The sequence below is a fragment of the Megalobrama amblycephala genome, linkage group LG3 (assembly GCF_018812025.1).
Source record: "Megalobrama amblycephala isolate DHTTF-2021 linkage group LG3, ASM1881202v1, whole genome shotgun sequence".
In the NCBI taxonomy this organism is placed as follows: domain Eukaryota; kingdom Metazoa; phylum Chordata; class Actinopteri; order Cypriniformes; family Xenocyprididae; genus Megalobrama; species Megalobrama amblycephala.
In genome coordinates, this window is record NC_063046.1 from 50,673,978 (window position 1) to 51,134,725 (window position 460,748).

The 460,748-nt window shown below is 38.4% G+C and overlaps 8 protein-coding genes across 18 annotated transcripts; 2 read left to right on the plus strand and 6 right to left on the minus strand.

Moving 5' to 3' along the window:
- Nucleotides 1–3,278: 3,278 nt before the first annotated feature.
- On the minus strand, nt 3,279–259,335 carry pcxb (pyruvate carboxylase b). 3 transcript variants are annotated; one of them, XM_048185986.1, is made up of 21 exons: nt 259,004–259,335; nt 250,533–250,675; nt 242,441–242,625; nt 241,641–241,806; nt 240,188–240,333; nt 238,619–238,736; nt 236,610–236,761; nt 211,722–211,840; nt 183,473–183,635; nt 129,252–129,434; nt 63,799–63,943; nt 63,608–63,697; nt 56,485–56,706; nt 56,059–56,215; nt 55,165–55,405; nt 54,591–54,840; nt 44,636–44,880; nt 28,700–28,879; nt 9,385–9,633; nt 8,040–8,180; nt 3,279–6,520 (listed from the first exon to the last, which is right to left on the minus strand). In XM_048185986.1, exons 2-21 carry the CDS (start codon nt 250,672–250,674, stop codon nt 6,269–6,271), a joined length of 3,546 nt encoding a protein of 1,181 aa, XP_048041943.1. In that variant the 5' UTR covers nt 250,675; nt 259,004–259,335; the 3' UTR covers nt 3,279–6,268. The 3 variants fall into 3 exon arrangements, with proteins under 3 accessions (XP_048041943.1, XP_048041942.1, XP_048041944.1); XM_048185985.1 differs by lacking the exons at nt 250,533–250,675; nt 259,004–259,335 and adding an exon at nt 244,459–244,735; XM_048185987.1 differs by lacking the exons at nt 250,533–250,675; nt 259,004–259,335 and adding an exon at nt 243,548–243,598.
- Nucleotides 73,042–102,313, plus strand: LOC125265631 (leucine-rich repeat and fibronectin type-III domain-containing protein 4). 2 transcript variants are annotated; one of them, XM_048185989.1, is made up of 5 exons: nt 73,042–73,093; nt 75,715–75,985; nt 76,974–77,711; nt 91,429–93,184; nt 99,770–102,313. In XM_048185989.1, the coding sequence occupies exons 4-5, from the start codon at nt 91,455–91,457 to the stop codon at nt 100,992–100,994; spliced, it is 2,955 nt and encodes a 984-aa protein (XP_048041946.1). In that variant the 5' UTR covers nt 73,042–73,093; nt 75,715–75,985; nt 76,974–77,711; nt 91,429–91,454; the 3' UTR covers nt 100,995–102,313. The 2 variants fall into 2 exon arrangements, with proteins under 2 accessions (XP_048041946.1, XP_048041945.1); XM_048185988.1 differs by lacking the exon at nt 73,042–73,093 and having other exon boundaries at nt 74,317–75,985.
- Nucleotides 259,336–328,482: 69,147 nt separating the features above from the next.
- On the minus strand, nt 328,483–340,715 carry LOC125265633. 5 transcript variants are annotated; one of them, XR_007184305.1, is made up of 9 exons: nt 339,966–340,020; nt 339,448–339,532; nt 338,772–338,899; nt 337,473–337,546; nt 332,506–333,581; nt 332,071–332,226; nt 331,567–331,662; nt 329,312–329,692; nt 328,483–328,622 (listed from the first exon to the last, which is right to left on the minus strand). XR_007184305.1 is itself a non-coding variant. In XM_048185990.1 (8 exons), exons 5-8 carry the CDS (start codon nt 333,571–333,573, stop codon nt 329,372–329,374), a joined length of 1,641 nt encoding a protein of 546 aa, XP_048041947.1. In that variant the 5' UTR covers nt 333,574–333,581; nt 337,473–337,546; nt 338,772–338,899; nt 339,448–339,532; nt 339,966–340,020; the 3' UTR covers nt 328,483–329,371. The 5 variants fall into 5 exon arrangements, 4 of the variants coding, with proteins under 4 accessions (XP_048041947.1, XP_048041948.1, XP_048041950.1 ...); XM_048185990.1 differs by having other exon boundaries at nt 328,483–329,692; XM_048185991.1 differs by lacking the exon at nt 338,772–338,899 and having other exon boundaries at nt 328,483–329,692.
- A 22,672-nt stretch (nt 340,716–363,387) lies between these two features.
- Nucleotides 363,388–365,168, plus strand: LOC125264071 (GTPase IMAP family member 8-like). Its single transcript, XM_048183315.1, has 2 exons — nt 363,388–364,310; nt 364,447–365,168. Exons 1-2 carry the CDS (start codon nt 363,626–363,628, stop codon nt 365,166–365,168), a joined length of 1,407 nt encoding a protein of 468 aa, XP_048039272.1. The 5' UTR covers nt 363,388–363,625.
- A 28,043-nt stretch (nt 365,169–393,211) lies between these two features.
- Nucleotides 393,212–406,904, minus strand: LOC125264072. Its single transcript, XM_048183316.1, has 7 exons — nt 406,677–406,904; nt 406,020–406,343; nt 404,699–405,019; nt 400,417–400,548; nt 398,680–399,000; nt 394,520–394,579; nt 393,212–393,279 (listed from the first exon to the last, which is right to left on the minus strand). Exons 1-7 carry the CDS (start codon nt 406,711–406,713, stop codon nt 393,212–393,214), a joined length of 1,263 nt encoding a protein of 420 aa, XP_048039273.1. The 5' UTR covers nt 406,714–406,904.
- A 3,018-nt stretch (nt 406,905–409,922) lies between these two features.
- Nucleotides 409,923–435,880, minus strand: LOC125265634. 4 transcript variants are annotated; one of them, XR_007184308.1, is made up of 10 exons: nt 435,441–435,880; nt 428,652–428,782; nt 412,596–412,730; nt 412,377–412,511; nt 411,880–411,910; nt 411,669–411,716; nt 411,492–411,505; nt 411,272–411,316; nt 411,052–411,161; nt 409,923–410,944 (listed from the first exon to the last, which is right to left on the minus strand). XR_007184308.1 is itself a non-coding variant. In XM_048185995.1 (9 exons), the coding sequence occupies exons 1-8, from the start codon at nt 435,475–435,477 to the stop codon at nt 411,290–411,292; spliced, it is 558 nt and encodes a 185-aa protein (XP_048041952.1). In that variant the 5' UTR covers nt 435,478–435,880; the 3' UTR covers nt 409,923–411,161; nt 411,272–411,289. The 4 variants fall into 4 exon arrangements, 2 of the variants coding, with proteins under 2 accessions (XP_048041952.1, XP_048041951.1); XR_007184307.1 differs by having other exon boundaries at nt 411,492–411,579; XM_048185995.1 differs by having other exon boundaries at nt 409,923–411,161.
- A 5,552-nt stretch (nt 435,881–441,432) lies between these two features.
- Nucleotides 441,433–449,823, minus strand: LOC125265636. The gene is made up of 4 exons (XM_048185996.1): nt 449,590–449,823; nt 442,552–442,866; nt 442,052–442,393; nt 441,433–441,960 (listed from the first exon to the last, which is right to left on the minus strand). Exons 1-4 carry the CDS (start codon nt 449,633–449,635, stop codon nt 441,827–441,829), a joined length of 837 nt encoding a protein of 278 aa, XP_048041953.1. The 5' UTR covers nt 449,636–449,823; the 3' UTR covers nt 441,433–441,826.
- A 5,571-nt stretch (nt 449,824–455,394) lies between these two features.
- On the minus strand, nt 455,395–458,418 carry LOC125264073. The gene is made up of 9 exons (XM_048183318.1): nt 458,367–458,418; nt 458,228–458,284; nt 457,951–458,184; nt 457,214–457,258; nt 456,990–457,067; nt 456,754–456,782; nt 456,316–456,369; nt 456,006–456,077; nt 455,395–455,864 (listed from the first exon to the last, which is right to left on the minus strand). Exons 1-9 carry the CDS (start codon nt 458,416–458,418, stop codon nt 455,745–455,747), a joined length of 741 nt encoding a protein of 246 aa, XP_048039275.1. The 3' UTR covers nt 455,395–455,744.
- Between the last annotated feature and the right edge of the window lie 2,330 nt (nt 458,419–460,748).

Sequence of the window (460,748 nt, forward strand, 5' to 3'; positions counted from 1 at the left end):
CCAATTCTGATAATTTGAATCGAAATTTGTTTTCTAAGGAGTTTTAATACAGTGTAATTATACACAGTATAATTAAGTACTGAGTAATATTAATTAACAACATTAACTTATTATAGGGTTAGGGTTAGAGATAGGGTTTGGTTTAGGGTTAGTTGCAAGTAATTGTCCATAATTTCTGTTATTACTACACATAACATATGTAACAAGGAAATTATAATTAAGAGTTACAGCCATTTTTACCGTACGTTTCAGTTTTTTTTTTTCTTCTTTTTTTCAGTGAAGCGTAAGATTCAAGAGTATATATTATGGGATGTATGCATCGATGTAGTGAAAGACTGCTGTAAATGTCTACTGCTGTTAAAGACAAAACATGTTAAATGTACTAGTGAGACAAGCTTTTACACACATTAGATGTTGTTATTATACTCTCAAAGCCCTTTCACATGACTCACATCAGGGGTTCAATGCACAGCTTTGACCTCCACATGAAAAGTGTTGTGGATAGCATCATAGAAGGATTTCATGAGGTTGCTACATAGCAAGACTGCAGGAAGTGCATTCAAAAAACTATAAAGTACTCCAATGAAAGAGGTTATGTCTGAGATAAGTCACTGCGATTGCTTGGATACATGGCAGCAAAAACATTCATTTTCACAAAATGTCATGATATGCGTTTCTCAAAATGTCATAGTATGTCTTTCTTGAAATGTCATGATATGTCATGACAGCCATGACATCCTGCCAAAAATATGTTTTCTTTCTTCAAGGAACATAAAAATTGTTTTTTTTATTAAATTATTATTATAGTAAATGTTTTAGCAGCAGCAGATTCAATTTGGAGGGCTTTTAAAAGCATGAAATTGACTTTTTCCCCCGTCTGCTGCATCTGACGAGTGATCTGTCACATGACAAATGTACCCGAAACAAACATGGCAGCCTCCAGGTCACATACCTCTGAAGGGTCCGTTAACAACAAAGCTTCTGCCTTTGTGGCTTTGGAGATGCTAGCTTGCTATTGCTAGCCTCTCCAAAGTTGCCTATACCTTTAAAATCTGTTACATATTCAGTGATGTACCTAAAAATATTATATTGTGAAAAAAACTTTGACATAATCTTTGTCCAGTGGTCTACATATGAGTAGTGATTACAACATGTCATTAAATTCACTAACACCATCACAAATCATTAGAATAGCAATTTCACCGAGTTTGTGAGTAAAGAGATCTCATGTGATAGATTTTATGTTGTTGTAATTATTTATTTAATTTATTGTATTATTTTCAATCTTTGCTGAACATCTCTCTAATATGATTACTACAAAGCAACAACCATCTAAACAAAGTTTATAATGGAGGAAGAGAAGAAAACAAAATAACAAAATAAACATTCTTAAAATCATGCAAATACAACGGAGGATTTAAAGCAGGGGTCTCAAACTCAAATTGGCTGGGGGCCGTTGCTGTGATTGACACCTCGTAGGAGGGCCATTTTAACATTCAAGCACAAGAAAGCACAAAATTTCAGAAAATTGGCTTTCCTTTGCATTATTTCTCATTTACTTCAAATTTCATTACTAAAATATTTTTGCCATACTTAACAAAAAATGTAAATAGCAGTGTCTCTAGCATTGTTACATACAGTATTAGTTTTTAACAGTTAGTGCAAATATTTTCCCTTATTTTATTTTAACTTAAATAACATCAAAATCTTGCACTGAACAACACTGTACTGAACAAATGCAATCCCTGAATACATTTGTACACTATTCTATTTCTTGCGAGACACCTGGCAGCGCATTTATTGGTAGCATCGGATGCGTTTTGGTGGTTTAAATCGACACTCGCGACTTTAGGCGCGCTCGTTTTTCCAGGCGCACTATATGCCGTGGCGAGATGAAAACATCTCAACAGATGCATCCCAGTTTGCGTACTTATGCACTATTCTATGACGTTTTAAAGTATAAATAGTGCAAGTAGTGTGTTCATACTAAAAAAATTCCAAAAAGAAAAAGTACACATTAAATACCCGGATGATGCACTAAATTAACGGAAAAAAACAGTGTGGAATGTTGGACTCTTCATGCACTCAACTGTCACAGCTTTAGTTGCGTAGCAGAGGGGGATGGGGAATCAAACTCCGTTGTTAAATGACAAAATAACCTTATACAATTCACGCACTACATGAATGAGTACATAGTGCATAAGTACATAGTGTATAAGTACATAGTGTATAGTGCATCTTTGGGACGCAACTAATTTTTCAGAATGCACCGCAGGTCATGTGACAAGGAAACAACTGATGACCTTCGGCCTTTCCGTAACAACACCGAAAGCTCAGCCAAACAGCTGATCATAGATGTACAGGGTGGGTTTTTATATCATCTCCATAAATATATCTAGTAGTAGAGCTAATGCAAGAACTAGAAATCAATTTTTCTTTTGCTGAAACTTCCTCGTCTTCATGTAGAGCGCAGTTCATGGTTGCATAGCAATGACAGATGCCACGGGAGTGAAAGCGCTTTGGAAAGAAGGAGAAATCGGCGCTAAAGCCACAGGAAGGCAAGCCTGCAACCTTTAGCCAAAAAAGTGTAATGGCTAATGCTAACGCTCCACCTCTGGCGGTACGCAGGGAAAGAGACCAGGGGCCGTTTTTTGAACGGATGTCAATGGATGAGAGGCTTCACTATGCTGATTAAACAGCTTTTGTTGGGAAATAGCTAATCATTTAATCTTCAGCATGTTTTACACTAAACAATACTTTCGTTGGGAACTATATGTAGATTTTAGCTTGATAAAAATGGGTTTTTTTTAAGAGAAGACAGACTAGGGAATGTTGCGACAGGTAGGACTCATTTACGGCATTACCAACAGCAAATGTGTCGCATTACTGTTTAACAGATAGAACAATAGATGTTGTGTAAAAGCCACTGGAAGGCAAACCTGCAACCTTTAGCCAAAAACGCATAACGGCTAATGCTAACGCTCCGGCTCTGGCGATACGAAGGGAAAGAGTTTTGAACAGCGGGCAGTAACGCCACTGCCATTACACAATAGGCTGAGAGGTACAGCACGTGATTAAGTTAGCCGTTATGCTTTCTCCAATGGTAAGAGATACAGACCCTCTCATCTCCCTATAATATACAATCTCTGGCGGCGCGGCCGCTTATGTGACGCGATATGTGAACAGCCCCTTAGAACTGTGACTTTTTCTTTGCATATCAGACAGCTAGCGTTTCCAAGCGTTTTATTAGCGTTTTTTAAACTCCACGAAAAAAATACTGCAATGTCCATCTTTCTTGAAACTGTCTGTTTCTCATCCACTTTCTTTTCGGTTTGGAAAAAAAAAAGTTTCATTCGCACTTTGCAGCCAAACAAGAAGTAAACTACGAAAGCCCCAAACCAGCTCTCATCAAATATGTCTGTGCGCTTCCCCCCCCCTTTTTTATAGAATCATGTCATTCTTTTGAATATGGAATATGGTATGAGACAACTAGCGTAAATGGCCCGCGGGCCGGCAGTTTGAGACCACTGATTTAAAGGGAATGGCATTCAACATACATAGTTCAGATAAAACATTCCCTTTTATAACAATTTAAATGATTAAACTAAAGTGTATGGAGCTTTAATTCATCAGCTTCAATAGAGAAATCCTCAACTGAAAGACAAGGACTGAATCGCTAATGTCCTCAGTTCTCCACCCACATACAGAATTTGAGTTTACTATGAATTACACATTTACCAGTAATTATCCCAAAAGAATACAAAGAAAAGTCAATAGCTGTAATGATGATAAAAGATAATTATGAGGTTCTCTTTGTATAAGTAGTAAGTGTAGTCCTGTTAATTCAATAGAAACACATCAAAACCCACAAGTTGTTGGTTCCATAAAGAACCTTACAGGTTTTTACTGGTTGAGCATTTCCCTTGTAAACATCAGAACATGGCAGAATCCGCCAAACAGCGGCATTAAAAAATGCAGTTTTTGTGTTTAATTGAGCAGCTTTAATGAACAGTAGTTGATTTTTCTGTTTCATGTATCTTTTGGTATCCCTGGTAACACGTGGGTAACGCGTGGGTATACATCTCTGGCTTTCATATGCATACACACAAAAACATGCGTCATATATGAACGCTGTTTGCACAGGCTCATTCACACATTTCACCTCTAGCACACAAAAGCTAATAATTTAAGATGTGTGAAAACCATGTGCAATTCATATGATTTCTTGAAAAGCCATTGTGAAATTGTGGCACAGTGGAAGACGGCTCTATTTCTCTGCACTAAGCCGTTGATAAGCAAGCCAGATTCAATCAGAACAACTGAACGCATCCAAGAGCTCAATAAACAATCACCCTCACCCTCTGATCTCTTCAGACTGCATCAACATTTCAATCAGTCGGACCATTTGTATCGGGACCATATATTGGTAAAGAAAATCCAGATTTTCTTTTGTGACTCCCAATTTCAGTATGTATCCACCGTCACAGTGAGATTTCTATATGAAACTATAATCAAGGCTTATTTCAAGGTCAAGTATGAACTATCTTGTGCAGCACATCGTTAATAACACAGACTGAAGGCTTTTCCATTATTAATGGCACACCAACGATTACCCATAATTACGGTCTGTTTTTCTACAGCATTCAAATAGGGAATGTTTTAAAAAGCAATCTGCTGAATGAGAAAAGCACATTGTTTGAGCTTTTAAGTGGGATTTATGTAAACATATTACACAATTACATTTACAAAACATTTTGAAGGAGTATTTGTAAAATGAAGCTTCTCTCCGCTGCCCCACAGACACATGTTTTGCATTTGTTTACTTCATTATTGCTTGTGTAATGACTTGCTGTTCACTTACAGTGGAAGCTCAAACCTGAGCGCTCCCTTGGTGCAAAGGTGATAGAGTGATTAAAAAGAGGAGGAGAGGAGAACGAAAGAAGGAATTTGTTGTGCAGTAACTTTCAGAAGCATTATAATTACACACTTACCACAGTACATTAGCTACACTCAGATTTCTTATTATGAGCTTGTCCAAAAGAATGGCTGGTTTTGAATCTTTAATTATTGTTGTCTATTATATACATCTGAATATCTTCATAATTACTCAACTTTATTGCTTTTGGCAAGATCTGCAGAATGATGTTATCATGACGACACTGCTTAGTGTGCATCTACTAGAATATATGCTGGTATTAATATTTCAGACATTTTTAAATAGATTTTACGCTCCACTAACATGACATTAATATGAAATTGCTGTTCCTCTTCAAACTTGCAGTGTTTCTCTCTCTCTCTCTCTTTCTCACACATACACAAACAAGCATATAAATTCAGATATTGCCATCTGGATTTGTAATGAATCTTGCTCATTTTAATATGTTATTAATTCACTTTAAAAACAATAATAAAGCCGGAATGATCTGTCTGTAATGTAGGTGTCATGTGTCCTCCCTTCCTCAGGCTGTAAGTAGATTCACTGGATTCACTGGCCTCAGTGTATTAACAGAGCGATAACTGTATACCAAAAAGTGAATCACAAAGGCTTCTGTGGTTTCTGGTTACAGGCTATAAATGCTTCACCTATATGCTTCTATTTTGAATCAAATAACAGAAAAAAAAAAAAAAAAAAAAATCTGATTTTGAAAGCTCAGAAGAGTATGGCAGCTTGTTTTTGCCACTAAATAAAAAATAAAAAGGTAATTGCAATTTTTTATCTCAGAATTCGGACTTCTTTTCTCAGAATTGTGAAATATAAACAATTGTGAGAAATAAATTTACAACAGTGAGTTATAATTTCAGAAATGCGCGTTATAAACTCACAATTGTGGGATATAAACTCGCAATTCTGACTTTCTTGCAATTCTGACTTTTATATCTCATAGATATAAAGCAATTCTGAGAAAAAAAGCCCGAACTGCGACTTTGTATCACACAAATCTGACTTCTTTTCTAAGATGTAAAGCAATTCTGAGAAAAAAAGTCAGAACTGCGACTTTTTATCAACAGAAATTTATGACTGGCAATTGATAAGATAAGATAAAAAGTCAGAATTGCTAGATGTAAACTCGCCATTGTGAGAAAAAAAAAAGTCAAAATTGTGAGATAAAAAGTTGCAGATACCTTTTTTTCCTTTTTATTCAGTGGCAGAAACAAGCTTCCATAGAAGAGTTTTACACCATGTTAGAAATCTCAAAATCATCAGCAATTACAACACCATCAGATGAATTCTAGAAAAGCAACCTTTAACCTCTGTAACTTTAAAATTTCATTCAGTTATTTCCAGGATGAGATCATCCCCTTCCAGGCTGCTGTCGGCATTGACGTGCACCTTGGATATGATGCCTGAGATTGGCGAGTTGACGACGGTCTCCATCTTCATGGCGCTGAGGACGCAGAGGGGCTGACCTTTCTCCACCTTCTGGCCTGGCTTCACCTTTACTTCCACCACTTTACCGGGCATGGGAGCTCCAACCTGTCCCCGCACATCTTTCAAGGCTTTAGGGTGAAAGTGCATCTCCTGGTTCAGCAGAAAACAGAATGAGGTGATTACAGGGGAGACCAGAGGCAATGAAACATTTTTCACATTTTCCCTCACAACTATTTCCAAACTGCCTTTCATTTTCTGCTATAAGAAACATGATAAATGGACTGTTAAAATGTATACAATGAGAAAGATTATAATGAATTTATGCACACCTCAAATATTTCTGCTTTAGTAATATATACTTTTAATATACGACTAATTATTCTGTGCTAAAATATGTGAAATGCTAATATTATTTTACAATATTATTGTTTGTATTGTATTTTTGATCAAATAAATGCATCCTTGGTGATCAAAATATACACACACATTACATTAGAAAATGATTATGTTAATTAAAAATAAATAGTATAAATAGAATATAATTGTAATAGTGATAACATTATTTCACAACTAGTGTTACATAACTACTGTTCCCCCAACTTCACAGCTATGATGAATAAGGCAGAAACCAACGACAGTGTTACTATCTGTCATTCATGTTAACTTTAAACAAACAGCCTAGAGATAAATCAGGTTAAATCAGTTTCTTTTCAAAGCTATTAAAACTTTAGACAGCAGAAGAAAAATGCTGGGCCTGCAAAAATGAATTTTATGAGGAGAAATACTCTTGCTAATTGTGTTCAGGCAGAAGGAGAGCTCTATTGAGCATATGAGCAAGTGTCATTACTCTGAAACTAAGGCCTGGTTTCACAGAAAAGGCTTATATTAAGCCAGGGGTAGGCCTTAGTTCAATTAGGACATTTTAATTGCTTTTTTAAAATGTGCACGAGGAAAGAAAAAAACATTACTGTTGTGCATCTTGAGACTAAATGACTCTGACATATTTTTAAGATACGTCAGTGCAAGTTGCTTTCAGCTCAAACATGCATGGTTTAAGAGACTAGGTTTAAGTCTTGTCCGTGAAACCTGCTATAAATGTGTTTGGACTGTCCTCTCTCTGCCATTTTAAGCCAAACAAGACAATAACAAACCAAAAGAGCATTCACAGAGGCTGGAAACCATCTTCCAGACTAGGACGCCATATATGAATGTTTGTTTACCAGAGAGAATATCTTATAATGAATGAATCATCTTAAACATGATGTGTTATGCGTGGGCAATGAAAGTGAGATCTTCAGTTTTGTTAAATCATGCTATAATCTGCCAAATTATATTTTACACAAGCAGTGTGGAACAGTTACAAATGCAGTGTCCACGGCTGACATAAAGTTCCCACACAGCACTATTGACTTGTAATGAAAACATACATTGTGTGCCCTAATATTTTAAAAGATGTTTTAACACTCCTGCCATAAAGTGATAAACGCTCATGACAGCAAGAGCAAGATCATTTTTAGCTTATGACAGATATTATTCACACCTCGAGAGAGAAAAGGGAACATTCGCAAAACATGTCGGAATGATTGAGTGTACTGTTTGCGTCAGGATAATTGCTTTTCAGTGATGAAACAAACCAATCTAGAGAGGAAAACAAACAGCAAACAGTTACCTTCATTGCTGCCGTATCCTTGACCAAAACTGAACGCAGCTGGCCGTTGAGTTCAAAAAACACTTCTCTCTGACCAGACTTGTTCAAGTCACCCAAGGCCAAGGCTTTGATGTGCAACGTTTTCCCTCTTTCTAACTCAACCTGTGAGAGGAAAGAGCCAGAAACATATAAAAACACTGCGAATAGCTAGGCATGAGAAATGAAAAGCTGTGATTGAGCTGAAATAACAAAAACAAACAAAACCAGATTTGCTCACAATAGGCTGAAAAAACTTGGGTAGAATTAAGGCAGATTAAGGTGCGAGTGATTAGGCCTCTGGCAGGCATTAGGTCTGTACCATGTGCTGTCTGGCTGTGGAGGGGAAGATATTTTGGGGCTCGCTTGCATTTGCCTCAGTGACAGCTTAATATAGCTCATGCTAATCTACGCTAATCAGCCACGACTAACATCTCATTTGGACAGCTCGACTGGGTGGAGAAACACGCCGCCAAATAACTTCAGTCCCTGAGAAATTTACGATTACGCATGTTAACCGAAGAAAATCTGGTTCGTTTTGAAAGGGTACAGAGAGTATATCTGGTTTGAAGAATCAGGCCAGCAGATGATTAAGAGACGCAAGCAAACTTTTCAATCGAACAGATTTGGTGCGTTTTCAAAGTAAAATTACTTTGTAGGAGAGTCTGACTCCTGGCTGGCTCTCGCTCTGTCTCGGAGCGTGATCAGCTATGCGAGTCCTGCATCTGGTGCTCTCAGTTCTCGAGGTGCCTGCAGTAGGACTCCGAGACACGTTCATGGCTGCCAGGTAACACCCACTTAACTCATAATGGGGTTTTAGGAGCCAAACACACGGCTAAGCTCCAATCAACACATTTAGAAACACCTCAGGGCTCAGCTAAATAGAGATAGAGCTATACCGGTTTGAGATTATTCAGGAGCTAGCATGGATTAAGCACTCACTGAACTTTACAAAGTCAAACTCTCAGTTAAATTAGAGCTGTAAAATATCATTTATGGTTTATCTGACTTCACGGCATATATTTTGCTATTCAATCTTACTATGCTAATCAATTTTACAACCACTATTGCAATAAAGTGTGCTAATAAACTTTGTGAAAGCGGAGGCTAGTTGAGGACACGAGGAAATCTAATTTTGCAAAAACCTCCCGGTGAGAGAGCAGTCAGAGTAAAGTTTAGAAGGTCAAATCACATGGTGTTATAAATTTATCAGAGAGAAATATAGTTGAAAAATTAGTAAGAGAGGAAATTAGGCACAGTGGTAAGTAAATTAAGTCAATTGATGTAAATGCTGTTAGTCGCAGCATGTCCCCGTGTAATATCAACACACCTGAAACTCCTCTGCGATTTTGGGGCCGTCCAGAAACAGGCGAGTGTTAAGGCAGTCCACCGGACCGAAGTTTGATGTGAACTCTTTAAACTCCTGGAAGACTTTGGGGTACATGGCTGCTGACATCACATCTTCAGGGGTGATTTCATCGCCGTGTGCCGTTCGTAGACCAGACTCAAGAGCCTCAAAGTCCATCGGTGGAAGTGAAGCCCCCGGACGACCTTCAATTCTAGGCAATGACTTGAGCACCTTCAAGAAACATCAAACGTTTAACTTGTTATAAGGCATAAACTGTGGTGGAACAATCAGAGTACCAGCCGAGCACAAATCTTAAAGGGAGTTCATCCAAAAATTTAAGTTCTGTCATTAAGTCAAGTCAAGTAACGCTTTATACAATACAGATTGTTTCAAAGCAGCTTTACAGTGATAAAAGGAAAATGATTTAATAATGCAAAAAAAAAAAGTTAAATTATAGTGCCCAGCTCATCCAATAGTGTCAGTGCAGTCAAATCAATAATATTGTTGAATAATAAATTTGTCATTATACAAACTCTCCCTTGATTTCCCTGACATGTTCATAAGAGCTTTTTAAAGGAGCAATGTCTAATTTGTGACCCGGGACCACAAAATAAGGGTACATTTTTTTGAAATGGACATTTATACATCATCTGGAAGCTGAATAAATAAGCTTTGTTAGAACAGGATAATATTTGGTTGAGATATAACTATCTGAGGGTACAAAAAAATCAAAATATTGAGAAAATCGCCTTTAAAGTTGTCTAAATGAAGTCCTTAGCAAAGCATATTACTTTCAAAAATTAATTTTTGTTATATTTACGGTAAGAAATGTACAAAATATCTTCATGGAACATGAGCTTTACTTAATATGCTAATGATTTTCGGCATAAAAGAAAAATTTATAATTTTGACCCATACAGTGTATTGTTGGCTATTGCTACAAATATACCCATGTGACTTATGAATGGTTTTGTGGTCCAGTGTCACATTTGTGGACCAATTGTTCTTCTTTTCAATGAATCTGCTGGTACAATTCATAAAAATGATTTGAATTGGACTGATTCAGTTCTTGAGTTCAACTCACTGACTCGATCCAGTTTACTGGAGCAGAAGAATAATGGCTTATATTCCGGTCTTTCTCACAAGTGTTCTGAAAATTTGGAATATAGCAGAGGAGTCATTTAAACCACTTTTATGATTCTTTGGTACTGTGCTTTTTTGAAAAATTTAGAGTTCGACAGTCACTGTTCCTGATTCACTTTCATCTCATGGAAAAAAGTAGCCAGAATATTCGACACAAATTCATTTTGACGAAGTAAACAATGACAATTTTCTTTTTTGAGAGAACTATTCCTTTAATAAAACTGAATTGCCAAGAAGAATGTCTCGAGTGAAATGTCCTCCTCATGACAACCAATCCAGGTTTCAGATGCTGACAAGAACAAGCTAAAGAGTGATGTGAGTCAGTCTTCAGGTCACTGAAAAGCATAAATATTTAGCAAATGAATCAACAATAGTACCATTCACTATCTTACACTGTTTTGTCCTCTGGCTATTGACTGACTTTGCAAGCTCAAACATACTAAATACATCATTAGTGCTGTCAGAGTGGGCGTTAATGAACAAAAGCACAAACACTTTAAAAAAAGGTCAATTGCAAAGGAGAAGTTACACCATCAATATGCTATTAAAATGACTCAATTCATTATATACAAAAAAATAAAATAAAAAAAATGCTGATTTCTTGGTGTTGGCAAGGCAACAGCCAAGTGACAATATTTTCTCCTTTTTGTTTCACAGCAGTGAGAATGAATTGAAAAAAAATGGTCCTTGGACTTGCACTGAGAAAAAGCCAGGATTCTAACAGGGGCAAAGTGAATAGTCTACACAAAAGGGCTAGTGGAGGAAAGAGAGGGAACACAAAACAGATCAGCTCGTAAAACGCTCAGCGGCCCATTTTGTTATTCAGATAAAATAGTAGAAAAGGCTGCCTGCAGTCCCAACCCACCTAACTTTTGAATAAATTGCCACTTAATAGCAGTTGAGTCATAATTTCAGGCCATATGGGCTCCCTTTTGTTTAATGTGACTTATATGTTTATTTTAGCAGTTTTGTGACTCAGTTATGCCATCTGAATATTTGTATGCAAGTTTATTTGTCCAGGCTAGCTGTGGGGTATGGAAGCTCACATGTTCTAATCTTTTTTATCTCCTCATCACTCCATCACTTGAGATTCCTCAGGGGCATTAGTCCTGTGAAGTTGATGATTCATATATGTATAACAATCTCAGTACCTCATAACTGAGATGCTGTTTGTTTTTATCAGTAGAGTAACATGTCTCAGACTCTTCTCTGAATGTGTTAGTTGCAGACATTGCAAATTCATTCTTAAATGACCACAAGACCAAAATATCTGCATAAAAGATCATATTTTATATTATAAAGGTTTTATACATTACACATGAGATGTGCAAGTATAGTATATATTTTCTATCAAACCCTTCCACAGCTAATCCTAAAAGGAACAGTTCACCCAAAAATGAAAATTTCATTTTCACCCTCATGTTGCTCCAAACCTGTATGACTTTCTATGGAAGCTTGTTTCCACCACTTAAAATTGAGACTTTTTATCTCACAATTCTGACTTTTTTTCCCTCACAATTGCAAGTTTACATCATTCTTAATTTTTTGTGTTTTTGTGTGAATTGTGTGATAAAAACTTGCAATTGTGAGTTAGTCAGAATTGCATGATATAAAGTCGCAGTTGTGTGCTATAAAGTCAGACTTGGGAGATATAGTCGTAATTGCATGTTATAAAGTTTATATTTAATTTATATCTTGCAATTCTGACTTTTTTTTCTCAGAACTGTGTTCATATCTCACAATTCTGACTTTATAACATGCACCCTGCAAGTTACAAAGTCAGAATTGTGATATAAACTCGCAATTATGAGAAAAAAAGTTGTCTTTTTTCCTCAGAACTGGACTATAACTCACAAATGCGAGTTTATATCTCTCACAATTCTGAGAAAAGAAGTCAGAACTGCCAGTTTATATCTTACAATTCTGACTTTATTTCTAGCAATTGCGAGTTTACCTCTCACAATTTTGAGTTTATAACTCCTATATATCCAGCAATTTTGACTTTATAACTCACAATTTTGACTTTATTTTTCACAATTGTGAGTTTATGTACCACAATTTTGAGTTTACAACTCACAATTCTGACTGGTAACACTTTACTTGAAGGGGTGTGCATAAGACTGACATGACACCTTCATAATCATGACATGACACATGTCATGAATATGAAGGAGGTTTTATGAATGTTTATGACAACTGTCATTAAGTGTCATTCGCTCAACTATGTCATTTTTAATGCAAAGATGACATTGTTTGAGATGTCCGAGTTATGACAACTTGACATAAACCAATACATCATAACCTGTCAGTGTCTTTGTCATGACAACTTGACATCATTTAGCTTTATGGGTTAACATTACATTAAACTGTCATGAGGTTGGTTTTGACATTGGCTGTCATGAGGCCATTATAATAGTGTCATGAATATGTATCTTGAGCTCAAGTACAGTGGTACAAATTGAACTTGTCATTAAAATGTCATTAAGTGACAATTCTCTGACAAATAATTTTATAACAGCGTCATGACTATTTTTCATTTCATGTTTTTTTTTTGTTTGTTTGTTTTTTAAGTTTCCTACAACAGAAGGTCAGATAATAGACAATTTCAAATTTCGTAAAAAAGATGACACTGTTATAAAATAATGGTAACACTTTATTTTAGGGTCTTTTAACTAGTTGCTTATTACTATTAGCATTCATATGGCTAAAATATTGGCTATTTTTTAGTACTTATAAAGCACATATTAATGCCTTATTCTGCATGACCTTATTCTAGATTCTTAATCCTACCCAATACCTAAACTTAACAATTAACTATAATAAGCAGTAAATTAAGAGTTTATTGAGGGAAAAGTCATAGTTAATCGTTTATATATGTGTTCCCTATACTGAAATGTTACCAAAATAATGTAATGTAATGTTAACCCATAAAGCTAAGTAGTTTTTTAAGTTTGATAATTAATCTGTTATGTCATGTTTATGACAGGTTATGATGTTTTGGTTTATGTCAAGTTGTCGTAACAAAGACATCTCAAACAATGTCATCTTTGCATTAAAAATGACATAATTGAGCGAATGACATTTAATGACAGTTGTCATAAACATGCATAAAACCTCCTTCATATTCATGACACGTGTCATGTCAAGATTATGAAGGCGTCATGTCAGTCTTATGCACACCCCTTCAAGTAAAGTGTTACCTTCTGACTTTATTTCTCATTATTGTGAGTTTATATCTCACAATTCTGACATTATAACTCGCAATTCTGAGAAAAGGAGTCAGAATTGGGAGATGTAAACTTGCAACTGTGAGAAACAAAGTCAGAATTCTGAGATAAAAAAAAAAGTCGCAATTACCTTTTTTGTTTTTTATTTAGTGGCGGAAACAAGCTTCAGCTTTTTTTGTCCATATAATGTGTGATTCAAAATAAAGCTGGACCTCCACTGACTTTTATAGTATGGACAGATTTTTTTTAGATTTTTTTTTAGGTGAATTATCTCTTTAAGGATTATGAAAGGTCTCTATCTCTTTTCCACATTTAACATCTTGTTTGAGGAAATGTACATATAGTCCCAATGTGGAAACATTAAGCACAAAACCTAGAAAAAAAAGAAATGAAAAAGAAAGTAAAGCTGTGCAAAAGCAGTAAGAAAACTACAAAGCTAGTTTTCCAAGCCTGAGGTAAGGTAAGGAGCTTAAGGAGAAGACTTGAACTGCATTTATTTCATAGTAAGTTAAAGCATAGCATTATGTATTCCTTATCAGCACTGTCATTACCATAAACTACTGCAAGAGCAATTGTGATACTACACATACTGTGGAGAAAGACGCTTTCTAAGACTTCTGGTATCTGCACTCAGACTCTCTGCTATAAGGATTCGAAAACTACTGTATGCTATATGGATTACCAGGCGGTTTGCAGAGAAACTGTTTATGGACTTTTGTCACAGGTTATATAATTTCATAACTCAGAAACAGCAGTTACTATATCAGAAGTATAAGGCAGGAGAAGTTGCTAGGACAGCTTCTGTTTCCCTTACATTGCTTTCTGTGCTGGGTGAAAGGGGAAATTTGACATTGTTGACACAGATTGCAAGGAGATGAAATTTGCTCTTTTTCCCCCTGAATCATCCGTCCCCATCCAAGTGTGTGTATTTAGGCTGTTTGTCATTCTGTACTGTCACAGCCTGGCTGGAAATATCGCTGGAGCGATGTCATGTGCTAAACAATCCTCCTGGAGAGATCAATAAGCCTGGCTAAAAAAGGTGCCACCAAAATATTACCAGTCTCTATGACCATTAATCATCAGATATTTGTCTGTCAGTACAAAGAGAAGAAGTGGAGTGATGCTTAATTAAATTTTAAAAGACATTAAGCGACTTATGAAGAGCTACACTGATTAAGTTCTTCTTGGTGCTTTACTGAATACATCAATTAATAAGCAATCTACATTTATATGCCCCTGACTTCTTGATTTCTACTTTTAAGGAATATACGCACAAAATTTTTTCCATTGAAACGGGCATAAAGAGATTGCATTTAATTATATGTCTGAAAATCCACTAGGAGTTTCTCTGCTCTCCATCTGTCTGCGAGTGCTCTCATGCACTTTAGCTAACAAAGAGACTCATTTCACTGGCCCAAATCAAATTCGTCAGGCGTGATGGTCCATGGCTTTCCTCACAGGATCCACAGGAGAGAAGACTACAAAGCAGTGGGCTGTAATGGGAACTCATGTAGCCATAAAACAGTATGAAGCTTTTCGCTCTCTGACCTGAACGCATCTTCCTGTGGTCGAGCCTCTGAGGGAGCTGTGTAATTGTTCCAACTGTGAGTATGTTTACGCAGTAACTGCCAAATCATATATAGAAACATGAAGGAAAATCAAAGCAACTTTTAAACGAGGCAGGTAAAAAAATGCCTCGTACACAGGTGTCTGTGTATGTGTATTATTGTGTTAGCATCAATGCACACATGTTTAACTACACTGCTTTTCTATCCTCTCTGAACCAGAGTGAATACCATTTAATATCTTTCTTGTAGAACAGTGAACGGGGAAGATACTTGACTTGGTCAGAGATTGAGAAAATTACTTTTGATACACATTTCAACAAATTAGTTTCCTCTAAATACTATTATTATACCTCTATATACTATCATTTAACTAATAAAAATAATATTTAAGTACACCCTAACCCCAACCCTAACCATTCAAAAGTTTGGGGTCGATAAGTTTTCTCACCAGGGCTGCAATTATTTGATCACAAATACAGTAGGTGAAATATTTTTACAATTTTAAAATGTTTTCCATTTTATTATTTTAAAATGTATCCCTGTGTTGGCAAATCTGTATTTTCAGCACTTCAGTGTCACATGATCCTTCAGAAATCATTCTAAAATGCTGATTTGGTGCTTAAGAAACATTTCTTATTACAGGTACCTGTAAAAACAGTTTTTTTCAAGATCTGTTGATGAATTGAAATTCAAAAGAACAGCATTTCTTTGAAATAAAATCTTTTGTGAAATGATGTCTTTACTGATATTTTTTATTTATTTAATGCATAATAAAAGTATTAACAGTATTAAAAGTCTTTTAAAAAAACAATACAGACTCCAAATTTTAAACTGTCAAGTATAGTATTTTGTCAAATTATTCCAAATATTAAAATGTTATTTTGTATATTGCCATTTTGGGGCTCAAAAGAATCAGTGAATCAGTCAATTTAAATTTTAAATAATGACTTAATGACTTACGTAACTTTTTTTGGTTCAAAATTATCCGAAATCAATTTTTATCATAACAATTTTAGTACATAACTAGCCAGTGTCCAAAGCTATCTCCTTACCTTAGCACGATTCACAACGGTAAGCTTGTAATGTTTTCTAATAAGAAAGATACTGGTGAGTTTCCGCTGAAAATTCAAGCATGCAACTGTTTGTCTTTGCGTCATTATGTCACGTCTGTTTACATAAAGAAGGAGTCCCAGCCAGTAGGCTTTATGGCATGCGGAGGATGCTGCTGGTAGTGGATCATTTATAGCCTTTTCTCACAGCATCTGCAATAATTAAAGGGGTGGTTCAATTTAACTTTTTTAACTTTAGTGTAATGTTGCTGCTTGAACATAAACAGTATCTGCAAAGTTACAGTGCTGAAAGTTCAATGCAAACAGAGATATTGTCTTTTAGAGTTATGTCAGTTTAATGCCTACAAAAACAACAGGTTTGGACTACAACAAGCTTCTTCTCAGGTTGGTGACATTATAAACCTTGCAAAACACTGCCCCCGGGAACACGCAACAAAGTGGGCGAGGCCATGTGGTGCAGCATGTGGAAGCAGAAGAGTTGTGTACACCGGACGCGAGCGGCGCGACGGGACGCGTCAAAAGATAATAGAACCCATTATAATCTGTGATATTTTCTACACTGGATGCGCCACTGAAGACAGCTTCCAGAATCTACACGAGTTCAATGCTGGATTTGCACAAAGGCTATTACTGAAAGATGAAGCAGTTCCCACTTAGCCAGTTAGCTAAATTCTAAGCATAACTGTTACTTCTCCAACAAACTTCTATATTCGGCTGCAGTAAAGATTTAATCAGGATAAAACAGTATATTGAAAGCTAACAAACAGCAGTGACAGCATATCTAAACACTTTGACACAAATACAAAATGAAATACCATTCATAAACGTCCTTTAAAAGACACGATTGCAGAGGTTCTGCTTGACCCTCTTCATCTGGGTCTGATTTGGCTCAATTTGATACAGCAATATAGACGCCATTATTTACATTTCCACCTAAGTGCGTAACAACGAATGGTAAGGGGCGTGGCGTTTCCGGACGCTTCAGCGAATCACGATACACTGGGCCAACTACCAACCTGCTAACCAATCTGAGCACACTGCGTATTTCGGAGGGAGTGGCTTCATAGAAGCAGGAAGTCAAACGAGCCGTTCATAAGACAGTGGAAACAGAGGTGTAGAATAAAGGTAAAATATATGAAAAATATGGCTTTTTTAAAAAAACAGAGCATGAAGACCTGTTCAAAACCACTGAACCACTCCTTTAAACTTATCATTTTGATGTTGGATTGTAATCCAGAAAGGTCCAAATGACAATCATCAGTGACAACTGGAGATTCACCCATAGTCAAAAGCAAAAGACTTCGGACTGTGGAGTGGCTACAGAAATTGAAATCTACAGGTAACGCTAACACACACTGAATACACAGTCATGCAATGCTGATATTGTTAACATTAACAATTTGAGATCAAAGTATAACAACAATAATTTGCACGGTTTGGCGTGATCTGAGCTAAGCGATCGTTGCATTTAATCACCATTGGCAGCACGATTTATTGTAATGCTTTTTTGCTCAGTTGGTCAGAACAAAAGTGGCAGACATGTTACTTGTTCAGACGACATTTTCTTATTTTCTTATACAAATTCTTATTTTGGTCATAGGTGAGGTGGTGACTGACAACAAACATTAGATTCATCTGCGCTGAGGAGCCACGCCAGTGCACAACCCATGTAAAGATGATGATTCCGCAAATAACTGCAATTGCAGGTTTCTAACAGAGATGGCGACAAAGAGGCAAAACGTACAGATTGCAGCTTTTGTAATTAAACTATTCAGTGTAACGATGTAGCGGTTCGTACAGTTATTAATCAATTTATGGATGAAATATGAATATAATAATTCATAAATTGATTATGAATAAATTATGATTCATATATCGACCCAACGGGGAATTAAACATATATTGTGAATTGATTACAACGAATTATAATCAATTACATATATGATTAGTTCTGGTTTAATAATTATTTAGAGAAACTGTTAGTTTGTCCAGCAAATAAGCTCCTCATAGAATATTATCAAAGGAAGGGTTTTTCCTATGGCCATTAGAAAAAGACTTCCTCTTCTAGCATCCAAACGTAGCAAGGATATAGGATCGAAACGTTAAAGTGACCTGGGTTTTATGAATGAGCAGGAGAACAATAAGCATGAAATGTAATGCGTGCGCTGGTGCAGTTCGTTGGCTTCTTCCGTTCCGCGGGAAGGTTTGAACTGAGGACTTGAGAGTGAGTTTCGCTGGAAGATGGCGGTCCCGAAGGTGAGCGCGATGGCAGCGCGATGGCAGCGCGATGGCAGCGCGTGGTCACCGGAGACGTCCGAGAGGGACGTGCACGAGCAGACGAGAGACAATCGGGAGAACAACCAAGAGATTGTGCGTCTTTGCTTTTATGACAGATAAGCCGACACACCTCCTTGAGGTGGGGTAGCCAATAACATGGGTGCAAAGTTGGCGGGAAAGCTTTCCCTTTGTTTTTGTCTTGCAAACTCATTTGCATGATTTACAAGGTTGGATTAGTGTTCATTTTCCTTCGAAGTACTATTAAAAATAGTACAATGCATTTGTCAGCAGTGTGACATACATTATGGAATAAATCAGATGAACAGCTTTCAAAAGAATCTAGACTTGACATATAAACAAAACATGTAGAAGAAGTTATGGTTTACAGACAAAATTACATTAATAGGAATGAAACTAGAATGGCTACAGTCATTTAAACTCTAAAATCTAAACACTAGGAAGCATATATGCACTTAAAATATAGCGGGTACACTTTGGCACAGTCATATCTTGAGAATAACTGTACATACCATCTCTAGGCATGTTTGTATATGTGTGTGTGTCTGTGTGTGTGTGTGGGGTGTGTGTGTGGAATTTGTCTGGTTAGTCTCTGGCGCTGAGTTTCTTGCCCACAACCGGGGGTTGATCCTTTGATGTTCCAAAAGCTAGGAAATTGGGTCCACTGTCTTACCTCGCCCAGGCCACAAAGATGTCAAATGGGCTCATCTTTGCAGACTGGTCGGAGCCGACTTAGTGATTAACGAACACAGTTCATCAGGTTAAAAGCATTCTGAAAACTCCAAAGTTTATTGATTGTCCTGATACATGTGCATATGCTACATCAGTAAAATTAATTAGAATTCACAATGCTTTATAGAGCATGAGAGTGGAAATTTTAGGTGAGACATTGTTAAATAAGTACTGATGTAGCATTTTCACTGGTTGGTAAAAGACTCATTACTTTAAAAATATTCTTTTAAAAACAGCTGAGCTACTGTGACGCTAATGAAAAATGTAGTAAAGTTACTAGCGTTGCTACTTTTAGTTTGTTATTCTCCAGCACAGCTGTAGAGGTGAAACCCTGACAGGTACCTATAGAGGAAGTGTACATTCATGGCACGAGGACTGAGCCTATGGTCTGTGACAGTAATGATTTGGCAGACTCAGCGAGTTGAACGGGGATGTAAAGAAGTGTGCTGTCATTCACACACATCCTCTGAAAGACTGTCTCAATCAGTCCATCAATCACTCAATCAATCAATCATCTGCCACAATCTGAAGTGTGCAGATGAGTATGATCACTCTAGACTGAAAAAGAATCCATGTGATAGTAGAGTCCATGTGGATGTTTATCCTTAAAGTCTGACAGATATTACATTTGTGACTTACCTATTAGACTTGATCTGAAGATGAAAAACAGGAAGTGAAAGCTTTTGGACTTGCTTTAACAAAAATTCTCATAAGCTCTTTATCTTATGACCTACTAAATTGCCGCAGCATTTAAGTGATGCAGTCAGTCAGCATTTTGAATGTAAAGAAGCAACTCAGGGTGATTTTTGGAGAACAAATTTACATCTATGTTGACAAATAACCAAGCCGTCTGTTTTTTTTAGGTCGATTCAGCTTGTTGATTTAGCGTTGGGCTGTCGGTGAGAGAGAGAACTCTGACTAGCTGTTCAGCTTTGCGAATGAGTCAGTGCACAATAATAAAAGTGAAAGTGATGAAAGCGAGTACAGGATTTAAGACATTACCGACAGAAGGCTGTTCTAATTTACATCATCTTACCTGAGCATTCGAATGCATGAATATTTTCAGAATAACATGAGCCAACTTGAATGAAGAAAGCGATCAGTGTGATTGATATTCAAAATGGTAAGCAAGTGCTACTTTGTTTACAGTTTGTATATCTGCAGTCTTTGTTTTGGTTTTCCTTTTTGCATGACAAAAATTAGACTATTGATACCATTATTATACATGCAGGCACAGAACGCATGTGCTAGTTGACAGTCACCTTTAGTCCTTTTGGTGTTTACAAGCGCAGCTTTCTGGCCGAGACACAGCGAATCTTTTGTTTCGAATCAGTGATTCGGAGCGCCAAAGTCACATGATATCAGCAGTTTGGCATTTTGACACATGATCCGAATCACTGAATCAACCTTAATGTTATGAAGTGTCAAGAATACTTTTTGTGTGCAAAAACAAAACAAAAATAATGACTATAACAATTTGAACTGTTGTCATATGCAGTGAACGCAGTGCAATCATGCATCATGCTGCTCACGTGAACAGCTTCGGCCAATACTGAGCCGCTGTCCGAAGATGAACGGTCTTACAGGTTTGAGATAACATGAGGGTGAGTACTTAATGACAGAAATTTCATTTTTGGGTGAACTAACCCTTTAAATCTCAAAATACACTAAATGCCTATAAGCCCATGCAAGCATATCTGCACAGGTATGCATAAACATGACTATGGTAACATGACTAGAAATGGGGGCAGTTGTGGCCTAATGGTTAGAGAGTCTGACTTGTAACCCGAAGGTCATGGGTTTGAGTATCAGTACCGGCAGGAAATGTAGAAATGTAGGGGAGTAAATAAACAGCGCTCTCTTCCACTCTCATTACCCACAACTTGAGCAAGGCACCTAACCCTCAATCACTTCCCGGATGCTGCAGCAAAAAATGGCTGCCCACTGCTCTGGGTGTGTGTTCACGGTGTGTGTGTGTGTTCAATACTCACTGCTGTGTGTGTGCACTCAGATGGGTGAAATGCAGAGCACAATTTCAGAGTATGGGAACCATACTTGGCTACACGTTACTCACTCAATTACTGAGCAACTATGCAACTAATTAATATTAATGAGCTCAGTTGTTTTATACAGTGACATCATAACCCGGCCACTCTAAAACTCATCATCATTGTCTACATCACATTAAGTACACTCATGTCTTATGAGCGGCTCACATCATCAGCATGTCGTACCAACGCTCTCCAGACCTTTTCCGCACATCTTAAACTTGATGTGATATACCCTCCCATGATCGCCCTGCTCCTTCTATTAAGTGCTGAAGTGTCTCTGCTCTAGATGAGCCAGTTATTAGCACATTCAGCCAAGCTAATGCATTTTAAATAATACATAAAACATGCTGATTAGTGTATGGAGGAGCTCCCTGAGGATTGCTGGGAAAGGGTTTAGAGGCTTTTCCCTTGGCGGAGGCATGAGACACAAAAGAGGGCTCACCAATTCTATTAGTCACAGTGGCTGCAGTTCAAAGATGCTCCACGCTTCATTCAGTCACTCTTCATTAATTTGACAGCTTTTGAGGCCATTTATAAGCCAGGAATATGTGTGTGTGTGTGTGTGTGTGTGAGGTAGGAAGGGTTTCTAAAGATAGAGTGGTTAATTGCCCTTAGGATTGAGACTGGAGCAATGTTTAATTGAAGTGTCTGCTAACGTCACTAAAACCGCATGCGTACAGGGGAAGAGTTTCATCCCCTCAAGCTGCTTCTTACTGACTATATAGACATAAATACACACTTTAAATATTTAGACAAGATATGATAGATGTTTAAATGGAATGATTGCAAAAGTACAGAGTGCTCGATATGACGGCGCATGACATATATCATTAAGACTGTGGTTGTATTTCTTCCATCTCAACCTGTTTGTGTGTTCGTTTGTACGGCTGTGGGAGAAGATTGTCCACTCTTATCAGTGTTTGTCCAGTGGTGTGTAACGTACCTGAGTTTATCTGGATGAGCTGATTGGCAGAGATAGAGCCATGGATGTGTGAGTCACCGCAGGCCCTACTGCACAAACCTTTCCAACCAATTATGACGAATGTATCTCAAATACACCCACAGACACATGTTGACTGTTCCTGGGGCTGTGGTGGTGTATGTATACCCAGGTCAGAGGACATAGCATCATAAGCCTTCTTAAAAAGCTCTAATGCATTATGAGTATTGCCCAAAGTCAGTGTTTGAGAGCGTATTTGTGTCTTCTTGTATTTAGTAACTGGAGGTGACAAAACAACAATGGCACCCTGAGGATATTTTTTACACTCTATGTTTAGAGGTGAAGCATCAATGCAATATATAAATATATAACAGTGTTGTCTATTCTAATTAAAGGATTAGTCCACTTTTAAATAAAATTTTCCTGATAATTTACTCACCCCCATGTTATCCAAGATGTTCATGTCTTTCTTTCTTCAGTCGAAAAGAAATTAAGGTTTTTGATGAAAACATTCCAGGATTATTCTCCTTATAGTGGACGGCAATGGCCACCAGACGGTTGAAGGTCAAAATTACAGTTTCAGTGCAGCTTCAAAGGGCTTTAAACGATGCCAGACGAGGAATAAGGGTCTTATCTAGCGAAACGATCGGTCATTTTCGAAAAAAAAAATACAACTGTATATGCTTTATAAACACATATTATCGCCTTGCACATACTTCTGCTTTCCACATTCTTCAAAACGCTTACGCTTTATGTCCTACGCCTTCCCTATTCTACTTATGGTAAAAAACGAAACTGGTGCCGCGTTCATTCCATAAGTAGAATAGGGAAGGCATAGGACATACAGCGTAAGCTTTTGAAGAATGCGGTAAGCGGAAGCATGTGCAAGGCTTTCTTTCTTTTCGACCGAAGAAAGAAAGACATGGACATCTTGGATGACATGGGGGTGAGTAAATTATAAAGAAATTATTACAATAGACCTTAGTCAGGTGATTAGACGCTATAGTGAATTTAATGTGGATGAACAGAAGGCTGTGAGGGAAAGACTTACGATTTTACAATGGCACGCACAGTATAAACATCCTAGAACAACTTGCGACAGCACAAACCCTCTTTTGGAGTTAAAAAACTACTGTTGGGATTTACTAAGGACATGCAGTGTAAAAGTAGCGCTAAAAAAACATGGACTGAGTTGTTTTTGCAGCTGACCTTATTGTATATGCATTTGTAGGAGTTTCCCTTTCAGACGCAAAATTTATGGGAGGAGAGTATTTAAATGAATCACGAAATACGATTTACTAATATTTGTGCTAGTCAATTTACTGGTATTTGCGCCATTATTTAACGCCCCCAAAAAGCATGACTTAACCCATTTTGTGACATGGCTGCAATTGTTGCTAGGAGGAGACACCATATAGCAGGGGTTCCCAAACACATTCCTCGAGCCTCCCCAACACTGCATGCTTTCCATGGCTGCATTCCAGTTAGTTTTTTAAATGCCCTTTCCTCACTAACTTCCCTCAGTCTCGTTGACTCGGATGTACATCATTGCTTATGTTGCATGAGTGCCCACTACTGGCGGAACCTTTGCAATTGGCTGAATTGGAACGTCCTAAGCCCTTGATCACTTGGAATCTGCTATGGAGCTGATTTATTTATTTTTTCCCCTTACAAAATGGTTTAATACAGCATTCTATATGTATATATGTGTGTTTTAAATGTTTAAAAAAATAATTACTATATCATAGTGTTGTTGGTGGTGGGGTAAATTAAATGCGATATGCGGTGACGTCATAATTGTGTTGCATTGTGGGTTATGGAGCTGCCTGAAGTGTACATATGAAGTAGACTCGCTCCTTCGGTTAAATCGAGGGAGCGAGGGTCTGTCCATATAAACTTCCCTCATCCACTTCACGAAGTGGAATGCACTTCAAAATGGCGGCAGGGATTCCCCAGAGGGGAAGTGTTTAGGGAAGTTCGTGAGTGCGTGTCTAAAACTGGAGTGGAACACAGCCCATTTCTCCTTAATCAAACACACCTGATTCAGATCATCAGCTAATTAGTCGAGACTCCAATACCTGAAATGGGTGTGTCAGACAAAGGAGACATGCAAAATGTACAGTGCTGTGGAGGCACCAGGAATGTGTTTTGGAACCCCTGCCGTAGAGAACAGAGAGCGTGTGGTAGAAGGGAGAAAATATTTTCTTTGGAATGCCAGAGGAAAACATTATCCGAACATAACGTTTGCCAAGCCATGTTTGCCTATATGTGTATGTGTTTGTCAGATTACGTGTAACAAGTTGCGCCTGTGTCGACCCGCACCTGATGATCATTAGTTCTGCTTATTTGCCTCCCAACGCTAATTTGCACTGCTCTTGGTAGATTGTGTTGATTATTATGTAAATGATTTGACTGCGTCTGTGTTCTTTAATTTGTACATCAGCAGTAGATCACACGCAAATCTTGCCACTCCCATTGGCGCATTTGTGGAATTGCACTCTCACGCTAATTTGCCTCACTTAGTAAATCTGGCCCATAGTTTTCAAAATTCACAACTTTCAACTTTAATTTTCAACTTTCAGCTTCAAATTCACAACTTTCGAATTTTTTGTGTGGACAGACAAGCCATTGCCTGTCCATACTGAAAGCACTGAAAACAACAACAACAAAAAGACATGACACAATCACAGCCAACAGTTGTTTGTATCATATTTGGTGTTTGATATTCAACCGTATTGAGTGGCCCAGTGAGATTTCAGTTTGGGCGGGGCTACACAGCATGACAGCACAAAAATAAAACATGTCTTGTCAAGACAAAATCTGTCAATCTGTCAATCATCAATTGTTGCTTTTTCGTGTCATATCTAGTTGGGACTCAGATGTCATGGACAGCCCACACTCCGTTTGCTAAACATCTGATGTGTATGGTACACTAAATTGGAAAAACTTCCGCAAGGTCAGAAAGTCTAAATCTGACTGGCTATGATCTACTGGATCTCCAGTCCCCCAGGAATCAAAGCTGTGTTCACGAAGACTTTGACAATGAACGCTTTTTCAAGAGATGTTTTCATGTTTACCTACGAGATATGGGAAAAGCTTGGCCTATATGGGATATGGGAAAAGCTAATTTTTTAAGCTTGGCCAATTTCCATTTCCAAAATATAAAAGGATTCCAGAGTGATCTCATTTTATTAGCTATATTTCCTCTCACATCTATAATGGAAGATCAGGTGAAGTGCCTCAGTGAAAAGGGAATATCTGCAGCATATGAAGGTAAATATGAAAGTACCAATGCTGCCATCTTAGAGAACTGATTTAGTATGCCATTCAGATCACCCAAACTGCTTATGGGCACTAAAAAGTGAAGAGACGTGCTCCAACAGATGTGTACCGGGAGCATCTGATTGGAATGGCTGCTGATGAAGTGCACATCATTGAAATAATTGGTGCTTATTTGTTTTAGATAGATACAGAACAATAGATATTCTGAGAAACAAACTTGACAGACATCAACTAATTTCTCATGTGTTTTTAATGCAGATTGTTGCATCATTCTTTGCTCTAATGTTCATGGCGATCTTGAATGAAAATTGTTGTACTTTTGTCATATTGCAGCTATAAAGATAAACTACTGGAACTAGCTGGAAGAACTACATGAACTAGCAACAAACTTTAGTTACTTAGCAACTTGAACAAGGCAGGAAGAACATGCGGTGGATTTGTTGTAATTACTGGAACATTTATGTCAATGATCACACTTTTAGATGCCAATATCAGAAATGTCCTTGCTGCCTGGTCGACAAGTCAGTCATATTTTTGTCTCTACTCAAAAATATCAGCCAAAGTAAGTGACCCCATGGTTCTGTGTGAGAAAAGGTTAATTGAAGCAGTCTGCAAATGTCAGTCACACTTACAAAGTTTAATTGACTTCATTCAGACTTAATTATATTTTTATCTGTCCTACTAAGACACAGAATTAAAGTTGCAATATGAACTGTTAAAATTTCTTTTTCTGTCTCTGTTACAGTGAGGCCACACGTTGAGCTCTCTTACATGGAAATGCTGCCAGTGCTGATAAACAGCTTTTGATCTTTCATTTTTGGACTTCAGAGTGCTTCAAAAGGGTTTGTCTGTTTGTCTCTGTGTGTGCCAGAAAAATAGGAAATGAAAGTAAATTTGCCCTCGACTGCAAAAGCAGGATGTCTATCCTCAGTAACCACTCCATTTAAAAACATAAAGCAAAAGTCTCTTCTGTGACCTTATGGTTGTAGATGTGTGTGTGTGTTTGTGTGTGTGTGTGTATGCATTATAGTAGATCAATCAGACTCGGCGTGATTTCTTTTCTCAGCAAGTCTTTCAGCACAAGGAGGCGGAAACGGCACCGTCACTAGTGACTAAGAGCCTGCAAGTGACAAGCTTTACTCAGCCTAAAATCTTTAGTCTCTTATCCTGTCTTTCACACATAAACACAAACTTTGTGATGGATTCATACAAAGCTATTCTCTTGATCTCTTAAACTGTCTTTCTTTCACTTTATCGCATCCTCTCACTTTTTCATTTTCTTCTCTCGCCCTCTTCCTTTCCATGTGTGGCTAGAGATTACTCAAAAACAATGCCACTGTCTCTCAACAGCAGAAAAAAAAACAAAAAAAAAACAAACAAACAAACAAACAAAAAAAAACTGCTTATGTTTTCACACATTTGTACAGTAGGTGCCTTGGATAAAAGTGTCTGCTAAATGACAATGCAACAGAAAAAAAAAAAAAAAAAATTCTCTAAGGAACATTTCTGAGAAATAAAGTGGCATCAGTTCTTAAATTCTGTTTTTGATCTAACAAAGGTCTAATGTTTTGTTTGCCCGTCTGAAATACCGTGAGTCTCACTAATGTATTTATTAGGGCTGGGATAATAAATCGCTGAATCGCGAACCATGATATGATTCTGGATTGATTCTGAGATTTTCCGAATGCATCACGATTCTCTCTTGAATCGATTCTGAGCTTAGTTTTTTACAGCAGATGGCACTGCATGCTTTACAAACACCTGTCCTCTGCTTGCTTCCAATTCCTTACACATACCACTTAAAATATAATGATTATAAAATAATCATTTATAAAATTCAAAAAAGTTGAAGCATATTATAAGGGTGTTTGCAGTGGACAGTTTATTAATCTCGTGTCATAAAAGCATTCTGAGGTGCAAGTAAATAGCTGAACGTGCGAGCGCCATCTGCTGTTAAAAATTAAGCTCAGAATCGATTCAAGTGAGAATCGCGATGCATTTGGAAAATCTCAGAATCAATCAACGAATCGAGATAAATCGATTTATTGTCCCAGCCCTAGTATTTATGTGCAAAATTTTGAAGGGTCAATCCTGTTTATGCAGTACATTTTCATGTAATACTTCTATAACACTGTTATTCAGTTTCATAATATTGGCCGTTGTTTGCAGGATATTCTAAAACTTCACCTATTGTTAAGCGGAAGAAAGTAAGTCATTCGAGTTTGAAAAAACATAAGGTTGAGTGACTTTCTTTTTTTGGGGGGGTAAGCTATTCCTTTAAATCTGAACAAAATAATTAGAGAAAAAAATTATTTAAATCTGATTTAAACATCCTCTAAAGGTCATTCAGATTCAGACAATAAAGCGGCTGTATGAAGAGAATGGGATTCAGGAGAGAAACAAAAAATGACTAAAGAAACCAAAAGAACAAAACATGTGAGAGAATGTCTCGGAGACGTATGTCAGTAGTGACCGACGAATTGGGATATCGCCAGAGAGCCGTATCAGCTTCGAGTGAAACTAAAACAAGCCAATGGAATTGGCGTTCGATATTTGCATAATACGTACCGCCCCGCGGTTATAAATAGGGAAGCAGATGCAATCGCACTCTGTTTTTCGCTGAGGAGACAACCTTGAGTCTTTACTACAGCGAAGGAACTGTCCCAGTTATTGTCCCAGCCCTAGTATTTATGTGCAAAATTTTGAATGGTCAATTTTGTTTATGCAGTACATTTTCATGTCCTCACTCTTAATATAATGAATAAAATATTGGATGGACATGGATGGACAAAATATACATTTGTTGTAACAAATGTCTAAAAACAAAGCTTTTATTTCAAATTATTGTATTATTAAATTTGATTATTATAGTCCAGTTCTTTCTTAATTTTCTAGTTTTACTAACAAAATATGTTTTCTTGGGAATATTCAGACTGTGACAGAAAAACATGAAAAAACATTTTGTTTCCATTAAACAGTGTGATCTCACCTTTGACCTGAAGGGCTCAGGGAATCCTCCATGTGGTATTCCAATGTGTCCTTGTAGGAACTCCACAACAGACAGAGGGAAGGAGAGCTCGTCTGCTCTGTCTTCTACCTCAGCCCGAGAGAGAGAGTTCTGCACCATAAACTGAGCCAGATCACCCACAATCTTAGAAGAGGGGGTCACCTGGAGAAAAACAAAGTGAGAGGAACTGAGTTTTGCAGAGGTCAGATCGAAACATGGGATTTCTTTCTTCTTAAAGGGATAATTCACCCAATAGTGAGTTAGAGAATAAGTTCTGTCATCATTTACTCAGCCTAATGTTGTTCTAAACCTGTATGATTTCATTCTTCCAAAGAGCACAAAAGAAAAAGGTTTGAAGAGTATTGGTCAAAGGATTCTATGATATTTGAATCAAAAGATAGATTAGTTTACAAAGATTTGTAATGACCAATTGTATGTAACACTTCTATGACACTGTTATTCAGTTTCATAATATTGGCCATTGATTTTAGCATATTCTAAAACTTCACCTATTGTTAAGTGGAAGAAAGTAAGTCATACGAGTTTGAAAAAACATAAGGTTGAGTGTGTGTGTGTGTGTGTGTGTGTGTGTGTGTGTGGGTTGGGGGGGGGGGGGTATTGGGGGTAAGGTATTCCTTTAAATCTGAACAACACAAAATAATTAGAGAAAAAAAATCCAAAACATCCTCTAAAGGTCATTCAGATTCAGACAATAAAGTGGCTGTAGAGAGAATGGGATTCAGGAGAGAAACAAAAAATGAAACCAAAAGAACAAAACATGTGAGAGAACATCTCGGAGACGTACGTCAGTAGTGACCGGCGAATTGGGATATCACCAGAGAGCCCTATCAGCTTCGAGTGAAACTAAAACAAGCCAATGGAATTTGCGTGCGATATTTGCATAATGCGCACCGCCCCACCAGGTGGGTATAAGTAAGGAAGCAGATGCAATCACACTCTGTTTTTCGCTGAGGAGACAACCTTGAGTCTTTACTACAGCGAAGGCACAGGAACTGTCCCAGTTACTGACCCCTTCCAGCGCCTGGGGGCGGAGAAGGGGACAAGCTTACACTGAAAGTGTCTACTGCTGTTCCGCAAGACCCACTACAGTAAGACTTAGACAACACTGGGGAAGCGAACCCATAGGGGATGCTGCGGAGGCCACAACCTACTCTGCAGGGGAGGAATTACGTGGAAATACACATATGGACTGGCCGTGGGCAGTACGCATATGGAGTCCCTGGGATGGCTCCAGCCTAGACATAGGGGGAGACTCATCTGACAGGTGACAGCAGAGCTGGCTCTGCTAAGGGAAAGACATGGGCTCACCGTGGGGAGTTTGACCGTGGACAAGAGGCAACTCCTCTAGTGGAATGAGCTCTTAACCCAAGTGGGCAAGGAACGCCTTGGCGATGGCGATGGCGATAAGCCAAGGCGATGGCGTCCACTATCCAGTGGGCCATCCTCTGCTTGGAGACAGCCTTTCCCTTCTGCTGGCCTCCGTAACAGACAAAGAGCTGATCTGAGGTCCTAAAGCTAGAGCATGGATGGGACAGAGCAAAGCCAGGGCTGGGTCTGCCTCCTCCGAAGGCAGCGCTTGCAGGTTCACTACCTGATCTCTGAAGGGAGTGGTAGGAACCTTGGGCATATATCCAGGCCGGGGTCTCAGGATAACGTGAGAGTCATGGGGCCCGAATTCCAGGCACGATTCGTCGACCGAAAATGCGTACAGGTCCCCTACCCTCTTAACCGAGGCCAATGCAACCAGGAGGACGGTCTTAAGTGACAGTACTTTAACTCCACTGACTGCAAAGTCTCGAAGGGATGAGAGATGTAAGTACTAGGGAGAGATTCCAAGAGAGTATAGAGGAAGGGCGAGGCGGATTCAGTCTCCTCGCCCCCCTCAGGATCCTGACGATCAGGTCGTGCTTCCTCAACGACTTACCATCAACTGCTTCGTGATGTGTGGCAACAGCGGCAACATACACCTTGAGGGTGGAGGGAGACAGCCTTCGCTCCAAGCCCTCTTGCAAGAAGGAACAGGTTTCACTTCAACGCATAGAGGTTCCTCGTAGAAGAAACTCTAGCGGAAGTGATAGTGTCTACAACCGACTGGGGGAGATCACTTAGAACCTCCATGAACCACCGACGTGGGCATGCACTCATGAGAGAACATGAACCACCCACAAACACAGTCTCAGCACGCTAAGCAGACATGAGAGAAAGTGATTGTGGCCGTCAGTGAGGATAGGAAATGACCGCCTCCAGAAATGCAAAGGCGGAATGACATCTTGAAAAAGACGCAGTGTCCATCTGTGAAGCTCTTTTAGAAGAGGAAAAGAGACAGCTCTTTGTGTTGTGCTGAAGCACACAAGGGATCAGCCACGATGTGACTGCAGGTACACCACTCCCCGAGTCATATGCACAGAGGAACCGGCCCAATCGCAAACCAACGGGGCAGAAAATAATGCTGTAAAAACAACAGTTGAGAGCTGTATAAATAGCTTGTGAAAGCTTGCGGCTTCGCTGTAGGGTGCCTTAACACCAGCACGACGAACAAAGGCTCTTCAAAAGCTTGAGAAGTTCACTCTCAGTCGATAGCAGGAACTGTTGGCTCTGAAGCGAAAGACAGAGTGCGATTGCATCTGCTTCCCTATTTATACCCACCTGGCGGGGGCAGTGCGCATTATGCAAATACCGCACGCCAATTCCATTGGCTTGTTTTAGTTTCACTCAAAGCTAATAGGGCTCTCTGGCGATATCCCAATTCGTCGGTCATTACTGACGTATGTCGAATGTGACCGACTGAAAGGGAACTGTTTAGAAATGAGAGATGCATGAGGATTTGAGAGGAGGAAAGACACACACAGGGCAAAGAAGGGAAAAAAGCAAGAGATTAAGGAGAGGAATAAAAAGTTAAATGTCACACCATTTTTCTTTCACATAAATAGTTCAGTGTTCAGTGGAAAAAAAATACCTTATGTACAGCAAAACTGCAGTCAACTGTTCCACTTTCTGTGCTGGCTAGATGCACTTTGAAAGTGTTCCCTTAAAAAAAAAAAACTTATGGTATAACAGTGGCGAGACTACATAAGGGCCAGGGTGGCACTGTCCCTCTTTTTTAGTGGGAAAGGAAAAAAGAAAGAAAGAAAAAAAAAAAAAAAAAAAAATCACACATACATGACAATAATAATCGCTCAAATACATGAATTTATCAGATATCACTCCCAAAATTTGCAGCGTGAATGTGGCCGCTGTTCAAGCATGAAAAAACAAACGTTTTATTCAAATTCTGAATTGATTATTTATCACCTAGAAAGCACACAAAGAGCGGCCCTAATAAAAGCTAAAAAGCTGTCACTCATCTCAGTTCATCTCACCAAGTTCCTCTATAATCAATGAAGCTGTCTACACTGCACAATGAATCTTTAGTTTACACTTTGTTATAACAAGAGGATTTGCAAGTGTATAGAACTCAACACTGGGCAAAAACATGTTTTGTGCGGTGAGTGGAGTCTAACTTAAGCACCTCTGATTGGCCATTGCATTGCAATGTTGTAAATAGAAACTTTTGATGCTCTCCATAGCACAAACACAGATATGCATGGGGTCATTTTCCAAATCAACAATATACTATTATTACAGAGAAAATGGATCCTAGACCAGCAGATGTGGGAAGCTTTTCCCTCTAAAACCAATCAGAAGCAGCATCATGCAGTGGTTTGAATGAGAAAATTCCATGCTAGTTTCAAGTCCATAGCCAGGAGAAGGCAAAGCCTTACACACACTCCACCTATGATTATTTATCTTCATTTATTGTTCTTATTCTGTTCATTATTTATTTTACTTATGAATGAATTTTGTTGTTTTCATGAAACTGTTGGCTGACAATAACTCACATTAAACTAATCTTAATTGTCAAATTATTTTTATCCCATGTATTGTAAAATGAAGTAATTTGAGAGTAGGCATTGGTCCACCCTATTTCACCAAGGTCCACTCACTTTAAAACTTCTGGCCTCGCCACTGTGGTACAATGATGGTATCAGATATTTTGATATGTGCCATAGTAGTGGTTATAATTTAACATTACTCTCCAAGGTATTTTAAAGGATATCATTGTATTTACATTATATATAAAAAACAACAACAAACTGTAAGCACAGACTGGATGGTTGGGAGTAGGTCAAAAAAGGAATGAAATAAATGTGAGTGACATTTTAAGTTTTGTAACAGACTCCTAGACAAAGGTTACACAAGGTTAATACCCTTGTTTAAATACAAAGCAACAGACATGACATGTGCAAAGACTTTTTTAGAGCAAAGGGTTTAGCAACAACCCTGAGTGACTCTAGCACCACTGGGACTGTAGTGGATGACACAGTAGAGACCTCCAAACCCTAATGTGACCAATTATAAAACTTCTTATGCATATAAATGTCAACATTGCAAACCACTACATGAGTAGGCTAACTTGCACGTGTTAAAATGCTGACACATTTGCATAACTCTTCTGCTTCAGAAATCTCACCCAGGGAACACTGTTCACAGAGAAATGACTCTCCGTAATATGCAAACTTAACTGTCTGGATAATCAAATGTGATTTCACTAAATTAAGCGTAAACGTTTCCTTCATCCTGCCACAGTCATTTGAAGTCAAGACGCTGGAGCTCATGTTAAATCAAATCCTAAAGACTGGAGTGCTCCTGCTTTGTCGAAGACATTGGTTGTGTTCAGAATAGCATAGTACCATACTATTTTGTAGTGTGGTTATTGTGTGCTAAATGTGGGATACTATTTTATGTTGTTTTCAAGAATTAATGTTGTTTTCAAAGTCATAACATTTGGAAAATAAACTCAACCTTTATTTCAAGAATAAAGTAGTAACAGGACAAGATTAAAGTAGTATTCTAAAAATATTACTACATTATTCTTGCAAATCGTATGACTTTATTCTCATAAAAGGCATATTATGAGATATAATAAATAAGTCTCTTATCCTCATATATTTATATATAGTGTCATATGGTCCTTCAGAAATCATTCTAATATGCTGATTTGGTGCAACAGTCTTTCTAATTATTGTGAATGTTGAAAACAGTTGTGCTGCTTGAAATTGCGCGTGATACTTTTTTTTTTTTCAGGATTCTTTGATGAGTCATTCAAAAGCATTTATTTGTCGTAAAAATCTTTTAATATTATAAATGTCTTTATTTTGATCTATTAAATGCATCCTTGCTGAATAAAATAAAAATAAATAAATAAATAAAATAAAATAACCAAAATCGTACTCCAACTAAAAAAATCCAAACTTTTGAATATTGAACGGTAGTGTGTATTTAACAACGAATAGTAAAAAAAAATGTAAATATTAATTAAACACCTGTTATATTTCTTATCTTCATCTCGCCCTACAATCCCATCTGTGACCTACAACTATTTTCTCTGCATCATTAGTCAGTTTTGATTTTATATCTGTTTGATTGTTTATATGCATATTCATACGTACTATCCAGTACAGAGCAGCATACACCAGTGGTTCCCAACTGTGTTACGCATACCCCTGGGGGTACATGAGGTGACAGAGGGGGTACACAAACAAAATGCTGAGTTTTGCCATTCATTTAATTCTGCCCCACCTTAAAAAAACATTAATACCAAGCATGCATTTATAACAGGCAAAATGCCACCTCTAATGTGAAAACAGGAAAAAGTCGCAATTATCTTTTACACAAGCTTCCATAGATCGTGGGGGGGTTTGGGTATGTCACTTTAAAAAGTTTGGGAACCACTGAAATATGCGAAATTCAGAAATGTGGCTGATCAATTAAAAGAAATACAAAAAAAAAAGTTACCAAATTAAATTTGGTCCCCACTCACCCCCAGTCTTTACTATTTGGCTACATTGTTGGTGCTCAGCAGGAATGTCTGAAGCCCATAAAAAGCATGTTTCTGGTAAAAGTTTCAAATCATGAGGAAGCTGGCCTCAGTTATAGAAAAATCCTTTAACTTCTGAATAGAGAGAGAAATCAATGGGTTGTTAATTAAGTAGAGGATGTGTTAAGTACCCAGACACAATGCAAAACTCGGTCAGGTCAAGTCACTGTGATGGGGGCTGTCGGGGAAAGTGTTATAAGATGAGACTGAGACGGGATTAAGAGGGGATCAAACACACACACACACACACACACAGTAATCCTCATGCCCGTGAGATTCTCCTCTTACTGTTTTTCTGACGTACAGTAATCCTTCTGTGTACATCTCAGTCGTTCTCTGCTTGTGTCTCTCAGTCTTTGCCTGCATTTTTACATTTTCAAAAAAACATTATTCTGTATGTTTCATATGAACAAAGGTTTCAGATATTGTCATCTTTGTGGGGACCCATAACGTCTCGGTTACAAAGGTAACCCTCGTTCCCTGAAGGAGGGAACGGAGACGTACGTCGGACAGACCGACGAATAGGAATCTCGCTAGAGAGGCCAATCTACTTCGAGTGTAACTAAAACGAGCCAATGCACATTGGCATGCAATCATATGCATCAGCTGCTCGCCTCGCAGCGCGGGTATATAATGAGCAGCAGGTGCGTTGCATCTTCAGGTTTTCGCTGAGGAGCCGAACCGGATAGGCAGCAGCATCAGCGGGGTACAGCGACTGTGGCGACGGGACGTACGTCTCCGTTCCCTCCTTCAGGGAACGAGGGTTACCTTTGTAACCGAGACGTTCCCATTCAGTCGGTCACGTTCGACGTACGTCGGACAGACCGACGAATAGGAATCCCTACCAAAGCGCCACAGGAGCTGCCCCCTTCCAGCGCTCTGTTGTAAGCCACCTGAACCCCCTTGCCTGAGGATGGTGGGACAGGGCTAACACAGAAAGAGTCGATCACTGCTGTTTCCCAAAACCCATTCAGTGAGACTATTGGATAACGCTGGGAAAGCGTACCCTTTCGCTGGGAAAGGAACGCTGCGGAAGCCACATCCTTCCCCGAAGGAGTTATGTGGAGAAGTACATATGGACTAACCCTGTAGGGCTGTGCTACATATGGAAGAGCTGGGGTGACTCCAACCCGATGAAGGGTAGGTTCTCCCAGAGGGAAAGACACGGGCTTCGTTTAGGAGCAACCGTGGAACCAACCATATGGGATCCCCGTAGGGTCACACATATGGAACCCAGCCTAAACCCGTTTCTCAAGGATACAACGGAGTATAGGCCTGGCGCCAGACGCTCCGCCACGTCGGCTGCCGAAGGGATATCGGAGGACTCGACAGGGTCTGCCTTGTAGGGACTCTCTGGAGAAAAGAAGCGCATGTAGCGCAGCAAGCCGACACTAAGCCGGGGCCTCTCCGTGCCTCTGACCTGTGGCGAGAACAGGGGAGGAGACCGGCTCGACACGAAGGCTATAGTATCTAGCGAACGTGTAGGTGTCGCCCAGCCCGCAGCTCTACAAATGTCTGTCAGCGAGGCGCCATGAGCCAGCGCCCAGGAGGATGCGACACCTCTCGTGGAGTGAGCATGCAACCTGAGCAGGCAGGGCACGCCCTGAGCTTGGTAAGCCAGGGCGATGGCATCCACTATCCAGTGGGCCATCCTCTGCTTGGAGACAGCCTTTCCCTTCTGCTGGCCTCCATAACAGACAAAGAGCTGGTCTGAGGTCCTGAGGCTTTGGGTTCTGTCTATGTACTGTCGCAAAGCGCGAACTGGACAGAGCAAAGCCAGGGCTGGGTCTGCCTCCTCCGAGGGCAGCGCTTGCAGGCTCACCACCTGGCCCCTGAAGGGAGTGGTAGGAACCTTGGGCACATAGCCAGGCCGGGGTCTTAGTACCACGTGGCTATCACCCGGCCCGAACTCCAGGCACGATACGTCGACCGAAAATGACTGCAGGTCCCCTACCCTCTTGATGGAGGCCAATGCAACCAGCAGCAAAGTCTTCATAGACAGAATCTTTAAGTCTGCCGATTGCAAAGGCTCAAAGGGAGCAATCTGAAGTGCTCTTAGCACCAGAGTGAGGTCCCAAGAGGGTATGGAGGGGGGACGAGGAGGATTTAACCGTCTCGCCCCCCTAAGGAACCTGACGACCAGGTCGTGCTGACCAACAGATTTGCCATCTATGTGGTCGTGGTAAGCGGAGATAGCAGCAGTATGGACTTTGAGGGTGGAGGGGGACAGCCTACGCTCCAACCCTTGCTGCAAGAAGGAAAGCACGACTCCGATCGAGCATCCTCGGGGGTCTTCTCGGCGAGAAGAGCACCACTCGACGAACAGGTTCCACTTCGAGGCGTAAGCACGTCTCGTAGACAGTGCAAGTGCCGAAGTGATGGTGTTAAGTACCTCAGGGGGTAAGTCACCTAGAACCTCCGCGTCCCGTCCAGGGACCAGACATGGAGTTTCCAGAGGTCTGGATGCGGGTGCCAAAGAGTGCCCCGTCTCTGAGAAGAAGGCCTTCCTCAGAGGAATGGGCCAGGGAGGGCTGTCGCAAGGAGTGAAAGTTCTGGGAACCAGGTCTGGTCGGGCCAATAGGGCGCAACTAAGAGGACCTGCTCCTCGTCCTCCCTGACTTTGCACAGGGTCTGTGCAAGTAGGCTCACTGGGGGAAACGCATATTTGCGAAGGCCCCGGGGCCAGCTGAGTGCCAGTGCGTCTGTCCCGAGTGTTCCCTCGGACAGGGGGTAAAACAACTGGCAGTGGGAGGTTTCCGGTGAGGCAAACAGGTCTACCTGAGCCTCTCCAAACTCTCTCCAGATCAGCTGGACCACCTGGGGGTGGAGTCGCCACTCTCCTGGCAGCTCAGCTCATGATAGCTCGTCGGCCACATGGCTGAGCAAACCAGGGACAAGAATGGCATGAAGCGACCTCAGACGCTTCTGACTCCAGAAGAGGAGATGGCGGGCGAGTTGCGACATGCGACGGGAGCGTAGACCACCTTGATGGTTGATGTACGCAACGGTCGCAGTGTTGTCCGTACGGACCAGTACATGCTTGCCCCGTAGCGGCCCTTTGAGGCGGCTCAGAGCAAGACGTACTGCTAGCAACTCGAGGCAATTGATGTGCCAATGCAGATGGGGTCCCGTCCAAACCCCTGACACTGCATGCCCGTTGTACGTGGCACCCCAGCCGGTGGCAGGAGCATCTGTGAATACCACAGCATGCCAGGACACTTGTTCTAGGGGCACTCCTGCCCGGAGAAACAAAGGGTCCGACCACGGGCTGAAGGCTTGGCGGCACTCCTGAGTGATTAGCACCCGGAACGTGCCGCGTTGCTACGCCCATCTCGGGACTCGGCCGTGAAGCCAGTGTTGAAGCAGTCTCATATGAAGCAGACCAAGCGGGGTTACTGCCGCCGCGGCCGCCATATGCCCCAGGAGCCTCTGAAAGAATTTCAGTGGGACCGCTGTCCTGCCATTGAATGTATTCAGGCAGTTCAACACCGACTGAGCACGTTCCTCTGTGAGGCGTGCTATCTGTTCGACCGAATCCAGCTCCATACCGAGAAAAGAGATCCTCTGCACAGGGGAGAGTTTGCTCTTTTCCCAGTTGACCTGAAGACCCAACTGGCTGAGGTGTCTGAGCACCAAATCCTTGTGTTCGCACAACTAACCCCGGGACTGTGCTAGAATGAGCCAGTCGTCGAGGTAGTTGAGAATGCGAACACCCTGTTCTCTCATGGGAACAAGGGCTCCCCCTACGACTTTCGTAAAGACGCGGGGAGACAGGGCCAGCCCGAAGGGTAGGACTCTGTACTGATATGCTCGACCTTCGAACGCAAAGCGCAGGAATGGCCTGTGTCGCGGAAGAAACGAGACATGGAAGTACGCGTCCTTCAGGTCGATCGCTGCAAACCAATCTCGGGGACGGATGCACTCAAAAATGCGCTTCTGCGTCAGCATTTTGAACGGTAGCTTGTACAGGCTCCGATTCAAAACTCGCAGGTCCAAGATCGGTCGTAACCCACCGCTCTTTTTGGGTACAATGAAGTAGGGACTGTAGAACCCTAACCTCATATCGGCTGGAGGGGCCGGCTCTATCGCGTCCTCCGCCAGTAGGACTGCGATCTCCGCACGCAAGACAGGGGCAACGACATCTTTCACTGTAGTGAAGAGGACGTCCCTGAACTTGGGGGGATGCCGGGCGAACTGAATCGCATAGCCGAGCCTGATAGTCCGAATGAGCCAGCGAGACGGACTGGGGAGCGCTAACCAGGCTCGCAGAGACCGTACAAGCGGGACCAAAGGGACCACCTGCGTACCCGCAGTGGGGCAGCGAGGTGGAACACAGGGACGCGGCTCGGGGGGCTCTCTTTGTGAGGCGGGCCGAAGCAGCATCACAGTGTGCTAGGCAACACTTACCTGGTTCCACGGATGGACAGAAGGAGCAGTCGAGGCTTTGGCTGCCCGCTGCTCACTGCTGTCTGCTGGCGACAGAATAGGGGGATGAGAGTGGTGAGGTTTTTCTCCTCCCACTGCTCTCCAAACCCTCTTCAGACCTGGAAATGGAGGAACTGCTCTTTTAATTTTGGGTACCACTGCCTCTTGGGTCAGTGGCGGAACAGAAACAAACCCAATAAAAGGATTTACCACCCGGCCCTCCTCCAGGGGTGGAAGAGCAGCCCCACCCATCTCTGGGTCGCCCGTCTCAGGGGTGATTCTCACCAACCACTTAAACAGCTGCAGAGACGGGAGGCGTCATCTCCCCGCAATGGACACAGCAGAGCCTGCTGGGCCAGAGTTTCTTGCAGGGGACGACACCCTTGGCGACGAGCAGACCGAGGGGCGGCCCAAGAGGAACTCAATGGTTTGTCATGGGAAGCTCCCCGATCCGCTACTAACTGAGGAGAACCGCTGGGCTCAGTCCTCGACAGTGTCACCGAAAAGGCCACCTCGTAAGATGGGAGCATTGAGAAAGCATTTAGCTTGACAACCTCTCGCACCTCACAAGGTAAGTCAGGGGGCACTTCTGGACCACTGAGGTGGACATCGTCTGGCTGAGGGCCTGCGCCGTGACTTTGATCACGGTTAGTCAACAAGCGCAGCTCAACCCCAGCACAGAACTACCCTCATGCAAAAAGAGTGCCTTGGCCTCACATGCAGGGTGGGTGTGGTCTGTGTACAGCCACCCCAACCAAGAGAGTAGTGAGAGAGGAAAAACTTATGCAGATTTTGGCACTTTTGGCATTCCATATTTATGGCACCAACATACCCCCATACTGCCAAGTTTTCCATGCACATCTGGAAGACCCAGGAAAGCATGGCTGTAAACTCCGAATCTGAGTCAGCATAAGCACACACCATTACAGTGGGCAGCGTCACCCTCATTTCCAGAGCATAACAGCACTCTCTCCGATGCTGCAATCGACGTCTGTCCCTCAGCTGGAGCTCTGAATGAAATGCTAGGTTCCCCTATGAGAAGGACCAGCAATCCAATCCAGAAACTGCACAGCTTGCAATGCGCTAGAGAGGGAGGGGCCCTAGGGGGTTGGTTCCCCGAAGGAACCCCTCAACCTCATGTCACCCAAGCCATATCAGCAAAGTAGACCTCTTCTGGTGCACCAGAGAGGGCGCTACAATGGAGATTATGCAAGAGAACCGCGCATCTAGAGCGCCGAGCGAGCGCTGGGTTGCCGTGACAACCCGCGCTGCAGCCCGGCAGCTCGACGGCACACGACACGCAGAGGAGCGAGAGGTTTGCTCTCGCTGATCTCCACGGTCTTCCCAGAGTGTCGGGCAGACCCGCGGCTGTGCTTTTACACACAAGCGGCAGCTGGCCAACAACAGAGGGGACTCAAGCTTCCCGGAGAAAGAAGAGTCACGACCGGCGTGTCGACGTGATCATGTTCTCATATGAAAACATGAAACACCCACGAACATCATTTCAACACACGCCCAGACATGTGAAACAGTGATCGTGGCCGTCAGTGAGGACAGGAACGACCGCATCCAGAAACACAAGTAGGATGTCATCTTTAAAAAGACGCGAATCTACTTGTGTAAGCTCTTTCAGGGACTTTACTCTTTTAAAAGTGCTGAAGCACGCAGGGGAACGGCCGCCGCAACACAGACAGGGATTGTGTGCAGCCTGTCGTGTGCTCTCTCTCTCTCTTTGAAGGCGCTCACTCTTACCAGCCGTAAAAACGGCTTTTCAGCGCTCAAAAGCGCACCGTACCGGCCGTGAGAACAGCCTTCCGATGCTGTCAAAACAGCTATTTGCTCAAAAAAGGCAAACGAAACAAAAACAGAAAAAGAGAGGACTTCAACCCCGCTGCTGTGCTGTTCGCCTGCGCTCGGAAAAAAAGAGAAGTTCAACCAAAAAGCTTGACTCGTCTTCTAGCAGACACTCGCTTGCAGAGAACAGGAACAAACACCGTTCGGCTCCGAAGCGAAAAGCTGAAGATGCAACGCACCTGCTGCTCATTATATACCCGCGCTGCGAGGCGAGCAGCTGATGCATATGATTGCATGGCAATGTGCATTGGCTCGTTTTAGTTACACACGAAGTAGATTGGCCTCTCTAGCGAGATTCCTATTCGCCGGTCTGTCCGATGTACGTCGAACGTGACCGACTGAATGGTAACGTAGGGTTTACCAGGACCACACACACACACACGTGTTAGGTTTTGGTATCTTTGTGGGGACTCTCCATAGAAGTAATTGGTTTTTATACTGCACAAACTGTATATTCTATCCCCCTAAATCTACCCATCAAAGAAAACTTTCTGCATCACTTTGTATGTTTATTAATCAATTTCCCTTGCTGGCTGGTCCCCACAATGTAGGTTAAACAAGTACACACACACATGCACACAGACATGCACCTACTGTAGAAGTGTTTACTCTCTCCTGTGTTATTGCACAGGGGATTTCTGGCTAATTGACAGTGTACATCTGTTTGGCCATCGGCATGGACAGAGCGCGCTTTGAACTCGAGAACTCGGGTTGTGTGTGTCAGTCCTTGCTGTTGCTTCAATAGAAACAGAATTAGTGGAGTGTGTGTTGGTGTGTGTCCCAGCAAACCAGATAGCAAGGAAGAGCAAGACATGAAGATTGTGTTCAGAATGTAAAACTAGCATAATGCTTACTGTGCAACATATTCACGATGCTGCCTACTATGTAAATATATTTAATATAGAGATTTTTAAATGTTCTTTGAAAGAAGTTTATGATCACCAAGGCTGCTTTTGTTTGATTAAAAAACAAACAAACAAAAACCCTGCAATGTGAAATATTATTACAATTTAAAACTGTTTTCTATTTTAATATGCTTTCAATTCGTTCCTGTGATGGCAAAGCTGAATTTTCAGCAGTCAATGATCCTTCAGAAATCATTTTGATTTGGTGATCAAGAAATATTTTTTTTCTTATTATCAATGTTGAAAACAGTTGTGCTGCTAAATATCTTTGTGGAAACAGTAATACATTTTTTTTCAGGATTCTTTGATGAATAGAAAGAATGGCTTTTATTTGAAACTTTAACAATAGCCACTTTTCCACCGTTGGGCCGAACAGTTCTAAGAGCGGTAAGGAATGGTTCTGGTTATATTTTCACTTTAGCTTGGTTTGGCCTGGGATGATTACAAACTGATCGAATTCTCAGCTTGGTTGGGTAACAGTTTTTACGTTACCAAGGCAACGACTGACGCATTTGTATTATAGCCCCACAGTGGAAAATGAAACCACATACGTGCCATAGAATGGAATGGTTAAGCAACAAGAATGGTTTGAACCGACAATGGAAAAGTGGCTAATGTAAAGTCTGTAGTGTCACTTTAATGTTGATCATTCTTAAAGGTGCCCTAGATTCAAAAATTGAATTTACCTCGGCATAGTTAAATAACAAGAGTTCAGTACATGGAAATGACATACAGTGAGTCTCAAACTCCATTGTTTCCTCCTTCTTATATAAATCTCATTTGTTTAAACGACCTCCGAAAAACAGGCGAATCTCAACATAACACCGACTGTTACGTAACAGTCAGGGTGTACGCCCCAATATTTGCATAATGCCAGCCCATGTTTAAGGGATTACACAAGCCAGTAACGTCTGGATCTGTGCACAGATGAAGCATCAGACTAGGTAAGCAAGCAAGAACAATCAAGAAAAATGGCAGATGGAGCAATAATAACTGACATGATCCATGATAACATGATATTTTTAGTGATATTTGTAAATTGTCTTTCTAAATGTTTCATTAGCATGTTGCTAATGTACTGTTAAATGTGGTTAAAGTCACCATCGTTTATTACTGTATTCACTGAGACAAGAGCCGTCGCTATTTTCATTTTTAAATGTGCAGTCTGTATAATGCATAAACACAACTTCATTCTTTATAAATCTCTCCAACAATGTAGCATTAGCCGTTAGCCACAGAGCATATAGCCTCAAATTCACTCAGAATAAAACGTTAACATCCAAATAAATACTTTACTCACATAATTCGAAGCATGCATACAGCATGCATGACGAACATCTTGTAAAGATCCATTTGAGGGTTATATTAGCTGTGTGAACTTTGTAAATGCACTGTAATATAGTCGAGAGCTCGTTTGGCAGGGAGCGTGAGCATTTAAAGGGGCGGCGTCGAGTGTAAATCAGTGCATAGTTAATGATGCCCCAAAATAGGCAGTTAAAAAAGTTAATTAAAAAAAAATCTGTGGGGTATTTTGAGCTGAAACTTCACAGACACATTCATGAGACACCTTAGATTTATATTACATCTTGTGAAAAAGCAATCTTGGGCACCTTTAAAATAAAAGTGAATAAATAATATGAGATAAAAATATGAATTTAAAAAAGTATTAATTTAATTTTATTAATTAAAAAAATATTGCTGAACAACAAAATCTTGGTCTTAACAGTTGGCAATATCACTCCTGGTTCATTCGTTTTACAGCACAGCCCATTCTGCCAAATATAGTAGGTCATCCAGGTACTCCATGCATAAAGACAATTCTCATACTGTACAAAGAATAAAAAATACATAAGCCTACTACTTTCTTTTAAAAATAGAATGTGACATGCTATTCTAAACACACCCTGACAGAGAAAGAGATGGCAAGAGCAAAAGGAATATAAATGGAATATTACCACAAGATCCCAAAGTCCAGCCATTTCCCCCAAACCCATGAACTAAATTGGAGTGCAGGCAGGAATGCACTGACAGAAAACAAGATAAAAAATGTGAACTGAATAACAACCACATGCAGATACACTGGAGGTAAACAGAAACTTCTATTAGGAGAATCCCAATAAATGATTGCATTGAGCAAAAGACTGAAGCAAGTGATTTCAGACACATTTGAGCCGATCGGTTAATTTGGCCTTAGGAGACAGAGTGCAGCACGGCAGAAGCCAACACTGGCAGGTGACACTGACTGCTGGTATCAGTTTATGAGGCAGATCAGCTGATAACCAGAACAATCCCTATCACACTGTTCCTCTGACAGAAAGCGGCAGAAGTTGTTCTTATGTTAGTCACAGAGATTCTGGTGACAGAACGTCAGCTCATCATGTTGACAGAGAAATATCCTTTCAAAGCCTCTAAAATAATTTTGTAATAAGTAATTATATTAATGGGAACAGAGGATAGAAGGAAGTGGGCCTGTGATGAAATTGCTATTTAGTCTACACGCAAAATTTAGGGTACACTGCGGATAATTTCTATGTTTTAAGTTAATTGTTAGGTTTGAACCAACAGGAACAAAAATGACACAGCCGTGACTATATACTTTTAGAATTTAAATGACAGCAAATCCAAAAGAAAAGAAAAAGTCACACTGGCCTTCAAGGACATACTTCAGTATGTGGAACAGGGAAGGAGGAGAGAGGAACAGAGAAAGAAATAAGAAAGAAATAAAGAAAGAAAAGAAAAGAAAAGAAAGAGTGGGTGACACATTTGGAATCATAATGAGATTTTTGGAGGTCTTACTTTGATAAGGTCTCCCAGCAGCTTGTTGGCTTCAGCGTAGGCTTTCTTCACCTCTTTGAACTTGTTACCGAGGCCCATGCTGTGGGCCTGGAAGTGAAGGTTGGTGTACTGGCCCCCTGGGATCTCATTTTCATAAACATCTGCATTACCAGACTTCATTGTGGCAGTGCAGTCGAAGGGAGCGTACAGACCACGAGCCACTTCCCAGTACTCGCTGTAGTCAAACACTCTGTCCAGAGAAACACCTGCGTGACAGGAGAAGTGTTACAAATGCTGCAATGTCACTGTAATAATAAGCCATATGACTTCACGTTGCTTATTGCGTTCATAAAACAATATCATATAGTGATATAAGACACCAATTTTCAATTTAAAAAAATTACATACCCCTTTAGTTCAATTTAATTTTTTGAATCAGAAAACTGTGGTGAACAAAATGTGCCAAAAAAAGCTCTCCAAATCTCACTATACACTCAAACTACTTATACATATATATATTTAAATATATATTTTGGTAACACTTTGGTATGGGGAACACATTCACTATTAACTTTTGCCTCAAAAAACTCTTAATTTACTGTTTATTAATAGTTAGTAAGGTAGTTGTTGTAGCATTTAAGTTTAGGTATGGGGTAGGATTTAGAGATGTAGAAAAAAGTAATGCAGAATAAGGCAATAATATGTGCTTTATAAGTACTAATAAACAACCAATTTGCAAGCTAATAAGCAATTAGTTAAAAGTGAGAATTGTTCCCCATACTAAAGTGCTACTTTTTGTCTGAATATCTTTTCTTCTTCTTTTTCAAATCAAAGGTTATGTCATCATTGAACTTGATCACTGCTGAGCTCTATTACATGGTTCTCTGGAATGCTAGATTTTTTAATAAACATTTTTTTATGAAATATTAAACCATTTTTTGCCAGTAAATGTTACAGCTCTCTGAAAAAAAAAAAAAAAAAAAAAAAGCTGTGCTAATGTTGCTGGTTTTCGCATCACATAGCAAAACAAAATCAATATTTCATGTCTGTTTATTTATTTGATAAGTAGCCACGTAATTAGCAGGAAAATATACTGTACAGTCAGCCAGACGGGGTGATCATCGCCCCTACGCAGAGCAGGGGTCTGTATTGACTGTACATTATCCTTTATTTAGCCTAAGTGTAGGCTGTTTACAAGCAATGTAATGCTCAAAAATCATGCAAATGAAGTACGGGTCACAGGTTTGGCTATATCAATTATTTAACCATAACTATTCCATGTTCATAATATGAATTTCATATTCACACAAACTGTGACATAAGATTGCCTTTTCAAATCTGTTTAACAAGACAGTGACTGCTCAGAGTAATTAGTGAATATAGTCACTTAGTCATCTGTAAAGTTGTCTTCAAAACCTCTTTAAAACCTAGGAAAGACAGAAATATATTAAAGATGGAAATGACTAGGCTGAAAGTATTAATTTAGTGAAATTAATCACCCTGTCCTTTCAGATGCATTTAAGTGATGGTGTTAGTAGCTCTGTCTCTCCTTTTGCTAAGAACATTTGACTGACAGCTACTGCTGTCCTAAACTGACACATCTCAAAACACACCATCAATCCATCAATAAAGACCCTGCATAAAGTCAGACTGTAATAATCAATGTGGATTTAATTAAGCCTGATTCCACAAGAGTCATCTTTCCTGTCTTCAGGCCACACACACACACACACACACACACACACACACACACACACACACACACACACACACACACACACACACACACACACACACACACACACACACCATAAGTGAGTAGCTCTTTGCTATTTTAATGTCCCTGCTGGGTTTGCATCACTCCAATAGTCAAATAGTAACCAGTCCATTAAGTGATGTCAATGTACATCATGTGCTGTACTCAATGAACTCTATCATTCTCTAATGTGTCACTACAGTAGATAAACGGCCCTAAATGCCCCTAAAATGACTGTGTATTTATGAACAAGAATGTACTGTATGTATGTGCTTGCATATATAGGTATAAATGACAATATGAACCAGTTTTCTGATTGGTTGATTTTTTTTTTTTTTTTCTGCTGTATTCAGAGCTTTGGGCTGTCACAGAGACGAGTGTGATTTTCCCAAACCACATATTTCAGTGATATCTGTCAGGTATTAGAAATATTTTATGCATGATATTCTAAGAAAAATGCTACAGCAGATTTAAGACAAGGCTCTAAACAAATTGTGGCATTCACTTTCATAGCACTGCTGGAAAAACCCCCCAGCTTAAACCAGCCTAAGATGGCTGCCTAGACGAGCATGGTTAATCTGGTCTGTTTTGATGGTTTTAGAGGGGTTTTGGGTACTTTTCAGCTGGGAGACCATCTGTCCGACCAGCTAATATAACACCAGCTTGGATAAGGATGTGAGTATGGAAGACTGTTTCCATCTCAGAATAATCAAAAGTTAATTGTGAGATAAAGCTCAAAGTAATGTCATATTGTAAAACATTGCATTGTGTGATGAAAAATTACACTGTGAGATAATAAGTCAATCGGGGATCAGGATATGCAAAGTCTGAAACAGTATTTCCTGTGCAGTTAGACCAGCTTAAACTAGCTAAAAGCAGCAACTTAAGATTTCCAGCAAGGACAACACACAGTAGCACAATAATGATTATATGATACATAATTACATAATTACTATACATAATTATTATATATTATGTTCTCAGACAAAAGCAAGGGCTAAAACTGAAATGTTATAAACTAAACAACACTAACGCTAAATGTCGCATTTTGTGTTGAGCTCTAAGGTCAGAACAGTTTGTTCATGATGGAATTTAGAGTAACATCAATACAGACTGGCACAAAATTTTCAATAAGGCAGAAAGAAAGTATGTGTGTGCACTGTAAACCCTAACGCTCAAAATAATTAATTGGTTTGAGTAGAACAAACTTAAATAAAACAAATTAGTTCAGTTAAATTGACTTTTATGAGTATTTTGCACTTTCTTTTTCTTTCAAGTTCACAAAACTGATATATTTTAAGTAAACAGCTATTTCAATGTTTTGTGTTTTATGAACTTATTTCTTTTAATTTAGACAAGCTTATGTTTAACTGAAACTGGGCTGGGAGCAAGTATGTTTGAGTGCAAGTATGTTAAATGCTTTATATTGTTGCACTCATTCAGCAAGTGTTACATGCCATTGTTAACATGTTAGCAAATTAGCAAGTAAACATTTTCTGAATTAGCTTGTAACAGCTATGTTTACACTAATAAAAATGTTCACATTGAGGTTAAATTAAAATTTTAAGTTAAATGTATAAAATTAGTGCATTCAAACATTTTAAGTTAAGAAGTACAAAATAAAAATCTGCCAGTTCTGCTTACTTAAACTTTGAATTTCTTAACTTAAAAATTATGAGTTTTGCCAACTTATTTGAGTTTACAGAGTGTGTATGTGTGTGTGTGTGTGCATATGCATGTGCTTGTTTATATGATTATGAGGACACAAATTTGTATAATGACATGGGTATTACACTGATATTACAATGTAAATGTGGTTTATGAGTCCTCTTAATTAAAATGGCTTAAAACATAATAAACAATGTTTAATTAAAATTTTAAAAATGCAGAATGTTTTTCTTTTTTTTTTTTTTTGATGGGTAGGTTTAGGGGTAGGGGATAGAATAAATAGTTTTTACAGTGTAGAAAACATTATGCCTATGGAATGTCCTCATAATGATAGGTGCACCTATCATTATACCTAACATAATGTGTGTGTGTAAGAGAGTGAGAGAGAAAGAGAGAGAAGACTGAAGACAAAGCAGTGAGCCTTTTAAAAGTGAACATAAAGTGCTTGCACAGGGATAAAAGGTTTGATTGTGATTGTGAGGCTGAACTTGTCTTTCCACTTAATCGAGAGATGGAGAGAAAAAGTGTCAGATGGAGTATGAGAGAAAAGTGTTAGTGGAAGCAGTGGGCTTGAAGACTGCATAGAAAAACATGGAGATGGAAGAAAAAGAACTTACAGATGCAGAAGGAAAACAAACATATAAGAACAGATGAGTGTAGGTGGAAGAGAATGGGTGAAAACAGGATATAAAGGGAAAGATTAGAAGATGTGAATGAAAAAGCCTGTAGGGAAGGAAAAAATGGGAGAGAATATGTGAAAGTGGTAATGCGTGCTAGAACGAAAAAGAGAAAAGACGGGGAAGACGAAGGAGAGAGAGTGAGAGAAACAACAAATATGGAGCTCAGCCAGAGAACAAAAATCAATGGCAGGGCAGCTTAGTCAGGGTGATACAGACAGAAATATACAATCTAAAAAAGAGAAAGAAAGCAAGAAAAAGAAAACAAGGAACAGAGAGAATGAAAACAAGATCTGAGAAGCGTGGTACAATAAATGTGTGTGTGGCATTAATAACAAATGGCTTTAACGGCTCATGCAGAGACAGTGAGCTAAAGCTTTACCTGCGCTAGCCTGCTACACTGGCAACTAAATTAACCAGCGCAATACACTAGAGAGAAAACCAATGACAATAAGAGAGAGTGATGAGAGGGAAAAAGGGATCTTCATGAAACTAGAGGTCTACCGTGACCAATTACCTCAACAGATGCGCTCATGAATAAAAAACTGTACTTAAAACACATACTCACATGCTTCATGTGCTAGAAAACAACAAAAGATATATAGTGTGTATATCTCCAAACTCAGCTGTAACCTCACACAATTTCTAGCATTTTTTGCCATCTATTTTTTTTGGTCGTAACAACTGACTAGACAACTAGTTTTTTTGAAAAAGCTCATTTGGTTCTCAAGAAAAACAAAACTTGTTATAAAGGTTGAAAACAGTTTTTTGCACAGCGTTTTATGTCGCAGAGTAAAGGGGCGGTTACAATAGCGTGCAAAATGTCTTGAGGTTACGATGTGATGTATCGTTCTTCACGTCTTCATGTGATACAAACTCACAGGTAAGAGTTTACCAAACTTGAACTCTGGAATGCAGCGAAATGCAAAGCTTGGAGGTCAACAGAACAAAAAGTGTAGTTTGACCACCCCTTAACTAGGGTAACCTGGGTATTCTGCTTTTCTATAAGTGCCGCCTACTGTCAGAGAGTGAAACTGCATTGTCGTTTTTTTTTATGCATTGATCTAAACAGACAAATCACATTAGAAAATTGGAAATATTTGTGCAGAACACATTTTTGTGTAAACAGAAATCCACATTAAGAACACTTTAGCAACTGCATAGTAACGATCTGGCAACCTCCCAGAACACACTAGGATTGTGGTGGTGGGAACTTCCATATAAGCAAGCACCACACACATTTTCCAAATAAAATGTAAAAGTTTGATTTTTCTCTTAAAACATAATAAACAATGTTTTATTAAAGGTGCCGTAGAACGTCTTTTCAAAAGATGTAATATAAGTCTAAGGTGTCCCCTGAATGTGTCTGTGAAGTTTCAGCTCAAAATACCCCACAGATTTTTTTTTTATTCATTTTTTTAACTGCCTATTTTGGGGCATCATTAACTATGCACCGATTCAGGCTGCGCGGCCCCTTTAAATCTCTTGCTCCCTGCCCTTCCGAGCTCTCGACTATAAGTGCAGTTATATAGTGCATAAACAAAGTTCACACAGCTAATATAACCCTCAAATGGATCTTTACAAGATGTTCGTCATTCATGCTGCATGCATGCATCGATTCCTGAATCATCATCATGTCAGTCATGGATCATGTCAGTTATTATTGCTCCATCTGCCATTTTTCGCTATTGACCTTGCTTGCTTACCTAGTCTGATGATTCAGCTGTGCACAGATCCAGACGTTAATACTGGCTGCCCTTGTCTAATGCCTTGAACATGGGCTGGCATATGCAAATATTGGGGTCATACATATTAATGATCCCGACTGTTACGTAACAGTCGGTGTTATGTTGAGATTCGCCTGTTTTCCGGAGGTCTTTTAAACAAATGAGATTTGCATAAGAAGGAGGAAGCAATGGAGTTTGAAACTCAACGTATGTCTTTTCCATGTACTGAACTCTTGTTATTCAACTATGCCAAGGTAAATTCAATTTTTGATTCTAGGGCACCTTTAAAAACGTCAAAATGAGAGTTCTCTCTTATTATGCTCTTAATTTATTTCCCTATTTTTTCTCTGGATTTCATCTTTGAGCCATCAGGTTAAAATGGGTATCTCAGTGTTTACGGATTGACATTGACAGACTGTTGTGCATGATGTGGGTACATGAGAGATCGTCCAACAGCATAAGATTAGACTCTGGAGAATTTGAAACTGAAGCGCAGTGGCCATTAACTAACCACTATTTCCCAAAGGAACCGTATTTGGGGGCAGAGCAGGGGAAGAGGGAGGGAAAGGCTGAGCAGAGAAGGTATGATTTAACTTTGACAGTAATGAAGTGGAGGAACAGGAAATAAATGTGTAAGTGCAGTTAAAAACAAAATGGGGGAAAGGGAAGGTAAGATTCTCTACCTCTCTTTTTTCACCATCATTAGTCTTTGTCCAGTGTGTGTCAACATATTCCCCTCTCTGCTACTGCAGGTCTTTTGTTTAACACACCTCTCAGAACACAGCAATTATCACACTCACACGGACAGTACAGCACACATACACTACAGCACACAAACTGTATAAAGTATTGATATATGACATCCCTGCTGGTTCCCTTGATTAATGAGCTCAGCAACTTGACTAATTAGACATGATTAATCAATTGAGCCTGACTGTAACTTAGGCAGCATTAACTGACCATAGGCAGCCTGATGAATAAAAACTGCACATAAATGTTTTACTTAATGTTTGGTTTGTTCTTACTTCAACTAAGTTGTTTAGCACCATTCAGTTTTTTCAAACTGTTGCTGTGCCATGACATTAGTGCAATTAACCAACAAAACTACAAAGCTGACAATTTGTGTGTGTATGTGTATATATATCAGGCATAACTTTAGGACCACCATCCTAATATTCTGTTGGTCCCCCGTTTGCTGCCAAAACAGTCCTGACCCATAGAGGCATGGACTCCACTAGATCCCTGAAGGTGTGCTGTGGTATCTGGCACCAAGATGTTAGCAGCAGATCCTTTAAGTCCTGTAAGTTGCAAGGTGGGGCGTCCATGGATCAGACTTGTTTGTTCAGCACATCCCACAGATGCTCGATTGGATTGAGATCTGGGGAATTTTGGAGGCCAAGTCATAATCTCAAACTCGTTGTTGTGCTCCTCAAACCATTCCTGAACCATTTTTACTGTGTGGCAAGGGCACATTACCCTGCCGAAAGAGGCCACAGCCACCAGTGAATAACGTTTACATGAAAGGGTGTACATGGTCTGCAACAATGCTTAGGTAGGTGGTACGTGTCAAAGTAACATCCACATGGATGGCAGGACCCAAGGTTTCCCTGCAGAACATTGCCCAAAGCATCACACTGCCTCCACCGGCTTGCCTTCTTCCCATAGTGCATCCTGGTGCCATGTGTTCCCCAGGTCAGCGACGCACACGCACCCGGCCATCCACGTGATGTAAAAGAAAACATGATTCATCAGACCAGGCCACCTTCTTCCATTGCTCCGTGGTCCAGTTCTGATGCTCACATGTCCACTGTTGGCACTTTCGGTGGTGGACAGGGGTCAGCATGGGCACCCTGACTGGTCTACGGTTATTATAGTGTTTATTCACTTCACATGTCAGAGGTCATAATGTTATGCCTGATCAGTGTGTGTGTGTATATATATATATATATATATATATATATATATATATATATATCTCACAGGAATCTATTATATTTTAAAATGAATTAAAATAGAAAACAGTTATTTAAAACAGTAATAATATTTCTCAATATTACTGTTTTCACTGTTTTTTGATCACAATAGACTTCTTTCAAAAACATGAAAAAAAGAAGAAAGAACAAAGAAGCAAAAAAATATTATGAACCCCAAATGTGTGTGCAGTGCTGGTCCTCCCTATTTGCAAAGTACACAATTTGCATAGGGCCCCGTGCTCTCAAAGATGATTTAATGACTAGGGCTGAGCGAGTAATAGAATTTTAGTTTCCTTTTTGATTTTGGCTTCCAGTGAATATGAAAACACAATGCTGCATTCCGTTCCTTTCCTTTAAAGCGGAGGTCTGTCTCCCTTCCTACGTAACGTTCAAATCAGTCTAATCATGTAATGCAACTGTTGTGATATACAGTCTCCTGCTGGAGTCGGACATGCTTGGTACTAAAAATAGATAAAAACGCATTGAGCTGCGATAGAAACACTGTTCCCCAGGCGGCTTTCTGTGCGTTCGATCCGAGGCGGAGAGAAACACGGACAAATGTAGGTTATTTTGGGCTTCAAGTTAAACGCTTAAACTGACATGTACACACAAAAATAGATCAAAATGTTCATCTTGGCAAGTTTCTTTTAAACGCAGTCAGTTATGTTTTAAATTAACATAAACAGTTGGTAAAGAAATTGAATGCTAGTCAGTATATAAGATATGTGCATTTGGTCTTAAAGTGACAGCAGCCAATAAACCTGTTGCTGTCTCTGTTATTTAATGTTAATCAAACAACAAAAGGAAACGATAGAATCATTTACTGCTCTTCACTGAATAACTTTATTAAATAATTCAAAGTTAAAATATGTAATAATTGTGTCCGCTAGAGGTCGCTAGAAGCCTATTCAAAACAAAGGCGTAGCTTGATGACGGCAAGTTTTAGAGCAGAATCTTGGGACATGTGGTCTCCATTTCAACGGACGGTGCAAAAGAATAGGGATTTGAGTTGGGAAGAAATCATGTACATGGATGCAATTATTAACGTTACTGTAGTATGAAGCAGAGCAGGACAGAGTGTTGTATGACACAGTCGCCGGCGCTGATTCCGCTATTTCGGTCATGAGTATGAGGTAACACAGCTCTGTTTATCATATTAGATACATTTGAGTGTGTTGAAAATGATGTTATAACGTTACTCTGTGCGTTCGCTCGGTGGCTGCTGTGAAACACTTTTGCACACTGCAGTAAAATAGATTGATTTTAGAATATCATATTAAATACTGGATGGCTTATATAAATATATCAAAACAGTTGTTCCCTTGTCTATTAAAACATGTAATATTTTAAAACATCTTTGGTGTTTCTACAAAATAAAACCGGAAACCGAAGGTAACACGGGTTTGACGCAACTGACAGGCGACTCCTCACACGTCCTGGAGCCTTGGTTAAAACTGCAATTTTCTCACGATTTACAAATAGTTGGAAACATTTGGGATATTGTAAGTACTCAAGTGAACAAAATACACTGATCTAGTGTTTTTTGATATTTTACTGCAAAAATATGACATATTGCACCTTTAATAAGAATCAATGCAGGCCTGTATTTAATTCATATGGTGAAGACTATGTAGTGTATAGTCTAGTATAGTATTTTCTGTATAGTATACTATTATTAGTAGGCTAAATTGTTTATATGTATCTTTTTTTCTATTGTATTTGTTCTTTTTTGTAATGTTATTCATTTTTATTGTATTACTGACTGTTTGTATTGTTTATACACACACACACACACACACACACACACACACACACACACAGATTTTTATATTGTTAGGTTATATTTTTTGGGAGAAGAAGAGACAGGAAGTGATAGGAGAGGGGAGATGGGAACATGATTGAGAAAGAACCTCGAGCCAGAACTTGTGTTCCCTGAAGCGCTGTGGTGTATGTCAAGAGCGCTGCCTAGTAGCCTAAGGCTCTGACTCAATTTTTAAAAGTTGAACTGTTATTAAAGCACAGGTTGCGCTCTAGTTCAAGTTGGTCAAGTGAATTTGCTGCACAGACAACAGATAAGAGCATGGTGAGCTGTTCATTGCTACATTACTGACAATTAAGCTTTTTTGCCTGTGAAATTTAGTTGACCGCACCTTTATACAATTCTTGTCCACTCACCAGTATCAAGTTTGGTTCCTCTGGTGCAGGCTACAATGGCACCCATGCTCGGTTGAGAGGTCATGCCTGCCATTGAGTCCACTGCTACATCAACTATATCTGCTCCTGATTGTGCACAGGCTAACATCGCCGCGACTCCTGCACCTGCCGTATCATGAGTGTGAACGTGGATAGGGATGTCTGGGAAACGGTCCCGCAATGCACCGATCAGTATACGGCTGGCTTCTGGCTTTAGCAGGCCAGCCATATCCTGAGAAGAAAAGAGAGAAGAGCAGCTTTTAACCACTCAAGCAAACCCCATAGAAAAGAAAATCAGATTTTGATGATCACTGTATCATTACAGCAGATCAACAAAGCAAAAGAAAGAAGAAACAGAAATAACAGAGCTAGAACGATTATTACTGTCAATGTCTTGAGTCATTACGTCTTTGAGTAACTGCCAAAAAATACTATGCTATTTCCTCAGTCCTAACACAAAACCAGTGGATATACCGGCAAATTCTTCACCTCTGCTTTTGTGAGTGCTGAACATATGATTGTCAGGACAATACTGTGCGATGCACATGTGATCTACCTTAATAGCCAGTATGTGTGTTCCAGCCTTAACTAGCTCATCGGCCAGCTTCAGATAGTACTCCAGTGAGTATTTCTGTCTCATGGGGTCAGACACATCTCCAGTGTATGAAATGGCTGCCTCCACCACACCTCCCGCTGTCCCTGCTGCTTCCATCCCCAAAAGCATGTTGGGAATATAATTCAAGGAGTCAAAAACACGGAAGATATCCATTCCATTCTCTTTGGCTACCTCACAGAATCTAGAAAAAGAGAGAGGGAAGATCATTGGAAATGAGGTTTTCAGCTCTGCACTACAGCCAGCTCCTTCAAAACTGACAGTTATGGTTTATAAGAGTAAAGAGCAACATTTGTGTGAATGCACATTCAAGTCAAGCCACTGACATTAGACATTTTGCTGCCTGCCAAAATACTTTACAACTGATACAATCAGTGTGTTGTTTTTATTATGAAATATGAAAGTTTTAAGATGAAAGTCACTTTAAATATATATATCTTTACCAAAGCTTTAAAACTTGGAAGATTATTAGTGTATTTGCCTATAATAACTGTGTCTACAAGCAGATTACTGCAAAATAGCTTAATACTCAAGCTAATATAAAAAATGAATGTGAAGGGCACTACAACTGTGTTTACTGCTGCAACGGTATCAGCTCTAACTCTCAATCCTTCTATTGTGTGTGTATGTGTACGTGTGTTTTCATGTTGTGCCTACAAATGTAATCACCTAAATTGTGTGGGCAAGCCAACAGCCCTCACAGGGAAAAGAGCTTAATAATAAATATACTAAATAATATCTTAATAAACATTTAAATATGCAGAAAGGTTTCTGTGAGGGAAAGATTAGAAGTAGAGGATAGAAAATAACAGCCAATAGAAATGTGTGTGATCTCACTTGAACACAGCATTATCAGGGTAGTTTGTGTATCCCACAGCATTGGCTCCACGTAGTAGCATCTGAAATGGGACGTTGGGAATCAGAGCTCTCAGCTCCTGCAGTCTCTTCCACGGACACTCCCAGAGAAAACGCATCGCTACATCAAATGTTGCTCCTAGAGACAGAAAGAGAGGTTTTAAGGTCAAGTCAAAGACTGAAGTGATATCAAAGGCTGAATTGATCCTCAGTAAGCCAAAACACACATAGAGCTGATGAACATCTAAAAAATCATTGCAATACAAAGACAATAATCTTAGTCACCCTAAACATGAACATTCAATTACTGCTGATTGAAGTAGAGTAATTATTTAATGAATTCGCCACTTCTGTGTGAATGTATGTGTATTAAGATATGACTAAAGACTTTGTGAATGTGTCACATGCCTCCCCAGTTCTCCAGGCTGAAGAGATTATTGAAGTTGTGGCTCACAAAGGGAGCAATCTTCTTGAGGTCATGTGTCCTGACGCGAGTTGCCAGAAGGGACTGGTGGGCGTCTCTGAAAGTGGTGTCCATCAGTAGAAGACCCTGGTGCTGTCGAATTGCCCGTGCAAAACCCTCAGGACCTTCTTTCAACAGGACTTCACGGAAGCCCATGGGCGGCTCACCTAGACAGATAAAAACAGTGATTTGTACACAGCACTCATATAAAGCAAGCTGATCAACCCAAAACACCTTGATAAAAGTAGGGGACTATTTGGGGTGTACAATATTTACAAAAATGATGATCTCAATATTTTCTGGGATTTTGTTGATAAAGATAATGAAATTAAATACTTTGTTTTATTTTATTAAAACAATATGTATAATCATTTTTTTAATAATAAATTATAAATTATGTTTTATTTTATTTAAAAAAATAAAATTATACTTCAAATATTAAACTAAAACTGCCAGTATGTGAAAGTAATTCACTTAATTAGTGAGTCATTGAGCTATTCACTCAACTGATTCATTCAGGCAAGAAGCAAGTGAATGTCTTCATGCACAGATCATAATTACTGACTCAACAAATCATTGACCAGATTCATTCAACTGTTTTGCTCCAGCTTTGTTTAGAACTATTTTAGTAGGGGAAATAGAGCAAAAACAGACAATATTGATAACTAACAATATTAACTTGTTTATTTAACTGCCGAATAAAATCGATATTAGATTTATAATTGTGCTGATATTCGGGAAAACAGCATTCCTGCTCATGTGATATTGCTAAACTATATAATATGATCTAAATATAAGACAAAAACTCTTTTTTGCCCCCATATCTTACATTCTGAAGACATTCTAACTGCATTCTAATAAGTTAAAACATGCAGTGAATGTGTGCATTCTTAAGGTGTCTTTTTGTTTGTTTTTTGCAAAGTGAAACGACAAGATACACACGCACCCCTAGGTACTGTATCTACTATTTATCTACTATTAACTATTGACTCTTTGCTAAACAGTTATAGACTGATGTTGCAGTAGTCCCACTGCTTCTCATTGTGGGCCTGTCACACGTACGGCTTTGAAACAGGTGATCAATTGAATGAGTGCCACTGACACTTCTCACTGATTCTCTGTCATGCAGTTTCTCATTTTGGCAGCCAATCAAAGTAAATCCGAAATAAGAACAGGAACGCCACATGAATGTTTGCTGAGGGGAACAGGAAGAAAAGGATGTGCTGAGCAGCTAAGACCAGACCATGTTTCTCTGCTAAACTTTTTACACCTGTGCATTGTTTTTTTTTCTGCCTGGAGCTCACGGGTTAGTAGCAAAGCTACAAGAACCCACCAACCAACAGACACCTGGAAATTCCTACTATTCATTGATCTCAGATGTGGCAGTTTGAGCGGCCATTAACCAAGCAGGCAGGTGGTGGTGCCACTAACTTTTATGAGGCAAACACCTAAAAACTATATTAAAAAAAAAAAAAACGGGTGGACGGCTAGCTTATTCAAGCAAAAATAAAAGTAAATTATGCTGTCCAATAAGAGAGGGTGTATGAGATAAAAAAAGGACGGGGGAGACCGATGATAGAAATGCAGTAAGAAAGACATTGATGCATAGATTTGCATATTTCAAGGCATAAATACACCCACATGTGAGTTTAAATGTATGTGCCTCTGTGGGAATTTCTCTGTATGGAATGCTGGCGGCCATATGAAAGGAAAGATGAAGGCCAAAGCCTATTTATCGCTCATTGTGTGTCTGAAACGCACATGCAACACACACAATACTGAGGAGCATCTCATGAGGCTTGGGATACACCTACCACAGATGTGACCTACTTACACAGACACATGCATTTTTTATCCCATGAAAGACCTTTTCCATACACACACCTACATACACGACACATATTTGGTCCAATTATGTAGGGGGACGATTTTGTATATGCTTTACAAACTACAACCAGCTCCACTGAGAACTCTCAGCTAAAGCACTGAAAACAGGAAGAAAGTGGGAAAACTTTTTTTGCACATGTATGCACACAATCCATCAGGGGTCCTTTGGGAATCACACACATTTTTTTCCCCAAACACATCATGTTCAACAAACAAGAAAAAAGTTATGCCAATGAGAATTGGAGAAAATTGGCTAAATTAATTGCACACACACATATGCATGGACATATCTATCCCTCAGGAATCTCTCTCTCACACACGCAGAGGGAACATGATATGCGGCTCACACACCTAAACCCCTGTAATGAGATTTCTAATGTGACCGGATCCCTCTTTCATTTGGCAGAGGGAAGGAGAGAAGGGAAGGATTAAAGCTGCATTATCACACTCTAGTCCATCCACAGAGAGAGAAAGAGAGAGAGAAGAGGGTGGGGGGGGAATGCTGCCAATGTTTAGGGCAGCTATAAACAAGAGTATGAATTCCACAAACATCTGTTGTGGTACACTTTTGATGTGGCAAGTGTGTTTGTGATACGCGTGTGCAGATTTGGGGAGTAACTAAACTATCAAAAAGGAACAATGCTACTAAATTAAAGGGGTAGTTCACTCAAAAATTTAATTTGTAATTTAAGCTTTTATTCATGCATAAACATTGATTAACACACAGACAAAGTGTGCATAAAATATGGCAAATGAAAACTCAAACATGCTTGACATACAAGAATATTAATTTATGAACTTTTTAAAGCTTGAAATGAGAAAAAACTCTCAGGTCTCATTAAAGGATTCATGACATGAGAAATCAAATCTTCGGTAACACTTTATAATAATGTTAAGATTTAAAGGATTAGTTCACTTTTAAATAAACTTTTGCTGATAATTTACTCAGCCCCATGTCATCCAAGATATCCATGTCTGTCATTCTTCAGTCAAAAAGAAATTAAAGTTTTTGATGAAAACATTCCAGGATTTTTCTCCATATAATGGACTTCAATGGGCACCAAACGGTTCAAGGTCCAAATTACAGTTTCAATGCAGCTTCAAAGGGCTTTAAACGATACCAGACGATGAATAAGGGTCTTATCTAGCCAAACGATCGGTCATTTAAAAAAAAAAAAAAAGTTTAAGATTTATAAGCACAAATGCTCACCTTGCTCTGTTCTGTGATGTGCGTTCGTGACGTCACGTAATACACAATTATGTTGAAAAGGTCACGTCTGACGTAGGAGGAAGTACCGACTCAGTGTTTACAAGTCAAACGCAGTTTACAAAAAAGGTCTTCCATCCTGTGTTGTCAGTGTCATCAGACTGTCATACCCTTCTCCATCAGAACAAAAACACCTCTAAAGACGCGAAGCTCGGCGCCGCGCTGCGTCTTTGACAACTCACAGGTATCGCACACCGGCCGCGCGCATTATATACGCGCGAGGTCAATTTTGACTCAACTCCTGATAGAAGAGCTGCACAATGGGAGTGTTTTACGTCAACAGGGAAACGTTACATATGCCTATGCTTTAATATTTCGCACTGAGGTTAGTGTACATGGAAAAATGGCACAACAAAGCAAAAGGAAAGAAAATGCTACGTTTATTATTCATTTTTAGACTTTATTCAAGCTGTTAAACTAAAAGTGTTAAACTAATGTATCTTGCAGCACAGAGTGAAGTCATTATGTACATTAACGACGATTTGAGAGAAATATAATATACATTTAATGCAAAACAATATACATGGCGCTCTGTGGCGCGGCAGGTTTTTGAGTCCTTGCTGGGCGCCGCCGGTGTGTGTACACTCATAGAAAACAATACGTTCGAATTTTAAAGACGTGGCGCGCCGCTGAGCTTCGCGTCCGGTGTGCGACCCCCTTAAAACGCTGTTGCTCAGTAATGGTGGAAATCCATTTTGTCCGGTAATGCAGCGAGATGGAAACAGGGACTCACCGACTGATTCTATTGGCGGGATTGAAATAGTCCAGTTGTGGCAGCATCTAGATTCTTCCTCTGTTGGCAATAGTTGGAATTTGCCACATGTGCACCACCACGTCTCGTAGGGCTGGGCGATGTATCGAATGCTTTTGTCACGCGCATTTCTTCAGTAAAGCCGGTTCCCTGATTACCGCTAAATCGCCATCACCTGCTTTCAAATGGAGCGGCATTTAATAGACAGAGCCGTAGATCACTGACAAGCCATGCAATCTCGCGTTCAATATCGATATGTATCGCCGTCGATATTGAACGCGATATTGCGTGGCTTATCAGTGATCTACGGCTCTGTCTATTAAATGCCGCTCTCTCAAAAACTCATCTTCTCCTCGAAGTTCAAAATCGTCCGACATTGTTGTTTTACCTTTTTTTGTAAACGGCGTTTGACTTGTAAACACTAAGTCAGTACTTCCGCCTACGTCAAGCGTGACCTTTTCAGCGTAATTGCGTATTACGTGACGTCACGAACGCGCATCGCAGAACAGAGCAAGGTGAGCATTTGTGCTTATAAAACTTAAACTTTTTAATTATTTTTTTTTTTAAATGACTGATCGTTTTGCTAGATAAGACCCTTATTCATCGTCTGGTATTGTTTAAAGCACTTTGAAGCTGCACTGAAACTGTAATTTGGACCTTGAACCGTTTGGTGCCCATTGAAGTCCATTATATGGAGAAAAATCCTGGAATGTTTTCATCAAAAACCTTAATTTCTTTTCGACTGAAGAAAGAAAGACATGGACATCTTGGATGACATTGGGGTGAGTAAATTATCAGCAAAAGTTTATTTAAAAGTGAACTAATCCTTTAAGTCAATTATATGTTATTAGCTAATGATGAACTAATCATTTACAAAACATGACTATATGTTCATAAATGATTAATAAGTGATATGCTAACATTTTATGAATGTTTTGTTAATTCAGTTACAAGTCATTTGTAAGTTATTAGTTAATGATGAACTAATAAATTACAATACATGACTATGCGATCAAAAATTATTAATAAGTGGTATTGCTAAAGACTTACAAATGTGTTGTAAATTATCTTTAAAAATTAGTAAAGTAGATGGTTAATAAGTGATTAGTTATGTTATTACTCACTTTAAATCATGGAAAGACCACCAGTGGTGAAAATCAAGTTTTTAATGTTGTTTATATGTCTATGTGATGTTTTTAATATGCTTTAAGACAAACCATGTGCAAATTAATATGTTAACACCATTGCTGAGTATTTTCTCCTTAAAAATTGAGACAGTCTCAAACCCGTGGTTTGAAATCTCTGGTGTCTGTGACGTCACAAACTACCTTGAAACCAATTGTGACCCGTTCTGGCGAAATGAGTCGGAAGTCGCAACGTTCTATTTTAAGATATGGGCCGATAATGTGGAAAAACAATGAAAAAATAGATTTTTTTTTTTTTAAGCTAATTTCAAAGAACAGACTTTCAAAAATAATCTCCCAAAGTTTCATAGTCCAGATAATTATGTAAAGTTATTTAAATGGCTATTAAATTTGACATGGTTTTACCGTTTCGACTGACAGGCCAACAGATTGTTCCAGCCATCCTCCTGTCAGACTAGCGCTTCAGACAGTCCTTCAGACTGAAGTTTTCGTGAGGATTTATTGTTTATGGACTGTTTTGATTTCGGTAATTACATCTAGAAAGGTAAAAGCATTGATGGCATCTATAAAAGAGATATATAAAAGCGAAACGAAAGTCCAGTGAGGAGGACGCACGAGAGGAGACCTGCGCGTTTAATTGGTATGTGTATACTGTAATACTGCATTTACAATGCTTATCAGTGGCATGCACTTTGATTGTGAAAGTGAAAGTGCCATTTGCGGTCACATCGTGGTGCCCCCGTGTTCCCATTTCTCCCGATGTGAGCTCCAGTCCATTACAATTTAGAGTGGTTAAGGCCCGGGTATACTTCATTTCCCGCGAGCCTTTTAAAGAAATTCCTTTGGCCATGAATGAATTAATTAATTCAAATAAATACTTTAAAATAATTTGAGCTTCAGCCTGGTTTAATAGCATTTATATATATAAAAATGTCTTTGGTCAAATTAAGCTGTAAAATAAATAGTTTATCCCTTTAAATGCAATGGATTTTAAAAGATATCAACAAAAAAACGGGCAAAAAACTTTAAAAGCGATTTTCTCAGGTTTTCAATTGGAAAAAGAGGGCAGATGACCATAATTCAAATGGGTATATCTTTAAAACCATTCAAGGTATGACTTCTCATCTTTCCATTGATACCAAAATCTCAATTTTGAAATTTGGGTCACTGTGACTCATTTTGCTGGATCAGGTCACAATTATCTCAATGTGCCGGCGGGCTTTTACATATCATTAACAGCGAACTAGCAGGGGAGTCTGGAGATAAGCCAGGTTATCCTGTTATATTTTTCTGCTGATATGAAAAATCGTGTAGATTTAGCAATATGGCGGGTATACAATGTATATTACGATGTTATGATGAACTATATGCCGTTCTCCACTGATGTTCTGAGTTATTCTGAGCATTTTTAAGGATACTTATTGTTAGAAGGCAGGTGTCTGATTCTGACATGGTGAATGGGAACATGATTTGTGTAACATCAGCAAAACAGTATTAGCTGTTTGATAACATAGTCAAGCAAAATGCTAATCATATTAATTACCGTTATGTGTCCGATATTGTAAAGAGTGATACCACTGTGCTGCATTTACCTCAGTAAGTTGACCGAGTGGATCTGGAGTGAGCGAGTGGAGGCGGGGCTAATTTGCATATTCATTGATCCACGTATAATAAATGAGGCAAGGTTGTAGAGTTACATTCAAGCTATTTTAAGGCATGAAGAATTTTTTTTCAAAGGAAAAAAAAACATTTAAGTATGTAATTTTGTTGATCAAAGATGAGTTTTAAGGGATAAAATTATTGACTACGGGGACTTTAAATATTTGTCAAAATTGTATCATCTCAATAAACAAACCATTAGTAAATCATTAGTGTATAATTTATTGATGTATTGTGAAGTTGTAAGCCTGTATGTGTTCAAAAGCACAAGCATTCAAGTATGCTAAAGCAGTATATTTTAGAGGCATAATTTATGTACTATATTAAATAACTTTTCTGTATGTGTATGTGTGTCCTACCCAGAGAAACAAAAGGAACGACTGGATCAACAGATGAGGATTTGGCTTTAACTGGAATAGGAGTCATTGGTCCATTTACCATGATGTGACCTGTGGAGAAATACAGCAGATGTTTAAACACAAATGCACTCTCACGCATTTTAGGCCATCACAGGTGCAACACAACGATAAATGCACACACACACACTGACCCAGATAATGCAGGAGTTTCTGGGCTCTGTTCTGTGTAGGTTTGAGGTTGAAAAGTTCCTGGTTCTCATCAATAAACTGGGTGTCAACTGTGGAATACAGGAACTGGCTATTGCTCAATACATTCTGCAGGAAGGGGATATTAGTCTGAAAGAGAGAAAGGAGAGATTTAGAGAATCAACTGACAGTCACAACAGATGCATTTATTTAATGTGGCGGTTAAACACATTAACTAGTGCAAGATGTCAGATGCTCTACACAGCCACCAAATGAATGAAGTCAGTTTGGGATGCCCACACTATATGTACCATCTAACAGCAACCAACAACCAGCGTAATTCATTTAATTTTTTAATCATTTGCTTAATTAATAAACCTTTGTTACTGAAATCACATGCTTTATCCATTTGCAAAATGAGACCTAATGACACTAAAATTGTCCACCAACATGTCATGTACAAACAGGCAATACAAGAGCAAATTCCAACAATTACTAAATAGATTTTTTAATTTTCTGGGGAAATATGTAAATAATGCTTGCATGTGCAAAACTGGCCATTGTTATGCAATTGCTAAGCTGTTCTGAATGGTTTTAGAGTGCAATTATGTGGTTGCAATGGTTTTTCTATACAGTCATTAAGGTGGTCTGAGTGGTTTTAGAATGTGGTTATGTGGTTGCTAGAGTGTTGTTTTACAGTTGCTAAGATGTGCCGAGTGGTTTTAGAGCAGGGACGGATAATTCCGGTCCTGGAGAGTTTAGCACAATCCCTAGTCAATCATATCTACCTGTAATTTTCAAGCACTCTTGAAGACCTTTGGTTAGATTTTGTGTTGCGTTCAGTGTTTTTGATTAATGATGGAGCTAAACTCTGCAGAATAGTGGTCCTCTAGGATGGTATTGTCCATCCCTGTTTTAGATGGGGTTATGCAGCTGCCAAGGTGTTCTGAATGGGTTTAGAATGTGGTTGTGCATTTGCTAGGGTGTTGCTATACAGTTTCTGAAGTGCTAGTGATTTCAGAGTGTGGATGTGTTGCTACATGCAGTTGCAATGGTGTTCTGGGTAATTTAAGAATGTGGTTAGGGTGTTGCTTGCTATGCAGTTGCTAAGGTGTTAGTGGTTTCAGAGTGTGGATATGTAATTGCTAGGGTGTTGCTATGGTGTTCTTAGTGTGTGTTGATAGGGTCTTGCAAGGTGGTTGCATACTGGCCCAAGTCAAAAGAGCCTTCACAGGTCTATATGATATTTTGGTATGGCTCAGGTCATATGCCAAAATTTAAAGGTAGAGTAGGCAATTTCATAGTGACTAGCAATAGCATGCTAGCTTTGAAAGCATAAGATCCCACTCTTCAAAGCCATGCCTCCTCTAAAAAGACATGAAGATTCTGCAGATTCTGCAAAGCGTCACTGTGATGAGCAGGGCGGGCGAGAGACGTGAGGGAACGGCGCGAGGCCTGTGACGCGAGTGTTAACGATCTTCACCTGCGAGTCGCACCGGCCTCGAGTCTCTCACAGAGGAGCTCCGGAAGCATAAAAGGAGGAGCGACGACAGTGAAGGACGAGAGAGGACCAGGCCTGGATATTATTTTATGTTTTATTATGTTGGTGTGGCCGGCAGACGTCCGCGAGGGCATTACTTTCGTTTTGTTCTTTGTTTATTTTATTAAATATTATTGTTTTAACTTTCACCGGTTCCCGCCTCCTTCTTCCCGTACATACGAACTGTGTTACAGTCGCATGACAAGAGACGGTTTTAAATGTCTCAAAGCACATATCATTACAATAATAATGAATGTAAACAACTTACAGAGCTGTAGCTGTACCACCTGACTGCTGCAGATTCATTTCAGCGTTGACAGTGTTGACATAGAAATGCATAAATCTGAGTCCAAGGACGTGAACAGCTCTGGGTAGAAGGTTGCTATCTTGTAATTAAAGGTCACGGGTTGCTATCTCGTAATTACAGTTACAACATGGCGTGAATGCAGCATAAGCTCATTGTTTTGGTTCAGAAGGAACTGTAAAAGGCGGCTGCCATTTGTTTGCAGTGTGGCTGTCTGTCTAGACAGAATGCTCAAAAGGGACTATCAAAATAAAGTGTTACCCATATATGTATACGTTTTAATATTTAGACCACTTCTATCATTGATTGCTATCAGGATGTGAAATGAGTTTAATAAAACAAATTGCCTACCCTACCTTTAAGTCTATGAGTTTTTCATCCTGTTTTATCATCCATCTAATCCTGAATATGAGCAATAACAGTTATATTTTCCTTATCAAGCACCACTTATGACAACAAACAAACAAACAAATGCAATGCAGAACATCATTTTAGATGCCAACAAAGAACAAAGCATCAAGTTGGCCCATAATTGTCCACTTTAGTGATAGTGCTTTTTAGTACTCTCACAGGCCGTGGGAAGTTTGCATTGTAATCTGTATTGTCTGAAAGCACTCGGTTCTTTCCTGATGGCTGCTATAAATGCATTAGCATTTTGAGACAGCTGCAGTTCAGGCCATAACAGAGCTCGTGCACTGGAATGGGCCCCTAGACTGCAGCTATCAAAACAGCAGTGCTCACCGCTCACTGCACCAATAAACACTGTTTTAGTGCATGCAATGGGGCATGAGACAGGAATGCGTGTGTTGTATGACAGAGAGAAACAAGTACAAAAAAGAGAGATGGGGGTTTGTGTGTGTTTTATGTGACACACAGAAAGAGATCTGGAAAGTGTGAAGGGACTACAGGAGAGACAGAAGATGATATGTCAAAGTAAGAATACAAAAGGGATCTTGCAGAAAAAACAATGATGTTAGATCTGAATTCAATTCCTTTCAGAGTTGACTACGCTGACTGACACTTTGTCTCTATGTTGCCAATATGCCTGCACACACAAACACACACACACACACACACACACACACACATGGATGCCCTCAACTCACATACGTCACACATTGTGTTCTACAAAGGGATCAAAACCCAATTACCCAACAAAACTTGAGAGAAAATGGGGGATTTCTCCAGAGGATTCCAATGGAAGCTGAAGAGTTAATGGAGGATTTCATGTAGCTTTCCCTCCTATTCTTCTCCTGTGTGGATCTAATGTGATGAGTGATGAACAGCTATGAAGAAGGACTGGGAAAATGAATGTCACTGGTCTTGAACATGTATGCTGAAGAAGAGAAGAGTTTGGTTTCTTTTCTCCAATTTGCTCTAATTTGGGTGTCGTTCACTCTTGTGAAGCATAGGGTCAAATTCAGTCTCTGTCTTTGCTTTTTTTGGTCTCATTTAACAGATCGGCCTTCACAGCGGTCATATCGCTCTATTTCTCTCAAATGGTTTTCTTTTTAATCATGCCAGTCTTTTGATATATAGAGAAGTCTCTCATGCTTCTTAGTCTTCATTATTTCTACCCCTTGATTCCATTCCAATCCATTCAATTCAATTCAGTTTGATTCAACTCATTATTCCTGATCATTGATTCAATTCAGTTTGATTTACCTTGATTTAATTTGACTCATTTATTTCAGCTCCTTGATTCAATTGTGTTCAGTTCGGTTTGACTCGACTAAACTCAATTTGACTCAATCCTGATCATTGATTGATTGCAATTCAGTTCTGTTTGGTTTGACTCAGTTTGACGACTTCATCATTGTTTCAATTCAGTTTGGTTCGACTCGACTTGACTTATTATTCTATAACTGTAGAACATGTATATAATCTAAAGGGATAGTTCTTCCAAAAAAGAAAAATCTGTCCTAATTTACTTAAGCCGGGCACACATTTAACGACCAGCTAAAACATTCTAAGACTGTGCTCAACATACAAGCGATTGTTTCCTGCGACTGAAGCCGATTTAAATATTTACACATAGAATTTGAACACCGACTGCAATCGCAGACTGAACGCAACTGGCTCTGACTGGACGCGTTTGAGCGCGATCAGTCATAAGTATCAATTTACATTCATAATCGGCCTTACAATCGTTAAGTGTGTGCGCGGCTTTACCCTCATGTCATTCCAAACCCAAAAAAGTCTGTTCATCTTCAGAACATAATTTTTATCAGCATTTTTGTCCATCCATTAAAGACTACACAACAAATCATTTCAAATTTGATTACTTTTGAAGTCCTGAGTACTGAACAGGTAAATATTGATCAACACACATACTGCTTATCAAAAATGGTAAACACTGTAGCTCAAAAACACGCGAACCTCATTGGTTCTCACACATTGGAGCTTCCATTTTCCATATTTGATGTACTCAGGCAGTGTATGTGCGTTGATCAATATTTGAATGGATAAAACCCTAAATTAAATCTGTTCATCATATAAAGCAATCATGTCTCATCAGAAGATGTGATTAAACTATTGGATTCATATGCATTACTGAACCTGTTCTCATTAGAAAAACGTACCTGTGGGAACGTTTTCGCTAGTTGCAAAATACGTACCAATATGTAACACTGCAGTATCAAAGTGAAATGTCCATTATTTTTTAAAATAACATACCACCAACACTCCACCTACCCTACCCGATAGTGTTAACAAAAGCAAATGTGACATAAAAAGTATCTGTAATCGTGCCGTTTTAGCTTGTTTTGATCTCTCACCTTTGAGAGATCAAAACCGCGTAAGAAAGAACTTTTACCATGACTCGTTTTCCCCGGATTCGTACCTAAGGCTTCCTCGTCCTAAGTCCAACTCTGTATCAGCTAAGCTACTGAACAAGCTTGTTACGTCAGAAAACCGAAACATATGGAGCTGGTTAAGCGATGCAAAGTCCAAAATATATTTGTTACAAATCATGCACTTTGGTCATAACATAATATTGTGCAAGGAGATGTGAAACGAGTCTTTATTAATCCATAATCTATCTGACCCTGTAATCGTAACTGTGTATGAAAACGATTAAAAGCGCTTGCTGTTTTACTGCCTCTAGTGTTCAACTGCATTGATATGTACGTATTAGTAAGTACTTTTGCGACTCGTGAAAACGTTCCCACAGGTAAGTCTTTCCATGAGACCAGATTGGGATTACTTTTATGATATAACAAATCTTTTTGTTGAACTATCCCTTGAGTCCCTTAATCTTCAGTGTAAACTTCATGTATGTATAGCAAACAAGACAAACTCTAATAATTAGAAATAAAACTTGAGCATGTGTTATAATCAACAGAGAATTAAGAAATGCCAATGATATCTCACAACTTGTTGAAGTGCATTATTTCCAGCTGTCCATCTGTTCGGTGTTTAGGAACTAATGCCAAAAACCAACTGATATTAGAGAGAGAAATAACAAATAGAAAACCATCAAAGACAGATCTGACCTCTTCTCACACCAACACTCTCTCTCTTTCTCTTGCTCTCTCGCTAAATGTTAGATAAACACTTCAAACTTTCAAACAGCCCTGTGGCAAAGTGTGTCTATTTCAAACAGGTCTGTGACTGTCCACAATCTCTTTATTTGCACAAAGAGCAACACACACAAACAAACAAATAAACAAATTACCATGAATGCACACAATTCCATGCAAAAAAAAAGGAGAAATTTAATGAAAGGCCTTTATTTGTCTGTCTAGTGGAGTGTGACAAAGTAAAGTATAGTCCTGTCAGCGTAATTGACATCTGTTCAAGAACAAACACAGTTCTTGAAAAAAATAAAATAAAATAAAAAATATCACTAACAAAACACACATACACATTCTTCCTAAATGTGTGCAGCCATTAGTGCATGAATAGAGGCCTGTCAAGTAATCCATCGTTCCATCTATCCATCTGTCTCTCTCTCTCTCTTTTTCTACTAAACTTTAAAAGTATATTAGCAGAGATGGTAAACAGACAACAACATTCCTTTCAAGATGTACTGCAGAAAGTTTCAGAGCAAAGCAAACGCAGTGTTTATACCACACGCTGTCCGTGGTGCTGAACTGATTTTGTGAGCACGAGACAAAACAAGGAAGTTTGATGGTGAGCGTGACACTGTCTCTGTGGTTAATTGTCTTCGTTTTTGATTCGTATGTGTTATGGCAATGGTGTGAATGTGCTATGACTAAACGTGTGTGAGGACGGGGGAGGAACTAAATATAGAGGAACACAAAACACACATTGCTCTCTCACACAGACAGACAGGGTGGGGGAGGAGGCCCTTCTGCACAGTGTGAAAATAAAAAGTGGTTGACTAATATGGGTTCTTCAATGGCCTAATGCAAAACCGATAGAGCGGATCCAACAGCATTAGGACACTTAAGCCACTTTTACAAATGTATAAATGTCTTTGCAGTACATAAAGAAATAATTAGGGATTTTTTAAACATTACTTTATAAATGTTGGCCAATACCAGATATTTAATTGTATACACACATTTCTGACTATTATTACATTTAAAAAAAATTCAATGGTCACTGAAAGTTCATTTTTCAAATACTTATAATTTATCAACACTGTTACATGTAATCTTTAACATATTTTGAAATAAATTTGCACTTTTTTGTCCTGTTGTGATGCCTAAATTCATATGTAGTGTTTAAAATATTAACTGATTTTATTTTTAGTGTGTATAACTTAGCCTTTTTATACACACATACAAAATAGAGTTTTAACATTGATGCATCAGTGCATCCCTAGAAGATATATTGACATTTTTCCAATATCCGTATCCGAATATCCCTGAATAATGTATGCAGCTTTCTTCCACTGTTGTTTTGACTTTTTAAAAAGCCCATTGTGTAAAAAATGTTGCTGATTAGTTATGGCTTCAGAACTAAAACACTTTGCACCACACACACACTATATTTTATTTATGGTTGTGATGTAGCCAATCAAAGATGAATGACGTAAAACTGACATTTCTCCCAAAATTCAACCAACAGCTTAAATGTGACGCTGGACCACAAAACCAGTTATAAGGGTCTTTTTTTTTTTTTTTTTTTTTTTGCAAACAAAAACAAAAAATCTAAATATTGAGAAAATCGCCTTTAAAGTTGTCCAAATGAAGTCCTTAGCAATGCATATCCACTCACAAAAATACATTTTTGATATATTTACAGAAGGAAATGTACAAAATATCTTCATGGAATATGATCTTTACTTAATATCCTAATGATTTTTGGCATAAAAGAACAATCGATAATTTTGTATTTTGTATGTTTTGTATTGTTGGCTATTGCTACAAATATACCCGTGTGACTAATGGCTGGTTTTGTGGTCCAGGGTCACAAGTTATAAATCATTATTATAAGCTTACCATTGTGATTCAGGGTAAAGCAAGACACAAGGCAAGTTTTGAACACTTTTGTTATTTACTTCCTAATTAATTGAGTTTTGTTCATTTTAAACCATTTTATCACTTCAGACCTACACAAATATTTTGAAAAACATTGCTGAACATATACAATATTTATGTGGAATTCAATAAACCAGTAGTGACTCTTCTGTTCATTAGACACAGTTTGTTGGCTAATGCAGATAATATCATGTCATCTAGATTATTCGTCAGATTAATCCACCTGCCCACTACAAGTCAAGTATAACAATGAGGAAAGAGATGAGGAAGGAGTGCTGGTTTTTCAGTAGTGTTACACACCACTGCAGCCTCTAATCAACTGAACAAATGAGCTGTGTCACATCTGAATAGTCTTCATTTCTAATAAACCTCATACACAATAAACACACATATGCATGCCTAAACTGCTTTTCTAGGATGGATGCATGGTTGCTGTATATTTATTATTAGTCTGGAGTGTTGATGTGTTGTTGACTTGTGAGTCTGTTTTTAGTGTGGTGTCTTTGTGTTTGAGTGTGGTGTGGTATTGGTTTGTGTTGCTAGATCGTGACCACCTTTCTCAATATCATTATGGAAATAAACCAGCCAAAAGATATTGTGAAATGCTTTTTAAAATGAAAAATGACACCAATGAAAATCTAAAACTCTCTCTTAAGATAACGCCATTCCATATTCTCTCTCTCTCTCTCATTACTCTGTATGTGTTTGCCTTTAACTGGGTAAATTCGAAGGTTGTTCATAACTCATCTATTCCTATAATAGCTAATAAGACAAGACAAATATAGCAGGCAGAAATAGATAGAGGTGCCCAATGATAATACAGCTGGATAAATCACTCACACACACACACACACACACACACACGCGTGTGCGCGCGTTCGTTTTTGTGAATTATGGGGACATTCTATAGGCGTAATGGTTTTTATACTGTACAAACTGTATTTTCTATCGCCCTACACTAACCCTATCCCTAAACCTACCCATCACAGGAAACTGTGCACACTTTTACTTTCTCACAAAAACTCATTCTGTATGATTTATAAGCCTTTTGAAAAGTGGGGACATGGGGTAATGTCCTCATAAGTCACCTCTTTTTGTCATACCCATGTCATAATACACATTTGTGTCCTGATATGTCACAAAAACGCACACACACACACACACACACACACACTTGAGTATGTGGTTTACGGGGACGCTGTACAAACTGTATATTCTATCACCTCACACTAACCCTACCCCTAAACCTAGCAATCACAGAAAACACTGTTTAGTATGTTTTTTTAAAGCTATTTGGTTAAAGGTCCCGTTCTTCGTGATCCCATGTTTCAAACTTTAGTTAGTGTGTAATGTTGTTGTTAGAGTATAAATAAAATCTGTAAAATTTTAAAGCTCAAAGTTCAATGCCAAGCGAGATATTTTATTTAACAGAAGTCGCCTACATCGAACGGCCAGTTTGGACTACATCCCTCTACTTCCTTCTTTAATGACGTCACTAAAACAGTTTTTGACTAACCTCCGCCCACAGGAATACACAAAAAAGGGGGCGTGGTCTTGTTGCGCTCCCACGGAGAAGAGCAAGAGTTGCGTTTGGAGAGTGTGTTTGTCGCCATGTCGTCGAAACGCTGTTATTTTCATCCCGCAGTCCAATCACCGGGTCTGATTCCGGCTCAAATTGTTAGGGTAAAATTAAAGACATGTTTACAATAACACTGAGCGCATGCATCTCCACGTTATGGTAAGAGGCAATGTTCCCTCTAAGCTGCGCGCGTGCGCGGCCGCGCACTTCTGAAGCCGCGGCCGCGCAGAAGAAATAATTGCCGCTCAGAGAAAAGACATGAAAATGATTGTAGTAGTTTAAATGAGAAATAATTGCAGTGCTCTGGGCAACCGCTATAGAGTTATTGTCGCTATAGTGTTGGAACCGGTGAATGCGGTTTACAGGTTTCATAGAAAGAGAACGATTGAGCGCGTGCGCTGGCTGGCCCTGAGCCAAATCAGTCACGGTAAGAATACTGTCATGTTTGCGGACTAAATACATCAATACGAGAGGCAACGCGAAATGAAAAGAAATGTGAAATAAAACGTCATGTTTTAATGAAAAATGGTGGAAATAACTATTGATGGGCACAGAATGCTAACAAAACTCTGAGACATTTACAATCACACCCACCACAGGTGAAGCGTGCAAACTCAAAATACATCAGTGATATACAGTTTAAATAGATTTTTGTGTGTGGTGGTGGTGTGGGTTTCAGGGATGTTTAGATAACTATAAACGAGTTAACGTTCACTTTTCTTAAAAATATTTAGCTATCAGTTTAAATGCTTCAGTTTGTTTTCACTATATAATATATTAAAACAAATGGAAGCATTTAAACTGATATAATACTGTATATCAGTTTAAATACTTAAATATTATATTATATTTTATTATATTATAATGTTATAAAAAAATGATCTCACAAGGGGATTGTTTAGGGCTCCTTGCCACGAAAAATCTTAACCTCCTGGTATATAAAATCTGGGAAATTTATAAGCAGTAAACATGTAATTTTGATGGTTTAACACTGTCTTTTGCTAATAATTGACTTTACAAAAACACATTATGGTTGTCCCAAACCATCATTGTAACTGCTCATATTATATTATTATAAAGAATTGAACTGTCCTGAGGACAGAAATTATTTTTTAATAGAATTTCTTGGTAAAGACTGGTACAGTTAATACAGCAATGTGAAAAAATCTCAAGTAACCTAAAATGTGCTTAATTTAGTGACTGAACTGCTTGTTTTCAAACATATTATTTAATAAATCACTAAGTTATCAAGGGTCAAATAAAATAGAAATGGCACATTAAAGTTAAATGTTACAGTTGCATGATAAAACCATTTTTTGTGTGTGTGTGTTTACGTTCATTGTACAGATCTGATATAAAGTATGTTTTTGCTCATGTGGCCAAAATGTGCGCTCAACAGAGAAAAGTTTTGCTCAGCGAGAAAAAAAATTAGAGGGAACATTGGTAAGAGGCGTGACCTTTCCGGGCAAGGCGCGCTATGCTGCTGTCGAATCACAACACAGGAACCGCTGGCACAATCAGAACTCGTTACGTATTTCTGAAGGAGGGACTTCATAGAAAAGGAAGTCATCAGCCCGTTTTTATGACAGTGGAAACAGCGGTATACAGATAAGTAAATTATGTGAAAAATACTGTGTTTTTTTACACGCGAAACATGAACACATGTTATATTGCACACTATAAACACAATCAAAGCTTCAAAAAACCACGAAAAAAGGGACCTTTAATGAGAACACAGCAAGTGTCCTCATAAACCATGTTTATACACGTTACATTACATGTTTATAACCATGTAATACCTATACCATTATACACATTTGTGTCCTCATAAACCATACTGTATATACAAGAACACGTTTTCATGTTTTATGGGGACTTTTCATAGACATAATGATTTTTATACTGCACAAACACAACCCTCATAGAAAACATTCTGCATTTTCAAAAAACAGCATACAATATGATTTATAAGCTGTTTGCCTCATGAAGACCAAAAAATCTCCCCACAAGGACAGGGATTTCAGATATTGCCATCTTTGTGGTCTAAAAACCCCCCTCCCCTTATACACACTTCACACATCTTCAATCTCAATCTCCTTCCTTCTATTTCACAGACATACACAAATATCACACACGTTTGTTTTTCATGATGGAGACTTTCCACTAACTTCTATTGTCTTTAAACTGAGCTAATGGTATTTCCTATCCTCTAAATCGAACCCTCACAAAAACAGAAATTACAAAAAGACCTCATTTAGTATATTTATTAAACTGTTTTCCTCATGGAGACCATTTTATGCAGGTGATTTCAAGCTTTACCATCTTTGCAGGGACATTTGGATCTTAACAATGTAGGCAAAACAAACACATAAATAATAGACACATTCATTCAAACACAAAGTAATTTGCAATATTAGCAGGAAAATATCATTATCTCTTGTATATATCATGTATGAACAGTGTTAAACTCTGTAGGAGTGTTTAGGACTGAAAATTTCAATCTTATTAACAGCAGGCAGCTGTAAATTTGATATCAATCCTCTCTGCGTTTGATGTACATCTTTATCGCCTCCCTCTCCGTATCACTCTCTTCCATCCATTTCTCCATACTTAGCTCTTCCTTTTGCTTCTCTATCATCTCTTCCTCTATCACTCCCTCGCTACCCCGACCATCACACTGAGCCAATACTGCTGGAGGCTGTCCATCTCTCTCCCTCTCTCTGTCTCTTTTAGCCCCCTCCCTCACTATTTCTCTCTCTCTCTCTCTCTCTCTCTCTCTCTCTCCATGTATCAGTGCATGTAGTCGACACTCGCTCCTAGTCGCTCGTTGGTTCGTGCAAACATCTCAACTGCTTGCAAAGAAGGAGAAGAATAATAACAAAAACAATGAGTGGAAACCAGAGAAAAAACTGAACTAGAAACAAATAACAGAAGTATGAAGGGGAACTGCTAAAAATATCCAGCACAACAAAAGATCTGTCATTTTTCCTTTTTGTGCTCTAATTTTTCTTTTTCTGTTCTCTCGTTCTCTGGATACCTGACCGACAGGATTAAAAATGACTTAAATTTCAATCAGCTGGGGCAGGAGAGAAAGAAAGAGGGATGAAAAAAGAGGAGTTTGTCCTCTGAAGAGATTCAGCGGCTCACAGCTGGTGAGAACGAGGGAGCGTTAGACGGAGAGAGAGAAATCAAGAGAGGGAGGGAAGAGGACCGGTGTCCGAAAGAGAGAGAAAGAGGGTCTTGTTTCGCTTTTGAGGAAGCCAGGAGTCGGATCGCCTTTTCCTGCAGGACTACTCAACTGGAAATGCTGGAAAAGCAGGTTTGTGTGTGTGTGTGTGTGTGTGTGTGTGTTTTAAATGATGGATGTAAAATGGATATTGAGAGTAAAGAAGAAAAAAAAAAAAACTGATAACAAATATAAAGACAAGAGAAACGGATGATGAGGCAGAGATGATGCTTGTCAGTCTGCATGGTGACATGCCTGACACCATATAATACAGCTGCTTAACTCCTCTCTCTTCTCACACACACACACACGCACGCACATTAACTAGTAGTCACAGTCTCACACACAAACAGCACACACTGTCACCGCACCCACAGATTAAAAAACACTCTGTCTGCATCTGTGATTCTCCTGATGCGCGCACACACACGCAGGAGGTGTTTAATTTGAATGCTGTCTCTGTGCTGTCTGAGACACGCTCAAGAAGAATGACAAGCTGAAGAGGACACAAAAATAACTAGAGGTGTATGTGTGTGTGACAGATGGGGCAGAGAGAGGGAAAGTGAGAGACAAAAGGACAGGAAACCATTTGGTGACATTTCCTAGAGGAATCAATGTTTTTTTTTGCAATTGGACGAAGTGAGAAAACACAGAAAACAGTGAGAGACAGACATGACTAAACAAGAGGAGAGATGATGCAGTCTATAGGAATTTTTTCTAAGTGCAAAATGGAGAGATGACATCAGGGCTGGTGTCCTGGGCTGGGAGGGGGTGAGGGGGTCCTAATCATTGGGCGAGGAGACGGGGGCCCCCATTTAGTATGGACCCCGTGCTTTTGAGTGGCAGCCCTCGATGCCATCGGAAGAAGCATGTTATTAATAATTCTCTCTTCACTGGAAAGAAAAATTCCAAATGAGATATTGTTAACATCTCATTTGTTTATTCTCTTGGTTTCAGTGTTTATCATATTTATTTTCAATCAAAGTATCTCTGTGTATGTGTGTATTCACAATGACAACAAATTAATCAAAATGAATGTTTTTCTTCTCTCATTCCTTACTCATCCCCCCATCCCATTCAGTCATTCCTCACTCCCACCACCCTATTTTTCTCTGTGCTTGGGACGTTATTTTGCCGTAAGACATAAAGGCCTCAGAACTGGCAGCTCACTGGAATCCGACACTGAAAGACAAATGGAACAAACAACTGAAGAGGCGAATACATGAAAACAACAATCAGAGCAATTTAGGAGAACACAAACAAGGTGCACATCTGGAATAAAGAATAAACAGACTGACAGAATGAGAGAGCAAGATGAGGAGGTGTTGAATGGGAAAATGAGCACATGAACATCGCAGGTGGATGGAAAGGAGCAGGAAAAGAAGATGAGGAGAAGATAAAAACAGCAGGATCTTGGAAAATAGAGGGGCAGAACAGCTGGAAAGACTCAAAAGTGGAAGAATATGATGAAAATCTTAAAATGCGTTCAGTGGAAATGTGAAACTGCTGGAAGGCCCCAAGGCCAAAATGTTTCACAGCAGGAACATTTTAACAAGGGAAGAGCATATCCCTGTGTTTTCCACAAACCAAACTGGAGGAGATATGAGTGGAATTGACAGTCTGACTCAAGTCGAATCCTCATGTTTGAAGTGTGAGCATGGACACGGGATAGACACACAAACACTCGTGGACACTTCTCTACCTTTATAAGGGATAAACACCTCAGTCTGGATTAACAAACACCTCTAAAACTTAAACACACAGATAAACATCTGGAAATGAGCAGCTAATTGAACTGGGATCAACACAGACAGAAAAGGTAAATATTCTCACTCTCTCTCTCTCTCTCTCTCTCTCTCTCTCTCTCTCTCAAGAACACACATACTGGAATGTTTGAAGACTAATGTACAAGGTAATTGACTGACCTGAGATGAAAGATGCAGGGCAGAAAATCTTTACCAAGCTTTTGTATGCACAGTCCTGTTCCACATCCTTCAGCACACAAAATGGAACATTTTGTCTCTTAGAGGTTGCTCTAATGGCATTCTGAGTTAAGTTTCATTTAAGTATCGACTTTGTCTCCAATGTTTGCTGTAAAGTTCCTTAAAAACAGAAATAAATGAGACGAATGGCTCACATGCAGGGTCTGTTCACAGTGAGCTGCCTACATAGGGAGCTGCTTTCTAAAGGTACAGTCATATTTACTGTTATTAGGTGATTTTTTTTGGACCGACTGCTTGGTTCAAAAGTGACTTCTGTGTGAGCTGTGTTTCAAACGTCGCTACACTGTCGATAATAGAAAATGGACCCTTTTATGCCTGCAAAATGTTGCTAATCTGACAGCAGTATACAGACATGAAACATTATAAAGCGATTCTGAATGCTCTACATTGGCAGACACTTTGTGTGGTAATAGTGCTCAACTCACAACTGATTCCAAAAGAGTTTGGTGTCTGCATGTTGTTTTTCTTATTGAATGCATTATAAGAATTTCTAATCAAAATCTTGCTCTATCTGCCATGTAGGATTTACTGAGGTGACTGCAATGGATTCTGGGATTTAAGCAAAATGAGGACTCTTACGAGGCTGTGTAATTGAGTTGCTTCCTTTTTGAAATAGCTTTTGCATAGCCATAGCAACACTGGCTCAACCAATTGCATGAATTTGAGGCGGGTCTATTTGTTTGCCAGACTAGTCATTGGAGTTCCGAAAACATTATTTTTGTATTTCCGTTTGCTGATGCATCAGTTCTACACTTAATATTTAAAGAAATCTCATTTGCTATTTTTCTTTCCTATGCTTCTCTTAGAGTCTGACAATGTGTGTGGTGGTAGTTTGTTTTGAAGACAGGACTAGATGTTGACCTTTTGTAGTCAATTAAACAGCTGTCAATTTGACAGTGGCTGACTGGATACACATGAATGGGTCAGAGAAAAGCATTCCGCTCTAGAAACGGTTATGATTGCACACAAACACCTCTCTCCCTCCAATGAAAGACAGATGTGTAGGCTATATCCATTTATTTATGGAGCTCAAGGTACTTTGTGGGCCATTTATATTTCAACCTCTTTTCCCTTTTTCTCCCTTGCATAAACTCAAGCACACATCTCAAAGCAGCTAATGCAGTGACACAACACAAGAGAGATGGATTTTACAGTGCAATAATGACAACACATGCATACGCACTCTCACACAAACAGCTGAAGAGCTCTGGTGCTCTCCATCTAGAGCGCACACTTCTCTATGCATATTCATGCGCACACATGAAGGACACTTTACACTGCTCTACAGCATTTATCTATCTGCCTCTCTCACGCTGGTGTATTCTCTCTCTCTCTGTGTCTCTGTTTGTGTGTGTGTGACATTAAGTGAGAGCAGGGTTGCCAGGTCCCAGAAAAATGCAGATTAAAATTCTGTCTATTAACATTCTTATAATTATATATTTCTGATCTCAGTCAAGACAAGTAATAGCCTACATACTCTTTACATACTCTTGTTTTGTCTACACACAAGCATCAATGTGCAATTAATCTACAATGCCAAACTCGATTAACCTGCCTTAAAATTCCCAATGGGGGAGAAATGCATGTAAATCCAGCATTAGCGTCGGTCAAGCTCGCATCTGACTCCCAGGTGACTCGCGTCAACCTATAGGAATACGACGCCTATCACAACATCCATATATAAGCTCCTCAGTATTATCAGTAGCTATCGCATTTCTCAGGAGCTAATTGACCCTTTGCCGGGAGTTTGATTGACAAGCGATCTAACCAATCATAATGCCTAATCTGCCATTTTGTCCGACAAAGCAGTCAGGAGTTAGAAGATTAACCTCGGTGGACTTGAACTTGAAAAATGCTGTGTATTTACATCTTTCCGCATTTTAAACAGCATTCCTTCTCTTGTTCATTCATGTTTATTTGATGCTAAAAATTAACTAGTAGGAAGAGATGATCGGTTCATGAGCCGCTTGAGCTGAGGCACTACAGCAATCTGTCACGACACATTAAAGAGCCAAACGGTTTTATTGTTCGAATTTCTTACAAAAAATTACACAATTTGAAAGCTGGGACTTTGTTTAATATCATAAGTAACCTGCTCTGTCTTGTCTGTCGACATGTTGTCAGTGTCCTCTTTGCTCCGCGATGTATTTTACACTGCGTGTGGTGTGACAGCCCCATGGCTTGTCGGACAAAGCAACAGTAACTAAGGGGGGCGGTCCTTTGCGAAGTGTCAATTACCCTGCTCCATCCCCAGCTCCTCCTCTCGTCAGTCAGGATTTGGCCTTATGATTCCCCTGAATCAGACTAATTCTTGAAATATGTGTACATTAAATTAGTGACATTACTGATATCTGCATATGTTGGTTCTGTTCTGTTTACCCTGATGGGGGGTTTTGCTGCTCTCCATTATCCATGCTAGGCTGCATGGATGCGCAGGGAGTTCTTGCCCAGAACAGAACCATACCGCCAATACAAACTCTATGCTATTATCAATCATATTTGATGATAGTGGTCCTGACAGAACTTCTAGGTTGTGAAGTGACATCAAACGTGGCCGTCATACCGTCTCACCTTCTCTCGAACTTTCAGTGGTCTTGAGATTTCCAGGTATTCATTCCAAGGATCAACACACATTAGTAAAAGGATGTATTTTCATTTTTCTTTGTCTACAGGTAAACATTTGGCGGCCATGGTACATTATATATAAGTAGCCTAAAAAAACGCAATCCACGGCTCTGTAATTTTTCCTGCGACTGCATTTTCAAAATAGCCCAATTGTGTGTAAAAAAACAAGACCCTGGCAACACTGAGTGAGAGAGAGTTTACTTCAAAAGTTGCATTCATTTTCTTTGTCACCAAAGCATTCTATTTGCCATCAATGCCAGCACCAATACATCAAAGACAGCCTCTTCAATACTTTTTCAGATTTTTCATATTAGTCTCTGAGTTATCTTTTCCTCTCCTCAATTCAAAGAAAGGCCTGAATCTGCCTTAAGAGAACTGTTTACAATGGCTTCCCTTCCTACCTTGACACTTTTATCCAAAACCTCCTTTCCTTTCCTTTCCTTTCCTTTCCTTTCCTTTCCTTTCCTTTCCTTTCCTTTCCTTTCCTTTCCTTTCCTTTCCTTTCCTTTCCTTTCCTTTCCTTTCCTTTCCTTTCCTTTCCAAACAGTTGTGTCCTACCTTCATGTCTATCAATACTTTCTCTCTGTGCCTCTCTCTTTCAGTGTATATCCCTGCAGCAGCATTATATAAACAGAATGAGTTCGTTAGCAGTTAGCTTGTAGCTGTGCAGGAACAGCAGGTTCTGATGAAGGAGGACAGATCTTGTAGAAGAGAGAGATGCTCACAGAGAGCATTTAACATTATGCTACCCATCCTGATATTTCACCATCCCTGCTGAAAAACAGCTTGGGAAATAGCTAATTTTGAACAATAGCAAAATAAATTCAGTGCCGGTGTATGGTGTAGGGCTGGTCTAGATGGTGTGCCAGCATAGGCATTCTGTTCACCAGGAAATCCTAGCTTGTGAAGCTGGTCAACAATGGTAAATTTAGGTGAAAAAGGCTTGAACTGTTCAACTAATTACTTATTTGATCATTTTGCATATGGTTATTTATTAATGCAGCAGACAGATTTATTCATTAAAGTGTTTTAAAATTCAGTGACATCACAGCCTCACAACTGAAGCAAGCCTGATTGAAGACGACATTCTAGACAGCACTGTAAAAAAAATATCATTATTTTAATGGTAAAAGACTGTAAAAATGTGACAGTAAAAACCTGTTAATTGGTTAACAGTAAGTTTTCTTACTATATACATATTGAAAGTGAAAAAGAACAAGTAAAGTGAACCTAAAGTTAACCTACAGTGCAAGACTGGAAATTGACATTCCCAATTCCCTGTGTGGCACTTCACGTCTGATGTATTTATGTTGAAATAAATATGTTTATTATTAGTTTTATCTAATCATTTATGTACATGAGGGTTTTATGTTACAGCTAATGTTGTTAAATTAATGTTTATTGCATTACTTTAGTGTCATGTATGTTACAAAGATGGTGTTTAGTATTTGTGAGAATGACACTGTGCACCTTTTATATATTAGTATTTACCTTCTCAGTTTGTGGAAAAACTGCTGGTGATGATCTTTGATTCGTCATGTGACTTTCTCATCGCCACCTGTCTTTGTTGGTTGTCATTGTATTACAAAGGTACAAAACAGATATTAGTATAGGTTGGTATATTAACATTATATCAGTTGTGAAATATATTTTTTTTTACTGTAAATTTAAAGTAAATCTGTAAAATCTCAAATGTTTACGGTAAATTTCTGGCAACCACAGCTGGCAGGTTTTGTTTACTGTAAATTTCACTGAATATTTTTTACAGTGAGCAATGAATACTATACTGAGTTTTAGAGCTGCATGATTAATCGTTAAAAGATCGCAATCTCGATTCAAACACCCACACAATCTTATTCCTAAATGACAGAGATTCGGGAACATTCAGATATGCGTCGGCGCTGCTGCTGACCCAGAGGTCTTTTCAACCACACTGTATCATTATTTCTGTCTTACAATAATTCAAATCATCACAGAAGTACTGGTATAAAAGTTTATAGTTCGTATATAAACACTGATGTCAATGGAATGTCACGGTACTCTGAGACTTGAAAGTAAGATCCAATTGCAGCTTTTATTTAGGGATAACCAAAGAGTAGCACAATGCCAGGCAAAGGGTCAAAATCCATGAAAAACAGTCCACAAGAAACAAGAAACAAGAAACAAGAAACAAGAAAACAAGAAAACAAGAAAACAAGAAAACAAACCAGAAAAAGTGCTCAGACGTGCAGGTAACATTACACAAAACCTTGATGAGGCTGACAAAAACAAACCAGGTATAAATAGAAACTAATGACATAAGTGAAGACAGCTGTGTGCAATGATCAGTGATGAGTCCGGAACAAAGGGTTATGGGAGATGGAGTCCTAAGAGTGATACAATAGTCCGGGGTGGAGTGCCCTCTAGTGGCTAACCAGGGCACTCCCAACTGGTGATCATGACATGGAAGCGATCAAAATAGAGCAAATAACCTTTTGAATAACGATTGTATCAATTGCATCATTACACCACTGGGTGGAGAAAAGTGACTGTTAAAAATATATTTGTCATTGAATTATTCATTCAAGAGATTCTTTCAGAAAACGTTGATTCTTCCAGTAATGAAACAAGTATTTATGAGTGAGTGAATAATTTAATAATACATTCAAATCTATTTTTTTATTTAATTCATTCAAGTTAATTAAACATTTTTTAAATAGATAGAAATTAACATGTTTTATATTACAAGTTATTAAATTTAGTTGTCTTCAGAATCGTGGGAGAATCGTGATCTCTATTTGAAAAAAAAAAAGAAAAAAAAAAAATCTAATTTGAAGTATCATGCAACTCTACTGAGTTTATAGGACTTTTATAAGAGTGGGTCAGGTTTTGCCTACATTGTCGGGACCAAATACCCTCACGAGGATAGTACAACCCAAAAACACTTGCACTGTGGCAACAAGTCAACTATCCCATTGAGGAAAAGTTTAATAAACATAAAACAATAGCATTTTAAAAATGCAGAAATATTTCTTTAGAAGGTTTAGCGGGTTGGAAAATATCATTAATCATTAAAAAAATCGATGCAAAGTCCTCACTATGACAGATATACAAACCTGCAGGTAAAACATAAAATGCAAGATGTCGACTGACAGATATAAGGATCATATTATACAGAATATCAAGCGTATTCCAGTGCTTAAGGATCAGAGTTTATATTCTGCTGATTCACTGCTCTGAGAAAGTGAACTCAGAAACAGAAGAACAGGAAATGAGGAGAATTATGAGAATGACCTCAAAAAGATTCGTACAGAACAGCAGACACAGACAGACATATACCAGAGGCAGACAAATTGGATGGTGGATGGAAAGATGATGGATGACTGAATAAATAGAGAAATGGACATGCATATGAAAGCATGGTTGGATGGATAATCAGATGCCTAGATGGATCGATGCAGGGAGTCTGAGTGAGCAGTGCTGAGAGGGTCACTGCTGGGTCAGATAAATAAGACTCTTCTGAAATATGAATTCACCTTGTGGAGTCAAAAAGTCTCAAATCTTACTGATTTAATAAAATAAAACTAAAATATTTAAACCTATTTGCTTCTTTGGATGGATGGGTGAATAGAAGGATAGATGTATAGATAGATAGATACGCCCTAGCATACACCTAGAACAACCTAGCAATGCCCTAGCAACCACAGAACACCCTAGCAATGTACTGGAAACTACCCACCACCCTAGCAACCACCAAAAACACACTAGCAATGCCCTGGCAACCACAAGAACGCCCTAGCAATGCCCTGGAAACTACCCACCACCCTAGCAACCACCAAAAACATACTAGCAATGCCCTAGCAACCACCCAGAACATCATAGCAACTGCATAACAAAGCACAATGCAATTTTCTCTGTCGTTCCACCAGCTTTCCTCTCTCTCTGTTTTTCTTCAGAGATTTCCCTTTCAGACGCTTGATGGATCACTGCTGTCAGATCGTCATCCGCCTCCATATTAGTGCATGTGAGTGTGCATGTGTGTTTGGGTGTAAGAAAGATACTGCGAACACCTTCCACATCTCTGCCTCTTCTCTTTACATCCTAATGACTTCATGACATTAAGTCACTTTGTCTAGTGCGCACACACAGTCAGAAAGAGAGAGAGAGAGTCATGTAAAATGGTGAAGATATGAGAGAGCTGATGTACAACTATGAGATGAGAACCAGGAAGATGAAAGCCATTTGTCAAAGAGTATGTGTGTGTATGCGCGTTTGATCATGTGCGTGTGTGTGTTGGAGATCATTTCCTATAAAAGCAGGAGACATCTGAGGATCATTGATTCTCTTTGTTGCACAGATAATAAATCTCCCAGTTCAATTCACAGTAAGATTTCATTAGATGATAGAAGTCTTTAATACCATAGATCAGATGATGTGAATGATATATATGGAGCTACACCTATCTACAACTCATCTGTTATATCCACACAAAAGCATAATACAGACTTAAACTCAATGTGACCTATACCACCTGTCTCAAGCTTCTTTCTGGCTTTCTCAGTCCTCCTCTCGTCCGTGCTAACATACACACACATACACAACACAGTCAGCGCACAAAGATAATACAAACTTTGCCTCAATAAACAGAATATCACACCTGACAACTACAAAATGCTGTTAGTCTCCCTCTCTGAGTGTTTGTATATCTGTATTTCATAAAAAACACTAGAGATGCCACTTTTTTGAGATATGAAGTACAGTTCTATTTCTATTTGCAATACCCCCTGTGTTTCTTGTAGCAGTCTTTTGGTGATTTTTTCCTCTCAGGCTGCTGAATCTACAGTGTTATTGGAAAATATCTGATTGAATTGAATCTGAATTGAATGTGCTGAGATAGCGACTGGGTAGTGTGACTGCTGTAGATTAGCGGTGAGGTTTTGCTGGTTAGTGTGATGTCATTTCCTGCGGCTCCAGAGTGATTAGTCACTTTCCACCTCAGATGACTGGCTAAAAAGGCACAAAAATGTGGACGCAGCTGTCCTTGAATGCTAATGGTTAGCTCTCTCCAGGTATTATAGACTTCCTTGTCTCAGAAATGCACTTCACTTCTCTATCGCTCATACCTTTTATGAGATTGCCTGCTCTAAATTCTGACTACTCTCGTTGACAATAAATTCTGTCCTAGTGGAAAACATTTCTATGGGCATCACCCTGCACTATACTCTTCCCATCACAACCCACTGCATATATATGTGCTGCTTTTCTGTCTGGCTATGAGAAAAGCCTCTTCAGCTGCTTTGAAGCCACAATAATAAAGTCAGTGAAATCACAAAATAAAATGCAACAAAATGCTACTAGATTTTTCCAAAATGAATCACTACTGAATCATTAAAATGTGGTTGTGATTGTCATTTATTACTAAAATGGGATTAACACTTAAACGTGGTTAGGGTATTTTATTTTTTTGCCACTGTCACCTCTGGCCTGTTTACTGGTGCTTTGTGAGGCACAATTCTTTGTAAATCTGATTTGGAAATACAGTGTGAGGATGTGGTGCTGGTCCTTCAAGAATCACTTTCAATCTGTCTCTCTATAAAGCCTATAAAAAAAATAAATAAATAAAAAAAAATCAGTCTCATGAGACCTAACCTGTCTCTGAGATCCTGACACCTTGCACTTCTGGAGACACCAGGTAGGTTGCAGTTATGGAAAATGGTGGCGCTGGAGACTAAAGGGTTCCTGATGGCTTCACACTTAATTCTTCACCTTAATTCTTAATTATTTTGCAGTTAATGTGTGTCTTTTCTTCTCCACCTGTTTTTGTTTGACACTGCTGACCCAATGAGCATTTTGCTGTACAATGTTCATGCCTCAACTTTGCAATTTCTAGTATTGCATTAGTATTGCATCCTTCTCATGGGCACTTTTCAGTCTGAGTTAAATCTCTTTTTTGGCTCTTTTTATCCGTCAAAAAAAAAAAAAACTACTTAATAATTCTGCACAAGTATATCACTTATAGATGATTACATACAAAATAATAGTAGTTATTAAGATTGATGTGGTTTGGAATTGGTAAAATGTGCTTGAAAAAAAAAAAAAAAAAAAAAAACATGATCAGAAAATCAACTTGCATAATAATTATGCACGCACTGTAGATGCATTATGAAATAAATTGAATTGCTAATAATAAATTTAGAACATTTTAAAATTTAATTAACAATATTAGGTAGGGACCAATGAATAAAGCAACACAAAAATAATAAAATAAAATAAATCTAAAATAAAACATACTGTCAGACAACATGTTTACACCCTTTGACTACAATAATAATAATAATTAAAAAAAGGTCAAGTAAAGCTTAAAAAATATGAGGACATTTCAAAAGAGTTGATTTGATGACAGCTCTCTGTGCACTGCTCACAGTGTCATGCTGCCCCAGAAAAAAGCCTTCCTGGAAAAAGAACAAGAAAAAATCTTGCTCTTAACTTGAGTACCGAGAAAAGAGTAAAACTAAGCCAGGATGCTAATGATTCTTATTCAGTCAATGTTGCTTCAATTAATCTTTCTGCCACTGTGTGTGTTTGTGTGTGTGTGTGTGTGATGGCTCTCTTCAGAGTCTTGTGCAGTACAGAATGTAATTGATGTGATAATCGTTAGTAAATGGTCATCTGCTTTGTGGCCGTAGAATTTGTAGAGACACTGACTAAAGCAGCAAAGCTCTGTGTGTGATTTAATATGAGGCAGCGAGGGATACATGGGGGAAGGAGGAGTGCGTTGAGGACAGAAAGTGTTGGCGAAAGAGGGCTGAGGGAGTTGCTAAGTGCAGAGAGGTGTTCAGAGTGAGACAAATATACACACACACACACACACACACACACACACTGGACAGAGTTATTACGTGCTAAAGCCAGGCACTCGCAGTAGTTTTTCATTCAGCCTGAATCATGAATAACATTACGGATTACAAAAGGATTACCAGAATTTATATTCTATTCTAATCTAATCTACGGCCTACCAACACACACATGCCTAGTTGCTCTAGAAGATAAAATTAGACCAAGACAAGCACAGGCATGTCCTGAACCTAGGAATGAATATGAGTAGAGGACAAGGAGGGTGGAGGAAGGAGGAAGAGGCCTGATAATATTGAGGAAGGCCTGCTATCTATCCTGGGTGGCCGGATCGATGGAGGAGAGAGACAAGATCTATTTCGGCTGGTCTGTTCTCAGGTGGCTAAAGATGGTAAGAGAGGGAGAAGGAGAGAGAGAGGAGGGATATTTTAACTAATGTTGCATCACTTCTCAAGTTACCTCAAGGGCAGATGGGAAGAGTGGACACAAGTGATAAGCAGAACCCTGGGTAATAGAGGGAAACTGAAAAAGAGGGGCATGGAGAAGAAACAGGGAGAGAGGAAGGTCAAAGGAGGGCGGAGGAAGACCGCACACAGTAAAAGTGAAAAGGAAGAGAAAGAGACAGATGAAGCGGATACTTTTGCATAGCACTATTGAGTTTTTTTCCGCTCGATCTGCCACAGACTTCTGGGAATGCAAAGTTACAAGACATTAAAAGTCACGTTGGAAATTGCACTCAGTTGCACTTTTCTCTCCCTCCAGCACGTAGCGAATGCATTCTTATGGTGTATTATGGTGTAAAACTCCAGTTATTAATCAGAACATCAACACTCACCATATGCCTTCACTGAATTCCATCACTTAAAGGGATAGTTCACCCAAAAATGAAAATTCTGACATCATTTACTTACTATGTTTTAAAATTGTATGGCTTTTTTTTTTCAGTGAAATAAATCAATCAATCAATCCTAGCTTTTCTTTATGTTCAGCAAAAGAAAAGAAGTCATACACATCTAGAAAGACACTAAGGTGAGAATGATGGCATCCGTTTATTTATAAAAAAAAAAACAACAACTACCATGACAACCATAATTTCTGCCATAGCTAGTTATAATTACTATCACAAAACCATACTGCTAAGAAGAATCTTAATGCTCTCTGTAAGAATCTTTCAGAGAGTAGTTTGTACAATCAATACAGAAATCAATTTAATCCTAAGGTTTAATCAGGCACTTCTTCTATGTGAACATTATAAATGTTCAAGATGGACTTTCAAGTGCAAAGTCACTGAAGACTCATCTAATTTTGTTATATAATCCCAAAATTAGAATCTGCCACTACATAATGAGAAATGTGCTGAAAACAAGCTTAATTGAGTAAAGTCTGATTGTTCCCTGCTTATATTTTTCTGCATTTTTCAGTGTAATGACTTTGCAAAAATTATTATCGTGTCATTTTGAAATTTGCATAATTACTGCACTGTACTGTTAATAATACCGAAGGGGTGAAGCACAAGCTCCGCTAATGATGTGCATTCATGGGAAGTACTGCATGGACACAAACGGCTGGGAATGGTTATTTAAAGATCACCATTACAGATGTGAGTCTGCCATGAGCTGTGCTGGGGATGTTACTTTGAAGATGCAGCTTGCCACGCTAATTAAACAACAGTCAATCTACTTTTCTTAGAAAAATCTACTAAAATCTAATAACAAGAAGTAGCTAACTACATTGAAGCTCTAAGAGGGTAATGTCTATAAAAATATAAAACCCTTTGATATATTTACAGTCAAATATATATCTCAAGAGTACAATTGAATTTATATAAGTATTCAACAAAACATTCCTCTATAAAATGCAGTGCTGCGGCCCAAATCAGTAAATCTTTATTTTCTGTTAATTTACTTGAACCGATCGAATAAACCAATTTACTACATTTCCAATGCTATGTAAGAGAGGAGAAGACCATGTAGGACAAACATAAGAACCGTTGTAGGGCATGTGTCTCGCGTGCAACTGCACAGGGTCTCGTGCAAGTGAATCAGACTTTTTAATGATACACATGAGAAACAGGCCTGTTTCAAACAAAACCATCTCATTACAATAAATCAGTGTTTCAAACAACACACACAGAGAAAGAAGGGACAGTTTAGGAGCAGATGTTAGATTATTCACTCAGCTTGCTTGACAGTAAAGTTGCTTGCGAAATACAACGTGACTTTTAAACCAGCTACTGTATTTAGCATTTGGTTGTGCTACAGTGCAAAAGTAACTTGGCGGAAAAGCTATACATTTTTTTAACTGCCACACAAATGATACATGTATTTAAGTAGGTTCAGTTGCGTAACTTTGTTTTAAAAAGTGGGTGGGACAGGAATGTGTATGTGTGTGTGTGTGTGGGGGGGGGGGTATTGTAATTGTATTATTATAATAATAATAATATGATATTAAAATTAATATGATAGTTTCTTCCTTACATCTGCTATAATACAATATGTCTCGAGAGTATGTAGTTAATAAATACGTGGATCCGCTGTAAAAAATAGATTGTCCTGATGGACTGGAGGCAACATTTTCGTTTAGCATGCAAGAGATTCTGGGTTCGAATCCAACCAACCATGTATGATTTTTTTTTTCTCTCATTAAAACCAAATTCACAAAACTGTTCGTCAGTGATTGTATATCAAAAGCAGGGACACGTTTATTTGTATTTTGTTTTGTGATTCAACGTTAACGAATAGAGAGTCTCTGCAACAGTTAAGCGATAGATTGAAGCGCTTGTCCGTGTGAACACTGCGCAGTGTGCACGAGCGCCAAGAGAACACTGTTGCGCCTCTGATAACAGCGACAACTAGCACTCAACATGATTTCAAAAACAACACATCCCAGCGCCAGATCGCCTATTATTAACTCAAATTGATAATCAACTAGAGGTGTTTCTTTTGTATTAGATATCCGCGAGATGTTTCAAAAAGTGGTGGGGACAATATCGACCCTTTCAAAAAGTGGTGGGGACATGTCCCACCCGTCCCACCCGCAAATTACGCCTATGAGTAGGTTACTTCTCAACACTGGCCATGAGGAAGGCTGAAATTTTGCTTGGGTCCACATTCTCACTCTACAGAGATGGGGCATTTCGTGCTGATTCTGATAGCTGTTTCCCATGCTTGTACCTGCATGATTACATGCACTTAGTGTTAAGTGACACTGTTAAAGAGCATTTGCTGAATGCGCTAATGCAGGACAGAAATGTGATTTACACTCTGAAAGAACTTAATACCTCTTCGGATTGATCTTTGCGTGGAAACCCATATTTTATGATGACAACTCAATGCAAGGGACAAACTGGTGCAAGAATTCAAATTACAGATATTATGGATTTTTTTGGTCTCAAACCGGTCATTAGCAATTTTTTTTATGTCATGTGAAGATTCTTTCATTCTTTTTGTCCTTCTCTCTCTCCCTCTTTCCTTGTGTTCATCTCCTGTCCAAGTACTGCACAAAGTACACTGCACAAAGTGACAACATTTGCATTATGACTTTATTTGTATTGACTGCTATACTATAGTTGACCTCATAATTTGGTTTGTAGCTTCCATGTCATTAGGACTGAAACCATCTTTAGCAGAGTTTGTCCATAGGTGCTGATCAATTCAGTCTTAATGTCTATATAGCTCTAATTTTTAGGGAAATGACTAGTGTATTTCATTTCTCTTGAAGTGTAGCAAATGGCTCTTCTGCCAAAGAAAATGGCTATAAGCTAAGGTGGGAGTGTGAAGTTACAGGCTTCTGCTTCCAAAATGCACTAAAAAAATGTTATATGGCCTTTCTGAGCTTCTCAGAAGTTTGTGGATAGTAGAGTTTCCACCAATAGTGTTTGTGTAAGGATGTTGTTATGGCATTGGTTAATGCTGTCATTTTATATGCAGTTATGCTTAGGGTGCCCAAGCGTAGAAATTCCTGTGGAGAGCAACTGCATGAGCTCATTCAGAGCTAAAGAAACCACACACATCAGCACTAACAAAGCTGACACTTAAAACACAATGACTGATGTCTTTCTCTTTCTTCTTTTTCTAGGTCTGTGGATCACTCCCCTATCTACCATGCAAGACTCCCCACCCCTTCAGCCATTCAGAAAACAGCATCTGTCCCACATTTTATGCCATCCTCACAAGAACACACACTCCCCCTCATTCCCCTCTCATCCGCCCATCCATCTGAATCAAAATATCCTCAAGCCCTCTGAAGCATTTCGTCAATCCTCTCCTCCGCTGTGGCCAAAGTTCACCAGCAGATACTCACCCCCAGACACATCCTCACTGACACTGCCACTGCCATTACTGCACTGGTTGGCACTGTTCACTTGTGCCTGCTTGCTGCCTGCTCTTTTCGGTCAGATTCCAGGAGCCGTAGCCGGTGAGACGTGGGGCGTAGTCTCTGCGTGTCCCTTCCACTGCGTCTGCAGGAATCTCTCTGAATCTCTAAGTACACTTTGTGCTGACAAAGGCCTTCTTTTCGTCCCACCAAACATTGACCGTCGAACCGTTGAGCTTCGTCTCGCTGACAACTTCATTCGAGAAGTAGGAGGAACTGATTTTGCCAACATGACAGGACTGGTGGATTTGACACTATCCCGAAATACCATCAGTCTCATCCGGCCACTGGCATTTGCAGATCTGGAAAGTCTTCGGTCATTGCACTTAGACGGCAATCGACTGTCAGAGCTGGGCCCAAGAGACTTAGTAGGAATGCTAAACCTGCAGCATCTCATTCTCAACAACAACCAACTCATCAATATCTCCTCCGAGGCCTTTGATGACTTTTTACTCACTCTAGAGGACTTGGACTTATCCTATAACAATCTGCGCAAAGCTCCCTGGGATGCCATTCAGAGCATGGCCAGTCTGCACACATTAAACCTAGACCACAATCTCATTGACCAGATCGCTGAGGGGTCTTTCAGTGAGCTCTACAAACTAGCCCGATTGGACATGACCTCAAATCGCCTACAGACTTTACCACCTGATCCGTTGTTCGCTCGCTCCCAAACAGGGGTAATCAGTCCTACACCCTACAATGCTGTGATCAACTTGAATTTCGGAGGTAACCCATTACACTGCAACTGTGAACTGCTTTGGTTGAGGAGGCTAATCCGCAGTGATGATATGGAGACATGCGCTACACCCCTTCATTTAGCGGGACGTTACTTCTGGTCTATTCCTGAGGAGGAATTTGCCTGTGAGCCTCCGCTTATTACCCGTCATACACACAAACTCTGGGTTTTGGAGGGTCAAAGGGCAACACTCAAATGCCGTGCTATTGGTGATCCAGAGCCAGTGGTGCACTGGGTCTCACCAGATGACCGCATTATTGGCAATTCCAGTCGCACCACATCTTTCCGAAATGGCACTCTTGAGCTACTTGTGACTGTTGCTCGTGATGATGGTACGTACACTTGCATTGCTATCAATGCTGCAGGTGAGGCCACCTCGCTAGTTGACCTGAAGGTTATCCCTCTCCCTCATCGTGGAAATGGAACGGTACTGTTAACTCGTGACCCAGGATCTTCGGACATCACCAGAGGGAAAACCTCCAGTGGGCAAAGCCCTGGCCAGGACACTAATAGTGACCCCCAGGAGGGACTGGAGGAGGGTCAGGCAGAGGGTGAGGATGTGGCCAGTGAAGGGGCTGAGGAGCAGATGGTGAGAGTACAAGGAGTGACATCCACCTCAGCACAAGTGAGATGGGATAAGGGTCGTCTAATGGGAGCCAACCTGGTGTGGATGTATCAAATACAGTATAACTGCACTGCCGACGAGACACTAATTTACAGGTGAGTGAGACCACAACCATGGCAACCGTAACACCAAATTTCAGGATTAGGGTCAATTTCAGACAACCTATTCAGTTGATTTCAGTTGAGGAAGTGAAATATATGAAATTTAGACTTTGTAGAATCATTCAGAACTCAATTGAGAAGGCCTTTTAAATTTGTGAATTTAAAATGAAGATGTAGAATTTCACAGGATGCAGAATTGGAATTGGAATGTAAGGAAGTAGAATTTAAATAAATCAGAAATTGAAATAAATCTATAACTTTTTTACTAGAAAATCTAAGATTGTTAAGATAATCTCTAAATGTCAGCTTTGTTTGCAAGTTTTGGCAGACAAATAAATAAATAGACAGGCAGCTAAATAAACAAATAGATAGACAGATAGACAGACAGACAGACAGACAGATACTACATTGCAGCTAGATAGTACATCATTGCTCCAAAATATTTTTTTTTCCCATTGTGAACAGCATATCTGATCAGCTGAAGGGTGTGATAAGCAAAAGTTTTCACTGTACAAATGAACCCAAATAAAGCAAAATGTGTCCATTCAAGAATAAATTTACATGTCTTAGCAGACAATTCATTAACTTGCAAGAAGTTCTTGTTAGTAAAAAATAGCAGAAAATGTGGCTAAGTCAAGTGTAAGATTTCAAGATCATATGAACTCCAAGACTTCTACAACAACTGCAAAAACTGTGCTCTCTAATGATGTATCTGGTCACTGAGGTTGAGTCACCACAAATGAGTCGTGTCTCTGAGTTTATTGAGCCAATTTGTTTTATATATTAATCAGAGTAGCATATGTTGACTAAATCTGGGACTTAAAGGGGTCATGAACTGCGTTGTTTTATAATGTTTCCTGGGGCGCACTTATAATGTTAGTATGCTTTTTACACCCAAAATTGTCATAATTTAGAAATAGAAGGCATTTTTCTTACCCTGATATTAGTCCTCTTATTTGAACACTGTTTTAATGGGCGTGTCTGCTGTGAGACTTCAGTGTAAACGCCCACTGCTGTAATTGGCGAACATCTTTCCATTTGAAATTGCCAAGTATTACTCTCTCTTTTAGTGCATTTTTACTATATCAGCTCTCAAAGTTAACCAATCGTGAAAAGTGCTGCATTACATTTAAATCTATGGCATTATATTTAGATTGTGGCATGAAAGGTCAGAGATGAACACTGTAGCTGATCAAAGACATGATGAGCGCATGAAAGCAGTGATCTCATCATTGCAACTCAATTTCTTTACACTAACAAATGCTTTCATCGTCACTAACATTGCAAACGCATTGTAACTAAGAAATTTGTTGAATAAAACGGGAGTTTTAGCGTGGGTCCAGAACTCAGTCACTGATAAACTTGTGCTGTTTGATTGACAGCTTCAACGATTGCAAAGGGATCTTTCTTTGATCGCTTTCTTTATGTATTATAATCACCGTTTAAATAACAGATTATTTTCATCCTACTAAGAGAAACAACTCAAGTTGACCGTTAGTCACTGGTTTGATTTACTGACACATAAACAAAGAACATCTGACTGTTCATGAATCATCAGATCAGGCATTAGAATTAACACAGTTACTTACATTGTTGCATTACTGTCGAGTCCATATCATAAAAGTCTGTTTGCAAAGCCTGCACCGAAATGCGACTGATTTACCAAAGAATCCACAGGAAATGTACCGAATAAAAATAAATAAAGCTCAACTGAGACATTTACATTGTTGAAAATAAATGACATATTCCTAGCATAAGGAACCTTTGAAAGGTAATGTTATTTTTGTCCTGTTGTATCGCTATTCTCTCCTCGTTATCTCACTAACACGCCAGTGGGTGGGGTTAATGTTGCAATGATGAAGTAGTTACTTATGTCTTCCACAGAGGCAGCGTTTCATCTATTTATAGATAGGCACATTACAGGATCAGTCGTTCAATAGATCTGGTGTCAATAAAAGCTGAAAACAAGTTTTCAGTTCTGAAACTTACAGGATATTCTTATTGTACGATGACCTCTTATATATCAAAAGCTCAAGGAAAAGTTTATTTCTCAATTCATGACCCCTTTAAAGAACACTTCTCTGAAATTCAAGTGATGGATTGGAATTTCAGCAGGGCTCAAACAACAGGCTTTTAAATATGATCTACTGTCACATTACAGGCTAATTGTTCAGAAATCCATTTATGTGCATTCAGAGCCAGCTTATATAACCCATTTAATATGACATTTAGTGGCATTGCAATAATGAATATGCAATGCTCTGATTCTTGTCAGCTTGAATCGTGATAATAATGAGCTCCATGTTGAACCTGAGGCAAAGGCAGTCCTACTGCTTTCTCATGTTATCAGTGTCTGCAGCTCTAGTAGCAGCTTCAGCCTAGTTGCTGTCAGACATTTTCGGAGCATGTTCAATACATCTTGCACATCTCTGAGACATTATCTATGGCAAGTGACATACGCCCTCTTGCCGTCTGTCCTTCATTAAGGGGCCAAGAGAGAGTGAATGTGTGGTGTGGGAGAATTACAAGCTACTGACACTACAGACATTGAATCTGACAGGGGGGCTGGTAGAGAGAGAGAGACAGAGAGAGCGAATGAGAAATAAAGAAGAGGGGTGGTACAGAGATAGAGATAGAGAGTTTGACAGAGGGCTCAAGGGATAGAATAATGAAGTCTTTAAATGAGCTTAAACTGCAGTGCCAATAAGTATGTCACAACCTATCTTGCTGACGGCCACCACAACAACAGGAAGAGGAGCAGAGAGTGAAAAATCGAGAATGAGAGAGATTACTGGTAAGGGGAAAGCTTTTATCTTGGCTTTGGTTTAGTGTCTGGATGTGTAGCTTTGTCAGGAACAAGAAACAGCAGAAAATGTGCCTCGGTGGATACACAGAGAATATCCGAAAAGAAAGAGGTAGATACTGTAGAGGGAAGCCATAGAGAGAAAGACTGACATTAACTGGGTAAGGATGGGAGGAATGAGTGTGACAAGAAAAAGGCAGGGTTGAGTTTAGAGAATAAAAGCAGTCTGTTTATGACCAATAAGTTAGTGGAGACAAAAGATGAAAGTCTTTTCTGTCTCCTTCTCTTTCGTTCAGGCTCCAGCCCTCCCCCCTCTCCCTCGCTCCTTTTCTCTCTATTATTAGAGTGTTCTAATAATTGCCTGTTTCTGTGTCACCAGTTTCACAAAACATTTCCCTGTCAGTTTTTATTGCGGAATGGATGTGTATGAGTGTGTGTTGATGAATGACAAGACAAAATCTGAATTTGTGCCGTTCCATCTCACAAAATCACACACTCAAATTAAAGGCACTAGAAGAAAAGGTCAAACTCACTCTTCTGAAACATTACAAGTGCTGACAATCCAAAAGAAAATTTCATTGCTCAATGGTTGCTTTATTATAGCTCAGGAGACCTAATGGAGTTCCCAGACTTGTTTCATTTCATGTATCAACTGAGGAGAAATAAATTGTTGACATATGGTACAGTAAGATTATAGAGCTATAAAATTCAAGGAATACAAAACTGGTCATCCTCATGTTGCTCCAATCCCTTCACCCATGGTAAACAAAAGGTTTCGCTTTGAATTTATGCTGGCCACTCTTTTCCATTTAATGAAAGCTAATTCCAAAAAAGCTGTTGTTCAGTGAAAACTTTGGCATCCATCCTAGCACTCATGTCTGATACATCAAAAAATTCTTTTTAGTCAGATCTTTTTAGTGAATCAGTTAATAAACTTCACTAATTCAATCTGACTGATTTATTCATAAGTTCACACTGAGTCAAAGATTGGGTCGCAACAGGTACCAGAATATAAGAGAATAACATGAATTTTTGAATGATGACATATTCAACCATTCAAAAGCTTGGGGTCAGTAATATTTTTTATGTTTTTGAAAAAAGTCTCTCATGCTCATCAAGGCTGCTTTTATTGTGTGTTTTTTTTTTTTCAGGAGTCTTTGATGAATAAGAACAGCATTTATTTGAAATAGAAATATTTTTTTACCTTCACTTTTGATCAGTTTAATGTGTCCTTGCTGAATAAAAGTATTAATGCCTGTTCCTCACAAAACCTCAGAAGACGTCATATACTGTAGGTCTATTTTATGATAGTTTTACATTTTGTTTGTCATTTTTGGACCTTGACAGTCCCAGTCCTCATTCACTTTCATAATATGGAACAGAGTGGCCAAGAAAGAATGCAAAAATTCACCTTCTGTGTTCTAAAGAAAAAAGAAGGTCAAACAGGTTACAACATGAAGAAATTCAGAATTTTACTTGAACAATCCTTTTAACGTGGATAGCATAGCTCAGATAATTTGGTCTTGGGGGAATTCAATGAGAAATGTTCATACTGAAATCTCTGCCTTTTGATGTCTTTTCAAATTCAGCATTCAGTTTGAGGCAAGTATTAGGCTTTACAACATTTATGTTTCTAAAAAAGAACCAAAGAAAAAACAAAAACAAAAAGAAAAAATATAAACATTACACAAGCCTATGCTGATCTGTCAATATGTGGATGTACTGTAGCTCTCAATGCAGTTAGCAATGATTTACCACCCAGACAGACACCTGTCATTTTCCTGCCAGGTATACTTGTCTTTCTATGTCATTTTTCCTTTGGACACCTAATTACTCATCATAGCACTTTTTTCTTGTTTTTGCATTTGTGGATCCGGTTTCACAAACAGTGAAAAACTTAACTGACATGCATGTCAAATTAATGTAACAAATGCTATCATTATCGCTTTATCTGTCATTCACACTTAGTGCACCTACTCATGTGGATAAAAAAAGGAATCCACCTACATTCACACTATATCTAGTTCGCCTACATGTTTTCCGTGTTAATGCCTGTTTTAGCTTTATGTCCTGATTGAAATATGCTTACCTCCCAGCGCATGGTCAGTAACTTCTAAAATATGTCAGTTCCAGTGTACTGCCTTGGATACAGCTACTGAGACGTTGTTTCATGTTTATTTTAATAGTATATCGCTTCCTGTGCCTGGAAACAACACAACAAGGGCACACAGAGCTACACAGAGTCTGGAAATACAAAGCTATAAGAGGGCAGACAGAATGACCTTGAGCTGTAACTCATAATTTACAGCACAGCCGGGCTTAATAGATTCCGACCCCAATGACAGAGCAGATCAGGCAGACATCAGACATTGTGCGTGTGTGTTTGCACGCTCAAGAGAGAGAGAAAGAGAGGGAATGAGTCTTTTTTTAACCTTATTGATTAAATAAATGATGCCTGCACAATTATATTGGAAAACAAATGTTAGATTCCTCAGCCTTAAAATATGAACAAACCTGAAGCTATAGTGAGTATTTTTCAACATTAAATACTTCTATCATATATCCAAGAGAGAGAGAGAGAGAGAGAGAGACTACTATAAATATACTATAAAGTCAGTTTGAGGCAGGACTACCTGCTTTACCAAACAAAACCTGTTTGTAAATCATTTTATAAAATGATTTAAAAAAAAATCATTTGTAAAGTTATATTATAATTCAGCTGCCAGTGAAAGCAGCTTTAACACTGAGGACATATGAGGACATTCCATAGGCTTAATAGTTTTTTATCTACAAACTGTATATTCCATCCCTACACCTACCAATCACAGAAAACTGTCTGCATTTTGACATTTTTAATTACTAGGACTCAGGAAATGTCCTCATAAACCACATTTACTTTGTAATACTAGTGTAATATACATGTCATTATACAAATTTGTGTCCTCATAAATCATATAAACACACACACACACGCGCACACATTTTGGGGAGTTTCACCATGACAAGCTTTTCAAATATTAATCTGAAGCAGTTTCTTCATTTTTTTTCCAAAATAATTATTTAAATAATAAAAATATAATAAAAAGCAATAATCAAATAATAAATCCAATATTAAAAACAAGCTCATACAGAATGTGAATTTAAGTCATGTTTGTGTATTTCATTTTTAATGTTTTTTTGAATAAATTAATAGATAAAAATAGACACACTGTAACAAAAAAAACAAAAAAAAAAGTCTTCTTTGAAAACACTCTGGGCCATAATTAAACAATTAAACAATTACGGCAATAAAAGTGTTCATTGCCATATCGTGTTTGTCTGCAGCTAATATTCCATGTGCACCATTTAAGGTGTCTTTTCATATTTAGCTGAGACTTAATTAAAGCCATCAGAACCAGTGGACGGCAGGCATTAGCTGATGCATTTCTTCAGAGAAAGATAAAGCAAAAATGTCTGCGTGTGGGAGGATAAGGGGGTTTTAATAATGTGACTGAAGCAGTATTGTAATGTGTCAAGGTCTTGATCCGAGCCTGTAATTATATGTCAACATTAGAGGTATTGTTTGGGAAGGCCTTAATTTGGCTAGTGTTGTGCCAGAACAGCCCAGTACATTTCCATTACATTAGATAGTGTATGCTTTTGTGCTACGAACAAGGAATAAAGGAATACGTGTCTAAGTAAAATACTGTTTCGTTGTGATGGAATGGAGAAGGTAATTGCTTGAGGTTGCTAACCACCCACTCTCTTTTTCTCTCCCTCCCTCCCTCCTCTTTCAGGATTCTGCCCCCCACAAGTGACAGCTTCCTACTGAAAAACTTGGTCTCTGGCTCAGACTACAATTTGTGCGTGCTAGCCATTTTTGATGACACAGTCACTTCCATGGCCGCCACAACGGTCATTGGTTGCACCCAGTTTAGCACCAAGGACAATTACCCAGACTGCCGTTCACTTCAAGCCCACTTCCTTGGCGGGACTCTTACCATTCTGGTTGGTGGAGTTGTTGTGGTAACGCTGTTGGTGTTTACCGTTGCACTGATGGTACGTCACCGTGTTTGCAGTAACCATGACAATCATCATGAAATAGGTGAAGAGGTGGGATGCTCAGGAACAGACTCCCCACCTCTTCCTGCTAAGGGAGCTGATGTCTTTTCTCAGAGTAATGGAAATGGGAATGTGATGATGGTGGTGCTGCCCAACGGGCTTGTTCAAAAACGAAAAGTGGCAGAGGGGGGGTTGGGGTCACCGCCCAAATCAACTTCCAGAGTAAAACCAAAAACCCTCCCAAAGCCCAAAGTGAATCTGGAGCAGTTTAGGGCAGGACTAGAGATCGAGATGGGGTCCATCAGACCTCTTCCACCATACACACTAGAGAAAGAGCAAATGTCTTTGTATTATACCCCCAGTAATCATTCCCCCTCCACACTGCCACGTCCGTCACGCCCATTAGGAGCAAAACCACTCAAACTCCGACCTACCAACATGGACACAAGTAAACGGGCCAGTTTAAGCTTGGCTCCACCCCCAAAGTACAGGTGTGACAGGCGGTTCAGCACGGGAGGGGGCATTGTAGTCCGCCGAGGAGGACCAGAGAGCCAATGGAATTCCTCACTGGCCTATCAGAGCCCTGCGTTGTCCCATGAGAGTCCTCCTCATGGTGCCCTGCGCTACAAGAGAAGCTCTTCATTTGACATGGGTGAAATCGCCACGTCAGCCTGCTATAGTTACGCCAAGAGATTTAGCGTAATCTGGACCAAACGGAGCCAGTCGTTACATGGCATGCTTGTCCAGTGCACCTCAGCAACAAGCACCTCAACAACCAGCAGTGGCAGTGAAGATTTCCACGCGCAGCATACACGCGGATACATCCGTGCCTACAACACCACCAACTCCAATTCCAACCCTCCGAAAGCGGAGGTTACAACAAATTCAAAGAATCAGTGGCTGAAGGATAAAGAAAAGGACAAAGAAAAGGGAGAAGAACTTGAGGAGAGTGTAGTGTAGGGAAAGAGAAGACAGATGAGACAGTTCTGTTAGGACCTTGAGATGGATGTGAAAGGATTCAAAGATCAAACCAGTTTGAAGGAGAGCTGAAAATGTGGTACAGTGATTGTATGAGTGACTGAACCCTAGGGGGAAAAACAGCCTAAGATGGTCTGGTGGTCTTAGCTGCTCTTCCAATTGGGTAATGGTGGTCTAGTTTGCTGGTTTTAAAGGGGTTTTGGGTACTTGACAGCTGGTCAGCCTGGGAGACCAGCCAGCTAAACCAGCTGAAGACTAGCTTGGCCACAATGAGAGTAAACCAGCTTAGACAAGTCATAAGATGGTTTTAGACAGTTTTTTTTCTTTCAAAAGAGATGAAGATCTCACACAATATTGATGAATCATTTAAGAAGAAGAAAAAAGACAGAAAAGGCAGAAAGAGTGTAGACAGCAGATATAAAAGTCAATACTCCTAAAAAATACAACATGACTGCTTTGTGAGTGAATCTTGGAGAACCACAAACTATATATATATATATATATATATATATATATATATATATATATACACATATATACATAGTAATGCAAAAAGTCAATATGAACAAAATATACATGACTAAAGACAAGCAGCCACGTGCACACAGGGAGAGGGCCAGCAAGCAGACGTGCCGACTCATGGCTAATCGATCGGAAGAGATCAATTGATATTTGCAACAATGGCATTACAGCAAATGTGGAATGTAGAGGATGCAAACTGCAAGGAAACTGAACGTGTACAAATGGAACAATGGTGGCATGATTTGAAACACTTTTAGAAAATAAATGGGCATTGACTGACAATTGATATTTTGTATGTGAGGCTATATGTGTGTGTATATGTGTGTGTAAGTGAGTGAATGGATTAATGCACAAAAAAGTAATCAAAAGTAATTTTATGACACCACTGGATCTACTGTAACATGTGATCACCACCATCCAGTACAAAAATGTATTATGTGAAGCCAAGAGACTATTATGTTGCCGTAAGGATGCTGGACTATTATAGAAGGAAAAATTATATATATATATATATAAAAAAATGCCATTCCAAAAATCACAAAATCAGTGAATAAATTCTGTTTTAAAATACATTTTGTTTGGAGAAATGGATAAAAGGAAAATAATGGGTTAAAGATTTGCCAGAAATGTTTCTTTTTGTCTTTCATGAATGATGCAGTGAAAAAAAAGTTCAGTTTTTTGTTGGAGTAAATTCAATGTCAATGTCAATGTCATCAAGTGTTAAAATGATTTTTCTTTACTGAGTACAGAAATGAAAATTAAAGTAAGGAGCAGTGATATTAATAACCATTTTAATATCTGTTTGATCTTATTTTGCCAAAGACTTTATATCCTTAAAGAATATTCTGGGTGCAGTACAAGTTAAGCTCAATCGACAGCATTCATGATATACAGAAATGCTGATTACCATAAAAATTTCTTTTGACTTATTTTCTAATATAAATGTAAGTGAATACCAATCTATAAATGTAACAATTCTCGCTTTTTCAATGGTATAGTTTCAATATTTTCAATAGTAGTTTAAAGAAATTAATACTTTTATTCAGCAAGGATGCATTAAACTGATCAAAAATGACAGTAAGGAGATTTATAGTGTTAGAAATTGTATAATTATAAATTATAATGTCAGAAATTGTTATAATAGTGTTATAAATAATATTATTTCTATTTCAAATAAATGCTGTTCTTTTTAAATTTTCTATTCATCAAAGAATACTGAGAAAAAAAAAGAAAAAAAAACGTATCAATGTATCAAAATTTTATAATAAAATGCAGCTTTGGTGAGCATAAGAAACTACTTTCAAGACCATTAAAACATTTTACCAACCCCAAACTTTTGAAAAGTAGCGTGTATCCATTTTTTACAACGAAATTCCACAAACCTCAAAATTATCTCACGTTAATCCGAATTACGCAACAAATTCTGTCGATTGAGCTTACCTTGTATTGAACCCAGAATATTTATTTTAAAAAAAAAAGGGAAAAGGCACAACAGTGTATAGCACTGTTAACCACTTTACGTAAAGATAAGATGAAAAAAGTTACTTTTAAGTTGTTGTTTTTTTTTTTTGCCTTCTTTTGTTGCCTTAAAAAGAGGGCAGGAGACTTGATTGCTAAATTACTCTCCCTCTTTCCCATTGTCATGTCCTGTCTATCTGCAGTTTGAGATAGTTGCTGAGGAAGGGCAGCGTGTGAGGCTGAGATAAAGACAGGGAAAGAGACGGATTGAGGGAAAGAGATAGGACAGACAGCACTGTCTGCAAGAGTGCTGATGCGGGACACAGAAAGAGGAAGAGCTAAAGAGAGTGAGCACAATGGATAGAGATGGGAAAAAAGAGAGAGGACATTGTGTCTGTAATGTGCGCGTTAGCGGTATTTTTGTCATGTAAGTACTTTGCCAGAATTTATCTCATTGCCAATAAAGCCCATTTAAGAATAGCTTAGGTGAAATGAGGGGGAGCAGATGAGTTGCCCTGTGCGTGTGTGTGTGTGTGTGTGTGTGTGTGTGTGTGTGTGTGTGTGTGTGTGTGTGTCTGTGTGTGCATGGATGGATGTATGATTGCACAGACACTGTCTACATCTCTGCCTTCTGTATTTACCCACAGCAACAGACAGGCTTACAGCAGGTTCTGGGAACACACACACACACATACACACACACACACACACACACACGCGCATGCACACACACACGCACGCACGCACGCATGCACACATATACACACAATAGGCGGTTATATTTAGCCATACAATACAGTGTTTTGGACCCCAATGACTTATTTCATTTCATTTCATTTCATATGTAATTTACATAAAAAACAAAAACAGAGTTTTATAGAGTGAATGGCCGTAACCTTAGTGATCTGTGTTACATAAACGGATCCCTGTGGTCTGTATCATTTGAGAAGATTAAAGTTGGCTCAGTGCTTATTGTGACCATGACCGTGTGTGTGTCTGAAAGAGATGGGTCGAGAAAAGATGAGAAAATGTGCTATTTCTCACCCAATGTGTGTGTGTGTGTGATGTAGCCTAAAATAAAGGCTCTACTTTACATGCCTGGAGCAAATTCTGGCCCAATTTGACTAATTAAAACCAGTTTGATTGATGTAAACACACATACACAGTTTATTCCTACAATGTTTCTGCACTCAGCCAAATTAAACACATAAACTGGTTCATCTCTAATAGGCTGGCTACAGGATGTCCAAGAATGAACTTGTCATCCAGGGCAGTCTCATAAGGGAAATGTTGCTGTTGCGATTTTTATCCTTGCACCACCAAAACGTCGCTCTGGTGACATTCTCACCTCATTTTTAGACTATTCCTTCAGGCCTCTGCAAACTTATCAGGATGTTATCAGGTGTACGAACAACGCAGGGAATAATATTACATGTCCGAGTACTGCAAAACATGGAAGCCAAACCCCAACCTTATTCCTAACCTTACCAATCAGGGAATTCAGCCTTTCAAGCACTTAGTAGGGCACCTTTCTCCAATGTGCAGATATTTTTAGTTACGTTACTATCTGAATTACATACCCGGGACAAAATAGGCAGATATAATTTAGTTAAGTAGAACAAAAATAAGCATAAGGTACTATAAAAGCAGTCTATGTGACTTCTGTGTTTTATTCCAAGTCATCTAAAGGAAAATGAAAGCCATGTTTGGGAACAGAACAAACCACTTTTATTCAATTGTGTGGAAAAAAAGCAGCTAGATCTCCTTTTGTGCTTCACAGATAGCAGTTGTTTGAAACATTATAAAGGCAAGTAAAAGATGTCAAAATCTTCATTTTTGGTTGAGTGAATCAGCCGAAATGATTTACTGTATATCAATGATAATACAAATGAGGATGGATGTACGTTGGTAGAAATATGTGTGAAAGATATTCTGTTTCTTCTGTTTAGAAGGGTTTCAAAGTTTTCGCCAACCCACCATTTTCTTACACTAGTATAATCAACAATTATCGTGGCATGAAACGCTGCATTTAACTTACAAGAAAGTGGATGACCACTCATTCAAATAATAATTCATCTCATTATGTGAATGTCTCTGGTCTTCAACAAAGTACTGGGTTTGCTAGAACCATAATTAAATCTGGCCATTCCTGATATTGCTAAATGGATTTCAAAGCTAATGAAAACCTCTCAGTTGACTGGCCTTCAAGGCTAAATACAGTTAACTTTGATTACCTAATTGGTACGCGTAATGTTCTGCAATATCAGCTAATATCAGTTGTATGTGTTCTTGCTAACTTCAAATATATAGCAGACTTATTCTGTCAGTCTGCCAGCCACACTAGCCAATGAATTTGTCCGGAACAACTTGTTGGCATGGTAACAAGTAATGCCACCTGGCTTTGGCAGCCAATAAGAGCTGATCACAGCCAGAATTACAAAGAGATTTGTTTGCAGTGATTTATAAGGACATGCCACCACTTGAAATGAAAACAAATCTGTAGATCATTCTAATGGCAACATTAAAAGGTTGAGTGTGAATTTGTACAAGAGAAAGGTTCACCCCATCAAAAGGCCCAGATAACCTCAGAAGAGTGAGTGAGTGAAGGGATTGGTTTCTATTCCTCTAGAACATTTCCTTTAATGTGCTCAACAAAAAGGATTTAGTTTCTGATGGCTCATTAAAAGGGATAGTTTACTACCAAAATTAAATTTCTGTCATCTATTTAGTCACCCTCATGTCGTTCCAAACCTATATGACTTTCTTTCTTAGATGTAACATAAAAGATTATATTTTGAAGAGTGCTTCAACTGAACTGGACCCCACTGACTTTCATTGTATAAACACATTTTCCAAAATATCATCTTTTGTGTTCCACAGAAGAAAAAAATTCTTACAGTATGGACCCTATTGACTTTTAGACAAAAACAGTTGTAATATTCTTCAAAATATATTTACATACACTTAATATTGTTTTTATTTAGACTGTCATTTACATGGCAAACAAATGAATAAATTAAGATTTAAAAGATAGCAAATTTTCAATCTGAACAATTATGGCTGCCAAATTATATATAATATATATATATATATATATATATATATATATATATATATATATATATATATATTCACTGTTTTCAGAGCAGATCAAAACCACTTTATATTAGCTACACATTTGGCACACTCTCTGTGATGGTGAATACAGATGTCTGACAGCAACAGGCCACTGCTAAACCCATAACTAGACAGAACTAGAATAGAATATTTTGAACAATATCAAATGTTGTAGAACTAAACAGAAGAATCACTACAAAGCTTTTTTGTCCCCACATACTTAAAGGGTTAGTTCACCCAAAAATGAAATTTCTGTCATTAATTACTCACCCTCATGTCATTCCAAACCCGTAAGACCTTTGTTCATCTTCGAAACACAAATTATCTTCTCTTTGGTGTCATTCTCCTACGCCGTTTAGGTTCAGTGCTTCCAGGTTCTACGTTCCAGGCCAATAGGCCAGCTTTGTGACGTAGGCCCTAGAAGCACTGAACATACACAACATAGGAGAATGACACCGAAGAGAAGAGACTATTGAATAAAGTTGTTATTTTTGTTTTGTTTTTGTGCACAAAGAGTATTCTCGTCGCTTCATAAGATTAAGTTTGAACCACTGTAGTCATGTGGACAACTTTAACGATGTCTTTAGTACCTTTCTGGACCTTGAAAGTGGTGGTTATATTGCTGTCTATGGAGGAGTCATATACCTCACAGATTTCATCAAACATATCTTAATTTGTGTTCTGAAGATGAACGAAGGTCTTATGGGTGTAGAAAGACATGAGGGTGAGTAAGTAATAACAGAATTTTCATTTTTGGGTGAAGTAACCATGAAAAGTTTTTTGGCTTTCAGTATGAATACGTCATACTGTTATCTATAAGCTAGTGTGCTCCAAAACAATGACAAAATTAGCATTTAGGACATGTAAGAATTTAAAATGCTCTCTAGAATCCAAAAGCACCCCACTCCCTACATTATAAATAGACGTTGGAACTGCAGCTAAAATCATTTGTTCACACATTTTCTATTTTCTACATGGTGAATGGCACATAGTGCACTATATAGGGGATAGAGAATGATTCAGACAGTGTAAATATGCTTTCAATTGGGGCGGATGAAGTCAGGTTACACGTTAGTGTCACGCGAGCCACCGCAGCATGCACACACAGTCTGCTCCGATCCAGAGACACTACAGCACAGAGTGGACCATATGCGTGAGTCGGCGCATACCAGAAAACGTATTGGACCCATTTGAATTCTGTGCAGAATTCTATTTTTAAAGCAATATGGAGGAAATTAGGAGGAGAAGCGTTTAGATTAAGAGGAAACTGAGGCTTTACCAAGATCAGTGGCTCTGGCCGAGCTGTAATATAAACAAAACACTATTGGTTAATTTAAAAAAGGGGAGGAGCTGTTCGATATGTCCCGCCCTATCTCCCCGTTTCAGTGGAAATTACGTCAGCACACTGAATAATGCTGTGCGTTTCAAGGCACTTCGTTGGGCCTTTAAATATATATGTCTATTCCTGTGCAGTTATCTCTCCCAGCCCTGGTTATTTTCCAACACAGAATCATTAAAAAACGTGTCTCTACCTACATTTTTTTTTTCTGAAAAACTCCAAAAAAGCACCTATACAAGCAATATACAGAAGTTTCCAGTTGAAATGACCACTAGTTGCAATAAAACACCAACAACTTGTATACCTTTTCACACAAATTGTGATTAAAAGGGTAAATTATTGATTAATAAAGACTTATTTTACACAGTTCCTTGCACATTACTATGTTATAACTTGAAAAAACAGAATCTTTTGTTAACACTATTTGTTAAGTTATTTTCTAACCCCACTTGGAATATGCACAGAAATGAATCATGTTATTTCGGTTCCTGTGTTTGTTTCTCTCCACATTTCATCAGCAAAAGAATAGAGAATGTTTACTCTTGTACCACTTTATCGTTCTCGTTTCTTGAACCACTGACCACCCCCTGCTGAGAGCTTCTGCTACCTACTTTCTATTCTCTTCGCTCACACCCAGCTTCCCTCTTTGTCTTGATCTCTTTCAGCGGTGCATGGCCTGCACTTGTCATCTCCCCTGCAGTGCAAAGCCCACACTGGAGATAACAGCCAGCCCTAACACAAGAAATACACACCACAGACCAGCTTCACATTGTGAATGCCAAGTGCTAACTGGAGGCAAAAGCCGCTTTTCCACCGTCGGGCCAAACGGTTCTTAGAATGGTAAGGAATGGTTCCAGTTGTGTTCCCACTGGAGCCTGGTACGGCATGGCACAATTACAAACCGTTCTCGGCACGGAATTCTTGGCACGGTTGTCTAATCGTGCTGAATCGCGCTGGTAGAATGTGTGAAGTGACGTCGGCACACAGGATTGGTCACTTGTCTGTTGCCTGGCTACTAGTTTCTCCGTAGCTGGCTAAGCGCTCTATGAGCGACGTAAACACAATTTAATAATACAATTAAATGAAATATCTAATCATCCGCCATAACATGGTTGTTATTACATCTCATATCATGAGTAAACCATTGCGTTACCAAGGCAACGACTCACGCTTTTATATTACATTCCAAAGAGCGGCCGTTATCAGTGGAATAACGCCCCACAGTGGAAAACGAAACCGAACCGTACCAGCTGGTCTGGATCGGCATGGAATGGAACGGTTAAGCAATGAGAACCGATGCTGGAAAAGCGGCAAAAGATGCTAATGTTTCCTGCATGCGTATATGTGATGTTCTCTTGAGGTTCGCTATCAGCTTTGTGAGATATCTTACGGTTGTATGAAAAAATGTAAAAGGCTCAGAGGTGCAGTTCTCCAATTCTCTCTCAAGCATCTCTGAAAATTTGTCAGCAATGTGCTAAAACTTATAACCAGTTAACTTTATTTATTTATGCCCAGATTAAGAGCTTTTTATGCACTTTGGAAGGAAATATCCTACCTTGTTTATATCGATTTTTCTCTTCGTTACAAGGGCCAATGCCAGCAGCACTTATGTCTTAAGCTTTGGCCATAATAGTGTCAGGAGGTGGTGGGGGGGCGGCCCTAGACAGGTTGCTTTAATCAAAACCCTCTGCTTAACTACAAGTTCACACATTGTGCATATTGTCAGCTAATGGTTTGTTTATGCTGGCTTTCAGCATTCTGGGTGGCCTAGAGTAATTTGTTAACAGCAAATAGCATAGGGTTTGACAGAGAGGCACTTAGCAGCCACATCAAACTAAATAAATAAATAAATGAAAATGAATAAAACAAGGACATGCGTCCAGCGAAAATACATCATTTAAAGACGACAGCTGTGAGCGGATACAAATAAGAATAATCACAAAGACTTAGATGAAACAGGGGAAGGAAAGAAAGCAGTTAGAGAATGAGTAGAAGGACAAAAATAATTCAGAATATATGTAACCATGTAAATTCTCGGATAAACATGTTGAAGAGGAATGTTAAAGAAGGGGAAAAAGAGACCCATTTCCATTTCAATCAAGAACTGTTGCCTTGACAATTAACAAGTGTGAGATCAAATGCAATCAATTTAATTAGCCATAGCAAAACAGAAGCACAAACAATCATTGGAGAGACAAATTTAGCGTGTTTTTTTTTTCTCATTTAACATTTTCAATTTTCAGAGGCCCTATAACCTCTCCTACATGTTAATGCCCACCAAACAGTACAGCACAGGATTGATGTGTGGGTTGTATGTGAATCTGGAGTCATGTACAAACCTAACTGTACATGCAAAACAGCAGTACTCAAAGCCTTCCCATGCATCTGGTAGGACATCAAATTAATTAGTTACAAACTTACATTACAGATGTTGTGCTAGAACGACGTTTATCATCTATTTGCTATTTTCTATCATCTGTCACTGGATAGAATATGTACACTAAAAATAAAGAAAGCAATAAAAACTATTTAATTTGAGTTGAGTTATTCTGCAATACAATCTGAAGAACATCAAAATCCCATAAAGGAAATGCAGAGGTCATGGTTTACATAAATTACCTTTCTGACTATTTCTAGATTTTATCTACTACACTACCGTTTAAAAGTTTAGGGTCAATATGATTTTTAAAAGAAATTTATTACATGAGCAAGGATGCATTAAATTGATCAAAAGTTACAGTGAATATATTATTTCACAACATTACTGATATTTCTGGTCAAATAAATGCAGCCTTGGTGAGCATAAGAGGAATCTTTCAAAAACATTTCAAAATCCTCAAAGCCCTAAATTGTTAAACACAAGTGTATTATAAATGATAGAATGTGGCATAACCGGGTGGAAGTAACACCAACATTTCTTTAAATATTTATAATTAAAAATATAAATATTTTATATATGTGACCCCGTGCATACAGACAATGTGGGATCGCACATTGTCTGAGAGGCATCTTTGTGTGCAAAATTCGGATGTGTCAGTCAGCGTGACGAAGATCATTTTGTTTACATCAGCATAAGTTTGAAAATTACATTTCATTGGTAGAGACTCACGCCATCGAGATTTTGCTATGAATATTCACAAAGTTGGAATGCTGCGCTTTAAAACGATACAAAACTTGTGCTGAGGAGAAGCACCAGTCATCAAGAAGCGAGCAGAGAAACGCACAAATAAAGATGTTTAATTGCTATTTGGAGCATTGGGATCGCTAGATGTAGGCACATTCCGACTCATTTTACCAGCACGGGTCTCTCACACACACACACACACACACACACACACACACACACACACACACACACACACACACACACACACACACACACACATACATATATATATGTATAAATAGGAAACTGAACTAGCATAATCTACTTGAGAGAAATTTCAGTTCATGCTTTAAATGTATTTAGATGATTTTCCTCAAGGCCAGAAAAGGCACTGCATATAGAGAATGAATATTCACTCTCCAAATCTCGACTGTGACTGCAGCGGCAGTAGGAAACATGCTTGGTTCATTCTTCACATCTGTTGATGTGTGGCTACCTTCACCATATCTCTCTTTTATGAGGTGATGCTTGGGGTGCTGAATATGAAATGACCAATTATGCTCCATTTCTACAGAAGAGTGTTGCTACGCCTGTGCAGCACAGTCCAGGGAGTTCTGCCACTCTCAGATGTGAGTTTCACAGTAAGTCTTGTTCTGGAGTTTAGATGGTTTTTACTGAAGTGCCTCGCCATCCTGGTTGTAATGCAGCTGATGATTATCTATCCATTCTACCATTTAGTCTTTATTTTTCTGTAATTACTTGGAGTAATGTGTGTGCCCACAGTTGATTTGGCCTCATGATCACCTTTCTTTTTATTATCATTTTTAGAATATTTTCTCATCTAAGAGATGATTTTTATTCATTTTTGTGTAAGGGCATGCTTTTTTATTCATATATATATATATATATATATATATATATAATACAAGTATCCGTGCGATATGGCTATGAGTGTGATATTGCATTTACACAACAGTTTGACGGTACGAGCGTGTAAATAAATAAGAAACAACAACGGAGTGTCTTTAAAAACCCTCTTTTGTGAGTAACTACTTTCCTTTCTGCCATGGATTCAGATCTCAAGTTGTCAGTTTAACAGTTGAGTCCAAGCCTCAAGCGTTACTAATTTTAAAACGTCACTTCAGAACTGGTAACGAAAGAACGTTGAGTTGCTTCATTGAAACTCATTGTAATATGTAGAGTATTATGAGAGAGAAAGATCGCCTGAGCGAGTGTATTACCTGCATCTAGCTGATATTCTTCAGGTCAATCTTATATTTATAATCACAAAATGAATTTGAATGTCCGCTGAGGAAAGCAATATCTTTTGTCTTTGTCCTTTTAACATCAGACTGTCATCACTCCCATGACAGTGCTAGTCAATGCATTTGTCAGTTGCGTCTCGTAAGATGTTTTTTGAAGTAAAAACAATTTCACTCATAAAGACATTCTTTGCCACCATCTCATGGCATATTAATGTAACTTTCACTGAAGTCGAACAAGTAATAGATTAATAAAACCAAAGATTTCCTGTTTTATATACCCAAAACCAATTATACCAAAGACTATAGAATAACACAAGACATGAAACTCATATTGTTTTGAATGGGAGAAAGTGCAACGCGCAATATGGCGGAATAAGTCCTGCCTTCTTAATAAGAGCCAATCACCGATTGGTAAAATCATTGCATCACTGCAGCGGTCGTTAGAAGCTCCGGTTTCTATAGAAACAGTCAGACGCGCGCACCCGAAATGAGGCACAAGAGACGCGCATTTAGGACTGCGCATGAGCTTGATCCAGCCTGAAAAATACGGATTTTGTCATGATTCGAGCATTTAGAAACAAAATTTATGAGACAGTTGTTGTCAGATTTCATTGGTGATTTCAAATATAAAATTTAATCGAAAGCTTGGCAAACAGCTTTGGAGAATTTGAAGTTTACCCATTCAAAGAGGTAGGAGCTGCAGTTGAATGCCTGAGAGGTGTTTCAAAGATGGCCGCCGAGTTAAATGACTTTTCTTAAAGGGACTTTGATTATACTGCATGTTTAAACACTAGTATCAACATAAGAGCCAGAGGCACATTCCCAAAGGACTGGCCGAGATGAAGCTGTTCTCTGCAGGTACATGAGCACTAAACTGTCGCTGACGGCCTGGAGCTTCTATCTCCAAAAGCATCTAAACAAATTTTCAAAAAGGTGCTATGTTTACATATAAATCACAAATCTGAGGTCTAAACAACTATATTCTTGCCTAAAAAAACTCTTAAAACTACATTCTGTTACAAAAGAACAGTAGTATCTCTAAAAATACAGTGGGTTTGCTCATCCGCCATGACACATTTCAAACTCATGCTGATGTAAACAAAACTGTAACACGGTTAGTAGATGTGGGAAGAAGGAGGCGGGAACCGGCGAACGTTGAACCAAACTTTAATATAAAATAAACAAAGAACAAAACGAAAGTAATGCCGGCAGACCCTCGCGGACGTCTGCCGGCCACACAAACATAATAAAACGTAAAATAAAGTCCAGGCCTGGTCCTCTCTCGTGCTTCACTGTAGTCGCTCCTCCTTTTATGCTCCCGGAGCTCCTCCGTGAGGGACTCAAGGCCGGTGCGCCTCCTAGGTGAAGCTCATTAACATTCGCGCCACCGGCCTCGCGCCGTTCCCTCACGGCTCTCGCCCGCCCTGGTCGCCACAAAAACGATCTTACTCACGTTGACTGACAGATCTGAAGCGTGCGCACAAAGATGCCGCGATCCCGATATACACATATAGGCTACACAGAATTACAATATTTAAAACAATATGTCTTGGCAAGTATTCACGCAAATATTATCTGTTATGTCTTAAGTGAACGTTTGGTTAACTGCTGGGGAAAAACATCTGATGTATAATATTATATTAGATCTGTGTGGTACAGTAGGTCTCACATAGACAATATTTCATTAATGTTAATCAAACAATTGTGGAATCATGGTAAAAATAAATTATTTATTTATTTTTTTTTTTTTCCCCTATACATATGGGATTTGACTTGGTTTGTGGCAAATTTGGTGGGAATACCAGGGATTTTAAGGTATGGTTACTAGGTGATTTTGTTTTGGAACCTTCAGAAAACTTTAACTCGATTTTTCTAAAAATTGACTTTGCTGACCCTTTTGAATTCAAACAGGTGTAGCTCAGTCACTTTTTGTCAGATTCCAACAAATCATACATCATTTTGAAGGTTTTTAATAGAGAATGTGAGAATAACAATGACTCATTTTTGAAAATCATTCCGACTCATTATGCCAGCACGGGTCACATATACATTACTAATATATTCATTATGAATTCTATGTGTATCCATCATCTTCTTTCCAAGCCAAAGGAAGCAGAAGCCTTTGCGAATGAGAGGAGATTACAAGGGGTTTTGTGTGTTTTTTTTGTGGGAGGTCGACCTTTAAGGCCGAGCGGTGTAATGATCTCCTACACCTTGTCTGTGACTGCAGTTGCTGTAGAGAGTATAATTGAGCTGTAGATATAAAAGGAAGATCATTAAAACTACTATCTTTCTTTCTCACTCTCACCTTTGGTTCCATCTCCATTGTTTTTCTTTCTGTCTACTATTACCTTCCTACTGTCCTGAGACCTTTGGCTGAAAACAGCTCATTTTTGGCTGTTATTTATATTTTCAGTCTAGGCCTTCCCTAGAAAATTGACACACACACACACACACACACACACACACACACACACACACACACACACACACACACACACACACACACACACAATCATAAAATCTTAACCCTCTGGAGTCTGAGGCTGTTTTGGGGCCCTGGAGAAGTTTTGACATGCCCTGACTTTTTTCAGTTGTTCATAAACATATTAATGGAAAAAGTGTCATTACACTGTATTCAGCACAAACTAGGCTACCATAATATGTGAGGAACATGTATGTACATTTTTGTTTTTTTTTGAAGGAATAACGTTTATGCGTGGTTATTAAAAAAAAAAAAAACTTAAGTCACTGAAATAAGGCCACAAAACTAATGTTATATATGTGTTCACAAGTCTTCTGGGTATTGGAGGTTGTAGACTAGAGTTTTTGCTTCAAAAATATGTAAAAATTATCCTGCCTACTTGTTCATATAAAACAATATATTAATTTTAATTTTGTAAGACACTTTTTGTCAAGAAACACAGTATGCATGGAGGCGTGAATCTTCATGAATAATGCTGTGATTCACACCTGAGAAGACAAAAGATCCGCATAATGACCTGCATAATGAGCTCTTTCAGTCAGGTAGGCTATGTGAAAAAAACCCTCTGTGATCATGCTGATAACAGGATTAATATCCACTCTGTGTACTCAAAATGTGTCTTTGACTCTCATTTATATAGTTAATTATATTTTAAATAAACTTCAAACTAATTATATATTTCTTTTGTCATTGCATTCTTTCTTAGTTGACTCAGTCACATTCCTGACTGAAAGGCTCATTATGCGGCTCATTAGGGGCAGGGTCTTAATCTCCTCAGGTGTGAATCACAGCATTATTCATGAAGATTCACGCCTCTTCGAATACAGCCTGTGTAAACAAAGTTTCTTAGAAATTTAAAATCAATACAAAGTTTTATGTGTGCGAATAGGCAGGATAATTTCCACATCATTTTGAAGCAAGAACTCTAGACTAAAATATACAGTTCCCAAAAGTCTTGTGTAAAAATGTTTTGTATGTATTTTGAGGCCTTATTTCAGTGACTTATTTTTTTTTTTTTTTTTTTCAAAAACCATGCATATACGTAATTCTCTCAAAAATACAAACATACATACTTGTTGCTCAACTGCTATATCCGTTCCCAATGTGACAATATATGTTTATGATATACATGAGCATATATATATATATATATATATATATATATATATATATATATATATATATATATATATATATATATATATATATATATAGCGCATATGTTTATGATATAAATGATGTATAATTTGAGATGTATTCAGCAGTTGTGTATATTTTAGTAGGCAGTAATATGTGATGAATATTTACAGTGTCTCGGGCACAAGACTAAGCACTCAAATGTACTTAAAGGTGCAATGTGTAAAATTTGGGAGGATCTATTGACAGTAATGCAATATAATATACATAACTGTATTTTCAGTGGTGTATAAAGACCTTACATAATGAACAGTTATGTTTTTATTACCTTAAAATGAGCAATTTTTATGTCCCGCGGGTCCCCTTACATGGTAAGTTGCCATTATGCACCGGCATGTTTCTACAGCAGCCCTAAATGGACAAACTGCTCTGCAGAGCACGTTTAGTCACAATGTTGTTCTTCTTCTAAGTCGTTCATGTTTTTAGAGGCAGCTTACATCGTTACTACATTGAATACGCACAAAGAACAAGTAGTAGTAGTAATCGTCTGGTTTATTAGAAGCAGAAACCGTTCTTTGTTAGAAGAAGAAACCTCATTGCTTGACTGGCTAACATACCCTCTGCTGTCTCAGACGACGACATCTCTGTCTTCTGTTGGGCAGATGGCCATCATTGCTTCTCTATTTTGCTTCGAAGGGGAGGGGGTGAGTGCCGATGGTTGCAGTTCACAACCTCACCACTAGATGCAGCTAAAATTTACACACTGCACTTTTAAGAGAATTAAATATCAGTCAGTTTTATTTTGAAATAATTTCCCATTCTCTTTTTGGCAAATTTGATGATGTTTGGCCACCCAATACTGAAAAAGCATGGAGACCACATAGAATTTATAATGAAAAAATTTGTTTAAATAAATAAATAAATAAATACATCATGCCCCCCCCCCCTTTTTTTTTTTTTTTTACAATAAAATAACAGTTATATAATTTTTTTTAAATTTAAATTCATTTTTCGATTTTCAAATTGCAATTCTGCATCCTTTTTGGTACCTCAAGTTCAATAATAAACAGAGTTTTAATTGAAAAGGTATTCACATATCCAAAAAAGCCAACAACTGATTCGTAATATCTGTTAAATGATTTGATGAATGAAAAATGTTTTGATATCTTTTTGTCATGAGATAATATGTATGAATTGGACAAAAGGACTATCAAGAGTTTGAAAAAGTAGGCTCAAGACAATTCAAAATGGCATGGTTATAGACAGATATGGAACACCACGGCAGTAGATTCACGCAAACTCAAGGATTCAGAGGAAAAAAAGAGAATTTTTATTACCCAAGAGAATATCAACACAAGTCTGGTGTATCTGAAATACTTTTAGAGAAGAAAAAAAAAGATTATTGATACAAAAATAGTTAAAAAAAGAAAAAAAACAAAACAAAAACAAACAAACAAACAAAAAAACAACAACAAAAAAAACAACAACAACAACAATATTTTCCATAACCATGAGTGGATATTTGATTTTGATTTTTTTCTTTGATTTTTTATTCCTTTGGCAGGTAACCGTGTAATAAACGTGATAATGTGCAGTGGGCCGATGATTCAAGACCCTATCCATATACTTAGCGCTTTGGCTTTAGTATGAGTTTGTGTCAAGTATCGCAGGAATAGATGCCGACACTCTTTGATGTTGAATGTTTGAAACACTGTCCAGATCCCCTCCTGATACATTCATCCAGCCCAGTACAGCGAAACCTCTCAGATCACAGCATAAAAGCTCAAACCAAAAAAAAAAAAAAAAAACAACAACATTTTTTATCCCTCTTTTTGGATTTCCACTCATCCTTATCCATCTACCCACTCAGCCCTCTCTCTCTCTCAATCTTGACTTTTTGTTGCTTCTTTTCAAAGGCGGTCACAGCAATTCTCAAGCGCAAAATCCCCATTAAGCTTCAAAGCTCAGTTTACTCCTCCCTCTTCAACATGCGCATATATGTGTGCATATGTGTGATAGAGCACTTTACTGGAAGGTGTTCAGCTCATAAGCATGTAACTAGGTAAACACACACTCACGTAAGCAGCGAATGTTATCTTTAGCAATCTCGTAATTACTGATTAATGGGTCAATTTAAGATTTAATTTTACCTCAAGGCTCTTTCATACGTTTGAGTTAAAAATTTGTCTTAAAGGGTTAATCCATACAAAAATGAAAATTCTGTCATCATTTACTCACCATCATGTCTTTCCAAAATGTACTTTCCAAAATGTTCTTTCATTCTTCCATGAAACATCAAAAAAGATATTTTGGTAACACTTTACAATAAGGTTCATTAGTTAACATTAGTTAACTACATTAGTTAACATGAACTAATAATGAACTGCACTTCTGCAGCATTTATTAATATTTGTTAATGTTAATTTCAACATTTACTAATACATTATTAAAATCTTGTTAACATTAGTTAATGCACTGTGAACTAACAGGAACAAACAATGAACAACTGTATTTCATTAACTAACGTTAACGAAGATTAGTAAATACAGTAACAAATGTATTGCTCATAGTTAGTTCATGTTAGTTAACACATTAACTAATTAACCTTATTGTAAAGTGTTACCGATGTTTTTTAAAAAGGTGTTTCTTTGTCCATACAACATAATGTTTGTCTGGAATGTGTGTGTGTGTGTGTGTGTGTGTTTATACAAGTTTGGAAGGACATGAGGGACAAGAAGGACATGAGAATTGTACAACCCAAATTCCAGAAATGTTGGGACATTTTTTAAATTTGAATAGAATGAAAACTAAAAGATTTTAAAATCACATGAGCCAATATTTTATTCACAAAAGAACATAGATTACAAAACAAATGTTTAAATTGAGAAATTTTACAATTTTATTTACAAAATGAGCTCATTTCAAATTTGATGCCTGCTACAGGTTTCAAATTAGTTGGGAAGGGGGCATGTTTACCATGGTGTAGCATCTCCTCTTTTTTTCAAAACAGTGTGAAGACGTCTGGGCATCGAGGTTATGAGTTTCTGGAGTTTTGGTGTTGAAATTTGGTCCCATTCTTGCCTGATATAGGTTTCCAACTGCTGAAGAGTTTGCGGTCGTCTTTGATGTATTTTTCTCTACAGGTGAAAGATCTGGACTGCAGGCTAATTCAGCACCCGGACTCTTCTACGACGAAGCCATGCTGTTGTAATAGCTGCATTGTCCTGCTGAAATACACAAGGCCCTGATATAGACGTCGTCTGGAGGGGAGCATTTGTTGCTCTAAAACCTTTATATACCTTTCAGCATTCATAGTGCCTACCCAAAACATGCAAGTTGCCCACACCGTATGCACTTATGCACCCTCATACCATCAGAGATGCTGGCTTTTGAATTGAACGCTGATAACACGTTGGAAGGTGTCCCTCCTCTTTAGCCCGGAAGACATGGCATCCGTGATTTCTAAAAGAATGTCAGCTTTGGACTCGTCTGACCATAGAACATTTTTCCACTTTAAAACAGTCCATTTTAAATGAGCCTTGGCCCACAGGACACAACGGCGCTTCTGGACCATGTTCACATATGGCTGCCTTTTTGCATGATAGAGCTTTAGTTGGCATCTGCAGATGGCACAGCGGATTGTGTTTACCGACAGTGGTTTCTAGAAGTATTCCTGGGCTCATTTAGTAATGTCATTGAACTGTCCCTTTAAAGTGGATGTTTGTGTGCAATTTCTGCACAACTACCGTTACCAAACAAGTAACAATAATGACAGGTTTACTCAATACTGTCTGCCATTGGTTGAGCAAAGGTTTGATGGAGTTGCAGAGCCACAGTGTTTACATTTTTATTTATTTTTTTTTGAGAGGAATCAGCCTATAAATGGATTACTTACACTTGTCTCTGCATATTAAGCTGGGATAGAAGAAAATGACACACTTCAGCTCTAACTCTGATCCATGTGAGCGTGAAGTATGTGTGAGATCCAGATCCTGTATACTTCATTCTAATGTGATTCTTTAGGAAACAGCTGTACAGAGTGTAAGACCATTACTCATACTCTCAATGTTACTATATCCACCCAAATACAAATTTCTCCATCTCTATTCCTCGTTTTTCATCTTATTGTGCCTGTTCCCTGTTCTCATCTCTGAATTTCCCTCTTCCCCCCACTTTTCTCCCTGCTATTATTGATATGAATTATAAATGTATTCCTTAACTATCTTTCTGTCTGATCTTTCTGCAAGTGCAACAATTCTCATTAATGATTAATCTCAAAGTTTTATGCACACAACACATACATGAGCAGTACTCAAACCACACACAAACAATTGTACATGCACCAACTTTACCTAAGAGCCAATTAAATGAATTCAGCTCATAAGCCAATTAAATGCATGAAGCATCAGCTGAAGATCACGTCAAATCCTACAAAGACTGATGGAAATGAAGATGAGAGGCAGAGACAAATTTCCAAATAATGATTGTTACATTTAAGACTAACTGAATGTTAACATGACAGAACATGTTTTTCACCAGTGATTGAATGAGAGTTGATAAACGACTGAGCATGTCAGTGAATCAGTGAATAACTGGAGACACTTATTTAATGAACCAATTAGCTATTTACGTTGCAGAGCTTACGTGTTTACATCCGAACACAATACTGAGCCGGCATTCTGACGTAGAACCTGGAAGTGCTGCAACGTAAATAGCATAGCAGAACAACAGGGGAGAGACAAATTTGTTGAATAAAATTGATATTTTTGTTTTGTTTTTGCACATGAAAAGTATTCTCATCGCTTTGTAATATTAAGGTTGAACCACTTCAGTCATGTTGACTATGTTAACAATGTTTTTACTACTTTTCTGGACCTTCAATGTGGAAATTTCGTTGCTTTCAATGGAGGATAAAAAAACCTCTCAAATTACATTAAAAACATCTAAATTTGTCTTCCGAAGATGAATGAAGGTCTTACGGGTGTGGAACGACATGAGGCTGAGTAATTAATGACAGAAATTTCATTTTTGGGTGAACTAATCCTTTAAGTTCTGTATCAATTATGACCAATTAAGACCTTAAATGGTTTAGCCCCTGAGTATTTAACCAATCTTCTATTACCCTACAATCAATCACACTCTTTTAGGTCACAAATGTCTGGGCTTCTGGTTGTACCTAGGATATCTATTTCCACCAAAGAAGGGGGAGCATTTTCACATTTGGCTCCCAACTCTGGAATAGCCTTCCTGATCATGTTATGGGCCCAGACTCACTCTCCCAGTTGAAATCTAACCTTGTACTCTGGTTATATCAGATGAAATGCACGATTATCTTTGGTTAATGTTATGAACAGCACCTATGCTAATTATTTTCATTATTTGCCCATCCCAATGTATATAGAGAGTACCCCAACTCCAGTTTGCATCCAGCCTCTTATGAAGACTTCAGATGCCTCAGCACCTGTGAAGAGATGACCCCAACCCCTGTGAGGACTTCAGATGATGCGAACTATGGATCAGCATGCATCAGTGCAAAATGTTTCTATACATCCTAATCATTTGTTAACATATTAATTACTTCATGGGCTCATTGTTTCTAACTTAAATTAATACACTGTTTAAATTAATACATTGTTAGCTAACTGGGTGATTTGTGAAAATACATAACTTGGACACAGTTACCTTTGATAGCAGATCACTCTAAATTGTAATGTTGACATGCATTTTCTGTAAAGCTGCTTTGAAACTATATGTATTGTGAAAATCACTATACAAATAAATGCCAATTGAACTGAATTGAATTGACAGCGCCTGACCACGTCATGCTTTCATTGTATTGAAAAGTGCAGCAGGAACAAATTTATCCTTTTGGGTTCTGTAGAAGAAAGTAATTCAAACAGGTTTGGAACAAGTGAGTAAAGACAGAACGTGAGCGCTCCAGAGTGGGCATGTTTTAGCCCCGGAGCAGATTCAGAGCATTGGTGTTCTCATTGGCTCCAAGATCGCTCTGATACTGCTCCATCACGAACATAAAATATAAGCAATAAGTGGAAAACCTGGAGTGCAGCTGGAATGGAGTGATTAGAGAGCACTTTGAGTGAGAGAGAGAGAACTGCTTTTGTCCCGTTTGGCTCAAATATTCTGGAAAATGATGACAGAATTTTCATTTCTGGGGAAACTAGCCCTTTAAGCTCAAGTGATTCTACTGATCTATTTCATGTGAATGTTATTCTACAGTTCATTTTCTCAGCACAGATAAGCACTTCAAGCACAGATAAGGCTCCCTAACTTTACATGAGTCTGTGTTATTGTTATACACTGCAGTCTGATCTTAATCTATCTCCAAAGTTCACTCATGTGTTCATAAAGTGTCTCCAGATAGTAGTGAAAGGCAGATAATGGACAAAAGAGATTATTAGATGCAAAGATGGAAAACAAGCCAGGAGGAATAGAATGAAAATGAAAAAGTAAAGACACTGAGAAGGTGTGAGGCACATCAGAAGACCATCTGGCTTTGATTTAAAGTATCCTGAATGGCCTCCCTTCAAAGATCCACTTTACCAAACTCTCTTTCCTTTATCTTGCTATTCCTCTTCCACTCTAGCACTCATCTTCTTGTCCTTGCAATCATGCTTCAACCACAACATCATCTTGAAGAAAAAAAAAAGGCTGCAAACAAACAAAGTCACATCAAAACCAAATAAGAAATGGCTCAAAACGAGAGACGCTACAGAAAGACAAGCTTTCAGCAAGGAAACCTTTTCAAGTATATTAGACTGCTACTTCAGCATATCCCTCTCTTTCACATTCTGCCATCTTTACTCTCTCCATATCTCCTCTCCTGGAGTAGAGAAGCATTGTCTTCAAATTTGCACTTTTGTGGGTACATCTAAAGAAGACTTCAGCAACTTTCATTTGTACAGAAAACCCTAAAGGCACACTTGATCAGATCACATCAGATGTGGCACATAGGCAAAGTGAATTTCTGCTCAAAATGTGATGATTTATTATGTAATACTTTCATGCTTTCAAGGTGAAGTGTCTCTTTTTTCAGTGTTAAAACACTTTCTCCTATCCCAGTGCAATGTGCAGAGACAACTACTATAAAGAATATCTATAAAGATATTTGTAATATTATCTCATAATTTTGGCAGCAGGTATATTAGCCTGCTGTCACTTTAAGACCTGATGCACAGATCCATTATACTGTTACATATGCGTTTTCTTTCTCAACTGTTTAAGTTCACGTAAAACATAACTGACTATGTTTACATAAGTACTTGCCAAGACCAGTATTTTGACATTATTTTATGTGTATTTGACTGTTTAAGTGCAATAAGCAAAAAAAATAAATAAATAAACAAATACCACCTCAATTTAGTACTGAGAGGCAGATTTATGTGCACGCACTTTGGGTAAGAGCACAAAATCTGCGGGAATGAGTAGAATTATGAGTAGAATCCTATGCCGAAATTAAAGCCCTATAACACCAACAATATTCATCTGGAGCAAATGAAATGAGTGAGTGAGGGAAGTCAGGTTTGTGGTTCAACTTGCTGTTGAAGAGATCATGTGAGAGCAAGAAAGCACAGCTGGTATCACGTATTGCGTTTTTTTTTTTTTTTTTTTTTTTTTTTTAAACTACATTGCACTTAGTTTATTATTTCAGATGCCTTTTTAAAAGACTACAATTGAAAAATGTATATATTATATATAAAATTCAACACACCAAAGTGGCTAGTAGGAGTGACTCAGTTACACACCACTGCTGAAATCCACCCGCATTTAGCTGGTGTTAATGTCATACAAATCATTATCGCATGACATAAGCTGATTGGATTCATTGATAAGATTCATTGTCTGCTGTAAGCTGGTCCTGCAGTGCACTCTGAAACCTTACACCTCCCCCAGCTCCACCTGCCTAGATATGTTATGGGATTTATGGTATATCTATTCATGCAGCAGCAACGCATGTACACTCTAAAAAATGCTGGGTTAAAAACAACCCAAGTTGGGTTGAAAATGGACAAACCCAGCAATTGGGTTGTTTTAACCCAGCGGTAGGGTTAAATGTTTGCCCAACCTGCTGGGTAGTTTTATTTAACTCAACTATTGATTAAAAATTACTGTATTGCTTAATTAAAATTAACCCAAAGTATGTTGGAAATTAACATTTATTAATGTTCAATGAATAATTATTAAACAATAAACATTTATTAAATTTATATTAATAAAATATTAAAGCTTATTAATAAACATTCACCTTTTGTCTATTATTGTTGCCTCTAATTGCATCTGGCTTTTAATTTCCCAACTATTTTGGGTTCATTTTAAGCTAGCCATATAGCAATTTTTAAACAATAGTTGGTTTAAATAAAACTACCCAGCAGGTTGGGCAAACATTTAACCCAACCGCTGGGTTTATCCATTTTCAACCCAACTTGGGTTGTTTTTAACCCAGCATTTTTTAGAGTGTACAGAAAAATATACAGTGACAATGCTTTTGGTCACAATATACAACATAATGTCTTCTATGATATGTGTGTTTAAAAGTTTGCAGATTATTTTTAAGTACTTTATTACTGTAAACTTTTTATATAGTTTTAACTTTTTTTTTTTTTTATCAAGGCACTGCTTTGTCATATTTTTTTTAGGAATGCACAATTGTATCTATAATTCAGATTCATTCTCTTCATCCAAAAGTATTATTCTAAAGGTTGTAAAAATATTCAGTAGAGTACTCTGTTCCTTAGATATCACAAACTAAATTTGCATACTATTGTCATTCATTCAGCTTAATTAATGCTGATGACATAACAAACAGTATATGTATTTCAACACTCTACATAATAAAATCAAATCTTTTTTGTTTTGAGCTGTGTGCAGTGACCGTTAAAGCTCTGGGCTCACTTCATTGCATGGAGGTGGTTTTCAGCTTTGGCATCGACAGGTCTTTCTCTTTCTCTCCCAAAATGCGAAAAACACTGCAACCAGTGCATCTTCTTATAAAAGACATGCTTGTTGGTGACAGTTGCTATGGGCACTACCAAATCACATGTCATTTACAGTTACCATCTCTCCCACTGCATTGCTCTTTTGCACCACCCTGTACACTCCCGCACCCCTCCTCTTCTCCTCCTTATGTCCATTCACTCCCCTCTTCATGCACACAACATTTGTTCCGACACTTTTCAGGTCAGTATAATCCGGTGTTAAGACATCTCGTTTACAAAGCTAATGACTGTTGGAAGAGATTCCACTGGTGAAATACTGCAGGCAGAAGAATATATCCTGGCTAATTGGATGGTGTCTGATCATATGGTGAAACTAGTTCTGCTCTGCTATTACAGTATTACTACTGTAAAATGTTTATGATGACAAAAGAGACTTATGGGAATCTGAAATATGGCCATTTTGGGCATATAGATAAACCAGAATTACAGAGTCAGTCACATAAACATAAATAAAACACAAATTAAAAGTGCTTCAGTATATATATATATATATATATATATATATATATATATATATACACACACACTATATTGTCAAAAGTATTGGGACACCCCTCCAATTAATTGAATTCAGGTGTTCCAATCACTTCCATGGCCACAGGTGTATAAAATCAAGCACCTAGGCATGCAGACTGCTTCTACAAACATTTGTAAAAGAATGGGTCGCTCTCAGGAGCTCATTGAATTCAAACGTGGTACCGTGATAGGTTGCCACCTGTGCAATAAGTCCATTCGTGAAATTTCCTCACAACTAAATATTCCACGGTCAACTGTTAGTGGTATCATAACAAGTGGAAGCAATTGGGAACAACAGCAACTCAGTGGTAGGCCATGTAAAATCACAGAGAGGGGTCAGCGCATGCTGAGGCGCACAGTGTCAATAGCTACAGACCTCCAAACTTTGTGTGGCCTTCAGATTAACTCAAGAACAGTGCGTAGAGAGCTTCATGGAATGGGTTTCCATGGCCGAGCAGCTGCATCCAAGCCTTATATCACCAAGTGCAGTGCAAAGAGTCGGATGCAGTGGTGTAAAGCACGGCGCCAGTGGACTCTAGAGCAGTGGAGACGTGTTCTCTGGAGTGACGAATCACACTTCTCTGTCTGGCAATCTGATGGATGAGTCTGGGTTTGGCAGTTGCCAGGAGAACGGTTCTTTCCTGACTGCATTGTATCAAGTGTAAAGTTTGGTGGAGGGGGGATTATGGTGTGGGGTTGTTTGTCAGGGGTTGGGCTTGGCCCCTTAGTTCCAGTGAAAGGATCTCTTAATGCTTCAGCATATCAAGACATTTTGGACAATTTCATGCTCCCAACTTTGTGGGAACAGTCTGGGGATGGCCCCTTCCAGTTCCAACATGACTGCGCACCAGTGCACAAAGCAAGGTCCATAAAGTTTGGTATGAAGAAACTTGACTGGCCTGCACAGAGTCCTGACCTCAACCCGATAGAACACCTTTGGGATGAATTAGAGCGGAGACTGTGAGCCAGGCCTTCTCGCCAACATCAATACCTGACCTCACAAATGCGCTTCTAGAAGAATGGTCAAAAATTCCCATAAACACACTCCTAAACCTTGTGGAAAGCCTTCCCAGAAGAGTTGAAGCTGTTATTGCTGCAAAGGGTGGGCCAACTCCATATTAAACCCTACAGATTAAGAATGGGATGTCATTAAAGTTCATGTGCACATAAAGGCAGGCGTCCCAAAACTTTTGGCAATATAGTGTATGTATATATATATATATATATATATATATATATATATATATATATATATATATATATATATATATATATGTGACCAGTCACGGAAAGTAGGGACACAAGTCGGTTTTGGGGCATTTTGAGTTATTCACAGATTCTGAAAGTGCAGTCTCCAAGCTTTCCAACGATGTGTGACACATGGAAATCTGATAATATTTGGAGAAGTTGTGGCCATTTGAAGGTAGGCAATCAAGAAAGCTCAAGAGGGAGAAAAACCCCTTTAAAGTTTGTGCAGTTCTCACCTGTTCTCACCTGCTGGGAGTGACAATAGGGCTCATTTACATCTCATTTAGATAAGCCATACCCCCTGTAAAGCTGCATGGACCGCATACTATTAATAATAAAGGTTAATGTGCATTGTAAATGTCAGTAATTTATTTTTTTTTACTTTTATAAAAATGATTTAGAGGCTGAAATATGTGACTTTTTGTCAAAACTCTATTTGAACTTGTGCATTGTAGATAACATGTTGCAAGACACTCCTTTAAAATCTGCCCATCATTTTTAATGTTATTATTTTAATGTTTATGTAAAGAAAAAGTACATATTGATGCTAATTTTATTTTTTATTTGCTGGTTTTCCACATAAAACTTGGTGAATTGACTTTTTGAACAGGATTCTGTGATAACCGTGATCATTTTGGTCACTAATCATGAAATGAAATGTTCTCACCTGAGAAGCCTGTTAAAGAAGAATAGGCAATCCAGGAAATAACTGGACTAACAGAGGCCAGAGATCGCTAACTATGGCTATTCAAAACACTTTTCAAGACAATAAATACACGATTGAGGCGATGAATGCATGTATTGACTGAATTTGCGTCTGAATAGCGCTGGCTCCGTGGGCGTGGCCGCATTAGCGGATAATGAGCTGAATCACGGACTTCTGACATGGCTCTCTTTTCATACAGATTACATAAACACAGAAGGTTTGTTTTCGATTTGACTTACACATTTTAAAACTTGACATTTCAACGTTTTTTCAGACATAAGTATAATTTTTTTATGATTAGTATTCACTAAGTTACAGTTCATTTTCTGAGAACTATCAGATTGGACTTCGTTCAGAGGGAGATGAGAGATCACGCATCATGTTAGTTTTCTTTATTTTTCAAAAAGCACAACATTTTGTTTTTACTCTGAGTGTACAAAAATAAAAGAAGACATTCTATAGTTTCAATTGATATATATTACTTATGTCTCTATGACAAAATATGATGGAGTATTTTTTGTCTGTTTTGCTGCAATGTGAAAAAAAACCTGCAAAACGTGCCGGCGCGTTACCCGACTCCAGAGAGGTAATGTCTTATTATGCCGCTTTCATCGTCGCTCAGATCGTCTTCAGAATCAGTGAGCGCTTGTTCATAAGCATCCGGCTTGTCGAAGAAGTACTTCAAAACATTTTCGGTGTAACGGCCACGGTTCTTCATTGAATTTTGATATCAGCTAGAGCCGGCCAGAGCGCTGCATAATAAGTAGCCACGCTTCCCAATATGGAAATACACACAGACAATGACACGCCCCTACTGCGTGCTAGAATCTCCGAAAAACAAGCCGATTTCGACCTCAAAATGTACGCTTTTAAATATACCAATACTGCTATCTCAAACACGGAAAGGCTTCTTCATGATCTCAACTAACAGATTCTGCAAAAAAACGAAAATCACCAATTTTGAAAAAAAATGCTTCTTTCTCATTTTGCTCGAGAGTTGTGCTGCCGACTTGTGTCCCTGGATTCCGTGACGGGTCACATATATATATATATATATATATATATATATATATATATATATATATATATATATATATAAAGTAGTAAATAGCACTTGTGGCGCTTCATAAAATTGAGATTAAACCACTGCAGTCACATGGAGCACTTTAATGATGTCTTTCCTACCTTTCTGGGTCTTGAAAGTACAGTAGTTGCGTTGGATTTCGGATGTGGATTTCATTGGATTACGTTGGATTTCATTTGTGTTCCGAAGATGAACTAAGGTCTTACAGATGTGGAACGACACGAGGGTGAGTAATTAATTTAATTAATGACAGAATTTTAATTTTTTGCGTAAACTAACCCTTTAAGAAACATCCCAGAGACCTGATTGGCATGCAATAGTGTACTAGTGCAAGTAATAAGAGTACTAATCTTGATCATTTCAAGAGATTTATGACACTGAAATATGACTGAGATTTCAGGCTATGGTGCAAAATGCTGTGGGGCATTTGATAAACAGGCATTAACAACAACAGTGACCAATAAATTCACCATTAAGTCCTTGTTTTAAATAATATCAACAAGCTGAGAGCAACTCAAAGAAGCTCAAATCCTGTTCCACATAATACAATTTAAAAATGTTCTGATTGGCTTTAATTGTGTGACCTTAAAAAGTATCTTTGGATTTGGCATGGACAGACAAAACTCTATTGATGTACCTTATTTTCTGTTCTCCAGGCCTGATTATTAGTCAACATTCTTTAAAAAAAAAAGTCCCTTTCCTTTGAAATATCTGTATGCGCTTGACTACTGTTGGTTGAGATGGTGTCAGATCACTATAAAAAGGTGCCTTTATGTCTTAGGAACCTCTGATCCCTTGAGCTTCTGTGGATTTTTGAAACCGCGACACTGTCAAAGGCCTCATCTGATACAAAAGAAGTAGTAGTCTTTAGAAGTCAGGGAGCCTCAAAGCCTAAATGTGTTCTCGGTTGACACAGGTAAACATAAAATCAGATTGTATTCAACATAAAAAACATGAGATAAAACAAAACATTTGTGAAAGGGTGAAATCTCTTTTCCAACATTTCAACGTATAGCAACCATACCTTAACATTTGACCAAGAAGGTGTTGCAATTCCTGGAGAAAGCCATTTGTTAGCATTCCCATTCAGACATGACTACTTTTGAATGGTCGTCAATGAAAATAAAATGTGTATATGTATGTGTATTTATAGCATGAAAAGCAGGTGATAACAAGCCAACCTGTGACTCTTAGGTGTGCTATTAAAGCAGATAACACCTAAAGGATCAGTATTGCACCTACCTTAACACCACGAACTCTGAACTCGGTTAGTGCTCTGTGCATTTTGGTTGCAGCGGTGGGGAGGTCTTTGCCACTGGCTATAACTTTAACCAGCAGTGAGTCATAGTGAGGGGAGATGATGGCCCCCTGAAATGCAGACGCACTGTCCAGACGAATACCCATACCCTCTCCACTGCGAAACACCTGTTGAATGGAGAGAAAGAGAGACAATGGAATAAATCATGAGAAATACTGCTAGAATGAGGATATGAATGTAAGAATAACAATACAGTTATAGAGCACAGTGTTGACACATGCATAGCGGAAAGCATTTTGAATAGGTCAGGCCGAAAATGACAATGAGAAATAATAACAACACTCTCCACTGTCTAGTTTTTGCAAATACATTAAACCGCCACAACTTCAGCACATCCTAGGCTTTTTGAATAAAAGTGGGCATGACTGCAGTATTTTGTTAAAATTTTGTGTTGATATGACATCATTAGGCAATGAATAAATAAATAAGTATATGAGACAAAGTAAATATCACAACAATGGCTTTATTTTACTGCAGCCAAACACAACAGAGAGCAGCACTACAAGCATTTCAGGCTTCATCAGGTGTCGGTTTTGATTCTTTGTTTGTTTTTGTCTTCTAGTGTTATATTATCAATCTTCTAGTAGATAATATCATCTGCAATGCATCATAGATTTTTTTAGGTTTTGAAAGAAGTCTCTTATGCTCACCAAGGCTGCATTTAAGTATCAAAAATACAGTAAAAACATTAATATTGTGAAATATTATTACAATTTAAAAATAACTGTTTTTAATATATTTTAAAATGTAATTTAGTCCTGTGATGGCAAATCTGACTACATTACTCTAGTCTTCAATGACACATGATGAATCATTGTAAAATTATTTTTCTTCGGGATTCTTTGATTACAGTTTTTTTTTTCAACTGCTTACACACATTTTCAAAACTTCGCCTCTTTTTTTCACACAAATCCAAGAATTGCACAGACAAAATGCAAAATGCCCCACATCACTTGCAAAATGAACCACTGCATTCAAAATATCACAAAGACATCTCAAAAGCAAACATTTGTCTTATGTTGCAAACACCTTTGCCATAATATTCTATTTTTAGATATATCATATATAGTTATTCAAAACCTAAAGCTCTTCTTTCATGAGTTCCTTATGTACATTTCTGTACAAGATTGAAAGTAATTGGTAGAGAGATGAAATCTAACTATTTATTTTTTTACTGTAAGCATTTGTGGTTGTTAATACAGTATTACACAGTACAAAAGAAAAGAAATACATGGTAGTTGGACAGAAACTATGGTTGTGGTCGAAAAAGGAAATCAAGATACTTCCTTTTAGATTTTGTGTGTTACATAGAGAAATAAATATATATTTTATGCTTCAAATAAAGCAACAACCCAATGTTTTTCTTTTCTTCTAAATTCCCTTTTGCAATGCAGTCTATAATATTTAGGTATGTTTTATTTATAAAAACACGCAAAACAATTTTCTCTTCATTCACCTCACAGGTAACTGTCATAATCAAGCCAGTCTAGTGGTAAGCAAGATTAGTTTTCCCTCAGTTAAACCACACCTTCAGTATATGACACATAGCAGCTGTATCTATTAGGTGTGTTTAACTTTGACTACGCTTTGCATTACTGATCAGCAAGATTTGCCACTCATGGGAGGAGTTGATAATGGAGCCATCAAGTTGGACACTTACTGCTTTCTTTAGTGGTGCTCACATAGTGTTTACTTTCTTTATTGAAGACTCGGAGGATTAGATATAATAATAATAATAATTTTCAAATAAACATAAGTTTGAATTTTACATGTAGCAACTAGAAAGACTGTTCAGTGAAAAGATTATGTGCTGCTTAACATAGTGCTGTATGCACAAGAAGATAGTTTATTATGAGCTTATATTTTTTTAAATACCAATAAAATGTGGTCTATTTTTTGTCATTTTTATTTCCATAAACATGATACAATATAACATTTATATTACATGACTTCTATCATGTTTCAGTCTGTATTATGTTGTCGCCACTGAGTCTGGTCAATTGTGAAATAGGCTCTACGGCCTTACCACACACCAGGATATAAACCGCCTCAGCTTCAATTAAAGAAACACTTTAATAAAGCTTTAATGTTTTCATTTTTAATTTCAAGGGTATGTTCTTTGGTGCCATGCGCTGTGCTTTGCAGAGCGTTGTGAGTCTCAGCGTGCCTGCATTATTTATACCCTAATCAGCCTGCTGTGGCACATATTAGCACAAAATAATCTCATTACATAACCAACTATGCCAGTTCTTGCTGAGGTCATTCTCTCCTCATATAAAGTGCTCTTATCAGACAAACATTTGTGAACAAAAAAAAAAAAAAAAAAAAAAACAAGAAACAAAAATGTCACAAAAACTGAAATGTCAAAGAATGCAGGAATGGTTATTAGAACACTGCTTTTAATTTAACAGACATGTCTGATGTCTTTTTTTTTTTTTTTTTGTTAGTTACTTGTATCAGTTTTCACTGGAACCTAGATGGAAAAATAATAGGTAATTATGTTAATTTTAGTTCACTTTTAAAATAAAAAGCTCTAATGTATGGAAGGATTCAATTATCTATGTCTGTCAAAATGAACATAATACATTAATGCAAGCATTACATTAACTCTGTTTAATAGTTATTATTTTTTTTAACACAATTAGCACATTTATCTAATTTGACATTAGACTATTTCACTCATTTTTGTGTAATTATTCAACACTGGTGAGAACCTTTGGAAGAGCACCGACACAGGTGTCTTGCTAAAACACACACATTTACTTAACTATCTAAATGGGGACTTCTATTGTTTTTTATATGAAGCTAGTTATAAATACCTAACCCTAATATAAACATTTCTGCATTTTTACAATATAACAAAATTCAAAACAAAGCCTTTATTTACGTTTTTATACTGTTTTTAATGACCTTTTGAGGGATTTTGTCAGGTTTACAAATATTTCAGGTTACAAACATTTTTGTCTCCTGAATATGTTTAAGTAGATACACACGCACACACGCACACACACACATACATCTATCTTTATGAGGACATTCTCTTACCCTAAACCTACCCTTAATGTAATTATAACTTTATCCCTAAAACCAAGTCTTGACCCTCAAACAGGCCATTGAAGGGGTCTCAGAGAGTAAGGACTGGCCAAAATGTCCTCACTTTACTTACTTTGTCCGCACTTCACTGGTCTAAAATTCAAACTGGTCCTCACAAAGATAGCTGTACAAGTGCAAAGAGTTCTTGTTAATCATTGATGGACAAAAGGGGGTATTTTTGTTTGAAAATTCCAAATAAATAGATTATGATCCACAAATAAATGTAAAGAGATTCACAAAAAATAATCGTATGCACAAATGAATCGAATGAGATCCACAAATATATCTATTCGGAGTTTCACAAAAAATGTATTAAAATCACAAATGTATAAAATGAGATTAGCTAATAAAAAACATATTCACAACTATGTTTATGTCACAAGCACAACACATTTGTGGATTTCTTCCTGCGCATTTGTGAATCACCTCATGCATTTATGGATTCTGAAACAATTCTAGCGTCACAACTGCAGACAAATCCACAAATAGGCTGACTCCACCTACCGACTACTCAAGCCAATTAGATAACGGCCACATTGCGCTGACCAATTGCAACACACTCTCGCTACAACCAATCATGTTTTGCTTCACAATCGTGGGCAGTCATGTTCATTATGTCTATGGTCACGTTGACTTAGAAAGGAAGTAAAGGGTTCTTAAACAATGGTAGAGTAAAAGATGTTTAAAATTTAGATTTCCTTAGACCAGTGGTTCCCAAACCTGTCCTGGAGGACCCCCAGCCCTGCACATTTTGTATGTCTCCCTATTTCTGACACACCCATTTCAGGTTTTGCTGTCTCTACTAATGAGCACATGAGATGAATCAGGTGTGAGAGATGAGGGAGACATACAAAATATGCAGGGCTGGGGGTCCTCCAGGACAGGTTTGGGAACCACTGCGTTAGACCATTATTGTGTGTTATGGAAGCAAACTATTATATTTTATGCACCATTTAAAAATGCCAGAGAAACAGTATCTTTTTGATGTACTGTTATGGGAACAACGGTATACTGGATAGACGCGTTATGGAAGCATCACGTTATTCAAGATAGAACAGAAAGCCTTAATAATTAGCGATTAACTTAACTAACTGGATTTAACCTGGTGATAAACATGTGAGTTTGCAAAACAGATGAAACTGTCATCACATAAGAACAGCATTTCCCAGTTTATCAATCAAACATAGATGGATATGAGCAGCAAACCAGCTATTAAACATTAGGCCCATAAGTAATATTTTAAGCATTAGTTAAATGTTTTAACGTTACCATTGTTTGTAGAGAAGATATAGCCTTTTTAAATGTGTGACAGGTTGTTGAATTACAGATTATGCATTTCATTTAAAAGTAAAATGTCCAGCAGTCAAACACTTGATCATATAAATAATATCTCAAATGAATCAGACTTTGATAGAATTTGATTGTAAAAGTTGTTTACAGCATCCAAAATGAATACAAAAATATATATTTTAAGCATTGCAACCTCTTTATTTGCATTATCCAAAACCATAGTACATGCTGCAGTGATGCTGAAGCTCGTACTGTTACATCACTGATGGTCATTCAGGCTCATATTTGGTAATACAAGTGTGTATTATACAATATTATATTGTGCAAGTGTGGAACGGTTTACTGCCACTGACTCATCATGTTGCACCACGCCGCTTGTAGACAGTATCACTAGTTGCATGTACATGGACCCTAATAATGTAATCCGTTTGTTTATAATGATTATAATGCCTTCTATTTGCTGCATCGCGCCGTGCCTCACCATTGCATTAGGTAGAGAAGGTGTTATAGCTCAGGATCCTTTATCCCAATTCACTGATCCTGAGGCAGTATAAAGAATATACTCCAAAAATCTTTTGTGTAGCGGACCGAATGATGGCCGAAACTTTACTGATGAGTTTCATGAAGTTTTATTGTACATTAGCTACCATGAAATTAGCTACCAGATAATCACCGTCAGAGCTTATGCCTTTTCAGGGGGTGCTTAACAATTTGGTAAACTTTCTATCCATAAGAAAACTCTGATGAACTGTAATAATGTGCACAACATGTTCTATTGTTCATTACTGCCATGATCAGTATCACTCGGTAGACTATAGCCTAATACCCGTCAAAAAAAAAAAGAGTCACCCTTTTTTGTAAGATAATGCAGACCTTATACATAATTACACCCACAAAAATATGTAAAAAAAAAAAAAAAAAATTAGAAGATTAATCACAATAAAATAATACATTTTGTAAATGGGGTGTTTTATATCACACAAACAGCACTTCAGCTCAATTCAAACAAGCACCCATGGTGGGGCTCCTTTCAGGGGTGCAAAATGAGTTTGTTCCCGCCCCGATTGTGAAGCAAAACATGATTGGTTGTAGCGAGAGTATGCTGCGATTGGTCAGCGCAATGTGGCAATTATCTGAATGGCTTGAGTAGTCGGTGGGTGGAGTCAGCCTATTTGTGGATTTGTCTGCAGTCGTGACGCTAGAATTGTTTCAGAATCCACAAATGCGTGAGGTGATTCACAAATGCGCAGGAAGAGATCCACAAATGTATGCAGCGATCCACAAATGCACAGAAAGCAATTCACATAATTTACAGAAAGCAATTCACAAATGAATGCAGGCAGAGTTGTGCTTGTGACATAAAAACATATTTGTGAATATGTTTTTTATTAGCAAATCTCATTTTATATATTAGTGAATTGAATTAATTTTTGTGAAACTCCTAACATATATTTGTGGATCTCATTCTATTCATTTGTGTATACGATTATTTTTTGTGAATCTCTTTACATTTATTTGTGGATCATAATCTATTTATTTGGAATTTTGGAACAAAAATACCCCCATAAAAGATGGGACGTTTCACAAAAATAAAGTCAGTTTCAGTCTGTATATGGCAAAAATTAATTGTCAACAAAAATCAACAACCACGAAAAACACTATTATTCTAAACACTAATGCACATGTGTCCAATCTTTCTCCTGAAGGGCCACTGTCCTGCCATGTTTAGCTCAAACACCTGCCAAGAAGTTTCTAGAGATCCTGATTAGCTGGTTCAGGTGTGTTTAATTATGGTTGGCGTTAAACTCTGCAGGAAGGTGGCCAAGATGGGCCAACTATGTAAATACTGAATTTGACAACAAAATAGCTTTAAATGTTTTTTTTATTATTATTGAATTTTGATTGATTTGACATCCCTTATCACACATTTTATTCTCTGCATAAAAGGCTTTGTCAAGGCAAACCAATATTTCACAGTCTATGAGACCCAATTTCAGCCAAAACTCAATTGTGACAAAATGTGTAGTGACTGAAACTGTGTTTTGAACAAGTACCTTTCAATACCTGTCTTGACTTTCTGTGTTATGCACAAATGAAGACTTTAGATGCAAATGCCTCTATGTGCCATCTGAAATTTTCTTATAAAATGAGCATTTTTATCAAGGTTGTATGTTTATGTTCAGTTATTTCACTTTAATGGCAATGAAAAGGACCTATTAATTGCCATTATAGTGAAATTACTGAACCTAAACATACATGCCTGATAAAAATGCTAATTTTAGAAGAAAATTTCAGACGGCACTTCAAATATTCTCCTATAAGAGTTTTCCACACAAATTGCCAAACTCTGGAAATCTCTTTTTACTCTGTGTAGAAAATGAAAGCACAAAATGAAATCAATGAAGGAGAGCAAACAAGCAGGGGGTCTATCTCCAATCACACATTAATCAGGATATCATAAAGGCTCAATGATTAAACTGTATTGATCACCCAAGATCCAGTTTCCCAGACACCCTTAAGCCAATTTGCGATGTCTAAAATCCACAGGAACCGCTTCTCAAGAGTCGCTTCCTTTATAATCAAAAGCAGCTCAACGAGAGCAGGGAAACTGACCATCACAGAGAATCGTACCTTTCATATGAGTCACATGAAGCCTGTTACATTCATTATTACATTACAGCGACCTCTCTTTCTTTTTTTATTCCCCTTCCACCCCTCTCACAATCCTCCACATCATTAAAATTTTCTGTCATTTCTTCTCTGTTGAAACTTTTCTCCTCTCTGTCCTCAGAGGATGTCAAATCTAATTTTCAGACTGTCTTCTACTGGTTTAATTTTCACAAAGCACCCACAAGCACAGACACACACACACACACACACTTTTCTAAAAGCACAAACATTTTAATTTCTGACTTCTTAAAAGAACACTATTGATAATACAATTTATTTCAAATACATAACCACCAGGTTTCTTGCCACAATCATGCATGTAACTCTATAATCTCTTTGAGGGTAGAAGTGAAATTAAGGTCCTATGCCTTAGATCCCTGACATTGACTACTAAGACTATTTAGTATGTGTAAATGTTTGAAATGGGACTTTGACCTACTGTACTATTTTTAGTACTTATATTCATATTTAGGGTACCTATATTCATATTTAGGGTTAGGGGCTCTTTCATTACTTTGGCTATTAATTAACCAACTAGCAATTCTTAAGATCATAGCAACCACATAGTACCATGCTAGAAAACACAGTAGCTGGAACATTTTTGCATGGACCACATCACTCAGATATAAAAATATAGTTTCTAAATATCAGCCTTGATTTTCTTTCTAACTCCAGTACATCAAACGTATAGCGTTAGGTCTGGCAGATCACTTTAGTCAAGCTCGCATTAGCTGATTCACATTGACCTATAGGAATAAGATGCCATCACAGCATTCGTATATGGTCCATTCATTATTATCAGCAGCTTTAGCGCATTGCTCTGGGCTAATTACCCTCCTTCATCCCCAGCTCCTCCTTTGTCCAGTCAGGACTTGCCCTTCTGATATTTCTTTTGATCAAAATAATTTCTTCAATTATGTTGTTACATTAATTGTTGTCATTAAGAAAATTAATGACATTGCAATACTTGGTTCTGTTCTGTTTACCCTAAGGGGGGTTGTCTCTGCTCTCCCTGCTCTTATCCATGCTAGGCTGCATGGATGGGCAGGGAGTTTTTGCCCAGAAGAGAACAATACCACTAGTCCAAACTGTATGCTAACTGCCAGTCATCTTTGACGATAGTGATCCTGACAGAAATACACTTGGATGAAGTGTTAAATGTCTATTTACCACTAATTTTTCTTTCAATGCATTGGCACAGAAACTCTACCTTTGCACTACCTGCAAGTTAGCCAAAGTATGATACTGAGACAATTATGCCTACACACATACACACTAATTGAAAAGCTTGTTCAGGCAATTTCAATTTAAAAAAATATAAGCCGTAGTCATTGTGAATTTTAAAGAACTGATACTGTTGATTTTGTGAATACAGGTGTACACACAAGTCTTTGATTGGATCATTATTGCTATGATTATTATGTTTCTATGTTATTCTGTATGTTTGGCAACAGTTCTTTTAACCCTAACTGATTAAGCGTGTAACATTTCATTTCTTAAACAACAATGTAGGAACATGAATCATGGCCATATTCCAGGATGACAATGTTGAGATTCATCAGGCTCAAACTGTAAAAGAATGGTTGGGAGGGAGCATGAAGAATCATTATTTTTTACTCATGAATTGGCACCGCTGAGTCCAAACCTTAAATTCATTGAAAGCCTTTGGGACGTGCTGAAGTAGACTTTGTAGAGTGCTTGACTCTTGCATTGTCAATACAAGATCTTGACAAAAAAATGATGCACCTCTTGATGGAAATGAATGCTGTGATGTTTTTCTATCAAGAGGTCCAATTCATTTGTGAAAAGAATTTTTCACGCTTTTGGGATGGATTTGGGATCATCCAATCAAGTCCCCCCCCCCTTCCCCCCAAAAAAAGGAAACAAAACACACCGGAAAAAAAAGAAAAGAAAAGAAAAAAGATCATAATTGCATCTGACATTTAACTAAAACCATATAAAGTGAGTGTGTCTTGACGAGCTAATAGGAGAAAACAGTACTAATGGAAGGAGGAAGGACCTTTAAAAAAATAATACATATACTCCCATCCGCTCCTTTAATTAGGGTCACATGCATAAAAAAGAGGCTCTCAACGCACTCTAATGGCACTGCCTAATGATTCACTTAAGCACTCCTGCTCTCTTCCTTTCCTTCAGAATATACTGTAATCGTGCACCACAGGGGACTGCAAAAGACCGCCATCATGGATTATTCTAATATAACAATAAGAAAATGAGAAAAGAAAGAAAAAGAGAGAAAATATCTGAGAGGCATTCCTGTTCTGTTTGTTGTATGGGTTCAAATACCATGTATGCATGCTGTGTTTGCCAGAAAATGCTACTTGTAAGTGGCTCTTGAACAGAGGGGAAAATTGCCTTGATCTTCAATTGCATCATCAATACGGTAATCTCTCTCAGGCCTTCAATTGCATTCAAGATGGAAATGAGTACTGTTAAATAGATACATTACATCAAAGTTGCTCTCAAGCTTGCACAGACAGGTAAAAAAATGAATATGGTAGAGAGAGAGATCACAAAATTATGATGCAAACCTGTACATGCACGCTTTGGAAGCAATTGGAAAATAGGCGGTGTAATTTACACGGTCATGCAGATGGGCACCTCGGGGATCTAATCATGCATGTCTGAAACCTCTTAGCCTCCAGGAAGTAATTCTGCAATCGTATGTGTGATGTCTGCGAGCATGGGCATGAGCTGTTATGTGTGCGTGTGAATCACTAAAGCTTCAGCGGAACCACATTCTACAGCTGAATAACACTGCACTAAATAAAACTGTAGAATTAGCTGATTTGGTAATGGAGGCACTTATATGAAGAAAAAAAAGTTAAATGGAGCTAAATAAATGTGTTTGGAAACGAATTACATGAAAAGTAATCTAAATGAAATGGAAATTCACCATTTATTTTCTATACGTGTTTTTGATCTAAATGTGAAAGATTTATCCATGCTGGTTTCCTTTTTTAATTTGAGCTTGTGCTTTTTAATCAAAATGTGAGAAATTGACCTTCCGGTGAAAATGACAGACTTCTCCTTTCATTTAGTCTGCTTAAACCCCACTCATGTTTTATAAATGACTGCAAGCGCTCATTCAGACCTTCCTCCATTAAATCAACAACTGATAGATAGAGTTTCCCGCCCCATATTTTTAAAAAAATATTTTTCAATAATTTGTCTAAAAAAACTAAAATAAAAAAAGATATGTCCTTCCTTCAGATACATCATTACTTTAAGTTTCAAAAAAAAAAAAAAAAGGAAATATAATGGTCCTCAGAGATGGACTGGTCATCGGAAGATAAAGAATTGATCCATTTGAACAGAACAAATTCTCTTCAATACGCTCCTTTGAAGCTATAAGGCTCCTTCCAGTAGTGCCTCCAAAAAATGAGCTCTTCCATCCCAGTTATTGCCACTCCAACAGTGATTGTAACAGTTTTCAAATTCAGTGGTATATTTAGGCATGGGCAACATGGGCATCTTGCTATGGGGCTCAAAAAAGTGAAATGGTCATTTGTGCATTGTTTTTATTTATTTATTTATTTATTTTTTATTGTTCTATTGCTCATTTGCATGTCATGTCAATGATTTCATGTCACAGTGTGGGTCAGTTAATCTTATTGGAGTAGGTGTCCTGATTCTAGTACGAGATGGGGAGTGGGGGTGACTTCCACAGGACTGGAAACACTATGTATGGGGAATTGGGGAATCTATCAAATATAGGGATTAAAAATGAAATATTTTTTATTTTGGTTTATTTTAAGTAAAAACTGTATTTTCTATTCCAGTTTTAGTGTTCCAGTGTCTCTCATCCAAAAAGTTAGAAGTTATATGGAAATAAAAGAATGGTAGATTTCTTTTTATAACGTGCATTCATTGTGCTAATAAGCTTTAGAGATAAAAATAAATTAATAAAGCTTTGGAATAAGCTTTGGAAATAAGAATAAGAATAAATCAAATCAACTGCTGCTGTTTTTTTGTTGTTGTTGTTTTGTTTTGTTTATAATTTTGTTTTATTTTCTTTTTTCCAGACAGATGCAGTTGGAACCTAGACATTTTATATGTGTATTTAACATTTTTAAATCTATTTTGTAAAGGAAATGTGCTGAAGAAAGTTGGTAACGTGTTATATATTTGCACAAATCATTTTACACCAGAATTAATGATTTGGATTAACATGATGGTACCTGCTAGTCAGGAATGTGCATAGACATTCTGGGGGGCAGGGGCTCAAGTGGGTAAAAAGGGCACTTTTTATAATTATTTATTAAAAAAAAAAATTAAACAAAATGTTAAATATATTAACACAACTCTGACTTCCTTACCAATTTATTTTAATTCCCTCACACTCACGCAATTATTTCATACTCAACAGATTTCTACAAAATAATCAGTTCACACAGAGACCATTGTCTTCTTTAGTATTCACTTGGTTTATTACAAGAGCAGGCAACAGCAAAGGACACTATGCCACAATCTGCATGTTTTCTACACTACTACTTTCAAGTAGCTATATGTTTACAATAAATGATTGCACCAAGGATAGGGACATAGTTTCTTTAATAATTTGTTTATTTTGCACAAATCAGTAAAACTTTTTAATTCTTTTGGTCTAATTGGAATACTTTCATGTATTGGACAATTTTAAGATTTTGGTCTATTTTTGCTTCCATTTCTTTTACTCTAATGGAAAGAAAACTTCCAAAATACACATTTAGATGGTGTTTGTTTTAAGCCTACTACCCTCCGTCTGTGTGCATCTGTAGATTTCATCTAAATGAACCAAAACAAGCTAATCTGCATATTTACACACATCAAGAGTCTTTGCCCTGAAATGTTATAAGTGCATAATAGGTATTATAACAAATGCCTGCAGATGGCGCCAAAAGCCTGGTGATTGTTGTTGTTACACAGCACGATCAAATCCTTGTTTTTGGCCAATCAGCATAATTATTAAAAATATAATATTAGTTAAATAAATATAATAATAATATTCGGGTATTCGGGTGATAGAAATGCTACAGCCACAGTAATTTCTTCAACAAGAATAGGTGGACATCAAAACATGCACATTCAGAGCAAGTGTTTAAACTTTTATTGATGTATTCTCCTCTGTATGCGTAGACTTAAGAATGATAGCATTATGCAATGCTGTATTATGATTTTTAAATGGTTTTAATAAATCGTGACGTGGTGCATCCTTAGAAAATTGTCTAATAATGTGGTTCATGGATTTGCGTCCATGGAATGCTCCTCTTCCGGTATTGACAGCCCTACAGATATCTTTACCATGGTTCAAAATGCAATGCATAGCACATTAAAATAAAATTAGAATATGACATAAATTGCATTAGTATCAAATCAGGCAGATGCGTTGCTGTTGGTCAAATTATTGCGGCGTTAAACATATAAATAATCTCACCCTTAAATAGACAAAACTGTCATATGTTTGTGAACATACATAGACTACCTGAAAAAGATGCACAGGATTCATCTAGAGCTTTTTCTTTTTCGCTTCTCATCGCCAGACAGCTGTCGTCTTTTCCCGGGAATAGTTGTCAGCCAGCAGCAAACACAAGGTGGGGCGGGGCGCGTGCGTGCGTGTGGGAATGAATGACGTGTCGCGGACTACTACAGACAATTTCTGACGTTTTGGCTGCGTGAGATTCTCCAGTTTTGTTGTTGTTGAGTATCTGAAGCATGAGCTGCTAAAGCTCTACCCTTTTCTGGAAAGGGATGTGAGAACAGCATCTCATTTGCATTTAAAGGGACACACAAAAATTGAGTGTTTTTGCTCACACCCAAATTTGAAAAGCTATAATAAATGATCTGTGGGGTATTTTGAGCTGAAATTTCACAGACACATTCCGGGGACACCAGAATGTTATATTACATATTGTGAAAAGGGAAATAATAGGTCCCCTTTAAAGTGCACATATTCAGAATTAAAAAAAAAAAAAATAAACACCGAACACTGACTAGATCACCCTCTAACAACTGCACATTGAATGTATATAGGCCTACATTTGTCAAATATCAGGTCAGGTTTCAGGAAGGGATGAGGCAAGGCGAGGACTCAGGTGCAGAGCACTGGGCTTATTTAAATATAAAATGAAACAAAAACAAACAAAAACTACCCCGTAGGGGAAAACTCTGGATTCAAAACACACTGGCTGGGCAGAGCAGAACAAGGCACGACAAGGCAAGGAGCAGGACACAACAGGAACACTGTGATAGGTGACAATGAACTGGCATAAGACAGAACACACAAGGACGCGCTCATTGAAGTATATAAGCGAGACATCACTGCCGTTGTCAGAGTGCGATCAGACCTCACGAATCGAGTGATGAATGCAGTTGGACATAGTGGTGTTTTAGAGGTAAAAAAATATATAAATACTGTTCGGTTTCTCGCACAAACCGATCGTTTCGTGTCTAAGGACATCAATGTGTCGTCACGAGCCGCAGGGTTTAATTTGGATTTGTCTGTCGTGTTTTATTTACTCTTATAGTCCAAGTTCCCGCTGACTTGCATCATACCACTGACAGACTGCAGCGGTTGGAGTTAAAAATCATCATTTGTGTTCTACTGAAGAAAAAAAGACACCTACATCTTGGATGCGCTGGGGGTAAGCAGGTAAACATCAAATTTTCATTTTTGGGTGAACTATCCCTTTAAATAGGAGAGCAAACAAGGAGGGTAACGAGGGAGAGCAGGTGGGGCAACTGAACCAATAATCAGGCAACAAGTGGGGCGGGGTTAAGACAATAGACAGGAGAGAACATGTGCTATGTTTTAAAACAAACATGACCAGCCATGTGCTCACACCAAACATGGCAAAAACAAGAACACATAGCCAGTGAACACAAGCCATGTGCTCAAACAAAACATGACATGAACACGCAGCCAATGAGAGCACTCACAGACTGCATGTCCACACAAAACATGACGACATGAGAGCAGAGCACGGGGCCTCGACAAGACATAAGCTCTATTATTGGTCACCAAACCAATAATAAACAGACCAAAGTGACAGAACCCTGACAATATGTGCATTTCTTCAAGTACCAACCAAGAATAACCATTATCCACGATCTCAACACAAACGTGACATTTAGAAAAAGGTGATGTTTAATACCGGTTCTGAATGAGCTGATTTAAATGAAGCGCTGAACATGTGGTTACTTTTTAGTACATGGATGCTGTTTTGAGGCTACACGTCCCTTCAGAGCCACAACTTTCGAACATTTACATGCTGAACTTTTGCAGTTGTTAAAAATGCAAATGCGAAAGAATCAGGTTATTTCGACAGCAATATTCAAAGATTTTTGCCAACAGCAACAAAAAACACTGTTCAATCTTTTATCTAGTTTATCTCCCAAGATTATTATTATGTAAATGAGACAAAACCAAAGCCTACTTTATTTTGATAAACGTGACTGTTAAGCACTAAACGACTGTGGTATTTGAAATCATGGGATTTTAGGGTTCATGCTGATATGGCATTCTTGAATAAATTGGATTGAGAGAGAGCAAGGGAAAGTCGAGGTGTGAGTGTATGAGTAAGCCTGAGGACGAGCGTGTGCACATCTCTTCGGACGAGTGTGCTCTTCTCATGCTCCGTCTCCACGGAAACCAGACAATCCAACATGGCAGCCTGCCAAAGCACCCCTCCCTGCGTCTCTTCGTCTTTTTTCCATTAAACACACCATCCCTCTGTTTCTAAACTAGGTCACTACACCTCCGCTACTCCCTCCATCCCTCCCCTCCCACCCCAGCCTTCCTTTATATCTTTCACTCCATGTGAGCATCTCTATTACCATAACCTCCTCTTCTCTCCATCTCTTTGCTTCTCTCTTTTCTCTTGTTCCTCCTCTGTCTCTTCCATCCTATGCAGTCAAAGTTTAAGTACTTTACAGGCTTGACAAGTTGAACCACTGCTACAAATGCCCCCAAGCAGTTAAAAATACATGACAGAGCGAGAGAGGAAGAGAGGGATGAAGTCAAGGGTCTCTCTCTTCTTTTTAGACATTCATTAGATCTCTCTATTACTGATAGCTCGCTCTTGCCCTCCTGCTTCATTTTCAACTTTCAACCTTTTCTCCCCCGCCTCTTCAGGTACATTTTTTATCCTTCTAAATCCTTCGTATTATCCTTTTCACCTCATCTTTGCCATCCTTTCCTTTCCCTTCCTTCTCTCTCTCCTCTTCCACTTTCCTACCTACTTTCAAAAGACTCTATTAAAGGACATTCACACAGGCAGGGATTTTAAGCGACAAAGCTACCGGAAGTCTTTATTTTCCATTAGAGTTGGCAATTTCCAGCAACATGAGTGACAGCGGCTGTAATGTGGGCATGTCCAATGATGAGATGGTTGAGAAATAGTCGCTCAATGCAAAAAAAAGAGCAATGACGCAAAGTGGCCACTACCAATAGGAGTGAAGACAATGGAGCTCCTGTGAGTCAATTGTAGGGAAAAGAGATTGATTTCATTATATAATTTATCTAAGCTTACATAGGCTCTGTTTACAATCTCAATGTTTTTATTTGACAATCACCTCTAACCAGAGCGACAGTAACTAAAATAATTTCAAAGATGTAAAAAAACACTGTAAAGTCTCATTTAAAACGTCAACTCGATGCATGTGTATCTGTCAGATCTTTAGTAACAGACAGCAGCATTTATATCTGAATATCAGAATGAGAGCTGAGCATTTGAGTCACGCACAGACCACAAAACTGACCGAAGCACCTCTTCTGGAAGACAGTGATCTAAAATATGCAAATGACACACATTTACAACTCTTTAAGTTCCAAAACCACATATGAAAACGTGCAATATATGCTAGTCTTTCTTGCACTGTATGATGTAGCTGACAACTAGACAACTGGCCAGGGAAAGGGCAGACAAGAGATGGTTGTAACAGTAGAAGTTGTATGTCTTTGAGTACAAATACTGAATTAAAATGGTATGTCCATTCAGATTAATGCATGTTAAATGACAGAATACATAATATTTTTACTTATTTGTTTACCTTTGAATTAAATTCTTAAAATAGAAGACTTTACAGTAGTTAACTGTTAGTTATTGTTAATGTTCATTAACTACTGTTTAATAACCTTAGTTAGAGCATTCAGCAATAATAAAAAAAAACATCAGTACAATCACAGTGATAAAAAAACAAAAACACTATGAAGTTACGCAAGCTCTTCAGTTTTGCCATCCTCTCTCTTTTTCTCTCTTGTCCTCCCTTATCCCCTACATATCCCAAGCCACCAAACACAGTTAATCACCCCATGTATAGAAGATTAAGATGTAACTCACACTAGGCCCTTTGGCCTATAACTACACTCAAGTGCTCTACTGTGTACAGTGTAAAGGCATACTTAATTGCAAGAGTCTGTGTTGGTGTTTTTCTAATACATGCGTCATGACTATAATAAATTGGTCTCTGCATTTTAACACAGCAGGCAAATCAGTGGCATTCATGGCCACCGCTTTTGATTCCAATGAATAATTAACGTGCCTTTGTCAGTCGGGCCCTTTTTAACGAGGAGAGAAACCTTTGATCCAACCCCGTGGACTGATCACTCGTTTTCTGAGACACACTGCATACCCTGCATGACCTCATGATGGCTTCTCTTTCTGTCTTGTTTCCTCATTCACTTCCTTCATCACTCATTCTTGTCCTGCTCCTTTTGCTCTAATTATGTTCACCACCACAACTCAGCAATTTCTTCCATAAGGCCTTTTTAAATGACTCGTGGCAGGGCTTAGAAATACTGCTCAACGTGAGCGCAGACTGGACCTACTCATGAAAATCAACACAGACAGTGTCATCAAAGAGACGTTACAAATAAAGAAGTATACATAGAAAAAATATCTAATTTCCTTGAGCAGTTATAGACATTTATATTTTTGATCGCATAAAAAAAATGACCCACATCCAACTTTGACTGCATATTTTTTGCACTTACAATCAAAATTTTGACATATAGCCAACTTGCTATGTTTTCCTACGGTGTTCCTACATCTCGATCAGAATAACGATTTCGAAGATATTCGCCAAAGTTGTTTAAACGATAAATCACAACGGCGGACTAGCCATAAAGGATTCGTTCACTTTCATATTAAAATTTCCTGATAATTTACTCACCCCAGTGTCATCCAAGATGTTTATGTCTTTCTTTCTTTCTTAAGTAGAAAAGAAATTATGGTTTTTGATGAAAACATTCCAGGATTATTTTCCTTATAGTGGACTTCAATTGGCTCTAAACAGTTGAAGGTCAAAATTACAGTTGCAGTGCAGCTTCAAAGCTTTCTACATGATCCCAGATGGGAAAAAAAGGGTCTTATCTAGTGAAATGATTGGTCATTTTCTAAAAAAAATATAATAAAAAAAAATAATATACTTTTAACCACAAATGCTCGTCTTGAACTAGCTCTCTTCTTCTTCTCTATTGACAGTTTTCATGTGATGTCACACCCTGAGTGGTTACATTAATTCTAATGTAAAAGGTCTTAGCAGTCTTTCTGCATAGTTAATCTGTGTTCAAAATTAAGTGGTGCAACACAACTCAATTTAAAATAAAACCCAGATCAACAAATCCTTGATTAGTGTTAAACTTAATTTGCTTAATTTAATCCTTATTGGTCAACCCACCCTTCGTGTTTTTCATGTTAGCTTTTTAAAAAATCGTCCTGCTGTTTTTAGTGATTGAAATCACTGCAGGTGCTGTATATGGATCACAAGTGCCCAAAACTTGCATTTTGGTCACACTTGTTTTTAAGATGGAAAATTGACAGGCTTGTGCTGCAGTTACATGGCTGTTTTGTCAGCCAGAGCTCCGTGACAGTCACGTGACTGAAAACTATGAATTAGATTTCCGGCAGTGTAGAAACTGCTAAAGGCCTTTGCACACTGAGTCCGAAATTTTCGCATGCGTTTTTTCATATTCGTAAAACTAAAAATTTGTCATGCACAGAGACCTTGCACACTGAGTCCGATACGTATTACTGAACGCGCTGCGAAAAAAAACGCAAAACAATACAAAATGAAGTCTTCAAGCAGTGAGCATGATTTATTTGTCCTCTCTTTCCTTAAAAAGAGAAAATATTGGGTCCATCCAATTTTGAGATTGCATAGAGAGAAAGGAGAGACCCACCTCATCAAGACGGAGCTGCGTGATTATCCCGAGCGTTTCAAACTTTACTTTAGGATGTCAGTGGCTCAGTTTGATGCTTTGCTACTGGCACAATCTGTCTTTATATTCGGTCTCTTTGTATTCCTCACATTGTTTGTCATTCAGCGCTGCTGTTTTGTGCTGTAGGCAACGTGGATCAACTTGTCAGATGCATTCGGGATTTTTGCGTTCGCGTACGGTGGCTCTGAATTGTCAAAACGTCTCTCAAAATGCGTGCCACGGATGCGAAAAATGCAGAAAATCAAACCTGATCCGAATATTTTTTGACGGACGAAAATTTCGGAGGCAGTGTGCAAACGTGATTGACATAACGTGAGGTCGAATTTATTTTTTAACGTGAAAATTTCGCATGCGAATTTCGGACTCAGTGTGCAAAGACCTTGAGTGTATTATTGTCCTCCACAGGTCAAAGTTTGAAATAACTGTCATATCCAATAAGTATATAACAATTAGTTCAAACTTTGGAGGGCAGTAATACACTTAGCAGCATCTACACAGACGAGCGTTTGTGGTTAAAAGTATATTATTATTATTATTATTATTATGTTTTGCTAGATAAGACCTTTTTTCTCATCTGGGATTGTGTATAACGCTTTGAAGCTGCTCTGAAACTGTAATTTTGACCTTCAACCGTATGGGGCTAATTGAAGTCCAGTATAAGGAAAATAATCCTGGAATGTTTTCATCAAAAAACTTAATTTCTTTTCTACTTAAGAAAGAAAGACATAAACATGTTGGATGACACTGGGGTGAGTAAATTATCAGGAAATTTTAATATGAAAGTGAACTAATCCTATAAGACAAAACATAGCATGTTTGACATCGTTGAACTCTGCAAGGATTCAGGAATCTAAGGAGATGAAAATACTACTAAAGTTATAAGCATGTAAAAAAAATGTTGACGACAAGGGGGTGCTGGCCCAAAACTTTTCAGGCTCCTTGAGGGCATGGTGCCAATGACCCATAATGCGTTTCATAACAATATGCTAATGCATTCATAAAATGCAGCATTTTACTACAAAATTCAAAATGGGTCACGGCCATAATGGCCAATATAGGAAAATTGGTTATTTGACTCAGCATGCAGTACCAAATCATAAAGAGATTATGATTTTGGGGCAAATCATTCAGAAGTTATAACCATTCAGAAGCAAAAATAGCCATTTTTCATATCACCTCACCAGTAGGTGGCACTGTGCCAAAAAACAGCGTGTTGCCTCAGATCATGCTTGTGATAACATGTACCAAGTTTGGTCTGAATATGCTACAGCCTCGCGTCTATTTTCACGAACGCTACATCAAATTAATTTGAGTGTTATTCAAAAAACGGTTGGGGTTATCAAAAAGCTTTTAACAACTTTTTGCCAGCACGATATGAAGATTATCTGAATCAATTCTGGTAAAAATCAGACAAATCGTCTAGGTCTAATTTTAATGACAGAAAATTATTCCATAAGGTGCAATCGAATCAGAGGAAAAAAGAATTTTGTTTCAAAAGTTCAAAAGTTATTGGCACAAATGTAAGTGAAATAGAAGGATTGAGTTAGAGACTTCAAAATCACTGTGGTTAATGTTCAGACTGTCCTCTATCAGTATGCCAAATTTCACAACTTCTTTACCATAGACTCAAGAGCGGACGAAGAGGAAGAGGAAGAGAAGGAAAAGGAGGAAGAAGAAAACTAATGGATACAATAGGTGCCTACGCACCTTCAGTGATGGCCCCTAACAATAAGGTAAATTAATAATACATTTATTTTATTTATAATGCGCTTTTCTTAAACCCAAAGCGCTACAGTAATAAAATAAAGCAAAAACAACAAAAGCAATACAGTTAAGACAGTCTTAAATAAATGTGCCTAAATCAACTTTTTAAAATGATCCAACGTGATCCAACCGGTGTAATGTGTTCACAAGGAGAAGTACGAGTGAGCACACGAGCGGCAGAATTATGTATATAATGAAGCTTGCTCAACGATTTAGCTGGAAGGCCAGAGAACAAGGCATTACAGTAATCTAACCTAGTTGTTATGAAGGCATGTATAAGCCTTTCTGTGTCTGCAAAAGAGAGAAAAGGTCTAAGGGGCCATTCACACAGAACGCATTTTTCTATTCCAATGCGCTACTTTCCCATTGTTTTTCTATGTAAACACGCACTTAACGGATGTGCATGACCGTTACGCTCGCGTCTCGCGTCTTTTGCAGCGCCTCGCACATGAGCGCCGCGTTTTTAAGACGCCGTGTCAAGTTAAAAGAATTTCAACTTTTACACGCAGCACCACTCATCAATGTCAGTTCCAAAACAGTGGACCAATCAGAAGAACTCGGAGGCGGGGCAAGCGTTGCGAGTTGGCATGACAACTGTTTTGTATAATGGCAACATGGCAGAGAAGGTGCTCATTATTATCAAAGTCCCTTCTATAGTCTTTGTTATTATCTTATTTTCTTTTTTTTCCATGTCAAAACTTCTATCTGTCAGTTCTGCTGTTTGCCTATTTCTATTATTGTCGTCATTGCATCACGTCTCAAAGGCGCATTTCGAGACGCTCGCGTTCTATGCTGCACTTTTTTTAAAACCACTCCTGAGCGCTGCGTCGCGTTTTTAGACGCAAAGACGCGTTCTGTGTGAACGGCCCCTAAGTCGAGCTATGTTCCTCAGGTGGAAAAATGCAGTTTTAGATATGTGTTTTATTTGTGCTTCAAATGTTAATTGTGGATCAAAAATGACACCAAGATTTTGCACCTGTGAGGTGGGGATTATCGTGCTGGAATCAACAATCAAACTGATCTGCTTGGCCTTACCAGTAGCAGCCACTGTACCAATCTGCATCAATTCAGTTTTGGAGCCATTCAGCTTCAGGAAGTTATTCTGCATCCAGATACTAATCTCTGCTAAACAACTACGCAAAGCTAGTAATGAGCAATAGACATCAGAACTAGTGGTGATGTAAATCTGCGTATCATCTGCATAGCAGTGATACCCAAGACCATATTTCCTGATGATCTGCCCAAGCGGAAGCATATAAATGTTAAATAAAATTGGACCCAATACTGAACCCTGAGGAACTCCCTGTCGAACAGGCACGGTATCAGATTTGTAGTTACCCAAGCCAACAAACTGGGCACGATTCGTTAAATAAGACTGAAACCAATTGAGGACAGCTCCAGAAAGACTCAACCAATTTTCCAGCCTGTCAAGCAGGAGAGAGTGACATATAGTGTCAAAAGCAGCACTGAGGTCTAATAAGACCAAAATACTGCATGCACCGGAATCTGCCGCGATAAGAAGATCATTTACGACCCTAATTAAAGCAGTTTCAGTACAGTAGGTGATTATTTAACTGAATAGCCACAACACGCTCAAGAACTTTAGCCAAGAATGGGAGGTTAGAAATAGGCCTGTAATTGGACAAATCAGAAACATCACAGCCAGTCTTCTTAGGGACTGGTGTAATGGCAGCTATTTTTAGTTCTGGAGGAACAATTCCAGAAGTCAATGACAAGTTCACAATTGAAGTCATAAAAGGGCAGATTGATGCAAGGCAGTTCATAATAACCAAGCAGGGAACCGGATCTAAAATACTGGTAGTAGAGTTCATGGACTTCAATGTACTTATAATAAAATCATCTCCGACTGTTTCAAAGTTAGAAAAGGTAGTGGTTGGAGAATTTGAAGGCTGGATATCAACTAGCTCAAGAGGAGTGATGGTGTTTAAAGAGCTATATATACCCTCAATCTTACCAGTGAAATAATGAAGAAACTTATTACACTGGTCAACAGAGGAATGAACCACGGCCTTAGTTGGTTTGAATGGTAAGCAGACTGTTGTTCAGTGTAAAGAAGCCTGTGTACAATCAGGCCAGATTTTTTGTACTGCCGTTCTAATTGCCTTCCGACAGCTTTCATTAAACGTAAATCCGGGGACAGGGTTTCCTAAAAGTAACAACCTGTTCTCGCACAGGTGCCTTCAATTGATGCATTCAAGATTTCCACCTAGTTTGCAAGTTTAAACATTTCTTGCTGCTTTTCTTGCTGCAATTTCCAGGTGAAATGATCACTAATTCTGGCACAGTGAGACAAAGACAAAGGGTTAATAACAACTAATAAAATCTGTTTCTTAGAGTTATTGTAAGACTTCAAAAAACATGCAAAACAGAGCATGAGTTACACAGAAAGAAGCAGCCTGAGGGTGAGTGGATAATGAAACATTTTTAATATTGTATAACTATTACAATGAAAGTATTTTGTTTTATACCTACTGTGGTTTGCCTGTAGCTCTACTGGTGGAGTCCCAGGAAACGCACAAACTGACAGAATGATATGTCTTGTGGTTCAATACTGTGGTTTAAACGTGGTTGTGGTTAAATTAATTAATGCATTTAAATGAATTAAAGTTTCAAGTTTTTAATGTTGTTTATATGTCTATGTGGTGTGTTTAATATGCTTTAAGACAAACTATGTGCAAATTAATATGTCAACACCATTGCTGTGTATTTTCTCTTTAAAATTGCAGTGAGAAAAAAAGAGTCTCAAACCCATGTTTTGAAATCGCTGGTTTCTGACGTCACAAGCTACCTTGTAACCAATCACGTCAACATGCCAGCGGGCTTATCATTAACAGCGAACTAGCAGGGGAGTCTCAAGAGAAGCCAGGCTATCCTGGTATATTTTTCAGTTGATACAAAAAATCAATGTAGATTTAGCAATATGGCGGGTATATGATGTATATTATGATGTTATGATGAATTATATGCCTTTCTCCAGTGACGTTCTGAGTTGCTAAAACTTTTGTAAGGTTACTGATTGTTAGAAGGTAGCTGTCTGACTCTTACATGGCGAAAGGGAACATGGTTTGTGTAACATCAGCAACACATTATTAGCTGTTTGATAACATAGTCAAGCAAAAGGCTAATCATATTAATTACCGTTATGTGTCCAATATTGTAGCGTTTACCTCAGTAAGTTGACCGAGTGGATCTCTAAGCTGGCCTGAGCAAGTGGAGGTGGGGGATAATTTGCATATTCATTGAACCACGTATATTAAATGAGTCAAGGGTGTAGAGTTACATTCAAACTATTTTAAGGCATGAAGAAATTTTAAAGCATAATTTAATAATGTCATTATGTCATTAATATGTCATTCTGATGATTAAAGATGAGTTTTAAGGGAAAAAATTGACTACAGGGGGACTTTAAAATGCATTCCTGCTGTTTGTGTTGGCTGATTTAAAAATAAAACATTATTTACTGATATGTTCTGCTTTTTAACCTTATTTATTAAACCCTCATCTATATAACCGAAAACAACATTTATGATTTTTCAGCTTTCAAAACCCCTCTCTCTCTCTTCTCTCTCTCTCTCCTTCCTTCACTGTCAATTTTCTGTCTACCCTCAGAGTATAATGAAACGTTAAAGCTGACTGAATTACTTACTTCTGTGTTGTTGTTCCAAGATTTCTTTCTTTCATTTCAGAAGGTTTTACTCTGGGCATTTGGCTTGTCTCTTCTCCTCACCTGCTGTCTGTACTTGTTATTGTCTTTGCAACCACTTGTACAATGAGTGGCAATTCTTTAACTGAGATTTACAATTCTCTTTTTCATCATCCTTTACCCTCACACTTTTATAAACTCATAAACTATATACCTCAAATACAATGTAAGTCACTTTGGATAAAAGTGTCTGCCAAAAGCATAAACATAAAATATATACACTGCCATTCAAAAGTTTGGGGTCAGTAAGATTTTTGGAGTAAGTAAGAAATCAATACAGAGAGAGAATAAAGACAACAGCAGTTAAGTTAACTTAAGGCACACCACTGTACATTTAAATATGTTAATTACTGTACACACACACGCAAACATTTTGTTTAGGTTACAGCTGCATCTATTTTTGAAAAAACAAAATCAGCAGCGATTTGATGTTTTTGATTGATTTTGATGTTACTGAACTCTGAAACCAGAACAAAAACAGTTTTTCAAACATTTTACAAAGATTTGGGATGTGAAAAATACAATATAATTTGCAAAATTATTTTCTATTTATCCTGCAGTTAAAATCATGCTTAAAGTACTTTGGAACATTGGAAGTTTACAACAACAGCTAGTCACAAATGGGGGAATATTTGGCCATTTGTGATAATCATCTATTCTGATTCTAAAAAGGTAATATTAAAGCTGCAGTCCATAACTTTTTTCAGTTAAAAATAATCCAAAATCAATTTTCGAGCAAGTACATAACCAGCCAGTGTTCAAAACTATCTTATCTTAGCCCAATTCACAATGGTAAGCTTGTAATAATATTTTCTAATTCGGGTAGTAATGGTGGGTTTCCACTGTAAATTCGAGCATGCAGCCGTTCGTCTTTGCGTCATTATGTCACATCTGTTTACATAAAGAAGAAGTCCCAGCCAGTAGGCTATATGGCATGTGGAGGATGCTGCAGGATCATTTAGAGCCTTTTCTCACAACAGCTGCAATAGTTAAACTTACCATTTTGATGGTGGACTGTAATCCAGAAAGGTCCGAATGACAATCATCAGTGACAATTGGAGATGCACCCATGGTCAAAAGCAAAAGACTTCAGACTGCGGAGTGGCTACAGAAATTGAAATCTACAGGTAACACTAACACACACTAAATACACATAGCCATGCAATGCTGATGTTGTTAACATTAACAATTTGAGAACAAAGTATAACACTAATGGTTTGCCATGATCCAAGTTAAGCTATAGTTAGATTTAATCACCATTGGCAGCACGATTTATTGTAAAAAATCATATTTTGGTCATACTTCCACAGACTACAATCTGTGATTTCAAAGTACAGAATCCACACCGATGTGGTGAATGACAGTAAACATTATATTAATCCGTGCTGAGGAGCCGTGCCGATGCACAACCCACGTAAAGATGATGATTCCACAAATAACTGCAATTGCAGGTTTCAAACAGAGATGGTGACAAAGAGGCAAAACTTACAGACTGCAGCTTTAAGTGACATTTTAAACACTGCATTGTTGTCAGTATTGTTTGCTCTATTTTGCAACAAAATAATAGTTCCAATGAAAGTCAAGCTGAACTGTTCTGCATCTCCAAGCAACACACAGAGGTGTTTCATCAGTGAACGAATTGGGAGAATCAATGAATCAATGACCCATTCATAAATACAGACACTTGCTTTGTTACTGAATGAATGAATGAATGAATGAATGAATGAATGAATGATCTCAATAGCTGCGTTTCTACTGCCGGGCCAAAGGCGGGCGTGCTAGTGCGTGCCAGGGCCGGTCGCGTTTCCACTGTCGCTTCCGGGGCTTGATCGTGCCTCTTCGGTGCTTCCTCTGTGCCAAACCTTGGTCCAAAGCGGGCCAGCTGGGTCTTGAGGCGCGGTCGAGGTGAAAGGCGGAGCTAATTGTAGTCAGGTGATGGTCTACACGCTGAAATGGGTTGGGTTGTGTGACGTTTGATCAAGGGAGGTGTGTTTAAGGGCGGTTTTTAGATCAGCGCTGCGGAGCTAGCGGACCGACAGTGAAAACGCAATTTGATTTTGGCCTCGGTGCCTAAGGTCTGTGGCCATAGGCACTGGCCCGACAGTGGAAAAGCGGCTATTGACTGACTCATTAAGACAGTGATTTGCTGCCACCTACTGGTGATTTTAGTTTATCACTACGTTTTTATCATCATTTCATATTTCTCTCTTGAACATGTTTAATTTAAAACATTATCTCATAACATTATTTATGTCATTGTAATTTTATTTACGCTGTAATGGGTTGGCTTGCAGAACGCACAAAAACAAAAGTGTATCAAAAAAATGTTGTGTGTGTGTGTGTGTGTGTGTGTGTGTGTGTGTGTGTGTGTGTGTGTGTGTGTAAATCTGTAACTCACAGGAGATAATAGAGGATAAGTGGCAGAACAACAAGCCAACAACATAAACCATAAACACAAACTAGAGTTCATGGTTTATGGTCAGCAAGTATAAATACAAGGTGAACATTAAGACAGACAAGTGCAGATAATATGTAACCAGGAACAAATGAGGACACAAAAAACCTGAAACTAATCAAAGCAGGGATACTAAGAGAAACAAAACAGAATTTCAAAATAAGAGTCCATAATAGTCGCACGGCACATGCCACCTCTGATTAGCATTAAACACTGTATAAATACATCTAGATGCAGCTTGTACCACTGCAGTGCAAAGATGGCTTTTGTTGATAATTTGATTGAAATTACTGATTTAGTATAAACTTTGCCATTATAAAGGTAAAAAAAAGCACCTGAAAATCAAAGTAAGGGGCAAATATTGTCCCTTAATGGAAAAGGCGTGACTGCAGTCTAAGTGAAAGAGAGGGGGTACTCAGAAGGATGTTAAATGCCCCAGGACAGGGGTGTCCAAACTCGGTCCTGGAGGGCCGCTGTCCTGCAGAGTTTAGCTCCAACCCCAATTAAACACACCTGAACCAGATAATCAAGATCTAGGCATATAGAAACTTACAGGCAGGTGTTTTGGAGCTGGTTGGAGCTAAACCCTGCAGGACAGTGGCTCTCCAGGACCGAGTATGGACACCCCTGTCCTAGGGGATACGCAATTCTAAAAAGTTTGGGACCCACAGCAATAGAGCATAAACCCACTGGACATTATGCCACAATATGTACAACCAACCTAATGAAACATTGATCCACATTCATATGTTTCAGATAAAACTGAACATGCTTTTACGACCACTCACTGGACATTTCACTTTAAAAGTGTCGCGAAATGTGCAAGAAGCAACGTAATGTCGTTCTGAAGAAATGTCCTCACAGGCACATATTTCCAATGAGCCTGGGTTGAAACAGGACATTAGAAAGAGCTTTCTCTCTGTTCCAGAGCCGAAGATGGCCTGAGCAGTGACCCGCGCGCACACACTCCTGTTCACTGGTGATTAACAATATTGTGCCGTGCTGCTAAGTGTGATTAACCAGGCGCTATGGCAACACACAATAAACAAACAGCAAGTGGTGTATCAAGACTGGCATGTCATTTCTGAGCAAACACAATGATTAATAACAGAGAGCAGGATGATGGAGAGCCTTTTTTCATCTGTCAGCCTCTCGCTCCCTCTCTACGCATTCACAAAATGTCCTTTGAGCCACCTCTCATGTCTGTCTCTCTATCTCATCTCTCAGTGGCTCTCGTTCTCATTCTCTACCTTCTCTACCTGCATTGTCCATTTGTTGTCTTCATTTTTTTCTATTACATACAGAATCCAGAAGCACACAGTAAATCCGGTCCGTGATGCTATCGCTCTCTGCATTCTCACCGTCCGCTCTATTCACTCTGATGAGATAAGAGAGAAGCAGATGTCCCAGCTGTCCGCAGTGTACTCCGCAGAGGCAGCTGTGCAGAGAAAAGCTCGGCATGAAGACGTTCATACCCGTCACAGGCGTTTTTTTTTTTTTTTTTGTGACCGTCACTTGTTTTTGCTCAGACAAGTGTCAAGTTGTTGCTAGGTTACTAGACATGGGAGACTTGATGTGCACATGACAGACATACATATGGGAAGCACCTTGTCCTTGTTGAGAAAAAGTCAACTGAGCACCTTCTCAAATGCATTATAATTAGCTTTAATATCACACTTGACCTTGAATCTATGCAGTTTAATCTGCCCACAGCACCCACAGCCCATTCACTGGCCATGTGATGAAACTGGAATGCACATTCTCAATCTGGCAAGCTCTAATCTAATTAGCTGGGTCTGAGCAACTTCTGAGAGTAAAATGCAAACAGGTTGTTCTATCAGTCCACCAGTAAATTTTGAAAGAAGATATATGGATGACATTTTACATTAAGGGTTTAATTTGTTAACATTAAGTTAATGGATTAGTATCATAAACTATATACTGCAACACCCAAACCTGAACACTAATGGAGGCTGACCCACAGAGTTACTAAAGATTATTAAAGAATTATGTGATGAATTAGAACATCATGATCTTGATCTTAATCTATAATGTGAGATGGGCGCCGCCTTATTTGTTTGCGCTTTAGTTCAGAGAGTCCTGTCAGTCGTATTTATAGGCTTATATTTATATACAGCACGTGAATTCATTCATTTGTACTGAAATACATGTGGCTGGTGAACTGGGAGAAGAATAGAGTGAGCTTTATAGTTACTTACACAATGTGTATTTAATATGAATAAATGTTGGCAAATTATAGGCTATTTTAATGGATTGTTGTTGCTGCTTCCATAGACATCAGTGTATATTTCATTGGCTGTTGCATCGTGACACGTGACACCACAGGATATCGAGTCGGCCGATATTCTTGTCATTCGATTCAGATAAGTTAGTGCCAATATCCTGCAGCCGACTTTTTGTGGATGGTGCATGTACAACAGCTCATGTGCAAGTGACTTCAGCACTTAAAAAGTTTGCATGCGCCGAACACATCTTTCCGTGCTCACGGCCAAAGGAGAATACTTTGAAAGGCTTGTGTGCTCAACTGTGCACGAGACAGTACGGAATGCGAAAAATTAAGTATACCCAGAGCTCACATCGGGGAAACTCCATGACTACAATAAATATGGAGGGGCCCGGTTCTTGACTAGAATAAGATGCAATGTGGACCTGACTTTATGCCTACTGTCAGCAGTCTGGCTAAATGGGACTTTGCAGGGGCCAACACACACGCAAAAGATTAAACTCACACACACACAAGTCCATGAATGTGGAATGACAATGAAGATGGCCACATTCCTAAATAGACTAGTGCACAAATAAATTATAATCCATTCTAAAGAACAACAATGACAAAAAAAAAAAAAGGATTACGCATTCTCACTTTCACAGTGCAAAACAAACATGCACCAGCATAATGATATGAGATTGCAAGTGCTCATAACTCTCTTTTTTCATTTTCTTGCCCCCCATCAACTCCTGTGTGACTGCCTGTCTCCTTTTTCTGAAAGAGGTCTCATTCTCCTAACAATGAATGCAGGGACTACCCATCTGTTGGTGCTGATAACCATGGTCTCCCCTCCCTCCCTTCCTCTCACTCTCTGTATCCTGTTTAGGATGCTGCCACTTCAGCTGTACTCTGTCATGAAAAGGGCAAGAGCCTGGTGCCAAGCTTCCACAAAAAAAAAAAAAAACGTAATTAGTGAGCCAAGAGAAGAAAAACAAAGAACAATTGATTTTTAAAGGGTTTGTGCCATTTTAAAAGGGAACAATTACAAAAAAATTTAGAATTTAGCATAATTATACACATACACGTAAACTAAAGAGAAAAAAAGAAAAAATGTGTGTCTCAGAGTTTATCCTTGTTTGTGAGTTTTAATTGGATAGTATCTTATGATTTTTTGTTGACCTGACTGTCCTGACCTGTGCCTTATTTTCCAATTAGACCACGTATGTTTGTGTGTGTGTATGTATGCGTGTGTGTAATATATAATATATTAAATTAATAAAGGGATTTCTCATCTTGAATGTTCTATGAGTCATTAACTGTGTCTGAAACCTGAAAAGTGCCCCCCCAACATGTTTTTCCATTTATTACTCCATATATACTGCATATCTCTTAGTAGACATTGTATACTGCATACTAGAATATATACTATATTATAGAATCATAAACATTTAAAATTCAGTATGCAATACTGTTATGTCATTACATATGTCTTGTGACTAGTTTTTGTTTAAAAGTTTTTTTTTTACAAGTCGAACCTAGATAAATAATAAAACAGTCATTTTGTATTTTTAATCTTAACTCCTATTTGTTTGGCATTAAGACCAAACAATGTTATTATGATAAAAATCTAAAAAAAATAAAAATAAATTGTGTTTGATCATATTTCCGGTTTATTCAGCATACTAGAGACAGAATAAGATAAGATGGATATGAATAGTTAGGACTAGAAGTGAGGATATGGGGAGGAGGAGGGATACTGATAAACTGCCAATGAACAGAAGTAAGTCTCTTATCTCTTATCCTTAATTAGATTAATTATCTGAACGCACTCCTCATGAACTTTGTTAATAAAACATCATTAAGGGAATAAAATATAAAAAAATATATTAAAAACCTACAAAATAGACAATATATGTATGCAAGGGAATGTAAATTAGAGGTATGGTGTACTAAATAAATATAAGTATAAATAGTATTGTCTATCGCACATGTGGGGGCATTTAACTGTTCATAAGGTAGACGGCCTGAGGAAAGAAACTTTTCTTGTGCCTGGCTGTTCTGGTGCTCAGTGCTCTGTAGTGCCGACCAGGCGCCACGGCAACAGTTCAAAGAGAATGTGGCCTAGATGTGAAGGGTCCGGAGTGATTTTACCAGCCCTTTTCCTCACTCTGGATGAGTACAGTTCTTGGGGTGGGCCAATAATTCTTCCAGCAGTCCGGACAATCCGCTGTAGTCTACCAAGTTCTGATTTGGTAGCTGAACTGAGCCAAACAGTTATAGAAATGCAGAGGTCAGACTCAATAACTGCAGAGTAGAACTGAATCAGCAGCTCCTGTGGCAGGTTGAACTTCTTCAGCTGGTGAAGGAAGTACAGCCACTACTGGGCTTTTTTGACAATGAAGTCTATGTGGAACTCCCACTTCAGGTCCTGTGAGATGGTGGTCCCCAGGAACCTGAATGATTGCTCATGATGGTTAGGTGCTGGGGTCTTTCTTGTAAAGTCCACAATCATTTCCACTGTTTTGAGTGTGTTCAGCTCCAGGTTGTTGTGACTGCACCAGACAGCCAACTTTTTAACCTCCTTTCTATAGGTAGATTCGTCCTGGATGAGGCCAATAAATGTAGTGTCGTCTGCAAACTTCAGGAGCTTGACAGAGGGGTCTTTGGCGGTGCAGTCGTTGGTGTAGAGAGAGAGGAGCAGTGGGGAGAGCACACATCCCTGGGGGGCGCCATTGCTGATTGTGCGGGTGTTGGATGCTGCCTGTCTGTCAGGAATTTGGTGATCCACTGACAAGTGGAGGTGAGCATAGAGAGCTGGGTTAATTTGTACAGGATGAGGTTAAAAGGATGATGGTGTTGAAGGATCCTCACATAAATCCTAAATAAAAAAATCCTTTAGTTCTTAATCTCTAACATTTTCATGTTATAGAAAAAGAGTGAGAGAAGCATACAGTAGAAACAAAAAGGTGTATTTCCACTGAAAAAAGGGAGGACATTTGTCGGACTGAATGTAATATTACATATTTAAGAGGAATAAAGAGGAAAAAACAAGAACCCCTTGAGCACAAAAAACACTCACATACACAGATTCTCAACTTTGAAACTTTGCAACAGTGCTAAGTCAAGGGGAAAAGGCCTTTCTAAATGTGTTAGCCTGAATTAGACTGTATTGTTGGAAAACACCAGTGTTACCGAGAAAAAAAAAGAGGAATGACAGTGAGTAGGCGAAAAGAAGGACAATTGGAGCATAAGAGGAGGACGAATGAGAGGGATATGGCATGTTAGTGAGAGAGAAATACAGAGGAAGTATAATCTAGGGGGGAAAAACAGGTTATTAGGGATGGAAGGAAAACAATATCCCTCATGAGACGTAACAAATATGTTTAGACAGAGCCTATACAGCGAAACAGATGCAGGCAAATATATGGAGCGAGGAGCAAAGAGAGGAGGTGAGGAGAGAGGTAGTGATAAAGTCTATGGAGACAGGACGAAAGAAGAGAGAAATGAACAGTGACAAACACTGTGGCTTGAAAAAACATGCTAGGAGAAAGAAATGAAAGAAAAAATTGAAACTAAAACTGAGGATGTATGAAAATACATCAACAACTGGGGCACGTGTGTGCGTGTGTGTTTGAAAATGGGAGAAAGAGAATAAGTAGATGAATAATACAAAAAAATGATTAAAGAGAGCAGCATAAAACAATGGAAAAGAGGCAAAAAAAAAAGATTTAAGGAAGGAAAATAGGAGTGATGTAGAAATGGAGAAAGAAAAGATTCATCATCTTCTAAAAGATATAACTAAAAGATATTTCTTCATCATCTTAAAAATGATATAACCACTTTGCAACAATTCTTGCTATTAGCAAGATGATTTGTCTTTAAATTTCTCTTTTAAAAAGAAAGCATATGCACTACCATTTAAAAGTTTTTTTAAATGGTAGTGCATATGAGTAAAACAAGTAAAACACTTGCATATATGACTAAATCTTCACTCTGCACGACTAAATAATGTCTATTATGAGCCATTGGCTAAAAAAACACAAAGAGAGAGAGAGAGAGAGAGAGAGAGAGAGAGAGAGAGAGAGAGAGTCTTACATACATTACATACAGAATCGACGCGCTACATGTAAACAATATTCTTTATTGTATTTTCCGGATTTTCCCAACAATTATTGACAATGAGACTCCATAGCACCTTTCTGCATTGGTTTGGTTCCAATCAGGTGAAAAACCTAGAACTAGGTTTTTCAAAAATTTCAAAATACTCAAAATTTTCGACCAGGTGACAATCGAATCTGAGCCTCGGTGACATTGTAGATGGGGAGTGTACTAACAACCTTCAAATTTCAAGTCTCTACAACATACGGTTTGGTCTGCCTGATCACTTTTAGGGCAGAATGCTGATCTTTAAAAATCAATTACAATAGGGTTTCAGTGCTAAGGCACATAGGCTTACTGACCCCAAACTTTTGAACAGTAGTATTAAAGGTGGGGTATGTATTTTTTCAACAAAACTGTTTGGAAGTTAGCTGGGCCGACCCAACAACAAATGTGTAACCAATCAGCATTAGGGGGCGTATGTCAGTCGTGGAGAGAGAACGAGCAAGCGGGAGATTTCAAGAGAAAAAAAAACGCAGAAAGACAGATGATGGGACACAATACAAAACAGCTCAAAAGAATATGCCAGGAATGAAGGTTTATGACTGTGCAAGCACTTTAGGACCAGCGTTAATATTAGAAAAGCTTTCCAGTGCTGGAGAGAGCTAAGCGGAAAGGCCTGAAAACAGACGCAGAGGCTGCTTTGATTCTGCTATACATGTGAGCAACTCTGGGTTTGAGTGTCATGATTGTCTGGAGCTGCTGTGCTGTTGGCGACTAACAATGAACACTTGTTTATATTCATTGTGTACTGTACGTTAATTTTTTGCGCTTCCTTGTAGTTCGTTCATCATCTGCTCTTTATTTTTTGTGAAGCATTTCATTGCGCATCATTGCGTGTGTAACAGCGGCCAGATAGTGAGAGTTGAGCAGGTAAACCACTGCACACTGACGACCGCAAGAGAATGCCGTGTTTAACGTCATTGTCAGTGCACTCGCCTTGCATGCCAACAGCTGACAGGCTGGGGTTAAAGACAAACTCAGAGCAGGGTGGTTAGGATTGGAGGGTGAGTTTTGGAGGTGGAGCAATATAAATATCAACAATGTCTAACAGCCTTGTTGAAAAAATACTGTACATACCCCATCTTTAATCTAAACAAAATAACAGAATTTGTAATATTTCTAGGCCTATATTTGAAAAATGACAAATACCAAGTGTTTTCCCTTGTAGTTTCAGGATTTTGGATCTCAGTATTTGCTTGAACGAGACAAAGATTAAGAGGTACATGTACTTTAAAAATATTTTTCTGCTGCTTGCTCAGTTTAGTTAATGGCCTCATGCAACACAATTCTTCAAGGTTTCATCATTACTTCATTTCACTGCATACAATCCATTACAATCCCCATCTAGTCCTACAGCTTTGCATGGAACTGAATGGGGAGCATGAATGTTGAAATTAAGTGTTATTTTATCCATGTAAAAGCTAGAAAAGAAAGGGAGAGACTTGTTAGTTTTTAATGTTCATATGCAGTATTTTGGGAATTAGCTCAGTTTCTTTACATTAAAGTTTCAAGGGCTACCATACATGAGTATATTGGCTATATACTAATACATTTCTGTGCAAATGCCAACACCACATACAACATATACAAAGAAGTTACATTAGCGTATGTTATGCTCTTCAAATAATCTGCTAATAAGACTGCATTTTATGTGTTATGTGACAGCAGCATAAAGTATTTGAGTGTAATTGAATGCATCATCAGTCCCCAACTTAAAAATTCAGCCAAATAATTATCATATTATAGTTGACATATTCATAGTCAGTACATAAAGAACTCATTTACTCAAAATTATAAAGAGAGAATAACCTTCAAAAACAGAGATTCAATAAGAAAAAATAGAAAGAACACAGTCTGCACACACACACATAAAGCTCCCATTCATGCTGAAATAGACCTTTACAGGGTTAGAGGTTATGCTATCATTGCTATCCTTTCACTAAAACACCTGTCAATCACTTTTCGCTATGGAAACACCAATCTGACCTTTTAGACAAACCGTATCAGACAGCTCCATCTCTCTCTTTCTCTCTTACTCTGTTATTGTTTTTCCAAAGACAATTTTCTGTTTCTGTCATGATGCATTCAATTAATAGGCTTCATGCTGTAGCACAAAAAAAAGAAAAAAGAAAAAAAGACAGACATCAATGCTGGTAACATATCTAAAAAAAGCCATGAGAGTTTGGCCTCAGAGCTGCAATAATCTAAAATGAGTAGGTCAGCATGTGCTTTGCATTATTATTTCAGTCTTAAAAGACATATCAAAGAAGAGTGCATCATTCAGCAGACCATGTCAGGTCAACATGTTGCTGTTACATCAGGTTTGCTTTTCTCTAGCCTCTGCCAAGCCTCTTCATCTTTGACAGGAAACTCATTCCTAAGGGAAGTTTGTGATATTTTCACACAGCCATCACTGATGAGACTGATAAATGTCATATCACTGTGTTCACGCATACACCCTGTGGGATAACCGGTAGACGGAAACACAAATTTACAGGTTACTGCATTCTCCAGATATAAATCTGGCTGCTGCTCAAGATTCGCAATGCAAATACAAATTGAGATATTCTGCTGCTGTGCCAAATAGTTTAAGTCAAAGGTCTTCAACCAGGAGTCTGCGACCCCTAGGGGGTCTGCAGTGGTACTTGCAGGGGGTCCGCAAATTAATGTTTGATCACAAATAATTTTTGTTAAAATATTAAAGCATGGGTAAAATCATCACAAAGTCAAATTTAAATATAATATTTGGTTTTACAATGATTATTACTAGGGCTGTCAACATTAAATCGTTAATGCATGCGATTAATTCAAAATCCTTAATGCGTTAAAATAATTTAACGCAAATAAATGACTGAAGCACATGAAATTGCGTCAATAACGTAACTTACGCCACGCAGTTACATGACCTACAGAGAGTACAATTATTCATTGCAGTGTCTGTTTAGCTTTGAAACACAAGCTTTGTTATATTCTGTGATTATTTCTGAAGAGTGTGAGCTCTCATGCATCACGCTATGTGAAGTACAGACTGAAAGGAATGTCAAAACATCCCATCACTGGAAAGATGATACACAAACTACATTTCTCAGCTGGATAAAGCAAACCAGCATTTTGCTAGTAAAGTCTTGATGGATGTGGATTGACGTATAGCAGTCATACAGTAAACAAGTGTGAATATGTTATCTTGATGCGAAAATAAACCGTGTAAGCTCACACTCGATGCACTGACCTCACTTTTCAGTACATTCAGTACATTGTTTCTACACACATTCAGGATAATGTTTTTATCTGTCATGTGTATGTTGCTGTGTTTAGTAATGGACCCATGTACTGTAGTAGGTATATGCAGTCAGTTCATGGCGGTTGATTTAGGTTTTTGTTTTTTGTTTTTTTTTGGCATCTCCATGTGGTTCTGCTCAGTATTCCAACTTGGCATGTCTAAAATGTAAACAAGCTCTAAAAAGTTTTTATTGTTTCACTGCATGCATTGCAAAAATAATAGCAATTTTCATAATTTTCTCTGTAAAAAAACTTCCTTAGGACAAGATTAATTTAATTTACCCAAGAAGCACAACAGATTTTTTTCAAGTCAATATCTTCTTCTATTGATTTTCCACTTTTTCAGTTGAGTTGTATACTCAAAACAAGTGAAAAATTCTGCTAATGAAACAAGACAGTACAGTGGGGTCAAAAGCTATGAGAGCACTAATGAAAATGAATGGTAGGTGTGATTGAAAAATTCAAAAGAATTAGAGAGAATTCCCTAATATTTTGTTTGTACCAATGGCTGACTGATATTGATTTTTTTTTTTTATGTATATATGTAAATGCAAAATATATATATGCAGGGCTCAACATTAACAATGCCCAACCCACCAAATGCGGGTGGATTTCAGCAGTGGCGTGTAATGCAGTCACTCCTACTAGCCACTTCGGTGGGTTGAATTTTATATATATATAAATACATTTTTCAATTTTGCAATTTTTAAAGACTTTTAAAAAGGCATCTGAAATGAACCAAATAAATCTGAAATAAAGTGCAATGCAGTGTTGTCAGAAAAAAATTCGATACATATTGATACTGAAATATCTGAAACGCTTAATACTTATTTTCCACAGAATAGATACACTATACCAGCTGCGCTTTCTCGTCCTCTCATGATCTCTCCAACAGCAAGTTGACACACAAACCCTCCTACCCTCACTCACTTGTTTCATTAGCTCCAGATGAATATTGTTGGTGATACAGGGTTTGAATTTTAGCATGGGATTGCATATAATCCAACGCTGAAAGCACTTCTACATTGACTAAAAAACAAACAGCAAAAATTACTATAATTAAAATAGCAATTACTTTGAATGTATTGTTTTATTATGGTTAAAATTTCCTAATAAAGGTAAAAAATGCCCCTGAAATTCAATTCCAGGGACAAATATAGACTCTTAATAAAAAGTCAATTTCATGACATTGATGTGCTGTCAGTCAAACCAATCACTATTGTATTCCTTAAAAATAAAGCACAGGGATGTCGACTCCATCAGTATATGCTGGTAGGCGATAAACAGGAATATATGTGTGTGTGTGTTTGTGTGTGCATGCATGCATTCCTACACCTGTAATTACTCAGTTATCAGATCTCTACAGAATTAATTACGGTGACGCTGAAGTTTGGTGTGGGTGGTCTGTGAGTGAGTGTGTGTGTGTGAGCAAACGAGACCTCCTGGGTTCTGCAGGAAAGACGGTGTATACAAAATGAATGGAACACATTAAGCAGTGAAGACATCAAGACATGTCCTCTCTCTATACATCTCTATCTCGATCCACTCCCCTCAGCCCTATTACCACCCGTCTCTCCCTCATAAAAATTAATCATATTTCCTTGCTGGTTTTACTGTGGATGGACTACAGAAGAAAGATGTGCAGAAAACACTAGGGATGTCCCGATCACGTTTTTTTGCCCTCGAGTCCGAGTCCGAGTCATTTGATTTTGAGTATCTACCGATACCAAGTCCTGATCCGATACTTCTATAATACATAAAAAAGAATAAAGAAGAGCGAAAAAAACAGATCCAGGATCCAGGAACAGTGCTTTTCAGGTTTTTCAGGTATCTAACAGTAATCAAATAGTAATCAAATATAAAATATCACTGCATATTATCTTTACTGTATAAAATAAATAATGATTAATCATTATTGAAGTTACAAAAACTATTCAGTCAAGAGCAGAGAGTGATTTCTTTGTTATTTGTTGTTTGATTTAACATTAAAAACAGGCAGCAGGAATAGTTTTTTTTTTCCCTTTAAGACATGCACATCCAGTACATATACTGTTACACATGCGCTGTCTTTCTCGACTAATATACGTTCACTTAAGACATAACCGACTATGTTTGCTAGGATACTCGCTAAGACGGGCATGTTGACAATTTTTGTATGAATTTGTCCGCTGAAGCGCAAGACTTGAAAGAGAACTCAGTATTTGCGCGCTGACTGAAATAAGCATGTGCGCGCTTCGGATGAGCGCACACAAATCTTCTCACAGCGCGCAAGCTCTCTTTCGCGTCTTGTTCTTGAAGGTTTAAATCAGCAAAGCTTAAATGAGTTAGTTTAAACACAGATAGAAACGTGTGCTGTTCAGGTCTCACCTGCGCTCGCGCTATCAACACCCGGGTGACGGCGTAAATGACTGGACATTAGAGCAGACGGCACTCGCAGTTAACAGTTTACAAAGAGTGACTGTTTTGTCCACGCTTTCTGATTATCGTTGTTGTAACGTTTTGCGCATCCATCGACTGAAACATACATTATCTGAACTCTGTCTGTTTTCCACGTTGCTATTTTAAACCATATTAACCAATAGATGTGTCGTCATTCGAAATGGGCCGCAGTGCAAGTGCGTACCGAACCGTAAGTGGAGAACCGTACGGTTCGATTTTTTTCTTACCGAGAACCGTTGCACCCCTAATACATATATATCCGAGTCCTGATCGGGAGGTAACGTCCGATTCCGATCGAGTCTGAAACCACGTGATCGGGCCCGATTTCCGATCACGTGATCGGATCTGGACATCCCTAGAAAACACTGTAGATTTGTAATGTATAGTGGTGCCAAAAAGAGTTAGGACACTTTTGGACAAATGTCTGAATGTCATTACATTAGACACAAAATAGCAAAAGCATTAATTTATTTAAAAAAAAAAAAAAAAAGTACAAAAATTCTCTTAAAATATTTAATTTTTGTAAAATGTTTCATTTGAATGTCTGTTTGTGCAACATTAAAAATAAATGTTACTTGTAAGATATGTTACATAATCTTTTTATGTGTGCCTTAAGTGTCCAAATACATTTTTGGACCACTGTGGATACTATAAGGAGCTTTCAGCATTGATGAAAGCACTGCATTAGAGAAGTGTGTGTGTGTGTGTGTGTGTGTGTATTATTCATTTCTGTGGTCTAAGTGAATCCACTGTCCTCTTTGACCAGCCACCATGATAAACGATTACATCCTGACCCCAAACCTCCTCTTAGTGCCACTTCTCTGTGTCTGCATGCATGTGTGTGTGTGCATATTATTAAAGAAGCTGATGATAACAATAATGATGTTGATGATGAAGACCATGACTTAATCAAGACAACAATCAAGAGCTAATATTGCATTGATGAAGATAATTATTATAATGCTATAATATTATAATGTCATTAATTTCTTCTCAGGAAGCTTCTCAGTAGGAAGCATAATGTTTATCACATGATCAAACAAGATCTCACCCTGTGTTTTTTCGCCCTCTATTTCAGCGAGATCTCTTTGATGTATACAGTAGCTACTGCATGAATGCTAATATGGGCATCTTTGTGTTTACATTTTAACTCTTCAATGCTATCTTCTGCATTTTATTTTGATGTGAGATGCAAGCAGTAAAAATATACATATAAAAATAAAAGCATTATTTGGAAGGAAAGGAAAACATTAAAACGTATTATTTGAGACTGAATGTTTTAGTAAATGGCAATTATTTAAGGCATTTTTATCTTCCAGCCCCTTTAAGGGTTAACAACACAAACCAAAGCCTTCTAAGCAGACATGATGCTTGTATCTGTTAATATATTATTCTGTGTGTACCAGCTCTGCATAATAATTGCACTGGGCTGAATTATGAGATGAACATGTGCATATACTGTGTTGTACAGTGTGGTTCAAAAGTCTGAGCTCACTAATGAATATGCTTTATCTAAAAATGTTCAAATTATACTAACATCATGACAATTGGGAATAAAACGTTGAAACATGAATTAACATTTTAACTTTCATTTTAACATAAATTGTACAAAACCTGATGATCATGTTCTCCAGAATGATTTAAAAAAGAGCACCTTGAGCTTCACTGGAAGAACGTCTGTACAAAGTCTTGCATGATCAGTCACAAATTTACTAGATTAATGACCCAGAAGCAGTGCAGAATCTAAAACATTTATTCTTTATTTTACTTCACAATATGTATTTGTTTTAAATCCTAGAACTTTGTGAATTTCTTTGTGAATTGTGATATTACTAGTGTATTGCCTACACATTGTTTTAATATCGTGACTCAAGAGTGTGTCTGTGTAAACTGATGTATTTTTGCATTTCCTATGCTCAGTAATGTAGCGTTTCATCCCCTTGATCGAAAAAGGGTGATGGTGTGAAGAGAAGGAGTGTAGTGAAGGAGAGACAGAAAGATATGTGATTGAGAGAGGAATTCAATCTATTCTGATTGCATGGAGGAAGCAGGCATGTGTGTGAGTGTGTGACCGTGCGTGTGAAGGTCTCATGCAGACAGTGCGTGATTCACAGTGGCTGTTCACAGCACACTGCAGCAGAAAACCATTGCCATTCATGTTCTGCAGGGAGAACATGTTGTTTTCAGACTGAAGGCATGCATACAGGTTAATGCGGCCAATCGGATCTTATTTTGCTAGCTAAAACTGTTCATTAAAAGTTCAATTAAAAAAAAGAGTTTGGTTCTATAACCACAGAGCAAGTTTAGTTGATATGTGCCAAATAAGCAGAATTCTTGCAGTTGTCAACTAGCTGTCGTAATTTGAAACACTGACTGTGTGAACGGTATGTCTTATCTATTGATCTCCCTATCAACATGTTGCTAATACATCACTGTCTCCTTCTGCCTCTCTCGTCCACTCTGCACATCCATACATCCTTTACCACCTTCCCTCTATTTCACTCTCGCTCATTCTCTATCTTTCCATATATTGTACAGAACAATATCCTCATCAATCAATCACATTTTCATCTTTAGACACTCTATTCCTGTCATCCGTTTACAAAACAAAACTAGAAAAAAAGTTTGTCGAGACAAACTTTAAGTTGGCTTGAAAAAGCTGGTCCAGAAAGTTTGTAGCAGTTTTAAAAGTTTTCAGTTTGAAAGTTTCAGTTTTAGTTTAGTAATTTTGATAGAGTACTAGGGTGCTCTGTGTGGTTGCTAAGGTGTTGCTATGCGGTTGCTAGGGTACTCGGGATGGTTGCTAAGGTATTCTGGGTGGTTGCTAGGGTGTTGCTACGCGGTTGCTAGGGTACTCGGGATGGTTGCTAAGGTATTCTGGGTGGTTGCTAGGGTGTTGCTACGCGGTTGCTAGGGTGTTGTTATGCGGTTGCTAAGGTATTCGGGGTGGTCACTAGGGTGTTGCTATGCGGTTGCTAAGGTACTCAGGGTGGTCGCTATGGTGTTGCCATGTGGTTGCTAGGGTACTCGGGGTGGTCACTATGGTGTTACTATGCAGTTGCTAGGGTACTCGGGGTGGTCGCTAAGGTGTTGCTATGCGGTTGCTAGGGTACTCTGGGTGTTTGATAGGGTGTTGCTAGATTTACTTTGATAGATAGATTTAGTTTGATAGAGTTAGTTTGATAGATAGATAGATAGATAGATAGATAGATAGATAGATAGATAGATAGATAGATAGATAGATAGATAGATAGATAGATAGATAGATAGATAGATAGTTTGAATGGATTAGAAATCGTACATAGTTTTTGAGTCTAATGGGCTTCTGTAGTTTAATTCATTTGAACATTCCGTCAATGAAAGTCAATGGGATTTTTCCGAGATTTAACAGTCTTTTTTAGGAAAACCGTAAGTCCGATCAGTTAGAAAAGATATAGCACACTAAGTCAGAAGAGTCTGAAGATCTGACCCAAGTATGGAGTATGTAGAGTTAAAGCTCTAGGAGGAGTTAGAGTTGCAAATTTTAGTCTCAGAAGAAAATAGCATAACAGTAAGTTGGCTTTTTCAAGCCAACTTAAAAAAGCCAAGTAAAACAAAACAAAACAAAAGCAAAGCAAAACAAAAGCAAAGCAAATGTAAGCAAAACAAAACAAAAAGCAAATGAAAGCAAAACAAAAGCAAAGCAACTGAAAGCAAAACAAAACAAACAAAAAAACTATGTCCTTTTACTTTTCTATGAAAAAAATGTATCATACAAGTAGTACAAGTAGGGTTAAAGGAAAAAATGAGAATATATAGAGAAAGGAAAGAAATTAGCAGTTCTTCTTGAACTTGTTTGGCTTGAATCATAAAATTAAAATTTTAGGTTTTAATGAAATATGTATATAATTGACAAAATAACACTCTCTTTGATCCAATTGGCCGCATTAATGTGTGCATGCGTTCAGCCTGACAACAACAACAACAACAGCATGTCCTCTCTTCAGTTTTTCTTCATTTGGAAGAAATTGCTCTGGCTGGTATAAACTTGTTGAATCCATAAGTTTTCTGGTTCAGCTAATTAGACTGAATGATAAATCCTTAATAAGGCTAAGGCTCAGCAATGAACTTCATATTGTTGTGCCTGCTTCTGAACACTGTAGCTGTGGGGAATACACACAAGCCTGTGCACTTGAATAATTTAATTCTGTATGCTTGATAAAAGGGAAGGAATTTAGAGGGACATGTAGTTGTTGTTAAGAATTCATAGAAGTTTTTGCTCTTTATGATATTGTTGATGTTGTTTTGTCTTTTAAATGCAGTAACCATTGAAGTTGGATATTGTTTGATAAAAGTTATTTTGCTCCTCAACAATGAGCTTCATGCACATATAAATATTGGGTAACTCTCACGTTCGACTGAGCCAGAATCAGTCAAATGACAATATAATTAATATGATGACTATAATTTAGTTAATGAGAGTCAATCAACTGAAATGACTGAGTAGAAACAATGAACCAAATCTACCTGCAATTAAATAGCTTCAATTACATGGTTGACTCATTTAGAAGACCACATTAGGTGAATGACAAGTTTTCAGACATGCCATTACTTGTTTACTAATTTGAGGGAACAAGCTTCTCAAATGAGTAATTCAACCTCTAAGAATATACAGTGTGCATAGACAGTCTTCAAAACCAGAGCAAAGAGAAAGCTACTGACAAAGCCATTTTAATTCAACTGTCCCCATCTCTTTCTGTATCCCACTGTGTGGTATCTGTCCGGAGTTATCAAGCAATAAAGAACACAGGACAGGAGCATGGAACTTCATCCATCTACTCTTCACTTCCGTTCTCACACACATTACGTCACTTCACAAAACTTCAAAATAACAGTCACAGTATAATTCACCATGAACAAAACACTGTTTCTCAGAAGGACTGTACATTGCTGTGCTCGGGGAGTCATTCTTTCATTTTCTTCACCTCTTCATCTCTCTTTCTCTCTCTCTCTCACTTAACTAAAATGCTATGATCTCTTGCTGGGCCAGACATTTTAAGCCCTTTCTCGCTGAGCTTTCTCTCTCTTTCCTCCCTCTGTGCATCTCTTCCACCTCTCTGGAGCACTCAAGCCATGACTTATTCATCCAGCCCAGGATTTATTATGTTTGGCCATGCATTTTTTAACAGTGTATTTTTTTAGGTACACACATTTCACAGCTGAACTACGTCTCTGTTTGCTGAGGCCCCCACTCTCTGATCATGTCTACTGTTCTACCTGCTGGGAAGAAAAAATAGGAAGGAGAAAATTCAGCAAACAGAGGAAGAGGGAGGAAAGGAGAGGACAGATAGTTGTAAGTTACAAAAATAGCACACATGAATAAATTCTAGGCGTGTAAAGGTACATAGAAGTCAGGGTTCGGTACGTACCATGGTTTATGGGTCACGGTTTGAACGAGTTCGGTACAAAAAGCAACAAATCCCCAACGCTAGGTTTCTTTGCATTTATTTTGAACAGGCAGTAGTGCAAATTACAGTTTGTTCCATCTAGCAGGATTTAGTCCCCACTGAGGTAGTTGGTACAATACAGACTCCTTTAGTGTATTAGGCACTAAGCAGAAAACCTGTACTCTTGCATAGGTTATATATTTTTTGTAGGGCTGATAAAAAACAAAAGTTATTTGGTCACAATGAGCTATAAAACTAAAAAAAAAAAAAAAAAGCATCTCTTATGTTATAAAAGTACAAAACAAATAGAATGAAAAATAAAACTTGTACAAAGATTAGTTTATACAGGTTAGGTTATACAGATAATACTAAGACATCATTCAAAATTGTAAGGGTCTACTTTTATTTGTGTACACAACAAACAGAATGCTGCTCTCTGCCGTCACACAGTTTTCTTTCTGTAAAGATTGTGGAGCACATTACAAAAATTGAAACTCTGCTTATAGGCTACTAGCAAGCTCTTGTGCGTCTCTTCTTCTTCTGCTCTTTCTAATGTTCTGGCGGTTAGCAAACAGTGTTGCATTAGAGTGCGCACTCCCTTCTGGATTGGAGTGTGTGACATCTGTACCATGACGGTTTGGGACGAATACATGTACCGTTACACCCCTAATGAATTCTGTCATCTTGCACTCATCCCCACATTTTCAACCTGTTAGATTTTGCTGTATTTGGAACAGTGGAACAGAACTTTATACCTGCTACCAACAATAGATACGATGTTAGAATCTCCCACTGGAGATTCTGCAATACACCCTTTAGATATTCTAACTCTATTGGCCATTTGGCCATATGGGCCATCTGGCTGTATGGGCCAATTGATTCACCCATCAGTTTCTCTGGGCCATACATCTCAGAAATATTCAATCTTTCAAACCCTGCTTTTTTTTTTCTTTTTTTTTGATGAGATGCAGGGCAGAAGGTCCAAGGTACTTTTTGCCATGCAAAAAAGAGGGTTGTGATGGTGAAACCCATGAAATTGTATTTTATTTTATTATTTTATTTAGTGAGAGGAAATGGGAATAAATCAAATTAGGATAAACAAATGCATTTCACACATCTAACTCACTGACACACATCAGTTTTTGCTGGTTAGATACTTAGGGCCAGATTAACTAAACAGGGCAAATTATCGCATAAAAGCGCTGATGGGAGTGGAAAGTTCTATCTACTGACAATGTGGTCAGACCTGTTGCTGCCTGCATTACCATCGCGGTCTAAAGTACCATGAAGATTAGAGAAATTAGTCCAGTGACGTAGGACTGTGCACGACTTTCTAGTTCCCACTGGATTTCATCCTCCGCATATAAGCTTAATAAAGATTGAACCTCGTCGTCAGTCCATCGGTTGTATTTTTTAAACTCGTTTGAATAGCATACAACTCTTAGTGCATGCACCGCAACAGACATTTAAAAATGGTGGTTGAAATAAAATGCTGTGTGGAGTCAACCAACCAAAATGCTGCGTGAACTCAACCAATCAGCATGTTCAGCGCCCAAGTCCCACCCCTGAAAGTTCCTGAACGTTAAAAAATACTACCTCGCAAGCAGGTACTTTCTGAGGGGGACATTTTTACCCGGAACTTCATTTAGACCCTGATCCCTGCGGTGAAAACACACCGAGTAGCACCCCAAAGTCCCTAATTCCTGGGGAAAGTTCCTGCGGTGGAAAGACGACTTAAATAGGACATTAAATGTAACCGAGTGCAGAGAGTACGTTTCAGCCTCGCAGCTCGCACCCACTGCAGCTTCGGATTTGCGGATAAACTCAAATCATTTCTCCATCTTCTTGAGTAAACTAAACCCGTGATGATTATAAAGTTTACTGTGGCTCTCACAGTATATGACGTGGCAGACAAATTGTTGTCCAGTGCAATTCCGTTCATTTAGCGCGGGTTTGTCGAGAATGCTGTTGTGAGCCCTGAAAATGTGCAGGTGTCAGTTCAGTCAAGTTGCATGATTTATTTAAATACTCTCCTCCCATAATTTTTGAGTCTGAAATACAAACTCCTTCAAAAGCATATGCAGTAAGGTCAACGGCCAAAATAACTGTCCACACCTTTTCATCACAAATTTTTCACTAATGCATGTCTTCAGTAAAAACTTTTTTTTTGGCATTCATACACAATGGAACTGAAGAAAAAAAGAAAAAGAGAAAAAAAAAATCAGAGTTTAGTGGTTGTGACAGGCAAACTCAAGCACCCCATGAGACTTGGGTATCTGTTATTACACCAGGCTAAAGACAGAAACAAAAGATAAAGGGACGATTTCTGGCAGGGAAGATGTAAGAAGTAATGAGAAACAGTTGAGTAAGAGCGCAAGAGACTGTTTCTGCGTTTCCAAAGGGGTTCTGGTCTAACTTCTAATCTTTATAAGTAATTTTTAGGTGTGTCACGATTCGATTCTGACTCAGGAAGTCACAATGCAATTTCAAAAAAAAATTCTAGAAGATGTTTAAACATTTTGAATAACGTCTAAAAATATGTCTGCATTGGCCTGCCAATATTCATAGAATAAGTGGATAATGGATATATTAACCTAGTATGAGAGGCAGCTCACGATTTTACACAATCCCATTCCCAACTTCTAATTGATCTGAAAAACAATTTATTCCAAGCATAAACAAATGGTTATGTTTTATTGTAATACAAATACAGACTGAGAAATAATACTTATAGGTACTATGAGAAAATCATTGCCAAAGAAGAATCAAAAGGTACCCAGAACAGAACTGAGTAAAAGTTAAAAACTTACATGTAATTCCACATGTAATTGTGCTTGTGTATTAAAATGTAAAAATCTATATATTTCTTCCCTAGTCTTAGATATAGACTGAATAAAACTTCCCTTTCGAAAGGGAACTCAACACTGCACTTGACACACTTTGGGGAACGCCTCCTCGTGAACCGGTGTCTGAAAACAAGTATCAAATCACGACAATCCTATTGATGTCATCATTGCGCGACCGAAAGTATATAAGGAGCGCCTAGAGAAGCAGTCAGTATCTTTTTCATCTTCAAAAACGAAGACGAAAAAGCAAGCATGAAAGCAATGCTTGAAAGCAAGCATTGTCAAACTGGTGTTAAGGTAAGACTAATTATGTCTGACAAACGTTTCAGGAAGTATGTGCATCTGTGTCCCATAGTGTTGACATCTGATCACACGCATAACTTAAAACGTTGTCTTTTATGAGAACAAAAGAGCATGTGCAGGCAGTTCTTGTGGATCTGTCTGTTTTTATTGTGAGTGTGTTTTACTTGTAAAATGCTCTACTCTCTTCTGGTCTTCTCCTCGAGAGAAGAGAAGGACCGGCAGCTGCACCTAATGGTTCGGGTCTTACTCTTGCTGAGGCAGAGTAGAGAGTAGATCATGGAGTTATCAGCTGGAGCTTGTTGAAGAGTTGGAAGGGGTGAAATTCCCCACGACCTTCGACGGCTGATGGGAGACTGCTGCGGGATTATGATGATGTGTTGTCTTTGACTTCATTAGATTCAGCAGCAATTACTCTTCTTGTTCTAAGCCAAACAAGAGAGCAGGGGAATCCTTAAAGCCTCCCTGCCCCCGCGTATATACAGCTGTGTGGGATTATGGAACGTGCCTCTGGCAGACTGAAGCTGCCATTGGAGCGGGTTAAGAAAGAAACTGCTCGCGGATTGTTCGTCGAACGGTTCCTTTTTGCCATAATCCTTCAGCCACCGTAAGCTTTCCATTCCTTCTTGATCTTCATACTGAGATCGAGAAGGCATGGAAGAACCTGTATTCAGCTCGCGTTCATCAACATCAGCAGGTTAATTCGCTGGTGTTGATGGAGTGAGTATGGGTACGTGTCGATGCCTCCTACTGACAAGATGGTTGCAACTATCTTGTGATATAGGCAGGCTCCAACGCTCTATACACGGCAGCAGGTCAGGCAGGTGTTGCTTTACACACAATGTATGTTAGTAAGCATATCAGTAAGACCTGCTGAAATTGGCTTGGTAGGCCTCTTTATATTTTAAACCTACGGTTTCCTGTAGGATGCGGATTAAGGGCCCTGAAGTTCCTTTACGTTGGCTGGAACAATATATTATTAAGGGTAGTACTTTGTTTGTCCCCTTTTTTGGATGTGTTGGCTTCATTCTTTGCAGAATTCACTAAAGACAATGAAGCTACTGTTCATATGTATTCGATGTGGGCTTTAACTAAGCTGCACTGTTAGCCACCTTTTGGTAAATTAGCTTTCTCCTCTGGTAAATGCTAGAGTTTTGAGATTAGCTTTCACTAACTTCAGATAGATCTATGTTTAGCATTGGCCTTACAGGCCGCCCGACAATGTGTGCTTGGGTTGAGCTTTGCTCCTCTGAGCTTTATTGTAGAAATATAGTATTCGCAGAGTTTGCCTCCTCTCAGTTAAGAGTTGTTGGTAAAGGCTATTGTTTCTTAGCCCCAGGCAGTATCTATGCTTAAGTGTTGGCCTTATAGGCCCACAGCTATAGCTGACCTAGGCTAGAACTAGGGTTTAGGCGGTCTGCTAGAAGCATTTATACTACCCCTGTTATGTGAGTGTAGTTTTTCCTAGTTCTGGCCTCCTCTTACCAGAGTTGTCAGGCCAAGGCCCATTGTCCCTTTGGTGTAGGTGCAAAATAGATAGCAGCTTAGGTAGCAGACTATTGCTAAGTCTCCCTGGCGGTGTAGGCCCCTTTAACTATGTGAATAGAAACTTTGTTGATGTGGCCCTGCTCCCCCAGAACTATCTAGTGGTACTTTGACTTCAGTTTTTCCCCTGAACTATGTTCAAGCTTGAGTGATATGGTTGTAGCTTTTTATGAAAGCTCCTGTTCCCTAGGGTTCAGTACAGATTGTATCTGTTTTTGGTGAGAATTTCTGATGTGAAGTACCCACCCTGTATTTTTCAGGGTTGGATTAATAGTACTCCCTTGTTATTCAAGGTTATTGTACTTTATTACTTTAGTTCTGATTCCTGCCCTACACTTTGTGAGCTCAGTAAACTCTAATACTGCCACAGGCTAGTACCCGTGTGCTCTGGAGTAGTAAGCCATGACATTGGCCTCCTTAAGAGTATGGTGACATAGTTTGTACTCCCCTTGCTGAAAGGGTAAAAATTGTTTTTACTGATTATATTGCCTGTTGAAATGTATAAGCTCAGGTTGAGTTTAATAAAGTTAACCTCACTACATAGTTTGGTTTTCATATATGGCTCCCTTAGAGCTTGAACACTGCCACAAGCTGACACTCTGTTTGAAGTAGATGGCTCCGTTTGGGCCTCCTTCAGAGCACAATAGCTTGTTGTATTACAAGGCTTGTTGGTAGATGTTTTAGTTAGAGTTTGCTCACTTGGAAACTAGCACTGCCACAGGTTGACGCCCATGTCATTCTGAAGTCGCAGGTCCTGTTTGGACCTCCCTCAGAGCATGATGGCGTAAGTTTGTACTCCTCTTGCTTAAAGAGTAAAAAGTGTTTTTTAATGAGTACATTGCCTGGTGGAACGTGTGGGTAAAATTGAGCTCAGGTTGAGCTAAACTAGTTAACCTCACTGGATGGTTTGGTTCTCAGATTTGGCTCCCTTAGAGCTTAGACACTGCCACTAGCTGACGCCACGTGTCTTTCTGGAGTCGCAGGCCCTGTTTGGGCCTCCTTCAGAACATGATGGCGTAAGTTTGTACTCCTCTTGCTTAAAGAGTACAAAGTGTTTTTACTGAGTACACTGCTTGCTGGAATGTGTGGATAAAATTAGCTCAGGTTGAGTTAAACTAGTTAACCTCACTGGATAGTCGGTTTCTAAGATTTGGCTCCCTTAGAGTTTAGACTGCCACTGGCCTGACGCCCGTGTTATTCTGACGTCGCAGGTCCTGTTTGGACCTCCTTCAGAGCATGATGGCGCAAGTTTGTACTCCTCTTGCTTAAAGAGTAAAAAGTGTTTTTACTGAGTACATTGCCTGTTGGAATGTGTGCTCAGGTTGAGCTAAACTAGTCAACCTCACTGGATAGTTTGGTTCTCAGATTTGGCTCCCTTAGAGCATTGACACTGCCACTAGTTGACACCCGTGTCTTTCTGAAGTCGCAGGTCCTGTTTGGACCTCCTCTAGAGCACAATGGCGTAAGTTGTACTCCTCTTGCTTAAAGAGTAAAAAGAGTTTTTTACTGAGTACACTGCTTGTTGGAATGTGTTGAGGTAGACTGTAATATGTGGGCACTCTACAGTCTTATCTGGTAGTTAAACTCGGTTTCATTCTGACTGCTTATCAGCAAGCAAGCAACCCCCGTCATGTTGCAGGCCCCTTTCAGGGCCTCCATGATTTAGTGCCTACAGTACGGTTTAACTGTTAGGTTGAGCTCTGTACTCCCCTCATTTGAGGGTTGTCCTGCATAGTACTTAGCTCCCTAAGCTGGTCAGTGGTTGAAGGCCTCTCTGAGGCTTCCCTATTGAGGATCAGCCCCCAGGCTGGTTAACGTACTCCCCTTGTTGGGTTCCTTTAGAGTGCACAGCCTCCTCAGTGCAAATAATCAAGCGCTGAGTAGATCCAAGGATTGAGCAGAGTGTTACTCCCCTCATTGGTAAGGGTAAAAACCGCTAAGCTGAGTCCTGCTCTCCAGGATGCCCGTCTCTACGCTCTGGTCTGAGTTGGTTACTGCCTCTTTGCAGTCACTCTTCCTGGATATCTTCTCTGAAGAATGTGATTTGAGACTCTGTGATCAGACAGGTTGTTGGCCAAGACTAGGTTGCTTTATTGGGACCAGGTCGGCCTCCCTTGTGGCATTCAGGGTTGACTTTGTTCCCCTGACAAGTGACTGGCTAGGGTTCCTTCGGGCCCCCTGGCTACATTCCCTTAGAGGGGCCTCCTTTCTTCAAGAAAGTTTGGTACCAGAAGCCTTTGAGCGGCCTTGGTAGGCCTATTATGGAAGGCCTCTTTGAGGCTTATAGCTTGGACTGTTGGCCCTAGGGAATGCTGTCACTGACAGCCTATGTATGACCCGTAGGGGAAGTGGTTCTGGCATTTCTGTTTGACAATGCCAGTTCTGACGTTTGTCTGCCATTTGTTGGCATGCACTCCCCTCAAGCATGGCGGTGTTGGTATATCATTCCCCAAAGCGTGTCAAACGCAGCGTTGAGTTCCCTTTCGATAGGGAACGTCTCAGGTTATGTATGTAACCATGGTTCCCTGAGAACAGGGAACGAGACACTGCGTTACCTGCCATGCATCGGTGCTGCCTGCTGAACAGTCCCTTCAGACGATAAGATACTGACTGCTTCTCTAGGCGCTCCTTATATACTTCCAGGTTGCGCAATGATGACGTCATAGGCTGTTGCCGGCCAATAGGATTGTCGTGATTTGATACTTGTTTTCAGACACCGGTTCACGAGAAGGCGTTCCCCAAAGCGTGTCAAACGCAGTGTCTCGTTCCCTGTTCTCAGGGAACCATGGTTGCAAGCAGTGTACTCAGTAAAAACACTGACACGTTAGCACATGAACCCATTTAAAAAAAAGAAAAGAATAAAATAAAATGCTATATGCTCTGACAACAAAATGGATTTCACTGAATTTTTTATGAAAAAGTCAAAATAAAATGCATAGGAACATGCTTTGGTTGGCTTTTAGTAGCTAGACTGAAGAATGAAAAGAAAGATTTCAGTCATCATGTCTTGCAAGATTTCAAATACTGTACTCTGAAGGTCTAAATGGCATTTTTAGGAGTCAAAAGTATGCTTTTTTTAAAGGGGTGGTTAAATGCGATTTCACTTTTTTAACTTTAGTTAGTGTATAATGTTGCTGCTTGAGCATAAACAGTATCTGCAAAGTTACAGCGCTGAAAGTTCAATGCAAACGGAGATATTGTCTTTTAAAGTTAAAGGTGCCCTCGAATGAAAAATTGAATTTATCTTGGCATAGTTAAATAACAAGAGTTCAGTACATGGAAATGACATACAGTGAGTCTCAAACTCCATTGTTTCCTCCTTCTTATATAAATCATATTTGTTTAAAAGACCTCCGAAGAACAGGCGAATCTCAACATAACACCGACTGTTACGTAACAGTCGGGGTGTACGCCCCCAATATTTGCATATGCCAGCCCACGTTTCCAACATTATAAAAGGCATTAGACAAGGGCAGCCAGTATTAACGTCTGGATGTGCACAACCAAATCATCAGACTAGGTAAGCAAGCAAGAACAATAGCGAAAAATGGCAGATGGAGCAATAATAACTGCCATGATCCATGATAACATGATATTTTTAGTGATATTTTTAAACTGTCTTTCTAAATGTTTCGTTAGCATGTTGCTAATGTACTGTTAAATGGGGATTTTAAGGGGCCGCAGCATAAAATCGGCGTGTTTATAATGATGCCCCAAAATAGGCAGTTAAAAAAATTAATAAAAAAAATCTATGGGGTATTTTGAGCTGAAACTTCACAGACAAATTCAGGGGACACCTTAGACTTATATTACATCTTTTAAAAACATAATCTAGGGCACCTTTAAATGACTACAAACACGACCGGTTTTGGACTACAACGGGTTGGTGACATCATAAACCCTGCAAAACATACCCCCAGGAACACGCAACAAAATGGGCGAGGCCATGTGGTGCAGCATGTGGAAGCGGAAGAGTTGTGTACACCCGACACGAGCGGCGCCGCGCAGCACAGCACGGCGCGTCAAAAGATAATAGAACCCATTATAATCTGTGATATTTTCTACACTGGATGCGGTGCTGAAGACAGCTTCCAGAATCTACATGAATTCAATGCTGGATGGCTATTACTGAATGCACAAAGGCTATTATTGAAAGATGGAGCAGTTTCCACTTTAAAAGCAGAAGCTGCTGTTTATTGGCTTCAAACTTTAAGTACATTTTATTGTTTGTACATGTCTTTTAAACCTATAGTCCTGTTGCTATTTTTGGACATATACAAAGAGCAACTCGTTTTTGCTTCACTAGCCAGTTAGCTAAATTCTACAAACACCAACAAACTTCTATGTTCATAGACAAACAGCTGTTCATGCTATAAATTAAATGCTACCTTTACAAAAATGTGACTACTCAGTCATGTATTCGGCTACAGTAAAGCTTTAATCAGGATAAAACTGTATATTGAAAGCTAAGAAACAGCAGTAACAGCATATCTAAACACTTTGACACAAATACAAAATGAAACCATTCATAAATGTCCTTTAAAAGCTGCGATTGCGATTGACCCTCTTCATCTGGGTCTAATTCGGGCTCAATTTGATACAGCAATATAGACGGCATTATTTACATTTTGACTGAAGCAACGGATGGTAAAGGGCGTGTCATTTCCGGACGCTTCAGCGAATCACGATACACTGTTCTAGCTACCAACCTGCTAACCAATCTAAACACACTGTGTATTTCGGAGGGAGTGGCTTCATAGAAGCAGGAAGTCAAATGAGCCGTTCATATGACAGTGGAAACAGAGGTGTAGAATAAATGTAAAATATATGAAAAATACAGTGTTTTCGAGAAAAAAAAACGAAGCATTAAGAGATGTTAAACTGTGCCCCAAGAACACAATCAAGCCTAGAAAAAAAACACTTAACCACCCCTTTAAAAAATAACTATTATTACAAATGTAACTAAATTAGAGGGATTAGTCTGAAAAGCATTTCAGTGAAATAAAAATTCCCTGAATCATTATTAAGTAATGTAGACCAATTACTCATGTTTTCTGTTCCAACATACTGAGGGGTTTTTCAGTCTATGAAAAGGCATCATACAAAGACAGATTTCTACATACATATGAAGAGAGCTAAGTGCAGTTTCTAGCAGTATCCAGCACAGAGGCTTTTTCTGTTCTGTGATGGTTTTCTTAGTAATATTAAAATGTTGCCACTGGAACAAAACAGTGCGTCAAATTGAGCAGTGCAGAGGACTAGTTGTCCCTTCTTTCAAGTCAATAAGAGCATTCCCTGAAAATCACTTTCAATCAATGCTCCCTGCTTGATGACTCATCAAAAATAACGCCTCTCAAAAAGTGTGTGTTTTAGTGAGTATGAATGCAGAGCAGACAGACATCCAGATAAATGAACGTGGCCTCTTTAATGGCCAGAGTGTAGCTTGGTTTCTGGACAAAAACTGTTATAAAACAGCTCCCCAAAAATAAAAGTGGGTATAAAACTAGCAAATCTAGAGGAAGAAAATACATTTATTTTATTATGAATAAAGATTATTGAATGGACTAATATCAGAGATTTGTTTCCAGTTTCTTGTTGCTTGTCTCCTGTTAGGCCTACTTCACAATCTATCATGGCTCGCATTATTAATTGGAGTGATGTTATTGTAATTTGCATAATTGCATGTCATTTAGCAGGCATACCTCTATGCGACCTGTGTCTGGTTGAAAACCACGGGAGGGGTCTTCTGTAGTGACCCGGCACTGAATGGCACAGCCATTGATCTGGATCTTGTCCTGTTCGAGACCCAACTCAGGAAGACTGCGGCCCTCACACACTCGCAGCTGTGCGTGAACCAAATCCACACTAACAGGGGCAGAGAAAGAGAGAGAAAGCCGTTATCAGCACTAACTGATGAATAAACCCTGAAGTGGAATGGAATTCATTATACAAACTTGAAACACCAATCTCACTTTTATCTTTGACAATCACAGCTGCATAATTAATTCGCTGATCTTCCTCCTTTTGAAATGTTTGTTCATGAAAGAAGTTTGCCCACTTAGCGCTTGCACCAATATCAAGCAATTTGCTTTGATTCATTTGAATCCATTATGATGTAGACGTATTGATTGTCAATGAGACACAGTTTCTAATAATCCAAATCAATCTTTGCTTAATTCAACCAATTAAAGTCTTTCACACTTGCTTTAAAGTTAAAAAAAAAAATCACAAAGAATTAGATTAAATGTATTAAATGGCTATACGAAGAGCATCAAGCACAAATACTAATTTGTTCTCAAAACTACCTAAGGAAATATCTAGCAAATCACTTCAGGGGCTATAGAGATCTGCTATTTTAGCTGACAGGAAATATATGCAAATTTTATCGCTAAGCTGCTTAGTTGATAAACCACTTCAAATTTTATTTTTGAGATTTTGAGAGAGGGGAAAAGACTTAAAAATGTATGTTATGTTCTTGGTTGGATGTAAAGCATATGGTGGTTAAGAAGCTGCTTTGACATTTCTGTGAAAGACACGAGGTACGCTAATGACTTGGCATGAAAATGTCAAAAAGCTCATAAAACACATGCTGTCAAGCATACATACCACAACACCTGTCCAGATCTTGTCAACAGTAGCATAGGGTAACATCATCTGTCTATCTATACAGAATGTGAAGGTGAACTATTTCAAGTCTCAGGTTTGAATAAATGTTCAACCTTGTCTAATTGCAATTTTTCTGGTATATAGCTAAAATAGTGCCCATTTAGCTTCATCTAAAAATGAATGTTGATGCTCGATTTACTGTATGTGTTAATTAAGCATTAGCAGAGTTCTTTTCTTTTGCACAGAGCTGTTCTTACTCCACACCGGTTGCAGTCTGTTGAGGGTTGTAGTGCCAGGTCAACTAAGGAATTAATGTTTGTTAAGGTGAACAAATAGCCAGTCTGTAACGCAACTGGATTATGGCCTAGTTAATTGAAACAAAAACCAAGGGTGAATATGACACACATAGGTTAAAATAGTCAATGTGACTACAGTGGTTCAACCTTAATGTTATGAAGAGTCGAGAATACTTTTTGAGCGCAAAAACAAAAATAACAACTTAATTCAACAATTCCACAATTCCACATGTCTGTGATGCTGAAGCAGGAGCCAGCCAATAATGAGTTGACATTCTGATGTAGCACATGGAAGGGCTGCACTGTATTTACTACGTCAACTGCGTAAGTGACTGACGGGAGAGATGAAATTGTTGAATATAGTAGTTATTTTTGTTCTGTTTTTGCGCACAAAAAGTATTCTTATAGCTTAATTAAGGTTGAACCACTGTAGTCATGTTGACTGTTTTAACAATGTCTTTACTACTTTTCTGGACCTTGAATGTGGTAATTATGTTGCTTTCTATGGGGAATAAAATAGAAATTTTATCAAAAATATCTTAATTTGTTTTCCAAAGATGAATGAAGGTCTTACAGGTTTGGAACGACATGAGGGTGAGTAATTAATGACAGAAATCTTATTTTTGGCTGAACTAACCCTTTAACTGAAAATGAAAACTGAAATACGTCTTCACAAATATCATGAAGCATATGCAAAGCTGACATTTGAAGTGGACCTTACTATTTGAAAAGCCTATAAAATGGACAAATCATGTTTAGCTTCAAATCTAATAATGTCAATGACAATAAGTTTGTGTCAGGGTTAGGTTTGAGGGTATGGTATAATAAATATCATTATATTAGTGTAAATACCACTGATATAGCTTTAAAGGTCTAGTGTGTTTGTGTATTTTGTTTAACTTGGATCTAATAGGTCAAAGTGTGAACTGGGGACTATCGACCCACGCACACAATGTCAAACACAAACACATGCAGTTGATCCACAAACAGAATTCGGATGAATCACACAACATTGTATGAAGACTGAAACATGCATGCATACATACATAGACATACACAGCAGCCCAAAAACAATTTTTATGCATGTCTATAAATGATAAACTTCTTGTCATTTTAGTTTTTCATGGACTCTGTTGTCCTAATGTTTCCCTTTCTGTTTCCTTGGTTTTCGTGTTTGCATTAGTTTCTTCCACGGTTATTTATTGTTTGATTAATGTGCCACAAATGTTTCTTGTTTTCTTCCCTATGATTATCCTTGTATATATATTAATTCATTATCATTGTGTGTGTGTATATATATATATATATCCCTAAGTTTGTAGTGATAAAGGAACACGCCACTACTTTTGAAAATATGCTACTTTTTAAACTTCCCTAGAGTTAAACATTTGAAACGTTTTACCGTTTTTGAATCCACTCAGCCGATCTCTGGGTCTGGCGGTAGCACTTTTAGCATAGCTTAGCATAGATCATTGAATCTGATTAGCACCTCGCTCAAAAATGACCAAAGAGTTTTTCCTATTTAAAACTTGACTCTTCTGTAGTTACATTGTGTACTAAGACTGACGGAAAATGAAAAGTTGCGATTTTCTAGGCAGATATGGCTAGGAACTATACTCTCATTCTGGCATAATAATCAAGGAACTTTGCTGCCGAACCATGGATGCAGCAGGCACAATGATATTATGCAGTGCCTGAAAACATTCCCAACGTGACCGGCTAAGTTTGTGTAGTTGCAGAGATGCCGCCGGCAAATTGGGTACTAGTGGCTGGATTTACCTGTATGCGAATAACCATGGTTATGTGCGTTGTAAAGGGCTGTGATAGTAAGTCGAAGGTGTACTCTACCATCATGTTTCATAGAAAACCAACAAAAAACAAGGAATGAAAGAATCAATAGCTGGCTGCTCTGAAAATAGATCTCAAAACACCGGTAGAATTAATCAACAAATGGCGTGTTTGCTCAAAGCATTTTGGACCAGATGACTCTTTGGAAAACATGGACAGTGTTACCCGTACCACGGTATGGTGTCTAAAGGATACGGCCATCCCAACCATCTTCAGAGTACAGACAGGACCAAGTGTATCATCACCCATGGCTGTAAGTGTAACATTATTATTTTTAGTTAGCTTGAACAACCAGATTAAAAAAAAAAACTCTGCTGTTGTCGTTAGCTACCTGTGAAATGCAATCACTGAGGGCTAGGTTTGCTCGACCATTTGGCTTATACGGTATATAACGTTAGTAGTTTTGTTGTAAAGTTCTGGTGAGGTAGTGAATAGTTTGATTAAAAGAAACTTGTGGAATTGTCGGTATTGTTTATCTACAGTTTCTATGGTACAAAATGCTAGTGATGTTACGTTCTGTACCGAGGCTTCGGAGCGTGTCGAGAAATCATCTCATTGATGACGTCCGAAGCCTCGCTTGGCCTGACTAGTTCAGGAAGCGGTTTGAATCTTGTAAATTCACAGTCCTCTGCCCTATTTAACTTAGTCACTTTCCAGTTTTAGACTAATAATATTGCCCCTCCTGCCTATTATGAACAAAGACTTGATTTACACACATTTTATAGCCCCATTCATTTCAAGCCAATACGTTTATTACACCATTATGTTATTTAATATGCTACATTGACTTAGAAAAGCAGCAAGCAGCCTTCAGTGTATTCCAGTTCAAATAGATATGGTTCAGGATCTGCACCAAAGTAAATATCTTCTGAATCATCTCTCACAAATGTCTCCATGGTTGCAAGGCACGCTCCCTGTGCAAGCAGGTGGTCACGTTGATTAATGTTGACGGAAGTTAGCCTTTTTTCAGGCGCTGCGCCTGCTGCACCCATGGTACGGCAGCAAAGTTCCTTGATTATTACGCCAGAATGAGAGTTTAGTTCCTAGCCATATCGGCCAAGAAAAGCACAACTTTTCATTTTCCATCAGTCTTAGTACACGATGTAACTACAGAAGAGTCAAGTTTTAAATAGGAAAAATATCGAAACTCTTTGGTCATTTTTGAGCGAGGTGCTAACAGTCTAATCAGATTCAATGAACTATGCTAAGCTATGCTAAAAGTGTTACTGCCAGACCCGGAGATCAGCTGAATGGATTCGAAAACGGTAAAACTCAACTGTTTAACTCTAGGGGAGTTGAAAAATTAGCCTATTTTCAAAAATAGTGGCATGTTCCTTTGAGGTTGGCCCACACTATATGTTTAAAATCTTATCAGATTTTCAAAATGTGAGAGACAACAAACATGACAGCCATTCCTTTCAACAAAAACAACTATAGAGAGAGAGAGAGAGAGAGAGAGAGAGAGAGAGAGTGTGTGTGTGTGTGTGTGTGTGTGTGTGTGTGTGTGTGTGTGTGTGTGTGTGTGTGTGTGTGTGTGTGTGTGTGTTTGTGACATATCAGGACACAAATGTGTATAATGACATGGGTATGACATAGGTATTACAAGGAGAGGGTGACTTATGAGAACATTACCCCATTACACCATTTTTCAAAAGGCTTATAAATCATACAGAATTAGATTTTTTTTTTTTTTTTTTTTTTGAGAAAGTGAAAATGTGCACCGTTTTCTGTGATGGGTAGGTTTAGGGGTAGGGGTAGTGTGGGGATAGAAAATATGGTGTACAGTATAAAAAAACATTACGCTTATGGAATTTCCCCACAATTCACAAAAACAAACGTGTGTGTCAGTGTATGTGCATGCTGTAGAGTTGCAGCCACTGGGCTATAATAATATTCATAAATTTAGCCTATGTGACGTGGTTGTGTATGATTTGGCAATAGGAGACAGCCTATATACTGGTCAAAATCAGGCCAACTCCCCAAATTTTTAAACATGTTTGAAAATGGTCGGGAGGTACTTGTAAACAATCTCGGCTCGGCTCATAATTCCTCTCACACAATGCAAGCTGCAGCGTGTGCGCCCAGCTTAAAATATTCCATTCAAATCTGAGTCCCGGCTGTGAACACAGAACATTTCCAAAATATCTCGTAGTCAAATATGACTTTAAAGTATACAAACATGGAGGACAACAGGCAAGAAGAAATAGCGATAATAGCGCTCGGACTGATTTTTACAGAACATTTGCGGGAAAAATATAAAAAGGTTTGGATGAAGTCATGGAGACGGTGTGAACACGGACTTTACATATTACAGTGCGAGGTTTGTTTTGTTCCACATGACAATCTACAGAGTGTGTTCGCATTTGTCCTCAGGGTTCCCTGCACAAAACAGGATTTCTGATCGTAAATATTCAACATGTTGGATATTTTACGAATTGTGATCGGTGCAGTCCTAGCAGATTCAACCACTCTTATCACACCTCACACCACAGGAAATTCTGATAAGATTTTCTGTAGAATCATCAAGATAATTGAGACTTCACCAAGGACTGTCAGAATGGGAGAATTGTACCCAAAATCGGCCTGATTATCTGGTAGTGTGTGGGTGCCTTAATTTGTCTGATCTCTTCTGTTTTTTGGTTCTTCTGTTTCCTGCATTTTTGTACTGTGACATCCTGAGAGTCTGTTATTTTGATTTAGTGTGTATTAAAATCAACTGTTGCGATTAGATCCAGCCTCTATTTCATCTTGGCCTCAACCTCAGCGTGACACTTCTTCAGAGAAAGTGAATACCTTATCAATATTTCAAATCATGAACCAATTGTGCACATAAGCATGGCAAGAGTCCAAACCATAGCAAAGCAAAACAGTGTTTAAGTCTGATCTTGTGGAATACCCAGCTAATAATCTTTAGTTTTCTCCTGGAGGTTGAGTAAAGCCCCAGAGCCCCAGCACATTAAACCATAATGAAAGTATTGTTTTTCAGCCTGTTTCTGTTTATAGTTTTTCCCTCGTTATCCATGCCTACCAAAAATGTGGGATGTGGATGAGACGAAAATATACAGATTACACCCACAAAAAGAAATCTGAGAACAACTCCAGATGAATAGAAATGCAGTTTTGGAAACATGTTTTTCTGTTTGTTTATTTGTTTGACCAGAAAATACAAAGCTGGTTTCAAACTTGCGTAAGCATTTGCCCAGAAGAATATAGGTAAATTCACCAATTTATATTTCGACCTCTTGCATGTAGTAATTCAGCTTAAAAATGTTTCACAAATCATATGCATTTCAAATTAACCAGGCATTAAATTCTCTAAAAGTTGTGTTAATTACAGACACTTATAGTTCTAAAAAAGTGACTATTTACTCAGCAAATACTGCAATGAGATTTAAATCAAGAAAAAATCAAGAAAAATTACGATGTCATTCTTTTCAGTGTAAACTTTAGGCTTATTACAGATTATTCAAAAGTCAGCAATACTGTAAATGAAACTGTACGCAAGTCAGAAGTTTGTGAACATTTTCTATTGACCATGGCAAAAGTATTTCATCAAATGAAAATTAGTCTCACTAAAGTATGCCATAGTACAATGGTGTGCGGCATCCTCTATAGCTCTCAAAACCTGTCTGCAAGTTTAGAAATTGCATCGAGCACACTTGTGTTACTCTGTACCTGAATAATTCATTATAATTTTTTACTTCATTTACTTGATTTTTGCTAAAATCAATTGTTGTCCGTGCATGCAAACTAAATGGAACTATCAATGGGTACAATTTATTCTTAATGAATTTTCCCCCCTTTACATCTTTGTGTGGTCTGTGTGCATGTGGAACTTCACAGCGAGTTTAAATACAAAGATACTTTTCATTTCAATTGCCGTAAGGCATTCCACTTCAATAGTGATTCTTGTTTTTGCTTTCTTTTTAATGAGCAACAAAATCAAATAAATAACTATGTGAGAGGACAAGTGGGAGGTACTCATGAATAAAGTCGTGTGTGTCCAAAGCGCAAAACGTTCATTCTACAGCTATATTCTTATCTGTAAATGTTACAATTTCATGCGAGCATTTACATTTTGCATAAAGGCTCGTCCTGACAGTCGGTGTTAAACTTTAAACTTTACTGAATGAGCGCCGGCGCGCACCCGCGTGAGACAGACAGAATGCAGGAGAGAGGAAGACAAATAATATTCAGCGCAAAAATATTAATTTAGCTGAAATATCTGTTGTTTAAAGTTAAATTTAGATTCAAAAATCAACATGTCATTCAAGTATTTTATGAGAGTAGTAACTGTAAAGGGATAACAACATGTAATTGAATATAAATGTAATACATTTCTCATAACCTATTAACAGGATAAAGAAATGACAGTAAGAGGTTATTGTGTCCGAAGTGAATGTGTGTGTTCCTGCAGAACATTTATCTTGCCTGTTGGTTAAAGGTGCTAAAGAGGATGTTTTGTTTTATACATTTTTGCAATATTACTTGAAACTGTCTTTACTAACTGATAAAAGACTATTTATTAGGTGCACTGAAAGGAATAATATTAATATACATCATCTGTGCATGAGGTAGGGCCTTAAAAACATCAGCCAATCGTTTACGCGATCATCGCGTAAACGATTGGCCCTCTGGCTTGTCAATCACTGCCGTAACATTCCTTGTGAGAGACGAGCGCGGCTGCGCTCTCCAGTAACTTTCCACACTCCACAGGTGCCGCATGCAATGTTTTTGTCAGGAGACAGGAGTAACAACTGCAGATTATGAGTTACCTGTGGTGAGTCCGACATAATGAATCCAAAAAACACGACACAGCGAATGCCGGTGGTAAACACTCGTGTTTCAATACTTGTTTTGGCAATAGTTTTGGGAGGCGTTCCTTTGAAATGAGCTGTGAAGGAGGGGGGTTGTTCTTAAGCATTCGCTCATTTCAAAAACTCAGTAACAGTCTTTGGATTCTCAGTCGAAGAAAAAAATCCTCTCTATCACCGTTAACACTGATTTTGTGTTTTTCTTTATTATCTTTATTACTATCTTCATTTTTAATGTAGAGTAGAGATTTAAACCAATTCACTATATACAGTGCTAAAGTTATTAGACATCTGACACCCAATGTAAGGTTTGTGCCACAGCTGTTCTAAACTATCAGTATTGGTGCTAAAATAATTTTTCATGTTTCTGTAATGATTAATCCACCAGTATGTGTAAGCTCTTTAGTTACAGCAGTATTTCTAAAGCTACAATATATTTATTGTTGTTATCCATGAATTTTTGATTTTACTGTTTTACAAGAAAGGCAAGAAAAAGTAAAACACTTCATAGTTGTTTGTTTTTTCAGATGCCCAATTACAGTCAATAAGAACAGAGACTGTTATTAAGTTTTTTTGTTTGTTTGTTTTTTTTGTGGATATTATATGTGAATATTATTTAGAAACTATTTATTTGTTTCAGTTTATTTTCCTAATAAATGGCAATACCATGTTTAGCTTTAAACAAGTTAGAATCCTAAAATATTTGTGTTCTCTCTTTATTATGACAGGTAGTCTAATAAATTAAGCACTGTAAGTTTTCATAGAATTCGATTGGCACATTTGTTTGAAATACATTGGGCAGGATGTGCAATACTGTGTTTTTTGTCAATAAAATAATCGATTTTTATCGGATTAATCGATTAACCGAAAAAATAATCGACCAACTAATCGATTATCAAAATAATCATTAGTTGCAACCCTAAATGAAAACGTATTTTGCATTTTTATATGTAATATAATATAATGTTATATAATGTAATATATGAAATGAGTACAATATAATATAATGTAAGATAATATAATATAATATCATCTATGAAACGAGTCAATACAAATGCTTTGATATCTTATCAACTATCGTGCTTTTGTTGCGGTTTAATGCACCAGTAAGATTGAACCTGAGTGGAACTTTTATTGTGTAAATTCAGTGCAGATTTCTGTATAACTAACCACCGGGACATAGGAACAACTTTACAAAGCCTGTCTAGAAAAACAATCCCGAAATTACTATGAGGCGAACGTTCATGATGAATGACCCATCGTGCAATACACACACAAGAACAAAGACACGAGCAATTACTACTGGTGTCAGCAGCTACATAAATGTCTGTAATTTAAATATTCACACATGCTCTCACCTGTGATCTGCATACAAAACACATATGCCTTTTCTTGCCTCTAGGCATCACTTTATTTTCAAACAGCGGACTCATAATTAATGTCTGCCATTGCTATTGAGCTGAGAGACACCGAACAAGAAGCTGAGAACATGTGAGGTGTAGAATATCTAATGTCCTACATGCCGAGAAGGAATGAGCGAGAGAAGTGTGTGTGTGAGAGAGAGACAGGGAAAGATTACGATTCATTCACTAATATGTATGAAAGCCTGAAAATAAAAACAACAAGACAAAAAAAGGGATAGTTCACCAAAAAATGAAAATCGTGTCATCATTTACGAAACCCCCACGTTGTTCTAAACCTGTATTTTTTTTCTTCTGTTGTAGATTTTTGCTATTCAAGCAGTTGACGGTAGCCATTGTCTTCCATAATAGGAAAAAAAAAAAAACACTATGGAAGTCAGTGGCTACCATCAACTGGTTAGCAACATTCTTTAAAATATCTTCTAATTTTTCCCAGAATATCTATTTACACCACGTGCCAATAGCCCACCTTGTTGGCAGAGGCTATTTAAAGTCTGGTTAAGCCAGACAAAATTACAAAAGAAACCCATATGATAACAGGAGCAGTGGCGTGGAGAGCAAGGTGGGTGGCGTTAGCTTTTGACGCGATTGAATCCACCATTTTCTGAACTCAATCTTCTCCCTTTTCCTATCACATATCAGCTTGGAGAGCCATTAAATTTAAAAGAAAAATGAAGAAAATATCCAAAAGGTGTAAATAAAGTGCCTGATGGGTATTTAATTGGTCTATAATTGTGGTGTCCTCGCATTGATCGGACAAGCTGGCACAGCTCACAGCTCATTTTGCCACGCTCAAAAATATGGCTTCCTTCCTGGACCTTTCAGGACACCTTTTTTTTATCAGCAGGTTCAATATAGAGGTAGGTGTAGAGGGGGGCTTTAGGAATAGGACAAGTAATATCCCCATAAGGCAGCAACCATTTATGATTTTAAAGGGATAGTTCACCCAAAAATGAAAATTCTGTCATCATTTACACACCCTCATCTCATGTCGTCCAAACCTGTAAGACTTTTGTTCATCTTCAGAACACAAATTAAGATATTTTAAAATGAAATCTGAGAGATTTCTGTCCCTCTATTAACAGTCTACACAACTACCACTTTGATGATTCAAAAAGTTCATTAAGAAATCGTAAAACTAATCCATATGAATCTAGTGGTTTAGTCCAAAAGAGACGATTGCTTTATATGATGAACATATAATCATACAGTGTATATATATAATCATATGAATATGTTCTTATTATTACATACTGTTTTATAATATACAATATATAATATGCAAAGAAAATACTGCTATTTTCACTTAGTCTAAATAGCTTCTGCCTTCTTTTTCCCCTCCCACAAAAAAAAATGAATTATGAAGTAAAGCGAAAATGTAATGAACAAGTACAGTACATGACTTTTCAATTGAATGAAATTGTAAACAATCAATGTAAAAACATTAACTACATGCATTTTATAAGCCAGGCTTAAAACTGAGCACTCAATTTTATGCTGTAACAGCGGTCAGGAAAAAGGTTGAAGACCCCTGCAATTGCTTACTTGTCTTATTCTCAATATAGATATCATCTCACCACAGGTCCAGGGTCAAACATGTGCTGTTCAAATCGAAGAGGTCACAGAGGACACGCGTCACTCAATACTAATCAAAGATCAGCAGGAATGTGCTAATGAGCTTTTAACACCATGCTGACCTTGGGTGGTTGAAGCCACATCCTTTCCACAAACAAACATAAATACACACCTCTGCTTTTTCTGCATATCCGATCGAAAACAGGTGTACACAATACATGAATGCAGATACAAAAGCACATCCTGTATTGAATGTATTGAGGAGACAAATGCATGTTCTCTATAAGCTAACTTTTACCTCTATTTCCAAGCTCTTGTATTTCATCTGGGTTTCACCCTCAGCCTGCTGTTCACAGAAGCATTAATTATTGGCTTACCGCTTTTATCTGCCACCCCACACTCATGAGTCAGAAAACACATTCAGGAGATAATAGGATAATAATGAAAAAAAATCTCAAGTAATAAATACAACATGAAAGAGACAATGAGGCCAGCAGAGACAGAGAGAGTACAGCAGCAATAGCAAAGAACTGTTATGAGATCAAGAAAAACACTGTGAATACTTTTGGACAAGAAAAAGAACAATTACAGATAGCTGTTGATTTAAAGGAAAATATTTTCTCCTACGCAAGTTCACCATGTACACATAATTACAGTGGGATCCAAAAGTCTGAAATCGAATTAAAAATGTGTATGATTTAAACCTGGATTTAAAAAAAAGACTGTAGTCATGTTAACATAAAACAAATAAGTAACACATTACATTAAAGGTGCAATATGTGATATTTTCTGTCCGCTAGAGGTCGCTAGAGGCCTATTCAAAACAAAGGCGTAGCTTGATGACGCCAAGTTTGAGCGCGGAATCTCGGGACATGTGGTCTTCACCTCAACGGATGGTGGAAACAGTCGGGATAGGACTCAGGAAGAAATCATGTTCATGGATGATATTATTAACGTTACTGTAGTATGAAGCAGAGCAGGACCGATGTTGTGTGAGCTGAACGAGGCTGCTGGAGTGATTGCGCAACACGCCGCGAGCAGCGGAACTTTTATTATGTCACAGTAGCCGGCGCCGCTTCCGCTTTTCCGGTCATGAGTATGAGTTAACACAGCTCTTTTTATCATATTACATACATTTGAGTGTGTTGAAAATGTTATAACGTTACTCTGTGCGTTCGTTCGTTGGCTGCTGTGAGACATTTGTTGCACACTGCAATAACCTAGATTGATTTTAGAATATCATATTAAAGCTGCAGTAGGTAACTTTTGTAAAAATGTATTTTTTACATATTTGTTAAACCTGTCATTATGTCCTGACAGTAGAATATGAGACAGATAATCTGTGAAAAAAAATCAAGCTCATCTGGCTCCTCCCAGTGGTCCTATTGCCATTTGCAGAAATACACCGCTCCCGGTAAGAAACAACCAATCAGAGCCAGGAGGAGTGTCTTAGCAGTGTCAATCAAGCTCGTGTGCGCGCTGATCACACTCTTGTCATGCACAGCCATAGTGCACAATGCGTACAGGTGTTCAAATTCAAGATTACAAACTCATACTATTGATACGCATTTTCGTGTGATCGGGCTCTATTATGTCATGATATGCAGTTTTAAGATTTTTTTTAGGCGAGAATGTGCTGGTTTAAAGCTCAAATTTGTGGTTTATTGATAAAGATAGCACCTTTCTGAAAATTTGATCTGACGTTGTTGGAGTTGTGAGATCCAGGAGATCACCGGACGCTCAGCGCTCATGTACCCAGCTGAGAGCAGCCTTACCTCGGCTAGTCCTTCTGACGTTTACCGCTGGCTCCGTTTTGGCTGAAGGCAACGTGACGTTTCATAAATTTATTATATGGCTATTTAACGTTTGTATCATACTAAAGCGCTGATTTTGTACGCTTGACTGAATTGTTTGCTTTATTTCTTATTGTATATTTTTATACCTTTTATAATGGCTATTATTGAACATTAAAACTGACATTTAACAAAAAGAGAAGGTTGTGTTTTATGTTAAAGCCTATTTCATTTCATTACAGTGAAGATAATCAGAGTATGCACAAATAGTATTACATTAAATATTTTTGAAATGTAAACGAAAAGAGGCGGGTTGTTTAATATTTCGTTTTGTTATAAATATAAGCAGACATTGCAGATAATTAATCACTCGTTACCTGAGGCTATTAATATGTTTTTGTTTGTTTCTTTAAATAAAACGAAAAGAGGCAGAGTGGTGTTTAATAACAAATTTTGTTTTATTCTTGGCTAAAATATACATACAGAGATAACCGGAGAAGCCAGCGCGAGCTGAGTGACGTTATCAAGTACGCTGCTGTTCCATTTGCAGAATCACCGGACTTGTGTTCTCCCGTCCACGGGAGTTCGTTCTCCTGAGTGTCTCCCGAGTCCGAACTTAGTGAACTTGGTTTTGAGAAATGCCTAGTGTCAAAACTCTAGCCGCATAACATACAGATAAAATGTCACGCACTGTGGAAAGCAACTATTGAAACCTACTAATTCAGTGGCTTGTCATGTTGCTGAAATAATGATAATAATAGTAAACCTTATTTAGCATTACATATCGATAGAATAATTACTTGCATACTGTAACGTTAGTTACCGTTATATTATCTTACTAGCTATTTATTACTTACAGTGGTGTAACTTTGTTTTAAAAAGTGGGTGGGACAGGAATGTGTATGTGTGAGGGGGGTATTGTAATTGTTATTACAATAATAATAATAATAATATGATATTAAAATTAATATGATAGTTTCTTCCTTACATCTGCTATAATATAATATGTCTCGAAAGTATGTATATTAGTTAATAAATACGTGGATCCGCTGTCGAAAATAGATTGTCCTGATGGACTGGAGGTAATATTTTCATTTAGCATGCAAGAGATTCTGGGTTTGAATACAACCATGTATGATTTTTTTTTTCTCTCATTGAAACCAAAGATGTTCGTCAGTGATTGTATATCAAGAGCAGGGACACGTTTATTTGTATTTTGTTTTGTGATTCAATGTAACGAATAGAGAGTCTCTGCAACAGTTAAGCGATAAACTGAAGCGCTCGTCCGTGTGAACACTGCGCAGTGTGCACGAGCGCCAAAAGAAGACTGTTGCGCCTCTGATAGCAGCGACAACGAGCACTCAACATGATTTCAAAAACAACACATCCCAGCGCCAGATCGCCTATTAACATAAATTGATAATCAACTACCCTGCGCATTCACGGCAGGCTCCGTTGTGATAGGGGAGGAGCTGTGGAGGGAGGGCTGTAGCACAGCAGAGAGCAAGGGGGAGTGACCTGTGAGTTGTGCTTGTTCAAATTTTCAGGCTAAGTCAACGTTTTCTAAAAACTCCCTACTGCAGCTTTAAATGCTGGATGGCTTGTGTTGATAAATGGCATGCAATTCATTTTAAAACGTATTGTATGATGGAGAAAAGTCTGTATTACTGTTACTAAAAATAAAGCTGCATCTGATTATGCTAAAATAGTGTTTTTCTCTGAGGCATGGTAAACGCATGGTACTCAAGAAAAAAAATCAAGAAAATTAGATTTAGCCTAAACAATAAGACTAAATGTGTTGAGCCATGTAACAACAATTAGTTTTCTGTCTATAAATATATCAAAACCGTTGTTCCCTTGTCTATTAAAACATGTAATATATTAAAGCGTCTTTGGTGTTTCCATGGTTTCTACAAAATAAAACGTCTCGGGTTACGTCTGTAACCCTGGTTCCCTGAATAAGGGAACGAGACGCTGCGTAGTCGCTTTGGGAACGCCTCTGCGTGTTTTGTCTTGAAGCACTCGTGAAATCGAACCAATAGTGTGACGGGACGTCAGTGCGGGTGACGTCACGGACCAGGAAGCTATAAAGCACTCCTGAGAACAAAGAACGCCAGCTTCTGATATGGATGAAGCAGATGCTCACAGGCGTGCAGGGAGTATGGCTAAGCTACGCAGCGTCTCGTTCCCTTATTCAGGGAACCAGGGTTACAGACGTAACCCGAGACGTTCCCTTTCATGGGAACATCGACGCTGCGTAGTCGCTTTGGGAACGCTATCCCAACTAGGCCATAAGACCAAGTGCCTGTCTGTTATCTTACGACGAGAGCACCGAGGACCCTGGAGTGGAGCCCAAATCAAGGTTATACAACCTAATGAAGGTATGCTGAGATGACCACCCAGCCGCATCACATATCTTGTTAATGGGAACCCCTGAGATCAAAGCCTTTGAGGCAGCCATACCCCTAGTAGAGTGTGCCCGGACAGCCAAAGGTGAAAGCTGCCCGTATGACTCATGGGCAAGAGAGATGGCCTCGACCACCCACTTGCTCATTCTTCCTGATCCGGATTAATCAAAGGAGGAGGACAAAAGGCCTGCAGTACAATCGGTCCTGGGACGTTGGTGGGGACCTTGGATTTATAACCAGGTCTAAGATGAAGGAAAGCCCTGAACATACCAGGCGCAAATTCCAAACATGAGGGAGCAACCGAAAGTGCTTGAAGATCTCCAATTCTTTTGAGAGATGATATTGCCAATAGGTGGACAGTTTTAAGAGAGAGGAATCTTCCAGACACCTCCTCTAATGGTTCAAAGGGAGCCTCAGCTAACCCTTCCAACACAATAGCCCAGTCCCAGACCGGAGTTTTGTACGCACAGAAGGCCTCAGCCTCTGGGTACCACAGAGAAAGCGTATAAATGGGGAGTCTCTTCCACAGAAGAGTCCCCCAACAAAGCATGATAAGTGGAAATAGCCACTATATAAACCTTCAAGGTAGAAGGAGATAAACCATCCAAGTTTTATACTTGGTGAAATTGCAGCACAAGACTGATAGAAGAGTGGAACAGGTCCAGCTGACGTTGTCTACAGTAAGTAGAAAACAACTTCCATTTATTTGTCTGTATAGCTTTCTCGTGGAAGGAGCTCTGGAGTGGAGTATAGTCTCGACAACCTCAGTTGGGAGACCGGATTCTATGAGCCTAGCCCCCTCAGAGGCCAGGCTCAGAGTTTCCACAACTCCAGGTGGGGGTAAATTATCATGCCGCCCGCTTGAGACAGAAAGTTCTGTCTGATAGGGATCTCCATGGGGGAGCAGTGAAGAAGAGACACTAGGTCTACAAATCAAACTCGGGTTGGCCGGAACGGGGCTATCAGTATGAGATAGACTGTCTCTAGGCAAACCCTCTCCAGAACTCCTGGGAACAGAGCGATCAGGGAAATAGTGTGTACAGACATAACCTCTGCCACGTCTGCACCATGGCATCCAACCCCAGAGGGGTGGATTAGTCAGAGAGCACCACAGTGGGCAAAGAGATGTTCTTTCGAAGCAAATAGGTCAATTTCTGCACGACCAAAGTTCTCAAATGAGCTCCACCACCTCAGGGTGGAGACTCCATTCCCCGGGCCTCGGCCCCTGCCTCAACAGGATGTCTGCCCCCACATTTTGATGCCCCGGGATAAGTGCTGCTCTCAGGGAGAGGAGCTTCCCCAGGGCCAACAAGAGGATCTGATGGGCTAATCTGCACAACTGGCGAGGCCTCAGACCCCCTGATGGTTGATATGAGAGACCACTGACATGTTGTCTGTGCGAACCAACACATAGTGGCGACCCTTGGGTCTGGGAGGAAGTATTGAGTACTCAAATACCGCCATCATTTCCAGATGATTTATGTGCCAGGAAAGTAGATGGTCCTCCCAAAGACCCTGAGCCAAGCGACCACTCATGATCGCCCCCCAGCCTGTGAGGGAAGCATCTGTCGTTAGCATTACACGACGACAAGGAGCCCCCAACACAGGTCCCTGGGACAGGAACCAAGGCTTCTTCCACATGACTAAGGCACGAAGGCATCGCCGCGTGACCTTAATCATGCGAAAAGGATTTCTTCTCTGAGAAAACCCCTTGGTCCTGAGCCACCACTGTAAGGGTCTCATGTGCAGCAGGCCAAAAGGTATCACGTTGGACGCAGCTGCCGTAAGACCCAACAGTCTCTGAAACTGTTTTGCAGTGTGTGACTGGCCTAATTTCACCCCATTCACGGCCGAGAGAATGGAACGCATCAGAGCAGTAGACAGACGTGCCTGCATTGTGATGGAATCCCAGACTACCCCTAGATAGTTGGTAGTTTAAGCTGGAAGAAGCACACTCTTCTTGGCAATTATTCCAGCCCTAGCCTTCTGATGTGAGACAGAACAACATCTCGATGTTGGACTGCTATATGCTCAAACTGAGCTAAATTCAACCAATTGTTGATATAATTCAACACGCGAATGCCCTAGAGTCTCAGAGGAGCCAGAGCTGCATCCACGCATTTTGTGAAGGTGTGGGGTGAAAGAGCTAGGCAGAAAGGAAGAACCCTGTATTGATAAGCTTCGCCCGCGAAAGCAAATCTGAGGAACCTCCTGTGCTGAGGATGGATGGATACATGAAAGTACCCTCCAACCCTCTTTGGAACAAAGTACAGACTGTAAAACCCTGACAGCTAGCTGAGAGGAGAAACCCCTTCTATAGCTCCTTTTTGCGAGAGCGTCAGAACTATGTGTTCCAATACCAGAGACTGCAAGGGGTCCACCACTATAGGGAAGACCCTGTTAAATTGGGGCGGGCGAGACCCGAATTCTGTAACCCTTTTCTATTGTGAGCAGTACCCATTGAGAAATACTTGGAAGTTTCCATCTACCAGAAATCTACTAAGGGAACCAGTCTCTCAAGACTGGCCTCTGGAGTTTTTTTTTTTTTTTGAGCATTTGACTCCGGCAGGGAACAACCGAATCAAATGTTGACCGGCCCTCCTCAGAGGGTCAGTGGAGACCGCTGCGCCCTGAAGCACACGAGGTGGCAGGGTTGGCAGAACGGCCCCCTGAGGGCACCGAGGAGGGGCGGATACCATATAGTGTGGTAAAGAACCCTCTTCGGAAGGGGGCTACCCTCGATTGTCCCATGCCACTGGCGTCAGGACCTTTTCGAAGCCTTCTTGGTGATAATAACAGTCTGCAGATTCCACAAAGACTTCAGCTGTGTTGCCTGTCCCGGTCCCCAAGCTTTCTGCGGGGGAGCACGGGTGGCGACACTTTTTTTTTTTTTTTTTTTTTTGAATGAACGGTCAGACCAGTGCCCTGAAACGGCAAACCGGCAGGGAACAACTGAACTGACCACTCTATGACCCTCCTCTCCTTGGAGGATCACTGGAAACCGCTGCGCCCTGAAGCACACGAGGTGGCAGGGTTGGCAGACCGGCCTCTTTTCTTTTTAAATTCCTCAGAATTTAATGTATTCAATATTTCATTTAATTCTCAAATTAAATGCAGCCAAAAACAAACAGTCAAAAATGACAGGCTGAATATATTAGAATACAAAAAGAATTATAGCTCGTAATAGTTTGCAATATTATAGGGAAAGAGAGAAAGGGAACTCCCGTCTACTCAGTTCCCTCCAAATATATATAAACATGTATATATATATAAACATATATATAAAATATATTACGGGCGCGATATCTATGCCCAGCCTCGGCAAACGCGAGATCCGAGCCGTATATTCTTTATTGCGGACTTAATCTGCGCGCTGCCTTGGCAAACGCGAGATTCGAGCCTTGCGTTAGACTTTTATTCCCTCGAGAATAAAGCCAACAGGAGTGGAGCTAAAAACTCTCGCTAGTGCATACTTCTCTTTACACTTTGGGACATTTTTATGAATGAACACTGTCAGCTGTGAACTGACGTGCATGCTCCACTCTCAGCAAACAAAACATTGTGTGCATCCCTACTCGCTTTGTAGTATAGCACTGGAAGGAACGCAACTCAAACTGCTGTTCACTTTCTTTATATATACAAATATATCTTCAATATTTGTAAGTTGACAAATTTAGAAAGTTATTTAACTTCTCAGTTAAATCGAGAAAATAATCAGACAAGTATTTCACGGTATGAATATTTCAGATAAACAAAATAATCATGGCTTTCAAACACAACTGATTTGTTTTTGATGTTAGAATAAACGTGTGATTTTGAAACACGATATGTGTGTGAGGTGGCGAGTCCTCAAATCAATATCACAATATCCACCTCCTCAGAGCTGGACATGTGAAGTACCGGTGCCTCAACCCGGGGGAAGAAACCGCAGAGCGTGCTTCCACCTGGGAGACGGCACTGAAACTGGCAGGTAAGGGCAGAGAAAGGGCAGCGCCCGTCTCTAACCCCTCTGCCAAATTCATCTGCGAACTCCATGATCTGAGCCGCCGCTCTGCCTCGGCAGATGCGCGGGACCCGACCACGAAGAACGTGAGCCACGGCACCTTCCTCAAAGAGTGCCCGGCGGGAGTGGAGAGGTTTTATATTACAATGCTCGCAAACAACCCCCTCGAGGGCCGCCTGGGCATGCTCCGCTCCCAGACAAACAACACAGAGCTCGTGTGTATCCCCACCCGTGAAGTAATGAAAGTAGGGAAAAACACACGGTCTGATGCTGTTTGCTCGCCATTATAGTGTCTTTTATATACATATATATGTGGTGTAATACTGATACTCTTGTTCTCAAACAAAAGAGATCGTTTCTGTATATGTAAATGACAGACAACACCAAATAAGACACACGATAACACAGAGCGCTGCTGAAGACACAGAAGCTGGCGTTCTTTGTTCTCAGGAGTGCTTTATAGCTTCCTGGTCCATGACGTCACCCGCACTGACGTCCCGTCACACTATTGGTTCGATTTCACGAGTGCTTCAAGACAAAACACGCAGAGGCGTTCCCAAAGCGACTACTCAGCGTCGATGTTCCCATGAAAGGGAACCGGAAACCGAGGGTAACGCGGGTATGACGCAATTGACAGGCGACTCCTCACACATCCCGGAGCCTTGGTTAAAATTGCAGTTTTCTCACGATTTACAAATAGTTCGAAACATTTGGGATTTGTAAGTACTCAAGTGAACAAAATATATAACACTGGCCTAGTGTTTTTTGGATAATTTACTGCAAAATTCGTACATATTGCACCTTTAAAAAAAATCACTATTATCAAATAAGTAAATTTGAGACACCAATCATGTGAATTCCTTTGTACAGACGGTTAGATGTTCTTGATTCCATTGAAGCACAAAACACTTTTTGCCACTAACTATTTGGGCTATAATATAACTTACAAATAAAAAGAAAAGCTAGAATAAGGCAAAATAGAAGCATTTTTATTAACTGTCTCAGAGTTTTGGACCGTTTCCCAGTTCCCATCCCATACCAAACAAACACCATGGCACTTTCAAACATTTCCAACATGTCAGCTTCTGGATCTAGCAATAGCATGAGTTTGGAATGAGTTTCTAGATTTAATATAAACACAGACAACCACAAACATCCACAAAAAGTTTACAAAAATGTAAAGCAGTTGATTTAAAGCCATAAATCTTAACAGCTGTCCATCAAAAATGATTGACAATGCTTTCATTGAGGCCTTCAAGTGCTAAACAAAAAATGGTGTTAACACAAAATTTTCCCTCTTGCCTCTAAAAGGAAAAAGGAGAAGGTTAGAGATGTGTGTGCTTTACACAACTGGATGGGTTAAATGCAGAGGACAAGTTCCGAGTATGGGTTACCATACTTGGCCTTCACGTCACTTTCACTTTCATTCAGTGCAATCAAGAGGATATGAGAAAGATAACGGTAAAGGGCTAGATAAGATGAGACCTTCCCTTGATGGATGAGCCATGAATAATAATAATAAAAAAGTTCTCTCACACAACGTGATTCATTTTTGAAAGCCACCTCTGATGTAATTTTCATCAGTCTCTTTCAGGAGCCATTCAGTAACCAACAACCTGTGCGTGCGTGTGCGTGCTTGCGTGCGTGCGTGCGTGCGTGTGTGTGTGTGTGTGTACATTAAAGGCTTAGATCTTGGACAGAGCTGTCCAACTCAAAGGTAAGAAATGATTAATAAATCGTACCAAATAAATAATAATAATAATATGCATTAAAAAAAATCTTTTAAAAATAGAATTGTCTGTAGTCATTAAAATCATCTTAAAACATTATAATGACACTATAAATTACACTACCGTTCAAAAGTTTGGGATCGATAGGATTTTTTTTTTTTTAAATAAAGTTTATTATGCTTACTAAGACTGCAATTGATCATAAAAACAGTAAAATTGTAAAATATTATTACAATTTTAAATAACTATTTTCCATTTTAATATATTTTAAAATGTAATTCATTCCTGTAATGGCAAGCCTGAATTTTCAGCAGTCATTACTCCATTATTTATGTGTTCACAAAATTCTTTGATAAATAGAAAGTTTAAAATAACAGTATTTATTTGAAATAGAAATCTTCTGTAAAATTATAAATGTCTTTACTGTCACTTTTGATCAATTTAATGCATCCTTGATGAATAAAAGTAGCCTATTCATTTAAAAAATCTTTCTGACCAAAAACTTTTGAACGGTGGTGTGCATAAAGTCAAGTAAATGTGTATTTGGACAGGTATTCATGACACTACTCCAAGACAGAGCAGTTAAAGTGAAGATAAAGTTAAAATGTGCAGAAAACCCAGTGCTTCAGTATCTTTATCAGAGCCCAGCATGCAACTCTGCAACAAAGCCCATTTGCAGCTCTTATCACGCAGAGCAGGCCCCAGCACGAAGCTCCACCCTAAGGCTCATTATTCCAATCATATCAAATACAAGCAGGCACGGCTCCTCACAGCTTAGGTTATCCACATTATTTGATGATGCTCGGTGGGGCTCAGCATGAAGCATGGCTATAGGCCTCATACTGCACCTCAGGTCAGAGTGAATAGGTCCGAGCATCGAGCTGTGCTGTGAGGTGCGGCTGATTGAACGCAGAGGCCACAGCCTGTTGACTTTCTCAAGTAGCTGTGCTGGATTTCATCTGCTGTGCTGGGGAATATGATTGAAAGCAAGCTCTGAAAAAGCTTTTTTTTTTTTTTTTTTTACAATTGGATACGTGCTTTACACAATAGTTAGTACACATTTTCAAAACTACAACGACTGCACTGCCAAAGACCCCTCTTGTCAAGCTCCTGAAGGTGTCGCAGACAACACCACACTTATTGGCCTCATCCAAGACAGTGACAAGTCTGCCAACAGACAGGAGGTTAAAAAGCTGGATGTCTGGTGCTAAGCAGTGGAGAGGGTTGTGGAATTTAGGAGAAACACCCCAGCACAAATGTAGGAAACCACTCATTATACATAAATCACGTAACAGTTCAAGTTTTTACTTGCATATAAAAGATTTAGTTTTAATACAAATGACACATGTGCTGAGTGAGAATGCAATAGAAGTGCGTTCTCTCTCTCTCTCTCTCTCTCTCTCTCTCTCTCTCTCTCTCTCTCTGTCCTCGGTTAACATTAGTAATATGCACCTCATTTTACCTTCTTTGCTATTGCCATATCCAACCGAACTACAAACTACAGTGATGTTTGTGAAAAAGGGATACGATCGACAAGCTCGCACGTCTGTGCCACTACGCGCTCAACACCACTCCGAGTTTGGCTTATCACCTCGCGTACAGCAGCTATATAGGCGTAAATATTTAATTTGTTTAACATTCTATGAATTCAATACATTTACTTCATTGTGCTCTCTGATTGCTCTGTTGTCTGTGTTTCTTTGTGCAATAAACAACACTATTTATATTATGAATGGATGGATGGATGGATGAAGATTGTAATTGCTTGCAAAACAGAAGTTCCACTTACACATCTTTAATGCCAGCCAGACACAAAAATGCAGATATACCGGCCGATATATGCCAATCTTAGTATCATATCAGTCAACTACTACACCAGACACCCAGAACATCAAAAGAAAAGAAAAAGAAAGAAAAGAAGCAGCCTAATGGTCCCTATATCCAAAGGTTGCAGGTGGAGCTGTAAGTAAAGGTCCCCCCAGAGACTTACTGAGATTCTGCTCTGTCATCATTGTGTTCTTCACTAGCGCCGTTAACCCGACTGCTCTAGGGGAACCGTTTCTGCAATTAGTGTACTTGGATGACAAATGTCTGCTAAATGGCAAATAACAAAACACACAGAGGCATAGAGACCCTGATCACACCATACTAGAGTCAGTTGTACAAGCTTAATAAGCAACACCTCAGTTTATTGAAGAGCATGTTTTCAGAAAAAAAAAAGATGGGCAAAAAGATGAATAAAAACAGCAGAGGGTAAAGCTCCAGCACAGAGCTGTGTCCACCAGGAGCCATTATATTTAATGAAATCCTTCTTTGCAATGCCCCAAGCACATAAAGCTAGCGGCTACTGTTCTACAGACCTCCACCAGATTTTAAAAGAAATACAATTCCACTAGGGATTCCATTTATATCCTGGTCTAAGAATAACTTCATTTGTCAAAACGGTACAGGAGAGATGGCAAAATTGGTCTAGAATCAGCACAGAAGAGTGTCAGATGATGACCTCTGAGGTCATTTCTGTGCTTTGATTTATGATGCTAGAGTAAGAGTTTGGGTGAAGGATCAATATGAACTGGAGGATCCTCAACTGAGAATCCAATCAGGCTCAATTCATATTTTCAAAGAATGTGTCAACAAATAATAAAGAATCTCAATGAGGCGTTCCCTCTTTAATAATAAATTCACTGTCAGCAAATGATGTTGAGATGAGCTAGGGGGAAAAAAGTGTAAAAAAAAAAAAAAAAAAAAAAAAAAAAAAGTTATAAAAGAATGTTTTGGGAAAAGAATATTCATTTAATCCAGCCAATCATATCACAAGAATATGCATATATAAACAGGTGCTTACCTCACTTCTGCAGCAGAGACTATAAAAAACAAACTGATAAGAATGAACAGGGAAAACACAGACAAATACAGATGGACAAGAAGAATGAGAAAGAGTCCAAACAAAAGCCAGATAGGATGAGACTGAAGAGATATGAAAGAGAGAAGTGGTTGGAGAGAGGCATAGGGAAATAAAGCAATGGAAGAAAAACATGAACAAGTGTGAATGAAGAGGAAAGGGGAAAGGGAAAGGTTGTGAACTGAATCACAGAATTGATAAGGGTATTAGTGTAAGAAAGAAAGGTGAAATAGGTTTTCTGGTGCTCTATCACCAAAACCCTAGCTCACTTCAGACTTTAGCCTTTCTATTTCTCAGCTTCGTTTGCAGTTTCTCTTTGTTTATGTGTCCTCTCCCTCTGTCTCTAACAATGCAACCCAAAATAAAGATCTACTGCAGCAATTTAGAGACTTTGTTGAATGGTCATTACTCAATATGTGGTGGACTACATTGAACACACATATCCACCTGGACACACAACATACTGTATACATCCACAAACATAAGTACAAAAACCTTGGCCATATTTCACTCCAAAATCACAAGAATTGTGATTTTACAATACAATATGAAGCTTATTAGGACCAACAAGAATGTTTTCATGACAATTAATTCTCAGTACTATAATTTTAGAAGAAATAATGATCAATCATTTCAACTATTCAATATTTATACATTTTGGTTTGTTTTTCTGAATTTAATTTATGCTCATTTTTATTAGACAAATATTTGTCTGGACAGGGCCATTTTCATTACTGATTCTCAGTATTACAGTAATGGAAATTAGGTGGAAAAGTGCTTAAAGGTGCCCTAGAACTTTTTTTTAAAAGATGTAATGTAAGTCTAAGGTGTCCCCTGAATGTGTCTGTGAAATTTCAGCTCAAAATACCCCATAGATTTTTTTTAATTCATTTTTTTAACTGCCTATTTTGGGGCATAATTAGAAATGAGCCGATTCAGGGTGTGTGGCCCTTTAAATCCTGTGCTCCACGCCCCAAGAGCTCGCGCTTGCCTTAAACAACATAAAAAAAGTTCAAACAGCTAATATAACCCTCAAAATGGATCTTTACAAAGTGTTCGTCATGCAGCATGTCTAATCGCGTAAGTACAATGTTTATTTTGATGTTTACATACTATGCTCCGTGGCAAACGGCTAATGCTACACTGTTGGAGAGATTTATGAAGAATGAAGTTGTGTTTATGAATTATACAGACTGCAAGCGTTTAAAAATTAAAGTAGCGACGGCTCTTGTCTCCGTGAATACAGTAAGAAACGATGGTAACTTTAATCACATTTAACAGTACATTAGCAACGTGCTAAAGAAACATTTAGAAAGACAATTTACAAATATCACTAAAAATATCATGTTATCATGAATCATGTCAGTTATTATTGCTCCATCTGCCATTTTTTGCTATTGTCCTTGCTTGCTTACCTAGCTGTGCACATCCAGACGTTCTGCCCTTGTCTAATGCCTTTCATCCAGACGTTAATACTGGCTGCCCTTGTGTAATGACTCAATCATGGGCTGGCATATGCAAATATTGGGGGCGTACACCCCGACTGTTACGTAACAGTCGGTGTTATGTTGAGATTCACCTGTTCTTCAGAGGTCTTTTAAACAAATGAGATTTATATAAGAAGGAGGAAACAATGGAGTTGGAGACTCACTGTATGTCTTTTCCATGTACTGAACTCTTGTTATTTAACTATGCCGAGGTAAATTCAATTTTTGAATCTAGGGCACCTTTAATTGTGCTTAATTACAAACAAGACATTTCAATGGTTTCCCCTAGACTGATTAATAAGTTTAAATGTAGAGCAAATAGAGATTTTCACTTAAGTCTCCTGCTTCCAGCAGCTTGATCCTGAGAAAAATACCCCAGTATTCTCTTACATTCTCAGTTTCAGAAAAGATCTCAATGTCTCAAACTGTGCTGAGATTCGCCAAGGCATCAAAGTCTGTGATCAGAAGCCAGATATTTGAGTACAAACTCAAACTAGAGCTCTCAGTTTATTGGTATTGATGATAAGCATTCAAATTCTTCTAAGACCAAATGATCTGGTCTACACTATCCACATTCATTTTATAGCTCATTTTATGAAAGATAAAAACAGGAACTCTGAGGAAGAAATGTACATACACAACAAATGAACATATAACTAGAAAACAGATGGATAGTATGTGTACTGTAAAGTAAATAAAAGACATCAAACAACTGAGACCACATTTCCATTTTTTCCATTATAAGCATGTGAAAAGGAAATTACAGTGTTTGTATCAAATCAAAACCACAGATACACACGTGGTGACATTAAACAAACAGAAACCACCGAGTGGATGACATTAGTGTATAAAATGGAAAATATTACTAATCTTTCACACACACACACACACACGTTTTGAGAGGAAAAATATACACATATAAATATGACTGCATTGCAAACCATGCATATTTTCCCACATAAAAGAGGCAGTATAATATCCATATGACAGACTAATTATTATAATATATTTCAGTAAATCCTTTGCAAATCTAAGATGGCAGCACACGCAATGAGAGCCAATTCAGAGCAGCACTGTCAACTACACTTGACAACTCTGATATCTATAATGCATGAGTCTCCATTTCTGTGGTGAGGAACTTGTGCTGGAAAACACAAAGATGTGTTTGTGTGTGTGTGTGTGCGTATGCGTGTAGAGGAAGAATGAAAGGAGCGCTATCAATCATTTGACTCATCAGTGCGTTAATGTCTGCATGCTTGTCAGCATGTGTGTATGTGTGTGTGCGCGTGTATGTGATGAGATCAGGCTCATCTCTATGTCATTATGGAGCAGCTCATAGGTTATCAGGGGAGGTGAGAGCTATTTATAACGCCTCTCTCCTCTTCCTTCCTCTCTCTCATACACATGCTGTTCCTAACGCGTTCTCTCTCATTCTCTCTTCCTATCATGCCTCTCTCTCCTTGACCAACTTATGAAGGTGGGGCGGCAGACAAACATTTAGACACTATACACTGACAGACTGCAAACACACTCACACACACACAAATCAATGCAAATTTGCATGTTCTCACATGCTGTTATTATTCTGGCCAACACATTATTGTGGAATCAATGGGGCACATACTTCAAATAACCAGTCACAGCAGTCGACTCATCATTAGTTTTTGGGCACCATTTCACTGATCTATTACAAGCAAAATCTTTTCTAGGATTCAATTACAGTAACTAGTATTACTCTCTCTTCGCTAACTACCATTACATTAGTACTGCATATACTGTATATACAGTAGTACTAGTACTACTAGATTTGTTGATTTGACTCAACAGTGAAAAAAACAAAAACAGGTCATAGCTTGAAGCCCAAAGTATACTTCACTTTTTATGCGTACATGAGGGTCAGCGCACAGTGTGCGTGATGCAAATTTCGTCATCAGAAGAGTACACACATACTGTATGCGCACCGCCAGAATTTTTGTACCCACACGTATGCACAGGTCACACATGCGTGTTTAATTTTTTTTTTTTCAGTCATCAGCTTATCCACAACCGTGCCCTGGGGGCATCGATTCACAAGGTAGCTGATGAAAAACTTCATAAACAGAACAGACCGGAATGCATGCAAGCTACGGCGACAATGGAGGCCTACATAGACAAGAGATTGTGCGAAAAGGTTTGAATGTACCATCATTTGTACAACTCTAGCATGAAAGAATACAAAGATGTTTACATGGGTTGTAACTTGTGGTGAAAGATTGCTCAAAACTGCGCAAGCTTCCCATTGTCCACAACAATATTTGAAGGTTCCCAGCCCTATTTTGTTTTTCAAAACTTATTTTAGTATACTACTCTTATTATCTGTTAAAAAATTAGCTACATGACATATAATAAGAAATATCTGATTTTGTTCTTGTTGTTTTTGAGCTTATTTTATTATTATTATTGTTTATTTATTAATTTACTTTTTATATCTTAAGGCCTCTTGAAAATTTGCTGAGATCTCCTACTGGGGCCCCGGCCCCTTGGTTGAAAACCACTGATCTACCAGTTTGAATGCAGGTCAACCAGCTGGCAGTCCAATTGTTCAATAATTGAGAAGTTTGTACTAGCAAGAAACCATGTAAATTTAGCTATCAGAAGCTGGTTTCAGTTAGATTGTCTAGCAGGCTATGAGTGCTACCACAGTGTGTGAATGCAATTACTGTAGCTTTTGTATATTTGCACACAAGTGCTCTTCAGTGTTTGACTGTTTAAGTAATTGCAGTGTACATGATGTTTGTGCTTTCTTAGTAGTTTCTTTGATAAGAAAGCATCTGGACAGAATATGTAATAAATGTAAATGTAATATCCTCCAGACATACAGAATCAGAGAAATGAATGGATTATGTACACGCAAACAAAAATCTGTGATGTATTTTGATTTGCTATTCATTTAATTCTCAGCATATGCCACGTTAACATTTTGGAAAATAGCTCAAACAAGCTATAAATCTTACAATAAAAGCCTCCACATTTCTGTGAGTTTATTTCCTGTGCATCTTGTAAAGGCAACTGTATAGTTTTTCACTCACTCAGTGATCTCTTCAGTAACCGTATGTTCCACCTGTAGGCGGGAGTTGACCTCGATGAAGTAGTGCTTTCCATGTTTGTCCACCAGGAACTCCACTGTGCCTGCATTCTCATAGCCCACCTATGAAAAATGTTGCAGAGTTGTTGTGTTAGCATGAAAATACATTTAACGTGTGAGCACATGTTGTTTATGGACCACTTTAAACCTCTTTAAACCAGTTTTGGACCTCTCTTGTGTGCTCTACTAAACATTAGGTAGATATTAAAGCATCTAGTTCAGGGATGGGCAACTTATGTCTTGCAGAGTTTAGTTCTATCCCTAATCAAACAAACCTGCCTGTAATTTGCAAGACTTAAGGTGATGATACATGGGGCAACTTTTTGAGCAATGTTGCCGAGCAGTGTTGCTTGGGCACTTTCCCATGGGGAATGGGCAAAAAAATTCTATCTGGATACTTCAGATCAAAATTTGTTGCCCATTCTCAAAGTATCCAGATTTTTTTGCCCATTCCCCATGGGAAAGTGACCAAGCAACATCGCTCAGCAACATTGCTCAAAAAGTTTCCCCATGTATCATTACCTTTAGGTTAGATTTTTTAGGTGTTTGATTAGGGATATAATTAAACCCTCAGGGCAGTTGCCTTCCAGGACTGTAGTTGCCCATCCCTGCTCTACTGTACTTCAAGCTGCATGGTTCTTTGGAAGGAATCCAGTAAAATTGGTTGTCAAGTTAAGACACGGCACAAAGACCCAGCACATCAGCTCCACAGTATGCAATAATCAAAAGATGCTTTCTGTTAGACACTAGAAATACCGGTAACATTGTCAGAGATTTTGGTATGGAAATTTTGAGAAGATGAGTAAGTTTGAGAACTTTATTTACATGTGCTGGAATCCCCAGGGGCTTCTGCTTGAGCTCCCAGAGGAATGACAGCTTGAACCCAACATGATGAGCAGAGATTTAGTTTAAAAAGCCCAAACTTTCCCTCTTTAAATCTCTCAAGCTTGTAGGAAAAAAACCCTCAGGCGATTGGTTAATTCTGCTGAACAGTGTGATGCCAGTTGAAGGAAGCTTCTGGTAAAAGCCATGAAATCAGCAGGACCGCTGCTCTTGATTCCAGCCCAAAACACAACACATGGAGCAGGAGATGTGTATGAGATATAGAGATAGATATATTAGATGAGATGAAAACACTTTCACATTAAACATAGAAGACAAAATCAGAAGAAGGAGATCCAAGATACAAAACCTGCTTCTTCTAAAGTTTGCAACTCTCTTCTTTTTTCATGGTGTCTTCTCTCTCACAATGTCTTTCATAAACACTCATTCAGGCTACTCGGATACACTGAAGGGATTGGAGATAATCCAGTGCCAAAATTCACTGTAATCTGATCCAATTTCTCCCTACAATTTAGCGTTGCCTACTAATCCCACATTGCAACGAGCTTGCCAAAAGCAGACGCTCACCCACACAAACAACACAAACACAAGTATACACACACAAATATAATTTCAAACATAGCTTTGTAAACTTACTCTGACATATTACAATATTTACTACATTTACATAGACAAATCCACACTTTTACACGCTTTACACAAACAGACTTTCAAACTACTGTGATGCTGATTTGACTAAATTAATTCACTCAGCTCCTACCCTTTTTCCATTCATCCATCCTTCCCTCATCCCTAAACACCCCATGTCAATCGTGCCAGGAGGATTTGATGCTTTTTAATCTTAACCGACTAACATGACCATGAGAACAGGGTTCAAAGCGATGTCAGCTAAACCACTACTGATAGGAGGAGAGAGAGAAAAAAATGAATGAACCAATGACAAACATGTGGATGAATAAGAAACTGAATAAATCAATGAATGAAAAAAATGAACAAATAAATTCTAGAATGTGAAGTAAAAAAAAAAGCATTTTTGTTTTTGAGTGTTGAATATGTAATATAGAGCGTTCCTTCATACATGCACATAATACATGCCGATGTTAATGCTTATAGATTTAATTGCACCCACAACGATTTATCAAGCCTGAATGTCATGTACAAATTGATACCACCAGAAGGCAAGAATTGATCTGATTCACGTGGATACACATGTGCCTACTGTCATTGTGGCAAAATGGAAACTTATGAGAGTATGTAAAAAAAACAAAAAAAAAAACACCTCAGTACTGCTGATCTTCTGATATGCACTAATGTGACATTAACTGATTTATTCAAAATTATGTTTTAAAATAAACTCATAAATGAACTTCCAAGGATTTCATCATTTAAATAAATATACTCTGACATGTATATAAAATGTGTAATGTATATTTATACAATAAATCAAATTATGTATATTATAGATTATAGATTGTTAAAATAACTAATTTAAAAACTATAAGGACTTAAAGGAGTCATGACATGTGAAATCAAATTTGCCTTGATCTTTTGACAAAAGAGGTCTTTATACCATTTAAACATCCTGCAAGATTTATATCTTAAAATGTCCTCCTCATTATAAACAAAGAACTTATTTAAATAAGCTCCAAATATGGCTCATTTGGATACTGTGGAATTTGTTATGTCATATGCCCAAATACAATTGCATATACCTGCCTCTAGAGCAAAACATTGCCGAATAGTTTTATATCATCACACCATTGGCCCCACCCACTGGCGTTCAGTTACTTAACGGCTGACAATTACCTACATCAGGTGCAAGCATTGCGTTGTGTCAAAAGCAAATAGAACCCATTATAATCACGTGATCTACAGATTATTTCGTAAACTAGGGACAGTGTAATGGAAAGTTCGCAAAGAAACGTTTGTTGACAGCTGAAGCAATCAGTTGTATTGGATCTGACAGCAGTAATATAGCAAACCATAATTAAACAAATGCTTGGTCTGTAAATAACAGTTTTATATGGATAATATTTTCAAAACACCTAATCACATGCAGTAGCCAGTGGGTGTTTTTACTTTTTCCTGCAATGACGTTAGCCAATAATAGTGGTCGTTTAGCCATCCCTTAAAAATGCATTTAATTTCTTTTTTTTTTCTTTTTTTTTTTTTTTTTTTTGCAAAAAACTTTATTAACATTATAAGTGAAACTCAAGGAACATATTATATAATAATAAAAAAAAAAAATCCATGTCATGACCCTTTTAAGGTTCAGTCACCCCTTGCTCAGCAAAGTTTCCCTTTCGAATGGGGAAAATGGATGGAGTGTCTCGTTCCCCTTCTCAGGGAACCATGGTTATATTTTTTCCCACCCAGATTTCGTTCATTTCGTCCATTTCATCCATGCCAACAAACAGAAAGATGCTTGGTTTGAAAGTAACATCTGTTTGAGCTGTATACATTACTACTCTATACTGACAAAAGACAATGGACTACGGATGTAACGATTCACTCAACTCACAATTCGATACGATTCACAATACTGGTTTCACGATTTGATTTTCTCACAATTTTTTTTTAACAAAATGAGATTTAATTGAGAAATGTCTTTTTATTATTTCTCAGACAAAACTCTGCATATTTCTTTGTGAAATTGAAATATCTTTATAACAAAACTAAATTGAAATTTTAAAACAAATCCTATATCAAATAAATCAATAAATAAATAATACAAATAAAAGAAATCTCTTCAAGTGAGTACATGAACAAGACATTTATTTGCTCTATTACAGGCTGAACTATCTGTAGTAATTTAAAATTAGAGGCAACCACTGCATTGTAATCACGATCCCAACAAAGATGCTGCATACATGCAGCATGAGCAGTTTTTAATTTAAATTAGATAATTTTTAACATTTGAAGCAAAAACAGAATGTTCAGACTTTAGCTTTGTGGAATTATGCTACATAAAACTTCAGACAGGCTGCATGAGAACACAAATTCACTGTCTTGACAGCAGGTGGCGCTACAGCGGCAATACAGCGCTTCCATGGTTACCGCTGTAAACAAAGCAGCGCTGTGCGCTAAAACTACTTTAAAATGCATTGTACAGAAGATGAAAAGAAAATACCATCTAAACTTTTCTGAACCCAGTCAGGCTACAATGGACCTTTATATATATTAAATATTTTAATACTTTTATATATTTTATATTCCTTTGATGGCAAAGCTATATTTTCAGCAGCCATTCCTCCAGTCTTCAGTGTTACATGATCCTTCAGAAATCCTCCTAAATATGCTGATTTGGTGCTCAAGAAACATTTCTTATTATCAATGTTGAAAACAGTCATTGATTAATCACTGATTAATATTTTTGTGGTAACCATGATACAGTTTTCAGGATTCTTTGACGAATAGAAAGTTCAAAAGGACAGTATTTATTTGGAATAGGAATTTGTAACATTATAAATGTATCTACTGTCATTTTGATCAAATTAATGAGCCCTTGCTAAATAAAAAGATCAATACTGTATATATAAAATTCTTGTGTCAAGACATAATTTTCCTGTGGCTCCATAGTGATTAATCACATGACATTCATGCAATTGGCCCAAAAGAATAAAGATAATGAATGGAAATACTTGCTGACTTTCTACAGATACTACAGACCTCCTTGACCTCCCTGTCTCTTTCTAATCCTTTCACTAAAGCTACTTTCTTTTACCCTGCAGTTAGATGATTCTGCACAATACTTGTTTTCAGCTGAATTCAAATCAACTTTATTCTGCTATGCCCCTTTATGATGCAACATCAAATAGGCAGGTTATAACAAGAGTACCATAAGGAGGGGCTGGAAGAAAGGACAGATGGTGAAGAGAAGAGGTGGGGGTGGGGGTGGGGAGAGAGACGTAATCAGTGTCTTTTTGATCAGACGTGTTTGTGGTGACATGCGTGATTATAATCAGCTCTCAAGCGGCTGCTATGGTGACCGTTCACCTACAGATATGACCCAGAATACACTGATGTGAAAGACAGTGAACGGGTAAAAATATGAAGAATAGACACTAGCATAGAGTATAAAAGGAAAAGTATCACTATGGTTATTAGCACACATCGTTGTTCGATCATTACCGGCAGTATGTCAGAGCTCCAGATGTGCTCAGACTTCACTCACTGCTTTAGTGACATCTAGAGAATGCTGTATGTTATGAACTGATGAAACTGATTTAACTGAGTGTATGAAAGTATAATAAACAAGACAAGTTCAAATAAAACTTGTTATTATGAGGATCCGCTTTGCTGTTTATAGATTTTTCAGACAATAAAGCAGATGGCAGATTGTCTGTTCGGAATACATTAGAGAAGCATTCGCACAAACATGGCCTTTCATGCACTACATCAAGCATTCTGTTTGCTCATTGAGCAAAAGCACAATATTGGGAAAACCACTGGGGTCATCCCCTCCTTCAATTAATCTGATATTAGATCAAAGAGGGAGGGAAGAAAAGAAATATGGTTGGAACTAAGATACTGATAATGATTCAGTCTTAAAAAACAAAGCTATATAAAAAACAAGCTCACTACAAGAGTGAACTTGTAAGTGAGGGAGTGAGTGAGAGTCATTGAATGAATCTGTAAGTCAATTAATGAGTCAGTGGATGAGTGAATGAGTCTGTGAGTGATTGAGTCAGTGAATGAGTGAGTCAGTGAATGAGTGTGTGTAAGTGAGCAAATGAGTCAGTGAGTAAATAAGTGAGGAAGTGAGTCAGTGTGCAAGTGAATTAGTCTGAGTGAATAAGTGAGTGAGCGAGTTAATCAGTGAGTGAATTAGTGAGCAAATGAGTCAGTGAGTGAATTAGTGAGCGAGTGAGTCAGCATGCAAGTGAACTAGTCTGTGAGAGAATAAGTGAGTGAGCAAATGAGTCAGTGGGCCCAATTTTAACGATCTTAGCACATGGTCTAAAGCAGTGGTTCTCAACTCCAGTCCTCGGGACCCACTGCTCTGCACATTTTGTATGTCTCTCTTATCTGACACACTCAGTTCAGTTCATGGAGCTCTCTCCTTGAGAGTTGATGATCTGAATCAGGTGCGTTAAATAAGGGAGACATACAAAATCTTCAGAGCAGTGGGTCCCGAGGACTGGAGTAGAGAACCACTGGTCTAAAGCACACGCGTTAAGTGCACTTAGTGCATGTCCGATTCCACTTTTGCTAGTTTAACGACAGGAAAATTGGTCAGCACACCAGGCTCATGGTCTAAAAGGGTTGTCCCAATTCTCTTTATGATTAATGGGTATGTTTTGGACGTAACGCGAAAAACCATTCAGAGTCTCCCAGACGATCTCCCATTCCCTTTAAAGGGGGGGTATAATGCTATTTCATGTATTCTGAATTATTTACACTGTTAAAGAGTTGGATTCTCATGCTAAACATGGCCAAAGTTTCAAAACAAGAGTTGACGTATGACAGTATTTCTGTTCCAAAAATTCTCTTCCAAATCGTCACAGGATTCTGACTTATTTTCAAGCATCAGCCTGAGTGACGTAAACAGGGGCGGAATTCCTTGTATGGGCACTTCTCCCGGAAGGGCACGTGCGCACATGTCGACCAGAGCGAGAGCGCAAGAGCATGCCTATCAACGCACGTTCGGGTTTACGGAAGTCGTCGGCAGCGCTGCACAGGTCACAGGACTGCACAAAATCAACAATTTCACCAAAAAAAGTGTTTTTGGTTGTGAGGGAAAAATAACCTTGCTTCCCAAAGAACCCAGTGTTCAGAGGAGCTGAGAGATTTGTTATCACGCATTACATTGATGCGCTCACGATATTTGTCATTAAAATAACCATAGAAACTGATAGTTGCAATCACTTTTTTATTGGTTAAAATGAATGAAGAATATCTCATGTTTTTCCGTGGCTGCTCGAGCCCTCAGGATCGGCGCTTCTGGTTTTATAAACAAGGCCCAGTTCTACGCTGGATTTACAGATCGTTTGAAATTGAAAGATGGAGCGGTCACAGTGATAATGATCCCAGTCATGAGTCGGAACCGTAGGTGGTGAGTAAAACTGCTTCAAATGACTGTTTTGTTGGCAATAGTGCATATAATGTAAATAACATGAACGTAGTGAATTAATAAATTCATTATTCATCATTCATACGCTATATTCTTTATAGTGATTCAAAAGTTAACCATGAATAATGCGATGGTGTATTGTGTGTTTAAATACAGTTGTTTGGCTGACCATTGATAGCTTGTAGGCAATCTCTACACAAAAGCTGCGTGTACTCATGACTCTAGCTCCACTTACAGGACACGCCTCCAGGCGCTTGGCTGTTTCGGAAATACTCGGTACAGCGTATGTATCTTTTATACATATGATTAAACTTAAAACTTTTTGGAGATATGAAGGATGCACTACTATTCTATAGGTACTCAAGATTAACATGAGATTGGCAGAAACTGTGTGTGATACCCCCCCTTTAAAAGCCAGTTGTGCTCACGCCATGGTGGATTTGCTATTTACACAGCAGAATTAGCAAGCAGAAAAACTGAACGCTTCTCTAGTGAGGAAACGTATCAATGGGACAAGCCGGATTCCACCAAAACATTGTAAAACACAGTAATCCTTTTCTTTTTAATATTTGGCATGTTAGTGTGCTGCTGCGCATCCCTGTGTGTATAATAAGCAGAGAGTACGTGCGTTGTGCACCCGCATATAGGCCCATATTACTAACGTGCTCTTTAAATAACAAAACAAATATTGCGTTAGACCAGGTTTTTGTTGGTCAATGGTGCAGTCTATTTCAGTTGCTTCAAAATAGCAACGCGCCGACAATGCGCCTGAACACACCTCGTTTTCAGACAAGCACGCCCCTGGGCGCACAAATGGGTGCAAATGCATTTGCTATTTAAACAACGTAGTGCAGGACGTGAAAATGATAACTGCATCAGGCTGAAACTAGCAAAAAACACTTGTGTTGTGCCTGGAGCCGCATTGTGCCAGGTGTATGATAGGGCCCAGTGAGTGAATTAGTGAGCGAGTGAGTCAGCCTATGACTGAATTAGTCAGTGAGTGAATAAGAAAGTGAGTGAGCAAATGAGTCAGTGAGTGAATTAGTTAGCATGCAAGTGAAAGAATCTGTGAGTGAGCAAGCAACTTAGTGAGTGAATCAGTTAATGAGTGAATCAGTGAGCGAGCGAGTCAGTGATGAACGAATAAGTAAGTGAATCAGTGAGCAAATGAGTCAGTGTGTGAGTGAGTCTGCGGGTGAGTGAGCGAATTAGTCTCTTAATGAGTTATTAAATGATTGAGTCAGTAAGCGAGACAATGATATTGTCACTGAGCGAGTGATTGTGTGCGCGAATGAGTCAACAAGTGAGTAAATCAGTTAGAGAGTGATTCAGTAGACAAGTGAATGTGTGTGTGAGTGAGTTAATAGCAAGTCAGTGAGCGAGTTGTGCATACCAATTTGCATATTTATGCACTATTTTATGCTATTTCGTAGTATAAATAGTGTGGTTTAGTGTGCGAGTGAATGACAGTGAGTGAGTGAGTGAGTGAGTGAGTCGCCGTAAGTGAATGAGAGAGTGAAGGGGTAAATCCTTGCTGTACTCTTTAGGAATTTTGAGTCAACAGTGAACAGTTGTCATGGCAACACAGGCAATTAAATAAAACAAAAAAGGGAACTAAAAATTTCTCATTAATTCATGTTACATCATTTTTATTGATCTGGCTTGTTGTTTTTACTTCATTCCTTATTTTTAACCTTTCATCAACCCCATCACATTAATAGAGGAAGAAAACTCTCTCTCACCTTCTTTATCTCTGAACTGTAATGACAGGAAAAAAATCTAAAGCTACTTTTCTCTACATCTTTATCTTCCACATCTTCATGTTTACAACTTGCAATAAGATTGAAACTTATGATCCAATCAAGCCGATTTGATCATCACCCAATCAAAACACAGCACGTTTACTCCCATCAAGCAGTTTCTATATTCAGCTAACTGATTTAATCTGTTTTGCCCATGCACAATTTAAATTTAAAATCTAGTCTAGAATGGAGCTGGTGCATAGCAACTCTTCATTAGAAATTCTGGGGTTTATTTTTTAAAATAAATTCTTGCAATCACAAGGTTGAACATTTCATTTCATTGTCTTGAAATGCCTTATTTTTTGCTGTCATCGAAGCCAGTTTCTCTCATAACCTTCTTGTCACATATCTTGATCTTTATGAACAAGTCTTTTTAAAGTGCATATGCAGACAACATTCAGGTATAGGTCACATTTTAATGCCAAGTGTAAACATGGCCTTTCTCTGTATGAAAGTCTTTGTGTTCCAATGTCCATCCTTTGTTTTCCCCTCCCACTTCATTTGCTTTGTAAAAAACACTTGAGTCTGAAGTTTTGCTAAATCCATCAAACTGGCCCACAGACAAAACAATAAACTCCATGGCAAATGTCCCATAATACTCAGTAAGAACCCAAAGCTTCAGTGAATATAATCCAAGGCATCCAAGCTAAACTGAAAAACAAACAAACAAAATGCATAACACCATCACTTCCACACACACTCCAGACAAAACCAATGAAATCCCTCAAAAATCCCCCTGCTGGCAATCTGATGGAATTAAGATTGTTCTCAGTCAGAATATAAAATAAGAGGCAGCAGATAAGTGCAGTCCTGAAGCTTGTTAACACCAGCAGGGCATTCTGCAGAAGACTGAAGAAATATTCTGCCAGTCTCTCTTCAATTTCTCTGTGAAATGCATTAAATATGAGCTCCTGCATGAACAGCTCAATTAGAATGGCTTTGTCGCTAAATTGTGTTTGTGTGTACACAATTTCAGGCATGAAGATGTATAGATACACACAGAAGATGAGAGTATAAATGCAGTGAGCTGTAAATAAACCAGTTTATTTGTGGGTTAGTGTATGTTTAGAAGTATATGTGTTTCTAGTTTGGATGGTATTTCTAGTTTGGACAGGAATTCTGCTAAAGTCAGCATGGAATTAACCTATTTTCTAAATGCATGTTAACTGAATTTTATACCACTACAATAAACTACACACTGTCAAACAACCAGTCAATAACTACACAAGTCTCACAAGCCTTAAATGCAGCAAGACACATTAACAGTTATTGGTTCATTTTGAAACAAACATGAAAAACGTAATAACTTGTGATTCTGTATGTGAATTACATCAATTTAGTAACTTCTCTGAATGATTCATTAGGAATTTTGATTCTCTAAACCCAACAACAACTTATCGTTTTATCGGTTGAAAATTAGACTCCACTGGTCACACTGCATGTGTTTGATTCACTCTTATGAGCTATTATGACTCTTATGATTATGACCGATTATGTTCATAATCAAATTACACTATATGTGAATCGCACTACACTGCTCACTCATCCTGAAAAGCAGTGCAGTAAACGCCATAGATGTATGTATATATGTATACATAGATGCCACATTCGACAGCTCCAGGGCAGGCACGTCAGTGCGCCCTCCATCTATGAATGATCAGCATGTCATCACTCACAGTAAGAATCAAATGATGCCACAACATTATACAGCTTCTGATTGTGAAACTGCCGAGATTTATATTCACAAACAAATGGGATAACCTTTCACAGGTGAGAATGTGTGGTTTGTGTTTTTATATGTATTAACTCAATGTTACAGGATTTTACTATGGTACTTTTTTAATGTTTTTACTTTTACTATAACTTTTTAATGCCATGTTAGCTGTTGCCTTCGTCTTGTTGTATTGTGTTAGTTTAGCAAAACTAAACTAACATCTCCTGAAGTCAATTGCAGATATAGATATTCATACATGCGTCTAACTACAGTTGCAGACAGTCAACTTGCTCTCAAATGTTCATGAATCTGCTTGGACCGTTTCAATATGGCGGATGGCTTGCGTATATCGGCCAACAGAAACAGCTGCCAATGAGGCATCTATGTATACACTACCCAGCCAAAAAAAGTCACTGTTTAGATTTAAATAGACAAATGTGTACGTGTCTATGATTGGAACACTAGTGAGTGCGTTTACATGCACGTTCTTAAGCCGATTATGCTAATTAAGCCAACAATGAACATGGTCATGTAAACGCAGTAACCCATTTTCTTTTATCGGAGTAAGGTCATAAACGGCATAAGCATAAACCGGTCGGAACAGGTAGTTTTTTGGCTCTTACCCCGTTTTTGCGCAGCATGTAAATGCATTAACCTGCTTTCTGTCGGCTTAATTGAAGTGTGCATATGTGATACGTGACAGAAATGTATCCAGACAGAGCGAAGGAAATATATCGCAAACGCAGACTCTTTCAAGACCCAGATAACTGTAAAAATGTGTTCTCATCTCTCATGCGGCAGAATTGGTTCAGTCAAAACGCTGCATATATAACTGCATGAGAGAATAATATGAGCCTTAAGTTTCTCACTGACATGTTGCAAGCTTTATTTAACATCACAACTGACATAACATGTGGCATACTCAGAGTCAGAAATAGGCAAATGATTATTTTTGACGTCACTACAGGGAAATAACCCAATTTATTTATAAAGTCATGTAACGCAGTTTACTTGCATTGTCAGTTTACTGGTTTGCATGTAAACGGGGAAAACTGGTTATTTCAACAAGCTTGTGAGTTATAAGCTTACTGGTGTGCATGTAAACGTGCTCACTGCAATAATTATTATTCTAGCAATTCTGTCAGGACCACTATCGTCAAATATGATAGATAATGCATAGAGTTTGTATTGGCGGTATGGTTCTGTTCTGGGCAAGAACTCCCTGCGCATCCATGCAGCCTAGCATGGATAAGAGCAGGGAGAGCAACAATAAACCCCCCAGGGTAAACAGAACAGGACCAACATGCAGATATCATTAAATGTCATGATTTTAACATACATATTTTCGAGAATTAGTCTGATTCAGGGGAAATAATAAGGCCAATCCTGACTGAAGAGAGGAGGAGCTGGGGATGGAGGAGGGTAATTTGCTCCTGAGAAATGCAATAGCTGCTGATAATACTGAGGAGCTTATATATAGATGCCGTAATAGGCGTCGTATTCCTATAGGTAGACGCAAGTCACCTGGGAGTCAGCTGATGCAAGCTTGACTGACGTGACCTGCCAGAACTGACGCTAACGCTAGATTTCTGTCAGGACCACTATCGTCAAATATGATAGATAATGCATAGAGTTTGTATTGGCGGTATGGTTCTGTTCTGGGCAAGAACTCCCTGCGCATCCATGCAGCCTAGCATGGATAAGAGCAGGGAGAGCAGCAATAAACCCCCAAAACAAACCATATGCTGATATCCCCCAACACAAACTGAGTGCGAAAATCTGAATGCCATTTTTCCTCAAAATGCAGTTACCTGAATGACCTGAATATTTTTTTTTTTTTTTTTTTTTTAATAAATGGGGAAGCTTACACCCGTAGCAGCAGCAAATCTGATACAACAAGCACGTTGTAGCGCATTTAGTTAGCGATTTTTATATATCATATATGCTTACACCGTTAGCAGCAATCTAGTCGGGGAAGCATACACCCATTGCCTAATATAAAATTATTATTATTTTATTTTTATTTTTTTTTTTTTTTTTTTATTTTTTTTATATTTTTTTTCTCTTCTCTCTCCTATTGGGGGAAGCTTACACCCCTAGTGGCAGCAATCTGTTACAACAAGCATGTTGTAAATCACAGACTAGTATTAAACTAGTGGTAGTCAGGTTGGGGAAGCATAAACCTGCAGCAATAGCTCTGAGTTCGATGCAGCGTGCAGCTAAGAAATGAAATGAAATGCAGTGCTTCCTCATCATGAGCACGATTTCTGCTCCAGTCGGGCCGATTCCTTTGGCTACGAAAGAGAAGATGGCGACTCCCATGATATCACGCTCCTTACAGGACCATCAAGTTCGACATTGTTAGGGTTGAATAAGAAACCTCTGTGTATTTAAAGAAAAGCATGTTACAATACTCTGATAAGTTTTCAAGCCACAGACGTTTGTTCACTTATCACAGAATGTTGCGATATGATCGGATATCATAAAGAGCATAAGTCTAAGACAACAGCTTAAGATAACATGTACCTGAATAAACTTACCACAGTAGTGCTTATAGTATGCAGCAATGACACTAGAGCTTCGGTAACAAGCAATTTTTTAGATAGCCTTAAGATAAGCTTGTTCTAAATAGCAACTAGACCTTTAAGAACGAGCGTTTCCAGTGGCACTATAGCTTTAAGAAAAACGATGTTTACTATGTGCTGCACCACAACAGAAAAGCTGTTTGCACCATGAATCTTTGTTTTTCTGTCTCTACTGCAAAGCTGCTTGAATCTGCGACGTAGAGCGCTAAACACGGCGATCCGACCAGCGTGTATGTTGCTATACAAACGAAAGCGCCCCGACCAGCGTGTGCGGCGATCAAGCCGGTTGCCAATGACAACAGATAGTAACGCACATCGCCAAATACGATCGCAAAAGCTTTGCAAAAACATTTTTACTGAGAAGGACAAGAAGCCTAAGCAAGAGTGATAGCTTTAACAACATCATGAGTTAACTTTAAAACAATGAGCATTAAAAGGAACTTAGCTTAGCTTCGTGGAAACATTCAGAGATGAAGGAGAGTGAAATAGCCGGCTGTAACGTGGATGTTTGATCTTGTCTTGAAACGCTTCTTCATGCGGGGAGTGCAGATCATCTGAACTGCTAGTCCATGTCTAATTGCAGCGATGCGAGAAGCAATGCTAACCTTAACTCAGTCATTTCCAATCGGCTTATGATCAATGCAGTGAATGAGAGGTGAAATCCACAAATCCCTCTCGCTAAATTCCCGATTGCACAATTCCTAGTGAGATTATGCTGTTTGCCTGTCGAATTCGCCATTTAATTTGCTCCTGAGAAATGCAATAGCTGCTGATAATACTGAGGAGCTTATATATAGATGTCGTAATAGGCGTCGTATTCCTATAGGTAGACGCAAGTCACCTGGGAGTCAGCTGATGCAAGCTTGACTGACGTGACCTGCCAGAACTGACGCTAACGCTAGATGTTATATGTTTGGCAAAAGTTCTTCTAATCGTAATTTATTGAGTGTGTAGCTTTTCATTTCTCAAACAACCATGTAGGAAGATGTATCATGGCTATATTCTAGGATGGCAAAGCCAAGATTCATCAGACTCAAATTGTGAAAGAATGGTTGGGAGAGAGCATTAAGAATCATTTTCACACATGAATTGGCAGCTCTGAGCCCAGACCTTAAGTTCATTGAAAGTCTTTGGGATGTACTGGAGTAAAATTTACAGAGCGCTTGACTCATTGTCAATACAAGATATTGACCAAAAATGTATGCTCCTCTTGATGGAAAGAAATGCTGTGATTTTACTTCCGTCAAGAGGTGCATACATTTTTGGTCAAGATCAAATTAGAAGAAGTGCTGCCAAACATATAGCATGCTAGACTGCACAATGATCCAATCATAGACTCTTCAGCATTTGCCTATTTAAATCTAAACAGCGACTTTTTTGGGGCCGGGCAGTGTATATCTATTGTGTATCTAATCTATCTGTTGTGAGCACAGTCTGAGTATTTCAGTGCTCATTTGAATTCAGTTGTCATTTAAAACCATTGAGGTTAAAATTGGGAGCAAAAAAGCAGTTATTTCTTGATGTCTAGAAAACTTTACATAAGAAGCACTCTAGTTATCTATGACGAGCAGGCCTATGTAGCATACGTGAGTGTGTAATTAGTCTGTCCTAGATCCATGTGGGTTTATATTTACAGTATGTATGGTTAAGTGAATAAGACACACATGGAACGGAAATTGATTAACTGGAAATGGAGATGATAATTTCTCATTTAACAGCCTGTCCTACACATGTTTGTTTCAGTGCAGGTCAACTGCTCGCTCCGAGCCTTTAGGACAGGGTCCCTACAAAAGACCTGCTTTATAACACCAGCGGCCTGTCTGTTTTACAGAGATCTGGCAGTCATTTGCGCAACACCCACTTTGCAGCACTCCACACAGCCTTAGGGAAGAGCAAGCAGAGAATGAGAAAGACTGCAGTATGCTGAAGAATGGTTTGTATTTCTCTGTAGGGAGTAGAGAGAGGTGAGATGAGAGGAGAGAATGATAGAATCGGGTTATCTCAGGCTTCTGTGTTATTTGATGAGCTGGTTTTATCTGTAATCCTTCCTTGAAGATTTATTCATGAATTTTGCTTGCTATAGTCAATCAGCTCAGAGTTAATGGCTTTTAGCTGCAAAATTCATTGTCATCCAATAACTATTTGCATTTCAAATCGGCGAGCGGGAGAGTGATATCAAGAGAGAAAGAAAGGGAGGACGGTTTTTGATCACATTTACAAAATCGGCGATCACCCTGACACTAGATCAGACACAAATGCATCAGATAAGCAGGGCTTTAAACTGGATGTTCATGCCAAATGTACGCAAATAGCTCATGTGCAGTAATAAATCTTCATTCGAAGTCTGAATTACACAGTATGTCACATGTGGTGTGTTGACTGCATCTGTCAACAGAGCTGTTGTACTCCCCGTTCCTTTAAAATGTGCTAATTTCTGTTTGAATCACATTCGTTGCATACAAACCCCAGAAAGAAAGACCAAAAATGAGTGAGAGATATCAGCCAACAGAACAGACACTGAGCAAGTCAGACTGCTGATGACAGCAAGCTGCCAGCTGTCCTGTTGTTTATCTCTCAGTTTCCACTGTTTATGAAAGGTTAAGTGCACTTAGCGTTTTATTTAATGTGGGGCGTTTGGTCGGACGCAAAGAGAGGTGTGAATGTATGGAGTGAATGGAGCAAAGGGAAGGGACAATGGCCCTTTTCTTCCAAACACAAAGAGATTCTGATTCAATCTTTTTGACCACAGACCACAAGACTGTCAGATGGAAATTGTATTGAAAATAAAATAAAGCTGTGTGAGAGCCAGGATAAATGACTTACGGTGCCCTTTAAAGTGCTTACATTGCCAGCCGGCTGTAGCCATTTAGATTTCAGCCATGTCAACAACAGCAGCCAGAAGTAATAAATCAATTCAACAGCTCATGGCCATCAACAGCAGAGCACAACTCCACATGGTATACCGTGGGAGCCTCAGGCCTGTGTGTGTGTGCGATGCGTTGATGTCAAAAAATGTGTTTATTTTGCAACCAAGGGAACGTCCTTCACAGTACAGTACTGTCTCCTCACTGCTCTTTCCACTCCTACCTGTGTTTACTCCTTTATTCATTCGCTTCTTTCATCCTGTCCAGAAGATCTATTTCTTTTTACTATATCCTCACTCTCTTTCTCAGTCTAGCCCCATTTACTTTAGTTACAGAGTATAAAATGAACAGAGTTTCAAGATTAATGTCCACAAGTTCTTTTTAAATTGTTGTTGCTGCAATTTATTAAAGTTCTGTAACAAAGTAAACTGTCCACTCAGAATGTTTGAGAATTTAACTATTCACTGTTGCTTACTCAGAAGATCACAAGAAAAATGTATATAGTGTTTTAAATGAACGCATTTCAGAACCATGGACAGTGATAGAATTAGCAGTTGAAAGGATGAAGCCCTCATTACCAGAAAAATAGAGTCTTATAATGAAGTCAATGAAAAGCAACTCAAATAACCACTTGTTAAAACTGAGCTATGCAGAAGCGCATCTCTGAATGCACAACACGTCAAACCTTTAAGCAGATGGGCTACAGCAGCAGAAGACCACACAGTGTGCCACTCTTGTCAGCTAAGAACAGGATACTGAGGCTACAATTCACACCAAAAATGGACAATAGAAGATTGGAAAAACTTTGCTTGGTCTGATGAGTCTCAATTTCTGATGGCTACTTCTGATCTTCTGATGGCTACTTCCAGCAGGATAATGCACCACGTCACAAAGCTCAAATCATCTCAAACATTGAGTTCACTTTACTCAAATGGCCTCACAGTCACCAAAATATTAAGAAGCTGTTTTCAACATTGATAATAATTACATATATATATAAATACACATACATACATATACACACATATATATTTGATGTGATTAAAATGTGATTTATTAGGGAATAAATCACATTTTAAATTATCTTAAACAGTTATTTTAATTGTAATAGTATTTCACAATATTTCCTTTTTTCTCAGTTTTTTATCAAATAAATGCAGCCTTGGTGAGCATAAGAAAATTCTTTGAAAAGCTTAACTGACTCCAAACATTTGAATGGCAGTGTATAAAATATATAAATAAATAAAATATATAGATTTGTCTGCCAGTTCATCGGGAAAAGATCCAGTGCTTCCTCTGGCTAGTCGATCCCTACTGACATCTCAGTCTGGTGAGTAACAACGGAGGGATTATTTAGGCCTAATACATGTCTTTCCTTTTGCCAGGTGACAGAAAAGGTGTCAGACTTCCATTCTCAGTCATGTCAAGAACAGCATGTCTTTAGCCTCCAAGACCCCCAGAATACCTACCAACTTGTCAAGGTGTTAGAGCTTGCGAAGCTACTCAGGTGAGGGCTAATGATTACACAGGAGAGAAAGAGCCGAGAGAATGGCTCAGCATCTAGTGCTATTCCTATTAGGATCAGACCAGCCTGGATTCCATCAGCTGTTACTGGCTCAGTAATAGATAAGAAAGCAGAGGTAAAGTAAAGCTTTTTCCACAGACAAAAAACCTACTCATGCTCAACCAGCACTCTCAGCAAAGAAGACCGACCAAGAGGGCAAGTATAATTTATTACCAAATTACTATGACATTATCATAAATGGCCTATATTTCATGTCATGTAGGCCAGAATAATAAAGAAAGCTGCTGGTTTGGCTTTAATCCAAAACAGAGACTGTAAAGAAGCTAGAGTGCTTTACCACCAACAGCTCTACAGATCAATTCTACTGGCAAGGCAAGTGCATTAGTTGTGGGATTTTGTGGTTTTTGTGAGTAAAAAAAAAAAAAAAACTAAGACTGCCAACAATAGAGACTTTGAAATAATGTGGCTTCTACCTAAATCCAGGGTTATGAGTTCAACCTTGTCTTAGTGGATTATTCCATCCAGAAACAGGAATTCCTGAAATCATCAAAGCAACGTGGGACCAACAAACCTCTCTGCACAGGTGTATAAAAATTGGCACAGGACTAGCAACAGACATTTTTAGAATACAATAACTGGTCTAAATCAGTCTTTGGTTGCTCTGACTTAAAATCCTAACAGAATATTGTGGCAATCAGGGCAGGGCTGAGAGCCGTGGGAACAGAGCGAGTGCTAGTAAGCGTCACCTGCACGCCACATCTGCCTCGAGTCAAGTTTTGTTGTTTATTTATTAGGGCCAAAGCCAAAGGCTGAAGGCCCTATTGTTTTCCTTAGGAAAATTATTTTTTTTCTAAGTTTTTGGGGGTTTTGGGGCCCTTAACATGCTCAAAAACTCTTGAAACTTTGCACACACATTGGAATCGTCGGCCATCAGGACTGGGCAGAAGCTGGTACTCGGGAGTGGCAGGGGGGCTCGACAGCGCCCCCTTGAATAGTGCCTAAAAAATTGGTCCATATATCAAACACTCTTACACTTATTTGTATGAAACTCGGTACACATATAGACCTCATCGGGCCTAACAACTTTCATGCTCTAAGTTATACGCCAGCTCAACAGGAAGTCAGTTATTATGGGTTGTTTGGAAAACACATGCTCTGGAATTTGACATACTCCTCCTAGGCGATTAATCTGATCACCACCAAACTCGGTCAGCATGAAGTCAAGACATTGAGGATGCTAAATTGCGAGCGGATTTTTGTTATCTCGAACGGTTTGGCCGTGGCAAGGCAACAAATTTATGGCGAGAAAAGGGAAACACAAAATGTGTTATAACGTCTGCATACATTGATTGATTTTTATGAATCTTCACCTGTGTGTTCGTTATAGGATGCTGATTACATGGATGTGACTATTGTGAGTCAAAGTTATAGCACCACCAATTGGCAGCAGGAAGTGTGTCACTTTCAAAATGCTCTGAGATCACCCTATTTTTTTTACCGTTTTGTTTCAAACTTCATCAGTGTAATGTCAATACACAGCAGATGTAGACCTGAAAACAATCGTGATATCTCAAACACTGTTGCCATGGCAACACATCAAACTTTAATTTTCATTTTGGTTGCTTTTGAGACGCTTAGCATGCTTCATATTGCATGAAACTCAATACAAATGTCAGAGATATCAACCAGTAGACACGGGCAAAGCCGTAGAAACAGGTGGGGAGGAGAGCCTCTATAGCGCCATCTTGTGACAAGAGTGGGGGGGGTTAGTTTAAACTACAGTCACCAAACTCGGTACACATAATGGTCTCATTAAGCTTGACAACTTTCTAATTTACAGTCATTAGCTCCGACCAACAGGAAGATTTTTCACACATACACACACACACACACAGACCTAGACTCTCTCTCTCTCTGTATCTGCACTCCCTATATGATGGACTCACTCCCTTCACTCCTTGTCTGATCTTAATGTTATGTTGTATGTGTTTGGTGTTATCCTCCTTTGTTCATTAAAGTACTCGTTGTTATTGTGGAGATCCGCATACGTCTCGTCACTACGGCACCAGCATTTGTAACAAGTAGCTAATCAAGCCAGTGTATTTGTAGGCCACTGACAACATATTATTACATTATTAGTTTGATAATTAGGTTAATTAAAATATAAAAACACACTGCAAATGATAAATTCACACTCATTTGAAATTGAACTATGACACTATATTACTATTAGTACAGGACTAGTTTTCTAAATGTCGTTCGAGTTACAATTATTAATTTTTAATGAATTATTTATTGATATAATTCAAATGTATTCAAAAATCTTTAAGTATATTTCACATGATTATAAAAGTGGCTGTTTAAAATAAACTTGCATAAGTGAGCAGAAAAATCTACCTTACTATTACCTGAGACTGACATTAAAATTGTCTTTGCAGGTTCTGTGATTTGGCTCTATTTATTAATTTTTTAATTTTATTTTTTCATCTTATACCACACATACTGAAATTAAATGAAAGCATGCTTTTGGTGCATAAGATTGGTGCACAAACAACAGCTCAGGGAGGTCAAAAAACACATGAAGTGTTAGGATTATACAATATTAGAAATCACAGACATTCGCATTAAGGCTGGATTAGATTTCTCAGAGTACTGTGGAGTTTGCACAAATAACAGTATGTAATTTGCTCTAGAATTTTTATAGGGGTTGTCTGAGAAAAAACACAGACGTCAGATTAGGATGATATTCTGCACTCATTTGAAATTGACTTATGACATTCTATGACATGAAAGTCATCTCAATTTAAACGATCTCATGGATGTGCTGTTGTGGTTTGTGATTATAGGAGCATCAGCTGCTGCAGTAAATATGCTGTGACTTTGACATAGACCTTTTATGTTTAACCGTTTTAAATGCCCATTGCCTGCCGTGCACAGTTGCTCTGAAAAATTGTGTGAGTAGAAATTGATGTTGGCGAGTATATGAAACTGTGTCCCGCCAGTTAGCCGGCAACATTTTTATGAATATCTAACAATGCATGAATGTGAACAAACATGAACGAAGCTTGGGACAGTTGAAGGCTCAGCACTGAATCTTTTTTAACTTAAGTTAGTGTGTAACATTGCTGCTTGAGCATACACAGTATCAGCAAAGTTACAGTGCTGAAAGTTCAATGCAAACGTTGATATTGCCTTTTAAAGTTATGACAGTTTAATGCCTACAAAAACGACAGATTTGGACTACAACGAGCTTCTTCCTGGGTTGGTGACATAATAAACCCTGCAATTAACATAAACTCTGCCCCCGGGAACACGCAACAAAGTGGGCGAGGCCATGTCGCGTGGCATTATGGAAGCGGAAGAGTTGTCTACACCGGAGACAATAGAACAATGTTTTATTGTTTGTACATGTCTTTTAAATGTATTATGTTGCTATTTTTGGTTGCATCAAGGACGTAAATAAAGACCAATGCGTTTTTGCTTCGCTAGCCAGTTAGCTAAATTCTACTGCATACTTCAACAAACGCCAAACAAACACCAACAAACTTCTATGTTCATAGACAAACAGTTGTTCATGCTATAAATTACACAATACCTTTACAAAAATGCTACTACTCAGTCATGTATTCAGCTACAGTAAAGTTTTAATCAGGATAAAACCGTATATTGAAAGCTAACAAACAGCAGTAACATTTACAAGTGACAGCATATCTAAACACTTTGACACAAATACAAATGGAATCACTTACCATTCAGAAACATCCTTTAAAAACCGTGCTTGCAGAGGTTCTGCTTGACCCTCTTCATTACTGCTATCTGGGTCTGACTCGGGCTCAATTTGATATGCCGATATAGACGCCATTATTTACATTTCCACTGAAGCAGGCAGTCAAGCAACAGCAGGATCTACATACCGTAAGTGTTTTTGTGTTGTTTCTAGTTTGATTTTAGTGCTGTGTCGTTGCTAGGAAGTTTGTTTACTGTATTCACGTGGCAAGTCGCGTTTGTTCTCGTTTCGATCCGAGTCAGTAAGGCGTGGCCAAAGCCAGCTTATAGTACTTAAACAGTTGTAATTTAGCATTTATTAGAGAGAAGCAGTTCTGGACGCTTCAGCGAATCACAATACACTGTGCCAGCTAACCAATCTCAGCCCATTGTGTATTTCGGAGGGAGTGGTATCACGGAACCAGGAAGTCAAACCGGCCGTTCAAATGACAATGGAAACAGTGGTGTAATAAGATAAAATATATGAAAAATACAGCGTTTTTTTTTTTTTTTAAACAAAGTATTAAGACATGTTAAACTGCACCCCATAAACACAATCAAGCCTACAAAAAAACAGTGAAACACCCCTTTAAGCCTTGACAATTTAAATATTCAAGCACAAGAAGATGCAAAATTAAGCTCATTTCCTTACGTGCCCGCTGTGTGGAAAGTTTTGAGTGCGCACATAACCGAAGCATGCGCCAAAACCAGCATAAGCCACATCCCTGAGCTTTCTTTCACGTCTTCTTGCGCTTGAGCGGACAAATTCACAAAAACTACTCTCAGACCTAGCCTACCTGAAAGACATGAAAAGCACTGTTTATTTCATTTGTATCTTTGTTATATTGGATTTATTTGTGCTTTTGCTTGTAATTTGATTATTTGTTCTTATTTTATTACTTACTGTTTATTTGTCTTTAATAATATTTTAAATTTATATTAGTTAGGCTAGTAGTTTTAGCTGTGGTATCGAAAATGTAAAATAGAATTGTGAATTTTCACTATTATCTAAAATTTTGGTGTCAGAACTGCCTGTTTTTGCAAAAACCGTTTCATGGCCGGTACATTTTCTTAAATCACCGGCCATTGGCAGGTGTGGCAAAAAGTGAAGTTTTAGGCCCTGAACATGAGGGTGACTAAACGATGACAGAATCTTAATTTTTGGGTGAACTATCCCTTTAACGATTTAAATCTGTAACACAAAACTGTGAAATTGGGCAATTATGTCTCTGTATTTCACAGGTTGTGAGGGAGAGGAGTGTATAAAGAGGAAGATGGAGAGCCAATGCAGTCTTTAGGTTTTAGGATCTAAACACAGCTTTATTGGTCTCTATGCATAAACAAGAACACAGGAATATGGAAAAGATGAAGAAATACAAAATAAAGAACTGCATGGTAACAGTATAACATGCACAACCAAAGTGCATCTAATACAATACAATACAATACACAGAATAAGACTTGCCCCTGAATAAAGAAAAAAGCTGAGCTAACAAATATCCATTTAAGAGCTGTCATGTGCCTGTAGTTCTTATGAACCAGCAACAAAACCTGTTTACAAACTCCTGCAAATGCTACTATTGTATTGTCTTTTTTTTCCAATTGTGTCTCACCTCTGCTTTCAGTCTCACTTGTAATCTAAGTAAATTAAATTTTTCTCTTTTTTCTATCCAGTGGTGCTACTATCAAAAGTATTTGGTGAAATGCTTTCACATCAGCAATCATGTGATCACCCAATAAAGCCCTTAAACACCTGTTTAACTTCTGTAGGAGCACAGTATGCTTATTAAACTAACATATGCCTATAACCTTGCGCAGATGATGAATGAAAACAGTGAAATATTAAATGTGGAAAGGTTTCAGTAGACACACAACACATTTAATTAGCTTGTGTTGTTAGCTCGCTGTCTAAATAAAATCTTGCTTACTTAGCTATGGAGAACACAAGTACAAAAAGTAATTACAAGGTCATATAAGGTGGACAGTTTTTCAGTTTTCTGAACAATCCAGAGGAACACTTGGTGGCCTGAAATGAATGAAATACTGCCACCTGTTGTAAATGTACCTACATTACAACATGTACATCAAAACAATAGGGACTGCGGACAAGCAACGGCTTGCCAGGTTTCATCAAGCCAAAAAATAGAACAATAAACTCATCCTGTCTGCTGCACCTGCCCAATATTGATTTATCTTGTCTCTCCATCCTTATCTGTCATCTCTTGCTCTCACTCTGTTGCGTGGATGGTCGCTCTTTCCCTCTCTCTCTTCACCTTTTCTCTGCTGCTGCCAGCATCACTAATATCATTTCAAAGGATGAAACATACAAATTTGACTCCTACAGGGGCAAGTGACTTATCAAAACTGACAGCACGTGGTTTATCAACAGATGGGAATTGGTAACCGTGCTCACGTACACACCTTGTAATCACTGGGTGGCGAGTCTATCTCTCCAAATCCGTAATCCTTCAGTCACTAACTCTAAGGTCAGAGGAGATATCTAAAAGTGTGTGTGTTTGTGTGTGTGTGTGTGTGTGTGTGTGTGTGTGTGTGTGTGTGTAAGCTTGCACTCAATTTTGACAGAGCGGGCAGATCAACACAGATTAATCTCTACAGTTTCCCAGCATGCACCAGGAGGGTTTCCCTCTCCTCTTTATTCTTTTTTTCTCTTCCTGAAAAGTGAAATGTCAGACTACTGATTTTCCACTGGAACGTTCTGGCATCAAAACACTCAACTTAAGTGTCTCACTGCATTATATCTCTACATCATGCTAAACTCTGTCATTCTTGTAATTTTCATCTAGGCCATCTCAAATGTCATGCGGTATTATGTTGCTAATTTTACCGTCTGCAATGGAACTGTTACATTTGAATTCAACAAAAATGTTGCCGTTTTGGTCATCCATATATTTCTATTATCATTCTAATTATATTTATTTATGTATTTTTTTCTCATATAGTTGGTTTATTTTTCTCATATAGTTGGATGCCATATATATGGTTAAAACCTGAGCAAAATGCCTGATTTACAATGTGCCATCAGACTTGCACTGTCCATAAATAATCAGTCAAATGTAGTTTTCAAAACAAACTTTGTTACTAATCATCTACAGAAAGAAAAAGAGGTAAAATAGAATAAGAGATACAGAGAAAATATGAAAGAGAAATGATGTAGGCAGTGCAACACATATCTTCATAATGACAGACACCACTGAGACTTTACTACCAATAACTCATTGATCGCTTCAATCTCCATTTATCAGCCTCTTCTAAACACATCTATAAATAAAACGTACCTTCCTCTGTGACTGATTCTTTTGACAGAGCAGCACTGAGAACTAACATTAGGTATTCATTCAGTACACACATAGAGCACTGGGTCTGAGTGCACATGCCTTGAGGGTGTGGGTGTGTGTGTGTGTGTGTGTGTGTGTGTGTGTGTGTGTGTGTGTGTGTGTGTGTGTGTGTGTGTGTGTGTGTGTGTGTGTGTGTGAGAGAGAAGGTATTATAACCTTGAGTTGATTGACTTGCAGTGTATAGAGGAACGTTCATGAAGGACATTTTAAATATGATGCTAAGAGAAATGTACAGTATGTTTGAAAGCTGTGGTCGCAGGTTGTACACATCATTTGATTTCAATCATTTTATTTCAGTACTCTACCTGTTTGGCCAGGTTGACTGCATCTGAGGTCAATCTGTCTCTCAGGTGAGAGTCGAGCTGGGCAGCAGGAGCGATCTCTACCACCTTCTGATGTCTCCTTTGGATAGAGCAATCCCTCTCATACAGATGAATTACGTTTCCATATTTATCACCTATGAGTGAAAGCAAGAAGAATAAATACTGAGAGAAGGGAGATGTGAGAAAGAGATGCGAAGAGAAAGTTTTGAGTTTAATTCTTAAATGGGTTACTCCCACAATGCAGAACACTTCCATGGCCCTATCATATCTGAATATAATGAATTAAATATTTTCTTATTTTAAGATAATATCTACAATGAAAATCAACTACTTTGGTTCTTTGGTTTGAGCCTGGGCCTTAACTGAAGACATTGAGAAGGACAAGCCCCCCACCCAACAGTGCTCATCAATGTCAACCATAATTGAGATGGCCAATCAAATCAAAATAAGCAGGCCAAGTGCAAATTTCAATGCTTTAGTTTTAACGGTATAAGTGAGCATGGTAATGTAAGTAATGTAATTAGCTAAACATTTAGAATTTGACAGCTATGTTATGATAGAAATGTGAAACATCAACTTTATGAAATTCTGCTGTTTTCAATTGAAACTATAATATCATTTACATGATTCATATAATTCATAACTGAATGTGATGAGACAAGAAATGTTTAGCGTTTTTCACATTTTAGACATACAAATAAGTGTGAATGTGTCCATATTTTAAAATATTCTTTGCAAATAGTTTAAATTGATTACTTCATAACTACAATTAGACATATAACTTATTTGAACGATCTTATTACTTTTTATTTATTCTATTATTTATTCTCATTTTTGGATAGTTCACCCAAAAATGAAAATTTGCTGTTAATTTACTCACCCTCAGGCCATCCTTGATGTAGGTAACTTTTTTTTTTTTTTTTTTTTTCAGAAGAACAGTAAAGAAGAAACTGTGGTCCTTGGTGATTCATATAATGGAAGTCAATGGGTTCTTCTTTACTGTTCTACTGAAGAAAAAAAAAGTCACCTACATCAAGGATGGCCTGAGGGTGAGTAAATTAACAGTACATTTTCATTATTGGGTGAACTATCCCTTTTAATCCCTTTTAATCCTTTAATTATTTAATTCCTTTAAGTAAAATGACCAATACTCAGGCACAGAAAAAAAAAAAAGGGGGGGGGGGAAGCATTGGTCAAGACATGGTTATGGCCTTGGTTTGAGCAGATGTTGTCATTATTGTAATGTCACATTTAAAAAAATGGAAATGAAAAATGGAATACTTTTCTCAATTCCTTTCTCAAACCAATATGTTTTCTCGTGAGCATTGTTTTACTTGATAAATATATCATACTGTAGGTCTTTCATGTGTCCTCAACTGAACCTTTCATTCACTTTGTCTTTCGTAATATCCCTTTAGCTATCAAAAGCCAGGAAGTGACATCATTTTTTTATGGTAAAACAACACAAACATGACCAAGATTTAACAACAATATCATCTTTTAGTGAATGCGTTGTATTTTGTTGATACTCTCCTTTAATTTAAAGTTAATTCCTTTGTATCTCAGATCTTGTCTATCTCAGATCTTGTCTATTTGTTTTTTGGTATGACATTCACAGTGGAGGACAAGAAGACAGTCATAAAAACAGTTTATCTGAGAGTGAGAGAAAGGGAGAAAGAGAGCATGTTGTTGGTGTTCCCTGGACACACACAGAGCCATTCTCTGTTAACAAGCCCAATTCAATTCCAGCTGTATGTTATCGACTATGAGCTCTGTTCCAGACGAGCAAATCACGTCTAATGAGCCAAAATACTCAGCTATAATGGCTGAAATACACCAGAGAGAAGCTAATAGATCATAGTAAGCAAATATGTGCACACGGCCTAGGGACTTGCAGACAAATTCTTATATTATCCCACTCTGTTTCATTTGTCAACACAAATATACACAAACACAAAATACAAAATACACACCTGGATTAATATACTCACCAAGAATTTGTACTTCAATGTGTCGTGGTTTCTCGATGAACTTCTCAACAAACAGAGCACCATTACCGAATGCCGCCAGAGCCTCTGAATACGCTCTCTGATAGTTCTCCTCTAGCTCCTGCCAAAGTTTAGTACAATAATAACAAAAAAAACAATGACCAAAATAATCATCATATGTACACATCATGTATATACCGTTCAAAAATTTGGGGTCAGTAAGATGTTTTTGTTCTTTTGCTCACCAAGGCTGCATGTATTTGACTAAAAATATAGCAACAGTAATACTGTGAAATATTATAACAATTTAAAATAAATGCTTTCAATTTGAATATATTTTAAAATGTTATTTATTCTTGTGATGACAAAGCTGCATTTTCAGCATCATTCAGTCTTCTGTGTCACATGATCCTTCAGAAATCATTCTAAATAACTGATCTGGTGATTAAGAAACATTTCTTTTAATCAAAGCTGGAAACAGTTGGAAAAGTTCAAAAGTGCTTTGTAAATCTTTACTGTTACTTTCAATCAATTTAATGCATCCTTGCTGAATAAAAGTATTAGTTTCATTAAAAAACTGACCCAAAACTTTTGATATTTAACATAATATAATGTAACAATTAAAGCCAGACACAGTTTTAAATTTAAAGAATGCAAAGGGTCATTTCAAGTGCATGTCTGATAAACTGAAAGGAAATTCTGAATAGTGGAGAACAAAATGGTAATGATTGCTATTGTTAATAAGGCCTAATGTCATTTGGTGAGCACTCGATTGTATTCATGGAAAGGTTGAGCTTGATTAACTTTCATTTCTTTTCTGTTAAGTAGTTGAAGACATGAACTGATGTGTCTTCAGAAACCATGTTGCAAAATGTTTACACGACAAAGCTTGTCAACTTGTCTCACAGAGCCTTGTAGAAAGAGGCAATAAACACTAAACACTTTTTTACAAGTGACAATAAATATAGGCAATAAATACAGCAAATGGACTATGTAGAGCTATCAGTGTCAGTGTGATATAGTATTACCCTGGAGTAGTAATTGTCACATGTGCATGTCCACATGTCAAGTAGAGGACATTAAGCATTTATCGTAGAGCAACACAATTGAATGCAGTCGTAAAATAGATAGTAGCCACTGATATAAAACAAAACAAAAATGCTATATACACAAGCAGAAAATGAGGCCTATTAACAGACGTGATTGACATGGTTTAGCAGGCTAGCCTTGAAACATATCACAATTATCTGACTAAGAGGAGCAGGGCACTGGTCATGATGTCAGGTTGTGTTTTTTAAAAGGGAAAAAGTGATTTTGTAAATCTAGCATGAATGTTCTTGAGCCCTAGAGTGAAAAAGTGATGTGTGCAATTTGTTAAATTTTAAATTACTTTCCCCTATTCCAGTTTAATTTGTAGAGATAGCAATAAGTAATAAGTGTAAATGCTGTGGCATTGTGGCACTCTGTATATTCAGATGGCTGGCCTGTTATCATCACAGTGACATATGATGGTTTTCTGATTCCCTAGTCATTTATTTTTTTACGCCTTCATGGGCCAAAAGCTACACGCACCTCATAATCTCTGACCACCCTCATCCCACGGCCTCCTCCTCCATATGCAGCTTTAAAGATGATGGGAAAGTCATAAGTTTTGGCAAACTCCTGAGCCTCTTGAAGAGATGAGATGGGAGCATCTGTTCCAGGAACAACTGGAACACCTTCATACACACACACATAAACACACACACATTTACTTAGCTATTTAAATGGGGCATTGCGTAGACTTATATTGTTTTTATATATACAGCTAGTTATAAAACTTTAATAAAGTTAAAACATTTTGACTGATTATCCACAAAAGGAGGTTTTGTCAGATGTTGCTCACTTATAGGTACAGATATGTCCCCAAAATATGGTTAAGCATGTAAAGCACACCAGCTACTAGTGTTGTAGCAAAAACCACCTAATCCGAGACCAAGTCAAGACCAAGACCAGTGTGTGTTGAGAGCGAGAAAAGACAGAGACTTTAAGGAGTTGAGACCAAGACCAGACCATATTCTTGAAAACAGCTCTCTTGCTCTAGTGATATGGCTTATTATATCATATTTTACAGGCTATAATATAAAAACAAGATTTCATACAAGTACTATTTTGCAATCATATCTTGAATTTTGTAGGCATTTGAATTAAATATCAAGGCAGTCTGTTCTCCATTGAATAATTGATTGCATTCTCTATAGGTTTTATTGATTGTTCAAGAATAAGGACATGTAAAATAATGTCATGTTCATTGGGGTGTTCTTTTTACTACTAGAAACAAGCTTTTATCATGTGACTGACAGCCTTGACAGGCATTCATGTAAGCATAGCTGGTTGTGTCTGAAGTGAATGTAAATAGATGGGACATAAAAAAGGATAGGCGTCAGAAGAATCCTGAATCCCTGAATCAATAAGTCCCTGAATCAATAAGCTGTACTTTGTACTGCTGGTCGGAAACTGCTGTCATGGCTCTGCGGCTCTGTGGATGGATTGGTAGCGGGGATTATTCAATGACTCTTTATGCCAGTTACATTGATCCACCAGTAGAGGCGATGACACAGCAACAGGCATGATATTACGTTAGCATATCATATTATACACACTTTTCATTCCATTAACTTCCATTCATACACATGGAAACATAAGGGAGACAAAAAAAGCAAGCTCGTGCAAATTTCGTAGCATTCCAAAGTGAACTCTGGCCTGCAAATTCATAACCTTTCACACTGTTACCAGTGAAAGGTTATCAAATTTCATCTGGAAATTAGAGCCTGAGGGTTATTACAATAATAGGCTGCATAATGCTGTGGCATTTTTGATGAAAACGTGTCGATTTGTTACTATGAGTGAGGAACAGCGTCATGTTGACTGTTCCAAGATGGTGGACGCACTGATGTGTCTGGAGCAGCGAATGCATTATCTACGTATTCATATCTATGCTGTCTACATGTGGAAAGAGATCTCAGGGGTAGAGTTTATCAGGTACCTGCTTGAATGGCCAGGGCACGGGCTTCCACTTTATCCCCCATCTTGCGCACAACCTCTGGGGAAGGTCCAATGAATCTCACCCCGGCTTCAGCACAGGCTTGGGCAAAGTCTGCGCGCTCTGATAAAAAGCCATAACCAGGGTGGATCGCATCCACATTATTTTCCTGAGAGGGAGAGAAGCACAGGCAGAGAAATACACATAGGATGAGAAATAGAAAGACAGAGAGAGAAATGAGAGCAGAATTAAAAAACATTAGCCAGGGACGTGTATGTGGCACAGAAGTCAGGCCTAATTATTCTGATTCTGGAAAATACTAATTTCATTAAAATCCCAATCAGAGAGAATTTGAAAGGCCCCTCTCTCTCTGTTGGCTGACTGTGTGCAACATGGTAATTGCATTGGAGAAAGACTAATTATTCTGAGGCCGTCTGCTGAGGTTAGAGACGATGATGTTGGCTGCTTGTTCGCTTTTAATATGGTGTGGTGTTGTGTGTGTGTATTGCTTTGTGTTTATGCATTATTAGTGTATTGTTGTGGTGGCTAAGCTGCTGGTTTGAGAGATGAGCTGCCTGTGGCATAATGAGAGAGTTCGCCAAAGGATCTGAATCTGGCTGGCATCTCTGACAACGCTCCAAAAAACAGGAATAGATCTATTTGAGCACCATATAGTGAAGTGCTGATGTGAATACTAAGCACTGGAAGAGATGCGTTTATTGCACAATGCAGACAGGCCATCATTCAGAGAGTGACAGAGGAGGTGAATCACAGTCTGACAGATAGATATTTAACTGTCTAACCTTAGCCACTTTGATTATGTCAGGGATATGGAGATAGGCTGCAACGGGGGACAGGCCTCTGCCGATGAGGTAAGCCTCATCTGCCTTCTGCCTATGCATCTGGCCCGTGTCCTGCTCTGAATATACAGCTACCGTCCGGATACCGAGCTCTGTGCATGCCCGAAACACACGGATAGCTATTTCACCTGAAGGGAGAAAGAGAAACAATTGTAAAACAAGGGATTTTTTTTTTTTTTTGCTTTGTTTTATTTTTAAATGTGATTCAATTTGTGAAATGTAAACTGTGGTTAGTGGATAATAGTGATTAGAGGTGTAACAATATATCGCAATACAAAAAAGACACAATATGTATAGTGGATAGTGACAATATGTATTGTGTATATGTAGTTCACCCAAAATGAAAATTACTGTGTGAGGAAAAAATTCAAGTTTACAGAGTTTTAGTGTCAGTTCTACATTGAACAACTAGGGCTGGGTATTGACATAATTTTCACGATTTGATTCGATTCCTATTCACATGCTTGCGATTCGATTCGATATTGATTATTTTGGATGTAGTACATCAGTTACAGTACATGGCTAATGTTCTAGAGGAAAAACATCTCTCAACTAATGCTGTAAACTACACATGGGAGTCAGTTGGTACTAGGCCTACTATAATAATATTGAAGGTTAAATTAATTTATTTACAAACACTTAAATTACACTCAGTTATGTTTATTATTATAAATAAAGTTTAGAATTACATAATCACATTTCTACTCCAATTCGTTTTCTTTTTTTTTTCTTTCTTTTTTTCTTTTTTTTTAAAATCGTCGATCTCATAACTGATTTATTCAAACATGCATTAAATATTGAAGAACATTATAATGAATATGTATCGGTGCATAGCTATATTTATCAGAATGTTGCTTTCTAGAGTACACTTTTCTAGCTGACTAACGAGTTTATGGTCACTGAATATGTTTTCCTGAGGTAAATGTGACGTTACGTGACATTGTGTACAAGCTGTTTTATTGACGTCTTTCCGAGGTTGAAACACTGATTGAGCTATTACACGAGACATGATACGGATTTCGGTAAGTTGTACTGTATATTTTAACATACCTTCAGATGTTTAGTCATGTTTATTTCGCGCTGTAACTGGTATTAAAGCGGAGGAGAGGATGTTCACATGCGCTCGTGCTGCCGCTTCTCTTTAACTGAGGCGCTAAAGCGATCTGTCACGTCACATTAAAGAGCGCCAAAACGGTATTTATTTTTTGAATCTCATAATAAGATGGATGTCATTTGAATTCTGAGACTTTGCTTCATATCAAAAGTAACAAAGCACAAAGATTATTGCGATTTATTGGATGGGAGGCGCTACATATTCTGTTCATTCATCAACTGAAAACAGACTAGACTAATCGATTCTTGAGATTGAAGAATCGATATCCGTTCGTAAAAATGAGAATCGATTCAAATCGAGAAATCGATATTGTTTACCCAGCACTATGAACTACTATATAAAATGTTGAATATAATGTATAATAATGCAATGGGTGATTATTTGTGAGCCCTGATAATGCCTAATGTCTTGTGTTACCAAAAAGTGGCCTACATTATTTTAAATATATCTAGTCAATGACAGAGATAAAACCATATTCGTATTTTTCTGTATTTTCAGCTTCAGAATCCTGAAATGTTTTTATTCTGGTATCAATATTGTCCTGTGTCTTGAAGTATGGCAAGACTAAATAATATAATAATATCGCATCGCGAGTTCAATATCGTGATATCAATCGAATCGTTACTTAAGGCAGGGGCGGTTTCTTCATTAGGGCAATAGGGCGACGCACCACCAAAGTGAGAAAGGGAGGGACGGATTTTTCAATCACATTCGATTCAACCATGGATTCAACCCATAGACTGTAAAAAAAAATCAACCACAGAGTTACGCTAGCTGTCACTGCTAGGCTGTTTGTTCTGCCTCTGGATATAGTCCAATCAGTGTCGAGTCACGCTATGTGGAGTACCGTCTCTTTTTGGGCATTTCAGTCTGGCGGAGACTTGCCCCGACTGCTCCCGTAGACTTCCATTCAAATAACTTTTTTTTCGAACTGCAGGCACTGCGCAATCTCTATGGGTTCCGAGCGGTTCCGAGAGGGCTCGCACTAACGTGCTTTCGTCATCATACGTAACCTTAACTTGTGCAGCGATTGGTGGAAACAAACATACCTTTATTAATATTTTTTTTTTAAGCTGAAGTGACATTTAATAATTTCCTCAGTGTATAATTTACATTTCACAGACATATTCTCCATCTGTAAAAGTTAGAAAGTCGAGAAAATATTTCCATTTTGCAGTCAGGCGTGGACGAGCCTTCAGCAAGCACAAACTTCCGTGAACGAGCGCCGCCGCGCGCCGAACAGACGGAGTTCAATCTGAGTAAAATACATTTTGCTCAAAATATTTGTTGAAAATTTGTTTTTGTTGGCGAAAATGTCATATGTAGAATTTCGAACCTACAACTAAGTGTATTTGTACGATAGCAGTAACTGTGTAAAGTGACTATTGTAGGGTAATCAAAATAATAATAATTATTAGTCTGTTCTTTTGTTTCTATTTATTTTCATTTTTAGTTTAGTGTATTTAATTTCTGCTTCAAAAAACATTTTGTTTTTAGATTGTAAAGGTACAATTTTAGAATGTAGCCTAGGCCTAATGTGATTTGACCCCTTTTTTTGCACATAATTTATAGCATATAGCCTACTACACAGTTACATTCATGTTTGTTTTTATAGCCTTCAATATGAACATTGTTTCTAGGACAATATTGGGCAGGATCTTAAATATATATATATTTTTAATTAAATACAGATATATTTTATTTTATGTTTTTTGGCACACCAAAAATATTCTCGTCGCTTTATAATATTAATATTGAACCACTGTACTCACATGAACTGATTTAAATATGTTTTTAGTACATTCATGGATCTTGAGAGAGGAAATGTCATTGCTCCCTATGGAGGCCTCACATAGTCATCGGATTTCAACTAAAATATCTTAATTTGCGTTCCGAAGATTAACAAAGGTCTTACAGGTGTGGAACGGCATGAGGGTGAGTAATAAATGACAGAATGTTTATTTTTGGGTGAACTAACCCTTTAATGTGGCTTAATTTACTAAGACAGTGTTAATAACAAACAAAACTTAGTAAACACCAAACTAATAAAGCATACTATTTGCAGAAAAGCAGATGTTCCCAGAATATGAATGCACATAAGCATTTTCCTCCCATAAAAATGCTTAATGGACAGTGACATTAAAGACCAAATTTAGTAAACACTAATAAAGCATACTATACAGAAAAATTGGTGTGTGCAAAATTTGATTTTTTTATATAATTTAGGCTACATTAAGCAACGTTAAGCGTTTTCTTTGTAACGGTTTTATATGGATAAAAACTTGTAATAAGACACTTTATGTTCATATTCTGGGCTCTTTGCTGTACATAGTTTCTATGGGAGGAAAATATATAACGTGAAATTAAATGCGTTGCGTTCAAATTCTGGGCTCAACAGCTTTTCTGTACATAGTATGGTTTATTAGTATGATGTTTACTTACATTAAAGGTGCCCTCGAACGTTTTTTTACAAGATGTAATATAAGTCTAAGGTGTCTCCTGAATGTGTCTGTGAAGTTTCAGCTCAAAATACCCCATAGATTTTTTTTTAATAAATTTTTTTAACTGCCTATTTTGGGGCATCATTAAATATGAGCCGATTTATGCTGCTGCCTCTTTAAATCTCGTGCTCTCCGCCCATGGAGCTTGCGCTTGCCTTAAACAGTGCATAAACAAAGTTTACACAGCTAATATAACCCTCAAATGGATCTTTATAAAGTGTTTGTCATGCATGCGGCATGCATGCGGCGGATCATGTGAGTATTGTATACTGTTATATTGTTTACATTTGATTCTGAGTGAATTTGAGGCTGTGCTCCGTGGCTAACGGTTAATGCTACACTGTTGGAGAGATTTATAAAGAATGAAGTTGTGTTTATGCATTATACAGACTGCAAGTGTTTAAAAATGAAAATAGTGACGGCTCTTGTCTCCGTGAATACAGTAAGAAACTATGGTAACTTTAAGTTAAGTGTTTTAGAATGTCCCGAAAACGGGACAAAATGGCGCTTCATTTCACATCCGTTTTCCACGCTGGTCAGTATAGACCTTATTTACCAGAGAAACAAGCGCGCCGCCATCTTTATAAAATTGTCTTTGAACTTCCGCTTTGCGGTAGCTCTGTACATTTCTATGGCATCTTTGTCAAAGAATAATTAGTTGGTTAAGTGGATTTACTTGTTGTAGAGTTAATGAAAGTTATCATGAGCATTGTTATATTTAAAGCAGATGTCTTAACAAATGTCAGTAGACCCGGAGGATTTTAAAATGAGCAGTTCATTCATAAATGTAAGATCGCTGTGGAAATAGAAACCGGAAGTCAAAAGACAACGAGCGCAACGCTGAAAAGGGGCGGGGCTACATAAGGTCTATATTCAGATAGTTAATAACACAGCCAGCATTCACCATTCTAATATGTTTTTAACTGTATAATATAAATTTTATCATCTACCTCCACTATTTCCCAGTCTCTACTGTACTGTCTGTGACCTAAAGTCCCAGAATGCATTGCGTTGCTGACGCCTACCTACTGCCGCCTGTCATTCGCGTTAATAAAAACAAACAAAAAACGACAACAAATAAATAGGAAAATAGAAAATTACATGACAAAAATTGTAGTTAGTAACGTAATACATTACACATTTAAGGTAATATAATCTTTATCATGAATAATCATTAAAAGCTATCAGAAATCTCTTTTTTTTTTGCATTGTTGTGTTACTCCATATACCATCTATGCTAAACAAAAAGAAATGTCATGATAAATTCATAATATATTATATAAAATACACATTTTAGTCGTGTCCCCAGGTTTTCACCCAGTCCTGTTACCCTCACACATTGCCCCTTCTAAAAAACTTGGAGCATGCCACAAGGCACATTTTCAACAGGAAGTTGCATCATCTGGATCTTCTGCAGGCCATGAGAAGACCAAAAGTAAGTCCTCTCATTTTTAATTTCTGTATATTTGATGAAATTGTAACTATGATTGAGAAGGTCAATCTCAACGTACTGTCCTGTGACCTAAATTATTTCTTAGATGTTATTTGTTTATTTTAAAAATATTAACTTTAGGTAAGTCACTAGTATTTGCTTAGTGTCCTCGTGCTATTAGCATGTACTCAACATGGCCATATGTCATGTATTTGATAGTTTTAGATAGTTTGCTTAAAGGTGCCCTAGAATCAAAAATTGAATTTACCTTGGCATAGTTGAATAACAAGAGTTCAGTACATGGAAATGACATACAGTGAGTCTCAAACTCCATTGTTTCCTTCTTGTGTAAATCTCATTTGTTTAAAAGACCTCCGAAAAACAGGCGAATCTCAACATAACACCGACTGTTACGTAACAGTCGGGATCATTAATATGTACGCCCCCAATATTTGCATATGCCAGCCCATGTTCAAGGCATTACACAAGGGCAGCCAGTATTAACGTCTGGATCTGTGCACAGCTGAATCATCAGACTAGGTAAGCAAGCAAGAACAATAGTGAAAAATGGCAGATGGAGCGATAATAACTGACATGATCCATGATTACATGGATCACTGTATCAATTTGTGATATATATCAATTTAGTGATATTTGTAAATTGTCTTTATAAATGTTTCATTAGCATGTTGCTAATGTACTGTTACATGTGGTTAAAGTTACCATCGTTTCTCACTGTATTCACGAAGACAAGAGAGCCGTCGCTATTTTCATTTTTAAACACTTGCAGTCTGTATAATTCATAAACACAACTTCATTCTTTATAAATCTCTCCAACAGTGTGTAATGTTAGCTTTAGCCACGGAGCACTATCAAACTCATTCAGAATCAAATGTAAACATCCAAATAAATACTATACTCACATGATCCGACGCATGCATGCATGAATAACATCTTGTAAAGATCCATTTGAGGGTTATATTAGCTGTGTGAACTTTGTAAATGCACTGTATTATAGTAGAGAGCTCGGGGGACAGGGAGCACATGATTTAAAGGGGCCGCAGCCTGAATCGGTGCATAGTTAATGATGCCCCAAAATAGGCAGTTAAAAAAATTAATTAAAAAAAAAAATCTATGGGGTATTTTGAGCTGAAACTTCACAGACACATTCAGGGGACACCTTAGACTTCTATTACATCTTGTAAAAACTGTTTCTAGGGCACCTTTAAAAACTCAATCCTGTTACTTTCAGTCCTGTTACTCATATGAAAAATAACAGGAGTGAGTTAAGAGTAACAGGAGTGAGTAGAGTCCTCTGTTTTGTTGATTTAATAATGTGAATATTAGTTGATATAATACTATTCATCTGTATCATCAGTTTTACAATTGAAATTACTTAAATTGTAGACTTTTAGGATTAGTTTTACAGTGTGAATGCCATACTTGCAGGGAGCCAGTCCACCACGACGTGACAATCTTTTTGTCTTTGTCTTTCTTATCTTTTGTGAAAGATGGAGAGAACCTCTACTATGCACTTGCCAGAAACACCCATTCATGGCATGCTGCAAGTGAAGGAGTGAAACACATCCGCAAACCTTTCTTTTTCCCTCTTTTTGTCTTTCCTTCTCTCTCTCTTCTTCTCTCTCCTTCTTTCTCTTTTCACCTCCTTCACTGTGATGTACTACTAGCACACAAAACATCCTTCAACACAGAAATCTCACTTACACACATGCACACACAGCCATTTACACTCTCTCTTTCTTGCACACATGCACACACATACAGTATGGACACTCATTCCTGTTACCCAGTGTTCATTCCTGTTACCAAATATATTTATTTTTCTAAAAAAAAATAAAGTTAAACCACTGTTTTTATCAGTTTTGTTTGGTCCATCATTTATACAATTGTTAAATAAATTAAATTATTAAAAAAATTATATACTTGAGGCTTCTGTCTTATTTTAAATGGAAAATTTGTTTTGCGGTTTTTATTAAAATACACCTTGCCTTAATATAAAGTGGTTTTCAATTATTGATATCAGTTATTTGAACAAATAACCAACCATTTCTTTAAAATAAACATTTTCTTGAGGTGAATACAAAGGAATTAATTGATATGCTTTTAAATGGCACATGAGTTTTGGTAACAGGACTGAGAAAATGCATCCATCTTCTGCTTTGAAACCTTGCCTGAGCTTGACCAATACACATAGTTAAATATGTGTAGTATTAGATTCAGTGTTGAAAAAATATAAAAAATAGAGTTTAATTTTGAAGAGTTTCAACAAGCAAATGTTACCAATTTGGTAGAATGGCTCACTTATAGATTAACTTTGAGCTAACTCATTTATCACATTGATTTGAACAGGATAATCTTGTACCATTTTGATATTAAAATTCAAAGTTAAAGAAAATATATTCCATTCTTTATCAACAACATGAAGTGCATTAAATATCACATTACGTCAGGGTTTTTCAGAATGGGGTTCGTAATAGAACGGCAGGGAGTTTGTGAGTTTAATGAAAAGCTATTAAGTAATTAAATCATAAAAAATAAACTAATTTTAAAATAAAAACAATCAAAATAAATCTATATATATATATATATATATATATATATATATATATATATATATATATATATATATATATATATATAAATATATATAAAATAGAGTTTTTTTTTTTTTTTACCCCTGCATCTTATGAGGCCATGCATTAATATACATATACAGGTTTGAAATGACAAGCAGGTGAATAAATAATAAAACAAGCATGAGTAAATAATAACAAGAGAGTGAGTAAATAATAACAAGTAAATAATTTTTATAATATGCTGAAACTTAATTTAAAATGCAGCACTCCTGGGCCTGTGTATATTTAGACTTTCAGAGCACTAATCCAGGGATCAGACTCTCACTTTCCACTTGGTTTTTTTTTCCAACACTGTTTGCAAAATATTTAATCTCAGGATTACAAGTCTTACCTCTGTTTGCCACCATGACCTTTTTGATTGGTCGATACTCCAGGCTTTGGGGAGACAAGTGGGCAGAACGACAAAACAAACCCACTCTTCTGATGAGCAGAATGCCCATCTTCCCCCTGGACCCTCCCAAATGCAGGAGCATCCTAGAGAAATACAATCAGAAAAGACAAAGATGAACAAAGTGCTCTGGTTCTAGTTATCCATCATGAATTAAAATTACAGACAGTGAAGGAGAAAAAAATAAATGATCTCTAAGAATGACACTTCAGAACAGGCTCCTGATCTCTTACTGTCTTCACTAAAACAATAGTCCAGTTAAGCTTTATGAGCCGCTACGTATTTTAAAACTCTTTCGTTTCCACTGGCTATGTAGGTGGAATAGCCTTCTATACATAGCCTATACTTTCTTGTTCTGAATCTGCTATAGTGAGGGACTGCTGCCATCTTGTGTTTGTAAACTAAACAGTTTTCTCTCTCAAAGCTGCTTAGGTCTTTACCTAAAACAGATCACACTATGTTCCATTTTTATAAATGAAAACATAACATTTTTCTTTGGAATTTAATAAATAAGACTGTAATTCTGTAATAAGACTGTCTTTCTCTACATTTACCCCTTTATATTACATTGAACCAAGGAAATGCACATGATCAAAATTGGGTCAGTTTACCTTGGCAAAGTCTGCAGTTTGCTATTTTCGCAATTACCTGTATTCACAGTCTGGATGTGCTCTCAGAGTGTGTCTGTGTGTTTCAGTGTGTTCAATGTGTGTGCGTTTGACTGGGTATCTGACTTCAACATAGTGCTTTGAATAAAAATTGGACATATAAAATGATCTCATGTCACGGTCACCCTCAATATATTACTTAGATATTCAAAATAATTTAGATTAAAGATGCTGAATGATGATACGTCTCTGATTGGTCTAAGAAAACTTTTCCATTGTGTCTGTGCAAATGTATTTAGGGAGTGTATGTGTGTTCCAGTGGGAAGCAAACTATGAATTACGCCCAGGTATGCTAACACTTATCTCGCTGTTTTACTCTATTCCTGTCTATGTCTCACCTACACCATCTCAGATGGCAGACGTAATATTGAAATCCATTTTTGTATTCGCCCACTTGTGTATTCAGTGCAAGCACACCAACCTTTAAATGCATTGCATTGCATATTTACAAGTTTGCATTTTCTTTGTTTGGCTCCAAGTACTAATTACATATGTAAGCTATGTTGCAATGCATTGCTGTGGGGAGGAGGGGGTTTAAAAGTATACAAGCCTTAGAAAGCATCAGTAGATATATATTGATAGGTGCACTCCATAGATGTATGTTTGTAAGTAAATAGGGAGCAACTCCAAATGACTTTTTTTCTACGTTAAAGGTCACAGGTCAAAGACAGCAGTAGTTGGCTGAAGGATTCAGTAGGTTTGTAGCTCATAAACCGAACAACAAACTTTGAACTAGAGTTAGTGGGCCATTAGGTGTCCCTTCATCAAGACTCCTGTGTCAACATGAACTTTGGTCGTGTGGGAAAATCAAATGAACAACCTCTTTTTCTTTTTTTCCAATACATTAGTTACATCAAGTGCAGTAAAATTGTATTATACTCTTAAAAATAAAGGTTCTTTATTGGCATCTATGATTTCAACAAAGAGCTTTTAATATTCATGGAACATTTTCATACCACAAAAGGTTTTGGTTACACTTTATTTTGAGGTCTACTTGTGGCAGTGTAATTATACATGTTACGTAGTGAATAATATTAATCATGCACATACTTACGGAAGTGTTAGGGTTAGGATGCATGTAATAGGTTAGGTTAGTTGCATGTAATTATGCATAATTTGTAACTACATGTAACAAGTAATAAGGACACTATAAAATAAAGTGTTACAAAGGGTTTTTATATTGGAAAAAGGTTTAGATTTTTAAAAATTATTTCCTTCACACTAAGAGAAAGATAGTTCTTTTAAGAACCTTTCACTGAAATGTTCTTTTGCGAACCAAAAATGGTTCTTTATATACTTGCATACATATATATATATATATAATGTATATGTGTGTGTGTGTTATTATTATTTATAGATATGTGTTGTCAGTTTTCGTTTAACCATGTCTATATTGACTTTTGAGGTTGACATTAGCTCGGATTGTGAATTTATATACGCCGATTGTAAATTCATATATATATATATATATATATATATATATATATATATATATATATATAGCAGTTCGTAGATGTGCCATAGGCATCTAAATTATGGTTTCGTGTGAAATGTTGAAATTTAGTTTAGTTCCAAAATGTTGACAAGACTAAATTTTATATAACATCTATTTAACTTGAAAGTAAGGTTAATAATACAGTATAACTTAGATTACACATTTTTCAGTTTTACTCAAATTAGGGTGATGCAAAAATGAGTACACCCCACAACAAAAACTACTACATCTAGTACTTTGTATGGCCTCCATGATTTTTAATGACAGCACCAAGTCTTCTAGGCATGGAATGAACATTTTGCAACATCTATCTTTTTCCATTCTTCAAGAATGACCTCTTTTAGAGACTGGATTCTAGATGGAGAGTGATTCTCAACTCGTCTCTTCAGAATTCCCCATAGGTGTTCGATTGGGTTCAGATCAGGAGCCACTGAATCACTTTCACCCTGTTCTTCTTCAGAAATCCAATAGTGGCCTTAGATGTGTGTTAAGGATCATTGTCATGTTGGAAAAGTGCACGACGACCAAGGGCACGGAGCAATGGTAGCATCTTCTCTTTCAGTATACAGCAGAACGTCTGTGAATTCATGAGGCCATCAATGAAATGCAGCTCCCGACACCAGCAGCACTCATGCAGCCCCACATAAGGACACTGCCACCACCATGTTTCACTGCAGGCACCATGCATTTATCTTTGTATTCTTCACCTTTGCGACGTCAGTTCCAAAAATATTTATTTTAGTCTCATCACTCCAGAGTATAGAGTCCCAGTAGTCTTCATCTTTGTCAGCATGGGCCCTGGCAAACTCTAGGCGGGCTTTTTTGTGCCTGGGCTTTAGGAGAGGCTTCTTTCGTGGACGGCACCCATGCATGCCATTCCTCTGCAGTGTACGCCGTACTGTGTCATGGGAAATAGTCACCCCAGTTTGGCATTCTGCTTCTTTAGATAACTGCAGTGAACTTGCATGCACAACCTATCTCATCAGAAGACACTCCTGTCGAGGTGTTAACTTGCGTGGACGACCTGGACGTCTCTGTGAGATGGATGCAGTTCCATCTTTTTTAAATTTTTGTACCACGTTTTCTACAGTATTCTGACAGATAAGTAAAGCTTTGCTGATCTTCTTGTATTCACCTTTCTGGTGTAAAGAAATTATTTTCTTTCGCAGGTCTTGTGGCATTTCTCTTCTATGTGGTGCCATTGCTGACAGCATGAAATGGGAAGGGGTTTTAACACCCTTTCATAGTCAACTGTCTGCTGGACACCTGTGTAATGAATAATTAGACTCACCTGTGGTTGAATTCTTGTTAAATTAGACATTTGTAGTTTAACATTTAGCTTTGCTCCAGAGACTTTCAGTGGGGTGTACTCATTTTTGCACCACCCTAATTTGAGTAAAACTGAAAATTTTGTTCTCTAAGTTATATTATTTACCTTACTTTCATGTTATAAGTTAAACAGATGTTATAGATGTTACAGTGGTATACTATCAAAGACGAGGAAGGCAGGATAAGAAACAATAACGTAGTTTAATCTCATATAGGAGTCAGGATACATAGAAACACTGGTAACATAGAACAATACCGAACGCTGGACTGAAGACAGGGAGGAACTTAAATACACAGACTAATAACAAACAGCTGAGGGTGTAATCAGTGTCCATGGTGAGTGATGAGTGGCGGGAACAGAACACAAGGATCACGTGACAGTGAAAGACAACCTAGACGAGACAGATATGTAACAATAGATAACTCTGTCTTGTCAACATTGTGTGTATATATATATATATATATATATATATATATATATATATATATATATATATATATATATATATATGTGTGTGTGTGTGTGTGTGTGTGTGTGTGTGTGTGTGTGTGTGTATCTTGTGGTTTGTTCAGAATATCTATCTATCTATAAAACACTTGTCTTGTCAGCGTTGTTTATATATATATATATATATGTCTTGTGGTTTGTTCAGATACAACTTTGCAAACCTAAGCTGTGCAGCTGTGTTCTTTTTAGAGAAAAGAGGCTTTCTCCTGGAAACCCTTCCAAACATACCATACCATATCTTTTCTAGTTGTACTGTCATGAACTTTATCATTTAACATTTTAACTGAGGCCTGTAGAGTCCGAGGTGTAGTTCTTGGGTTGTCTGCAATTCCTCTGAGCATTACACGGTCTGATCTTGGAGTGAATTTGCTGGGACTTTCGCTCCTGGGAAGATTGGCAACTGTCTTGAATGTCTTCCACTTGTGAATAATCTTCTTCACTGTAGAATGAAGGACTTCAAATTGTTTGGCCGTATAACCCTTCTCAGATTGATGGCAGCAATAATTGCTTCTCTAAGATCATTTCTGATGTCTTTCCTCCTTGGCATTGTGTTAACCAGTTAACAAACACCTGAAGACTCCAGACCAGCAAACTGCCAAAACTTCTGCTCTTATAGAGGTGATCACACTTGCTGATGATCAATTAATCAAAGGTATTTGATTAGCAGAGCCTGACTGCTACTTACCCTCTTAATTCCTATGTTAACAGTAAGGGTGATCTTAGTTTGTCACAAATGGCTTTTCCATTTTGGCCTAGTTTTTGTTAAATAAATAATGGCACATTGTAATATGTCATGTGTTGTTGTTCATCTGAGGTTTTATTTTCCAAATTTTAAGACCTGGAAAGGACCAGATGATTTTTTATTATGTCCTGATATGGAAAAAACGGTGTCCTAACTTTTTCACATGACTAATATATATATTTCATACTAAACCATAATTCAGATGCCTGTGGCACACCTATGAACCGCCGATGGCTTCACAGGGGGAAATTACAATGATCGGCCTATTGGTGCCTTCTAAAATTGCTCAGTTAGCGTTAAATTACTCTGAACGCTGCCCTAAAAGGCCAAGCTGGGTAAAATCAACATGCTCAGCCACCTCCGTACACAATCTAAATAGAACCATACATCAGCAGAGCTTTTTTGGGCCCTTTTGTTGCTCTCTACGGCTCTCTTTTCAGTCTATTCGTTCACTTCTTCTTCCACCTGAGTAACACTTCCTCCTCTGTTTGTCCATTAGAGCTCTGGTAGATAGATGCTCTGTGTTTTTACATTCTGAGTAGTGCATATGTTCTGCCATTAGGGCAGATGAGATCAGCTCAAGCAACACAAATACAAATGCCCAACTTTATGAACTTACAATTTGAGCTAATGTCAACCTCAAAAAACGGAAACTGAAAATACACATATATAAATAATAATATGCACACTATATATATATATATATATATATATATAAAAAATGTACACAACATTAGAGGTGTGTCCCAATTCATGTACTTATTACATGTATATAAAGGTATAAAAAGTGTGAGCGGTCTGTTCACACTGAAACTTCCAAATAGAAAAAGTAGACTTTAAATACCAAGATGATGCACTTAATAAACCGAAAAAACAAAGTGTGTAATGTTGGATACTTCATGCACTCGGCGGTAGCAGCTTTAATAATGGAGGGGGAGGGGCTATAAGACTCTTATGATGAATGACAAAATAACCTTTTAAAATTCATACACAACATGGCTGAGTACATAGTGCATTAGTGCATACATAAGTGCATAGTGTATAAATGCATAGTGTGTAGTGTGTTATTTGGACATTTTTAATGAAAATATTAATTTTCTTAATTTCTGTTTTTTTTTTTTTTTTTGATGCAACTTGATTTATCAAACACACAATGCAGAGCCTTTAGACACTGTGAACGACTCTTTCTGGATGTGTAGTACGTGAGCACTGTTATCTCCCTGTCAAGTACAAACTATCCCATCCTCCTTTGATGAGCTTTATGTGCAGAGTGTTCAAAGTTGGCGGTCTTCTATTTTGTTTGTTTGTCTGTGGTGTTTTGTAATCATTTAAATATTAAACAACACCAGATTGAACTCTGTACAGGGTATTTTATCCTCTCTGGAGTTGAATGATGAATAAGCTAATGATAACAAAATACAATTGATCTGCCTAGCTGCTCCAATACCATTCCTCGTCAAGAAGGTATGCAGTCAGATATACTATCACAAGTGGCATTTTGTTTTGATTGTTCAACGAGTATGATCATTTGTAAGCACACAGGATAGCCTCCTATCTATTGTTTTTGCAAACATTTGTCTTTTTATGTGAATGACTATGCTGCTGATAAATCTTTAAAGCTGCAAGAACAACTCATCTCGTTTGCACAGTTCCACATCAAACAGCTGACCAAAGGTCACGCAGTCCTTGTGCAAAAAATTCATTGTTAATATTCAAGTGAACACACAGTTTGTGTTCCACTGTCTTCCTCTCTGAAACAATAATGCACATGCATACACACACACACAGACAAAATTTTTTGTTCAATTAAGCCAATATTTTTTGTTGTGGCCAATAACAAATAAATGACTGATATTTTAATTTTATACAATTTTGGGTTACACTTTATTTGATAACACTTTATTTTACAGTGTCATTGTTACATATGTTACATGTAGTTACAAGAGTAATAACTATAATTTGTGTATAATTACATGCAACTAACCCTAAACCAAACCAAACCAAACCCTAACCCTATAGTAAGTACTATAGTTAATTATTATTACTCAGTACTTACATGTATAATTACACTGTAACATGGACAGAAAATAAAAGGTTACCTTATTTTAAGGTGTCATTGTTACACTGTAATCATACATTTAAGTACTAAGTAATATAAAAGGGTTAGTTCACCCAAAAATTAAAATTCTGTCATTTATTACTCACCCTCATGCCGTTCTACACCCGTAAGACCTTCGTTCATCTTTGAAACACAAATTAAGATATTTTAGTTGAAATGCGATGGCTCCTTGAGACCTGCATAGGGAGCAATGACATTTCCTCTCTCAATAAAGGTACTAAAAACATATTCATGTGAGTGAATGTGAGTACAGTGGTTCAATATTAATATTATAAAGCGACGAGAATATTTTTGGTGCGCCAAAAAAAAACAAAATAATAAAGTGATGGCCAATTTCAAAACACTGCTTCAGGAAGCATCAGAGCATAAATGAATCGGCGTATCGAATCATGATTCAGATTGCGTGTCAAAAACTGCCAACGGCTGAAATCACGTGACTTTGGCGCTCCGAACAGCAGATTCGACACACTGATTCATTTGTGCTCCGATGCTTCCTGAAGCAGTGTTTTAAAATCGGCCATCACTAAATAAGTTATTAAAAGTTACGTTATTTTGTTTTTTTTTGGCGCACCAAAAATATTCTCGTCGCTTTATAATATTAATATTGAACCACTGTACTCACATGAACTGATTTAAATATGTTTTTAGTACCTTTATTGAGAGAGGAAGTGTCATTGCTCCCTATGCAGGCCTCACTGAGCCATCGGATTTCAACTAAAATACCTTAATTTGTGTTCCGAAGATGAACGAAGGTCTTACGGATGTGGAACGGCATGAGGGTGAGTAATAAATGACAGAATTTTCATTTTTGGGTGAACTAACCCTTTAAGTAACTACATGTACTTACCATAGGGTTAGGGTTTGGTTTGGTTTAGGGTTAGTTGCATGTAATTATACATAATTTATAGTTATTACACATAACACCCAATTATTACATAATTACCCAATTTTGCATAAATAGGCTAAATTAAATATAAAATACTAAAAACTAAAGTCAGTCATTTTATAAGATACAAGGGAATCTAGGCATCACAGTGTTTCTGTATAATGTATGGAATAAAATGGATTTTCATTTAGAGATTTGATTTAAACAGTGTTTTTAACTAAATAAGTGTTTTATGACGATAAAGGCAATCTAAATATAAAACAGAGGAAAAATGAACATGCATGGTTAAATATCCAGTACTGACCAACATCCATTATCAACCAGCATCAGCCAATAATTGATATTGTACTGATATATTATGCAACCCTAAAAAATTTCATTGGTCCTGCAGTATATATGACCAAATCCTCATGAAAGAATATTCACTGACAACAAGCACATATTAATCTGACAAAGAATACACTTATGTTCAGGAAATGTTCTGAACACATGCACAATCACTTATACAATAATAGTGACATATGATAGCAGTTGCTCTCTGAATAACACACACACAGTTCAAAACAAAGTTTGCAACAGGAGGGTTTTCTCTGTAACATGACCTGAAAAGTATCTAATTCATTTTCCCTCAAAACACTCAATACTCAACAGACACAGCTGTACTCACTTGTCCAGCCAGGTCCAGATTCAGCCCAAAATCAGAGTAGGTGTCAGATGTAAACAATCGGTTGGGCCAGAAAGTTCTGCCGCAGTCCTGTGGCACAATGAGCAGATCCAGAGAACGGGGGAGTATTGGCAGTGTTGTGACATGCACTCAGGCGTATACACAATCATGTACACAGTCACAGCTGCTCTTCTGTCACACTGCCTGTGAGACTGTGAGGCCTGATCCTGTTAATCTGTCTCTGTCTCTCTCACTCTCACTTTTGACCTGTCTCTCACTCTCTCTCAATAGATGCAGGTTTTCATCCTCTGATGCTTACGTAATACTTACACACCCCCGAGTACACGGGCCAACCACAGGCGCTCTGTCTCCACTAGTAAAGAGCGGCAGGATTTAAAGACAGAGACGGGGAGGGAGGGAGGGATGAAGAGGAGGGGGAAGAGAGATATGATGATAAACAAGGTTTTACTGAGAGTTGCATAGTCCGTGCATGATGGGGTAGTGAGAGAAAGGTAAACAAACACAAGAGAAAAGATGTTTATAATGCTTTATGGGGGAAAAACAAACAGCAATGTTTTCCTGGGCCCTGTGATTGAACTGATTGACTGTCTAGGCTAAAATCCTTTCTGTACTGCATTACATAGTGAAATTGGAAAAGCTCAGTGCCGATTCATTTTCTGCTAATTCTTTTTTGAGCCAAGATGCACCTTTACTAGGACACATCCAAATTTGTATTATCTAATTTTTTTAATTATTATTATTATTTTATTTTTATTTTTTTTTTTTTGGTGAATTGTAATGTTTGCAAAGGATTGTGGGTTATTGGAGAATGCGAAGGAGACACTTGATGCATCCTTCAAACCAGGCTGGCTGCAGTGTTGGTCACGTTGCTTTAAAAAAGTAATTAGTTATAGTTACTAGTTACTTCTCACAAATAGTAACGGAGTTAGTAACTGAGTTACATCATTATAAAAGTAACTAATTACCAGGGAAAGTAACTATTGCGTTACTTTTAAAAAATAAAATAAAAATAAAAATATGCCAAATAAATTGAATGCCCCCAATATTACATGTAAGTCTAAGAATAAATTATTCTTGATGCGACTCCTGACTTATGATCCGCTCTTGCTCACGACATGAAATTTCTCTGTACTGTGTTGGTAGCCATTAAAGAAAACGTAGTTTCATATTTATGTTTAAATAGTCCTATGTTATGTTTTAAATTCATTTATTCGATTATGAAAAGTTAGTGAACAGCATGAGTAAGATGCATCATAAGATGCGCACATATATCGGGAGACATGGAGTGGGTCAGATAAGATTTTGACCACATCATTAAGTTTTGCTTTGTATAGCCTTTCTTTAAAGTGAATTTCGTTTTGTAAAAATTGTATCTTAATTTTAATCAATGTTTCATCTACCAATTGCTTTGATTTAATATATAACAAGCAAATATAGCAGACAATAAAATCATGACATGGAGGCGCGGGCGCGATCACTGGCGCGTGAACTGGAGCGCGTCTCATAGGCTAAATGAACCGAAACTCAGAGGCTGCTTGCCTCGCAGACATGAGAAATATATCTATATAATGCTTGAAATATCTACTTTAACGAAAATGAAGTTATTAAAAACGAAAAGAAAGAGGCTACTCTGATTATATAGCCTAATCCGAATTAAATGTGCGTTATCTCTCTAGGCGCGTCCATATGAGGAGATGATCAGCAATGAGAATCAGCAATGTCAACTTCATCTTTGCAGCCGACACTGATTCAGAAAACATTACTTTATTAATAAACAATTAAAATGTCTCCTTACTGTTTTTGTCACACTCATAATTATTACTTTTGCCGATTCTTTATGGCAATTATGCGTGCCATTGAGTGCTATATAGCCTTTATTATGTAAACGCTCCTTATTATGGTTTATTCTCTCCAGTATTTAAGAAATTAAATTAATATAAATGTGATTAGTCAACTAATAGCTTAAATGAACAACTACTAGTCGACTAGAAAAAAACTCATTTCACATATTTTGATCAAGCATCAAAAAGGGTATTCTGGTTTGAGCTCGTGCTTTGCGCGCATGCTCTGACAGACACACACACAGCGCATCATACATTATTATCAGTTTAAAATTATATTTGTGTATGACTAACCGCAGCACACACCAGAGACAAAAATTTTGCAGGTCCTATGGCTGAGAGAGAGCTTACTCGGATGAAAACCGCTTCAGTGAGCTCAATTATAGTAACGCGGCATTTTTTTTGTCAGTAGCCTAACGGTAACGGCGTTGTAACTGGAGAAAAAGTAATTCGTTTGATTACTCGTTACTGAAAAAAGTAACTGCGTTAGTAACGCCGTTTATTTATAACGCCGTTATTCCCATCACTGGCTGGCTGAAGGACAAGAAACGATGACTGCCTTCAAAGGATGCTTTAAATTGAGATTAATTAGTTGAGGATCTCATTGTAAAGCAGTTTGAGTGTACAGTTGTATCGAAAAGTGCTGTATAAATGCTTCATTCATTCATTCATTCATTGCAACGCTATCTCACGACCAGTTCGTATGTATTTTACGAGGTGGCTAATTCGTACGACTCACTTGTATGAATTCATACGATTTGTCTAAACCCCAGTGATGGGTAGGTTTAGGGGTGGGGTTAGGGTAGGTAATTCGTACGAATTCATAAATCAATACTCGTACAATACGTACGATTTAGCAAAAAAACATATGAGTAAGGTTGCACAAATTTGTACGAATTAGCCTCCTTGTAAAATGCGTACAATTTGCTGTGAGATGGTTGTTTATTCCACTGAAACAACAGCACTCTTGTGAAATATATGCTTTAATAAGCCATAAAGAACTGCACTATAAATACAGGCTTTATGTACAGAGTTACTGAATTTTAATTAGTTTTAAGTGATATTGGTATAATGGTAAAACTAATTTTTGAGAAAAAGAATAGTCATCTTTTTCCAACAACTGCTACGGCCCATATTCTTCAAAAACAGCGGTGAATGGTTATCCTGCACTGATAAGGCAGTAAACTAATCATCTTAGAAAATAGGTTTTACAACACACTTTATCTCCTGCTTGTTATTCTTGTGTAGAGGTGAAGGAGAATGGATGAGAAAAAACTGGAGAAACTTGGGAAAGAAACACCATTGCTATCTTTCGCTCTATATTTTTCTCTCTTTGAGTGTGTTTGTTTCTAGGTTTAGCAGAAGAACACTGCTTTGTTCAGAATGTTGTTTTGACTAAAGCTTCACACTGCTAAAATGAGAATATTTTAATCACAGTTTCTCCATATAACCTGACAAAAGAGAAGAAAAATACCAAGAGAATTTCTTCGAGAATTTAATTTAAAATTTAAAAGCATCATTATAAAAACAATCAGCCAATAAAATCAATAGGTAATACGTTCAAACCACTTTCATGTTGTGTCTGCAAAGTTCTAACAGAGAATTTAATGCATTCATGAAATACACAACAGTAACAATGACAAAGTGTGTCTGCACTAGATAGGAAGGTGTTCATGACCTTCTTAATGCAACAAAACTATGCTAAATGGCTGATGCTGTGGAACAGAAATAAGAGCAACTATATGGACATAAATATTTATGTAGAACTGACTAATGACTATAATATCCTTGCTGACTGTAGTGCCTAAAAACATTTTCTCTCCAACAGGGTCATGGATTCATGATCAAAGCATTGTTCATTGATCCAGTGTTATCTATGCTGGGACACTAGGTACAGAGCATCAAAAGTGGCAGTAGACTTCTCATTTTCTTTCTTTTCTTTCTTTTTTTTTTCACCCTGAACTCTGCGCTGATGGTCTTTCTTTATTGCAGTTGCTTTTTACTGTTAAAGGAAAACCCACATAAAGATAAGAATAACGATAAGGAGGCCTTCAAATTCTTAAATATATGGCATAATACTCCATCTCCATGTCCTATTTTAAAAATACAAGAGAGAAGTAAGCAGTATGGCATCCACATGGCTTTGTGCCATCACACTCAAAGGGTTGTTTTTAAAGGTGCCCTAGAACCAGTTTTTACAAGATGTAATATAAGTCTAAGGTGTCCCCTGAATGTGTCTGTGAAGTTTCAGCTCAAAATACCCCATAGATTTTTTTTAATTATTTTTTTTAACTGCCTGTTTTGGGGCATCATTAACTATGCACCGATTCAGGCTGCGGCCCCTTTAAATTGTGCGCTCCTTGCCCCCGAGCTCTCGACTATAATACAGTGCATTAACAAAGTTCACACAGCTAATATAACCCTCAAATGGATCTTTACAAGATGTTCGTCATGCATACTGCATGCATGCGTCGGATCATGTGAGTAAAGTATTTATTTGGATGTTTACATTTGATTCTGAATGAGTTTGATAGTGCTTCGTGGCTAAAGCTAATATTACACACTGTTGGAGAGATTTATAAAGAATGAAGTTGTGTTTATGCATTATACAGTCTGCAAGTGTTTAAAAATGAAAATAGCGACGGCTCTCTTGTCTCCGTGAATACAGTAAGAAACGATGGTAACTTTAACCACATTTAACAGTACATTAGCAACATGCTAACGAAATATTTAGAAAGACAGTTTACAAATATCACTAAAAATATCATGATATCATGGATCATGTCAGTTATTATTGCTCCATCTGCCATTTTTCGCTATTGTCCTTGCTTGCTTACCTAGTCTGATGATTCAGCTGTGCACATCCAGACATTAATACTGGCTGCCCTTGTGTTATGCCTTGAACATGGGCTGGCATATGCAAATATTGGGGGCGTACATATTAATGATCCCGACTGTTGCGTCACAGTCGGTGTTATGTTGAGATTCGCCTGTTCTTCGGAGGTCTTTTAAACAAATGAGATTTACACAAGAAGGAGGAAACAATGGTGTTTGAGACTCACTGTATGTCATTTCCATGTACTGAACTCTTGTTATTCAACTATGCCAAGGTAAATTCAATTTTTGATTCTAGGGCACCTTTAAATCAACGTTGATCCAATGGAAAAGAGAGGAAAGAGTGTCAGTCTGCAATATGTTCATTTTATTGTTGCACGTGTAAACATAGAGTATCATCTGCCAAGGCCAAACTGATGTCAGAGGCATGTCCATATCAAATGGATTGCTACACTCGCCAACAATCTTCTTCAATCTTTTGAGTGTGATGATGCAAAGCTTTCTGAATGAGAATTTTTATGAAGAACTGAAATAGTCAGAGTGGCCCCAGAAAGTTTATTTTAAAGCAACAGTTAAAATGAAATTGTATACAACACAGCAAATACTTATTGCACAGCCCAACCTTTATGTCCTCTTATTATAAATGACATTAATGTAAGTCTTATCAGAATAAGCAGCACACAATGCACCTGCTTTTTTCAGAATCTGTCTAATAATGGCCTCAAATGTACATTCACAACATTCTGTGAAACTGTCAGTCTGTCACAATTTTTTCTTTTTCTTTTTTTCCCCACATTCCTCCCTTGTATCACTACGTGACAACACAACACACACAGGAAAATTATTAACACTCATCAGTGCAGTGTAGTGCGTCAATGTCTTTCGCTGTCATCAGTGTTTGCATAGAGTGGAGTCCAAAAGTCTGACACATTTGAAAATCTGAATGTTTTTGAAACCTTAAAATAAACAAATTTCTACAAAAAAGAAAGTTGTTTCAGGGGAAGATGAAGTCATTAAGTTTTGATACAGAATTTGGAGATTATGAAGACAAACCTTTTTTTTTCTTTGAAATAACATGCATGGATGAATCATTCACATTCTTTTAGAATAAAAAAAAAATCTACCGGATACTTCACTTAACACATTGACCCTGTTTGACTGAGTTCAAATCCATAGATTATCTTGACTGAAAGCCCTATGATGTCATGAGTTTTTGAGTAAAACTGCTCAGATTTGCTTTGTGACACAGGTTTCTCTTGTGCAAATAGATGACAGCTGATGGGAGAAGAGTAGGTGATTGTCGATATTGAGCCTGACCAGTCTGTTACTCCGGTTTTTTCCCCAGGCTGAGAGTTGATTTCTGTTCAGATAGCAAGCAACCACTGAAACAACGTTAAGTCAATGTTGATTTGTCAATGCTAATTGCATTGAATTAATGTTTCCAAGTGATGCTGGTTCAATATCACGAGTGTTTACCACCGGCATTCGCTGTGTCGTGTTAGTGGATTCATTATATCGGACTCACCGCAGGAAACTCATAATCTGCAGTTGTTACTCCTGTCTCCGGACAAAAACATCACCTGCGGCGCCTGTGGAGTGTGGAAAGTTACTGGAGTGCGCAGCCGCGCTCGTCTCTCACAAGGAACATCATGGCAGTGATTGACAAGCCAGAGGGCCAATCGTTTACGCGATGATCATGTAAACGATGGGCTGATGTTTTTAAGGCCCTACCTCGTGCACAGATGATGTATATTAATATTATTCCTTTCAGTGCACCTAATAAATAGTCTTTTATCAGTTAGTAAAGACAGTTTCAAGTAATATTGCAAAAATGTATAAAACAAAACATCCTCTTTAGCACCTTTAAATCAATATTACACTGTGATGCTGATTCTACATTACTGCTGTTGAATCGACACTTAAAAGAACAAAAATAATTGTTGGTAATATTGTTTGATCAATGTTACTTTGTAATGTTGATTCAAAATCAATTTTGTTGAAACATTAAAAATACAACTTGTAGCGTCTGGACCAATCAGACACACAATTATTCATTATATTTAATGAATTATCCAGAAACTCACTCTCTCAAAGTTCTATGAACCCATCTCCCTAAAACTGCAACTAGCATCCCAAACGTAGCTAACACACAGGCAGAACTAGGTGTCCTGTAACAGGACACAGGAAAACTGATAAGAACTTTTATGATCAGAAAGAATTTTGCAGAGACTAGTGACTCTGACTTCATTCTTTCTGAGAAAGAAAAATAAACCCTCTTAATCCTATATATTCTATATATAACCACTTGAGAAATGTATAAACATGTATCTAATCTCATGACTTTCCTTCCTATTAATTCTCTCTTTTGAACTATTTTGGTATTAATGTTCCAGAGTTGCAAATTTATAGTTAACTAAAATCACATTGGTTGCATGTTTGGCATCTACTGACTCCAACTTTTGTTTCCTATTTGGTCATGTTACATGTTACTAACTGTAATGATGGGTCAGTAGACAGTGGATCCATTTGCAGCTTTTATTAAAAGACAATGGTAACAGACAGGGGCAAGACAGTACCGTAACCAGGGACAGGCAATGGTCGAGGCTGGCAGCAAAGGGACAGAGTCGGGTCACAGGCAAGGGTCGAGACAGGCGGCAAACAATCACAGAATCAGAGAACAGGCAGTAATCAAGGCAGGCGGCGGTGGTTCAGCAGAGATAAACAGTCCAGGTAATAACAGAAAATCAATCCACAAAGAAACGCTCAGAAATGATCACTTACAGCAAATCAAGACTTCGCGATGGTGTGTGTGTGTGTGTGTGTGAGTCTTTGGCCCCATTTACACTGCACGGTTCAAGTGACCCAATTCCGATTTTTTCCTCCCACGTGGCACAGATCGGATATGAGTCACGACCGTGTAAGCAGGAAAAAAGCGCATGGATTCCGATTTTCACAGATCGGTTTCAGGCCTCATTCATATGTGGTTATAAATCAGATATGAATCGGATACGTGCGTTTGCGCCTGCAGTGTAAGCGGACAGATCATATATTCCCCTGTAAATGCGACTCCTGCGTCATTGAAAAGTGAGGGTTTTTTAACATTTCGCGGTACAGACATACCTATAACAAACGGAACATCTCTAGTTGACTGGCAGATTATTAATTTAATTTGTTTGTGTTAAATAAAAGGCGATCTGACGTTGAAATGTGTTGCTCTTCAAATCACACTGAGTGTTCGTTGTCACTGTTGTCAGTGACGACGGCTCGTGCACAGACGCGCGCTTCAGTCCCTATTCGTTCCATTGAAACCACAAAATAAAAAGCACACAAACTTGCAACTGCCCTTGATATACAATCACTGATGAATGCATTTGTTTTTATTGACAAAAAAAAAAAAAAAAAAAAACCTAGTATAGGATGACGGATTCGAGCCCATGAAGCTGTGAATATCTTCCGTACCTGAGTATTCTTCAACTCACACGCTTCCAGCGGAGCTGCGTACGTATACTGTCGTGAAGAATTTGTATTATTTTTATGCAGGGATGTAACTAACTTATTGCATTAAAAGGGTTTCTATATGAATTCATGTCAATAAATTAAGCTCAATGTACCATTGAAATTGATTTGTGATGTCAAATAGGCTATTTTTGGTACGTTTCGCCAAGTGCAGTGTAAAAAGGACACATCCGATACAGGTCACTTTTAAAAGAAATATAAGCACGTCGTCCAAAAAAATCGGATATGGTCAAAAGATCGGATCTGTGCATTAAGACTTGCAGTGTAAATGCGGCCTTAAATAGTGTGAGTGTGATCGGATGCAGGTGCGGAAGTGATCAGTCCCAGGAATGCGGGCCTATGGGTAATGGAGTCCAGATAGCTGTGAGTCAATATTCGGGTGACGGCTCCCTCCGGTGGCCCGGAGGATGCACCGGGGAAGCTGTATTCGTAACACTAACTCTGTAACACATTAGTATTATAAGAATCTAGAAGGTTCTTCTCTCAAACATCCAATCCAATGTCTTATGCTAATATCTTGATACAGAACAAAGACTCGTAAAAGTTTCCCTCTGAAGGGAAAACTCCTTATTGGCTCAGACATTTTAAGAGGGTCTGACATCTTCACCCTTTAAAATCACTGATCACAAGATCACAGTCTCTCTTTTCCTTTACTGAAAACCGCTGATGTGAAGATGATGCTGTACTAGGAACTTCTAAAGAACCCCAAGCTCGTGCCAGGCTTCGGCCTAGACCTTCCATTCACCAAAGATCCTCTGAATCCAACTAGTTTTCTATTTTAATATACTTTAAAATATAATTTATTTCTGTGATGCAAAGCTGAATTTTCAGCATCATTACTCCAGTCTTCATTGTCATACGATCCTTCAGAAATCATTCTAATATGCTGATTTGATACTCAGTTATTATCAATGTTGAAAACAGTTGTGTTGCTTAATATTTTTTTTGGAAGCTGTGATACTTTTTTCAAGATTCATTGATGAATAAAAGGTTAAAAAGAACAGCATTTATTCAAAATATAAATCTTTTCTAAAAATATAAATCTTTACTATCACTTTTTATCAATTTTTATCAATCATGCTTTTCACGTTAGAATACTGATCCAAATAATTAGTAATTCCTTCTTAAGTATTTGGTAATACGTCAGTCATTACTAGTGGGTGACCAAGGCCTTTACTCTAGAATTAATTATACATTATTCATTATTCACATTAATTACGAAACATGTATATAGTAGTTCTTAGTAGTTCTCTGGGAGGTATGAAAAAAACAGTAGTTACTGATTAGCTAATAGTGAACTACCACCTTTAACTGAGCACTATTACTTACTAATTCATTAATCAGAGTTACTTGTTAGTTAATAGTATTTACTAGAGTGTTAATAATGCATTACTCATTTGTTCCTGTGTAGTTATTCATTAATGAAGGATCAGTATTCTAAAGTGTTAGCATTTGAAATATGATTATCGAAAGACAAGTTGCTGTCTTATATAACACCCAGGTCTTTAACTGTAGAGGATGAAGTAACAGTACATACCTCTAGACACAAATTGTATTCTAAGAGATTCTGTGTACAGGTTTTTAGTCCAATAAGTAAGGCCTCAGTCTTATTTGAATTTAATAGAAGCAAATTACTGGTCATCCAATATTTTATAACACCCAATATTTTAACTCTGTCAACTTGGATAATTTAGATATTTCATCCAGTCATGACGAAATAACTGAGTATCATCAGCATAACAGTGGAAACTAATTCCATGTTTTCTAATATTACCAAGAGGCAGAATGATATTGAAAATAGCAGAGGGCCTAAAAATCTCTGCCTATATGCTTCAGGAAACAACTCATGAGCGCAAATAATTGTATACTTCATCACATCATACTTTAATCTCTCTTCTAACAATAAAGGTGAGCAAATCTCCTGAGCTTTACCAATCATGCACTGCAATAGTAAAGACTAGATCTCTTTAGGCCAGTGAAGGCCAGAAATCCGTTCAAATGCACAAAAATAAGAATCTACTTCTGATTCTCTAAATTGAGGTACTAAAGCAATGTGCTTACTCACGTCAAAAGAACTCTGAGACGGATCAACCAGCAAAGGGGCATTAGAGACCTGACCCTGGTTTGACTGCGCAGCTGAGCCAGCAGCAACCTTCATTGCCTCCAGCTCAAACTGTCGCAGTTTCACCTGCTTGTCAGCCTCAATTTTGAGCCTGCGTATTTCCAAACGCAGTTCTAGCTCAGCCTGACATGCTTGGCTTTCTCTTGAGCCTCATATTGCAAATGGGCCAAAGGTACTCTCAGTCATGCTCCCTCTCTGGAATCAGTGGAAATGGGAAAGAATGGATCAAAGGGTGGCAAGCCGGCCTTAGCATCAGTGAACGCCTCTGCCTCAGCTTCAGTTCTACTGTCCTGCTTGTCCACGGCACTAAAATGTGCCACAGCAACGTCACCAAGGCCCACATCTCCGCTATTCTCCATATCCACAGCACTTGATGCAGGAGAATCATTAAGCTCACTTAGATGTTGTAAAAGTATACTCTCTTAAGAGTCTGTCTACCCAGAGCAATCTGATAGTGGTCAGCTATCAACAACAATTTCTGCTTCCTACAAAAGTTAATCTGCTCCAGTGATGGATTTACAATAAAGTTCTTCTAAACTAAACATTGCCATAATATTTAACCAGCAAATGAACGCTATGATACAGCTCTGCATGAGTACACCGCCAATATACCAATAACATAGTGTCAGTTGCCGCTGACATGCGCACACACAAAATATCACAAATAATTACAGGGATCCCGGACGAGCCCCCAATAAATGTTACAACCCCCGATTTCATCTAGGGTTGGAAGGGGTAACATTTAGTTTGTGTTAATTCTTTGTGTGTAGGGATGGCAAGTGACAAAACATAAAGTGAAATTAAAGCTGCAAACAGCGATGAAAGGGCCCTCGCACCTGAGCTCACCGCCACCCGTTGGCCTCAGGAAAACAGTGAACAGTGGGCAACATGCATGTAAGCGAGTAAATACAAGAGAATTATGGATCCAAGAAGTCATTACAAAGTGCCATACTTCCTGCTGCCAACAGGTGGTGCTTTGACTGTAACTTGAATATTGCCATGTAGATGTCTTCAGGCCAGGACTATTATAAAACATGTGAAGTTTGGAGCAGATCGGACATTGTATGCCTGAGTTACAACACCTTCCTGCTTTGTGGCGTCAGTCGCATACATTAGCACTTACCCAAGTGTTTTATGATTTAACGTGTTTCTAGCATGTTTGGTACTTCATGGCAAATACAAATGTGTTTCTGGGAGTGAATTACAGTGAAAAGCATGCCATTTCCTGTTTCCAGCAGGTGGCGCAATGACTAACTGAATATTGGCATATAGATGTCTTCAGGTCAGGACTCTCATCACACATGTGAAGTTTGGGGCAGATCGGACATTGTTTAACAGTTACAACAGCTTTATCTTTCATGGTGAGACTTTGTCAGGCCGCCACTGACACGCCCTTCAACGAAAAGTCAAGATTATCGCAATTTAACATCACTAAGGCCTTAAGATTAAACTGACAACATATGGTGTTTATCTGGTTTAATCTCTATGAGGAGTTAATAACAGTGTGAAACGAGTCATTTCCTGTTACCCACAGGTGGCGCTATGACTGTAACTGAATATTGCCATGTAGATGTGTTCAGGCTAGGAGTCTAATAAAACGTGAAGTTTGGTGCAGATTGGACACTATGTCCGAGTTACAACAACTTCCTGTTTCATGGCGAAACATCAGACTTTGTCAGGCCGCCACAGACACACCCTTTAGTGAAAATTCTAGATCTTCGCAATTTAACATCGCAAAGACATTTAGATTAGACTGACCAAATATGATCTTGATCTGATTAAAGCTCTAGGAGGAGTTTGTTAAAGTACAACGTCTAGATATGGCAAAAATTGCACAAATTTTGCAAAGTTAATTCAAAATATCTGACTTCCTGTTGGTTTTCAGATTTTGACTTTTTTGTAGGTATTGGGCTTTTACATGTGTCTACCGAATTTCATACTTGTACGTGAAACGTAGGGTCAGGGGCACTTCGTTAAAATTTTGCAGGTGGCTCTATCGAGCCATTTTGCCACATCTAATTCTGAAACCCATATCAGATGTAAATTTTCACCACTTCTGACGCATCTGGAAAGTTTCATGAGTTTTCGAGCATGTTTAGGCCCTCAAAATGTGATTCCCCTTTCATGGTGAAACATCAGACTTTGTCAGTCCGCCACAGACACGCCCTTCAACGAAAACTCAAGATCTTTGCAATTTAACATCGCAAAGGCCTTTAGATTAGACTGACCAAATATAATGTTGATCTGATTAAAGCTCTAGGAGGAGTTTGTTAAAGTAGAATGTGTGGAAATGGCAAAAACTGACAACATTTTGCAGAGAAAATTCAAAATATCTCACTTCCTGTTGGGTTTACAGATTATGTAGCCAGGTGCTTTTTTGTAGGTATTGGGATGTTACATCTGTCTACTGAATTTCATACCTGAACGTAAAACATAGCACAAAGGGGGCTTAATTGAAATTTTGTAGATGGCGCTATCGAGCGATTTTGCCACACCTAATTCTAAAACCCATATCAGACATACATTTTCACCACTTCTGATGCGTGTGCAAAGTTTCATGAGTTTTCGAGCATGTTTATGCCCTCAAAAATGCGATTCATTTTGGAGAAGAAGAAGAAGAATTGGCCGAGCAATTACAATAGGGTCCTCACACCATCGGTGCTCGGGCCCTAATAATGACAAAAGAAAGAAAGTGATTTATTATACACAAGTGAAAAAAAATATACAAGCGTTGATGAATGATAACTGGTAAGTACAAAAGAGAAAACTAATTATATATATATATATATATATATATATATATATATATAAAGCCCAAAGTATACTTCACTTTTTATGGGTACACGAGGGTCAGCATACTGTATGTGCAGCACTGGATTTTTCCAGTCTCACATGTGCATTTATTTATTTATTTATTTATTTATTTATTTATTTACAGTAAATAGTTTATCCACAAGGTGGCAACCATGCACTGGGGACATCGACTCACAAGGTAGTCAAAGACAAACAATGGAGAATATACAATGGAAGATTGTAGAAGAGGTTAGAAAGTACCCTCATTTGTACAACTCTAGCATGAAAGAATACAAAGATGTTTACATAGGTTGTAACTTGTGGCAAGAAATTGCGCTAAACTGCGCATACATTAAATGCCTGTGTATGCATGCAAATCAAATGAAGCATACTTTGCAAGGCTGTGCGTTCGACTGTACGCGTAAAAAAAAAAAAAGATATTTTAGGCTTTGTTGCACAATGTATGTCACGTAACATTTGACCTATCCGCTTTCCATCAGTTTATAAACAATCACCACCAGAATGACTATAGAAAAGTAACAACGTACTGACGAGATGCAAGATAAGACAAAACATAAAAGAAAAGAAAAGATTGTCACAACTGTAACAAAAAGCACTTACAAAAGGTTAGATTATACAACAGCAACAGCAAAAGCAAACTAAGTCAGAGTCAAAGACAACTAACACACGTTCACTCCAGTGTGCTATTTAAACTCTGCCGGGGAGGAGACTTAATTGGCAGTGGGAGCAGTGACATCATGAAAGTTAACGATGATTGACAGCTATGGTTACACTTTATTTTTATGGTCACCTTTAGGCATTCAGTAGACTATAAGTAATGTTGCATTTACATGTCAACTAACTCAAGAGTATTATGGTAAGAATAAGGCACATTACCCTAACCTCTCAAACATTATTCATTCTTATTTTTGTAAATTTATCTAATCATTTCTTGATTTCACATCTTAATTTAATGTTTCTTTTATTTTGTAACGTTGCAAGTTAAAATGTATTCATTTTGTTCTGCAGATGAAAAAGTCAAATTGCGTGTGTGTTTGTGCTGCCTTAAAACGTTCCTTTTGTCAACTTAAAAAGTGACAACTTGAATATTTGTTTACAGTGTACTGGAAATATATACCTAATACTATTCAGCAAGGCTGCATTAAATTGATCAAAAATGGGAGTAGAGACATTTATAATGTTACAAAAGAAACAATAACCACACACAATATTACTGTTTTTACTGTTTTAATCAAATAAATGCAGCCTTGGTGAGCATAAGAGACTCCTTTCAAAAACGTAAAAAATTGTAATGAAATTTTGTCTGGTAGTGTATATATGTGATATTGTGCAAATTTCATAGTGTCACTGGATGAAGTGCTCCTGTAATGTCACTCTGAATCCACTTGGTGTCAGCAGAACCAAATGAAAAAAAAATCTTAATGCACAGCATGAATAAATGTATATTTTTATAATCCAATTTTCATCTAGCTAAAAAAAACATCTTGTGAAAATATATCTTGTCTAGTTTTTTACATCAGAAATTTCAGTCTTAAAGTTTATTGTTTTGGTTTTGTTGGGGATGATCTGGATATGCACATACTTTTTGGGTAAAGGCTGTCTCAGATAAAACTAATTATGGTTTAGATTAATTATGTATTTTAATTATGAATTTATTTTTGAAGGATAGCAAACCATAAAGAGTTAATGAATGAATAGATACTCTCTCAAATGCTTAGAGATTCTCAAAAAGTACAATTCTGGTGCACATTCTTCACCAGTAACTAGATGGGATTGTTAATAACGAGTTAAATTATGAATCAAGACTGGGACAGAACAGAGTGAAATATGGTCTGCGAGAGAAGTTTCCTCAACAGTTCTCTCCCTCTCTGTCTCGGTGTTTCTTTATTCATCAGCCCTTCTCCTGCTCTTCTTTTTTCTAACAGTAGATTGTGCATAATTTAATTCAACCATTCTTCCTTGTTGCAGTCTTTTTCCCTGTAGCACTGGCATTAATGAGGAGTTCAGGTGTCAGGGGAAAAGATGTGTGTCAGACATCGGGAGATACCACTGTGGAGACAGGAGGGGGGCAATATAAGGGGCTCAGAGAAGTGCGGGTGAGGTGAGAAGTGCAGATAATTAAGTATTAAACACAGAATTTATATATATATTTAAAAAAAACATCAGACGCAATCAAACATAAGGACAGAACAAATGGCCTGTGTGCACCCACATACACACATTACCACACAGACGTTTTCCCATTTAACAGGTGTTTGTTGCATATCCTGAGCACATGTGGCTGTGGGGGGTGTCATTAGAGCCACTCATTGCACTGGTGGGTGGCCAGGGCATGTGTGGAGATCCGGACGCCTGTAAATGTCACAGATGAAAGTCTTACTGTGCAAAGAACTCATTTCCTGTTAACATCCAGCTCTCTCAAGTACTGCATTATTGATAAAGGCCACACGTATGCTTGCAAACGCGCATACACCAACACACACGCACATTCATGCAAACAACACCAAACTCTCTTGACAAGTAATTCACTGAGGAAAAACTACAACAACTCTGATGAACTGCCGGATCTGGAAACTTCATAATATTTTAGAAACTGCAAAAAATGGTTCTGATAAATAAAACTGTTGATTGTCACTTTTTTTTCGAGTGTCGACTTATATATATAGGCATAAAGATACTTAAAACACATGAAAATACTTTATGTACAATAGTCACCAGAGTAGCATGCAGTAGACATTGAGCTGGACAGTCGCTTGATACAGCAGCAGAGATCAAAGATCATGTGAGTAAATGAGGCAGTCAAGTTTATACTGTTTGAGAAAGGAAAATTCTCCCAAAAATACTCACCCTCCTTTCTTTACAAACCCACATGGCTTTCTTTTCATCTGCTGAGGTCAAAAGGAAGTATTAGGAAGAAAGTCCAAGCTGCTCTTTTCCAAACAATGACAGTAGATGGTTATAGTTAGCTTGTGTTTTATATGGATATGAATTCACTGCAGAGCATATATTGCAATCGGAATGCATCTTTTGACAAATAAAAATATTTTAAGAGATTCACAGAACATGTTAACATGCACTAGATGGACCCTGTTTGACCATTGTGCTCACGTCTTGCATCTTTCGCAGTGGCTCGTGCATGATGCAGCATTCTAAAATGGTCTAAAATGCTCAAGTTAAAGACCCCTTGTGGTGAAAATCAAGTTTTTAATGTTGTTTATATGTCTATGTAGTGATTTTGATATACTTTAAGACAAACCATGTGAAAATTCATATGTCAACACCATTGCTGCTTATTTTCTCCTTAAAACTGCAGAGAAAAAAGTCTGAAACACAAGGTTTGAAATCGCTGGTGTCTGTGACGTCACAAACTACCTTGTAACCAATCACGTCAACGTGCCGGTGGGTTTTAACATTAACAGCGAACTAGCGTGGAGTCTCAAGAGAAGCCAGGTTATCCGGGTATATTTATCTGTTGATATGAAAAATTGTGTAGATTTAGCAAAATAATGGGTGTATGATGTATATTACAATGTTATGATGAACTATATGCCTTTCTCCACTGACGTTCTGAGTTGTTCAAAGCGTTTGTAAGGATACTGATTGTTAGAAGGTAGCTGTCTGACTTTTACATTTACATTTACATTTACATTACATTTATGCACTTGGCAGACGCTTTTATCCAAAGCGACTTACATTGCATTTTACTACACATTTGTATCTTAGTATATGCAATCCCTGGGATCGAACCCATGACCTTGGCATTGCTAGTGCCATGCTCTAACCACTGAGCTACAGGAAAGCTGTACATGTCGAACAGGAACATGGTTTGTAACATTAACAACACATTATTAGCTGTTTGATAACATAGTCAAGCAAAAGGCTAATCATATTAACTACCGTTATGTGTCTGACCATTGTGCTGTGTTTAACTCAGTATGTTCATCTCTGAGCTGGCATGAGCGAGTGGAGGCGGGGCTAAGTTGCATATTCATTGATCCACGTATACTAAATGAGGCAAGGGTGTAGAGTTACATTCAAGCTATTTTAAGGCATGAAGAAATTTTCACTGGAAAAACATTTAAACATCATTTTGGTGGTTAAAGATGAGTTTTAAGGGATAAAATTATTGACTACAGGGAGACTTTAAAAGATTAGTCCACTTTCAAATAAATTTTTTCTGATAATTTACTCACCCCCATGTCATCCAAGATGTCCATGTCCTTCTTTCTTCAGTTGAAAAGAAATTAAGGTTTTTGATGAAAACATTCCAGGATTATTCTCCTTATAGTGGACTTCAATGGACTCCACTGTTGAAGGTCAAAATTACAGTTTCAGTGCAGCTTCAAAGGACTTTAAACGATACCAGATGAGGAATAAGGGTCTTATCTAGCGAAACGATCGGTCATTTATGAAAAAAATACAACTGTATATGCTTTATAAACACATATTATCGCCTTGCACGTGCTTCCACTTTCCGCATTCTTCAAAAAGCTTACGCTGTATGTCCTACGCCTTCCCTATTCAACTTACGGAACGAACGCGGCACCAGTTCCGTTTTTTCCGTAAGTCTAATAGGGAAGGCATAGGACATACAGCGTAAGAAGAATACAGAAGGCGGAATGGCGGAACCACTTGCAAGGCGATCGTTTGTGTTTATAAAGCATATACAGTTGTATTTTTTTTTTTTTTTTTTCATAAATGACCGATTGTTTCTCTAGATAAGACCCTTATTCCTCGTCTGGTATCGTTTAAAGCCCTTTGAAGCTGCACTGAAACTGTAATTTTGACCTTCAACTGTTTGGAGACCACTGAAGTCCAGTATAAGGAGAAAATCCTGGAATGTTTTCATCAAAAACCTTAATTTCTTTTCAACTGAAGAAAGAAAGACATGAACATCTTGGGTGACATGGGGGTGAGTACATTTTCAGGAAAATTTTAATTGAAAGTGGACTAATCCTTTAAAATAAGTTTCTTTAAAAAATGTGTCTCTAGACTTTTCCATTCCCAATGGGTCTCTAGTTTTTTTCCAATTTCACTTCCCTGCTTCTTGCGTTTTTAAACGCAAAAGTGTATTCTGTGTGAATGACCCTTAAGGCCTCTTCACACAAAATCAAATGTACGGCATTGGTCTGTTTGGACCAATATGAAAAAAAACAAGGCAGACGTGTAAATTCACTCTTTGAGAGTGGCGCTTATGGAAAAGCAAAAACACAGTGGTGCACAAGGGCAGCGCTTGACAACATTCAGTTTCTGATACCCGCTTGTTTCAAACAGTACATTTACATATATTCTCAGCTGTTCAGATTTTTGTATTTGCTATGGTGTTTATGATACAAAACCAAAAGTACAGAGAAAGAGAATCTTCCTCTGCTATTCACTGCCAGTTTTACTCACAGTGCAATGGAAAAGAGATTAGAACACATCTCCGTAAAAAGATTCAGTCAGATTGACAGCATACGAATGTGTTAGTGTCAGTATGAACAGATGAATTAACTGCCGTTCATTCAAATTAAAATGTTTATCGCACCAAACATCCGTCTTGGTGTGAACAGGTCTTTATATAACAGCAGCGCTCTGAACGTGTTCAAAAGCTTGAATCTTATTAGTTGACCAGCGTTTTTCACAGTGAGATTGGAAAAGAGATTGGAACACCTTTTAATAAAAAACAAAACACAAAACAAAACATTGGTGACATATGAATGTTTGTGCCAGTCTGAACAGATGCATAAACACCCTTTCGCTTGAATTGCATTGTTTTATCACCTTTAAAGTTAACCCATTTACATATTGACCCATACACACTGGAGGTGAAAGAGAAGCACATTAGACCTAGCACAAGGTCATTCATTCATTTGTTCATTCAGTCATTCATTCAAAAATTCTTTTTAACCGAATCTACCAATTCAAATCACCCACTGTCGCTTTAAGGGGCCATTGAATTGAGGTCATGTCTCAATTACTTTTCAGTGAGGAAAAAATAATCCATATTGATTTGATACTATCTTATCTGTTTAGACAAAGCGACGAGTCTGTTGTCGCCTATGGAGCTTTTAGACATTTTGAGCTGTGAGGAAAAGAAAAACAGCAGGGTGGGAGAATCGTGTTGGAAATGTCTATGAGGAATTCACGCCTCGACTGCCCAGACATACTGTTATTTCCCAGAGTGGTGCTAGGGGCTAACACCCTTCTCAACAGCCAGAGATACGACACACACACACACACAGGACAAAGAAGAGTTTAGGACACAGGCCCATCAATTTTCTCTGTTTTTCTCACAAGGGAGTTCTTCTCACAGTTGCCTTTGTCACACTGTTCAGAAAGTGTTTAGTGCGCACGCCTGTGTGTACATGTGTGCTGTTTTATATCAAAATGCTAATTTTGCCCAGGTGTACGCCTTTTCCCCAGAACAAGTTAGTGCCTGTCTTATCAGACTAATTAAATCGATGATGGAGTAGTTTACATGGCCTAACTTGTTTACTTCCCAACATTTTCTTGACTAAATCATGACAGCTAATGTTATTTCCTGAGACATTATCATGTGTTCAACATATTCCTCTGTAGAGGATTAAATATTGTCTATAGAAGTGCATTTCTTCTAATTCAATACAAGCAGCGATTTATGTATCTTTATCTGTTACAATGACAAAATTATTTGTATCTGTATTTGAATATAAATAGATGTGGGCGGAGCTTAAAATGTAAGTGTGTAAAGAAAAAGGTGAACATGAAAAGCCCTTTAGACTCTATTCCATTTATAACTCCCATATAGCAAGTATGTATTATTAATCATACATAAAACTTAATTTATAAAATTATTTATTCTTATTTATTGCAACCTTCTAAAATATATCAACAGCATGTCAGATGTCAGAATGTGTTTTTTTTTTTCTTTTTTTCTTTTGCAGGTTGCTGTGTTCGCTTTGTTCAGAAAGAAATTGCTCTCACTGGTTAGAAATATTACCCCTGTGATACACAAAAGCATGTTATTAATTGAATTTCCGAGACATGTCAAAAAACAGGCCGAAATCCTAACTTTTCAATAGGAATCCATATGATCTGGAATTTTGAAAAAAACTTCTCTGTGAGCTGTGCTTCATACATCGCTACACAAATAAAAATAGACAATGAACCTTTCAGCCTGCAGTATTTCGCTAAAGTGACCGACTATCATGGCCACATCCAATTTGAATTTGAAATCACACTGTGCAAATTTTCTTTCATAAAGTTAATACTTTAGTCATATTGGTTTCGCAGACTCACCACTCGCTGTAATTTCAGATATGATCATTAAAAGTATATCCTGTAAAATCTAAAGTAATAGTTATCTAATAGCCTTGTGGGCAGCACTCTGCTTCGGGGCAATACGAGTTTGCATCTTGACTGGACCTTTACAGTTCACTCTCTCTCTTTCTCTTCTACTTAGTTTTTTATCCACTCTCAAATATATATATATATATATATATATTTGGCTTAAGGGCTATATTAGGTTTCATAACTTTATATTTACATTGAAATTAAATCCTGTTCTATCCAGAGTGTTACTTTTGTATTGCTCAACTGTTTGCTCATTTTTATTTCCTATTTTACTTCTTATACTGTTATAATGGCTATTGTTGTTAATTTAAATATTATTGTTCAATAAATAATATTTTATAAATAACTTGCTGTATTTTTGGTATTGAGAAAGAGTCCGTTGGTGATTTGAACTTCATTGAAAGTTACATTAATACACCATTAGATGACAGCAATGAGTGAGTGAGTCAGTCAGTCGCAAAGACTTTTATATTGAAATGGACTGAAACAAGGAAACAAGGACATTGTTTTTACTTTAAACATCTTACAAGACTGACAAATGCATTGATGCTGTCATGGGAATGCCTTAAAAGTGATAAAGAGGATCTTTTCGTCGACTGAGAAACCAAAGACTGTTACTGAGTTTTTGAAATGAGCGCATGCGTAAGAACAACCCCCCTTCCTTTCGAAGGAACGCCTCCCAAAATTTGTGCATGAGTATTGGAACACGAGTGTTTACCACCGGCATTCGCTGTATCGTGTTAGTGTTAACGTGTTAACTCATAATCTGCAGTTGTTACTCCTGTCTCTGGACAAAAACATCGCATGCGGCGCCTGTGGAGTGTGAAAAGTTACTAGAGCGCGCAGCCACGCTCGTCTCTCACAAGGAACGTCATGGCAGTGATTGACAAGCCAGAGGGCCAATCGTTTATGCGATTGGCTGATGTTTTTAAGGCGCTACCTCGTGCACAGATGATGTATATTAATATTATTCCTTTCAGTGCACCTAATAAATAGTCTTTTATCAGTTAGTAAAGACAGTTTCAAGTAATATTGCAAAAATGTATAAAACAAAACATCCTCTTTAGCACCTTTAAATGTTAAAAGGACAAAGACAAATATGTCGCTTTCCTCAGTGGACATTCAAACTGATTTTGTGATTATGAATATAAGATTGACCTGAAGAATATCAGCTAGATGCAGGTAATACACTCACTCTCGTAATACACTCTCTCATAATACTCTACATATTACAATGAGTTTCAATGAAGCGACTCAACGTTCCTTCATTACTAGTCCTAAAGTGACGTTTTAGAATTAGTAAAGCTTGAGGCTTGGACTCAACTGTTAAACTGTCAACTTGAAATCTGAATCCATGGCAGAAAGGAAAGTAGTTACTCACAAAAGAGGGTTTTTAAATACACTCCGTTGTTGTTCTTATTTATTCACACACTCGTGCCGTAGAACTTTTGTATAAACGGCCGAATCACAGCCGTGCTGATATACAGCTATGATATAAATGCAACCTTTGTGAGCAGAAGAGACTCCTTTCAAAAACATTTAAATAATTGTAATGTTTCCAAAGTTTTGACTGTATATACGGAAAGGTGCTTGCCGCAAAAAGTGTAACAGGGACAGTATGTTTGTTTGTGTGTGTGTGTGTGTGAGCAAGAGAAATAAAAAGACCAGTAACAAAAATAATGGTCTGTGTTTTATAGTGTGGAAACTCCACTCATTTTTTAGCACAAACACACACATACGAGAGTCAACGCCCTTCTGCACATCTCGTATTCTCTGCTCATGGCTCTCGAGATCTGTGCGTGACCCTGTAGCCGTCTCTCCTGCCTGAGCCGCATAAAGGTCAGTGTGTCTGCTGAGGGAAGAAAGAAATATATAAATAAATCTTACTGCGCACACAGACATATAGGCAATAAAGAAACCATCACATGTCAGACCACTCTCACTGTGTGAACCTTATAAAAATAGCCACTTCCTTTCAATCTTAATGAAATATCTCACTTTAGGGATAACAAGATCTCTGAATGTGTCCTGAAAAGAGGGTTCACGAAACACTGATTTGGGATCCGTTTTCATGGTGTATTGCACTGTGTATTGCACAAGAAAGGTGGTTTTGGGTCAGATTATCTGAGTGTAGATTGTTTTGTTTTTTTGGTTTATGGTTCAGTTCAGTTATTGTGATGCAGTTTCTCAGACCATTCTCAAGGATGAGTCAGCAATGAGAACAAATAAGACAAAAAAATAAGGTCTTCTCTCATACAAATACGAACACATTACACATAGTGGCACATCATCTTGCTCTAGTGTTTTAGCGTTGTGTGTGCAAGCTATGTTGTGTTGTAGTAATGGTCGTATTTGTATGTGTGTGTGCGCTCATCTGTTGACTTAATAAATGTGATTTGCTGTGGGAGTCTGGGGTCACTCCAGTAATGAGACTCAGTCTTGCGCGCTCATGCACTCATGTCTCTCGTCCCTTCCCACAACCCCCTCCAGCCTCTCTCTCTCTCTCTCTCTCTCTCTACCTAAATTTTCCTTTTTATCCATCTGTATTTTTACATTTCTAATCTTTTATTTTGTTTGTTGGTTTTTTATAAATTACCACTTTTTATCTTGTTCTGTCATGTAAGTGTGATTTTCCTATTTACCGCATAAATAATAATTAACTGTGAATGATATGAGTGGTACATGGTATGGCAAAAACTCAACTCAAATCATGTGGTTTGAGAGTCAAACTATTATTGCTATGATTAGACTAAAAAAGCATGGAAGGGGAGATCCGAGCCATATCAGGGATCAGAATATCATAAAGACTTAAAGGTGGGCTCTTTTGACTTGAACCACCATCTGGCAACCACACAGAAAACCATAGCAACTGCACAGCAACACAAGAATAGTTCAATGTTAAAGGGATATTTCACCCCAAAATTTAAAAATGATCTCATCATTTCCTCATCCTTATGACAATTCAAAACTGTATGTCTTTCATTATTTGGTGGAATGAAGATATTTTGAAAACTGTTGGTTACCAAACAGTAACCATTGGTGGCCATTGAGTTCCATTGTATGTAAAAAAAATAAAAAAAAAATAAAAAACTCATTGAGATATTCTTTTATGTTCCACAGAAGAAATCTGTCAAATAGTTTTGGAATAACATGAGGGTGAGTAAATGATGACAGAAAGACTATCCCTTTAAGGTCCATATATTCACTCTTGTTCACACCCTGCTGACTACGCTAAAATTTTTAGATCGAATTTCCATGCCAGGAATACTTGATCCAGTCTCTTTACCAGATCCTGTCAGAAAATATCCATTTTGTCTGGTATCCAAAACAAGCCAGCAGATACCCAAAACCACTTAACAGCAAGTCTTGTCTGGTACTCAAGACTGTATTAACTTTTCTATCAGCCTACCCAGGTAAAAAAAAAAAGTACATTTCTATAATATACTTAAAGTGCTCTATTTTCGTGCACTAATTTTGTACTTAATATACTAAAAATTGTTCTTTAGTACTACTTAAAGCAGAACTCAGTAAGATTTGCGAAGCTCCCCCTACAGGTTCCTTCAGTGAATCACACTGTCGTAAATACTCCAAGCGCAGCTCTGGACTACAACGACTACAACGCTCACCAGCGCAGTCGTTTTGCAAATACAGTACAAGAAATCTCGATGGAGGTGGGTAATTTGCGAAATTGTCTTATAAAGTCATAATATATACATTGTTTTTGAATTACCGTAAGCATTTTTTCACTCTCGCGTGAACGTGAACATGAGGCGAGATTGTGTCGGGTCGGCGTAGCTCAACTTGCAAGTGCTGTTTTCTGGCGTAGACGTGCCAGAGGGGTTTAGTGCACGCCTCAAACACACCACTACAAGTCAATTAACCATCGTAAGGACTTAGAAAACTATTTATGAAGGTAAAAAAGTTACTTAGTTCTGCTTTAAGATCATCTTAAGAACATGTAAGTGTACTCAACTGTGCTATTTTGAGACAGCATGAAATATGAACTAAAATGTGCTTTTAATATACTATCTCTGTATTTAGAAAATGTATTTAGATACTACTTATAGTACATTTGAACCCATAGTGTACTACAAGTGGTAACTAAATATATTTTTTTAAATACAGAGATAGTATATTAAAAGCACATTTTAGTTCATATTTAATGCTGTCTCAAAATAGCACAGTTGAGTACACTTAGATGTTCTTAAGATGATCTTAAGTAGTACTAAAGAAGAATTTTTAGTATATTAAGTGCAAAATTAGTGCGTGAAAATATAGCACTTTATGTACATTATACTTTTTTTCACCTGGGTAAGAGGTTGACAGAGGAAGCTGTTAAATAGGAAACAGAAGACTAAATTATGATGAAATGAGCACGGTTTACGGAATAATCTTAGCTGCGTATGTATCAATTCTCAGATTTAATCTGGACTTCATCCCTACTTTGTCTAGACTTTGTCACTCTTATATACTTGTGAAGACAAATTACCCATGAAATCCCATAATCATAAGACTAAACAACAATAGCAAATACTAAGGGCAAGTAAAATAACAAAATATAATAAAAATTAAATGAAATAATTAAATGATAATATACGATTATAATTAAAAAAAGAAAATTAAACAACACATGGTCACTCTCTTGAAGTTACGAACAGGCTGCTATTAAGAATCCTTACATCCTTCACTCTGTTTGTTCCTACAAAACGTCAAAATGAAAATGCTCAGACATCAATTATACCTCTCAAGCAGGAATAAAATACAGAATAGGCCTGTATTTGAAAAAAGACACCAAATCATTCATGATGTCAAATAAGCGAAATTCTGTAAGCATATTGAACACCTGAATGACTGAACCGTCTGCTAAGCCTAATGGTTTTTCAATATCAAATTCATTAAAAGGAATGTTTGCTATACGTGAGAATAAAGGAAATAGACGCTGGTCACAGTTAATCACAGTGAAGCCAGGCTCTTCTGCAGATTTGAGGTAATCATTAAAAAGAGGCTGAGGAAGCGACCCGGTAATAAAAGCAGTCAGCACAGTAATGACTTCAGAATGGCTGAGTGGAGTGAACACGGGTCTACATGACTGGGGAGAGAGAACACATGTACATACAGACATTTATATGTGTAATGAGGGGGAAAAAAGAGATTTTTGAAGATTATTTTGGAAAATCATTGGGGTTCAAAAAAACTTTGGACCAGTTGCATGGACAACAAAACACTGACGCATTTTTCAAAATATCTTTGTATGTGTGTGTGTTCCACAGAAGATGAAAAAAAAAAAAAATCATACAAGGTCCTCTCTTAATGAACATGTCTTCTGGATGTTAGTGACACTGTATGCTGCTAACCATTTCTTACTAGCCCTTTCTCCCTTTCCATTTCTTTGCCAAACCCTGACCTTTCAGCATCCCCCGAAGGACAGCCGAACCATTACAGTAATTAACTGAAGAGAGAGAGAGAGAGAGGAATGGAGGGGAAAAGAGAGGGGGGGCTCTTTTCTGCAGAGACAGCAACTCTTGCATGTGGCTAGCCATAGAGATGCCTGCAGTTAATGCCTAACTCGCTTCCATTACCAATGAGTGCATGGGGGCAGACCCAATATTAATCTAACAAAGAGCAAACAGTTTCACACATCTGACAGTTAGCTGCTTATGGTCTGGCCAAGAGAGGGATGGAGACAGCAAAAAGGAAAGTAAAAAAATGATGTTCAGTATGATTACATTTGAGTTATAATGTTAGTAAGAGTTTTACATCATCATTTTTTCAAAACAAAAGGCAATTTTCTACCGTGATTTTAGCCCTCTGATTTAAAAAGTCTGTTTAAAGGGGCATGTTGCCTTTAAAACTCAACATAAATGGCTACTGCTGTGATTGGGTATTATTTTTAAATATGAAATGTGGTAATCATTATGTTTTTACTATTACAACTGCCGAGATTTTATTTAGCATTTAGCATTTTATTTAGATCTACTCCTATTGCATAAAAAGTTGCAGCGCTGAGAATTGTTATGTGTGTTGAGCGCACTAATGCAATGATGTTGGCACTGCAACTCAATTTCTGCACTCTTGTGAAAACTTTAATCATAACTAATACAGTGAAAATATACTGTAAATATGAAATTCATTGGGCAGTGTAGACAGTGTCATTGATAATAGGAGTTTTAGTGAGAGTCACTGCTTAAGGCAGATTTATACTTCTGCGCCGAGTGTACACCGTAGCTACGAGTGTACGGCGTAGGCTGTGTGTAGCACGCGTAGCCTATGACGTACTGTAGCCTGACGTGCATCTCTTCAAAAATGTAACAACGCATTAATTCTACTCAGACCACAAGCGCTGTGATTGGTCTGCTAGAACCCCTCCCTCAGGTTAAAAAACTGGCATGGAGCAATCGGAGATGAGCGAGTGTTTTCAACTTCCATAGGAATTAAAAAAATGCTTGCTTTCAGGGGACACATGCAGTCATACTGCAACAAAAGTCGTTACCTATTTGCCGCTTCTTTGGTTCTCTTTGTAAGCTTCTCTGACAACGTACATGACAAGCTGCTTCTTCTTTGGCTTTTGCCTTGATACTCAACATGACCGCGGACACTGCCTACTAGTGGTCGGCATGCACGTTGACGCGGACAATGACGCAGAAGTATAAATGAAAACAGACGCATAGCCTATGGCGCAGAGCCTACGCAGAAGTATAAATCAGCCTTCAGGCGACAGCATCAGCGGGGTCCAGCTACTGTGGCGACGGGACGTATGTCTCCATTCCCTCCTTCAGGGAACGAGGGTTACCTTTGTAACCAAGACTTTCCCATTCAGTCGGTCATGTTTGACGTACGTCGGACAGACCGACGAATAGGAATCCCTACCAAAGAGCCACAGGAGCTGCCCCCTTCCAGTGCTCTGTTGTAAGCCGCCTGAACCCCCTTGCCTAAGGACGGTGGGACAGGGTTAACACAGAGGGTGTTGATCACTGCTGTTCCCCAAAAACCATTCAGTGAGACTTTTGGATAACACTGGGAAAGTGTACCCTTTCGCTGGGAAAGGAACGCTGCGGAAACCACATTGATCCCCGAAGGATTTATGTGGAGAAGTATATATTGACTAACCCCGTAGGGCTGTACTACATATGGAAGTACTGGGGTGACTCCAACCTGATGAGAGGTGGGTTCTCCTAGATGAAAAGACATGGGCTTCATTTAGGAGCAACAGTGGAACTACATATATGGGATCCCTGTAGGGTCACACATATGGTACCCAGCCTAAATCCGGTTCTTAAGGATACAACGGAGTATAGGCCTGGCACCAGATGCTCCGCCTTGTCGGAGATCGGAGGACTCAACGGGGTCTGCCTCGTAGGGACTCTCTGGAGTAAAAAGCGCATGTAAGCGCAGCAAGCCGAGGCCTCTCCGTGCCTCTGACCTGCAGTGAGAACACGGGAGGAGACCGGCTCGACACAAAGCGACCTCAGATGCTTCTGACTCCAAAGGAGGAGATGGCGGGCGAGTTGCGACATGCGACGGGAGCATAGACCCCCTTGACGGTTGATGTACACAATGGTCGCAGTGTTGTCCGTGTGGACCAGCACATGCTTGCCCTGTAATGGCCCTTTCAGGCGACTAGCAACTCGAGGCAGTTGATGTACCAATGCAGTTGGGGGCCCGTCCACACCCCTGATACTGCATGCCCGTTGTGCGTTGCACCCCAGCTGGTGGCAGAAAGAATTTCAGTGGGGCCGCTGTCCTGCCTTTGAACGTATTCAAGCAGTTCAACGGCGACTAAGTGTGTTCCTCTGTGAGGCGTGCTGTCTGTTCGACCGAATCCAACTCCATACCGAGAAAAGAGATCCTCTGCACAGGGGAGAGTTTGCCCTTTTCCCAGTTGACCTGAAGGCCCAACTGGCTGAGGTGACTGAGCACCAGGTCCCTGTGTTTGCACAACCAATCCCAAGACTGAGCCCGGTATTGGCCAATCCCAATCCCAGCCTATAGGGTAGGACCTTGTACTGATATGCTCGACCCTCGAACACAAAGCGCAGGAATGGCCTGTGTCAAGGGAGAATCGAGACATGAAAGTATGCGTCCTTCAGGTCGATTGCTGCAAACCAATCTTGGGTACGGATGCACTCGAAAATGCGTTTCTGCGTGAGCATTTTGAATGGTAGCTTGTGGAGGTTCCGATTCAAAACTTGCAGGTCCAAGATCGGTTGTAACCCACTGCTTTTCTTGGGAACAATGAACAATGAACGCAGGGATGCGGCTCAGGAGGCTCTCTTAGTGAGGCGGCCCGTAGCGGGGTCTGAGTGTGCTGTGCAACACTTACCTGGTTCCACGGTCGGGCAGGGGGCGCAGGAGAGGCTTTGGCTGCCTTCTCGAACTGCACGCTGCTGCCCTCTGGTGAAGGAAGAGGGGGATGAGATTGGTGAGGTTTTTCTCCTCCCACTGCTCTCCGAGCCCTCTTCAGACCCGGAGATGGAGGAAACTGCTCTTTTTTGAAAATTTGGGTACCTGTTGGGCCAGCAGCAGAACAAAAACAAACCCAACAAAGAATTTACCACCTGGCCCTCATTCTTTCACTAACCACTTAAACAGCAGCAGAGAGGGGTGGCATCATCTCCCTGCAGCGGACACAGTAGAGCAGGCTGTGCCGGAGTTTTTTGCAGGGGACGACACCATTGACAATGATCAGACTAAGGGGCGGCCCACGAGGAACTTAATGGTTTGTTGGGGGAAGCTCCCTGGTCTGCTACTAACTGAGGAGAACTGCTGGCCTCAGTCCCCGACAGTGTCACCAAAAAGGCCACCATGTGAGATGGGAGTGTCGAGAAAGAGTTTTTAGCTTGACGACCTCTTGCACATCTGCAAGGTAAGCCAGGGGGCAGCACACGACACTTAGAGGAGCGAGAGGTTTGCTCTTGCTAATCTCCATGGTCTCCCAGAGTGTCGGGGAGACCCGTGGCTGTGCTTTTACACACAAGCGGCAGCTGGCCAGCAACAGAGGGGACTCAAGCTTCCTGGAGAAAGAAGAGTCGCGACCGGTGTGTGATCATGCGAAAACATGAACCACCCACGAACATCGTTTCAGCATGCGCACAGACATGTGAAACAGTGATTGTGGCCGTCAGTGAGGACAGGAAACGACCGCATCCAGAAACACACAAATACAAAGTTCAGTCGTGAAACTCTAACCGAGCGCTGATTGGTTCTTTCTACGCTGTGGCATCAGCCAATCAGAAGTAATTCCATATCCACGCAACCATATATATCGTACCCTAGCCTGCAATCGACAAGCTGCACCATGTGAAGTGCTGTTATCCCACCTCCTCCCTAACGCCACCTGTAGAGATCTGCGGGGGTTTTACCATTCTTGCAGCAGCCTTTTCCTTGTTGTTTTATTTGACTAAGCTGAACAAATTTGTATTTGCTCAGTAGCAACAGCAGCAGTAACAGCAGCAGCAGCAGTGTAGCAGATCTCATACGCCAAAATCAAGCCATGTATACTTCATTCCCCATGCCAGTAAATGCTGGTTGAATCCACTCCGAGAGTTGTCATGATTGAAATAGAATGTCATCTTTAAAAAGACTTGGGCTCTCATCGGTCTGTCCGACATACATCGAACGTGACCGACTGAATGGGAATTATGGCCTAAACCAACACTGAAATAATAATTTTATTTCACACATACAAATAATCAGATAGTAAATAGTAAATAGTGTGAGGAGACGGGGTGGTGGAGGGATGCTGTAAAACTGTCGAGGAATATGGGTGAGTCACCTGTGTCTATATATATATATATATATATATATATATATATATATATATATATATATATATATATATATGCTTTCCCTCACGCTGACTGGGTAGATAATGTTGATTACTGATTGCTAACAGCTGGCTGAAATGACGTGATGATTAGTCAGATTATTTGAACGTTGCTCCTCCCGAATTTTGTTAATAAAACATTTTATAAATTAAAACATTAATTTCTATATTTTTTGTGTGAAATTTATATAAAAACACCAAAATCAATTGCCCCTAAATTGTGACATACATATTGACTGACATTTTTTTTTTTTTCTTCAAAAATTTGTGTACTTGTTTACCAAGGAGACAACTGCTTCAGTTAAGAGCTTGATATCAAATATGAGATGTGATGTTTAAAGAAAAAAAGGTTTGGTGACCATTGAAATTTTATGGAAAACAACAACAACACTAATACATTTCTCAAAAATATTTATTTTAACTTAAAGGCAGGGTAGGTAAGAAATTTTGTTCCAAATTTGTTTAAACTTTCTATATATATACATGCATAATTAAAATGTAAGAACTCTGATAAAAAGAGTATAAAAATCGAGTGACTCTAGACCGTTTAATCTGTATTAAACACAGCTCATTATTTCCATCCGGGACGAAACATAGGATTGGCTTAGGCGGCTGTCACTCTCTCGCAACCATGGCAACCACCCTTTTGCCACACATGACCTGCCCACTTGCGCGCGCACGTTTGATTTGGGGAATCCAAGAGGCATGGATCCTAGGAATACCAAAACAATGGCAGAGAAACAGCAAGCTAAATTCACAGTATCGGCCTATGCAGTTAGTGAAGGCAAACCAGGCAAAAAAAGGAAGACAGTAACAGTACAAGAAAAGGCAATGAACAAAAAGTCTTTGGATAAACAAAGAAATAAAACGCGAGTTAATATCGGCGTGGCTTTCCAGCGATGGCGAGAACTGAGGGAACTCAAGGGGCTGAAAAGTGACTCCTTGATGGCTTTATTTCTGCTGGACAGGTAAATCTTTCTTTTTGTATTTTGATCATACATATTTTTTGTTTATTTTTTCATGAAGCATGTGTCATTAGCACACGTAGCTGCGTAATATAGCTAACATAACATTACTTAGGGAGCCGTAGTAGAGACGATAAATAATGATAGCTATAGTGTTGAATTGTGCATAATTTTACCCTCTGTCTAACTCTTTTACCATGTTCACCTGTAAGTTTACCTGCACGTTTTTTTTTCGCCTTTGTTTTGTTTTTATATTCTCTACCTATGTTTACTGATGTCTTTATCTTGTATCTGTGTGTGTCGTACACACTTTGTTGTATGTGTGTGTTATTATTTTGTGTCTGCAATGCAGTTGTGAGTTGATATTTGAGTGTATGTTACTCTGTTGATCTGTAGAACAACGTATATGTTATGAATCTTACACGAAATTCATCTTCATCACAGTGTAAATGATGGTAATGGAAAAACGTGTATCATGCAACCTGTTTTTAGCTTTGCCTTATAGATAGCTCGTTAGCGAATCAAAAAATATATATTTTAAACTTTACCAATATCAATATGCTAGCTTGATAGTGAGTACTAAAATACATCTTGTTTGTTTATCTTCATAATTATAAAGTTATTTTTATTACATGTGATTCTGACATGATGTCACTACATGCCGTGCTCCTTCCTCTCCGCTCGTCTCAGGTAAATAATGCGTCTTCCAGCTCAGTGGTCGGAGTCACACGTTCATGCGTTTTGGGGGCGTGGCTTTGGAAGGAGCCCAGAAGGGAGGGGGTGGAGTGAATGGAAATAATGAGCTGTCTTTAAAACAGTCGTGAGAGGTCTACAGACACTCGATTTTTATACTTTCTTTTTCAGAGTACTTACATTTTAATTATGTATTGATATATAAATAAAGTTTAAACAAATTTTGAAAAAAAGTTTTTTATACATTTTTTTGCCTACCCTGCCTTTAAGAAGAAAGAACGCCATGCAGCTTTGGAATAATATGTGAAACAACATGAGCAAATGATGACAGAATTTTATTTGGGAAAACTATATACCCCAAAGTTCACAGGACCAAAAGTGCCCATCAAGATTTTAATTAACCAAATGAGGCTCTGTGTTAGCCTGCCCTGTGCTGTATCCAGTGTTTTTTTTTATTGCATTGACAGAATGAGTTAATAGCAGTAATCATCTGTAACATCCTCCTCCGTCTGCTCTGTTTGGAATATCATGGCAGACATCATGCACTGAGTCAGCGGCCCTCTGATAGCATTAGTGCTTGGCTTCAGGGCTGGGCAGGGACAGCCCCTCCTTCAGAGACACAGAAATGTCAAGGCAATTCATCCATCCACACATACATTTATCAAGCCATCTTTTTGTCTCATATGTCTGTCCTTTCAGCCTTGTATTCATCTGTGTGTTCATCCATCTGTCCATCCATCCATGCATTCCTGCATCAATCTTCCATAAATGTGTTTTTCTCCAATGGTCTTGTATCTCTCATTTCATTTAAGTTCAGGAGTCTGTTTTTGTTTTGCTGTTGATTGGCTTTGGCATTGCTGACTCCTCATAAAAACCTTTGTGTGTGTGTGTGTGTGTGTGTGTGTGTGTGTGTGTGTGTGTGTGTGTGTGTGTGTGTTTGAGAGAGAGAGAGCGATTTGTGATAGCTACGTCAGCTTACTCTCTCAAGTGGAAAGAAAAATACAGACAGCATACAGCACATCAATAGAACCACATCAATGACAAACTGGTTACATTTTTAATTTACTACTACCAATACAAATGGAACACCACACTGAAATACTCTGACCAAGTTTCCGTGGGTAGCCCTTATAACCCCCTCATGCAACGACCTGGGCACCACCACTTGCCACCCCCCTTCCCAAGTGGCAGGGTCTTTCCATTCTCGCTCTAACACCCCGTCTCACAGGTGCAAGTCCCTAGACTTGGCCCATAAGCTTTTTGTGGGTAGTACTAGTAAGAGAATGGCCACTTCCTCTTAAGAAAGTCATATTTGAACCCATTAAATTTCTGGCTGCAGGACTGCATCTTCCTCCTGCAGCCGCCTCCACTAAATAAATACCTCCACATTTTATATATATATATATATATATATACATGCAGTCAACTCTCACCTATGGTTCTCGACAGTTTTCAGCATCCCCCCACCCTGTCTCCTAACAATCACCTGGTTACTTTCCTAAACAGAAATGGGGGGTGGGAGTACTCTGGGTTTGGGCCAAAATACTGAGCTCAGAGCCCTCTACTTAGACAGTTTGTAAGTGTGAACTAGAGGTCTACACAGAGTACCCGAGGACCCGGGACCCGACCCGACCCGGGAGCCGTACGGGTTTGGGTCTATATTTTAAATGGTCAGCCGGGTCCGGGTCGGGTCCCAATCCGGCATTTAGTTGATCAAGGAAAGAGCTCATTGTCACATTGTAAACATGGCTTTCTTCTTCCACGAGGGGGTTTGGCGTCATGGCACTTGTTTCAAGACGGACTGTTAAAGAACGCGACACATGTCTCCCGGAAATGCTGTATACAAATGACCAGATGGTGACTTCAACTTCAAAACAACCACAGACACTTTTAACCCACATTCTACCTCCCCCAACAGCCGTCTTGTCTTTTTCACATAAATCTGTGGTGAAAAGCTGAACTGCAGTGCTCTGTCATAGAGAACTACTGGGGCAGATTTCTCGCTACTCCACTTTTTTCACATTAGGTAAACCATTTTGGGGATATGATTTATTAAAAATAAATCATTTATTGTTAATACTGTAAAACTATATTAAAATATTATGTAATCTTCTTCGATGCTTTCAAAACCTCTACTCTTTAAAATATTTTGATTTAATTTAGTTTAAAATATATTTTTATAATATATTTTAATGACAGTATATTTATTGAACAAAAATAAATAATTTTATTTATGGCATTAAACGCAAAGTAGTCCAAACTTGGCTAACTAATTGTTTTAAACAACTATTAACTTATATTTTCTTAAAAAGGATTTGTATCAATACATTCTGTCTTCTGCCCAATGCCGGTTTCACCCATTTGTCTTTGGATTAACCCCCAACCCCCCATCTTTTATCCAAAGCAGGAGTGCCCAACCCTGTTCCTGCGATCTACCATCCTGCAGAGTTTAGCTCCAGCCCTGCTCAACACACCTGTCTGTAATTATCAAGTGCTCCCGATGATCTTAATTAGTGGATTCAGGTGTGTTTTTTCAGGGTTGGAGCTAAACTTTGCAGGTAGGTAAATCTCCAGGAACAGGAGCACAGCACCCCTGATCTAGAGCAATCTTTATTCACATAAAACTTGGTAAGAACATCTCCATCCTCTTGTCCATCTCTTGAGACTCCTGGTGGTGATGACTGAAGTTAAGGGTTCACTGCACGGCCCCAGTCATATGGAGCACATTTTTTTTGAAAATTGCAAGTCTCCTGCATATACTCTGAAACACCTGAAATAAAAATGATAAATATCAGTATGAATGATATGAATGATGCCACAGAAAGGATTTTTTAAGGATTTGTGTGTCTGTTAGGTGTTGATCAAATTGCTGGTTAGTCCAGTTATGCCATGCAATGCCATCCCATCGCAAAGTCATGTCTTTTTTGATGTGCATCAAGAAATTAATTCAGTAAATGTGTTTCCATTGTAATTTATGCACATTTTCTTATCGGATAAAAAGTTCATCCGACTAAATTGAGCGCATACGTTTTTTTAAAGCACATTTTTAGAATTAATGTGCAGTTTTGCATTTCCATCCAGCGTTTTTTTTTAATGCAACATCCCAAAATGTGCATAAAAATAGGTGGATGGAAACAGCTAGTGAGAGCATTGCAGTGTACAGAGTGTGCATATGAATGAATGAATGAATGAATGAATGAATGAAAGAAATATGTTACTACATTTTTGTTTTAGTATTTTTCTTCACTATATAGTTGACAAATTGTTGGATTGCTTTGATACTGATGCTGATCCAACATTTTCTGCAATCTCCAGGCTTTAATTTTTCTATCATAATCATCTTTCTCTCTGGAGCTGTGACATGACATCAGACCAAAGCTGCATCTTCTTTGCTTGATTTGCTCTATGATGTTTCTGTGCCTCACAGTTTATGTTGCTTGCTACATTATATTGTCTTGTTGATAAGGTCATTGCAGCACTTCTGAAGGTTTTGTCACAAGAGTCCTTAAAATGTATTTGGAGCATTCATAGTCCTCTGTGAGACAGCTGAGAGGTACTTCAGGGTCTGTTTGGCATAATGGCCAAGACTGAATGTGTCCAACATGCACTGAGAACTGCTGCCATAGGCAGGTAGCTAGCCCATGACAAACCCCAATGGGGTCTATTTCTACCCGTCATCTGTCCTTCCACTGATTTCACAAAGACGTTCCCTGATTGTCAGCTGTCCTTTCACAGCGATCACTGAACTAGTCCAGGCAGCCCCGGTTCTAATAGACCCTCAGTTGATATTGTAATAATAAGTTGAATCAGGTGAGTTTGATTAGGGAGACAAAGAAAATGTGCGGTGTTGGACGTCTTTCAGGAGCAGGGTTGAGAAACACTATTCTAGAGAACATCTCATGTTTCTATTTTTGTTTCTATGTCTTCATCTCTTGAACACAATGGCCAATCAGGGGTGTTTAAGTTTGTAAATCCACTCACCAGTTTTTGTTCAGTGCTGATTTCTGCATGCTCGCGAATCCTCTCATTAACAAAGAGTAGACATTTTATTTCATTTGTATCGTTCTCCTAAAAAGCAGTCCTCCACAAGTTTATCACCTGCTTAACATCTTTTGTTATATACTGTACATCTTATTATTTGGATAGATTTGTATCTCCTTAGTTGGTATCACTGATTGCACACAAAAATCTATGTAGTCTGTTTTTACTGAGGATATTTCATTCAAGGAGCCATGATAAAACTCCTCCCACACAGTACAATCAAAGCATGCTTTAAGTTGTTCAATACTGCCAAACTCTGATCACTTTTTTTCTCAGGTTTACTTCTTTTCAGCTTAAATTTAGTTGGTACAATATTTACCACATTATGATCAGAATTTGCAATCCTATCCTCAACGCATATGCTCCCTCTTTCTTATTTGCCCCTTCAAAAAAGTTTTGTTTTTCATGCTGCTAAGAGGACCGAAGGCCTATTACACACTGCAACGTTTCAGAAGTGACATTAACATATAAATGCAGGGTCACTGGCAGCAAAAGGGAGCCTTGAAAAAACCTCAAAGTCTCTTTTCATGTCAAGGGTAGAATTTTGTGCTTTGGATCTTCCTTCTCATTAGTATAAGAAAATGAACCGATTTTAATTTGCAATCACTGAACTCTAAAAAAGACATTAAAAGTGCTTATTAGGTAATGTCTGCATATGTTTGGCTTCCTCTCTTCATACAGCTCTCTAAATATTAATACTGTTGAGCACTAAGAGGGCACATGAAGCCAGTGCCGCTGGATATTGTGGTAATTAATCCTGTGTCAAACAGGCAACGCTAACACTACGCATTCTCTCTGAACCCATAGATTAAATACGCAACAAGGAGCTCGATTTGCATAAGAAATCGGCACAAAGTAAAATAGTTTGCATGTGCAATTTCAATTATTTTATTAGTGGTTACTTTGCTTGTGGAGGCACTGAAGAAGCTAATGATATGAATTCAAACTAGGGCTGCAAAATAAGGTTTTCTCCTTTTAAGTGCATTCAATCCTTTTTACAGATATATGAAGTGCTGACATATAGTTTTGCTGCTCCAAGAAAACCTTGCAAGCCCCCCAAAACAGACCATTAGGAAAGACATAGCAAAGAAAAAGAACAAGAAGAGTTAAAGGAATGGAACACAATGACAAAGTATTTTTAGAACTATTTTAACTCATTCCTGAGCTTTAAAAAATCATTACCTTGTCTTCTATGCATGTACAATTAACAGAAAACTGCCTCTGTTATAATTTTAGAGTGTTACTCAGTGAAAGTGGATTTCTATGCTTTTAATGTCTTCCTACATAGCCATTTTCAAATCTCATTTGAAAAATTACACCAGTTCAGAAATGCACAAAGCTGCTCATTAGTACTACAACAAAATGATGGGTAATTTATGCAGGTCTCAGCTCATTGCTGTAAAGTCTCACATGTAATAATCTGGAAGCTCAGAGGACAGATTTCAGAGACAACAGCAAAACACCACTGCTTTTATTCATTTAACAGCTTCCTGTAAAGTTCTGCCAAGGGACTCTCATATCAAAGGTTTCCTTCAGATTAATAAGAACACACATTACTCCAGTCACAATAGATATTGCACAAGACATGAATGAGTAATGCTGACATCAACTGGATGTTTGTAATGCACTGCACTGCATTTCATTGGTTAGGTGAAATACTTGATCATGTATGAGTTTGCAATAAATATAATATGAAGCAGTAACCACATTCTCATCCAGGGTTGTATGGCATTTAGAATTCAATTGAGAAAGCATTTTAAATTCTAGATAAATTCTTGAATATTTATTTTAATTGAAGCAGAATTGCAATTTAAATTTGTAAGGAATTAGAATGAACATTAACTGAAATTAAAAGAAAAACTGTCATTTTAAATAGAAAATGTTGGCAGAATTTTTTGAAAATGTGGTTTAAAAGATTTAAAGTTTGATAGATTGTATGGAATTTTTTTTTTTTTTTTCTTCATAGAAGACATTTTAATTTTTAATTTCAACAAAGCACAAAAGGTGTGGTCACACAATTTTGTGGGCAAAACTGTCTGTTGACTATTGTCAATAGTGTAATGATATACGAAACCACAACTCACAGAGAAGTCACTTTCAAACCAAGCAGCTTTTTTACTTGTCAACACAGTAAATTTACGTGACCAGCTTGAACCCATTGCACAGTCTGCGTGGGAAAATATTTTGCCCTCATACAATTTCAGATCACATGGATTCCTATTGCAAAGACTGTATTTCGCCTGTGAAAATTTACAATTACATTTTAGCATTAGCTTAATTTTAACTAGGCTGCGTTAAAATGCACCTAAAATATGTTTGATTGATTTCAATCTAGTGATTCAATATCAAGAATTTCTTTTAATGATTTCAACTGAAATCATTAGTGCTTTTCCATCTTATTACTGAAACATGCCATTCCATAACCAAACTGTAATCAGTAAAATCAGGTGGAGTGGTTTGTAACCGGACCATAACAAATGCTACTGGTACTATTACCCACCATTCTCAGAGCCGCTCGGCCCAATAAGGAAAAAAGTCTTGCAAACATGTATTTAGTAAAGTATTTAGTCTTAAAAACTGCAGCTGTGGATGAAATCCTTAATGGTGACTGCACTTCCAAACTGATAATTTCACTCTCCAGTTAACACTCATTTAGCTTCACGTTGAGTGAGTGCTGGACACCAAGACACACCACCACATTTTGTTTCACTGTCTCTCTTTCCCTCCATCTAATTATTGTAGCCCTGTTGGACAAAAAGACTATTACCAAGTTTCTTTTTTCCTTATCACTTTAAAGGCATCTGAAGAAAGAAGAATCAAGCTGGCAGATGCTGTCTCATGGGAGCCATTAGTGTATCTAACTTAGTGAGAACATGATTAAAGGCTCTTTCAATGGCCACATGAAAAGCCATATGCTGCTGGTCAGATGACAAGTGTTGTGTCCTCCCATCTCCCTCTTATTAATGTAATAGTGCACATGCGCCCCCTCACTCTGACACAAACAGAGCTAATAGTGCAGACTTTGTACATATACGTGTATTTTCAAGCACATCAGAAGAGAATTATCTCTCTCTTTCTTCTCTTTCTGTCTCCTGGTGCCTATATAGATCCTAACCTGAAAAGGTCTTAACTCTTGTTTACTCAATAGTGCACTAAAAATCCTGCAATTGAAGTCCTTCACTTAAATTGTACTTATTTTGTTTAAATTGCTGCACACTTACATGAGATGAAGCCTCCAGTCATATCAGAAGCCTAGAAATAAATTGTTTTCCCTTCTGAAAAATCCAGCAAAAGCCTTTGTAAGATGATGAAAATGTGCATTTTTTGCAGCTTGATGCATTTTTTTTTTGGATCTGCCTGACTGTGAAGACCTTGTCGACGGTGCCTAGTCAGGTCTGAGTCCACACTGAGCCTCTGGCAAGGACTTGAGATGGAGTAGATCCCACCAGCCATCCCACCACCATCACCATCAGCCATACTACATTGAACACAGCTCTCTCTGGCCCTTCTCCTGTAAATGTTTGAAGCAAATCCTTCCATCGTTCTCATCGAACCAGTCTTGGAGGGCTCGCACATTAAGGCCAAGAGTCTCTTTTGCTGACTTACTCATCACCTGCTTGAACTGAAATAACATGATCAGTAACTATAACTTACCTCAAACTCTGAAATCTACTAGAGAATATCAACATGTTGTCTTTCACATTTGTCAACTTGCAGTAATATAACACAAACATCGTTGGTGCTCCAGTGCTGTTGGGGGCAGCAGAGAGTCATGCTAGAATAATGCTGTTCTGTCTGTTGTTTAGGAATACTGTACTGTGAGCCAGCGAAATGGATAAACATGTTATTAGTGCACCTTTAACAGAACAACTATAACAGACAGGTCACCTATTAATAAAGGTGCAATAGGTGATCGGGGAAATGCCAACTTTACCTTGCTAGCATTGAAAGCATACAATCCCACCCTCCCTGAAAATTGCCATCCAAAGTCATGTCTCCTCCAAAACATATGAACATGCAAAGACTAGAAGCAAGACAACCATGTCAACGTTATTGGATTACATCATTTGTCATTCACAGGTGAGAAAACTTTATAGTTCAGAAAGTAACTACAAAAACGAACGTAAACAACTTTTTAAGCACAGGCACAGGAACCATGGTGACGAGTCAAGGAGGAGCAAAGTCCGCTGAGGCTGTAGGTGGAGTCACAGGCTCTTCTCGCTTATAGGAGGAGATCACTTCCAGCAGGCTGAGGACAAAACTGGAGAAAAATGAATAGTCCAACAAGACAAGTAAAATCTTCTATAGTGGTTAGGAGAGGTGGTCGGAGAAGAAGGCTGATGGGACGGATGAAGAAGATTTTTTGAACAAGATGGTAAGGGGTAATACCAAAGACTATAGAATAACACAAGATGTGTCACTCGTATTGTTTTGAATGGGAGAAAGTGCAACGCACAATATGGCGTAATAAGTCCCGCCTTCTAAATAAGAGCCAATTGCCGACTGGTAAATTGTCATCGAGTCACTGAAGCGGCCGTTAGAAGCTCCGGTTCCTATAGAAACAGTCAGACGCGCGCCTCCGAAATGAGACATACTTGACGCGCATTTAGGACCGCGCATGCACATTAGCTTGATCCAGCCTGAAAAATACATTTTTTTGTCATGATTCGAGAGTTTAGAAACAAAATTTATGTGACAGTTGTCAGATTTCATTGGTGATTTCAAATATGAAATTTAATCGAAAGCTTGGCAAACAGCTTTGGAGAATTTGATGTTTCCGCATTCAAAGAGATAGGAGCTACACTTGCATGCCTGAGAGGCGTTTCAAAGATGGCCGCCGAGTGAAATGACTTGTCTTAAAGAGACTTTGGTAATACTGAATTATTCACAATCAATATTTTGTGCTGCTAGAGTCTCACTCTCAGTGACAGGAGGGTGGGCAAGGCTCTAATCCTTGCCGTCAGATTCCACAAACACTGGAATCAATATTCCCTCGACAGTAGATGGCGCAGCTGGCACACGCTCCTGATCAGACTTGCTCAACTTAGGCTCCGTGGCGATGTTCAGCTCACATGCTCCCGATGGCATTGGCTAACAGAGAAGGGCTTGATGTCTGCGGTGGGCTCATGCTGCTCCACCATGTCCAATGAGCTGTGGCTTGGCTCTGGGATAGGAGTGGGGCTGGTGACATCATCCACGGTGAATGCAGATCCACAGAATTGTTGGCATGTTGGCATAGTTTTCCTCTGGGTGCTCCTGTTTCCTCCACAACCCAAAGACATGCAGGATATGTGAATTAGAAACATTAATTGCCTGTAGGTACTGTAAGAGTATAAGTGTAAATATATGTCTGTGTGTTTTAGCCCTCTGATGGACTGGCCATCCATCCAGGATGTTTTCCTGCCTTTGGGATATGTATGTACATTCAAACACACACACACACACACACACACACACACACACACACACACACACACACACAATCTTACTGGAAGCAATTGCATAAGCTGATCACATTTATGCTAACAAGCTGGCAGCAGAGAAGACACTGCATCAGATATGAGGTGAGTCATTCACCCAGGGTGACAAAACCACACAAACACACTTGAAAACTGAGAATGGCTCACATATGCTAAAAACAACAATAATTTTGAGAACAAAAACATATAATGAAAGTAAAGCTAAAAGAATTCTAAAGTAACTGTCTCAAACTCAAACAATGTGCGACAAGTAAATATCTCGGTTACAGTGGTCTAAAGTTGTTTCCTTTTTCTGCTACAGCTTATTAAAAATAATTACTTAGCAAAATAAGTTGATTTTATTATGTCATTGGACATAAAAACTTTTTTTTTGTGCTGCTTGTGATTTTATAAAGGGTTTTGCAGCTATTAGTAATACTGGAGAGCAGAATACTGTGCTGAAAGCAGTAATGTTGCTGTCACATATACTGTATAGTGTTTGCTCCAAAACTTGCTGCCAGCTGCCTACAGTATCCTAAAAGAGACGGAACCTAATAATTGACTGATTTGGAATGATCTACATAGGCTGAAATTCAGACAATGCTCCTAATGCCAAACATGTAACTAAGCTAACAGTCAGCCATGTGATTTTTTTTCTTTCCAAATCAGTTTAGTGCAAACCTTTCCCTGCCACAAGTTTTAATTGGTCATGTCAATTACAGTACTGATTATCTACATAATATTGCAGCACATGCTAACCCCTCAAAACTAGCCCAATTGCGTTTCAGTGGGGGTCCCACAGTAAAAATCGCATTCCGGGGGGTAAAATTCACGTTTTTTGGCAGGAATCCCCTGGTAAAATTTGCACTCCAGCTAAATATCATGTTATTTGGGGTCGCTTCAACTCGCGGACATGAAAAACAACCCGTGGCAACAGTGTAAAAGTAGCCCAATCCAGCGGGAAAACTGTGGATTTGGCAACACTGCCCCTAACCCTAAACTCTAACCTTAAGTTTAGCATTGGTAGCACATCCTGATAGCATTACTGATAGCATTAATGATCTGATCCATTCATTATATTTCTGATTTCTGTACAGGATCCATGAAGTCTGAACTTTTCTTGACAGTCGACCAAAGATATTTTTAATAGGGCAGGATTTGCACTGTACTAGTTAAACTTTATGGAATCAGCACAATGCCCTGATTAGCATCAGCATGTATAGCACACAAAAATATTAGGCAACATAATCAAGTTTAATTAAATTAAAAATACATTTAAACATTTTCCACATTGTCTGCCATCTCGGAATCAATACACTAAGCTTGCATTCTGGTATTGCCTTAAAATGAGTTCTGCTGTCTCCTATAGGTTTTGAAACAGAGCTATAAAGTGTTTGTTGAATGCTATTAGTTTTGACATTCCCTCAATGCTAGTCTGACAGACGTAGATATATTAGGTCCTGATTGATTTCATTACCATTCTAAACTCAGTGTGGCAACGTTGTTTTATTTCAATGCTGAGAGAAAGAAATCTGCTTCAGACATCTGAAAGAGAAGGATTACTAGCCTACACAAGTCAGTGTGCAGTAGTGTGCTATAAACAGCGACAATACTGTGCTGACGTTTTGCCTTGGAGCAGTGAACAAAAGAAAGAGTGTGTAAGTGTGTGTGTCTCTGCAAATCCCTGTAACTCTGCTGAGTAATGAGAGAGGTTCAAAATAGTGAGTCAGTAGCTTTACTTCTCTCTCTCTTCTCTGCTCTAGCTCACGCCCGTGCTATCAAACAAACCCTGACAGGAGTGACCAATGAACTACATCACAACCATGACTTATGGCTAAGCTTCTGATTCACGCACACACGTAAACATTTGCATCCTTACACAACATCTGCAGCTGTTTTCATCTCTTGGGAGCTTTGACACAACAGGAAAGATGAACGTTTAAAAAGTGTTGAGGTTGAAGTGTTGCTGCTGTGAGAAGGGGATACCAAACAAAGAAGGAAATGTGCAAAGCAGTGAAATCGCAGGAAGTGGAGCTCTCTATGGGGTAGCAGCTGCAGGACATAGAGGGAAATGCTAATAACAGCATGCTAATAGTCTGCAAGTACTGAAGCAGATGGGCTGCTGATGTTTAACTCTTAAGAATAGCTGTTAAATAGATATTGAGTTATTGAGTCCCACTGCACTATGAGATGGGACACAATATCAATATTTTCCACAGAGACCTCAGAGAGACCTCATCAGGAAAAAAAATTGTCTTGACTTTGCTAAGTAGCACCAACCTCCATTATTAATATCTACATTAATTTCTTAGTTTGGTTGGCACTGAGCTATTACTGAGTTCATTGTTGCTAATCTTGGACATGTTTGGCATGGCATTAATTTGGGAGAGAGCTATATTTGGAATCTGCTTCGAAAGATTTTCTGTTAAATGTCAAGAAGTCAAGAAACTTTTGCTGCAACATTTTCTTGACTTTAAAAATTATTTCTTGTCTGGTTAGCTTCTACAGTTAGCCTCTGCTGGTATTACATATTACATTTAATCATTTATCAGAAGCTTTTATCCAAAGCTCCTTACAAATGAGTAACATTACAAGCAATTTATCATACAAGAGTCAACATTTTCAAAGCATAACAGTGTCGAGATACATAAGTAAGCTTGAGTATAAGTACAAAAAAGAGAGCCTTTTTTTTAGGGTTACCATTATTATCCATGTATATGGATTGATGGACTTTTAGTCATATATTCTGAGAAAATGCATTTGTTTGCATAAATGACAATAAATGAGATGTTTTTCTTTGGAGGACTTTTAGCAGCATGAATAGATATTTATATTTTCCCCTGTCCATTGCAAGGAGTGACATTCACATAACATTTACAGCTCAGGTAATTGGCTCGGTTAAAAAAAATAAATACAAAAAATGAATAGGCTAAATAAAAACCCACGAAGCAAAGATGGCTGCATTCTTCAGCTGAGCAACTATCATGTATGAACATATCATAATGCATAATACTTTTAGTATTTTTCTAATGGGTTACACTAGGGTTTCCCAAACTGTGGTTCACAAGGGAATTTCAGGGGTTCATAAGTTGATGATAATTAAATTATAATTAAATCATTAAAAATCAAACAAATAGGCTAAATAATATTCAAATAAAAAATCTAAATAAAATTTGCTGACAAAAATTTAATTAATTTAATAACTTTAATCTGCATGTCATGTGACCATTCAGTTACAGAACTGAACGTGTCTGCTTAATTCAGCATGGGCTGAACAAGAGTCACAGCACAGATCAGCAGCAAGAGTCAGATTTCACCTCACTTCGCCTCACTTTTCTGAATGACAAGATGATGCAGGAAGATTTGGTTTCAAAGCCAAATGTAAAAGCACCTATTTAAGCGAGTTTGTCATTATACTGTTTTGTTGTGTTTTTCATTAAGAATAATAATGAACCCATCATTAAAATGCGTTTGCGGGCATTCATAACAGTGCGTGTCCACTGGCGCGGAGCAGAGCGCTTCTATGGAAGTTCAACTTCCATAGGAATTAACTAAAAATGCTTGCTCTGCTCCACACTGTTATGAATGCCCGTGCAGCCGTGAGCATTTTACTTTTGCTTTTGAATTAGCAATTTAAAATCTCTGTTTATGTCACTCCTGAGATCTGAGGGAAAGTAAATTATACTTCCAACTTATATTTTTGTCAGGAAAGAGGGTCCCTCATTCATCTTTTCAAATGTAGTGTATTTTTTCAATTCAATCTAACGAGAAAATGTGTTTTATGATGTGGTGATTTCATATGAATTTATACAATGTGAATTGTTCAGAAATGTTCCATTGTTAGAAAAACAACCTAAGCATGAAGGTCCACCCCTAAATTTGCTTAAAGGGGTACTTCACCCCTGGAAAGATGAATGTGTGTTTAAAATTGGTCATTTATGTAGTAGAAATGTGAAATTATTTTTGAATTTGGAGCTTTCTAGACTGAGAAAAGACAGAAAATGTATTTTTGACTAATGTGGATGAAAGACAAGAACTCCCAGAATGCACTTGTTTTGCTGCCCTTGCAAGGCCACGCCCAAACTACGCCTATCGGTTACAGGCGGAATTGCCCCCTCAGAGGCCAGGCCCACAGTTTCCACATTTCCGGACGGGGATGGAGAATCGTACCGCCCGCTTGAGACAGGAGGTCCTGTCTGAGAGGAAGCTCTAGGGGAGAGCCGCTTAGTAGTGACATTATGTCTGAAAACCATATCCTGGTCGGCCAGTAAGGGGCCACCAATATTAGGTCGACCCTCTCCTGGCGGACCTTCTCCAGAACTCCCGGGAGCAATGAGACTGGGGGAAATGCGTACAGACGCAACCTCGGCCACGTCTGTAGCATAGCGTCCAGCCCTACAGGTGCTGGGTGCTGTAGGGAATACCACAGAGGGCACTGAGCTGACTCCTCTGTGGCAAACAGATCGACTTGAGCTCGACCGAAAGTTTTCCATATCAACTCCACCACCTCGGTGTGGAGTTTCCATTCCCCTGGTCTCGCGCCCTGCCTCGACAGGGCGTCTGCTCCCACATTCAACCGCCCGGGGATGTAAGCTGCTCTCAGCGAGAGGAGCTTTCCCCGGGACCAGAGGAGGATGCGACTGGCCAACTTTGATAACCGGTGAGACCGCAAACCCCCCTGATGGTTGATGTATGAGACCACCGCAGTGTTGTCCGTACGGACGAACACATGGTGATCTCTCAGGTCTGGGAGGAAGTGTTTCAATGCAAGAAACACCGCCATCATCTCCAGCTGATTTATGTGCCAGGAGAGCTGATGGTCCTCCCAAAGACCCTGAGCCGAGCGACCACTCATGATCGCCCCCCAGCCCGTGAGGGAAGCATCTGTCGTAAGCATTACACGACGACCAGAAGTCCCCAGCACGGGTCCCTGGGTTAGGAACCAAGGCTTCTTCCACATGACCAGAGCACGAAGGCATCGCCGCGTGACTTTGATTATGCGAAGAGGATTTCCCCTCGGGGAAAACCCCTTGGTCCTGAGCCACCACTGTAAGGGTCTCATGTGCAGGAGGCCAAAAGTAATGACGTTGGACGCAGCTGCCATCAGACCCAACAGTCTCTGAAACTGTTTTACAGTGAGTGACTGGCCTAATTTCACCCCTTTCACGGCCCCGAGAATGGAACTCACACGAGCAGGGGACAACTGCGCCTGCATCGTGGTGGAATCCCAGATTACACCTAAGTAGTTTGCAACCTGACTCGGGACCAGCACACTCTTTTTGGCGTTGAGCCTCAGCCCAAGCCTTTTCATGTGTGACAGGACAACATCTCGATGTTGAACTGCTAGTTGTTCTGTTTGAGCTAATATCAACCAATCGTCGATATAGTTCAGTACGCGGATGCCCTGGAGTCTCAGCGGAGCCAGTGCTGCATCCACGCACTTCGTGAACGTGCGGGGTGAGAGGGATAGGCCGAAGGGAAGAACCCTGTATTGGTAAGCTTCGCCCCCGAAAGCAAACCTGAGGAACTTCCTGTGAGAAGGATGGATGGATACATGGAAATATGCGTCTTTCAGATCTATCGCTACAAACCAGTCCTCGGACCTGATCTGAGGGATGATCTGTCTGAGTGTAAGCATTTTGAACTTCAGCTTCTTTACGGATCGATTTAGCACACGTAAATCTATGATCGGACGCAACCCTCCATCCTTCTTCGGAACAATGAAGTAGCGGCTGTAAAAGCCCGACATTTTGCTGGGAGGGGAAACCCTTTCTATAGCCCCTTTTTGCAAAAGCGTCGAAACCTCCTGTTCCATCACCAGAGACTGCTCTGGGGTTACCACTGTGGGAAGCACCCCTTTGAACTCGGGTGGTCGAGAACCAAACTGAATTCTGTATCCCTGTTCTATCATGAGCAGCACCCACTTCGAAATGTTCGGGAGACTTTTCCATTCTTCCAAATATTCTACTAAGGGAACCAGTCTCTCGAGACTGGTCTCTGGTGTTTTTTGAGCACTTGGCTCGTCTATCTGACGCGGCGCACCGGCAGACAAACGAATTACGTGCTGACCGACCCTCCTCGGAGGATCGGCGGAGACCGCTGTGCCCTGACGCACACTGGGTGGCAGGGTTGACAGGACGGCCCCCTGAGGGCCCCCGGGGAGGACCCGATATCCGAATCCCCCCAGAGGGGGCTGCCCTCGAGAGATCCTGCATCATGGATGTCAGGACCTCTTCTTTGAAGCCTTCCGAGAGATAATGACGGTCCTCAGATCCGTCCTACCTCCGGAAGGCTTCGCCTGTGCCGCCCGACCCGGTCCCCAAGATTTTTGTGGGGGAGCACGGGAGGCGACACTGGCCTTCTGTTGCGCCCTGTGCGCTGAGGAGCTGGCTGTCGGCCGAGGCTGCTCCCGCCCAGCAGCCTCGGGGGATGAGAGCGGCGGGGAATAATTTTTGAGAAAGCCGCTGTTTGTTTCCGTGTCTCCTGAAACCTGTCGACGACGGTTGACATCGCGTCGCCGAACAGGCCAGCAGGAGACAGCGGCGCGTCCATGAGCATGTTCTTGTCTCTTTCCTTAATATCAGAAAGGTTGAGCCAAAGATGCCTCTCCGTGGCCACCAGGGCTGCCATAGAGCGGCCGATGGACTTGGCCGTCTCCTTGGTGGCCCGGAGAGCTAAATCTGTCGCCTTTCTTAGCTCATGAATTGCCTCAAAGGACGCTTCCCCACTCTCATCAATTTCCCCCAGCAGATCGGCTTGATATGCCTGTAAGATTGACATGGTATGAAGGCATGCAGCCGCCTGACCTGCTGCCGAATAAGCCTTGCCCACCAAGCTGGAAGTTGTCTTTAGGGGCTTGGTGGGCAACGTCGGGGTCTTGAGGGACGATGCTGACTCGGGCGAGAGATGGCTCGCAAGCGTCTCTTCGATCCGAGGCATCGCCCCATAGCCATGATGTTTTAGGCCAACAATATTACTATACAATGATGTCTGTGGACTGTATAGCCGATACTGAACCGGTCTCTTCCACGACCTCGACACCTCGGTGTGGAGGTCGGGAAAAAACGGCAGACCCCGACGCTGGGGTAGTGACCGTGCAGGGAGAAACCTCTCGTCTAGCTTGCTTTTTGGTTTACTATCAGGTCTCTCTGCGGGCCAGTCGATATTTAACTTTTCTACTGCCCTGGTCACCACCTCCAAAAGCTCCTCATATGTAGGGGATGAGGCTGGCGGTTCCTCATCGACGCTCTCCACATCAACCTCCTCGGAGGAAGATATGTTGAGCATCGGTGTCTCCCTTCGGGGGGAAGAAACCGCTACGCGTGCTTCCGCCACCAAAGGAGAGACACTGGGTCTAGCAGGTAAGGGAAGCGATAGGGCAGCGCCCGTCTCTTCCCCCTCTGCTAGATCCATCTGTGAACCCCACGAGTGCAGCCTTTACTGTGCCTCAGCAGCAGCGGGACCAGACCCGCGGGGAACACTCGCCCCGGCGCCCTCCTCAAAGAGCGCCCGGCGCGATCGCAGCACTCTGAGGGTGAGCCGCTCGCAGTGTACACAGACGGCTCCCTCGAGAGCCGCCTGTGCATGCTCAACCCCCAGGCATCTAACGCACATCTCGTGTGTGTCTCCTTCCACAATGAAACGCGGGCAAGGAGGAGCACACTTCTTGAACTGTTGCTGCTTTTCCGCCATTTTTATATATATATATGTGTCTTATTTGTGCTTGGGAACTCTTGTCCTCGGACGAAGAGACCACAGTTTGTATGATAGACAATACAACAATAAATAAGACAGACAGATACAGATAGCGCTTGCTGAAGACAACAGAAGCTAGCGTGCTTTGTTCCGGGTATGCTTTATAGCTTCCTGATCCGTGACGTCACCCGCCTCTGACGTCACGTCTTTCTCATTGGTTGGATACAGAGGTGCTTCACGAACACAAAACACAGAGGGTTCCCATCACGTCATTCGACGTAGCGTCGATAGTTCCCACGAAAGGGAACTACAGGCCTGGAATAAAACCGTTTGTGTAATCCACGAAGCTTTGTTGCACATTGACTGCCCATGTTTACGGCCATACGGATTGCACAGAGTTCCTGGTCGAGCGGAGGACCAAGATGTGCGTCAAAAGTGGATGAAACACATAACCGAGATGGCTCATCGCATGCCAGATGATTAATAAAATAATCTTGAATACCTGTAAGAACATGTATTTTATTGCTACAACTGGTCGTGGCTAAGGCAATCCTTAAAAATATTTTGGTTTGCCGTAACAGCCAAAAAAATAAAAAATGGTCGGTAGGTCGTAAAAAATGTTTTTTTATTGCATCACATTAAGTGTATTGTGATTGTCAAAACATTTTAGTAACTAAGCTGAATTTTATTAGGTTTAGTGACATGTTACAATGTTTACATGGTAGGCTACAATTTCTGGTAAGCTACACTTTTTTATTATTTTTATTCAATTATTATTATTTAATTATTATTGTGATTTGATTTAATATTGACTCATTTGGATAAATATTAGCTAGGCTACACAAAGCAGGCATTAATTTTTCTCAAGAAAAAAAACAACTCACCTAACTTAATGCTGTAAACATACAGAGAGCCCTATCAGCTGGCAGTATTATTTAAAAATAACAATTTAAATATAATGCATTTTTTATTATAATAACAACTTTATTTAATGATATAAGTAAAAATATAATAAAGATGTAATACAGTACATATCAGCCAAAACAGGTTCTGTGTGAGGGGCTGCTAGCTGACAGCGTTCGGTCATTTCTGAGAGATTTACCTCAGACAAAGGTAAGTGTGAATACATAAATCCATTTTGAAAAACATGTTTGCAAGAACATAACATTATACGTCGTTTGATGTTGTAATATTTTGTAATCTGTATTTCTAGCATGTCACATTTACAAGCACCAAAACGGTATGTATTGTTTGAATTTCGTAATAAAATTGACAGAATCTGAGAGCTGAAATTTTTTTCTATCATAAGTAACCTGCTCTGTCTAGTCTGTCGGTCTCTGTGTCCTCTTTACTTCGCGATTTTTCTGTGCGTGAGAAAATGGATGTGTGGCGTGAGAGCGTGTGGAAAGCGTCAATTGCGCGTCTCACATTTTATTGCATTTGTATTAGCTGTTTGAAGAGTAAAAAAAAATCCGTGGGTCTTAACGCAATTACAATCGGCAAGTCGGTCGGACTAAAAGGGGAAAAAATAATTAATTGGGTCGGTCCTAAACTGACAGGGTCGGTCGGGTTATGGCAAACAAGAATATTTTTAAGGATGGCCTAATAATTATTTGAAACTGTGAAGCTTGTGAACATATTAGCAACACAGCTAGTAATGACAGCGTTCGGTTTTATTGTTGTCATCAATTAATACACTTCTTAATTACATTACATTTACATTATTACATTATGTTGTCAATATTAAATTACCTTTATCGGTAAGTTTTGGCCACTGCCTGACATCATCTACCCATGTTCCCTTTCACCAGACATTTTCTTTAATGAGCAGGATGCGCTTTAATTGAAATGTCATTAGAGGGCACCGGCAAGTGTCACACCGTCACACTTCGCAGGCACGCAGTAATGGCGGCAGGCAAGATGGCGGCGCCCATAGAGTTCGCGGCGGATTTGTGTATTCTACTTACGGAACGAACGCAGCGCCAGTTTCGTTTTTTTTCCGTAAGTAGAATAGGGAAGGCGTAGGACATACTGTACAGCGTAAGCGTTTTGAAGAATGCGGAAAGCAGAAGTACGTGCAAGGCGATATTTTGTGTTTATAAAGCATATAGGCCTACAGTTAAATTTTTTTCGAAAATGACCGATCGTTTCGCTAGATAAGACCCTTATTCCTCATCTGGTATCATTTAAAGCCCTTTGAAGCTGCACTGAAACTGTCATTTTGACCTTCAACCGTCTGGAGGCTATTGAAGTCCACTATAAGGAGAATAATCCCCCAATGTTTTCATCAAAAACCTTAATTTCTTTTCGACTGACAAAAGAAAGACATGAACATCTTGGATGACATGGGGGTGAGTAAATTATCAGGAAATTTTTATTTAAAAGTGGACTAATCCTTTAAATGTAAGGTGATAAATGTTGGTATTTCCAGGTTCAGGTGTTGAACTCTGAAAAAAATAAAATCTTTTTTTTTCTTTTTTTTTAGTAGGACTATTATGTATATATTTTTGGACTGTTGTCTCTGAATAATATCTATCATTTATTTTTCATTTTGGAACCACATGGGCAATACAGCTCTGAATACAGCTGTGGTAGATTTTCCCCTACGCACCTAACTTAAGTTTACCTGTTTACCTGTCTGGGGCATCTCCTAATCGACACTCAATATACCTGATCTTCCGGAGCGTCTCCTAATCGACACTCAATAATATACCTCATCTTCCGGGGCGTCTCCTAATTGACACCCAATAATATTTCGGTCAACGTCTTGACCCTAGTGCTCCCTAACTTGCTGCGCAGCAATAACCAGATAGACTCCATATACTATGCCTTAGAATATGCTTTATTCACCACCGGAGGCCCTCGTATCAATCAGAGAGAATCCCACCAGCAAGAAGAATACAACAGTTTATATAGGATAGGATCGTGGCAAAGCATTCTGCAATATGATTGGTTCTTCATATGTCAAACCCTCATGTTACTAGGTAAAGCAAGATCTGCACAAATCATTTATTAGTTCAGTGGTTACTCAATATCATGGGGCTATTATATTTAGATGGTTGTCTAGCTGTCCCTAAGTTTCATTTCCCCTTTTCTTATATTTGGACATGATTCAGACACACACTGACTTAGGCCCATGCAAGGTTTGAGGACATTTTGGTTTCAAAAGCATATAAATGGTACTCCTACAAGGAAAAAGAAATGTTAGTTATGATTAATAAAAAAATTCCATCACACAGCGAAATATTGAGATATTGAGTCCCAGTAGAGTGTATTATGGGATGATCAATATTTGCCATGAAGACTTCAGAAGGACTACTTGCTCTAAACAACAGAAAAAGATTGTTCTTCACTTCAAGCAGCATGAGCACCATTATTAATATCTCAAATCAAGCCCCAAGTCCATGTCAGCTTGTTACCATGGATGCCAACTTGTGCTTGCATGCAAATGAATCTAGAGGTCAGCTTGCATCCCCAGGGCATTACGGGTATTCTTGGCTTATGTTTTCCAAATGGCCCTGAATTTCTCATTCTGCTTTAGCTTTAATAATTCCCTCTCACTTCTTTTCTGGTTGCATGGAAATTCCACCAGACATCCAATTAAGAAGGTATTTCTCACAGTTCATGACACCTTAGTGCTAGTGGGAGATGTTGGGCTCTCCGTTCCTGACCTCAGCACTGTCAGAACATAATACAAGCTTCCTGCTTCTGAATATCTATTCAGATAATAGAATCCCTACATTTCCACCAAGGCACCTGCATTTCGACTAAGTCTTGAATACATTGTCAAAAAACAAATCAATCGTTTAAGCTTTGACACCAACGCTTCCAATTCCCACCGTTCCAGACTTTCCACATATTTCAAAGCTATCAGATATTTAGAATGAGTTTCATAAAATGTGCCAGTGACAGATACAGATGTAAAGAAAATGAAGGTTAGTCCAAACATCACTTCTCCTCTTGTTGCAGTAGACTGTTTGTTCCTGTTGCTGGGAGCTGTAAAATATTTTTCACTCCCTGTTTTGAGCTAACTCTTACATAGTTGCAACAGGGATGGCTCTTTTGCACACAGCGGTCATAGTTCAGGTGTGAAATTGGTGTAGAATTGGTGTGGAGATGTGTGAAGTTTGTGTTTTTGTTTCAAGGTGTGGGAGATTGCATCTCACAGCTTTCAATGGGCCCTCAAACTAAGCGGATACATGCCACATACTGAGTGTAAGTGCTAAATAAAGTGGGAGGAGAAAAGTGGTGGAAAGATATGATCCAAAAAGCAGAATTTGGACAATGCACAAGAAAGATGCTTATGACCATTATTTTCAGGCACAGAGGCATTTCACACAATTCATGTACTGTGTAAGCCTCATTTGATACACCGACTACCACATGAAACCAAACAAACATTGGATGGAGTCATAGTTTAAATTTTTCAGTGTATTCCCATGGCAATTTGTAACTATTTTACCTTTGGGTGAATTGGTAGATAGTTCTCAGGAACTATGGAAAATTGTATGTTACGGTACGAATAACAGTGAACAAATTAAAACAAAATTGCCATCTCGTAAAATAGTTATGTTTTCTCATGAGATCACGTTGAAGTGTTTGAACTTTGAAAGCAGTGTTACAGTGGTGGTTCACTTTGTTGAGAGAAAGCAGAATCAACTTTAACTTTCAAAATCAACTTTAAACTTTCAAACTGTTCTCGTAATCAGTTTGTAATCTAATCAGGGTCTAGGCACATGAACTCTCTAAAGCTGACACATTGTAATATTAGAAATAAGTTCCCCAATTTCAACCAGAAAGGTTAATTGTATGTTGTGTGTCCAGTGAGCATGAATTGGTCAGTTCAGAACTAATCAGCTCCTCCTGTGTGCCATAAACGTCTTCTGATGGTTTAGTGCCCTCAGGTTAGAGTGGAAGCGCTGACCATCTTCTCCTGAGTAATCGTCTTATTAAATGGCAGGGCTAGCAGCACAGACCTCAGCACACCATCACCACTGATTTCATCTCTCTGTCTGATTGACAAGATTCCTTTTATGATGGAAACTACTGATTGTGTATTCCAAACAGATAATGGATGAAGAATGGCTGAATTGTACACTTCACATGTACATTTGTGCTTATAGTTAAACAAAGATATTATGAAAAGGATGAGATAGATAGATAGATAGATAGATAGATAGATAGATAGATAGATAGATAGATAGATAGATAGATAGATAGATAGATAGATAGATAGATAGATAGATAGATAGGATTTCAAATGGTCTTTTATGTCACTCTTAATGCGACACACGGTGATAACGTCAAAATTGGTGACGGAAATTCCCAAAGTATTTATACAGTAATCAAAGGTATGGTCCAAAGATTTTGGCCGTGACTACAACACAGAACATCACAATATATACCAGTCTCCTCCATCACACAAGAAAAACTCAGCGATGGAAGAAGAGTTATGCACCAGGACTTGACAAGGTGCTTATTTGGAGAGCAAGATGATGTACCTCCATTTTTCTGTATCCGCTTTGAAAGCCTCGTCACGTATCTGGGTACGCCTACATCATTACCAAAGCAACCCATGCAGATAGGTTGGTTATGTCTGGACACGCAAATCATATTTGATCACTTGCAATTAATAATGTGGACAGTCTGCCTGAAAAGATTTGATTTGAGAAAAAATCAGATTTGCCAGCAGTCTGAACATAGTCTTATGTGCTGTTAGTTGAAGGGGTGATGAGGAGGAGGGTAAGTACACGCCAGTATTTCTCATTTCCTAATTGAGCTGACGAGGTAAATTACTGTTGGGTCTTGCTTTGTAGGAGGATTAGCTTCCCTTTAAAATCAATGGTACTTAAAGTGCCTCCTTTGCTTGTTCTCTGATGAGCATTTTTCCCATGAGAGTGAATCAGCATCTTTCACAGATGAGATCTAAAGCCTTCGATTGTCTGCACACGTGTTGAGGTGCTATTGAAGATGGACCCCTTGTCCCTGGGGCCTCAATTTCTTCTTCATGATTCTCTGTTTTCACTGCTATGTAAAGAACAATCCCCAGGTCTTGCTTTTAAACTCTCTGATGTGATTCGGTAGAACCTGTATACAGTACAATACATTTACCAATTACCTAGTATAATGCAATACAAAACATTAATAGATTTTTTTTAATGATGATTGAGCAATGATTGAGCAAAATTGTGATTAATTTCTCAATTGTTAATGTCTCAATTGTTTCTTAATCAAATCCTCTTAGATATTACCCTTTGTGTATATCATCTCCGGGCTTCGAAATCGCCCCCATACACTCATTCACTATTCCCTATTCCACTTATATAGTCCACTTGAAGGAGTGAATGAAAACGAGTGAGTGAATTCATACACAGAGTGTGCCGGAAGGGCAGCCGCTTTTGCATATTTTGTGCTTTCTCTTTAATAATCAATTGAAATGTAGAAATCTGACAGCTCCAGTCGGAATGAAAAGATTTATCTTGAACTCTGTGTAAACAGTAATTAAACAATTTAATAATATACCTGTATGATATTACACTTTAGCCACATTGGACCATTGGTTTGGAAAATCTTCTGGCATGGGAATTCATTTGGTGCAAACATCACAGTGCATTATGGGTACTCTTTAGCCGCTGAGCATACATCGGTTGTACACTCATTATTGCGGTGTATTGTGGAATTGAACGATTGCATTTGATAATGTCTGCCATGGTTTCGGACACCACTACAATTGGCTGTCCCCTCAAATAGTGCCTATTTAAGGTTATTGGGGGCAATTTCAAACACAAGCCCAATGTTTTCATTGTCAGGTCTTGTTGTTCAATAGCTGTACTGTATGTTGGTGGATTACCTTAGTTCTGTTCCTTGTTGGTTTATTCAGTTTTGCTTCTTGTGGATTTATTTAGTTTTGTTCCTTGTGTTCTGCTGTTTGTATTTTGGTTATCTCATCATTAAACCTTATTTGCATTTTGATCCAGTTCTCCATCGTCTCTGAGTTCACCCAGCATAAAGTTTCAGAAGAGATCTCAACCGTGTCTTAAACTGTGCTCATATTTGCAAATATACCAATTTCTGCAATCCAACGTCTGATATTTTGATTTAAACTTAAACATTTTTCATACAAGTTTCCTAAGGCGTTTCTCTGTGCTGTCTACATTCATTTTCTATACTCATATTGAATTTCATCCACTGTGTTAGTTGTGTCTACTTTTGTTTTTTTGAATAGGAGAAACATCTAAAATAGGGTTGACTTTTAAATGAAACCTGAGAACTCAATTAAACTAATAAAATCTCAGTAAAAACTCAATAAAAACAAACCTTTTTCATAATATCATCTCTCCTTTCACCTGAGCTGAGAAAAAGCTTTGGCATCACATACCACCATGTTTACTACCATTTCCTGTTCCATTTTTTTTTTCTAAACCTGAAAAAAAATCCTTTTTGTAATGGCCTTGAACATTTTACAAAGTAATTTAATGATCAATTTAACCAAGTGACATCTGTTGGTCAGTCTGTTGAGTGACTTCCAATAAGCTCTTGCTCTCAGAATATGGCCTTGGTCTTATCACTGCAGACACTGTCCCATAATTCTGCCACTTTCTAAGGGCTGCTAACTCCTTAGAAAGTCTTTGAATGAAAGCAGCAAAATCCTCCATGGAGAAAACCGAGGGAAGTTGCTTTGGTGATCATTTAATAATGCTAAAGCTTATCAGTCAAGAACAAGCCTAAACTTAATGGTGTGGCCTGTAGCAGACAAGAGATCATTTCATACATGAGGGAATTAGATGAATGTGCCTACAAAGTGCAAAGAAGGAGGTAATTGGAATGGAGGGAAGCTGAAATTACTGTGTGTATTAATAGAAGATTGAAGGGCTAATGCGTGTGTGACAGTGGCTTAGACAGACGGGGCACAGGGGGGACGATTGGGATGGAAGGGACGATTGGGGTTGCAGGAGGTTGCAGCTATGAGATTTATATTATTTAACATGGAATTTAAATAAGGCAAACTTAAAATTATTGGTGATTTAAGGAAATTGGTGAAATTTCCCCACTCACTCTCTCTCAAATGGTATCAATGTTTTGATACAAAAACCCAGAACATATGAACATGTGTATGGATGTGTGTACAAACAATCGATCAAAAGTATGTATGTGCTATTGTCATTTTTAATCCAACAACTGTTTCAATTTTACTCATCAGCTCTCCCTATTATTTAAACAATTAGTTTCCTCAGTTCAGTGTCCGGTATTGTTTATGTGAGTTTGTAGTTTACTCTCATTCTTATGCATGTTCTTCTTATTCATTAAAAAGACTTTTGTTGATCCAGTGACAATATTGTTAGCGTTCCTGTTTTGTCTTGGAATAGAACATATACTAAAACACAGATATCCAGTTCATGAACTTCACATCGACTTTTTGTCAAAACGTATAGTTAAAATTTAAAGCAAAATATGTTAAAGTCTGGGTGATGGCAAGTTGAAATAATAAGACTAAAGCATACAGGACAATAATATACAAATCCAGTCATGGTGAATTTGTAATATATTCTGCTGTGACTGTGACAACCGCACATCTGTGACAAAGGTAACCTTCACTATTGGCTTTAAATGTCCTGCTATTTGTCACATTTAGAATAAGCTAACAAAAGCACTGTGAGTCACCAGCACATTTTCTTTTTCTTTTGGGTTTTTCTGTAGGTCACGCTATACCCCCCCCTTCCCCCCCTTCCCCCCCTTCCCCCCCTTCCCCCCCCCCCCCCCCCCCCCCCCCCCTCCCTTTCTAACACCATTCCACCTCAGACAGGCAATAATCTGACAATCAGATCCGCAGCGCTTCATCAGGACAGCACTAATAATCAGCTGTATGTATGAGTGAAAATCTACCTGACAAGCAGCACTTATGTGTGAAGGGGGCAAACAGACTGTGACAAGTGTGGGAGATGGGTAGATGGGTGGGTGTATGTGGGGTTGGACAAGCACATTTGTTATTTTTTATGTGATTTGCCCTTCAGTGAGACACATTAAAAGAAAATTCAGGCTGGCCATCATGATATAACACATTATGCACAATCAGAATCAGAAAGAATTGTTGCTAAGACAATTGTTGGCTTAATTGCCAAGTATGTTTGCAACACAACAATAGTACACAGAGAGTAAAATAAAAAATAAATAAAGATATTGTGAATAAGATATACACAGATCAGGCATAACATTATGACCACTGACAGGTGAAGTGAATAACACTGATTATCACTTCATCACGGCACCTGTTAGTGGGTGGGATATAGCCTATTAGGCAGCAAGTGAACATTTTGTCCTCAAAGGCGATGTGTTAGAAGCAGGAAAAATGGGCAAGCATAAGGATTTGAGTGAGTTTGACAAGGGCCAAATTGTGATGGCTACACGACTGGGTCAGAGCATCTCCAAAACTGCAGCTCTTGTGGGGTGTTCCTGGTCTGCAGTGGTCAGAATCTATCAAAAGTGATCCAAGGAAAGAACAGTGGTGAACCGGAGACAGGGTCATGGGCGGGCAAGGCTCATAGATGCATGTGGGGAGCGAAGGCTGGCCTGTGTGTTCTGATCCATCAGACGAGCTACTGTAGCTCAAATTGCTCAAGAAGTTAATGCTGGTTCTGATAGAAAGTTGTCAGAATACACAGTGCAGTTTGTTGCGTATGGGGCTGCATAGCCACAGACCAGTCAGGGAGCCCATGCTGACCCCTGTCCACCGCCAAAAGAGCCAACAGTGGGCATGTGAGCATCAGAACTGGACCACAGAGCAATGGAAGAAGGTGGCCTGGTCTGATGAATCACGTTTTCTTTTATATCACGTGGATGGCCGGGTGCGTGTGCGTCACTTACCTGGGGAACACATGGCACCAGGATGCACTATGGGAAGAAGGCATTGACCATGTACACCCTTTAATGAAAATGGTATTCCCTGGTGGCTTTGGGCTCTTTCAGCTGGATAATCAAAGCAAAACAAAGCAAATATTGTTCAGGAATGGTTTGAGGAGCATAACAACGAGTTTGAGTTGTTGACTTGGCCTCCAAATTCCCCAGATTTCAATCCAGTCGAGCATCTGTGGGATGTGCTGAAGTCCGATCCATGGAGGCCCCACCTCGCAACTTACAGGACACAAAGGATTTGCTGCTAACATCTTGGTGCCAGATACCACAGCACACCTTCAGGGGTCTAGTGGAGTCCATGCCTCGACGGGTCAGAGCTGTTTTGGCAGCAGAAGGGGGACCAACACAATATTAGGGAGGTGGTCATATTGTTATGCCTGATTGGTGTACATACATAAACAAAATCGACATATTTGTATGTTCTCCACACTGTGCATTTGGTAGATTGCCTGGGGGAAGAAACTTTTATTGTGTCTGGCTGTTCTGGTGCTTGGTGCTCTGTAGCGCCGACCAGACGGCAGAGGTTCAAAGAGGTTTTGTAGCTGAGCCAAACCAGAAAGTTATTGAAGTGCAGAGAACAGACTTAATGATGGCTGAGTGGAACTACATCAGCAGTGCCTGTGGCAAGTTGAACTTCTCCTGCTGGGCTTTTTTCACTATGGAGTCAATGTAATTGTCCCACTAAATGTCCTGAGATATGGTAGAGCCCAGGAACCTGAATAAATCCACTGCTGCCACAGTGCTGTTCATTATGGTAAATGGGGGGAGTGCTGAGGGTTTCTCCTGAAGTCTACTATCATCTCCACTGTTTTGAGTGTGTTCAGCTCCAGGTTGTTATGACTGCACCAGACAGCCAGCTGATCAACCTCCTGCCTTTATGCAGTGTATTGTGTATGAGGCCGATGACGGTAATGTCGTCTGCAAACTTCAGGAGTATGACAGAGGGGTATTTGGCGGTGCAGTCGTTGGTGTAGAGGTAAGGCCAAAACACACCAAGCCGACGCCGACGAACTAGTGGCGACGAAAGCAGACTGCGGGGTTGGCTCACGTCGGCAGTGTCTGTGTCCAAAGTTGGCCTGACACACCAAACCAACGCTAGACAGCCGACAGCCAAGTAGCACGTCCGTTCTGCGCCTGCGCAAGATGAAATGCCTTTCCGTACCAGCAGGTGGCAGTAGCTGAACAGCCAATCAGAATGTTCAGACGGACCGACGAGCTCCGACGGCAATTCAACATTTTGAATCGGCCGAAGAAAAGCCGACGAGGACCAACTTCAGCCGACAGTGCAGAACACACTGAGAAAACTTGGTCAGCTGATGAAGAAAAACTGCTTGGTGTGTTCCTGCCTGTAGAAGAACAGTAGGGAGAGCACACATCCCTGGAGGGCGCTAGTGCTGATTGTGCAGGTGTTAGATGTGAATTTCCCCATTCTCACTAGCTGTTGCCTAACTGTCAGAAAGATGGTGATCCACTGATAGGTAGAGCTAGGAACAGAGAGTTGGGTTAATTTAGTCTGGAGAAGTGCTGAGATGATGGTATTGAAAGCCAAACCGAAGTCCACAAACAGGATCCTTACATAAGTCCCTGGTTTGTCCAGAATGTCCATGTGTTTATCACTTCAATTGTTTCAAATACCTCTATTTCTCTTGCAAGATAAAATCCTTTATCTATTTTGCTCCTCTGGCTGCTCTATCAGCTTCCTTTTTTGCTCATATTTTCTTACAGATTTGGTAAATAACAGTAACCAATTGAAAAGTTGATTAATATTTGATATCGTCTCGGCAGAATCCAGCCAGCTGTCCCTTTCCGGAACCGAGCATAGCGTCCTGCTATTCCTCTCTGAGCAGGGATCCCTCTATCCAGGGATGACCTTCATGGCCAACTACTCATGACACTCAATTGTCCTTTTCTATTCCCAGTGCCTTTTTTTACTTGTGCTTTCAGTCAACATAAATAAAAAAGTTCACTTTTTACTTTCATGAAGCACATTCCTAGGAAACACCACAATGTAATAAAAAATAAATATAAAATAAAAGGGTTGTCTTTGTCATATCTTTAATCAAAATATAATATCTTGATCTTCTTCTGAAATAACTTTATTTCTTTCCATTAGGCAGGGGCTATTAGAAACTGTTACTCATGTAGCCAAATATCTATTTAGCTGTTTTAAGCTAACAGCTTAATGTTTTAATGAACTCTAAACTCTAAATAATCAGTTCTGGCTCCTTTCTGGTATGGTATAAAAGCTGCATTTTTTGATCTAAATAGATTCCTTATGGATAAAATCAAGTCTCTGCTTCCAGTTTCCAGTAATTGTAAGGTATATCTAAGTCATACCCAGGTGAAAAAAAGTACATTTGTATAATATACTTAAAGTGCTCTATTTTCGTGCACTAATTTTGTATTTAATATACTAAAAAATCATCTTTAGTACTTCTTAAGATCATCTTAACAACATCTAAGTGTACTCAACTGTGCTATTTTGAAACAGCATTAAATATGAACTAAAATGTGCTTTTAATATACTATCTCTGTATTTTAAAAATGTATTTAGAAACCACTTATTTGAACCCATAGTGTACTAGTGCATTTAGTTACCCAAGTGGTAACTAAATATTTTTTTAAATACAGAGATAGTATATTAAAAGCACATTTTAGTTCATATTTAATGCTGTCTCAAATTAGCACAGTTGAGTACACTTAGATGCTCAACCAAACCTGCTTGACACTTGAGAACAAACCTCATCCAGAACCTCAAACAAGCTGTGTAACACACAAGAATGAACCTCATTGGTTCTTATACGCATCAAACATGCTTGAGCATCCGTTTACAACAGCTGATATTTGATGAGTGTTTATATGTGAATAAAAGCCTAACTTCAATCTGTCCATAATGTAAAGCGAACGTGTCTCTTCAGAAAATGTAGACTGAGCTGTTCAATTCATATGGATTAGTTTTACGATTTCTTTATGAACTTTTTAAAGCCTTTAAGTGTAAGTTGCGTAGCTGTCTATGGAGGAACAGAAAGCTCTCAGATTACATTAAAAAGAGCTTCATTTGTGTTCCGAAGATGAAGGAAACGGGTTTGGAACAACATGCGGGTGAGTAATTAATGACAGAACTTACTTTTTTGTTTGAACTATCCCTTTAAAATTAAAGTTCCCAACAAAAAGATATAAGACGTATTCTGAGAATATAAAGTTCCAACTGTGCTGAGGCTCATTTGTCTGTTTCCACTTACAATCTGTATTACATCCAGTCCCGTCTTTCACAAGTTAGGGGCCATGCAGAAAATAATGTGAAACAAATGATCACTGTAATTCATATGAATTTCACAAATATATGAAGTAAACATGGGCTGCCCAATTTCCTCTGGTATTTTTGAGCCTGAAGACTGAATCACACTGGTCTAATTACATCAATGGCTGTCTGACACACTGAAAGACTCTCTTGCTAAGAATTTTTATATTGATCATATTTGTATTATTTCTGACCTTTACAGTCAATTTTCATTTTGTTTTGTATCATAAAGAATGCTGAAGCATAAAACTGACTTGATGCAACAACCAGCTCCTGACCATTATTTTACATGAGTATGTCAGTGTAGCGGGTATGTTATGTTATGTTAAATCGCATTTATTTTTTCAGACAGTGTACTCAATATCTGGTGTACAGTATATGCATCAGTTGCTAGCAATGCAACTGTAGATGTGAGCCTCAGACTTTCTTATGCTACAATGGTGAGTAACTGTCAGTATGGAAAGACAGTACAAAAAAAAAAAAAATGTCTATCATGACAACTCACCACAGTGTTGAACTCACGAGATACATGCATACACTGTAGATCCTATATTTTATTTTATAGATCCAATAAGATTAACATTTTTGGACACATTTTGCACATTTGAATGAAAATACTATTTGATAATTCGACTCAAAATAACTAATTCGGCAAATCACATATGGTTGTGGTTTGGATCAGGTTTGTAAATAGTGAATGTGGCTTTTTGTTATTCAGACTACAAAAACAGATTTGAGACATGAGTCTCTTGTTTGTTCTAAGCAGTTAAACTGAGCTCTGTTCTTCAAAAAAAATTCTCCAAGTCCTGCAAATTCTTTGATTTTCTCTTGAGTATGTTAATGCGTCTTGTTTCCTTCTGGAGCATCAGAGAATGTTTGAACCTTTTGTAATAGTTGTGTTTGAGTCCCTCAATTGTCCTCAGTGTGAAAAGATGGATCTCAAAATCATACAGTCACTGCTGGAAAGGGCTCAAATATGCAGAAGATGCTGGAAAATCAAAGATTATGCAGGAGCTGGAGGATTTTTCTGAAGAACAGAGTTCAGTTTAACTGCTCAGGACAAACAAGGGACTCATGAACAACCATCACAAAACAACCAGTCGTGGATCATCCATGTAACCACACACAGTATTAAGAATCAAGGGTATTTAAATTTTTGAACTAGGTCATTTTTATAAATTCACTTTTTTTTTTTTTATCTTGTGTACTTTATGTAAACATCTGTTATGTGAAACACTTTATTCAGGACAGTACTAAATTAAAAATAACATGCAATTTTCATGATCCTTCTTATTTTGATAAAATGATTAACATTTTTGCATATTCTGCAAGGGATGTAAACTTTTGAGCTCAACTGTATATATATTTATATGTGTGTGTGTGTGTGTGTGTGTGTGTGTGTGTGTGTGTGTGTGTGTGTGTGTGTGCATGTCTGAGTTTGTACACATGCACTTACTGTCCCTTCAATATTTTGAAACCAAATAAGTAGAAATTAAATAAATTATACCTAAAATTATACCTCATTAAATTAATTAAACCGAAACCAGAAAGCGAACGAGAAAGAAGGAAAGGACCTATCCCTAATTTAACAGGGCATCCAACTGTCATATCAGTGTATGTGTGATCTGTTGTGCAGTCTTAAAATAACCAGACCGGATAACCCTGACAGGCATCAGAGGGAGGGAAAGATAGAGAGGGGGGGGAGCTGTGAAGACACTACCTGTGGCCATACAACATCCAACCGCACCACTCATTATCCCTGTTTGTGCTCTCTTTCCCATTCTTACAGGTTCATTTTTCTCCAGCGGCCAGCCATTTATTTTTACCATGATGTTGGATGGTTACCATAATCCTGCTCTTTCTCTCTCTCTCTTTTGCTCACCCTTTTTCTTGTTATCTCTCTACATTGAGTTAAACAATTGTGACGGCCTGGGTTTTGGCAATGGTGAGTCTGATGCCTTAGGTCTGAGCTAACACACTTACAAATATGCACACAAACATACATCAGCAGGCCATTTATTGATGTAAGCTGATGGAAAAGTGCTTTTACAGTACTTGTGCATCTGGCTTTATGCAGTGCCTTTTATATGTTAATCATATTGCAACATGGTATTTCTGTTCTTAATTGATGGATAGTTATTATATTGACAGGCGTGCTGCTGGCAGTCATCCCTTTCCCTCTCTGTGATAATCAGAGTATGCATGTTATGATAAGAGACCATTCCAAAAGAGCAATATTTCTCAAACTGTCAGCTATTTAAAATAATTTAAAAACCGTCACAATTTTCATTTGTGCTTTTACATCTATTATATGGGTGTTTGTGTGAAAAAAAAAGAGTGTGATGAAGTTGAAAGATGGAAAAGACAGAGAGAAACTAATTAAGCAAGTGCATTGCCATTGTCAGATGTCATATGCAAATCCAGCACAAAGAAACATCACTATCAAAGTTCTGCCGAGTATGCAAGCGCAGCCGTTTTTACCCATTGAGAGAATTAAACGCTCAGGTTTTGTTAGCGTAGCATTTTAGCCTTTTTTCTTATGTCTGATTCACAAAATTTCTCATTATCCTCATAAGATGGAAGCTGATAAACAGAAGTTTGATTGCAGGGGGAAAAAATTATCTTCGAATTAACACCTTGTGTTTGCCTTAGTGTGTACGGTCCAGTGCTCTTGAATATGCTAATGTTGTGCTGTCAGTTAATCAGGCTAATTGAATATTTCCTCAATGTTCAGTTATATCTGTGTTTTGGCCATGCTGTTGGAAAGTTATTTGCTTCCATTATACACTGTTTAGAAAAGAATAAAACAGATTTATGTACAACCCGAATTCCGGGAAAAGTTGGGAGGTTTTTAAATTTGAATCAAATGAAAACTAAAAGACTTTCAAATCACATGAGCCAATATTTTTTTCACAATAGAACATAGATAACATAAATGTTTAAACGAAGAAATTTTACAATTTTATGTACAAAATGAGCTCATTTCAAATTTGATGCCTGCTACAGGTCTCAAAATAGTTGGGACGGGGACATGTTTACCATGGTGTAGCGTCTCCTCTTCTTTTCAAAAAATTTTGAAGACGTCTGGGCATTGATGTTATGAGTTTTTGGAGTTTTGGTGTTGGAATTTGGTCCCATTCTTGCCTGATATAGGTTTCCAGCTGCTGAAGAATTCGTGGTCATCGTTGACGTATTTTTTGTTTAATGATGTGCCAAATGTTCTCTACAGGTGAAAGATGTGGACTGCAGGCAGGCCAGTTCAGCACCTGGACTCTTCTACGACGAAGCCATGCTGTTGTAATAGCTGCAGTATGTGGTTTTGCATTGTCCTGCTGAAATACACAAGGCCTTCCCTGAAATGGATGTCATCTGAAACCTTTATATACCTTTCAGCATTCATAGTGCCTTCCAAAACATCCAAGCTGCCCATACTGTATGCACTTATGCACCCCCATAGCATCAGAAATGCTGGCTTTTGAACTGAGCGCTGATAACACACTGGAAGGTCTCCCTCCTCTTTAGCCCGGAGGACACGGCATCTGTGATTTCCAACAAGAATGTCAAATTTGGATTCGTCTGACCATAGAACATTTTTCCACTTTGAAACAGTCCATTTTAAATGAGCCTTGGCCCACAGGACACGACGGCACTTCTGGACCATGTTCACATATGGCTGCCTTTTTGCATGATAGAGCTTTAGTTGGCATCTGCAGATGGCACAGCGGATTGTGTTTACCGACAGTGGTTTCTGGAAGTATTCCTGGGCCCATTTAGTAATGTCTACAATCATGCCGTATGTGATGCAGTTTCATCTGAGGGCCCGAAGACCACGGGCATCCAATAAAGGTCTTCGACCTTGCAAATGATGAGATTTGCAAAGCCTTTGCAATTTGATGTTGAGGAACATTGTTTTCCACAATCTTTTTAGATGATCTCTGCCCATCTTTATTTCTGAGAGACTCTGCCTCTCTAAGACATCCCTTTTATAGTTAATCATGTTACAGACCTCAATTAACATAATTAGTTGCTAGATGTTCTCCCAGCTGAATTTTTTTCCAAATTTTTATTGCTTTTTCAGCCATTTGTTGCCCCCGTGCCAACTTTTTTGAGACTTGTAGCAGGCATCAAATTTGAAATGAGCTAATTTAGTGGATAAAAGTGTAACATTTCTCAGTTTAAACATTTGTTATGTTATCTATGTTCTATTGTGAATAAAATATTGGCTCATGTGATTTGAAAGTCTTTGAGTTTTCATTTTTTTAAAGTAAAAAAAAACGTCCCAACTTTTCCGGAATTCGGGTTGTAGGTTGAGTTTCATTGAGGAAACCAAATAATATTTCTTGAAGATAAAATGGCTACACAAAATTAACACTAAATTACCTCACTATCATTTAAAATTTATTTCAGTAAGCACGGTACAAGGTGGCAATAGACACAATGATACCCCACAATAATGTCTAACTGACACAATGGTATCTTTGTGTAAGCATGCCTTTGGCAAAGCCTGGGGTGATGCTGTCAGGTAGTAATTATCAGTGCGGATGGCTTATGGTATTTGTGTCGGATGAATACAAAACACATGTAACAGACACTCAGAAAACACAACGGAGCAAGTAAGAGGAAAGAGAAACTGTGTTTACTTGATCTAGTAGGTACCTAGTCTTAGTAAGTTTCTGTTACTTAAACTCGTTTGGTTCTCAAAGAATATGTGCATATTTGTGCATGCATGAATGGACTAATGAGGCCTTATTTACGTACTGAACCATGACTGCATTGACTCCCAGACTGCACAGTGCAGCCACAGCCCCATTAATGTAATTAGTGCAGACCACTGTCTATTCAGGTATATTTAAAATCTAATGAATATTCAAATCATTTGAGACCCTACAGGAAGGAAAATACTCAAATAAATTGTAATTAATGTTAATGTGTGTACCATGGAAAAAAAAAAAAAAAACTGTGATAGTCATTGTGATTTTACCAGAGCAACATGTGCTGTTTGAATACACCTATTGAATTAATATCCTCTGCTGCTCAAGAGCATGTTTGTCTTCAAGTTGATCATGATAGAGTACAAGGGCAAAGAATGTCAGGAACATTTAAAAAAGTGTAAACTGTGTATCCATGATTTGCAGTACACTTGTTACTGCCACTGTCCCCCTGGAACAACCTTGCAGTTCTTTCTCAAAAATGGCCAAACTTCTTGGATAGTTTTTTGCAAAGTTTGAAGTTGAACCTACAAACTTTTAATCAGTCCAGATTTACCACTAGGCTACAAAGTGCAAATTGATGAATATTGTCATCTCTGGCAAGCTCATGAAAGGAAAGTACAATCATTTTTCTGAAATAAAATATTTTGAGGGTTGGCAGCAGGGTCAGAAATGAACCAGGGCTCAAGGCACTAAATGTGACAAAAAATATTTTTCAGATATTTCCAATATGCAGGAAAAAATTGCCCATGTCGTTTTTATCTGTCATCTAACATTTGATAGATTTCATTCTATGTTTGGCCTATCTAGAATTAGCAGACACCTCTGCAGACACCACAGTGCCCTGTAACCATCAAACATCATTGTCTCTGAGGAAAGTGTTGTATTGCTAATGTGATTTTCCATGAAGAAACTGCTAATCATGAGAACACAAAATGTATAGAAAACACTTCCAACAACTATTTAAAATGAAGTTATCCCTCACCTGTTTCTATTCATGTTAATTACTATGTATTTAAGTCCTGAGTTTCCTAAATTCCTATAAGAGACGGACAATTATTTCAAACATATTTAAGAAGATTTAGTTTATCTCAGTGCATTTTTTACAGATACTTTTGTATTTGATGATGGTAACGACCTAGTTACCGACCTAGTTACCTTGTTCAGTAGAATATATTTTAGTGAAATGATTCAAAAAAAGTATTCAACATACTGTAATAGGACCTGTTAGAAAGACGCCCTTAAACAAACAAACAAAAAGATGCACTCAAACGAACGAACAAACAAACAAACAAACAAACAAACCATTATTATTATTATTTATTAAATACTTAATATAAAAGTTAATTTATTATACTGGATATAAATTTAATCCATCAATTCAGATTTGGTGAGCACACTGATTAAGTGCAAGTGCAATTATTGCTTCTTTTCTTTTCTTTTCTTTTCTTTTCTTTTCTTTTCTTTAAAAGCCAAGGTAGCATTTAGCAACTAATCATCAACTGCATCTTCCTGAAACAAGAAATATATTTTATTAAGTATTTCAAATTTTCCTCAAATGAATAGACTAAAAGATAGAAACATCCCAGAAGATATCCACACACATCTGAACTACCCCTGCCTCCACTGATTTTTTTTGCAGTCACTTTTCTACACTGAAAAAAATGTTATGTTGAATTTACTTAATTTTATTACGTCAAGGGGTTGCACGAAATAAATTTATCTAAATCCAGATATATTTTTAAGTTGAGTGAACTTATATTTTATAAGTTGAGTTTACTTATATTTTATAAATTGGTTGTACTTATATTTTATACATTGAGTTTATTAATCTCTTTCAGTAATTTCAGATTAATTATATTCATAATTTTAGCTAAACTATTTTGAGTAGAATTTACTCAAATTAATTGTGCAACCAGATCAATTTAATCGTTTAATTTCTACATATTAAAATTAAGTTTAATCCAATATTTTTTTTAATCTATTGTATCTTTCATTAATATTCAGACAAATAAAGCAAACCCAATATTTTCAACTCTAACTTTATTTTTCTGATCCAAGAGATATTTTTGCTCTCTCTCAAACAAGAATGCCAGTAATGTAACTCAAGTCACCATTTCTCAAATTGCTTTCTTATAACAAAATGCACTAGTATCATCCATTAACATAAAATACATTGTACCATTCGTTACAAAAACAAAACAAATGAACCAGATTAGCTGGAAGACAGCAAACACTGAGGAACTTGTGTGAGATTACATTAAACTGCAAACTTACATTGAGTCAATATTCCAAAACATCCTTAGTACAGCTTTAAATGTTCACAATAGTGGCTGTATATATATATATATATATATATATATATATATATATATATATATATATATATATATATATATATATATATATATATATATATATATATATATATATATACACACACAGGAGAACTTTGGAGGAAAGCCTTTTACCACCCATTTGCAAGAGCACAACATATACAAATAACAAAATACACCAGTACTATACAGAACAAAAAATACTATAGTACAAGAACTGTCCACAGCTGCAACACAGTGCACACTGAGGACTTGATGCTGAAATTACAAAAAACTGCAAAGTTACATTCAAAAAATACTGTAATAGGAAAAAAAGAATGTAATATAACAAAATAGATTTTATGCTTGGCTGAGGTGAAAAAGTTGGTGTATCAATATGGAAACACTTACTGAATAAAATGAAACGTGACTTAAATGTCCACTGAAGCTTAAGCTCCTCTGAGAATAATAAAAATAGTGGCAAATGAAAACATCACATCTGTGTGGAGCAATGAGGAGGCTGTAACATTCTTACATGAAACTAACAAGAAATGTCATAATTCCATGTTTTCCACATGGTTCTCCATCGTTTGAACTTTGACTGGAGCTCTTTTAATGACGTCATCTCATTGTGTCCTCTTCTTATGCAATGCCTTAATGACGCAGACATCACCAACTGTTTATCTCAAAGCGCTTAACTTCTAATATTCATATGGCATTAATGGATGGATGGATACATTTTGTGCTGAGTGTGGATAGAAACCTGGCTTATTTCCAGGATTGCAATTTTAATTTCAGGTGAATATTCTACAAAATCCAATGACAACTTTAAATGTTCACACCAGTGGCTATGTATTACAGTCCACCACTCACTTTGTTTTCAGTTTGAAACATCTTCTAGGGCTGCATTTTACATCATACTAAATGTTTTCTATCGCCTCCCAAACCAGATTTAAAAATGCAGCTTAGCGGCGTTCACAAGAGCGGCTGAAGAAATCCTACAGTCCAGCAATGATTTTGTTCTTTAGTCCAAGGACTTTGGGGGAAAGCCTTTCTCCATCCATTTTCAAGAGCACTTTTTGAATGAATTCATAGGAGTATTTCAGCTCTTTGGGGTAAGCCATGTTCAATACATAGATGACTCCCAGCATCATTGCACATGCTTGGGCTACAGATCCAATGTTGTCCAGAATGATTTCTCCTTCAACATAAATGCCAATGTCATCATGTGCTCCAATTTCTCCACCCTCCTTGTTGATGACATATACGCCCATGGTGGAATTCTGCAGGTCTCTCTGGATGTCATCTCCTTCGATGTCCTGTATATTTGTAGAATATAAGAAAAACATGAATTTATGTAATAGATTTTAATGACCTGAAAATTCTAAATTTCTTTATATTTACAATATATAATTACACTGGTCAGTAAAACTATTGAAAATATTTTTGTCAGTTAAATAAAGGTTCATGTGAAGTAGGGCTGGGCGATATATCGCATGAGATCGTCACGCGCATTTCGTCAGTAAAGCCGGTTCCCTGATTACCGCTAAATCACCATCACCTGCTTTCAAATGAAGCGGCATTTAATAGACAGAGCCGTAGATCACTGAAAAGCCACGCAATATCGCGTTCATTATCGAAGGCGATTCATCTGCGATATTGAACGCGATATTGCGTGGCTTGTCAGTGATCTACGGCTCTGTCTATTAAATGCCGCTGCATTTGAAAGCAAGTGATGGCGATTTAGCGGTAATCAGGGAACCGGCTTTACTGACGAAATGCGCGTGACAATCGCATGCGATATATCGCCCAGCCCTAATGTGAATTAACAAACCACAGATTTTTGTTTTTATGGCATTGTGAAAAATATCCAAACTTTTCTGCAAATGGAGCAGAGACAGAAGTCAGAATGGATTGAGAGATGGACTAACACATTGTTGGTTTTGGTCTTTTAATTGAACAATAAGAAAAATAATGAATAAAGCCTGCCTTATTGTTCCAAGAACCAAACTGATGGTTTAAAATGTTTTAGCCAATTACTGAAAATCTCCAGTCCAGACACAGACAAATGTACATCATCCTGTGACAACATCCATGTTGTTTTACTCTGCAGGATTTCATTTCCTCAACATAAAGTTTGTCAGAGTCTGTTAATAATTACTGGATGTCAGAGTTCTTGAATGCACCAGGGTGCGTTTAGAAAATGGTACCTGCTTTGAAAACTTGTGCAGCAAATTGTTGATTTTTATACAAATATTCTCAACCTTATGGCTACTTATATGGTTAAAATTAATTTTTTTAAAATTGATGCTTTGGAAAATGGTCAGTGGTAATGTTAAAGAACTCCGGTCAATTTTAACATTGAGCTAATTTTTTTGTAAATTTGGAGTGCTGTCAGTACAGAGAACAACGACAGAAATCGGTGTTGCCTACACAGTGTTATCCTGTTTTTAAAATTTGCACCCTGTTGACTTCAATGGGGCAAGTTTTAAACCTGCTTTTAGCCTCTTAACATCCTTGATGTGTCATTACAAATGCCCAGCCATGTGAGCAATTCCTTTAGAGTGAACACGGGTGAATCTGACTGCAGCAGATGTGAAAGATATGAATAAAAGTGATGTTAATTCAGCCAGTGCACATACCTGTATTTATTTCCTGTTTTCGGTTGAAGTCCACAGTAGTCGATTGTCGAGATCACGCGCGTGATCATAGGTAACTAAACCTATGCGCTTGAACTCGACAATCGACTACTGTGGACCAAAAAACAGGTTCTCTGTACTGACAGCACTCCAAATTTACAAAAAAATGAGCTCAATGTTAAAATTGACCGGAGTTCTCCTTTAATGCATTTGTCATCAATGGGCTAAAACATAAAAACACCAGTATGATCCTCTGTAGTGACATGCTTTAGTGGCTAGAGAATTTGCATTAGTTGATTTAAATAAACAGCAGGCTTCCACACTATAATAGCTCTAGACCCCAAAACACGACAGCATGTAGACTGTGATAGGACTACAGCTGCCATAGTTTTGGTGTCAACACACTGATTTTGTTATGCATCGGGTTTGTTTTTGTTGAATGCCCCTTTAAATTCATTTTCTTCTAACTAGTGGGTTAGTGACATTAGGATCTTAAAACATTTTATAATACAAGACAGTACATCTGATTGATAAATGCAATTACAATGACTTGCCTTATACTCCCGAATGAGATGTCCATCATCCTCACCAAGGTAGATGCAAAGTGCCTTGAGGACTGCTGCCCTTTTAAGATTGATGTCACTTGTAGCCTGTGTAAAAGGATTACAACTATTAAAATACAATAAATAATAAAAAATGTCTTGAAACTGTAGAATATTTCAAACCTGTGGTAACCTCAAAAATATATACACAATGACTTCATTATACATTCTGTAAATGGACTGCCTTCTTTAGCTAAAGAATGTTAGTGTATTGTGACTTAATTTTCATAAAATATCAGGTCTGAATGTGTAGGGTGATAGGGTGACAGTTCAGTCTGCATGGTAGGTGCAAATGTACCAAAAGGTCTCCGTTTTAAAACAAAAATGTAGTAGTGTGGATGTAGCCTTAGGAACCTTGCCCCTTACAAATAATCAAGGCTGGCACTAGACAGGTACATTTCAGGTTTCTCCACAGTGTATATGATATTTTCTACTAAAATGTAAAAACATGTTTACCTCTTGCAAGATCGCCAGATGTTTGGCTAGTTTTTGGCCAGAAACACCTCCCTTTTTGTTGAAAATAGATGTCAGCTGGGGTAAATGGCTGTCCAACTGAGCCATGAAGGTTGTTTCAAGTGGGACGGTTGTTATGCGCTGGAATTCAGCATTTATCTATTACACACACAAAAAAAACAACAGAAGACAAAGAGCACTGTGATCAGCCATCGGTGTAATGATATTTTGTAGCTATTAAATAGATATATTCTAATTTCCTTATATTAGGTGTACAGTGTGTTCTAGCCAGATGTATTGCTATCAATCAAGGGTAATGGCAAGAAATCAAAACTGGACCAGCAGCCTGCATCCTTATTTAAACCTTGCTAATATTTTTTTATATTTACAATGGGTCAAAGTGCAATGTAAAAACCCTGGGAGCAAGCATGTGCTTACCTCATCAATGTGAAAAAGTGCAGGCCACCTGGCTTTAAACTCTCCGGCAGCTGGATTTTCCTGCACTACCTCTTTTCTTCTGTAGGAGAATGTTTTTGACATCTTCTTTTTTACACATGATGCACTGTTTCTTTGTCTGACATCATTCAACATTTCAAGTCTGACATTTTCTAAGCTTTCATCCGTTTCACCAGCAGGGTGTGAAGGACAAAAGTTGACTTCAGCCTTTTTAGGCTTCTTTACATTTTTGGCTGGGAGGCAGTCATCACTACGTTTGTTTTTCAAAGCATTTACAGTCACTTCTGGAAAGCCAATTGTTCGCATCTTTGTTCTGTAATTAGCCATTTTATATTTTAGGCTAATCATCCAGCCATAGTAACCAGTGGCAGATGGTTCCTTCAAACAGGGAAATTTTTTGATGAGTGCCTCTGCTACATCATCTATTTGGTAATTTTGTGGGTACGCTGTATACTGGAAGATCTCCTCGGCTAGCTTCTCTAAGATGTCAGACTTTAACCCTGGAGTAATCTTCAGTTGAGTGCCAGTTTCTCTGAAGCGGTCATTTCCACGTTGAAGCTGCACCTCTACATTGTATGGAAAGTGAGGAATGGGGAATTCACGTGGCCATGCACGTGATCTCAATTCATTGTCTGAATGTGGCAGAATGATGGTGTCATCCGAGTCTGTTGTGGACAATGAGGCCTGTGAGGAAATGGGAGATGTTTGGTTGCTCACTGGTGCTCCAGATGATCCAGAAGTGCTGGGAGCATTCTGCATTACAGAAGATGGACTCAAACCCACATCATTTAGGGGGGTTAGAGTTAGGGTTGCCATGTACACCAACTTGATTGTACTTCTGTCCTTTATGTCTTGTACTGATGTAACATTCATGAAATCATTGTTGAAGTCAGGATCCATGAATTGAATACGAAAGTCTGTTTCAATTCCAAATGCTTGGCAAATTGTATTGTGGAACTCTGCCAAAGTTTCTGGCATTCCTGAATGGAGATCAAGTCTTCTATAGTCATCGTCGCCCACAATGACTCTCAACTTCAGATGCTGTGCCATTCTTCAATCTAATTGTTAAAAAAAAAAAAAAAAAAAAAAAAAAAAGGTAAATCAGAATTTCGTACTATTGTTACTTAGGTATAACTTTTTATGAACCGAACCAGAGCAGGAACATACCACCATACAATTCCAATCTGTAATGTTATTCTGCACTTGAAAACACAATGAATTTTTACCGTTACTTTCTTTGCGTGGAATGAAGAACACTGAGATATTTTTTTCTTTGTTTGTGGTTGTGTGGTAGTTCTTCCTTTGAACATGATATATTTAAACTGACAGATTTGAACACTAATTTGTATTATTTTAGTCACAAATGTTTTCCTTAACATGTACATTTATATAATGGCAACATGAGGGTAGTTTAGTACAGGGAGATGTCAGATGATTAGATTGGATTTCCCTAAGAAAATTCTTTCTATCATTACTAAAAACAAAATTATTCCTCCTGTAAGAAATGTTAGGCTGCCCTCTTGTTACCATATTTAGTGTATTAGTGTATGAACTCATGCAGCGTATGAACACAACACGAACTACCATAATCCAACCTTGTATCTGTATGAATCGTTTAAGTGTCACCATTCGCCGGCCTCCAATCCTGTAATCTGCCAAGGGGTACTGGTCCAACAAGGCACCAAGTTGAATGAGGGAGACTTCTGAAGTGGGACATAACTCAAATGCCCTAAAATGCTCCCTATACCATGCATCAAGCTTTTTAACAATAAAGCTCAAGCTTTTCTCCACTACAACCATCTGGATAACCTCTGCAAACTCTGGTAAGCCACCTACAGAGCCATGAACAACAACCATACCTTCTCTGTAGTTAACTCCATTAACAGACGCATTCTTTGTGAGTTGAATGTGAGTAATATCAGGGTATTCCAACTGCAGAACCTTCTGCACATCCTGATGCAAAATGTCAACAGAGACAGTTGAGACAGCTGAGACAGTCAAGCTAGAAGTTTCGGTTGTGGTTGACGCCAAGTTATAAGCAATCATGAACTGATGCTTCACCGCCATGGACAAGAGTACGTTTTTAAAGCAGCGTGTGTGACGGACCACCTGCTTAAAAAAACTGTGTTTCGCCTCAAACCTCATTGTCCACAACCCAACTAGTGGACCAAAAAATCTGATCATCTGTGGATAATGTTCCACAAAATGATGTTTCGGCAACAGGTTTAGACCAGGAAAAACCTCTTGTAACCTAGCTCTATGGTCACAAATCTTGGCTTCAAGGAAAGCAATGGATTGTGTTGTGTGCACTGGTGCAACAACTAGCTCAACGATATCTTTAAGGTCCAAAATGACCTGCCAGGCAGGTTCATCTGGGGGCACCAAATGTCCAATCAAAAGCGGAAGCAATCGCAAAAGACACCAATTTTCATGCGCATTTCCTCCAATGCTTTTCTTCAGCATGAATGTCCTGGGAATAGCATGAGGACGATTACTTTTGTCTGTCCACTTGTAAGGAAATTTCTGAATGGACTCATTGAGTTTGTCAAGTGTGAAATACTTTTTTGAAATTAACAAGTTGAGGCAGTGTGCCAACTCAACTGGTAATATGCCTTCAAAGATGTCATGTGCAACATCTGGAGGGTAGCCTGTGCAGACATTAAAATGAGAAAGATATGAAGAGAAAACACACTTCCTTTTAACACCGTAACAAGGTTGTGCATTGTCCTGTGCTGATCTAACATGCATTTCATGCATCTCTTTGCTTCGGAGAGTAAATGTCCCTGAACTCACTTCGCTCTCCTGAATTTCCGACTTTTTTGCCACACAAAAGCGGCAAATGTATTCACCTGCAAAACTTTCAATAAATCCAGCAATTCCATGTGCCCCCAAATTGTCTGCTACAACACACTGTATTGTGCCTTTAACAAAATCTCCAAGCTGAGCAATAAAAATACCTTGACTTTCCAAAATGGCAAGATCCCTCAACAAGGGCTCTAGTACCTTTTCATAGCCATATTTCCTCACATCATCAGATCTGCAGAGTAAGGCCAAATAAATTGAAGACAATGAAGAATGACAACCTGGTGGTAAATTGCTGAGAGTCCAGTAAACGCCACAGATCTTGTGCTTTTTACGAGATGTGCCAAGTGGATTACAAATTTCGAAATCATCCACATAAAAATTCAACAACACTCGCACCTCACCTTCTGACAAAAAATGGTTATCCTTGAAAAACTGACCATCTCGAAAAGACTCGTATTTCACTTCTCCTCTGCCCTCTGATATGAGGTGATTATCTAATGCTTTGTTAAGAATGTGACCATTAGTAAAAAGCTGCTGTAAAAACTTTAATAGTGGAACATACTGCAGCGTTCTTTTATCTTTGTCATCCAAGATATATTCTATGGGTTCCACAACTTGAAAATTGTCTCTGTAGTATTTTTTGCGCTTAAAGGATGTTGCCAAAGGACAACCTTTGCCAATTGACTTATAGACCGGATTAGATGTACACAGGGCCGATGCAAGTTCGTCAATGACTGACTTGTCAATTTGCAGGTTGTAACTATTCAGTGTGTCATGTATCACATTTCTTGTACTACACAAAGATGCTGTGCTCAACAAATATTGAAATTCTTCCAGCAATTCATCAATTGCAGCACTTGGCACATGAAAAATATTTTCCAGCTTTAATAACACTGCAGCAATTTTTTGTTCTATTATCTCTGGCTGATCCTTTGACTTATCTAAATCAATGTCATCAGACTGACTTTCATTACAGAATTCTTCACTGTCTGAAACACCAGGCTCTTCAGTTTCAGCTACACTAGTTCCCTGGACTACACCATGCTTAAAATCTCTCAACGTATGTAAGCTGTGCTTCCGACTTTTATGCGACTTGAAGGTGCTGTATACATTGGATGTGTATTCACAGCCTTTAAACATACATGTGACTGTCTCATTGTTTTTCAGATGATGGCCTATGTGCACAAAATAATCATGTTCTGTTCCAAGTTCACTACAGCCACATAAATGACAGGAAAATGAAGTAAATATGTCAGAGTGCTTTAAGGTATTTTCGTGATTCCTTGACAAATGTGACAAAAGTGAATTCCAAGTCGTAAATACGCATGGACAATTAGGGTATATACACTTAATATGATGGCCACGCCCAAAATGACTATGTTTTAGTCTGTAATGTTTAAGAATTTCTGATCGCCTAGACACTTCCGCACCACAGTCTTTACACTGCCACATAAACTAGACAAACCACAAAGAGAGAAAAGGGGACAAAAATCAAACATTAGTGATGGTGTCATAACAGTCACATCCGGGGCATGGTGATCCGCTTCAACTTTGATTACATAAAGCTATGCTCTGTAAAGACAACTAAATGTATAGTTTTTTGTGACTTAGTTTGGGCCACGGAATCTCATATTAAGCAAACAGAAGCTTTACTCAACAGATTAAGGGCGTACTCACACTCAGCACGGAACTCGCACATAAACTCCACTGTGCCGTGCGAGAGAGAGCGCTTTTCTCAAAAGAGTGCAGTGTTTCCTAGACAAGGAAAGCATAACCGTGGGGGGACAATCGTGCTTGGGCACGGTACAAGGCAACCGGGCCTAGTGTGAGTACGCCCTAAGAGTAACAGTGTATCAGTGGCAGATTTACTTTGCACTGCTGTTAGTAATTACTGTTATAGAAAGAACAAATACACACAAGCACGCCTAGCAGGAAGCTAGACATGAAGAAAATGTCTGTGTACTGGTACTTTTATAGCAGCACTTCTCTATGAATTATATGATGATAAAGTACCAGCGTTGAGATCCCCCCCATAAATAAAGAACAAAATGTATACCACACAGTTGCAGAACATTTTTAGCTTTCTCCGTAGCATCACTGCTGTGATCAGTATAGCTGTTAAGATGCATGTTAAATGCACTTACCAAAACAATATGAGCTCCCCAAAGAATTAGGTTTTGGTCCACATCACACCAAGACAATCAGATATGAGAATAACCTGCAACAGAAATAAAAATGAGCAGGGATTAAAAAGATAAATTGTAAGCATGTTGAGGAAAAAAGTAATTGTCCAATAATCACAAACTTGTGTCAGCACAAAACATGTTAAAGCCCACGACTCAAATCAGATCACTACAAACTAATTTCTGTCCAAGTCCAAATTTTAATAATACCTTATTACTATAAAAAAATATCCAACAAATGGCAGATTAAGAGGGTGGAAGTGGACAGACAGACATGGACTTCATTTTCAGGAAAGATTATTTTAATTATCAACTTATTTATTCACAGCGGGACTATTTTCTTGCAAGCGTGTTATTCCTCTTATAAATTACTTAAGAGCATTTAGAAATGACATCAGAAAATAATGCTTTCAAAGCTTTAGATGCTCTAAGCATACAGACAGGAAATTATATGAAACAAGAGGGGTATATTGAAGTTTCTGGAAATTGTGTGAATTAAGTACAAAACAGATTTGGTTTCTTAAATTAACTACCATTGTTTGTACAACAATGCATGAAATATAAACACCTGTACAATGTTTTAGAATAAATAATTGTGTAAGGTTATTTACATCGTGTCAGATCATATTATATGGCGATTTTTTATAAACTGTTTGTGAAATCAGAAACAGAAAAATCTCTTCACAATGCAGTCCACAAGCCTACAACTACTAAGTACATTGTGAGATATAACTGAGTCAACAAGTCAAGACCCCTGCCAGCTCTTAGTTTTGTAAATTTAATTAATTTGTTAATTTAATTAAAATTAATTAATTATTTTTTCTGTCTTCATGCCATATCACTAACTATTAGTATTTGTATTTTTCATGTTCCACTTCTATACTAAAAGTATTAGTTTGAAATTGGGAGCAATAAATGCAGTGCCAACATAATTGGTCTTTGTGTTTAGAGCAGAAACAAAGTTGAACAACATCAACCTGCTAGCTAAACCCACATTCTTATCCCTGTCGTCTTCTGCCTACCACTTCAGGTTAACTGGTCTTTCACTGGACTATCGGCTGTGGTCGTACTAGCTGGTCCTCTCGTGTCATCTGCAAATCTCCTGCTATTTAGTTATGAAACATTTGCATGCTTCTACTACATGTACTTTCAGCCCCACCTTTACGTTTTAAGCTCTGATAAGGCGAGTCGGATACCGTCCACGAGGACTGCTACCCATGCCGCTACCACGAAAGAGAAGCTTGTTTTTTTTTTTCCTACCCGCATTCCGCGAAGACCTGCCTCTGATTGGCTAGTGTTCGTTGCATTCGTTGGTTAGGTTTGCGCAAGTGGAGTGACAGGCCTTGAAAAATGTCACGGTCGGTCGGAGCGGCAGAGTAGGGGCGGGTCTACAGGTGTGAAAAAAATACAAACTTTTAAAGAAACGGTAAATTCAGGCACCCAACGTTACCTAGGCCTGCCATTATGATTATGTAGAAACATAAATTCTTGCCGTCAGTGCACATTAACCACCTTTTACCAACATGATTTCACAGGTGTATTTTGTCCTAATGTTAACACATTGACAAAATTAGAAAACATGCTTACAGCCAGTCAGGAATAACGTTAATGTAATGTTAGGCTTGGCCAGTCTAACGTAACGTACAAGCCTAGACAGCAAGGAAGGTGCAGCTACAATTAACGTTAACATTCGTAAAACTGTTTTGCTTTTATTCGGCTTCCACAAACTAATAAATAAGTCAAGACAAACACTGAATTCACCAAGCATTTAACACTTAAGCTAAGTTAACTTACTAACCTTACACAACTCACGTGGTTAAGCTAGTCGCTGAACCTTATCTAATGTAATTTATATAAAAAAAACACACAAACTTAGCATTAGCTAAACACTGTTTAAGTAACAAATATAACACACCAATGATTATATATTGCTTACCGAAAATGCAGAGCTGGATGCAGCATTCAAACGAGTGCATCACGTTCAATCCCCAAAGCCTTGGCGCCTTCAGAAAAAAATGTGTCTGCACATGCGCAGACCGGACAGTATATGGAAATTAAATGAAACGTATTTTTTTCTAATTACTTTTAATTGAATGAAATTAACTTGTTTTAAACAAGGGCAGTGAATTTGAAAATTAGTTACAGCTACAATTAACGTTAACATTCGTAAAACTGTTTTGCTTTTATTCGGCTTCCACAAACTAATAAATAAGTCAAGACAAACACTGAATTCACCAAGCATTTAACACTTAAGCTAAGTTAACTTACTAACCTTACACAACTCACGTGGTTAAGCTAGTCGCTGAAACCTTAGCTAAAGTAATTTATATAAAAAACACACAAACTTAGCATTAGCTAAACACATTTTTTTTCTATAAAATGTTTTAAAGTGTAAACAGAACCCTGTTTAAGTAACAAATATAACACACCAATGATTATATATTGCTTACTTACCGAAAATGCAGAGCTGGATGCAGCATTCAAACGAGTGCATCACGTTCAATCCCCATTCAGAAAAAAATGTGTCTGCACATGCGCAGACCGGACAGTATATGGAAATTAAATGAAACGTATTTTTTTCTAATTACTTTTAATTGAATTAAATTAACTTGTTTTAAACAAGGGCAGTGAATTTGAAAATTAGTTACAGCTACAATTAACGTTAACAATCGTAAAACTGTTTTGCTTTTATTCGGCTTCCACAAACTAATAAATAAGTCAAGACAAACACTGAATTCACCAAGCATTTAACACTTAAGCTAAGTTAACTTACTAACCTTACACAACTCACGTGGTTAAGCTAGTCGCTGAAACCTTAGCTAAAGTAATTTATATAAAAAACACACAAACTTAGCATTAGCTAAACACATTTTTTTTCTATAAAATGTTTTAAAGTGTAAACAGAACCCTGTTTAAGTAACAAATATAACACACCAATGATTATATATTGCTTACTTACCGAAAATGCAGAGCTGGATGCAGCATTCAAACGAGTGCATCACGTTCAATCCCCCAAGCCTTGGCGCCTTCAGAAAAAAATGTGTCTGCACATGCGCAGACCGGACAGTATATGGAAATTAAATGAAACGTATTTTTTTCTAATTACTTTTAATTGAATGAAATTAACTTGTTTTAAACAAGGGCAGTGGATTTGAAAATTAGTAATAAAAAATAAGTAGGATTAAATAACACATTAAAATCAGTGAAATTAACCAGATAAAAACATGTAACATTTACAAGGGGTCAGAATCATTTTTTTCAGTGTGTGACCCTGGAGCACAAACCAGTCATAAGTCACATGGGTATATCTGTAGCAATAGCCAACAATACATTGTATGGGTCAAAATGATAGATTTTTCTTTTATGCCAAAAATCATCAGGATATTAATTAAAAATAATTGTGAGTGGATATGCATTGCTAAGTACTTCATTTGGACAACTTTAAAGGAGATTTTCTCAATATTTTGATTTTTACACTCTCATATCAATGAAAAGATAATTTATTCAGCTTTCAGGTGATGTATACATTTCATGTTCAGTTTCAATTTTATTTTCAATCATTATTATGTGGCTAATATAATTTGCAATGAAAATGTTGAATTATTGAGAAAGAATACAAAGAATTAAAAAATGTTCAAATCAACACAACTGTTAATTTTAAAGCTGAAACTGTGTCATTTCTGTGACACTATAAACCTGTTGTATAAGCATTTTCACAAATGTGATAGCATTGTGTAAACATCATGTGAGAAAGAGAACATGAGCAGCTGCTGGAATCAACATTACCTTCAATATATCAGTCACCTTAAATGAATGGAAGATTGTTGCTGTTGTCAGTAAATATGCACTGTAAAACCTTGCTGTAAAACAACAGCCAAATTCTGACAGTAGTTTGCCATTTTCCATTAAAACAGTAATGTGATCAATGTACTGTAGATACAGTAAAACAATGCATTCTGTAATATATATTGAGAAAAGTTGCCACAGAAATATACAGTGAATTAACAGACCTCAAATTCGAAACTCAAGGTGATGATACACGGGGCAACTTTTGAGTGATATTGCCAAGCAATGTTGCTTGGGCACTTTCCCATTGAGAATGAGCAACACATTTCTATCTAGATACTTTAGATCGGTCCTGGGCAATTTTTTTGCGATCCTCCAATCAGAATGCTAACAGCCGATCATGTGACCGACTTGGAGATTTCAGAAAAAAAATTAAAACAAGATGGCAGTCTCCCAATGGTAGTGGAGTGAAGAACAAGAGTGTGAATTTATATCTTTTTATGTTTATAAGTTGTCATGTGTCAACGCAAAACAGGGAATTTACCTCAATTAATACAAACAGATGTCCAATTTAATGCATGTAGACTGTAATTTAGCCATTGAATGTTTTCAGTTAAATACTAAAAAGACTGTTTAGCGTCTGTAGTGGCGTAGGCTGTAGGGCGTATAGAGCGTAAAAGTAGCTTTTGACGCAATCAACTCAGGTTCGAATTCGCCTTTTGCCAAACTCGCTCTTATCCCTTTTCCTATCACAAATCAGATCAGAAAGACATTTATATGAAAAAAAATGAATAAAATATTTGAAAAGTTGAAATAAAGTGCCTAACAAGTGTTTATAATAAAGTATTTATTGGGTTGGCAATAGATTTGCTCCTCTCTGATTAGTTGCTGCCAACTGTCCGTTGCCCTAATTAGTTGCCCTGTGTCTCATCAGGTTGCCTGTTGACAACAACATTGCCCAGCAACATTGCTCAAAAAGTTGCCCCGTGTATCATCACCTTTAGAGGCTGTCCCAAATCACATTCTATTCCCGGGAGCTTCTTCCCGGGTTGGTGACATCATAAACCCTGCAATTAACATAAACACTGCCCACAGGAACACGCAGCAAACCCATTATAATCAGTGATATTGTCTGGATGCAGCGCTGGATTTGCACAAAGGCTTTTACTGAAAGATGAAGCAGTTCCCACTTTAAAAGCAGAAGCTGCTGTTTATTGGCTTCAAACTGTAAGTACGTTTTATTGTTTGTACATGTCTTTTAAACCTATAGTTCTGTTGCTATTTTTGGTTGCATCAAGGACATGTACAAAGAGCAACTCGTTTTTGCTTCGCTAGCCAGTTAGCTAAATTCTAATGCATACTTCTCCAATAAACGTCTATGATCATAGACAAACAGTTGTTCATGCTATAAATTAAACACTACCTTTACAAAAATGCGACTACTCAGTCATGTATTTGGCTACAGTAAAGCTTTAATCAGGATAAAACTGTATATTGAAAGCTAACAAACAGCAGTGACAGCATATCTAAACACTTTGACACAAATAAAAAAAAAAATGAAATACCATTAATAAACGTCCTTTAAAAGCCGCGATTGCAGAGGTTCTGCTTGACCCTCTTCATCATTACTGCTATCTGGGTCTGATTCGGGCTCAATTTGATATGGCAATATAGACGCCATTATTTACATTTCCACTGAAGCACGTAACTATGAATGGTAAGGAAGGGGCGTGGTGTTTCCGGACGCTTCAGCGAATCACGATACACTGGGCCAGCTACCAACCTGAGCACAGCGTATTTCGGAGGGAGTGGTATCATAGAAGCAGGAAGTCAAACGAGCTCTTCAAATGACAATAGAAACAGTGGTGTAGAATAAAGGTAAAATATATGAAAAATACAGCATTATTTTTAAAAACTAAGCATTAAGACATGTTAAACTGTGCCCCCAAAACACAATCAAGCCTAGAAAAAAACACTGAACCACCCCTTTAATATTTTTCTATGTTTTGTAATAAGAATGGGTTAATGAACTTCACAAAATTTTGTACTATTGTTCACAAGTTATGGGAATATAATACTAAAGTAGTGGAACTTTTCTTCGGGAATTTGTTCGGGGAGGGAAAGTTATCAGTTATCACACCTGCGGGGTTTCCTCTTGCGCAACATGCAATAGCCTGAGTCTACTTGTTTGTGAGGCCGATGACCGCATGTGCTTTTTGTTTCTCCCTGTAAATGACTCTGTGTGTGCCAGAGAAGGAGAAGCTGTCGCCCTGTCAAGCCACTGACTATTTCTTCTTGTTACAGGTTGAGTAAAGGAAAGTGCTGAATCTTTGTGTGTGTGTGAAGGTGGTCCAGACCATAGACTGTAAAAATATATGGGCGACGCACCTTCACTCTCTCCCATTGTATTAACTGAAGCCGCCAGTGTGTCAATATGGCACTGTCATCTTGAGTCTCGAGTCTGCACATAGTGAACGTAGAGCCTGACTCTGCGCAGTAGTGAGCACGATATCATGGTCCTGCCCACACTCCTGTAAAATCAGTTATTAAAGCAGACCAACTCATTATGTTGGTGTGGAATAAACAGTTCTCCTCCCAAATATCCAGAAAAAAGAAAGAACACTTTAAATAACATCAGAGTGATAAAATCTCCATAAAATAACAGAAACCATCTTTGGGAAAAAATATTTTGACGTGTAATTTCACTGTTAGATGGAGATGACCTATATGACCTTTATGACCTATACTGGATCCAGCCACCTGGGGGCGATCAAGACACTTTGGCTTCACTTTTCAGGATGCGTGTGGCACGCTTGGTCCACACGCTACACAAAAAGTATAGAACCCAAGAGGCGACACTCTGATAATTTTTGGGTAACAGCCACTAGATGCCGCTCCGGTAGCACGGCCGCCATTATGGGGTGAAAATACTAACTGGACCATAGAATCCTTCACATCTTACGCACCCAAAATTAACCATTGCGCTTCTGCCAGATCAGAAGCGCAATGGTTAATTGCTTGGAATAACGACAATAACCTTTTTTTTCGTAGTAAAATCATGTTTAATTTTCGTAAGGGTTTCTTAGACCTATGTTTACAAAAGTAGGCTAATTGTATTTTTTAGTTTAGAAGTGTGGTGAGTAAATTCACTGAAGGAATTCAACTAGAAATATACCAAAACACCAAAAATTCAGGCCTTAGCAATAAATTGATATCAATATTATTGTCACAGACACGCCAGGCTCCAATGTCACCCAATCACAGCGCACTCCCTCAGCAGGTTACTGATCACACGCACCTGCACTTCATCAGAACGGCAATCAGCACCAGTACAAAAGACACTCACACTCACATAGTCATCGCCCGGTCTCGTTAGCATCTAGTCTTACCTTTATGCTTACCTCAAGGACTCCAGTAAAATACTTACCTGTCTCCAGCATGTTTCCAAGTCTCCTTCTGTGTCTCTAGTCTTCGTGTGAGTTATCCAGTGTCTTCTCTGCTCTGCTTCGCCAGCCATTCGTCAGTCATATCCTAGCTCACCATCTCTGCAACACAAAGGACAGTATCATTCATCTACTAGTCACCATTCACCTGCATTATCACCGTTTACTCACCTGCATTACTGTTGTCTCTGCTGGTTGTTTAATAAACACCCATTACCTGTGATCCGTTGACTCCGACCCTTCTGTAATGTAACACTTATAGCTAATATTAACATTTTTGGCTAATTTAGCTAATTTAAGGTGGTTCATGACATTTTATTTTCTCAGTATAAAAATTAAATTAGTCTTAGTCAGAAACTATAACTTGTCACGGAATACGATTGAAACAAAACAATCTTGATCAGAATGATTTTGTTCACAAATGAGTGCTGACAAAAATAATTACATTTGCCCATTAACGAGGAACAAATAACCACCTAAAGCAGCTTGACTGAAAAAGGATAAAGCGAATGAGTCCCTTAACCCTTTAAGACCTGAAGGCTTTTTTAGAGTTTTTTTTTTCTGAGCGACACTCACAAAAGTAAAGACTCATAACTCCAAAACTCTAGCAAGGAGAGTCAAAAGGTAGATATCATTTGATACAAAACATTTTAAATTTTAAGAAAATATAAATTACATTACATTTGGACATTTTCTTGCTGAGAAACAGCTGATAAAAGACAAAAAATATATATAATTTTTTTAAAATAATTTTTCTTTTTTTTTTATTTGACATGGAATAACTCAGGAACACAATAAGATCGATAAAAAATTCTTTTTTGGTGATGCTCTCCTATATGTGAGCTGCATCTGGTTCAAATTTCGTGGTGATAGCATAAAGTATAGTTTGAAAAATTGTTGTTCATTTTTTCCGCAGCCAGGTGGCGCCAACGGGCGGTAAACTCCGGTTTAGTGGTGCTTCTCAGCACTTGTTAGGAGTTTTTCAAAATGGTTAGATGCATTAAAAAGATGAGATTCTAAGCTTTAAAATTATATCTATTGTGTGTTATTCCACGTTGGAAAACGAACATGGATGGGTCCGGGAACATTGGATACACACTGCATCCCGGAGAGATGAGAGACATGTTTTTAGCCAAGTATGTTAAATCATTTTGTGAGTAATATCTTGTGATCAACGCAATATATTATATTGATTTTGGATCCATTTTAATCTTGAGAATCTGCTTTAAATATTGATGTGCAATTTTTTTATGATCTGTGCATTTTTCATGAAGTTATGAGCACGTGAAATATACATACTTGAATTCAGTTAGCGGCTGTGCTATTTTTGTTGTAAACGCATATTACTCAGACTCATTAGAGGGTGAAAACAACGCAACAGAAGCATGTTGGAGGCTTGATATGAAAGTTTAAAGTCTCTGGTTTTGTATGCAAAACATACTGTGAACCAGGCTGTGAAACTGATGACAGATGCTTCCAATCCTTATGCAGCAGCACAGAGATTTCTATCAACTTGCTTGAAGACCAGTAGCATCACAACTTCACGGCACCAATGTGACGGTCTTTCTGCTGAGTGTAGCTGCACAATGGAGATACTCGGTGTGTTCCAAATGGGATATATCGCCCTCCGAAGGGCACTTTGGAGTGAAAATAATAATGGCCGCCATATTGAAGTGTCATTCAAAACCAAAGTGCTCAAAACTGGCCACTTCAAAGGGCCCTTCGGAATGAAGGATTTAGAAGGGTACAACTGATGGACACTTCGGTCCCCCATGATCCTTTGCACAGGGAAGTTGTTTGACGTCACAGAATGGATACAGAGGTTATAGGAGTTCGATTTTACCAGGGGGAGTCCAAGATGGCGTCCTGCGAACTTAACTTTCGCCGAGCTCTGCTGACAATCTTTTATAACGGCATAAAAATCATTCCTTAAAATTACCTTTGCGCAAAATCACCCACTTATATCTTTTTTGCCTTCATTGAGATTCTAAATATGAAGTCGACTGCTGACAAAAGGAAAGAGATATCGCGTGTTTCGCGGCAATCTGACAAGATGGATTTTCACAACTATGGATCTGTGGAAGAACCTCTGGCTGGAGCTAAAACCCCGCTTCCAGATAGCCCAGCAAAACCTCCACCCAAAAAGGGCAAGGCAGATGATGATAATTCCTCTGTTGTCTCAACGCTCTCCAATCTAATTAACACTCGTTCTGACACCATAGAGAAAATGGTGAGTGAACATGCTTTAAAAATCGAAGGATTAAAAAAAACAGTGGATTTCGTATGTGCTGAATTAAACAACATTAAAGGCAAAGTCAGTCATGTTGAAACAAGATTGAACTCTGAAGAGAAGAAGATGGTATTCTGTGAACAACGTCTCACTGACTTGGAAAGATATTCCCGTCGTTGGAATTTACGTTTACACGGTGTAACTGAGAAGGAAAGAGAGGATGTAAGAGCGGAGAGCGTCCGTATATGTGAATCCACATTCCCTGAGGGAGGAAACAGCCTTGCCGACAAAATCGACACAGTTCATCGCGTGGGAAGGAGGCTGCAGAATAGTTCACGACCGCGGCCCATCATTATTCAATTTTCTTTGCGAGTGACAAGGGACGGAGTGTGGAGGGCAGCGAGGACGTCGGAGTTTCTTCGTGCCAATCAACTGCGCTTCACTGAGGACCTCATCGCGTCTGATCGGGAAAGAAGACAGCTGCTTTGGCCTGCTGTAGACAAGGCTCGAAAGGAGGGAAACTTCGTGGGAGGTCGTGCCTTTGTTGATGGATCTGAAATTCATCCACCTTAAGCATGGTAAAACTGGTTGGTTTTAGTGGGTGTAATCTTTCATTTTAAAATTTCACTAATTTGATTGACTGAGTTAATGCCGAAGATTGGATTCGCTTGACTGTTAGTCAGCTACCAATGCACTTTTATCCCTTAAGCGTTCTACTGTTCTTTTTTTTTTGTTCTATTATCTTTATTCTTTTGAATGTCTGTTTCGATTGTTTCTCTCAATGCCAGGGGGTTGCATGATAATGTAAAGCGTAAAGCGTTGTTTTTGTATGTTAAGTCTTTCAAAACTGACTTTTGTTTTTTCCAGGAGTCTCACTCTGTTTCCAATGACATTTCTTTTTGGAAAAGACAATGGGGCAATGAGGTTTGGATGTCTCATGGGTCAGAGCATTCTGCTGGTGTTATGATAATGAAAAACCATTTTGCAGGTTCAGTGTTACAGAGTTATTTAGATCCTAAGGGGCATTATCTGTTATTGGTAATTTGTATTAAAAATATTTTTGTGTTATTGATAAACATTTATGGCTATAATACCTCTCGGGAAAATAACCTGTTATTTGAAGAGGTAGGAGACAAAATTTTGATATGGCTTAATACATTTCCTGATGCTGTAATTTGTATTGGTGGAGATTTTAACATCACTCCTGATAACAGTCTTGATAGATTTCCTCCTAGGCAATCTACTTCTACTAATTCAAAACTGAAAATGTTCATGGAGAAGTTTGATTTAATTGATATTTGGAGGGAGAAGTTCCCAAATGCTAAATCTTATACATGGGGCAACAAGAATCGCTCAAGACTTTCTCGTTTAGATTATTGGCTTGTACCACACTCTTTTAAACATCATTATAATGTTTCAGTTAGTATCCTTCCTTCTCCCTTAACGGATCACCACACTATTTTCCTTTCTACTCCTCTATCCTTAGGTCACTCAAATATAGGTTCTACAATCTCTTATTGGAAAACGAACTCCTCTCTACTTAAACATGACAAATTAAAAAAAAGAATTTCCTTTCTGATTCGATACTACTGGGTGAAAGCCTCTTCTGACAAAAAAATTGGCCTAAATTGGGAGCTGCTAAAATATGAAGTAGGAATGTGCATTAGGCATTTTAGTAGCAATTTGCAAAACAGAGGAAGCATGAAGAGAACATGGTCATATCAAAGATCTTAACACTTCAGAGCAAAACTCAGGATTGTCAGAAACTGACCTGACAGAACTGCAGAGCTCCAACATAAATTAGACAGTATTTATAAATACAAGGATGAAGGTTCCTATGTCCGCTCAAGAAGGAGATGGCTAGAACAAGGAGAACAGAGCTCTGCTTATTTCTTTAGAATGGAAAAACACAACTCTAGGAATCTTACCATTAGTTCACTGCAAATTCATGGAATTTTGTCAGATAATTCCAAGGAAATAGCATGTTTTTGTAGTAATTTCTATTCAGAACTTTATAAATCTAATTACTGCAAGGATTCAGCCCTTCTTTTCCTTCAATCATTAAAGGAGGTTAAATCGATATCAAAAGATGAGCAGCTTGCTTGTGATAAAACCTTAACCATCACTGAAGTAATTGAGGGGATTGGGGGCCTTAAAAATAACAAATCTCCTGGAACCGATGGCCTAACGGCCGAGTTCTACAAATGCTTTGCTGAAGAATTGGCACCATTCCTGCTAGAGATGTTTTTGGAGAGTATTCAGTCAGAAACATTGCCTTCTAGTTTGACCCAAGGGCTTTTAACTCTGATACCTAAACCTAAAAAAGATATTACTCTGATAGATAATTGGAGACCTATTTGTCTCCTTAATAATGATTATACAATTTTAGCTTGGGCTTTGGCCAAAAGACTCAAGTGTGTTCTAAATTCAGTTACCGATGAGACTCAATCAGGATTTACGCCAAAAAGGCATATATCAAACAATATCCGACTTGTTCTAGATTTATTAGATTATAGCGAATTAGTTAATGATGATAGCTTTATTCTTTTTGTAGATTTTTACAAAGCTTTTGACTCTCTTGAACACGAGTTTATTGTTTTTATCTCTTCAAAAGCTTGGGTTTGGTGATCCATTCTGTAAATTTATTAGAACTCTTTATAATAATGCCAACTGTTCCATCAACCTTAAGTCGGGTACTTCGCCTAGATTTCAGTTATCAAGAGGAGTTCGTCAGGGTTGCCCTGTATCACCTTATTTATTTCTTGTGGCTGCACAACTTCTTTCCTCCTCTCTTTTGAGTAGTCAGCTGTAAGGCATTACTATTGACAACAAACATATACTTATTAGTCAGCTAGCTGATGACACTACCCTATTTTTAAAAGATGAATCACAGATTCCGAATGCCATACATAACATACATATTTTCTCTAAAGCTTCCGGTTTAAATTTAAATCTTAATAAATGTGAGCTTTTAGCTATTAAAGCCTTTTCTTCTTCCTCCCTTTACGGTATTCCAGTTAAGTCACAGGTGACCTATCTAGGTGTATCCATATGTAAGGATGATAAAGTCAGAGGCAGACTGAACTTTGACCCAGTTATTAAGAAAGCTAAAAGAAAATTCAATTCATGGTTACAGAGGGATTTATCTCTTAGAGGACGAACCCTTATTGCTAAAGCTGAGGGTATTGTCTGTGGAAGCATAAGAGGCATTATGTTAAAAAGTCTGTGGTTATTAATAATTATGAATGTGGTGGTCTAAACTTTCTAGATTTTACTTCCTTAAATAATACTTTCAAGATAAATTGGTTAAAACAGTACTTAAAAATTTCATTCTGGAATACTCATCCTAATTTTGTTTTCTCTAAGGTGGGAGGTCTCCCTTTCTTATTGTTGTGTAACTACAACATCACTAAATTGCCTCTTAAATTAACTAATTTTCATAAACAAGCACTTTTGGCCTGGCACCTAATTTATAAACACAATTTTAGTCCTCACCAGTACTTTATTTGGAATAATTGTGATATTCTTTATAAAAATAAGTCATTGTTTTTTCCAGATTGGGTGAATAATAATTTTATTTTGGTCTCTCAATTAATCAATGCTGATGGGCACTTGTATTCATATTCAGAATTTTTGAACAAATATAACATACCTGTTACTCCACGAGATTTTTCTATAATAATGGATGCCATTCCTCTTGGAGCAATAACTCTTCTCAGAGACTCAGCTAGATCTCACATTTCTTTGTCAGTTGCTCATCCTTTTGATACAATGATTGGAAATGTCTGTTTTTTATCCAACCCTTCTGCTTGGAATAGGAGAATTAGACAGTTATTTCAGAACGAGATTGCTTCTCTCCCTTATATTGTGTCCTACTGGAATGGCCAATTTGTCAATATCCCATGGAAGAAAGTGTGGACTTTGTCATCTAAATATTTAATAACCAATAAGGTTAAGGATGTGTCCTACAAATTACTTCATCTTTTTTATCCTGTAAAGCTTTTCTTAAAAAAAATGTTTCCTGATATTGATTCTTTATGTTCCTTTTGTGGTGCTGTAGACGAATCTATTTCTCATCTCTTCTGCAAATGCTCATAAACAAATTTGTTCTGGAAGGATTTTTGTATTTTTGTACGCACATTTTTATTGTAGCGCCTCTCTAGCGTTCTTGACTATAATGAGAGGTGGCTATCCTGAGTTCTTTAAATATCTATCCAATCAAATAAGTGAGTGTTTCACTAATAAACTTATCAGTGTTTAACTTGTATGGGTAAGTGTAATTTAAAACATATTAAATTAAACACTTTCCCCCTTTAAAGCGCTATTTAAGCACTAATATTTACTTTTTAACAGGAAATGAATTGTCTTGGAATTACTTTTATCCTATAAACACTTTTACATTTAAATGTTACTCTTTTTCTTAGTAACCAGAGTCAGTAACCACAATAGTTTTATATAAAAAGTATACCAGATTTACTTAGAAAAGGAAGGTCAGAAATTAAATATGTCTGTCAAACTCACTTTTCAAATCACAAATGCATTCAAATTCACATTTAACACAAAAGGGCCCAAGAAAATAAAATAGCCGGCAAAACCCTAGTTTAATGTGAAATACCCTTCAAATGTTCAAATGATGCAGGCCTGAATGTAGCTCGGGTACGTTGTAGCCTTAAACCAAATGGCTGCTTCACCACACAGGCCAAACCAAAAATGGTACCTTTACTCAATGTGAATGTAACCTCACGCGCACAGGATCAAAGGCGTCAGCAGCAGAAGACAGGACGAGAGGATTTGCGACGAAGAGAAGACGGTTGAAAAGAAGATTCCCATGGTTGACGATCTCCAGCAAAGTCCACCACTCGATAACGCTATCCGGCTCTGTCAGGGTCTTTGACCATCGTCGGTCTCACGGTTCCACACAGGCTTAACTAATCGAGGTCGCTAGCTTGTTAGCCAAGTCAATGCAAACTGTTATGAGTTTACCACTCACACAGACAGAATTATCACCATTAAAGTATTGTATAAGAGTCCTTGTTGAACACTTTTCTTATCTTGTGCATTACATTAACAGCAACCATATTTTTTTCTTTCCGCAAACCACCCGCATTCGTCTCTCACTTCCTTGTACTTTGACCCCAACTGTGATTGGCTCATACACAAAACTTTCAGAAATAAAATAAATTCACAAAACATTTGTGTAACTCTTTCTTCCTATTCTTACAGGCATCTTTAAAGCATTTTCAAATATATTATTACCCAACAAATATTTAACATTTTAAATGCTGTATACAGTAAACCATGAACATTACTCAATAGGCATTTCTCTCATTGAGCAAAATTATAACTTCTTTGCTGGTCAATGAATCATAACCTTTTTTAACCTTAAATTCTATTTATTAAACTATGAAATTATTTATTCAAACTTGTATATCTTATACTAAAGAATATATTTCAACCGGGTTACACCCTCCCCCTTTTAAATGTCTGTGTGTCCTCATCAGACACTAATAAACAAACAAAGGAGTCCTAAGGGCATAATAACTAATGTATATAGTGTTTTCCTATTTTAATGACTATCCCTCTGTGTACTATGGTCAAAGGCTCATCTCTCGATCTACCAGGCTCATCATAGGTAAGTCTAGTAGTTGGCTTGACAGTTCTCTTAGGCCTAGACTCAGAGCTGGGCTGCCTTCTATCCTCCTGGACCTCAGATACTTCCTCTTCGGACTCCGATCCAGCTTCACTAGTCTTTTCAGGAGCTACTTCTGGATCACACTCCTCATCCACAGGTTCCGGTTCAGAGTTGTGATCAACCTCTTCTGGGTCTGAATCATTTTCATGAACATGTTCAGCTTTAAGGTCATTTTCATGTTCTGTTTCAGGGTCATCTTCTAATTCAATTACTGGCCTAGCAGTGTTTAGCACCCTTGGGACAGGCTCTCTCCGAGTGACACAGTGAGGGACATAATACTCCATGTCTGAGGACGAATCAGAAAACTCCTGTAACTCTCGAGTCTCTGATCTTGAGTCCCTTTGACTTCTCTTACGAGTGTCTGCTCTGGTCTTAGGTTTCTCAGGCGGATCAGCATCCTGGTCAGTGCGTGGCATTCTCACCAGCTGTCCAATTGGAAGAAGGTGGTCCCTGTGTATAGTCTTTGTCCCTAGCCTTCCATCCTGCCGTTTGATCTTGAACACAGGTAGGTTTGGCATCTTTCCAACGACAACATACGGATCAGGACTCCACCTGCTTTCCAGTTTGTGCTTGCCTCTCAGGCCTAGATTACGGAGCAGTACTCTGTCGCCGATCTCTATGGACTGAATCAGGTACAACCTTTTGTTTCTCTGATGCCGTTTCTCTGCAGCATCAGAGGCTAACTTGTAGGCTTGCTTCAAGTCTTCCTTCAGCTTTGTGACATATCGGGTGTGAGACGCCTCTTCTATGCCATCAGGGGACGTTCCAAAGCACAAGTCAACAGGAAGTCTCGCCTCTCTGCCAAACATCAGATGGTAAGGAGAGTACCCCGTGGCATCACACTTGGTGCTGTTGTACGCGTGGACCAAGTGAGGCACATGTTGACTCCACGTACGCTTCTTCTCCCGGCCTAAGGTACTTAGCATAGAGAGCAGAGTTCGGTTGAACCTTTCTGGCTGCGGGTCTCCTTGCGGATGATACGGGTGGTCCATGACTTGCGTATCCCCATCAAGGTCAACAGTTCTCGGATCAACCGGCTCTCAAAATCTCTTCCTTGATCCGAATGGATCCTTGAAGGCAGTCCATAGTGTATGAAATATTTCTCAATGAGAACCTTTGCCACAACATGGGCCTTCTGGCTTTTAGTTGGGAAAGCCTGAGCTTATCTCGTGAAATGATCTGTGACCACTAGCACGTTACTTATGCCTTTGGAGTCAGGCTCCATGAACAGAAAGTCCATGCATACTAAATCCATAGGCCCATGGCTTACAATCTAGTGCAACGGAGCAGCTCTCTGTATAGGAGTCTTGTGAGTGACACACTCACCACAGTTCTTGATGTACTCTTCCACTTGAATCGACATCCTAGGCCAAAAGAATCTACTTCTGAGCAGGTCAACAGTTCTTTCCTGTCCAAGATGCCCCAGGTCATCATGCATGGCCTTCATAACCATCTCCCGGAACTCTCTCGGCAGGAGGAGTTGACTGATCACCTCTCCGGATGGTCTCTTGCTATACCGGTACAGTAACCCATCTTTCATTGCCAGCTTCCCAGCTTCCCTTTTCAAACAGGACAACTCAGTACTCATAGTCCCCTCCTCTTGCCAGCACCCATGCTTGATGGCTTGGATGGCCGGTCCAATGGCTTCATCCTCTTCCTGAGCCTTCCTGAGACTCAGTTTGGACATGAGTTCCAGAGACTTTAACTCCATGTGTGTGGGACATGCATACAGGTCAGGAACACAGTGGGGAGATGCTCCAAGCTGAGCAGCACAGACTGACATACTGCGCGCAGACTCTGAGATGCAGATTCGCTGGCAGATGGTTTTCACTCCGGACTGAGGTATAGTCACCCAGCCATTGTCGTCCTCCTCTGGCATGTTCCTTGACAACAGGTCAGCATCAATGTTCTGTCGGCCTGGGCGATACTGCACATCAAACTCATATGTTGAAAGGGCAGCTAGCCAATGATGCCCCACCGCATTGAGCTTGGCTGTGGACAGCACGTACGTATGCGGGTTGTTGTCAGTACATACAGGTGAATCTCGGCCCCATACAAATAGTTGTGGAATTTGTCGACTACTGCCCACTTGAGTGACAAGAATTCCAGCTGATGTATGGGGTTGTTTCTCTCTGCAGAGCTGATTTTTCTGCTTGCAAAGGCAACTGGTCTCAGGCCTTCAGGATGTTCTTGGTAAAGAACAGCACCAAGCCCCTTCAAGCTGGCATCCACATGCAGGATGTATGGATGTTTGTGGATTGGCAAACGACCAGTACAGGCGCATGTGTCAGACAGTGAATTATGTGGTGAAACGCATCTGTACAGGATTGGTCCCATCTTTCCCCGAATGGCTCCGATTCTTTCAAGTAGACTTTGTTCACATCTTGGGCATACTTCTTTTTCTTCTGAGTTGGAGCATATCCCTTTGTGAGTTCAGTCAGTGGTCTAACAATTTCAGAATAATTCTGAATGAATCGGCCGATAATAACCGGAAAATCCTAGGAAAGATTGTAACGTCTTCAGGTTTGTTGGCATGGGCCATGTAGCGATGGCCTCAATCTTGCTAGGATCTGGAGCAACTCCATCTGCAGACACGATGTGCCCCAGGTACTTGACCCTTGGCAGACAGATCTGGCACTTGTCCACTGAGAGTTTCAGACCAACTTCCCCGAGACGATCTAAGACCTTGAGCAGTCTCTCTTCGTGTTCCTCAAGAGTTTTTCCAAACACTATCACGTCGTCCAGGTACACCAGCACTTGTAAGAGGATTCATGTCACCGACAGCCTTTTCCATTAACCTTTGAAATGGTTGCTGGTGCCCCAGTAATGCCTTGAGGCATTTGCTCAAACTGAAAAAATCCTAACGGGCAAATGAATGCCGTCTTCTCTTTGTCCCTCTTCGGACATAGCTTATCTGGTAGTAGCCTGAGCACAAATCCAGAACCGAGAACCACTGACTCCCTGTTAGTGCATTCAGTGCATCTTCAATGCATGGTGTTGTGTACTGGTCAGGTATGGTGCAGGCTATTCAACAGTCGGTAATCTATACACATCCTAATAGCCCCAGTCTTCTTTCTGACTACAACTATTGGGGATGCATAGGGGCTTCGCGACTCTGTTATGATCCCTGCCTGCAGCAGTTCTTGTAAATGCTTTCTTACATCTTCAGTATCTGCAGGGGCTAGCTGGCGTGATCGTTGATGGAAAGGCCGGGAATCCGAAAGACGGATTCTGTGCTCTACTCCTCTTGCTAATCCTACGTCCCAATCGTGCATTGAGAATACATGAGACTTCTGAGCCAGTTTCTTACGTAATCCTGTTCTTCCATTGTTCTGAGATAGGAGAGTCCCCAAAGTTGATCATGCTCTCATTAAAGTCAGAGGAAGCAGTCTCCTGAGGGGGAATGGTCGCAACTGAATCAATGTGGTACACACATCCAATCACTGTTCCCACAGGTATGGAAGTTTCTCTTGAAGAGTCATTTTTTAACAGTATTCTCAAACTGTTGACATTCAATGCCCCACTGGGCACAACCATGGGATGAAAAATCACATCAGCAGGTAAAGCAGCTGCTGGTGAGGAGTCTATCATCAGGATTTCTTGAGCAACGGGTTTTTTTCCGCTCGACTTTGCACACAACCTGAGTGTCACCATCTGGGGGTAAGACCAAGGGGCCTGGACCCATCCATCGGACACAGGCCAGCCTCCTCCTCTGGGACTGGGAGCACAACACCCTTTAAAGAAGGTTGATCTTCCTCAACATGAACACGAAGGCCTAGTGTTCTGGAGACATCAATGCCATTATCTTTGCATTGATTCGCCAAACGTCTAACATGGCTCGCATTGGTGCCCACAATGACAGACGTCTTATCTTCAGTCCTAGGGTTAGGACATATGAGAGCTAGAACAGTTACAGTCTGACTGGTTCCTAACACCTCAGCTGGATACTCCACATCAACTAGTTGACATAAGCTACAGTAAGGGTAGCTAGCTCCAGACTCACTTAAACCCCACAAGGGAAAGACCAGATACTTGGCTGAATGGGGATATCAGACAAGTGCTTCAGGTACCAGGGTTCAAAAATGATCATCACCTGAGAGCCACTATCTAACAGATAAGTGCAAGGTTGTCCATTAACCTTCAGCGGCACCAGGCTAGGCGGCCCAACTAACCCATCAGGAATAGGCACACCCTCAGGCATGTCAGCTGTACTTTTCTCAACAAAACAGTTAACTACATTAGCGGTGGCATCACTTGACGGCTGGTTGTTCTTGGACAGCTTCAGAGCTTGGATAAGTCTCTTGATAACTTTAGCCTGGTTTTCTGGGCTTTGGCACTTCCTTGCGAAATGCCCATTCTCACCACATCGATAACAGAAGTGTTCCTCTGATACTTTGAATGATCATTGTGAGGAGCTGGCTACTGGTTTTGAGGTATTCACAGTTGAAACGGCCGCTTGAGGTTCAGCTACTTTTATTTGTTACTTTCTGTTGCAAGCGCTTTATTTGTTTTTTCAATGCTATTATATCACTGTCTGAACTACACTCATTGTACACTACATTTGGGGGACTTTTCTCACTGCTAACCGAAGGGTCGTGGGCTGGCTTAGACACAATAGCAGCAACCAAGACCTTAAGTTCTTTGATCTCAGACTTCAAGTTCTGAATTTCCGTCTGTTTCACATCAGCATTCTGCCGTACATTTCCACCTTGCATGACAGGAGTAATCTTCTTTCGTGAGGCCTCATATTCCTCTTCTGTGCATATCTCCTTTAATAGCTAGAGAAAGGTTGGGGGCTTTGCTCTCCTCTCTCTCAAGCGAAGGTTAACTAACATCAGATCAGAGGCTATCGCACCACGCAACAATTGGTCGAGTCTTGCTCTATCTGCACATCCAGGGGGGAGTCCATCTCTCTGCACCACCCTATTCAACTACTGTTCTAGACGTTGGAGGAAGTCAGACAGCTTCTCACCTGGTTGCTGCTGCAGTAAACGAAATTCAAAATACAACTCCTCTCCTGACTCTGCTTTCCCAAAAGCATGCTCCAGGGCCTCTAAGCAGTCTTCGGGGCCCACATCAGGATCACTGGCTCGTGCTGCTTTTACAATGTCAAGCGCCGGGCCTCTAAGACTTTCCATCAGTCTCCGCCTCTTCTCTCTGTGAGAGCAGTCACACTCTTCCACCATGAGCTGTGCTTGACCCAACCAATGGTCGAACTGCTCTTCTCCAGCTGGGGTGGGCAACAACCCAGAGAAAGTTCGTAGGCGGCAATAACTTCCATGCTCACTGGAGGACTTGGACGTCTTGTCAAGTAAATCACTTACAGCTCACAGGATGGCCTCTGTTGACTTGGCAGCAGCTTCATCTTCAGGGAACAATGTGCGAAGGTCTTCAACATTTTTACCTGGAGCTTGTTGCGTTTCGGACATATTAACTTGTGTACTGGCTCGGGTAGCTGCATCTGCTATGATAACAAGCCACGGCCCTCCACCATCAATAGGAAACACTTCAGCTGGAACAAGTTCCCCTTTTACTACTTCCTTACATTCACACAAAACCAAGTATCGGTTTAGTTGACTGTTGAAAGTTCGGCCTCTGACTCGCACACGTCCCAAACACTTCACAGTTTGCATTGTCTCTTCTATTGTACTTGTGTCTACATCTTCTTGAATGAGCACCAGGACTGCATGAGCCTCGTCTAATGCCTCGCCACGGCACCATCCTTTTAATTCTGCTACTAGCTCTTTCATATGTTCCATATTAGCTTAACAATTAATACTATATGCGGATAGTCAAAATGCAGATTTTCAATTTAAAGTGGAAAAAAAAAACAAGAAACCCACACTAATTATCCCAGATCTCCATTTTATGTAGTGCCTCTCTAGCGTGCTTGACTATAATGAGAGGTGGCTATCCTGAGTTCTTTAAATATCTATCCAATCAAATAAGTGAGTGTTTCACTAATAAACTTATCAGTGTTTAACTTGTATGGGTAAGTGAAATGTAAAACATATTAAATTAAACACTTTCCCCCTTTAAAGCACTATTTAAGCACTAATATTTACCTTTTTAACAGGAAATGAATTGTCTTGGAATTACTTTTATCCTATAAACACTTTTACATTTAAACCATATGTTACTCTTTTTCTTAGTAACCAGAGTCAGTAACCACAATAGTTTTATATAAAAAGTATACCAGATTTACTTAGAAAAGGAAGGTCAGAAATTAAATATGTCTGTCAAACTCACTTTTCAGATCACAAATGCATTCAAATTCACATTTAACACAAAAGGGCCCAAGAAAATAAAATAGCTGGCAAAACCCTAGTTTAATGTGAAATACCCTTCAAATGTTCAAATGATGTAGGCCTGAATGTAGCTCGGGTACGTTGTAGCCTTAAAACAAATGGCTGCTTCACCACACAGGCCAAACCAAAAATGGTACCTTTACTCAATGTGAATGTAACCTCACGCGCACAGGATCAAAGGCGTCAGCAGCAGAAGACAGGACGAGAGGATTCGCGACGAAGAGAAGACGATTGAAGAGAAGATTCCCATGGTTGACGATCTCCAGCAAAGTCCACCACTCGATAACGCTATCCGGCTCCGTCAGGGTCTTTGATCATCGTCGGTCTTGCATTTCCACAAAGGCTTAACTAATCGAGGTCGCTGGCCGCTAGCTTGTTAGCCAAGTCAATGCAAAACACTAGTCACTAAATCAGCGGCTAACTTAAACTTATATCTATTATGAGTTTACCACTCACACAGACAGAATTATCACCATTAAAGTCCTGTATAAGAGTCCTTGTTAAACACTTTTCTTATCTTGTGCATTACATTAACAGCAACCATATTTTTTCTTTCCGCAAACCACCCGCGTTCGTCTCTCACTTCCTTGTACTTTGACCCTAACTGTGATTGGCTCATACACAAAACTTTCAGAAATAAAATAAATTCACAAAACATGTGTGTAACTCTTTCTTCCTATTCTTACAGGCATCTTTAAAGCATTTTCACATATATTATTACCCAACAAATATTTAACATTTTAAATGCTGTATACAGTAAACCATGAACATTACTCAATAGGCATTTCTCTCATTGAGCAAAATTATAACTTCTTTGCTGGTCAATGAATCATAACCTTTTTTAACCTTAAATTCTATTTATTAAACTATGACATTATTTATTCAAACTTGTAAATCTTATACTAAAGAATATATTTCAACCGGGTTACATTATCACAAAGTTTTTCTTTATTATACAGAGATGTTTTATTTGGTTTGCACAACTTTGATAAAGATGTGAAGGACCAATATTTCTTTATACATTTGTTTATTTTTCTAGCAAAATGTTTCTTACATAAATGTAAATTTCAGGGTGCTAAGCCTTATTTTTTTATTTTCTATAAGGAACTTAAATCCTACATGAACACTCTTTTTATATCCAGCAACTCCAAAGCCCTTAAAACTGTCTCATTGTGTCATCTGTATGGCATTTTCCTGATTTTGTAACGCGAAATTGTACTCTCAATTGTATTTACCTCTAGCATTGTTTACATTTGTTCTTAGTAATGCAATAAAAAAAAAAAAAAGTTTCTACAAAGGGGAGGAGTAAACACAAGTGAAACTAAAGCTGAACAGCAGCTCTCCACTTGGTGAGTTTATTTTTCCTGCATCAACGTGTTTTATACAAATATGATCATTTATTGACTTTAAACCATTTTCTGCATATTAAAATATAGACCATATTGAGGTTATTGTTTTGTAACTATGTCAATTGGATTTGTTTTCTAGGAAGCATTTTCATGAACTTTGCTCGGTCAGATCACAAGTGAGATCACAGTGGACATATGGCGACTGGTCCTGAACCAGGAATTGGTAGGAGAGTGTTTGTTTACACTGTTTATAGTGTGTTACTTTCATATGAATATTAGACTTTAAGCAATTTAATTTTGGCTCGTAGTTAAGTCGGCATGCAGTTAAGTTTTTTTTTTTTTTTTTGTAAATACAATAAAATAAAATAGGGGTGCAAAAATAGGGATTAAATCAACACAGTATTACATTATATATATATATATATATATATACATTATATATACACACACATATATATATATATATGTGTGTGTGTGTGTGTGTATATATATATATATATATATATATATATATATGTATATATGGTTCCTTACAACAGATTCAAAAATGTTAAACATTGACACCTTTGACATTTTCTTAAACAGGGTTCCCACGGAGTCTAAGTCTAAAATTCTGAACTTTAATTTTAAGGCCTTAAAATGTCTTAAAAACGGCCATATTTTCATCTGAGGTGTTAAATTTAATTTAGTCAGGTCTAAAAACGTTTTTACAAATTTCCAGAAACGCTACCTGAAAGTTATTACAAAGTAGCAAAAAAGTAGCGAGTAGTTCTTTCTGGGGGATAATGGTGTTGGTACGTACGCGGTGATAAAACTACAAATCCCGTGATAAATGCAATACCTGCCCGTGGAATACGTCTGCGTCTCCTCAGAGTTTGTTAAAGTTCGGCTAGGTGTGGAAAATGGGAACGTGTACTTTCAATGAGACATGGCTAGGGCACAGCGATTTCTGCTGCTGGTTATAAGCGGTACCCAGCTCCAGGTATGAGGCTCACTGCAAACTTTGCAAAAAAAAAAAAAAAAATTCAATTAGGGACTCTGGGTGTGAAGGCGTTGGATTCATACAACAGAGCGGAGAAACACAAGCTAGCCGCAAAATGCCTTCAGCGGACTCGGCCGGACCAGGCCGTATGTCGTAATGTTCGACAAAAGCCTAAATCAGACCACCAAGACCAAGCAGCTTGACGTCCACGTTCGTTTCTGGAACAATGGAATTGTTAAGTCGAGGTACCTGGGCTCAAAGTTATGGGACATGGGACAGTGCGGGACACACACACACACACACACACACACACACACACACACACACACACATCAGATAATCCATGTTAGATAGATAGATACTCTAATTATCCCGAGGTAAGTATCTATCTATCTAACATGAATTATCTGGTGTGTGTGTGTGTGTGTGTGTGTGTGTGTGTGTGTGTGTGTGTGCTACATTGGTTGTTACATGGGTTGGAGTAGCCTGTTCGATCTCTATTAGGCTATTAATATTCTGTTTTGTAATGTAAATAAATATGAGATGAAATCTGTTCTATTTTGTTTTAGCCTATTTTTATTTTAGGCCTAAAGTTTTGGGTATTTGGCACGTTGTTGTGTGTGGAAGGTTACTAATGTGATTGCTTTATCTGTAAATTAAATTAATGCTTTTTCAATGACTGAATTCATTGAAATAAAATGATTTTTTTCAGAATTTCTTTGATTTTAATATTTTTTGGTAATGTGTCGTGTAGGTCTTAAATTTCAATCTTTTTGGTCTTAAAATGTCTTAAAAATGTCTTAAATTTGTCTTACTGAAACCTGCATAAACTCTATTAAAGGTTTTGACATTTTCTTAAAGGAAGTAAAAAAGGACTTTATTATCAGAAGAAAACTTTTTAAAATTGGGACTACATTGGATGGTTCTGGCTTTGTGAAGATTACATTTACCTAGAAGACAAAGCAGTAAAACCAAGTGTAACATTCTTAGAATGAAAATCAGACAAGAAAATTATAGATTCAGTTATTTGTACCAGTTTGTTACAGTAGCAGAAAACTAACATGGTAACTTCTGACCAGAAAGAAAGCATCAGGAAACATGCTCAAAAATAAATTACAAGGGTAATATATATGAACAATTTTGAAATGGATTTCTTTAATTTGACTAGGGATGAAAGATTTGTGAGGAAAAATCCACAAGTTATTTAAATCAAAGTTCGGATAACAGATACTCCATTTAGATTGTGATTTAGAGAGAATTCTTGGAGTTGAAGAAAGGGCATTTCTAATGAAGAAGTTGTTAAAAATGTTTTAATCTTAAATGTTAATATCTTTAATCAAGTGAAGGAATATGATACAGCCATTTCTTAAATCAAAGTTTCTTTAAGCAATGTTTTTAAACTGCCAGGAAAACTTTTAATCATTCTATTAAAATCTCTTAATGAAATTCTAGCACCTTTAAAGACACAAAATCAGAAAAAGATCTCTTTGAGCACTGAACAAATCAGAAACAAAAATATATGTATTTTGATTCACCCATTCCAGAGAGTGCATTTTCATTATTCCAAATAATGCATGTGTGTGGGGAAACATTATGTTTAAAAGCAATCTTCCACAATTCTAGAGCTTTGTGAAATTCGAGATTTTTATAGGAAAAGTTTTCAAAATAATAAGAATTTAAGGTCACTTAAGGTCTACTTAAGGTCGCTTTCCAAGTCTTTATTTATACTCCAATAAAGATTCTCAAAAACGACTTCTTGTAAGTTTTCCTTGTTCACATACATGTATAAACTTATATTGCAATACATTTATTAGGTGGGTAGGGGAATATATAATTCATTTCTTTGAGGAGGTGTGTGTAGTTTTTACCTGTGTTTAGGTGTTTTAGGTTTTTTATAGGCCTATATAACATAACATATCATAATATAATATAATTTGACAGTGGTAGTAGTGAGTAGCCATGTATGGTTTTACCTGTGGTTACCTAGTCTCACTGTCAGAATCGACAGCTTGCAAGCAAACTGTTTTTGAAGAGACAGTGGGTTGCCATTCATGGACTGCCCTGTTTGCATGCGCTACCATTTGTGTGAATACACTGCAGGTTCACTCTCGCTCGTATCAAAGGTAAATCATCAACAGTATAATTCCTTACAAGTATTTTATTGAACTAAATACATCACAATCTGCTAAAACATAAGCGCACATTACTTTCTGAACAAGCGCACAGTTAGCGTCAGTGTTGCTTTCCCATTTATGCAAACTGTGCCCCGTTCTGAACTAAACTGCCACTGTTTGTGTAGCAGATACAAATGTGGGTAATAATGCATGCTGTACATTTTTCTTTCAGAGATGTCAGCGATCTGCTTCAATCCAGATGATCCAGATGATCCAGTGATCCGGATTCTTCTGATGGGCAGAAATCGTTCTGGGAAAAGCTCGTCTGGAAACACTATAGTGGGAGCAGGAAAGTTTATAAAGAAGGATGAACCTGAAGTTTGCTATGAAGTTAATCAGATTGGTGGAAAGCAGGTTGCTGTGATTGATTGTCCAAATCTACTGGATCCAAGTCTCAGCAAAGAGAAGTTTGAAAGTCTGAAAGAGCAGCTGGTCTCTAAATCTTCAGCAGGTCTCAGTGCAGTTCTGCTCACTGTTTCTCTAGAGGAGCCTGTGGAAAATGAGGAAGAGATCCTGCATTTCATTAAAGGTGTATTTGGTCCAGAAGTTCAGAAGTACATCATGATTCTGTTCACACACGAAGATGTTCTGGATGAGCTGGAACAGACCATTGATGAATATCTACAAAAACAAGATCATGCAGATCGTCAGCAGTTGGTGACAGAATGTGGAGGAAAGTTTCAATGTTTCAATAATAGGGGTAAACCAAATATCAAAGAAAGACAGAAACAAGAACTACTGCAGAAGATAGAAGGAATGATGAAGGACAATAGGGGGAAATTTGTAATGGCAAAAATGAAGAGGAGTGACAGCAAAGAAATGCCTGATGTCAACTGTAAGATGATGATGATGATGATGATTATTATTTCTAATTACAAATTTTCTTGAATGTAAATGCAACACTGATCTTAAAGTTTCAGAATACTGAGATTTAATTCAACAGCACATGTGATTTGATATTTCTGTTGTAGTTTCAGGAGAAACTCCTGCTCAAGATCCAGATGAGATTTATGTCATTCCTGAGAAGAAAGAGCCGATCAGGCTGGTTCTGCTGGGAAAAACTGGATCTGGGAAAAGTGCCACTGGAAACACCATCATCGGCAGAAACGTGTTCAAATCTTCAGCCGGTTCAAAGTCTCAGACGAAACAGTGTCAGTCAGAAACTACAGTGAGGAACGGTAAAGAGATCACAGTGATCGACACACCTGGACTTTATGATACTGAACTCAGTGAAGAGGAGATTATTACAGAAGTAAGGAAATGTGTAACTTATGCCTCTCCGGGACCACATGCTTTTTTAATTGTCATTAGTGTGGGTCGATTTACTAAAGAGGAAAAAGATACAGTTCGACATCTCGAAAGAGTGTTTGGAGAAGAGATACTAAACTACACCATGATCATCTTCACTCACAAAGATCAGTTAGAGAAAGAAAAACAAACTAGTCACCAGTTTTTACAGCACTGTGATCCAAATCTTAGAAAAGTCATACGCCGTTGTGAAAATAGATTTTTCTGTCTGGACAACAACTTTGCCAGTTTCCCACAGTTCAAAGATCTGCTCAGTAAAATAGAGACGATGGTAGAAGAGAATGGAGGGATGTACTTTGCACATGATGCGTTTAAGAAAACAGAGAAACACATTCTGCAGATACAGAAGGCTCAAAAGAAAACCGGTTGTTGTGTAATTCAGTGATTCAAAATTAAGCATCAGAAAAGCCTTGGAACTCCTCAACTAATTATATTGATAATAAGACTATTTTTGTCTTTTATTGTCAATATTTTGAAGATGTATTTCTTTAAAAAAAGTGAATATATTGCCATGTTTTGTTCTTATAAATACTTAGTATGAGTAATAATAGTTACTACTCTCTATAAATGCATCATTGATGGCTTTAAGTAAAGTGAAAACATTGGATGCAATTTTCCTAAAGAAAATGTTATGAAATCATGAAAATGTGCTTATTATACATTTTAAGTTGCTTACTTGTAAATGTAACTAATGAACAATAAAGCCTTTAATTATAATAATAATAATAATAATAATAATAAAAACAGAATCATTAATACAAACAGTTGGAAAAAAATTATATTTTTTAATATTTCATACCTGCAAAACGCTGCAACAATATTTTTAAAGTATAATTCCAAACTGCTAATATAGGTGCAAGCAGCGATGGCGGGCCCAAGCCCAGTGGCACCGCCACCTCGGTGGTTTTAGGGCAACTGTGCACATTGGGCAAAATGAATTTAAACTGGGTAAATGGAAAAAGCTATGTCAGTCATTTGAATATGCCACATTTACTGCAGCCAGCTGGTGCTACTATGACTGTGAACCACAACAGCTACGTCCATGAGATCATTTAATAATTATTATCATTTATAATGCTTTTATACACTTATAGCAAAGTTATAATTAGCAGTTCAAATGTTATACATTCAGATGATTTTATCTTAAGGTCTTTTATTAACCAAATTATTATTAAACTAATTATAGAACCAGTTCATTTCACTGACTATAAAGTTTTATATGTCTTTATTTTGTTGTACAAATTTTACAAAACAATTGTACAGTTGTACAAACCATGGTTTCATACATAACCTGAGATGTTTTCAGTGTTACACTGATGATACTGTAAGGAACCCCCCATCGACCCAAAAACAGAATCTGAAGGTTAACGCGTGTATGCCCTTTCAGCGCCTCTGAATGTTCACTTAATTTCACTTGTTTAATCTGACTCCCATTTCAAATGATTATTACACTTAAGTTGTGTTTCCAATTAGAAATTCATCATTAGTTATGCATTAATTTAGATATTTGATGATTCTGGATATCCCATATTTCAATTGTTCAGTCATTAGGGACCCGATGCCGCACAGAGATACTCGCCCCGGGATTTTGCGGTAAACTCACGGACATAAACTCACCAGTCTGATCTTCGTCAGAGGATGTAATATGTTGGCTAATACCTTTAGTCGGTTGCCTACTGCTCACTCAAACAAAAGTGTATTTTAATTTAGCCACTTCCATACAACTTGCTAAATCAGCGGTAAACAGAAATCAAAAGGTCTTCAGATGAAGTGCCTACTGCTCCTTCATTCATGCGCCTTCAATTTGTTCTACCCTGGACACAGATTTACGGTAGCATTAGCCTCCCATAATTTACTGGTAATAATGATATCAGGAGAATCCAGAGTAAATCAAATATAACATTTTATATGTCAAGTAAAAATGTATCATGCCAATTACATTACAGTTGGACAATTAGAAGCCAATTAAAATTACTCAAAGAAATGCATATATGTTGTACAAATTTATAGAATAGGGCTAAGAGATTTCCTATCCTATAATGCAGTCAAAAGGATACAGCAATGAAAGGGTTAAACCTGCAATACAGTAAAACACACACACACACAGAGAGGTAGACACACACACACACACACACACACACACACACACACACAAACACAAAGAGCAATTGGAGACTGACCAGTTTGTTGTCACATGAATCAATAATATTTTAAACAATAAGAATAAAATCTATACTGTGACAGGAATTAGTCTTTGATAATATCTAAATATATAATTTCTAATGTTATAGTAACTTGCTTATATAACTGAAAACTGAACAAGTGTACTGAAGCCAGAAGTATTTTCAACCCTGTTAAAAAACATATTTGCTCCCCTCTAGTGCTTATTCTGTATATGACATTTGAATAATATTTAAATTATTTTAACCAAAGAGCAGTTATCTGCCTAATTTAAACTTACACTTACTTCTTGAAATTAAAATATATATTAAAATGTTTATTTATAATATTTGTATTGTTATAAATTGAAATAAAGGGAGTATAATTAATTGGTTGGTAAATATGAGACTTTTTCTGTTTGCCTTTTTGTTCTTAATTTAAACCCTTACCATGGCAACACCATTCAAGATATCCTAAAATCGTTTGCAATTTAGCATCTTCAGTGCTTTGTCATCATACAAAATATCTGACTTCCTGTTGGTTGGAGCTAATGACTGTAAATTAGAAAGTTGTCCAGCTTAATGAGACCAATTTATGCACAGAGTTTGGTGACTAGGTAAAACTGACCCCCCCACTTTTGTCAAAAGGTTGCGCTACTGAGCCCCTCCACCACGCCCATTTCTATGGCTTTGTCCATGTCGACTGTATTGATGTGTGTCGAGTTTCATGCAATTTGAAGCATGTTAAGAGCCTCAAAAACACTCAAGAATGTTTTTGTGTGATTGCCACTACAACATTTTCATTTACATATAACATTTCTTCTCTGACTAAAGGCTCCGGTATACTTCAAACAAAGTTCTTTTTTGTTCTTCGTTTAGGGGTAAAACGAAGTTGCGTGACCAGCGATATACTGTAATCGAACATCTGACGCCACCCACACTGATAAGAGCGACGTTTAGATGAATATGTAAACATGTACCATGCACTTTCTTGTCAGTAACAAAATAAACACAACAAAAATGAGAAAAGAGCAAGCATTTATTATAGAAAGCATAAGAAAAGCGTCTGGTCATAACATCATGGGAATGTTAGCACGAGCTCTGCAAATTAGCACTCCAGTCACGTCACGTCTTCATATAGCACTTTATTCAATAGATTGCTTAAAATCAAGCAGCTTTACAGTATCAAACATGAAAAACAGTGTTAGTGCCTCATTTCATCAAAAGCACAACTTCATTTTGTACTATAAAGCGGCTATCCAGTGTGTTCATGTTTTCACCCGCGGAGATCTTACCTCGACAAACTCAACAGATCAAATGAGTCAAAGACGCCTTTACCCTCAAAGTGAAACTTTTACAATATTTTAGTTCTTGCCATAAATGGATAAATAGTTTTTAAATAGCATTTGGAATGTATACAACATAAGGGAAATTTGTCAGTTTTGTATGTATTTTATTGTATATTTGTGTATGATCAGTAAGTAGAGATTACTTTTTAAGACTGAAAGCTGTAGGGAGGCGGTTACCATATTCTTTCTTTGACTTCATGTTCGTCTGTTTTTTTTTTGTGGCTTTTTTTGCATATAGGAAGCCCTTGACCTTTTATTTCTGAAGGTCGGTCTGTAGACTGCTTTTCTTTTGTATTTAGTGGAATGTTTTGGTTTTTATGTTGACCTTGACCCCTACTGAAATTTAATTCAGCTTTGTTTGTGAATAAAAATGTTTTCTTTGACTTAGTAGATGCTTGGTGTGGATATTCTTTCTTCAGGCAGCAGAGAGGCACTCACTGCCTGTCCCCACTGCCACTCAAGTTACTCCTTCCTGCACCTAGACTCTATAAAGCCACTTTTCAACCGTTGGGGAAAACCATTCTTGTCTTGTTGCCGCCTTACAACTATCTTTGACAAGTCAAGTCACCTTTATTTATATAGCGCTTTTTACAATGCAGATTGTGTCAAAGCAGCTTTACATTGATAACTGGTATATAATTTTGTCCAGCTTAAGTAAATTTATTAGGCTATTGATTCATTTGGTTGTAAAAATGTATCTATATATCAGCACTGGAAAAAAACAAAAAAAAAACAAAAACAGTTATGTCATTGTCCAGCTCAGTTCGTATACAGTGTTGTCAATTCAGGCAGATCAAAGCACTGTTGAATATCAAATGTCAAGTCAAATGTCAAGTGTCCCCAACTAAGCAAGCCAAAGGCGACAGCAGCAAGGAACCCAAACTCCATCAGGTGACATCAGGTGGCAAACAAGTGGAAAATAGGTGTTAAAATGGAGAAAAAAACCTCGGGAGAAACCAGGCTTAGTCGAGGGCCAGTTCTCCTCTGGCGAACAGTGCTTTGTTACGATTCAGGTTGCTATCATAAGTCTGATAGGATCGCAACATTCAAAATATTTATTTCAGTTCCATCCAGTTGAGGATCGTATTCATCACGCCGGTATGGACGGTCTGTTGAGGAACTGTGCTACTGGCTGTCGTGTTGATGAGGCCTTCACAATGGATGATCCAGTTGACTCGATCTCTGCTGATACTTCAGGGCTGCGTTGTGGTCGTGTCAAGTTGAGGATCGTATTCATCACTCCGGGATGGGCGGTCTGTTGAGGAACTGTGGCACTGGCTGTCGTGTTGATGATGTCTTCACAATGGATGATCTAGTTGACTCGATCTCTGCTGATACTTCAGGGCTGCGTTGTGGTCGTGTTATGGCACCGGTCCTTGGTCTCAGCTGGATACGGCCCGGATCCGGCTGACTACGGTAAACCTCGGGATAAACAGAAAGACTAATATTAGCGTAGATGCCATTCTTTTTCTGATGTAACGAGTACATCTGGTGTTATAGGAAGTGTTCCCGGTTCCGGCTGACCTAATTTATGCAGCCTAATAATCCTTTAACGGATTTGAAAATATAAATTGATAATGTGTTATGTGTATGCCAGGTTAAAGAGATGCGTTTTTAGTCTAGATTTAAACTGACAGAGTGTGTCTGCATCCCGAACAATGCTAGGAAGATTGTTCCAGAGTTTAGGTGCCAAATAGAAGGATCTACCACCTGCGGTTGATTTTGATATTCTAGGTATTATCAGCTGGCCTGAATTCTGAGATCGCAATAAACGTGAAGGACTATAATGTATTAAGAGCTCACTTAGGTACTGGGGAGCTAAACCATTTAGTGCTTTGTAAGTAATTAGCAAGATTTTAAAATCTATACGATGTTTAACAGGAAGCCAATGCAGTGATGACAGAACTGGGCTAATATGGTCATACTTCCTAGTTCTAGTAAGAACTCTAGCTGCCGCATTTTGTACGAGCTGTAGTTAATTTATCAAGCGAGCAGAACAACCACCCAGTAGAGCGTTACAGTAATCTAACCTTGAGGTCATGAACACATGAACTAACTGTTCTGCATTTTTCATTGAGAGCATATGTCGTAGTTTAGATATATTTTTAAGATGGAAGAATGCAGTTTTACAGATGCTAGTAACATGGCCTTCAAATGAAAGATTGGTATCAAAGAGCACACCCAGGTTCCTAGCTGACGACGAAGACTTAACAGAGCAGCCATCAAGTGTTAGACAGTATTCTAGATTATTGCGTGAAGAAGTTTTCGGTCCAAAAATTAGAATCTCTGTTTTTCCTGAATTTAGTAGTAGGAAATTACTGGTCATCCAGTTTTTTATATCAGCTATACATTCTGTTAATTTAGCGAATTGGTGATTTTCGTCAGGGCGCGAAGAAATATAGAGCTGAGTATCATCAGCGTAACAATGAAAACTAATGCCATGCTTCCTAATGATATCTCCCAAGGGTAGCATGTACAGAGTAAAAAGCAATGGTCCTAGTACTGAGCCTTGCGGTACTCCATATTGAACTTGTGATCGATATGACATCTCATCGTTTACTACTACAAACTGATAACGGTCAGATAAGTATGATTTGAACCATGCCAATGCAATTCCACTAATGCCAACATAATTTTCTAGTCTGTTTAGAAGAATATTGTGATCAATAGTGTCAAATGCAGCACTAAGATCCAGTAACACTAATAGAGAGATACAACCACGATCTGATGATAAGAGCAAATCATTAGTAACTCTAATGAGAGCAGTCTCAGTACTATGGTATGGTCTAAATCCTGACTGGAAATCTTCACAGATACTATTTCTTTCTAAAAAGGAACATAGTTGTTGTGAAACTGCCTTTTCTAGTATTTTTGACAGAAAAGTGAGATTTGAGATCGGCCTGTAATTGACTAATTCTCTAGGATCAAGTTGTGTTTTTTTAATAAGAGGTTTAATAACAGCCAGCTTAAAGGTTTTTGGTACGTATCCTAGTGATAAAGATGAATTAACAATATTAAGAAGAGTATCTATGACCTCTGGAAGCATCTCTTTCAATAGCTTAGTCGGTATAGGGTCTAACATACATGTGGATGATTTTGATGATTTAACAATTTTAGACAATTCTTCCTCTCCTAAAGCAGTAAATGAATTGAATTTTTCTTTAGGGGCACTACAATGCACTGTCTGACACAAGACTGTAGTAGACGGTTGCATGGTTATAATTTTTTCTCTAATATTATCAATTTTGCAAGTAAAGAAGTTCATAAAGTCATTACTGCTGTGCTCTTTGGAAACATCAGAAGTTGAAGCTTTATTTCTTGTTAATTTAGCCACTGTATCAAATAAATACCTAGGGTTGTGTTTATTTTCTTCTAAAAGTTTTGAAAAATAGGCAGATCTAGCAGTTTTAAGGCCTTTCTGTACTCAGTCATTTTCTCTCTCCACAAAATGCGAAATACTTCTAGTTTTGTTTTCTTCCAGCTGCGCTCCATTTTTCTAACTGCTGTTTTTAGGGCCCGAGTGTGCTCATTGTACCATGGTGTTGGATTAATTTCCTTAATCTTTTTAAACGCAAAGGAGCAACTGAGTCTAATGTGCTGGAAAAGAGAGAGTCAATAGTTTCTGTTGCAATATCGAGGTCTTCTAAGTTGTCTGGTATGCTAAGGCGATGAAACTGATCAGGAAGATTATTTATAAAGCAATCTTTAGTGGAATAAGTTATGGTTCTACCATATTTATGGCAGGGAGGCAGTTTAGCCGCTTTCACTAAATGTAATATACACGAGACTAGATAATGATCTGAGATGTCATCACTCTGCTGCAGAATTTCAACGGCATCAATATCGATTCCATGTGACAATATTAGATCTAAAGTATGATTATGACAATGAGTGGGTCCTGACACGTGTTGTCTAACACCAATAGAGTTTAGAATGTCTGTAAATGCCAATCCTAATGAGTCTTTTTTATTATCTACATGGATATTAAAATCACCAACAACAAGGACTTTATCTGCAGCTAGTACTAATTCTGATAGAAAATCGGCAATATCTTTGCCCTGGTGGCCTGTATACAGTAGCCAGCACAAATGTCAGCTTACATAATGTTACGTAAAGCACCATCACTTCGAAGGAATTATATTTGAAAGACTTTTGACTAATACTGTAAATATTACTATAAATTACAGCAACACCTCCCCCTTTTCCTTTCTGTCGAGGATTGTGTCGATAATCATAACCTTGAGGACTAGACTCATTTAAAGTAGTGTAATCATCGGGTTTTAGCCAGGTTTCTGTCAAACACAGCACATATAGATTATTGTCTGTGATAATATCATTTACAATAAGTGCTTTTGAAGAAAGTGATCTAATATTTAACAACCCAAGCTTTATCATTTGTTTATCATTATTATCTCTATTTTTTATTTGTTGAACATCAATTAAATTTTTACCATTAAATGGGTTTGGAAGTTTTTTGTTTTTATTTATTCGGGGTACAGACACAGTCTCTATTTGATAATATCTAGGTGCAAGAGTTTCTATGTGTTGGGAATTATCTGACTTCTGTAACGTGAGGCAGCTAGCAGACGGTCGGTTTAGCCAGTCTGTCTGCTTCCTGCCCTGGGCCCCAGTTTGTCATGTTTTAGTTCTGAGACTATGTGCCATATTGCTAGAGAGAAGAGCAGCACCATCCAGGGATGGATGAATACCATCTCTTTTTAACAGGTCAGGTCTGCCCCAAAAGCTTTTCCAATTGTCTATGAAACCTATATTATTCTGCGGACACCACTTAGACAGCCATTGAGTGATGATAATCTGCTAACTATCTCATCACTCTGACGAACAGGAAGAGGGCCAGAACAAATTACTTCTCCTGACATTGTACTTGCGAGTTCACACACCTCTTTAATGTTAATTTTAGTGATCTCCGACTGGCGAAGTCGAACATCATTTGTGCTGACGTGAATAATAATTTTAGAGTATTTACGATTAGCATTAGCCAGCACTTTTAAATTTGCTTTGATGTCAGGTGCTCTGGCTCCCGGTAAACATGTGACTATGGTGGCTGGTGTCTCTATTTTCATGTTCCGTGTAATAGAATCGCCAATAACTAGGGCACTTTCAACAGGATTCTCAGTGGGTGCATCACTGAGTGGGGAGAACCTGTTTGATGTTCTTACTGGAACGGAAGAGTGGTGTTTTCCGCGACTAGGCCGCCTCACCGTTACCCAAGTGCCCTGCTGCGTGGGCTCTACAGCCGGAACCGAACAATGTACAGAGTTCACTAAGCTAGTCGCATCCAAAACAGTATCTGACGCCCCTGCATTCTTACTATCCTCGATTAAAGTTTGGATGCGTGTCTCTAATTCTGAGATTCTCTCTGTCAGCCTGACTATTTCCCTGCATTTATGACATGTAAATCCCTCGTCGCTGACAGAGAGAGCTACACTGAACATGTGACAAACTGAACAGGAGATAACAGTGGGAAAGGATGACATGACTCATCGTGTTTGTAGACTGATCCGAGTTACCACAGCTGTTTGATGAACGCGTTGAAAAGGAGCGCGCGAGACTGATAACAAGTTAACAAGCGAGATGCAAACACGTTGTAACAGCGATTTAGATTCAAGAGATTACAGGCTAGCGACGTCAGATTAATGTGGTAGGTAATAATAATAATATAAGCAACAATGAATAAAAGTAAGAGATTCAATTAAAGTAAGTAAAAACAAAGCTATACGGAGAAGCAAACACCAGCACCGAGGCAGAGGCAGCGAGGCAGACTAGTCTAGTTTACTTAGTGGGTATGTCGGAACAGCAGTAGACTCTCTCGGCGTAAGCTCGTCCCCTTCACCATCCCATTGGTGCGCCGGGTGGCTAGAGCTTGCTTGCGCTGGGCACTAGAAGGATGTTTTATCAATGTTTAAGAGATGAATTTTATCAAAGACTGAAATACTGTCAGAGAATGAAAATCTGCTATAGAGATCTTCAGGTTTCTAAAGTCAAATCAAAGTTTCTCATAATACGAGTAAATATTAAGTGTGAAAGGACACTTGACAAGGGCAATAAATTCATGATGTTGACAGTATTTGTGTTGAGTGAATCATATGAATATGAATCAATATGAATCAGATTGACAGGTCTGAGAGATTTGATTCACACATCTGTTTATTTCTCACACTTTCCTCCATCGTCTGATTCCAGCACTGAGCTTTAACAAACACACACTTCAATCATATTTCATCAACAGTCTGTCATTAATGTCCTTATCAAAGATCTTTTTCAGTTCATGATAGAGATTAAGCTGTTTAGATTAGTAATAAACTATAAGATACATCAATCATTTTGAGCTTTATCAATGAGGCATATGTTCAGAAATATGTTGTTTTGATCATCTGACAGACACTTGTATGAGGAACTGAATCTCTTCTGGTGTATTTGATGAAGCTCTGATCTGCTGAGGTGTAGATGAGCTCAGATTCACTGATGAATGTCAGAGAAACTCATTTCTGACTGTGATCTGAATCTGAGAGGAGACGCAAGAGTCTAATTCTTCATCTGCTCATTACATGTATCGATACAAACTCTCAATAGCGTCCTGTTTTGTGTATCTTCTCCATTCATCTGGTATCTCACCATCCCCCTCAAATGTTTTATTGTAGAATTTTTCCAGATCTTTCTGGAATCTGCACACAAACCACTTCCAGTAGGGCAGTTCAGAGGGATCAGGAGTGATGCTCCAGTCGGCATAAACTCCTCCTGCTCTTCTGTAGTCTTTATATGGAAACATTTCATCTGATATATTAAAATCACAATCACTTGCCACTAAATTTGTGCAAATATCAGCACAGAGATAACCTGTTGAACTGAAATAAATGCCATTAATTCCATCCACTCTGTGGAAAGCAACACTGTGATCTCCATCATGGTTTTCTATGGTGTTAGTGCAGATGGCTCCACAGAACGGACACTGAACCCAACAGCACTGACAGAAGAGATCAATTAGAAGCTCATCTGGTCTGAATTTACAGTCCAGCTTGGATGAACATATCTTTCTGTTGAATCTCCTGCTGATTATAGCAGGAAGTTCATGTCTCATCACATCTTCTAGGAGTTTGAAATCATCAACATCATCATGTTTCACTCCTCTGAGGTCTTTTTCAGAGAAGATCAGCACATCTGAGATCTGCTGTGTGAATCTCTTCAACCACAAACCAACATCTCTGTTCACTTGAACATGTTCAGTAGATTCATGTGCTGCTTTCATGATCTTCTGCTGCAGGAGTTCAATGTTCTCCTTCATCTTGGGTAAAACACTGACACTGAACTTATCAGAGATGTACCGCCTGACTGCATCTCTGATGAATCTCTTGCAGTGATCTCTGGGATTATGAATGTACTTCATGTATTTGTCAAAATCCTCCTCTTCTGCCAGAGTCTTCAGGATGTGTTTCTCCAGATTTGATCTGTTTCCATTCAGTGATTCACAGTTTGATCTCATTTCATCTGTCAGATCTCTGGCAGTCTTCTTGTAGACGCTCTGCTCAATGGACTCTTTCAGTTTCTGACAGATGATCTCTCCAAAAACAGCAGCTGATGTTGCTCCATGACGGTATTTCTGGAAAATACTATAGTACTCTTCTCTCTTCTTCTCAACATATATTACAGGATCATTGGCTTCTCTGAACAGTCTGTGTTGGTCAGTGATCATCTTGTTTGCTCTCTTACAGATGGAAAGAACCAAATCCATGAAGAATTCATTCTTGAACACATAATTCTCTTGTTCTTCCTCATGTTCTGTTACTCTTGCCTTGATGTAAACTGTAAGTTGTTGAATGCAGCTGATGTTGTAGCCCATCTTTGAGATGTTAAATGACTGAATCATTCCAACTGTCTGCTGAGCAACATCTGTGACTAATGATCTGATTTGGGCTTCATCCTCTGGAGACAGATCTTTCACTGATCTGATGGCATTTAATACATTTAATGCATTAATTCCCCATAATATCTTAAAATTAACATAATCTGAATAACTTGACACAGTGAAAATATCCCTCCAGTGATCTACAGGGAAGCGTCCCTCATAGTCGTCACTGAGGATCTCTCTCACATCTCTCATTACATCAATGTCTCTGATTAGAGGAGCATCTCTGATGATCTTCTTCACTCTCTGTTTCCAGAACAAATCAAACTCTTTCTTCAGTGTTTCTTCATCATTTGTTTTGTCTTTGAGTTTTAAGGCGAGTTCTTTGCTCTTTTCATAGAGAGTGTTTTCATGATGTTTCCTCTGATCATCAATCTTTTTCTTCAGGTCTCGCTGATGAAGAACCTCATTTAATTTCCTCTTTGTTTCTCTCACAATGTTTTCCTGAACATCTTTGATTTTGTTTTCAGTTGATTTTTTCCACTGAATCAGTATATATTTATCTCTGTCTTTCTCAAAGAATTCAGACATTGATTTTTCCACTTCTTCACTTGTCTTCTTCAGTTCTCTTTGAAGATCAGTTTCCTCAACCTCATGAATCACTTCATTTTCTATTTTGTTGTGTAGTTTGTTCTCAGTTTCCATCATGGCACTGTGAAGACTCCAGGGCCACTTGCTGTATTTTCTCTCCAGTTTCCTGTAGGCTGAGACCTTTTGGAGTTGAAACACAAATAATTCAGTAAGCAATGACATGAGAAAGAAGAGATTTCTTAAGACCTGAAACACTTTTATTGGGTTTGGAGGAAACAGAACAAACACACAGACTCACCTGTAGTGACAGATCAGTTTCAGAGCAGATCTTCCTCATCATCTTCTCTTTCTCTCGTTCATATTCCTCTCTCCACTCCACTCGTCTTCTCTTCAGTTCTTCTTCATGCTGTTCTTCAAGGAGTTTCAGTGTTTCTTCAGAAGTCTTTTGTTGATCTTCTCTCATGTTTCTTTCTTCTGTCAGTCTCTTCTCTAGATCCTCTAGTTGTTCTCGTCTCTCTCTTTCTGTTCTCGCTTTCTCTCTGATTATTCCCTCCATTTCACTCCTGAGTCTCTGAATCTGTTCATCACTAATCTGTTTTTCTCTCTGTCCTTTTCTTCTCTTCTTCTCTTCTTCTCTTTTCCTCCAGTTTCTGTTGCTCCCATCCCTCTTGTTCTCTTCTCATCTGTATATTATATCGTTCTTCTCTTTCTTTATATTCATCTTCTATTCTCTTTCTCTCTTTTTCATGAATCTGTCTTTCATTCTCAATTTTGTTCATCAGTCTGCCTAATTCTGTGTCATATTTCATCAGCAGTTTTTCTTTTTCTTTCTTCAGTTGCTCTATTTTATTTTTAAATATCTCTCGTTCTCTGTTCATTTCTTCTTCCAGTTTCTTCATCAGTTCTTCTCTTTCTCTGACTTTTTCCATCAGGATCTTCATCTGTTGTTCTTGTCTTTCTCTCTCCATCTCTCTGAACATCTTACATGAGTAGAAACTCCCTCCGTTCGCTCTCACCATGTTGTCTATCTTCTCCAGTAGATCAGACACCTGTGTTCGGTCTCCAGTCTGATTATTATTGAACACATGGAATCTGTTTCCACATGCTTCAATCAGCTTCATCAAAGGAGATCCAGGTTTTCCCAAACACTGTTCAATAGTTTTGTTCTTCAGATCATCTCCTCTGGTGAAGAGCACCATGGTGAACATTAAAGATTTCTCTCCAAACATCTCTTCGATGATCTTCACTGATGTTTCCTCATGTTTAGTGAATCGTTGTCCTAAATTGAGGACAATGATGAACACATGTGGTCCAGGCAGGATCATGGAGATGCAGTGTCTGATTTCTCTCTGGATCTCCTCATTACTCAGTTCAGTATCAAACAGTCCTGGAGTGTCGATCACAGTAACGTGTCGGCCGTTGATTTCAGAGGATTCTCTCCGACTCTCTTTAGTCACTGACTCATGAGATGTTTCTGCTGTAAACGCGTCTCTTCCTAAGATTGTGTTTCCTGTTGCACTCTTCCCAACTCCAGTTTTTCCCAGCAGTACAATCCTCACTTCATCTGTGTTTTCTCTTGAACCTGGAAATGAATAAACAAATCATATTGAAATTTAAGAAAACATGGGGGATCATGGTAAGATGAGCCAATTTTCAATTTTAAATGTTGCAGTTCTGCTGTTTAAAAACACAAATGTATAAAACACTATTATAGAATAAATCTATTGTAGAATTTAAGTTTAAGAGTTTTAGTTCAGAATTTAGTTTAAGACGCACTGATTTTCTGCTCATTACCTTGTGACAGTAAATGTGTCTCTAGTGAGTCGATTTTCTTCTTCATCTCTTCATATTTCATCAGTTTTTCCATCTGTGCCTCCAGAAATGTCTCTGTGGAGTAAAGCTCTCCTCTGTTTTCTTCCAGCATCTTCTCAATGTTCTCCATCAATGTGGACACTTGTGCGTTGGGACCAAAGAAATGATGTCGTCCTCCAAATCTCTCAATGACAGACTGTGTTCCTTCATTGAGTTCTTCTGTCTGATGCTCTGAATTCTGCATTATGAGGATCATCATGTGTTTGTTGATTCTGGAGCTGAAGATCCTCTGGATCTCCTCCATTTCTGCTTTGTCTTCATCAGTCAGTGGAGCATCAGGAATAATGAGGAGGAAAACATGAACTCCAGGATGACAGAGAGACACACAGCAGAGAGCCTGATGCATCACTTCCTCCTCTGAGAGACGAGTGTTGAACAGAGCTGGAAGATCCACCAGACTGATCTGATGTTTATGAAGATCCACGTCTGATCTTCTGTCTGTCTGCTGCAGGATCAGCTCTGATATGGAGGATTTTAATGCGCCGTCACTCCCACACACAACCAGATTCAGCTTCACACCCTCTGAAAATGATAGGAGAGCATTAAAAACTGTTCATTTATCAGAAGAAACATCAAATATTGTCACACTCACGTCTCTCTGTGTCCTGTTTCTTCATTGTGAAATACTGTGACTCTTCAGCACAATCCAGGTGTTGTCCATCATTCATCTGCACAATGTCCTCAAACATCAGCAGAAGATCATCAGGAGAGCTGCTTCTCTGAAGACTGAAGTGTCTGTTGAAGCATTTCTGAATGATCTTCTGCAGGATGTCATTGGTTTCAGTGGGCTCTTGTGTGGTGAGCACCATGGTGTGTTGATAAACCCGCTCAGAGAAAGAGTCCAGCACCTTCTGCACACACTCCTGATCTTCTGCTGAACACTGATCATGTTTGAGGAGCAGAACGATCACATGAGGTCCTGGATCAGACAGAGACACACACTCTCTCACTGTCTGTGTGATCTGATGATCTGAGATGTTTGTCTGGAGCAGCTGAGGACTGTTGATGACCATCACGTATCTGTCCTTCAATCTTCCTCCGACTCTCTCTACAACATCTGGAGGAGCTTCACTGTCAAATGCTGCTCGTCCCAACAGGAAGTTTCCCACGCCACTGTTTTCTGACACGCTCTTCCCCAGAAGAACAATCCTCACTGCAAAGAGTCAAATCAGACATTCAGAGTTCACGATCCTCACATCACACACTAACACATGACAAGATCTTGATCTTAATCAAACATCACAGAACAGAATGACCAGAATCCACCAGTAGGAGGCTGAATTTATCACTTGTGTTTTGATAAGGATAAATTACCCATAATTCCCACACACTCTTCATCACTTCATGCATTTATGTAGGTAAAGACTTACTCATAGGAGGTTGGTCTTTGCTCCATCTTCTCCTGTGAGGAGGAATGTGAGCAACGATCCCTGTATGAAACAAAAGTCTTACATTATATTTGAATCTCATCATAATCAGAAAACATCATCTTTGAACAAATCATTAAAATAAGTGAAAGTGTGAAATGCTGGAAAATCACTTCAGAGAATAAAATATCTTCATCTGACTTGAGGAAAAGAGAATAATTTAGCAGATTTTCACTGAGTATGCAATAAAGAAATGAATATCCTCAGATGTTAGCTATATTATCTGCTTATAAATGAAGTTCTTCAAGAGTTTGAATTCTAGTGACAGAATTGAATAAAATGTTCTTGAAGAATCACTTTAAACTCTGATCTGATCTTCACCTCTGGTGTCAGCGGCAGACATGTTCAGATTTTATTCTCTCCTCCGTGTCTTTCTTCAGTCTTCATCTGATCATCTTCTATGATTCCTGACGTCTGTCTGATCATCATACTGTAAGAGATTTAGTGATTTTCAAACATGAACACAGTCTATGATCATCTGTCCAGACTAATGCTGCCTTCACATGCTCTGGAAATTGTGGTAAATACGAGTTTCCTAGGTAAAAACTGCACATGAACGCCCTCCCATTGCATCATGTTTCTGCTCCAGTATGCTCAGCTAAAGATCATAAACTAAAATCACTTCATATCTGTAAATATTCACGTATCTCGACACTGAACAGTCTTTTACAAACAGATTTGTTTCTCATACGGTTCTGTGACAGAAATGAAAGTGAAACTCACTGATGTTCCTGCTGCTCGTACAGTTATGAATTACATTCATGATTAAAATAAACTCATGTTTTTAGTGTATCTGATATTTACATGTTGTATTACATATAGAGAATTTATAAGGAAATGTGATACCTGCAGTTTTCATCTGTTTTTAAATGTTTTGTTACCATCATGAGATCAGGAAGAGGTCTGACTGTGGGTGGAGTCAGTCAGTGATGTTACAAAGAGAAAAACCTCTTTGTGTCTGTCTTCTCTTCCATTTCCTTATATTCTAATGTGCCATTAAATATGTATCGTATGTGGATGTCCCAACTAAATTTATCGTGTATGTCCTGATGTATCTTGTATACTAGTATATTTGTGCAGTGTGACTACACTAATGTCACAATGGTGATTTGCATATGCATTTGATTGTACAAATGCAACACAAACTTTGGTTTTCTAAAATGAGATTCTGCTTTTTTGTCTGAGTTTATTCAGTGCTGGACTATTCTTACTCATGTAGTGTATTTAATAAACTACACACAAGGAGAGGTATGTCTCTGAACGACATATTTATTAGTGAAAACATACTATCAGCCTGTGCTGCTCATTAGCTTGTGTATGTGAATCACTCACTCCACACTCCCCATAACCCCAGCAGTAAAACCAAGGTGGTTTTATGGTGGTCAATAGGGCTGCAACAAACGATTATTTTGATAATCGATTAATCTACCGATTATTAGAACGATTAATCGACTAATCGTCGATTATTTTGATGACTAATCAGTACATTTTGAATGATTATTCAGCTTTTTCAATTAATTAAAACATTGCGTTATACATATTCTAACTACTAAAGAAAAAAGAAAATCACTTCAGCTTTTGAAATAGTTGTTTTAATGAACTTTGAGCCAACTAAACAGGTCATTCTCTTAAGTTTTCAGATTTCTTTCCAACTCAAATCACACACAAATGCTCTCTAAGCACTGTTTAAATATTCTGTTCTCTTTCAATAGAAAAAACAAACAAACAAAAAATGATCAGCAGCATTAAAGACAAAAAAATATGTTTGAACATAAACATCTCTTGTCAGCAATATTAAGAGCTTCATTTCTAAAAGTTTAATGAAAAGGAGTAACTAACAGTGTCCTTTCTGCACTGGCCTGATTTTCAAATAAGTGCTGAATTAAAATGAAGAAACGTCAGCATATCAACATGTTCACGTGACAAGCTTGCTTTTTTTTGTGAGCAAATGTTTCCTGCAGCAGAGAAGATCCGTTCTGCTGGAGTGGATGTGGCAGGGATGCAAAGAAAAGATCTTGCAAGCTTTGATAGGTTAGGGAACCGTCCCTCATTTTCCTTCCACCAACCTAAAGGATCTTCTTGTTTGGCTATTTGTGATTCCGAGAAATACATTTGTACTTCCTTTCTCACCACCTGAATCTTTTGTTCCTCATGCGACTCCTCCTCTTCACTGAGGCTGTCAGTGTCAGACTGGAGGAGGTTTTCAAGCACTGACTCTTCCCCTTTCTTTGGAGCAGTGACACTGTGACACTGAAGCTGCCCTTCTTCTGTAGGTTTCCAGAGCTCTTTTCCTGCTTTAATAGCAAGGACTTCGACAGTTCTTTGAACCTCTATCCTCTGTTCAGCAGGCATAAACTTGAGTTTTCTAAATCTTGGATCTAGGGCTGCTGACAGAAGAACTATGTTGTCTTTCTCCTTGCAGAAAGTGCTGATTTCCCCCCACCTCTCTGTTAACTCTTTAGAGGCTTTGGCTAAAAAAGCTTTTCCAGGTGTTGTTTCAAAGTTGAGGGATTGTTGCACAGACCTCTGTAGCCCTTTTGCAAGCTGAGGAAGGCATGACAATGTTGCATACTCTTGGCCACTAAGAAACTCAGTGGCACATTGAAAAGGCTGCAGGCCCTAGGGTCAGCTCTTCAAGCAATGACCACTGATCAGGCTTCAAGTCAAAGTAATGTTTGCCCCTTGGTGTCACTTCAGGATCAGAAAGTGTGGCAGTAATGGGCCAGCGCTGCTCCAGCAGTCTCTCCAGCATAAAGTAGGTGCTATTCCACCGGGTTGTCACATCTTGTATCAGCTTATGCTCTGGTGTGTTCATCTGCTGCTGCTTTTCTTTCAGCTTAGTATTGGCCAGTTCACTTCTTCTAAAATGTTCAACCAAGGTCCTTGCAGCTCCCAAAGCTTTGCTGATGGTGGTCTCTTTAAGAGAATTGTTCACAACAAGCTGAAGTGTATGTCCCGTACAGCGGACAGAGACCCATTTATGTTTCTCTGCCAGCAATTTTAGCGCAGCCACAACATTTGACCCATTGTCATGAACAACTGCTTTAATGTTGTCTACGGAAATGTTGAATTTTGTGACAACCTCTTCAAGCCATGTGGCTATGTTGTTCATCTAGAGGCATGGTTGCAAGAGTTATACTCTTCATTTTCCAGTCCTCAGTGATGAAGTGGCACGTGACACCAAGGTAAGCTTCTGTTGCGAGGCTAGTCCAGATGTCAGTGGTCAGTGCAATGAAGCTTCCTCCTTCCTGAATAGTTTCCTTAACCTTTAAAAAACATCAGAATATTTTAGTTGAACATTTATTTATTTATTTTTTAACTCTTAGTGGTTAAACCGTTGTTTAGTTATCTTTACTGGGTGTTTAGTTTGAAATCTTCACTTCACTTCTCTTGCACTTCACACTAAGGTTTAATTTGTAAACAATTATTATTAGTATTATTAACTAACATGAATTAACTAATATAAGCAGAACATTTGTAACATTATTAATTTTTGTAAATGTTCATTTACGTTTGTAACGTAAATGAAAATATAGCCGTTCATTTTTTGTTCATGTTCAGTGTATTCGTTAATAAATGTATTAGTAAATGTTGAAGTTAACATTAACAAACAATAATAAATGCTGTAGAAGTACAGTTCATTATTAGTTCATGTTAACTAATGTAGTTAACTAATGTTAACTAATGAACCTTATTGTAAAGTGATACCATAGATTGTTCCTGAAATATGTATTTGCAATTCTGCATTAGGTGTATATTTACTTTTTGACAGGTTTTTTCATATTTTTGCTCCATTAATCTTGAAAAGTAGGTTCTTGATGGAAGGATATATCCAGGATTGAACGCAGAAACCATTTCACGAAAGCCTTCTCCATCCACCATGGAAAGGGGTCTCATGTCTTTCACAATCATGTTCAGAATTGAGTCTGTAAGAGCAGCAGCTTGCTGAGGAGTACAAGAATTCTTCCTCAGAAAAAAGTCATCAATATTAGGCCCACTGCTCTTCTTAGAACTGAAACAGAAAAAGGGACATTTACTTCAGGACAGAAAGAATGGTAAAACATTCATCTGTATAAAAATAAGTATATACTACAAATGATCTGACAGAGACATTTTATTTTTACCATTTAATAAACAATATGAAAAAGTAACTGACGTGATATCCTTATTTCTTATATATATATATATATATATATATATATATACACATTTTGTAAATCTTCATGAATATGAAGAATAATAAGACTATAATACCTAATAGTGTTACAATAATAAAAACAGTCCTGACTCCTAAGCTCGATCAAGCTTTATTCTATGCAAAATAAATCATCACATTATCGTAATTATATTATTATTGTTAATGTTATTACTATTATTAGTAGTAGCATTGCATTCTCTAAGAGATTTACCACTAGTTAGTTAGCTCCAGCTGGAGAACACTCACCTCTCACCAGCTCCTCTTGTGCCGGGATGTTTCCTCTTTAAGTGCTCCAACATGCACGTTGTGCTCCCGTGAAAGGCAAGTTCCGCCTTGCATGTATTGCACACAACAGCATTCTTAGTTTGAAGTTTTGTGAAACTTTCCCACACCTTGCTCGTTCGGATTCGTTTGCACTCCATCATAATTCGCGCTGTTTTCTTCTACCGCAGTAGCATTTAAGGCCTGCAATCGCATTACTCTCTAGCGCTAAAGCGCCGTAGCGGTAAAATCGTGATATTGCAAGCCCTTACATTAGGTCACGTGAGTTCAAACGACTACTCGACAACAAAGATATTTGTCGACAATTTTTTATTGTCGACGTTGTCGACAATGTCGACTAATCGTTTCAGCCCTAGTGGTCAATATGCAATTACACCCTAAATGTATATAACACTACACCACACCCCCCTTTTTCTTAAGAAACAATACTAATTAAAGCTGCAAGCAGTGATGAAAGGGCCCTCGCACCCAGGCTCACCGCCACCCGTTGGTATCAGGAAAACAGTGAACAGTGAGGGACATGCATGTAAGTGAGTGAATACAGGAGAATTATGGCCAAGTCATTTCAAAGTGTCACACTTCCTGCTGCCAACAGGTGGCGCTTTGACCGTAACTAAATATTGCCATTAACAGTGGTGTGAAAAAGTAATTTTTTTTTTTTTTGCATGTTTGTCACACTTTAATGTTTCAGATCATCAAACAAATGTAAATATGAATCAAAGATAACACAAGTAAACACAACATGCAGTTTTTAAATGAAGGGAAAACAAAATCCAAACCCACATGGCCCTGTGTGAAAAAGTGCATGCCTCTGCTGTTAAAACATAACTGTGGTTTATCACACCTGAGTTCAGTTTCTCTAGCCACACCCAGGCCTGATTACACGCCTGTTCGCATTCAAGAAATCACTTAAATAGTAGACCAAAAGATCCTGAAAAGCTACACATCATGTTGAGATCGAAAATAATTGAGATCTATCAGTCTGGAAAAGGCAAGGCAAGGCAAGGCAAGGCAATTTTATTTGTATAGCACATTTCATACACAATGGTAATTCAAAGTGCTTTACATAAAGAAGAATAATAAAGATAAAACATAAGGAATAACAGTAAAACAGATAATTTTGCTATCTGGATGGAAGAGCTAGGAAGTCTTAGGGAGTTTTGTGTTGTTGTTGCCGTCAGAGTGGATCTAAACCTCACACGACAGGACCGCTCTCTAGCGACCTGTTAAGGCACTTCAAACTGATAAACAAAGTTTCAATCTCCTCTTTTGCCAAGACACCTCAAACTGCGCCACACAGCCCTAATCCCCCTTCCGGAGATATCTTATCTATGCAACACAGTTCAAATTTCCCCTTTGGAAATTTCCCCTTTGGAAAGTGTCCTGACTGTAATCCAGAGATATCTTAACCATCCATCACAGCTCAAATTTCCCCATGGTTTGTCCAAATTTACCAAATTTTAACCTAATCACAAATGCTTTCTTCCTAATTCTCCCAACTTTTTCAAACAGACAGCAATATTTAAAATGCATTAAAAATATATAAAAGAAATAACAAGATAAAATACATTAAAATGAAATAAAAACAGGAAAAATTATTAAAAGAATAAAGAGATAATACATATAAAATAAAGTGCAATCAGTTCGGACATAGCACAGTGCTCAATCTGCAAATGCATAGGTAAAAAGATGTGTTTTGAGTCTTGATTTGAATGTGGCTACTGTTGGAGCACACCTGATCTCTTCTGGAAGCTGGTTCCAGCTGCGACTAGCGTAACAGCTAAAAGCAGACTCTCCCTGCTTTGAGTGAACCCTGGGTATTTCTAAGTGACATGATCCTGATGATCTGAGTGATCTGTTAGGTTTATATTCTGTGAGCATATCCGTAATGTATTGGGGTCCTAGGCCATTGAGTGATTTATAAACAAGTAACAGTACTTTAAAATCAATTCTAAATGCAACTGGAAGCCAGTGCAAGGACCTGAGGACTGGTGTGATGTGTTCATGTTTTCTGGTTCTGCTCAGAATCCTGGCAGCAGCGTTTTGTACGAGCTGCAGCTGTCTTATGGTCTTTTTGGGAAGACCAGTGAGGAGCCCATTACAGTAATCCACCCTGCTGGTGATGAAAGCATGAACAAGTTTCTCTAAGTCTTGACTGGAGACAAAGCATCTAATTCTTGCAATATTTTTGAGATGATAATATGCTGATTTAGTTATTGTCTTTACATGGCTACTGAAACTCATATCTGACTCCAAAATCACACCAAGATTCCTGACTTGATTTTTAGTTGCTTGACCCCTAGCATGAAGATATGTGTTCACTTTGAGAACTTCATCTTTGTTTCCAAACGCAATGACTTCAGTTTTGTCTTTGTTTAACTGAAGGAAGTTTTGGCACATCCAATTTTTAATTTCATCAATGCATTGGTACAGGGAGTCAATGGGGCTGTAGTCGTTAGGTGATAACGCAAGGTAAATCTGGGTGTCATCTGCATAGCTGTGATATGCAATTTGGTTCTTTCTCATTATTTGGCTCAGTGGTAGCATATATAGGTTGATCAGGAGGGGTGCAAGTATTGAACCTTGAGGGACTCCGCATGTCATGGATGTCCACTCAGACTTATGGTCACCGATACTCACATAATAACCTCTCCCTTCTAAGTATGACCTGAACCATTTAAGAACCATCCCAGAAAGCCCAACCCAGTTTTCCAGCCTGTCAAGAAGAATGTTGTGATCGACAGTGTCAAACGCAGCACTGAGGTCGAGTAGAACCAGCACTGATAATTTACCTGCATCTGTGTTTAGGCGAATATCATTTATTATCTTTATGAGTGCTGTCTCTGTGCTGTGATGCGGTCGGAAACCAGATTGAAAGTTGTCAAAGTACCCATTCAAACTTAAGAATTTGTTCAGCTGATTGAAAACAACTTTTTCAATGATCTTGCCTATGAAAGGAAGATTTGAGATTGGCCTGTAGTTGCTCAATATGGTGTTATCCAGATTGCTCTTTTTCAGGAGGGGCTTAACAACTGCAGTTTTCAGGGATTTTGGAAAAGTCCCAGAGAGAAGTGAGGCATTTACCACTTCTAGGAGATCTGCTTCTAAACAGTTAAACACGCTTTTGAAAAAAGATGTGGGAAGGGTGTCAAGGGCACAGGTTGATGTTTTAAGGTGCTGTACTATTTCTTCCAAAATTTTACCATCAATTGCTTCAAAAACAGACATAATGGCTACTTTCTGAGGTTGTGATCTGATCTGTTTTTCCCCAGTGCAGCTCAAGGATGTGCTGATCGCCTTTCTGATATTATTAATTTTCTCAGAGAAGAAGGAAGCAAACTCACAACATTTGCTGTCTGAGAGCATTTCACTGGGAATCTGACTTGGGGGATTTGTTAGTCTCTCTACAGTAGCAAAAAGAGTGCGGGTGTTGTTTAAGTTTCTGTTTATAATATTTGAGAAGAAGGTCTGTCTAGCTTTCCCTAGTTCCACATTGAAAGCATGAAGGTTATCTTTATAGATGTTATAGTGGATTTCAAGTTTTGTCTTTCGCCACATCCGCTCAGCTTTTCTGCATTCTCTTTTCATATTTTGCACTGTTGTTGAGTTTCTCCACGGTGCTTTTTGCCTGCCACTCTTCTTCCTGACTTTCACAGGAGCAATGTTATCAATAACATTCTGTACTTTTGAGTTAAAAGAATCAAGGAGAAAATCAACAGAGTCTGCAGATATGCTTGGTGTTAAAGATATAGCCTTCATAAACAGAGCACTAGTATTCTCATTTAAGCATCGCTTTTTGACCGAGATAGATCTAGCTTCAACAGTCGGAGAGATCAATAGATCAAAGAAAATACAGAAATGATCAGATAGTGCTACATCCTTAATGACAATGGATGAAATGTTTAGACCCTTACTAATAATTAAATCTAGTGTATGTCCACGATTGTGTGTGGGTCCATGTACATGCTGAGTCAGATCAAAAGTATGCAAAACTGTTAGAATTTCTTTTGCCATATTGGATTCTGCATTTTCTATGTGGATGTTAAAGTCCCATTAATAGCAAAACAGTCAAACTCTGAGGAAATTGCTGATAACAGTTCTGTAAAGTCCTCCACAAAGGCTGGAGAATATTTTGGAGGCCTGTAAATGACTATAAGTAGAATGCGAGGAGCACCTTTTAACACAATACCCAAGTATTCAAAAGACAAGTAATCACCAAATGACACTTGCTTGCACTGATAGACATCTTTAAATATAGCGGCTACACCTCCACCTCTCCTAAAAGCTCTGCAGACACTCATAAAAGTAAAGTTAGGAGGGGCTGTTTCATTCAGGATTGTTGAACTGCAACTGTCTTCAAGCCATGTTTCATTTAGAAGAATAAAATCTAGATTGTTTGTGGTTATTAAGTCATTGACTAGAAATGATTTATTTTTAAGTGAACGGATGTTTAAAAGTGCTAACTTAACAGTCTTATTTTCTGTTTCTACAGTAATCTTAGTTTGACGTGTAATAGGCAGCAGATTAAATGGGTTTACCAAACGTTTTGAGAAGGCCTTAGGCTTTCTATTACGTAACAAAACAGAAATAGAGAAAGCAACAGGCACACTGGGTTCCCGCTTGTTCTGTAAACATTTGACAAAGTCACTGTTATCATAGCGGGGACCCGACACACATCACTGAGAGCTGTTATCAGTTGTTTTTGGTTCACCTAGAACAGACGGAGGAGGTTGAGGGCCCTGGCGTTGTGGCAGGGGCCGAAGAGCTCTCACAGGAGGAGGGGGAGGGTGAGCTGGGCCCACAGGCTTTGGTGGTTGTGGGGCTTGTCGCTTTTTCGTTGATATCTGGGGGCTCGCAGCAAAAGAATGGCAGAGTTTGGTTCCAGCATACACCAGTTCCTCCATTTTCTCTGAGAAGCACAGAAGAGGGGATGCTGGAGAGAGGGATAACGTGTCCGGTGAGAGAGGCTGTTGCTCTGGTGTTACAGGAGGCTGTAATATGTTGTCCTGGCTTCCCTGGCTGTTTTCCAGAAAGTCGTCCTTGGGTGCTGAATCTTGGAGAAGTTCTAATACGTCACTCTCTATCGGTGAGCTCTGTGGGCAGGGCTCAGTTGGGATTCTGTCCGTGAGCAGTGGTTGTTGTGGCTGCGTGGTGTTATCATTGTCCTTGTGGGATGTGTCAGCCGCATGTCCATTCAGCTGCTGAAATGAAGTCCTGTGGTTAGTTGCACTCTGTCCAGGTGTGTTTGTGCCATTCAGATTGAGTGGATTTGCACACACTGCTGAAGGATGATGAAGGGAGAAGTAGATATTGTCCTTTAGCACTCTTGAGCCCAGTTTGTTTGGGTGCAGGCCATCATGTGTGAACAACTGTCTCTGACTCCAGAAAAGATTGAAGTTGTCAATAAAATTCAGTCCATTTAAGTTGCAGGTATTTTGCAGCCATGTGTTAAGACCAAGCAACCGTGTAAATCTATTTGTTCCTCTTGCTGGGAGTGGTCCACTGATGAACGACTGAACTTTTAGTCTTCTGAGCATTTCAAAAAGTTCATTGAAATCCCTTTTAAGGAGTTCTGACTGCTCCTTCCGAATATCATTCTTCCCCACATGGATGATTAGTCGGTTTGCAGTTTTATATTTCATCAGAATGCTCTTAAGTTCCCTGTTTACATCAGAAACTGTTGCTTGTGGAAGGCAGCATGTAGTTGTATCCCTGCTGCTAATGTTTCTGATAATAGAGTCACCCACTATCAGAGTCCTGGGCTCGGCTGCTCGTTGAGCTGAGTGCCGCTGTCTGCTCAACCTTGAGTGGCAGTTAGCATTGGTGTTAGCTGCTGGCTGATTTGATCTGTGTCCGATCATGTTTGGGGATTCCTCACCCACATTCATTAACACTTCAAATCTGTTCTCCAGATGTATTGGCGGTGGTAGGGAGCTAGTGTTTGGGGTAGAGGATGCTACTGCAAAATGTGATACTTGTGACAATCTGATGTCTCGAGTGCCTTTGGGTCTCGCTCCCTGTTTGTGCCATCGATTAGTATGTTGATCAATTACGGCACTCAGTATGGCCTGATTAGGAGCGTTAGATTCATGGGACTCACCGACTGTGTGCTGAGGACGTCCATGACGAAGCTCTGTTGTTTGTTCCGTCTGGTTTGGTAGTCCCGCAAGTAACTTTGTTTCAAGAACTGCAATCCTTTGTAGAAGTCTGTGGCAGTTTGTGCAGCAGGTAGATTCTTCAACCAGAGGAGGCATATTATTTCTAATCTTTTTGGATGTAGGCGGCTGTGTTTTCCCTTCTCCGGAATGTAAGCTGATGGTTCCCGTCAGTGGGAGGCTGGTTGGATAAAAATTCCCCTTTTTTGTAGCAATTCTTCCAGTTAAAAAGTTTGTTGGTGCCAAGATTTGCCGTTTGAGCACTGTGCTGTTTGCTGTATTTAAAATTAGGAGATAAAATATAAAAGCAATAGAGCAAAGCGCAGAGCTGTAAGCAAGAGCGTCCGAACAGTAGCGAAGCAGGAAGTGCATCATAAAGCCATTTCTAGGTTACAAGTGTTCGTCGACAGGAGGTGCTAACAGCAAGTTACCTAACACCGGAGAGGCCGTTCATCAAGAAGCTTTTATAGACAACACAAACCACTGATGTAATGACACATAAAAAATCCCCCTATAAATCATCAATCCTCCATAGTCAGTTGGTCAAATCCAAAATCAGGGGCTGTCATTAGTTCTGGAAAACACCTCAAAATTTGTCTATAAATAGCCCGCTGTTTCTTGGTCCTTCTTCTTTCTGCGCTGCTGTCGCCTCTTCCTCGTCTCCAACACATCACATCAAGGTAATACCTATTTCTTATCTAATACATGCTTTCTCCTCTCTAATCTACTAACATATTACTAACAAATGCATTATACTAGCAGTTGTTTGTTTTGTATTTTCTTAATATACGTATTTAATATATGCTTTAATGATTAATAAAGGATTACAATACCATGTCTTCTCATTCTTTAATGTATCTGTATGCTATTGGGCTCTTTTCTTTTGTATTGTTTTGATGTGATCACATCCTTTTTTTTTGTTTCTATGAACAGATATCAACCTTTTGTTTATATGAACAGATCAACCTTTTGTTTACATGTTATCTTGTTTGCTATTATATATTCCAATAAACATTTTCAAATTAATTTCTGTGGTTTTGTCTTTCTTTTTATTACTCTATTATTCCTGTAGATAGGAAATGTACTTTCAGTATCAAAGTTGCATTATTCTAGTGAGACAGGGCATGGCTATCAACAACAATATTTAAGCAGCTTTTATAAAATATGCCTTAGAAAAAAACAAACAAAAAAAAAACATTACTGATATGGATCTTGAGACAAAACAATGGCTCTGGCATATTTTAAGATATGTTAGTGTAAGTTATTGTGAGTTGAGACAGCTCACACATGAATTTTAGTCTGGGACTAGTGTTAACCCTGGTCTGTGAAAGCAGGGGTATATGCTTTACCAATGAGCGATTCTTTCTGAATGCTTTCAGAAAGATATTGTACAGTAACATATGACTCTCCTAATGTAGATGATGGTGCTTCAGCTCCCTCTTGTGGCTGAATATGAAAACACATTCTGTATTTAACCACTCTCTCACTGTGATATTTGATCCATTGATTATTATAAAACACAAATGAATCAATCAGACAGAGACAGGAGTAGAAGAGATGGTAAAATGAGCAGTTTATTGAATGATATTAGTGTCTTTGCTTATGCTTGATCATGTTCACCTGACCAGCACAAATTCAGCACAAAGTGTTATATTATAGCAAAGGCAATACAAAATTACTGCTTTACAATATCGTCCTGTAACAATGAAAAACCTTGAAGTAAGGACTTTCAGTTATTATTATTATCTAATAAAGACACAGCACAGAACTTCTTTCATATCACTAACACTGCTTTATATCTGTATATGTATTATTACTTTTTCGGTTACTGTGATAAATAAAACATAAATTAAGTTTTTTTGTTTGTTTTTTTTCAAAGCCACAAACACAAAAAGTCTGCTAATGTGATCTTTAGATCATTCATGCCCCCTCCTTCATACTGTTTATGAAAACATTTGATTACATGCATTCACAAAAATACTTTGAAAATCTCTGGTGATCAGGCAGAACTATTTTTTTTCTACATGTCTTTAAATGGTCTCCTCTGTCATGGCACACACCAGCGTAAGAGGGAATGTGTCTGACAACAGACTGACAAGATAAGTGATCAAAGCCAGTCCATTCCCACCGTAATGTACCAAATAACTTAAAGTATGTTTTCCCTGGGAGACATTTGGTTCACTTCTGGCACTTTTTAAAGCAATAACACGTTGTGTGATAATGAGATCTTTTACTAAATTTCGGACTCTCGCTGTTTACTATCACACAATATCAAAGATCTGAAAGTCAAGGCAGTATTTTGTTAACAGAGTAACAGGAATGAAGTGTAGCAATAGTATGAAATGGTGTAGGAAAGCGTTTCATCAACCACCAACCAAAGAAGCTTTTTACTCTGCAATTTAACAGCTCAACAGAAATGGGGTTTTTACTTTCACTAGATGAATAGAAATATGTTTTTATTGTTGTATATGGAGCTCACGTGTTGATGATGTCATAGTGATTGACACGGGTGGGTGTGTCTTATCTCAAACTTAAGTTGTTTCTTCCGGCTTATTCTCTCCATCATGTTCTTTCAACAACGGTGTTACAGTAACAGATTCTGTGGGATATGAAATACAGAGACTATTGTTAAATATACATCTACATACAGATGATGTTACAGCTACACATTCTCAAAGAAGACACAAGAGTTAATTAAAAATACTAAAAATAACAGAAAATAATGATAGTAATAAAAATAAATAATAAGTTTTATTTATATAGTGCCTTTCCAGTGCTCAAGGACGCTTAGGTTCCTTAGAAAACTACAATAGACAAAAATGACAAACAAGTACAAGTGAAAAAAGAATGAAACACAATGAGATACAGGATACAATATACGAATGATAACATTCAGAGAACAAGTGAGTTTTGAGTAGTGATTTCAATTCAGAGATATTATTGACACAGCGAAGTGATCGAGGAAGAGAATTCAATAGTTTGGGCGCAATAACGCTGAATGATCTCATCCCCAATGAAGTGAGAAGATACTGAGGGACAGAGATAAGGCCAGATTCAGAAGATTGTAATGAGCGAATCGGGGGAAAACCCCCTTTACCATGCAGTCATGGTCGGGACAGGTATTTATATCCATCCAGCATGAGTAGGTTAACTGCAGAAAATCTTGCCAAGTCTCATCGAGGAGAAAAATATTGAGCTTATTTTCAATGATAATTTCACTGGGACAATGAGATATGCTGAAAGATCAGAGGGTGCTGCATAGTGTTGGACTTTGATGACTTCCTATAATTAGACCAAATGCATGGAAGAGTATCGGGCCTTGAGTGAAGAATACTCAAGGAGACTTGTGGTGAGCAATGTATATAACCTGGACGATCGCGGCTTGTTTGAACAAGTAATGCCAAACAATAGTGTAACAGAGGCCAGCTGGTAGAGAGTTGTGCAGTGAAACCTCACTCGCTGCAGTCTTTATGTCCTTGTTAGTATGCCCGCCTCCTATGCAGGCAACCCGGGTTCAAATCCCAGTTGGAAAGAGGGGTGGTTAGGACTAGGTTGGGTTACATTGGTGCAGTAACCTGGATGGGAGTGAGGTAAAACCGACTCCGCAACCTCAAGAGGAAAGCTAGAGCCAGCGGTCTTTAGCCTCCTTGTTAGTGTGCCCACCTCCCTTGCCAGCGACCAGAGTTCGAGTCCCACTCGGAGCAGGTCGTTAGGACCGGGTGGGGTTACATTATCCAAGCCCTGTACATTACATTACCAAAACAGCAAACTAAATGGGAGACAGCACACTCAGATAGCAAGCAGTAACAGCTCAACTGATAGAGGGAGCGGTAACTCACCCATCTGATGAGCCGAAGATTGTGGAAGACATGACTGCTTGCAGCAGCCTGATGACACATCTATGAAAGACATAATAAAAGACAGAAATCCTTAGGAAAGTCCTTGGGAGCTTCAGATAAAATTCTTACAATATGAATTGCTACAAATGTTTTTCCTTTGAAAACCTTCAATAAAAAAATAATAGAGTAGGATAGTGAGACTTTATTCATTGTCCTATTAGGTTCAGAAGATGAAGTGGTAATGCAAGGGAAGATTATCAGTAAATAATGACATACATTTTAGGGCCAAATGTACTAAAACTCTTCTGGCCATTAAAAAAAAAAACTACTGTCAGGATTTACTAAAGACACAAACTGAAAAATGAGTGCTCAGAAATTGTGCACTCAAGTTATTTTTGTGGCTGATCTTATTGCATAGGAGTTTCCCATTCAGACGCAAAATTTATGGGAGGATAGTATTTAAATGAGTATTTAAATGATTTAAAATGTAACATGATTCACTATGGTTTGAGGTAGTCAATTTACTGCCTTATGTGTCTTAAAGCAGACACTAATTTGCGTCGCTTCATAAAATTGAGGTTAAAACACTGGAGTTACATGAAGTATTTTAATAACGTCTTTCCTACAGTTCTGGACCTTGAATGTGTAAGTTGTGTTGGATCTCTATGGAAGGACAGAAAGCTCTCTGATTTCATCAAAAATCTCTTAATTTGTGTTCTGAAGATGAACGAACATCTTACGGGTGTAGAACAACATGAGGGTGAATAATTACCGACCGACTGACTGTATATTTTTCTTTACTTAATAAATACAGCTAGTTTCTCATTACAATTTTTTTTTTTAAAAATCTTAAACAACTTTTTTTCCTCACTGAAATGTATTCAGATTTTCACTGTGCTCCACAACACTCACACAGAACACACAAACAGGAGGAACACACTCTTGAACTGCTGCTTGACCAATCAGATTCGAGGATAATGTTGAATAAAATAAATCTCTAGTTACTATAATAGATGATGTTCTACTCACCAGTCACATTGAATCTCCTGCATGTGGTCTGTTTGCTGTTAATGATCTGTAATTTATAATGTCCTTTGTGTTCAGGTCTGATTTCGCTGATGGTCAGGCATCCATCCTTCATCTCCACTCTTTTTGCAAATCCCTCATCAATTTTATTTGGCCATGTAGCATTTGTAGCAACAAGCCTTTTTTCAGCTCCAAACATCCACAGCAACAGATCATCATTCTGTATTTCAGCAGTAGTCTCGAAACGGACAGAACCTCCCTCCTTCACTTGTATTTCCTTTACTTCGTGTCACAGCATTATATATATAAAAGACAAAAGCATACAGGTCCTTCTCAAAAAATGAGCATATTGTGATAAAAGTTCATTATTTTCCATAATGTAATGATAAAAATTAAACTTTCATATTTTTAGATTCATTGCACACCAACTGAAATATTTCAGGTCTTTTATTGTTTTAATACTGATGATTTTGGCATACAGCTCATGAAAACCCAAAATTCCTATCTCAAAAAATTAGCATATCATGAAAAGGTTCTCTAAACGAGCTATTAACCTAATCATCTGAATCAACTAATTAACTCTAAACACCTGCAAAAGATTCCTGAGGCTTTTAAAAACTCCCAGCCTGGTTCATTACTCAAAACCGCAATCATGGGTAAGGCCGTGTGTCCACCTAAGCGTTTTTTCCAGCTGCTAGCGTACTTTTTCAATTGTTTTCAATGGGAGCGCCGCGTTTTTTAAACGCCAGGAGCGTAACGAGGCGCTGAGCGTCTTTTTCACGCTCAAGCGCTGAGAGCTGGGCGTTTTTTACTGGTCGCCTCGAGTTGAAGAATGTTCAACTTTGAGTAAAACCATAGAGTAAAAACGCTGCGCTCATCACTGTCACTTTTTAGCCAGCCGTCCAATCAGAGTGGAGGAGGGGCGGGACAAATACAACTCCGACCAACTGTCACAACATTCTTGCTGTACAACGACATCAACGAGCAGAGAACGGAACAAAATGGATGAGAAATTAATATTGCTGCTCTCCGAAAATACATAGCAAAATAATTTCACATTGTGTCAACATTTTAAGTCTGAAACAAATTACCTGCAAAATCAGTTATAAGTAACAGTGCCGCGGATATTCCGTATCATAGCAACAAAGCGTCTCAACGGAAAAAAACGCTGCGCTGCAGAAGCGCTCTCAAGCGCTCACAGATAGGCGTTTTCAGCAGAGCGCCTAGCGTTTTCAGCTGGCTAAAAACGCTCTGGTGGACACACGGCCTAAGACTGCCGACCTGACTGCTGTCCAGAAGGCCATCATTGACACCCTCAAGCGCGAGGGTAAGACACAGAAAGAAATTTCTGAACGAATAGGCTGTTCCCAGAGTGCTGTATCAAGGCACCTCAGTGGGAAGTCTGTGGGAAGGAAAAAGTGTGGCAAAAAACGCTGCACAACGAGAAGAGGTTACCGGACCCTGAGGAAGATTATGGAGAAGGACCGATTCCAGACCTTGGGGGACCTGCGGAAGCAGTGGACTGAGTCTGGAGTAGAAACATCCAGAGCCACCGTGCACAGGTGTGTGCAGGAAATGGGCTACAGGTGCCGCATTCCCCAGGTCAAGCCACTTTTGAACCAGAAACAGCGGCAGAAGCGCCTGACCTGGGCTACAGAGAAGCAGCACTGGACTGTTGCTCAGTTTTGCATGTCATTCGGAAATCAAGAGTCTGGAGGAAGACTGGGGAGAAGGAAATGCCAAAATGCCTGAAGTCCAGTGTCAAGTACCCACAGTCAGTGATGGTCTGGGGTGCCATGTCAGCTGCTGGTGTTGGTCCACTGTGTTTTATCAAGGGCAGGGTCAATGCAGCTAGCTATCAGGAGATTTTTGAGCACTTCATGCTTCCATCTGCTGAAAAGCTTTATGGAGATGAAGATTTCGTTTTTCAGCACGACCTGGCACCTGCTCACAGTGCCAAAACCACTGGTAAATGGTTTACTGACCATGGTATTACTGTGCTCAATTGGCCTGCCAACTCTCCTGACCTGAACCCCATAGAGAATCTGTGGGATATTGTGAAGAGAAAGTTGAGAGACGCAAGACCCAACACTCTGGATGAGCTTAAGGCCGCTATCGAAGCATCCTGGGCCTCCATAACACCTCAGCAGTGCCACAGGCTGATTGCCTCCATGCCACGCCGCATTGAAGCAGTCATTTCTGCAAAAGGATTCCCGACCAAGTATTGAGTGCATAACTGAACATAATTATTTGAAGGTTGACTTTTTTTGTATTAAAAACACTTTTCTTTAGGAATTTTGGGTTTTCATGAGCTGTATGCCAAAATCATCAGTATTAAAACAATAAAAGACCTGAAATATTTCAGTTGGTGTGCAATGAATGTAAAATATATGAAAGTTTAATTTTTATCATTACATTATGGAAAATAATGAACTTTTATCACAATATGCTAATTTTTTGAGAAGGACCTGTAGTTTAGTTTGTAGTTTCAAAATACAATTACATACATTTTTAAAGCTAGATCATCACTCTTAGGCTCACAGTGTGAATATAGCCAAAGTTGCCAGGTTTTCACAACAAAACCCGCCCAAATGCTACTCAAAACTAGCCCAAAACTAGGGCTCAAGGGGGGTTCCCCAGTAAAAATATTCAAAAATATTCATTTCAGGGGGTAAAATCTGCGTATTTGGTGGGGTTCCCCTGGTAAAATTTCAGGGGATAAATATGATGTTATTTGGGTTTGTTTCAACCCGCGGACATGAAAAAAAACCCGCGGCAAGTGTAAAAGTAGCCCAATTCTGTGGGAAAACCGTGGACTTGGCAACACTGAATATAGCCTAGGGTTCCTAATCAAGCCTTTTCTTGTAATGTCAGGATTTTTCCCCCCTCTAAATTGTTCTACTTTATTCATGCAATAATATGCCATTAATCTTCTAATTTTTATAACTTTATTTTCTCCACATTTTCTCGATTTTATTCTTGAAATCTGAGCTTTTTTATTGTACTAATTAGAATTAAAAGTAATTCAAATTAAAAGTGAATTTAAATTTGGTTACGATTGAGCACTTAGAGAAGTTGTAAATCGTTCACACAGTTGACAATCATTAACACACTTGAGGACTTGATGAACTCACCTTTCACAGAAACATTGATTTTCTTGCATTTGTATCTTCTCTTGCCGTTGATCTTTAGTATATAGAGTCCAGAGTGAATGGTTCTGATGTCTGTGATGAGGAGATCTCCATTCTTACCCCACTTCAGTTTGCCTCTGAATCTCCCATCAGGACCCCCCAGGAAGTCCTTTCCTTTGATAGCTATGAGATTCTCTTTCTTTTCTTCCTGATAATACCACTGTATCTCATCATCATCATGTAGTTCATCAATACCAGTGGGTAGAGTTAAAGATTTTCCCTCCTCCACTGACATTTTTGTCTCTTCAACTGCCTCAGCATCATCTAGAAACAGAGAAGAGAAATGTGCTCTTGAGATCTCAGTTAGATAAATCTTTTTGGTTTGGCATGTTCACAAATACCTAGTTTCATTTTAGAGAGATCTTTTTCACTTTTCAGCATTTACACTTTTTAATGTTGCACAGGTGAAATACATGCTGTATACTGTGTACAAAAACTGCAAATGTGTCACCTTCATCTACTTGTGATCCATTCAACCAAAACACATCTTAACCCTTGTCCAGTGTTTGTGTGGAATGTAATAAGGTTTTATTTTTATTTTTTAAATGTAATTTTACTCACTTTATTAATGTTTTGATCTTTGATCTACAGCTGTGCAGTTTTGAGGATTCATGGCATATTAAAAATTTATATAAATAAATTAATACATATTTTCAAAAAACAAAACAAAACAAACAACCAATAATGCAAAATTCACTTAAAAAAAAAAAAAAAATCTGATTTTTATTTATGGAGAAAACAGTTTGCCATGGTTTAGTTTAAGATTTTTGGCATCTGTTGGAAAATTGAACTTTAAAAGTAAAAAGTTATCACTTTCACCAGTAGATGCCTGTAGAGCTCCCTTGACTATGCAATTGAAAAACCAATTGAAAAACATTATTTTCACAGTTTTTCCAGTTGGATTCATATCAACATATGATTTTTTTTTTTTTTTTTTTTTTTTTTTTTAATGTCAGTTTAGCTTTTTTTTTTTTGTACTAAAGTAAGTTTTGTACTGAAATTTGTGCCAAATTGTATTGTCTTATTCTTTCATCTGTGTGTGTGTGAACATGATCGTTTTGCATTGTGGATGTTTTAAAGTGCTGTGACTTCATTTTTGTCTTTAGAGGAACAATTTCATCCATTTTCACAGCAACTTTTTTCCTCACACTAACAGAAAACCAGATATCATTCCAATTTTTTTTTTTTTTTTTTTTTTTTTGTATTATTATTATTATTATTATTATTATTATTGTAGATCTACAAAGTCTCATGCCATTTAGATCAAGGAACATTTTTTTTTCTTTGATTCAGCAAACGTCATTTGTGGCCAAAAAGTTTGTTTTTGTACCAGGTGTAAACAGCGCATTAGAGAGTCATTGCTCATAAATTGATAAGACGTACTAATGTGAGAAAATGCATTAGGAAATAAATATACGTTGCAGTATTCAACAACAAATGCAATGTGGTCTGGAGGATGTCGACACTTTTGCCACAGAGTTTTGGTATAGAGAGAGTTAACGGAAGACTTGGAATAGTGAATGAATTTTTTGGACCATATGGTTCATTTATAATACTTTTCCTTTTAAGAGCTTGACCGTATTGGCCACTATGAGTAAACGATACCATAATTTTCATTTCAGTCTTAAGAAAAACAATAGGTAATCTGTTTCATTATGCTGTATCAGCTGTAATACTCACTCATTCGTTTTTTTAGTTTAGAGATCTTGCAGCGATAGTAAATCACAACAGAGACCAGAACTGCAGCCACAAGCAGAGCAGCAACAACAATCCCTGCTAAAACACCTGCAGACAGACCTGGACCTGCAACAGCTGAAGACAGACAGGCATTAGTGTGAGTGAATGGGTTTGATTTTATTCTGATTCAGGTGAATCATGTTATTATGAGAGAAGTTGAAAGTCCAAGTGATCTACAGTGCTCTTCACTTTTTCCACATTTTGTTATGATCGGGTAGATTCATGTTATGATTTCCTTCAGAAAGCACAGAAATGATTGCAAATAAGCAATGCTAACGTCAGCGGCCATGTCACTGAACAAGCAATCATTATTATAGTTCAAAAAGGCAAACAGTCAGTTATTTTATTACAGTGGGTACGGAAAGTATTCAGACCCCCTTAAATTTTTCACTCTTTATTATATTGCAGCCATTTGCTAAAATCATTTAAGTTCATTTTCTTTCCTCATTAATGTACACACAGCACTCCATATTGACAGAAAAACACAGAATTGTTGACATTTTTGCAGATTTATTAAAAAAGAAAAACTGAAATATCACTTGGTCCTAACTATTCAGACCCTTTGCTCAGTATTTAGTAGAAGCACCCTTTTGATCTAATACAGCCATGAGTCTTTTTGGGAAAGGTGCAACAAGTTTTTCACACCTGGATTTGGGGATCCTCTGCCATTCCTCCTTGCAGATCCTCTCCAGTTCTGTCAGGTTGGATGGTAAACGTTGGTGGACAGACATTTTTAGGTCTCTCCAGAGATGCTCAATTGGGTTTAAGTCAGGGTTCTGGCTGGGCCATTCAAGAACAGTCACGGAGTTGTTGTGAAGCCACTCCTTCGTTATTTTAGCTGTGTGCTTAGGGTCATTGTCTTGTTGGAAGGTAAACCTTCGGCCCAGTCTGAGGTCCTGAGCACTCTGGAGAAAGTTTTCATCCAGGATATCCCTGTACTTGGCCGCATTCATCTTTTCCACGATTGCAACCAGTCGTCCTGTCCCTGCAGCTGAAAAACACCCCCACAGCATGATGCTGCCACCACCATGCTTCACTGTTGGGACTGTATTGGACAGGTGATGAGCAGTGCCTGGTTTTCTCCACACATACCGCTTAGAATTAAGGCCAAAAAGTTCTATCTTGGTCTCATCAGACCAGAGAATCTTATTTCTCACCATCTTAGCAAACTCCATGCGGGCTTTCATGTGTCTTGCACTGAGGAGAGGCTTCCGTCGGGCCACTCTGCCATAACGCCCCGACTGGTGGAGGGCTACAGTGATGGTTGACTTTCTACAACTTTCTCCCATCTCCCGACTGCATCTCTGGAGCTCAGCCACAGTGATCTTTGGGTTCTTCTTTACCTCTCTCACCAAGGCTCTTCCCCCCCGATAGCTCAGTTTGGCTGGACGGCCAGCTCTAGGAAGGGTTCTGGTCGTCCCAAACGTCTTCCATTTAAGGATTATGGAGGCCACTGTGCTCTTAGGAACCTTAAGTGCAGCAGAAATTTTTTTGTAACCTTGGCCAGATCTGTGCCTTGCCACAATTCTGTCTCTGAGCTCTTCAGGCAGTTCCTTTGACCTCATGATTCTCATTTGCTCTGACATGCACTGTGAGCTGTAAGGTCTTATATAGACAGGTGTGTGGCTTTCCTAATCAAGTCCAATCAGTATAATCAAACACAGCTGGACTCAAATGAAGGTGTAGAACCATCTCAAGGATGATCAGAAGAAATGGACAGCACCTGAGTTAAATATATGAGTGTCACGGCAAAGGGTATGAATACTTAAGACCATGTGATATTTCAGGTTTTTTTTTTAATATAAATCTGCAAAAATGTCAACAATTCTGTGTTTTTCTGTCAATATGGGGTGCTGTGTGTACATTAATGAGAAAAAAATGAACTTAAATGATTTTAGCAAATGGCTGCAATATAACAAAGAGTGAAAAATTTAAGGGGATCTGAATACTTTCCGTACCCACTGCATATGTGTTGACTCAACAAAATCCAAAACTGCAAAGTCGCATTTGTCATCATGACAGCAAGTGGACTTTTAATTAAGCTGGAATAATGAGTGGATTAAGCATTTGAATCGGCAAGAGAGGAATAACGCATGAACTTTCTTGGCAAGTGCATCACAGTCAGGTACAAGGGAGAAGGCTACTAACATTAGGTACGACAAAAAGTTTTATTTTTGCAACTTGTTTATTGACTTATTAATAGCAATTTACTGTGGAATAGACCTATGTGCCGATCAGGTCTAATCGGGTCCTTGTCTTCCCGGCTGGGTTCGGATCCAACTTTCAAACAATAGACGGGTCCGCATTGGTTCCGGGTAGTACATTTATGGCATTTCTCGGTTCTGCACAGGTTCGGGTCCAACTTTCAAAATAATTGTCGGGCCCAGGTCGGTTCCGTGTAGCACATTTACGGGTCTCTTTGAGTTCGAACCCATAGCTTGTGGGGCCCTGCAATGTACATGTGTTTTCCTTTTTTGTAGACTATGGGATGTTATAGTGTTGGAGCTGAAGCAACATTCGTTGGAGTCGGGCAGGAGTGCTGTGTATTGGACGTTTGGTGATTGTCACCAAAGGCTGGTGGTCTGTTTCAACAGTCACTGGTTTGCCATCGATGTAATTGCTGAATTTGGTGCAAGCGAAAACTACAGCAAGGAGCTCTTTTTCTATTTGTGCATGGCGCATTTCGGTTTGAGAGAGAGAGGACTCGTGAAGCATAAGCGATGGGCTTACTGTTGCTCCTAAACCGAACTGTGAGGAGTCACTTGTTAAGGTGACGGGCTTGTCAACGTTGTAGTACGACAGGACAAGGGGGCATGTCAGGCACTTTTTCAAGGCATTGAAAGCATCCTGATGCTGTTGTAGCCAACACCATGCCATGTCTTTGTGTGTTAGTTGGCGGAGCGGGGCAGATATATCACTGAGGTTAGGGATAAAACCCATATAGCTGACCATGCCGAGAAATCTCTGAAGAGCAGTGCCGTTTATGGGCTCTGGCATTTCACTGATGGCCTTAGTCTTTGATGGATCAGCATGTAGGCCATCATTGCTGAATACATAGCCCATATAGCTTACCTTTTTCAGTCTGAATTTGCATTTCAGTGGATTTAGCTTGAGATTTACGTCTGGCCCGCTCGAGCACTCTTTCTAGGTTGTCATCGTGCTCCTTTTCTGTGTGTCCACCAACCAATATATCATCTACTATTACAGCACAAGGGTATCCAGCGAATATTTTTTCTATTGAGCAATGAAAAACTGCATTAGCTGAGATTATGCCAAAAGGCATTTTAAGGAATCTGTATCGGCTAAAAGGGGTGCGGAATGTTGTGAGTAGTGTTGATTTATTGTCTAGGGAGATTTGCCAAAATTATTATTTTTTTTCACATCTAGCACAGAAAAGATGGTGGAATTCGAAATTTAGGCTGCAACTTCTTCAACCGTTCTCATTGGGTGGTGAGGTCTTTGTATAGCTGTGTTCAAGTCTCTAGGGTCTATACAAATCCGGATGTTGTTAGAGTCTTTTTATGAGCAGCGACCATGGAAGACTTGCCTGGCAAGGCCTGTCTGGTCAGTCTGCCCTCTGTCGTGATTCGAGTCAACTCCAAAACGTACCGTGCAATCAGATTCGTTTATTTCAGTGACTCAAACAGCGTCACTCTAGTGCGGCGAAAGTCCCTTCAATATCAACAAAGATTGCGCACGGGAGACCCGAGAGTTTGTTGTATTCCATGAATTCAGTTTTAAATGACCAAAAACACATTAATTACTTACTTTTCACTGTTGACTCTCTTGTCGCTTTGCTAACGTCATATCTGCCCTTCTCTGATTGGTTTACTCCGCTTCCTGTTTGCTCGGATTTGCTCTACACTAGAAATCGAATTGATTCAATGGCCGCTGTCATCCGCTGGTACAGTGGTAAGGCTGGATTTTCCAGGCAAATGGAGACACCCACTCAGTTGGTTTAGAAACAGGTGTAATGGGTCCTAGATCAGTCATCCTTTATTTTTAATAAATTTGCAAAGATTTCAAACAAAGTTCTTTCACATTGATATTATGGGATACTGTTTGTAGGATTTTGAGGAAAATAATGAATTTAATCCTTTTTGGAATAAGGTTGTAACATGACAAAATGTGGAAAAAGTGAAGTGCTGTGAATACTTTCCAGATACACTGTAATTATACTGAATGTCATCATTACATTGTTCTTTCAAGGTTTAGAGTTACCCACCAGTGACAGTAAGAAGGAAACGCTGATCGCTTTCACGGCCTCGGATCTGTAGCTCATAAAGTCCAGTGTGTTCAGTTTTGGTCTTCTTGATAATCAGAGAGCCATTCTGATTCAGCTGCAGTCTGCCTCTGAATCTCTCATCAGCATCGTTTAATGAGATCTCTTTAGTTTCCAGATCGATTTTAGCCAGGAGGATGCCTTCATCTCCAAACCTCCACACTATTAGATCATCTCTCTGGACTTCAACATTATTCTGTAGAGTGACAGACTTTCCCTCCATCACTGACTGTGACTTCACTCCATCCGTCCCACCAGCCACCGCTGGAAAACAAGCCGAAACAGTTTCTCAGAAAGAGATTAAATTCTGTAAATCCTCGTGCTACCTATATTTAAATTTATAAACCCATCACTTAGATATTTACAGATTTCAATGCGGTCCTGTGAGGTCCTGTGCTACTTCTTTATATTTCACCTCATATTACGGCATAAGATCATAAGCACTGACATGTTGACAGAAAACAGGCTTCACTCTCAGGTGACACAGAAATCATATTACTGTCTCAGTTTGGGTTAACTCATTTACATTTACTCTTAAATATAAACCCTGTATATTAAAGAGATAGCTCAACCAAAAATTCTGTAAATTCTGATATTATTTTTTCATCCTCATGTCATTCCAAACCCATAAGACTGTTAATGATATATTTTTTACAAAATCTGAGAGCTTTGTCACTTCATTGACATCCTATGCAACTACCACTTTCAAGCCCCAGAAAGGTAGTAAAGACATCTTTAAAGTAATCCATGTGCAGTGTATCCAAGTAATTCTCTGCAGTGTTTACACATCACATTTTAGTATCGGTACGCCTAACTTTGAACCTTAACCAATGTGGTACTATTTAAACAAGCCGTACAGAGCCGTACCATGCAGTGGAAAAGTGAGCTGTACTGAGCCGTTGGGGTGAGAAATCGTCCCCTTTAGATCCTGAATGTTACCACTGGTTCAGCAGACTTTTATAGCTTAGCTTATACTATATTATATTAGTTTTTTTTTTTTGGTTCCAATATTTGTTTCTAGTTTGTTTTATTATGCAATACAAAGGCATTCATTTTATATGTCAAGTATGTTGTTTATGCACTTAATGTAATAAACATATAAGAGTGAAATAGGTTATAATTAGTCAAGACATCACGATAACAACAATACTGCCTGGGTCCTATTGAAAGCATATGCAACTTAATTTCTCATGACACTGTACCATGCAGATGAAAATCGGCATAAATAGCATCATTGTTACATTGAAGGACTCGAGATACTCACCAAAGACAGTAACATTAAATATTTTCGTCGTAGTCTTTTCTCTAGAGACGGATAGTTTATATCGTCCCGAGTGTCTGATTCTGGTGTTTCTGATAGTCAGAGATCCAGTCTTTTGGTCCACCTGCAATCTGCCTCTGAATCCAGCATCATCAGTGACAAAAAATGAAGTAAAATCTGCCTTTCTTGCTATTTGAGATATGACAGAGTCTCTAGGTCCAAACAGCCACAGTATCGTATCATCGTTTTGTATTTCAGTAATATCAGTGTGCAGAGTGACAGAATCTCCCTCCATCACGGATTCATCCGTCTCTGCACCAGACACACCTAGAGCAGAAACAATCCGCTTCACAAATACAGATCACAATAAATTTTTCCTGACGATAGGAATGGTGTCCAAATGGATATAGTAAAACTGGTTAGTGTAGTTGTGTGTTATTCAGTGTTAAAATAATAATAATAATAATAAAAAATAATAATAAATAATTTTGAAGAGTTTCAACAAAACAAATGTCACCCAATCGGCGGAATGGCTCAATCATTATTAGACGCGTCTGGGTTTATTTCGTCGTTTCCCATGAAGGCTATTTAACTCAGAACTGATCACAATACTGCAATGCAGTGTCTAAAATGAAACCGAAAGTCACAGAAATCAATCACCCTCCACGAACAATAAGAATAGAAAGAACAAAAGCATGTTCTGCACGTTGTTGTAGAGTTGTGTAGAATCTGAATTAATAAAGCTGATCTATATGGAGATAATTTATATTATTCTGTTCTGCAGAATCTCCGTCGCTTCTGAACCGCACCCAAACACTGACATAAACGTGAATAAATCACAAAAACAACAGAGAGACCCAAACGGAGAGACGATACAAACGCCCGCTGAGAAATGCGCCTTTTTATGGAGTCAAATTAATGCCTTAAAGTTTTGCACAAAAATAAAGTTTTGCAAAACACAAAAAAGAATTGAGCAATAAAAAAATGTTTTGCAAACAAAAATAAAGAATTGCAAAGGAAAAATAAAGTATTGAGCAGAAAAAAATAAGTTTTGCAAACAAAAATAATAAATTGCAAAATAAAATAAAGTAGTGCAAAAATAAAAATATAATCAATTACAAAAATCAATGACAGCTGTAATCCTATTTTATCTTTGCCACATATTTTTCATGCTCAAACCTACTAAATCATTTGCAACGCTCATTTTATTCTGCGTTTCAGTCAAGCGTGCATTCACGATACCGGCTTTCGTTTGCGCTGCACTTTTCTGTGCGGTTCTCTTTATGGCACTGGTTTGACGTGGGGGTGGAGTCAAGAAACGGGGGCACGCCCCCGCGAAACACGTCATCGACAGGAGACGCAGATCGCAACAGAACAGATCAAGCATAGAGACAGAGCGCATTTATTATAATCTGAAAACCATGCCCACCGGGGGAAAAACAATCCAACCGGGGGAAAAATCAATCCAACCGTCTCCATTGACTTTGTAATGCATGAGGCTGCCTCCTTGTCTTTTCTGACTCATTACAAAAAACAGAACAATGCCTAAAAGCTGCTGTGTGACAAGGTGTACAGCTAACAAGCTAAAAACCCAGAAATAAGTTTTTATAAGCTGTCGACCCCAAAAAACGAATGTTTAAGGACACAAAAGTGGATACAGGCAGTGAGACAGGTCATATTACTATAAGAACTGCATTGGAGGGGGTCGTAATTGGCGACAACATATGCTAAACAAACCAACAAAAACAAACCATTCATTATTTTTAACCATGTCAAAGAATTATTTCACCTGTCGCTGATTACGTTCCCCTCCAATGCATTTCGCGGGGGGCGTGCCCCCGTTTCTTGACTCCACCCCCACGTCAAACCAGTGCCATAAAGAGAACCGCACAGAAAAGTGCAGCGCAAACGAAAGCCGGTATCGTGAATGCACGCTTGACTGAAACGCAGAATAAAATGAGCGTTGCAAATGATTTAGTAGGTTTGAGCATGAAAAATATGTGGCAAAGATAAAATAGGATTACAGCTGTCATTGATTTTTGTAATTGATTATATTTTTATTTTTGCACTACTTTATTTTATTTTGCAATTTATTATTTTTGTTTGCAAAACTTATTTTTTTCTGCTCAATACTTTATTTTTCCTTTGCAATTCTTTATTTTTGTTTGCAAAACATTTTTTTATTGCTCAATTCTTTTTTGTGTTTTGCAAAACTTTATTTTTGTGCAAAACTTTAAGGCATTAATTTGACTCCATACCTTTTCTATATTTCTAACTATAATGATGCTGAACGAAGTAAATGTATCCTTGAGAGGATCGACGAGCAAAGCAGTGGCATGCCCAGGGTTGCCAGATCCCAGAAACATTTCCATCCCAAAATGAATGAAAACTAACCCATTTTTCATTTCAAAATTAGTGTTAGGCTATTAAAACACGGATGAAATATTAAAACACGAATGAAAAATATCATGATATTCCTTACAAACAATGGTAATATTATTATTATTTTGAGCAGTATATTTTACTGTAGCTATGATAGTAATGTATTTATTTTAAAATTTCTTCCAAGTTAAAGCAAACTTTTATTTTGGTGGTTTGTTGTGAAGTTTTTCCAAATGAAACTGTGAAAATCTCATCACAGGTATATATAAGTCACGGAGTATAACATACGTAAGGCGACAGGTCCAGATAACATCCCTGGACGTGTCCTGAAACTTTGTGCTTCAGAACTGACCAGCGTAACCACTGACATCTTCAATCTTTCCTTCACTCTGGCTACAGTCCCTGTCTGAATCATCAGTATCATTGAAAACCACAGTCTCTTGTCTCAATGGTTACAGACCAGTGGCTCTCACACCGGTACTCGTGAAGTGTTTTGAGAGTCTCGTCAAGAAACACATTCTGAGCTTCATACCAGCAAACCTGGAGCCACTACAGTTTGCATACAGGACAAACAGATCCACAGAGGAAGCTATTTCATTCGATATTCACTAACTCACCTGGAAAATAAAGATATATGACTACCCAGGTGAAAAAAGTACACTTCTATAATGTACTTAAAGCGCTCTATTTTCACACACTAATTTTGTACTTAATATACTAAAAATTCATCTTTAGTACTTCTTAAGATCATCTAAGTGTACTCAACTGTGCTATTTTGAGACAGCATGAAATATGAACTAAAATGTGCTTTTAATATACTATCTAAAAAGCACAGAAAATCACAGGGTCAGAACTCCCCTCTCTGCAGGATATTTATGATAAAAGGATTTACAAATGGGCAAGCAATATTATTAGCGACCCCACTCATCCCACCCATCATTTCTTTACCCTCATGAATTACATATTTGCCATTATTTATTTATTTTTATTATTATTCTTATGGTGTATTCTTATACATTGCATTGACCTGTTTTTTTATATATTCTTGCATTTTCTTTCATATGAATGTTTTGTAGTTTTATTGCTTGTTCCGCTTTTACTGTGTTCTCGTGTGGAGGAATAAAATAAGAATTTGATTGTATCTGGTACATATGACAATAAATATCTTGGACTTGAACTTTGATTCATGTCTAATAGATGGTGAATATGGGTCTAGGCTAAAACAAGGCTGAATTTGGGCTGTCAGTGAAAATCTAATAGACGTCTAACCATAACCCAAGAGTAGTCATCAAATATACTGCTAATGAATGACTAGATGTATACATGCAATATACAACAAAATAATGGCTAAAGGATTATTTTCACTCAAATATAACAGGTTCTCATAAATGACAATCCATCCTAAGAAATTAAATATAAAGGTTTTATTTAGCAAAATAACTCAAGATAATACAAAATGATACAAAATAATTACATTTTACAAATACAATACAAATAAACATTTAAAAAAAAAAAAATGCAACATTTTACAACTTAACATAATAAAAATATAAAACAATGACAAAAAAGGTAAATAAAGGTTAACAATGTTTTTTGGTTTATGAAACAACCTGATTAATTTTCAGTTCCATAAATTCCATGTTTTATGTAAAGCACTTTGAATTACCTTGAAAATTGTTGTTGAAATGTGCTATAGCCTACAAAATGTAGTGACACAAATAGCCATTTTGTCACTTGAGGTGTTGTAGGGTGGTTTCTGACGCGTGAGATCCAAACAAGATAAATCGTCCTCCAAATACTGCTTTATCAGATTTATTCATCACACAGTTCATACAGGTCATTTTTTCTCACAGTTCCTCTGCCCAGAGCATATAAAATACCATCGGATGCCATCACAAATTTACCTCCAGACACGGTCAAAAAATGTTGTGCTTCCCTCTAATTACACACCTGCCCTCTCTTACTCTTTGCCTGCCTATATACTCATTAAGGCCAACACTCCACCCAGTGGTCAAAAAACAGAATTACAGACATAAAATAAACTTGCCTTGCCAAATCAAAAACTTATATTTTCATATCATAATGATCAAAAGATTAAAAGATATATGAGGCTTTCGTAACAAATAATAATAGAGTGCACAGGTTTCATGTTTACCCCCTTGTATTTAGATAATTAGAGAGTTTTAGGGCACAAGGAAACACTTTGCTTTAACATTTGTTGTTGCTTGCTCTCCAACAGTTTATCGCGAGATCGGCAACAGTGATCAAGAGCTACCTTTCAAGTCTGGCATCAGTAGTCATGTCTCAGTAGAGCCACAGTTGCCATCTAGAGGTTGATAATTGTAATTGTAAATGTTTATTTAACTTGAAAATTAAAGAGAGTCATATAAGTATATATACCTCAAAGTGCCGTCTTAAATTTTCTTCTAAAATGACCATTTTTTTATCAAGCTTGTATGTTTATGTTCAGTTATTTCACTTTAATGGCAATGAAAATGATGAACAACTTCTCTTGCAGTGGCTGAAATGGTCATCATGGCCTTTATCTGGAGATCAGGGGAGTGAGGTTTACACGCACAGCTCTAACACACCGTTACACTGGGAATTATCACCTGAAACTGTTTAACTGATGTGTCTTTGTATAAATACATACATGAACAGCAGCTTCGTTCAGTGGTTGATGTGATGAAGCTCTGGATATGAAGCTGCTGAACGTCAGTCGATGAGGATCTTCAGATCATTTGGACAGCAGATTCAGGATTCCTGAGAGAAACACTTTCAAGCTTCATTCAGAGTCTGAAGATTCAAACATCATCCGTCTGTTTCAGAAATGATCATGTGATTCAGTCAAACTCTTGCTTTGATTCACTCACATGTTTTCTGGATCATCCTCACGCTGACAGAAACATCTGAAACATCTGACAACAGAAAGAAACTGGTCAAATATTCATATATTCAAATTCAGAGACATGTTAAGATTGTGTTGTGGTCAAATCACATATGATCTTTTCACATAATGTGAGACTTGTTCTCTAGGAATCATAATTTATTTTTCACGAGTTTCTCTGAAACAATGAAACACTCGAGACTCACCTGGGTTTCCTTTTCTGCAGCATGAATAAGATCAAGATGATGGCAAAAAGAGTGACGATTAAAAGAGCACAAAGCCACAACAGCCGATCTACACAAGCAATAAAATAAACACCACATTAAAATGATCAGACCACATGAAGGATTCAGCATGTGTTTGATTCAGTCAGCTGAACTCACGTGATCCTGGAGTTGGTGTCGGTCCGCTGCTGTCGGTCTCATTCCTCACTGAAAACACATTAATACTCATCATGGACTGATGCTGCAGATGCTTCATGTATTTCATGTGTTCATTTAAGGGACAGATCACACAGAAATGAATCTTCTGTCATCATCAAGCATCATCTGTCCATCATAATCATCATGACGAGAGTTGAAGTGTCTCTCTCACCTCTGAACACGGTCTCATGACTGTAATGATGCTGTGAAGGAAGAAAGAAGCATTAGAGCAGCAATTATATGTTCATGAAAGTTTATGCAGGGTTTTTTTTCAATAGCTAACAAGCATTGTTCAGTACTGAAGCTTCATGTTCAAAACTCTTCATACAGTCTGCGTTATCATCATGAATCTTGACCAATCAGTTCATCTCACCTCAAACTCACTCAACAAAACACTTCAGATGAGTCTCAAAATAAACGGACGGACGGGTTAGTCCTCCCTCTCTCTGACACTCATGAACAATGATTCTCGGTTCGGTCCACATGGACTTCTGTCCCCCTGAATGTGTGAAGAGTTTTGATCTTCAGTTTTGATCGATGCTTGTGAGAAACTGAACTCAAACTGTGATGCTGCATGAGTTCAGTGTGTTTGTTGAACTGCAGCTCTAATGATACACAAATTCACAATCATCATTTCTGTTATGAAAACAAGAGATTGAGTGTATTTACTCCATCAGCAGAATCACAGATGATCTCATGAATCAGATTCACACAGTCAGAAGTGACGAGACGATCAGATGATACAGACGTCACTGGATACATCAGTTTGTGTGGATCTGACGGATCTGCGATCAGACGCTTATCCTGAACAAACACAAGACGATCAGAGCAGTGTGTGTGAGTGAGTGAGTGAGTGTGTGTGTGTGTGTGTGTGTGTGTGACAGTCACCTCAGTATACCAGCTCTGCTCACAGTCAGGATCATTGAGTGTTTGATTCAGAATCACAGGCAGAATCACGAACACAAACCCCACTGAGGACTGAATCTCTCCACACGTCATGTTGATGATGTCCATGATCCACTGCTGAAAAGAGAGTGTTTTCATTGAACAAACATTAAACCTTTAAAATATCATGAAACCCCATGTTTTAGCTCGGTCTTTCACACCTCAGAGCTGGAAAAAGCCTCAAAAAATGGCCAGAATCAGATGAAAATCATCTCCACAACAACCAAGAATGGATCAGCCCGTGTCCACATCATGGAAAGTGTGAAAATATTTTGAAGAAATTATATATGTGGTATCTCATGTCATTTAACCCGACACTTGAAAACGGGTTATTGTTGCCTAATAATTATACCTACTTATGTATTACATGTAGCCTACTAGAAGGCGACATATTTTCATAATTCGCTTATAAGAAGGTGTTTATATAAAAAAAGATCAAGGCAAATTTGGTTTCTTATGTCACCACCCCTTTAACCCTTTCAAGCGTGAGTTTAAAATATTCTAACTGTCCCCCCAGAGTGAGTTTTTTTATGGCGACCGTTATGGCGAACGTTTGCCTTTAATGTTTCCATAGCGACGCGTCATGCGTGTCACGAGCGCTGAGCGCAGCCACAATAACACTGTATGACAGGTGGATCGCTATTATTTTGTTTTTCCTTGTTTATTTAAAATATTCACAAACGTACTTTCCATGTTATCAACTATCTGATATTCCGATCCTCAAATATGTGTAAGTGAGTGTGTTTTGTCGTTTAAAAGCCTTTATAAATGATCTTTATCTTGATCTATAACGCAAGATGGGCGGCGCCATCTTAGTTTGCCCCGCAGTTCGCAGAGTCCTGTCAGTCGGATTTACAGCAGGTGAATTCATAATTTTCTCCCGAAATATATGCAAGTAAGTGGCTGGTGAACTGGAAGAATAATAGAGTAAACTTTATAGTTACTTGGGCCCATTATGTGTGTCTGATATGAATAAGTGTCGGCAAATTGTATATGAATGGATTGTTATTGATCCTTCCACTGATGTCTGACATCAGTGTGTATTTTATAAACTCTAAATATATTGTTTTAATGGTGCTTATGCATATTTAAATGTCTGAAACCTTAAAAGAAACGTTATGTGGCTGAAAACACTGCATAGTTGTGATATATGACAAGAGCTGCGCGTCCGTCTCACAGTAAAGCGCGAAAGCGCATTTTTGAATCTGGCAGTTACGTGACGTCGCTGAACGTTCGAAATCCCATATGTGGGACCGTACGCCCAGGGGCACTGAAATAAAAATCCCATATGTGGGACCGTACCGCTCAAAGGGTTAAATATGGTCACAGTGATATTTCCCATGTGTTTGTAGTCAAACTGCAGCTCTAAATGCATCACAGGGAAATGCAAACAGCACTTTTGTGTTACTGAGGAAACCAACACGATCACATGAGAATGCATATGTAGTGTGTAATCTCGTAGAATACAGGGTGACAGTAGCACAAATTATGTAGCCTACTTCATCTAGCCAATTTCTACAGGTGTACAGACAAATATGTTACTGCAGACATGTTTTATCAGCACTATTCTACATATTTATGACATCATATTTTTATTTCTTAATTTTCTTCCCTTTGTAATTATTTCATTTATAAATAAATTTAAACAACAAAGAGTATTTAAGAGGAACACAGTCAAAACCTTAGCTATGTTATACACATTTCACTTGAATGAAGGTGTAATCTGCCGCTTGTCCTATAGGTGGCCTCAAAACTCTGTCTTCTTACGATGCACTTAGAGCTTCACTATTACTCCAGGGACGAAAAGTAACAAAGAGATTTTCCCAGAGCCCTGACTACATTCCAAGTTATGACAGCATGTTCAGCGCCCTTGACTAGGTGCAAAATATCATGTGATTGAATTCGTCATTGTTTGATTGATTTGCTGAAGCGGTAGCCTACTTTTTTTCTAATTATAAGTTGTGTTTCTCATTTCATGTGTCACAATAATGATCAATCTACAGGTTATTTAGTGCTGTAACACATCCTGAAGTTTGCCTAGTCACATTTAGTTTTTAGCCATACCTTAGCTTCTCCACATCCACCTCTGAATTTGCAGTGTTTCCATTCAGATGTTTTTTTTTTTTTTTTTTTTTTTTTTTTTTTTTAATTTAAGCATAAAATCAGCTGGATTTGAAACATGACTACTGTTGCATTATGTCGAGAATTTATATTATGCTAATTTAATTTTCATATTGTTCATACTGTTGAAAAAAAAGTCTTATAAAATAAATTGACATTGACATTGCCATATATATATATATATATATATATATATATATATATATATATTCTAAACAATTCAAGTTTGTACTGTCGGGTTACTTTTCAAACATGAAACTGAAATTCTCAAAATGTAATTTAATATTTTATATATATATATATATATATATATGGCAAAGATAAAGGACAAAATATGTTTGCCGTCACATACTAACAAGGTCATAGTCAGGTAGGCCTATATTCAATAAAAACAACACTAACACAAATCTAGCTTGTTGTTGTGTTACATTCGTCCCAACTGGCGGGGTTAAAAGTAACAATGTGCTTTACGTTCAAAGTGAAATTATAGCCTACTGAAGCTGTTAATTGTACAAATACCACCTGGTATTGCTAGACCAAACTTGTAAGTTTTGCACCCGTTTCGTAGAATGACTCGCATTAAGAATTGTAAAAAAAAAAAAAAAAAAAAAAAACAATTGTAATGCAAGTCTAAAATGTTGTTTAAATAGACAAATGACGCTTTAATTAAATATGTGCTAATTTGCACATTTCTAGTACAAAATTAGTGAGTGAAAATAGAGCACTTTAAGTACATTATGGACGTGTAGCTACTTTTTTCACCTGGGAATTTTCGACACGTTCCTTTATTGCTTGTACTGTGTTAAAACTGAGATGCGAGTGAAAAACTAAACATTTTTTCGTTAACATTTTACTTTCTCCATTCTTTACGGACAAACTGTATTTAAAATTATTTCCTACCTTAAACGGATCCCTGGTCGTATAAGTTTTGAGGCGGAGAGCGGATGAAGCTCTGGCGACCTGCTGATCTAAAGGGTGTTTTCTCAATGTGTTCAGGCTGCAAACTCTGGGGTGGGGCTGTGTCCCGACTAACCTGATACAGCCTGCCAACATGGGTTATTCCCGAACATTCGCATCATGTTTTAGGCCGAACCACAAACACTTATGTGTCGGGATAGATGCGGAAGTTTGCGACGACGTTATTTATCATAGCAATGAGTATTTAATGTGTGTAGGCCTAATCTACAAGATGTGAAACTGCCGTCATGCTTAAATATGGAGCCCCACACATGACATGCATGAAACAAAAATTAAATCAAATAAATAAATCGTGTGCACGTTTTAGTAAATCGAGGGAATGAATTAATAAATCGTGCGCACGAATTAGCTTATTATATTTTTTCCTGCTTGTCATGTCCGGGGCTCCGTACCTAAATGATTTTCAATGTACAGACAAAATCACTGAGATGCTCGATCCCGGTCTCATGCACAGCATTACCACCCCGTCAGGGTCATTTTTGTTAAAAGTTTATGGATAGAAAATGAAATATTACATATATTAATATTGGATAATGTTCTTGTTGTGTGGACTAATCAGATAAATGTAACTTTATTTGTATTTTTTAAGTGAGTTTTTTTTTTTTAGTACAAACAATGAGGCCATTGAAACGTCAAATTGATATTTCAAGATTAAAAATCTAAATATATATATATATTTAATTACAGAATGTCTATTGATGGTTTACAAAATAATGAACATTTCACTGTTAAACATTATAGATTTGAAAAATCTATTTCTTGTTTTAATAGTTCAGTGGCATACATATTATCCGTGACGGGGTGGTACAAGAATGGCTTCCTTGTCTGAATAAAAAAGATAATATCAATAAAGATTTTGTGCCTGAGGTGGGAAAATATGTTTTTGCTTTGTTTTGCACCCGTTTCGTAGAATGACTCGCATTAAGAATTGTAAAAAAAAAAAAAAAAAAAAAAAAAATGTAATGCAAGTCTAAAATTTGCATATATTTCTAGTACAAAAATCTGAACATTGGATGCAGTTTCAAAATTCTTGTTTTGTTTTTTTGACATGTTTTCTTTCCACTGGTCTGAGAAAAAATAAAAAATAAAAAATAAAAAACCAAAAAGCGATATCAAAATTGACAGATGCATCAAAAAGCAGCGTTTTTGCCTGCAGTGTCTCGCCTTAAGAACAATATACTTTATAAACCTGCCAATCAAACCTATCTTTTTCAAACAACATGTGTCCTACCTGTGATGAGCGGATCTGTGGTGAATTGAAAGCGATGGGTCAGTGGGAGCAGAAAGAAAGTCTGAAATAGAGGCATCGCGTTAAATAGAGGCATCCTGAACTCACGATCTGCCGCTCCTCCTGCAGGTTGACATTTGATCTGTAGCCGCTCTGTGTGTCTGTCTATAGACCAACCACACCCGAAACTATTACCAGCCATTACTGAAAACTGCGAGTGTAAGAAGAACAACACTTTCCATATCCTTCTGGAAGAATGTCCGCAAACAAACATGCACAAACGTCTGCTCAGGCGGATGAAGAAAACACCAATCTGTGGGTTTATTTTCCTTACAAACTTCAGCTTCATGCTTCTTTTAAACTATTTTTTCCCTCCCAGTATAATGTTTCCAGATTATCTTGTTTCTGCCCATCAGAACAATCCGGATCACTGGATCATCTGGACTGCTGACCGCCGGCATCTCTAAACGAGACTGAAAAGATGGAATAAGAAAAATATATGTAAAATAAGGCAAAGATAGCGTTACTTGTATACAAAACAAGCAGCAAATAATCTATTATTATTATTATTATTATTATTTTGACCAATAGGCCTATAAAAATACCATTTACATTTTAGATGTACTTAGCCTGAATGCACTCGTGTCCTCAGTGGCGTAACTTAATAATGATGGGCCCCAGTGCAGGCTATTACGATGGGCCCCCTTGGCTGCACTGCCTGCACTGTCTGTAGTTACGCCCCTGTGTGGAATAATTTTAATGGTTTTCTCAAAATATTTCTAAACACTTTTGGTTGTTACTGCCATTTTTGATAAAATACCGGGCGGGAAGAAACGGGAACATTTAGGGGTGTAGGCCTATAAATAGTCAACAATAAGCGGTAGAATGTGAATGACGTGTGATTTACAATTTCAAACTCAGCGCATTTAATTTGATGTTTCCAATGTTTCTGTCGATGTGTGCCCACACATCATAGAAGATCTGATGAACTGATAGATCACTAAATAAAATAATTCAATAAATACATATTTATAAGCATTTATCTCAAAATAACTATATAGACTTTAATAACTGAGAACTGGCAAAAACAAATCAGATCGCAAATGCTAGGCCTATCTCATGAAACGAAAAGGTGAGTCCTTATAATTTCTATAGCCTATAGGATACTTTTTTCTTAGAAGTGAATTGTGACAACATGCCCCAAAGGTGAGGCGCATTAAGATTAACATGACCAAATGACAGCTTAAAATGTTACCTTATATAATAAAAAAATATCTAAACTAAAACATTATGTCCAAAAAATTAATTAATACAAAAATAATAAAAAATGGCATTTTTAATCATTAAAAATAGCCTATACAATGTTTTGAGTTTGATAGCAAACACATCATACAGCTAGGCTATACAGCGTAGGCTAGTTAAAAATATAATAATTCATAATTTCTGAAGATTGACTGTGAGTCATTAGTCGCCCTTTTCTCATGGTTTCTCAAAAGAATTTATAAAATTAGGCTATAGAATAGGCTATAATAGCACCCCATCTGCACAACTGGGATTTGCTGGTTAGCATTAAATAACAGTCTCAACTGTTAAATAAGATTAAATAATATCAGATTTGTCTTATTTTAAATAAACACAAAAAAAAAAAAACAGAGATGGAAAAAAATAACTTTAGAAATTTACTTTTGCGTTGTAAATGTTCAGTGATATCTGTGTTACTTACTCCGCGTTAGGTTGTGCACCGCGCTCCCCTAGCCTATACGGTGCTATTCTTCATTTAATCGAGAGTCTGGTGGTTGAAAGTTTACGGCAACATTAATTCAAGGTGAGAAAACAATTCTAAAGAAAGAGCAAGAAGGTTCACTCGGAGTGCACAGGACAAGGCTTGAGCTCGCACACGTATGTGAGCGAGAGCATGAGCCGTGAGACCATTATGAGAACGCATGCACGTCATTGTGAATTGCCTAGTGAAAGATATCCGCCTGAGAGAAAACAGAGAAATTTGCGCTCTACTCTCGTGTTACAATTATGTTCTCTCACATTTGTCATCAAAATAACGCAATAGAAACGGCCTCAAATTAATAAAACGAGAAGAACGTCATTTAAATCGGTTTTATTATTATGGGTTAAAAATGAATGTATAATATAGCATCCTGACGAGACACTTCATCGCCAGGGGCCCACTTGCGATGTGGGCAGGGCCCGGGTGCGCAGCGGGCCCCCCCGCCGCACGGGCCCCAGTGCGGCTGCACTGCCTGCACTGTCTGTAGTTACGCCCCTGCGTGTCCTTATTTAAGACAAAATAAGATAAAAATGAAGTAGGCTATTCGTAAAATGTGCCATTGATTTCTGAGTGAAAACTGTTTGGTTTTGGTTTGTCTTCTGAACTGACAGGCCAAAGTGAGAGAGACCTCCCCCTCCCGCGCTTTTTTTGTTTTGTTTTGATTTAATTGGAGCGCAAGAGAAACTGCAAAAGGCAAAATACCGGCTCACCGCTGCCGCTGACGAACATGCACTGCCGCCCTATATGAAGTGATAAACAGCGCAAGTCGCTTGATGCCTTGATCCTTTCAGATTTGTCTCAGAATTTAGTTTATAACAGTCGTGTGATATGGGAACATTACAGGTTCGGTGGTGAATCTAGCTGAAAACAGACGCGACCATGTAAAGACATGACGAGGTAAAAACGCCAATACACACAACTACAAGTTTGTCAATCCAACACCACCACCTTTATAGTAATTTACCTTGCAGCTAACAGTGAAGAAATATGATGTTTTGGCAGAAATGTATTTATTAAAAATGCTGCTATTATTAGGCCTAGGCCTACTTATATTTAATATTGCGGAATATAAATCACTTTCTTTCTTAAAGACTGTTTTCGTATTTTCTATGCTTAGAATATTTTATTACACAATCTATAGTTTATTATTTATTTTAGAAACCATATACCCATGGTAATAAGAAGCATGGTTTTACCTGTGCTTTTTCTACCATCTAACATATTTTTTATTTCTTTAAATATGATTTATGACATTTTTAATAGTTCTTATGAATTTTAATTGAAGTAAAATGTTATTTAAATGAGAGCATCATGAAAGATAGATATCAGTGTCTTACATAAATTAGTGTTAACTCTTTAAAAATGTTATTGTTTTAAAGGAGTAGTTTAACCCAAAATGTCATCATTACTCACCCTACTGTCATTACAAACATGACTTACTTTCTGTGTAACATAAAACAGAAAATAATTGGAGTCAAGGGTATAGCTTAACCAAAATGGTTTGGTTGACAACATTCTTCAGAATATCTTCTTTTGTGTTTTACAGAAGAGAGAAAGTCATACAGGTTTGTAACGACATGGGAGTGAGTAAATGATGACAGGATGTAATAGCATTAAATTTACTTAACGGCATGAAAATCAGTGCTTTACTGCCAAAGTGAATTTCTATGTGACAAAAGTGCAATATTAAATTTGTTAACGGCATCTGTAGTAAATTCAATAATATCCATCATTATTTGTCACTGTCCTTGTTTTATTTATTCATTTATTTACTCCAATTTAAGGCCCTAACCCCAGCAAAAACATTCACAGGGGAAGTCGTGGGCCGCATGGGCTGGGTTTGTCCAGGGCCGAATTTTAGTAATTTTGTCCTACACCATTTTTTTCAGCACAACAAACGCAACAGAGGACCGATAGAGATCCAACACAAGCGAGAAAAAGAGACAAAAACAGAAGTTTAAAGGATTAGTCTACTTTCAAATAAACTTTTCCTGATAATTTACTCACCCCCATGTCATCCAAGATGTTCATGTCTTTCTTTCGTCAGTCGAAAAGAAATTAAGATTTTTTTGAGGAAAACATTCCTGGATTATTTTCCTTAAGGACTACAATGGCCTACAATGTCAAAATTACAGTTTCAGTTTCAGCTTCAAAGGGCTTTAAACGAAACCAGACAAGGAATAAGAGTCTTATCTAGTAAAACGATCTGTCATTTTCGAAAAATTTTTACAAACACAAATGATAGCCTTGTACATGTTTCTGCTTTCCATATTCTCCAAAAAGCTTACACTGTGTGTCCTACACTTTCCCTATTCTAAATGGAATTGGTGTTCCGTAAGTAGAATAGGACATCCGTATGTAGGACATACAGCGTAAAATCATTTGTTTATATAAAGCATATACATTTACTTTTTTTTTTTCTTCAAAAAAAATCGTTTCTCTAGATTAGACTCTTGTTCCTCGTCTGGTATCATTTAAAGCTCTTTGAAGCTGCACTGAAACTGTAATTTTGACCTTCAACCGTTTGGAGTCCACTATAAGGAGAAAAATCCTGGAATGTTTTCATCAAAAATCTTCATTTCTTTATGACTGAAGAGAGAAGGACATGAACATATTGGATGGACTAATCCTTTTAAAGTTTGTGAAAGTAAACTTTTGTCAGTTTGTTTTGATTAGTCTTAATAAAGTAAAAACCTGAAGAAAGCCCACATTATTTTTATTGTCATTTAAAAATAATCTTAACATTGACAAAGCAGGTAACACATATTCATTTTCATAAAGACACGTGGTAAAGTAAAAAATAAAAAAATAATATTAAATGAAAATAATGTCTAAAATAATATGAAAGAAATGTTTAAATAGGTTGTGACATTTGTGTGTGATGTTATGGTTACATTTGTTGTGCATCAGCCGGACCGACAAAACCGGTCTCAGCGAGAAAATAAGTTTGTGTTCTTGGAATTGAGAGTGACTCATTATGACTCATTTGAAGGACAAAAACTAGTTTCTTTTTGCCCCAGTATTTCCATTCCAGCTGAAGTCAGAGGATCGAAAAACTTTATTTTCATCACACATAGTCTACTATTAAAAGTTAAATGTGAAGTGAAATATTCAAACTATTGGACTATTTCTGGAAAAAAAAAAAAAAAAAAAAGACAAACAAAACATAGTATTTCATACCTTAAGCAGATCCTTAGCCAAAATAAATGAGGAGAGCTGACTGATTTTCGTCCTCAAAGCTGCTGGTTTAGACTAAGAGCGTATCCGTCTTCAGCTTTAATCTGAAAAAATAAAAGCATTCGAGGAGGAGCCAAACTTAAGCAAGCTGAAGGAGGAGTGACTGATGTCTGAAAGGCCTATTCTCCAATACGATCATTCAGGTAGGCTATTCACAAAACAACGTTGTGTCATATTTGTGTATACACATGCAAGTTCACATTTTTATGTTTTTTAGAGTCAAATAAGGTGTGGGAAAATACCATGTTAATTGAGTTTTCCTGATCAAGTTCACGGGTAAAAATGACTGTTGGTGGGTAAAAATCACTCAAACACGCAAAACTATAGACTAATCATGTAAATGAACGGCAAGAATGCATTAAAGGTATTCAGGTTTTTACTATTGTCACTGTGAAGCTGCTTTGAGACAATATGTATTGTGAAAAGCGCAGCGCTATATAAATGAAGATGACTTAACTTCTCATTCTATTACTCACAACTCTGCGCATGCGCTCCATTCCACACCTTTTTTAAACCAAACATCCAGCGTCTGCAGACAACCGTTACACATTAATGTACACATGTCTCTCTTCAGCCTGAAGCATCACTGTAAAATGACAGTGTTTGAAACTCCTTATGAAACACTTTATGTACACAGAACACAATTTTGTTGTGTTTTATTTTTCTGTAGTGTTGTTTTCCACATGTCTTCTTAGATTTGACTTGTGTGCTGTCTAGTTGTAAGCTTTGCTCCTTATGTAAGCTTTCAAAAGGCATCTTTACACAGAAAAAGCGACACAGAAACCAACTCTGAACCGGCATAAAAATCACAAAAATGTGCGTTTACACAGACTGTTTAATGATATTTAAAAAATCCACAACATCAGCACAATCTCATAGTGATTTTAATATAAATCAATCAAACGCATTTGCGTAAAACACGTTATTACAGGCATATAAACTCACCAGGAGTCGAGCTGGAGCTGCTGTTCAAGCTTTCGTTTCCACGTCATTGCTGTGACATCATCTTCTTCCCTTGATCAATTTTATTAGATAATTATTGAACGAAGCAGATGTTCACAGCACACGAGATGTGCAAATACTGAGAATCGACTCATTTCAGTGTTTATAGTCCCCAGAAACTCAAAATCACTAGAGAAACGCTATCAGAGCTTCTGCTCACCATCCTCATCTTCTGATATGAAACACGATTTAATTCTGAACATTTAATAAACCCACAATTACCTTTTGATACTTCAAGGATCCCTAAATACGATCTTCCTCCAAAAAGAGACCTCGTCCTGAAGTAAAGGCCACTAAGTGTTTGCATGGAGACCAATTTAACTGTATGAGAAAAATAATATGTGCCATTATAAAAGTCAGAGTGTTGTATAGAAAATAAAGTGATTGGCTTTATATTGTACTAATGTGATGTAATTATTAACTGGAAACTATCACTGTCAGTTTCCTCTACCTACTAATGAAGTAAATGTAAACCTTCACATTTTTACTATGGAAAGTGAAACTTGTCAAAAATGTCAGTTCAAGAGTAATTCACTTCTAGACAGTCAAAAGGTGAGACAATTTACCCAAATTCACCCATGCTTTGCACTGGAACAGGAGAGTAAATGTTGATCTTGACTGATATTTTAAGGTTTAATGTTCATTAGTGTTGGAGATTCTGTTATGTTGAGGATAAATAAATGTGAACAGAATTGTCATTTGGGGTCAATTGTCCTTTGAAATCAAAACTAGTTTACACATGGCTTATAAGTGAGAGTTTATTAACAGTACAAAAAAAAAATTGCCAGTGCCAGCATTTTTCACTTGTATGTAGTCATAAAAAGCAACTTTTTGAGCAAAAAGCTGAGAAAATCATGTTTTTTTTTTGTTTTTTTGTAATTTTTAATCAAAGAATACATGTGGATCAGATTCAGTACAATGATGCAATAGATCACGTCCATCAACACTTCCCCAGCTCCACAGTCCTCTACACATTTCACTCGGTAACATTAGGCAATTTTCATCTATATGCCATTTATTGTTGATGTTACGTTCCCCTACGTGTCTAGGGGGTCAGTAGGAGAGTAACAAAGGAAAAAGGGGTAGATAAATGAAACAAAAGGGTGAGAGCACACTTCAATCCTCTGTCCCAGAGAGAAGATGACACCAGATATTGTATAGAATCAAAGAAAGGATTTTTATTTACAAAAAAAAAAAGCAGCATAACATAGCAATAATGGGAGACAATGGCTCAGGGGAGAGCAAAGGCCTAAAACAATAAACAAAACAATTCACTAACTGATTTAAGGAGTTCTAACTTACCTAATAAGGGTCAAACAAAACAAATAAACAACATAAACTTCCCTCCACTCCCTTACTATTTAGAAACAGAGCCAAAAACAATGTTAAAAAAGGCACTTTCCCCCTACAGCTTCCCTCACAAAAGATAATAAACAAACCAGATTAAAAAAAAAAAAACACAATACCTTTCGCTGGTTTCAATTTGAAGTAAGACTTCTCAAACACTTTCTATTAGCCCCGGCTAACACCAACTAAAATTTCACAATGCCAAACAGACAACTCAACATAGTTCAGTCTGGAGCAGGGGAGAAGTGCGTCTACTCCTGCAAGCTCTGAGCTGCCCCAATATACTCCTGGTCTCAGGCACGCCCTCACAAACGAGCTTCAGGTGGTGGTGATTTGGCCTGAGGAGTAGAGAGACAGACATACACAGAGCATGCAAAGAAAAACAAAGGCACAAGGGCATTTAACCATGCCCACACCTTGGTAATCCACAGTGAAGCAAATAATAAATCATAATAAAAAATAATAAACCCTGGGACGCAACAATGATCACATTATTTTTTAAATGCATCTGCTTACATATGAGACCTGTCAGTTCTGCTGCTTCTCTTGTGTTTTGATCTGGATATACTGTGCTTGTTCAGGAGATCTGCAATAGCGCCCCGGCAGCTCGTTTCATTGCAGAGGAACAGAGACGCTGAAGGGTCTGGAAATAGACTTTGTATCAAAGTGCCAAGGTGCCTCAAATGAGGCATGATGTTGATTCAGACCTTGATCTCTAAAGCCTTTAACTGCTGAGATTCCTGAGGATCTTCGTGTTGGACCTCTTCACGTCGGATGTGTGTCCTAGAGAAGCAGTTACAGCAGAAAAAGCTTTATAGAGCAAATGTCTCAATGTCCATCTGTTTCAGCTCTTACTGCTCATGTGAATTAGTTCAGGTCTTTCTCTCTGTTTAATATCTACTGCATCACATTCATGCATCTGCTTTATAAATTTGTAATTTGTAGATTTGTAAATGTAATGGAGTGAGTCTCAAATCAAGAGAAAGAAAGACTGGGAATCAAACCCAAGAAAACATCTGACAACAGACAGAAACGGATTACTATACTGTATCAAGGTGTCAGACTGTGATGATGTTGTGATGAAATGAAGGTGAATGTGATTGATGACATGATTCACTGACTGAACCGAGATCAGACTCTTCTTTTCCGCAGAAAGAAACAGATCAAGATGATGATGATGATGATGATGATGAAGAGAACAAACAGCCACCAGAACTGATCTATGTAAGGGATGAAATATCAGATCAGCTGATGTGTAAGAATGATGAATCAATTTTAGAAAGAGGTTTAAAGCTCTTGATGTTTGACCTGAGTGCTGGAGAGACGGAGTCACTTCATCCAGAACATCTTTAAAACACACAATGATCACAAATATCAGACAATATGACAGAAAACAAAGGCCTGTTCACATTCAAACTGGACTGAGTCTGAATCAGATCTGAATCAGACACACATTTATCAGCTGAAACTCACCTGCAGTTTCATTCCTCACTGAAAAACACATTGACAATCATCAGAAGATTCAATTACAGAAGATTCACTTTGATCTGAATCAGGACAGACTGATGTTTTTGCTCACCTCTGAAGATGCTCTCACGACTGAAATGAGTCTGTAATGAGAGAAAAAAAACTTCATTAGGAATTAATTGATTAATGCTGTAAGAGTTTATTGTGTTTATGTTTCTGATGCATCAGTACAGGTAAGATCATCATCATTTCTGTTTGGTTTAAATATGAGAATATAAATGTGTTGAGAGAAAAATCAAGATAATTTACTCCATCAGAAGAATCACAGATGATCTCATGAATCAGATTCACACAGTCAGAAGTGACGAGATGATCAGCTGATACAGACGTCACGGGATACACCAGTTTGTGTGGATTCAATGGATCTGCGATCAGACGCCAATCCTGCTCCAAATTAAAAGGATTAATAATGTATTTCTGTGTGGGTGTGTGTGTGTGTGTGTGTGTGTGTGTGTAGTTTGAGGACAGAAACACACCTCTGAATACCAGCTCTGCTCACAGTCTCCACTGACTGTTTGATTCAGTAAATCTTCATGAAGTCTGTATTCAAACCCGCCATCAGTCTGAATCTCTCCACACGGCACACTGATGTTGTACATGGTTCAATGCTGGTAAGAGAGGAAGCTGTTTTAAATCACAGAACAAATTACTGCATGACAATGTTTTCTAACAGCAAACATTTACAAATAAACTGATATGCATTTCAAAAATTAAATGAAATTTTCTCTGTCTTAGATTTATTTATTGTAGCATAACTATCAGGACATCAGTGATGTGTGAACTGAATTTAGTGACAGTACAGTGTGTTACAGTGAAGTTATTGAATTTAATTTTCAAAATAGTCAAGATATTGAATATATTTCACTATAAAAAAATCATAAAAATTACAGAAGATTCACTTTGATCTGAATCAGGACAGACTGATGTGTTTTACTCACCTCTGTAGATGCTCTCACGACTGAAATGAGTCTGTAATGAAAGAAAAAAATACTTTACTAGATTAATTAATAATGTTCATTAGGAATTAACAAAAAAGTGTTGTAGTATAACTATCAGGACAGCAGTGATGTGTGAACTGAATTTGGTGACAGTACAGTGTATTACAGTGAAGTTATTGACTTCGCTTTTCAGGTTTTGCACTTTGCAGACGGTCCCTTCGGATCTGTCTCTCAGCCGTCCGCGCATAGAGATCAATGTATTTTTTCCACTGCGGAGGAAAGCTGGTTTTGAGGAAAATTAGGTTGTAGCTGCTTGCCTACATTACTTGATTATTTCTGCAGTCTTACCGTACTGGTATGCCAGATATCAATATGTGGTGGTTTAAATGTCTGCTTTGGGTCTCGGTCTTCTGTGCCGGTTTCAGAGCCAGCCGTTCTTCATTTCTGCACAAAGTAACACTTTTTGACTTTCTCAGTTTGTGTAAATTAACTTGGGGTTCAGAGTATTTATTTTTCCCACATTAATTTCCCACATATCCAGAACAATTATGTGGTTTTGTTTCATTAATATAGTGTATACTTTTTTCTTGATTTACCCCGAAAGAATGGAAGTGAAATGTGACAACGTCCCATAGGTGGGGTACATTGTAGCATGTGATGGGCACGTTGTAACATGACCATACAACAGCTTAAAATGTTATATGATCTAATCAAAGAAACTAAAATATTTTGTAAATAAAATACAATTATTAAATTTTCATATAAAATAATGGTATTTTTTAATCATTAAAAGTAAAATAATTTTTGCGTTTGACCAACAAACACACCGCAAAACACAGCTATACAGCATAGTTCAAAACATAATAATAATTAATAATTTCTTAACATTGACTCTCAGTCTTTATTCACCCTTTTCTCATGGTTTCTCAATAGAATTCATAAAAGTATAGAATATAATAGCATAGTTCTCATAGGGGCACATTGTAACAGTATTACGACCTGCTCACCTGGGATTTAAACCTGGTTAGAGTCTGCTGCAGGTTAAAGATCTATATCAACAGATATAAGATTAAAATAATATCAGATTTGTCTAATTTTAAATAAACAAAAAATAGAGATGAAAAAATTACTTGAGTAAGAAAAATAATTTTGCTATGGTTAAATAAATGTTCAGTGATATCTTACAAAGATTTTTTAATTTTGCCGCAATTTTTTCTAGATATAGTGTTGATATGACAACTAGTAAATACACCAAAGTTTCGTCATGCTGGCATGTGTGGAAAATTTTAAACCGTGTGTTACAACTAGCCCCGCTTTGTGCCCCGTGTTCCCCTAAATCACAGAATTCCTAAAAAAAATTGTTGTCACCTAAAACTTAGAGATTTTTTTTTTTTTTGTCACGTCCGTAACATGTATATTTCCCTCATCTAAAATGTAAAACGATTGTATAGACTGGCATTTTTCTATTGTCTGGATTCCTTCAGTAGCCTAAGTGATTATGAAAACAGACGGTTCAATATGTTGGTATTTAATGCATTCGCTGCGAATTTTTCAAGTTTTGACTGCAAATGTTACATCCATAACGCTGGAATTGCCCCATATTGAGCAGCAACAGCCCATTATATTCATTAGTCAAACGCAAAGCGATCTACAATTAAGGAATACAACAAACCGTTCATCTTAAGGAGGCGATAAACACGAAAAGCGATTTAATGCAAAGCTTCAAACATTGTCTAGATTTTACTTTTTATATATAAATATAGGCTACTTTATAAACCTGCTATCGAACGTATACATCATTGTTATTCAGACATATAGAATAAGACACATTATCATACCTGTAAGCAGATCTTTGGTCCAGTGGATCGCTGAGAGCAGATGATCATCCTCCTGAAAGAAACCTGCACAATATATAGCCAAGATACACGCTCCCGCCCGGTGATGTGGATGCCAGCCAGTAGAGTCCATGCTGTAGAGAGAGAAGAGGGGGAAGTGGTGACAATAATGGAAGTAGTTGTGCTATATTGGCCTATTTATCTACTCTATGCTACTCTATGAATAATATACAACTTTCACTGAATCGCGTGAATCGCATGTTTTTGTTATTTTCCTTAAGCTCTCGGTCGCACAAGCTAAAGACGTTTTACAAATATCTCATCCCCCCTTCTCTAAAAAATGGTTTAGTCCGCTTGCTTGCAAGGTCAAAATCCCGTCCTGAAAAATGTGGTTTGCACCTCAAGCTCTCGGTTCTCACCTTTGCTCTGCTTGATTCATCCTCCTGCTCTCTGAAGGACGAATCAAGCAGAGAAATTGAGCGAAACCATTATGAAGTCATTTCAGTCATTACAAAATCATTTGAGAGGGGACGGAAATTATGATAAGGGGATTTTAGGTTCAGCAATTCGCTGAATTTTTTAGCTTGCGTTCTCAGTCTTTTATAAAAAGTACCCACATTTGTTCACTACAAATGGAAATAATTCCACCCATCACAGACCTTGTGAGTTAATCTCAAATAATGTTGTTCCTTTATTATAACCTACCCCACTATGGGGTTGTAACACATGCTGGGGTAAGTTGTAACAATTAGACAAACGAAGCAAAAACATATGCATACATTATGATATTGTTCTAAAACAGGTTTATTGAAATTAAAGAACAATGTATCTTACTTTCTCTATGACAGTGTGTGTGTGTGTGTGTGTGTGTGTGTACATGTTTTTGTGACATATCAGGAAACAAATAATGACATGGGTATGACATAGGTATTACAAAAAGAGGTGACTTATGAGGACATTACCCATGTCCCCACTTTTCAAAAGGTTTATAGATCATACAGAATGAGTTTTTGTGAGAAGTAGGTTTAGGGGTATAGGGCAGGGCCGGATTATCCATAGACGGGTGATTAAGATAATGACTAGACTTTTTTTTTAAAAAAATCATGTTTTGTATATATATATATATATATATATATATATATATATATATATATATATTATTTAGCTGGAAAGATATGGATACAAAATTAACAGTTACAATATATACAGAGAGAATATAAAGAGCCCTGCCCCTTTGATCGCGAAAGTGAAAGTGCTCGCGGTAGAGCACTCCCGCGGGACCCAACGCAACAGAGTGCGGCGCGGGACAAGATTTGATGGGCGCGGGCAGTGAGACACTACTCGTGTGCGGGTTGCGGGAGAATCAAATGATTCGCGGTACTCCCGCAAAATAGAAATATTTAAACATAAAATATCTAAAAACTACTCATTTTTATTCATATATTGCAAAAAAGCAACAAGAACAACTAATATAAAATAAAAACGATTTACAGTCGCAAGCATGCGAGATTCTATTTATAACTGGTGTTTGCAGTGTTGAGCAATGTAGCCAATCACAGACATATCTGTTGATTTCTGACACGCAATGGAGACGCAACACAATCAGGTGTTCATGTTATAATACTCAAACCACTCAAAACGCCGGAGTTTTTATGCAGACAGTGCTGCATAAAAGAGCGGGACTGAATCCTGCGGGAGCGGGTGCTGGACTGAAAAATCCGTCCCATCCAATGTAGGTCTCTACATCGTGGTGCCCCCGCGTTCCCATTTCTCCTCCCCTAGAACGCAATTTCGCCCCTGCCCTCATGGAAGTCTGTGCATGCCACTGCATGGAGGACACCAGGTTTATTCTTGCCTATTTATTTGGAAAATCTTATTAAAACCAAAATTATAGGCCTATGTACAGTTCCATGCACTTACAACTATCACCGTGCTATCGTCAGTGGCTGACGATTCTGTAATCTCGGTCAAATGCAGGCAATTTTCGCTGTGAATAAAACATACGATATGCTTCCTTCAAATGATTACACCAACACGAAAGGCAGAATTAACGATTTTGCATGCACAAATTCTAGTTAATTAATTACCATTATTTCTCGTCAAATATGTGACACTGTTGTCACTGTTGTCGAAATTTGTGGAACGGTTTTGGTTTTCTCTTTTAGATGGTTGCTTAGATGCTTGTAAAGTTCAGTGTGTGTTTTTTGCTGGTTGCTTGCAACAGTCTTTCTTGGGCTTGCTTATTTATTTTTGTTTTTTTTAACATATTTGCATGTAGTCCTCATATATGCCTTTTATGATGGATATGATGGAAATAAAGACATTTAGTATGACATGTTCATCACTAGCATATAAATTGTATGGGGTGTGGGGGGGCACTTCAAATGTGGTCACCCTAGGGCACTACACCTGTTAATCCGGGCCTGGGTAGGGGTAGTGTAGGGGGATAGAAAATACGGTTTGTGCAGTATAAAAACCATTACGCCCACAATTCACAAAAACAAACGTGTGTGTGTGTGTGTGTGTGTGTGTGTGTGTAAATTAATTTATAGACAAACATACTTAATGGTATACTTAATACACACTACTTCAATGTACCGATTAAAGAACGTCTTTGTACATCTAAATCTAACAAAAATAACATGTCAGTGTGTGTGTGTGTGTGTGTGTGTGTGTGTATTCTCAGTCACAGTGCTGACAGATGAATGCTGCTAACCCTGGATTGCAGGCTTGATAGGCCCAGAAACTGCAAACATCCTTTGGCATTGAGTTTCTAAAATGCTCCATGCAAACCACACAAAGGTTTTCCTCATCTGAGGTGACAGAATCCTCAGCGTTACATGGCAGATCCCATGTGCCTTGGCCACTGATCTGACTGACTTGCCCTTCTTTGTGACTTCATCACATGCTTTAGAGACACCTATGTCAGTCTTTATTTTCCATGTAGTCATTCTGTAAAAACATTTAAATCAAGAAAATTCATAGTTGTATGAAAGGGGATAGTTGTAATACTTTTTAAATAAGCGTTACAACCATCCCTGCCCTGTAAGGAACACGTTATATTGTGCGCATGCATGATTTAAAACCCGCAGTGGCGGCTCGACAGGGGAGGAAAGGAATAACGTGATATTAGTTTTGAACTACTGCACTGATAATGTACCAAGTATTACAATTATTATGACAGTAGTGATACTGAATATTTGATTGCCAACAAATTTACCAAGCTAAATTAAAAACTCCAATATAGGCTACAGCATGCAGCCAGCTTTACTAAACGGCCCAACGGGCTCTTTTAACACAGACATATAAGGAGGGATGGATATTTGCTTCAAGTGATAGGTGAGAGAAATTATATTTGTATTAACTTGCTGTATATGTCATTTTCTTTAAATTTTCTGTCTAAATGAGCAAAAAGCCAAAATCGCCAGGGGATCCGCAAACCACTAGAATTTAGTGTGCCTCCTCTATTTTAAAACCCATCACGAGCCGCCACGATTGAGTAAAATGAGGGAACAAATATTGTGCACACGGTAAAACCAGGGAATCATTATATTGCGCGAAGGTTTTGAACGATGTCATTATGTGCATGAGGATGGAGAAGAAGCTTTTGGGGCTTTTAAGAGTCAGAAGTGAGCAAGCTGAAGTTTAGAGTTTGGAACATGTCTTGATTGGCATCATCTCATGGCCTGATGTGTAAATGTTGCGTTAATGCGGTCTTGGACACATACTGTACAATCTCTGCTGCATGCAGGTGTGCTCTTCCCAATATTGTGAAAAATACTATTATATTTGAAGAATAAAATTTGAAATAAATGGTAAGATATGCACGTTTTATTTTATTTTTTAAATGTTTTGTCAGTGACGCGCTTAGTGGTGGTTGAGGAGATTCCCCCTTCAATATGTAAAGCGCTTTGAGTGCCCAGAAAAGCGCTATATAAATGTAAGGAATTATTAATTATTATTATTAGTCACTGCAAAAAATAAGTAGTATCTGCTTCCATTAAAATATGTAATCATCCTAAAATATTTATTTAAATTTAACTTAAAAGGCAAAACTGCATAAATTTGATTTGTTTAACGTATTTAAATTGTATTTAAATTGTAATTGTAATTTATCAATGTAAAGTAACGTCACAGTATGTCATATTTTCATAATGTTTCGTAGGCTACAGTTAAACATGATATCACGTGCGTGGGAATTATAATATTCATGTTTTTAAATATCTTGAACATGGGGGGGGGGGGGGGGGTCTTTTTAATAAAACATAAAGAAACAAAACAGTGGAGGAAATTGTTGGAAATTAATACAATACTATATCAGATTTGTACAATTACAATTGCAGAAAAAAAATAAAATAAAATAAAATAAAAAACATTAAGATGTCCAGAAATCAATTTCAATAGTACATTGAAAACTCATGTTTAATGTGATAGTTTCATAATAGAATAATAGTTCATAATAGTTCTGAGATTCTTTAATTCAGTGAATAAATACATAGATTTGCAATTTATACTTGAATTCCTAGTGTGTGTGTGTGTGTGTGGGGGGGGGGGGGGTGTCTTTTTTTTTACATATTTGTCTGTATGTAGCTGAAAAATTGTACATTATTGTTTCAGATCCAGGCTTTGGGCTGTGATTGAATTCATTTTTAAATTGTTTTTTTTAACCAACTGTCCATTTTTATGTTAATGTTTTTTTTGGCGATTTATGCATTAATTCTATTTGCATCATTATTACTGAACTCTAACGTGCTCTAACGCTGTAATGAAATTTGCTTGTCTATCTTTTAGTATTTTGCTTTCTTTTTTGGGGTTATGATTATGATCAGTTGGTTCGGTGTTTTAAGATGCGGGGACACAACAATCTAAAACAATTATTCAATCGTTTACAATTTTCTGCATTATTCTGTGATGAAAATACAGATTGTCTGCAATGTAAAAATGCAGGAAGACTTAATGCAAAACAGAATTACACGAAATTTCTGTCACCCTAACTTCTAAATGAGACTTGGGTAAAGTTGGTTTTATATTCGCACATTCGGACATCCGTATTCAATAGTCTTGTTAATCACACTACATTGGACATTCAGTGGACATTCACAAGTAAATATGCCATTAAAACAATACTTGCCTATTTTGATCGACTGTGAAAAATGTTGTAAGTTGACAATCGTTGGTTGTCAATATCATGTCGCTGCTTAAAATTCGCAAACATTAATTTATTGCACATTTATTGGAAAGTCGGAATTTATCAGAAGTCCGAATGTGCGAATATAAAACCAACTCTACCCAAGTGCAAATATAAATAAGGAAACCTGATTCCTGGTCATATAAAAGTGTCATATTAAATGTCAATGGACCACTGCATCGTTTAATATAAGCAAGTAAAAGTTCGTTTTACTCCTAATAGAGATTCAGAACCGCTAAAAGTTGGATTTCTTCGTGTTCTGCCAAAAATAAAGATAGTAATTTTTATTCGCCATTTTCTCCCAAAGGACTGAGGCCATACAGGCATAATAGGTTTGAATACAAATGTATTATATATGTAAGGAAAAGAGTTAAAATTGTCTAAATATATTTGCATTTTCACATGATTTTGCAATGCACTTATAAGAATAGTAATTCACATAATATCTCTGCATTTATTATGATCTGCACATTTTCTACAGCACTTCAGAAAGGTGTAAAACACAGATAGCACTGGCAGTTGATGAGGAGTTAATGAGGGGTCATACTGTGATGAGGAAGATGAAATCATAGTGACAATCGGTCAGGGAGAGAGTGAGGGTGAAAGAGAAGATGGAGATGAGGATGAAGATGGTAATTTGATATTATTATGTTATTATATGATGGTTTGGTAATATTTGTGTTCCACTATGGTACAATGTTGCCTGGGCAACAGCTGGATATAAAATGTTACTTTTTATTTAATATGAAGCTTTTAATACATTAACAACTAGATAAATTTGTTTGTTCAAGTGTCTAGTTAAAGAAATTGACGTTTTCAATAAATATATTTCTTTCTTTTTTTTATATGAAAATGCCAAAATTTTCCATTTTTCCATTGTGGTACCATGATCGAGGCAACAAACTTATAAAAAAAATAATTAATTAAAAATGTTAAAAATGTATTAATATATTTATTGATATTGTTAAAGTGTCCAATTTTAAGCAGGAAAACAACACATATTTTTTTCCCTCATTGATATCATATTGCGTACCATATGATAGAGGGTTAACTGCTGTGAGATTGATTGCTGTTGCGCGAAACTCTCGGAGATCTCTGTCACTCTGTGTGTGTGTGTGTGTGTGAGAGAGTGTGTGTGAGAGCGGAGGTCTATCACTCTGTGTATGTGTGTGTGTGTGTGTGTGTGTGTGTGAGAGAGAGAGAGATTTCAACAATCACCAATCAGACAGCTCCGAACTAAGATTAAACAACTAATACTTAATTCATCATAATATCATATGTTCCCTGTTCCAGGCCAAAAACCTGGGGATGGTGAGGGGTTGTGGGTCTTCCCACGGCAGAAATCGCGGAGATCTGGGAACGCATGCAGGGGCACTGCTTCGAAAGGGCACTTTCACTTTCGCGATCAAAGGGGCGTGGCTCAGCCGCCCCGCCCCCTGTGCGCACCACTGGCTAGAGGATTTGTCTGCAAATAGCGGCAAGTTTGACGCGAGCGACGTAAAAAGCGTGTGCGGAAAGTCCTTATATGGTCTCATTTGTCTGAACGATTTCCAACAGAAAAACAGTAAACAGCTTTTAGCGAACAAACGAACAACACAACTTACAATCGGCAAGCGTGTCTCTGCTGTCCCTCCTTTTCATGTGTTCATGATAAAATCCACTCCATTTCCCATTGTGTTTCCTTCAATCTTCTGCAGTACTTGAAACTTTTACTGAAACAGTGAATTTTTTTCACGTGTGCTTCATCCAGATCCTCCAGATCATCTCCACATGTGAACAGAATCATGATATAAATCCAGTAAACACTTGATATAATCCAGGATCTGTTGCTGGTTTGAGGAGAACTGAGAGCTGCTGAAGATCGAGAGACCAGCTGCTCTTTATTCACATCTGGAGGATCAATCACCTGTTTCTCACCCATCTGTGCTTTACTGACTCTTTAAACTTTCTTTACGCAGAAAGTACAATAATTCTGTGTGAAGTTGAGTGCAGAATTTAAGTTGTTCGCTGAAAATCTGATCTTGAGTCACTTGTGAAGGCGCGCTTGTCATTCAAACACAAGGAAGGAGGAAGCACGCGAGAGCCAATGAGCTGCGTGATGCTTCTTGAGGCGGGAAATTTTGAAATGTCTAACTATAGTGCGAGATTTGACTCAGCAGCACATGTGAGAGTCCAAGGAAAGGAAAAAGCTGATCTTGCGAAACTGACAGTTGATATTCATGTAGCCTACCACTCACAAGGAATTTGTCTTTGTGACAGAAGCTCCAGTACACAGACAAAAACAAGAACACTTGTTTATTACACTCATAATAAAAATAAATTGTGAATAAAAAATATATAAAAATAGACAATTATTTATAACTTTATATAATTATGCAAGGGAATGTGAATGAAAGGTAGGTTATTTTAATAAAGTATTAATATTGATAATAAATAAAATAATAAATAAAAAATGCTTTATTAAAGGTCTTAAAACAACAGTTTAGATAAAAGGATTTAAATATCATATAAACACACATTCAGTGCTGTACACTCCTGTCCAGTTGGTGGCGGTAACGCACCATTAGCTGGGACACGTTCAAAATAGACTCACTCCTTTCATTCACTCCTTCAAGTGGACTACATTAGTGGAGTATATTACATTGCAACTGCTGTGTTACATCGTCTCCGTCTTACGAACATGTTTGCCTGCAGTCCTCACACAAACCACAAGAGGGCACCAGTACAATATGCAATTAACCGCTGATGAATTCATAAGAATTCACAATAAAACTAAATAAGGTCCTTACTCTGTTACATAAGGATATTTAAAAATATATCGCAGATTGTTCGTCTGAAAGAAGATAGTCTTATACACCTGGGATGGCTCGAGGGTGAGTAAATCATGGGGTAATTTTCATTTTTGGGTGAACTAACCCTTTATGTTGTTGTTTATATACATCATTAATCACAATCCAAACAACATCCACCCGTTTTGGTCGAGCACTTGGGAATACTGCTTCATTTTCCAATAAATCATTAAAAATGTGTGTAAAAAAAAAAAAAAAAAAAAAAAAAGTTTTATTATAAAGTATTAAATTATGAAAGAACTCTGTGACTGTAATTTATTCTATCAGGACATGTTATGTATCCACTGGGAGAATAAAAAGAAATACTTATGGATTTGCTTCATATTTCTTTAGAGAGTAAAGCATTATTTTTTCCTATTTGTTACCCAAAATAGTGTTGAGAGCATTAGTGAGTTCACATGTAATGTCTGTTTCATTCCGCCAGAGGGCCTGAAAGTCCACAAGTGAGAAACAAACAAATACAATAACATACAAATACAGAGCCACGTAGAAGTCATAAAACATATGTGATATAGGTACTATAGGTAATTAATTACAAGTGATTTGAGCGAAACACGATCTTTAGTTATAATACCTTCTGCTTTCAGAGCAGCACATTCTTAATAAAGACAACAATAATCTGAATTAGAGCTACTTTAATGAGTAACAAAACTGATGTATCACTGATGTGTCCTGGACAGAAAATGAGTTTGACACCTCTGGCTTCATTAAATGTCAGGCATCAATACCTGTGGGGCTCTTATTAGTTTTAAAGAGTCATGAAATGAAGAATCAAAAGTATTTGAAAGAGTTACACATGTAAGACTGATTTCATATGCAAAGATGTCAGCCAATCACAGCAGTGGGCGTTTACACTGAAGTCTCACAGAGACACGCCCCTTCAAACCAGGGTAAGAAAATGACTTATTTCTAAATTATGACAATTTGTGATGTAAAAATCATACTTAAAATCAGAATTATAAGTGCACCACAGGAAACATTATAAAATAACATAAAACAGGGGAGGGAGGCAGGGAAATGCCAGCGCGCAGATGGGAGCCGGCTCATTTGTGTGAACTTGAACTCTTTGTTCCTTGCATTTTTTTTTTTTATTTTATTTTTATTTTACCTTTTGGTTGTTTTTTCCTTCTAGAGTTAATTTTGTTAGTGTGCTTTGTTTATCATGTGACCGTTGATTTTCTGAATTCCCCTATGTTTCCCCATTGAATGGAGGAGAAGGGTTAGGTAAGCATGTCACGTGACCTACATGGTGCACACACTCAGTTTGATGCTTGTTTAGACACATCAGGTTAGGGATCTGTGCCACCCGTTGTAATTTTGTGTTTGTTAGTGTAGAAAAGATACGACGTCTCTGGCGTTGAAGATTTTTCATTTCTTTATTTATTTTGCATTAGTTAGGTTTAGTTTATAAATGGATTAATAAGATTACTGTTTGTTTTAGTATTTTCTTTCATTTGGCACGGTCTAGTGCAATTTCATATTTTTATTCAAGAACATATTTGTTTCACTGCGCTGGACCTTAAGCAGCTCCTTTATTACTATATCACATCACCAGCTTTAGAAAATATGTGTTAGTTTGAGCCCGACGTGACGTGTCAGTGAAACACATTGTTGAACTACTGTAAACTGCTGAATGTGTTGGTGTTGAAACTCATCCCTATTGATGCTAGATAGTTGTGATGTTCTAGATAGTTGTGAGTAGTAAAAACACGATTTATAGATAACAGGGGATCTCTAGTAAACTCTAGTTCTCCGAAGTGGATTTATATATTCTACATCTTAAGGATGCGTACTAAATGTTTATTTAACATCTGACAGGAACATCTTTAAGTATTATGACTTATGAGTGCTGGATGATATATGAGTGATGTGTGTGTGCTGTTATTCACTGTTGTCAACACTGTTTAAATTACATGAATGAAAATAATGTAAATAAACAAATGTACACTTAACTAGACATAACGTATCTGTTTTATTTTCCATTCGTACTGTTAATAAAATAAGGAACATTTGTATTGGATAAAAAGTTAACACATCATCAACATGTAAATGTAGATTTGAGCACATAAATCTCAGAGGAAACTTGAGTCTTGTCTGATGTTACAGGGACAGATGATCACGTGTGTTTATCCGCTGATGAAGGAATGATGTCATCAAAGGCTTTGAGTGACGATACTACAGAAATGAATACAAAGTCTGTTTAAATCTTAAGTTGTCGTTTATTTTAATTATTGTAATTTAAACAGAGTTATTACAGCACTTTTCTGATTCTTGATGTCTGTATGTTTGCAGATCTTTTGTGGAGCAGGACCTGTGAGGAAAGGTGACGGCGGCATTTGTTAGAAAAATAAAAAGAGGAAAACCCGAAACAAAATATGAAGGTACTTCTAATACAGAAATCAGTCGACACTGTGCTGTTAAAATGACTGCTTTTGTATGCTGTTCAGATGGACTTTCACTTTCGGTTCCACGTGATCGAATCACTGACACTGATAATCTCAATAATGGACATCTGGCGCCTCCTGCTGGACACTCAGAAAACAACATCAACACACACCAGGACTGAGAAACTGGAGAAACTTGAGGATATCTCTGTAAATCCCAGAATCAATCACCAGAAAAGAGGCTCCACTGCAGTCCGAGTCTGAAGTTTTCAGGGAGACTGTCCCGTCACCACAGTTAACAATTTAACAGTCGGAGGAAGCAGCAAGACAGATAAATGAATGTCCTGACCTTGATTATATTTGTTCTCATGTGTGGAGACACAGTAACAGCAGCAGGAGGAACGAAACGCCTGCTGAAAACCAGCGCTGGAAGAGGTTATGATGAGACGCTGAAGGAGGAGCAGATGTGTCCGTGGAAATCCAGTTACTCAATAATGGGAACTTGAACAACTGCTTCATTTCCACTTTAAGAGATCATTAAAATCCTCCGTCTTCCAGTTCCATCAGGATCAGCTCATCCTCATCATCTGGTCAGCAGGATGAAGCTGGAAAACCCAAAGCTGGAGCTGATGTGCTTTAACAAGAAGGAGTTCATATGAAGAATGAGTGTGAAATGATCCTGATGAACTCTTGTGACTCTGAACAGAGAATGAGACAAATATGAACTGACAAAGATCATCAGTGAGAGTTTGACTTCAGATCCTGTCTCACCACACTCACCACATTTCTCTCTCCGTCTCTGAACTTTAACTTTACGCTTATGTTTACTATTTCAGCTACATTGTGTTTCCACAAAATACAGAAACTAGTGAAATACAGTCTTGTCTAGATGAAGTAAATCCTGAATTAAAAAAATCTTTAAACAGTGTCTCAGTGTCAGTAGCTTTAGAGAAATTATGATTAGTCTTTGTTTTATTTTTGCTATAATTCACTGTTTTAATTTGAACTGGATTTGAGCCCTCCAGCAACAAGTTCGGACACCCGTGTTTAATGATTTACACGCTATGGATTAATGCTCTTCTGATAAAATTAATGCTGATAAGCATCCTTTCATGACACTGAAGCTCTCAGGAGCTAAAAGTGTCTAAAGCTGCAGTTACTTCTGCTTTTATCCATGTGAATGTGTGAGAGAGATGAAGTGTGAAACCCAGAGCAGAAACTGACCAGTGCTTTGGAAATATTGAAATATAGAAATATGCTCTTGAAATATGAGTGATACAGGGTAATCAAACTTTTCCCAGTGTGCTGCACTGTGGTCCAAGTGCAAGTCTCACGGGCCGCATATCATTTACAAATGACGTCACCAATGAAAACCAATCAGATCTAATGTTATGATATTAACAGATAATATTATTATTATATCCAGATGTCACACACACAGAAGAGACGGTGTTTTCTGACGGCACATACAGTGTTTAATTTCTGTCACACTCTGCAAAATCACCAAATACTATAAGACAAATGTCTGACCTCTTCATATCAAAGTGAAACTCTCTTGTTCAATAAACTCATATTACACAATCCCCTGACATAATCCAGATATTCAGTATGTCACAGAAAATGTATTCCACCAAATAAAAACTAACTTATTGACATTACAGTAATCAGATAATAATGATCAATTAATGTGTACTGCACCTGAAGTAACTATTTATCTGTGTAAATTCTCTTCAACAGCATCGTATCAGTCACCAAACAATGATGGCGTGTTACAGGCCTGTTATAACCGTATGGTGTCAGATGAAGCAGGAACATGAAGAAAGAGTCTCACTACCAGAGACATGCTGAAAAAAATAAGCTTTATTTCATATTAAGGGTTTGGCTTTAACCAAAAACAATGTGAAAAGATAGATATACAAAATAAAATGCCGTCAAACCCCCTAGATCCCTTAATTTGGTAAAAAATATATATACCAGAATATTTACAGGTGATAATGTAGAGGTCCGTAGCAAACAAAGCAAGATCAGAATCCAGAATCGTCAAACAGGCGAGGGTCAAGAAAACAGGAATTATCAAATGTCCAAAATCACAATCTCCAAATAATCCCTCACAATCAATCTCTCTACGACACTCTAGACCAGCATTAAATAAAACTGATAAATAACAGGTTTTGTCTAATTTTAAATAAACACAAAAAATAAAGATGAAAAATGATCGTGAGAAATGTACTTTTGCTATTGTTAAATAAATGGTCAGCAATATCTCCCAAAGATTTCTGAATTTTTGCACATTTTTTTCTCTTTATATATTGTCGATATGGCGACTAGTAAATACACAAAGAGTCATCATGCTCATGTGGAAGTGTTTAAACCATGTCTGAAAATAATATATGATCACCAAAATGATTTTATATGGCAAAAACACATTATAGTTCAAACTTATATTAATTTAATCCATTTTAATTTAAATAAAAAATAGTGAAACTGTAATGTTTAAGTGTGGTCAGCATATCATTGGCAGCATGTGCATTTGTGACGGGCACAGGTTGAGAACCACTCTAAACATCATCTGTACTTGTGTTGTTTTGCCATAAATGAGACGACTGAATTCTGATGGATCAACATGACTCTCTCACTGAGTCTCTCCTGCAGATCCAGCTGTAGCGCCTACTAGTGACTGAACATAGAAACAACACATTATTTGATGTGATCACAGCCTGATCCTAGTCTTGATATCAACAAACCTAATTTTGATGGTTATTTCTGCACGCTCTTCTTCTGCTGAAGACTGCAGGATCTGATGTCATAAACCAGAACAGCCACAGTAGCCACGCCCACCAGAGCAGAGAGAGCCAATCGGATCACAGCTTCAGTAAAGCCACAACAGCCTTCTGAGAAAAGAAATGAGGAACATAAAAATATAAATATTGTTGAGTTTGTGAAAACAAACACACAAAACAATTATAATATATAGTTACTTACGGCTGACAGTGACAGTGAATCTCTTGTTTAAAGTGTGTTTGCTGCTGCTGATCTTCACTGTATAAACTCCAGAGTCTGATAATCTGGTGTTTGTGATGGTCAGAGATCCGGTCTGATGATCCAGCTTCAGTCTGTCTCTGAATCTCTCATCAGGATCATATAATGGTGGACTCTTGGCCTCTAGATCATGTTTAGCTATGAGTTTTCCTTCATCTCCAAACCTCCACACTATCAGCTCATCTCCGTGTGTTTCAGTATCAGTCTGAAGAGTGACAGATTCTCCCTCCGTCTCTGATACACTCTTCATTTCACCTTTAAAAGCATCAATAACAGCTGGAGACTCTGAATGAGACAGATTCACAGATATTAAACATTAAACACAGTTACTGGCGCTAGAATAATAACTTTAACAGTCAATTAGTTTACTTAATTCATTTAAATTAACAAAACTACAATAAACTTCAAAACATCTAATTATTCATAAATAAAAGTGTCCTCACCATAGATAGTGACGATGAAATTCAAACGTGAGGTCCCATGGTCGTGGTTGATCTCTAGTTTATAAAGTCCAGAGTGTTTAGTTCTCATGTTTGTGATTGTCAGAGATCCAGTCTGATCCAGCTTCAGTCTGTCTTTGGACATTTCAGTGAGACTGGGATATGAAATCTCATTTTCCTCATTTTGAGCAATGACTGAACGTGAATCTCTCCACTTCATCTGAATAATTCCCTGTATTTGAGTAAGATCAGGGATTAGAGTGACTGAATCTCCCTCCATCACGGTCTTCTCTTCATCTGTTTCAGCACCAAACACTCCTGCAGAACAAACACAAACAGTTTCTCACAGAAAAAAACTCATATAACACTGCTGCTCATGTTACTGAACAGAGTTCAACAGAAATCAGTCTTGACCTCATAAACAATATTTGACTTATAACAAGGTGCCTATTATGCCCATTTATGGGTTCATAATTTTGATAATGGGGTCTGCAAAATTGGGTTTTCACCCTCTGTCTGAACGCTCTATTTTTATTATTTTTTATAAAACCATCAGAACAATACAGAATGTAAAACTGTGTAATTCCCCAACAAATGTTAAGATTGGGAGGTAATACATAATCACACTCTCAAAGTTACACAATATAACACCAAAACGTCTCGGGTTACAGATGTAACCCTGGTTCCCTGAGTAGGGAACGAGACGCTGCGTGACAACGCATTGGGAACCTTCTGCGTGATGTCGTCACTGAAGCACTCATGTATCTAACCAATCGCGTAGCGAGACGTCAGAGACGGGTGACGTCACGGACCAGGAAACTATAAAGCACACCCGGATGCAGAGCACGCTAGCTTCTGAATAAGTCTGAAGCAAGCACTCGCAAGTGTGCAGGGGTACGGCAAGAGACGCAGCGTCTCGTTCCCTACTCAGGGAACCAGGGTTACATCTGTAACCCGAGACGTTCCCTTTCGTGGGAACTATCGACGCTGCGTGACAACGCATTGGGAACGCAATCCCAACTGAGCCGTAGCTCAAACACTTGTCAAAGTTATCTTGACAAAACGGAGAACCCCAAAGTGGAGCCGATATCAAGGTTATAATACTTAATAAATGTGTGCTGGTATGACCATCCAGCTGCATCACATATATCACCCATGGAAACTCCTGACATCAAAGCTTTTGATGCCGCCATACCCCTAGTTGAATGGGCGCGAACATTCAAAGGAGAAGGCTGTCCGGCCGCTTCATAGGCAAGTGAGATGGCCTCGACCACCCACTTGCTCATTCTCTGCTTCGATGCTGGGCCGCCTTTTTTAGGGGACCCATAACAGACAAACAATTGATCTGACTTACGCCACAGGGCAGCTCTGTGGACATAAGCATCCAAAGCCCTTACTGGGCACAGCAGATTCAATTTTTCCTGATCCGCAGATTCAAATGGAGGAGGATAGAAGGCCTGGAGCACAATGGGGCCTGGGACATTGGTAGGGACCTTTGGGACATAACCCGGTCTAGGATACAGGAATGCTTTCACCATTCCTGGAGCAAATTCAAGAAAAGAAGGAGCAACAGAAAGTGCTTGTAAGTCTCCTATCCGCTTCAGAGAAGTGATAGCCAATAAAAGAATCGTTTTAAGAGTGAGGAACCTCTCAGGAACCTCCTCTAGTGGTTCAAAGGGAGCCTCAGCTAACCCCTGTAAGACCACGGCCAAGTCCCAGGCCGGAACCCTTGTGCGCACTGGAGGCCTCAACCTCAGTGTGCCACGGAGGAAGCATGTGACGAGGGGGTCTCGACCTACCGAGATATTCCCCTCAAGAGGAGCATGATATGCTGAAATTGCTGCAATGTAAACCTTCAAGGTTGAGTGAGATAGGACCTCCGAGAATTTTTCCTGGAGGAATTTTAGCACACAGCTAATAGAAGAAAGGACAGGGTCCGTATTATTGTTTCTACACCAGGTAGAAAACAAATTCCATTTGTAGGCATACAACTTCCTCGTGGCGGCAGCATGGGTCCCTGGGACAGGAATCAAGGCTTTTTCCACATGACCCGAGCACGAAGGCATCGCTGCGTGACTTCGATCATGCGAAAAGGATTTCCCCTCAGGGAAAACCCCTTGGTCCTGTGCCACCACTGTAAGGGTCTCATGTGCAGAAGGCCAATAGTAATCACGTTGGACACAGCTGCCATCAGACCCAACAGTCTCTGAAACTGTTTTACAGTGAGAGTGGTTCAAAGGGAGCCTCAGCTAACCCTTGTAATACCACAGCCAGGTCCCAGGCTGGCCTCAACCTCAGTGTGCCACGGAGGAAGCGAGTAACGAGGGGGTCTCGACCCACCGAGAAGCCACCCTCAAGAGAAGCATGAAAGGCTGAGATAGCCGCGACATAAACCTTCAAGGTTGAAGGCGATAAGCCCTCCGAGAATTTTTCTTGGAGAAATCTTAGCACAAAGCTGACAGGAGGGTGGACAGGGTCCATATTATTCTGTCTGCACCAAGCAGAAAATAAATTCCATTTATAGGAATAAAGCTTCCTCGTGGCGGGAGCTCTGGAGTTAAGGATGGTCTCCACAACCTCAGTTGGAAGACCAGCATCTATGAGCCTGGCCCCCTCAGAGGCTAGGCCCATAGCTTCCACAGTTCTGGGCGGGGATGTATTATCGAGCCGCCCGCTTGCGACAGGAGGTCCTGTCTAAGGGGAAGCTCCATTGGGGAGCCGTCTAGTAAGGACACTAGGTCCGAGAACCATATTCTGGTTGGCCAGAAGGGGGCTACCAGTATTAGGCTGACCCCTTCCCGGTATACTTTCTCCAGAACTCCCGGGAGCAAGGCGATCGGGGGAAATGCGTACAGACGTAGCCTCGGCCACGTCTGTACCATAGCATCCAGACCCAGAGGTGCTGGATGTGTTAGGGAGTACCAGAGTGGTCACTGGGTTGACTCTCCCAAAGCAAATAGGTCGACTTCAGCTCGACCGAAATTTTTCCATAGGAGATCCACCACTTCTGGGTGGAGTCTCCACTCCCCGGGCCTCAGCCCCTGCCTCGACAGGGCGTCTGCTCCCTTTATATCCCGGGATGTAAGCTGCCTTCAGAGAGAGCAGCTTCCCTATGGACCATAGGAGGATCCGACGGGCCAAGTAGTAAAGTTGGCGAGACCGCAGACCCCCATGATGGTTTATCTGAGACCACCGCGTGTTGTCCGTGCGGACCAACACGTGATGGCCTCTCAGGTAGAGAAAGTGTTTTAATGCTAGAAACACCGCCATCATCTCCAGCCGATTTATGTGCCAGGAGAATTGATGGACCTCCCATAGAACCTGAGCTGAGCGACCACTCGTGATCGCCCCCCAGCCCGTGAGGGAAGCATCTGTCGTAAGCATTACACGACGACCAGAAGTCCCCAGCACGGGTCCCTGGGACAGGAACCAGGGATCTTTCCACATGGCCAGAGCACGAAGGCATTGCCGCGCAACTTTGATCATGCGAAAAGGATTTCCCCTCGGAGAAAATCCCCTGGTCCTGAGCCACCACTGTAAGAGTCTCATGTGCAGAAGGCCAAAGGTATGACGTTGAACGCAGCTGCCATCAGACCCAACAGTTTCTGGAACTGTTTTACAGTGAGTGACTGGCCTAACTTCACCCCTTTCACGGCTGCGAGAATGGAACTCACACGAGCAGGAGACAAATGTGCCTGCATCGCGGTGGAGTCCCAAACTACACCTAGATAAGTGGTAGTCTGAGCCGGAACTAGCACACTCTTTTTGGCATTGAGCCTCAGCCCAAGCCTCTTCATATGGGACAGAACAGCAACTCGATGCTGAACTGCTAGTTGCTCTGATTGAGCTAGAATCACTTTCTATGTAATTCAGTACGTGGATGCCCTGGAGTCTCAGTGGAGCCAGCACTGCATCCACGCACTTCGTGAATGTGCGGGGTGATAATAACAGGCCGAAAGGAAGAACCCTGTATTGGTAAGCTTTGCCCCCGAAAGCAAACCTTAGGAACTTCCTGTGAGAAGGATGGATAGACACCTGAAAGTACACCTCTCTCAGGTCTATCGCCACAAACCAGTCCTCGGACCTGATCTGTGGGATAATCTGTTTAAGTGTAAGCATCTTGAATTTGAGCTTTCATATTGAGCGATTTAACACATGTAAATCTATGATAGGACACATCCTTCTTTGGAACAATGAAGTAGCGGCTGTAGAAGCCTGACAGCTTGCTGGGAGGAGGAACCCTTTCTATAGCTCCTTTTCGCAAGAGTGTCATAACCTCTTGTTCCATAACCAGAGACTGCTCGGGGGTCACCACTATGGGAAAAACCCCATTGAATCTGGGCGGGAAAGACCCCATTGAATCTGGGTGGGCGAGGCCCTGTAACCCTTTTCTATGATGAGCAGCACCCATTTTGATATATTCGGTAGAAATTTCCATTCTGCCATAAAATCTACTAAGGGAACCAGTCTCTCGAGACTGGCCTCTGGTGTTTTTAAGCACTTGAGTCGACGTTCTGGAGCGGCGCACCGGCAGAAAACAGACGAATCAAGTCATGACTGGCTCTCCTCGGAGGGTCGGTGGAGACCGCTGCGCCCTGACGCACACTGGGTGGCAGAGTTAGCATAACGGCCCCCTGAGGGCACCAAAGGGGGACGGGTGTCAGATATTCTAACACAGGACCCCCTCCGGATGGGGCTGCCCTCATGGATCCTGGCCCACAGATGTCAGGACCTCTTTGAAGCCTTCTTGGTGATAATAACAGTCCGCAGATCTGTCTTACTTCACAAAGACTTCAGCTGTGTCACCTGTCCCGGTCCCCAAGCTTTCTGCGGGGGAGCAAGGGTGGTGACACCCTTTTCCTTTAAATTCCTCAGAATTTAATGTATTCAATATTTCATTTAATCCTTAAATTAAATGCAGCCCAAAACAGTCAAAAATGACAGGCTGAATATATTAGAATACAAAGAGAATTATAGCTCGTAATAGTTTGCAAGGTATTATAGGGAAAGAGAGAAAGGGAAACTCCCGTCTGCTCAGTTCCCTCCAGATATATATATAAACACATTATATACAATATATACTACGTGCACGCAATCTATGCGCAGCCTTGGCAAACGCAAGATCCGAGCGAGCCGTATATTTTTTGTTGCACACTTAATCTATGCACTGCCTCGGCAAACGCGAGATTCGAGCTATATATTCCTTATTGCAGGCTTAATCCACGCGCTGCCTCGGCAAACGCGAGATCTAAGCCTCGTGTTAGACTTTTATTCCCTCGAGAATAAAGCCAACAGGAGTGGAGATAAAAACTCCCGCTAGTGCATTTCTCCCTAACACGATGTGTGTGAGGTGGCGAGTCCTCAGATCGATATCACAATATCCACCTCCTCAGAGCTGGGCATGTGAAATACCGGTGCCTCAACCCGGGGAAGAAACCGCAGAGCGTGCTTCCACCTGGGAGACGGCACTGAATCTGGCAGGTAAGGGCAGAGAAAGGGCAGCGCCCGTCTCTAACCCCTCTGTCAGATCCATTTGTGAACCCCACAAATGGCTTCTTTTTCGCGATCCGCGGGGAACACTGGAACACAGTATTCTGAGAGCGAGTTTCTTTTTTATAGTGCACACAGACGGCTCCCTCGAGAGCTGCCCGGGCTTACTCAACTCCCATTCAACTGCTGTTTCTCGCCATAATACGTGTCTTTTTTATAAATATATATATATGGATTGGTGTGAGATACTCTTGTCCTCAGACAAAGATATCGTGACTTGTTTATATGAAATAAGACAAACAACACCAAATAAGACACACGATAACATAGAGTGCTTGCTGAAGACACAGAAGCTAGCGTGCTCTGCATCCGGGTGTGCTTTATAGTTTCCTGGTCCGTGACGTCACCCGTCTCTGACGTCTCGCTACGCGATTGGTTAGATACATGAGTGCTTCAGTGACGACATCACGCAGAAGGTTCCCAATGCGTTGTCACGCAGCGTCGATAGTTCCCACGAAAGGGAACGGTAATCCCTCAGGAGACACAATTACAGAACTGGTCTCTGTCAAAAATAACTTGCACCAATAAGAACCAACATATCACTCTGAATATCCACAGGTCTGAAGTGCACTGAATAATATGCTATGAACAAATATTAAATGCTGTGGGTCAGCACCGGGTGTGGCACACATGTCCTGAAAACAAGTAAAGCCAAATAATTTCAATCGCCCCCTGATGGCTGCCCGTCATAAAGCCCACCATCTCCATGTAAACCAATGGGACAATCAAGTCACACTTCAAATACATTTTTCGGGAATGTATCACAACCTTTGGAACATGAAAACAAAACAATTTTGGTAAATTGTTGTATTTTTTTCTGAACATATTTGTGTACGTACATCAGGGGAGGTGCTGTCTAAAGCAGGGACGGGCTAGAGAGCCGCTGCCCTGCATAGTTTACTTCCAACCCTGATGAATCTAGTAATCCTGAAGGAATTGATCAGCTGGTTCAGGTGTGTTTGATCAGGGCTGGAGCTGAACTCTGCAGGACAGTGAGTTTGTCCATCCCTGGTCTAAAGTGACTTACTGGCAACATATAATCAGTCAGTTTGCCCACTAGGCATTTACTATAGCCCTAGAAACATTCATTTGAATTAATTATTGGACTTCGTTTTGCACAGTGAGAGTAATTTGCAGACTTATCTTCAACCATGGTAAAAAATAATTAAATAAATAAATAAAAACTCCCCTGCCCGTAGCTCCCTAGTAACTCGTGAAACCTAGATTAGCTTGTTTAGATGTGTTTCATTTGAAGCAAAACTCAGCATGACTCTGGGTTTCCAGGACCATGTTGGCGATCATTCTGATCATACTGTTTCCAGTGTCCGAAATACTGATCATACTGTTTCCAGTGTCAGAAATACTGATCATACTGTTTCCAGTGTCCGAAATACTGATCATACTGTTTCCAGTGTCAGAAATACTGATCATACTGTTTCCAGTGTCAGAGTGAAACCCAATGTGAAAAATAAACAGAAACCATGAACTTACCGCACAGAAGTAGAAAAATCTGAAACAATTTGAAATTGTTCTTCATGCTGTCGAAGATTAGAGCAAAATCTGATTTTGATGAATATTGCTGTTGTTTCTGAACCACACTCTCCCGACAGACAGCGATGAGGGTGATCAAACACCCGCTAAACACCAACACAGAGAGATCTGAAAGACTGCAGAAGTGCAGAAAACTGTAATGACAGAGACTATAACGGTTCTTTCTTTTGTCCTGTCCAAATACCCACACTTGCAGTCTTGCATTTGACCACTTCTCTACTTACATGACGTATTTCCTGTCATTTCCTGTATTTGGCTCAAGTGGGCATGAAGACCACAAGTTTGTGTAGAACGTTTGATTACCCGATGAGACACACTTTAAAGTCTCGTAAAACATTATTTTCAATACTCTGCATTTTAAAGTACACTTCTAAATGTCTGTTCAGTCACTATGTAACTAACAGAAGACACAATATTAAAATTGTGGTGCTTCTTTAAGTGATAAACAGCAGTTGTAAATGTTGTACAAAATACACACAGCCCACTCATTTTTGCATCAATAAAATGCGAATTTGAATATGAAGATAATTGTTGATCATCAGATGTTTAGAGTGGCCCTATTGCGTCCATTGCCAGAGTAAGGCAATGAAACAGGCTGGGAAGTGCTAGATAGGCCTTGAGACACTGTGCAAGCGGCACCAGCTGAACTCCAGACGCACCTGCAGAGGGGCAGCAAGGTGGAGCACTGGGGCCCAACCCGGGAGGCATAGCGTCCTGCATGTGTTTGATCACTTCCATCTGCTTCTGCACTGCAGAGAAATGCTGGGCAAACTCCTCAACAGTGTCGCTGAAGAGACTGGCAAAGCAAACTTTGTTATCCTCCTTTATCTCAGTCAGGTTCTGCTGTTCCTGGACCACTAAGGTGGGCCTCGTCTGACCCACACGGTGACTTTCATTGCCCTGAGGGTAAAGTCCATCGCTGTACGCAGTTCCTGCATCAACCAGAGTTCAGAACTACCTTCATGCAGCTCGTTTGGTGCTTCGGACTGTGTACTTGCAGGAGGGCCATAGCATGCAAGGCGGAGGCAGCCTGTCCGGAGGCACTATAAGCTTTGGTGGCCGAGAACATACAGGCCTTACGGACATAAATGGACCGCAATTGCATGCTCCACCTGAGGATTACTCTGGGTTCAATCCAATCCCTCCTTCAGACAGCACACCAAATAAACACTATATCTGATTTCATGTATGTAGGAACTTGTGAAATGATGGAATTTTAAAAGTGTGATTTCTAGAGCTGGAAAAGTCATGGGAATTACTAAAATCTTGAGTTAAGCTGTAATATATTCTACCAGATTGAAATTGCTTATTTTTAAAAAATAAAAGAAAAACAACTTTGCATGAGGTTTTTGAATGACAATTTGACACACATTGGACTTATGATTGCTATTTTCAAAGGTGCATTAACACAAAAAACTATACAGCAAGCAAACACACTAAAGGAAAGTGAATCATTGCCTAAACATAAAATAATGAGTGTCCATATAAAGGTCATTTGTTTGTTGTATCTCTGCAATTATGATAATGGTGATTATGGAATCATCATCATACAGATTATTCAATAATCATTAAGTCAAACTCTGAGTCTGTATGAAGTTTCACAGTGACATTTTCATCTATTCCAGAGTCAAGACTTTCTCACAATATTAAGATGGCTGATAGCCGTCCTACACTTCCGTAACTAAAATAGTGAATTAATTATAGCAGTTGTGTTGTTTTCAGAGCTGTGATCTCACTGTTGAGGTTTGGAAACATGTTAATGTAGAGTATGAGTTAGTTTAAGCACTTCCTCTGTAGTGCCGCACTGCATTCAACTCTATCTGTTCAGTTATCAATAGCATTAGTTCAGCCTGTTTAATAAACTGAATTTTAACCTGGTTTAGAAATGCATCAACAAAAACAAACTTCTGGAAGTATATTTTCAAGAGTCTGTTTGAGTGTCAGTGTTACAGTTAAAGTTTTACTGTATTCTCATCTTCAGACAGCATGTACACCAACTCTGTCAGATAATAAAATATAGTGGCTGGATCTGACATCAGCTCAATCTGATTGGCTGCTCAGCATATGCAGCTTCCATTGGTCCTTTGTGTCTGAATGGGCGGGGCTTGGATAAAATTAGATGAGCATCAGACTTTGCCTGTATAGAGTTTACTGTAGTGTTGTATTGTATTAACACACAGTTTATCTACACTATCTCTGTATCTTTATACTCAAACAAACTAAGTTGGTGAAATTATTTTAAGTCAATATCTATAAGTATTTTAAAAATAATTGCACTTACAAGCCTAAACCAATAACTTTACTCTTGTAACCCAGGATGAAGTGTGTTAAAGTCATTAGTTTATCGAATAATGTGAATTCATTATGAACATGAATGAATCATTTCATTATTAGTTTATCTTTGCAGCTTTGCTTCACAGTTTAACATCCTCACATTATGAGCTCATGAAGGGGATTCACCATTAAACAATCCCAGACGAGGAATAAGGATCTTATCTAGAGAAACGAAAAACAATTTTAAATATATATGCTTTATATAAACAAATGATCGCCTTCCAAGTGCCTTCCGCCAAAACCGCTCTTTCGTATTCTTCAAAAAGCTTACGCTGTATGTCCTACGCCTTCCCTATTCTACCTTACAGAATGAACACAGCGCCAGTTCCATTTTTTCCGTAAGGAGAATAGGGAAGGCGTAGGACATACAGCGTAAGCTTTTTGAAGAATATGAAAGTGTTTTGGCGGAGCCACTTGGAAGGTCTTTTTGAATGAAGAAAGAAAGACATGAACATCCTGGATGACATGGGGGTGAGCAAATTATCATGAACATTTTATTTGAAAAAAAAAAGAACTAATTATTTAACAACAGAGAAAAACAGTAACAGACAAAAACAGAAGGGATTTTGTCAAAGAGGTATTACAATATTTTAAGAACTTCTTATTTTTATAACAACAAACTAATTTGAGGTTGAATTGTTTTGTCCTCTGGTTTCTTTTGTTTATCCTTCCACTGAGCCAAAACCTCTCTGATAGGTCAAGGCAAGGACTCCTCAAGATTTCTGAATGTGTGGTATCAGGGCCTCCATGGATCAGATTTTTTCATCAAGCACATCACATGTGATGCTCAGTGGAATTGAGATATGGGGAATTTTGAGGCCGAGGCAACGCCTCTTTGTCATGTTCCTCAAACCATTCCTGAACAATTGAACATGTTTCAAAGTAACATCCACATGAATGCCAGGACCCAAAGTTTGACAGCAGAACCTTGCCCTGAGCATCACACTCCCTCAACCGGCCTGCCTTCGTCCCATAGTGCATCCTGCTGCTATCTCCTGCTAAAACATCACGGTTATGTACACATGATAACACATGATGTACATAAATAATGAACTCGTGTCAAAATGAAAAACACCGATACTTACAAGACCAAAAGCAGGAGAGAATTTGCTTTAACATTTGCTGTTGCTTGCTCTCCAACAGTTGTAAAATGGCAGAAATGTGTTTGTTAACGTAAAATTAAAGACAGTCATATATGTGTGTGGTATATGCCTATATATAATAACATCGTAGAATGTGTAGGATTGTGTGACAGCAAAAATTATGCTGCTTTCAAATGTATACATGGTATATCATGAATCCCACAAGCTTTGTGGTCGAAAATTACTTAACACTATTTAGGTTACACTCATTGCTGGTCTGAATCAGGGGTATAGCCAAGCCGTAAAAATTAGACTATATACTACACATAGCCTATCCACAGATACAGATAGACCATGTCATAAAATGCCATTTACATCTTGTAGAAATCATTGACATTACAAACATGATTGGATATCAACCATCTCATGCACTTCCTGTCCAAAAACTACAATAAATCAGGATTGACTATAGGTGGGCTACAAATAGCCGGTCTGACTACGAGCTAAATCATGGTTACGCACAGCCTTCGCAATATAACATGTAAAATATATGAAACCAAACACCTTGTAATTACTGTTGACTTCGCTTACAATATGCAATATCATACATCTTGCAAGTTATTTTGACAAAAATGACATGTGACCAAATTATTTTGGATTATTTTGGGTAAAAGTGGGTTACTCATAGCCGAACTATATCAGGTCTATAGTTAACCGAGACGGTGAAATGACGGTTATTGCTTGCTGGGATAAAACGCCTTTTCTTTCCTTTTTTCGAGTTCTGTTCTTGCCTGTGCATTTGCTCCCTCTGCTATGTTGTCAGTCTCCTTAATCATGCTTCATAGTCCTTTGGTTTTCATCAAATGTTCCTTTTGAAATTTCCACATTGCCCAGTTCTCTGGTCCACTCAACTTCTCAACAAACAGTCTATCCTCCATTGAGTCCTGCAACACTGTTTGCCACACAAATAAAATCCTGTGTAGAAGCACCCCTTTTTTTAGCGAATCTCTGGGCCCATAACCTGTTAGAATTTCACGTGGGTTTTATTATGTCAAAACAAAAACAACAAGGAAGCAGAAAGAACATAAAGAACAGAACTGCGGTGTCACAGTAAAATGCGACACCAATTAGCAAAATTACTACATAATAACATATATATATATATATATATATATATATATATATATATATATAGATAGATAGATAGAGACAGATTATGCATTTGTTAATTTCCTACATTTAGCTTTTGACTTCTGCCGATTGTATTTACGCTTCAAAATTCATAAAAGTTGTGTTAATTTGTGAAGATTACCTAACCAAAATGTGTTAGAATCAAAGACCTTATTTTCTGAAAAGCCTATTGGAAAAATCCTATCCGGATGTTTTCGAGGTAACCACGGTGATGGTACTGTTACTTCCAGGTTTGCCGACAAAAATAAGTCATTCCTGCACCACTATTAAACAACAAAAACTTCAAAATAACAGAAACTCTTAAATGTGAAACACAATGACATTAAACACTATCAGGTGCATCCCTTTACTAAAATATACGTAAAATAACACCTAATTTCAACATTTATTCTCTCTATCCAGAGCAAAACCTAATTTTCAAAGTTATCCGGACAGTTTCATTAAGTAACTTTTTAAACGAACACATTACAGGGTAATGTAAGGTTATATCAGAAAGCTTATATCATTGTTTTCTATTTGGTTTCAATTGTTTTCATTAATTATTTTCATTATTTGTTTACAATTGTTTTCATCAATTGTTTTCTATCTTTAATGCTTTTTTTTTTTTTTTTTTTTTTTAGATATTTTTAAAATGTTATTTACCTCTAAACTACTACATTTATTAATAATGTAATTTAATAATATAATTTCAGCACATTGTTTCATGTAAATACAAAATAACTCCTTAAGAAAATTTGTTAAAATAACTCAAATGTCTCACACTGGGTGTCTCTGCTGACCTCTTGTGGAAAAAAATATATGACTTTTGCCACTAATTGGCCTTTAGCTCTATATGGAGCAAACGAACTGTTCCTCTGGGTCCTAAAGTCAGATTTTCTTCAGGTTTTTTTTTTTTTTTCTTCTTCAGTATGCATTCAGGTTTATATTTATACATTATAAAATCATTTTTTGGTAAAATTGTAGCATTTTTACTTTTCATTTTGAGCATTTTTAGATTTGTATTCATACTTGAAGTGTCAGATATTGTAATAATTCAAGAAAAACAAAACAACAACAAGTTAAAAACAAGAATATTTATTTGAAAGAGCTCATTTTAATTCACAATTTTAATTCACAATTTTAAACAAATGCTGTTGCAGCTTTAAAAAAATGCTAATGCTGTTATAATTTCACCATTTATTTGTCATTTAATGAGAATGATGTAAGAGAGTAAAAGTGTCGTCATTTTCTAGACTTTGTCCAAACCTGCAGCTCTGAATGAATAATAAAGACACTAGCATTAACTGATCAACAAGCAGACAGAAACTATACAAAAAACATGCTGAACTGAGAAAAATAAGCAATAACTACAAATAAATCAGAGCATCACTTGGGTTTGTTTGTGAACATGTAAAAGACATTGAAAGTATTTATAATGGCACTGAATGACACCATTAGGACTCAGTTCTATTAGATTCATCTTCTTCTGCTCATGTGGTTTTTGTGTCATTATTTGACTGATTTGTGATGGTTCTTGTTCACAGAGGCATAAAGTTCACTGCAGTTTTCCTGAGATCCAGCTTTTGCTCCTCTGATGGAAGCATAAGTCACTTTATCATCACAGCGAACCTGAATGAACATCACAGTTATTGTTTCAACACACAATTATTACAGCATGATGTTTGAGCTCAATTCATGACACAAATTCAGAAGAAAACACAAACTATCATGTTGAGAGAAGCTGGACAACATCAGGGAAGTGTTTCTCACCTTCTTCTTTTGGTCTTGGTTTTTACTGTACGCAGTGACCTCAGAATAAGTCACATGATCATCTGTCTGCTCCTAAACACCAATGGAAATATGACAAACCAAGATATTAAAGGCCGTTCCATCACTTTACACAGGTGCTGCAAATGTTTCAGGTAAAATATGTGTAAAACGAGCGTCATGTGACAACTTCATCTACAAGTTTAGATTAAATCTATTATTCAGACATGACTGTAGTAGACTGAGTTCAATTCTGGCAGTTCCAGTTGTGTCCTCTAGGGGGTGTGTGTGCTTATGTTGAGTGTGAATTTACCTGTTGAGGAAGAGTGTTCTGTCCTGTTGGATAGACAGGTCGTGTTTGATGATCCTGTAAAAAGAGCAGTTATTAGTAAAATCCTCCTCCTGCATTCTCCTCTCTTGTGTGGTTTATTGATGCCAAGTTTCCACAATGACGTTATGATGACAGATCCTTGTGACATGAATGATGTTACAGGAAAATCACCACAGTGTCAAATATACACAAATATACACAGATTATTGAAGATGAATCATATTGTTCACTGGCAGTAGATGAATGTAAATGTTGATTGTGTCGTTGGTTCATCATATTTATTCTTATCTGTGAGTTTTAGAGCAGAAACAGTTCAAATACACTAACCTGTCATTATATAATCTGACTAATACGAGTGTCATATTTCAGGATCAGAGCTTATAAACACTAATAACTCATGGATCGACCTACAATACTCACCTCAGAGTCATCAGTTCCTCTTCTGTTATCTGAAACAGAACGTCAAGAGAATATTGATGATCAAACACACAATACAGTCTCCAATTAAACTGATTTTATAATAATTCTAGTGCTGTAGAATAGAAACATTAAACTCTGTCTGAGAGGAATTCTGTCTGAATTACACGTTTATTTTATCAGATGTTTTGGACTTTTTGTCTGTTAAAGTATATATATGAGAAACTGTAAAAACTCACCGTCTCTTTTTCTGCGAATCATCCAGAGAATAAGAGCAGGAAGGAGAACAGCGAATGAAGCGACAACAATCACAATCACTGAGAGAGAGACGATATTACAGTCATATTAATACTGATGTCCACTGAGCTCATTTTCACTACAATGAGTTCATTTAGATCCTGATTCTAGAAAAACTCCAGAGTGTGAAAACAAGCACTGAAATGAGGATGATCTTCATACACACCTGGAGAGGTTGGAGTCAGTGTTGATGCTGTAGTTGATGGTACAACTATTAAAAACAAAATCATATTTGATTGCATGAACACAACATCAATACATTTCTTTCACAAACCGTGATGATTTATTTCAGCTGCTGTAGTTCAGATCAGATCCGTATCATTGATGGGATTGTGCTGAAGATGTTCACATTAATATGACATGACTTGTGTTTAATAAATGCTCACTATGATTTTAGTCATTTAAGCTAAAAAACTCAATTCTCTCATTCACATATATACGATGGAGTATATTTACTCTAGAATATGTATTCATTAGCGTTTGAGCTGACTTCCTATTTGTGTGGGGAAGTGAACGATTGAGGTCTACAATTTCATTATGGTTTGATAAGCTCTTTCTCAGTAATTGACACTGTAAACCACTTAAATAAGAAAGTCATGAATAAACACCTTGTTGTTCAGTAAATCCAGGTGTTTGTGCAGCTGCTGTCCTCTCAGAGTTTGGAGTATTTAATGACTTCTGATTCTCTGTACAAATGAAAGGATGGATGAATTAAAGCCAGTATGAACCACTGAAGTGAGAGACTGATGATGTGTGACAGTGATCATGTGATCATGAACCTTGTGTAGGAGCTTGCTGTAGTTTGGCTTGATTTCTTCTCAGAGTTTGAGAAGATGAATGTTCAGATGTTCATCTGTAGGACATTAACATCATATTTTACAGTAGTAATAGTTGGTTTCTCACCTGAATACTTGACAGTGTATCTGACTGAGGTCTGGAGTTGATTTCTGAGAGTAAGCTGACATCTCCACTCTCTGTTGTCATCTTCATTCAGGAGTGTTGTAGTCAGAGTGATGATACAGTGATCTGATGAGAATAATATCTGATATCTGGAGTCTGTCTTCAGATCAACACCAGCCTGATTCACCCACAACAGATGAAGACCCTCATAACTGAACCCAATCACCACAGGAGAATCTAGAATACAACTGACAGGAGAGAGTCACAGAGCGACCTGGACTGATCTCAGTCTGTGAGGATGATGATGATGATGATGATGAGGATGGAGAGACTGAAACTAAGACACAAGACAAAATAATCAACTGAGTTTAAAGGGAAAATACTGCCTTTTTAAATTGATCACATAATCATAAACTCACCATGAAGAACATGCAGATCAACATCGTTCATAAGTTCCTTGTTTTCCTCCATTCACATAATTGTTGGCAGATGTAAGATCCATGAATCTTCTTCTGTGACGTTCTTGATGTTCAGAGAGCAGTCAGACCCCAGACTCAGTCTCTCATGTCTCTCTGTGACTTTATTCTTTATCCCTTCAGTTCAATCAGTTCAACTGCTGTTGAATGTCTGAATATGTTATAGTAGGTCCATGTAGTTGAGTTTGCAGTCAGAAAGATCATTATTACAGGACAGACGGACTTTTTCACCAGAACTGATGAACACATGAGCATCATTCACTCCACTGGACCCTGAAACACAAGTACATGTAATGATCATAATGCTATATATTAATAAATGAAGGTAAAACATACCAGCATATAAAGCAGAAGATTCAAATCATACAGTCTTTTTCCCTCATTAACACAATCATCAGACTCTCCAGAATAAAGTGTTTGTCTTGATCATGTAGCTGTTGAAATCTCTGAATATGAAGATAATTGTTGATCATCAGATGTTTGAGTGACTCTATGTCCAGTATCAGGAATAATACAGTATGATCTGTATGTATCAATACACAACTCTGAGATCACAACGTGAATGTGTGCAAGAATAAACTGAGCATGTTCAAATCAACTCTTTCCAGACTAATTCCACTAAATGTCTTTAGAGAAAATCCAGATTTCTTTACCTGTGAGAAGTGAAGAGAGAATGATCAGTCCCAGCAGACACAGATCACACTGATCAGCCATTTTCTGTTTCTCTCAGTCTTTCTCTTCATTATATAGTTATATAGTTACAGCTCTTCCTCTAAACACTGTCAGCTCCTCCTGTGTGTGTGAACTTCCTCTAGTCTGACCGACTAAAGTGTGAAATCCTGCTAGACTTGATATATGTATATATATAGTGACACTGTACCAGTGCATGATGGAGAAGTGTTGCTTGTCTTTTTCATTAATGCTCAAATGTAATTTACAGCACATTTAAACTGTAATAGGAACTGTCCCTCAAGAGCATCTGATGATGATGTGCCCTAACCATAACCATAACCATAATCATAACCATAACCATAACCATAACCATAACCACTAACATGAGAGAGATCAGGCTTTGACAGGACAGCGCTTGTGAAGCTTGTTCTTCAGTGTGATAAAGTTCATATTGTAAACCACACTGGCTCAACACACATCTGATCTGAACTCAGTCTATAAGGATGTACTTTTGCACACGAGAACATTTACTGTTAGTTTCATTTCTTTATTTTTAAATTTCCTGCATGCAGTTAAATTATAGAAATAAAATCATCAAATTATTAGTGCTCAAACAAACTCTTTATTAAAAGTCACTGGACTACATAACGACGTGTTCATCCAAACACCATCCTCAGTTGTAAAAACACAGGAAGTGAAGGACCTGCTGCAGTCACATGACCAGCACACAAATAGAAGTCACATGACTTAGGTTAACCACATAGTAGATGGTGTTCCTCTGCGCTCATGGTAGAGCCTCTTCTCCTCCCGCGGTGGAGCACACTGACCCGTCCACACAGCGCCGTGGCATCGTTTCTAAGACAGCGTTATATACGTGAGTCACATGATGTCTCAAACCCCTCCTCTATTCAATGAGGGACGCTCCACCCTCACATGAAGGGCACATGCATCTCGTTAGTTTTCTCTGTCCAGAATCCTCACCTCATGGATGTGAAAGCTGTGTTTCTTTTGGTGTAAGTGATGTAAACTGCTGAGTCCTGCCCTGAAGAGCTCGTCTGTGAGAGCCATGTGTCCATAAAGTGGCTGTTTTGTTTCCCCTGTGGACAGATCCTTGCATTCCTCACTGCACTTAAAGGGTTAGTTCACCCAAAAATTAAAATTCTGTCATTAATTACTCACCCTCATGTCGTTTCACACCCGTAAGACATTTCATTAATCTACGGAACACAAATTAAGATATTTTAGTTGAAATCCAATGGTCAGTGAGGTCTGCATAGCCAGCAATGACATTTCCTCTCTCAAGATCCATTAATGTACTAAAAACATATTTAAATCAGTTCATGTGAGTACAGTGGTTCAATATTAATATTATAAAGTGACGAGAATATTTTTGGTGCGCCAAAAAAACCAAAATAACGACTTGTTTAGTGATGGCTGATTTCAAAACACTGCTTCAGGAAGATTCAGAGCATAAATGAATCAGTGTATCGAATCTGCTGATCGGAGCGCCAAAGTCACGTGATTTCAGCCGTTGGCAGTTTGACACGAGGGTGTGAGTAACAAACACATTTGAGTTGATTTTGAGCAGCAGTTAATTAGTCTAATGACATTCACCTGATTGAGCTACACAAGACAAACAGAAGTGAGGAAACT

What these genes read in the sequence shown, in the direction of transcription:
- LOC125265631 (XM_048185989.1), top strand. Translation starts at nt 91,455, where the DNA reads ATGCAAGACTCCCCACCCCTTCAGCCATTCAGAAAACAGCATCTGTCC. An exon ending in GACGAGACACTAATTTACAG is followed by an intron (nt 93,185 to 99,769) that starts GTGAGTGAGACC and finishes CTCCTCTTTCAG; the next exon opens with GATTCTGCCCCCCACAAGTG.
- pcxb (XM_048185985.1), bottom strand. Translation starts at nt 244,696, where the DNA reads ATGTCACTTCAGCTTAAAAAAAAAATATTAATAAAGGTATGTTTGTTT. An exon ending in GAAATGCCCAAAAAGAGACG is followed by an intron (nt 242,626 to 244,458) that starts GTACTCCACATA and finishes TTCTCCCTTCAG; the next exon opens with GTGAAATAGCTATCCGTGTG. An exon ending in ACATAATCAAAGTGGCTAAG is followed by an intron (nt 241,807 to 242,440) that starts GTTAGACAGTTA and finishes TCTCCCTCTCAG; the next exon opens with GAAAATAATGTGGATGCGAT.
- LOC125265633 (XM_048185993.1), bottom strand. Translation starts at nt 333,573, where the DNA reads ATGGCACAGCATCTGAAGTTGAGAGTCATTGTGGGCGACGATGACTAT. An exon ending in CACTTTTTCACATTGATGAG is followed by an intron (nt 332,227 to 332,505) that starts GTAAGCACATGC and finishes TGTGTGTAATAG; the next exon opens with ATAAATGCTGAATTCCAGCG. An exon ending in ATCTGGCGATCTTGCAAGAG is followed by an intron (nt 331,663 to 332,070) that starts GTAAACATGTTT and finishes CCTTTTACACAG; the next exon opens with GCTACAAGTGACATCAATCT.
- LOC125264071 (XM_048183315.1), top strand. Translation starts at nt 363,626, where the DNA reads ATGCTGTACATTTTTCTTTCAGAGATGTCAGCGATCTGCTTCAATCCA. An exon ending in AGAAATGCCTGATGTCAACT is followed by an intron (nt 364,311 to 364,446) that starts GTAAGATGATGA and finishes TTTCTGTTGTAG; the next exon opens with TTTCAGGAGAAACTCCTGCT.
- LOC125264072 (XM_048183316.1), bottom strand. Translation starts at nt 406,713, where the DNA reads ATGCTTTTGTTCTTTCTATTCTTATTGTTCGTGGAGG. An exon ending in ATTTAATGTTACTGTCTTTG is followed by an intron (nt 405,020 to 406,019) that starts GTGAGTATCTCG and finishes CTTGTTTTCCAG; the next exon opens with CGGTGGCTGGTGGGACGGAT. An exon ending in ATCTTCGGCTCATCAGATGG is followed by an intron (nt 393,280 to 394,519) that starts GTGAGTTACCGC and finishes CATATCCCACAG; the next exon opens with AATCTGTTACTGTAACACCG.
- LOC125265634 (XM_048185994.1), bottom strand. Translation starts at nt 435,477, where the DNA reads ATGAAAAGGAGGGACAGCAGAGACACGCTTGCCGATT. An exon ending in CAGAGACACGCTTGCCGATT is followed by an intron (nt 428,783 to 435,440) that starts GTAAGTTGTGTT and finishes CTCTCTCTACAG; the next exon opens with CATGGACTCTACTGGCTGGC. An exon ending in TCTGTGATTCTGCTGATGGA is followed by an intron (nt 411,911 to 412,376) that starts GTAAATACACTC and finishes CTTCCTTCACAG; the next exon opens with CATCATTACAGTCATGAGAC.
- LOC125265636 (XM_048185996.1), bottom strand. Translation starts at nt 449,635, where the DNA reads ATGAAGAACAATTTCAAATTGTTTCAGATTTTTCTACTTCTGTGCG. An exon ending in GATTTTTCTACTTCTGTGCG is followed by an intron (nt 442,867 to 449,589) that starts GTAAGTTCATGG and finishes TTTGTTCTGCAG; the next exon opens with GAGTGTTTGGTGCTGAAACA. An exon ending in ATTCACTGTCACTGTCAGCC is followed by an intron (nt 441,961 to 442,051) that starts GTAAGTAACTAT and finishes TTCTTTTCTCAG; the next exon opens with AAGGCTGTTGTGGCTTTACT.
- LOC125264073 (XM_048183318.1), bottom strand. Translation starts at nt 458,418, where the DNA reads ATGGAGGAAAACAAGGAACTTATGAACGATGTTGATCTGCATGTTCTT. An exon ending in ATCCTCACAGACTGAGATCA is followed by an intron (nt 458,185 to 458,227) that starts GTCCAGGTCGCT and finishes GTTGTATTCTAG; the next exon opens with ATTCTCCTGTGGTGATTGGG. An exon ending in GAGGAACTGATGACTCTGAG is followed by an intron (nt 456,370 to 456,753) that starts GTGAGTATTGTA and finishes CTCTTTTTACAG; the next exon opens with GATCATCAAACACGACCTGT.